General features: G+C 39.1%; 4 protein-coding genes, 1 long non-coding RNA gene and 1 pseudogene across 12 annotated transcripts; 1 reads left to right on the forward strand and 5 right to left on the reverse strand.

Moving 5' to 3' along the window:
• Positions 1–4790: 4790 nt before the first annotated feature.
• Positions 4791–41148, reverse strand: ERGIC2 (ERGIC and golgi 2). The gene is made up of 14 exons (XM_067696048.1): positions 41019–41148; positions 31104–31246; positions 29493–29601; positions 27549–27595; positions 26705–26775; positions 21736–21776; positions 17393–17494; positions 16090–16185; positions 14016–14071; positions 13019–13117; positions 9583–9680; positions 6618–6780; positions 5462–5544; positions 4791–5292 (listed from the first exon to the last, which is right to left on the reverse strand). The coding sequence occupies exons 2-14, from the start codon at positions 31207–31209 to the stop codon at positions 5230–5232; spliced, it is 1134 nt and encodes a 377-aa protein (XP_067552149.1). The 5' UTR covers positions 31210–31246; positions 41019–41148; the 3' UTR covers positions 4791–5229.
• Positions 41149–41171: 23 nt separating this feature from the next.
• LOC137201752 (uncharacterized) lies at positions 41172–56079 on the forward strand. The gene is made up of 3 exons (XR_010932306.1): positions 41172–41515; positions 43491–45779; positions 51937–56079. It is a non-coding gene; the product is annotated as an uncharacterized lncRNA (long non-coding RNA).
• Positions 52574–60036, reverse strand: LOC137201751 (chymotrypsinogen B-like). The gene is made up of 5 exons (XM_067696050.1): positions 59794–60036; positions 58224–58384; positions 54855–54953; positions 53424–53557; positions 52574–52749 (listed from the first exon to the last, which is right to left on the reverse strand). Exons 1-5 carry the CDS (start codon positions 59982–59984, stop codon positions 52585–52587), a joined length of 750 nt encoding a protein of 249 aa, XP_067552151.1. The 5' UTR covers positions 59985–60036; the 3' UTR covers positions 52574–52584.
• A 1125-nt stretch (positions 60037–61161) lies between these two features.
• On the reverse strand, positions 61162–128280 carry OVCH1 (ovochymase 1). The gene is made up of 25 exons (XM_067698609.1): positions 128146–128280; positions 127769–127866; positions 126826–126998; positions 125330–125417; positions 119252–119385; positions 117903–118043; positions 117662–117792; positions 116833–116923; positions 115436–115564; positions 113831–113905; positions 112570–112750; positions 106282–106354; positions 105658–105853; positions 101677–101831; positions 95092–95248; positions 94678–94773; positions 91840–92064; positions 84077–84202; positions 82491–82626; positions 81377–81516; positions 74800–74925; positions 71041–71082; positions 69824–70048; positions 61803–61976; positions 61162–61166 (listed from the first exon to the last, which is right to left on the reverse strand). The coding sequence occupies exons 1-25, from the start codon at positions 128278–128280 to the stop codon at positions 61162–61164; spliced, it is 3252 nt and encodes a 1083-aa protein (XP_067554710.1).
• A 4199-nt stretch (positions 128281–132479) lies between these two features.
• Positions 132480–397283, reverse strand: TMTC1 (transmembrane O-mannosyltransferase targeting cadherins 1). 8 transcript variants are annotated; one of them, XM_067696051.1, is made up of 20 exons: positions 396806–397282; positions 379809–379986; positions 371179–371252; positions 367896–368072; positions 363705–363911; positions 275818–275899; positions 274567–274670; positions 255088–255277; positions 226106–226227; positions 211603–211770; positions 204088–204201; positions 189359–189502; positions 168099–168207; positions 156048–156150; positions 153530–153665; positions 152784–152928; positions 151726–151863; positions 150215–150337; positions 143594–143671; positions 132480–138126 (listed from the first exon to the last, which is right to left on the reverse strand). In XM_067696051.1, the coding sequence occupies exons 1-20, from the start codon at positions 397105–397107 to the stop codon at positions 137986–137988; spliced, it is 2835 nt and encodes a 944-aa protein (XP_067552152.1). In that variant the 5' UTR covers positions 397108–397282; the 3' UTR covers positions 132480–137985. The 8 variants fall into 8 exon arrangements, 7 of the variants coding, with proteins under 7 accessions (XP_067552152.1, XP_067552158.1, XP_067552157.1 ...); XM_067696057.1 differs by lacking the exon at positions 396806–397282 and adding an exon at positions 396379–396530; XM_067696056.1 differs by lacking the exon at positions 396806–397282 and adding an exon at positions 380435–380538.
• A 145528-nt stretch (positions 397284–542811) lies between these two features.
• Positions 542812–543285, reverse strand: LOC137202729 (zinc finger CCHC domain-containing protein 10 pseudogene; annotated as a pseudogene).
• Positions 543286–576716: the final 33431 nt, after the last annotated feature.

The raw sequence follows: 576716 nt of genomic DNA on the forward strand, positions 1-576716 counted from the left end.
TTGAGCGCCTAATATATACACTCCAATGAGAAAGAATCTTCTACTTTTGGGAAGAAGGGGACAGTGAGGACAAAGAAAAGCTTATGTTTAAAAAGAAGTTTTGGTAATCCCTATATTCTGCACCCATAAGATATATGCTACAGTAACAAACATAACAGAGTTGAAGACAGTCACCACCTGAGGCAATTAATACTAGAAAAAGTTGAGGCAGATGAGCACACAAATCAGAAAAACATTTCTCACATTTTATACTAACCTAACGTCATCTCCAGTTAACAGCTCACTTTAATAAACTGATTTAGAATCTCAAGGTAAATAGACTGATCTGAGAAGGGACTAATACCCAAATAGTGTGTTATCTCACAGTGAACATAACAAAGTACGTCAGCCTAAAGCTTCCAAAAACATCAATAATTTTTAAAGTTCATGTGAATCACATGCAAATTTCCACAGCTATTTTTCTCTGTAACTGCAAATCTAATAATTATATTCTAGGAACATAAGCAATTGCCTAGAGTAAAAAGTAATGACTGTCCCATGTGCCCACAAAGAGATATGGAAAAATGCTCACTGCCTAAATTACTTTTAAAAAATATTTTTAAAAATTACAAAATAGGGCTTCCTTGGTGGCGCAGTGGTTAAGAATCCACCTGCCAATGCAGGGGACATGCGTTCAAGCCCTGGTCCGGGAAGATCCCACATGCCACGAAGCAACTAAGCCCGTGTGCCACAACTACTGAGCCTGCACTCCAGAGCCCGCGAGCCACAACTACTGAAGCCCAGGCGCCTAGAACCCGTGCTCTGCAACGAGAAGCCACCGCAATGAGAAGCCCTCACACCGCAACGAAGAGTAGCCCCTGCTCACTGCAACTAGAGAAAGCCCGCGTGCAGCAACGAAGACCCAAGGCAGCCAAAAATAAATAAACTAAAATATATTTTTTAATTACAAAATAAAAATAGAAATTGCTGGTTTTAGGGATGTAACTGGCTTGAAAGACAGGAATGCCCTGTGAGGTGTAGATACAATTATGACAAAGGATATGTAACTGAAATTGAGTTTTAATAGCTAGAAACAGCTCTCTTAACACACAGGTGAACATTTTATGTGTGTCCCTACTTTATTTGAAATAGCAGTTCCAAGCTGGAACTGTGAATCGGTTGGGGAGATGTGGGGTTGGGGAACTTTCATCAATCCTAGAAAAATATCTTAAAGAAATTAAAGGTAAGTATAATACAAGAAATCACCAAATTGACTTGCATAGTTGCTTGGAAACAGAATTTACAAAATATTCATTACATAATTATATGCCGTGTTGCTGAAGGTCTGCTTTAGTATGTAGCTTTCATCAATGTACACCTTCCCCCCACACCTTCTCATTCTGAGTTTTACCTTAAAATCATTACACAAATAGCATAAATGAGTTACGATGTTTGGAAGAATTGTTCATCTAATTTCTTTTGATAAATATCCAGTACAACTTGGAGTTGCTGAAACAAAACTATTAAATGTTTTGCTGATTATAATCTGCTTACAGCTTTATAAACTTGAGTCAACTGCTCAATTTTCATCACTCGTCCATTCATAACACGAAAAATACAGAATGAATCCAATCTCATACAACAATTTAGCTCCATCTGAAGCAAAGGAAATGTAACTGAGTGATAAAGATTGCTGTAGTTTTCCTAGAAGGAAAAAGAAAAATACGAGGAACTGAGCCTTATTTGGGGGTACATGATCGTAAAGGGACAAAGAAGTTGTACAATTTATTTTATTTAGAGTCCAAATGTTCAGGATTGAGACACTAAATGAGTCTTTTATGGTTTTTTTCTCTTAAAACAACACAATAAAAAAACTACAAGAAAACCAAAAAATCCAAGGCAGTTTGTTTCCTACTCTTAAAATAATGATAAGTGATACTGTCACTAAAATATTTCAAAAGGGCTGGGGGGGGAACTACAATAAAGAAATTACTTGGATATTACTCCAGACATCATACCATAAGGTAGTGAACGAATAGTGATCTATTTGGATAGTGCTGACAAAAGGTGACTCACTTTGAAGGTTTGCTACAGCTCCAAATAGAAAGGGAGGAACTTAAGTACTAGGTTAAAGGGCATGATGAGATTTTAAAGATCCTAAGAGTCATGTTTAAGTAATTTTTGAACATTCAAAATTATGCATCTCGAACTGAAGTTTAAGATTCAAAATTTTAAATTTTGAAGCAAGGGGGTTGCATATAAATTTATTTTGTTACTTGAATTACTAACCTAAGACATAAAAAGACAATGCATAACATATGTCTACTTATACCATTAAAAAATTAGGAGATCTTAGTCATTCCTTTATGAATTCCAAAATTAGTTAGTATTAAAGATTGTAAACTTTGTCTGCATTAGTAAATTATTTATTATAAAAATTCAGTGCTTTATATCATAAAATGTATACGAGAAAAGTGTAGTATTAATCACCTAAGTTGAGAATTAGAAATAATTTTGTACTTCTCATATTGAGTTAAGCTTTCACCAGGAGGTAGTCTGAGTGTACAAATACTGTAGCAGAGAATTATTCACCTAAACGTTTCATCTCCTTTTATAGGCCAATATATGCAAACACAGTTTTAAAAAAAACACATTTCACATAATTTGAGATCTCAACTCTTAAAAATATTTAGGATGGAATATATATATAGATATTATGAATGCCCTAATAAAGAGGATTGAGTAATAAAGTTGGGTATCCTACTGGAGGCACCCCAGGCACACACCAAGGCTACATAATAGGCCAGTACAGTGTTCTCTGCAATGGAAAAGAAACACTTGGTGAGGTCAAAAACTCCTAATAAATCCTAACATGCAAGTATACTTCATCATTCATCATACAAAGGGCTGGTCAGAATCTTAATACTTTGATTGCCCCAAATCTGACCCTATTTGAGGAGTTTCAGGTGGAAACCTTTCTTAACTTTTAAAATGGAAATCAATGGCAAAGTAGGATTTTGCTTCAAAGAAATTCCTTTTATAGTCAGTTTTAATGGGACAGATTAATTCCATTAAAATTTTTTTTTTTTTTTTTTGGCCGTATGCGGGCCTCTCACTGCTGTGGCCTCTCCCGTTTCGGAGCACAGGCTCCAGACGCACAGGCTCAGCAGCCATGGCTCACGGGCCCAGCCGCTCCACGGCATGTGGGATCCTCCCGGACCGGGGCATGAACCCGTGTCCCCTGCATTGGCAGGCGGACTCCCAACCACTGCACCACCAGGGAAGCCCCCATTAAAATTTTAATATGGTATTTGGAAAACACAGAAACAATTAAAAATCATATGTAAGTACGAGAATAATTTTTAAAATCCTTCTTAAAGATACTTAACTGTCATAATCCTAACTGAAAGAAAATAATTCTAAATCAATATTTTTCCTATTAAAAAAAAAACCCTGAAACTTAATTGAACTTTCTGACAAGCAGATTCACAGAACCGACATTCAGTCTAAAACAGCTAAAATTTTAATTCTAATTAAAATTCCTTTTCCTAGTCTACCTTCATCGGAAATAATATCTGAAGAAAAGAAATGAGAAATACGGAGACGACCATTCATTATTTGGAATCTTCTGAATTCAAAAACCTTTCAAAGCATGTTTGTTACCTATATTAATCAGTTAATTTAATGGCTCAGTGATAAACTGTATATCTTAAACAATGACACTTGTTATTATCTGCAAAATACCATTCCACATAAGCTTGAATGAAAAGTAGTTTTATCAGTATTTCTCCTTCTCTCCATTACATTATCTGCCCCAACTGTTTGACTTTTCTTTTACCTTTGAAAAGAATGCAATTTGAAAAACTCTAACTTGTGATGGCCTGTTCTCTAAAAACCACCATTTTAAATCTTGTCTTTTAGTCTTGGCCTTGTTACTTACCTGGAATTTTGTCTCCCCATTTCCCTAAATGACTTAAACCATGAAGACTGGTTGATGATTCCTCTACTATCATTAAGTATTACAAAAGGAAAAATGATATTGGCACACATATTCCAAATTTAGTTTTTAACAGCACCTGAGTGATATACCCCTCTCATTATTTTCAATCTTTTATAGTGTATAAATTTAAAATCAATCCTTAAATAGTAAGAAAGCTAGACCAACACAATCTAATACAAAATCAATCACATTCAGGACATTCTGAATGCAGATACTTCTTTCATAATACAGTTTTACAGTTTAACGGACATTGTTTAATATTATAATCTCTCAGATCTGACATTATCTTGTCTTACTTAAATATTTGCCTCATGCTTCTATTTTATTTAAAGTTACCCTGTTGCCCACTCACCACAACACACACAAAATATGCTACTTATCCTCTTAATCTTTTACAGACTGGTAATTTTCATCATTAGTAGTTGATCTTTTTATTACTCACCCCCTGTTCCCAAAGTATACCAATAATAAGGATCAGATTAGGAAACTTAGCATTTTTTTTAAACATGTGCTTTCTTCTCCCTGTATAAGTGCCCACTATATAATTTGTGAATGATACCTCTGTTACATATTATAGCATCTATGTACCTGCCCCTGTAAGAATTCACCTTAGTCTTTCACGACCCTGCCCTGATCAGAAAAGTCAATCGCCAGAGTTTAAAGAAAAGCAGTAACCGTCCTAAGACTGAATTATTGGATAAATGGTCTTGTCGTTATGGCTTAACAGTAATATGGCTATAACACACGGGCCCCGCCCTCTCTTCCTTTATTAACAATGTGACCTGACCACACTTTTTAAAGTCTAGACTAGTTTTCCACATGTTTTACATATTTTATTCTGACATCATATCTTTTAAAAACAAACAGATGCAAACATTTGCACTTATCAATGCCATTTTCTTTAGATGTGGTTTGACTTCTTCCTTCAGGCTCTTTGTCATCAAGAAGCAAGGTTTGATTTCGATACTGCCGTTGCTATGAAAATATCAGAAGGGGTCATCTTCAACGCAATATTCCAGTTGGGCTTATTCACTGATTAGATTAGCTGTATAATTTCTTCTAGGACATTTGTAACAGACACAACACACATAGGATTTCAGTTTGGGTTTTTTTCTTTTTCTTTTTTTCCCCTAGGGTGATTCCTGCTTCTCATTCATATTTTCTTTTCTTTGAATATATTGCACAATATTTTATTATTAAAAACGTTTTACATCTCAGACAAAAAGTTTTTCTCCTTTACTTGGGAGGTGCTAATGTGTATTATTTTCTAAAAGAGGTAAGTGGTTGTCTGTGTGGCCATCTTCAAAGGGAACCTAGGGAGGAATAAAAAGACCGAAGCATTAGTTTTATTCCTTACACTATTTCCTCTAAACACAACACTTTATTTTGGGCAATTTCTTTCTGGGCGCCAAGAGCTACTATTTAGATTTAACAATGATACTATGACTTAGAGATCAGCACCATTTATACTACACCACTTACAGAACTGACGGGTTTGTAGGCTCCAAGTCTGAAACGACAGTAAATTATTTCGACTATAAACTTTCCAATTCCATGTAACATGCCTGTAATAAAAAATAAGTTTATGTTTTTAATTAAATTATGCTTTTAATGAAATTTCTTCCTAAGTTATTCATTTCCTAATTTTGTAAGTAAGAATAAAAAACTATTATAAAGGAATAGATAAGGAAGGAAACAGTTTGCTTTATTCACTTCCACAGTCAAAAATATCAAGACAATTGAATTTTAAAATAAATGAATTTCTTTTCAAAATCACAAAGCCACATAATTCATGACCTTGACAAAGCAATCTTTTCAAAGGTGCTTAATATGTCTCACACCTACACAATTTTGAAAAATAAATACTACTAGCACCATAAATTTAAATGAATCTAAATAAAGCAGTGATAAAAACTTACATAAGAAAAGCTATTCATCCATTTTAAAAATATAATTCAAACTATATAAACCCCATGTAATATTAAATAGAGGTTAGGATAAAAAAGGAACTGTTTCCTTATCTATTATACTCAACTATCAAATTTTCAGAATTACAATTCTGCAAGTTATCTTTGAGAGAATCCCATAATCTTACGGCGAAAAGACCAAAAGTCATAAAAACATTACTGACTAAAAATTTGGTTTCACATATTTCATAGTTCAACATACCATAAAATACAATTTTACGTTGTGTACAGTTAAAAATACCTTAACTGAAAAAGAAAATTTACATTCAAAGTATCTACTATTTCTAGGCATTTTCTCATCTAATCCTATAACACACTTGCAAGTTAGATATTATTATTCTCATTTTTATATAGAGAAAACAATTTCAGAAAATTTAGGTGACCTACACAAAGCTATCACCATGTAAATGACAGAACTTGGGTCCAATCCTAGGCTCTCTCTAGCACACTAAGTAATCTCCCATAAATCACTGAATGCAGTGAACTTAGTTATGTGTAACGCTTAATCAATACAATTTTTGAGGTCTGAAATTAAATCTTAAAGAAAAAGTTCTTTAAGTATCAAAACATGAGAATGTGTATATTTCTTTCCCCTTTTAAGTAAAAGCATCTTGATTTTTAATGTTAGCAGAACTTTTAGAAATTAGACAAAAAAAGGAATGAATCTTAACCTGTTGTTGAAAAGATTCCTCCAACAATACCACAAAGCCTTACAAAAAACTGCCAGAATGGCATATGCTCCTCAGTAACTGTCACCATAAGAGAGCTGAGATCGTATTTCATAAAAATCCCAGAGACTCCATGGCTGCCTGCAGCATGGTTAATGACACGTTCCTAAAGGAAGGCAAAAGGAAGGGGAGAGAGAGGAGGAAGAGACAAACAGGATTCACATCATTAGGTTACTTGTATACAGTCAATATGAAGCCCTCCAGCCCTCCTGAACAAGAGGGACATCCAAATCTCTTTATGAATTGTCCTACTAGACCAAGCTCTCCAGAAATAAGCAAATTATTCTGTATTCTTTGTATGGTTAGCTTTTGAAGCAATCAAAAGAACAGAATCATTTTTTACTGTTTTCTCAAAAAGGTCACTTTACATCTACACGGTTTCTACTAAACTCAAGAGTTTATATGGCACATTCCTCATTGACCAAATCAATGAAAACTACATTCCTATTTTGACATACTTTTTGTATTATTTCTTTGCTAAGAATTTACAAAATAATTCTATCTACTTCCTGTCATTTGAATGATAAGATTTAAAACCAATTTCAATTGCTGTTGTTCATTTTAAACTATATGAGATGGAGTACAGGAAGAAAACATAATACATTAATTTGAAAGATATCAATATCTGAGCTACTGGTTCAGTTTTTAAAGGAAATTTTTCTTGAAAGGAGGGTAACTAAAATTATAAACCTACCACAGTGTGCACACTGAGTGAGAATATATTGTTTCATTCCATTCTGTTTACACTTCAAAACCCAAGTTTGCAAATTTCTTTTATAGCATGAAACAACTATGCTACCACAGTGCTTTGCTATGATTTTTGTGTCAGGCCCTACTTGTTTTTACTAAGCTGTAACTAAACTGCAAGCTTTAGGAAGACAAGTAACGTGGGAAATTAAAACAATTTCATGTGGGCATTACAAAACCTCTTTGCCTATTAGCACAACAGAGCCTTATAAGACATTGATCAAGTTTCCAATATAAAGGGACTTCATCTTTAAGTTCTGATAAGTTCAATATTTTGCCAAAATTATAAATATATTGTCATCACCTATGTGAGTGGATATTGTTTTAGGGATCACGGTGTCTACATAACAAAAGACTCATAATGATTCACTTTTGGTCTAGGACCAATGAAGGTCAGCCCTGTCCTTCTCATCCTCCACTCTACCAACTCCAGTTACTCCTTTTTTTTTTAAGTGAAATACAACCACTGTAGTTGTCCTATCAGCACTAACACATCCCACAAAGGTCAAATGCTCTGCGATTCTTTTTTTTTTCTTGTTAATTTATTTTTGTTATTTAAAATACATCCTGGAGATAATTTCGTATCAGTATATAGATATCTGTCTCTTTTTTTTAAAGTTGCATGTTCCTCCATTGTGTCGATGTATCACTTGGGTTGCTTCCAGTCTTCTGTCATTACAAGTAACAAAACGAATAATCTCATATACAACATCACTTTTTTTCCACCGTATCTTTGGATTTAATTTCTAGAAGTGGGATTGCTGGGTCAAAAGGTAAATGCATATGTCATTTTGCAGATATTGCCAAACTCCCTTCCAAGAGACTATGCCATTTTCCTTAGCAATGTATGCATGCCGGTTTTCCCCAAAGTCGTGCTGCTGTGTAGACTGCCTGACCTTCAGGTGTTGCCAACCTTAGTGAGAAATGGTTATCTCCCCACCCATAAAGAAATGCTAAAAAGCACAATATATACTTGTAGACACTTTACCTAGTTTCTCTTTCTCTCTGCATGTGAGCATGCGCGCACACACACACACACACACGGAGTTACACATACTTGATTTTTCCTCCTGAACCATTTGAAAAGTTATAAACACATGACACTTCACCCCTAAAAACTTTAGTATTTAGTTTCCCAAGAATAAGGAAAACTCTACAATTACTGAGGACATAGTCAACACAAGTTATAAGACTATCAAAGGAAAATTTCATATGGAGGAAAGCAAATTTTATTTTATTTTTCTTTTTTTTGCTGTACACGGGCCTCTCACTGCTGTGGCCTCTCCCGTTGTGGAGCACAGGCTCCGGACGCGCAGGCTCAGCGGCTCTGGCTCACAGGCCCAGCCGCTCCACGGCACGTGGGATCCTCCTGGACCGGGGCACGAACCTGTGTCCCCTGCATCGGCAGGCGGACTCTCAACCACTGCGTCACCAGGGAAGCCCGAAAGCAAATTTTTAAAAGCACTTAAATTCTGGAATTCTTCTGGATACTAGTATTTGAATATTCACCATTCTTGAACACAATAAGAAAACATAGCTTATAAAAATAAAGAATTAACAACAAAAAGAATGAAAGAAAGAAAGAAAACATGGTCCCAGAGTAAGTGAGAAATCTGTTAAACTGCCCAATTCCAAAATTCTGCTTCTCATTATCAATATTTACTTATAAGGCCACTCCACCCTAAGGTTGCAGAACGTCTGTCCTCTCAATCAGATGAATATGAAGCCCTAAATTAGGAAGGCAAACCCTCTAAATCTGCTATCTGAGTCACAATAACCATGCGTGTCCCAGGGTAGATACATTAAGTAAAAAATAAATAACAGAGAAATCAGAAAATCTGCTGGCAGATTAAAAAAAACTGCTTATACCAGTACATGGGAAAACAAGTATTAAGATATTAAGAGTAAAATAATTAATATCATAGTTTAATAATTTTTTACTAATTGAATGGAAAACATTCCAGATTTTTTAAATCTACTTCTTTTCTTACTCTAAAACATACTTAATACCCATTTCTGATATTTTATTGACTTAAAATAAAATGTCAATGCATTTCAAATTTTAAATGGGGGAGGGCATTACCTGAAACTCCAAACTAATTTTGTAGCGGGACTATAAAATGCTTTAAAAAAATAATTTTACCAGTTGGATTCAACTTACCCTTTCTGTCACAGAAAACTGATGGGTGTCTGCTGAAATTTTATATGTATGGAGTTTTGTTGGCACGATTGTAATAAAATATTGGAACATCTGGTTGTCTAGAATAAAAACAAAATGTAGGTTTTTTTCATCCATCCAGTAGCAATGAAACTACTGCCAAATACATCAGCCTTCTATTAAATACATCTAATCTGAAATTTAATGCTACTTATAACTTAATGTCTAACAAAAAAATATTATAAAAGAATCAATGAAAGCAATATATTCACATTTGGTAAAACAAGTTCTCAGTAAGCATAAAATAGTCACACAGACACACACACACATCTATTAGAAGATGTCAAAAAAGATGAGCTAGTTATCTAGTTAGATATCTTTTATAATCGTTATCATCCTTTTATAAAATATGGAAAATAAAAGCATTTCTTTATAGTACAGAAACTAATAAAAATAAAGTTATAATAGCATAACCACCACAAGACACATTTTCAGTTTCTACTAATATCTGAACAGAAATAAATAAACCAAAACTGAATTAGCTATTGGATATATAAACCAAAATGTAGCCTTTGGATAAATACAAAGAATCAATACTACAGTAGGAAAATAAGCAAAGAAACTACTGAATGATGGCCTGGGGTTACTACGTAATCAAAATGATCATATTTATATAGTCATTAGGCATTTATAGGTTTAATACAAGTCATAAACACCAGTATATTACTAATTATTAATTAATTTTAAGCAATTAACAGTTCACATAATACAAAACATGTTAATTCTCTAGGTCTACATTCTAGAAAATTTAGAACTAGATACATCTATCTATAGTTTCAGCTAGGTTAAGTGAATAGGGCCTCATTACGTTTGCGATGTACTTCACGTCACATGGTGATAACTGTCTATGACAACTGAGTACATGAATAAAATATATAAATTTTAAATGTATGGTTTGATAAATTTTGACAAATGTTTTTATCCATACAATCACCACCACTATCAAAATATAAAACATTTTAATCACCCCAAAGAGTTCCTTTGAACCCCTTTTTAGTCAATCCCTTCTACCTCTGGTCCTAGGCCAACCACTAATCTACCTTCTATTGTTACAGACTCGTTTTGCCTATTCTAGAATTGCATATAAATGGAGGTATACAGTATGTACTTTCATGTGTCTAGCATGAATTAATTTTTATTTTTATTTCCATCAGTTCAATTTCTCTGTCTCTTATCTCACTGTAATTCAGAATAGGAGAGGGAAAGTTAAAATTGTAGATAGAAGGGAGAGGTAAGACTAATGGTCTCTTCAACACTAACATTAAACAAGTTTCTAACAAAATAAAGCAAAGCCTGTTTCAACTTCACCATTTCTTATTTCACCTACCACTATAACTACCACTTGTACCACTATAACTTTCAAAAACATAAAACAGTTTTTGGCCAGTTCTATTATTAATTTCAACTTAAATCCTAAATATTACCACAGATAATGTTAGAGCAAGTGTGTCAACTTTGTCCACCACCAATAAATGGCTTATCAATTGTGGACGATCTTTCATCCTTTGAGTTGTTCTCTGATGTAAAGTGAACTGCTCAATCTGTGCTTATTTTTGAGGTGTTTTACAAATATCTCTATTACGTCATAAACAAAAATAAGCTAAAAATGAGCGGAGAAGGTGTTCAAGTACGAAGTATTTATGAAAAAGAAGATGAAATTGAGAGTGGTGAGGTTATAACCAATGCTGTACACATGGGTGGGATAATTAGACTTGAGGGAAAAAAATGAGAGACAAAGGAAATCTCACCACGTGCGGAATGAAGTCCAATGCAATGAACAGTAGCCAAAGCGGGTCAAAGAAACTTGACAGGGAAAATTGGAAACCTTTTAAGCTATGGAGAGAGAACTGCTGAAGACCTATTTGTCTAATATATAAGTCTGTTAGATAACTTAATGGCCAGGCAGGGGGAAAATGCTCTTGCATTAGATTTTGTTGCAAGCCACAAACTGTTCCAAAGGCTATAGGTCTGTCCAAATCTGCACAGCATTAAACATGTCACTGCTAAGTAATCCCCTCAAAATTCCTACATGAAGGAGAGGGTAGTTACCTGAATCCAACAGATCTGTAATGCTGAATTTTTTCTTTATCGAAAAAGAGGCCCAATAGAACATATATTAGGAAGGAGAAGAGTATACCTGCTTTAAAGCTTTGAATAACCTACTGACATTCATCTCATGCCATTTTATAAATAATTCTAAACACCTCTTAGTCTTCCTGAACATGTAAATTTAAAGAGCCTTTTGAAAACTAATCTGTTCATATTTAGATCTGCTTCTTTACAAAAATGTATAGTTCATTTCAGCATCTTGAAACAAAGTATTAACCAACATGTTTTCAATTGCGCATCTCTTGTAATATTTAATGTATTTTGGTGTAGAATGAACACATACTTAAAGATGAGATTACACAGAACAAAGCTTGTAATTCTCAGAATGTTTCTACTCACACATTTCCAAATTTAGTACTCTCAAGCTTCCTTGAGTGAAACATTCCCACACAAACATAAAATACTCATGAATTCTAAATAAAACATGTTTAATGTATGATTACGACACTATGCTAAAAGAGTAAAATACTGAAAAGAACATGAATAAATCTATTTGAATTAATAAAAAATGAAATCCTTAATTACAGTTTTGCAAAGGCTAGAATTCCTAGTGGCACAGGAAGCTTTAGATGTCCTTAAGGCATATAATATGACTATTTAAGAAGAAAGGCAACCAAAAATCTTCAAAAAACAAACATCAGAAACCAAAAAACCTTTTAATTCCTTAATAATCCATCCATATTTGCATAAACTGAAATTTTAAATGGAATAGATGGTTAAAACAAACAGTAATAAAAGGTATCTGTACTACTTCTGACTGTGTTAATACCAAACCATTCTAGAAGAACTCTAGGTTTCTGATGTCTGTAAAATTCTCTAGAGAGGTTTCTGATATGGTAAATATTGTATAGATTTTAGAACTCTGAACCTACACAAAGAAGAAAATTTTTCTTATAATGTTCAAACTTTCTTTTGTTCTTATTCTTTCTTTGTTGAACATGAAAAAGCAGTTATGCCCTCTTAATACATTAACCTTTCATATACTTAGAGAGCCTTTAAATTCTACTCCTTCTCCTGACTACTTCTGACTAATTTCTTATTCTGTTCCATGGCTCATTTTTTACCATTTAAAATTCATCCACTACTAGAACAAATTCTCTTACACACATCTCCACTTAAAGATGATCAGCCATTCAAACCACTTCAAGATTTATCCGTTTATCTGTTACAAGGGGGTTAAGGAAGAGGTTTATTTAAAATGTATTAATATCAAAGTTATAAGAACTATTTGCTTACATGCAAATTCCAACAGTAATTATTAAATACTTACGATCGAATGCAATTTTTTCAGTTCCATCTAAAGGATTAATAATTCCTGGAACAAGCTCTCCAAAAGACAAATGATCTATTCTATGAGAAAAATTGTAAGCTAAGAGGCAAAAAAAAAAAAAAATTAAGTAGAGAAATTAAATTATTCAAAACTACATGTTACAGATTAGTTCACATTCTTACCTATTCTCAAATGAAAATATCTAAAATCTGCTGGTATAATAATATAGTATTTAAAAACATATTATTTTAAGAAAAATGCATGCAAATATGTGGGAATTATATGTATAGAGGTAAACACATTCTGATAAAATGCTATATCGCAAATTTCATAATTATATACAAATTAATATCTAAGAAATAATATGACATCTAATTCTGATAAACAAAAAAATAAGTCTTTTCTAGTCCAAATCATCATATAGAAACAGGATTGTGTTAGAAGAACTGAGATGATGTCCATGAAACTGATCAGGTATATTTTTAATACACACTATTGCTTTAGCACATTTATGTAACTAAACTTGTTTTTTATGGAATTTATTACTTGTTTTTGTTGTCTAAAGGAGACTTTAAAAACTAAGTTTTATGATAATCATTACACAAAACTAACCTGAATACTTTATATATGTGTGTAAATGTCCAGATTTAAATTTACATATTTAAACAAGTTTCAAATATATTCTCTTCACTATGTGTAAAAACTATCAGAAAAAAAAAAAATTAGCAGAAATGTGTACTAAGTGATATAAAGCACACCAAGGGTGCTTCTCCCTACCTCAGCAACTTCTGAGCTATGGCTAAAAAGAAATATAGGTAGCTTAAAGACAAGAGAAAATGGATTAGTCAATAAGTTAGATCATTTATTTTCTCCTTTAGATATCTTCTTTCGGCATACCCCACTTCCAAAGCCCTACCTCGCACCTGCACTAAAAATTAAAAAACACACTTTTTTTGCAAGGACATCTTCACAGAAAGAAATTTCAGAAACTGCTTACAGTCGTGGTTGACAAGTGCTGCCAAGTGTGCATGACCTCGGGGATGTGGAATTGCCCTGAAAGGAGGAAGAAAAGATTAAAGTAATAACATTTAAATACATAACTAATTAAAATCATAAAGGGGATCTTTCCTAAGTTATATAATTTTCTTAGTATAAAATAATATAACAACATACTTGGCCCATGATTTAAGTAGGTAAATCTCATCTCAGTAATGCAATAAACTGGGGGTTGGCAAACGTTTTCTGTAAAGAGTCAGACAGTAAATATTTTAGGTTTTGTGGGCCAAGATGCAAAACTGAAGATATTATGTAGTTACATAACAAGAGAGAAAACAAATTTTTACAAACTTATTAATGAAATTCAAATTATAATAGTAGTAATTGAGTACTTTTTTGGAATCCAGGTATTTTTGCTGGGAGATGACATTTTGCTTAACTGGGGTTTAGAGTTGACATTCCCGATTTTCAAAATCCCAGATAAGGTAAGGATAGGATACAAACCAAATGCTTTTCCATTTGGCCTCTCTTATTGATAAGATGAGTTATCACATGGAGAGGTAAGTGAAATTGAGAACAAAGGCCAAAATATAGAAGTTCTTCCAATATTTGTCAACGTTTCCCTCTTTCAGTTAGTTTTGGAGTAGGATATTGTTTTTATTCAGAAGTGCAATAAAACCTTCTAAATTTCTTTGAGCCAACTATCATTTGTTGACTATATGATACCAAGAAATTCTAAGGTTCCCATCTACAGGTTGGGGATGGAGAGAATAGGCCCTGGCAACAGTAACAAAACAACAAAACATGAATGTTAAGAGGAGTGGGATAACAAAGACAAAGCAGGGAATTCCCTGGCAGCCCAGTGGTTAGGACTCAGCACTTTCACTGCCGAGGGCCCGGGTTTAACCCCTGGTTGAGGAAGTAAGATCTCACAACCCATGTGGCACGGCCAAAAAAAACAAAACAAAGACAAAGCAAATGCCTGATTTGATCTGATCACTGTAAACACTGAAATAATTTTGCATAGAAGTCTAATGCTGTCTCTATATATTTAAAAAATCTCCAGCCACGCTCTGTCCTGCTCTATGGCCTTTCCCTCAGTCTAGATGCCATTCTCTCCTTTTATATATAAAATTCCTAACCATCCATTAGTGTTCAAAGGTTTCCCTCAATAAAGCCTTCACTGACTTGCAGAGTAGGTCAGGTACCTTGTTATATAGTTTCTTATCAGCCATAGTTTTCCTTTATAACTTCAATACAACTATAATTAAATAATTATTAGTGTAATTCACTGTTTAAAATTCAGATTCTCTCACAGAATGTCAGCATCATAAGGGCAAAAACCCTTTCTCTGTTTTTCACTGCTTCATCTTTAGTATCTACCATGGTACTTTGCACATAGCAAGTACTCAAAAAATACTCTTCTTTTGCAATGAAGAATTGTTCAGCTTTGCAAGTCTAGATGGAAGGAAGGAAGGCAGGGAGAAAAGCAGAGAAAGAGAGAGGAGATAATCAGAGAATCTATTTATTCATTCAGGAATTTACCAAGTGTTTATTATCTGACAGTTTCTGTGTTGGGTTCTGCTCATGAAGGCAGGTGGTCTGATATTTTTCCTTAACATTTACCCAATTTAACTTTATCCCAGACATATTTCTAACTACATCAAAATACTTGTCTTGTACTGGTCAGGGATTATATTTTGATGAGGATCACCAAAAGGAAAAACAAAACAAAAACCTAATATCCAACAAAATGAACAAATTAATGAAATGTCTAGGTAAGAGCTTTCTGGCTACTAAAACTTGGCAAGCTGAAGGTTTTAATTCATATTTACCTACAACTTATATACTTTAATATATGAAATATGACATGACTATTTTTCTTTTGTTTTGAAGCAGTAGTTTTTAAAGTTAGTAGTCTTCTCTATCCTGAGGTTGAAGGCTGAAGACATAAAAAATATACATTTTAAGAGTTCTCTAGTGGTTAGTTATATATTATTTGATTAACAAAGAATTTACTTTTAACCAAACTGCCAACTTGTTTAAAGTATTTTCAGTAAGTGAAAAGAACATACTTGCCCACAGTTATGTGAAAATTCCCCGCTACTTTATTGACATATAGATGACCACGAATTCTGCAAGCATCTGGAGGCTGTGATGAATCATCTTCCCTGTTACAACAAGATACATTTGAATTACTTACAGCGTATTCAATATAGTCACCATATTTCTGGTGAGAAAATTTTATAGATGGGAAAAAAAAATCCCTAAAGATCAATTTTTAGATAATGTTCTAAATGTCAAAAGTAGAATAGCAGTTTTTTGAAGTCTACACTTTTATTAAAAAACATCTACAAAATGAAAAAAATTATATAATTATTATATATATGTATTATTTACACAAATATAAAATTTCAAGGTCATTCAAATTTAACCAGAGGACTAAGTCTAATGAGAGAAGAAAAATTAAAAGTAAAGAATTACTAGTCCAACAAAGACATGCTTTTATCATGTTTCTGGTACTTTAGGGGACAGGAAGCGTTGGGAAAAAGAATGAGTAAGGGAAGGGCATGCCACTTAACTTCAAATAGACATAACATTTTCTTCCTAAGCAAATGTAAAACCTCTGTATATTTTTAAATTTAAATGATCATTTTCATGATTATAGCATTTCCAAATATCAGCTCTTCTAATCTATAAAAGAGACAAAAAGTGAAATAAAAACATGAAATTCCTAACAAAACTTTATACATCTTCATAATGGTAAATGAAATTAATTTGTTCTTAAAACCTAGTACAATTTTATATGAAGGTATACCATACACACATAAAAATGAAAATAATATTTGGGATAATCCTGATCAGTATCATAGGCCATAAATTTAAGAGTAAAAAAGACATCTTGAGACTTCCCTGGCGGTCCAGTGGTTAAGATTCCGCGCTTCCACTGCAGGGGGTGCGGGTTCAATCCCTGGTTGGGGAACTAAGATCCCATATGCCGCACGGTGCGGCCAAAAAAAAAAAAAAGACATCTCATCATACAGAATGATTACATTTTCTCTAAGAAATATAAGATTCAGAGGAGTAAACCAATACTAAAATTATGTCACAATAAATTCTTTTTTTTTTCTTTTTTTTTTTTTTTTTGTGGTACGCGGGCCTCTCACTGTTGTGGCCTCTCCCGTTGCGGAACACAGGCTCCGGACGCGCAGGCTCAGTGGCCATGGCTCACGGGCCCAGCCGCTCTGCGGCATGTGGGATCTTCCCGGACCAGGGCACGAACCCATGTCCCCTGCATCGGCAGGCGGACTCTCAAGCACTGCGCCACCAGGGAAGCCCCAATAAATTCTTAATAAATAGTCTCACAAAATCTCCCACCTTGGTGGAAGTGCTGTTGATGCACTTTTAAAAGCACTTTTAAAGATCACATCTTGAAGTGAATGTTCTTCTTGCAGTCTACTCTGAATCAGCTGTAGCATCCTAAATACAAAAACAAGCAATAGTTAACAAATACAGTAAGACACACAGAGAAAGCCAACACTATTTTAAAAATAACACAGGTAGTTGACTTAGCTAAGCCATACATTTATTATTACATAACTTTATTCTAAAATAAAGTCCCAAGTATTCTTTGGTCATTTCCTTGAAAGCAGGAAAAGTGAGGGAGTATGGCTAGAGGTGTAACAGCTGGGGTCCTTAAGTCTGTCTAATTCCATCAGTAATGAATGTGTGGACACTAATTACATGTCCATTATTGGTGGAATCAGGGTCACCAAGAAAGAACTTCTGTTCACCTGAATATCTAAATTCATCTTTCATGCATGCACGCAGCAATAACAAAATTCTTAGTTTTTGTCGGGCACTGAATAAAGTGTTACAGATACAAAGAATGAGACAAATAAGGGGCCACATAATAGATGCGATGGACTTAAAGGGGCATGTTACTGGGGGTTAAATCCACACAGGAGCATCCAATTCTCATTACAAACCAGGCCACAGTGACATTTAATATCACCTAGTGTCTGCCTTTTCCAAAGAAACCTGAACTTTATCCTATGACAAGACCATTCTAAACGAACTATTATATTCTACCTATAATTTTTAAAAAGAACATCAGCATATAAGGTATAGGATTATAGAGAACAAAGTATTCATTTGAGAACTCATGCTTAGATTTTCTTTTTAAATATACTTTGCCACTAAAAACAAATTAGTTGCTTGAAGATTTTTTTTTTTTACAAAATTGTTGCATTTACATAACTCATGAAATTACTTATTCTGAAGAACAAAACCAAGAATAAAAGTATTTCTTCTCTCTAATATTTCTAACATTTTCAACAATAACTTTGTATCTTTAGATATAATCCTATTTTATATCCTTTAATCTATATCTTTATATAACTAACATCCAAAGTCACCTGTATCACAGTTCAAACTCAGCAAGTAAAAAATTTACACCCAGAGGGAAAGGAGGGATGAATAGACAAAACTGGGAATTTTCAGGGCAGTAAAACTACAGGTACTGTAATGGTGAGTACATGTCATTATGTATTTGTTAAAACTCAAAGAGTGTACATCTCCAAGAGTGAACTCTAACGTAAACTATGGACTCTGGGCAATAATGATGTGTTCATGTAGGTGCATAGACTGTAAGAAATGTACTACTCTGGTGTGGGATATTGATAACAATGGAGGCTGTACACGGGTGGGGGCAGGGGATATTTGGTTACTCTGTACTTTTCACTCAGTTTTGCTGTAAACCTAAAAATACTCTTAAAAAGTCTTTAAAATATATATACACATACATACACACAGATAAATAACTTGGAAAAATTATTAACAAACATAGGAACTTAAAGAAGAAGCAAATGTAAATGAGAATATATTTCACATCCCATCATAATGATATAATAAACATTTTTTAGAAGTGCAAGCGAGAGATAAAGATAAAATACGTATGTACCACCCACTAAGAACACTGGTAACAGGCCTATTTAAAATAAAAAGTCATTTTTATACTGTAAATTTAGTATAAATAAAAAACAGTAATCAGGAAGGCTATGTCTAGGCTTTGAGATTTCCTTTTACTAAAGGAAAGAGATTAATTGGGATCCTAAATATTTTAAGAAAGCAGAACAATTGAAAGACAACTTAAATATCTTTTAGCAAATTCTACAGGTAAAGAACGTTTTGGTATGCACATTATTCAGGTTGTTAGGTCTTAGGCATCTCTAATCCATTCAAGAATATTTGTTTAGAAGCAGAACATGATAATCTAGGAAGCTTCAAGAGGCCAGATCCCATCTTCAGATTTACATGTACAAAGACTTAAAATCTTTAGATCTAATGCTAACAGAAATTGAAAGCTTCATATTTTTGCATGTCTTGTATTTCCAGAGTTCAACTTTTATTGCTTGGTCAGTGGGAAAAGAGGTTGATGACACCAAACTGTATGCTGTATGTGTGTCTTCTGTTTCCAGAGTTTAACTTTTAGTGCTGGGCAGTGGGAAAAGAGGTTGATGACACCAAACTCTGTGTGTGTGTGTGTGTGTGTGTGTGTATACGTGTATAACTTCTGCCTCAAATATACCAATAAATACCCAAGTTTATATTCCATATATAAAAGGATGTAGAAAATTCTACTACGATGGAAAATGTCTATCATTTTAACAGTAAAAACACAATCTCTTCTCTCACTTACTACTAGTCTTGAACACTAAATAAAATTCTAGATGAAAGGAGACTTCTCACTTTAACATTTCTGGAATAAAGTAATGTATTTCATCTCTGGATGGCTCTCTACTAAAAGCGCTAGAAGCCCAGAGACACCTAATATTCAGTTATTTTGTTCAATACATTCGTTTCAACTTTAATTTTAAAAGCTCTCCAAATGGTGAAAGTAGAAATTAAAAGAGAAAGGCCTTTGAAATGTACTTAGGGACTAGAAAGAAACAAACAAAAAAAATGGGTAAAAAAATTTTTTTGTAATAATCTTAAATTAGGTAATGCCTTTTTAAGCATAAGACATAGTCTAGAAAACAAAAAGAAAGAAAAGAGTGGGGATGGGGTAACTATTTAAAACAAAGAACTAATTTCTTTAATATACAAAAAATTGGGCTTCCCTGGTGGCGCAGTGGTTAAGAATCCACCTGCCAATGCAGGGGACATGGGTTTGAGCCCTGGTCCAAGAAGATCTCATATGCCGCGGAGCAACTAAGCCTGTGTGCCACAACTACTGAGCCTGCGCTCCACTCTAGAGCCCACGAGCCATGGCTACTGAAGCCCGTGTGCCTAGAGCCCGTGCTCCGCAACAAGGGAAGCCACTGCAATGAGAAGCCCAGCACCGCAATGAAGAGCAGCGCCACCCCCACCCCCACCCCCCCACCCCGCTCGCCACAACTAGAGAAAGCCCTTGCGTAGCAACAAAGACCCAATGCAGCCAAAAAACAAACAAAACAACAAAAAAAATTATTTAAAGTTATTAAGAAAACAATCAAGCAAAATGGGCATACGGCATGAGCAATTAGTTTCACACACACAAAAATACAAATGGGAAAAAAATAATCCACAGATATTAAACTGATTTACAAAGAAATGCTAACTAAAACAAGTACAATACCAGTTTTCACGAATCAAATTGGCAAAAATAAAAAAAGTCTGGTTATACCCACTGTTGGTGAGGTTGTATAGAAACAAGTACTCTCACATATTGATAGCTTTGGAATATAAATGAAACTATTTGGGGAAGATGTTTGGCATTATCTATCAAAATTTTTTTCCAGTTTTACTAATATATAACATTGTATAAGACTAAGGTATAAACATATGATTTGACAGATGTATATATGTGAAATGATTACCACCGTAAGTTTAGTTAACAACCACCACCTACCTCACCATTACAAATTTTCTTCCTTGTCATGAGAACTTATCGAAACATTAAATATACTCTAAAAGATAAATTTCTTTTCTAGAAACTTTATATATATATACATATATTCACTCAAGTACATGAGGAATATGTGTATATATATATATACATTCACACAAGGAATTAGATTCAAGAATTTTCACTGAGCATTGATATTAGAATCTTTGCAAGCAATCTAAATGCCCATCGATAAGTATCCAATTAAATAAATTATAGCTTATCCATAAAGGGTACCACTATATGTACTTAAGTGGGAAGATGTGCAAAATATAAGGTTAGGTTGGAAAAAGAAAGTTATAAAACAAATGTATAGAATGACCCCATTTGTATTAGGAAAAAAATAACATAAGCAAATATGGAAACATGTAGAAAATTATACACAAACAGAATATTTGTAGCAGGCTACACAAGAAATTTAACTCTGGTTATTACCACCAGTTAGTGGCACTAGGTTTAAAGAATGATGAGGAGGCTTTTACTTTCACTTTATATCCTTTATATTCAAATTTGATCATATATTGCTTTTAAAATTTTTTAAATAGTTAACACAATTTTAAATGAAAACTAAAATGTATTTATGATTCAAAGTGCATTAAAGATTATATGACTTTCCTAAGATCTGATAAAATCTTTGAAAGTGTAAAGATTATATTATATACTATATTCTGCTAATATTTCATCCAAAGAAATGCCTAGATAAATATATTAATCTATGAATAATATACAGTAGACAAAATAGACAAAGCATGATCTAATTTCTATGGACCACAATACTTTGTTTACTTGTTACCTCTGCCACTCTTTTTGCTGTGGTGAAAGATCAAATATTGCCTGAAATAAAGGAAAACATAATCACTAGCACTGTCAAATTCTCTTGGCTCTTATATCATAATTTTTTAAAATTTTCTTTGACCAAGGAACAAATTTATAATAACATTAAAAACAAGTATTCATAATTTACATTTAATCTTCCATAAGTCAAACTAAAAAATTTTTAATTTTACTCAAAAGTAGTATAAAGAAATTTCACTAATTGCGAATATTTTTCTATTACAGTTATCTACATTTATAGGAATGGATACAATGCAATCTATCACATGTACAAAATGGTATTTTAAGACTTAAAATCATTTAAATGATGCCAGCATGAAACTTAAGTATTTAAAAGAGAAGAAGAAATGAAAAAGACATACAGCTTAAGTATAATATTCAAGCATCCAAAGCCCATATTCTTGCCAGGAAAATACCATGATAAAATCAAAAAGTTTTGAAATGACCTAACAATGTCACTATAATTCCCACATGTATTAATCAAGAAAGAATAATTCAAGAAATTTTATCTAGGCACTATGTTCACCAATTCAAAGACAAACTTAGCTACTTTGTAGAATCAGAGGAAAAGAGGCAAACTTCTCACAGTTTGTGGCAATACCCACAATTTAATTTTCCAACAAAAAGTCCACTTTTGATTTTTAAAAGGCGATTTATAACAAGGCATATTAATTCTACTTTCTAACTTATCAATATCATTAATGATCCCTCCATAATCATGCCCTAACCTACTACTCTCTCACTATAAATCCTTTCTCTTTAACCCCTCATTCCATCAGACAGTTCTACCTCTGTGCCTTTGGTTATTTAATTATATCAACCTGGAACCTTCCTCTCCTGTAACTGTGACCCTAATGTCAGTCTAAATTCTATATGCCACTTGCTCTAGGTTAATGATTACAGTGAAATTACTTTGATTACTCCTGCTGAACTTGTCTATACCTTGCTTCCCAACCTTTTTCACAGCACAGCACACAAAGAAAGTGCTATAAAACACACCATGGCAAACAGATGAGGCTACATGCAACTGCTCCCCAGTTACCTTGTGAATAAAACTACTGACAGCAGGGACTATGTGATTCACCCTTTGACTTCCCCAAACTGCTCGGTATAGTGCTTAACACAGCGGGTAAAGAACTACTGAGTGGCCTACTTTGTGCTCAGCACTATGCTACTTAAATCATTATCTCACTTAACCTTCATAACAACCTTGTGAGTTTGTTATTATTCTCTCCTTTTTATATATAAAAAAGAACTCAAAAGATTAAAAAATTTTTTGAAAAATCACAGATAATGAAGGTCAGTATATAAACCCAACTATGTCAGATTCCTCACTTTCTCACATCCCTAAAAGTAGTTCTTTTCTTTAAATAAATAGTAGCTATCATAGCATATTGTGTGATCATGGTTTAGAAACCAGTAAAATTATTAGAATTAAGTTTTTAATATTCAGACTGCATATTAAAAGAATGAGTGAAAATTTAAAAACAAGTAAAAATTATCTCAAATAATTTTACATTAATAATAATTCTTAAATATTTTAATATAAATTAGGACAAGGGAATGAATACTTACCAGAAACACTGTTAAACGTTTTAAAAATTACTGATAAAAATATACAATTACATATTTTTAAGTTTCTAACTTTCTGGCTAAGACATGACTTTTAGTTCATGACAGTTAAATTAAAATAAAACTTTCCTCTTCTACAAATGATTGAAAGAAATGGCAGAAGCTGTTACAATGGAATAATCAAAAATGGAATAATCAAAGATCCTGCCACAATTACATAATTCTAACATATTCATCAGTGCCTAATACCTGCAATGCATTATGCTTTACATTTTGTGAGCTATAAAGAAGAAAAAATAAAGTAATTGCTTTTCAGGAGCTTAGAATCTAGCTGAAGAGACAAGCTGTCCAGAAAAAATATTTATTAAAAAAATCAGAGACTTAATAAACGTGAAGAGAGTGGGAGTGACAGACAGTATGGAGCGAATGCTAGAAAAACAGCATAAATAAATTTTAGTGGATAAGTTCAAGATGATTATCTCCTCAAATTCTCACAATGTCCAAAGAAACAGAAAAATGAGGACACAAACTGTATCATTATTTTAAATCATTTTAAATAGTATCCATATGTTGGAAATTATCAAAAACTTATGCAAGACAGCATACAAGGGACACTAAATTGAGAAAAGAGCCCAACACATAATTTATTTCATGGGACAGGAAAATCCATGTAAGCAGTAAATCCCCAATTCAGAGTAACAGAGGAAAACAGGTGATAAAAGATAACAAGACACTTGAGGAAGAGACAGTCACCATCCTAAGAAGACTTCTAGCAGTTCAATCGAGTACCAGAGACCACATCACAAAGGGCATTCCACAGCATTATTATTCCCAGCTTACATGTAACCTGGACTGTATTCTAAATTAAGCAAAACTACTGCTACAGCTGGCTGCTAATGAGGACAGTCACACCAGTTAAAGAAAAAAGGAATTACCCTAGCTAAATTTAACCTGTCAAAACAAATACGGAAAAGGAAATGTGGGGTGCCCTGGTGAACTACTCTGCCATCCTGAACCCACTGTGACTTCCTCCTTTCTTTTCAAAAGCATCTGAAGCTCTAATTTTGCTTAGAAGAAACACAGTATATCTAAACTATATATCCTTCTCCTTTCATTTACGTCTGGAAAAAAAAAAAGTGGGGCTGGGGAGGGAAAGGGAACCGACATAACTCAAGTCTATCTCAACTCTCAGTCAGTTAACTGGCCATTTATTTTCCCATCCTAAAGATGAACAAGAAAATAGATAGCTAGATAGACAAAAAGATTCATCAATTTGAAAGAAGTGGTAAATCTGAGGTCCGAGGGCTAATTTTCCTTTGTGATACCATTTCTAAAAAGAAGAAGAAAAGTGAAGTTTTTCTAATTATTTCTCAATGAGATTTATCATCATGAAGACAGAAAAAAACGGAGTGATCTGCAATATATCAAAGGTGGAAAATATAATCACTGAATTTTAAAACATAATGAAGGCATTGAAAAAAAAAAAGATTGATCCTGCTGGATCAAGGTCATCTCCCAGAACTCACAGATAAAGTTCAAAATATGCATCTTATGCAAGAATTGATAAAAATATTGAGAACCACTCCATGAAATTCAACATCACTTGATAAGAATTTTAAAAAACAGAGGTAAAACCGTTACTCTGAACATCATTAAAGCAAACAAACAAGCAAAATAACACTTAAAACTTCAGATCATTAATACCATCAAAAGCCAAAAATAACTGAAGGGGATCCACACTTGGATATACAGGATAAATATTTGAATTTCAAAAGTAAAAGAAAAAAGCATATAAGTAGATAAATATGTTACCTACAAAGAAAAAAAAAATTGTGCCAGAAGGCAATAAAGGAATGTCTATAAAGTTCTGAGTGTAAAACACCATAAAGCAAGAATTCTATCCTCAGCCAACCTTACATGTATTGAGAACAGAATGACATAGGCGGTCTGTCATAAAACATAACCCACATATTCTTGCTGATAAAGAAGTCACAAAAAGTCCCTCACAAAACGATAAACAAAAATAAAGAAACTAAGAAGGGTAGAAAGTAAAAGCAATAAAACATAAAGTTGAATAATTATTCCTAAAATAGTATGAAACAGAATACAAATGTTAGTGTCTGATAATAATCATCTAGATCTAAATTTCCAGATAATAGTTTAACATGCAATAACATGGTACCTGAATTTGTAAGGTTCCTAACCTCATTTAAAATTACTGATATCAATTTTTTGAGTGGCAATACAGGAGGTAGGAAGTAGGGTGGTTCAGAGTGGCAGTAACAAAAGTTACTTTTTCTTTAGAAAATTTTATTTTAAAAGTGTGTATCAAAAGGCATAAATATATTTTGTTCATGTAAACTAAAAATAATTTGGTAATCAAAACTGAACTAAGAGCTTCCCTTTTTTCTCCTCCACCTATTCAGTTACTTCTAATCCTCCTCCATCACCTTTAGTCTTCACTTTGCAATTTTGTTTAAAGAGGGTTCACAACTGTCAATGGTAAACAAAACAACTCAAGAACGCATGGGTAAACATAAGTACCACAATGCCAACAGAGCAGTCAGCAAGGCAGAGTAGCTGGGAGTTCCATGCTTTGTTTTCTAAAGCTTCTTTAGGGCTAGTTCTGATCATGACCTGTTATCACCCACCCCTGTAATGTGATACCTGCCCCTGTAATGTGATGGTGTTTTCTAACAAATTAATTCTATTACACACAACTTGTACTATGAAAACAATAAGAGAATGTCAGTATTTCATTAGGTCTGGGAAATGGAGGTGTGAAGGAGAGAGGAAGAACTAAATGCATATGAAATTTCTCCTCTTAGATAATGCTTCATTCTTGATTACAAGAGAAATATAGCTCAAACGTTTTTAAGAACTTAAATTTGGTAAAAGAAGAATACAAATAAGACATAGAATTTCCAAATCATTAGAAGAAAAGAAGAAAATTTCATCACTATAGCAACTGTATAAAAGAGAAAAGGAAACTGTTAGGAAGCATTAACAAAAAATATAAAATAAGTATAAGATTATAGAGGCTTATCCAGAATGCTAACAAGGCTTTGGTTTAGATATAATTTGGTAATTATATTTACATAATTTGGTAATTAGATATAATTTTTTCTTCCCCCTAAATGTTTACAAAGAATATGGAATATTTCTGTTTGTTTTGTTTTTGTTTTATTTTTTACTGAAGTATAGCTGATTTACAATGTTGTATACTACTTTTGAATTAAGAAAATATATTTTTAAAAAACTAGCTCAGACAAAATTAAAAGCAAATATCAAAACTGTCTTCAAGGGAACAATTCCTCAAAGCATACTATTTAAAAGAACATGTAAATCAAACTTACTGGTTCATAAACTAGACCATCTGCAGATGCAACCATTGTTTCTGCTAAATCCAATACATCTGCTCCAATATCTGCATAGAAAAGAATTAGAAGTTTTATATTCTATGCTGAGAGTCAAACTATATCCACTAACCACTAACATAAGAAAAAATAAATGGAAAAGGAAAAGAGATTTAAGGTTGTTCTTAGATGAAATCTTTTAGAAATTAATTTCCTTAATTGGATAAAATGATTTCACACTTTAAAAAATTTTGTCTGAACTACTGAATTCTTGGTCTCTACTTTTCAAGCAGTAATTTAAGACACAATTTAAGATGAAAAAGCATCCTCATTTTTGAGAACTATACTGATTCAAACATTATCTATCTAGCATATTAACATTTTTCCACTTCTACCAGTATAATTAAGTGAAGCCAGCGAAGAAAACAGAAAAGGCTAACATCACCATTAACTCAAAAGATTTGGATCTGTATTTTAATATGCAGAAGTAAAAGTAAAGGGTAGTAAATTGAAACTGTGAAAGAGGATATGTTTCTGGAATGTGGATGTAAAAATCAGTATGCCAAACAAGAAAGAAATAAAGGATATACCTAAACTAGAACTTCGATTTATAAAAATTTCCTCCAATTTTCTTTCATTTTAATTATACTAATGTGAAAGTTAAATCTCTTTATGGAGAAGAAATTTAAAGAATACAAGCTGGGGAGAAAAACACTTTGTATTCTTAAATTAAGATATCATAAAGGAAAAATAAAGTTAAAACAACCAGTGGCTTTTACTTTTTACTAGCAACTGTTTAAACCATAATCTATATATGCAATCATCAGGTTAAACACGTACTTACACTGACACTTCATGGCAACAGTAATATCTATATTGATTCTCAATTTGCTAAAAGACAAAAAGGAAACATTAGAACCTACCAATTGATCAACAAAACACGATCAATATAAATCAACTGATCTATGAAAAACTTGGACTTCATACAGAATAAAATATGTCAATTAGAACTTGGATAGCATTCATATGGGCAAAACAAAGGCACTTTAAAAGTAAAAATCCTATTTTGTAATAATTCCAAAAGTCTTTCTGATTTCACAAGTTTTTAACACAGTATCCTTCATTTTAATGGCAATTCTACAATTAGTAAGTCCAAGCAACTCAGAAAAAAGTATTAACCTCTGTTTACATAAACCTTACGTAGACTATGCCATTAAACAATACAAAACTTTCAAAATCAAAAGTTAGGAATTGAAAGCCTTTCTCTCCTTATTTACCAAATAAATACCAGACATCAGGCATTGTACCTGATGTCCTACAAATACTATCCTCTTTATTCCTTACCATGGACCTATAAAGTAGATAGCTTCAGTTCTACAAATAAGCCAATGGTGTTTATGGCAGTTTAAATAAATGCCTGGCTTAAGACCACATAACTACTGAAGTGGCATATTGGAAACTAGGTATGTGTGACTCAAGATGAATGTACCCAAATTACCAGAAAAAAAACCCCACAAAACCTGATTCTTAAAGTTTTGCATGGCCTTTTAAAAAGGCTCAACCAATGCCTTATTTTCAAATATTTAGTTCAAATCAAATTAATTTTCAAGTATCAGAATCAGTGCCATGAATAACAGAATGAGTACAATCAGGATCAGTCCTGTCCTGCGCTTCCTATCAAAACTTTTTTTCACTCTAATAATTTTCATCCGGTTTCAATAGGGAGTACAGATTTTTAGAACTTCACAGAATCTTAAAGTAGTCTAGAGTTCAAACTGTGTTCCAAATAACCCTGGGGTTTAGGCTCAGATTTATAGGAAGAGGGTGAGGTCAAGCAGACAGGCTTCTAGGCATCCCCACTACACTTATGTGGTGAACTACATGACTTCATTTAGAAAGAATAAAAATTATTTCATTGGTGCTAAAAAAAACCAAAATAAGAAAAACAACAAATTCCTTAAAAACTAATGGCATTAAGAATAACACTGATGTTATAGATCAAGAAACTGAGGCCCGAAAGAAGTCAGTTGTATGACTTGCCCAAGGTTACACAGCAACTATTACAAATGTTGACTGACTGAATTCTCACTGACCTGAAGAGGAAAGTACTATAATTAGTATCCCCATTTTACAGAAAAGGAAACTGAAGCACACGCAGAAATAGATTTAGTAAGTTCCCTAAAGTCACATACTTAGTAAATGGCAGAGCTGGGATTGAAATTGAGAAGTAAATGTTTCCTGCTATCTAGTGCAATCTAAGTATTATAAACCTGTTATCTTCAATCAATTAAAAAATACAAATAATACAAATAAAGTATATTTTGTCTCCTAATTAAGGTACTAATATTTTCAAAGGTTTAAAAGTGATGCTGTTTACCTTAAAATATAGTTTATACACAATTTACAACAATCAAGCTATAAGCATAAACAATGTAACCTTAGACAATTTATTTTCCAGTTCACACAGATCAGTAAGATACTTCAAAATCTAAAGAGTAAACAATTTCAAAACATCAAACAATTTCCGTCATTTCAACATCTAAGGAAAAACATATTCTCCTAACCTTTTTAAACAAATGCATATTCAATCAAAGAACCTTTCTCTTAGAATTTAACCAGTATTCAAATTATTCTAAAATGTTTTACCTAATGCATACAATTAATGAGGATTTTTCAGTACTATTTCTTCAGAATTAAAATAAACCAAGTATAAAAGGTTAGACTTTTTTTTTTAACATGTTACCTTCAGAGCAATTTAAATCTAAAGGTATTTCAAAAAAAAAGTTACCTAGAAAAATCCTTGTCTACTTCATATTCATACTTCATCCATGTATCTTGATATACTGAAAATTCCATTATAGTTAACAAAGCCATAGTGGTAAATGCTATTAGAGAAACTGAGAAACCAACAAAAAAGGAAAGAATTAAAACAATTTTTAAAAGGTAAACAGCAGGAAACCATTTTAAGTAAGATTAAAATTAGCAAAGAATACCCTAATATGATTGCCACATGAATGAATACAATAAAAGGTTTTTCTTAAAATAGTCATTATAAATTTTTTTCTAAAACAGCTCAAAAATGAAGATTTAATGAACACAAACATTTGCACTATTGAGAAAGCATTTTATTTCTTCAATACGAAGGACATTTCTCACTAAAGAGATTTGTCAAAATTCTACAAATACATAAAACTTTTACCTTGTTATATATAGCAGTGTCACAGATAAGATAAATGATGAAAGTAAGCATAAGTTTCACAACACAAATTTGAAAGTAGTCCCCTCATAATTAAAAATGCATCCATGCCTATAGTCCAATTAAAAAAAAAAAAACTAGCTTAATTTCTTAGATCCTAAGAATCCACAACAATCTGTGTCAGAATCTCAAATAACATCTCCAAATCTCTAATAAAACTTTCTACTTTGAAAGCTCCTAAGTATTTCACTTCATTTATAAAACTAAAAGATCTAACAAAAAGAAAAAGCACTATCATATACTATGACAAACTGCACTTAAAATGGATTGTGCATCAAGAACTTGTACTATTTTCATTAACAAAAGTTAATCACAAGAGATTAGAAATAGCAAGCAATTTATTATACATTTTACTAAATGAAATGTCAATCTTATGGGAAGTATATTGTCTTATCAGCTCTTCATGGGGAAAGAAATAATAGTTAATACTGTTATAGTTGCATATTTTTCTGATATATTTCATTATTTATTTATTTAACAAATACTACTATCTGTACCAGGCACTGCTCTGAGCATTTTATAAATATTAATTTATTTAATTGCTACTGCAACTCTACCTGGCAAATACTGATAGCATCCCCATTTCATGGAAGAAGAAACTAAAGCATAGACAGATTAACTTCCTCAAGATCAAGTATTTAGGAAGGGGCAGAGGTGGAATTTAAATATAGACAGTCTGATTCCAAAGTCTAAGCTCTTAACTATTACCCTATGCTGCCTCTTTTCAGTAATGTGAAATTTAAGAATTTTTATTATCATGTCTAAATTGACTTATTCTTAACCAAAACAGACTGAGGCAGTTTCAACATCATTAAACAACTTCAATTCTATTTACATATAATAATCTTGTTAATATACGTATACATAACTCAAGAGCACCAAAGCAGTAAAACTGGATTAATTTGTTCAGTAATATTTTAATAAACACTGCTAAATGCATAGACTGCATTGGGTTGGATGCAAAAAAGAATATATATAAGAATAAAATTAAGGCAAATAGTGTGGCATGAGGACAGACCAACTATAAAGTTACTGCACAGTTCATTGATGAGTTCTTTCTCATGGCTACATTTCTGTATGCTCTTGATTGATAACTTAGAAGTTGCACTTACAGAAGGAGTTTTAATTTGAACTGATACTCACCTGTACCCCCACTGGCTGAAGTCTCTACATAGCTGTCAGGAACTTTCGGAAAGGCATCCAACTCTTTCACCAAACTTAAGGTTTTCTTCCGATTCAGTCGCCTCATCTTCAGGAAAACCTTCTTCTTCTTTCATATAGTCATGCTAAGGAATAAAAAATGAATAAATGAATCCTCCAAAAAAGATTAAAAGGTTTCTTTTATTTTTAGATAACTGAAAAATGTCCTTGGAACAACGTAACATTCTTATTCCTCCTTGAGAAAAAAAGCTTAACACTTATCCACACCTCTTTTTTCTCCACTTCCACCCTGACAAAAAAGTACTAATGACAGGCAATTTACACACACAAACACATTAAATAGCCAAAAAAAGTGAAAATCAATTCAATTACATTTGTAATATTTGAATATACAAATTAAAATAAAGTTTTTCTCCTATGAAATTAACAAAACACATACAAATAATACATTCCCATTAATGGATGACAATGAAGTAAAGTAGATATGCTCATACACTGCTAACAAGAACATAAATATTCACCGCTCTTATTCTAAGTAAATTCCTTTTTTAGGAATGTATCCGAAGGAAAATATCTGTGTTGTGCACAAAAATTTGATGAGGATATTTCTTGTATGGCTATTTTTAAATATTGAAGATAGAAACGAACTCCTCGTATCCAATATACAAATTACAGTGAATTAAAAGTTCTAAATCTATGTAAACACTGAAAATCTTATAAAAGAAAACATTTAATGATGTAAGAAAATACTCATAATACATTAAGCAAAGACCAGAAGGCCATATGCCAGTTTTATGGGAGACAGGGAAAAAGATATATGGGAAACAAACTGAAAGCCTGTACACAAAATGTTATAAGTAGATCATGGGAGGATTTTGTCTTCTTTACAAAATTTTGGATTTTCCAAATTATCTGCTTTTATAATAAAAATATTATTTAAAAATTGCTTGCTATTCTCTTTTTGATCAATATGCCAACTACATCTAAAATATGCTAGCCATAAAAATAACTGAAATCTCAAATATTTACATAATTTTTTTTTTTTTGCGGTACGCGGGCCGCTCACTGTTGTGGCCTCTCCCATTGCGGAGCACAGGCTCCGGACGCGCAGGCTCAGCAGCCATGGCTCACGGGCCCAGCCACTCTGCAGCATGTGGGATCTTCCTGGACCGGGGCAAGAACCCGTGTCCCAGCATCGGCAGGCGAACTCTCAACCACTGCGCCACCAGGGAAGCCCTTTATATACTTTTTTTATCTGACTGATTTATATAAATAATATTATAGGTGACACTACAAGCATTACCAGAAATCAAAGTTGTATTGATAAAATCAACACATAACAGAATAAGTTAAATGGTTGAAAAAGTCACTAAAAGAATGTCTCTAGAAGAAAGCAGAAAGACTTGTCTGAAATCTAAGTAGGATTAATACAGAAAGAACAGACCATAGAAAGAGTATTCATGGAGAAAAAAAGGAGACTCAGGGAAGTAAAAACTGGCAGTAATCATGAACACTGTCCAAAAGAGAGCAGGACCTAACCAGAGGCACTACTAATCAGTCCATGAAGGAGCCACTGCCCTAAAGTGAAGCTAAATGCATTAATGGGTTGATTTCATTTGCCATTATAAATACCCAACTAACTCCCCTTGCTGATTCCATGCTCAAAAGTGGCCTTCAGAATATAATTTTGCATTTCATGTATATGGTTTTCCTAAGGAAAAAAAAGAACATGTAGACAAGAGATGACAGTGTTTGATCCCCATGACAGTTATAAAACTGCTCTTCTCGGGCTTCCCTGGTGGCACAGTAGTTGGGAGTCCGCCTGCTGATGCGGGGGATGCGGGTTCTTGCCCCAGTCCGGGAGGATCCCGCGTGCCGCGAAGCGGCTGGGCCCGTGGGCCATGGCCGCTGGGCCTGCGCGTCCGGAGCCTGTGCTCCGCGGCGGGAGAGGCCACAACAGTGAGAGGCCCGCATACTGCAAAAAAAACCAAACAAACAAAAAACTGCTCTTCTCATCTGTAAATTAAGCTTCTGAGTGTTTATTAAGCATAAGCCATGTTCCTCAAGTTTGTTCAACTCAGTAATCAAATTTATTTTCTGTACCTGCTTAGCAGTAACGGCACCAAGACTGATCCTTCTTCCATCTTTCAATTTATACTCATTCTTTCCTACAGGGGCTAAATAATAAATATGTTCAAGCCGCTTATCTTTAAGACAAAACTCTCCACGTAAGCTCAAGTCCAACTCCAACTACTGTATAGATCTCCAGCTGCATATCTACAGCAAAACTTAAAGGTATGAGTTGTCCGTATTCATATACTGAGACTACTTCCTTGCCTCTCAACTAAATTTGCTCTCAGCAAGGTTATTAACAACTTGCTTAGTACCAAACCCAACGGACAATTTTTAGCCCTTAATCAATTTTGCTTCTGAGAAAATATATTTTCTCACTTATTCATCACTTCTTTTTCTCCTTGAAAGTCTCTTACCCTGGCTTAGGTAATACTATACTCCTGATTTTTGTTTTACCTCTAAGATATTCTTTGGCTTATTTTGCAGATTCTTCTTCCTCTCAGAGGGCACTAGGCCCTCCTCCCAACCTCCACACTTCCCCCAAGTGATCTCCCATCCCTTCCATTTCTATCTACATGTTGATTCCTCTCAAATCTTTATTCCCAGTCCAAATATTTCTGCAGACATGTATATCTTTTTGTCTTCTATTACATTTTCATTAGGGCATTCCAGAGACAATTCAGACAAAACAAGTCTAAAAATAAATACTTCACCCTACCAAACCTGTTTCTCCTCCTGTGTCCTTATATTCGTTAATGATGACACATGCACCCAAATGCACAAGCTAGAAACATAAGTTGCATCCTTAGACTTAAACTCTTCCTAAATTTCTCTCAAATCTGTCATTTCTTTTCCAGGCCCATTGAGAAGTTCCTTACTAGGAGCCTAGTCTCAGTTGCCATAATCCATCTCTGCATTGCTTCAATCTTCAATCTTTCAATTCACTCTCCACACAACAATCAATAATATTTTTAATACATAAAACTGATCATATAAATTTTATTTTAAAATATTTTTATAGGTCCCCATTACATTTAAAGAGTTTGGACCCTATCCTAACATGGTTTACAAAGCACTCAAAACACAGGCCCTGCTTACCTCGCTTCAAAACCCAATCCCTCAAAGTCTTAGTTCCAACCATACTAAATCACTTTCTATTCCTTAAACATGCTATTCTCTCTACTATAAATATCCTTCCCCCACTCCCCCACCTCTACATTTGGCTAACTCCTATTTACTCTTCAAGTCTGTCTAAATCTCTCTCTCAGGGGAAAAAAAAAACTTCTATGACCTCAAACATATGAGTTATAGCATGGCCTCCTAGAACACTGTGCCTTTATCACACTATTTATACTTGCTTGTTTAATTTTGTTTTCTCCATTGTAATTTTAGGGCAGGAACCATGTCTAACTTAATCTTTGTATCTCCAATGCACAGCAGGTTACTTGATAAATATTTATGGAAGGAAGGAAAGAAGGAAGGTGGGAAATTTCCCCAGAAAAACTCACGGTAGCACAGCTTTCCAATCAAAACAGTCATACTTAGATAAGTAAATATGTAAAAATATAAGATCTACAAGAAGAATTTTTGTTTTGCTCACTACAGTATATCCCTAGCACCTACAACAGTGGTTGGCACATAGTAGGTATAGCATTGTTGAGCAAATGAATAAAACTGTGAATTTTACTTTCTAAATTTTCTATATTGTAATGAGCTCTATAAATGCTTTCTTGTAAATTACATGTACGTATAAAGATATGGAAAGCAGCTAGTTTTACCAACCCTCTAACACTTCATATAACCTATCCGGCACTCCTCCCTTAATCATCTAACTAGTGTACTCACTTGGCTCTCTCCCAGCCTCTGGCTCTTCCATTCCTAGTTTTCACAATTCCACGGCCTGACCCTGAGGGCATGCATAGGGCACTCTCACTGCCTCTCCCCCATCCCGGGATAGAAAGGTGGACAACAGCAGGCTGTGTCTCACCTTCTGCTAAGACAGCTCTATTCTACAATGGAGCACCTTGCCACTCTGCTGCTGCTCCAGTCCCATTCCTGTTAGCTCAGCATTAACCTACAACCAAAAATTCGTTCCACCTCGAATACCTGCCAATCTACTCTATAGAGCCACTGTTCTGATATGAACAAGTCATCCAATAACTTCCAGTTTTTCTAAAAGCAATCCTTCTACCTGCTCTTTATGAAACATAACGTTCTCCTGGTGGTAATTATCTTTGAATCATACTTCATTTCTGAGACTCACAGGTAAAGAAGTAGCATGTTTTAACATGATATCTCAACCATCTCTTCCCTTTTCAAGTCTATCTTCTAATAATAATAATAAACACACATACTACATTAGAATTATAGCTAACTTTCATATTATGTGCTAGGTATTATTTGAAGCACTTCATATATTAAATTCATTTAATCCTCTAAAGGACTCTACAAAGTAAATACTATTTTTATTCACTTATAGATAAGGAAACTGAGGCACAGACAGTTAAGTATTTTCTTTTTTTTTTTTTAATATTTATTTATTTGGTTGCACCGGGTCTTAGTTGTGGCAGGCGGGCTCCTTAGTTGCGGCTCACCAGCTCCTTAGTTGCGGCTTCTGTACTCCTTAGTTGCAGCACACGGGCTCTTTGGCATGCAAACTCTTAGGTGCTGCATGCATGTGGGATCTAGTTCCCTGACCAGGGATTGAACCCGGGCCCCCTGCATTGGGAGTGCGGAGTCTTATCCACTGCGCCACCAGGGAAGTCCCCAGTCAAGTATTTTCAAGGCCCACACAGCAGGTGGTAGAAACTGGATTCACTGCCAAGCAGCTTGGCTCCAGAGTCCATACTCCAACCCACAGTGTACACTAACTCACTTCAGCACTTGATTCATCTTCCATTAACACCTGGATATACTTAGAACTTCCTTAATGACTTCAGCACCTGGATCATTCACTGCACTTCTTCCCCATTCCATCACCACCCTATGACACTCAGTCTCGGGCACTCATTCAAAATGATAATCCTTTTACCATGTAAGCCTAACAGATATTCTCCAGTGACTTCCATCTTAATTCTATACAAAGCCACACACGAACAAGGCCATGCTTTGGCTCCTCTTAACTTTTAAAACTGTTCCACCTCTAATATCCAAATCACCAATTTTCCTCTCTGAGCAGAAACAATTATCTTGCCAGCTCTTTAATTTCCTCACTAGGGAAGAATCTACTCTTCATTTTCCCTGTGTTCTCAATCCCTTGGATTCCTCCCAGTCATTCAGTTCCACTGCTCCCATTCCCACTCTATTTGCCTCTCCATCCAGCTCAGTCAGACATTTTCAAAAATGCATTTAGAAAGACCCTAGATCAGTGGTTTCCAGAACCACAGAACTGCCATTCTGTTACAAAAGTTTCTAGTCTGTACCTAAGTGAAAAAAAACAAGGACAATATAGGATTCTTTTTTTAAGTTAAATTTATTCAGTTTAAAAATCTGTCTTTTATTCTGAGATTATTTCCTTCCTTTTTTTTAATGTGTCAAATGTCCTTTCTTTTATGAAATGATAAAATTAGATAAAGTTTTTTGTTTGTTTGTTTTTGGATATCTTTCTTTAATAAAATTAAAAACTGCAATTCTAGGGCTTCCCTGGTGGCGCAGTGGTTGAGAGTCCGCCTGCCGATGCAGGGGACACGGGTTCGTGCCCCAGTCCGGAAAGATCCCACATGCCGCAGAGCGGCTAGGCCGGTGAGCCATGGCCGCTGAGCCTGTGCGTTCGCAGCCTGTGCTCACCAACAGGAGAGGCCACAACAGTGAGAGGCCCATGTACCGCAAAAAAAAAAAAAAAAACTGCAATTCTATATCAGTCCTTAAGTCCAGCCCCTTTCCCTGATTTTTTCTATACATTTTTTTGTACTGGTTAACAAAATTTAGGCGCCATTATGCTAGATTCCTTTGCCCATTAGTTGGTGATGCTCTTCATACTTTGACAATCTCCAGTCCAGTATCATATCTTCAATTTCTCTCCTGAACTGTTGTGTATACTAAAAAATAAAACAAGCAAATTCCAGGAAGTCACTGATAACAACTGAGACTAAGACAATGCTTTGAAAAACTGCATAAGAAATAAGAAACCACCTTTCATGCTGGAACACAGAGACACATTATCAACACTCAATCTAAGAAATGTCAAACAGCTAGTATTTCATCATCTGTGTCCACGTGAATATAATGAAACTATCAGATGCTTTGCCAAAATTAAAATATAGAATTCATGACACTTTTATGGTCTGCTGAATTAAGTTTAATTACTTCTTCAAACAAAAATAGAGGCATAATTTATCTTCTGCTACCCACACTTTATGAGCTAACTTCTATTTTTAATGTATATTTAACAATATGAGAAATATTTAATTGGTTAATACACATGGCCATTGTTGTGAGTTGAACTATGTCTCCCAAAAGGATACTTTTAGGTCCTCACCCCTGGTATCTGTGAATGGGTCTTATTTGGAAATATTTGGGTTTTTAAAGATGTTAAGAGACCATACTGCATTAAGGTGGCCCAAAATCCAATGACTGGTGCCCTTTTAACAAGGCCATGTGAGAATACACAGACACACAGGGGAGAATGCCATGTGAAGACAGGCAGAGATTAGAGTGATGTATCTACAAGCCAAGGAGCCAAGGATTGCCCAGATGCTAGAAGAGACAAGGAAGGTTTCTTTCCTAGAGCTGTCAGAGGGAGTATGGCCCTGCTGACACCTTGATTTCAGTCTGGTAGTCTCCCAAACTGTAAGAGAACAAATTTCTAGTTTTTAAAGCCATCCAGTTGGTAATTTGTTATGGCAGTCCTATGAAACTAACACAAGCCATTAATAACAATGAGAAAGGAGATGGAACAAGTATTATCCAGGCTATCACTGAACTTCAGAAACGAAAAGCAAAACTATGACTTATATGTAATTTTAAACTACTTGACAATATTGCATTAGAATACAATAAATTTTATGAAAGATAACTTAGTTTCACTTTACAAACACTAGACATCAAAAAAGTACTCATTCTTTTTACTTTAAAACTTTTTACAACAGAGTTACATTTTGTTTTTAAAATTATTTACACTAACATAATTCAAACAAATCTAATAAACTTCCAAGTGATTTAAAAAAAAAGGTTTACTTGGAAGCCAAGTAAGATGGTATAAATGTGAGTTTTTTGTGATCAAAAACACTTGGGGGACTTCTAGGCACTTACAAGCTATGTGATGAATTTGAAAAGATCCTCAACTTCTCAGAATTCTTTTATAATTTTGTTTTAAAAGGAGGGAGGGAGACATAATGGTTACCTCACAGTTTTTAATCAAGATAAAAATGAGTCATTTGATAAATATCTATTTCTAATTCTCAAAAGAAATGCAAAGACTTGTAGGATATTTGAGGTTTATGTTAAAGTCTTTAGGAAGGTGGGAAAGTGAAGTTAGGCGATAATAACATGAATAGACTGAGGATTATACAAATTGATAGAATGAAAGTTAAAAGAAGAGACTATAGAGTGATGGCAACACAACAATTTGTAAGTACCTAGTAGCAAGATGAAGCAAAGACAAACATCCTCCTCCTCAAAGAATGGTTTGACTACAGTAACTACTCAATAAAAGCATACAAAAGTGAATTAAATTAATTGAATTAAGCAAGTAAGGAAAGTGTGAGGAAAAGGTCAGAGACACATGAAATTATATATATATATATATATATATTTTTTTTTTTTTTTTTTTTTTTTTTTTTTTTTGCGGAGCAAAGGCTCCAGTCGCAGAGGCTCAGCGGCCATGGCTCACGGGCCCAGCTGCTCCGGGGCATGTGGGATCTTCCTGGACCGGGGCACGAACCCATGTCCCCTGCATCGGCAGGTGGACTCTCAACCACTGGGCCACCAGGGAAGCCCACATGAAATATATTGACAACAGAATGAAGGTCTCCAAAAGCAAGGAGAATGGGTTAACAAGGCACCTAGGGCAGAAATGACCTAGAACTGACCTAGACTTAAGTAAGACTGCATGGAGTAGTAGAAAGAGGAATCTGTACCTTAGTAATTAAGAGAGGATAACGGCTTAAGAAAGCAAGCAATTGGAAGATGGAGTTTAAGGACATTTTAACCATATAGACTGAAGAGTTTAATCAATTTTGGAATCCAAGAAATTACTTATAAAAGCATCTTCTTCAGTCTATATTTTGACTAAGAACAAAGGCAACATTTTGTGAGTAGGTATAGAAGTTAGAAAACAAAAATTTAAAAATAACAAGAGCTAACATTTAATGAAAGTTAACTGTATGTCAGGCATTGTTCTAGGTGCTTTGTATGTTTTAGCTCACTTGATCATCACCACTCACTTTCTGAGCTGTATTATTATTATTCCCATTTTGCAGATAAGGAAACTACGACAGAAAGAGGTTAATTTACCCATGATGACATTAAGAGGCAGAATCAGAATAAATATAGAAAAACTGTTGAATAGGATTTGGAGCATGCACAGACTGCCTAAAGAGTAACTTCTATTAAAAATGTTTCACTACTTCTTCCAATTAAATGACTAATCCTCAAAGAAATTTATTATTTTTTCTAATTCTTTTTTGATGCTGTTGTTCCAAACTAGTACTGATTTCCTCTGAGACTTTCAAGCTTGATATATTTTTATGATTTGTACCCTCAACCAATTACAGCAGTCAGTTGTGATTGAAGTTCATCATCAAAAAGAAAGAAATTCCGCCCCACGTTCTCCCCCCGAAGAAAACCATGAAATTTTTTTTTCATGTTTTTCCTCTAAGAGAACTGGAATAATTGCATCAATTTGGAAATATCAATAAACAAATTAAGTAAACAAACATAAGTCCTGAATTCTTCAGTGAACAAGCCTAATTCATTTCTTTATAATGGCTGTACACTAGAGTTCAATGAAATACCTAAGTACAACTGCAAACAAATAAATAAATCCCGTTTTTAACTGTATCTTTATCTGCTTCTGTATCTTCATCTTTAACTGATTCTGAAAGCCAGTCTTGCATCATTTTAACCGGTATTTTGTAACTTTGTGTTGTCTCGAGGGCACTAAATCCTAAATATAAAAGTTACTGGAACGTGTTTTCTCAAACAATGAACTATTAATTCTATATACTACCAATACCCAAAGCTATTCTCTACCACGAGCTGACATGTTATCTAACAAGGGCTTCTTAACTCTTCAAGGGTTTCAGAAAAGTAGTGACACTCGGACCTGTCTCTCCTACAGCATCTCACCCTGCCCTGCCCCTTTCTCAATTTCCTAAGCGGCGTGCGAACCTCCCGAGGCGAGGCCAAGACCTCGTTCTTTCTTAGAGAGCACAACTTGCTGCGAAGAATTTGGTATCTGAAATGGGGATGGGAGCCAGACACCCGGGACGATCGGGACACTATCAGGCTGGTCTTCACAACGCGGGACCCTCCGCCCCTGCGGGCGGGAGGAGCCACCGGGGCACGGGGCACTGTGAGAAGCAATGGGCCAGGGTCAGCAGCTATGGGGACGCAGCTAAACTCCTTCAAGTTGGAAGACAGCGGAGAGACATTGGACCAGGAAAAGGGGAGCTTCCAGGCGCAGCGCTGCCCAGGGTCCTGCCAGTAACGACCCCGGGGAAGGTAAGTAGACCGGCTCCCCGGTCCGGCCCGCTCTCCGGAAGAGAGGAACTAAGACAGGGAGCTAACGCTATGACGGGCTCTCACCCCTTTAACCACATTCATGCCCTGAACAGCCCTGGAACAAACGAGAAAACAGCACCCGGCGACGTTTCAGTATTTTACCTCGTCCTACGGTCCCAGCCGACCGCCATGTTTCACAGAAGCCCGGTCGCCCGGGCTCCCGTTTACCCGGAAATATCGCGAGAACAAAAGCGACTACCACCGTGGAAAACGACAGCCGGGGGGGGGGCGGGGAAACGGTGTAGAGTTCTCGCGATATTCCTTTCGCTGACGAAGTGCTTTGTGAATCAAGAGGTGTGAGCCGAGTTAAGGGGGCTCGGGTAAGAAGAATGGAGGTTTAAACTTATTTCACTTGTGACCACGTGGCTAGCAAGGAATTAACTTCTCCAAGGAGAGCTTTGTTACCTACCAACGGATACTTAGAGACCACAGAAAGAATCTCAACTCCTCTAATAGTACTTCGTTAGGAATGAGATACTTGGGCGCAGGAATTAACATTTGCAGCCCTATCCGTATTACTCTTACAAACTCTGCACCACGTTTTGTGCCCCTTTATTTTCTTCTGTCAAGAACGTTTAAACTTTCCTTTCCAGGCACAGGTAACGCTTTTAAATTATTTGTTAAATGTTTTTCTTGTCTTCTAGATGGTAAGCTCTGTAAGAAATCACATGTGTCTTCCTCATTCTTATATCACCAATACTTTTCTATGCACTCGAATATTTGTTGAGAAAGAAAATTAATACTTCATTCACCTTTTTTCCCTAACACTTCATATTATAAGAGGTAACAGAGGGGACTTTGGAAAAAAAGGGCTCAAGAGCAAGCCCATGTGTTACCAGATTTTCCAAACATTGAGATTTTTAATTTTATGATTTATTGACCAAAAATTCTAACAAAAGCGTAATAATGACTAATTCTTAAATGGTAAGCACTGATTTTTCTTCCCCAGTAAGCAATATTTATATGCTTTACTTTCCTCATCTCGTTTAATCTTTTACAACTGTGTACGGTAATAACATTATTTACCCATTTAATAGATAAGGAAATTGAGTCAAGTGGCAGTTAAGTGATTTACCCAATGTCAGATAGCTGGGAGAGGCAGGGAAATCTTGACCACAAGACTAAACTGCCTTTCGAAGGAGCAGTCATCATTTTGTTTATTGAATTAACGTTTATTGAAATATGAAATTTTACTAAATTTAAACTGTCCTAGAAAATAAGGGCAGATAAAGAGTTTCCACTGATGCAATTTCATTTCCAGACTTTCATTTCAGGATTAGTCCAAAAACTTTAAACCAACTCTAAACTGATATAAAGTTTCTGCCTCCTTCACATATTTATGAAGAAGCATAATGTGATGTCTAAGATCATAGACACTGTAGCTAGGATTTCCTGGGTTAAAATTCCAGTTCAATAACTTACTAGCATGTGACCTTGGGCACATTATTTCATTATTTTGTCCTCTTTTCTTCATCTATAAAATTGTACTATAATGTCTCAAAGATTTTTATAAGGACTAAATGAGTTAATACATATCTAAAGTGCTTCTTTATCTTAGCCACAAATGCACCATCAGCCCTTCCTTTGTAGGTCTGATTGTTTGAGGTCTTGTGTGGCTGGAAGCTGGTTGTTGTTCACTTAGTTACACTGGATGCCTGGTCTCTAGAGTAGTCTACTTTCAGGGTAACAACTATCCCATAAGAGTTGGATGGCCCAGTGAAACAAAACTGACTAATTTGATCCTGCTTATTTAAAAAACAGCTCACCATCTCCTATAATACTAAGTCAAGACTAAATTTCCTCCTGAAGATTGAAACCTTGCTTAACTAGAAAGAGGGGCGAGTACTTAATCCTATGTTATTGGTGTAGTTATATCTAGAAAACAATTTGCTTCCAAGGAAAAAAAATATGTCCATTATGTATTATGAAACTGTGGGTAATGATTAGTCAAATCCGTTTCACCTGCCTTCACTAATCAAGGTCATTTTAAGACTTGCTTGTCCTCCAAGCAGCACATAGCCTAAACAATAAGATATTTGCCCGAGTTATTTTCAAGGAACTTGGGGTCATCTGTGTCTAGCTCAAGCTGAGCTGGTTAAGGCTGGATGGGATCACCAACCCTACAACTGGGCATGTGGAGTGTCCACTTGGTGACCTTTTGAAGGTGCAGTGGCCCATAGCTTAGTTAGGCCTGCACAGAATGACCATTACCTCACCTTTTCCCATCACCCTTCTCCATGCTCCCCCACTGAGACCGCCCTGCTTCTTTATTCCATAAATACCCAGAGAGCCCCTTGCCTTCAGGAAGGCAAATTTGAGATTTGCCCTCCAGCCCCCTCGCTTGGCTGCCGTGTGGAAAAACCCTGCCTTTGCTGCAAACCTCAGCATCTCAGCACTTGGGCTTGCTGTGCGCTAGGTAAAACGAACCTGGTTTGGTAACATTGCCCACAAAAGAGAACTGGGAGATAGATGTTAGATTGGGAATTAACAACTGGTGCTAAACAACCTGTATTTTGTGCAAATGATCAAAAGGTGTTTTCATACTGGTTTTTGTTTGTTTTTTTCTTTTTTTAGTTCTCTGTAGTTTGCATAAAAGTTTTAGCAAGTAAGCAACAAAATTAAGGTAAGTTAATACTTTTTGCTATATGAATGCCCCAGAAACACCTCAAATTCAATATATCCCAAGTGGATTTTATAATTTACCCCAAATCTGTTTCTTCTGCACTGTATCTACAAAAGTCAATGGCACCACTAACCTCAGATTCAGTCACTAGCTACCAATCCCAGTGACCAGTCAATTTCCTTCATTAAGACTATTTCCAGTTTCATGCTGTACACCAGACTCTGTGATTTTTATGTATGTGACAAACTATCATAATTAGAAAGGAAAAAAACCCAGGATGATATGACAGAAAGAAAATCAACTTTCAACTGAGCACAGCAGAAGACATTTTTCCATTTTCTGATATGATTATATACCACTGATGTTGAGCTAAAAAGGTCAAATAATTTCCATCCCATATATGAGATATGTCCATAAGTTGATTTTCCTATCATATAAAAAATATAGAAGCAGCTAAATATGTAAATAATACATGGTCAGAGTTCAGATGCTTTGACTAAAAATTATGAATACATTTGTATATCTTACTGTTCAACAGGACCTAACCTGACAAATACTCTTATGAATTAAACTTGTTTTTCTAAGTAAAGGATAGTTGAACCAACAATAGTGAGGTCCCCCTCCTCCCTGTCTGGGTCTTAGAAGGAAAGAAGCCAGTCAGACCTGTTCCCCCCTGCCCTCCACCGTCTCATGAACCAGTCTGCATGAGTAAACTTGGTCAGAAGTTGATTTTTCCTCTAATGGAGGGTAATTAGGTTGGGGGAACCTCATTAAAGATCTGAGTCCTTGACACAGATTGAGGCTGCTGCTTTGGTATCACATCCATCTATAAGGGTGATGCTCTATATCACATTGAGTGCCCTTTGGCACTCCCATCATAATAGAGATGGGGATTGCTGAGTCTGAGGTAGGAGAAGCCATTAACGTCATGTCTATCCTAAGCCAAGTCCATGCTGAAGGAACACACAGGAACCCATTAGAGTCTTTCATTTGGAGGCAAAAGATGGAAAAAATGAGGCTGGGAAATTAGTAATTTTTTTTTTTTTTGGTCTATACACCAAGCAGATAGGCTTGATTCAGTTAAACTATATGATTTGTCCAGGATGAATTAAAAAAAACAATTATTATAAAGTTTAAAGGGTGCTAGCAAAGGCCATAAAGGACAGTGCAGCTCCCCCTTGCTCTCTCTTGGATCATCCTTTGGGGAAATGCAGCTGTTTTGTCATCAGCCCACTCAAGAAGCCCAGTGGAGAAGTCCACATGGCAAAGCATCTTTGTGCATTTAAATATTCCTGATGAGAAGTCTAAAGCCACTCAGATTCTTGACCCTATGTATGAGACCTGTTTTTCTCTGGAATCTTATGTAATTTTCTTGTCCCCAGTGCCTTTAAGCTTCACAGTGACATCTGTGATCTGGGTCCGTCTTCACTCTTGTGCTAGGCATCCAGTGCGTTCTTTCCACCTGACAACACATACCCTTAAGTTCTAGGAAGTTTTCTTGATTTGTTTCCTTGATTAATTTCTCACCTCCATTTTCTCTATTTTCTCCTTCTGAAACTCCAATTATTGTTATGAGATGTCCTGGACTATTAAAAATGATAACTAGCGGAAATGGGAAAAGGATAGCAGTGAAATAAAGAATTATAATTTTTGCTTTATACAATCACAGTATCACTTTTTAATTGACTTTCTTTTGCACTATTCTTAGAAAAGGTAATAAAAGTAAAATTAATGCAAAGTATTATAATTAGATATGTGGGAGAGACTTCTGGTTGCCATGTAAATACTCTTCTCTCCTTCTTTAGAACCAGAATCCTGGACAGTAAACCCAAGTGAAGAACTATATTCCCAGGCTTGGCAGGTAGTTATGTAAATAATAGTCACTGAGTAGGGCTTTTATGAAAGTCATTTATCCCCTTTTCTCCTTGCCCTCCCTCATTTCCAATCTTGGAATGTGACTGCGATGACCTGAGCCCTGCAGCAATTTTATGACTTGAGGATTGAATTGATACACTGAGGATGGTGGAGGAGGAAGACAGGAAAAGCTGCAGGCCCTCTAACTTTGTAGAGCTGCCTATCAGCTGCCTGACTCCATTTAAGTAAGAGAATAAAAATCCTAATTCCTTCAAACTACTGTAGTAACGTCTTTTTAACCAGCAGCTGGCAAGTAATTCCTGGTGGATTCAAGGAAATTTATACTATTTTTAAGCTCTCTGAAAACTGAACCTCCCTTATTACACGTAAGTCTTCTTTTTACCTCTCTCCATTTTATTTTCCTTCTCATGTTCAAGTATGTGAATGAAGCCAGCCCAATTCCAATCTCTCCATGCTCCCAGTCTTATCTCCCCAGTCCAAACTCCACACTCTTGCCTACATTATCTTCTGAAAACACCCATCAGCCATGTGATATAGTAATTAAAGTCTGTAATCAGAAAAATCTATGTGTTATTTCTTCTCTGAAACCAGATGTTTGATGTAAAACAAGTCAGCCTCCCTAGCTTCAATCTCATGGGTAAAATGGGAAAGAGAATGCCTTTCTGATACAATTGCGCTCAGAATTAAATTAATATATGTAAAGAAGTTGGCACATGGAAAGCTACTAAGGTAGCCTAATGGGATTGTCATTCCCCAATTAAATCCTTAGGGAAATTATGAAGAGAATTTTTGAAAAACAAAATGGAGACATAAAAAAGAACAGAAAAATTAGAAAGCTGTACTGTATTCTTGAACAGCAAGGCTTAATAAAATCAACCTCTCCCCAAGTAACATATGACATAGCCTCTGCCTGCACACATAACAGTGTATTGCTGGATTTTGACTACATTCAAACATGAGAGTTTAATCAGATTTTACCCATCCTGATAAAAGTGCCATTAAAGTAAAAATCCTGGAACTGTTCCTTAAAAAACAATTTGTAAGTGTACAATTCCATGATTTTAGTAAATTTATGCAGTTGTGCAACCATCACCATAATCTAATTTTAGAACATTTCCATCACCCCCATTTTGTTATTTCTTGCACTTACCCATAACCTTAGGGAACCACTGTTCTGCTTTCTGTCTATAAATTTGTCTACATTCCATGTAAGTGGAATCCTAACATGTAGTCTGTTGCGACTGGCTTCTTTCAATTAGCATAATGATTTTGAGTTTCATCCATTTTTGTAACAATTTTTTTTTTAACATCTTTATTGGGGTACAATTGCTTTACAATGGTGTGTTAGTTTCTGCTTTATAACAAAGTGAATCAGTTATACATATGTTCCCATATCTCTTCCCTTTTGCGTCTCCCTCCCTCCCACCCTCCCTATGTAACAATTTTTTAACTATTCTCTTCAAGTATTTTTTAAAGGATCCAAGGTCAGGTTGGGGGGGGGGGGAATCCTCTTTAAAACTTTATTTTAGAAAAATGCACAAAATAATAACTAACATGAATTGAAAGTTTACTAGGTGCCAGCCACTTTTTTAAGTGGTTTGAATTTATAAACTTTAACTATAGGATATCTGTATGAATAGGTTTTTTTATTACCTCCACTTTATAGATGAGAAAATGGAAGTATAAGGAGACTAACTTGCCCAAAGTCATAACACTAGTTGGCGATGAAGGCGGGATTTGAACCCAAGAACCAACACTTAATCCCTATTCCCAGGGGTTATTAATATTACATTCAAAACATTTTCATAAGATTAGTTTTAATGATTAAATGACCTAAATGGAAATGTCAAGTAATATCTGGCACCTAGAAGATAAACAAATGTTAAACCCTTTTCCCCTGGAAGAGAATAGATGGTAGAAAATGTAATTGCCAGTGTTAACTAAGCAAAGTTAAATAGTGACATCAGGGAATGCAAGTGTCAGTGACAATTTGTGCTTTCTAGGCAGAGGGAACTGCCGAAAATGCAAGGGTATAATGCTCCGAATGAGTGTGGAACTCTAATTACCTGGAGAGAAGAATAGGTTCTATGCTGAGAAGCTAGTATTATTTAAAAGGTCTGTAAGTATACTTATACTGTGTACACAGAAGTATTATGTAAGTTATGGAGCAAGATCATAAACATCTGTAAAACCACCACCAACTTAACTAGAAAATTATTAATACCACTTGTGTGTGGTTCCTCCATCCTATCCCCACACCCCCCGCCCACTGCTCTGAATGGTGGGTTATTTTCCCTGGCATTTTTTTCAACCATATATGAAGCCTAAGCAGTTTAATTTTGCCTGTTTCTGAGCTTTATAAGGTACCTACTCTTCTGAAATTTGCTTTTTAAGCTCAGCATTGCTTTTAAGATTCACCTAAAGAGCCTGTGGAATGTCATATATTTTACTGCTGTGTGAGTATACTATATAGATTTTGATTATCCATGCTTCTCTAGTGGACATTGGGAAGTCCGGCTTTTGCTGATATTCACATTTCTATAAACTTTCCTGTACATGTTTAGTGGTCATGGTTGCATCACTTTCCTAGGACACTGTTCCCAAACCTGACTGCACATTAGCATCATGTAGGGAGTTAAAAAAATTACCCCTAGGACTTCCCTGGTGCCTTAGTGGTTAAGACTCAGCACTCCCAGTGCAGGGGGCCTGGGTTCGATCCCTGGTCAGGGAACTAGATCCCACGTGCCACGCAACTAAGACCTGGTACAGCCAAATAAATAAATAGTAAAAAAAAAAAAAATTACCCCCCTCCATGCCCCAGATGTTTTCATTTAATTGCCATGGTTGAAGACAATGCTCTAGGGCATTTACCTAGAGGTAGAATTGCTGGCTCAGAAGACATTGGCATCTTCAGTTTTACCCATGTTATCTGAGTTGCACCCCACCCCCAGCCGTGAGGAGAGTTCCCCTCCACTCCACATTCTCATTATCTGTTTATCTTGTCACACTATGCATTTTGCCAATTTAGAGAATGTAAGATGGCGCTATTTCTTGCTTTTGTATTCTGTTCTCTTGATCAGTTTATCTCTGCAGCAATACCACCCTGTCTTAATTACTCTAGCTTAATTGCCTCTGTTATAATTCCCCCACTTCATTTTGCCTCTTTAAGAGATTCTTAGTTATTTCGGCCCCAGCAGTTGTTTGTGTTACCACTATCTGACAATTTGGTTTAAATTTACTCTTATTTTATAAATATCTGTGGGGGATAGAAAAATGAAAGTGATCATGCTACTGATAATAAAGTTGAGACCAAGATGAAATCAGGTAAGTGCCCAAAGCTGTTAATCTTTGGTGAGAATTAGACACTTGTCAGGCTTAAGTTGTTGACTGTTAAATTGACAAAGAATATGCATGAAATGTTGGAACTATATTGTTGAAAATTTTATGAAAAAGACAAGATGTAGGGGACTACCCTGGTGGTCCAGTGGTTAAAACTCCGTGCTCCCAAAGTAGGGGGCCCGGGTTCGATCCCTGGTCAGGGAACTAGATCCCACGTGCCACAACTAAGACCAGCACAGCCAAATAAGTAAATAAATATTTTTTTTAAAAAAAAAAAAAAGACAAGACGGAGGGTTAGAGAAAGTGAAGTAATGCAATTTATGGCTTAAGAATGAATAACAAAATGTTCCAACAATCCAAATGACAGGAGAGATTCAGAGTATGTGTAATTGTTAATAGGAAAAGAGCTTGATACAGATTTCTTTAACGTAAGATATTGGTGTATAAAACATTAAAACATAAAACAAAAATCAAATCAACTAATACTTGAGCTTTAAAACTCAGCTCAAACATTACTTCTCCTGCAGAACCTCCATCCATCCTTGCAGAAAGTGTTGGTTGTTCCCTCCTAGACTGGCAGCTCCCATGGCATGTGGAATTGGAATTACCTTTGTATATTGTTCTTCTCCACTAGAATGAGATGCTAAGATAAGGGAAACTTCCTTTTTCAAGGTGCCCCTACTTGACACACAGTAGGTGCTCAACGAGGACATTTTTAAATACACACATGAGTGAAAACTTAGGTTATTAGGTCTCTAATTTTTTTTTAATTTGGCTATGTAACCCTTACAGACTATATCAGTTTACAAAATTGATTGTAGTCTAATCCACATAGAGCTTGACCTTGAAATGAAAGAATAAAAAAGAGTTCTTGGGAAGAAGAAACAGTCAAAGTAAGAAATAAAGCTTATGTCCCTCCTGAGTTAAATTGGCTTTCAACTAGAGAAAGGGCAAGTAAAACAGTCTAACATAGTAAAATAGTCTAACACAGTTCTATTCAATAGGGAAAAGATTAAATACAGAACAATTTGAAAATTACTGCCAACTCAAGCTGAAAACAGAGCACCAGTCTCTGACCCTCGTATGAAAGTCAGGCAGCTTCCTTAGGTAGTACATGGAATGCTAACCCTTCGTCCTTTGCTGACAGAGCCCTCAAGCATCACCACCAGATCACTGTCCCAGGAGGTCAGAGATTGTGCCAGTACCAAAATTAACCACCTTCAGATCATACTGTGAAGAAGAAAGCTTTAGACAGGCCTGACATTTTAATACAGCCCATCTTTAACCCCCCTTAATGTTATCTGATTGAAAAGATGAGAGAAATTCAATGAGACAAAGTAAAAATGGTACAAAACAAATTAACATAAGAATTAGAGAATCCTTATTGTAAATCTCATCTTTCAATTTACTGAGTCCCTATCAAAGAGTATAATTTAAATTAATTAAAGCAGTTTAGACCAATATTCATGTAAGAGGTTTTTAGTAAATACTAATTCAAAAAATTCAAAATATTTTCCCTTTATAGCATTTGCAAAAGAGAGGAGAGACAGAAAGAGAAAAAGAGAGGGGTAGGGACAGGGGGGGTGAGAGAAAGGGAGATCAGAGAAAGAAAGGAAAAAAAGTATTTATTTTTTGCTAATATCTTTATGAGTTGTTCTTTGATTAGGTTATATTGTGCTTACCTAAAAAGTTAAAACTATCCTCCTTTTTTGAATGCTGTAATTTTGGAAACCAAATGATAAATTTTGGTGGAAAATAAGAAAAAATAGTTGCTTCAGACTTCTTATTCTGTATTATATATCTCTGTGATGGGCTTTGGCATTAAGTATCCAGGCTCAGGCACCTTCCTTAGTTTTTGGCTAAGCCTAGAGAGATGAGGGTATTGGTCAGCTGAAGTTCAGATAAATGTTTTGTAAACAAGTGAAATATCCTAAGATTTTATCTAAAAATTTAAAAATCAAATGATAAGCCTGATAAATAATTTCTTAAATGTCAATTGCTCACTGAAATTGTGAAACTTACAGGGACCATTCCTGTAAACCTGCGCATAGGGCACTGTTCTATGTGAGTAAAATTAGGAATTATATGGAGTGAGGGCTTCCCTGGTGGCACAGTGGTTAAGAATCTGCCTGCCAGCTCAATATCAAAAGAACAGCCCAATCCAAAACTGGGTAGAAGACCTACATAGACATTTCTCCAAAGAAGATATGCAGATGCCCAACAAACACATGAAAGGATGCTCAACATCATTACTCAACAGAGAAATGCACATCAAAACTACAATGAGATATCTCACACCAGTCAGAATGCCCGTCATCAAAAAATCTACAAACAATAAATGTTAGGGTGTGGAGAAAAGGGAACCCTCTTGCACTGTTGGTGGGAATGTAAATTGATACAGCCACTATGGAGAACAGTATGGAGGTTCCTTAAAAAACTAAAAATAGAACTACCATACGACCCAGCAATCCCACTACTGGGCATATACCCTGAGAAAACCATAATTCAAAAAGAGTCATGAAAAAAAAAAAAAAAAAGTCATGTACCACAATGTTCATTGCAGATCTATTTACAATAGCCAGGACATGGAAGCAACCCAAGTGTCCATCAACAGATGAATGAATAAAGAAGATGTGGCACATATATACAATGGAATATTACTCAGCCATAAAAATAAACGAAATTGAGTTATTTGTAGTGAGGTGGATGGACCTAGAGTCTGTCATACAGAGTGAAAGAAGTCAGAAAGAAAAACAAATACTGTATGCTAACACATATATATGGAATCTAAAAAAAAAAGGTCAGAAAAACCTAGGGGCAGGACAGGAATAAAGATGCAGACCTACTAGAGAATGGACTTGAGGACATGGGGAGGGGGAAGGGTAAGCTGGGACAAAGTGAGAGAGTGGCATGGACATATATACACTACCAAATGTAAAACCGATAGCTAGTGGGAAGCAGCCGCATAGCACAGGGAGATCCACTTAGTGCTTTGTGACCACCTAGAGGGGTGGGATAGGGAGGGTGGGAGGGAGGGAGATGCAAGAGGGAAGAGATATGGGGATATATGTATATGTATAGCTGATTCACTTTGTTATAAAGCAGAAACTAACACACCATTGTAAAGCAATTATATTCCAATAAAAATGTTAAAAAAAAAAAAAAATCTGCCTGGCAATGCAGGGGACATCAGTTCGAGTCCTGGTCCAGGAAGATCCCACATGCTGCGGAGCAATTAAGCCCGTGTGCCACAACTACTGAGCCACGTGCCACAACTACTGAAGCCTGTGTGCCTAGAGCCTGTGCTCCTCAACAAGAGAAGCCCGCACACCACAACGAAGAGTGGCCCCTGCTTGGTGCAACTAGAGAAAGCCCACGGACAGCAACAAAGACCCAGTGCAGCCAAAAATAAGTAAATTAAATAAAATTTTTTAAAAAGCTTAAAAGAAAAGAATCTTTAAAATAAAAAAAAAGAATTATATGGAGTGAATAACATCTCCATATCTTCCAATGTTAACCAAATTAAAAAAACAGTAAAAGTATATGTGATGGTACTCAAATTTGACATATAGTACATGGTACACTAGACCTGAAATTAATGACATTTAAGATTGTAAGTTCCCAGGAGGCATGAACCAACATTAGCTTTCTGTGACCAATGTTTAATATTGAATGTATGTACACACCAAATCCAAGCTTCTCAATGACAAGGGTTGGGGGCAGTGACATTGAGTTTTTTAGCAATGACAAGAGACGTATTTTTCAGGTAGGCGGTCATGTATTTCCTTTCCCACTTAGGAACACAATTCCACCATGCTGCTCTTCCAGTGATCATGCTTCTCCTCCAGTGACAGATGTGATCCAGTCTCTATAAGCAGAAATTCTGGTGAAGACCGTTGGTGCGTCAGGATGGCAATTACTGCTGCCCCAGCTCACAATACCGATGAGCTTGTACTGCCCATCCTGGGCACACTGCAGTGGTCCTCCAGAATCTCCCTGCAACCAGCAAAAAGAGAAGTTCATTCTCCTGGCTGCACGATTCATGGCGGACACTAACCCCCAACTGCAGGGGATGATCCGACAGTGTGTAAGTCACTGTCATCTCTGATTTCTGCTCATAATAGCATAGGGAACTACAACCACTGAGGTAGTTGGCTGATGTTACAGATCTCTGAATCAAATCAAAATCTACATTTTCAAGGCAAGGCTGAAAGGAACATTTAGCATAAATTTATTTTATGCTGACAATAGACTGTGCCATGCAGAAAGTTTCAAGCATCTAATATAAATGACTAAATGACGGTTTTGAGTTACGTGAAAGCATCTTTATATTTTCAGTGCTACTGGAAGTAGGTAGTTTGAGCTACCTAATACAGCTATGAAGTTGAACCACAAGAAATCATCATTTTTTTGTGGATCAAAAACAGTTGAAAGTTATCAGTTTCACATAGTTGAACCTAGCAATTGAACAAGTAATTCCTTTTGAGAATAGAATCCACAAAAATATCAAATTGGCAATCACAGTACATCAATTTAGCAATGTACTTACTCCTCTCACTTTTCATTTTAAAACTACCATACATTTATACCTTTTTATGGTCAGCAAACACCCATTCATGAGACACACTGAGGAGAAAACTCCTGCCCTCATCAGTGCAGGCCTTCATTACCATACAGGACGATGATCCTGCAGCCCCTCCGCATATATTGGTATTTTTAATATCCAGTCCCCAGTAGCTTCGACAAGATGTACTACTAATCAGTGGTACCTTTGCCTGCTGCACAGTTTTAGGAAATTCATCTTCTAGTAGAAAAGGAATAAAAACACATAGGCAAATGATATTAAAGGATAAAACAAAAAAAGCCTTATATATACACAGACTCCGAGGGTTAAATCCCACCCATTCGCCCCTCTCAGCACTATAGTGATGCTGTTAGGTGACTTCTAAAAAACTAATATAATCACTCCACAGTGGCTTATACAACAGAAACAATGAAAAACATTTTATGTGGGTTCTTTTGTCTTTAGTATAGTCCTCAGAAGATATAAAAACATCACTTTATGCAAAAAAGACAAAGTTTACACCCAAATCAGTTGTTGATAAAGCAAACAATATACATTTTTTACATATTAAGTCTATACTTTAATTCATTGGTTTCACGACATTCTCATTCTTTTGATTTGACTTCTGCTGAGCAGACATTCTGGTTAAGTGCTGACACTGACTGGAAGCTGACAACTGAAATTGCATTCTAAATAACTAGTTTATTGGATATTTGTAGGTAGTTAATTCATTTGCAGAATAGGGTGTATGTGAGACCAGAGTCATGGGTTTGATCTTTATATGGACTAGAATATCTGCACATAATCTTTCTACCCACTTACCTTTTTTTTTAATTGAAGTATAGTTGAGTGATTCAGTTATTACATATGTATATTTTTTCATATTCTTTTCCATTGTGGTTTATTACAGGATATTGAATATAGTTCCCTGTGCTACACAACAGGACCTTGTCGTCTATCCATTCTACATATAATAGTTTGCATCTGCTAATCCCAACTCCCACTCCAACCCTCCCCTGCCCCCCCTCCCCCTTGGCAACCACAAGTCTGTTCTCTCTGTCTGTGAGTCTGTTTCTGTTTCATAAATAAGTTCATTTGTGTCATATTTTAGAGTCCACATATAAGTGATATCATATCTACCCATTTACCTTTTATACCAGCCTATCATTTCAGAAAAATGCCTCACAGCTTTAAGAATAGGCTCATATATCTTCAAGTATGGGTTTTCAAAATAGAAATATCTACACTGTTGTGAAAACAATTATGTGTGTGAGTGTGTGCATACACAAATATTTATTAGGTAATAACATCACTAGACATTTACCAACACAGTTTTTAAAAGTATCAGTGAACTTGTATTAATGAATATGATGGCCTAAAACCCAACCAGTCACCTGTAGGTCCATTATGAAAAAATTTTTCCACTATCATTCCTATTAAAAATACAGAAAAATTGAAAATGAGTAAACAGTATACTCAGACTTCACATATATTTGTTTGGATTCTAATCTTAGAAGAGGTAATAAAATATACTCACGATGAGGTTCAGTTATTCCCCATCCAGCAGTCATACATTTGGAAAGTAAATTTATTTTATCATCTTTCCCTGGCAAACAGATTGGAGATACAAACTTTCCTAATTAAAAGGATGAGAAAGAAAAACGCAAATATCAGTTAGTCCGTAAGATTCATATTAACATTGTCTATACTGTTTGCTCTTCAGTGATGGCTCTAAAAATACCTACTTTGACCTAACAGTACCCTTTCTAACCCTGTAATTTAATAAGTCTTCCAGAAGATTCCACCTATTATTTACTCAGAGGGGATCATCCCAATATACATGTTACCACTTTGCTCCAGGTATTTCCATATCCTCCTAGGAAAACAGAAACACATGCCCTACACTGAAATGTGGGGCTTCTCATCCATAACCATTTTTTAAAGTGCATCTGTCTTTTTGCCTGTGTGCCTTCAGGACATCACCTTGTTGAATTTGAGATGAGAGTGGAGAAGAATATAATTGTCTTCTTTTTAAGATTTTTATTATTTATTTATTTTTGGCTGTGTCGGGTCTTAGTTGCGGCACGTGGGCTCTTTGTTGTGGCATGCGGGCTTCTCTCTAGTTGTGGCATGTGGGTTTTCTCGGGTTCCAGGGCACATGGGCTCTGTCGTTTGTGGCACGCAGGCTCTCTAGTGGAGGCGCGCAGGCTCAGTAGTTGTGGCACACGGGCTTAGTTGCCCCGTGGCATGTGGGATCTTAGTTTCCGGACCAGGGGTTGAACCCGCGTCCCCTGCATTGTAAGGTGGATTCTTTACCACTGGACCACCAGGGAAGTCCCTATAATTGTCTTCTTTTTTCAACTATGTTATATGAAGAACGGGGAAAAACACGTAGCAATTTAACTGTTAAAGTATTCTTACAGCTAAAAAGTATTTTTATATCTAATTCTATCTTCACAGGTTATTATAAAATATATTGATACATTATACATTTACATTTTTTCTTATCACCAAAATCTGCGTATATATAAATATTGTGGGTTTGTGTGTCTGTGTGTATATATGCCCCCCACACACACACACACACTGAATGCAGTGCTCTTGTGTTTGTTTTCCCTTTTTCCCAGGCTATATAACTTCATTTTCATCCAAATTTTTACATACTTAAATGCGTCAGCATATCTGCTGTCATAGGCCGTTTATATCAATGATATGTTCTTTATTTTTACTGCTATCTCTTAATAAAATTACATAAAACTGTTTGTAACTTGTCTATTCTTTTCCTACTCATCTCTCTACGCGTGTGCCAAATCTTATGTTATTCTGCCTTCATAGATAATCATTGCTCTATCGTATCTTCTCCCAAATTTCCTTGAGCTAAATAACATTTTCCTACTAACAACATATTTTTTTAGTCAGCCATTTTTCTTATTCTGATATTCTTCATTTACTAGCTTATGATCATGCCATTTACATGGCATCATTATTACATCATTCTTTTTAATAGCATATAGTATTCAGGTAATGAATGTACCTCGATTTATTAAATCCCATTGGAAAACATTTAGACTTTTAATTTTTTCCTTTATAAGCTGCATCAAGTTTCTGAGATCATGCATCTGTGCATTTGTGCCAGTATTCCTGGACGATTGAGTTGCTGGACCACAAGGCACACACTTTAAAAACTGACAGATATTGCCAGATTGCATCATTTGGCAGGATGGAGGAGGGGGATGTATTGACTTGTACTCCACATCCAGCTGTGTTTATAACTTAGAAATACATCAAGAGTCTTGAAAACAGTTATGCCCTAAATCCAGCATTTCTGCTTCCGAGAAATTTATCTTAAGGCAGTCATAGACCTGGAAAAATGTACACATAAGGATAGTCAATCCAGCATTATTTAAATTAAAAAAAAGGAAACAACCTTTACACAAATGTTCGTGGGAGCTTTATTTGTAATATCTAAAAGCTAGAAACCACCCAGATATTCTTCAACAAATGAATGGTTAAACGTTACGAGTGGTTAAACATTCATACTGTGAACACTACTCAGCTATTAAAAGGAATGCACTACTGATACCTGCAACCACATAAATGAAGCTCCAGGATGTTATGCCCAGGAAAAAAGTCAATCACAAAAGGTTACATATTATATAATTCCATTTATGTAACACTCTTGAATTGACAAAATTATAAAAACAGAACCGATTTGTGGTTGACGGAAGTCTGGGTGGGGAGGGTGGAGTGGGGAGGAAGGAAATGGGTGTGGCTATAAAGGGGCAACAGTATCGATCCTTACTGTGACAAAAATGTTCTGTATCTCAACTATATCAATGTCAAATCCTGCAAGATGTTACTATTCGTGAAAACCAGGTTAAAAAGTACTTTGGTTTCTCTGTACCATTCCCTATAACTGCATGTGAATCTACAGTTATCTCAGCATTGAAAGTTTAACTAAAAATAAATTTAAGAAGCAGGATAAAGAGAAAAAATACTGATGTCAGAGCTCCAATCCTGAGATTGTAATTAATTGTTCCAAAATGTATCTGGGCTGATAGTTTTGTTTGTTTTGTTTTTAAAGCAACTCAGAGGATGATAATGCGTAGTCAAGGTTAAGAAGCACTGTTCTAAATGCTCTCACTGACTCAGTTTTAAAAGCATGAAAAGCAAATGGTAGATTGAACCATGATTGGGGGTTTGTAGGATGAATGCACCGAAAAGACATACAAGGGGAGGTCTATAGGCAGAAACAGAGGAGAGAACTGGAGCAAAGGAAGAAAACTGTCCCAGAACCCTGTGATGTCATGGAAAGGCTTGGGTGTGAAAGTGGGAACTATCCACAGATCTTAGTTACATTCCCCCCAATACACCTTTCCACTGAATGCTCACCTGTGCTAAGTAGGTAGGTGGGTTACTGCCATTCCCTTTCTACAAACAATAAAGCTAAGGTCACAGAAGTTACATAACATGCCCAAGATCACATGGCTACTTCCTGACAGAGCCAGGATTAACAATGCCTCAGTTTCACTTAGCTTTGGCTTAAGTAAACATTTTTTTAAAAACCAAGATTTTACTAAGTTATGAAGGCACAGAAAATTAAACATCTGGTGGTTCAAACTGATGTTCTAAGTATTTGGGATAACCTCATAGAACATAAAGAGTCTCAGGAGAATATATAGGACAAAGTTAAAAACATACTTCTCTGAAATCTTCTCTAGACCTCTGTCAATTAAATACACATAACAGTAAAATGTTTATGCAGATACTTCAGCTTTTAGAGAAAGTATCTTAGAATGTAAGAAAATTTTAAAATAATTATTTAACTTCAAAAGTACATACAGCACTTCTAAGCAAGATGGAAGATAAAAGTTTCAAAATATGGAAAAGAGTTATCCATACTGACCTAGTTCAACAGGGTTTTCCAGATGCAGCAAGCATATATCATCATTGGGAGGAAATTTTGTGAAGCTGGGGTGAGTATATACAGCTTTCACGGGTATCAAATCTCTGTCTTGTGTGTTCCACAAGTAACTTCTTCCTATTACCAGGTTGTCTGTGACAGTACTTGTCATAAGAAAAGAGAGTGAGGAAATAGATACCACTTTTAATGAGGCCATCACTTTTCAGAATTACTAAGAATGTATTCTTTAACATTTTTTTTGCTTCTATACTCCAGTTATATTATTGCCAAAATCTAGTCCCCAAAACTTTCTTTAAAATTTTTAATCTACATTAATATCCTTATTATCCTGAATTCTTAGAAAATGGGAGTTTCTGATTAATTCAATCCTTGATAAAATGTTTAAAGCATCTACTTTCTTGCCTTCATAACATCAAATAAAATGATTTAGTACAATATATTTTTGACAATTAAGATTCATGATGCCTCAAGATAATGATTTTATGTATTATAATCATTATGCATTATATGATGTACTTATGTGATGGTCACTGAAACTATCCTGAAAGTTATAGTGACTCTACTCCCTAATACGATGTTTCTCAAAGAAATGTCTAGGGACCACATGCATTAAATCTGGCATGTGTATTAAGAATGCAGAATCCCAGACATAACTCAGCAAATCAAATTTCAGGATTAATATTCTAAGATTCTGTTTATAGCAAACTCCCCAGGTAAGTTTAAGCACATGAAAGTCTGAAAACTGCCCTAATAAGGATGCCTTCTTGTGATGTAGCTATATCAAAAGTAAGACTTGGGGAATACTAAAGAAATTGAGTTTTTGGTTCATTGAAGCTTCCTGCTCTCCATGTTATTTGAGCAGATGCTTTCATTATAAAGCCAATTTTAGAGACCCTGAAAATGTCATATCTACTCATTCAGCTATGGGACATTGTATGACAGTGTCAACTGTCTCACTACTTCTGGGAGATAATATTAAAAACGTCAAGCTAAGACTCCTTTGAGGAAGGAGTTTTCAGATATTTCCATATTACATTGAGACCGAGATTCAGATAAAGTCAAAGAAAAAAAAAAAGTTCCTTTAAAGGACATTCTTTAAAATTCTTTGAAACTTTACATATTTATTTCAGGGTTGGGTTTGATCATCAGACAGTCCATAGAGGAGAGCAAGGAGGAAAGGAAGCCACATTTGAGCAGCCCCTCGGCTCTGGGCACCATGCTGAGAGACTGATGCAAAAATGTTGAGACATCATTACCTTCATTTTTATGGATGGGCGGGTGTTGTTAGTTACTTATTAATTAAATTATACCTAGAGGCAGGAAGCTGCTTTTAAAATTAAAAGCTATTAGTAGTAAGTGTATTAGTGAAGCACAGAAAATTTCATAAACCTAACACGTTCATTCATTTGCAAGATGGGGACTGTATCAGTGGGAGCTGATGCTTAATGTTTCTTGTGACATGGGGAGAACAGAAGGAGTGCACCCGCTGTGGACCCTCAAATAGCTCTGCACCGCCCTGCTGTCCCCAACCCTGCACCACTTGGGCACACACCTGAAGTTGCAGTGTGCCGCTGTCAGGACCCACTGTCTCCCAATCAGAGCACCTCCACAGTAATGCTGTCCTTGGTGCTGCAGACTGACCAGCCAGGGCCACGACATCGCAGGGGCGGCACGGCCACCAACCACCCTGGGCTTCCCAAGCTTGGCTGGCAACACGTTTGTATTCCTCTCAGATCCTTCCATGAGAAATGGGTCAACAACAGGAATTCCACATTTGTCTTGGGCTGGCTGTCTTCTGGTATTGTTTTCTACTGTTAGCCCTTAGAAAAGTAACAACAAAACATCAGATAGCAATACTTGTGAAAGTCTATTAAAATCTCAGAATGGAGGCATTTACTTCTTTTGTAGGTTCAAAACTAGGATTCTTTGCAAGAGATGAGACTCATCTTTTCTTCCATTGCTTTTAAATGAGTAAAAATCAATAGTTAATTAAAGCATTAATATATACGTCTTTAGACGAATCAGAACACAAATCAATTTTTAAAAAAGTATTGCACTTAATCATGAAATTACTGGAAATTGTTCTTTCTGTGGCATCGTTTGTGTTACCCAGTATAACATACCTAGACACATCAAAATACTTCAAAATAAAATGTTTATATAAAGGAAAAGCATAGAGGAAATTTCTACCAATGTGTTTACTCCATTCTCAGATTTATAAAGAAATTTACCAGGGAATAACAAGAGACTTAAATATAAAGAAAATTAAGCCTCTCCATAGCTATATAATTTCAGAATGATAAGATATGATCACTTGTGAATTCTTTACTTGAGATTTTTTTTTTACACTAGAAATCTATTTAAAACAAAAAGTTTCTAGCATAGTGGATTTGTGTTTATTCAATCCTTATGTCAAAACTCATTTCTAATTTCTTTTCAGATATGTATAACACATGGATTCCCTCTTCCTTTTACATACATATGCCTAAAAAATATGCAGACTCTTCAGAATTAAGATTATCCTAGATTTTAGGGAGAAAAAACCCACAAAAGGTATTTACTCAAACATGTTTTTAGTGCATTAAGGTTTACTGCATTACTGCATGTTTTTTATTGCATTTGTAATCCACATTATATGTAGTAACTCAGACTTTTGGGCTGTTTGTACACATGTATAACAGCAATATTTTATTAGTATTCAACTTACTTTAAAATACTTAAAAAAATGAGGCTAAATATTTTTACTGAGAATAAAGGGTCAGTTTAGAGATATAGTGATGAAAGACAAAAGCAATGGACACAGAAGAAGGGTCAATTGGGCGAGCATCCCTTTAACAATTAAAAATCACACCTATAGGGTGATGTGGTTCAGTAGTCTACAGCTCAAATCCAGGACTCTTAGGAGAGCCCATTCATTCCACTATCCTAGGAAAGATAGAGCGACATCAAAAAGAACTTTGCATTCACACGGATTAAATTCTTCCTGCAATTACACTCCAATCAAGAAAATCTCCTAATAATAGATTCATTAGGTTTCTTAGTCTTAAGCACAACTAATGGAATTCTAGCTTAAAATTAGATAGGATAAGTAGATAAAAATCAGCACATTTGTTTCTATTTTATGCAGAGAAGTTAGTATAGGTTCAGCTAAAATATTCCTTTTGAGGGCTCTTCATGGGGGTGGGGAGGCAGTTACTTAATAAAAAATATGTTAACAGAGACATGGAAACACACTGAACTCTACCCTTGTTTCAGCCTGAATGGCCCCAGTGGATCTTTTAAATAGCAACTGACTGACTTTTATGTTTATCATTATTTCTTAAATAAAAATAACATACACACATATAAACACATACCCCAATTAACCTTATTACCTCACATGATCTACCTGAACCACCAAACTCTCATGCCTTAAGGAATGGTTGGAAATGAAGTTATCCTATTTTTAGTATTAGAGCAAGGTGACTGACTACCAGTGACTCCTAAATCAGTGGGCCCCAGGTTCTACTTTAAGGCATATATGATACCTGCTTTAATAAATGTTTTAAAACAATTTCTTACCATTAATAGGCAGTTGGATCCCAATACTGCTTTTCTGTGATTGCTTCTGAGTCATATCTTCCAAAATAAGTTTAAAACCTCTTCCTCCCACAGATTCATCAGTCTTAAAATTCACAGTTAGGTAAGCACCACTGGATATCAAGACAAATTCTTTCTTGGAGCCACATAAATGAGCTGCAATGCGAGATATACTCGATAATTAAAATACTTTTCCTGTGTAGTTACATAGGTAAAGGAGGGAGAAGAGAGAGAGGGGACATTAAATTCCAAACAAATCTTGACAAAGGAATGATTATCAATAATGTAAGATCAAGATTTGTGGGATGAAATTCATGATTTGATTGAAACGATAAAAGGGTATAGATTTTAAAAGATAAAGGGAAAAGACTGGGCTAGCAATTGCTTTGGAAATGATATATAATTATATGGCAATCTTTGGTCATAAGGATAGGTAGAGGCATTTCGATGAAGATAAATGGACAGAGAAATAGAAGTAATGGAACAGCACGATGGACCAAAAATTTGCATACTCCCAAAGTTCATATGTAGAAACCCTAATCCCCAATGTGATGGTAGTAGGTGAGGCCTTTGAGACGTGATTTGATTATGAGGGTGGAGCCTTATAAACCCTTATAAAAGAGACCCCAGAGAGCTCTCAAACCACCCCCCCCCCAGCTTTTTTTTTGCCATGTGAGGATATAGCAAGAAGATGGCTATGAACCAGGAAGCAAGCCCTCACCAGACACCAAATCTTGGACTTCTAGTCTTCAGAACTGTGAGAAATAAATGTTTGTTATTTAAGCTACCCAAACTATGGCATTTTTGTTATAGTAGCCAAAACTGACTAAGACACACAGGCTGCCTAAATACAGACTAATGATGATCCTTTCCTAATTCAGAAACACAAAAGTTGTCACAAAGATGGTCCTGATAGTGAGAGGCCATTTGCTGTAATTTATCTGTACAGGCTGTAACTTAAATTATCTCAAGATAAAACAATGATACACTACTGATTTCTCTTAAAGATAATGTTATCTAAGAAATCTGAGAAAGATGGGGAATAGGGCAATAGTTAATCTCTACATCATTCTTAATGCTCAGAGAATCTGGTGAATTGGATGTGATGGGGTACTTTTGGGATGCACCATGTCAAGTAAAGGCATTCTGCATAGAGTCAGCTAACACTCTGGAAGTTTTAAAATAATGGAAATGGGAAAATGTTACTCTCTTTTTCAAAAAGGAGATTGGGAGTTGGCAGAGGGGGATGCGTAGGAGACAGAGAAAAACAAGGAGGCTAGAGGATTTCCAAAGTCTTGTATCAGTGAAGTAGTGTAGCTTAGTCCTTACAGGCTCAGATTCTATATCCAAACTACTGGTTTGGGCTAGTTCTGCCATTTATTAGCTATGTAGCCCTAGGCAAGTTATTTAACCTATCTCTCTGCCTCAATTTTCTCATCTGTATAATGGAGATTAAAAAAATACATGGAATTATATGAAGTTATATTTATGAAGCATTATAAGTGTTTGTTAAATAAAAATAAACCTCAGCAAAATTTTACAGCAAATTATTAGACAGATGGGTTTTGAACACTTGAAGAAGGAATCAGTGGTCACGAGCAACCAGCATGTGTTCCTTTACATGCCATATTAAATTAACCTAATTTAATTTTTGGAAAGAGTTAATTAGATGGTGGCTAGGGAGAATGAGATAAACTTAATGAATCTTGATTTCAGTGAAGCACTTAATAGAGTATTTTATGATGTCCCTGTGAACAGATATAAAATGTAAGTGGATAATTATATGACTAGGAAGTTTCACAGCTGATTAAATAACCATACAATGTTAACCTGAAGGGAAGGTCTTAATGGTATGAAAATGGTTCTATCCTTGGTTTTGCGAAGTACAGTATTTCTATTAATGGCTTAGATAGAAATGCAGATAACACATTTACAAAATGTGTAGGTTTAAGATGGGTGGCTGAATGAGAAGTAAGGAACTAGGTTAAATATAGAATCTTAGTGATAATTTAGTTCAATGTTTCATATAACATGGAGTTTCTTCTTTTTTAAATTTTTTTTAAATTTATTTATTTTTGGCTGCGTTGGGTCTTCGTTGCTGTGTGCAGGCTTTCTCTAGTTGCCGTGAGCGGGCTTCTCATTGCAATGGCTTCTCTTGTTGTGGAGCACAGGCTCTAGGCACGTGGGCTTCAGTAGTTGTGGCATACGGGCTTCAGTAGTTGTGGCTCGCAGGCTCTAGAGCGCAGGCTCAGTAGTTGTGGCACACAAGCCTAGTTGCTCTGTGGCATGTAGGATCTGCCCCGGACCAGGGATTGAACCCGTGTCCCCTGCATTGGCAGGAGGATTCTTAACCACTGTGCCACCAGGGAAGCCCCTAACACGGAGTTCCTTCTAAAATACCCTTGGACATATGAAACCTGGATTTGAAGATATTACATGTAACTTATGAGCATTTTCTCTTTTTGAACAGTTCTAATTGCTTGACAGTTCTTGCTCATGTTGAATCAAAAGGCATCAGTATGGGCTTCCCTGGTGGCACAGTGGTTGAGAGTCCGCCTGCCGATGCAGGGGACACGTGTTGCTGCCCCGGTCCGGGAGGATCCCACATGCCGCGGAGCGGCTGGGCCCACGAGCCATGGCCGCTGAGCCTGCGCATCCGGAGCCTGTGCTCCGCAACGGGAGAGGCCACAACAGTGAGAGGCCCGCGAACAGCAAACAAAAAAAAAAGGCATCAGTGTAATGATGGCCACATGGTTAGTGGACTGGCCAAGGATATAAGTGTTTGAATCAGAGTGCTTGGGCTTTAATCCAACTTTCTCTACTTACTAGTTATGTCACTGGAGGCAAGTTACTCAATATATTTGTGTTTCCTTATATTTAAAATGAGGATAATGTAACCTACCTCCATATGACTATTAAGATTAAGAGTTATAAGTTCTTAAGACTATGCCTGAATAATGGTAAACATTCAATAACTATTAGATATTACTAGGCAGAACAAGTTTCATACCTGGCCTGAGAGTCTCTATGAGAATTCCATAAATATTTGAAGGGGAGAAATTATGAACCTTCTCTCTTCTCCAAGATAAACATGCCCAGGTGTCCACACCCTTCAGCATCCTGGCCATTATGTTCTGTGTTCCAGTTTGTTAATGTTCCTTAAAATTGTTGCTTGACCAAGGATGATATCTAATAGCCAGTGTGGCAGGAGCAACAGCCAGACAGACTGGACATTGACTATGACGATTTGTAAGACTGAGCTAGTGAATGCCAGCTCAGTGCCAACCCTAAATTTGACCACACAAGGGAACTTATTTCTTTTATCTTATCATTCTTTACCAACACTGCTCTGAAATTCTGTAATCATTTGAGATTTCTGAAATTTTGATTTCAAACATCCTACTTTCTAAATCACCACTCCTATCTATCCTAATCCATTAGTATTTCCCTGCTGTAATTGTTTGCTCTCTCCATGACCTTCTCGCCATTAATCCCATAAACTTTCTATATCCATCACCCTCTAAGAAAGTGAGAAATTTTGCTGTCAGAAGCAGAGAAATGGGGCAACAGCTAAATTTCTTGTTCTGTTTTGTTTTGAATTATGGGTAATACTAGAATGTGTTTGCAACTGATGAGAATGATAGAGGAGATTGATGAAGTCAGAGAATGAATAACTTAAGGAAACTTATAAGAAGCTGACAACTCTCAAATTTATATCTCAAGCGCAAACTTTAAGAGTTCTGCTTCTAGCTCCCTGTTGCTAACTCAACCTAGATGTATCATGTCATTAAAAATTTAACATGGCTAGATCTCTCCCCACAAATCTATTTCTCCCTCTAGTATTTGCCATCTCTGTAAATGCCACCACCTCCAAAAACCTCATACCATAACTTAGGAGCCATCCTTGATCTGCAGATTTAATGCCACATTCAATCCATCAAGAAATCCTATCAGTTCTATCTCCAGATCTGTCCACGTCACTTGTACTCCTTTGTTGCCATCTTCTTTCAAGGCAACATTATCTATTACCTAAAACAGTACTAATAGAACATTCTGCAATGATGTAAAGTTTAATATGAGTGCTGTCCAGTATGGTAAACTACATGTAGCAATTGAGCACTTGAAGTATGGCTAATACCACATTTCATTTCATTTTAACTAATTTGAATTTAAATGACAACATGGATTAGACATGGATTATAACATGGATTAGTGTAGGTCTAGATTACCATGATAGCCTCATAGCTGCAGACATAATTCACCCTGTCACCCTAAAATCCACTCCCAACATGGCAGTCATAGCAGCCCTCAACTTACTCCCCTGTCAAAAACCTTTAATGACCTCCCATTGGATTGGCATAAAATCCAAACTCCTTACCATAACCTGAGCTGCACAACTAGGCAAAGCCTCCATCTTCTACAACCTCACCTCATTCCTGTCTGTACTCACTCAATCTCCAGCAACTCTGACCTCTGACAGTTTCCCAAGTTACCAAGCTCTTCCCACCTGCAAGGCCATTTTCTCACTTATTTTTTCATCAAATATTTACTAAGTGTTAGGAGTGCTCTAGACACTGGAGATACAGCAGTGAACAAGAGACTAAGTTCTGCTCTCAGGAAATTTTCATTCTGGTGGAGGGAAACAGATTCTAAACAAATAAATATTGATATATACGCTGCCAGGTCATGATAAATGCCAAGAAGGAAAAGTGGAGGAGGGTTATTTAGATTGTGTGATAGAAGAGGCCTTAGATTAGGTAACATTTGAACAGACACCTGAATGAACTGAGGAAGTGAACCTTGAAGTCACCTTGGGGCCAAGCAGGAATATGGTCGGTTAGTCTGAGGAAGAATAAAGAAGCCAGTGTGCCTGGTTTTGGGTGAAGGAGAGGGAGAATGGTAGGAGGTAAGGTCAGATAGGTACTAGACACCTTGGCACCTGCTATTCTGGCCTTGCCTGGCTGTTTCCTTTTCATTCTTTGAATCTTCTGTGACCATATTAACTAAAGCAACTGTTTACCCACTATTATTCCATACTTCTGCTGCAACTTATTTCCTTCAGATTACGTTGACAATCAATAATTATTTGATTGTTATTTATTGTTAAATACTGCTACTAGTTTTCTTCTTCTTTATCATCTGTCTTCCCAAAAGAAGGTGGCAGTGATCATTTCTGAATTGTCTACCATTGTTTCTTCAAGGTGCCTATCACATTAGAAAATGCTCAGTCATGAATGAATTTAACCTGTACGTTTAATATGGTGTTTACTGGTTACTGATGTTTACCTTCATGGGGTAAATGGAAGGAGGAAGACCAGATGAATGTTAATTTTGCTAAGTTCTTTTCATTAAAATATTATAAAAGCATTGCAATGAAGACAACTTGGAGGCTGTGTACCACTCCATTTACATTCACAGAAATAATTAAAAACTAGCTAAAAACTGATAAATTCTATTTAGGTGAGCAAAAAGATTTAGTAAGAAAAGATAACTAAGAGAATATAGACAATGTGGTTCCACATATGGGCTAGCCCTTCTAACTAGCTGGGAGAGTAGCAATGGGGCTCAGTGTTCAACAGTTTAACAATGCTTATAGAAATTGCATATTTCACTGAACTAAAACTATGTAAGTACATAAAAGTATATGAAATAAAACTGTATAAACTAGCAAACTAGTGATAGTGTCCTCACTTTTATATAGAATTATATAAGCTAATTATAGAAATATTAGTTGTCTCATTTGTAATCTTTTGACACCCATGAATTTTTGATTAATCAGAACTTTTAAAGAGGAATAATGTTGTCAGGTTGAGGAATACTAAAGAGTGAGAAAGAGAAATGCAGCCCTGACATCCAAGAACTGGTCCAACACTCACAGCTGGACTGTGTTCTCGTGTTGGACATAAACAATCTCACAGGACATCAACATCAGACAAGACTCTGAATCTATGATAAAATGAGACAAAAACAAGGCCATCTGTAACCAACAAAAATATCAAACATTGACCTCTCATGGCTGAAATGAGAGCTTGCTACGTCTTTACCAATTACAGTTTTATCCTTACTCTAGTCAGGGCTCCCTATGATTGATACACCCAATCATAAAATTGCCCCACTTCCTGCAAGCAATCTAGAGCAAAGTCCACTTCTCTAGACCTTCTCCAAAATTACCCAACCAAAGCCTAAGTACTGTAATAGGTTCTCTCTACCACCCTTTTAACAACGCATGGTTTTCCAGGATATGTGTTTTCCCTCTCCACAATGAATAATAAATCTAACTTGTTCAACTCCAGGTATGTTCCAAGGGTCTCTGGTTGAAAGGCATTCACAAGAGTTAGGGTTGTATGGTTGGATGCTATAGACACCTCATATTAATCTTATGGAGAACTGATAGCTTGATATTTTGTTATCTCCTCCGCCTCCATACTCTCAATTGCTTTAGAATCCTTGGCAGGAACCAAACTCGTTGATAAGAAAAAATTTAGATAACTTTGGAATTTCAAAGCACATTGCTGAACTTACTGGAGTTATAAATCCTAGAATATCATAGGAGTGGTTAAGGTCCCTGGAAAAAGATAGCATCAAAACTCTCCTCTTGGGGCTTCCCTGGTGGCTCAGTGGTTGAGAGACTGTGCCCTGGTCTGGGAAGATCCCACATGCCACGGAGCGGCTGGGCCCGTGAGCCATGGCCGCTGAGCCTGCGCGTCCGGAGCCTGTGCTCCGCAACGGGAGAGGCCACAACAGTGAGAGGCCTGCGTACCACAAAAACAAACAAACAAACAAACTCTCCTCTTGGGGCTTCTGTGGTGGCGCAGTGGTTAAGAGTCCACCTGCCAATGCAGGGGACACGGGTTTGAGCCCTGGTCCAGTAAGATCCCACATGGAGCAACTAAGCCCGTGCACCGCAACTACTGAGCCTGCACCCTAGAGCCCATGAGCCACAACTACTGAGCCCGTATGCCACAACTACTGAAGCTCGCATGCCTAGAGCCCGTGCTCTGCAACGGGAGAAGCCACCGCAATGAGAAGCCCATACACCACAACAAAGAGTAGCCCTGCTCGCTGCAACTAGAGAAAAGCCCCCGCACAGCAACGAAGACCCAACACAGCCAAAAATTAAATAAATAAATAAATTTATAAAAATTTAAAAAAAAAACAAAAAACCTCTCCTCTTGCCCTTTGTGATAGGTGGATTGTAATGGTGTCCTGATTGGCAGAACTGGTTGGAGATTGGAGAAGGTGATACAATATTGAATTACAAAATCTTTGGAAAAGTTCCCTCTATGAGTCAGTCTTAGAACAAGATATTGCCTGACATCCAAACATGGTAGACACCATGTGGTCAATAAATTTCCAAAGATTATTCAAGTTAATTGACCTTTACCTTTTAATAATTTACGCTGGGTCTAACCACCTTTACTGTGAGGATGAAACCTGAGTAAACAAATTTCAAAAAGTTACCTAAAAATGAAGTTTAGGAAATAAAACCTCTTAAAACATATGACCTCCTGAGAAAAACAAAATTAGTGTGCTCCCTAATGGTAAAATGAGATAGGAATCACTGGATGAAATCAAAAAGAGCTGGAGGGGCTTCCCTGGTGGCACAGTGGTTGAGAGTCCGCCTGCTGATGCAGGGGACGCGGGTTCGTGCCCCGGTCCGGGAGGATCCCGCGTGCCGCGGAGCAGCTGGGCCCGTGGGCCATGGCCGCAGAGCCTGCGCGTCCGGAGCCTGTGCTCCGCGGCGGGAGAGGCCACAACGGTGAGAGGCCCGCGTGCCGCAGGAAAAAAAAAAAAGAGCTGGAGTTAAAGGTCAAGATCCAGTGAGTACAGCCTCATGCTCATCCCATTGTGTTCAATAATACTCAGGATTCTGATGAAGAATCAGTGACAACAAATGATATCATTCTAAAGGCAAATATAGGTCATGGTTTCCATATATATGATTATATAAATGCTTATATGAATGCCACTCAGTGCAGGACATTTAAGAAAGTTCAGTTTACCAAGTAATCTTGATTGCTGATCTGGTCCGTCATAAATATTGAAGTAATCCCATTCACAGTTCCAAGATTCTTCTGTTATAAAGCCTTTAATCACTGCTTTCATTTTATTTCCTGACATAGAATAAAAAGTCCAAGTGCAGTTCAGCATGTTAGGATAAGTGTTAGGATAATTGGGAGATGTGATCTCAATAGAGCTAACTGGAATCAAATCCAATACTGGACATCCTTGAGGCAAAAAGAAAAAAAAAAAAACATTTAATGCAATAATGAAGGATCTGGTTTTAATGTCTACAACTAGGTCATTAAAACCTAAACTATAGTGTACTTTTATAAAGTTCTATCACTATTTTTTTTTGCTTCCATAGCTTCTTATATGGTGACCCAGGGTTTAAATGACTTGTTTTGAAAAACTGACACCTCCCAAAAGAAGACAGGTTAAAGTTCTTTGACTTTAATTCACAAACTGTGAACCACTAAGTCAACCATATCTACATTTCAATGTAGTTTTGTTGCTCATTTTTAGCACACAATCTTCTAAATCCCCGAGTAAATTAAACACTCCTAAAATTCAGCCTACACTTCAAATTACAATCATTTATTTGGTAGGGAAATTTGGATTACTCTCAGATAGTTGAAACTAGGATATGAAGGTTCACAAGGGCCAAGGGGCTACTACACCAAAAAGAGAATTGAGGAATTCAGTGACATTTTGGGTTTACTCCAAATGCTCTAGGTATTACCCAACCTAAAGTTAATGTCATCCAAAAACATTTACTTCATCAATAATCTTATCATTTTTGTTTCACTATGCAATGGCCCAGCCAAAAAAGAAAAAGAGAGAGAGATACATGCACAATCCAAAAGACATAAAATATATGGAAAGAATGTTAACGAATAATAGAATTAAAATTGTTAGGGAAACTCCCATAAACAAAACGTGTTTTTTACCCATTAATTAGATAGGGCGCTACCTTGTTACTCTCTACTCCGTGATCTGACCCAGGTCTCCACCACCCCCAAAGTTTGACACTCAGAAAACTAGTACAAGTCCATATTTCACTATAAAGCAAATAGAATAAGGACACAACACTTGAAAGTTTTTGATAGCAGCCAGAGTATACTTCTTCCTAAACAGTGTTTAGCACCAAAGATATTCCTCACTCTTATTTCCATAATATCAGGTAAACAAAGCCAAGACAATGAAGCCAATTCCTTACCTCCTTTATCCTCTTTACCATTAATTTTTCCTTTCACAGAATCTAGAATAAGAGAATATTCAAGGTCAATATATCCTATGTAATACTTTATATTTTATTCTTTTGTTTAAGTGATACATTTACATTGTAGAAAATTTCAAAAAAAAAAAAAAACAGATTTCAAAGAAGAAAATAAAAGTCTCCTGTAGTCCCATCCTATAACCAATACTCATATTTTAATGTAACTCCTGCTTTTTCCTAAGCTATAGTATATACATTTTTTAATTGTATTTCATTTTACACCATTGTAACCTCCCCTACCCCCAATTGTGAATATTTTTCCATACTACTAAATATTGCACATACATTTTAATGGTTTTATATATTTTACTCACATAGATATAACAATTTCTACTGATATATTTTAATTTGTAATCTCAAGAATATGAATGATGAGTCAGATCTTTAACAAACCTCACACATGGGGTAAATCTGTTACATTTCTGCTGTTGTTAGAAAAATGTCTGCACTAAAGCTTTTCTATGTTTGAAAACAGAAATTGAACATGTGTACGAAGTCTGCTGAGTTGACTTCTATTCATCTTTTAGCTCTAAGCCAAAGGGATTTCTATAAGCAAAACAGATGTATTTCTTACCCATTTATTAGATAGGGAGCTACCTCCTTACTCTCTACTCACTAATCTACCCCAGCTAGGATGTCATTTCCTTTATTCAAACAATTCTTGAACATCATCTATTTGCTAGGCATGTTGTACATTTTGGAGATAACAGCCATGGGGCATGCTTGGTGTGTCTGGGGAACAGCGGGAAGGATGGTGTAGAGTGAGCGCTGGGGAAAATGGCAGGAGAAGTAGTCAAGGAGGTAGCCAAGAGCCAGATCATATAGAATCTTATAGGTCACTGTAAGGACTTTTACTAAGAGTGAGCAGGGAAAATATTGAAAGATTATAAGCAGAGGAGTAACATGATCTGAATTATTCTTTTTAAAATGATTATTCTGGCTGTTATGAGTAAAACAGACTAAAAAAAGGCTTGTGTCAGAATGTCATAGTGATGTTGAGAGGTAGTTGGATTCCAGATCAGTTTTGCTGAAGGCCTACAGATTAACTAAATCCAATGAGAGATGTGAGAAGAAAAGTCAAAGATGACCGAGATAATGGCTTGAGCAATTAATTATTAAACTGTTGTTGCCATCTACTGAAGTGGGGAAGATTGGTGGAGGAAGAATTTGGAGACAGGGGTAGGAAATCAAGACTTGAATTCTGGTCATGTTAAGTTTGAGATGCTTATTAGATATCCAAATGAAGAGGGAGGCAATTGGATATATAGCACTGTAGTTCAGATGGTGGCGCAGTGGTTGAGAGTCCGCCTGCCGATGCAGGGGACGCGGGTTCGTGTCCCGGTCCGGGAGGATCCCACGTGCCGCGAAGCGGCTGGGCCCGTGAGCCATGGCCGCTGAGCCTGCGCGTCCGGAGCCTGTGCTCCGCAACGGGAGAGGCCGCAGCAGTGAGAGGCCCACGAACCGCAAAAAAAAAAAAAAAAAAAAAAAAAAAAAGAAGTTGGGACTGGAGATACACTTTGGGAGTTATCTGTGTAAAGTGGTATTTAAAACTAGGGATTGGGTGAGATCATTTAAGAGTGACTACAGGCAGAGAAGAAAAGAAAGTCAAGGACTGGGTCCTGGGACACCTCAACTTTTAATAATAGAGAAAAGGAGGTGCAACCAGCCAAGAGACTCCAAGGAGACCAGTGAAGTAAGAGGATAGCCAAGAAACAGTGGTTTCCTGGAGGCCATGACAAATGAAACTTCAGAAGGAAGAAGAGCTTATCCGTGCCAAATGCAGCTATTAGGACTGAGAAGTGACTGTTGGATCTGAACATTTGGAGGTCACTGGTAGCTTTGGCAAGAACACTGTCTGGGGAATGGTAAGAAAGGAAGGCTTATGGGAATGGATTCAAGAAAAAATGAAAGGGTAAAAGGGTAGACAGTGAGTAGAAATACATTTCAAGGTATTTTGCTGGGCTTCCCTGGTGGCGCGGTGGTTGAGGGTCCGCCTGGCGATGCAGGGGACACGGGTTCGTGCCCCGGTCCGGGAAGATCCCACATGCCGCGGAGCGGCTGGGCCCGTGAGCCATGGCCGCTGAGCCTGCGTATCCGGAGCCTGTGCTCCGAAACGGCAGAGGCCACAACAGTAACAGGCCCACGTACCACAAAAAAAAAAAAAAAAAAAAAGGTTTTGCTGTAAGAGAACAAAGAAATTAAAGTTTTCCTAGAATTCCACGCCCATCCTTTACCGAACTAAATAAGATATCTCCTTCAAAACTTAATATAGTTGTTTTTTCACTCTATATTTTTCTGAGATTATTTGATTAGTTGACTGAAAGAAAAATGCACAACCTAAGAGCTATGAGTTTGTTTTACTCAGGGTCTTACTGAGGACAACCACCCAGTAGCTCTGAGGAAGCTGTTCCGAAGAGGTAGGGGGAGAAGCCAGCTTAAATGTGATTTTGGCTAGGGTATATGTGCAGTCAAGCACATGTCTTGATAAAACACTACTGCTAGTCACAAAGAACAGAGATCTGAAGTTAATGATTTTAGTGCTTTTCTGTGTATGGGAAAATGCAAAATCTGGGTTCATTAAAATTCTTCCTGAGATATACATCTAATTCTGCAAGGGGCCTGCTTTTCCAAAGCACAGAGCATCCTGTTATCACCTTAGTTTCTTCCCTCTGAAGCACAGAATACACTGTCCATCAGCTACTGCAGTGGCTTAATCATGGCAGAACTGGGTGCTAAGCAACAATCTCTGTCCTTCTCTGTTTACAGATTACTGACTATCTCCCCCACTAGACTATAAACTCTTCTAGGGCAGGGACTGTCTTGCTCATTGGTGAATCCTCAGTGCTTTAAACATGGCCTGGCATAAGTTTAAAACAATTTGTTGATAGTCTGAATAATTAAAGGCTTAAATGTGAGATTTTATTCTATTTTATGTTAGCCCCGTATGGTATGCTTTCACTTACATAATTTGAACTTGATGCAAATCTTCTTTGTGTTCTCCATACAACATTTCTCACATTATCAGACTAAAAAATATAATGTTTTTTGTAGAAATATTTCTACAATTGTATTCCAAGTAACAATTTTAATGAGTATGAATTGATTAATCTTAAGGACTAGAGCAATTCTAATAACTATTCAGAATTAAGCATAATTGCAAATGCTTTTTCCATGATACCCAATTTCCATAATTTGCAAAAGTTCCAATTTTCATAATGCTGTCTATCCCTTCATCAAAACTATAGGAATGTTGGGCAAAGCATATTTTTCAATAATCTGGCTACAACTAATATATATGAACTATCCACCAAACAAGTGTTAAAAAAAGAATCAATTACTCTTGATATTAGTACATTAAGGAAATGAATTTCAAAATAGAAAAATTACTTGAAACTTTTAGGCTAGGGATAAAAGTTTCCTACTGTATTTTTACAATATTCCAAGTATACAGAAAACTAGACAAAATTATTAGTTGCTGTAAGAAAAAATGAAAAATCTGATCAATCTTATGCCTTAAGGAGGTTTAGCTTGAGGCCTCCACAGAGGTCACAATCTTAAATATTGTTTTTTTCTTCTCCCCTATAGCTGACAAATGAAATAAAGAATTCAAGTCTCTTTATTTGATAACACATATTTTCTAATAAAGCAAAATAAGACAAACATACACAAAAACAAATATGAAAAAAGTAATAGACTTACCAGACATATGAAAAGAATATCTCAAAGAAAATTTTTTCATGGCCAAACTGGCATTGTATGTGAAAAACAACATCATAAGAGGACCATGAGATTTTAATGAAGGTGAATCTCCTTCACATAGATTTCCTAGACAAAAATATAAATAAATTTTTACTATTCATCACTTTTGCTCATATTGAGCAAAGTGAAAGGAAAAAAATCCTATTTTTAATACAAATTTATACTGTATCCCCTACCAACAATATAAAAATGGGAAAATTAAGCAAAATAAAACCTAATTAGAATAGAGAGAGATGTTCCAGATTCTTGAGTGTAAGCAGTTCTAAGAAAGTGGTTCCAAACCAACTAGGACACTGTATCCAGTTCTTGTACTGTCTGAAATACTTAGGTAGGTCTTTTTAAAGCCATATAATATAAAAGAAGGTAACATGGTTGATACCGAGCAGGGCCCTGTGGGGCTCCTGAGCACAAAGGCTTTCTGTGTCCCCGTTTCTTGAATTACAGGAAACAGCCTCCATTCAGCCTCCATGACCTTCCCTGAGTTTCAAAGGGCAGATTCAAGCAGTTGCTAATGAGGAAAGGGAGGGGATGCGAGACCAGGGAGAAACAAACTGTCAGGAGAAACAATAGTACAGCCTGGTTGGGGCAAGGTCCTGGCTCCCCGTCAACGCATACCCACAGCAATATCTTTGAGCTGTTCTGCAGATACTGAAACCCCCTCCAGGTAGGAGAAGTTAACAATTAACCATGGTATGCTGCCCTGCAAGCACATAGGCCCCAGACTAGTTGGAACCTGAAGGTTGATGATGCTGACTCCTACTTACCTCACCACCAACCGATCAGAAGAATGTCCACGAGCTGATCATGCCCTCTTTAAACCATTACTATAAAACTTCTCACTACCCTCTCCAAGTGGGAACACATGGTTTTGAGGGCATTAGCCCACTGTGGCCCCCTTTGCCTTGCACAGCAATAAAGCTATTCTTTTCTACCTCACCCAAAACTGTCTCCAAGATTTAATTTGGTCTCGAGGTACAGAGGCTGGTTTCAGTCTAGCTAGGTCATCAGGGAACTAAAAAAATGTTTTTGTCACTCAACTGAAATAACTACATATAAGGGAGTATATTTGAGCCTTAGCTACATACAACCTTCATTTATCCACAGCACAGCCAAATGAATAAGAGGCAAGGTACAGTAACTGGCATGAAAGTCAAAACCACTAGCTGGTGTAAATGAAATTTTTTTAGGCAATAGTTCTTAGAGGTCTCCTGTGAATCAGAATCCTAGGGCTAATTAGCAATGGTTTCACTCAACCTCCCATCACCCCTGGATTTCTAAAGCATCCTTCAGAAGATGATGGAGACTGATCCTCACTGATGGTTCTCTCTCTTGTGAGGCTGCTGCTAATAGCCAGACTGCTGTCATGAAGTTCTCTGTAACTGCTACCCTATGAATCTAGTTCAGCTTCTAGAACAAAACATTTTTCGTTCATCTTTTGCTTTTTATTTATTTTTTTAAAATAACTTTATTTATTTTTGGCTGCATTGGGTCTTCGTTGCTGCGCGTGGGCTTTCTCTAGTTGCAGTGCGCGGGCTTCTCATTGTGGTGGCCTCTCGTTGTGGAGCACGGGCTCTAGGCATGCGGGCTTCAGTAGTTGTGGCACACAGGCTTAGTTGCTCCATGGCATGTAGGATCTTCCCAGACCAGAGCTCGAACCTGTGTCCCCTGCATTGGCAGGCGGATTCTTAACCACTGCTCCACCAGGGAAGTCCCTCATCTTTTGCTCTTTATAGTTTTCTTTAAGATAAGAATGTTTAACCATTCTCTGGAGAAAATTTGGAGAATTTAAAAAATAATTACTTATAATCTTGCAATCTAGAAATATCCACTTAAACATATTGGTGTGTTTCCCCTTAGACCTTTACTTAAGTCATATATAGCACTTTTTTAAAAAAATTAAAATATACTGTGTAATTTTTTCATTCCAATCTTCTCACTTAATATTGTTAACACAAGTTCATGTGCCCGACGCACGGTGAGGCCAAACAAACTGAAATGTCGAAGTTTGGAGCAGAGAAAGGTTTACTGCAAGGCCATGCAAGACTCATGCCCTAAAAAGCCTCAAGCTCCCCGAAGGGTTTAGGGAAAGCATTTTTAAAAGTCAGGTTGGTGGGGTGGGGGTGGGGTGTCGCAGGGTATGTGATCAGATTGCGCACAATTCTCTGATTGCCTGATGATGAGGGAACAGGGTGATGTCACGGGGGTTAACTTTATCAGTCCTTAGGCTCCAGGAGGCCTGGGGCTCTGTGCTCATGGTCATCAAGTAGTTAACATCTTCCATTTAGTGGGGGGGGGGGGGGGGGGGGGTGTTGGTGGTCCACATCTAAAACAACTCAGGAAATTTGCAGAATATGGGGGGGAAGGCCTGTCCCGGGAAGGCCCTATAGGATTCTGCTCAGTTACAATATTACATGTAAGAGTTTTCTGTCTTCTAAAAAAGTTAGCTGAAAATATTTTATTTAGTGGTGGCATAATATTTTATCCTATGGATTTACTATACTTTTCTTAACCAATTTCCTATTTAGATCCTTTTTTTTTTTGGCCATTATCATAAATAACACCAGCTGAATGAATATCTTACACATAAATGTAAAGCATATTTTTTATAAATATGGGTAAAAATAGAAACGCTGAATAAAAGGTTATAGATTTATAGCTTTTGAAAAACATTTCTATATCTTCCTCCAGAAAGCATACGACATATTATACCTAAACAACAACCTGAAAATGTCTGTTACACTGCATTTTGTTTACTAAGTATAATCATTCTTCAAATCTTTTTTGTCAGTTAAGTAGGTAAAAATTTTTTTCATTTCCGTTTTAAAGAGGCTAAGTATTTTTTCTCACATGTATTTATTTATCTATGAATTGCTCATTCAGATCACTTGCCCATTTTTATATTAAGGTATATCTGGGAAAATAATAATTCTGAATTGTGTTTTAAAATTAATTGATTAAACTCTTATTGTACTATTTAAAAATTGTTTTATGTTAGGGATCCTCTTAATTCTAAAGGAATATAGCTGTGCTTTACAATTGTTGAGTCAGGGTTTATTATCATAAGGTTGATGATTCAAATCTGCTCCCTGTGACAAACCATTTCTAAGTTTAACTGTTCATACACGGTATTTTCTGAAACAAACATTCTAACAAAAGCAGTTATAACACACATAGTTTCAAGTCAACAATTCTAGAACTGTTAAGCTTTTCACTATTATAGGAAAACTGCCCTTTTTAGTAAACAGATGGCCAGAGGATCACTTCATTGTGACAAGAGACAAAATAAGGAGAGATTTAATTTAGATTGTATAGTAACTGATATGCAAATATTCATTAACCTTTCTTATCTATCAAAAGGGGTTAAGGGTTAATCCAGTGCTTTTTGTTTTCAAAATCACTTGGGTCAATAGTTTGTAATTCTTTTGGAACATGAACAAAAGACTCAAAAGCCTTGGGAACTCTGGTTTTAACCGAAATCTATTCAAGGCTGAGTCAAAGATATTTGGGCCTGTAAATTAATTTTATTTTACAGATGTGGGCTTTTCTAATACTGATTTGTAAACATTCCCTATATTAATTACCTTAAGCCTTTCTCAGAGTTGTTGAAAATCTTCAGTTTGTTATTTGCTTTTTAATTTTGTTTCTGTTGAAGAAAAGTTTTTAGTTATAAAGGAGGCTATTGATAATTTCCTATTTTCTTCGATTGCTTTTACACAAGAAGATCCTTCTCCATCCATAACTAATTGCTTATTTTTTAAACCTTTAGTGGCTTAAGAAAAATGCTTAACTCTTTAATCAACTGTTCTATGAGGTGAGAGAGAATATAATTTATATTTTCCTCCCTGATTTGTAATGCCAAATTTATCACATATAAATGCCTTATAGTTTCTTGTGCCCCTTCTGGTCTATTTATTTCTAGTCATGTGTGTCTATTCTTGTACCAGTACTACCCTGTTTTAATTATCATTATTTTAAAGTATGTTTTAATACTGATAATTCACCTCATCATCTGGTCATTTTTTCCCCAAAAACATTTTCAGTTAGTTCTGTTTATTTTAAGGATAAACTTTAGAGTTATTATCAATTTCCTCCTCACTCTCCAAAAACAATTCCCATTGGGATTTTGCTATATTTATAAATTAATTTGGGGTGAATTAATGTTAATTTTGTCTTCCAGTTTTAGAACATGGTCTTTTCTCTATTCAGATCTGTGTGTGTGTGTGTGTGTAAATTTCACATTTGCACAATAAAACTCACATTTCATTTTAAGGTTATTCCTAGTTACATGGTTTTTGTTGCTAATTATGACTGAAGTGATTTTTCCATTATATCTTTTAACTAATTTTTACTGGGATGGTTTTGAGGATACGATTATTGTATCATTAATTTATATCTATTTTTTCCTGATTTGACCTAGTTTTAAGATAGATAATACATTTTCAATATTAAACTATTCGTGCATTCTTGGCATATAGCATAGTCGGTTATGTTAAAAATATTCATTCAATAACCTATTGACCTCAAAAATTGAGTTAACTCCTATAGGCTATGAGTCTTATGTGCAAAAATTGAAATAGTCATAAAATTTTTGTGGAAGAAGATAGGAAATATTACATGTTTTGTGAACTAATTCTAAGTAAAGAACAAATTCTAAGTAAAGAACAACAGATATATAGTTCATTAATTCTATAAATTATAACTGATATAACTAATGTACTGTTTTCCATTTTTCTTCATTTCTTTGTTCTTCCAAACTGTGTGTTCTCCAACACCCCATTGATGGAGAGGCAATAGGGAAACAACAGTCTAATCTTTTCTTCTAAGCACCACAATTTTAAGAATATGAATTAAAATGTATAATTCTAATTCAAACACAGCAGAAACTTGGTTTCTTTTATATTGGTTAACATGCATTCTCTCATTTAATTCTCAAATTAATCTCATGAAGCAGTACAAGTAACAGGTATTCTGTAAGGCAAGAAGCATAGATAATTTCCAAGGATACTGGGCCTAGATGCTATAGTCTCCCCACAAGAAGCTAAGCCCTTATTGATGTTATGTTGACTCAGGAACCAGGAAAGCTCCATGTTTACTAACATTCCCTTAAGTAAAAACACAAAGATTGTTAATACACCTGCTTCTGGGATGGTAATGTAAGCCCGAAGAATAAAAGGACAGTGGGTTAGCAATTGGCTATTTTATCAACTCTGGCAGGGCTCTACCTACATGGAGAGTGACACTGGCATCTGGGTCCTTTCTAAAGAGTCAAAGGCCAGGAAAATGCCACACATCCTCTCCCTCTGGGAGTCACCTTGTTACCTTAGGCATCTGTATCTCTGACTTAAGCAAATTGAGAATTTTCTGTCACTGTTGTGGCCTCTCCCGTTGCGGAGCACAGGCTCCGGATGCACAGGCTCAGCGGCCATGGCTCACAGGCCTAGCCGCTCCGCGGCATGTGGGATCTTCCCAGACCAGAGCACGAACCCGTGTCCCCTGCATCGGCAGGCAGACTCTCAACCACTGTGCCACCAGGGAAGCCCTAAATTGGGAATTTTTAATGCCCATGTATCTGTGTGTGCTGGTGATGGCAGAGTGTCTCTTCTTTTAAATCACACAAAAAGTTACAGGTAGATTATCTTCATGTCACAAATGAGGACAGTGATTCTTAGAAAGCTTTGGGAACATTCCCAAAGTCACTGAATTACTATGTGGTAGAACTGTGATCTACTGGACGCAGGACCGTCAGATTCCAGAACTCTAGGCTGCTATATCCGGGTATATTGGGTAACATCAGTCTGCCAGCCCAAACCCTGTTTCCATTTCCCTTTTCTCTAGTCATCTCCCAGTTAGGTATGGCCATGTGACAAATCTGGCCAAAGTGACTTAAATTTGCTACAGGATTCCTGGAAACGTATTTGCTTTCTCCTTGGTGATAATCCTTCCCTGTGCCCCTTCTTCCTTTTTCCTCCAGTGTAATGGTGACAACTGAGATAGCCATTATGGAACCATTAGGAAAAGGCCAAGAGAATTGCAGTAATGCCATTCTTCACAGAGTTGAACTGTTGAGCTGTGGTGCATCTGCATCCCTCTGGATTTCTCTTTCTTTCAGAATAATAAATTTAAGTCACTGTAATCAGGTTTTCGGTTACTATCTAATTGACAAACCCATTTAATGCCTTTCCTGTGAACATTATTTTGCCTGATTAATATTATATTCTCAATTTTCTTGTGTTACATTTGTCTAAGGCTGTTTATCCTTTATTTTTAGTATTTCTGGGCAAGTGTAATCTAGGTATGACCCAAGTAAACAGCATATAGTTGGGTTTCCTTTTTAACTTAATCAGAGAGTGTTACGTTAATTTCAATTACAATAAAAAATAGTAACAGTAAGGCTATTTCAATATCACATAAGAGACTAATTTATGTCATCTCTAATTCACACATTGAATATAAAACACTCTAAGAATATTTTGTGAAAGAAAATCAATAGCATAGTTCTTCACAGGAAATTAGTTACCTATTAATTTTTTGCCTGATCCAAATCCTTCGTAAACCAACAGGTGACCCTGACAGGCCAAGGGCATTGGTTGCATCTGGAAGTTGACAATATCAAGGCGAATGATGTGATTTGAAGGGGCCAATAATCTCCAGTGGCAGCTGTAGCACAGATGAAAGAAAGTCAGAAATGACTTCTAAATAGCATATGTTGTTGTTTACTTTGTTCATAATTCAATGCATCACTCAGTGAGTCACTGTTATTGACTCTACCTGCTTCTTCTGTGCTTAAGGTGAAAAAAAGATTTAAACTATAACAATTAAAAATATTTTCTAATACTGAATTTGTCAAAAGTTCACCCGTTATGGTGAATGGTTGATCAATAACTTGTATTTTATAAATTCTGATTGGCAGCCTATAAGAGTTAAAGAAGTATTCTTGTCCCAAACTTCCCCAAATCACATAAATTTACTTAGGATTGATACTATATGAATCTTCAATTTTTTTGTTTCTCATTTTAAATTTATTCTAATGTTTAATTCAGGGAACGTTCTCTTTCCACTGTGGCTTTTTTTTTTTTTTTTTTTTTTTTTTGCAGTACGCAGACCTCTCACCACTGCGGCCTCTCCCGCTGCAGAGCACAGGCTCCAGATGCGCAGGCCCAGCGGCCATGGCCCACAGGTCCAGCCACTCCACGGCACGTGGGATCCTCCCGGACTGGGGCACAAACCCGTGTCCCCTGCATCGGCAGGCGGACTCTCAACCACTGCACCACCAGGGAAGCCCCCTCCACTGTGGCATTTTAAGAACCATTTATTGAGTACCTACTATGTGCAAGAAGCTTTTAGGTACATTATTTCAATCTCCAAAACTCTTTGATAGAGATTTGACTTTCCACTTTACCTAATAAATAGTCTCTTTTGTTAGGAAAGTACAATTTATCAACAGTATTTATTAGTGTAATCTTACATTCAGTTATCATATATTGAAGGCCTCAAATAAGGGATTATCTCAAAGTCTATTCTTTAAGGGAAGGAAGTGGAAAATAATGCCTTAAGCAAATAACAAATGTCCCTGCTTGTCAAGGGATCATCCATGAACTTCTTCCATTGTAGTATAAACATTCTTTCCTCACCTCATAGTGGTTCTGTGAAAATATCTTGGGATTTGTATGATTCCTGTTGGTTTGGTAAGAATAACATCGTCACAAGTGGTCACATGCTCTTGGTTTGAACTCTGAAGAAATTTGGTAGTTTTACTGCTCTTTGGACCTAAAAATAAAGAAGAAAAGGGATTGAGGTAAAACTAATTTTCAAGAGGCTTGTTATATGCCTTTTCAGCTCAGAGCTATCAGCTTTCCTCCCTGTTTTAGAAAAAAGTTAACAGGAGGTAGTTAGTTTCACTAAAAATTTTCTATCTGCAACATTCAAAAGATACAGAAAACCAGCACCTCTCTCAAATTATCTTTGGCACAGCCTAGGGTCTATGGAAGATAAAGTGTGATAACTATAGAAAATGCAGGTTCCCTGCACAATTCCATCTAAAAGCAATATTCATTTTGAAAAAATTTTTTATTGAAGTATAATTGATTTACAATGTTGTGTTAATTTCTGGTGTACAGCAAAGTGATTCAGTTTTACATATATAAATACATATATATATATATACACATATATATATACACACACATATATTCTTTTTCATATTCTTTTCCATTATGTTTTATTACAGGACATTGAATATAGTTCCCTGTGCTATACAGTTCCCTCTTGTTTATCTGTTTTATATATAGTAGTTTGTATCTGTTAATCCCAAACTCCTAATTTATCCCTCCCCTCTCCCCTCTCCCCTTTGGTAACCACAAGTTTCTTTTCAATGTCTGTGAGTCTGTATCAGTTTTGTAAATAAGTTCATTTGTATCATATTTTAGATTCTACTATATATATATATATATATATATATATATATATATATGTGAATATATATATGTGATATCATTTGATATTTGTTAAAAGCAATATTCATAACATAGTTCTTTAGGAAAAAACTTTCCTATGATATACATGCTTTTCTTTATTACTCACTTAACATTTTTCCAATTGTCTCTCTGCAATGCTTTTCAGTGCCAAAGAGAGAACCTAGCTCTTGGTTACCTACGTTCATCAAGAGTCAGAAACCTCACTAATGACATGTTTGAAAATGCAGTCTGAAAACTCTGAATTGCATGAGTTTACATTTATAATGCTAGCATCTACTATTTGTTTAGTTTGTTTTCACAACTCATTCTAACCTTTTATTATTATAATATCACTATAAAGAAAACTCTAATACAGAGATAATAAATTGTCCAGAGCTAATCAGCCAGCTAAGATTTAGAACTCAAATCTTTCAATCCACAAGAATTATGGCTACAGAAAAGGATCAGTGTGGTGTAAAATCACAATCACAATAAAAAATGCTACCTTGCAATCAATATATCTTAGCCATGTCCAGAAATCACAATTCTGAATGATTTACAAGTCAATCAGCTTATTTACTGAGTAGTTTTTCCTCTTGGACCAGACCAATCTCAGATCACTTAAATAGATTTTCCCTTCAAACATAAGCTCGTTCCCCACAGAGACAATTTTTCTTACAAAACAATGTGTAAGTTTTGAAATATTCCTAAAAACAAAAACATTGATTTTTAACTTTATAAGTTTACTAAATGACCAAACATACCTTGGACTCTAAAGACAATATAATTTATGCCAAAAGCACCTTGCACACGGGAATGAAATGTCACCCTCACCAGTGGTCCAGAGCTCATGAAAATCATTGGGTAAAGCCTTCTCCCACATAATTCACCTAGGTTAAAAAAAAAAAAATCAAATTTGATAAAAAAAAAAAACAACATTTGCTTTTTTAACAGTTCTCTAATTTAGGTGTAGCAATTACTTAAACTCCACTCTGCCAAATGAGGAGCAGGGTTCCAGAACTCAGATGACTCACCCAAAGTCACAGACTGATGGTGGGGAGTCAGGATTGGAAGCCACGTTCAAAAATTCAATACCTATTACAGTCGACTATGTCACACTGCTCCCTTGAAGGACAATAGGTAGCAAATTATTTTATCTTTAAAATAAGGCTGATGTGCCATTTTTCTCCTAGAAAAGTAAGCTATTTATTAAAAATATATCACTGTGAAAATCCATGATGGAAAACTTTTTCGACCTGAAAATTTATTCTTTCCCTACATCCAATCTTCTTTTGATCACTTTACTTTAAGAACCTAAGTCAAAGACAGAACATAAAATTATAACCATAATTCTAAAATGATTCAGAGGGCTGATTAAAAAGGTATAGAAAGAATCCTTGATTTTCTTAGAATCAAAGTCACCTACTATTAAGAATAACTCAATATCATTCTGTAACATTTATTTAAATGTCACCTGCTCAGAAAGACTTTTGCCAGTTATACTGCATATAACTCTATGGCACCTGCATCCCAGATGCTTCTTCTCTCCCTTCCCACGTCATTTTCCCCCAGCCCTTCTGTCTAACATATTATATATTTTATTGTAATATGTGTCCTCCCCCAACTAGAATATAAGGTTGGTAAGGGCGGGGATATTTTTTGTCCATTTTGTTCACTACTGGATGCCCACAACCGAGAAGGGTCAGTCCCTGGCCCACAGTAGGTGTTCCATATATATTTGTAGGGAGGAAAGAAGGGAGAAGATTATATACAAGAAGAAAAAAACATTAGTTGGCATAACATCTTAGGATAAATGATGTTGAAATACTATTTGAAGAATGAGCAAATATTTATTTATAGCAAGAAGAGATGAACGCAGCTCTTGAATGGTTTCTGGCTCCCACAGGGAAAAACATAGCATTTTACAGTGTACTAGAATACTACCTGACTTGAGTAAGAGGTAACGTTTCTATCATAGTCCTACAGTTCCACTAGCTATCATCTGAAGGAGAGAACAACTCCAGAAGTTTCAAGCTGAGAATTTCAAATCAAAGAAATGCTACATTGAAAAATTATAGGGGTTCCCCAGGTAATCCACAACAAAGTCAAACATGGTTTTCAGTAGAACAATGATAAAGGCAAGTTTTCCCAGAAATCATTTACTTCTATATGAGAATCTGGTATATGATAAAGATAGCTATAAATTAGGGAGAAAATAATTTTTTTGAAAAAAGAAAGCAGGCATAAGGCCATTTTACCATATGAGAAAATATATTTCAGCAGGATTAAGCTTTTTTAAATTAAAAAATTTCCGACCTCGGATTGAGAAATTAATTTTTAAAAATAAAAGCAAAGAGATAAAACAAAGATCAAAGATACATATGACTGTATTTAAACCAATAAATTTAAAAATATTTACATCAACATATAAATATACAAAATTTAAAGGCAAACGACAACCTTATGAATAAGTACTTGTAACTTATGACAAAGGAAAAAGTATTTATATATATATATAATATATATACATATATATAGCTCTTATAAACCAATAATAAGATCAATACTCAAATTTAAAAATAGATGGTAATGACAACAAATTTAAAAATACAAATAGCTAACCAACACATGAAAAAAATTTATCCTCATTAATGATTTTTTAAAAAGTACAAATGCTTATTAAATTGATAATATCAGGTTATGGGCATGGTGAAAGAGGCTCTTATGCATTGCTAATGGCAGTGAAAAATGATTTAGTCTTTCTTTTTTTTTTTAAACAAGTATTTAATATATTTATTTATTTATTTTTAAATTTTATTTATTTGTGGCCGCGTTGGGTCTTCGTTGCTGCACACGAGCTTTCTTTAGTTGCAGCGAGTGGGGGCTACTCTTCATTGTGGTGTGTGGGCTTCTCATTGCAGTGGCTTCTCTTGTTGTGGAGCATGGGCTCTAGGTTCATGGGCTTCAGTAGTTGCGGCACGCGGGCTCAGTAGTTGTGGCGCGCAGGCTCAGTAGTTGTGGTGCACAGGCTTAGTTGCTCCATGGCATGTGGGATCTTCCCAGACCAGGGCTCGAACCCATGTCCCCTGCATTGGCAGGCGGATTCTTAACCACTGTGCCACCAGGGAAGTCCCTGATTTAGTCTTTCTGAAGAATAATTTAGCAGTATGTATTCATGCAAAAAAAAAAAAGTTCTGAGTCTCTCTTATCCCAAGTTGGGGAGACACAGTAGGGAAAAATAAATAGCCAGATCCCTGTTCTCATGAAGCTTTCATGTGAGTCAGATAAGTGAAGAAGATGATTTCAAATAGAAACCACTGTTACAAATGAAATAACCAACAGAATATGATAGAAAACGACTGTGGGAGGTGAAGGATGATGCTACTTAAGACTAAGAAGGCCTATTTAAGGAGGTGACCTTTCAATCAGTCACTCATTTATTAAATGCCTTCATTTCGTCCAGCAACGTTCTAAGGACTGGGGATCCCTGAAGTGAAGAGATGAGTTTCAGTCCTCGAGAAGCTCATATCAATAGGGAAGACGCTGACATAAAAACATGAAACAACCTCATAGGTTAGAAGACAATAATGCCAAGAGAAGGGCCACTGAGAAGTACAAAGGTGGGAGTGATGAAATTCACATCAATCAGGTAGGCCTCATTAAGAAGGCACATTCTATGTGGAGAAAAGGGAACCCTTGAACACTGTTGGTGGGAATGTAAATTGGTGCAGCCACTGTGGAAAACAGTATGACTGTTTCTCAAAAAGCTAAAAATAGAACTATGATATGACCCAGTAATTCCACTCCTGAGTATATATCCAAAAAAATCAAAAACACCAGTTCAAAAAGATACATGCACCCCAAAGTTCATATCAGCATTATTTACACTTGCCAAGATACGGAAGCAACCTAAGTATGAATGGATAAAGAAGATATGATATATATACACAATGGAATACTACTCAGCCATAAAAAAGAACAAAATGTTGCCACTTGCAGCAACATGGATGGACTTGTAGGGCATTATGCTAAGTGAAATAAGTCAGACAGAAAAAGACAAATACTGTAGGATATCACTTACATGTGGAATCTAAAAAATACAACTAGTCGGGGGGCAGAGTCAAGATGGCTGCATGGGAGGACACTGAGTTTGCATCTCCCCAAAACTAGGGCACCTTCTGGATGCTGGTGGGGGACTTTGACACCCAAGGAGATGGGAGAAACCCTCAAGCAACCAGGTAGGACGTGGGGAGAGTGAGAGGGGAGGAGAGGTGGAGACTGGACAGGACTGGTGCCCCTGAGGGGTGGCTGGGAGAGGGGAGGGGTTCCTTCGCCTGGAGAGACCCTTAGGGGCTCGAGGATCATGGGGGAGTGTGCCTAGCATTTCTCCTGCCCAACTGGGCCGCCGGAAGCCGGCCGGGCTCCCAGACTGGGTCCGCGGCCCTCTGAGCCCCGCTCTGAGCTCTGTGGGACCTAGGACTTGTTGCACAAGTCCTCAACAAAATACTAGCAAACAGAATCCAACAACACATTAAAAGGATCATACACCATGAACAAGTGGGATTTATCCCAGGAATGCAAAGATTCTTCAATATATGCAAATCAATCAATGTGATACACCATATTAACAAATTGAAGGGGAAAAAACATATGCTTATCTCAATAGATGCAGAAAAAGCTTTTGATAAAATTCAACATTCAATTATGATAAAAACTCTCCCGAAAATGGGCATAGAGGGAAACTACCTCAACATAATATAGGCCATATATGACAAACCCACAGCAAACATCATTCTCAATGGTGAAAAACTGAAAGCATTTCCACTACGATCAGGAACAAGACAAGGATATACACTCTTGCCACTCTTATTCAACATAGTTTTGGAAGTCCTAGCCATGGCAATCAGAGAAGAAATAAAAGGAATACAAATCAGAAAAGAAGAAGTAAAACTGTCACTGTTTGCAGATGACATGATACTATACATAGAAAATCCTAAAGATGCCACCAGAAAACTACTAGAACTAATCAATGAATTTGATAAGGTTGCAGGATACAAAATTAATTCACAGAAATCTCTTGCATTCCTATACACTAACAATGAAAAACCAGAAAGAGAAATTAAGGAAACAATCCCATTTACCAGTGCAACAAAAAGAACAAAATACCTAGGAATAAACCTACCTAAGGAGGTGAATGACTTGTACTCAGAAAACTATACAACACTGATGAAAGAAATCAAAGATGACATAAACAGGTGGAGAAATATATTATGCTCCTGGACTGGAAGAATCAATATTGTAAAAATGTCTATACTACCCAAAGCAGTCTACAGAGTCAATGCAATGCCTATCAAATTACCAATGGCATTCTTTACAGAATTAGAACAAAAAATGTTACAATTTGTATAGAAACACAAAAGACCCCGAATAGCCAAAGCAATCTTGAGAAAGAAAAACGGAGCTGGAGGAATCAGGCTCCCGGACTTCAGATTATACTACAAAGTTACAGTAATCAAGACAGTATGGTACTGGCACAAAAGCAGAAATATAGATCAATGGTACAGGATAGATAGCCCAGAGATAAACCCACGCATATATGGTCACCTAATTTATTTCAAGGGGGGCAAGAACATACAATGGAGAAAAGACAGCCTCTTCAATAAGTGGTGCTGGGAAAACTGGACAGCTACACGTAAAAGAATGAAATTAGAACATTCCCTAACGCCATACACAAAAATAAACTCAAAATTGATTAAAGACCTAAATGTAAGACCGAATACTATAAAACTCTTAGAGGAAAATATAGGAAAAACACACTTTGACATAAACCACAGCAAGATCTTTTTTGACCCACCTCCTAGAGTAATGAAAATAAAAACAAAAATAAATAAATGGGACCTAATGAAACTTAAAAGCTTTTGCACAGCAAAGGAAACCATAAAAAAGATGAAAAGATAACCCTCAGAATAGGAGAAAATATTTGCAAACAAAGCAACGGACAAAGGATTAATCTCCAAAATATTCTAACAGCTCATGGAGTGCAATATCAAAAAAACAAAGATCCCAATTAAAAAAATGGGCGGAAGACCTAAATAGACATTTCACCAAAGAAGACGTACAGATGGCCCAGAGGCACATGAAAAGATGCTCAACATCACTAATTATTAGAGAAATGAAAATCAAAACTACAATGAGGTATCACTTCACACTGGTCAGAATGGCCATCATCAAAAAAATCTACAAACAATAAATCCTGGAGAGGGTGTGGAGAAAAGGGAACCCTTTTGCACTGTTGGTGGGAATGTAAATTGATACATCCACTGTGGAGGACAGTATGGAGTTTCCTTGAAAAACTAAAAATAGAACTACCATATGACCCAGCAATCCCACTACTGGGCATATACCCTGAGAAAACCATAATTCAAAAGGACACATGTACCCCAGTGTTCACTGCAGCACTATTTACAATAGCCAGGACATGGAAACAACCTAATGTCCAACCACAGATGAATGGATAAAGAAGATGTGGTGAATATATACGATGGAATATTACTCAGCCACAAAAAGGAACAAAACTGGGTCATTTGTAGAGATGTGGATGGACCTAGAGTCTGTCCTACAGAATGAAGTAAGCCAGAATGAGAAAAACAAATATCATATATTAATTCATGTATGTGGAACCTAGATAAATGGTACAGATGAACCTATTTGCAGGGCAGGAATAGAGACGTAGATGTAGAGAAGAGACATGTGGACACAGGTGGGGAAGGGGAGGGTGGGATGAATTGGGAGATTAAGTTTGACATAAATACACCGCCATGTGTAAAATAGATAGCTAGTGGGAACCTAGGGAGCTCAGCTCAGTGCTCTGTGATGACCTAGATGGGTGGGATGTGGGGGAAGGGAGCTCCAAGAGGGAGGGGATATGGGTACACATATAGCTGATTCACTTCATTGTACCGCAGAAACTAACACAGCATTGTAAAGCAGTTATACTCAAAAAAAAAAAAAAAAAAAAAAAAAAAAAGAACTAGTGAATATAACAAAAAGAAGCTGACTCCAATATAGAGAACAAATTAGTGGTTACCAGTGGGGAGGGTGTCAATATAGAGATGGGGGAGTGGGAGGCACAAACCATTGGGTGTAAGATAGGCTCAAGGATGTGCTGTAGAACATAGGGAATAGAGCCAGTATTTTGTTTCAGCTATACAAATGTAAATGCAAAGTAACCTTTAAAATTATACTAAAAAATGTCAAAGCAAAAAAAGAAGAAAAAAAAAAAAAACGAAGGCACATTCTAGTTAAGACCCATGAGGAAGAGGTCTTTGAATAGCTGGGAGAGGTGGTGATGGACAAGGGCCCTGAGGGGACAGCATGATGAGCTAAGGGAGAGCGAGGCAAAAGGTCATACTAGGGAGTCTGGATTTCACTGCAGCTACAAGGAGCATTTTACTCAGGGTGGATGGGGAAGGTAATCTGATCATAGGGGAAAAATGTGCAATGGGGGATAGGCAGTTAATCGTTTTCTCTGCAGTCTAAATGAGATAGTATTTCTAAAGAAAGATCCTTTAAATAAATGTTTGAGCCTTCTAAGTCAATAATTCAATCTCTCAGAATTTATCCTGAGAAAATCTCAACCTCAAAGCAATTCCCTGGCCTCCGTATACTCCTGAATCAAGCACGTGCACTTGTGTGTGAATCACACACACTCAGAGTAACATACCTAAACTTTTCTTTCCAGGTATCCCCATCAACCAAATTATTTCCAACACCTTCCCACCTCCCCCTTTACTGACACCCAAAAAGCCTGTGTTACACCTATACAAAGAACAGGTGGCGGGCTTCCCTGGTGGCGCAGTGGTTGAGAGTCCGCCTGCCGATGCAGGGGACACGGGTTCGTGCCCCGGTCCGGGAAGATCCCACATGCCGCAGAGCGACTGGGCCCGCGAGCCATGGCCGCTGATCCTGCACGTCTGAAGCCTGTGTTGCGCAACGGGAGAGGCCACAACTGTGAGAGGCCCGCGTACCGCAAAAAAAAGGAAAGAACAGGTGGCAAGTTTGCTGAACAAAACCAGGTTTGCCTGTACAGGAAATGAGATGACAGTTGGCATGTTATTAGCAAATCTTTTTAATTCTACCATTTTAAAAGCCTTTAATGTATTTTGCTTTATTTGAAAATTCAGCACCTTACCCCCTGCATGATTTTTAATTATCTTAACCCCTCCTCTGTCTTACACACATTTCTGGCTTTCTGGCATGGTTCTGCTATGTTTGAAGAAGTTGGGCTCTCCCGTATTTTTTTTCTTTTTCCGAATACACATACATACAAACACTTCCACTCAACCTTTAGTATACCTGTTTTGTAAATTCAAATTTTGAAAATATTAAATGTGCCTAGAAAAAAAGTCACGCCTACTACATGAATCAACATTTCAGTATTATTACCAAGTCAAACTCTCCCTTTGAACATAAGCCGCCTACACAGAAAAGGCTCCCAGCACAACGTATAAATGCCCCTAAGGTTTACCTGACATCCTTCTCTCATTGTGGTTTTCTTCATAAATAGTCAGAACTGAATCGCCACACACATGAGACCCAGGGAGTGACAGATACTCAACCGTAAATTTTGCCATACTGCTTGGTGAAACTCTGAGCACCCAAGAACATTCCAGTTTTCCTCTATAATCCAGTGGATATCTTGGAGAGGAAAAAAAGCCTCTGGGCTCTTCCAGCTCCACTTCAGAGTAACAGCCTATGATTCAGAACATAGGCACACCAGGGACCACATAAATAAGACAAAGAAAAATGAGATTTTATCATAAACTTGAATAATTTAGGCTCGCAAGAAGAAAATTAAAACAATTACCATCAGTTACAAGTTCTTGGGTAAAATGATCATCCCATTTAATGTGTCCTACTTTTGTGAAATGAGGTTGTAGATGTATAATTTAAACAATAATTACTTAAAATGACTTTTAACTGAATTTTAAAAATTTCTTAGAAAATGCACAGTGGACTGCATTGCATCCTCTAATCCCAGCCTGTTTTCATTTTTTTCCTTCTTTGAGATGCAACTGAAGGTCTGTTCCTAAAAGCTTCATTGACTTCGCTGAGCACTTATGTTGCTGGGACAAATGATTACATTCATGGAGCTTGTGACTGAGATCAAGAAAAGGAACTGAATCATATAAAGTCATGAAGTCCCAACCACTCGTTATTTTTGGTAAATGGGGTAACAATTTCAAAAAACCATTGCTAAGATTCATTCATTCCCTTGTGTAAAAAGCAAGTGGTGGGAGTGGGTAGGTGTTAAATATGGCAGAATCCTAACACTTTTTCTCATAGAATATTCACAGAAGTAAAACAAAACAATACCCTTTTATATGTAAAACTTTGGAAGTTCTTTGGTATGCATAAGTATTTCTGAACACATACAAATGAGAAATAACTTCTCTGCATTTTAACAATGTTCATTTTCTAATAGTCTGAATGGGACAGTTCAAAGAACACACTTGATGGTCACTACACCACAACACTTATTGACCCTCATCATGGGTCATACCATCCCTATTCTAAGTGCTTAACATGCATTAACTTACTTTGGCACTCATTGAAATTATTCAGTTAAACCATCAAAATCATTAGGTTTTATGATCTTAAACCTAAGTCTGCTTTCCATCTCAACCCCAATTCCATATTTAATTTAATCTAAATATGACTCTTTGACTCCTGACTCTTGTGTTGTCAGAACCTACCACCCATAACTGGTCCCTGAGTTACTCCACTTCATTCCTAGAAGATTTTAGCAGTCATTTTCTCTAACACTATTCCTACCATATATCTTGCTGATTTCAGTAGCCATACAGATGATGTTTCCAGCACTGAATCTTTTCAGTCTCTCAACTTTCCTCCAATGATCTTTTCCTTCACCTGACCTCATTCACTTCTCCAAAGGGTCAGCCCCTAGAGACCTGGTCATTAGCAATAACTGTAAGCCTTGCATAAACTCATTTTCAAGAACCACCATCTCCAACCACAACCTTCTATTTTTCAGCTTACACCAATGCTCCTTCACCTTTTGAGACTTGTAATTCATCTATTCCACCACCTTTTCTTGTTCCTTAACTTTTCCTCCTTGCTTCACTATTTTCCTAGCTTGAATTTCAACCATCCATCATTTTAATCTCTTCCTCATATACACTTTCAATTCCCTTATACTCTTGTATACTTGGAAAAACCCACTGTGATTGAATCTACTCTCCACCTGGGCTGCATCTATGTGGTATGCCTCAGTGTCTCCAGAGGAAAACATACAACCAAACTAACTGATTAGTCTCCCTCTAAATTTATGATCATTCATCTCAGAGGCTTTTATGCTGCCAAACAATTCTACAACATTTTCGTATTCCATGCACTTGGTCACTTTTTTCGAGAACTGTTTACTACTTTCTCATTTTTCTCTCAAAACCCTCAGAGCCTCTCCCACAATCCTCTGTTTCATGTGCTAAGAAAATATAAGCAATTAGAGGAGAACTGCTGTTCCCATTCCCACATGTACCCATACAACAGCAGCAGTGCCTAAATATTGTTCTTTCCATCTGGCAACTATGGATAAACTGCACTTTGCTCCTATCCAAGACCAGCCCTTCCACCTGGACACTAGATCTCATCCACTTTCTTCTACTGAAGGTCATCACTCTAGCAAGTCTCCCCCTTCTCTCTTGCGTCCTTCTCAATTTTCCTCCAACTCTTTCTAGTTGTCTATTGGGCTTGAGTGTATATGGGAGTGGATGGGGCAGAGATGGATGAAAAGGGAAAGATCCTGACCATTTGGAAACCAAGAATGATGGTATCATGGAACTTTTATCTTCTTATAAATCTATCACAGACATCTAAATCTCCAGTTCCTTTTTGCTTTTAACTAAAAATATTATTAGCAAACAGACACTGACAATTGGGGGAGAGTTAAGAGAGACACTAACACTGATACTCGTCTTGGTCATCTAATATCCAGAGCAAGATACCTGAAAGCCTAAGGGCCTAAGGGCCTTTGTTCATGTAGCAATAAATAGCTCAGAAGTCAGAATAATTCTATGAACTTCTCCAAAATTCAAGCACTGTTCACAACCACAAGACTTTTTTTTTTTTTTTTTTTTTTTTTTTACCTGTAACAGCTGTATCTATGGGGTAGAAAAGGTCCATAGACAGTAACAATAACAACTCTCCTGTCTTTCAGCTTAAACTACCAACCAGAATGAAGACACAGTTAACGGTATTCCAAAGAAAATTAATGAACCCAGATGAGCAATGTTTTTTGCTAAATTCTTACTAGCTATATTAATGGCATAACATGAACATCTACTACCTGGCCCAGATGCACTGTCTCTTGAAGGTGTGGGTGGTGGCAATTGTTGTCTTGTTAAGATTTTGTTTTCTTTATTTATCTGAAGTAAAACAGGACCTGCATCTGGGGAGAACATGTTAAAAGTAAATAAAGATGAAAGCCTAAGGACAAAATGTAGTTTGTTCCAGAGCAGATTTTTTTCAAAGAGAATGCAAATCTAGGATTAAAGCAGCCTCAGGAAATGTCAGTTTTACCATAACTCTGCCTAAGGAAGAACTTATTCTTACAAAATTTTAATGTGTTTAGAAACTAAAATAAATAAAATACTATATTATGGTCTTCTCTTTCATAATGCTGATTTCCATCACTCTCACCTCTCCCAAACCCACTCGAAAAAAAAGAGGCACCTTTTTATAATATCTGAAAAATATTTACCTTTGATTCTGGATTGAATCCAGTCCAAGAAGACACTCACCCTGGCAAATACGCCTGGCTTCCTTGGTTGGGGACAGCTGGCTCCCCAGCTGACAATGCCATAGAGGACAAAGGGAGCTTTTTCATGTTTACATACTAATGGCCCACCAGAATCTCCCTGGAACACCAAGAAAACATGTTCTAAAATTGCTTTAATCAGAACTCCTGCTTTCAGTTTTGGAACAGGAATAATCAATAATTTATTCATAATATATTTCTTTAATTTCTTAAAGATTTATTTTTATGAATTTGTATACCTTAGAATACTTAGACTTAAATGAAATCACAAATAAAAGAAATGAAAGAGGAGACATTACAACTGGTACCACAGAAATACAAGGGATCATAAGAGACCACTATGAACAACTATAAACCGAAAAACTGGATAAACTTAGAAGAAATAAACTCCTAGAAACATACCACCTACTAATACCAAATCAAGAGGAAAAAGAAAATCATAACAGACCAATACAAGAAAGGAGATTGAATCAATAATCAAGAACATCCCAACAAAGAAAAGCCTAGGACCAGACGGCTTCACTAGTGAATTTTACTAAACATTTAAACAAGAATTCTTCTCAAAGTCTACCCAAAAACTGGAGGAGGGAATACTCCAAAACTCATTTTATGAGGTCAGCATTACGCTCATACTAAAGCCAGAAAAGAACACTACAAAAAAAAGATAATTAGGCCCATATCCCTAATGAACATAGATGTAAAAACACCCCCAAAATACTAGCATACTGAATTCAACAGTATATTAAATGGATCAATCACCATAATCAAGTGGGATTTATTCCAGTGATGCAAGGGTGGTTCAACATACACAAGTCAATAAATGTGAAAGTTAAAATCGTATCATCATCTCAATAGTACAAAAAAGCATTTGACAAAATGCAACATTCTTGCATGATTAAGAACTCTCAACAACTTGGGTGTAAATAAAACATACCTCAACATAAAAAAGGCCATATATAACAAACCCACAGCTGACACTCTACTCAACAGTGAAAGGTTGAAAGCTGTTCCTCTAAGAGTAGGAATAACACAAAGGTGCTCACCCTCACCAGGCCTATTCAATACAGTCTGAAAGTCCTAGCCAGAGCAATCAGGCAAGAAAGTCTTTTTATACAGAAAGTCTTAAAGGCTCCACCAAAAAACTGTTAGAACTTATCAATGAATACAGTAAAGTTTCAGGATACAAAATATAGAAGTCAGCTGTGTCTCTATACACCAACAAAACACACACACACACACACACACACATATATATAAATCCCATGTACAATAGCATCAGAAGAATAAAATACTTTGGAATAAATTTAACCAAGGAGGTAAAATATCTCTATACTGAAAACTATGACTTTGATGAAAAAATTAAAGATACAAAGAAATGGAAAGATATCCCACATTCATGAATTTGAAGAATTAATATTGTTAAAATGTCCACACTACTCAAAACCAGCTATAGATTCAATGCAGTCCATATCAAAATTTCAATGGCATTTTTCACAGAAATCCTAAAATTCACATGGAACCAGAAAGACCCTCACATAGTCAAAACACTCCTGAGAAAGAACAAAGCTGGAGGCATCACACTTCCTGATTTCAAAATGTATTACAAATTTATAGTAATCAACACAGTATGGTACTGGCATAAAAACAGACACACAGACCAATGAGACAGAATTGTGAGCCCAGAAAAAACCCTCATTTATATAGTTAACTAATATTTGAAAAAGGAGCAAAGAATACTCAATGGGGAAAAACTAGTTTCTTCAATAATGGTGTTGGGAAAACTGAATAACCACATGCAGAGGAATAAAACTGAACCCCTATTTTACACCACAAAAATTAACTTGAAATAGATTAAAGACTTAAACATAAGACCCCAAATGGCAGAACTTCTAGAAGAAAACAGGGAAAAGCTCCTTTTATTTTATTTTTTTGCAGTACGTGGGCCTCTCACCGTTGTGGCCTCTCCCGCTGCGGCCCACAGGCTCCAGACGCGCAGGCTCAGCAGCCATGGCTCACGGGCCCAGCCGCTCCGTGGCATGTGGAATCCTCCCGGACCGGGGCACGAACCCGTGTCCCCTGCATCGGCAGGCGGACTCTCAATCACCGCCCCACCAGGGAAGCCCGAAAAGCTCCTTTGACTTTGTTTTTGGCAACAGTTTTTTTGGATATGAAACCAAAAGCACAAGCAACAGGGCCAAAAATCAGTAAGTGGGACTACATCAAGCTAAAAGGCTTCTGCACATCAGAAGAAACAATCAACAAAATGAAAATGCAACCCATGGAACGGGAGAAAATATTTTCAAACCATATATCTGATAGGCGGTTAGCATCCAAAATTATAGAACTCATACAAATCAATAACAAAAAAATGCAATTTATAAATAGGCAGAGGATCTGAATAGACATTTTACCAAAGAAGATATACAGATGGCCAACAGGTACATGAAAATGTGCTCAACATCACGAGAATGCAAATCAAAATCACAATGAGATATCACCTCATACCTGTTTGATCAGCTATCATCAAAAAGACAAGAAATAAACAGTGTTTACAAAGATGTGGAAAAAATGAGAATCCTTTTGCACCATTGGTGGGAATATAAATTGGTATATCACTGTGGAAAATAGAATTAAAAATAGAACTACCATATGATACAGCAATCCCTGTTCTGGGTATATAGCCAAAGGAAATAAAAATAGGATATTGAAGAGGTATCTGCACCCCCATGTTTACTGCAGCTTTATTCACATTAGCCAAGATATGGAAACAACCTATTTTTCTGTCAAAGGATGAATGGATAAAGAAGATGTATGGAGTATATGTGTGTGTGTATTATATGTGTGTGTGTGTGTGTGTGTGTGTGTGTGTGTGTATGTATATTTGTTTATTTATTCAGCCATGAGAATACTGAATACTAAAATGGAATATCATTCAGCCATGAGAAAGAAGGAGATCCTGTCGTTTGCGACAACATGGATAATCCTTGAGAACAATATGTTAAGTGAAAAGTCAGACAGTGAAAGACAATTACTGTATGATATCACATATACCTGAGACCTAAAAAGTGGGAAAAATGGGAAGATGCTGGTCAAAGGGTGTAAACTTCCAGCTGTAAGATTAACAGGTTCTAGGGATCTTAGGTACAGCATGGTGACTGTAGTTAACAATACTGTATTGCTTACTTGAAAGCTGCTAAGAGAGTAGATCATAAGTGTTCTCAGCACAAGAAAGAAATGATAATTATGTGAGGTGATGAAGGTGTTAACTAACCCTACTATGGTAAGCATTTCACAATACCTAAGTGTATCAAAATCATCACATTGTACATTTTAAATTTATAAAATTTTATGTCAATTATATCTCAAAAAAACTGAAAAAAAAAAAAGCTTTAAAACATAGGATTTGCATTTTTTTAAGATAGCTTTTCTGATTTTTTATCAGGGCTTTTTTTTTTTTTTGACACAAATGTACTTAGGACCAAACTAAACCTTTAATTTAATTGTCTTCTTATAAAATAAACTGAGCTGATAACATATTTGAGATAAGTGTTTATTTTATATGGAGAATTTCACAGGAGAAATCCTGAACTGGGAATAGGAGACCGATTCCTTAATCTGTAATGTAGAACAATTAACATTTTCTCTGGGCCTAATTTTTTTCCCACATAATTTAAGATTATACTTAGGAGGCCCTTCCAGTTTGAAAATAGTCTGATTTGTCAAATCAGGTGTTTTTTTATTCACTCATTCATTCAGTACGAACACATACACAATATAGAATTTTTCAGTTAATTACAAACATTTTGTGATACAGAAGAAGCCTGTCTAATTTATCTTTTATGGTCAGCACTTATTACAGGGCCTCGCACATGGTAAATCTTCAAGAAACAAATGGTACCTACTGATTATTTTAAAAATTATTCGGTGCCTACTGTGAGCCAGGCATTCTGGAAAAGAATATAAACAAATTAGATGGTAATAATAGCCATAAAGGAAATACTCAGAGTGAAAAGTTGAGAACAATGGTAGCTGTGTGTATGCTTACACGTGCATGTATATATTTGTAGTTTCAATAACATTTGAGCTCGTACATGAAAAATAAGGAGGTGGATTTTCAAAAACCTGGAGGAATAGCGTTTTAATGCAGAATTAATATCTGGGCTAAGGCCCCAACTTAGACAAGGATGTGGCAAGTTTGAGGTCAGAAGGCAATCAATGTGGCTGAAAAATAGTAAGCAAGAGGAGAGAAATAAGAACTAGACTGGAAAAGTCAGCAAGAACAGAACATGTGTCACTCTGTGAAGACAAAGATCAATGGTAGGTCAAAGAACTTGAGGTTAAAAAAAAAATCTAAAATTTGTTGTGAGCAAAGAACCACGGGATTCTACACTGTGTATCTGAAACTCCCATGTCTCTGCATTCCAACATTCTGATGTTCACCTTCCTGGATGAGAAATTACATTAGCAGGTCCATTACCCCTGAGTATGCACAGGAGGGTAAAAACCCTTTTTTGGGGTAAAAACCAATTACCTGATAGAAATATTAGAGTCCGTTTCATCAAAGCAAGTTTCTGAAGTCACCCTTTTAGTAATTCAGTATTCTTTATAAAAGAAAGCTAGCCACATCTAGTCAGAATCTCTCCTATTTTCCTTTCTTTGTAGTGGCTGTAAATTTGGTCACACTGCAGCGAAAGTGACAGCTGGATGTAGCTGAAATAAATATAGGTACCAACCGAGATTATGGTATTTGGGTCACCTCTGACATGGACCTATTTGCTCTCTTGATAGATTAAGCTCTTCCCTTAATGTTACATGCTGTTAAACAAGACAGAGACAGCAGAGCCATTTGTAATTTTCTTGATGTGAAAAAGAAAGAAAAACCATCCCTCAAAAGGGGGAGAATGAACACATTAATTCAGAGTACTTTTCTATTGGATTTTTATAATATAACAGTAATGTCCTCTAGCAGATGGTGTGAGTGCCCTTCCCATATTCCTCGGACCTTCCAGTCCATGCCGGCTGTGTGCCTGAGGGCCCTTGCCCTGTCCACCACAGCCATAAGGCGGCTCAGACTGTGGGAAATGCTCCCCTGCAGCCTTCTAACCGTGACTCTGGGGAAGCTCCCTCACCCCTCCAAGGGGAGGGGATAAATATACTGCGTGTGTTTTGCATCACTGCCAGAGTTTCACTGCAGGATTCAGCTCAGTCCCTCCCTGTGGTAGTTGGCTTCATAGCACATTAATAGCACATCAATAGATGGACTGCCTTCCCTTCCCTGTACCACCTCCTCACATTTCTACCAGTGATATTTGTACTTTCTAAGCAGACTGTTGCCCTTGAATCCTCCTCTCAGAGTCTGCTTCTGAAGAATGCAAATTACAATATGCAACATAAAACAGAATTTGGGTAGTGCTTGACACAAGGAAAGGATTTAACTACACTCAATTTATATTCAGTGTTAAGAGGGGACCTCCTTCCTTCTCTCCTCATTTTTGCCAATGCAAAGACTTCTATCCAGATTAAAGCCCAGTTTTCTCCCCATAGAGGTGGTATCCACTGGTTTCTGTTTCTTCGTGGCCAGGGGGGTGGGGGGAGCGTTTGTGGGGAGGCAGGGGAGGACTATCAAAAAGCTGCAACTCAAGATTCATTCTTTCTTCCCTCTCTACTCTAGACCAATATGAAATGATACAACAATCTGGAGAAGTGTGTCTGCTCTACAGACCCCAACTTTCCCTTAGGCAGGCTGCCTCAAGTCCAGACTAGGTGTTCAAGGTGGGCTGCTTAGTGTTGGAAACACTTTTTGGTTGCATACCTAAGGCATATTCCTCAGTCGGCTTTGTGGATATTAAAGCTGGTGTTTTGTAATCCTTTTGCCCACATCCTGTCTTTTTCCTAGTTGATTCTGAACTTGCCAATAGCATGCTTGTCCAACTGACGTGTGAATACATCTGCACAGGTTCGTGCCTCTAGGATATCACTAAAATTAAACTACTGCTTTGTGATTTGTTTTCCGCTGCATATGAAAACCATTTTTTCAAAGGTTCTCATTTTCTTCATGATTATTTTATTTTATTCTGTGGTTGAAAATTAAGTGTGAGTACCCAGGAGTTTAGTAATAATTTGAAACAATAAAACTCTTAAGGCATAAGTAGGATACACTAATTTATAATCCTCATTTGCTCGTTCCCCTTTTACCAAAGCTTTAAGTATACCTGAACACATCTTCCCACCTGCAGACCAGTTCAGTGGTGTTGCCCTCTCCTACTTTCTTATGGGCTCCTCTGTGTACCCACTTCCCCTCTGACTGATGGCTGCTTCTGTCTCCTCTCTGCCATCTCAGCAAGTTTGGACTAAGTAATTCACTCCTCCTGTTGTCCTACTGGCTTTCGAGTAGGGGTGTGGTGTGATGCTGCAGGCACAGGCCAAGATGCTTGTCTGTGGCTTTGAGAGTAGATTCTTCCTGTCTAAGGAGACTCTCCAACAGATGACAACTTCCTATCTTCCTCTGCAAAATTAGAATGCTCTCACCTGACCCACATCTTTCCCTCCAGATGCTGCAAAGCCAGCACAGATCATCTTCTCTGTAATCCCTCCTGGATGGGCAGAATAGTAAGTGCGTTCGCAGACCTCTCTTTCTACCACGAGCACTTGAATCTGCTGTAAGCGACTCGCTAGGCCACCATCTAAGAAATAGATTCAGAAACAGAGCTTGATAATGAAGTAAGCAACAAGTGGTGTTAAAGAAATATATTTAAGTTCAGACTTGCTCTACACCGACACAGCTGCCATCATTCGGTTTTGCCTAAGCTGATGCAGAATTCTGAATCCAAACACAGTGTTTTGTGCAGGACATCTTTATTTCCAGATGTGACATCTTGGTGAAGAAAATCCATTGGCAGGAGAAACAAGATCAGAAACACTTTTTTTCTAGCTTAATTCTGATTTAAATTTCAGTGTTTCAAATATAGCTATTAAGAATTCAGAAAGAGAAATTCAGTAAGATATGAATTGGTGTCACAGATAATTTATATTATAAATATATATGTTCATATATTTTTACAGGTACAGTTGACCCTTGAACAACACAGGTTTGAAGTGCACCAGTCCACTTATACTCAGATATTTTTCAATAGTAAATACTGCAGTACTACACGGTTTGTGGTATGTAGGGCTGACTATAAATGACACTTGAATTAACCCCCGCATTGTTCAAAGGTCAACTGTAAAATATTTTACGTAAACATATTATAACTACATAACAATAATATATTTATATGATTTCCAATGGTAACAGGGAAGAGCCAAATCAGACTACATGTTGGATCTGTTTCTTTTACTTTAACCTTTGCTTTCCGCAGCTTTTGTTCACTGAAAGGATACTGTCTGTACATAATGGCCTGCCTCGGGGAACCCTGCCCCTCTGCCTGAATGTTAAAACAAAGTGCCTTTGTTAGGGGGAGCATCTGGACTCTGCCCACCTGTGGATGGCTACAAGAAAGAAGAAATTAACACATCCCCTCCCGGAGGCTGGCCATTCCAGGTGATATTTGCAAAACTTATGGCCATTTTACTTTACTTCCTCATCTCCTCCCCCTCTCTGTGCTATAAAAGAAACTGGCCAAACCCCATAAGATGGCTTTTCAGAGACACTAGTCTGCTGTCTTCTTGGTCTGCGGGCTTTTCGAATAAAGTATTCCTTGCCTCGTCTCTGATTCGTTGGACTGTCGTGTGGCGAGCAGAGTGAGCTTGGACTCGGTAGCACTCATATAAAACAAAACCATATTTCTCTTGTTCCTTTATTATCACTGAGGCCTAATCTCAGCTCTAATTTAAGATGACACTGATGATGAACACTAAAGAATTTCTTCTCCCGCCTGGCCCTCAGGCAGGTCTATGTTAACACGTGTTCTGCGTGACTTATTCTATCACTTTAGATTTATGACTAATTAAAAAAAGGTAAGTTCAGTATTTGATAGCCCTATAGCTTTTTGAAAAAAATTAATAAAAATTAATTTACATTTATGTAAATAGTATCTTATATTTTATTTATATTTACATTTATGTAAATAGTTCCTTAATATATTTATAAAGCTTTTTACTCTAAGCTATTAATACAACAACATTGTGAGGTGGGCTGTCACACTAATCTCACACATGAAAAAGCCAGAGCTCTGAAGATTTAATCACACAGCACCTATGGGACAGAACTAGCCTAGGTCCGACTCTAAATCTTATTTTTTTTTAGTGTTTTTTGTTTGTTTGTTTTTGGGTTTTTTTGTGGTACGCGGGCCTCTCACTGCTGTGGCCTCTCCCGTTGCGGAGCACAGGCTCCGATGCGTAGGCTCAGTGGCCATGGCTCACGGGCCCAGCCGCTCCACGGCATGTGGGATCTTCCCGGACTGGTGCACAAACCCCCGTCCCCTGCATCGGCAGGCAGACTCTCAACCACTGCGCCACCAGGGAAGCCCTTATTATTTTTTTAATGTAGTAATCTAATACATAGATAATTTAATGTATTTAAAATCCTCTTTTCAGGGACCATCCCTAACAATGTTGCTTATTACCATGTCTCAAAACTGAGAACTTGTTTTCTCTCTGAGACTAAAAGACTGAATTCACCTTTTATAAAACTGTAACCACCTCCGTCGTCTGGTGGTCATGGAGTTGGTGAAGGTTGAAGATGTTAAAGAACAGGCACATTTATTCAAGGGCTTTGAGCCCAGTGAGTCAATAAAAATTTACTGTTTCCTCTATGCTAGGTAGATGCTGAGTCCTGCAGAGAGAGCAGTAAATTAGGCAGAGATCTGCCTTCAAGAGGCTCCCGCTCTAAGGGGTGGGATGTAGAAAATGATTCTGTAAAATATGTTAAGTCCGTTTATGTGGAAGGAGATGATAAAACCAGGTAGTGCAGAGAGTGAAGGAAGGACAGTCCTGCTGCAAGAAAGGGGTCTGAGAAGATTTGAGTTGAGGATGGAGTAATGAGGAGGGGCTGTGAGAAGACTGGAATAGGAGTGCTCCGGGGCCAAGGAAACAAAGCACAGAGCTTGAGAAAGAAAGAAGACACAGGTCAGCCAACAAGGGGACAAAGGAGGAACTGAGGCTGGAGAAGTATGGGGAGGTCCAATGCAGAGCCTTCAGTGCTGGGCTAGGAGTTCAGATTGTATTCCAAATGTAACAAATAAGCCATTCAAGGTTTATCAGCTGAGCCACACTGATTTTAAATCCCACTTTTGATATTTATTAGCCATGGAATTTTAGCAAATTACTTAGACTTCAGGGCCATAATCTCATTTTCAGAATGGGAGGATAAAATCTCCTCATATGGTGGTTGGTGAAGATTTTAGGAAAATGCAATTTGGCTGCAGGTAGCACAGTAAGCTGAGAACATGAATACTGTATGAGGTCAAAGATATCTCACCTCCTTCAAGCTCACAGACTTTCTCATTATTTTTCTTTAAATTGAAGTATATTTGATTTACAATGTTGTGTTAGTTCCTGGTGTATAGCAAAGTGATTCAGTTATATATATATATATATATATATATATATATATATATATATATATATATTCTTTTTCATTATAGTTTATATATAAACTATATATAGTTTATATATAAATTTTTCCATTATAGTTTATTACAAGATATTGAATTTAGTTCCCTGTGCTATACAGTAGGACCTTGTTGTTTATCTATTTTATATATAGTAATGTATATATGTTAATCCCAAACTCTTAATTTATCCCTCCCCGCCCCCTTTCCCCTTTGGTAACCGTAAGTTTGTCTTCTACATCTGCAAGCTCACAGACTTTAAATGACATATAAACAGAAGGAAAATATAAAAGAAAATAACTTTATACAGTGAAAAGAAGCAGGACACAAACATCAACCCATTCAGATCTTTCAGTATTTCACTATGGCGTTAAGAAATCTAGAATCTAGCCCAGGGGTCATCAAACCCCAGCCAACAGGCCAATTTCATGCCAGGCCCTAACTGAAGCCTATTTATTACAAGCCTAGTTATTACATCCCCAAGCCTATTTATTACAATCTATCAACTAATTCTGATTTGTACATTTTTTAAATGGTTGAAAAGAAAATCCAAAAAACGAATAACATTTTGTGACAAGATTATTGTATAAAATTTAAGACTCATGGACAAGTTCTGTTGGAATACAGCCACATCCATGCTATAACATATTGTCCATGGCTGCTTTGTGCTACAACGGCAGATTTGAATAGCTGTGAAAGAGACCACATGGCTTACAAGGCATAAAATACTTCTATCTGGCCTTTCACAGATCTAGCCTACCTATGATTAAGTCACCCTGATGGAAAAATATAAAACAGCTCATTCTCTAATTTGATGAGCTTTACAGCTACATAAAACATGGTTTCAATGTTTCAGAAGGAAGAAGGGCTAAAGCAGATACTACTTGATATCATTTCCATGACACATTCTCAAAACTCTCAACCAGCAGTGATGTTTATGCAAAAGTAAAATGTTTACCTTCACTAACACTTCCCCATCCAGTCACAACACAGATCTCAGAGGAAAACAGAGGCTCGGTGCTGTGCGGGAGACACACTGGCCTCACCACTGAGTTGAACTCCAGAGCAGAGCTCAGCTGTATTAGGGCGATGTCAGAGTCAAAGGTCAGTCTGTCAAAGTCTTCGTGCACCACAATGTGTTTTGCCCTTCTCACCTGTATTGTTAGCAAGCAAGAGATTACAAGGCAAAGTCAATGAGTTGAACAACTTCCTTGTATACTGGTCCAAAATAATCTTAAATCTCTGCATTTCCACACATCAGTAATGAAGATGACTTTGTACTAAATTAAAAAGGGCAATCTCTGTTAATAATTTACAGGAGTCCATGCACTGCTTTCTGAGGACTGGTGGTCCTGGAAAAACCAGACTGTGGTGGACTTGTGTACATGGACCTGAATTTGCACTTCCTGACTCACCTCACCTAATTTTCAGATTAAATGTGATCTTAAATGGTATCTTTAAATGTTAGTATAAATGATAAGTATACGAGGGCATTAGGGGATTAATAACTACATGTTTTAGCTAAGTGTATTCCCTGGCATGTGAAAATTTAGGCAGAATAACCATTAAAACCATTTCTCACCTGCTCAGTTGGTTCCTTCAAGGTTCTGTCATGGTCTCCAGCAACAATGGTCCACAAGAGTGGATTATTTTTCCTGGAGAGAGAAGAACAACAAAAGTTTGTCATGAAAACACATTTTTCACCATTTGGTCTAACCCCTTCTGGCCCTACCAACATGCACTGTTCAGTTCAGTCAGGGGCCACCCACTACCCTGTCTGGCACCTTTGTGTAACCAGCAATGCTACACTCTGCCTCCTGACCTACCTGAGAACAAGTTCATAATTGTGTATCTTGCCCCCTTCTTTTGGCCATAAAATGTCTTTGGAGCCCTTATCAAATATCACCAAAGACTATTTTTAAGTTAAGAAGGAAAAAAGAAAAGTTAGAGCTTATTTTAATTTCATAGTGATATTAGGAATGCATGAAAAAAGTTACCTTCATAATGAGGTAGATTCTGGTCCATGTTTTACTGTTAAAAGTATCCAAACATTATATTACAGGAACCAGAATTGATGAAACTCAGGTTAAAAAAGAATTTGTCAATTCAAAAATAGGTAAAATTCACATATAGTGTTAGAGATCAGGGCACTGATTCCTGTTAGAGGGGTGATCGTTGGGAGAGGCTCGAGGGGGGCCCCTATTTGTTTCTTGATCTGGGTGCTGGTTACATGGGTGTTTGCTTTGTGTAAATTCCTCTAACTGTACTAAAGATTTGCACACATTTGATATACTTCAAAAAGATGTTTAAAAATTTAAATGTACATCCATTAATTTGCCACATCAAGATCTCCAGGGCTCCCCTGGTGGCACAGTGGTTAAGAATCCACCTGCTAATGCAGGGGACATGGGTTTGAGCCCTGGTCCAGGAAGATCCCACATGCCACGGAGCAACTAAGCCTGTGCTCCACAACTACTGAGCCTGCGCTCTAGAGCCCGCGAGCCACAACTGCTGAAGCCCACGTACCTAGAGCCTGTGCTCCACAACAAGAGAAGCCACCACAATGAGAAGCCCGCGTGCTGCAACGAAAAGTAGCCCCTGCTCGCCGCAACTAGAGAAAGCCTGCGTGCAGCAATGAAGACCCAATGCAGCCAAATATAAATAAATAAATTTTAAAAAAAGATCTTCAGTTGAAAAAATATCCAAGTAAAGAGTCTCTCAATTGCCAGAAGTACACTGTCACTTCAGCTCAGAGATTAAGTTTTCATTTCTCAAAACTGTTTCTTCAATAAAATTTATTGAAATTATTTTTCAATACACTTTATTCAAAGGAGATGTTTCTTAATACACATAGGCATCTTCTCTCTAGTCATAACCATGCTCATTTCAATTTCTTGCATGATGAGTCTGACTCATTCATGTGTTTCAATGTGCCTCTATTAAGGGAACTAACTTAGGTAAAGTGCCTGGCAAGTACTCTACAGATGGTAAAGACTCCATAATGGTAGCCATTTATTATTATCATTGTTCTTATCTGTCATGCACTCTAATGGAAGGATCAACTTTGTTCTCAAAGTCACCCTCTAAATCATTACTAACTTATTTCTTAAAGCTGTTACCAAGCTGTTGTCCTAGAATCATACCCCTGCCCTTGCCTTGAAAGGAAACCAATTGCTCGTATCTAAGTCTCAGGAGGAAGCTGCAAAGAGAAAAACAAGAACTGGTTAGACCCAACTAGGCTCAAGATGGCGGAAGATTTGACTTCCACTAGACCTTGGACCTCATTATACGCTCATTGTAATACAATAGCTAAATGACGTACCCACCAGCGCCATGACAGTTAATGGTTGCCATGACAACACTGGAAAAGCCCATACAAGAACTGAAAACGAGTGCTGCATCAGTTCCAGGTCCAAACCACACCCTTGTTCTCTGATAAGTCATGGATATTCCTCCCACTCTTTCCAATTCCCTCCCTTTTACTTCGACCCTCCTATATATATGGTGTCTCCACCAGAATTGGGTTAAGAAGTTGAATTTCAAACTAAATTCCCACTTCTCCATTCTTCTGCCATTGAACAAAGCTTCTGCTGTCCCAGTCTCAGCATTGGTTTCATGATTGGCTGTGTGAATCCGAGTGGAAAAAGAACCTCCCTGGCTGAGACAAGGGGTGTCCCGGCATGTGTCCAGGCGACCAATTTAATGACAAATTCATTCTACCTTTTTATACAGAGAATAGTGTCCACAATACAAAGAAATAATAAACATCATGGTAGAGTTGATAATGTAGCTCACAATCTCTAGTGAAGAAATTGTGCACAGTCATCAAATATCCTTTTATTTGGTAGAGAACACTGTAAAAAGTATATGACAACACAACGTACACTTTATAAAGCAACAAAGCTTGAGATTTCTCCAATATGGGACAATAGCTGAAGGTATCAATTTATGAATTTCTCTAGCCTTTCTTCCCACTTGTCCATGATCAAGCTTCATTTCTTGTATCCTTATGGCCTCATCCCCAACGCAACAATGGGACATGTATCACTTACTGCAACAGGAGAAGAAAGAGTAACTGCTAAGTTACAGAAAGGGGCTGAAATTGAAAAAACCGCTGATTTAGGTTTGAGACAGAAAGATTCCAATGCACAATTGCAAAGTGAGTTTAGTGCCCTAAAGTAAGTTAAAAATCCCACATGATCACGAAGACCAGAGTGGAGTCAGCAAAATAAGAACACACCAGGTTTTTCCTAAGGATAGAACAACATTACCCAGGAACTTGTTAGAAATACAGACTCTCCGGCCCCACACCAGACTTTAAGTCAGAAACCCTCCAGGCAATTCTGATGTTTGCTGAAGTTTGAGAACTAATACTAAGGGTAACCAGTGCCAGGGACAGTAGTATATGGGAGGTGATACAGTGTTGCTGTCAGTCAGTAGTATATGGGAGGTGATACAGTGTTGCTGTCTTTGGAGCACTACCCAGCAATGCCAGCCAGCCTGGCACCTGGTGACCTTCAGCAAAAATGATGTCTATCTCAGCTCCCAGATTTTGCACACTTCCTCAACTGGCTCATCCCACAAGGCAAAGCTGCCTTCTCAGTGGATTTGGATACTCAGAAGCCCCCTTCTATGGAGGATGGAGCCCTGGATGTCTATAAGATTGATGAAGTTGAGGCAGGGAGAAGCAAGTCCTTGAAGGAATCAGCTGAAGAGCTCCCTAAAGGCAAGGCATGAAGGGAACATACTACCTTGGTTATACCAGCATATCAAACACTTCTGGGGTAAAGATCTATATAGTTCAAGCTTCAAAAAGATATTTTTCTGGTCAAGTAAGTTAGGCAACTATGAAAAGTTAAAGAAAAAATGAGGTGCACAGACATTTTTCATATCAGTATAAATACAAGGCACAATGTTTTGTGCAAAAAATTATAAAATACTACAAAGTACATTTAATGTGCATAAACATTAATGGAAAATCAGATAATTAAAACATTTTAATATTGATTACTTCCAGAGAGGCGGAATGGATTAGTGAAATGGAGAAGGTAGTTTAGATTTTACCTGATAACTTTATTTAACTGCCTTTTAAAACAAACATTATTACTATTTTAATGAAATTTTACAAAGAAACCAAGAAGGTTCACTAATGATATTGGACACAAGTTCTTTTTGTGGTTAACTTAAATGGTTCACAAACATTTTTAGCTGACTCTGTTTATTAATCTCAATTGACTCATCAAGTTGACTATTCTACCTTGTGAAGAATGGTTTGCTGTGGTCTGTATCTTGCTGCAAGGAGTCATGGTCCATGACATTAATTCAGGAACAGACTAAACTATTTGACAAGGGAGTCTGCCAAAGCTTCTGCTGTGCCTCTGGTATCAATACTAATAGCTGTTTTCTCCAATGCATTAATTTTCACTAATTAGTCAGCTATAACTGAGGCTTTTCCATGGTACATAAAAATGCACTTTGATAGAATTCTTATAAAATGGCTTCTCCAAGGGCAGAAGGTGTTAGAATGAACCATGTGGTTACTGGATTGAGTTGGAAATATTCGCATGAACTCATGTTTACTTTAATATAGGTACAGATAGATAAATATGTTTATATAAGTGAGTTAGTATGCATACTTACATTTTCTAGCTCTTTCAGCTAAGAGGGCCTAGAAACAATAGCCCCTAGTAGCAAGCAGGGTGCCCAGCACCCAGATCTTGACTTCTCATGCCATTCTCCAATAAAATGAGCCAGGGCTCACGGGAGAAATGGCTGTTTCTAGGACTGAGAGGGGAATACCTAAGATGAACCTGGAGCATCCTGTTGTGTCACAAAGGATGGGGGAATATCAAAAAGACAAGAAGCCACTCTGAAAGAACTCACAGTAGTCAAAGCTGGAACAATTTGAGCCACAAAATAAATATACAGTATTTATAAAAATAAATATTTTCAAGTCCGCACCGGTATAAATACATGATTTAATAAATAAAAGGAAGAGAAGAGGTAAATCTCGCATACAGAAGAATTTCAAATAATCTTTGTAGGAAGCTATGCGCTCAAGAAGGTGGAGCTTAAGGCCCAACTGTTTGAGTGTGGGCTACCCTTAGCCACTTGCTTCCAAAGAGTAGGTAAGGATGGGGGGAAGATGCACCTTTACAGTGGAAACACCTGGTAAACACTGCCTGGGCCAGTGATGGAGGTTAACGTCATCATTGAGAAGTCATGTTGACAGCTTGTACCCTTGATATGATGTGATAAGAAGAGCATGTTGCCTCTGTGTTCCTCCTCCCCCAAATCCATAATCCCAGTAAAACCATGAGAAAAACATCAGACGAACTCAAACTGAGGTACATTCTACAAAATACCAGATGAGTACTCCTAAATACTGTCCAGGTCATCAAAAACAAGGAAAGTCAGTGAGACTCAGAGCCAAGAGGAGGCGAAGGAGACAGGACAACTAAATGCACCTTGGTGTCCTGAATGGCAGAGGGAACAGCAACTACACAGACCTTGCGAAAGGAACAAGCACAGCATGTTTGAGGAAGGGGGTGGGTCCACCGGGGACAAGCAGGGGAGGGGTCAAGATGGAGTCAGGGACAGGGAAGGGTTCTGGACCTTGGCTGTACATTGGAATCATCTGGAGAGTATTTATTTATTTATTTACTTTGAAGTATAGTTGATTTACAATGTTGTGTAAATTTCTGCTGTACAGCAAAGTGATTCAGTTATATATATAACTGAATCAGTTATATATATAACTGAATATATATATATTATATATATATATATTCAGTTATATATATATATATAGATACATTTTAAAAAAATATTCTTTTCCATTATGGTTTATCATAGGATATTGAATATAGTTCTCTCTGCTATACAGTAGGACCTTGTTGTTTATCCTTGGGAGTATTTAAATTTACAGTGTCCAGAACCAACCCACAAGTGATTGCCTTAACTAGTCTGGACTGAAAGTGAATTAATTACAGTTACACACACCCACATGATTTAATCTATATATGTTATAAAGATAAAAGCAAATCACAGAAGAATATAAACTATAGTTCTTTTATATTAATATCAAAACCAGGAAAAACAAGGCGATATACTGGTTTTAGGGATTCATAGATGTTAAAACAAAAAAAAAAAAGCAAAGGAATTATGAACACAAAATTTAGCATAGTGTTTACCTCTTTGGGAGGGGCACTAAGGGGTTTTGAAAGGAAAGTGTAAAGGTCCTTCTTACGCTAGGTAGAAGGGACACAAATATACATTTACTAACTATTCTTTAGATTACATATGTATATTATGTACAGTTTTTCATATCATGGCATAGTTTACAATTTAAAAACACAGAAAGTTCAGTGATGAAGGTGTGGATTATCCTACTGTGCTCTCCACTGTCGTGAACCATACTTTAAAAGGAACAGCGCTAAACCAATCCAGGGTAAGGTACATTGCATGGTGAGGCCTCTGGAATTACAAACAATAGAACAATGAGCATTTAGCTTAAGGATTAAGTTAAGGCAATGGGAGAGGGCTGTTATGTGAAAAAAGAAAGAAATTGAGTTCTTGTTTTCTGGAACTGCAGTAAATTTAGATCAATAAGTTTCTGCTACAGAGAAGCAGACTTGGGCTTAACATAATCAGAGATCCCCATAAATGGGATGAACAATTTCAAGATTTGATTTGCTTTTTCCTCACTGACGTTGTTTAAATAGAGGCTAGGTGGACCTGGGGCAGAAACACTGAAAGGAAGATTCATGCTTTAGAATTAGTCTGGATGATTTTAGAAGTTAGACAATTTTACTTATGTCCTAGGTACGGTACATGAATACATTAGTAAAATATCATCAGTCTCACTCACGATTGCACACAATGGGCTGCAGTCAGAATCCAGCTAGAGCTGATGATGGCACCTCCACACTGGTGATTGCCTAGAAACCTCAAACCCACCTGCCATGGCCAGCAGTGGGGGCAGGCTTCCTCCCCTCCTGCAATTCTCCTGGAAAGCCACTGGGGACTAAATGGAGGGATGCCACAGACACCTACAGCAAAGGAGATCAAACTAATGACCCATCCAACTGAAATAATTAAGAACACACTCCTCCCCCAATGGCTTGCCATAGCCAACAGTAGTAATTCCCAAATATCAGATGAGTTTCATGAAGATACAGATTCCTAAGACCCATCTCTGTAGAATCCGACTTTAAAAGCTTGCCTAGGTGACTCTGCTAAGCAATCAGGTTTTTAGGTACTGGCCTAAAAAATTATATTTCTTCATTCATTTAACAAATATTTATTTAGGGTTTGGTGTTGCCAGGCACTGTTCTAGACATTGGTGACATATCAATGAACAGCATACTGTAGACAAAAATCCTGGCCCTCATGGAACTTACATTCTAGTAGGAAAATTCTGTTTGTTAGCAAAGGATACAAGGTTCTTTATTATACATCCTTGTTTAATCTCTCTTTCTCATTGTATAAAACCATTTACCAATCCCCAAACACACCAAATTGGCTCAGACATCCAAATGCTGTTCTCTTGTCTGGAATACTGCTGTGACTCAGATCAAGTACTATCTTCTCCATAAAGTCTTCTCTGACTCCCCCGTAAGAGGCAGACAATTTTCCCTCTTTATAGCTCCCTGTGCAACTTTCTATTGATATTAAAACCCATCAACTAGAACATATGAAATACATGCACACAGAGCAATGAAAGTTCGTAATATTTAACCAGACACTTAAGATTATAATGAAGTTAAGAGTTGCAAGTGTGTTAAAAAAATGAAAACAAAAAAGTTTTGTTTTCACCCTTTGCCCCCAAATGCAAAATCATATTAAACATAGAATTTAGGAAGATATTTTAAGTTTGCATAGGAATAAATGAGGACAAGGAATGCTCTCTGTACCTCTTTTTTCCTGTCATAAAGCTTATTTCTTCTTCCCTCTATCTATAAGTCTATACTCAAACCCAAACAGGGTTCTGGAAATTTCACGGGCTTAAATATAAAACTCATTCTTGCTCACTGTGAAGCTATATCAGTGCAAGATGAGGTTTCTGTAAAGAGACATCTAGTTAAAGAAAGGAAATTAAACAAATAAGAATCACATGGTCATCAACTCACCATATGGAATATCTTTTGTAGAAGATACAGCATTGGTTTTGGAAGATGACGTTGATCCAATTTTGTTTAATGAATCTGCAGAGGAAAAAAATATTAATTGAAAATATTTAGAGTAGCCTATAGTAGCTGACCCTACTTGCTTACATGGTCAATCATAGAACTGCTCTTAAGTTGATCTAACTACTACTATCTTTCAAATGTTATGTCAGATCCCATACATGTGATTTGGTCATATATCTCATAATATCCCTGTTGTACCATTTTAAGCATTTCTTCCTTCCTTGGCTCCATGAAATTACTCTCCTGGTTTTTAAAAAATATATCTATGGTCATCTTTTCCCAATCTCAGTCTTTATTTCAGGATCCTATTCTTCATTCTGAAAGATATTCCACGAAAGTACTGTTCATAGCCCTATTTTTATTCATTCACATATATATGACTTCCAAATGTCCATCTTCGATCTAAATCTCCTTCCTGAATTCTGGATCTAGGACTGCTAGATCTAGGACTAATTCTAGGACTGCTGGATACCTCCATCTGAATCTCCCACAAGCTCATAAAAATCCACATATCTCAAATGGAATCAATTTATTTTAACAGTCAAGATGGTCTTGTTATGTTTCTCTGTATCATTTAATGACTCCACAATCCATGCAGCCACTCAAGTTAGAATCCTGGAAATCATGCTGGAATTTTTCTTCTTCATATATCTCCTTCCCCACAACATAACTAATCAAGCAATGTCAGAATAAATTCTTACCATGATGTCCTCACTACTCTCCTTGTGAGTGAGCTCACCCCTGACCTCTAATGCCATCTTCTACATTACCACTAAGGTTTGAATTCTGGCTCCACCTCGTGCCAGCTATGCACCTTGGGGAAAGTTATTGAACTCCTAAGCCTCTGTTCCCTCATCTGTGAAAAGGGGAACAGTATACAAACCTCTTAGGTTTGTACTGAGGAATAAATGTAATAATACATGTGAAATGCTTAGTCCATACCTGGTACAGGGTGAGTAATCAATAAATGTTAAATAGATATGCTGTCACTGTGGTACTTAACATTTAATATCCTGTGTCCATCATGATCTAACTCTCGCCTTTTTTATCATTCCCTCCAAAACTGCAACAAAATTGAGGTATTTGTAGTTTTCTGTACAACATCCATTCTCTTTCACATTAGGGTCTTTGCATATGATATTCCTTTTGTCTGAGTAAAGGCTACTTTATTTTCTAGAATGACTAGAATCATACTAATCCTTCAAAGCCCTCAAATATCCCAAAACAGAGCCAATCTCATTTCTGAGTTACACTCTCAAATCTGAATTATCTCCTTTTCATATAAGGTGCTTGGAATCTTTTTTGATCATCTAGTGGACATAGTTTCTTGGCATCATCTGAAGTACTTTTTAAAGCACAGGTTCCAGGGCCCCATTCCACATCTACAGAATCAAAATCTTTGGGGGTGGGCCCAGGAATCTGCATTTTAATTTTGCTACCTAGGTGATTCAAGCACCCTAAATTTAGGTAAACATGGTTAAATTATCTTCCCTATAACCATTTCCATAAGCAAAATATCACAATCATACAAGTGTTTATACTCACCTAAGGGTAAAACGCTGAATCTAGCCTTGAAGCGTTGGAAATTCTTTTCACCATCACTTTTAAAATGAATCACCATCATATTACCAGGACTGAATACCCGAGTAGCATTCAAGATTTCACAAAGCTTGGCTGTAAAAGTTTTAGGGAACTTTGCTTTATAGTTACAAAAAATTAAAAATCAGAAAACAGAGGTAAAACATCATCCAATTAATTTTCTTCCAAAAAGTTTTGTTTTCTCCAACTTTGCTTTGTACCCTTCCATTTCACGTGGGAATCAAACACTAGTTTCAAGATAACAATGTACTATAATTTTATCTCGCAGGAAAAACTCTATAGATAGGGCAAGAATATCTGACTTTTAGTATGCATAGAAACCTCAGTTGACTGTTAATTTACAGACAATGAGAAGAGGTGAATTAAAGAAAATCCCAGGGGCTTCCCTGGTGGCGCAGTGGTTGAGAGTCTGCCTGCCGATGCAGGGGATGCGGGTTCGTGTCCCGGTCCGGGAAGATCCCACATGCAGCGGAGCAGCTGGGCCTGTGAGCCATGGCCGCTGAGCCTGTGCTCCGCAACGGGAGAGGCCGCAGCAGTGAGAGGCCCGTGTACAGCAAAAAAAAAAAAAAAAAAAAAAAAAAAAAGAAAATCCCAAACTTGGTATTCGTCCTTCCAAACAGAGCATGGCTACACTTTATGTGATAGGTAACACATAAACCCCACTTTATATGGGTCCCGATCTGTTGCATCCGGGAATTGGGCTCCCTTCACCTGCTCTGACTATCCAAATAAACATTCCAAAATTATCTATATTCCTGGTCTCCAACCCACACTACACCTAGCTGAGGGACACACAGTAGGTGTTAAGGATGTGGCAACATGGCCAGAAGGATAATTTTTCATACACAGTAAATTGGTAGGTCAAAGCTGAAAGTATATTTGAAGATTTAGTTCAAAATTTAACTTTTAGGGCTCACGTAGAAATTATAGCTTTGAATAATTTTTGAATAATTTTTTTCTGGTTACTTTTCTTGGACATAAAAATGAATATATCAGCAATTGAAGGGATTAATACAGAAAAAAAAAGTTTAAAATTTTACCTTAAATCGCTGCTAAAATTTTACTGTGTTAACATTTTCTTTTTTCCCTGGGACCTCCTTTTCACCTTCCAAATATTCTGAAACGTTCTTCAAATTTTGCATGTTTCTATTAAAAACTTTACTGGTAACTCAGTTGAAGTGATAGATTTCAAAGCTAAAGTTTTATGGCATCATGAGTTCCCAGTATAAGAAATTCATATCCCCACTCTACCTCATGGTATCCAAGGAAGCCAGCCAATGCTCCAACTACTCTGCTTTGTCTCATACTTTTCAGATTAAATTTAAAGGACAGAATGTTACCACCCAACCCATGTTCCTCTTCAGGATCACCATAAATCACAACAGCATGAGTACCGTTTTGGTTAAATTCAATACTAAGGTCTTCAAATGTCAGCTGTATAAATTATAAACATAACCAGAGAAGTGGTCAAAGAGAAGATACAAACTTTTAAAGTTTCCCTCTATACGTTAAAGGGCTCTCAGTCACGCCCTCATATTCCGTTGGTAGAAGGGTAAACAGCTGCAGCCTCTTTGGAGGGCAATTACTACCAGATTTAAAGACACAAACCCTTTGACCCAGTGAGTCCACTTCTGGGAATTATATACATCCACATCGTCCAAAAACAGTGACACAGGAACATACCAGCATTGCTGGCATGGGCAAAGACTGGCAACTCACTAGAAGTCTGTTAATAGGGAACTGGTGTAAGAAATTAAGGGACATCACACAATATAATTTAATGCAGTTGTTGTAAAGAAGCCCTCTGGGCTTATCTAGAAAGATCCTTGAGATATTTTTAAGTAGAGAAAGCACTGCCAAGCAATATGAATATATATATGTTTGAAAATGCTCAGAATCTCTCTCTATGGATATTCCAGAAACTTATCAGTGTTTGATTTCAGGAAGAAGGATGGGAGTTAGCTGAGTAGGAGACTTACTTTTTGTTTTAGTCTCTTTTAAACTGTTAAAACATTTTAAACTACATACAAAGATCCCCTTTTAGAGTTAAAAAAAAAAAAAGCAAATAGAAGATCTTAATCATAAGACAATTTAACAGTCCTGATGAAGCAAGTTCTGCTAAACACACACAGCTAATTTCTTGATGAAGTAAAGGTCTCCTTAGTTGCTTGCCTTTATAATGTGTTTCTCTGGATCATGAATCAACCAGTGACACCCTACATTCCTGGGATACAGGTGAGGATAGCTGGCAGAGTGAATCATCCCTTCCACCACCAGCACAGCCCCACTCCCACATCCTGAACCTATGGAGGTGTTGTGGAAATCCTAGGTGAATAGACAAAGGCATTCCCTCTTCCTCACCCTCATATCACAGAAAAACAGCAGAGAATTGCATGCCTGATTTAATACCTACCTGCTTCTGAGTTCTTCCGTATAGCAGTAAAGGTAAGCTCAAAGCTGCTGCCACTGTTGTCTGTATCAGAAACAAAGGTAACTGTGGCCTCATTGGTCTCTGTCAGCAATGGTGAGGGCAATATATTTCCACAGACCTTACCTTAAAAGCAAAAGAAATTGAAATAAGATTACTGAAAAATGATGGAAACAAACTTAGACACGTGCTTTTCTGATACTCCCTTCCATGAACTCCCTGTTCTAAATACACCAAAGTATACAGTAGTCCCTTTAATTCATCCTACACTCTGCTTCAATAATTTATACTCCATTTACTTCCTCATACCCAATCTCACATGTCCACATTCTACTCATCCTTCAGGGTCTAACTCAAAGTCCAGCTCTCCATAGACATTCCCTGACAACCAATGGAAACGAGAGCTTTTCTGAACCCCACGGCACATATCCTACTCCACGCCATTTCCTACTTTGTGGTACACCTTTATCTACTTCACCAAACTGCAAGCTCAGTAGGGCAGAGACTGCTTTTACTCTGTATACACTCAGTACTTGGTATGATATCTGGTTTAATGATTGGTTTAAAGAATGATTACTGGGTAAAAAGGCCTGAAGCATGAAATCATTTAGTCAATAAATATTATAACCCTTAGCACAATACCTTGACTATAGAATTCTGTCAAATACTTCTGAAGAGATATTTATACTAATCATTGGCCATATGGAGACCTAGAGACCGAGGTCTATGCCAGCTCCAGAGACCTTCTATCACGCTTAACACATAATATTTCAATTAAAGTAAATATATCAGTTATGCTTACATAGCTTATAAGAGGTATTCAATAAAAGAAATGAAATGACATGAAATTACCTATGGTCATGAGAAAAAAGAACATTATAAAATAAGGTAGAGTTCAGTGTGTACAGTTAATATGTATAGATAAATATACATCAAAATGTTAGCAGCATTTACCTCTAGGTGGTAAGGTTATGAATGGTTTACATTTTCTTCCATATGCTTTCTGTCTGTACCAGATTTGGCAACCATGCACCCGCTTTTGTGGTAAGAAGGAAAAAACTGACATGGCCTTGAAGGGAAGTTTCTGACAATTGTGAGATCAATTTCGTTCAACACTGCTATTAAACTTGAGAAAGGAATCGATAAACCTCAGGAAATATGCTGGTCTTTGCTTCCACTCTTACCACACACACTCTTGGCCCCTTCAAAAGGGCACAGTTTGCAAAATGAAATAATTTCCCTGTGTGCAGAAATCTAATTTCAGATCCTTTAGCCCCTCTTTGGCTGTTTGGATACTCTAAAATGACAAATGAAAATAAATGTAGCATACTCACTAATAAGCACTCCACTGCTTGATTGTAAAGATACAGAGTCATGGTCACATTCAACTTGATTTTCTATGTCTAAGCTTGTAAATTTTATTAGGATAATTTTATTTTCTGGTACCATTATTTTCCAGATACATAAGCTGCAGAGGAGAAAGTGAAGAAAGTATAATAAATGGCAGAGTCAAGTGTGACAAATAAGATCTAATATCTGAGGTTTAGCTCATAACTCGATACTAAAATTTTACAGGATATTAGAAGGTAAAAGGCAAAGGAAATTCTTTATGTGAGAATAATTTGTTTATGCTCAAATTGCCATCATTTCTCCAAGAAATGGAGCAGTATTAATCAGAGAATGTCAGAAACCACCCTTTAAATTTCATTTAGTTATAATATGCAAGAATTTTGATCTACGAATTTAAGAAACCTAAGATTCATCTCTCTAATTTATTAGTCTAATTGAAAATTCATAATATTCACCCAGAAGTTGAATTATGGATTATGAATTATGGATTGACCATGCAGCATATTTTAACCCAAAGCAGCCACATCCTCCTAGGTCAGCCTAAGTCATAATCCCTGTAGTTGCGATGTTATCCAACTTCCAGGAAGGTAAGCTGTGACCTTTTACAAATATCTTTAGAAACATGTTTAAACATTTTGAAAGTAGTTTACATAATTTAACACACAATCATTTACCTTTATTTTTCTACATGAATTCATACTATTTACTCAAGAAAAGAAATCCCAATCGGCCAGACATTCTCAGGGTCTTCTATGGCTCACATGTATGTGAGTTCAAAGTAATTGTTTTTTTTAATTGACAAGTGACCCTCTGTCATGATTTTAATTGTTCATTTATTTACTTTTTAATTTTTTTGAAGTATAGTTGATTTACAATGTTTCAGGTGTACAGCAAAGTAATTCAGTTATACATACATACATATATATATATATGTATTTTTCAGATTCTTTTCCATTAAAGGTCATTCCAAGATATTGAATATAGTTCCCCGTGCTATACAGTAGGTCCTTGTTGTTTATCTATTTTACATATAGTAGTGTGTATCTGCTAATCACAAATTCCTAATTTATCCCTCCTCACCCCTCTCCCTCCTTTGGTAACCATAGTTCATTTTCTATGTTTGTGAGTGAGTGAGTGCAAAGCAATCTTATCTGGAACCTAACATGTCAGAACGAGCTTCCTTCTAAAGCTCCATAGTCTTTATCAACAACCTTAGACCTGCTAACTGTCCCATTGCCCTTCAAGTAATAACTTCTCAGGACTGTAGGAGTTATCCAACCCTTTTATGCCCAGTTTCCAAAACCAAACACTGTAATTCTCACCAAACACCTTCTACTTAACCAGAAACTCCTTGCTTTACGCTTTTTCTATTCAAGCTCATCATCCTGAACTAGATGTAAAAATAGACTGCCTAAAATATTATTAAAATTACTTTTTAATCACTTTGAGTTAAAAAGCAATAAGCTGCCTAAAATATGACGATGCCCACTTTTCTAAGCACTTTAGTCGGAAAAGCACTCCGTATCCATCTTCCTTCTTGGGATTCATTACCCCCCTTTGAGGTAGGCAGGAGAGAAATTACTCCCCCTTCTCCAAATAGAAAAACTGGCATTGATATTGAAAGAGTCATCACATCTCACATATAATGGGAAATACAGTTTAGGCTTTATGACTTCAAAGGCCACTGCTTTCTCCTGTTTTCATCGTATTATTTTCTAATTCAAAAATCTCTAACTCAAAGATGGAAAATAGATTTCAAGTCACATGCCAACCTTGATTTATTGTTATTTTAATGATTGCTGCATTAAAAGGATTCTGAGGTCTAGTCAAGCTGAGTGAGAGAGGGGTACCAGAATTAATCATTGATTTATTCATTCAAATAGCTATTGAGCAGTTATTATATGCCAGGCACTGTTCTAGGCTCTAAAAGATGTAATATTTTCCTTGGAAGGAGACCATCTGAATGCCATGAATCTGCCATTTCTGAGAGTCTAGCTACCACCTACCAGAATAAAGGCAGGCTTGGAGAGACTATAACTACCTGCTTCACTTTCACATTATCTCTTTCTCCCTTACCATTGGCTAATTAACTCCATTTGGAATTTAAAAGACCCTTCTTGCATCATTCAAGTTTGCTTAGCACGCTGGAGTCACTAAGTAGGTAAATTGGCTCCATGCCTTATTACATTTCTAAGACACGTCTTTTCACATTTGAACATTCTAAAATCAGAAGGATCTTACAATGGAGTCTTAAAGTTCGGTTAGAAGGATCTCACAATGTTAGTCTTACAATCAATGTATTGAAAGAGTGTTTCAAGAGAGGATTTGTAATAGTTTTGGCCAGTCACCTGGGGGTTGACTGCATACTACTTAATTTTTCTGCTTGAGGTGTTTTAGACTACACTAGTGGTGAAAATTTTAGACTGCAGACTTGCATGAATATTAGCTTATGATTCGAATTCTCAGGAAGATTTGTACTCCTCCCTACATCCATTTCCAAGGTTGAGGCATGTAACTTTCCACATGAGTGGGCTTATGCCTTGTATAGCCTTACACTGAAGGTATAGGTGTCCCACTTTTATATGGAGATCTCCTAATCTTGGGTATTTTGTTTTCTTGATTGGTGGTACATAAAATAACAATGAACAACCAGTCTGTTTTCGATGTGTTGAAATATGGTACAAATTCATGATGATATTGAGTTGTAATGTAGCTGAAAGTCTTATTGCCTTTAGTTGACTTCTTACTTTAGTCCCTACAAGCTATTTAATATCTTAACTATTTAATCTTAACTTCATTCTCTAAACATGAAGCGGTTCAAAGCTTAACAATTACTAAGACAGCATCTAGTGCAAATTCCTTCAAATATCCCATAGATTACCTTGGCATTTTCTGTTCCTTTCCCAGGAAAGGAATTATCTTCCTTCTTTCCAAAGCTAAATCTTTATTTGTTGTGTTCTCATGAAACTTCCTTCACATACATATGTATTTCTCTTAACTAATCACTCTTACTCTCTCTCCTGCCCATAAGAACAGTTAGCCCTACCCTTCAAAAAGCAAAATCCCCATTTCTGTTAATCCTAGTGCCCTATTACCCAAAGCCACTGTCCCATCTTCCTCCTTCTCTTCACTGCTCAACTGTCTTCCTCATCTCAAACAATAGCAGCTCCTTCCTTCCTGTAGGGCACAAACCTTCAACACAATCTTAAGTCTTTCTCTCTTGAAACCCAAATTTTCAAGTTGTTAGCAAATCCTGTGGCTCTACCACTTCTCACCACCTCGACTGTTACAAACCTGGTCGAAGCTATCTTCATCCTTACCGGGATTGCTGCAGGAGCTGGTCTTTCAGCTCTTGCTCTTGCCTGTTCTATGGTCTATTTTCAACACAACAGCCAAAGAGATCCTTTAAAATGTGTCAGATCATGTTCCTCCTCTGCTCAACGTCCTCCAGTGGCTCCATATCTTACAGTAAAATCCAAAGTCCTTCTTATGCTCTATAAGTTTGGCCACTCATAATCATGACCACTTTCGCCCTCTCTCACTTAGCTCTAGCTAAGTGCTAATTTTTTTTTTCTGCCAGGAATATCCCTTCCCAAGATGATCGTTTGATGGCCTCACTCATTTCATTCAAGTCTTTGTTCAAATATCATTTTCATAGTGCAGTCTTCCTGAACATCTTCCCCAATTATTGCACAACCCAGCACTCTCTACCCCTCCCTCTTGCTTTATTTTCCTGTACAGCACTTACCATCTTCTACTGTATGTGATATTATCTGTATTATCCCCACTTTCCACCCCACAACTTGCCCCGCAAAGGAAAACATTTTTGTCTGTTTCATTCTCTGCTGTATAACTAGCACCTAAAATAGTGCCTGACACATCTTAGGGCCTCAATTAATTTTTACTATTTGGTGAAGAGGTACCAAGTCTTCAACATCACTTAATGCATTGTGAATATAGCTTCTAACCTTACAATTCTACTGAATCAGTTCCTAACTTTTGAATTACCATATCCAATCACATTTTATCTGAACTCATTTTGACTTTTGCAATATTTGATACTACTAAGAACACCCTCTGTCTTGAAGTCCTTCTTGCAGAGATCTCTTCAATACTTCATCTAAATTGAATCACAAGTTCTCTGTCTTTGAGGGTAAATTGTCTGTCATCTGTGTATATCTTATCCAATAGATAAATGCTTTCTAGAATCTCACGCATAGCCATCCATCTTCTGCTCAAATATCCACTTATAAAGGAAATTCATTATCTCCTGCGCAGGCCATTAAATCTCAGAAATCTCTCAAATTAGAAACTCCTTTACATTGTCCTGAAATCTACCTTCTTCTAACATTTACCCTCTGCTCTTGTTCTCAGCTCAGCAGTTAATCAGAAGTCCAATTCTGCTTCAATGGTAGCCTTTCAGATAAATCAAGACAGTTCCTTCCTCCTGTCAAGTCTTCTTTGGAATGAATATATTCCTAGTTCCCTCCACCACATCTCCCAAGGCACTGTTTTGAATTTCTTTTGATCTTGGTCATTGTCCCTCAGGTAATTTCCAGCCTATCAATGTTCCTCTCTAACGACTGTATCTAGAGACCTCCTGCCTACACCCCAGCCCAGGACTCTAACAGAATAGGACTCTGGATGCTATTCGTCTAAAAGTTTAAGCAAACACGGCAAAGGCTTTATTGGTATTATATTATTACTAGGTTGACTCACAGAAAGTCAACTTAGACTCTTAATAAGCCTTTTAAATATGGGCTGCAATTAAGCCACATCATTTCTGTCCTATACTTGTAATGGATATTTACATTTATTTTACATTAATTTTGTAAATTATAATCTCACCACCATTTTGACTTCCCATTGCCCATGGCATAAAGTCTAAGCTTCTTCACATGGAATTCAAGGTCCTCTACAATTAAGCCCTTTTTATCTTCATCATTGACTGCTACCCCAGTTCCTGCTTACATTAACATTGTTCTCCAGCTGCACTGGGACACACTGTCCAAACAGTCCTGATATTCTTCACCTCCTGACATTTCTTATACACAATTCCCTCTGCCTGGCATGATCTGTAGAAATCTCTTATATGTTAGAGCTACAAAAGACGTCATGAGCAATAAAATCATAACTATACTTCACTGTCTAGTTTCAATACCATCCCCTTAACTGAAGCATCTCTACCCCTCCCAATCACAGTACACACACCTCACAAATCACTGCAATAGGAATTATTCTCTCCATTGTCAATAGTACCAACACACCTTGGTAGTGTGTATTATAAAGCTTATTTCACCTTGTTTTATAGTATAGTTATTTTTGTCCAGCTCTTTCCTCCTACCAGATTATAAACTCATAGAACTCTCATCTACCTTTGAATACCTTTCAATGCTCAATGCGATTTTAAAAATGAATGTAGAACACTTAAGAAAATGAGATATTTGCAAAATTAATTTTTAAAGCTTAAAGATATTCTTAGCCATATAGAGGACAAGGTAGGTAAAAATTTTTTTAAGATACTGAAGCTTATAGATAATGAACTATTTTCCCTCTTATAGGCAACACTGAACAAAGTATTAACAATTATTACAGAAATAAGTGGGACAGGATTAACCACTAGATTCCCAAAACAATCTCACTACCAGCTGCTGTTAATGTTAGATATTTGAATACATCAATTCAGGTTAAGTTCCAGTCTTTTTTTGTTTGTTTATTTTTTTTAGTTTTTTTTGGCTGTGCCCCGCAGCTTGTGGGATCTTAGCTCCTAAACCAGGGATCGAACCTGGGCCCCCTGCAGTGGAAGCCTGGAGTCCTAACCACTGGACTGCTAGGGAATTCCCCTCGTAAGCTCCAGTCTTAATGTTGATGATTCATACTAACAGGTATCAGAAATACCAATTAGCAAATATTTGTCATCCAATACCAGATAAAATATTTAGGGTTTTATGTTAATCAAATAAAGTAATTGAGATACCAGATAAAATTGCCAAAACATGGCCCCTTAAAATGGCATGATTTGGGGGAAAAACCCAGGGATCATTCCTACCAGGGTTACGTACCGATGATGAGAATAGTTGCTCTCTTTCGAATGGGGATAACAAATCTTCCCATTTTCTCCAAATAATACTGTTCCCTGAGGTCTACAATCTTCCAAAACATAGGAAAAAAAGCTGATTATTTTGCTCAGCCATGCACATTTCAAGACATATTGTACAGACTCAGCTTGAAGCTATATAATTTATATTATATAATTCGTATTTATGGAAATGCATTTGTTTGTAGGTGCCATGACCTATACTTTGTATTTGCAGACTTTGTTAGGAAAATTTCTAAATCATAATTTTAAAAATATATAACAATTTTATTAATTAACCATCTGATATTCTTTACAATACTTTTTCTCCCACTTTTACTGAGGTATAATTGACATATAACATTATATTAGTTTCAGGTTTATGACATGATTTGTTATTTATATGTATTGTGAAACAGTGAGTATAGTTAACATCCATCACCATACATAGGTACAAAAATCTTTTTCCTTGCGATGAGGACTTTTAAGATCTACTCTCTTAACAACTTTCAACTATGTAACATAGTATCATTAACTATAGTCATCATACTGTACATTTTTATCTCCAGGACTTATTTTATAACTGGAAGTTATAACTTTTGACTCCCTTCACCCATTTTGCCCACTCACCACCTCTGGCAACCACCAGTGTGTTCTCTGTATCTATCAGCTTTTTTTTTTTTTTTTAATTCCACATATAGGTGAGATCACACAGTGTTTGCCTTTTTTTATTTCATTCAGGATAATGCCCTCAGGTTCCTATCCACGTTGTCACAAATGGCAAGATTCCATTCTTTTTTATGGCTGAAGAGTATTCACAATATTCTTTACCTGAGTTCTTCAGATTTAACAATTATCCAATTTTCTCAAATCATGAGTCATAGTGAAGCTGTCAAATTATAGTGTATGAAACTAATATGGTGTTTTCCCATCTCTAACTTCCTGGGTTATAATAAAATACCTTTGTATAATGATATTAAAGTAAAAGTACACAGATTTTAGCAATGACATGGCAAGTCTCCAGCATTCACTCAGAAATTTCAGACTCCTGTGTCACATTTTAATTGTTGGAAGCTAGAACAGGCAACTAGGCAATGAGAAGCTTAGAAAGATGATATTAAGGAGGTGTTATTTAAATAAATTACTTGTCACATTCTGATATTCATTTGACTGTGGAATTGATGGTTATTGCCTGATTTCATTGCCACTTTAAAATATTGTTACCATTAACATTTGTTCAGCGCTTGTTAACCTTACGCCGGCCTCTCGCTGTTGTGGCCTCTCCCGTTGCGGAGCACAGGCTCCGGATGAGCAGGCCCAGCACCCATGGCTCACGGGCCCTGCCGCTCTGCGGCACGCGGGATCCTCCCAGACCGGGGCACGAACCCACGCTCCCCGCATCGGCAGGCGGACTCTCAACCACTGTGCCACCAGGGAAGCCCTCCATTATATTTTTTTTGTACTCCAACACTCCCTACTTACCAAAGTTGGCTTTGTGTTTTAGATATAGCAGTGCAATATCAAAACTCATACATCCAAGTCTGTTGTATTTAGGATGGATAATAATTTCTGAGACAGGAATTTTCTGTTCCTCCTTATCCTTCTGAAAGAGGTTATACTCCCCAGCAGTCACAGTCAGATGCTTAATTTGCTTCCTAAAACCAAACAAAAATCTTTCAATAAGTCTAGCTGTCTCCCCCAGGAAAGACAGTCTTGGTTTCATGTAATTAAATGAAAGTGATTAATGTACCTTTAAGCATTTCTAAGTCTTAAAAGAAGATGTATCTTTATTAGTGATTATTATCAATTGTTATAATTCCCTGTAAATTATAGGTATCTATAAAAAGTCATGGTTTTCAATCACAGAGTGTTTACATTCTGTGAACCCTTTCCCCTAGCGTCAATTGTCTTTCTGCATAAAATATTTGTGTCTTCTTTTGTACATAAACCAGTCTATATATGCTCTACCATTTTAAGCAAGATAGAAAGTTGTTCCTAGAACTGTCCTTCTTTTCCTTTTACTAGTACCCTCTTCTAATCTAGTCAAGTATCTGTTGTTTCCACAGTATTTTCCCCTCCTAATTACTGAAACTCAGATTATTAGAACATTAGTGCATCTGTTCAACATTTGATGTTAATACTTTATTAAAATAAGTAACCATCACCCCTACCCCACCACTAACTCCACAGATCATAGATGATGTCTGGGATCTTTGGGGTCTCTGATTAGTAGAGTAGGAAGCACAAGAAATCTTGGGATATACACAAGTTTCTGGGAATCAGGAAGGTCAGTGGGTAGGTGGACCAGAGGGAAAAATTAAGAAAGGGACTAAGACTGAACCTTGTATGGTATTTAGGGCGTCGAATCTCCCAATCCTATTGCCATGGATCAAGGTTTGATAAGTAATGGAAATCCACAACTTACTCATCGAGGCTAGCCAGGCAGTGTGCTGCTGTAACCACCAGATCACCTTGAATCAAGCTTCCTCCACAGAAGTGGTGCCTACCTAATTTCAGGGAGACCTGCCCAAGAAAAAAGTTATGAACACAACTAATATACATCTCCACACAGATGTCGTCTCCTTCAGAAACATTTGAAATCAACTCTTCTAATATGATGTCACATTAAGACACTGATATAAATTGGTTAGGAAGAGATCTCCTATGAAATAAACTCTTTGACAGTGAGGTCAAGTGGGGTCTGGAGAAAAATTACATGTTAACCTGGAGCTGTAGTATTTGAAACAAAGGAAATAATTCACCGTTTTCTCATTAAGAAATCAATGTCTTTCTTATACCCACCTGCCACGGGTGTCCACCAACTGTTGAATTTCCCCAACTAGTAACTCTAGAGAAGAACCCCGATTCCAAGATAGTTTCCGTACTTTTCAAATCAACAGCACGAATTCCGCACTTCAGTCCTGTGTGGGAGAGCATATGTGTGATCACACACACACACACACACACACACACACACACACATACACACACACGGCATCTTATGTAAGCGTTCATTTTATCCTGATTTCCACGTTCGGATTTTCCTGGCCTGGCTCAGATGTTCTGGTGTCACTCAGCTGCAGGCTATCCCCTTTCTTTTCTCAAGATATCCCTGACTCGTTGACTAGAACTTGCCTCGCCACTCCCTCTGCCCTTTACAGCCTGAGCTACCTTAATAAAAAAGACCTGGGCACTGCATGAGGCCCTCTCCCTCTGGTGATGGATTCGGGGCTTTCTCTGGGAGGGTGAGCATCACATAATTTAGGTGGAATGAAAGATACTGGAGAACATATGCTGCTCCGGAACAGAGCTATTAGGTTTTAAGTTACTTCTACTTGGTTATCTTTCCCTGGAGGAGAATCCTTAGCATAAGCATGATTAGCAGATGTGCCTAAAAACTTGAACTCCAGAATCCAAAGGATTGCAGAAGAAAATCCGGCCCAGGCCCTTCTTGGGCACAGTTGGCTGTTCTGCCCTGGGGAGGAATGAAGTCCCCTTGCCGGCGCTCAGCCGCCCGCAGCCTCGGCGGCGCCCAGCGCCAGGCTCACCTCTGCTCCGCCAGGGGCGGACCGCGAGCACCAAGAGCAGCAGCGAAGCAGCCGTAGGCGGCGTCCGCATGGCGCCCGCGCGCGGGGACCCGTCGGTCTTCCTCAGACGCCGGCGAGGAGAGGCGCTGCGGCCGCAGGGCTCGCGCTCCCGGAAGCGCACGCGCTCTTCACTCCCTCCCGCGGCGCCAAGGGGCCGCACCTGTCGCGCAGCCGGGCGCACAGCTTTCCCTCCTCAGGACCAGCCGAGCCTTGGCCGCTCTCGGGCCGCCCAGGTGTCATAGCGCCCCCGCCCTCCGCCCCTGGAGACAGGAGCGAGGTGACCTCGAGGGTGAGCCTGGGCCAGATGCGGGAGCAAGGGCATCAGTGGCCTAGAACGCTCAGCGCAGGTGAATTCTGTTCCCAACCAGGGAGTGTGGCCCAAGCCCAGGGTCAAGGAAGCTGGGCACCCATGCAAGACACAGGCAGGCTGACCTCTGAAAGGAGGACTCGTGAAAACTTGAGTATGTAAAGGTACCACCCTGCTTCTAAGAAGCTTGTTGAAGACCGTGACACTCCCAAGTTTTCAAAGGGAGTGGATGTGAAAGATCAGGTTTCTACCCCGTTCCTTTTCTCAGTGGCATCATCAACTTCAGTGGAATGGACCAAAACTGTAGGGTTCAGCATTTAAGAGTATTAAAATGAATCCAGTAGCAGGATTATCATGTCAGCATGTTTTCAATAATTATTTTCTAATAAGTAATTTGTAACGAGTTAGCTTGAGATTGGGAGAGGAATAAAGCCAGAATTTGTAATTGATTTATAATTTATCAAAAAATGAGGGCAAGGCTAAGTGAACATTTTATATATATTAACTAACCTAGACACCAGTCCCCCAGCCCCAGTTATTTCACTTTTGTATTAAATAGAAATAAAAGCTTCTTGAGGTAGGAGGGTAAACAAATTAGGGAGACAGGCAGGTGGTAGACAGAAGGACAGGAAAACAGAGACAGTCGAGGTGGAGGGAATGCAGGTCCAGGGACAGGCAGCTGACAGTCAGAGAGGGGCAGAAGGGAGCAGGTGAATTGGGAAGCTTCTGGCAAAAAGCTTCAAGAATGTGATTGGCACCCAAACTTGAAACACACCATCTCAAGCCTTCTTGCCTTATGAAGCTAAAAGGGGTTTCCGTGATTTTTATGTCCCAAGTCTTACAACACGGAAAAGCTCTTAAGTTGCACTGTCCAATGGAGTGGACATTAGCCATGTATGGTTATTAAAATTAATATTAACTAAAATAAAAAAAATTTGTTCCTCAGTCGCACTAGCTACATTCTGGTCCTCAATAGCCACCTGTGCCTAGTGGCTACCATATTGGACAGCACAGATATGCAACACTGCCATCATCAACAGTTCTGTTGGACTGAATTGTTCTTGAGAGTAGCACCATTTTAAATATTTATTTAAAATAGTCACAACTTGGATGGCAGTTTGACTGAGTAGATGACTCCTGGGTTTCAAGCTTGGGTGTCTAGGGCACACCAGGAGGGGACTTGGTAAGGTAAGCTGCTCTTTTCTGAAAATACACTGCTACATCTGAGTGCTGTAAAAGAACTCTCCAGGTGGTGGCTGTCTGACCCATGGCCCTCACCACTCTCATCTCCGAGTTTCGCTTTCACTGTAGTGACCTCACGATTATTACCATAACCATCTGTGGCCCCAGGGGCACACTACTCTCCAATAAAAGCTCAGACCCTCCAAAGGGACGCAAACTCCTCTCTTTCTTCTTAGCAAGAGAGGGTCAGATTAAAGTCACTACAAAGCTGTTACAAAATAAAATAGAAGGAAAGAAAAAATGAACATGTGCTGTGCACGTTGGACCCACGATGTTCAAGTTCATGGCTAACCTCATGAAGCTTACAGACCCTGTCCCCTTGTAGTTTTGTGCACATGGTACACACACAGCTTTGCAGGATCTTCAGTGGTGTGTTTCACACCTGGGAGTCTCCATGGGGTTGGGCACTGTTTCATTTCCTGTTACATCACAGCTCCCTTTGTTTCCAGAGTTCAAACTCACAGCCTCAAGTGAGACCTTGTCCTTCTATACAGGAGATTGATCCCTTTCTGGCTTGACAAAATAATGCCTTTCCATTAAGTAGAAAAAGAGCCATTCAATACGAATTGCATACATAACAAAAGCCAGGTCATTAGTTTTAGATTTAAATTTGCTAGTAAGATGATGGTTTAAATATGTTGGGTTTGTGGTGACCTTGAAGGGTCCAAATGGAAGGGTTCTCTTATTTTAAAACAAAACAAAACAAAACAAACCAGAACACTTCAGAAAAGGAAAGGATGTCAAGCAGAGTGGGCTGGACTTTCCCAAATTGGATTGGGAAATCTGCCTTGAATTTGAACATATATCTTCATTAGGGCAGCGAAATAATGATCTGCTATTGGAGGCCTTCCAAGACTCTTGATGGAAGCCCCAGCTCTAAGCACAGTTGTAAACTTAGGAGTGTTGGGAGACTAACCCATGAACAATGAGCAAGTCATGGGGTAAATAATATTTTGTTTAAAATATGTTTTTCCATTCCCGCTAAACCACTGATCTAAACTCTCGAACGCTCTCCCAAGTCCCACAAGACCTAGGAATCAGCACTAAAGTGATTATTAGTGACGTTAGAAACAGCAACTTGATTTGAATATTTGTTGCAGAGACAGATTTCACTAGGTTGCAGAGAGAATGTGAAGGATGCAAGTAGAAAGAATGAGTGAAGACAATTTATTCAAAATAGTCTGGCTGTGAAGGGCATAAAGAGATGCAGTAGCAGCCAGAGGTGAAAAGGAATAAAGGAAGGATTGTTTTCAAGGGATCTTGATGGTGGCTACCTGTATCTGTGTGTGTGTGTGTGTGTGTGTGTGTGTGTGTGTTTTCCGGTACGCGGGGCTCTCACTGTTGTGGCCTCTCCCGTTGCGGAGCACAGGCTCCGGACGCGCAGGCTCAGCGGCCACAGCTCACGGGCCCAGCCGCTCCGCGGCACGTGGGATCCTCCCGTACCGGGGCACGAACCCGCGTCCCCTGCATCGGCAGGCGGACTCCCAACCACTGCGCCACCAGGGAAGCCCTGTATCTGTGTTTTTAAAATAGAACAGAATTGATGAGAGCCAGAAAAAGGAAGAAGTTAAGGAAGAAGAAAGAGATTAAAGAATGGAATGAATTTCTACAAGATGTGATAATCTAGGGCCGAGGGCCCTCTTCTTTCATTGTAGCAACAGGAGAGAGGGGAGAATTGGGTGCAGGTTAAGTTTGTAGATGACTGAGTGCAGGATATTGAGGGTTTTCTACCTTGTATTTACTCCATAAAGAAAGAGGTGAAGGCATCTCAGTAAGATGAGGGGAAAAGATCTGGAATGGGTAAGCACAGAAAACAGTGGTTGTGGGATATGAAAAAGAGAGCAGACATAAAGCACACAGAACAATGCAATGAATGAATGAATGAATGGGGAAAGGAAGAAGGATACTCTTTTTTTCTTTTTAAAGCAGGCACCTACTGGTGACATGGATTTCAGTGGGTACTAATCACGGAGCACTTGAGAGATTGAAACAAGACATAATTATTTTCATCATATTTTATATAAAATAGACATTTACATAAATTTTATTTTGGAAAGATCTAGGCAAAGTGTACATAATCAGACTTAAATGGGAGAAATACTTTATGGGAGATATATTTCTAACTGGCACAGAAAAAGTAACAAAAATGTACACTTATATACAACTGATCAAGAACATGATGTAAGTATTTTCCTCTGACAAAAGGAGGGATGGGTGAGTCACAGCAAGTCAAACGATTTCCACATTGTAAAAGCAAGCCATGGGGCTAAAATACAGATATTTTAGTTCCTTTGGAGGAAATTTTTTAAAATCTCTTTTCCTTAGAAACGTAAAAAAATCGCTAATTTTTATATGTACAGACTGCAAAATAAGAGTAGTTACCTCTGCCATAGTAAAGTACTTGGGCAGTTCAGTCACTTTTAGGGTTGTTTGTGTATGTGTTTTGCTGCAATGATTAAGAATTTCTAAAACGAAGGGCAACACTTATCAGTTATCTCTTCAGAGGCAGAGGGCTTTGCATTTGGATTCAGGGGACTCACAGAGCTGGATAGGTCCATAGGAGTAACCACTCCTTTAATGGACAATAAACATGACTGAGACACTTGGTAACTTGTCCCAGGTGAGGCGGCACCTCGGTGGCAGAGCAGGACTAGAATCCAGATCTCCTGGTTCTTGGACTGGGTCACCCCTCCTATGGACCAGCAACACAACCCCAGAAGGACATTATGCACATTGGCAAAGTCTAAAGTGATACAAATATGCACCACGTGCCCCACTGAGAATGGGAAAAAACTCCTGGATTTCTGGACATAGACATCTCTTTTCAGTTTGTGGTAAATGCTGATCTAAACTTACAAACTGATAATGACTGCATATTATGATGGGTGCTAATTTTACAAGTTATATGCCCTAAAGGTTTTCATGGAAAGGATCCTTGGTGATAAAAATGGAACATTTTTATATGAGCCAATTGATAGATATTGATTCTGTTGTGACATTTTATTTTACTGACAGTAAACCATAGCTTTGATTGAAGTTATTTTATTTCTTCTCTTTAAGTTATATGACTACCAAAAAAAAAATAAGGAAGTGCTATTTTTGGAAGAACTGTTCAACATATTTTTCACACTGAAAACTTCAAGAATAATCATAATCATAAACAGTTATATTTCTCCATAGTTTTTGGCATTGTAAGTTTTCATCCTATTCAATTACAGCCTAAATACAGGATTTGACAGGTATTTACTTTTAAAATGCCAAAAGATGCCATTTAGATAGTTAAGTTTTGCTATTATTGGGAGATACCAACATACAATTTAATCAAAGTAAATGTGATTCAGAAACCAGGAAAAAAATTAAAATAAACAGAACACCTATAACTACATTTGCTTTGAGTGTTATTACTAATACCCTCTGGATTTATTGATCTAAAGTGTAAATCCGTCACAAATCAGAGAAAAAGTTTTTTTGTTGTTTTTTTTTAAAAACTGATTCTAATGAGTACAATTAAGAAATAATTAACGAAAGCTGACATGTGTAACCTAAAGAAAGAGGGAGGCATAGAGAACATGGCTCTATGTCATGGGCCCTTCTATGAGTCATAAACAATATGAGTTTTATATACCGGGTGCCTCGTCCAGTACGTGCAAATGGCAAGGCAATCCCTGTCCATCTGAGAACCAAGAATTCTGTAAATATAAAGGTCAAATGCCTCACTGCACATTAGAATCATAACCTGGGTGGCCAGGGTCCAGGGATTCCTAAAGGTGTGCACGCAGGTTATCCTCAAATCCACCAGGGCCAAAGCACCTGTGTGTGAGGGGCGAGACCTCAGCTATCAGCTGAACCCGGCTCTTCAATCCGGGAGGCCTGGAATGTTTAATAGAGGCGATACAAAACCCTGTATGGAAAGGTTTGGATTTTCTCAGTCCTGTTGAAACGCAGTTGCACAACCACTGCAAAACCCTGCACCAAACCGAGGTACCACATGTTAGGCACGTCAGACTCGTACACTGGGGGCTGTGAAGTACTGTGGGGAGTTGGAGTCAAAGCGCTGATAATCCTCTTTGTTTTTTGATGGGCTGCAAAATAAACAGGCCTAAAAGATATATCTCAGGATTCCCTAAAATAAAATTTCTTTTCCTCCAAGGTATTTCAATCTTTGGTTTAGTTCACTTACGTTACATCACTGAACCATGTTTTACGAATGCCGTTAACAGGTTGAAAACATCTGAATCGGTTTTTAAAATCCTGAATAATTCTTAAGGTTAACATAAACTTGTAAAGCCATTCTCGTGGCTCCATGTCGAAGGACATGTGAAAGGACTGCCACTTATTGGAGAATTTGAAGGCAAGGAGAACTGGTTCTGGTCAGACAGAAGGACAGGTTAGATAGACTGGCAGTAGGAGGGGAATATATGTACACAAGGAACTCTAAGTGTAGCTGAGACAAAATAGCCAATGCTGCACAGGGTAACAGTCACAAATGAAACTCTGCTCATTAGATCAAGTGTTCAGCTAGACTGAAGCAACTCCTGTCGTGTTCTCAGCTACCTTCCCTCCTACCCACGACCCAGTGCAAAATGGAATTATTCAAAAATTACTGAGAACTTCAAGCAGAGAATTCAACCAAACACAAGGTGCTTCTGAGTGCAGGACTCTGAGGGTCTACAGAGACTGCATGTCCACAAAGCTGGCTTTGCAATTCCATCTCAGAAAGGGGCTATCAACTCACAGCCAAGCATGCTTCTGTTAAGGGAACCTGGATTCATCTCCATGAGTAGCCAGGGCACTCCACTTTCGTTTTGATAAGGATGAATTCCACATATTATTTCATGTTATAAGAGCAAATAAAAATAGTTATAAAATACACTTAATATCTCTGAAAAATAATATGTGATTTATTTTCTTATAGGCACCACTCAACTATGAAAAGTATTTCACTGGCCACATATAAGTGAAAGTATTAACTCAGGACAGAAATATCTGGTCCAACAAACAGGCTTACTTTTAACGTTCAAAGAGATGCCAGTGAGTGCAGAAAGAACGAGACAGAGTGACAGAGTGAGAAAGACAGAGAGAGGGAGGGGGAGAGAGAGAAGGGGCGAGGGAGAGAGGGCAGGAGAGAGAGGGGGAGAGAGAAATAGAGAGACAGAGAACAGAGGAAGAGAGAAAAGCACCCAAAAGAAGGCAGGAAAAGTCTCCTGAAGGCCAGTGACCATTTTCTCTCAGAAACTTTTAGGCTGTAATAGCCATTTCAATTATTCCAACAAATGTACTCGCCTATCTTTAGCAGCCCTTCAAGTAAGGCGTAATTGCTTTTCAAAATTTGGGGCTCTATATTTTCCATTAACTTTCTAAGTATGAGTTTTTTTTACACTAAAACTAAAAAGTTGTAATTAAAGTCCTAGATATTGTTTTTAGCTAGGGCTTCATGTTTTTCATTTTGGGGATGGAGTAGTTATTTTACAATAAATACTTTAGTACATTTCTTGACCTTAGGGCTACAGAAGTATAATTTGGGAGGGAATAAAAATATTTTAAATGAAATTTTGGATACATTTATGATATATAACATTAAAAGACTATTAGAAACAGAAGATCAGAGTGGTACTATATACATTATTGGATTATTGATATACACAAACAGAATACACACAAACAGAATTTGCTAATTCAAATTCCGTAATCCTTTGCATTTAAAATATTCCTGGCATCATCCCTTTCCAAAGAAGTTTTTCCTCCTTTTATCTAGATTTACCTTGACAAAAAAATAATAATAACAACATAGAGAGGCAGTGGTCTCTGATACTGGGGTTGAAAAGAAGCAGGAGGCTTCTTGCTCTGGCCTGAGCGTGTGACATACGCGTGTCTTCAGGCTCCTACATGTGTATGACACCTGGCTTAGCCAGGAACAGCACTGACCAGAGTGGGTTTTTGTTTTTTTTTTAAGTTTATGATGAAAACCAAATGAGAATCAGTATTCCAATTTCTTCAATTTCAAAATATATTACCTCCCAAACACTGAAGGCTGATTCCTAATTTCTTTAGCTTTAGCAAGTGAAGAGTCAAGACAAATTTTTTTTGGGGCTGTTAAAACTTAACTACCTTGTAATTTAGATTTATAATTTTTGTATGATCAGTTGTGAAAACTGCTATTAAAACCACTATGTACAGGGAAAAAAGTGTGTATATATTAAATATTTTATAAGTTATGAATAAATAACACTAAAAGACAAATTGTAAATTCAACTTTGCCATTCCTATCTTTTAACTATAAATATATATTTTAAAGTTATGAATTTAGACATTTTTTTCCTAGATTTTTTGAGCATTCTCCATGAAATCTCCAAAATTACAAATACAGAACCAGGAACTGCAGGTTCTATCATTCATGTTCTAAGCACAGAATTCTCATTAAGCCTAGGAAGACAAATCAATAGAGCTGTCCATCTATTTAGAGTCTATGAAGATTTCTGTAATCTACCATAAAGATTCCTCAGTGGTTAAATATATTTTCAAAAAATAATCTCAGAACGTCTGAGTGTTAAGATAGTAAAGTAGAACATTTCTCTCAATTAATATCTTTAATATTTCTCATGTAGAATATACTATTTTTTTCTCCACCAAAATAACAATATATTTGGAGGCAGAAACATTTACGAGTTTTAAAAGCACTTATGAAATCTTAGAGCAGAACCACTACTCTAGTAATACTTGTAATAAAATTAATTTAAAACATTTCCATGAAGAGTCAGGGGTAGCAAGACCCTTGATTTTTCCCTAGGAATAAGAACACTCATACACAATTCCAGAAGCTTCCTTTTTGACATATTAGGCAATGGGAAAACAGCTTGTATCAGAGTGGAATTTAATTTACTTCTCAATAGGGCTCTAGCACTATCCTCAGAAGGATATTAGACAAAACTTACTTAGCTTTATCTTACAATAGCCCCTTTCCCCATATATTCCAGAAGGTTTTTACAAACACTGTTAGATACTCATTTCTAGTTCTGGAGAATTAAATGAGCTACCTCTTGGTAGAATTTCTCCAATGGTTTATCCCAGAGGATTTACCCTCTCTGAAATAGCTCCTCTCCTAAAGAAGAGATGCCATGCACTCATAGCATTTCAAGCCTCTGTTTCTGAGACACAAATATCTACACTAAGAAATGGAATTAGATTTCCAGGTTGGAAAATCAGACAGACATATGAATGGAAATCTGGAATTAAAGCAAACAAACGTCTGTCAAACGTGTAGCTGCTGTTTTCCTTCCTTCAGGCCCTTCCAGCCCTTGCTTTGCTCTCTTTGTCTTCTTTCATGGAAATGCAAGTCCCCAGCACAGGGTTACCAGCAAGTGTCCCAAAATGTGCCACCCTGAACTCGAGTAAGAGGAAAACTTCATCGGTTGTGCCCCAACTGATGTGTAAGCAAGGCTTCCGTCTGTCAGTTCTTCCTCTTCCAAAGGCACCAGTACTGTCCGTTGGAGACTTGGTCAAATGCTGCTACATTTGATCCTTTTCTCGAACTTCTTGTAATCTTTTTTCTAGACGATCCAATTTGGCAAGATTTTCCTGCAGCAGTTTGCTGTCTGGAACCAGCTGTAAGGCTCTCTCATAATAAGCTCTTGCAGACACGTAGTTTCCCTGTTGAGAAAAAGAAAGAGAATAATTATATTCTGATCCATCAGATAAAAAACAGACCTTCTCGTCCACTTTAACATTAACATCCTCATAAGGAGACCCTGTCTGCATGTGTAATTTTATCCTTATCTGTTGGTGCCTTTGAGAATCCATTTGTTTTAAGTACCAGACCAGATGGAGAATGTGAAGGATAAGGTTAAATGGCAGCAAAACAGATTTCCAATTCTACTAATACAGGGTATGAAGCTATAATTTCATAGCACTCTCATAGGGTTAGCACTGTTCCTTTGTAATCAAGTGGAGCCAACGCACTGGAAATTCATATTGAGAGGGAGGAGGACAGAAAGAGGGTTGGGTTGGGGGAGAGGGGTGTGTGTGTGTGTGTGTGTGCGCATGTGTATGTGTGTGTGTGTGGGTGTGGGTATGTGAAAGAGAGAAAGAGAGAGAGAGAGATGTTTTTGAAATTTCAAGAGTAATGATTAAAAAGTAAATAGTTCAGGAGTCCACTACAGCTATTTAGTGGTAGGAAGTATTTTAATCTTCACCTTAAAACATAAAAGCAACTTTTGCCTAATACAGGCTTTAATGCAAATCTAAGTTTTTATAAAATAAAAAGAACTGATAATAAATAATATGGAGTCAAATTTATCCCATACTCAAGGTGTGTGACAATATGTCTGCTGGATACTCTAAAGGCGGGGGGGAAGGTATGTCACTCTGGACCTGCTAAAGACCCCTCTGTTGGCCCCCATCTGGTTTGTTCAATGCTTCCCTAACTGGCAACCATGTGTGCCTAGTCCCAGAAGGTCACTGACAAACTAGTCAGAATTACTAACTTTTTTCCAGCCTCTTTTCTGCCACTAAATGTATTCCTTCCGTATGGTCAACCCCCTTTCATATCTGTGTGCTGCTAAGTCTCAGAACCAAGATCGGTAGAGATCTCTCCATTCCACAAAAACAAGCATCTGCTGTGCTTTATTCTCAGTTACAGCTCCGTGTGGATGAAAACTAGTTACTCTCTAAATTTCCACCACAATTTAAAGTAGTACCTCTTGGAGTGAAAGTACTATGTAGCAATAGCGACCTATATTTGCTGAATGCTTAATTACCTCCCAAGTGAATGAACACGTGTCAAGACCTCAGACTCTGCCTGACATATAATGAGCACTCAATCCGATGCTGTCATTGTTGTTATTATTAAATGACTATTTACGTGTAAATGAGTAAACACTGCCTATTTCTTATGGTATTCACTTGTCATACCGGTGAAAAGGAGAGTAAAAATGACAGAACAGATAACTGCACATTGGGAATCCAGGAGCTGGCATGTGCACAAATGAAAATATTTCTGATTATTAACACTGATGCTGATAAGAGGCTGAACAGATTTCTGAACAAATGAGAACCTGGATTTAGTGACATTACTATTGTTTTCAATTCAAGTATTTATCTTCAGAGTGTCTCCTGATGTTTATTAAGCTTAGCACATAGGTGCAGATAACTGAACATCTGTGGCTCTTAGATTGCTCTCAAAACTGTGTTCCTACTGCGGTTGATTTTGAAATCGGTTTCCCAAGAGGTTTCTCTGAAGTTAGGTCTTAGCCTGGTGCCAGGCATCTCCTCTGATCACCAGCTTTCTCTGTCCTTTCACAAAAAGATCTATCATAGAGTTATTTTCTCCCTCAAGTTGCTCTTTTCTTGATGCAACTGGAAGACTTATTATTTTTTTTTTTTTGCGGCACGCGGGCCTCTCACTGTCGCGGCCTCTCCCGTTGCAGAGCACAGGCTCCGGACGCGCAGGCTCAGCGGCCATGGCTCACGGGCCCAGCCGCTCCGCGGCATGTGGGATCCTCCCGGACCGGGGCACGAACTCCTGTCCCCTGCATCGGCAGGCGGACTCTCAACCACTGTGCCACCAGAGAAGCCCTGGAAGCCTTAATTTTTAAAAAATAAATTTATTTATTTTATTTGTCTATTTTTGGCTGTGTTGGGTCTTCCTTGCTGCGCGTGGGCTTTCTCTAGTTGCGGCCAGTGGGGGCTACTCTTCGTTGCGGTGCGCGGACTTCTCATTGCAGTGGCTTCTCTCGTTGTGGAGCACAGGCTCTAGGCACGTGGGCTTCAGTTGTTGTGGCTCACAGGCTCTAGAGCACAGGCTCAGTAGTTGTGGTGCATGGGCTTAGTTGTTCCACAGCATCTGTGATCTCCCCGGACCAGGGATCGAAACTGTGTCCCCTGCATTGGCAGGTGGATTCTCAACACTGCGCCACCAGGGAAGCCCTGGAAGCCTTAATTTTTAAAACAAGTTATAGCCCTTAATTCAACGTCCTTGATTTCCAGATGCTAGATAGGGAATTTGAATTATCCAATTTCTAGAAATGTGCTAGTTACTATGATAGCCACTAGTCATATGCGGCTATTTAAGTGTAAGTTAATTATGATGAATTAAGAATTCAGTTGCTCAGTGGCACATTTCAAGTGCTCATTAGCCATGTGGGGATAGTGGCTACTACCTTGGACAGTACAGACATAGAACATTTCCGTCATCTCAGAAAGTTCTATTGGCCAGTTCCATTCTAGAAAATGCATTAATGTCATAAGGCAGGATTGAAAATAGTACTTTGTGATATGGCCCAGGTGATGCAACTCTTTGATTATAAAGAATGTATTGTAGGGGTTTCCCTGGTGGCGCAGTGGTTGAGAGTCCGCCTGCCAATGCAGGGGACACGGGTTTGTGCCCCGGTCTGGGAAGATCCCACATGCCGCGGAGTGGCTGGGCCCGTGAGCCATGGCCGCTGAGACTGCGCGTCCGGAGCCGGTGCTCTGCAACGGGAGAGGCCACAACAGTGAGAGGCCCGCGTACCGCAAAAAAAAAAAAAAAAAAAAAAGAATGTACTGTAACTTTTTTGGTCCATCCATTTCATTTTACATAAAACTTCATGAAAAATATCATCTTTTATTTCCAAGTAGTATGAGCAAGAGTCAAGTCTCTTTTTCTCTCTCTTTGTGTCATCTCCTTGCAAAGCCTTATTCTAACTCTCAGCCTTGCACAGCCCTCAGTCCTTCCTAAGCTTCACCCAGGCTCAGGCTCAGTGCGGCCCAGGAATAGGATAACACTGCTTGATGCATGCACTTCCTGGCAATGCAAAGGTCACAGAAAGTTAATGGTTGTTCTTGAAGGCGTCATAATGATAATCCTGCACCCTAACGGTGACATCAAAATGACTACATCCATATATATTTGTATATTTGTATTGGATTGCATCTATGGTCTATATATTTGTATTGGATTGCATCATATATTTGTATTGGATTGCATCATATGAATTTACATTTAAAATTAAACATTTTAAAATTACAAACATGGCAATTTTATATTGTTCAACCTAATACATTATGGCCACAAGATGAAAAAAGATAAACTAATTTTTAATCAGTGTGTTTGTTATATTTTGAAATAATACACTCAGTAGATCCTTCTTCAATCTCCAGATACCTTTGCAGGGGAAGCACCTCTAAATTTAAAGCAATGGGTTCACTTGTTAATCTGAAAGAGTTCAATAAATGTACTATTTTCTCTTTATTTCCAGACTTAATGAACACTCTTGAGTGCATTTATTGTACTTTATCTAATTAACAATTGAACCCATTTCTTTAAATGCAGGTGCACTCCATCTAAAAACATATTAAGTGTATTACCTGAAAGTGCAACTATTTAATATATTATTTAAATATTTAAAATTATTACATTACTGTTTTTAAAAGTAAGTTCATTCTATGTTTCCCAACTAGATACTGCTGGACACCCTAGAATGTCATTAAGATCAGAGCTTGGTTTATTGGGCTCTGATAGATGTCATGACTGGATTCGCCATCAATGTTCCTCTATTAGATCAAGGCTAATAGTTGCAGAGTAACTATCCCATTATCCCCTCCCATCTGTATAGTCATGGATCACCTTTTTGTTTTACTGTGATTCTCAGAGTGAGCAGTTCCCACTTAATCGTAAACCCTATTTAGCCTTTGTTTAAATTCTAATCACTATCTTGCTATTTTGTCAGGGTAAAGACTGATAGAAGCTTGAAAATAAGTTAGCTAAACAAGAGTGATCCTTTCAAAACATGTCAGACCATGGCATTTCTCTGCTCAAAGTCCTCCAAGGACCCCAACTTGCTTGGCATGAAAGCTGAAGACTTTACAATTCCTTTCAAGGCCCTGCATCATCTGGCCCTGTGACCTCTCTGACCCAGCTTCTATCATTTCCTCTCACTTGCCTTCTCCCTAGTCTTCAAATACACTGGCACACTCACACCTCAGGGCCTTTGCACATGCACTTTCCCTATTTTGCCAAGTGGCTTGCTCCCTTCAGATCTCTACTCAGACATCACTTTTTAACTGAGGCCTTCCCTAACCACCTCAGTTTAAAATTTCAGTTCTTACCCCCAGCACTCCATATCTTCTTTCATTCTTTTATTCTCCATAGCACTTATAACCATCTGATATATTCTATGTATGTATGTATGTATGTATGTATGTATGTATGTATGTGTTTATTTACTTATTGCCTATTTCCCCCTAACTAGAATGTTAGCTCCATGACGATAGAAATTTTTTTCACTTTTTTTTTTTTTTGGCAATACCCAGGCCTCTCACTGTTGTGCCCTCTCCCATTACGGAGCACAGGCTCCGGACGCACAGGCTCAGTGGCCATGGCTCATGGGCCCAGCTGCTCCGCGGCATGTGGGATCTTCCCAGACCGGGGCACGAACCCGTGTCCCCTGCATCGGCAGGCGGACTCTCAACCACTGCACCACCAGGGAAGCCTGACGATAGAAATTTTTGTCTTATGTGTTAATTGCTGTATTGTTGGTACCTAGAAGAGTACCTGGCACATAGGATATTCTCTATAAATGCTTGTCAAATGAATTGGATGAATGAATGAATGCCAGTGAATCTTTGATTTCATTATAGACAATAGTCCTCCAAGGGTAATTTTTAATTATTCACTCAAAGGTAGCTTTTTCTTTTGAGAACAAACAAACAGCCTTGTTCTTCAGTAGGTTAGGGAATAAAAGATACATTAAGTATAGGAAATAGTAATACTTTATCTTGACAATGAGTTAAGCCACAGGAAAATAAGCTACATCAGCGTAGCGCCAACAGAATTTTACTTCATATAGCAGATTTTCTCTGCTCTGTGATGATATTTAAGTACATATGATTTTCTTTATGATAAACAAAATCATGAAATCTAATTTATATATTTATTTTTTAAATGGATTCATGATATTCAATATTGAGATAATACAAAGTGAACATAAAACTGTCTAATTACATTTTTGAACACCTATGTTTTCAGTATTCAATTAATTCAAAGAGGAAATTAACAATAGTTTCTCAATCTTTTAAAAGAGAAGAAAGAGAAAATACAAAGGGAAAACCTGGTTCACATGGAAGTGAATTATTTTCTTACCTTGATGTGCTGGATTCCACCCATGTTCATCCAGGCCTGTGCTTGATCTGGATTTAATTCCACGGCCAGTTTATAGCTCTAAATACATAAGAAATATCTTCAGGCTGGGAAACGAGAACCCATCTTTAACACTACAGATTGTGGAAACCATTTTCTTCATATGTGGAAATCAAAATGCTTAATAAAATGACCAGTCATCCAGTTCACAGATGTCCCCTTTATTTCTATTATTTTTCTAAGTTGATGATGATTCTAAAGTGGAGGAAACTGAAATGTGTAATTTCCTTGCAGAACTAACCTCTGGACTTAAAAAGGCTGAAGGCGCCTGCCAGGAGTCCAGGTGATTTCTATTACAGTGCATCACTTCCCACTGGCCTCGATCTGCAAGAAAATGGTGCTCTTTGGCCTTTTTCACTATAAATGGAGTTTGTAAGAAAATTTTTTTTATAATCACAGAATCTTAGAGTAGTTTCTGAAACACCTTATATCTCTGACAAAATCTGATATGATTATTCAGCCCATGCTTAAATTCTTGCAGAGACTGGTGTTCAGTATCTCTTTAAGGACATATATTTTACCAGGGGATAATTTTAATCGTTAGAAAGCCTTTCGTTTTCTTCTGCCTTATAAAAGGTCTTCAAATGTTTGAAGAGAGTTACTTATTTCTCAAATACTTTTTTTTGGTCTGAATAACATGTATCCCATTAAATGTCAGAGCTGTGAGGTATATTTTTAATATTTTGCCTGTTGTTTTGCATCAAAGGGCATGCTCACCACTGAGTCATGATTTTAAGAGTGGTCACCTTAAATAAAACTAAAGGCTCAGCTGAAGCACGAAGAACTACAATCCTGCAGCCTGTGGAACAAAAACCACATGCACAGAAAGACAGACAAGATGAAAAGGCAGAGGGCTATGTACCAGATGAAGGAACAAGATAAAACCCCAGAAAAAAACTAAATGAAGTGATGATAGGCAACCTTCCAGAAAAAGAATTCAGAATAATGATAGTGAAGATGATCCAGGACCTTGGGAAAAGAATGGAGGCAAAGATCGAGAAGATGCAAGAAATGTTTAACAAAGAACTAGAAGAATTAAAGAACAAACAAACAGAGATGAACAATATAATAACTGAAATAAAAAAATACACTAGAAGGAATCAATAGCAGAATAACTGAGGCAGAAGAACGGATAAGTGACCTGGAAGACAGAATGGTGGAATTCACTGCTGCGGAACAGAATAAAGAAAAAAGAATGAAAAGAAATGAAGACAGCCTAAGAGACCTCTGGGACAACATTGAAAACAACAACATTCGCATTATAGGGGTCCCAGAAGGAGAAGCGAGAGAGAACGGACCCGAGAAAATATTTGAAGAGATTATAGTCGAAAACTTCCCTAACATGGGAAAGGAAATAGCCACCAAAGTCCAGGAAGTGCAGAGAGTCCCATACAGGATAAACCCAAGGAGAAAAACGCCGAGACACATAGTAATCAAATTGGCAAAAATTAAAGACAAAGAAAAATTATTGAAAGAAGCAAGGGAAAAATGACAAATAACAAACAAGGGAACTCCCATAAGGTTAACAGCTGATTTCTCAGCAGAAACTCCACAAGCCAGAAGGGAGGGGCACAATATATTTCAAGTCATGAAAGGGAAGAACCTACAATCAATATTACTCTACCTGGCAGGATCTCATTCAGATTCGATGGAGAAATCAAAAGCTTTACAGACAAGCAAAAACTAAGAGAATTCAGCACCACCAAACCAGCTTTACAACAAATGCTAAAGGAACTTCTCTAAGTGGGAAACACAAGAGAAGAAAGGGACCTACAAAAACAAACCCATAATAATTAAGAAAATGGTAATAGGAACATACATATCGATAATTACCTTAAACGTGAATGGATTAAATGCTCCAACCAAAAGACACAGGCTCGCTGAATGGATAACAAGACCCATGGGGCTTCCCTGGTGGCACAGTGGTTGAGAGTCTGCCTGCCGATGCAGGGGACATGGGTTCGTGCCCCGGTCCAGGAGGATCCCACATGCCGCGGAGTGGCTGGGCCCGTGAGCCATGGCCACTGAGCCTGTGTGTCCAGAGCCTGTGCTCCGCAGCAGGAGAGGCCACAGCAGTGAAAGGTCCATGTACCGCAAAAAACCAAAACAAACAAACAAACAAAAAACAAGACCCATATATATGCTGTCTATAAGAGACCAACTTCAGACCTAGGGACACATACAGACTGAAAGTGAGGGGATGGAAAAAGATATTCCATGCAGATGGAAATCAAAAGAAAGCTGGAGTAGCAATACTCATAACAGATAAAATAAACTTTAAAATAAACACTGTTACAAGAGACAAGGAAGGACACTACATAATGATCGAGGGATCAATCCGAGAAGAAGATATAACAATTATAAATATATATGCACCCAACATAGGAGCACATCAATACATAAGGCAACTGCTAACAGCTATAAAAGAGGAAATCAACAGTAACACAATAATAGTGGGGGACTTTAACACCTCACTGACACCGATGGACAGATCATCCAAAATGAAAATAAATAAGGAAACAGAAGCTTTAAATGACACAATAGACCAGGTAGATTTAATTGATATTTATAGGACATTCCATCCCAAAACAGCAGATTACACTTCTCAAGTGCGCATGGAACATTCTCCAGGATAGATCACATCCTGTGTCATAAATCAAGCCTCAGTACATTTAAGAAAATTGAAATCATATCAAGCATCATTTCTGACCACAATGCTATGAGATTAGAAATGAATTACAGGGAGAAAAATGTAAAAAACATAAACACATGGAGGCTAAACAATACGCTACTAAATAACCAAGAGATCACTGAAGAAATCAAAGAGGAAACCAAAAAATACCTAGAGACAAATGACAATGAAAACACGACAATCCAAAACCTATGGGATTCAGCAAAAGCAGTTCTAAGAGGGAAGCTTATAGCTATACAAGCTTACCTCAAGAAACAAGAAAAATCTCAAATAAACAATCTAACCTTACACCTAAAGGAACTAGAGAAAGAAGAACAAACAAAACCCAAAGTTAGCAGAAGGAAAGAAATCATAAAGATCAGAGAAGAAATAAATGAAATAGAAACAAATAAAACAATAGCAAAGATCAAAACTAAAAGCTGGTTCTTTGAGAAGATAAACAAAACTGATAAAGCATTAGCCAGACTCATCAAGAAAAAGAGGGAGAGCACTCAAATCAATAAAATTAGAAATGAAAAAGGAGAAGTTACAACAGACACCGCAGAAATACAAAGCATCCTAAGAGACTGCTAAAAGCAACTCTATGCCAATAAAATGGACAATCTGGAAGAAATGGACAAATTCTTAGAAATGTATAACCTTCCAAGACTGAACTAGGAAGAAATAGAAATATGAACAGACCAATCACAAGTAATGAAATTGAAACTGTGATTAAAAATCTTCCAACAAACAAAAGTCCAGGACCAGATGGCTTCACAGGTGAATTCTATCAAACATTTAGAGAAGAGTTAACACCCATCCTTCTCAATCTCTTCCAAAAAACTGCAGAAGAAGGAAAACTCCCAAACTCATTCTATGAGGCCACCGTCACCCTGATACCAAAACCAGACAAAGATACTACAAAAAAGGAAAATTACAGACCAATATCACTGATGAACAGAGATACGAAAATCCTCAACAAAATACTAGCAAACAGAAGCCAACAACACATTAAAAGGATCATATACCATGATCAAGTGGAATTTATCTCAGGGATGCAAGGATTCTTCAATATATGCAAACTAATCAATGTGATACACCATATTAACAAACTGAAGAATAAAAACCATATGACCATCTCAATAGATGCAGAAAAAGCTTTTGACAAAATTCAACACCCATTTATGATAAATACTCTCTAGAAAGTGGGCATAGAGGGAACCTACCTCAACATAATAAAGGCCATATACGACAAACCCACAGCAAACATCATTCTCAATTGTGAAAAACTGAAAGCATTTCCTCTAAGATCAGGAACAAGACAAGGTTTCCCACTCTCACCACTATTATTCAACATAATTTTGGAAGTCCTAGCCACAGCAATCAGAGAAGAAAAAGAAATAAAAGGAATACAAACTGGAAAAGAAGAAGTAAAATGTCACTGTTTGCAGATGACATGATACTATACATAGAGAACCCTAAAGATGCCACCAGAAAACTACTAGAGCTCATCAATGAATCTGGTAAAGTTGCAGGATACAAAATTCATGCACAGAAATCCCTTACATTCCTATACACTAATGATGAAAAATCTGAAAGAGAAATTAAGGAAACACTCCCATTTACCATTGCAACAAAAAGAATAAAATACCTAGGAATAAACCTACCTAGGGAGACAAAAGACCTGTATGCAGAAAACTATAAGACACTGATGAAAGAAATTAAAGATGATACCGACAGATGGAGAGATATACCATGTTCTTGGATTGGAAGAATCAATATTGTGAAAATGACTCTAGTACCCAAAGCAGTCTACAGATTCAATGCAATCTCAATCATATTACCAATGGCATTTTTTATGGAACTAGACAAAAAAATCTTAAAATTTGTAATGAGGCACAAAAGATCCCAAAGCAGTCTTGAGGAAAAAAAAACAGCTGGAGAATCAGACTTTGTGACTTCAGACTATACTACAAAGCTACAGTAATGAAGACAATATGGTACTGGCACAAAAACAGAAACACAGATCAATGGAACAAGACAGAAAGCCCAGAGGTAAACCCACGCACCTATGGTCAACTAATCTATGACTGAGGAGGCAAGGATATACAATGGAGAAAAGACAGTCTCTTCAATGAGTGGTGCTGGGACAATTGGACAGCTACAAGTAAAAGAATGAAATTAGAACACTCCTTAACACCATATACAAAAATAAACTCAAAATGGATGAGATACCTAAAAGACCGGACACTCTAAAACTCTTAGAGGAAAACATAGGAAGAACACTCTTTGACATAAATCACAGCAAGATCTTTTTTGATCCACCTCCTAGAGTAATGGAAATAAAAAGAAAAATAAACAAATGGGACATAATGAAACTTTAAAGCTTTGGCACAGCAAAGAAACCATAAACAAGACGAAAAGACAACCTCAGAATGGGAGAAAACATTTGCAAGCAAATGAACAGACAAAGGATTAATCTCCAACATATATAAACAGCTCATACAGCTCAATATTAAAAAAAACAAACAACCAATCCAAAAATGGGTAAAAGATCTAAATAGACATTTCTCCAAAGAAGACATACAGATGGCCAAGAAGCATATGAAAAGCTGCTCTACATCACTAATTATTAGAGAAATGCAAATCAAAACTACAATGAGGTATCACCTCACACCAGTTAGAATGGGCATCATCAGAAAATCTACAAACAACAAATGCTGGAGAGGGTGTGGAGAAAAGGGTACCGTCTTGCACTGTTGGTGGGAATGTAAATTGATACAGCTACTATGGAGAACAGTATGGAGGTTCCTTAAAAAACTAAAAATAGAATTACCATATGATCCAGCAATCCCACTGTGGGCATATACCCAGAGAAAACCATAATTCAAAAAGACACATGCACCCCAATATTCATTGCAGCACTATTTACAATAGCCAGGTCATGGAAGCAACCTAAATGCCTATCGACTTTCAAATGGATAAAGAAGATGTGGTACATATATACAATGGAATATTAGCCATAAAAAGGAATGAAATTGGGTCATTTGTTGAGACGTGGATGGATCTAGAGACTGTCATACAGAGTGAAGTAAGGCAGAAAGAGAAAAACAAATATCCTATATTAATGCATATATGTGGAACCTAGAAAAATGGTACAGATGAACCGGTTTGTAGGGCAGAAATTGAGACACAAACATAGAGAGCAAACGTATGGACACCAAGGGGGGAAAGCAGCGGGAGGCTGGGAGTGCTGGTGTGATGAATTGGGTGATTGGGATTGACATGTATACACTGATGTGTATAAAATTGATGACTAATAAGAACCTTCTGTATAAAAAAAAAAGACACTTTCAAATGACTGGTAGAGGTATTGTTTTAGGAGTTCAGAGGAAACAAGGTCACTGGGAGAAAGGATGGTCTGGAGGGCTTCCTGAGGGAGGACACAGGCCTGTGTTGGTAGATGAGTGGGAATCTGCAGGGGGTTGGGGTGGTGTGGGCACAATGTTACAGGATGTGTGGAACACCAAAGCTCTTCAGGCACTAGTCCAGCTGAAATAGAGAGTTACTGAAGGCAAACAGAGAGAAAAAGAGCGAACGAGGGGAGAGAGAGAGAGAGGGAAGCTGGTTTGAGGGCAAAATGCAGAATGCTTTAAACATCAGGTTCAAAGTGATAATTCAGAAAATAATGCAGAGGTATTGTCGAACTCCTAATAGCCAAAAACCAGAGGCTCAATTATAAAAAATTAAACTTATTATGTCAATTAATCAGAAAATTCACTCCACAAAACATGGCAACGATCTTAGCTTTTAATGTATATGCTTCATTAAAGATTGAGGGAGTATTAATTTTAATCCATGAATTTAATAACAATTTTATTAAGTCTTTATACCTCAAAAGCTTTGTCAAGAAGGTTCTGCTCTCTTAGTTGATTTCCTTTTGTGAAAAAAAGTTCAGATACAACTTTTGGGTCCTTTGGTTTCAGCTTCAGAGCCTTGTCTATAGCATCAAGTGCCTGTACAATTTAGAAATTAAGACACAATAAATGTAGGTTAGATACAGAAAAACTAAGTTAAACGATAACATCTATACTTTTTGTTTCCTATGTATTAGCTAGTGTGGTGAGTGACAATCAGAACACATTTTTCATTTTCTCTGATGTTCTCATCAAGGAATAAAATAGCCCTGACAAAATAATTTCCCTATACTCCAGGTTTCCTATTTACATTAGTGACAATGAAATGTCCCCGATCACTTTTCAGGAAGGCCGTGTGATCCCATTGAAAGAAAACAAGATCTGAGGTCAGTTGTGTTGCCCTGGCCATGTGTCCATCTGGAGCACTCCAACAGCCTCCTTTTAGGGCCCTGGTGCTCACTCTGCCCCCAGCACCCACTGGCCCACCCTCTGCAGCCAGAGAGCCCTTCAAAGCACAAATCTGATATGTTGCTCTTTTCCTTAAGACCCCAAAGCTTCTTCCAGGAAAAGGAACAAAACCCTTGCCCTGGTCCCAAGCCTTGGGGTTGAGTCCCCAGCAACCTTGGTGGCTACATCTCACAGGCGCCCTGCTCCCTCACGCCCATTCCTCAGACAGGCCACTTACTGTTGACACAGGGCATCTGCGTGTGCTTTTTCTTGCCTGGAACGCTATTCACTGCCCCTTTTTGCTTAATAACTCCTATTCATCACTCAGCCCTCAACTTCACATCACTCTGCAGGGAACCTAACCACCCAGACCACTTGGGTCCCCTGATTATATGCCCATTAGGGACCATGCTGCTCTCCACGACATCACTGGGCACAGCTATAATTCCACACTGGTTTTGTGATTACTTGCTCAATCTCTGTCTCCTCTTTGACTGTAAACTCCACAAGGACAAGGGCAATGTTTTTTTTTTTTTTTTTTTTTTCTCACACCACTTTATTCCCACTGCCCACCACAGTGTCTGGCATATAGCAGGCATTCAATAAATATTTTGTTGAATCAATTCATGTATTTACTGGTCATGTGACTTTTAAAATGGAGATAAACAGTACAGTTGCAACACAGGGCCACTGACCTGCCTTAAAGGGTTGTTATAAAGAGTCTATAAAATATCTTTGAGGGAACATGGAAAATGATAAAGCATACAAATGTCAGTGTTTATCATTATCGAGTTAGCTGAAAACAAACTGAGATAATACCACATAAAATCTTCAGACCAAGGATGAACCGAGAAAACAGCGTCTCGAGGGGACATCTTAGGAATCAAGCAGGTATCTGAAAAGTGCCCAGAAGATACGCTCTGCCAACTGACGATGTTCAAGACTGCTCGGCCTTGTGAGCGTGTGGGCTGGAGGGTCATTCAGGTGCACCCCATTTTCTACCTGTGAACCCAAACGACTCCAAGCAGTGTCCTCTCTACCTTGTCGTGCTGCTCCTGCTTGCTGTGGATAGCAGACAACAGGCGATAGCATTCAAGGCACCCAGTCTCCTCTGACACAATGTGATTGGTCATCTTTTCAGCTTCTTTTGTCTGACCCATCACGGCCAAAACCTGAGCCTGCGAAACCACAGTGACTTTGGCTTAGAAGGTACTTGGCTATCACCTTATCAAATAAAGCACTCTTTATCAAATAAAGCATTCAGGAAACACTTCCCACAAAAGTGCTCAGAATCGCTTTGTGACTCACAGAGAAGGCTGACTTACCAGAGTTTATGTTGTTTGTTTCTTTATTTAGGCATGTGCATGCATTTGTGTGTGAATGGCAGGAACATCAAAGCCATTCAGTGACTTGTGCCTTTTTAAAAAAGTTGACTATGTCAAGAGAAATTTTTTCCTATGGTTTCAACAGAACACTGTGTTTATAACAAGATAACAAGTTTGTTTTACTGAAAATCTAAGGGAAAGGAAGAGTAATGATCCAAAAATTGAAATAAAAAATATTGTTGATATTAATTTTCCTGAATTTGATAGTTGTACTGTGGTTAGGTTAGACAATGTCCTTGTTCTTAGGAACTATTTGCTGAAGTATTTAGAAATAAAGGGTATGAGATCTCTAATTCTCAGATGGCTCAAGACAAAATATCATGTATTAATAGTATGTACATGCACATACACATACCTAAATATGCACATACATATGTGTACATATACACATACATACATACATGAGAGGATGATAAACAAATGCATCAAAGTGCTAAAAATTCATCAATCTGGGTGAAAGAGTATATGGGAGTTATTTAAAATTCTTGCAAATTTTTGTAAGTTTGAAATTATTTCAAAACAAAAACTTAATAGCGTTTTTAGGGTCCATGTGTTTGGTGAATGGCTCTAACATTGGTTATATGAATATTCATTAAATGGATATAGTATAGTGTTCTAGTTCCCATTTTGAGGCATACTGACTACAGCTCCCTGTATTGCATGCCATGAGTGTATTTCCTACTCCATTTCCTTTCTTTTGTCCATCTGCTCACCAGTGCCAGGCGGAGTTCCCTTTGGGAAGGCTGAAGGGATGCAGCTTCCCGGTAAATCTGCAAAGCCTCTTCATATCTGCCAGTGTTGTAATATAGAGCTCCCAACGGTGATAATATCTCAGCTTTGCGTGTCACCTGCAAGGCACTGAATTTTGAGAAAACAAATGGACAATTTTCTTCTAACAGGTACATCTCCAAAGGTTGAAACTTAGATTTAGGGACCACTGTACCCGGTTTGAGACTCTGCTCCCACATGGTTGTTGTTTTTATATCAAGAAGAATGTTAAAAAAAGATCACAGTGCCAGCCTCTGACTATAAGCATGTCTCTAGTGACCCACCAATACGCAAACTGAGCCCCAAGGATCTTTCCCATTTATGGTGATAGACTTGTTTTGATGTATGCACAGTTTTTCATCTGGATCCATTTTCGAAATTGCTGTTTGTGGTTTGGGTTGTAGTCCTTAGCTCCAACAGAAAACAATGGACTAACTAAAATGGGAATTAAATTCCAACCTTGGTTTAGCACTATGCTTTAACCAGCAGGCAAAAAAGTCATTAAGTGGGATATCATTTATCCCCAAAGTGCCATTTATTGTACTGTTCTCTTTGGAGAGGAGAATCTGTATTGCCTGCATTGGCAAAATTTGCTAGTATTTTGAAAGCATCTGTTCCAAATAACTAAGAATTTGATGGCCAATTGCAGAGGTCTTAGGATGACTTATAAAGTGAAAAACAGGAACTTTACCGTTTGTACCATTCTTCAGCCACGCTGTTGTCTCCCAGTGACCTGTAGAGTCTCCCCAGGTTCACCATGGCTACATGATGGCTCGGGCTAAGTCTGATGGCCTGTTGGTAATGGGTCACTGCCTTCTCTGGAGAGCCTGTAATCAACAGGTGGTAGGTTGGTAAGAGCAGAACATGCCTTAATTATAAAACACACAGACTTTTTTTTTTTTTTTTTGGCTGCATTGGGTCTTTGTTGCTGCACGCGGGCTTTCCCTGGTTGCGGTGCACGGGCTTCACATTGCGGTGGCTTCTGGTTGTGGAGCACGGGTTCTAGGAGCGCGGGCTCAGTAGTTGTGGCTCACGGGCTCTAGAGCACAGGCTTAGTAGTTGTGGTGCACGGACTTAGTCGCTCCACGGCATGTGGGATCTTCCTGGATCAGGGATTGAACCCATGTCCCCTGCACTGGCAGGCTGATTCTTAAGCACTGTGCCACCAGGGAAGTCCCTAAACACACGGCCTCTTTAATTTCTCTTCTGATGATCTTTTTTTCCTACAGCCATACCAACAATTATTCAGTTTGTAAATGAGCTCACATTTTGGCTTCTCCTTGCCACTGCCTAACTTTGGACCATTTCACTATTCATTTTCACTTCCAAAGAAATTAGTAGTAAAAAAGCAGTAAAAACTAAAACCTGTTTCTTTTATTAAATGTATTATTTTAGTCAAACTGGTTTCTGGCCACTGCCTTAGTTAATATGATGTTTTGAGATTATCAATGATTGGCATTTATGTAAGATATTGTTGCTTCTCATTATACAAAAAGTGGAATGGGCTGTTATAGAAAGAAAACTGTCCTGAAGTAATTTCTGAGGGTCTGTCACAATTACTATACCACAACCTAGTGATTGAGGCACTGCTTTAAAGAAGCAGCATCTTCTGTATTTTGCAAATCTCTTTTTAAATCATACATCTTTGTTTAGAGGGTATTTATTGAATGGGACTTTAAAAATAAAAATAATATCACCTTGCATTTGTGCAATGCATTGTATATTTTAAAACACTAATTAAATGATCTCATGATTTTTGCAGGTATTTTGATCCTATTTAGCTGCCTTTTGATAGCACTTAGTTGCCTCTTGGGATTTAAAAGATATTAAAAAAAATATTATCACTTTACAGATACAGGCTCTAAAGTGCAAAAACATTAAGACACTTGACAAAAATCCCAGGGGAAGTGAGAATAAAGGTCAGGACTACCATCAAGTCTCTCTAGTATGATAAGGTTCCCCAAAGAAGCTTCCTAGTGAAATTATATGTAAGTGAATGAATTGTGGACAAGTCTGAAGCTCTACACGGCAATGGAATGTTTATTACCCACACAGACATCTTCTCAAGTCTACCTTCTTTGAATGCAAGTTTGACTAGGAAGTGCCAAAAAAGACTACGTACGTAGAGGTCTATGTATAGGTCATGATAGGGAGAATTTCAGTAGTATAAAAACAGAATACAGTGGGAGTGGTAGGAAAATATAGAGGGTGGTCAGTGAGATTTTGGGGGACTAGGAGTTGGGGTGGGATATTTTGTTGTTGAAGTAGAAGGAAGAGGGCTAGATCAGGCCAACAGATGGTCTCTTCAATTTTTTGTTTGTTTTTAATCTTTGATACCTAATTTATTATTATGTTGCCAAAGAACCAGCAGGTGGCACTAAGAAACAATTTTACATGTGAAAATGAGGGATGTTTCCTAGGTGTATCAGAATGTAAATTTATGTCCTAAGAAACAGAAGGGCTTCAAATATCCTAGAAAATAAAAACCCTTTTGAGCATTTCATATGGACAGAATAATTAAAATCGAATTTTATTGCAGGGCAGGTAGTCTAATAGTCAACGAGAACAAAGCAGTGTTTTTGTATTAAATTCAAGCATCTTTTCATTCTTTACAAGTATTCATAACATGCCAACAGTATGTGGGGTACAAACCATAAAGAAAACAGAATTCCTGTCCAGTAAAGTTTTACATTAAATAAGGCAAAGTGTATTTTATATAGCACCTGTCCTATAAGGGTACTCTACCAATTATAATGGTACATTTTCTATAGTATGTATCACATAAAGAACAATGAAACAATTTAAGACTTTTTAATCGGCTGTAGAAAAGTATTTACCATCTGCCAGTAAATAGATTCAGAGGCAGGTTCTGCATCATTGTAGAGAACAGTTCATCATCATAGATTTATAAACTTGTATAAATGCTATTCAAAGGAGACTGTTGCTCATTAAATCATCAAGGCCACTTCCTGCCACCTGGGGAGATTTTCTTAGCAATCTGATTATAAGAACCGGCAGATTTTACTGAATTGAGCTTGAAGATTTAGAGAAATGACAGCCCCAAAGTACAATGTGACTGTCAACGGTGTGAGCTTCCAGCCAAGCCCAGTGAGTTCTACTTTTGAGGCATTATTGGCGTGGTTGCCATTTAGCTTGATAGATAATATTATCTCATCTCCACAGAACAGGTTCTCTTTAATCTCGCTTACCAGTATCAACTAGGAAAACTCCATAGTTGTTGTGTAAGTCTGAGCTATCTGGGCAGTTCTTTATTCCAGCCTGGTATATTTCCTCAGCTTCCTTAAACCTCTCCTTTAAAAGAGAACAAAGAAAAATACATGAGAAAGTTTTTTTAAAAAATCAACAATAAACTGAATAATGGAAGTGGGAAGAGCAGAAAATAATTTACTGAGCATCTGTTATGCAACAGGCGCCAAGATCAAACACTATGTTTTTGTTTTTTTTTTCTTTTTTGCGGTACGTGGGCCTCTCACTGTTGTGGCCTCTCCCGTTGCGGAGCACAGGCTCCGGACGTGCAGGCTCAGTGGCCATGGCTCACGGGCCCAGCTGCTCCGCGGCATGTGGAATCTTCCCAGACCGGGGCACGAACCCATGTCCCCTGCATCGGCAGGCGGACTCTCAACCACTGCACCACCAGGGAAGTCCAAACACTATGTACTTTGAATTAAAGTCAGTGCCAACTGCACACATACCAAAGACTCATACTTGTGTTTAGCTCCTTCAGTGCAAACCAGCTGACGTTTACTAAGAAGCAGTATCTGGAAGGATTAGCCCTACAGTTGGAAAAAGCCTCAAAATGGATATTTGAATGGGATGCCCTCCACCCCAGTAACTCTCTGGACGAAAATACGTGTGATCCATTCATATAGGAATGCCTTCCGAGGTGGCAATCTCACTGGGAGATAGGGAGGCCTGGCTATTTGACACAGCTGCATTTGCATAGCTAGCTCTCTTACCTATATTGTATGATTTATTTGGGGAGGTTTTGGGGAAGGAAGTGGGAGGGGAGGCTGAGGTTGATTATGGGAGGGGTTTGCCTTATCCTTTCTTTACTCTAAATATTTCTGTAGTTCACCAGACCATTCGTTACTTCCCATATCACCCCGCCCTTTCCACCTCTGAGCTGTTCCCTCCAACAGGAATATAGGGCCCCTCAAAGGCACACCTCCAACTCCTCCCTTTGTGGCAAGGCCCAGATCAATTGCCACAGCCTCAGTGGATCTTTTTCTAGTTGTTTTGCTCTTCTACTCTAACAATCCACTTTAACACACTTCAATAATTCTGAATTCGTTTTTAGGCACATTTTCCACAACCATCTGAGATTGTCATGTCACGCTTTCTTTTACAATGTATAAGGTAACACCTAATTAATGAATCAAATGAAATGAAATCACCCAGGTTCTAACAATTACTCACAAGTAAACCATTTCCTAGTTTCCTAGTACGGCTATGAAGGTCAGGTGAAAGGCAATGGTTTGGCATAAATCACAAAGCAACTTTTCCTTTCATGTGCTCTGATCATGGACACCGTCCATAATTTTATCAGAAGTTACTACTACTAAGCATTCAACCAGACACATGAAAAGAGAATGTACAGCATCATTCTTCTCAGACCTGACACCTTGAGCTTCTGAATAAAAATGCCCTGAGTGCTTAGCAATAAGCCAAGAAGCCTAAATCTGATTTGACTCAGAAAGGCGAAGACACTTGACTCCTGTGGAATGACCAATGCCATCTCTTCAAATCCACATATTTAAGTACCATTTAGGGAACAAAGTGTGGTTTGAATTTGGCAAATTCCTCTTATTTGAATTACAAATCCATAGTCTAGCAAAAATGGATTTCCATGTTTCTAAAAGTGTGTTTTCCAGTTGCCAAGCTCAACAAACTGTCAAACTCAAAAGAAAATTAGAGATGAAGGAAAAATCTCAAAATGTCTTCTTTCAATCTACTGAAGAAAAGAAAAACTTTCTGAAGGTATCACCCACTGTAGATCTAGCAAATTGGTGAGTGTGCATGCGTGTGTATTAAATGGAGACGGGCAAGACACAAATTACCTAAGACTCCAATCGAAGTAATAGAGAGTACCATTGCATATGTATTCATTTACGCTTTCATTCAGCACATGTTTTCTGTAATTGCTATAGAAAGCATGGCATAGTAATTAAGAATTGGGCTGCTGTATGGAGGTTCCTCATAAAACTAAAAACAGAGCTGCCATATGATCCAGCAATCCCACTCCTGGGCATATATCCAGACAAAACTATAATTCAAAAAGATACATGCTGGGGCTTCCCTGGTGGTGCAGTGGTTAAGAATCCATCTACCAGTGCAGGGGATGTGGGTTCAAGCCCTGGTCTGGGAGGATCACACATGCCGCCGAGCAACTAAGCCTGTGTGCCACAACTACTAAGCCTGCACTCTAGAGCCCGTGAGCCACAACTACTAAGCCTGCACTCTAGAGCCCGCGAGCCACAACTACTGAGCCCGTGTGCCACAACTACTGAAACCTGCACGCCTAGAGCCCGTGCTCTGCAGCAAGAGAAGGAATGAGAAGCCCGTGCACCGCAACGAAGAGTAGCCCCCGCTCGCCACAGCTAGAGAAAGCCCGCGTGCAGCAACGAAGACCAAATGCAGCCAAAAATAAATAAATAAAATAAATAACTTTATTTTTAAAAAAAGATACATGCACCCCTATGTTCATAGCAGCACTATTTACAATAGCCAAGACATGAAAACAACCTAAATGCCCATCAACAGATGAATGGATAAAGAAGATGTAGTGTGTGTGTGTATATATATATATATATATATAATATATATATATATATATAATATATAATGGAATATTACTCAGCCTTCAAAAAGAATGGAATAATGCCATTTACAGCAACATGGATGGACCTAGAGATTATCATACCAAGGGAAGTAAGTCAGAAAGAGAAGGACAAATACCATATGATATCACTTGTATGTGGAATCTAAAATACAACACAAATGAACAAAACTACAAAACAGAAAGACTCACAGACATTGAGAACAGACTTTTGGCTGCCAAGGCAGGGGTAGGGGGTAGGGGAGGGAAGGAATGGGAGTTTGGGATCAGCAGAGGCAAACTATTGTATACAGGATGGATAAACAACAAGGTCCTACTGTAGAGCACAGAGAACTATACTCAATGTTCTATGATAAACCATAATGGAAAAGAATATATAAAAAAAGAATGTATATATATGTATAACTCTACAGCAGAAATTAACACAACATTATAAATCAACTATACTTTAATAAAATTTTAAAAAGAAGAATTGGGCTGCCAGTGCTTGGCTACATGGATTGGAATCCCAACCCCACCATTTACTGTCCTTGTGACCTTACTTCCCCTCTATGTACCCAAGTGTAACAAAGGGATAAAAATAGTACCTATTTCAGAGGGTTGTTCTGAGGATTAAATGGATTAAAACAGGTGAAGCCCTGAAAACAATGCCTAGCAAATAGTCAGCACTTTGTCATGTTAGCCTCTATTCTTTTTTTTTTTTTTTGCGGTACGCGGGCCTCTCACTGTTACGGCCTCTCACGTTGCGGAGCACAGGCTCTGGACGTGCAGGCTCAGCAGCCATGGCTCATGGGCCCAGCCGCTCCACGGCATGTGGGATCTTCCCAGACCGGGGCACGAACCCGTGTCCCCTGCATCGGCAGGCGGACTCTCAACCACTGCACCACCAGGGAAGCCCAGTCTCTACTCTTATTACTACTACTAGGAGTAGTATTTCATGAGCACATTTAAAAACAGATGGCATTAGTGTCAAACACTAACACTGGTCAAATGGTAACACAAGAAACTCAAGATTTTTAGGAACTGATTAACTAGTTTAGGATTAGCCAGGGTATTTTTTTTTCTGGTTGCCTCTAAGAAATTGTTCATTGACCTCCATATCAGAAGACGATTAAGAAAAATTAAAAGGAAGAACACCCAAGTTAGTTTTTTTTTTCTCATATGGAGTTAACTAAAGAGATTTGATGGGAAAGGAATTTGAAACTGTAGGCTAAAATGCCACGTGGACAGCGTTGTGATGCCTGACGTGGCCTCAGTAACGCCAGGGCACCTGAGCTCTAGAGCATCTGTATTTACCTCTTTACTACACTGCTCACATTGAGTTGTATTCCTTAGTTCATTTGTCTTTGAGCTCCTTAAATAGATGTATTTTGTTTTATTCAGCCCCATGTCTTTGGCATCTATCTCCCAGTGGTATAAGTAATAGCACCTCCCACATGTCAAGTATATAATGGAGACAGAAGAGTGGGTGAGACAGACAATCCTGCCCACAAAGACAACGGAGAGGGATTCAGGCAAGGAGACACTGTGATATACGGTGACAGTGTCACAAAAGGAGAAGCACAAGGTTCTTGGAAGGCAACCAGGAGTGATACCCAGACTGGTGTTTATATAGACAGATTCTCTGCAACTGTCATAAACCAAATGCCTGGAAACACTGGCTACCATTAACACCAGCAGCTGTGTAATATGAAGATATGCATGAAAAAAATCTGCAGCTACTTGAGATCTTTAAAACATCCTTATAACCAAACTGTGGGAGAGTTGAAAGGTGTTTTTCCTGAAAGGAATAAAATGGACGTCCTCACATTCTAACTTGCTAAAGTCAGATACCACAGTTTTCAAGTGCAATTACTCTTATACCTGACTTAATTTTACCTTTTCCCCACATTCTTGTTGCTCCAGAATAGGCAAAGAGATCACCTTTTTCATCTAAAACCCATTTTGGGGTTTATGAGCTGGGTCTCCACAGGAATGCAATTTTCAAAGTCCAAAGAAGTAATGGGATTTAAAAGACCATCCATGTCTAGAGCAAGGAATCACATCCCATACCTTCGGTAACCCCCAAGGACAGTCTCAAGACTCTGGCTCTATGACAAATGTTTTCAATGTCTATCTTTCTTGTCCTTTCATTTGACTGTAAATTTCAAAGAATGATTAACTCCACTTATTAAAAAACTAAAGGGACCACCACTGCAGGAGAAAAATACCTTCTAGATGTTTATTTAAAACAAATTCCACCTTCTCTGGAAGGGCAATGCATTTATCTTAAAAAGGAGTATCCTTAATCCCTCAAGTTCAATTTCATTTACCTCATCTGGCTAGATGTCCTCACCTAAGCGGATCACTCCCAGTCTCTACTGATTTGTGAGATCCAGAGGAAATGAATACGAGCTATTGATAGGACAACTTTAATTAAAAATGCTTGTGACCCAGAGAACGGTTCTGACAAATAATACTGTCACCAGAGTCCCCAACCAACCGCTGCCTCAACATGAAATTGGCCTTCGAGGGCAATGGTTAAAAATGGGCAGCACGCAGCCGTGGGCTTCTCTCCAAGGCTCAAAAGCATTTTCAGTGGGGTGGAAATGAAACGGGCCTCGCGGGATAGAGAAAACACCATCAACATCTCCATGTTTTACATGCTGTAATTACCGATATGGCATGTTTTTTACCTCAAGGAGGAGAAAGTGAAAAGTAGATCTGAAAAAGGACGTTTGACTGTCATTTATTCTCTTGGGCCAACTGATACACTTGGAAAAGATTTCTTATAGTTCAAGTTGCAGCAACCAGGAGGACAAAGGGACATGGGCTCAATGCAGCAATCTTCAAACTTCTTGGTTTACACTCTAAAATGTACTGAGGACCCCAAAGAGCTTTGTTTATGTGGTCTACATCTATCAATGTGTACCATAACAGGAATGAAGCTGAGAAATTTTTATTTAATAAACTAATAAATAAACTAATATTTATTATTTATTTAGAATAATAAAAAAAATAACACATTTATAAGAAAATAACTATATTTTCCAAAGCCAAAAAAAATAGTGAGAATAGTGGCATTATTTTCTATTTTTCCAAGTCTTTTAAATGTCTGGCTTGACAGAAGACAGCTGGGTTCTTGTATCTATTTTTGTACTAATCTGTTTCTATATGTTTTTTAGTTGAAGTATGTGAAGAAACCTGGTCTCACACAGACATTCAGTTGGAAAGGGGAGAATATTTTCATACTCTTTTCATGACTGTGAATATATCATGTAGCCTCTAAAGAACCACTGTACACTGGGGAGAGAATGAGAGTAAAAAAAGGCAAATTACTTGTTAGTATTATAAAAACTGCACAGGCCTTCTTGGACCTCAGGCGTCCCCGGTCAACCCTCTGTGAACCACTGGCGTAATGAATGGCCTGTAACATATGTTCTTACTGTATGGCAGATATAGGGTGTGATGTTCCAAAGTGGTGAAAGACCTACAGAGATGGGGCTGGAAGGTTGTGCTCTGACATCATGGCCATGCGTCTGAGCTGCTTTCCATAAGTACTTTCACTCTGGCCAATGATACGAGCACACAGAGCTATCGTGTATCTCCCCATTAGCCAAATGACTATTACAAACCTGGGAAGTGTAGGACAACTGAATGTTTAAACTCATGTCAATGCCTTTGCTAAGCAACTCTTTAAGACACAGCGGCTCAAAACATAAAGCAAAGATGCCTGCTTTCTCATCCTTTCCTTTGCTTTTACTTTCCTTACAAAACAGTTCTTCCCCCATCAGTCATTGACATGGACGTTTACGAGAAACGTGCCGCCAACATTTGAAGTCTAATTCTCTTTCTCATTCAACTGAAATGAATCAATTAACTTGGCATTCCTCCTCACCAAGGACATGTTAGGTATTTCTAATCCTAAATTTTCTCATCGCCCAGCAGACTGTGATCAATATCACCCTGTGACAATCTAAGAAAGAAAGAAATGATCACTTTAAAGAAGAAATGCCAAGAATCATAAAATAAAAGCTAAAGAGCAAACACTATGACAAGTGTAAGCGACCACAGCTGTGTCACACTGTCAAGAGACCAGGAAGAGTGAGGGGAAGCTAAATTTACATAGAATTGCAGCTTTCTCCATCTCCAAACTCTTCTCATGCCCTTTTGTCCTCATTCTCTGCACTTTCAGGCACATGACTTTCCTCCCATAGGAGGAAGGGATCGTACTGTTCCCCACCCGACAGCCCTCAGGTGGTCTAATTCCTGTAGCCAGAAAGCTTTTCCTAATAATTTAATCTTGTTGATATCTATAAGTTCTTAAGGTATCAGACTAAATATCACTCTTTGGCCAGCGCTCACTGCTCCCTGTATTAGGTTAGGTCCCTATAACATTCTCACTGGTACTCTATTCTCTCTTTGCCCTTTTGTTACAACTGGGTTAGACATTGGGGAAAGGGTGGTAATTCTTCACTTAAGAGTATCCTTACCTTTTAGACTCTAAGTTCCATGAGTTGAGGCCCATACCTTGCTACTTCAGCAATTTCTAATACTTGGTGATACCTAAATGTTCAATAAATATGTGCTGAATAATTTAATCAATAAATTATTACGGTAAGGTTCAGCGCAAGGTGACCTGACCACAAATGCGATGGTATATGTGCCTGAATCTACCCAAAAGACGGCACTTGTCAAAGAAGAGACACTGACCGTGGACCTCTTTTATTTTTGATCTATACTTCTAACTTATATTTTACTGTTCCAATTTTCTTTTCATTCTTGTATCAGGTGAAGTCATATCCCAAAATATATAAAAGAAAAATATTTTAAGTGTTATCAAATTAATTAATTGAGTTTTTCAATAGGCTATAAACCTGGGGCTAGCAATAATGTACAGTGGATCAAGTCATTATGTTAACTTCATTTCCTTTACTGCTAGTGTAATGCAAGCTATATAATCTATGGCAAGAGTAGGCTAGTTAAAAATGATGGTGGGCTTGTAAATGTTTACAATCCTATCTGTGAAGTTGGAGTACAGCCAGTTCTGAATGCTAATAGAAAACCAAAAGAGGCTAGTAAGCCAGAGACCATCCAGACTTCAAATCTAAGAGTTTATTTTCTGTCCTGTCTTCTTGACTTCTATGCTGCAGTAGACACAGAGGGGCAAATTTATTCTGGATCCTTTTATGTATCTAACATCTATGACAACTCATGTTATGAGGTTTCCTCTATCATTTTTCTTCCCCCCTCCCACCTGGCCCCTTGTATACCTAACCTCATTAACTACAGCCCCATTACCACAGTCCAATCATGGGACCCCAGCATCATAGAGTGAAAGAGCAGTGGGGAAGGAATCGAGTTACCAGGCTCCAGTCTTGGTCCTGACACTAGTTATTTGTATGACCTTGAGCAGTACTTAATTCTGTGCACCTCATATTTTTATCTACAAAATGAGAAGGTTAAAAATTCTTGAAGGTTTTCCTCCCCACACTACTCTTCATTTTCCCCTCAGAGGGATTACCTACTCATAATATGGACTCATTTATTTGAAGTCCTAAATCTATCTTTAGCCCTGATCTCTCCCACTGTCATCTGTCCACATGCTATTTCCATTTAAATGTTCCACTAACATTCAAGACTTAGAGGCTGCACACTGCTGGTGGCACAGCGTATTGGTACCACTCTTTTAGAAAGCAGTTTAGTAACACATCTCAAAAGTCATGAAATGCTGATACTCTTTGATATGGGAATTCAACTTCTAGGAATCTATCATTAGGAAATGATTCAAAGTATTGTTTTAGGCCTTCCCTGGTGGCGCAGTGGTTAAGAATCCATCTGCCAATGCAGGGGACACGGGTTTGAGCCCTGGTCCAGGAAGAGCCCACATGCCACGGAGCAACTAAGCCCGTGCGCCACAACTACTGAGGCTGCGTGCCATAACTACTGAAGCCCACGCACCTAGAGCCCGTGCTCCGCAACAAGAGAAGCCACTGCCATGAGAAGCCTGGGTGCTGCAACTAGTGAAAAGCCCACGCTCAGCAATGAAGACCCAAAGCAGCCAAAAATAAATAAATTAATTAATTAAACAAACAAAAAAAAGTAACTTTTCATGAATTTGGAGTTCATCAATTTAGAAAAGGAATACAACTTGAAACTTTTGGATACAGTATTTACTAAAACAAATTGCTTTTCACAATATTAACATGTTAATGTTTTATTTGTATAGAAACCACAGCACTAATTAAAGTGGAGCCTTAAGTTATTCATGAAAATATTCATTAGCACTTGGTGTTACAGGGATAGTTTTAGACACTCTTAAAATGTTAGATCCATATAGCTATCGATTTTCAGATTTGGAAACTGAGGCTCAGAGAGGTAAAGCACTCCTCACCAGAGTCTGTACAGGCAAGGAAGTACAGGCAAGGAAGTGTACATAGTCTGTACTATGAAGTGGGGTCTACAATCAGGCTGCCGACCTGTTCACTGTCAAATGCTCCTAATAGCACAGCACAGGGGAACTGACCTCCAAAGTGCATTAAGTCCAGAGATGCTGTATGAATACCCACCTGCTTTATACAGTGAAGTACCCTGAGCCCTAGAGAAGGAACAGGCATACAAGGAAGACAAGGCTTTTCTTATAAAACTTGCAGTCTTGTGAGGAAAAATAAGCCTGACAAACTGTTTAAACTATAGTTCAGATGTTAATTCAAGACATAAAAATATATGATTGGTTTGTGAGTTTGTTGGTTTGTGAGTTGATGCATGTTCCCAAAGATGTCACAGGAGCTCCGAGGAAAATCGAACAACTCCCATGTGACGGGGAGGTGGATGAGTGTTGGCGGAGGACGTGAAAGTTGAACTGAATCTTGAAATATGAGGATGATTTAGAAGGATAGAAAGAAAAGACGGCACTATAGGAAGATGGAACTGTGTGAATGTCTGTAAAGAGCTCCCCCAAAACAACACACCGTGTCGTCACTGGTATTAGGTGAGTGACTTTGTCATTTACCTTCAGGGTAATTTGCATCAAGAAGAGCGCTTCAGTGTTCACTATCTGTCCCGCCAAGTTGTGAAAAAAGATATGACTGGGAACTCAATGCAATGCTTTATTTATTCACTTACAGAGAAACGGAGGCAGCTTTCAAAAATATAGAGCACAAATTGAATAAAATAAATTATTAAGAAAAATGATAAACCAAGTACAAGCAGCGCCCACAGAAAAGCAGCCTATCCCATCCAGGCGGCGGTTAGTCGGAGGGGGGCCCAAGGGGGATGAAACTAGAACTGATTTTCTTAGCATTTGTAAGGTCCTTCATGCATTAGATTAAAAATAAAGCAAAAAACGTGTAATTCAGGAGAAGGCTGGCCATTCCTAATACTGAGACATGACAGAAATTTCTCCCTCGAGTCCTCATTCAGAAGCCAGTGAACCATGTAACAGGTGTTGGCCTCAACCCCGCCCCAACCCTGCAGTTAGAAGGAGTAGTTTCACCTGGCTGTCCTCACGCTGTCCCTCAGTGAAGGACAAGGGCACGACGTGAGGCGCAGTTCCGTTATGAAACAGCATGGTGGCCCACATGCCCAGCCCTACTTCAAATATGAGTAAAATCTAGATCACGTACTGGATTGCAGGCGCTACGTGGTCTTCAGTTCATATCCATTCATTTATTCACTCAGTATTTACTGCTTGCATACAACGTGACAGACGTGGGGGGAAAGCCTTGAGTAAAAGAGACAGCCATTCTCATGGAGACTGGCTCGCGGAAATATTCTAGTGGTGGGAGAAAGATCACATGCAAATAGATGTATGTTAGATGGTGATAAATGCTCTGGGGAGAAGTCAGCCAGGGCCAGGAGACAGAGAAACATGTGGGGCAGTGAGGGAGTTATTCTGAAAGGGTAATCACAGACAGCCCTCTGATACGGAACTATGTGGGCAGAAACCAGCATGAGACGAGGAAGGAACTCTGACGTTTGGCAGAACAGTGTTGCAGGCAAAAGGCACAGTTAGTGCAAAGGCCCTAACTCTGTGTGCGGCTTGTCTGAGTAGCTGCAAGACACCCAACCAGGCAGAGGCAGGGAGGGTCTTCCTATGAAAATGAAGGAGCCAGGATGAGGTGAGAAAAGAGAATAATGATGGAATCAATCTTTTCTTCAGGAAACTCCCACTGTGTCTGCTTCAACACAAGCCAAAGGCAGCTGAGGACTGCCGTGTATACCATAGAACACGGCGACCGTCACTTCAGCTTAAACATTGTGCTAAAACAGGTATTAAAATCATCCACTACAGGGCTTCCCTGGTGGCGCAGTGGTTGAGAGTCCGCCTGCCGATGCAGGGGACACGGGTTCGGGCCCCGGTCCGGGAAGATCCCACATGCCGCGGAGCAGCTGGGCCCGTGAGCCATGGCCGCTGAGCCTGCACGTCCGGAGCCTGTGCTCCGCAACGGGAGAGGCTACAGCAGTGAAAAAAAAAAAAAAAAAAAAAAAAAAATCATCCACTACAGACACAGGCTTTTGTCTAAAGCCCACCTACACTATATGGAGAATATTAGAGCAAGACAACTAGACTTATCATTTCTGACACTTAAATATTCATTGAGTGTCCTAATTTTGTTTCCTGGTGAAACCTCCACAGTTTTTGAAACGCAAATTGCACCCCTCTGTACCTGACATGCAGCATCAGATCATTCATTATATTTAAGCCAATGCTGCAGGGCATCTTTCAAAGGTGCTAAGTTTAATTTTAAAGACAATCTGGCAATTGTGTGGATAGCAGAATCTACCTTCTATTGTGGGCACTTATGTGTGTCAACGAAACTATATCGTCAATTTAGAGAAGACAACTTATATTTGTTTTCCCCACAGCAGGGGGCATGCATCCAGGACACCAAAAGTGGGATCAAATAGTTTAGACACAGTGAGAAGAATGAGGGGGAATCAAAATACCCCTCTGCTTTACGCCGTGAGAAATGTTCTCTCTTAGGAGCCTGTCCTACAAGACTCTGTGATCTTCTAACAGTTATAAGACATAGGATCTATAAGATTATTGGTAATTGGTTCCATAATGAGTTCAGAGATCTTAGACCATTAGCAATTCCCCAGAAAAATATAAGTGAGTAGTAATAAAACCAGCAAATACCATGTATTGTTCTTGTTAGATTTTGTCCCAAAGTGATGGAGAATAGAGCAATGGCCTATATAATGGACCATCTTTGTCTAGAGGCCACCTACATACACAAAGAATACTGGAGTGAGAAAACTAGGTTTGTAATTTCTATCAAGAAGAAAACTGACATAGAGATCAGTTGTCTAATATGAGCTTACAAGTTAAATGATACATATAAAAATCTGTGTAATATTAATTTATATATTCAACAGAAACATTTAAAAATATTATGTGAAACTAAATGGTAACAATTACCTGCTCAGCCAGTAATGAAGCTAAGCTTGAATATGCATCTGCAAACTCGGGACCATATTTAATGGAATCTTTCAGTAAGATGATAGCCTCTTCCTTTTTCTCCTGAGACCTATAGGTTATAAGAGGGTAAAAAAGAACACCTTTTAATAAAACTTTAAATCCTCTGATTAGACTTGAAAATCTCATTTCTTTTAGCAAAGATTAACGGATTCACTCTGATTTTACTGCAAATGAATTACATTAGACTTCCTCCAGGTGCTAATAAGTTTCTGTCTCTGAATTCTCAGTGGAAAGAGATGTTAAGATATAAATGACACTGCAGGTTATTCACTGATTTCTCTACCTTCCATTTCTCGCTGTGTGCTCTTGAGAGTTTTATTTAAAAATGTACAAGTTTATTAAGCAGAAAGTTTGACCTTCAGAGGAGCAATTTGGGGCACATGACCTGGGTGGCATGGGAGCCAGTTTTCAACCATGTGGAGGATGGTTTGAACCCCTGCAGTACTAACTGCACCTCTGCAGGCTGGCTCCTAATGGGGTCTGAGCCACCTATCAGCAACAAGCCAGCCAAACTTCCCACATTCATCTTTGCTTTTCTATCAAGAGAGATACCTTTTACACATAATTTGTGAAATTAGAAGATACTGTGACTACTGGCTGGCAAAGAATGATCAGTTCTTTTATCCTCATATTTTTATTAAAAATCGGGCTGATGATCTTCATTTTAGTCTTCTCCTAGTGATTATATATATATATTTTTTCCTGCGGTACGTGGGCCTCTCACACTGTCGTGGCCTCTCCCGTTGTGGAGCACAGGCTCCGGACGCGCAGGCTCAGTGGCCATGGCTCACGGGCCCAGCCGCTCCGCGGCATGTGGGATCTTCCCGGACCGGGGCACGAACCCGCGTCCCCTGCATCGGCAGGCGGACTCTCAACCACTGCGCCACCAGGGAAGCCCCCAGTGATTACATTTTTTATTTAAAGAGAACTCGAGGCTTCAAAGTTGTTACCACTATTTTGGGCGAAAGTTCTCTTTCCTGTTAGTGTCATGGGGAAACACTGTGTCATTAGCCTGATATCAGTATCCCTGAAGCCAAAAATGTACACTGGCAGTGATCAACTTTGCCATCAATACAATTCCACATACGCTGACCACTTGCTAAATGCTAGACATTGTAATTGCAGAAGAGGTGGAATGAAGAATAGAACCACTGGAACTACGGAGGGCACACAGCCTAAGGGTCCCCCAACTTTATGAGTTACCAATACTGAACTGTGTGCTTATGTTTTTACTACGTAGGGTCAACAATCATTTATTCAACAATGAATATGTACCAAATGCTCTGGTCAATTTTCACATAACATCATTAATTTAATTCTCACAGCAATCCCAGGCAGCAGGTATTACTGTCCTATTATACTCATTTTTCTAATGAGAAAAATTTGGATTCAGAAAAGTCAAGTGACTCATCATATTTCCATAACTAGTGTTCTGAGTCAGGATCTGGTGCTCTTCCATCACACTATACTTGCTTATTCTAACTACTTAGAAATCCACCTCCTATGAGCTTGATGCCCGAAGTGTGAACCATGGACCAGTAATCATCAACATCACCTAGGAGCTGGTTAGCAGTACAGAGTCTCAGGCCCCATCTGGACCTAAAGAATCAGACCCTGAATGTTAAAAAGATTCTCAGGTAATTTGTACTCACATTGAGATTTTAGTAGCACGGCTCCCTGAACTATCAAAGGCAGCTGAGAGTAGCTCCTGCTATATAGAACCCCTGTGTAGGGCTTCAGGCTCTGCAGGATGAAGATCTATAGGGGAAAACTAGTATTGACTCCATACGTTCGAGTTCCAATTACTAGAAGCAACATGTTACAAGACGATTTTACGTAGAAGACAGTCTCCTATCACAGACCTTGAAAAAAAGGTCATGTTTCCAGCAGAGGCATTGCATTCAATGTCTCTCTTGCATTCAATACACTATGCATTCAATGTAGCAAACGTGAAAACATTTGTCATTGCGTTAGCTATTTCCCAGGGGAGGTGGCTGTCCACACTATCCTCTCCTTAATGGGGTATAGCTAACTCAAACTCTGGCTCCTCTCGATACATAGTCCTGCCCTTGATATCAAGGTGTAACACCTGTGTCGTTAAGTGGCTCATCTTTGGGATGTGGCTTTAAAGTTGTGCGGTTATAAGAAACTGGCATTATAGCTCTCTCAGTGCTGCTTTCTTGTCAATTCATTCATTTAGTTGACATTCAGAGTGTCTGTAAAACTCTATGGAAGACCACTATGTTTACATATGCTTGCGTTTCTAAAATATACCTTGAAGTAATTCTTTCATGGGCACATGTTTTTAAATGAAAACTGCTTTTTTTTTTTAACATCTTGTAATTGCTTTACAATGTTGTGCTAGTTTCTGCTGCATAACAAAGTGAATCAGCTATACATATACATATATCCCCATATCCCCTCTGTCTTGTGCCTCCCTCCCACCCTCCCTATCCCACCCCTCTAGGTCGTCACAAAGCACTAAGCTGATCTCCCTGTGCTATGCTGCTGCTTCCCACTAGCTATCTATTTTACATTTGGTAGTGTATATATGTCAATGCCACTCTCTCACTTCGTCCCAGCTTACCCTTCCCCCTCCCCATGTCCTCAAGTCCATTCTCTACATCTGCGTCTTTATTCCTGTCCTGCCCCTAGGTTCATAAGAACCTTTTTTTTTTTAGATTCCATATATATGTGTTAGCATACATATATAGTATTTGTTTTTCTCGTTCTGACTTACTTCACTCTGTATGACAGACCCTAGGTCCATCCACCTCACTACAAATAACTCAATTTCCTTTCTTTTTATGGCTGAGTAATATTCCATGGTATATATGTGCCACATCTTCTTTATCCATTCACCTGTCAACGGACACTTAGGTTGCTTCCATGACCTGGCTATTGTAAATAGTGCTGCAATGTACATTGTGGTACATGTCTCTTTTTGAATTATGGTTTTCTCATGGTATATGCCCAGTAGTGGGATTGCTGTATCATATGGTAGTTCTATTTTTATGAAAACTTACTTTTAATCCTGGTAACTTAACTATTGGTTTCATGGTTAGAAGAAGTCTTCCTCCAAGGATTTCGTAAATCTTTATTAACATTAATTTGGAAATTTTCCCAAAATCCAAAGGAAGATATAGATTTAGGAAACTGAGTCTGAAAATTAAGCCCCTCAGGACATAATTTAGCTTGGATATTCTTTAAAATCAGCAGAGAAAAAGCCACAACAATTTGATAGCAAAGAGTTAATGATTTTCATTTGTTATGACTCACATCAGTTAGAATGACAGCTTAATCTTTCATATATAAACTCAGTGAGGTTAATTACCACTACTACAGTGAGTGAATCTAAATACTTGAGGTTGTCCATTCACATTCATGTGACATATTGGAAAAGTTAGCATCAAAGTTATGTACAGGGAACTCGAATTCTTTATGAAAAACTGTACCTCTATTAATCTCTTGAGAGACTGACTTGATATACTTTTTTTAAAAAATAAATTTATTTATTTTTGGCTGTGTTGGGTCTTCATTGCTGTGTGTGGGCTTTCTCTAATTGTGGCGAGCAGGGGCTACTCTTTGGTGTGGTGCCTGGGCTCTAGGTGTGCGGGCTTCAGTAGCTGTAGGCACGCGGGCTCATTAGTTGTGGCTTGCAGGCTCTAGAGTGCAGCCTCAGTAGCTGTGGTGCACGGACTTAGCTGCTCCGCAGCATGTGGGATCTTCCCGGACCAGGGCTGGAACCCGTGTCCCCTGCATTGGCAGGTGGATTCTTAACCACTGTGCCACCAGGTAAGTCCCTGACTGATATACTTTCAAAAAACATCTCATCATGTAATTTCACATGGTATGTAACTATTACGAGATGCAAAAACTGGGGCAGATGAGATTTTTCCTCTTAGCTCTGCACTCTTGGATGACTCTGCTTTTCCCTGGGAGCCTTTGAAAGTCATTAGAGCCCAATAGGGGTCAGGCACAAGCCAAGTTGACAGATATTTTAAAATGTTTTTTTAAGCAAGCCCAAGAAATGGATAAGTGGTAAATTTATTGTTGCTGTTTATGTTTCTGAAAGGAAGAGGAATAGCAGGGAAGGTATATATTTCTTCTGTGGTTTCTCTTTTGCTCACCCTTTGGTAGGAGTTTATGAAATTGGTGTGGTTTTGACACAATAACTTACAGCAAATAATCACCTAAATAGAACCTTCCTTGGCCATATAGTAATGGAATTACCACGTGAGAATTGAACTTCATTGCAACCTGTTTCTGAATTCAATAGCATCCTTTCATATCTGCATTATGGCCCATGTTTCTTTGCTAATTATCCCATATTCAAAAACAAGGGCAATATTCCTACAATTCTATTGGATTATTGCAGCCTAGAGTGCATCTTACTGAGTTGTGCTTGCTAACAGCTTAGTTCACACCCTGTTTCTAGTTCCCTCTTTCTCCTCCTTCTATTTACAGACAACTAAAAGATACATTTTGCTCTCAACACATTCCCTTATATAAAAATCTTCATTAATGCCCTACTGCTTACAGATAGACTCTTAGTTTAAAACCCTCTATAGTATGGTCCTGACCAATGTTCCAAACGTACCCAGTGGTGTGGACGAGTGGGTACTAGTCCAGCCAGATTCAGTCGCCTTTGGTATCTATTCTACAGAACCTAAGAGATCAGTACTCCACTGCTTCTCTGCCCTCACTGTAGGTTTAAAATCACTTGAGGTGCTTTTGTAAAGGCCTTAGTGTTCTGAGGTTGGGCCTTTTAATAGCTCTGGTGATCCCCTTATCAGAGCTCCTAACCATGCAACACAATCAAAAACCATATAGATGCTACCTTTCTTAAATTTTGATTTTCTTTTTGAGCCTCCATTAAGAAGAAAAGATAGGGGAATCGCTATTAAAAGCCTTGTTCTGGCCTCCAAGGGGGCAGCTGCCCTTTGTTCTTCAGCTCAACATTCTGAGCAGTAACTGGGCTTGAGCCCACTGGGCTTCTGCAAGGCCCTGGCACAGCACCTGAAGGGCTGCCCCAGTGCCTTCAGCGGGGGGGGGTGGGAGTCTATCGGTGAGGGCGCCACCCAGGTAGGTTTTTAAAGCTTCAGGTTTCACAGTAGTTGTCTGCTGAACATTTACTCTCTGCTAAAGACAGAGTTAAGTGATTCCTTTGCATTATTTAATTCCCATTAAGCATTATGAATTATGCAAAATTATCTCCATTATAAAGATTTAGAAAACAATACTAGCAACCACCACCCCAACAAAAATAAAAACCTGAGATTTGGAGAGCTCACACGATTTGCCCTGACCACACAGCTACTATACCACTAGGATTCGAACATGCAACTTCAACTTTCGTGTGTTCCATCACCAGGCCATGATTGGCCTTTCTGCATCCACTCTGTTAAATGTCATGTGCTCTGTCTGTGACCATTACTAAGTTGTAAGCTCTTTCATAGGCAGGACCCATATCTTATTAATCTTACTTCTTTTATCCCAGAGACTAGTCCAGTGATCTGCCCAAATAGAAATTCAATAATCGCTAAATTATTTTTTTAAAACCATGGTTTTAATATTTTCTTTATTCCTAGAGCTTCGTAAATCTCCTTAAATAAGCTTTCTTTTTAAATAACAGAGGAGAATGATATATTTCTCTATTTTATATTTCTGTTTCTACAGCTTTTTCAATATTGTAGAAGTGATCCTAGAAAAAGAGAAGCGTCCCAAGCCTTAGACTCATAAGAAAATTACAAGTATAGCTTCCATTTATTGAGCACTTCTTATTTAGCAGGCACTGTTAAGCAGCTTCTCCAGCTTAACTCTGAAGAGTAGCTAAAAGCACAGATTCAAAAGCCAGAATGACTGGGTTATGACTCCATCTCCACTATTTCCTAACTGTACTCCCTTAGGCAAACTGTCCGCCCTGCGTCTCTGGCACACAGTAGGTATTATATATTTTGGCTTTTAGTAGCTCATTTAATGTTTCTAAAATCACCCATTAAAACCTATATTCCCCCCCACCACTTTTATTTATTTATTTTTAATTAATTAATTAATTTGTTTTTTTTGGGCTGCGTTGGGTCTTCGTTGCTGTGCGCGGGCTTCCTCTAGTTGCCGCGAGCGCGGGCTACTCTTCATTGCTGTGCGTGGGCTTCTTACGCGGGCTACTCTTGCTGCGGGGCATGGACTCCAGTAGTTGCGGCTCGCGGGCTCTAGAGCGCGGGCTCAGTAGTGTGGTGCACGGGCTTAGCTGCTCTGCGGTATGTGGGATCTTCCTGGACCAGGGCTCGAACCTGTTTCCCCTGCATCGGCAGGCAGATTCTTAACCACTGCGCCACCAGGGAAGTCACCTCCCCCTCACACACACACTTTTAAAAATGTGGTGTTTTTGAAATCCTTCTAAAGTAATATATCAGTACTTTCACATTTCAAATTATTCATGAGAAATTTAAGTTAGATGTTAGAGTGATTTTTCTTGTGTCTGGTCTTATACCATAATGGATTTTGGGTGTAAAAATCATCATTAAATACACAACTGAGGGCTTCCCTGGTGGCGCAGTGGTTGAGAGTCCGCCTGCCGATGCAGGGGACGCTGGTTCGTGCCCTGGTCCGGGGAGATCTCACATGCCGCGGAGCGGCTGTGCCCGTGAGCCATGGCCACTGAGCCTGCGCGTCAGGAGCCTGTGCTCCGCAACGGGAGAGGCCACAACAGTGAGAGGCCCACGTACCGCAAAAACAAACAAACAAAAAATACACAACTGAATAGCACTGCACTAAACGTAAAATAACCCAGTAATAAGCAGAGTCCAAACCCCTAAAAACCTCATTCTAAGGTAAATGTCAAGCTGAGGAGGCCTAAACGGCAGACTGATAGTTCAGAATCCACTCAGCTGCTATTAGAGCCACACAAAGGAGTAGGTCTTCATTTTGCAGGGGTGATGGCTAAAGGTGAATATTTAAGCAAGAAAGAATTAGGAGCAATTTTGAACCTCTTTTTCAGCCACGCCAGGAAAGCTTCTTAGAAAAGAAAGTTTTAAGCAGTTATTTCCATGTAAAAAGGAATAACAAGAGAGGCAGAAAATTTCAAATAGACTTTACAAAATTCTTAATAATGGGAATTACCTTTGTATTCTGACAGTACAGATCACCCCTGGGCCAGCATTAGACAGTATTAAAACTCCCTAATGCATTCTTTTGGCTCTATAACAGGCAGTTTAGTGAAATCCAAAGCCCATTGTCAATGTAAGCCCCCTCTATATAGGAATACTCTGTTAGCCATTTAGACTGAATTGACAAGTCAATTCAAAAGGGGGAAAATATGAAAATAACATCTTTCTCTGAATTCACCAAGCACGTGATACAGGTAACCAAGTCCACAGGTTGTTTTTCTGAATTCCAGAGAAAAAGCTTGAAGTACGTAGCTCATAACAGGTGAATAAATTGACAAAATGAAGCCTCAGTACATCCCCCGTCCAATTAGGCACGGGCACACCTTTTGTCTGGAGTCACAGAAAGGAACACTCTGAGATCCTCTGGAAACTCATGTCACACTCAGGACACTGAGGTCTGTCTGAGCTTCTGTGAAGGATTCAGCAGACACTGATGGAACTATTAGAGATCCCTGGGTAGATGGGAGAAGCAGGGAGGAGTGAAGCGCTCCTGGGTTAGGAAATATTTATTGCCTCTCTGCACCCTGAATGTCTTCATCTGCCAAAGAAAGTCACCAGCCGATGATCGACAATCCTCCATGACCTAAAGTATTCTATCTTCACTTTTTCCTTAGATCAACTGTTCTCAAATTTTAGTGCTTAAGAATCATTCAGTGTTTGATAAAATGAAGGATCCCAGGCTTCATAAGATTCAGTAGGTCTGAGGCAGGGCCAAGGAATCATTATTCTTAAAAATCTTAAAAAGCCCCTCAGGTGATTCTGGTGAGGGTGGTCTTCAGCCTCTGCTTTAGAAACTCTGCCCTGGTTACCATGTGGGGTCTGCCTGATCAGTTGTTCCTTGATATAAGACTAAAATGTAACAGGATGAGGAAAGGTAAAAGGAGAAAGAAGACTTTCTGGAACAATCGGAGCCAAAGAGAAGGGTCACAGTGGCTGGTTGATTTGCCCGGATGGGCGATACTTCTGGACGCCAGGTGATGTGGGGAGGCTGCAGTGGAGGTGCCTGGAGGGTGACGCTGCAATTGGAAGAGGCAGTTTTCTCTCTCGTAGAAGCTCTGTGGTGAATGCCCGCTTTTGTGCATCCAAGTCTTAGTGCTGGTGTTAGCCATATAGGCATCAACAGAAGTAAAAATCTCCTAATATTCTGCAAGCAAAACTCTGCTCCCTTAAGTCTCCCCCAGGAATTTCCAAAAGGCTAAACTTCCTGAGAAGGGGTCCCTGGGACCAATAACATCTTCCTCATTGAATTCGTAAGAGAAGCATTAAGTAGAAATTAGATCTTGTTCATAATATGCAAATTTCGGCATTCAACATTTGTAGTTTCCCAGGGAATTTTCCCTTTGGTTATACAGCAGTGGGGCTGTTTTTCTTGTGTGTTAAGTAACAACATTTGCCTCATCTCACTTTCCTGGCTCGGTCTCACTGACAGATAGTTAGAAAAAGCAAATTTTCTAAAAGCAATTTTTAGAAAATTCAGCACATTTTCTTTTAGTAATTAAGGACCTGTTAAGTTTGTCAATTTAGAAAACTTTTTGGATTCCTGTATACAATCTCATGACACATCATTTAAACTGAAAGCAGATGCTTGCTTTGAAAGAGTATTGACATTTTGGGAGAATCTGGGAAATGCAATAACAGAAATAAATGGATTTGGCAATCCCCTTGGCAGTAGTAAAATTTCCTATTAACCAGTGTGAACTTGGAATGCCGGGCAGTCTCTTAACTACCATTCCTTTGTTGGGGTGTTTTGTTGTTGTTGGATTCAGAAATAATGTCTCTCACAAAGGGAAAAGACTTTGATTTGGGGTGGGGAAGGGGGTGCTGATAGACTCTACCAGCTCCTCTGAAAAAACTGAATTGTGAAAGTCAAATTTTGAATGTCTGACTAAGGCTATCTTTTCAGAGCACATGTTTTTCTGTGGCTCTACTGTCTTTCCTAGTAGAAGGAAAAGAAGAAAATTGGATCCTACGCTGAGCAGCCTCTTTTATGTTCTAGTTTACTGGGCGATGCAATGGAAACCTAGTTTACAGGCCCTTGCCCTAGTGTTTCTGCTTGATTCTTTATGGAAGCCACATAGGAGAACTGTCTGGAGGACAGGTTCATGTTATGTGCTGGTGAAGACCGCAAAGCCACACTCACTATAGTTAGAATTATGAGTAGATTCCCTGCAATCCCCCCTCCCTCTCGCAGTGGGTTTGCAGGGCGAGTCAGGTCACTCACCGGAGAACAATGGGAGGCAGTCGGGTGTGCCCTGTGTGGGGTGCCTGGCCTTTAACACCTCTCTCCCCAGCTGAAAGCTGAGGAAGGGAACGATGGACAATTCTGACGCTGTCTCGTCACACAGCTGCAGGCACGGAGACAGAGCTCACACAAAGACCTCACACAGGGGCTGGCATGGAGTAGGTCCTGAGGAAAGGTTCTTCCTGAGTCCCCTCCTCGCTTACTTCTTTGGTACTTGAGATCTTCATCTGCTCGGTGAGGTCCCTGCCCTGGACCCCGGCAGCAGAACGCCTGCCCCCCGATGGCCTTGCTCCTGCACCACGTGTGCATGGAGGTGGGCTGGGAGGGGTGGGAGGACGAGTCCCAAGCCAGCAACTCTTCAAAGCACACAAAATATTTATGCCAAGCTTTTCCGTGATTTGAAGGAAAGCGTAGAAACCACGTCCCCAGGTTGGAACCTGGCAGAGAAGGCAGCTGAGACTAGCCTGGTTTAGCCAGGATTCACCTACCCCGTAGATAAAGAGTCATTTTGATGATGCAGTGGAATGCACATCCCTGGCTTTGGCTCAGGCGGGTTGCTGTCTAAATCCCAGCTCTGCCCTCACCAGCTGTATGACTTGGGTTAGATGTTCCACCTCCATGAGCCTCAGTGGCCGAATCTGTGAAAGGTGCACATTAATCTCTCCAGGCTCCTGTAATTGTGGGATAGACACGCAAGGGCATCGTGCTTAGCAGAGCATCGTGCGCGTGGGGTGATGCAGTCCCTGGCAGCTCCCTGGGCTCCTTCCCCTCTCCAGCTGGAGTCTCATCTGGATTTTCTACCTGAAGCCTCACTGATTTCTCAGCAAAGGCAGGATGCTGCTCCAAGGTAATATTGCCTCTGCAAAGAAAAGGGACTTCCAAATTCCTTTCTGATCTTCCATTTACATTTCAGTAAAGAGATTAGAACCTTGGAGTCATGGTTAAAACCATAGATTCCTGCAGCTAGACAGCTTTACAGAATCCCCTGGTCCCGTCTCTTATTTTGAAGAGAAGGAAACTGAGTCTCAAGGAGGTTGAATATTGCCTGAAACTGTTCAACAGCAGGAAAAGAAAATGTGTTGCCTCCTTCTGATGTATTATTAACTTTATACTAAGAAGATGAGCTTCAAATTGAAGTGAGGAATTATGCCCCTGGACTAGTAATAATTAATAATAACTAAGGCTTATTTCATCTTTATTGGGGGCTAGGAACTACGTTAAGTACTTACACGCATTCTCCTGTTTAGGACTCATGGAGGACCTGGTTACTAGTACTATTTTTACTTTATAAGTGAGGGATTGGAGCCATTGCAAGATCCAGTTGTTCTCCCAAGGTCACACACTGCTATGTGGTAGAGCTGAGATCCAAGCTCACTAAGCTCCACGACTCCTGTTCCTGAGGACAGCATGGGGAGACAGTCAGCGCGGCCGCGGGATGTAACCGAATGGCTGGCTCTAGAGGTCCCACTTCACAGCTCGTGTCACATGACCTCCCTCACCGTCCCCGGAGCTGTAACAGGGGAGTGAAGGTGCCTGCCCTCCACAAACACTCAGTGGGCAGGTTCATGAGACGTGAGGAGGTGCTTTGTAATTTGTCATTCAAGTGTTACTGTCCTTTTCACTTGGAGGAGGAGAGGTGGCAGAAAGGTTGAGGGCAGTCAGCCCTGCAGTGGTGGCACCGAAGGAAAGCACCAGGGTGGGCCCTGTACGACGGAGGGAGGTTGGCAGAATTAGTAAGGAGTCAGCAAGAAGGGAGGGAGCCTTAAAGCCTCCTTCACCTCCCCAAGGTGCTTCCTGGGACAGACCCCCGCAGGCCACAGGCAAGCGTGAGTCGGAGTGGACACAGACAACATGCATATTTCTCTTTCTGTCCTTGGTATTTCTCCTCCTGGTCTACACAGAGCATTTTTAGATTTGAAAGTTTTTTGAGGCTCTCTAACAACTTACATTCTGAATTTAGCCTGTGTCAGGGCAAAGTTGATCTCCTACTGGGTTTGTGATTAAAAAGTTGATATGCCTGGTTCTCTAAAGTAAGACAATGTATGCAAGAAGAAATTTCCAGTGAATACATGCATTTCTAGTATTCTTTTAATTGATTTGTACCTTCTTTAAGCTATGAGTCAAGAGTTGTTCCAAGTCATTCCCCAGCACAGGAGCTTAAGGGCACTAGATTGCAAATGAGGCCAGGAAAGATTATGAGAGTTAAAGGGGTGGGAAAATGATTTTCCGGACAGGAAAGACCACTGAAAACTCCTATACTTGACAAAGCAGTCTGGTCTGTTTAATTATCCTCTGTCAGAAATATTTATGCAAGGAAAGAAAATGATGATCTTCCAATGCCTTCAAGAGCGTAAAATTAAAGCTTGCTCTCCCTGACAGTACTTCCTGTGCAGAACTGTCTTCTGGCCTCAGGAGTGTTTATTGCAGCCATCACAGCAAAAGCAAGGATTGAGAAAAGGGACCCTTCCTCCTTCCTTGCAAACCACACTATGGATTTAAAACAACTCACTCATGCTCAAATCATTGGTAAACACAGCATGACTGAGAAGAGTTTTGGTGGGGGAGAGTTACTTACAAAAATATTTTAATAATTAGCAATCTGTTTAGATACAAATAACTCCCAAATCTTGAGGAAGTAGGTAAACGTTCTCATCATTCCCTAGATAATTCAGTTTTGTACAGACATGGAATATAAGATGATGAAATGCAAATGAAACAATATTTTGGGTGAACTAGAAGAGCTGTTACTTTAAAACCTCTGTAATATACTCTCAAATGTAGTTTGCATGTTTCTATTTCTCAAACAGTGATCAGGGGTCAGTTTGGCTGGGTGTCTGGGTTTATACATTGTGGGGAGCAGCAGAAAATAAGGAAGAAAGTGGCAGGATTACGGGAAGTCCTGAATGTTCATACGTTTGGACTGTATGTGTGTATGTGATGGAGAATCAATGACATTTAGAGGGAGGGAGGAAGAAGAGTAGATATTGGAAATGGAAAAGAAACAATGTGTTATAATACAAAAATGAAATAAAGAGCTTCAAAAACAGTGGGAGGTCAACAGGATCCTATTCTTCACTTCAGAGAAATCATGGGGAGTGAGAGCCCAGAGAACCTTTGGAATTCACAGCTGATGTTTAGAGAGCAGCTCCACCGGAGGCTGAATGAACAGGTGGGGGGAAAGGAGAAGCACCAAGTGGCAACCGTTCTTCTCACCAATTTGATCAGAGAAAGGAAGGAGTGAGGAGAACCACTTGAGGGAGTAGCTGAACGGAGACGTTCCCCAGGGGAATGTGGGGCATGTGGAAGTTTGTGCAATGGGAAGAATCTGAAGACCTAAGAGAATGCCCATGATAATGGACAGGGAAAGGTAGAGAAAGAGAATCAAGAACACATGTGGATTTTACACTAATGACTAATGGCTAAAATAAAAGAGACTGATGACACCAGATGTTAGTGAGGATGCTAAGCAAGTAGATCTCTCACCAGTGTTGATGGAGTGAAAAGCGGTACAGTTACTTTGGAGAACTGTTTATTTGGCAGGTTCTTAAAACATTAAAGATACATCTACCCACAATTCTATTCCTAGGTATTTATCCCAGAATACTAAACATACAAACCTATAGACAAACCAAGTATCTACCCACAGGAAAATGGATAAACAAATTACAGCATATTTACACAATGAAATACTACTCGTCAGTTAAAAAAAAACATGTAACATGCAACAACATGGGTAAGACTCAAAAAAATCATGCTACAGAAAATATCCAGATGCCAAAAAAGTATATATGTAATGTTCACCTTTAAATGAAGTTCTATGACAAGCTAAAACTAGCTTCTGGTGAAAAAATTTGAACAATGATTGCCTCAGGGGAGGGAGAAATTTACTGGAAAGAGGCATGAGGGGTCTTTCTGGGGTGAAATGTTCTCTATGTTATTTTGGGGGTAATTACAACAGTATATAAAATTGCCAAAACTCATTGTACCAAATACTAAAGATTGTGCACTTTTGCATTTAATTATGCCTCAGTTTTAAAAAAACCACATAACCGGGCTTCCCTGGTGGCGCAGTGGTTGAGAGTCCGCCTGCCGATGCAGGGGACATGGTTTCGTGCCCCGGTCCGGGAAGATCCCACATGCCGCGGAGTGGCTGGGCCTGTGAGCCATGGCCGCTGAACCTGCACGTCCGGAGCCTGTGCTCCGCAACGGGAGAGGCCGCAACAGTGAGAGGCCTGCGTACTACAAAAAACAAAAAAGCAAAAAACCCCCCACATAACCACAGGTGTGAGCACTAGGCTTATTAGGGAGGCAAGACAACCCTTCCTCCCTTGGAAGAACAAAAGAAGAGGACATCTAGGAATATGTAAGAAATGAGGTAGGAAGAAGGGAAGCTGCAAAAATTAACCTTAAATGACTTGAATATTCTTAGTAAAAGTAAAGGATTACGTCATCTCCTGGGTGTGTGCATAGGCACTGAGGAGGGGAACAAAGGATACTTATATTAGGAAAACAGAAAATATTTGGGAGGTATTATAAGACCGTAAGGGATGAATTTCTAATAGCTCTAACTCCTGATCCTGCTTTTCCCCCACAATGCTGTCTTCAGAGTTTTGTAAGGGCCCCATCAGACTCAGATGTATGTTTTTACCTCCAACACTTGAGTGACTGGATGAGGGTCTAGGACACACATACAGAGACACCGCATCTTGGAGCGGGGGCAGTGCAGTGAAAGATAATGTTAGATTACATATAAAAATAAAATTAGTTATTACAGTGGTCTTCAGTCTCTCAAAGCTTGACACTACCTAACAAATCTTGTCCTTGAGTATTTATTTAATTGGGGGAGGGAGTGATTAGGGAAAAAGGCTTAAAGTGGTTCCCGGGGTGGGGAGAGGAGTGATAATGAGAAAAAGTTGAGAACTATTGGTCTGCCTACAAAATGCAGGCAATGGGGGCGGGTACCTTGAGTTGGAGGCACCGTTGAGCAAGTAAATGATGGTCAAGGTGTGAGTCTAAGCTGATGTCACATACATTAATGAAATAGATCAGATAACTGAGAGATGGGATTACACATTATACACATAAAAATCAGAACAGAGGTTCTAACAATAGTAAAGAACAGGGCCACTAGGAATGAGGGAGTAAGAGGGAAATAACATTTGTCCCAGAAGGGAGTCATGTCAACGTCAAGGTCTTAAAGGGAGAGACAATGTGAGCACAGAGAGAGCTTGGAGGTGGCAGGTTGTTATCCCACGACCCCTTCCAAGGGTCAGAAGGAGTGACAGAGAGGGGAAGGGAAGGGTGGGAAGAGGTTAACAAGTGAAGGGCAAAGAGGAACCTTTCAGAATTCAGGCACTAGAGAATGAAAAGGTGTGCCTAATTAAAAAGCCCATGGCATGGCCATGTCGGTGAATGGTCAAGGTAGAGCAGAAGTGGCAGGCCCTGGAGGGAAGGCAGCAGAGGAGCTGGGTGATGGAGGCAACCGAATTCACTAAAGGTTGCAGAGTCCCTGAGGACAACAGGAGAAAGTACAAGGCTATGACATGGCCCTGATGAGGATGGAGATGGTGGCAACGAGCTGCTGGACTGGGCTTCAAAAGAGCTGGAGAAGAAGACCTGGAGAGAGACAGGTGTGAACTACATAAAGACCCCCGAGGAGAAATTGCAATGGAGTTAAGACTACAGATAAATAAGACTGGAGGTAACCTGGATGTTGACAGGTCACCATGGGAGTGGGGGTGGGAGAAGGATTTTATTCCAAGAGGAGGATGCAGAAGTTGCCCACCCAAAGTTGACATCCTAATGTGGTGAGAAGGACCTCAAAAAGTTGTTCTTTATCCAGTGGGCTGGCATTTTGGATTCTCTGGGGTTTCAGGTAAAAGGTAGAGAAAGGGGAGAACTGCTACCTTGAGTGTATAAACTTCCTTTTTATGAAATAAAAGGCAGTGTGGCTAATGCCAAAGCTATAAGGAAATTTATCCCAAACATTGAAATTTATTTCAGAGCTAATGGTTACCCTTTTTTCCACATCCTTTTATTCTTTAGAAATTCAATTTTCTAAAGGATTCGCCTAAAGAAAATAAAATGTATATTGTTATCAAACTCATCTGCTAAATAGCTCAATTTTGGAAATTCTATTTCATTTTCTTCTGACTTTTGATTATAAGATTTATTGTAACACCCATATAACACCCATATCCTATTATGTGAATAGAAGGTAATTTTGGCAATGGGAGGGACAATACAATTCTTTAAAATGAAAATATGCTGTTTCAGTAGCAAATACCAGACACTGTTTTACCCAAGCAGTCACAGAAGCATTTTCCCATGCCCTGAATTAAAGTATTCTATTATGTTCTCTTGAGCCATCAGGGATTTCTGCTCTTTCATCCATAAAAACTGTATGCTAATCTTGCCTATTTTCTTTTACATTTTAGGTTCCAAGCAAAGCCAACAATAATTAATATAAACTAAGAATGCTGGCATGGAAAGCTGTTTGTTACCAATCTGTCACACTGTAAACGTGCTGTACAGAATCATAACAGATTAGCTTCAAAGTCCAGGGAAATGGTCATGAAAGAGGTCAAATATATTTGGATAAGAGTCAGTGACATGCACTGCTGTGAACAGGTCTAAAGCTGTCTGTCATATAACTCCAAGAATTCAAATGGAATTTGTCCTCAGTGCTCTAAGGTTTCTGGGATGCTCTGACAGAATCACATCTTATTTAGAGTTTCTGGTCTGGACAAAAACTCATTTCTCTCAAAGTCAAGGTCATTAATAAAGGTCTGTGCTGTCCAATATAGCAGCCACTAACCACATGTGGCTATTGAACACTTGAAATATGACTAGTCTCAGGTATGCTGTATGTGTAAAACATACACTGGATTTCAAATATTAATTGTAAAAAAGAATGTACACTATCCCATTAATATTTTTACATGTTCAATTTAAAAATTAATTTTCATATTAATTATGTTAAAATGATAATATTTTGAATATACTGGGGTTAAATAAAATACATTATTAATATTAATTTCACCTTTTTATGTTTTAAAATATGGCTACCTGAAAAATTTAAATGATAGATTCTGGCTGTCATTGTATTTCTGTTGGGCAGGGCTGCTCTGGGCTGTATCTCAGTTTTGAGATGAGCCACAAGGAGGCAGTAGAGTGCGGTGATTAAGGGCAAGGGTACTTGGACAGAAAGTTTGAGGTTCAATTCCCACAAACTCTATTTCCTCACTAAGGGACCTTGGCACCTAACTTACCTTCTCCAAATTTTAGTTTCTCATTTATAAAAGAGGAAAAGTGATAGTGTCCTCCACTCGGATGATCAAATCTAAACTCATATCTAAGGAGATCACCTGGGTTCTTAGAAGGAACATGAAGTTCTAGGTTACAAAAAAGAACACAATTTTTAAAAGTTAGCTGCCTAACGAGAAATAGATAGGGTATAAAACTTAAATAGTAAAACGGATCAAATAAAAACATATTTAAAATATTCTTATCCTCTTTATGCCTTTGACCCATTGCCAGTTAGAGCAGAAAGGAAAGCAGATCCGACGTGGAGTAAACGTGGATTAGTTCTGCTGTTTTCTGGGTCACCTCTCTCTGCTACTAAAGGACATAATGGAAACAAACCTTACTGTTTCCTGATTAAAAAAACAGGAAGTTCCTTCCTCCCAAAAGGAAATCACATGCCATTTAATAGCTAAATATTAAGTAATTTTTGGATTGGAGAGTTATTTGGGCAGCATGGGTATTGGAAAGTGAATAGGACAGGGCAGGCAATCAATCCTGGGTCAGCAGAGCTTGGGCCAAGGTCACGTGAAATCTCTAAACCTTGGTTTCTTCATCTGTAAAATGGGGATGAGGATGAGAATGCCTCTCACAGTAGTTTTAAAGATTAAATTAAATTATGGATATAAAACCCACTTGTCTGTAAACTGGAAAATATTACATAAATATTAGCTACTATCATGATTTTATTCTACTGGATTCTAAGACTCATCTACACGGATGGAGCCACTTTGCTCTCTGTTTAATGTGAAAGAGCAGAAGGTAAACAAGGGTGACTTTGTACCTGGCACTTAACCTTGGTTCCTATTCTTGGTTCCTATTCTTCCCTATCTAAAAGAGTCATTGGGAGGCCTTTATTATTATTATTATTATTATTTGCTGTACGCGGGCCTCTCACTGTTGTAGCCTCTCCCGTTGCGGAGCACAGGCTCCGGACGCGCAGGCTCAGCGGCCATGACTCACGGGCCCAGCCGCTCCGCGGCATGTGGGATCTTCCCGGACCGGGGCACGAACCCGTGTCCCCTGCATTGGCAGGCGGACTCTCAACCACTGCGCCACCAGGGAAGCCCCGGCCTTTATTATTTTTTTTAAAAAAGCACTCAGAGTCTTATACAAATGTGGAGCGTTTTTGGTTTGGATAATCATTGAGTTGATTTTACTGAAAAAGAGAAAAATCTTATGTTGAGTATCTAGGAGCCCCACCTACTGTGAAAAGTAGCCATTGTTATGTTCCAAAAAATATTTCCTTGTATTCTTAACTCACATACACTAATTCAAGGTATTCAAGGTAATAGTCAGAGGCAATAATATGTGAATTGAAAGAGGAAGGCTGCAGTATGCATCTCTCGTTCAGGTCTGGGCAAGATGAAATTTAAAAGAATCTCTGCCACCATTTCCAAGTAGAGCCACATTCAGCACAGTGTGATAATCACAACTGTAGGATATCATTCCTAACAAGAACTCTCATTTTGTATCCAGGCCATCAAAGCTGGTTTCTTTGTTAAAAAAAAAAATACTCATCTGTACTATTTTTGAAATCAGTACTATATAATGCTGGTATCCCAAAAGACATGAACAGGATTTATCCACCCATTAAGTTATTTGGGCTCTAAGCTGGACACATACAGATGCAACAATGACTTTTAAAAATGAGTCCTTAGAACTTCACATAAATAAATAAGACCTCATAAAAATAGTAGAGTAAAATAAAAGCACCCTATTGATCTGTAAACAGTTATCTACAATAACTAGAACACATTTTCCCCAGAGCTTTTGATTTGCTCTTATTTTTAAAGAGAACGTACTAGTGCTAAAAGGCTTTTCTGTCACAGTGTGTACTTCTTCATTTACGTGTTTTTCATCACTCTCAATTTGTATAAAATTTTAACAAGCTATCTAATTTTTTTTTTTTTTGGCCACACGGCATGTGGGATCTTAGATCTCCGAGAACAGGGATCGAACCCGTGCCCCCTGCAGTGGAAGTGCAGAATCCTAACCGTTGGACCACCAGGGAATTCCCTAAACTGTCTAATTAAAAAAAATTTATTAAGTTCATTTAGTTTTTGCTGATTTATACTTTTATTTTTTTTCATTTTAACTGTACTTTCCTTGCATTTCCTTACTTTGGTAGAGTGTTCCCTTGATTTTGTGCTCCAGTATATGGATAAAGCCGTTCTTAAACAAAACTTCAGACTTGGGATGGCACCTATCACCTTCTGTGATGTTAGACTGTTCTGTGATTACTTTCCCCAATGCTTCTGTTCAAATGGGATTAAATAAGAACATGCATTAACACATGTGCACACTAAGAAAAAGGACTAATATCTCTATGCATATGTAAAATTCAAGGAGTGGGAGGGAGATGCAAGAGGGAGGGGATATGGGGATATTATGTATACATATAGCTGATTCACTTTGTTATACAGCAGGAACTAACGCAACATTGTAAAGCAATTAAACTCCAATAAAGATGTTTAAAAAAAAATACAAAAAAAATAAATACAATAAAATTCAAGGAGTAAAAAAGAATGTGAAGAAGATGCATCCACTGAGGTACTGTGGCAATTAAGCCCATCCTGTTAGGGAGAGGATAAAAGAACAAAGCAAACCGTTAGCCCTAAAGGTACCAAATGTGCTCAGTGAAGTTCAGAGACAAGGAAACCAATTCAGTCAGTGTGTGGACAGTCAGCAACCTAACAAGCACAGATAAATGCATCACTACTCCCTGATTCTAACCATGTTCACCCTTTTATTCCCATTTCTGATGTCTTCAATCTTTTTTTTTAACATCTTTATTGGGGTATAATTGCTTTACGATGGTGTGTTAGTTTCTGCTTTATAACAAAGTGAATCAGCTATACATATACATATACATATATCCCCATATCTCTTCCCTCTTGCGTCTCCCTCCCTCTCTCCCTATCCCACCCCTCCAGGTGATCACAAAGCACAGAGCTGATCTCCCTGTGCTATGTGGCTGCTCCCCACTAGCTATCTGTTTTACAGTTGGTAGTGTATATATGTCCATGCCACTCTCTCACTTCGTCCCAGCTTACCCTTCCCCCTCCCTGTGTCCTCAAGTTCATTCTCTACATCTGCGTCTTTATTCCTGTCCTGCTCCTAGGTTCTTCAGAGCTTTTTTCTTTTTTTTTTTTTTAAGATTCCATATATATGTGTTAGCATACAGTATTTGTTTTTCTCGTTCTGACTTACTTCACTCTGTATGACAGACTCTAGGTCCGTCCACCTCACGACAAAACCCTCAATTTCGTTTCTTTTTATGGCTGAGTAATATTCCATTGTATATATGTGCCACATCTTCTTTATCCATTCCTCTGTCGATGGACACTTAGGTTGCTTCCATGTCCTGGCTATTGTAAATAGAGCTGCAATGAACATTGTGGTACATGACTCTTTTTGAATTATGGTTTTCTCAGGGTATATGCCCAGTAGTGGGATTGCTGGGTCGTATGGTAGTTCTATTTTTAGTCTTTTAAGGAACCTCCATACTGTCCTCCATAGTGGCTGTATCAATTTACATTCCCACCAACAGCGCAAGAGGGTTCCCTTTTCTCCACACCCTCTCCAGCATTTATTGTTTGTAGATTTTTAGATGATGGCCATTCTGACTGGTGTGAGGTGATACCTCATTGTAGTTTTGATTTGCATTTCTCTAATGTCAATCTGTTTTTTAAAGCGTAGAAGTTAAATTCCATATCCACCACCATTTCCACTATCATTATCGCCACTACTACCACTAACATTGCCATCACCAACTTGCCTAGACTTTATATTAATAAAAATACAAGATGCAAAAGTATCCCTTTGTCTTCAGGGAGACTAACTGCACTATCAGTCTTTTCCAGGGCAGTGAGTGAAAAGCAAACACCAGTGATTATGCCTGGGATGTCTTCCGAGAGCAAGAGTCACCGCTGCTAATTCCAAGAAAGCCTCAGTTTGTTTCTTACCTATAGCACGAACTGCGCATGAGCTGTGGTTATGCTCACCTTTAGAGCTTGCTGCTTTTCCTAGACCAGCACTTTTCCCAAGTATATTCATGAAATTCTTGGGAAATGCCTACCAAAAATGATTGACTTTGGGAAATGCTGTGTTCCATACTCCCTTCTTGAATATTCACAGGGCATTTAGCATATTAAAGATTCTTGTAATAAAGGAACTATCTTTGCTTAATTCAGCATTTCCTAAGTTTATTTGTCCATGTAGCCATTCCGTCTTCCCAGCTCTCTACAGACAACCTATGAACATCTCCCAGAACTAATACTTCCAGAGAGACACTCTGGGAAATACTCTTTTTGATTGATAAGGGATGATTAATTCAGATGAATATTGCATCCTCCCAAAACTTGAAAACCCTAACTATTCTGCCCTAGGAAGAGGAGATAACACCACAACCAAATGAGTGTTGAAAAGGAAAGGATTTCTTGAAACTACACGGTCTTCTGGTCAAAGGTACACGTTCTACTTACCTAAGGAGATTCCCAAGATTGAAAAGAGCCCGGTTGTGCTGTGGATTTAGCTGGAGAGCCCTCTGATAGTACATCTTTGCCTCTGCTGTGTCTCTGGTCAGTGTTCCAAGGTTGTTCAGGGCACTTGCATGGCGCGGATACAACCTGAACAATTAGAAATATTAAGCCATGATTGTTCAAAAACTTCAAAGTTGGTCACAATTTGCTTGTTCTTCACACCCCACTCCTCGCCCCAGGTATGCCACAACAAAAATGAAACACTGAATTCTTCCTTTATTTTAATGGTATGTCTATGTCACATCTTAACAGTCAACCGTTTGTGCACCTGCAGGCAAATAAACATGGCAGGAAAGCAAGTAATTGACACATGCTGGCATAATTAAATTACCCCCAAAGAGTGCAAAAATAAATAGTATGCAAATCTACCGGGGCTGAATAAATTTAGCTTGGAGCCTACAGTTACTTTCAACTTCCTTTGACTGAAAATCCTCATTGCCACCGGTGCTGACTTTCTGGCCTAGCGGGACTGCTGACTAGCTGCCTGTATAATGTCCACTATTTACACAAGATGTTGGGAGTTCCCTGGATGAGGGATCTTCATGAATATATTTGAATTGGAGCATCAGTAAAACCGCCATTATTGAGAAGGTGATACAAACGTCTCCCCATACAAATAAACTTTCTCCCTCAAACGGCTCTCCACCTTGACTCTCCTATTCCATTTTGTCTCATTTCCCCGCTACTGTTATTTGACACCACCTGCTCTGATAGTGGTTAGGAATGAAAATCCTGACAAACATATAAAAATTTCAAAAGGCACAATGATGTGAAAACAGCGATCCTAATGTTCAAAAAGCAAATGTAAAGGAGGACTGCGTACACATCAGCAAGGCAAATTTATGGTGATTAAGAAAGGAAGAGAATCGGTTTACTTCCTTAACTAGAAACTATGAGGAAGGCAAACCAGCCTGCTGCTGCACACACAGCTGAGTTGATTCTGCTGCGCTCAGAGCCGACACATTTAGTCGTCGAACAGGCTCACTCCATCTCTGTCACCCAGAGGATTTTGAATAAGCCTGTGGAGCTGGCTTTTAATGTAGGAAAGGCAAGATAATGCCCAAGTAATAAAAACAGGATCTGTACTTGTCAAGTCTCTTGACAATCAAATGCCATGCTTGCCCCCTCCCAGCCTGTTCTGTACCTTCTAAGAAGATCAATTTAATTTGGGGACAGAAGGGGTTCCTATTAAAAGGCCAAGGAAGACAAGCTGCATAGCTTTTTTTTTTTTTTTTTAAATCTTTGCCTAACCCAGAGTTTCCTAAGCTTATTGGATCATGTAATCCTCCCTTCCTTACTGCCTTATAGCTCAGCTATTAGCATCCCTCAGTATTTTCAGGAAGACAATCTGTGTAATGCTCTTCCTGACTGATAAGGGATAGAATCAATTCAGATGAATGTTACGTCCTCCCAAGGCTTGAAAGCCCTAATTATTCACAATAATTCTGTAGGCTGTTGGGAGAGATACATTATGAGAGGAAGTTGGAAAAACACACACACACACAACGTGTTTGCTTCTTTCTAGTCACCTTTAATTAGCAAAGACAACCTGAGGGTACCTGGTACCAGTCCCTTAACACCCACCCTCACAGTTCCTGGGGTACACAAGTCCTTGGTGCTCTCTCATAGATGCAGCTACAGGACATCAGAGCTAAGAGAAGATGCTCTCGTACCTGCCCACTCATTCCATGCCCGGAACAGCCTCCTGGGAAGCTGTGTCTAAGAATTACTTTGGGAATGGTTACAGAGAGCATATCACAGCCAGGACTTTAATTCTTCCAATTAAAAAAATATTTTGGATGTTGAGCAAAGCTCTCTGACTTCCAAAAGATTTAAGAGGGGGGTCCTGTGAACATGGTGAGAAGAGTTCTTATTTTTTCTCTGATGACAAACAGCAAGAGAAAGCATCCTGGTGACCTCTGCCTTCCCAGAAGAGGCAATTTCTTAAAACTTGGTCTTTTCCTTATTTCTTTATAGGCTTTGGAGCCCTCAAAATAAATGTCTGAGGTGAAAGCACTAAATATGGGAAAGGACAGCCTAAATTCAATAAGAGCATCTACGACGGGCTCCCTGTCACGCAGTTGCCCTCTCCCGCTGCTTATCAGCCCACCTTTTTGGACTTTATCACCATCCCACTGCCATTTAAAGAAACGGCATGGGGACTTCCCTGGTGGCACAGTGGTTAAGAATTCGCCTGCCAATGGAGGGGACACGGCTTCAACCCCTGGTCCGGGAAGATACCACATGCCGCGGAGCAACTAAGCCCGTGCGCCACAACTACTGAAGCCCACGCTCCACAACTACTGAAGCCTGTGTGCCTAGAGCCCGTGCTCCACAACAAGAGAAGCCAACGCAGCGAGAAGCCCGCGCACCGCAACGAAGAGTAGCCCCTGCTCACCGCAACTAGAGAAAGCCCGCGCGCAGCGACGAAGACCCAACGCCGCCCAAAATAAAGAAATAAATAAATTTAAAGGAATGCATGTATTGATATAATACTTTCTAAGTTCACTGACTACAAAAATTTTTCTCTCTCTTTTTTTGTCAAACCAGAAACAGAACATAAGTTCACAATGAACTCTCAAAAACAGAAACAAGCAGTGAGAAGGGAAGTAAAGAGAAACAAATATAAATACTACGAGGGAAAAAAAGGTCTTTAGCATGCCTTGTGCTCCAAGCTTAGGACAGGGCTTTGTGGTCGGGCACTGGCAGCGAAGAGGCTTTGTGTTAACAGAGTCCCAACCTGTCCAGGAAGGGGATTGCTGACATCTATAGTGATTTACTGAATCTATTGCCACTCACAGCCCTCCACCTGGAAAACGTGTCATATTGTTTACTCCTGGTAATAGTAAAGGTCTGCTAGCAACAGCCCCTCCCTCTGGGCATCTGATTAAGTTCACCTAATCATGAGCAAGCATTACATTATTTATGAAACAAAGCTGAATTTCATAAAAAAGATTCTTTAAGCAGGTCAAGAAAAAATTATCACTTTTAATTTTGATTTTTATATAGATGTAGACATTTTCTTAAAACATATACTCTTCTCTTGTTTACTGAAGACCTATGCAAGGACGAAACTTATTTTTGTGTGTTTACTTTTTAAATAAACTTGTTTAAATGAGCTTGGGTCTAATTCAACCCTGAGGGCTCCAAGAGGGGAATTCTCTATTAGAAAGATGAATAATTTAAGAGATGTCTATGTTACTACATCAATTGTCAGGATCAATTAAGTGTGTCTTGACTTTGACGCCTACAGGTATGTTTTACAAAAGTTCTGGTAGTGATTATTCCCTTCCCCATGTAAAGAACCTTGACAAAATCTTCACTGAAAGGGAGAAGAGTGGTAATTTTCAGGCCTGTTTTTTTTGTTTGTTTGTTTGTTTTTGCGGTACGCGGGCCTCTCACTGTTGTGGCCTCTCCCGTTGCGGAGCACAGGCTCCGGACGCGCAGGCTCAGCGGCCGTGGCTCACGGGCCCAGCTGCTCCGTGGCATGTGGGATCTTCCCAGACCGGGGCACGAACCCATGTCCCCTGCATCGGCAGGCTGACTCTCAACCACTGCGCCACCAGGGAAGCCCCAGGCCTGTTTTTTTAAGACCACTGTGAACAGCCACTGGATTTTCTTTCTCAGTCTTACTCAACATTTATATTGTATATGGGGGCTCTCTCACCATTTCCTTATTATTATGTTTTAAAATTTCACTGAGTTAAATTTTTAAAATTTATTATAGGGAAAATGTATAATATCGTCAAATAGTTCTGGGGTATAAGAAAGTTTATTCTTTCTCTTTAAAAAAGAAATCTAGGCATAGAGATATAATTCTATGAGCTGAAGAGAATATTTTTCAAGTACTGTATGATTTATATTCTCAATTTATATTCTCTATGATTTATATTCCCATTTGAGCATTGAAGGGCTTCTTACATTTTATCTGGTGGCCTTTCCTTAAGCAGAATTAATAAAGTAGGTAGTTAAGGACATTATTATTCTCCTCTATTCCCAGGCAACTTATCTCTGAAGCATGAATATCAGCAACATGTTAACAGGAAATCATCACTGTGAGGGAACAGTTGCCTAAGTGAAAAACAGAAGGCAGGAGCAAAAGAAAATGGGTCTAAAAAAACCTAGCATGTATTAGTGATACTTTACATTTTAGAGTGCTTTCCTATATACTATCTCATTTAACCTTCTAATTCTTCAAGTAGAATTATTGTACTATTTTAAAGTTGAGGAATGGGAGGATGGGAGAAATTAAAGAAAAAATAAATTACTTTTTTAAAAAAAGAAATATTTTCAGGAGTTGTGTTCTTAAGTGTTAAAAGTCAGATGGTTCCTGTAAATCTATTTATTTTCCCAAACAATCCATGAGTCATTCCACCTTCAGCAAATAAATATACTGCTATCAATTAGACCTTCCATTCAGAATAATTTCCCTTTCTATCCTTGGGCCAGTCCATTCAGCTATGATCCTATACAAACTACTTCTCAGGGACAGAAGTGAAATAAAGTCAATACTCAGGAAACGTGGCTGAGATTCTTCTTCGCTGGGAAAACTTGTCTCCTGCCATACAAAGTACTCATGGTATCTCTAAAAAGCACAGTATCATGGGAAGCTATTTGGAACTAACAACATCCAGTAAGTGTTTAAGGCACAGATACATGCTCTCCCATCTACTGTTCTTAAGCTTCAATCTCAACTAAAGATCCATAGAGATAAGATGTATATGACTAAAGTTTAGTTTTATATTTTATTCAGTCATTTACTTTAAATTTTGTACAATCTGTTCAAAAGTTAAGAATTCTATTACTTTTTCATTATTAGAGTACCTTCTAAGGCATTTCATTGTTCAAGCAAGACTGTATGTATCATGTGCTCCCCTTTGCAATTTCCTTTCAGAATATACACACCCTGATTTATTTATCTGATTTTCATTCCACACATTAATTTATTTGAGGTGAAGTATGCTAAGGTCAGATGTTTATTTTCTATTTTTTCTATTTCCTGTTGAGAAAAAAAAGAATCCAAAAGAAAAACATGACTGGGAAAAAATTTCAACCATGAGATCCAAATTTCACAGAACTAAAAAATACCCAAAGTCAACTTCATTTCAGGAGTCAGCAGCAGCCGCAGCATATTTTCATTCATTCTAGTCCCTGCCGTTTCTCAAGTGCCTGATTTTAAAATTTGAATCATCATGTCATTAAAGTGCACCAGAATTCTTTAATTGTCTGAAATCGCCATTAACACCCAGCAGCAAGTCTTGCCACTTTATTTTGGTACCGTACTCCTTCCCATCCATTAGACAGTCTTGGAAAAAAACCTCAAATGCAATTTAGGGAAGTATGACACACTCCAGTGAGGGGCCAACTAAATTATCTGATCTCTCACAATGGATGACCTCTAGTAGAGATCCAGGAGGACTCTGCCCAATTGATTTTTCAAAACAATTTAGAGTAAAACCATGCCCTCAGGAAATGACTCACTTTAAGTGGCTGAATTTTCCTGCTTCCTGAGAATTTTCCTCTGGAGGTTGGGAAATGTATTGAATTAAATACTTCCTTGCACTTTTTTTTTTTTTTTGCGTATGCAGGCCTCTCACTGTTGTGGCCTCTCCCGTTGCGGAGCACAGGCTCCGGACGCACAGGCTCAGCGGCCATGGCTCACGGGCCTAGCCGCTCCACGGCATGTGGGATCTTCCCGGACCGGGGCACCCGTGTCCCCTGCATCGGCAGGTGGACTCTCAACCACTGCGCCACCAGGGAAGCCCCTTCCTTGCTCTTTTAAATAGAAAATAGTGAACATATTTTACCTTTTCTCAAGGGCTTGGGGTGACCATGGTGAACTTTGGTTTTTGCAGCAGATGAATGGGAAATTACTTTGGTGGAGTGGAAATATAACTGTGATTGGAGTCAGAAGCCATGGGTGACTTTCTTGCTGTGTGATTTTGAACTTATGTCTGTGTTTTAGTTGCTCTCTCTATAACAATAAGGTCCATAACATATTAATCCTCTGTGTGAACAAATAGGATGGTGGATATAAGATGTCCACCCTCATACCTGATACACTCCATACATTTGATGTTCTGGGGTTGGCTACAGGACCTCTGGGTGGGTGTACTTGGCTCTCTCCACAGCCCTAATGAACCCATGCCAGCAGGAAGCTGCCAGCTCTCTTTTCATGTGGATTTCTCATCCTCCAAAAAATCATTCTCCTCACTGCTAAGGCCTCTGACTTGCTTCCATCAGTCAAAATAACCTCCATTATTTCTTCATCACTAACCCAATGCACACTCAGGTTGTCTTGTATCCATCCGTTTGTCCCACACCGCAGGTGCTCAGCTGTGAAGGACATTTGGCCTTCTTCATTTTAAGAATGTAGGAATGTTCCTTGTCAAGCACTCACTCCAACAAAGTCTGTCAATCTTTCATCATCTGAAGCAAATGATCCCCACAGGCACCAGAGCAATTTCCTCCAAGCCTTTCCGATACGCTCAACACCAAACGGAATTCCCGACACGCACAATTTTAAGAGCTACATCCAAGGTTGTAAGGAGATTCAAAGTCTTATGTGACAGATCAATGTGCTCATAGAATCTTTATTGTAATAACACTTCGCAGCATGGATAGCACTCTGGCTGTTAGATTGACTTAGAAAAAAAAGACAGTGGTGGGTAGGAAGGGTGTGTCCATGTCTGCAGTTAATAAGTGTCAACCAAGGACATCATGAGGGGTGGGGAGGGAAAGGCGTGTGTATCCTGAAGATCCACCTCAGGAATTGGGGGTCACCACTGGCATGTAATGGGAATGGGCAGTAGCTAGGTGTGTTAGATGTGTGTAAGCATATTAGAGGGTGGAAACTGCAGTGGAGAAAAACGAAGCGAAGCAGAGGAACAGGGTATGCTGGGGTTGGCAGGGAGACCAGGGTAGGCCTCGCAGACAAGATGACATCACCTGAAGAGTCCTGAAGGGAGGGAGGGAAGCAGCCATTTAGAGAAGGAGGGGAAGTGTTCTGGGAAGAAGGAAGGACAAATACAGAGTCTCTGTAATAGGTGTGAATGAAAAATGTTCCCTGCCAGTATCAGTAAACAAAGGATGTTGCAGCCATCTAGCCATCACATTACAGCCACCCAGATGGTGAGCCCTGAGGGAACTCAGGGTAGAAACAGGATGCCCACCATCTAGCAGTCGGCAGCTGCAGCCACCCCCAATGGTGCACCCCAAGGAGACTCAGGAAGAGAAAGCACAGGATACTGGCCCCAGATAGCTCAGGTGCATATCAAAGGAGTGATTTCAGTGAGCCCAGACTCTTGCATCTTCCCACACACAGAAAAGCACTAAATTCCTTAACCTGAGATAACTGGTTTTCTTTGATTAACAGTAATCTTTTGATGTTCTGACTACCTGGTCTGTGTTGCAAAAACCCTTATACATCCTGGATCCGCTCACTTGCTTCTTCGGAGCAGTCTCTCAGAGTTATCTGAGATGCTGTGTCTTGGGCTTAAGTTCTCAGTTTTGTCCCCGGAATAAAATGTAACTCAACTTTTAGGTCATGCATTTTTTTTTCCAATTGCCATAAGAATGTGACGACTGGTGTGTGCCTGGAGCCCCGTCTGGCTGGAGCTGAGACAGCAAGAGGTGTAGTAGGAGGTAAGGTCTGAGAGGCAGCGGGACCAGACGGTGCAGGACGTGGAGACCACTGCACGGGGCCCTGATTCTCAGAGCAAGCAGAACGTTCTGAGCACAGGATTACTATGAACTTCCCTGTGGCTGCTGGGTTGAGAACAGACTGAAGGAGGGGAGGAAGGGGAAGTGAAAATGGGGGAAACCAGAGAACACTGCAGTAATCCAGGTGAGAGATGATGGGCAGTGGAGGTGGAGAGAAGTGGTCCGATTGGGGGTGTATTAATAACATTCACCGAGTTTATCACGGCCAGGTATTCAGACACTGCTTTACACCTTGTATGTGAATTATTCCAGCCCTATGAGGTAGGTAACACCACTCTTCTCATTTTAACAAAAAATCTAAATGATATTCTGTTGAACTGTCATATTTACTTATATAAGAAATCATCAATTAAGCCAGTGTAGTGGGTGCTGTCTTATACCACCCAGATACCCCTCAAGTGTGAGCACTTGACAGCTCACAGCTGAGTTCTTCTCTGGGCATTGCTTTACCCGAGGCTACTCTTCTCTGCCTGGGGCCAGTGACTGGTTGATAGCGGGTATAAAGGTTCCATCTCTTTCATGACAACTCTGAGGGGCCACCCCATCTCCAGAGCTCCCTAAGGGCTCCTCTGAGCCCCTGCGAATGCACTGTATCTCTCCTTCCCCCTCTGCCCATCTTGCTTCCCTGGCGTTCCAGAGAGCACTCCTTAATGAACTTCCTGCTTGCTAATCTCTGCCTTGGATTTTGTTTCCTGGGGAACCGCAGTGAGGTTTTGAAGTGAAATGGTGGTTTAAGGCAGAAAAAAGAGAGAGCAGATGTTTTTGAATATAAATTATAGAACTTTCATTTTGAAATATAGTCCGTAAGTATGGCCACAATATGACTAAAATTCTAGTTTTCTAAATGAATTTCTAAATCAATTTCTTGGATTTAGTGAAAAAAGCTGCTAAACTTAATTAACACAAAATATACATAGTGAGAATATAATTTCATCAACAAAAAGGAACAAACATGATTTCAATTGTGCTACCGGAAAACATATTTAGACATTTATAAATAAAAGTACCACACCAACAGAAGAACCCCTCTCCACTTGTTAAACTTGGTTAACAAATGGTATTGGAATTTTCGGTCTTTCCAGAAATATATGGCAGCTGGTATCTAAGGCCACCTGTAGTCATGAGAGTTATTTTAAATGTTCATTCAAAATAGCCTGGGTAAAGAAGGACTTCTTAAATAATCATTAAATCCTGATTAAAAAAAAGTTCAAACTCTACCAGTTTTATAGACAACATTTTTCAAAGGAATTATAATAATCTTATTGATAACTCAGGACATCAATGAGCAGTGGGTTCATTAGACATAGTTAGATTTTTTTACATTCTAACAATATGGCTTTCTTCAATAATCATTGTCTTATTACTTTCTTCTCCCACATACACTTCTTATAGTCTAATGGAGTCTCTTTGTAGACTTCCAGTTATCCACACAGGAGGGAATACAAAGAATGAGAGCAGTGGGTACCGTTATCATGAAAAGTCTCTATTTTATGCATTAAAAAATTCCAATCAGAAAGATTTTAGCTTCTCCTTTCCCACGAGTTAGCCAATTAAATATCAATTGTAGACTTCTTTTGTACAGGAGTTTTAAAAGTACATTTCTTTCCTTTTAGTTATACCAATAAGAAGAGCCTGGTCAGGGACTTCAACCGCCCCCATGAACACAGTTTTCTTTCCCTTCAGATTTCCTATTTAAAACATCAACAGCAGATACATTAGGAGTGGACAAGGCCCCTCTGAGGATACCAAGGCTGCCCAAACACACCTGAGTTCCCTCAGGGCAGGGTAATGCATCTCCTACTCAATAGGACTTATGGGAGGGGGGACACCTTAGATGATTTCTGTGTATTTCATGTGAAACCATACCTGTGAAAAGAAAATAGCTATCTGGGTGACTGAGGATCACAGCCCTTTTATAAGGATGAAATCCTGCATGTGGCTGATATCCAACCACCAGGGGTGCATCAGCTAGTCTAGGTATGACAGGGGCTTACTGTAGAGGCTGGAGGGAAAAGGACATCTAAGTGAACAAATGTTCAGTGAAACATGGGGCATTTTCCTGCTGACAATGAAGAGACTTTGTTGATCCACCTGAACAAAGGTGAACTCTATTCTCATTCCCAGGTTCAGGGTTTTTGATGACCAGCCCGTATTAACCAACCAGTAATTGAGCCTTGCAAGAAATCTAATTATAAGATGAAAAACAATTTCCATGAGACTCTATCACCTATAATGAAGACTCTTTTAAAAGTCTCTTAATTGTGTCATCAGATTTGCAGATGTTCTCTGTTCTCTGTAAAACATATTGGTGGATGCCTATAACATAATAAACCTTCTCTATAAGCCTGGGCCCTTCTGCTCCCTTAAGTTAAGCTACATGACTGCTAAGAGCCAGTTGTTCTTATTAACAGATTTATTCTAGTTGTTTATTGCAATTGCACAATATAATGAAATACCCTGCAAACTGATAAAATATAAAAGTAAAAAACAGAGTTGTGATTTTTATGAAAACTAAAAAATACTCTGGAAATACTCAAAAAAGGGAAGTCACTCAAAAAAATTGCCGTTGAATTCGATGTAAGATTAATTGTAAAAGGTTGGAGGAGAAAAACCAGAAAAATCTCAGATAGCCTGTACATTTTGATTCCACTTTAAAAATGATCACGACAGAAATGAACTGTGGTTGTATTTTTTGCAGATTCTAATCAGTAGACTCTTACTCAAAGAAAAAACTTGGTTTGACATTAGAAGACTTGGTGAATGGACATACACGTAAAATTTTAGGGTACAATAAAACATTCAAGAGTGCACATGATTTGTTTTATGATTCTTCACTTTTAACTGACTTTTTAAGGTAATCAACAAGCTACCGGCCAAGTACACATTCAATATCTTCTGCACTTTATTTGGGCAGGGCCACTATCTTTTCTTTTGGGCTTACTGAATGAGTCATTTCATGGGAGTTTCTGTATAGGAAGAGCTGAATGGCTGGGTGGATTTTCTGTTAGGGAACCATTGACCGAAACTGCCCACCCTGGCCAGGCACGTTAATAAGTGCTTGCATGAGTTGTCTCACAACAGGAGGTCCCGATAAGGAACACAGTGCTGCCACCAAAAACTAACCAGGAGAATTCAGGAGGGGCCGAAAGGAGGGAGGGAGGAGATGCCATAGTATGTCCTGCCCACATCCCAGAAACCCTCATGCTAGAATCCACCTTGGCTGAGAGAGACGCACACCACCTGGAAGGACCCTGAGTCAGACCAAATGTGGGCACAAACAAGATGATTGGCCAGAGACAACCTGGAAAGCTAACCCATTACCATAAAACCTAAGACTGCGAGCCACATGGCAGAGCAGTTCTCTTGGGTTCCCTTACCCTGCTGCTCTCTGCCCGGGCGCCCCTTCCCAATAAAGTTTTTTGCTTTGTCAGCACGAGTGTCTCCTCGGACTATTCATCTCTGAGTGTTAGACAACAGCCCACTTCCGGACCTGGGACGGGGCCCCTCTTCCAGTAACATTTCTACTCCCATCATACGCGGTGAAAATAGTAGAAACCTTGTCGAGAGTAACTCAATGGTCAGAAAGCTGTGAAGGCATATGGTAGCTCCACCAGTGGTGTTCTGATTTTCCAGCATAAACAATCCCAAACTTTTAACACCCCATTAGGTATAAATATGAGAGCCACTCCTCACAGAAAGGAAAGCTTACATTTGTGTTTATGGAGGATTTAAGGAAAGTATTCTGACAACTTTCTTTGATGATTTGGGTCTTAATCTGACTCTGTATCCTCAGCTGCAGCATTTTTCAGGGGAGATCTCCCTTGTACTACAGAAATATAATACCTGAGGTGCACCAAAATGGAGAAGTCAGTCAGTGGTATTTTTACATTTAAAAAATAGAATAAAGTTAAAAAGCAGAAGAATATTCGTGTCATATATAATTACCAATTTAATACAGTGTTATTTTTAGAACTGTAAGCCAGCCAAAAAGATATCGGTATAGATACAACCCTAATGACCAATATCACCATTGCCTTTGGAACCTATACAGTCATTACAACAGGAATGAATAACTGTTGGGGCTGATTTCAGATAATACCACCTTTAATCCTGCATTTCCCTAATCATTCTCTTTATTACTCTTGCAGACGTGGAAAACATCAAGATACACCAAAGGTGAAGTAGGGTGGAGCAGTTGGGAGGGGAGGAATCCCTGTGTTAGCAACCTCCACAGAGAAGGAGTTATATTTAAGGAAGGGCAGTCTTCCAGTCATCTAGGATAAATAATCATCAAAATGATGAATAGTCCCAGTATTGTCCTTTTCTAACACAAAGAGTGACAATTTACTTAAATTAAAAAAACAAAAAACAAAAAACACCACATCCATTGAAATTTCACCATGGAGGTATCCATAACAAAAATGATGATACTTTAAATCAGAAATATTTTGAGCCTGGTCTGAGATGATGAAATATTTCACTAATTACTATGTAGTATATTCTTAGCTTTAACTGTCTTTACCCCATTTCTCAAGGACAAGTTTCTTCCACAAGGACAGTTGCTGAAGCAAACATTTACTTTTATTGACGGTGGAAGTCCCAACCAGCTACTGTAATTTTGTAAGGTCAGCTGGCGGAGAGTTTTGCTTAATTTACACCTTTTCCCCAAGCTGTACCTTAAGGTCTGCCTTATTTTTCTGTTTGAACTTCACAGAAAATAGTCTGTTCGAATGAAACAAATTTTAAAAGATACTGATATACTTCCCTCCAACCAATATTTTTCAGGCAAACTTACTGCTCTTTTCTTCCCTTTAAGAATGCCACCTAAAATCACGAAACGCTAATTAATTATTAAAGCCCAAACACGCTTTATTTGCTTAAATGTCCCTTGAAGGAACATGCCTTTTTAAAAAAAATTTTATTTTATATTGAGAATAGTTGATTAACTATGTTGGGTTAGTTTCAGGAGTACAGAAAAGTGATTCAGTTATACATATACAGATATCTATTCTTTTTCAAATTCTTTTTCCATTTAGGTTATTACAGAATATTGAGCAGAGTTCCCTGTGCTATGCAATTGGTCCTTGTTGGTTATCCATTTTAAATATAGCTGTGTGTACATGTCAATCCCAAACTCCCAATCTATCCTTCCCCTCCAACCTTCCCCGTTGGTAACGATAAGTTTATTGCCTAGGTCTGTGAGTCTGTTTCTGTTTTGTAAATATGTTCATTTGTATCATTTTTGGGGGGGTCCGGGGGGGAACATGCCTTTTTAAAAATAACATTTCCTCATTTCAAAAATAATACATGCTCATCGTGGAACTCTGAAGCACAGTAGAAAGTATAAAGAAAAAAATTAAACCATAATCTCAACAACCAGAGATAAGCACTGGAAATATCTGCATAAACTGGCTTGCAGTGAAGAATATGATTCTTTATTAAATCTTTTTTTTTTTTTTTTGCGGTACACGGGACTCTCACCGTTGTGGCCCCTCCCGCTGCGGAGCACAGGCTCCGGACGCGCAGGCCCAGCGGCCATGGCTCACGGGCCCAGCCGCTCCGCGGCATGTGGAATCTTCCCCGACTGGGTCACGAACCCGTGTCCCCTGCATCGGCAGGCAGACTCTCAACCACTGCACCACCAGGGAAGCCCCTTTATTAAATCTTTAAAAATGTCTTCTATTTCTTAATAAAAACTTCTTTCCTCAATAAAAATCTTTGTTACAATTATTCCTCTTGAATTTATATTTCTTGTTATCTTTGGAAAAGTATTTAGCAGGGAACTTGATGTGTACAGTTTAAAATTTTTACCATACTGAATACTAAACAACAGGTCCTGAAGTCTAAAAGATTTGATTGATGAACAACGTACTTAGGTAGAACACTGTTCAAAAGGATAACTTTAAAAATTAGGTCAGTTACTTTAAGGATGACAATTTCAAACTAAGCTTTGAGACAATCCTTAGAGGGAACTTCAGTGAAATGTATGATTTGTTTGGTACACATATTTTAGAGCATGTCCCAAAGTGAAACAGTAACCGAAAATTCAGCCAAATGTGGGACATACTGCAGAGGCATGGAAACCTCTTTGAAAAACTCCTGTGAGCTTCACATTATTCAATAAAGGAGAGGATTTGCCCACATTGGGAGATTCCAAGGCTGTGTTTGCTTATCACGCCTCCACACGTTTCAGGTTAAATACATTTACTATCTGGGATCTCTCAGGGAAGACTACCTTGAAAGTCAGAGTTGCAATTTAAAAGAGTACCTAAGAGCAATGCAGACAGCTGCTGGTAACGCAGACCTTAAATTTGAATTTCCCTTAAAAGTCATCTCTAAAGCCATGTTTGGTATATTCTCTTTCAGTGGATGAGTATAAGGAGAGTGTCAGGGCTGTTCATATTTTAAATTAAAAAAAAATTTTAAAACATTAGAAAAGCATATACTGTATATATATATTTATGTATATACATACCTTATTAACATATTCCCAATACGGTAGTCAAGTGTCTCCTCATTTTCCTTCTCTTTAATACAATTATCAGAGTATTTTATTTTATACTCCAATGTCTTTATAGAAACCCTCTTAGATATTTATGTAAAGAGGGAAGCCTAAATTGGGAGGAATTCACTGGAGTAAATATCCTGAGAACTTACGAGTATGTTTTTGACAACCAACTCTTATTGGTCTGTATATGTGTATTCAACTGTGTCACTTCACTGCATAATGTGTAGCAATGGAAATTTTTACAAGAAAACACTAAAAGTTAAAAGCAAGGTAGACTTAGACTCAAACACTGAGCCCAAAGACTTGGAGTCCCAGATCTATACCATCTCCAAGGAGATGTTCACTGTCAAGAGAAACAAACAACCCCCCAAATACTGGGAGGGGTGAGTGAAATAAACAAGGGCCTAAGAAACACAACAGCCGACACCCATCTGCTGCTTACTTGAGGGCCGTTCTGTAGTGGTAGATGGCTTCCCTGTTCCGACCCTGGTCCTTCAGGAAATTGGCGTAGTTGTAGTGAACCTTGGCATTGTGGGGCAGAGTCTGAACTCCAGACCTAAAAATTAATAAATTTAAAAAAATGAGTAACAAAGAGTACTGCTTAAGAATGTTGTCAGTTTCTTTCATGTTTTACTCACAGTTTCATGAACCTGTATTTGAAATGTCCATTGCATCCATCAAGGCCAAGTCTTCCAAAATTTGTGGATTATATGAGTTAATAAACATGTTTCTGTGGAAAACAGTGAAGGCTGTGCACAACTGTGCACAACTAAACAAACACGCTGACTGCACATGAAGCAGAGGTGGCAGGATGTGGTAAGAGATGAGTCTTTGGGGGAACAACCCAGCATGCTCAGGTTAATTCAGTTTTTTCCCTCCTTCCTTCATTTATAGCCTTCCTTTTTAAAGAAAAAAAATTGAGATTGTCTATATAAATAAATCATTACAAGAGGGATGACTGTAGACTGACTTCCCTACTAAGGTTTACTGGAGATAAACGCTTCCCATGTAATAAACCAGGGCTAATTAAAAAAAAAATACAGGTATGATTATTCTACAAGTTGCAGATAAGGAAAGGAGGTTTTGCTCAGAAAGGTTAAAAACTTTGCTTAAGTGGTGAGTGTGTTAGTGTGCTCGAGCTGGTAAAACAGGATACCTGGGGAGCCCCAGAGGGTAACACTGAAGCTTTGAAGATGACACAAGAAGGAAGACATGCTGTCGTTTGTAACTGCCTCACAAAGTCACCCTGCACGAGATCAGATAGCTGGTAACTGGCAGGGACGGGATTCTGACCCAAGGACTTTGCTCCTAGAGTCCCTGTTCCCTTACCTGCAAGGAGGTGGTGGCAGGGGTAGATGGGTTTGGGGGCTGTCTGGAAAGAAAACTCCTGGAACCTACATGGGTTAAATGCTGGAATGGGGGAGGTGATGACAGAGAGGAAGCAGAAAGGATAACAACCTAGTTTCCGGCAACTGAACTTTAAATGCCCTTCCTCTTCTAGGTGACATATTTTCATTTAATTTTTAATTCAAAGGTAAGAACACTAGGGGAACACCATACAAATTAAACCTGTTAGGATAATACGTCAGGGTATTGTAACCTTTGTTGAAATAACAGCCCCTTAACGTTATAAACCAAGAAAAAAAATGGTTTTTAATTCAAAAAGAAATAAATTAAAATGTTCAAAGGCAAAAAAAAAGCCCAGTCCCTTAGGACCAGCAAAGACTGTTCCACCTAAAATCCACTGGCCAAGTGCGTGAGGAACTCTCCAGAGGAGAGAATTTACAGGGAGTGTGGGCAGCTAGCAACCAACCCAAGGGAGCATCATGGACAGCAGCAGACTTCACCTTACACAGAGCTGTTATGGTGATGTCAAATGCACGGCAGTAGCTAGGATGTTTTGTTGTGTGTGGGGTGCGGCTGGAAACAGATGGGCTGTAAATCTGTACTAACAGCAGTTAGACCCCAGATCCTCTTCCCCACCAGGCACATCCAGGTGACTATTTCCTCTATTCTTTCCCCATCCCAGCAAAAGGCAGGACGTTTACTCTCTAGAAAAGTTGAATCAGAGAGATCAGGAACAACAGGTACAGTCGAGGGCCAGAAGAGCTGTACCTCCAAGGTAGATTAAGTGAAAATATATATTCTGAACAGTGGAATCTCCCTCACCCCATTATACCCATGTAAAACTCTGCATACTGGAAGCCAGGATTGGACTCCGCGGAGGAGATTGGAGGAATCCTCTCACTGGAAATCACTGACCCAAGACAAAAGATTTACAAATGCTGCCATTTGGATGCCAGTGAAATCATCAATCTCCTTCAATTACCTTATGGCGAAGCTCACCAGCTAACACACAAAGCTAGAATTTTAATATAACATTTCAAATGGACATTACCCAAAGTACATTAGGTCATGGGGGCAGGACCAAGTTCAGAGTGATAGTAATGGCTTCTTAAAAAATCCAATTTCTATACAGGAAAGTGTCTGATTTTTCTATGCAGAACTAAACAGTGCATGGTACAGGGAGATTTTAAAGTAACTTTGATTTCAGCATAGATATAACCGGCATATTTACTGGAATTGATCCTCCCTTCTGTGTGATTAGCATAGCTGCTCTACTATGTTTCACCCGAGTTCAGCCTGTGGAAAAGCGTCCTTGCTAAGATGAGGGCATTGTTCAGTGATGGCAGGATGGAAGTAATAATATTTGTAGCAGGCAAGCAGGCATGGGTGGAGTAACTGAAATCCTAAGAACACACTGCTTTTCCCATTGTTGTTTTTGACCTTTACGTTCTCTCTGTGATATTTTACTGCTACGTTTTCCCAGTCTCTCATTTTACAATAAACAGTTTGTGAAAAAAAGGAAAATAAACAATTGACCAAAGGCAAAACTTTCCAGGTCACTCTGACTGGCCAAGTTGCTCCCTCCTTCCGGGGTCAGCCTCATCAGTTTGCTTTTGGGATGCTGTGATTGAGTCGTCCCAACTGTCTTAACAGAACGTGCAGCCTTACACATATTTACTCCATAAGGAAATGTAGGATTCATAAGTTATGGGGCTGGATCCCAAATCCTATTAATAACTACAACAAGGATTATGAATTAAGGTCTCCCTTCGAACTCAGGATCTTAATTCATGCACTTTGCATTTCTCCCTCACACCTCTCGTTTGCAGAAGACTTGAAAAATAACAGAGCTATCAAGCCACTTCTATCAGGTATCGCTCCAAGTTTGTAGAACATCAGTTTGTTTTGTTGGCATTACTGGAACAATAGGTCAGGAGAATCACCCCCAAATTCCTGATTAGAAAACAAACATTTAAAAAAAAATGTTCAGCCAGAGGTTAACAGGAAAGGAAAGTAAGAATTTATGGCTCTCCTCAATTGTGACCCTGTTTAACCTGAGGTTTCCAATGCCACAGTCAGGTTAGCCAGTGCTTATGGAGGCTCATTTTGAATCAAGTGCTGAGCTAAGCATCCATTTCCATGGGCTACCTCCTCTCACCCTTTCAACAACCTATCCGATGGGTAGTATTACTGTACCTCCCATATGATGAGGAAATTGAAGCTCAGAGAGCTTAAGACCATTTTCTAAGGTTACAGACTGAGTAAGCAGTTGAGCAGAGATTTCAACCAAGATCAATATAAGGTCACAATCATTCCTGAAGTCGGTCAACGTTTGATAAACCAAAAAGGTACCGCAAGATACTAGAAACATTAGAATTTCACTGGTAAACAAACTATGGCCTGATGGGCCACAGACATATCAATGTGTTTACCTTTTTACATAGATGTCTTTGGCTTCTTTCCCGAGACAATGGCAGAGCAGCTGCAAAAGAGACCATAGGGCCCACAAAGCCTCAAATATTTACAGTCTGGCCTTTACGAAGGAATTTGCCAATCCCTGGTTTATGTTCTCTGCCCTGGGAGGTCTGCTTATCTCTCTGGCTCAGCAATTCAGAGAGGAGGAAAGAGAAATGTATTTCCTACAGGGAGGGAAGAAGATCTAGGCCATAAATTCTTAACTGGTGGTCCACGGATCACTTAAATAGTTCATGAATGGGATTAAGAGAGACCCCAAACTGGATGCAAAAGAAAACATGCTGGCTTTGTCTTTCTAAGTATTTTGAAGATTTGGGGGCGTGGGAAGAAAAGATTTCATCAAATTGTGTTATTTTGGTACCAAAATATAAAAGTCTGGGCTATCACTAGAAGCTATGCACTTACCCTCTCCTCAGGTTAGATAGCAGAATAATCTCCTGTTCTGGGAACTAAAGAAAACGTACCTTGCAGCTATGATTATGAACATCTCTCATTCTGTCTCTGTCTGTCTCTGTCTTTCTGTCTTTCTCTGTTTATATTGGGATTAGCTTAAGTTAGAAAACATAAAGCAAAACACAGGTGTGGTGAAGTAGATGTATTCTTTGGCTTTTACATCAGATTTGGGTTCAAACCTGACACCTCCTTTTCACAGCGATTTCGTCTTGGACAAACTACTCTCTCTCTGAGCCTCTGATGAGACACAAGTGCTGGGTTCTTGTGCTTTTGTGTGTGAGGTTTTTGCCAATAAAAGTACAAAGCTGTGAGGGGGATCTTCCATCTGTATCTCCTAAAAATACATCACTCAGTGGGATCTTTTTTGTGACAGGAGGCCTCAGCTGGAAACCCTGGAATTTGACTGACATTTGGATTGTCTCTAACACAAAGGTCTGTCCTAAGATATTCTGTAAGATCGTTCATAGTATTGCCAAGCACAACCACTCCATATAATTAGAGAGGCCTCAACGAGACCATATGACCTAGGATGGTCAACGGGTTGATAGTCTGGAAGAGAGGAGAAAACAGAAACAGGGCCTCTGTCAAGGACATCACCTCATCTAGAACTACTGCAACTTCTTCTTAGTTGGCCAGCTCTTGGTTTGGGCCATTACGGCTAATTTAGGCTTTCCTTATCCTTCCAGACAGAGCTCAGGTCTACAAGAGAATGGTCCTTGAAGGCTTGGGTTGGTCCCAGTCACCTGCCTGCACTTACACAGCACCCTGCTCTGCCTCTGTCTACCACCTGCTACATTACATTAAAATGTGTACATGTGTCTGACTCCCATCCAGACTTCAGGCTCCTCTAGTGTCTCGCCCCACGCCCTGTTCTCTCATGTCCTAGAACACAGTGCAGAGCAAGAATCTGAAAGCCTGACACAGTGTTTATCATACTGCCCTACGCATCTTTCACATACTCTACTCAGAAGATAGACACTATCGTTATTCTAAATTTAAAACATTTTTCCTTTTTTAAAATTTATTTTTTAATTGAAGTATAGCTGATTTACAATGTTGTGTTCATTTCAGGTGTACAGCAAATTGATTCAATTATACACATATACGTATATGTATATATATATATTCTTTTTCAGATTCTTTTCCATTATGGTTTATCACAGGATATTGAATATAGTTCCCTGTGCTATATAGTACATCCTTATTGGTTATCTATTTTATATATAGTAGTGTGTATATGTTCATCCCAAACTCCTAAATTTTAAAATAAAGGAACTAAGGCATGGAGCGGTTAAGTAACTCACCCACGATCACACAGCTATTAAATGGTAGAACTTGGAGGAAAGCCAGAAAGCCTCATTCCAGACCCCACACCAGCCACGAATCCTATCTTGCCTCAAAGATTCTTGGTAAATGTTCAACTGATTTGAACATTACTCAGGAAAGATGAATACATATAAACAGCTGGTCTTGAAGGAAAAAGAATAAACTTAAAGCCTCAGATACTTAAAAGTTTCCCCAGGACATAAATAAATTATAACAGGAAAAGTTTTCTAAAAATTATTGATAGCTTTGATTTGCACATTACACAAAATTCCATTTGATCACCAAAGGCCTCTCAAGACACAAAGTCTCTTTAAGCACATATGTGGAATGCCTGTGTTTTAGTAATCAACTGTTCACTTCCTACATGCTTCCATCTAAAAAACCAGAAGCCTCTGCATACAAGGTCAATGAGATTTTTGTTTTTCTGTTTTCCATTTTTTTAAATTGCTGGCATCAGCTGTACAGGGTTTGAACACTAACTTGTTATCCTTGAGATAAAATGCTGTCTGCCAAAATCCTTCCTCAGAGTTGCACTGATTAAGCAGTAAACATCGTTAGAAAATACAATCAATCTTAGTACCTTTATTCAAGGAAAGGATTTAACACGGGGCAGAATCATTTTAAAGTTCCTCATAAAAGCACTGACTATTGAAAGTGAAAGAAAAAATGAATTAAGCCACAGAAACCAGGAGGAAGTTATATTCCTGAACTTCCATGCCCCTGTGTTTACAGAATGACCTCAGCAGTGGGCAGTAAGAGGGAACAAGTCCATTGTAGTCTGTGAGAACTGCACTGAGGTCGGGGGTATAACGGGGACGGAACAGAATCTGAAGCCTAAAAGTGATATACAATTCCTAGAAAAAAACCCACAGGGCAACAGGTCCCTATAGTACCCCCTGAAGTAATGATGGTGACAATGATAATGATATAGTAACAGTAAATAAACTGATAAGACGTGCATGCATGCCAGACTAATTTTTTTTCTATTAAAGAAAGTTAAATTGCCAAATAGCAAAATCAGATATATTGTTTTAAAACGGTAGAGGAGTACAGTGAACATGTGTCTTACTCCTTCATTCGTTCATTCACTCATTCACTCACTTCTGGCAGTCCAGAGTCTGTGTCCTTTTCCGGTGCTTGGGTTTCCTGTGGGGAATTCCCTCTTGCTGTGACATCTCAGTGGAAGCCCAGGGGTTCTGCCTGCCCTAACTCCCCCCATGGAAGTCAGGGGAGCGTCTTTGGCCAGTTCTGTCATCTCAGTGCCCTAGTGGGGACAAGGGGCAGGCACACGACCTAAGCTCAGGACTGTGATGTGAAGAGAGAGAAAATTGGGGTACATTTACCCTCCATTCATTCCTTTGCAGGTGCCCAGGTCCCCTCAAGACAGACTATCCAGACACCTGTTTCCCGTCTGCTACATGCCTGCTTCCTCACCTACTCCCCAATTCTGTGCGCTCTCCTATGCTCTTTCCATATTTTCTGCTTTTGAAAGTGATTCCAACTCTGTTTCAGTTGTTTGCCTCCAAAGAATAAGTGTTGGGTACTGGCTGATTAGGGAACCAAATAAAAACCACGTTGACAGAACTGGCCAACTGGGTCATAAGTGAGGACAGAAGCTGGAAGGGGTCAAAGACTGGGGACCCCTGGGAGACTGGGAAATACTGCTGGGAGGCCAGGTGTGGCTGAGCCGCGGAGGCCAGGTGAAGGTCACCAGGGCTGTGACATTAAGGAGACAGACTAAGCCCAGAAACATGGCATGATGAGCAACCCAAAGGATGTTTTATACTTTACAACAAGTTAGGGCTATAAACTGGCATTGTTATATTCAGAAACAGCTTCTACACCACATAAAAACCTACCACGAGATGAAAAAGTCTTTCACTTCCTTGCTCACGATTAATGTTCAAAACAAAGCAACTAGATTACAGATCACAACTTAATATCCTGGAATATTCTGCATCTCTCTTCCTTCTTGCTGTGCGCTCACCTTTCTCATTCACTCAGCTGAACAATGCCATTGGACTTACTGACCAATCTTATTTTGTTGATGGCTGATTTTACAGCCCAGCTCATTATCAAGACTTTCCATCTCAATTCACAGACCCAAAAACCTTCCCATGAGCCTTATTTCCATTAATTCACTTACAGTGAGCTCCCGTAAAATTTTATAGAATACCATTTAAAAAATTAAAGTTAAAACCCAAAATAAAATGACATCTTCCATTTAAAACTTTACTAAAAAACGTTTCTGGATTAATAAATATTGCCAGATCCATGTCGCCTCGTTTGTTTGGAAACAAATGCGTCAGCAAAGAAATAAATGGGAACAGATTCCCTTTTAACCCTCTAGTCATACCTGAATAGGGACTCTCTCGACAGCCAAATTTCATTCTGTTTCATGGTTTTCCAGGAGAAAAGCAGCAGCAGCAGCACAGTGGACACGCTCAGGGTGGCAGCCCCACAGCGATTCAGCCATGTGCACAGCTTGCTCATTCCATGCACGAAAAGGATGCAGTAGCCCATGCTGGAAAAGAGGGCGGAGAAGCAGGTGACTTTGGGGTGCAATGGAGGCCCCTGAGTATTCCATCCCATGCAACTAACTTTTCAAACAGAGCTTGTCCTGTGATAGAAAACACAGACATAACCCGCCCTGTCTGACACATTTCCACGTTAGAGCTCAAATGGGCTCTACCGGCACACTGGCTAGTTCTCTGGCACAAGTGTGGAGAATGACAGGTTCACCCTGCAGGCTCACATTGCCCTGAATTTCTGCAGCTCAGGCATCCAGAAAAGTCCATCCTGTGTGTCTTGGGTCTTGACTGGACCCTCTGACTCAGGCTCCCTTATGTTCCTGACATTGTATAACCCTACTGGCACCATGTGTTCAAATTTGGACCCTGAGGTTTTGTGGGAGACAGTGCCTGGGGGGGACTATCAGGTCCTGGAAGGGATGCTGGTCACCAAGGGGCATTGATTTTGGTCTCCGGACGTGCCACCTAGTATATCCCCATTCTGGCCAAAGTCCTGACGCTGAAGGAAGATCCTCCCACAGGCGGGCTTCTGAGCCTCACAGCGTGCAGCCTATCACAGACAAGCTGCACTGATCCGATTCTCATGCTGATTCTGGCTCAGCTTTGCCAACAGACACGAAGAATCCCTCACGTTACCGGAGTGGGGCTTTGGCACGTTGATAGCACATCTCTAAAAGCTTAGGCTTGGTGGATGGAATGTGGTCCCTCGCATCACCTGTGCACCTGCAGAGAGGCTTCCTGCCTGCCGACTGGCCTCAGAAAAACACATTTAGTCTGTACTCATTGTGCTGTGTGTATTTTAGTCAAAACTCATTTCTTTCCAAAGACGATAATACAAATTATTATAGAATATTTTAACAATGAAGCAAGCTTGTGTAAAGAAATCCTATATTCGTCAGACACTAATACTATAAGAAGCCCTAAATTAATATAACTCATTTACTTGTTCAATTAATTATTTGTTCTCTCTCTAGTATGTGACTGGCAGTATGCTGAGCACTAAAAATACAATTATGAGTAAAACACAGATTATGTGCCTGCCACTGTCACAGGCACCAAGAATGTTATCAGTGGGTAAAACAATCATTCCTATCCTCCTGGAACTCACATGGATGGGAAAACAGCCACCAAGCAAGTAAGACCCAGAGTAGGTCACACTGAATATGATACATTAGGTGGAGAAAAATCAAGCAGGAAAGCGAAGGAGGGAGACCAGGAGGGGAAGGAAGGTGAGATATTCATATGGGCGGTCAGGGGAGGCCTCACTGAAAAAGTGACATGTGAAGAGCATACTGAAATGCAGGGGGCGCACCCTGCAGGCACCCAGATCCCCAGTGGCCGCTCTCTTCTCCCCCTGCGTTCGTAAAGCAGCATCTCTGAGGAGCAATGTTAATCGAGCACATCTTCTGTGCCGAGTACATTCTCTACAGGAGCTCAGTTCATCCTTATATCCCTGGGGGTCACTGTTAGCAGCATTAAACTCCTGAAGACACTGAAGAAGAGAAGCGAACGCATTTGCTGAATTCGGTCACACAGCTCATGTCCAGTAGAGCAAAGACAAAACCCCCGGAATTCCGGATTCCAGAGCCCACACTCCACCTGCTGTCCTGACATTGGGGTTCTGCCTTGACTGCTGTGTTCCTCACACCTTATCACACAGCTTCACCTACTCCCTTCCCAATCACTCCATACATGACATCTCAATGGTCATTAACTGCCTCCTTGTAGGAAACAGCTGTCATCTGGCAGAGCGGTGGGAAAGGGAAACACTGGGATTCCAACAGCTCCAGAGCAACGGCCACCAAGTGGCAGAACAGGAGGATAATGAAGATGACAGCAACCAGATTAGCTATTTTGTACGTTTGCATGTTTGTTGAGTACTCCCTACGTGTCGGGCACTGTGCTAAGATCTTTATGTGGGCCTGTCCAATACTTGTAGGGTCTGGAACAAGGACAGTACTGGCTTTAAATATATTATCTAATTTAAAAACTCAATCCTCAGTATCTCCCACTTCATAAATGAGGAAACTAAAGCTTAGAGGACTTAAATAACTTGCCCATAGCTCCAAAAGCTAGGAATAGAGTCAGATCAGAAGTCCCACGGCCCTAACACTGTGCTATAATTCAGGAGTGGGCAAACTTTTTCTGTAAGAGGCCAGAGAGTAAATATTTCAGGCCATATGGGCTCTGTCCTTCCTAGTCAACTCTATCTTCGTAGCAGGAAAGCAGCCATTGACACTTATGTAAACGAATGGGCATGGCTGTGTTCCAACAAAATGTATTTATAAAAACAGGCGATGGGCCAGATTCCACTCACAGGCCGCAGTTGTTGAGCCCTGCTACAGCCAAAACGAAGGAGAATACCATTCCTTCCACTCAGCACAGGCATCGGGATCAAGTAACAGAATCATTTTTTTTCAGAAGTCCTTGTATTGACATATGGTTTAAAGAAATGCTAAGCCATATAAAATCATCTCCACTTAAGTTTGCAAATTTCTTAGAGGGTATCACATTCTTAAAAACTTGAACACAATATCAGAGATTAAGATGCTTCTCTATTATGACATTTCATCTTTCAACATCTGCTTTACTGCAGATCTCAGCTGCAGGGCGGTAGGACTGCTCTCTCCATTACTGGGGCAGGGCAAGTCCTCATTCTGAAAGTGGAAAATCAAGCAAATGAGAAACTACATACTTTTCTGACCTCCAGGGAAATGAAACCAGACTCCAGTTTGGTCTGCTTAACCTGGTTAAGGAAAATCTGGGCTCTGACCAGAGACCTCCCCAGAGAGCCCAAAGGAGTCAGTGTAAACCACTGACAACTGCCAACATCATAACCTGGAGAACCAAGAGCCCAGCTGGCTGCTGAATGGCTTAGCTCAGTACCGAGAAACATTTTCAAAGCACGCTTGAGGGGCACCACGGCTGTCCCAGAGAAAGCAGCACAGAGATGATCTCTTGTTCACAGGCCACAGGGATCTGCAATTTTGAATGGATTTTACTGACAAGCTGCTCAGCCCACAGTGCTTATAAAAACTAAAGAAAGTTGCATCTCTCCTTTAAAAAATGCAAATCCAAAGAGAATTGAATAGGAAATATCAATCAACAACGTCTGTCCTTTCAAATCTGAATCGAAAATGTTTAAACCTGTTGTTTGAGAACTTTGAGTAGTTAGTCGTCGTGTAGATAGTACAAATGTACTTTCACGCTCTTAAGTGATAAAAGAACAACATTTCCCCTTCCCATTTACATCAACCCTGGAGAGATGACAATTTTCTATGACTGGGCCAAGTATTTTATGATGTTTGTTACGGCTTCACTTTTTGTTTTATTATATGCAGCAAAGAGAAGTGTTTTGCTATTAAGTAGAATTGAAATTCTACCTTTTAACTTAACAAGCTCAAACAACCCACTGAGAGTATCTATAAATAGCATTAATGATACAAGACAGACACATTCTTCCTATTTTATTACTCTAAAAAATTCCCAACTTTAGATAGTTTAAATGAAACATGTCCCTAATGAGCTTCATGTTGATCTGTTGAATCCCCATCTGGCAAATTATCTGACCTTCAGATCTTATTCTGGTCTCATGAATGTTGACCCCAAATGGTTAAACAATAAAGCCCTGGAACCATGAGCCCCAAATAGCTGTTTCACGCTATAGCACAGGAAGCCCCAGGGAGACAATGGTCGCTCCTCAGATCAGATTGAACCTGGAAGCTGGCCCAGGTTCATTAGTGTCCCCATTTCTTGCCTTTTCTTTTTTATCTCAAACACTTGATGGATGGGGAAATTTCCCAAAAGACTGAATGCATTTGGATGTGAGAGTTTATTCACATTCCAAGAAAAAGGTATCTCTCATGCATTTCCTTAACTCCCCATCCTAGGGGTGCTGGGCTGGGTATGAAAAGCTTCTTTACATTCACTTCTCCGTAAATAGATTTGTTCTGTTCTTTTCTCGGCATTACCTATGGAGCAAACTGGGAGAAAAACCCTTTGCTTTCACCTCCTGAGAGCCTGCTAATTCTCTTTTACCTCTTTGAAGATGACATGCTTCCTCTCAACCTCCCAGCTCACCTACCAGCTCTAAAATTTATGAGACCTCCAGTGGTAAGTAAGGCAGGGTCTGGATCAGAAAAAAACCCGTTTGCCTCTCAATTCTGACACTGACTGTTGTTTGATTTCAGACAAATTATTTATTACCCGGTTCTTAATTTTCTTATTTTGTAAAAGGGAATAATAATTTTACACTGTGCACAATTGATGATACACACTAAACAATAAATAGCACTAATATTATGTTATAATAATAACAATATTATGAGGGCATTATTTTCTGCTAAATAGAGTAGAAGGCAGGGAATGTGCAGTTTACATGTATTCCAGGTGGAAACAGATAACTCTGTATTTGGCTCCTGTAAATGTAGTAACTTCCTAAGGTAACTAGAGCACTACTAGGTGTAGTGGAACAAAAGTGTTCTAGTGCAGACTTTGGGGGTTTGCAGCGAGGAGAAGGATTTCACTGGAGAATAAAGAGTCTAGAACTGGGTCTAGAAAGCTGGGTTCTTCTCTGCCACTGGTGAGCTCTGTGCAACAGACTTCCTTACAGAGCCTTATCGGGCCTTAGTTGTTTGTATTACAAGGGCTAAATATTGCCTGCCTTCAAGGCAGCTTAAAATGCAGCTACCTTGAAAGGTTGTTGCATGGAGTAAATGAAATAATATATGTGGGTGTGCTCTGTGAACTGAATACAAGGTATCCGTGTTCTCAAGGGCAGTGTCTATGTGTTCATGTGTGTATCACTACATCAATAAAATATGTGGTAGATCTGTAAATACACCTCAAGAAACCTAGTTTATCAAAGTCCAGATTGACCCAAACTGTCTAATTTACAGGACAACTGTAAGTCTTTTAAAAGCATCCACCAAGAACACCCTTAAAACTTCAAAATACCTTGTACGATATTGTTGGCTTCTGAAAGGTATGACTCATACATCATTTTTATAGAACAAACTACTGAAGAAAACAAGGTACACTGGTCATATGTGAAATACATATGGCCACATATTTAAGTTAATGAACGTTCATAAACCTCGACCACAAAAAGCACTAAGCAAATCTTCCCTTAGATCCATTTCAAATCTTTCTCTATTCTGTCTATCTTTGTGAAAGTGAAGGAAATGAAAAACATAAACTCTTCGGTGAATTAACGCATAATGAAGAGGCTTTTGTATTCAACTTTGATAAGAAATAAAGCATTAACTGTTTGGAAGTTCGGGCCAGTTTTTAAGGATAGAGTACTGTTTTATTCATTTTTTCAGGCTAAGCACCTGCGTGTAAGACGGGCTGCTTCCTAAGTGTGATTGAACATTGCGGTGGAAGGTACCGGAAACTAACATGGAAACAAAAGTGAACTTAAAAATGAATCAATCCAAGTCGAGCCCAAAGATGACTTATCACCAGCAGTACTGTTCATACTCGGGGTGCGGTGTTTCCCTTCGCAAGCACCTTCACCCGAGCCTGGCTTACTTCCCTCTCAGCCTGGTTCCAGTAGCCACAACAAATTTTCCATCTGGGCCTAAGAGGCCTTTTGGCCAAAGCCAACCACCTCCCAAGTCACTCTGAATCTAATTCTAAAAAGTCAGAAAAACAACCTTTCTCAACCCTCGTACGGTATACTCAGCTCTAGGACCTGAATGCTGCCATTTCTTCCATAAACCACCATAGAGTCAGGCATCTTCACTTTTGAAGCAAAGGCATTAATGGACAATTCACTAGTTGTTGCCGTCCCCTCGTCTCTTCCCCTATATTAGCACAGACCTGACTGTACATGCTGTGTCATATGTCCAGTGTTCTTTAATTTTCTACAATACTCTCCAATGAAGCATCTATTTTTCTGGGTATTATGAGAAAACACAAACATACAAAATGGTGGTCCCAACTCTCATGAGGGCAAGACAATCCAGGTTTCTAAAACAGTGGGGAGGATATTTTAAGATTACTAAAATTTGTATAAGAAGTCACTGGTTTGAGATGTATTTCCCAGCACAGAATCCAAGAGCAAAGGAAAGAAATAGATTCACTAATAACGACAAGGGGTCTTAATGGAAGGGAGGTTGAAATGGCAACACTTAAATCCATTCACACCCTCCAGGCAGGTGACTGGGTGTGTGATACCCACAAGCTAGTCTCTCCTCCACTCCCAGGGGCACGTTTCATAACCTCTTCCAGTTTTATGTTTCAGAATGCTAGCCTGCTAAGTTAGGGGTGTTCACTTTTTTAAAACATTGAGATATAAGTGACATATGACATCATATTAGTGTCAGGTGTACAACATCATGATTTGATATTTCTGTATATTGCAAAATGAGCACCAGAATAACTCTAGTTAACACGCATCACCTCACAGTTACGATTTCTTTTTCTTGTGATGAGAACTTTTAATATCTAATTCTCTTAGCAACTTTCAAACATACAATACAGTATTATTAACTAAACATTACATGCCCAGGACTTATTTAACTTATAATTGGAAGTTTGTGCCTTTTGACCCCCTTCACCCATTTTGCCCACCCCTCATTCCCTGCTTCTGGCAACCACCAATCTGTTCTCATTGTCATGAGCTGAGTTTTTTTTTTTCCTTTGGGGTTGTTCACTTTTGAGCGCATGAAGATAAAAAGGAAACAGAGGTTTATAGTACTGAAGGAGGAGGGGGAAAAGGGCTGGGAAGGAGAGGCCTATACTCTGCTGCGTTGATTTCCTTCCACTTTGACTCACCCCATCTCCTCATTTGTACAAGGCAGACTGAAATAATGACTTGCAATTACCTAGCATAGCTTATAGCAATTTGCACATATATTATTCCATTTAGTCTCATCTGAATTCAGATTCTACTCTCCAAATTTTACGTTCAAATCCTGGTTTCCAAGACATTTGCTGTTCTCCATTAAGGACTCGGACATAAACATTCATCTTTTATAACTAACAGGGTTCTCTAATAGTAAGGCCATGATTCCAGTCTAGTAAATAACTGTTCAAGTTTATCCTCACTTTGTGCCGTTGGCTGAGCACAAGATTGGCCAACTGATCCTCAGCCCATGAGCACACTGACCTCCTCTCAGCTCACTCATTCCCACCATTGCTCTGTTCTATGTGACCTACAATCTCCAATTTTGTAACACAGTCAGTTGAGTCCCTCAGCAAAGCCCTGCTGCTTCCTTCCTGGAAGGAAGAACTCATACAGCACTCACCCTCACCATGACCTGGTGACCATTACCAAGTCCCGTGCAGCCCCAGGACCCTCCCTACCTGGGCATTGCCCTGGAAAGTAGCCCTCACCGGACAAGGTCTACCTCCCAGATCTCATTCCTCTCCTGAGTTCAGGTCTCAAGGGGATGAACACATTGAAGTCAAATCTTCCCATCCTTACCCCATGGTATTCTGAGGAACAACTTTAATGGACTTTTGAAAACCCAGTGTAGGGGGACAGAGGGACACACTGGACTCAGTACCTGTCACCCTGTGAGCAACCTTACCTGTGCTCTGAGCTCGGTTTCGATATTAGGCTTCAGCACAATTCCTGAGTCTCTCCTCATGACTTGATACGGATACACAAACGTCTGACCTGTCTCATGGCTGCAACCTCTCTTGATAAGCTGCCTGCACCATGGCCCCATGGACGGGGCATCTGCCATTGCTCTTGTTGCCCCGCCCCAGTGTTTAGGCTCCTATTTCCTACTGGCACATACTCCTCACTGATGCTTGTCCATGGGAACTTCTAAGCAACACATGTTCCTGCTGCTTATGAGGACACCCTATCAGCTCACGGAGGAGGCCCCACACCAGTGCTGCCCAGACCATCCCCTAGTGCCCACTGCCAGGCCCTTCAGAGAGCCTGTCCTCGTGGCAGATGAACTTCCTCTTTGCTCCTACCTCCCCCCAGGGGACATGTCCCCCTTCCCCTACTTGGGCATCTTGCTGAAACTGAGCAGGACGAATATGTGTTTCAACTCCTAAGAGGAAAAATTCATGCTTTCCACAAGGTTATTCTAAGTCACAAAGAGTTGAACTTGGGAGCTGAAAGGGACCTTCGAGACCATGCAGCACTATGGTAACTGGAGTTCAGATTTCCCAAACCAGCAAAATGTCCAAAAGGAGGGAGTTGGGTGGGGGAGGAGGAACTAATGGAGGGCTGTATACCCCCTCCTGCTCTCATCATGCAGGAAGAGAAAGGATATTTTAAATTTATTTATTTTTATTTTATTTATTTTTTATTTTTGGCTGTGTTGGGTCTTCCTTGCTGCGCGTGGGCCTTCCCCGGTTGCGGTGAGTGGGGGCCGCTCTCCGCTGTGGTGCACGGGCCTCTCACTGTGGTAGCCTCTCCCGCTGTGGAGCACAAGCTCTAGGCGCGTGGGCTTCTGTAGTTGCGGCTCTCGAGCTCCAGAGCTCAGACTCAGTAGTTGTGGCGCACGGGCCTAGTTGCTCCACGGCACGTGGGATCCTCCCAGACCAGGGCTCGAACCCCTGTTCCCTGCCTTGGCAGGCGGATTCTTAACCACTGCGCCACCAGGGAAGCCCGAGAAAGGATACTTTAATACCAAAAATATAGGAAACATATAATTTCATAATTTTTTAAATGAATTGATTTAACTTTATGAAAAACTCACTGCATTATCTTTCTTTCTCTCCTCACCCCCCAGTTTGGCCAGTCCAGAGACAACTGTGGCACGAAGATCTAACCAACATTAGGGGATTACCGGGCAAGGCCAACACTCAGGTTTTACAGATACGAAAGTGATTCCCCCAGGACAGCCAGGCAGCACAGGACAGACTGGGCTGTGTTGATTCCCAGGTCAGTTCTCCTTCTACTGGATTTGCTAAAGTAAGGTTTTATTGATATCAAATGATTTCTCTGATGATTTGAGTATTTGGCAAAACTTTGATTCGCTCCCAAATCATCATCACTCTCTTCCAGCAGCTCTGAAGGGGCATATGCATAGATGGCTCATCAGTAGGGATCCTCAGTGTCAGATAACAGGGGTAGTGTTCTTTCAGAGGTGACATTTCTCACTTTGCAGCCTGAGGAATAAATACTGCAGTCCTGTTTCAATAGCAACCTGCGTAAGATTAAAAATTCCATTTAGAATTAATAGGTGTGATTTGAAGGTATTTCTCAAAATTGAATATGGAAAAGAGTCACTTGTCTTCCATTTCTCCATGTCTGATGTGTCCATTAGCTTAGGAACTATACAAAACAAATGGCATCTCTTTCTAAGAGTAGGGCAATTTAAAAATTTTCTTTCTTCCCTCAAACACAGGTGGTCTAACTTCTCCTTCTGTGATCCCAGTTTTTCTTGATCAGTTCCATCCACATTATTGGTTCTGCCTTCACTTACTTCTGTCCATTCTTTTCCCCTCTCCACTCATTCATGTTTTCTTAAAGTAGTTTAGGAATTTGCTCTTTGGCACTGAAGCGAATAAATCACCCTTAATCTGGCATGTGAATGGATCTCTGATCACATTCTACAACTTTATTGGAGAGCTCTCAACAACTATTTCTGCTTCATCGATTCTAAGAAATTTTAGTCCTTTGAAGCATTCTAATGTGGTTTTTATAAAATACAAAAAAGTAGCCATTGAATTATATGCTTCTCTTGAGATAAGAATAAGAGATCAAAACTTCTGTGAAAGAATGATTTAAGCCCCAAACTCTCCTGCCTGTTCAAAAAAGACATCCATAAAATTGGCATTTATCACCAGAAGAAAAGATTATTCCAATTTCTTTTGGTGGTAAAACTCTGACCCTAAAGCCATGCAGTGCCAAATAAATTGCCCATTTCTGTCCCTTTTATCCACAGATTTCAAAGTGCAAGTGAGAGGCAGGTGATATTTTGGGTCTGTGCTAGGTTAGGATGGAGGGAGAACAGAAGCTAGAAGATTTAAGTGGCTTGTTCATTGTCAGGCGGAAAGGCAGAGGATGAAAGAGCACTGTTGGTCCGACTCGTTCTGGGCTTTTCTTGTAAAATGGCCAAGCCAGCTCCCTGGGATATTTTAATACCAAAAATATAGGAAACTCGCCTGGGCTTCGGTGAGGGTGGACGTGACCTCTGTAGTGTTCATGGATGGGATCCCAAGGCTGGAACCTTGCTCCTTACCTTGCATATTTAATAAGTAGGAAGTTCACTTACCAACTGAGCTTTCTATTTCATCTTCCTCTTGTTTGCTGAAGTTTTCGAGACAACATGGATTTTCTGCATAAAGATGATGATTTGAATTTTCAAGAAAGCCACAGAGTACATGTTTTCCTCAAAGCACTTGGGTACGAATGCCATGGAGAATGGCTCTTTCTTGTCAAGGTCAATAATGGAAGGAGAGAAGAGAATCTTCCATGCAGAGAAGATTCCCATGTGTATAAAAGGCTTGGACACATCCTTCAGCATCGTGGAAGCCAGCGTGTAGGTTTATTAAATGCACCGGGCATCACCTGGTGCTCTGGCACCTTCCAAGGAATGCCTGCAGCGTCTGCAACATTCTCTGCAGCCCTGAGGAAGATTCCAGCAGCTCCTTACCCAACTGTCTACCATTCTCCACTGAGATGGGGGAGGCTGGTCTCTGCTGAGTAAAATCTTTTTTGGAGAAAAGTCCCCATTTTCATGAAAACTGTCAGCATGTATAAACTGCCTCCGATGAAGTCATTAGAAACTCTCTAAAGCCACAGCACAGAAGTTTCCCCACATAGGTTTTGATTTCTGACTCAGCTGCACAATTTTAGATAACAATGGAATCCAGCACCATAATTAAAACGGCTCCCTTGGGGCTTCCCTGGTGGCGCAGTGGTTGAGAGTCCGCCTGCCAGTGCAGGGGACATGGGTTCAAGCCCTGGTCTGGGAAGATCCCACATGCCGCGGAGCAACCGGGCCCGTGAGCCACAACTACTGAGCCTGCGCATCTGGAGCCTGTGCTCCGCAACAAGAGAGGCCGCGATAGGCCTGTGCACCGCGATGAAGAGTGGCCCCCGCTTGCCACAGCTAGAGAAAGCCCTTGCACAGAAACGAAGACCCAACATAGCCAAAAATAAAAATAAATAAATTAATTAATTAAACAAACAAACAAACAAAGAAAAACAGCTCCCTTATGGTGCTACTTACAACAATGACTGTGAAGGAAGGCTGGGGTTTGTGAGAGGTACAATGGCTCTCTCAAAAACTCCTCGGCTTCCTCCAACCCCAGTTCCCCCAAATTTGAGTTAAACTCTCAGGTTTGTGCTCAGAGCTGTGTACCTGGACTAGTGACGTGCCCTCTTCCTCAGCCTCCAGGACCATCTATAAGGGGCAGGAGACACTTCCACTTCCTAGTCACATGGCCTTGGCATCTGCCAAGACCGCGGCTCTGGAGGGGGAAAGAGGCCTGGCTGGGCACAGTGATGATATGGATATGAATCCAGGAGACGCTGGGCAGTAAAGACAAACCCTCGGAAAACGATGGGTGCTTGACATCAGCACGACGATGCACAGATGCGGGAACTTGGAGAGAAAAGGGCAGCCATCTTTTTAATGAAGACCGGTTTCCTGAAATTGATCTTGGGTGACTCTGCACCAAGTTTGCCAGATGCAGCAAAATTCAAATGGGTTCTGAGAGGCAGGCACTTGCTCTTGGTAATATTGATGTTTTCTTTGTATTTCAAACTTTTATTTTAATCCAAATCAGCTTACTCCTAGTGGAAAAAGGGCAGGGCATGACTTTGTCTGTTTTAGAGAAAAGAAATGGAGTCACAAAAAGTTCTATTGAAGATATGGCAGCACAGGAAGAGCCAGAGCTGGCATGATTCTCTGGGTGTTTGGAGGACACACCTACCTGGGCGACAGAAATCCCTGACTTTACATAAGACAGCTCACAAATGGTTGATGACAATATTATGGGCTTCTATAATGTTTACCTGAGGCTCTCTTCCAGAAGAATGAAATTTAATCTCTTGTTTAAAATTCCAGCCCTTTATGTCCTCAAAACATTTTCTCTTGTATTTGGATTAGAAAATCTTACCACACATGCACTCAGAACACCAAGTGCTGTGGATTCAGATCTCAGGACTCTTGAAAGTATCCTGCGCTGATTTCCAAATGGAGTTGAGCTGAAAGTACTTTACTGTGTTCGTATTTTCTTCATCTTTTTCAATTGAGGAGACGTTACTATCAGAGAAGCAATATAACCTGGAAGGTGCCAGATCTGTCAGCAGACAAGGATCTCTATTCCACGGCTTTGCCACTTACTAGCTATGTCACTTGGGCAAGTTATTTAACCTCTCAGAGCCCAGGCTTTATTTCTGTAAAATGGGTATAATGGTATTAGCTACATCAGAAAGCTGATATCAGCGATAACACTTGCTATTTATTGAACATGTACAGTATAAAGCATTTTATAAGTTTTTTATACAAAACGTTTTTATAAATGGCCATCCCATTTAATGCCATTAAAATCTCACTGAGTTGGGTGCTATTATCTTCATTTGACACAGACGAGGAAACAGAGGCTTTGTGACATCACACTCATGTCACACTCTGACTGCAGGAACATGCTATGAGCCACCACATACAGCATGAATTAACTGATAAAATAAATATAACATGCTTAGCATAGTGACTGACCTATAATAAAGGTTCAATAAAAGTTTTGATACAATTAATGTTTACTGAGTATGATACTATTTTAAAGACTATCCAGCTCTGTTAAACGATTAGAGTGGAAGACACCATTTTGTTTTTAATCAGCAGTTAATAAACTCTTTAAGGGGAAAAAACCTGAGATTCACTTATTTTTGCAGCCTCAGATTGTAGTAGAGCATGCCTGGGACAGACGCTCTGTGAATATCTGTTAAGTGAAGAATAAATACAGATTCCACTTGGAATCAGGAGTCCTACAGACAAAACCTGACTGAAGCCACTCTCAGCTGCTCTAAGCAAAAACACGTCTGGAACAGACACTGAGGTCCTCCTTTGCCCTCCATATTCCTCAGTACTGGCAAGCCTTCATAAGCCTGTTATTTTAAGTCAATATAGAACGCAAAGAAATTTCGTATTTTTGTCCTCATCAAATAGTTTTTATCAAGAAATAATCTCCTTCCCAAACTGTGCTGTAGACACATAAAGAAAATTAAGGGCCACACTCTCCTTAACCAAGTCAAAACAAGATGCTGTTAAGTCTTAAGAAAGCTGTTAGGTACTTACTCTGGGGGGGAATCGAAGGTTATGGAATTCATTTCTAATTATATGCATTTTAAAATTTCTAACTCAATATCCAAAAATGTAATAAATTTTACTATTTAATACTTAAATTAATCTCATTTAAATTAAGTTTAAAATTAACTTAAATTTCTAACTCAAAATGAAGAAATAAAAATGAATAATTTCCTGATAATATTTTGGTTTACTGTATTTATTTTGTTGCCTTTTAGAAAAGTTCATTCTTGGGACTTCCCCGGTGGTCCAGTGGTTAAGACTCTGCCTTCCAATGCAGGGGGCATGGGTTCGATCCCCGGTCGGTGAACTAAGATCCCACATGCTGCGTGGTGTGGCCAAAAATAATAATAATAATAAAATAAAAAATAAAAAGGTCTTAAAAAATTTTTTTTAAAGAGAAAAGTTCATTCTTATGTATAATTCATCAAATTACTTAATTTTAGGAAGCTTAATAAAATCCTTATTTTAAAAATGAGAAAACATGGGTGCAAAAAAAGGAAAATCTTCATGTGCTACTCAAGGTCACACAATGGATAAACGGCAGAACCATATCAGGGACATTTTCAGGCTTTTGAAAAGAAACAGGCCTTGGAATGCTGACATTTGAATAAGACTAGAGAACAGACAAACTTCAGCACGATTCAAATATTCAGAGCTAAGTGGCATTATGTAATCATACAAGTCTGAATGCCCTTTATAATTTTAACCAATTTTTTTCTCAAGGACAAGTTTCCTTCAGATTGTTCCTATTTTTAAATTAAAGAACAAAGAAAGAGAGAGAAAGAAGATAGAAGTTAATTAAAATCATGCTACTTAACACAGTTAATAATTTTATCCAAATCAACAACTATTTCTAGAAAGTTACTATAATTATGTTTAATAAACACAGATACTTGAACAAAGAAGTCGTGGTAAACGATTGCTGCTAAAATTCTGAATATACTCTGGTCAATATTCTCATCCAACTTCCTCTTTGGCTGTTTTTAAAGCTGGGGTAATAAACACCGCAAAGATCTGTCATACACACAAAGAACGGTCTCTCTGGAGCCATCAGTGTTGGTCTGGTAAAGAGGAATCCAGGAGCGGTAATTACCTAGGCATGTATAGCACTCTCTCGGCCACCACGAAACCCACCCTGAAGAAGAGGTTGCTGGCTGGGATGAACGGGAAAACCAGGAACAACAAGCCCACCAAAACTTCCCTGTGCTCCAATCTCTGAAACACACAATAGTGGAGGACAAATTAATCTGGGTTTAATTCCACTTCCGTCAGCATTTAACCATCTCTTTCATTTTCAACTTCTCATTGAAGGAATGAATAAATTAGACCAATGTAAACCTTTTGATTAGTGTGCTGAATTCATCAGAGAAAGCCCTCAGGCTAAAACCTCTGGCTCATGGAAATAGTCGCATGTACCCCTGACACACATTTGCCACCCAGAACATCTGCTATTTGCCTAACATGATCAGTGACCATTACTCCTTATTCTGGGCTGGCCCTACAGCCATCCTGCTTCTTGGTCTGGCTCCTTTTAGAGTCCCTGTGCCCCCAGGCAACTCATTCCTGGGAGCAAAGCAGCTGGGTGGGATCAAGCTCACTAAGGCATCATGGAGAATTACTGTCCTCTCAGAAACAGAACACATTAAAAGCAAAACAAACAAAAACAAAGAAGAAGAAGAAGAAGAAAAAAAAAACCCACACGAAGCCCACCAGGAGAGGCAAAGCTTAGCATGAAGAAAATTAAATGCAAATGGTGAAATGTGGGGCACCAATGAGGGAGATCATTTGAGCTGAGGTGTTTTTAGCATCTTTCCAAATAAGCCAGTAAGCAAGCATTTATTCCATGAAATTTTTTGGAATCAAAATTCATTACAATAAATCATTAAACTGACAGAACACCTTTCTCTTACACTGTATATATTAATTTGTAAAGATTTTTGTCACTTATAGTTAACATAAAATATTTCTATTTATTACTAATAATATGTTGTAATGGGCACTGTAAAAGCTAGTGTGTATTTCCAAATAGATGTATTTGAAGGAATTCCTATTTAAAACAAACCTAAATGTATTGGATGGTATTACTTTTTTCTTTTTAAAAAAAGTTTAAGGGAAAAACCAAATAGAACTTTCCATGTTACAGTTTTAAATTTTTTCTTATAAACATTTTAAAATAGCCTATTACTTTTAATAATTGTGAAAGACTAAACAAAAGAATTTCTAAAACATATATAAGATTCCCTAATACAACTACTAATATTTTAAGTAGACAAAGTAAAAGATTTCAAACATCTTCAAACAGTCGTCACCTGGATTTTATTAAAATCTTTCTTTTGCTGACTACAAAATATTGAATAACAAAGTTTCTAAGAGCAATTCCATATGAACAAATGTGATTTGGACAATTTCCTTTAAAAGTAAGGGAACGTAAGTAATGATCTCATTTTTTACCTAGAGTAACCACACTCTTTAGAATTAAAAGATGAAAGAAGAAGAAAAAATTTTGCATAACAAGCCTTCAACTCAAATGGATACAATAATGTTGTATTTTCTATGACCCACTTAAATTGAAGGAATAAAACAGGTGAGAAGTAACAAGTTCCTTATATTTAAAAACTGCAAGCTATCTTTGTAATTTAGATTTTTCTTTCAGTTTACAGGGTATATTTCAGTCCAAGAATTTAAAGATTTGTAAAGAGAATGTAATACCCCCTATTAATTAATCCTAAGCATGGAGGCAAGGGCAAGGGTTAAGAGAATTCTGACCAGGTCACCATCCAGGTCCCTGGATCGTGTTTTACCCCGTGAGGCGCCTCCCCACCTCATTGCGGTTATTGGAGATCAGCCCTCACTGCGGATCTGAAAGAGGCGTCGCCTTCACATCCCCAGTGTCACCCCTTGCTGCCTGACCGAAGGCCCTTCCTCACTGTGGTGTCGTATGTTTCCGGCCTTTACTCAGCAGAAGCCCGAGCTGGGGAGCCAGTAGGTTGGGAGGAGCCGGTGTCCGGGGAGCACAGAGGCGCCCTCGGGCTCCTCCCTCCCCAGTCCCGGAGCCCCTGCAGCAGGCGGTCCCGAGAGCTGCCGCCGCTGCTGGAGGTGCGGAGATGGGGCTGCAGGCTCCAGGCACGGCCTTTATTCCCTTCCTGGCCCTCATCCCAGTTGTGATTACGTATTTATCTGTGTGCTCACTGTCTTTAATTAACGTCTCCAGCAGACTGTAAGCTCCATGAGGACAGGAGCTGCTCAGTTGTGTTCAGTGGCGTGTGGTTTGTGCTCAGCTCAGTGCCTGGCACTTAGTGTTTAGAAATATTTGTTGAATAAATCAATAAATGAATAAATGTTCCATGTGAGACAGAAAACTGGGTGTGAGAAGGGGAGAGGACCGAGAGGGCTTCCTGGTGGAGGGGGGACAATCTGGGGTTGAAAATTGAATGAATGCTCACAAGGTAGATGTGGTGGGCTTGGGGAGGGGGAGGGGGTCACAGTGAGGCGCATTCGGGCAGAAGATACAGAATGTACAAAGCAGGGAATAACCCTGGACATGTTGGCAGGTGACAAACCATCAGGGTGTTGTGTGCTCTGTGTGGAGTTGACTTTTACCTACAGGCAACAAGGATGGAGTAAAGGGTCCTACATGCATAGAAAGAAAAGCAAGTCAGTGTCCAGCAGCTGATGTCCATGTTCCAGTTGTGGCCCTGCTACCATTAGTCACCTTGAGCAGGAATGAAATTAGCCCTTCCCTGTGTCAACTATTAAATGAGGTAAGTGAGGCTCACAGCTCAGTGCAGCTGGATCAACACAAAGGTTTCTTGATCAGAGAGAAAGTCCACGTCATTGGAGTTGTGAGCTTAGAGCCTACCACTCCACATTGCTACCAGAGGGGCTGTCTTATGCGGTGTTTTACTTTGTTTTCAAAACATTCAACTGAAGACAGTGGCACAGTGCCCAAACTCAATGAAGTTTCACTATTTATCTCAAGAAAAATAACATTCATGAAAAAAATTCTTGAGTCTCAAATTAACCTGATGATAATCTTCTCTCCTCCCCATTCAGTCAAGAGAGGTAGAAAATATTCAAGAATATAGTTCTTTAAACTGCAAGTTGATCAGCCAAGCAGAAAGTTGTAAAGTTAGGGAAAAAATATGTCATGAACATGGCTGACTTTCCTAGAATGAGAAAGACTGGGAGAGAATCCAATTTTGTGTCCTGTGGATCACAGATGTGACAAAGTTGGCTAAATAATTTATAGCTTATTTCACCCTAACAGATACAGATGAAACGCAAACAAAATAAGAGTGTGGGAAAAAGAGAAAATGCGTGGCATTTTCCAAAGTACACAGAGTGCATTCATTTCTAGGAAAAGAGGCAAATGGAAATTGATTCCAAATACACTAGGGGGTGAAAAGACATGAGAATTAAAACAGCTAATAATGCAGCCAATAATAACAATACACATTGTCTGATTAACTGCAACTTCAGACAAATTAATTTACTTCTCTGAGTTTTAATTTGATGATCAAAAACAAAAAAGAGGTTACTGATACCTATTGCATCTGTAGGAAAAATGTGTGATAGATTCACTCTGATAGGTGTTAGTCTTGACTTTTTTCCTGGCTCGGGAGGATACAGAAAACCATTCCCCTGAGCTGCAAAGAGAGAAAAATCCCTTAACATACCTCTTAGGGCGCCCAGAGAATCACGCGGCCACCATCAGCACAGTCATGCAGCTGAGAGCCGCTAATGGAAAAGCAGTGAGCTTCTCAGAAACATAAATTACCTCAGAGGAGCACCAGCTCCAGAATCTGAGTCTAGCCTGGTCACTTCTGGTTTATCCCATCCCCTTCCTACTCCCGGCTTCCTTTTCAAAGAACAAGTCATAGGTGAGGACACATACACAAGCACACAGACAGATACACACACACACACACACAGATACACGCATATGCACGTGGCCAGCAGTGTGTGGATGAGTGGTCATGAGAAGAGGATGCCTCCCTGTCCCATTCAACCCAGACAACATCTACTGCAGGCTGCTTCCTTCCAGAACAGCAGAGAACAGCCCTCATTATAGTAATTATTACCATCATTCCCATCATCATATTTTCTCTCACCTCTAAACAGGTGTCAGATAAATAATACAGCGCATTCAGCATGTTCTTACAGTTCTGCGTAGAGCACGGTTATATTTCAATCCTAAGGATGTATTTGGCAGCTCTAGACTCTAGCTGTCTGCATCTAATTTGTCAATTTCAGGGAAGCTGATGACAGTAGAGCTCCCTCTTCAGCCCTGGGAGTAAGGCATTTCCAAGCTGACAACTGGCAGGGCTGCATACTTACCAGGCCCTCTTTTCTCATCTGTTTTTGGGTCTACTTCCTCCACTAGACTATGCCTTCCTTGATGGGAGTCACCGTCTCACTTAGATTTATCCAGATACCTGGCATTTATCCAGATAACTGGCATTCAGCAAACTGTGTTGCAATAAGAAAGATTAGTGATGGAAGTTGCATATACATCACTGAGGTTCATTTTAGAGACTTCTCACTAAGGAAAACTTGTAGTTTTGGTAACCCTCTGAAACACAGTGTTTGCAGTGTTAATTTGGGGTGAGAAGTCCTTGAACATCCAAAGTACCTCACAAGGGTCTGACAGAGCTGACCGACAGCAGTGAGGTACTTTTAATCAGGATACATGCATAGCTTCTATGTCTCTCTAATTGCATTCATTGCTACTAACTACTACTTGGTCTCGCAAGGTCGTGGGACATTTCTGCTTAGGAAAAGTGACATCTTTCACATTATTGAAGTTCAATTTTAATTTTGTGAATATTTCAATGTATTAAAATAGTCAATAATTTATCACTGTTATTATTATGATGGAAATTCTTTTTAACTGAGGAAGGCAAGTTATTTAATCAATTTAAATCCCCATTGCTTTATCTGACTGCACAGTACTGCCTCATCTCTTGTTCTGAATCCCAGTTACTCAGCTGGGGGTGCCGGGCAGTGAGCTAGGCTCATTCTCTTGCTAAGTGACTCCCAAATTGCCACCCTGTAGCAGGCAACCCAAACTTATGCCAGCTTAAAAAATTCTATTTAATCTTCACAACAATTCTGTGGAGCTGAATATTATTATCCTTGCTGTAAACTCAAATGCCTGAGACCTTTGGGTTCTTCACAATAGCTGCAACTGCAAATCAGCAGTTGTACTGTGTTATTTCTGTGAGAAACTTTCCTCAAGGCTGCACAGGACTTCAGGTCTCCTTCCTGCGGAACGGAACCTGGGCTCTCCCTGTGCTGCTTCTGTATATTTTAAGAATTTTTTGAAGCCCCAAACCCCTATTAGTGTCCAGAGGAAATGCATCGGTGAGTCTCCACTTGAGCAAATCAGAGGCTCAGGTTTATTTAAAACATCATGAGCTCTGAACCTACACAAGCCCTTAGATGCTCCCAAATGACGATAATACAGACTGCATGAAATGGATGGAGAACTGGTCTCAGAACACTAACTCAAGACCAGTATGGGAAGGGGCAAGCCAGAAGTAGAGAGAGAGAAAGAGCTTGGCTGTTTGGGCCAATGGGATTCTGTCTAAGCGCTGCACAAATGTACCTTGAACTTCTTCCCCCCCGCCCCCCACCCCGGGTTGCCCTCCTGTCTACTTGACCTTCACTATTGTCTATATTTTCCTTTGAATTTTACAGCCCCTCCCTGCTTCACATCTGTCTGACAGTGGTTCAGTTTGCCTGTCTCCAGGCACAGCTCCTGTCTGGGGATCCTCTCCATGGTCACAGCTCTCACCTGGTGTTGGTGACAGTTCCCTCCTCTGACCCTTCAGGCCATCTGGTAGGTGTCCCTTGGCATGTTAGCTCCACTCTGCCCACATCACTGCAAAGGTCCCTTCATAAACTCTTCAGTCACCCCATGGGCCGTGCACTGTGTATCCTGCCAGGGCTCTGACTAATAGACCACAGTGGAAGAGCATGCGGTGCAGATGGAAGCAGAGATGTGGATTCTAAAGAAGGGTCAGAACACTGGCTTTTGTGAGCTATTAGGAGCTGGCTCCAGACCACTCCTGACTTGGTCCCATCCTTGCATTGTTGTATTTCCATTAAGTTTCAGCCCTTGGGTGAACCACCCTTTTTTGAGGCCACTGAAATTATAGAAAATTCTAAATGTTGTATAAAAACAGTAAAGGCAAATACCAATCTAAGAGAGCTTTTATCTGGCAAATGATATTGAGACCAATCTCTCAGCAGTTGGAGAGGAGAAAGTTTTGAATTTTTACTGCTCTTACAATATGAAATGCAACAGACCACTTCTTAATGATTCCAACAAGATCTAGAATCTGAACTCCATTTCAGGAACGCAGGAGGCAAGAGGAATCTTGGGATGGTCTCAAGGGTAGAGAGAAGAAGAAAAATTGAAAGCTGATTCTAAGAGCCTCAGTCGCAAGTGCCAAATTCCTTGATGATTATATAGTCAACCGGGACCCTAAGTTAGGCCCAGTGGCCACAGTGCCACACTATGAGAGGCTGAAGGACAGTCCACCCATGACATAAACACAATTCGCATCTCACATGTAAGCATGGAAAGGTACCACTTGCAGCTTTTTTCTTCCCTAGTCTGAAATCAACGAAATAAGCCAAGTTGGGAGAGAAAATAGCTTTGGTTCAGGATCTCAAGAGCATGGCTGCCAACCCACACACTCCTTGGTTCAAGCTGGTGATATCACTTCCTCATTTTCATGTGCCCTAAAATTTACTCATAAGTGCACATGGAAAAAATTTTTAAAGGGGAAATGAATGAAGAAATTATACCTCCTCGGAGACAAAAGTAGATTTGTACACTCTATCTTCTCTGAGCCAATTTAAACACTGCTTTTCCCACGCCAAGCTTTCTTCACTGAGGAGCTTTGCCAGATGCACTAATGAACACAGAGCCGAAGGGAGATTAAAATAAGAGCATTCATAAAACGACACTTTGGATTTCTGGTCCTTGGTTGTGGACTTCATTTTTTTGCAGAGTTTTTTGTTTGATTTGTTTTTAATCAATAGTCTAAATCTTCCTGCCAACGATAGATCGTGGGATTGAAACTTCTTATCTTCACAAGAGCACACAATTATGTTGTTTCAGGATCAAACCAGGTGAAGAGGGAAGCTCTCATATTGTTTTACTCAAGTGAGAATGAACTATTTCATAACTTTATTTGGAAATATGTGTCACATTCAGGGTGTGTTTTAAATGTTTAAAGAAAAATAAAAACAAAAATCTTTTAAAAGGCACTTTAGAGGAGGCATGATTGGAAAATATCAGTCTAGTGCAAAAAACACCATTTATTTTACGTTTTTTCCCTGTAATTGATCTCTAATCTCATAGCGTTGTGGTCGGAAAAGATGTTGATATGATTTCAATTTTCTTAAATTTACCAAGGCTTGATTTGTAACCCAAGATGTGATCTATCCTGGAGAATGTTCCGTGTGCAGTTGAAATGAAAGTGTAATCTGCTGTTTTGGGATGGAATGTCCTATAAATATCAATTAAATCTATCTGGTCTATTGTATCATTTAAAGCTGTGTTTCCTTATCAATTTTCTGTCTGGATGACCTGTCCATTGGTGTAAGTGAGGTGTTAAAGTCCCCCACTATTATTGTGTTACTATCAATTTCCACTTTTATAGCTGTTAGCAGTTGCCTTATGTATTGAGGTGCTCCTACGTTGGGTGCATATATATTTGTAATTGTTATACCTTCTTCTTGGATTGATCCCTCTATCATTATGTAGTGTCCTTCCTTGTCTCTTGTAACATTCTTTATTTTAAAGTCTATTTTATCTGATATGAGTATTGCTACTCCAGCTTTCTTTTGATTTCCATTTGCATGGAATATCTTTTTCCATCCCCTCACTTTCAGTCTGTATGTGTCCCTAGGTCTGAAGTGGGTCTCTTGTAAACAGCATACATATGGGTCTTGTTTTTGTATCCATTCAGTGAGCCTGTGTCTTTTGGTTGGAGAATTTAATCCATTCACGTTTAAGGTAATTATCGATATGTATGTTCCTATTACCATTTTCTTAATTGTTATGGGTTTGTTTTTGTAGGTTCTTTTCTTCTCTTGTGTTTCCCACTTAGAGAAGTTCCTTTAGCATTTGTTGTAGAGCTGGTTTGGTGGTGGTGAATTCTCTTAGCTTTTGCTTGTCTGTAAAGCTTTTGATTTCTCCGTCGAATCTGAATGAGATCCTTGCCAGGTGGAGTAATCTTGGTTGTAGTTTCTTCCCTTTCATCACTTTAAATATATCTTGCCATTCCCTTCTGGCTTGTATATTTTCTGCTGAGAAATCAGCTGTTAACCTTATGGGAGTTCCCTTGTTTGTTATTTGTCGTTTTTCCCTTGTTGCTTTCAATAATTTTTCTTTGTCTATAATTTTTGTCAGTTTGATTACTACATGTCTCGGCATGTTTCTCCTTGGGTTTATCCTGCCTGGGACTCTCTGCACTTCCTGGACTTGGGTGGCTCTTTCCTTTCCCATGTTAGGTAAGTTTCCGACTGTAATCTCTTCAAATATTTTCTCTGGTCCTTCCTCTCTCTCTTCTCCTTCTGGGACCCCTATAATGTGAATGTTGTTGTGTTTAATGTTGTCCCAGAGGTCTCTTAGGCTGTCTTCATTTCTTTTCATTCTTTTTTCTTTATTCTGTTCTGCAGCAGTGGATTCCACCATTCTGTCTTCCAGGTCACTTATCCATTCTTCTGCCTCAGTTATTCTACTATTGATTCCTTCAAGTGTATTTTTCATTTCAGTTATTGTATTGTTCGTCTCTGTTTGTTTGTTCTTTAATTCTTCTAGGTCTTTGTTAAACATTTCTTGCATCTTCTCGATCTTTGCCTCCATTTTTCTTCCAAGGTCCTGGATCATCTTCACTATCATTATTCTGAATTCTTTTTCTGGAAGGTTGTCTACCTCCACTTCATTTAGTTGTTTTTCTGGGGTTTTATCTTGTTCCTTCATCTGGTACAAAGTCCTCTGCCTTTTCATTTTGTCTATTTTTCTGTGAATGTCACCATTCATTTTAATAATCAAGTACTAGTAAGGAGTTAAGGGAATTATGTAAATTAGAAAAATGTTGTTCAATAAAACTTTTCCTGATTAGAATGAAACTATTACAGGAATTTATGGAGACATGGGAGAAGTAGAGAATGAACTTTCTTCCTCTCTCTCTGTGGTTCTGAACAAAAATGGAAAAAGCACTAGAAACATGTATTTTAAAAAAAAAGTGAGGAAGACTAGAGAGATGAAAGGTAGGGGCAAGACAAGATCTCTTCTAAGGTCATGTTCAACGTGTAAATTATTACACACGTGCTATGGGAGAGACTCATGCAGAGGGGGAAATAAAAGTCACCTGGTAAGTTGCAAATGCTAGAGAGTAAAGGAAAAACAAGCATCTCTCAAGCACATACCATATGCCAGACATTTGACTGAGACTGTCCCACTGACATTTCATGATAATATTACAATGTAGGTAATTATCCCCAGTTTATAGATGAGGAAATTGAAGCTCAGAGGGCTTAAGACACTTATCTAAGTTGATCCAACTAGTGAGAAACAAGGGTTTCAAACTGAGGTCTGATTCACCCCAACGCCTGTCCTTTCCCCACAGTCCATGTGGCTTTGGGATCCCAAGGCAAGGTCAACTGTGTGCGTGGGGGGGCTGATTTCAGCCCTTTGCTGCCTCTTAGTTTTGTAGCAGAAACCCACAGAGCAGATAAGACCCAGCAATTTGGAGGTTACCGAGTAAGGCACTGCTGAGCTAGACCAGAAATCTCACCCCTGAGTCCCTTTGCCAGATAAACGCCGACACGAGTATTCTACAATCTGCAGGGATGCAGCAGGATATGCTGCATGGAACGTGTGTTCTTTGTCAATTATTCTGTTTCAATAAATGGTTGCAGGTGGCCCACCTACTCACTCTGACAACCAGCCTCTGGAAGAGCGGACATGTCCATGTCCACAGCCACAACAGGGGAAGACATAATTTATTTGATCTTAGTTACTGAACTGTAAGTCAAAATTATATTTAAGAAGACTTGAGGGGGGATAATGATTATTTTTGACATAAGAAATCAAATACTGTGATGAAATCACCCTCTTATTAAGGAAAATAACAGAACATTCATATTCTAGTGACCACAGTGGCGTAATGAATAAGCTGAGTGGACAAAAGCCTTCTAAGTTTTAAATCTACACATGCTCTGGAGCTTATTGCTCTAACATCCATTTTTAACATTCAACTGTTTATGTCTAAATCTTGCAGGAATGTAATACTGTGATAACCACTTACTCGTTCCTTTTTTTTTAACCTTTAAAAAACTTTAAATTTATTTTTTAATTGAAGTATAGTTGCTGGTCAGTATTATATAAGTTACAGGTATACAGTATAGTGATTCATAATTTTGAAAGGTTACACTCCATTTAGTTATAAAATATTGACTATATTCCCTGTGTTGTACAGTATATCCTTGTAGTTTATTTTATACATAAAAGTTTGTACTTCTTAGCCCCCTACCTCTCGATAGCCCCTCCCTCTTCCCCCTCCCCACTGGTAACCACTAGTATGTTATATTTTTGGATTCCACATATAAGAGAAATCATACAATATTTGTCTTTCTCTGATAACCACTTACTTTTGTAGCATCTGTGATATTCATATTTATATCAGGTATTCACTCAGGAGGGTGGATTTGGAAAATCAAAACAGTAGTGTAGCCCTAAGAGCTATGTGTTCATTTGTGTTGAGACCAAAGCTATCTGGGTGGACTCAGGAGAAAGGAGGAGCTGAGGGGAGGCATCAGAACCCTCATTAGATACCTCTGCCTTCAGGGGAGGCCCTGTCCAGAGAAGAATCAGTAGTACACTGGACAGGGGTCCTGTGTCAGCAGAAGTTCAGTCTTGTGCCCAGAGCCTGTCCAGAGCAGAGAGGGGAAAAGGCCACCACCTAGCAGTGCAGGTCTTCCATCATACTCCCCGCTTCCAGCTCTGGCTAGTGAAACAAAGATGACACAGGTAATGCAGCCGAATCCCTGGTTAAAAACTATAACTTGGGACTTCCCTGGTGGTGCAGTGGTTAAGACTGCCCTCCAGTGCAGGGGGTGTGGGTTTGATCCCTGGTCGGGGAGCTAAGATCCCACATGCCTCGTGGCCAAAATACCAAAACATAAAACAGAAGCAGTATTGTAACAAATTCAATAAAGACTTTAAAAGTGGTCCACATCAAAAAAAATCTTAAAAAAAAAAGAACTATACCTTAATAAAGTGACCTTAGGTGGGAGGGAGGCTGCTGCAATTAACCAATTTTTTCCCTCTGTAAGAATTCAATTAAGAACCAGGATGGATTTAAACATGCAAGTGAAGTCATGTGTGAATTTAGCTTTGATGATGAGGAAACAAGAGGCAGAGGATAAATTAGATGCATTTTCATAAATAGTTTTGTTCCCGTGAAAATATACACACTTGGCAGAAGTGGTCTTCTACCTATGACTACCGCTTAAATATTTCTAAGATGTCCCTTTGCCAAAACCTTCCAAAGCAGGATGCTATAGACTTATTTTCTGTTAAGAAAGAGACAAGATTTTTACTTTTTCACACCATGAGTCACACTCACTCAGAAGTATGGTTCATCTACCCACTTGGGATTGTCACACAGAGGACAGTCCCTTCCCTCTGTAATCTAAAATGAATAAGGAGAAGGAACCACAAAAATCCCACACAGTTTCACACAGTAAAGATGAAAATATTTTAGAGCAGCATTTCTTAAAGATTATAATTCATCCTACTTTATCAAACAAATTACAGAGAGATGTTTGGCTTACTTCAAGGTTACAAGATACGAAAGTAATAATAAATTTAGTAAGCTTCTCTCTTAACAGCTAAAAACAGGGATTTTTACTTGTCCAATTGAGCTTCTGAAGTAACTGCTATGAATAATGGATTTGATTCCTGTTTTCCATCAATGTGCTCATCCAAAATTAAAATATCTTCTGTAATCAAAATAGGTTGGATCTCATTGGATAAGACCCACTTTCCTGCTTCTGAAACATATGGTGATAAAAGCCTAGTGGATCATCTTTTTTTTTTTTTTTTTTTTTTTTATTGCGGTACGCGGGCCTCTCACTGTTGTGGCCTCTCCCTTTGCGGAGCACAGGCTCTGGACGCGCAGGCTCAGCGGCCATGGCTTACGGGCCCAGCCGCTCCGCGGCATGTGGGATCTTCCCGGACCGGGGCACGAACCCATGTCCCCTGCATCGGCAGGCAGACTCTCAACCACTGCGCCACCAGGGAAGCCCGGATCATCTTTTTTTATCAAAGTTGTTAAAAGCTCTTTTCTACAAGTAACTGACATGATTAAGTAATGCTCTTCCCTTCCCTTTAACTGTGCATCTCCCCTTCCTTTTAACTGAACAGCCTAACTACCACAGCCTAAAAGGGCAAATTTAATGGACTAATGAATGTAACAAAGGATGGAGACAAAGGCTCTAAGTTTTAAAATAGTATCAAATACTTGTAATTTTCCAAATTCAGACATTCCAACACCTATTATCATTTTTTCATCAGGCCTGCTTTCCACCAAACAGCAACAGCATAAATCTCTAACATGTAGCTAAGAGAGAAGCAGCATAATATGATCTATGTAAGGCTTGACATAAAAGCAAGAATTTGACCATGTATCACTAATTGAGAGTCATTTTTCCCTTGGGACATTCTTACAAGGTAAAAGAAAAAAATCTTCTAGACAGAAAAACAAAGGGTGAAAGTGTTTCTCCAACAAGCCTTGGCATTGACTTATTCCCCAAGCAAAGACACTGTCCGAGTGAGCACCCAAATCTGTAACAGGCAGAAAACTAGAATTTTCAGTTCAGTTCACTGGCCAAAGTCACCCACATCAAAGGGGATTATGGTGCCTTGGAATGGAGACAGTTTTCAAGGCAATGCCAGGGAGGCTGATGTTAATAAATGTTCTTCCCAGTTAATCACTTTTTAATACCAAATGCCAGGGGGCTGGGTTACAAACTGACTAGGCCAATTTGGCCATCGAAAGTTGCCGTCCTTCTGTAAATACTGCTGGCCTCTGGCAATCAGAGCCAGAGAGGACACAAAAATGAAAGCAGGCTTTACATGAAATTCTGCCAAAAGTACAACCATTTATTATCAAACAGTCACACACTAGCTTATCATGAAGCTCCAGGAAGTCTTTTCTCTGTCCTCCAGCCTTCCTACAAGAAGTTTCCATGAAAGGACCTATGTTCTGTGGGAAGGACAGCTCGCTTTCCACTCAGGTAAGGCATAGAGGTACTCTGTCAAGCACCTTCTTTTTAAATCAACAGTGAAGCAAATAAAGATACAATTTTTAGCTCTCTCCAGTTACAGGGAGCACTACATGTGCAGAGATACATGCCATGTCACTTTGGTTTCACTTGGAAAACTGTCACTTCATATAGGGATGAATCAGTTACTCAAGGTAATACTCACTTCCCCAACCTATGGCATTTGATGGATGGCCATGCAGTATCCTCATCCCATCATGAACCTTAGCAGTCACAGTCATTGCATCAAATACCCACATCCAAATTTCTAATTACAGCCTCAATCTGATGAAAACCAAGGCTCCAGGAATCTGGTCCAAGGCTGTACCTCTCACTTTTTCAGGTGGTATTGCTATAGGGATAATAATATGAAAATTATTTTGTTGATGCTGTGGTGGTGGCTATTGTTTTTGAAGGTACATATATGGCAGCAAGGAAGTGTTTAAACACTGCTCAAGAATGGACTCTCAAAATTCACTTAGCCACCAGCCCTGATATCTCCAAGTCAATACTTCCCAAAACATGCTATCATAACACTGATCCTGCAAGAAGGCCCTAAAAAAGTTTCCAAATTCAAATAAATTTGAGAAATGCCACTTACTATATACCCCATTTAAAAACTCAATAGCTAGGACATGGAAACAACCTAAATGTCCAAAGATAGATGAATGGATAAAGAAGATGTGGTACATATATACAATGGAATATTACTCAGCCATAAAAAGGAATGAAATCGGTCATTTGTAGAGATGTGGATGGATCTAGAGACTGTCATACAGAGTGAAATAAGCCAGAAAGACAAAAACAAATACTATGTATTAACTCATATATGTGGAATCTGGAAAAATGGTACAGATGAATCTATTTGCAGGACAGGAATAGAGATGCAGACGTAGAGAACGGACATGTGGACATGGTGGGGAAGGGGAGGGTGGGACAAATTGTGAGGTTAGGTTTGACATAAATACACTACCATGAGTAAAATAGATAGCTAGTGGGAACCTGCTGTGTAGCACAGGGAGCTCAGCTCGGTGTTCTGTGATGACCTAGATGGGTGGGATGGGGGTGGAGTGGGAGGGAGGTCCAAGAGGGAGGGGATATAGGTATACATATAGCTGATTCACTTCATTATACAGCAGAAACTAACACAACACTGTAAAGCAATTTTACTCCAATAATAATAATAAAAAAAAAAAAAACTCAAAAGGCTGCTTAGAGCACAGTAAAGGTTTTGTGAAGTCCCTCAGTAAAGAAAAATATATTTAACTTCTCTAAACCTAGTGCTTCTGAAATGCAGGATCTTTATTTAGAGTAACCTTACTTAATGACGTATATGATGCTAGAACCTATTTTGAGAAATGCTGGTATAAACTGCTCAAGCAGAATGAAGTTAAAAAGAAAAGTGTCCATCTTAGGAGCTTCTATAACCTGTCCCCCAAATCATCTCACTGTCTGCCAAATATTCCCTACATCTCTTTCATAGCCTTCATGCTACAGTTGAAATACATTTTCTGTCGCTCATCCTTCGTAGATGTAGAATAGATGATTTCCATGTAAAAAATCACTATACATTTAGAGAACTTTATCAAGCCATCCATCAGCATAGTCTTGGCTCCCGCCAGGACAAGTCCTAAGAGCAGGAAAGTTTCTTGGCAGGTGAGAGGCATATCCGTGTTTAGAAGGATCATTCTCTCAGAGCTGGGGGGATGGACTGCAAGTGGAGAAAACCAAGCTCTTCAAGGTAGCTACTGGGTTTACTTCTATTTTTATTCTCCATACTCAGCATATATATATATATATATATATATATATATATATATTTTTTTTTTTTTTTTTTTTTTGCTGTATGCGGGCCTCTCACTGTTGTGGCCTCTCCTGTTGCAGAGCACAGGCTCCAGACGCGCAGGCCCAGCGGCCATGGCCCACGGGCCCAGCCACCCCATGGCATCTGGGATCTTCCCGGACCGGGGCACGAACCCGTGTCCCCTGCATCGGCAGGCGGACTCTCAACCACTGCGCCACCAGGGAAACCCTCAGCATATTTTTTGGAACAAATGAATGATCGATAAATTAAATATCAAATACGTTATCATTTCCTGTAGGCTTTTCCTTTCTAAATGCACCTTCCTGCCCTTACAAATTTATTCTGTTTGTCTCTAAATACCTTGTCAGCTTTTAAGACCAGTTTCTATTTCCAACACACAGCTATAAATGTGGCTGCTGGCTGCAACTGGTCATGCTACTCAGATTCCTGGCCTCTGCCTATGAGACACACAAAGTACAGGAGCATCAAGGATACTACAGGACACTCCCCCTAATATTTTGCTTCCTCAAAGTATTCTTGGTAACTTTTCCAACCTTAGCAATGAGGCCCTTGGTAAAACACTGTCACTGATTGCTCATTCATTCAACAAATATGTATTATTGCCTTCTCTTTTTAGTCTTTTTGGGCATTGTGCTTACAGGCAATCACTTAAAGCATATAGCAATCAATAACTTCCATCTTCTCTGTATTTTCCGGACACTATTCTAGGCTCTTTGGCATACATCAGTTAGCAAAACAGACACACACACACAAAACGTTGCCTTTCCAGAGAGGGAAAAAAAAGATAGTCTGGTGAGGGGTATCTGCAATATAAGGTGGGTGGACAAGAAGAGGGTTGCAATTCTAAACATGGTGGACAGAGTACGCCTCATTGAGAAGGTGGCAATTAAGCAAAGACTTGCAAGAGATGAAGGAGTCAGCCACAGTATTCGTTTCATAGGAAGAAATGAATTCAAGAAGAAACCAGAAAAATAATGGGGACAGAGCATGTCAAACCTTTTCAGCCATTATAGAAGTTATGACTTTTACTTGTGAGAAATAAGGAGCCACTGAAAAATTTTAAGTACGAGAAAGACAGGATCTGATTTACATTTTTAAGAATCATGGTAGTCACTGTACTGAGAATATTCTTGACCACTGGCACTAGGGTAGAAGCAGGCCAACTAGTTGGAGGCTATGGCAATAATCTAGGTGAGAGAGAATGGCTTGGACCAGGGTGATAGCAGTGAAGGCACTGAGAAGTGGTCAGATTCTAGACATATTTTGAAACAAAAGTTGACAGGATTTATTGATGGGTTGAATGTAATATTAATGAGCAAGACAGAGAGGCAACAAGAAAACCCCAAGAATTTTGGCTTGGGCAACTAGTAGGATGCACAAAGGTGGGAAATCATGGTCAGGGAAACAATGAACGGGTAAGTTCAGGAGTTAAATTTCAGAATGTTGACTTGAAACACCATGTGTTTCAAGTGCATTTATACAGCACTTGCCTTCCTGAACAACCCCATGTACCATATATATTATTTCATTTATTCTGATTGTATTTTAGGTGAGAAAAAAGTTTGAAGACCCTATTGTCAACATTTTGATGTGTAATAATGTAAATATAGAAACGTTAACGCTTGTATGACAAACTCGTTTTCTTTCTAATACTCCATGCTGCCTCTTTAGGCAAAGCATGTGTAAAAGTAAGGCATTTTAGTTTAGTTTTGTTTTCTTTTTTAATGAGGGGATTGATTCTCCCCATGTTGCATTTATCACTCCTTTATAGGCTCCTTGAGCTTTGTACTTAGAGTGAACCACCTAGAGAATCTGGCAATCAATCACTTCAGTCTCCTTTGTATTTTCCAATACAATAAGCATTTCCATTGGGTTTTCTGTTTAGAGGAACTTGTTTTAGCTGCTTTTAGTCTTGGGCATCCTAATTACGTATTTCATGGTTTTCTTCAAACAATATGGAAAGGGTGTGCTCCTTTAAATAGAAATGTCACATTCTCAATGGAAATAATGACAGAATGCCTTCAGGAGTTACAAACATGTCTTTTTAAGAGTTTAAAACAATCAGAAGCATTGCAAGGCTAAGTGGTAATGAGTTGCTTTTATGAGTGTATAAATCATTAAGTTAAAAGAAATAGTAAAATGTGTTAAAAATTAAGCTTATCACTCAAAAGGTGACAATTATTCTGAGTAAAAGCAAATAATAATACAGACTATAAAATCTTGCTGAGAATCATAAAGCATACAATCAAGAAAAATAAATAAAGCTGTTACTGATGTCTGAAAATTCCTTTTTTCCATTATGCAACTATCTAAAATTTTTCCATTAATAAATTCAGTTAGTCTTCCAGCTAAGGTATAAACATCAGAGGGGTAGGTAAGTCATTTTCTTATTAAAGAGTGTGATTTGTGAAAATGTAATTGCCGTGTGAAGGCAAGGAATAAAACAAATTATTTAAGGATGTGAAAAAACTCCTGCCAGGCCCAGATCAAAAGCCAAGCAGAGCAGTGCAACCGAACCGTGTACTACACCGAACATGAGAAGGATCTGCATTAGGTTCAGATGCAGCACAAGGAAAAATGACTTCCCAGGTGACATATTAGTAATAGACAACAAAGAATGCCTTGGGAAGACTGCACAAGGGCCTCTGATTTTCAGGTAGCCACTGAATAAAAAGATGCATCTCCAATGGCTATTTTGTTCCAATACCCAGCACTGAGTGGAATGGAGAAATCTGGTAATGACAGTAACAGGTTTTAAGAACAACAATAAAAGAAAACAAATCTTTTCTTGTATCTTGCTTATTCTGGTAAACTTTCAAATACCCTTAAAAACATCTATCATATTTCTATAGTTTGGAGGTTTAGGTGATAACTCCAATGTTCATTTGTACAGAAGTCAGTGATATTTGTCACTATTCTCTTTCTCTTGATAAACATTCATTTTTTGAACTAGATAGAGTAGTTTTATGTTAGGATTCTGCCCTTATATGATATTTGAACATATCTACTTCCAAATTCCAAAATACGCTTAAACATTAAACACCTGCAAGTATGTTACTACTCTTAGCTCTTAGGTCAAGAATTTAAACCTCTGTTACCTAGGATGGAGGAATAAAGGGAGGTGGGAGGGCAGGATCAATCTTCAGCAGTGTTATAAATATTTTTTGATGATCTAAAGCATGACTGTAAATTGAAATATACAGAATCAAAAAAAAAAAAAAAAAGCACTCGGGCTTCCCTGGTGGCGCAGTGGTTGAGAGTCCGCCTGCCAATGCAGGGGACGCGGGTTCGTGCCCCAGTCCAGGAAGATCCACATGCCGCGGAGCGGCTGGGCCCGTGAGCCATGGCCGCTGAGCCTGTGCATCCGGAGCCTGTGCTCCGCAACGGGAGAGGCCACAACAGTGAGAGTACCACATACTGCAAAAAAAAAAGTCAGCTGGGTTACGTTTTTTCAAGACTGGTTATTCCTACAAAATGGAAACAAGAGGCCTTATCGCGCTCCTGACTTTGAGCTGTGACGATTTCTCGATGATGGTGATGGTGACAAGGACTACAAAAACAGCTGTCAGGTACTCAGTGTTTCCCACATGCCAGCCACTGTGCTGAGTGTCCAGTGTGGTTTGCCATGGTTCAACCTCACAATAACTACGGTGCAAGAACAGGGCTGAACAAGGTGAGCTCACACGGGTCAGGGGCACAGCCTGGCCTGACTCAGGTCCGTGGTAATCACTCCACTCTGCAGCCTCCCCTCGTCCCAGCCTCAGGACCCTGGATCTGGAACTTGGGGCAGTACTCCTCCGCACCTGGGCTGCCTCTTACATGGAGGGGCCTGGCTCCCACCTGAAGTTGGTGGTCATGCATTTAAAGTAGACTACCAAATGAAATTAGAGTGACAGAACATAAGCCACAATTTGTATCATGTATGGCAAAGCAGTGATGTAAAAGTATGTGGGAAGAGGCAGTAGCAATGGATCTTTAAATGTGTTCCATTTTAAAATAAGGTGCAAATTCAACTTCTCCATTTTCCAATATCACATCTGATGAAGTGGTAAGCTCACTTTCCAACTTTCATCAGAAAAATGACGTAAACAGAAATCTCAGCTTTAGCGCATGGCCAAAATTGACTACAGGTACTGCCTTGGAAAACTGTGACCCGGTAGTAGGACATTATCACCACAGGTAAAAGTGGCAGGTGGAGAAGCCAGCTGAGGGCAGTAAGAAGAGCCTGGATCAACTAGGCTGGCCAAATTTGAGACAGAGAGACATCCCAGACAATGGTTCTTCCCAAAGCACTGGTGGTCACAGACAGATGGACCATGGCAAGACATCACAGGGCCTCTTCTATCAGTGATTGCAGGGGTTCCAAAGCAGGACAAACAGGATGGGTTGTAAATGAGCTGGAAAGATTGGACCTGTAATAGTATGAGGAGAGTTCTCATGAATTGAGGACAAAGGATGGAGAACGTGAAACTTCCAGAGAATGGAAACTGAAAAGAAAAATGTAGCCCAGAAGAAAAGAAAAAAAAACCCATTAATATTGGCACAAAGCCATTAACCATTAAATGCAATCTTCATTCCTCAAGTTCAATTTTATCTTACCATTTGGTGTACTACAACACGATGCTTATTTTACCGGGTTTCATAATGTCTATTCTGGAATTTAAAAGAGTTATTCCACAGTGATCTATGTGACACAATAATACCATAACGTACTATTTGGATAAGCTAAATACAAAGTAATTTCCAGAAATCTGAAAGCGTGTTCAGTTCAACCGTATGAATCTATGGTAGTACAATGTTCTACAGCAGGGGTCAGCTAATTTATGCGACACTGGTGGAGTTGAATAGTTGTGACAGACTGTATGACAAAACCTCAAATATTTTCTGTCTGGTTCTTTGCCAAAAGAAAGAGAAAAGTTTGCCATCTCCTGGTCTGCCCTATTGTATTATGCTTATTCTCATAAGCTCCTTCTGTGCCAAGTGCTTTTGGGAATGAGGTAAGAATGTCAATGAGAAAATAATCACTTTCCGATCTCTCCCCCTGTTGAGTTGTGTGGGCGTTTTAATGAAAGAGAGATCTAAGGCTGACAGTCTCCATTTGTCCATCTGTCTGCTCTTTCACTGGGTGTGTTGCTGGAGGCTGTGATACACACTAGCATGGAGGCTAATCGAGAGCAAGGCTGGGAACAGGCATGAAGGGAGATCTCAGAGAAGAACACAGCCACCTCCCGAAGGAGAAGATTCAGCCTCTCCATTTCCACCAAGTTGTCACTGGTGGTCACCTCCACTGGTCAGGCTGCACATTCATCCCTATGCAGACCTGAGAATTTGACTTGTTTTCCAGGGCCCAGAGACGTAGCCGATGATTGGTGCTGGTTTCAAGGGAATGATGTAGAAGACTATGAATGGAAAATCTGGGGCAAAGCTGTGACCTCTACTGAAAAGGAAAACAAAAAAACCAAACAAAACCAACCCTTAAAGCCTCATACCTGGGGGAGTGGACCTCCACTGCTTAATGTCTGTTCTCAAAAGACATCTCATTGTTGAGGTTATTATTGGGAAAGCTGGGTATCGTTAACTTTCCTCTTTTTTCCTCATGTTTTACTTTTTTACAAGCATGCCCCGTATTATAAAAGATATAAAAAAATATCTTAACATCTCAAGATACCTTGTGAGAATGCAATAAAGAATCAATAACAAATAAATTACTCTTAAATATAACTTAGTGGTGCTTCCTCTGTAACACAGGAGATCGCATTAAAGGACATGGGAAAAGGGCAAGTATAAAGAGTAGGACCAACGGTATTAACTCCTGTAAACAATCCAAATTAATCCAAACTTTCCTGACATGCCTGACATATGTCACTATTTTATTGCAAGTCAACAGTCTGATGATGCACAGTCTGTAAGAAAAACCCAAGTACATTTTCGGCCTATTGTTCTCTTGGTCTATAAATATTCACTATTCATAGAAGAGAATGGAATAACCAGCCTCCATGGCTTAAGTGCTCTTTATCTCTACTGTACATACATTCCAACAGAGAGATTATCCTCATCACAACGAGTGAGAGCAAATTAGTTCACTTTAAAATTCATTGTTAAAAAAAATTCAATCCAATAATGAGTTTCTAGATTGTTCTCTACATTATGTAATATAAGCTCAAATGTATTCCTCGTCAATAAAGGGTGTGAAGAGAAGGAGGTGATGGAGAGGCACAGAATAAGACAAATTTCACATTTAAATTCTCAAAGATGCAAGTGAGCTCTTTTATGATAAATAATAAACTACTCCCTGAGGTCTTAAATTTCTTATGCCATGAAAATAGGACAAATTAGAAACACTCTTTAAATTAATTCTGTGATTATTTCTAGAGAAAGAAAACCCTCAGATTCTGAGCCCTAGTTCTTCCACTCAACCCTGGACAAAAGCTTGTCAAAATTCAGACATCTGCTCTCTGAGCTGCTTACCTAGAGGGACACTCTAACTGGCTGTGGAAGTGGCCTAGAAGGGTCTGGTTTATAATGGTGTGTAACTTAACTTACTTGTATAAAAGAGAGAATTTGTTTTTGTTTTCAATAAGTGTAAAAATGTACAAGGACAAATGTTCAAAGCAGGCCTGCAGAGGGTGGGTCTCGGGGTGTGGTTGGGAATTGGGAAATAACTGCTGTTTTATTTCTTACATGTGGTAGTTTGTTGCTTTGTAAAGTCAAAATATTTTCCAGAAAAATTCAATTAAGTATAAATACAATTGTATCAGGGTAGATTATATCCCCCTCCTCCAGTGCCCTGGTTGATAACAAGGTAGGATGAAAGAAGTGAGTTTGGTAAATTGGAGGAGAAACAAAGATTGTAAACATACATATTGCCCCAAAGCTGGTTAATATTAGCAAAAGAAAGATTTGTATGTCTTATAGATGCCTTATGGACCCCAAGGCTGCCCTTTTCCTTCAACCCTCACCTCTTATCTTCCACAAACACATATACAGAAACATCTAAATTCTTTACAAAGGACCTGAATTCTTTCCCCATCTCATTCCCCTCCATGGCCAGACCTTATCTACAAGAAAATCAGACAAAACCATCCAACAGTTAACAGAGTCAGAGACCCTGTGGAAAAAGCATGGCAGGTAAAAAGAAAGTAGGCAGAGGCTTAAAAGACCTAGGCTTGATCCTGTGCACACACGCGTGCACGAACACACACACACACACACATACTCCATCATCTCCTGGACATCATTTCACCTGGCTCTACCCTTGACCCCTCTGCTGCAGCTGTGTCAGCTTCCCTGCTGTTCTGTGAACACTCCACTACTTTCCTGCCTCAGGGTCTTGGCACTTGCTTTCCTTCTACTTGAAATACCCCTCCCCCAACAGCCAAATGGCTCATTCCTTCACTTCCTTTATATCTCTGCTCAATGCCATAATATCTGTGAGGCCAGCCCTGACCTCCTCCCAGCCCTTATCAACACCTGGCATGTAACAACAAATTTTAAGTGTTTAACTGTAAGCTCCATGTAGGCAAGACCTTCATTTTGTTCCCTGCTGTAATCCTGGCCACAAGTAGACAATCAACATTAAGAGAATTAAAGAGGAAGAAGTAGTGAGGCTAAAAAGAACATACTCTCCCCTGACCATAAGCCCAGGTGGCCTTTGTATGATTGAGAATCCATCAAAGGTGAAATAAAAGAAATATTTTCCGTGATTCCCTGGACTCAATGTTTATGCTTGTTTATCCAATCATTTTTTCCCCTGGTAATGTATCATACGGACTCACTATCTCAAAATTGAAGGAAATAGCCAGGATTATAAAGTAATTTCAATCCAACACATTGATGCAGTACACACATCATTTAGAAATATTCTAGGTGGACAGAGCTGTGTTTATTTTGCTGACATTATTGTAAACATTTCATCCACTGTTCGTTTTTAGCACGGAAAAATGTCCGCAAAGCAAGACCTCTATTTTCATAAAATCTTAATTCTACTGTGTATTGTCTTGGAGTCAGAGCCCTTAGGATCCTGTCCTTAGTAACTAATCACCACATAGAATAACCAAGATTATCTCCGCTTCAAGAGCTTACGAATTAGCAGGAGAATCTGATTCTTAAGACCTTCCAGTGTGTAAGTAGAAAGGGCAAGTAGCCTCCAAGAATTGCCAGAGGCTTTAGTTAATGTTTGCGAAGAATTTTCAAGATGAAAGCCACCACAGAAGAGCTAAATCTTACTATCACCACAGCTGGAATGCTTTGCCAACGTTTTTCCTGATGCAGTAAAGTGATTTTGGAACAAATTCCATGAAAGAAAAGGATTAACAGCCTTCCAACGAGGAAGTTTCCATTCATTCATCATGTTACCACAGACACTCTGGGGATGGCCAAGGTTCGCCAATGTGCAGGGGTTTACTGCCAGCATGAAGGTCCAACTTTAACATAACCTGACCAAGGTGACAGCCTGTGGGGACTCACCACTCCCTTTAGTTAGCTGGGAGAGTGTCAAGAAAACCCCTTCCTGACATACCAGTCCAGCACTCTACCACATTTGCTCTTGCAGATCAATACCAGTATAGCAGGCACGTCAAACCACACTGAAAGGCTAATAAAACAAACCTCATATTGACTCCCAAACATTTCACACCAGTATTGAGCACAGTCTTTTTTAGGCTTTAAATACAGTTCACTTAAGCAAAAGGTTCTGCATACCAAAACTGAAAAAGAGTTTCTAACTTTTTATGATCTTATTCATTTAGATAATGTATATTGAGTGGCAAACAATAAAATTTAGCTAATAAATATTGGATGTGACAAACTCTTGGTGTTAGAAATATGGCATTGAACAAAACAGAAAATAATCTCTGTCCTCGTGGGGTTTATGCTCTAGTTGGAGGAAATAGACATTACATAAAGTAACAAAATTATATAGCATCTTAGAAACTGGAAGTATAGTGAAGAAGAAGTTAAGTGAAAGGGAGGTAAGATGTGGAGCAGAGGGTATGTGATTGCATTTTAAATAGGGTAGTTATGGTAGCCCTTACCGAGAAGATGAAATCTGTGCTCATATAAAAATTAAGTCAAAATGGATCAATAACCTAAACATCAGAGCTAAAACTGTAAAACTCTTAGAAGAAAACTGAGTGGGAAATCTTTATGACCTCGATTGTGACGATGGAGTCTTAGATTTGACACCAAAAGCAATGAATAACAAAAGAAAACAATAAATTAGACTTCATTGAAAACTTTTTTGCATTAAAAGACATTATGAAGAATGTGAAATTACAATTTAAAGAATGGGAGAAAATATTTCCAAATCATCTATCTGTTGGAAATTTAATATCCTGAACTCTTACAATTCAACAACAAAAAGACAACCCAATTAAAAAAAATGACCAGAGGGGCTTCCCTCGTGGCGCAGTGGTTAAGAATCTGCCTGCCAATGCAGGGGACACGGGTTTGAGCCCTGATCCGGGAAGATCCCACATGCCATGGAGCATCTAAGCCCACGAACCACACTACTGAGCCAATGTGCCACAACCACTGAAGCCCGTGAGCCTAGAGGCTGTGCTCCGCAACAAGAGAAGCCCCCGCAGTGAGAAGCCTGCGTACCGCAACGAAGAGTAGCCCCCACTTGCCACAGCTAGAGGAAGCCCACGTGCAGCAACAAAGACCCAATGCAGCCAAAAATAAATAAATTTATAAAAACAAACAAATAAAAAAACACCTTGTTAAAATGACCAAAGGACCCGAATAGACATTTCTCCAAAGAAAATACACAGATGGCCAAAAGGCACATGAAAAGATGTTCATCACTGATCATTAAGGAAATGCACATCAAAACCACAGTGAGATACCTCTTCATGCCCACCAGAACAGCTTTAAATAAAATAATACAAAATAACAAACATTGGCAAAGATGTAGAGAAATAGGAACCCCTGTACTTTCCTGGTGGAAAAATAAAAGGGTGCATCCACTATGAAAAACAGTTCCTCAAAAAGTTAAACAGAATTACCATATGACCCAGCAATTTCACTCCTAAATATACACCTAAGAGAAATGAAAAAGTATGTCCAACACAGAAACTTGTACACCAATGTGTATAGTAGCATTATTCGTACTAGCCAAAAGGTGGAAACAGCCATAATGTCTATCAACAGATGAATGCATAAACCAACTGTGGTATATATCCAATGAAATATTATTCAGTCAAAAAAGGAACAGAGTATTGATATACAGTACAACTTTGGATGAACTTCAAAAATACTATGCAGGGCTTCCCTGGTGGCGCAGTGGTTGAGAGTCCGCCTGTGGATGCAGGGCACACGGGTTCGTGCCCCAGTCCGGGAAGATCCCACATGCCGCAGAGCGGCTGGGCCCGTGAGCCATGGCCGTTGAGCCTGCGCGTCCGGAGCCTGTGATCCGCAACGGGAGAGGCCACAGCAGTGAGAGGCCCGCGTACCGCAAAAAAAAAAAAAAAATACTATGCAAAGTAAAAGAAGTCAGACACAAAAGGTCACATATTGTATTACTGTAATTATTGTATAATTTATTTTATATCCAGAATAGGCAAATCCACAGAGACAGAAAGCAGATCAGAGGTTACCAGGGGATGGGGTAGGGAGAGTTGGGAGTCATTACTTAATGGGTATGGGGTGTTTTTAATGAAATTATGAAAGAGCTCTGAAATAGAACAGGTAAGTAAACAACATTGTGAACACACTAGTGCCACTAAATTGTACACTTTGGAATGCTTAATTGTATGTTATGCAAATTTCACCTCAAATAAAAAAACAAAAATATTTTTCATCAGATTTTCAGGATCACATATTGTGTTTTATATTCTACTTTAAGTTCTGTATTCATTCTAGCCTTTAATCTATTTGTAACATTTTAATCTTTTTTTAAAACACACCTTTGTTGAGATACCATTCACATACAATAGAATTCACCCATTTTATGTGTATATTCTGATGAGTTTTGGTAAATGTAATATAATCCAGCAACTAAAACCACAATCAAATTTTAGACAACATTTCACACCCCCAAAAGTTCCTTCAAGTCTTTTTTACAGTCAATTCCCAACCCCAGGTTTTCTGTCATTAAAATTCTGCCTTTTCTAGCCATATAAAATTCTAGAAAAGGCAGAATTATAATGACAGACATTTCATATGAATGGAATTATGCAGTATTTGATCTTAAATGCCTGGTTTCTTTCACTTGGTAAGTATTTGAGGTTCATTTTTGTTGTTTTATGTGTCAGTAAATTATTTGTTCCTTTACATTTTTCAATAATTTACCACATTAAGTGTATCCATTCCCAAGGTGAGGTCACTAGACGATCTTTATTTTTCAACTAGTATAAATAAAGCTGCTATGAATATTTACTTGTAAGACTCTTGTATGGACATAAGTTTCCATCTCTCTTCAGTAGATACTGAGAAGCAGAATTGCGTATTTTTATGTTTAACTTCTTACAAAACTGCTGAATTTTTCCAAAGTGGCTGACCCATTTTCATTCTCATCAGTCATGTACGAGGCTTCCAGTTGCTCCACATTCTTAGCCAACACTTACTATTGTGAACCTTTTTAATCACAGTCATTCTACAGAGTGTATAGTGGTTCTTTTTTGTGGTTTTGAGTTTCCCTAATGACTAATGATGCTGAGCAACTTTTCATGTACTTATTACCCTTTGTATATCTTCTTTTGTAAAGTGTCTATTTGAATCTTTTGTCCATTTTTAATGAGTTGCCTTCTAATTATTGAATTTTAAGAGCTCTTTAAATATCCGAGATACAAGTCCTTTGTAGCTATATGTTTTGCAAATATTTTCTCCCAATTTGTAGCTTGCCATTTGATTTAATTAACGTTATCTTTTGAGGAACAGAGTTTTTAATCCTGATGATGTCCAGTTTATCAACATTTTCTTTTATAATTTGCACCGTATGTATCCTAAGAAATCTTTGCTTAACACAAGTTCACAAAGATTTTCTATTTCCTTTTAGAATTTTTGGTGTTATTTAACTCTTTTGTTTAGGACTATGATCCACTTAGAGATACTTTCTAAGGGTATAGTATGAGTTAAGGGTTAATGTTCTCATTTTTCCCTTACAGATAATTCGTTATTTCAGTATCTTATATTTCCCCATTGAATTACATTGGTAACTTTGTTAAAAATCAGTTAAGCTTGTAAATGTGAGTTTATCTTTGGAATGTGAATTCTATTCCATTTTCTACTGACTATTTTTTCCTGACTTTGGGTCACCTATTTCTTTACATGTCCAGTAATCTAATTAAAAACCCGGCATTGTGTGTCATACACCATAGTGACTCTCTATTCTAATGTTTTTTTTTTTTTCTTTTGCGGTATGCGGGCCTCTCAATGCTGTGGCCTCTCCTGTTGCGGAGCACAGACTTTGGACGCACAGGCTCAGCGGCCACGGCTCACGGGCCCAGCCACTCTGTGGCATGTGGGATCTTCCCGGACCGGGGCAGGAACCCGCATCCCCTGCATCGGCAGGCAGACTCTCAACCACTGCGCCACCAGGGAAGCCCTCTCTATTCTATTTTGTTCTTCTGAAATTTGATGGTTTCCTGTTTTAATATATGATAAACTTGCCTGGATTCAAACTGAAAAATCTCTTTTTATGTAGAGAGCTGAAATTTTTGCTCAATGGGATTTTATTTGTTTCTTTCTTTCTTTTGCCTGGATCTCTGGGGAATCTCTCTTGTTCTTGCATAGCTTTGTGATCAGCCAATGATTTCAACAGAGGTTATATACAGACAACTAAAGCCAGTGAAGCTTCCACCCTCTGCCGCCCAACCTGCACTTGTGTTGAAGAATTCATTCAAATTTGCAGCAAATAAGTAAGTCTCCCCAGGCTTTCAGTTTTGCTCGCGCTTTCTAGGATGTCCCACGTGCACATGTTGTTTTCTCATTCATCCGTGAATGCACGGAGAGTGTTATCTCAGCCCTTCTACAGCTCTCTTGCTTCCAAAATCTACCCCTTAAATTGCTGGCTGCTCTGCTACTCTCCCAAACCAAATCAGCCACCTCCAGCCAGTAAATCTGTGAGGTTTTTTTGTTTGTTTGTTTTTGTTTTTGTTTTTTTGTGGTATGCGGGCCTCTCACTGTTGTGGCCTCTCCCGTTGCGGAGCACAGGTGCCGGACGGGCAGGCTCAACGGCCATGGCTCACGGGCCCAGCCGCTCCATGGCATGTGGGATCTTCCCGGACCGGGGCACGAACCCGTGTCCACTGCATCGGCAGGCGGACTCTCAACCACTGCGCCACCAGGGAAGCCCAACCTGTGAGTTTTTAACACTAGATCTGGGAGGATGGGAATATTCTCAGGCAAGAAGCATCTTATACAAGGCAGTAGCAGTTTTTAATAAGTAAATATTTTCAAGTTCTTTGCTGTCTTTGATCATTTTTGAAATGGTTACATTTAGTAATTTTTTCCACGTTCCAATAATTTTCCAAGTTCCCAATATTAAAACTTTTAATAAAGTTTTGTACTATTATCTTTTTTTTTGAAGTGAGAATCACCCAGCCAACTCAGGCAGGCATTTATTAGTGTAAGCAGAATCTTAACCATATTTAAGCACTTATGAACATGTTATCATTATCTCATTTATCATTACATGAAATCAAACGAATTAGGTCAAAAATGAGTCAAACACTGCAAGAAAAAAGTTTCTCATTTGCAAACATTGTAACCTTGGTCTCTTAACCCCGATAAGATCTTTAAAATATATATTACCTTTCTGGAAAAATTTTAAATACACGAAGTTTTTTAGATGAATGAGTAAATTCAACTTAGACCCACACCCCCTTGCAAAAAAAAAAAGTTACTGAGTATAGAGTATCTCTCTTGAAATGCAGAATTCATTTGAATCTTAAGAAAATTACCTTGACGGCTGCTAAACAATGAAGGCTCAGTAAGGCCATCACAACTGCCAGAAGGATGGTGGCTAAGTTCCGCGTGTCCCATATGGTCTCTACCAGAGGAATACTGCCCACCTGCCAGTCATAGCACAGGGTAACAGGTGCAAGCAGAAGCCACACGTTGAAGGCCAAGAGGTAGGAATAGGTAAGGAATCTACAAAGAGAAGAAGAGTCACTGAAACATAACTCGAGATCCATGACATTTTGCAAACATTCATTCACCATGTTTCTATTAAATAGCACTTCTATACTATCAATGTTATAGAAAAGACAAGGTAAGATGGAAAGTCATTCATTCATTTAGTCATTAAGTTGATCATTTTGGAATCTATTTAATAGCTGCTAGTCACTGTGGTAAGTGCTGGCCTTTCAATGATGAATAAGACAGAGTTTCCATGACCTATATTTAAAAATTATCATAAATAAATACATAACAACTGAGAAAAATGGTATAAATGAAAGCATATGACATGAAATGCTGCCCTATTGGGTACTATTCCCTGGGTAAGAGACATTTGACCTGTCCCTTTTTAATAGTGCCCCAAATCCCGCAGTAGATATGAAAATATTAACCATTTTATAATAGATTGATCCATTTGGAACTATTTCAAAAAAATAAAAATATCTGTGGTAAGGAGATAAAGTCTCTTACAAATTGAGAGGCTAGGCTTTAAGAGGAGGGAAGTTAACAGCTGTCCTTGATAATAAGAATAGCCAGGTGGACCTAGGGAAGGAAATTTATGAATGGGGATGTTACTCCTGTTTCCTGGCTGTGTCTAGGCACTAAAGCATTCTAACTGACCCCCTTCCTTTCAGTGTAGAAGAAACTAAATTTACTTAAATTTGTTCAGTAAACACAAATTCTTTAACTTGTGTTCTAGACCCTTGAAAACTGCAGAACTTTCAGCATATAACAAACTCCATCCAAGCCTCTGCACTAGGGGATGACCAAACTCTAGTATGGCTTTTAGCAGCATAAGGCCATGTTCCTGGGATGACCCCAGCCCCTCCACTAAACTGCCTGCCTGAGAAAGATCATCATTGCCAGGAGAATTTACCTTTTTCTAGTTAATCCCTGACAAAAAGGCCCCTGACCTCCCTTTCTTAGAGCACTTACTACAAAGGACTTACAGTTGGGAATATGTACCTCTTACAACTCAGAACTGTCTTTCTCAAGGACCTGAGAGTCATTCCTTTAAAATGTAATCATCAGAGGAAAGGGCCTGTCTCTCAGACTGTGGGAGGACAGAATCCTAACTCTGATAACTGCCAGCCAGCAGACACAGCCTAAATGCACTTAGACGATCAATCCTTTGTAATTTCTTACTTCTCTGACTCTGCCGAGCCCCTTTTGCCGCCCCTCCCATTCTCTCTTTAAAATACCCAGTCAACCCTGTGCAAATCAGAATGGAGCTCAGCTCTTCCCTGAACTGTCAGTAGTTACTGAATAAAGTGTGTTCTTATTGCTCTAACTAATGTCCAGCTGTGTTTATCTTTGACACTCTACATGGGACTAAACCAGAGAAATAGATAAATCCCTTGCCCTCAAGGAATGTAAAATCCAATAGTGAAAATAAGATACGCAGAATTAAAGAGGCAGAAGGAGATGAGTGCCATGAGGGTTCAGAATGTGAAGAGAAGAGCTCCCTCATCGCCAGATCCTGTTGGAGGAAACCTTGGATGCGCAAAGAAGTTGGATCAGATAATTTCTAGGCTACTTTCCAATGTTAAGAGTCAATTCACCCTGAATTCCTCTCAGTAAGTAGCTCTGGTTTAGAACACCCCTCCTAGCCCTTTCCAATCTATCTCCTTCCCTTTCCTCCTCTTCCTCCAAGGTTGGCCGTGGAGAAATCATTAGCAATGATCAGGAAAGGCTCAGGGATGGGGATTCTTCACTGCCTTTGCTCTCAAACCCCAACAGAGAAATGGGTCAGATATTTCAATGGTATTTCTCAACACTCCCCTCCCTGTTGTTATTTTAAATAAAATATGAATGTACAGATAGTGCAGTATATACTGAAAGTTTGATGAAGTCCAAGCTTTGTTATTTATCAAAGATAAAAACAAGTTATCTTATCCCTTTTAGGTTTGGGCCTGTGAAACTGCCTCGTGAGAATGCCAACTCCACAGAATGATGACTGGGTCACTTAGGGCTTCTTCTTTTCACAGAGCTTCTAAGCTCATGCTATATACTTCTTAGCTCAGTAAAGATTCTTCATGACCTGGCTTTAAAGGAGAATGTTCAACCACCAAACTTAGCAGGAGAGTCACACACAGCTATGTCACTCGGTTACATCCCAACTCTTAGAAATTACTTTAAAAAATAGTATCTCTCCTTCTTGCTATAATAGATCTAGGCAATGACCATAAACGGCTGCTGAAATTATGAGGTGAAAAGCTGATGGGGTATTTTATCATGGATGGATCAGGCTAAATCAGGTGCCTAGAACTTACTAATCAATTTTAACATCACAGAAAGGGAGACTAATTCCTGATGGATATACACAAAAAGCTGATGGGCTGCTTTTGTATTTGAAGCAGTCTTGTCAAATAAAAAAGAAAATTAAACTTGAATCTAACCAAGCACTTTATTACCAGTTTACATCAAATACAGAAAACACCAGAACATGTTAAATAAGACCACAGGGAGGCAATACGCTAAATCCAGAATGTTACGAATTCCATGGAAATAATGACGGCAGTTTCTTTAACAAATACATTGCAATGGGAGGGGTAAAAAAGGGGAGAGGGCACCTATAAATTAAGAGACTTAAGAGACATATCAAACAAACTGCAGGTTTTGTTTAGCTGCTAATTCAAACAAACTGCTATTAAAAATAACTGCTTATGAGACAGAAAAAATGAAACGCTGATTGGATATATGATAATAGAGAATCACTGTTAATTTCTAAAGCATGATAACAGTATTGTGGTTCTAAGTCTTTAAGGGTCCTTGTATTTCAGAAATACATATGAAAATATACCCATTTGAAATGAGATTATGTCTGGGATTTGCTTCAAAATGATGGATTGAAGCGACGCGGAAGAACCGGGTGGGAGTATGAATGAAACAAGATTGGCCATGAACTAGGACTGGGAAAACTGGATAAAGGGTAGGTGGGGATTCTTTATGCCGTTTTCTCTACTCTTGTACATATTTAATATTTTTCATAATAAAACAATTTTTAAGTAGTGATAAAGGCAACAGAATTGCAACAGGAATGCTTTCTTAAGTCTGGCTGCAGCTTGACCATGGAATAGCTGCAAACACCATGCAGAAACTTTTAATGTTCAGTTCACATTTTGAACTTGCCCTGCAAGTTGTCTTCATTCAGTCTCTTATATTTTCTAGACTTGCAATACCATACTGACAAAAACCAAATATCAAGAATAACATTTTTTAAAAGTTACAGTCTCAATGTAGTTACTTACATATTTTTTTAAATGCTCAGTTGTGACTTTTTACACAGATTATAAGCAAAATAGGTCAAAAAAGAAAAGTAAACCACAGAACTAAAACTTCACCTTCCTATAACACTAGAAAGGTCAAAACTATTAACAACCCAACACTATTAACTTAACTAACCCTCCTTTATTTTTGTTGAGGTATAGGTGATTTATAATATTATATTAGTTTCAGGTGTACAACATAGTGATTTAAAATTTTTATAGATTATGCTCCATTTAAAGTTATTATAAAATATTGGCTATATTCCCTCTGCTGTACAATGTATCCTCGTAGCTTATTTATACACAGTAGTTTGTACCTCTTAATTCCTCACCCCTAAATTGCCCCACCCCTTCCCTTTTCATAACCATTAGTTTGTGCTGTATGTGAGTCTGTTTTGTTATACTCATTTGTTTGTTTTATTTTTTAGATTTCACATATAAGTGATGATATACAGTATTTGTCTTTCTCTGTCTGACTTATTTCACTAAGCATAATACCCTCCAGGTCCATCTAAGTTGTCACAAATGGCAAAATTTTGTTCTTTTTTATGAGATTGAGTAATATTCCATTGTATGTATATACCACAGAATCTTTATCCATTCACCTGTTGATGGACACTTAGGTTGCTTCCATATCTTGTATTGTAAATACTATTACTATGAACACTGGGGTGCATGTATCTTCTCAACGTAGTGTTTTTTGGGTTTTTTTGTGATATATAGCCAGGAGTGGAATTGCCCGTTTTAATATATATATATATTATCTCCATTAGCTCAGAAATATACACCTACCTTTTGTGCATATGAACTCAGATAAATGTTGCAAGTAAACTCCTTAAATACTATTTGAAATACTGAAACAGCATTGGAAAATTTTTGCAAATTTAAGCACAAAGAAGCCACTTGGAATCACCCCGAAAGCTAATTACATTTGAGAGGGCTAGTTGAGCTAGCTGTAATCAGCAACTGATGTATTTCTTTTTAACTCATTGACTATGAATTACATTTCAAACTAATCACCTTGCTTATTTCTGCAAAAATTTCAGAAATAAAGCAATCTTTGAATATCTCTGTCCCACTGGGTTTTCTTTTTTAAAGCAGGGGCAAAAATAAAATGAATTATTTACCAATTTTCTACCATGAATTCTGCTAACAGGAGGAAAGCCACTAGAATATCTGGCAACAAAATGGAATATACAGCACAAAAAGCCAGGAATTCAGCTTAAACAACTTAGTGATGTATTTTCATTCATAATCCAGGAATGAATGAAGAGGTTTCAGCATGAAATACATGAAAGGGAAAATGAGGCCGGTGGGGAACTGGCATCAAATGGCACCAATCAAACTGTGGCCCTTTTTTTTTTTAACATCTTTTTTGAAGTATAATTGCTTTACAATGTTGTGTTAGTTTCTGATGTACAACAAAGTGAATCAGTTATATGTATACATATACCCCCATATCCCCTCTGTCTTGAGACTCCCTCCCACCCTCCCTATCCCACCCCCTAGGTGGTCACAAAGCCCAGAGCTGATCTCCCTGTGCTATGCGGCTGCTTCCCACTAGCTATCTATTTTACATTTGGTAGTGTATATATGTCCATGCCACTCTCTCACTTCGTCCCAGCCTCCTCTTCTCACCCTGTGTCCTCAAGTTCATTCTCTACGTATGTGTCTTTATTCCTGCCCTGCCACTAGGTTCATCAGTATCAGTTTTCTAGATTCCATATATATTCATTAGCATAAGGTATTTGTTTTCCTCTTTCTGACTTACTTCACTCTGTATGACAGACTCTAGGTCCATCCAGCTCACTACAAATAACTCAATTTCATTCCATTTTATGGCTGAGTAATATTCCATTGTATATATGTGCCACATCTTCTTTATCCATTCATCTGTCAATGGACATTTAGGTTGCTTCCATGTCCTGGCTATTGTAAATAGTGTGGCACTCTTTAAATCTAAATCTTCTTCTTTATTTTTTTGCGGTACGCGGGCCTCTCACTGTTGTGGCCTCTCCCGTTGTGGAGCACAGGCTCCGGATGCACAGGCTCAGCGGCCATGGCTCACGGGCCCAGCCGCTCGCAGCATGTGGGATCTTCCCGGACCGGGGCACGAACCCGTGTCCCTTGCATCCGCAGGTGGACTCTCAACCACTGCGCCACAAGGGAAGGCCTAAATCTTCATTTTTATCAAGAAAAAAATTAGAGTGCTTTAACTGCTAAAATATACATAAATTCTGTTGTCTTTGAAAAAACCTTTTTGGCTAAGAAATAAAATGAGGCTAACATAAAGATGCCTCTGATAGGTACATATGAAAAAACCATGCACTGCAAGCAGAAACATGCAGCACTTGTTTGTTTTATATAGAAATGTTTCTGCTCAAAAGATCCTTCTTTCTCTTTCATCTACAAAATCCTCCACCATTTCATAAATACGGGACACTGGGTGCACTGTATACACACTGCATCCTCTTGGGAAGGGCATTGGCTAACACTGTCAAAATAGCCACGGTACCTCCAGAGTGGAGCACCCCACCTCACCCTGACTCTACCTCTGTCCACTGGGTTTGGTGATCTGTCCTGCCCCTCCCTAGGCTCTCCCTTATTTTTATCCTCACAACTCCTGTATTCCATTGGTGCTTCAAAAGGATCTCCATGGGCTTCCCTGGTGGCGCAGTGGTTGAGAGTCCACCTGCCGATGCAGGGGACACGGGTTCGTGCCCCAGTCTGGGAGGATCTCACATGCCGCGGAGCGGCTGGGCCCGTGAGCCATGGCCGCTGAGCCTACGCATCCGGAGCCTGTGCTCCACAACGAGAGAGGCCGCAACAGTGAGAGGCCCGCGTACCGCCAAAAAAAAAAAAAAAAAAAAAAAAGATCTCCATAGTTTCACTGTATCCCAGCAATAATGACAGGCCTTTGTAGGCATAACCTGCTTATTGTCATCATCAGCATCTTCTCCTTATAACCTTCCCTGGGACTAGCCAAACAAAGCCATTTACTGAACTAAGTTCTCAATGAACAGGAGACCCTGACATGAACTCAATAAATGTTGAACACTTACTCTGTGCACTTTTACAGGTGCTGAAGGGTAATCAGAGCTAGCCCTCATCTTCCACAAGGACATTTTCACAGCATCGGTGGTGAGAAGACATGCACATATTACATGGTTGGGTAATAGTGAAATATAGACACCAAATTTCAATGGAGTTCTAAGAAGTGACAGATTAATGAAAAACAGAGGATTAAGAAATGCCCTCCCAGAATCTATGCAGAATTTAAATAGGTGGAAAGATGGCAGATAGAGAATCCAGGCAGGACCCCCAAACAAAAATGGCTTGAAATTGTAAACAAACGTGACACTTTCTGAGGACAGTTAAAAATATGGGTAAATTAGAGTACAGGATTAAAAATGTATAATATACAAATGATAAGATGACTCCTGCTAAAATGTCTAAAATGAAAAATATGTCAAATGTTGGTGAGGATGTGGAGAAACTGGAACTTTGAAACATTCCTGTGAATTGATTAAACCATGTTGGAGAAATTCAGGCAGTTTCATGAAAGTAGAATAAATGCATACTTCATGATGTAGCAATTCTACTCCTAAGTTCCTACCCAACAGTGCTGCACACATATGTTAACCAAAAGACATTTACAAGATTGTTCATAGCAGCACTATTAGTTTTTTAAATGTTTATTGAAGTAAGTTGATTCACAATGGTTCAGGTGTACATCAAACTGATTTAGTTATATATGTGTGTATGTATGTGTGTATATATATATATACATTTATATTCTTTTTCAGATTCTTTTCCAATATGGTTTAGTACAGGTATTGAAAATAGTTCCCTGTGCTATACAGTGGGTCTTTGTTTTTTATCTATTTTATACATAGTAGTGTGTATCTGTTAATCCCAAATTCCCAATTTATCCCTCCCCCCCTTTCCCCTTTGGTAACCATAAGTTTGTTCACTATGTCTGTGAGTCTATTTCTGTTTTGTAAATAAGTTTATTTGTACCATTCTTTTAGATTCCACATGTAAGTGATATCATATGATATTTGTCTTTCTCTGTTTGACTTACTTCACTTAGTACGATAATCTCTAGGTCCATCCATGTTGCTGCAAACGGCATTATTTCATTCTTTTTATGGCTGAGTAGTATTCCATTGTGTTTATTTATACACACACACACTCTCACACACACATCGCATCTGCTTTATGTACTCCTCTGTCGGTGGACATTTAGGTTGTTTCTATGTCACGGGCAGCACTACTATTAACACCCCAAACTGGAAACAACCCAGATGTCCATCTACGATAAAAATCGATACATACATTGTATATTCATTGAATGGAAATCCATTCAGCAATGAGAATGAATACAACAACATGGTTGAATGTCACAATGGGTAATGTGGAACAAAAACAGGTGACACAAAAGAAAAGAAAATCAGGGAAAACAATTTATAGGCAAGGATGGGATGACTGGAAGCAGGCCCTGATCCCCAGCACACAGGGCTGGGGCAGAAAGCTACAAGGCGAACCCAGCTGAATGGCTGGGGTAGAAGCTTGTCTACGGCCCTCATCCCTTAGCTCCTTGGTGGCAACAGAGTAGAAGGTGCCAGACAAGTGCTGAGGCCTGCCCTTGGGGCATTCCATCCATGAGCAAAGGCCCGTAAGTAGCACTGAATACTGATACTTGCTGCTTTAGCACCTGGGAACAGAGATGGCAAGACCATTTCCAACTACTCATGAAATAGGAAAAGAGATCCAAGGGGCTCTCCAGCCAGTTTCTCATTGTGTTTTGTTTTTAAAGTTCTTCCAGATTATGAGGACCAATGGTCTAATCAAACAAGTTAAAGGGAGAGATATTTTTTAAATTCCCATAAGAATCAGAGGACAGGAAATTAAGAGCAAAACCAGACTTCTTAGGAACCAGAACCAAGCAGCTACAAGAAAGGTAGGCTTCTCTCTAGGCCACAGGCCTTCTTCACGGCTGCTCTGCTTCTCTTAGCCTTTGCTTCAACTCCTCCCTCTGCTCGGGGGCTCCTTAGTCATGCTTCTCATGACTGAGGCTGGAGCATGGTCATCAGGGCTGCCCAGCTCTCCTTTCCTCCTGCCTCCACACACCTGTCACTTCAGTCTTCACAGCCTCATTCTTAGGTTTCAAACTCCTGAGAGCAGCACCTGACTGGCTCACCTCATCTTTCGGAATCAACTCTCACAGGTTGGCCAAACTCCAATTCCTGATTCTTCAGGTCCCAACAAAGGTGTCACTTCTTCTGACAGGCTTTCCCTGTTACCACTCCCCCCGACCCCCAGGCCAGGCTGGAGTCCCCTATATGAGCTCCCACAGCCTCGGGGCTTACACACTGCCCTGTAACTTCCCGTTGATGATGTGCCTGTCTTCCCACTAAAACAGAAGCTCCTCGGGGACAGAGTTGAGTCTTATTTATTTATAGTTATTTCCCCAGCACACAGCTCTTTAAGTAGATAGGTTTTCAGAAATTAACCTGATAGTAAAATAATGCCTAAAACTCTAAAAATATTTAAATTAGATACTTTTATCTTGGCCTGAGACAACTATATATTTTTCTAGTCCCATAAAAGATAACTGCTAGACTTCCAGTTGTCCACACTTGTAGCTAAAGGGCACAGACTGAAGATTCTGCCCTTGTGTAGTCCCCTCAGCACCTTGTGTAACGCTGGCTACTGGGACACCATCTAGTAATGAGGAGTGTCTGAGTAAAGGCACTCACTCCCCTCACATGTCACAGAGCATCCTTATAAAGCTATGCCAAGCTTACTTTTTCTTATTTTGCACTAAACTGCAATGAATAATAGTCCAAATGAGAATTCTTGTCACCATGGATAAACTATAAAGTGAATCTGAAATGCCATTAAGTCTCTTTGACCTTTTAAATGCACCATTAATACAGTTATCTTATTAACAGAGACAGTCTCCTCAGAGCAGAAAATATGAATTTCAACATCTAAGACTTCCAGCAGCAACTTCTTACCCATTTATCTCTAAAAAGGTAAATAATTTTTTCTGCAAAATAAATACTAGGTTCATTTCTTACCGAGAGTCTGTTTCTCTCTATAAAGCATTTAACATCTTTATTTCAAATCAACGTTCAGGTGTAACTTCCACTGAGCAAACATACCAACTGCTGACCATATATACCTCAGGCGCAGGTTCCAGATTCCACACAGAATCCCGGTGGTCTATTAATGAACTACATCCAACAACACTGAACATCCCTTAGGCATGTACAGCATTTTCTAGCTTACAAAGTATTTGCATATAGGGATTACCTGATCCCAACTCAGTCCCTACTCTTCTTGCAGCAAGGGAAACAGCCTTAGAGAGGCAGACTTCTTCAATGCCCCGCAAGAGACCCATAGGAGACCCTGCATACAAGACAGGGTTTTCTGGTTCCTCATACAATGTAGAAAGGAAATATGATGGGTCAAATACTGGTATTTCATGGAGAAACACCTGCCTGAGATTCTGACTTATTCCTTGAACAGTGCAACCTGGATGAATTTGACCTTTTATACCAAAAAAAAAAAAAAACACAACAAACCTTTAAATTTTAGTCGAAGCAGGGCTGACAAACTTAAAACCAGCGTGTAGTCACCTCTCCAACACAGTAAATAGATGACTGCACTGACGGAAATATTTGTTAGAGCATCATACGGCAAGAAGTAGAATCAAATTAAAAGCTTGGGTTTGGCATTTTATTCATTATGAAAAGCAAGTTTTGCCTTTATGTTCCGTTGTTAGCAAAAATAAAAGAATCGTCTCTAATTTTTATCAGCTTCTCATGGATTTAATATTCTAATGGAAACACAGTAAGTAGATTTAAAGCATTCTATATTTTCTTTAAGCCGTAAAGTGATCTAGACCAGCCTTTCCCAGCCCTGCTCCCTAGTCCACAGGTAGAATTTGCTACCACCACAGTCTCCCTCTTCTGACTCCCTCCTCTTTCTTCTTCGTTTTTTTCCCCTTCATTCCAGGGGTCTAAGACAATTAGAGGAATTACTATTATATAGTGTCCTTTCAGTTTGGGAAACTACACTCAGTGACCTTGACCATCTCTTTCATCCCCAAGCTATGTTTCTAAGAACATGATACAAAATACACGATGGGGACAACACACACCTTGTAGAGCACTCTTCAGCTACAGAGGACACAGTTCATACCTGAGGATTTCAGAAAGGGTAACACCTCCTCCTCCCCCCCAAAACAATTAGGCTGCTGATCAGATACAGAATCTCTCACCCAACCTTGTGACCCATTCAATCAGAATTTCTCCAACCTGAATCAGAAAATCTTATTTTTAGCATACTTCCCAGGGTGACTCTGATATTCACTCTAGTTTGGTGACCACTGCTTTAAAAATCAGAATAACTTCAGTTTCATTTCATGTGTGAAGGCCCTGCTAGTTGCTGACGCGAAAACAAAGCAGCGACTTTTGCTCGACTCTCTTTAAGCACAGGGTGGTTTTGTTTGTTTTAAAAAATAATGTAAATTTTCATTCAGTTTGTTCAGTGATACGTTATGTTATAAGATAGCCCCCATGTTAGGGGCTTTAAGGGCTATAAACATTACTAAGACATAGTGCCCTAAGGCTGTAACAATCAAAACCTAAAGTTTTGTGCCTGTTTGAAATTATCAGCTGAAAATGGAGACAGAAAAAGAAGCTTCTTTAGAAGGAGAATGTTGAGTTCTATCTTAATCTCATTATTTCATACCTTGATGTCTTCCAACAAGTAATACAAGACTTTGTCTGGATAGCTGAACAGCAGAAACACATCTATCTGCTTAAGAAGATATATTCCATCTGCTTATCCAGGACCACATCTCATGAAAAAACATGATGCTGATAGGAGGCCTTACATTCACTGAAAAATCCTATTTTATCTATATCCTGGATTTGAAAGACAACCATTTTTAATATTAGAAAGGCAATACTTCTTCGGTCAAGCATATACTGCTTTATGTTCCGTTCTCTTAGAATCTGGTTAAGGCAGAAAACCAGTTACTAGACAGCAGGCAGGCACCTTAGTAGTGGAAACAATGTTATCCCTTCTGCAGGGTCCAGCTCTATGCAGAAGCCATACTTAACCTCCACTTTTGTTTTTATTTTTTATCCAAGATTTCCAAAATTGAATGTCAAGGTACCACATTTCTAAGGAGACTCATAGAAAGAAGTAAATTCTGGGCTAAATGACAATTCTCTGACAGAACAAGCTGCACACAGACCTATTCCATGACTCCTCAAATGCAAGTCCACCATAACCACCAAAGCAGAATCTTCGGGCACTGGACCCCAGCACTGATGTTTCAGCACGATTCACAAGTGTTTTCAAGACACATGCAGGTTTGGCAATCTGGCTGGAGTAAAATCATAAAGCCCGGGACAGCTGCAGTCAGGGCATAATTTTGGGTGGTCATTTATAAGAAGTGTCATGAGCACCCGTGATCTTGGTCCCTAAAGGACACTTTTTTCAGGTGGGACTAAGTTAGTCGTCACACCAAAAGATGGAGTGCAATAAAATCCCTCCACCACTCAGAATCAGCTGAGTGAAACACACGTTGGCAGACTAGAAGAAACCACCCAAACCAGAGGCAGAGGAAGGCTGCAGAGTGCGCTGGGTGTGCTCCACTAGCCAGTCCTCCAACCTCCCTGTCCTTCTCCCAGAGCTAAGCCAAGAACCCCAGCACTTGTTCTAGGCCAGTGCTATCCACAAGAAATATAGTAAAATGATGCATAATTTCAAGGTTTTATTAGCTATGTTAAAGAGAGGAAAATGAAACACGGTAAATTAATTTAATAATATATTTTGTTTCAAGAATATACTCAAAATATCATTTCAACATGTATATAATTTATGGGGTATAATCAATATAAATGTATTAATGAGGTATTTTGGATTCTTTTATTCTTACAGAATTTTGTCTTCAAAATCCTGTGTAGGCACTTCCCTGGTGGCGCAGTGGTTAAGAATCCGCCTGCCAACGTAGGGGACACAGGTTCGAGCCCTGGTCTGGTAAGATCCCACGTGCCATGGAGCAACTAAGCCCGTGAGCCACAACTACTGAGCCTGCGCTCTAGAGCCCGTGAGCCACAACTACTGAGCCTGCGTGCCGCAACTACTGAAGCCCACGCGCCCAGAGCCCATGCTCCGCAACAAAGAGAAGCCACAGCAATGAGAAGCTCTCACACCACAATGAAGAGTAGCCCCCACTCACCGCAACTAGAGAAAGCCCGCGTGCAACAATGAAAACCCAACGCAGCCAAAAATCAAATCAAAAAAAAAAAAAAATCCTGTGTGTACTTTATTTATACTTACAACACATCTCAGTTCAGACTAGCCGGTAGCCTCATGTGGTTCGTGGCTCTTGTAGTGGACACCACAGATCTAGACAATCACTCTGGCCCTCAGCCTCACCCTCCACCTCCCCCAACATGCAACTGTTCTTGGTTTAATCTTTAATTTGGGATTCTTACTCAAAACCCACCCACAACACTTGGCTCTAGCCCCTTTCTACATTTAAATCCAATTTCAAAATTTTCCAATCTCAAATTTCCAAAATCGCTAACCTGTTTTGTTTTGGGTTTTGTCTGTTTTAGTACATGGTTTTTGTCTCCATTCACTCCCTTCTACCTCTGGTGAAAACTTCTAGCTCTTGTTTCTACAGAAATTCCACAAGGGATGGGAGGGATTTGGACATATGAGGGCAAAATTTTCCAACTTGCTTGTCGAGAAAAAGTTGTGCAATCAAAATACAACACTTCTTCTGTTCTTCAACTTCTTTTTCGGGTTTTAATTAATTTATTTTATTTTATTTATTTTCGGCTGCGTTAGGTCTTCGTTGCTGTGCACAGGCTTTCTCTAGTTGTGGCGAGCAGGGGCTACTCTTTGTTGCGGTGCCCAGTCTTCTCATTGCGGTGGCTTCTCTTGTTGCAGAGCACGGGCTCTAGGCGCACAGGCTTCAGTAGTTGTGGCCCATGGGTTCTAGAGCGCAGGCTGAGTAGTTGTGGCTCATGGGCTTAGTTGCTTCGCGGCGTGTGGGATTTTCCTGGACCCAAACCCGTGTCCCAGGGTTTGAACCCATGTCCCCTGCATTGGCAGGCAGATTCTTAACCACTGTACTACCAGGGAAGCCCTGTTCTTCAACTTCTAATGACACTTTTCTTCTCAAGTCAAAAGCAGAAACATGTATCATTCAATGTCATGTCATTCAGTTGATCCACACAAATCTCAATTACAGATTTAAAAAGTTATTCATCTGGGCTTCCCTGGTGGCGCAGTGGTTGAGAGTCCGCCTGCCAATGCAGGGAACACGGGTTCGTGCCCCGGTCCAGGAAGATCCCACATGCTGCAGAGCAGCTGGGCCCGTGAGCCACGGCCGCTGAGCCTGCTCGTCCGGAGCCTGTGCTCCGCAACGGGAGAGGCCACAACAGTGAGAGGCCCGCGTACCGCAAAAAAAAAAAAAAAAAAAAGTTATTGATCAGTCCCATAGAATTACTGACAGTTAATACAATCTGAATGTTTGGAATAAAATGGAAAGGTAGAATATTAAGGGCTTGTTGCCAGCGTATCCTGAATAATGATGACCCCCTCCCCCAATTCTGTATGGATCTATCTTGTTGATTGGACATGCCCAATGGACAAAAATTAAAAGCCAAATTATAAATGGCCTCCGAAATGCTGTTAACATAAACTGTATCAAAGTACAATTTAAAAAATATTAAAAACATAACCCTGTACAAATACACAGTGAAGACTAAAAGTTTACATAACTTATTAATAAGGGAATCAGACATTTGACAAAGCCAATTTAGAAGAGAATTTGAGTTAGGCAAAACCCTCTTAGATATAACAGCAAAAGCATAAGTAACAACAACCAAAAAACAGATAAATTGGATTTCATCAAAATTAAAAACTTTTGTGCCTCAAAGATCACCATCAAGAAAGTGAAATAACCCACAGAAAGGTAAAAAAAATGTTCATAAATCATATATGTAGAATATATAAATATCATATGTAGAATGTATAAAGAACTATTATAACTCAATAATAAAAAGACAACCCAATTAAAAACTGGACAAAGGATCTGAACAGTTCTCCAAAGAAGATATAGAAATGGCTAATATATATATATAAAGATGCTCAACATCATTAGTCATCAGGGAAATGCAAATCAAAACCACAATAAGATGCCATTTCACACCCACTTGTATGGCTATAATTAAAACAACAACAACAAAAAGACTGTCAAAAAGACAAGTGTTGAAGAGGATGTGGAGAAACTGGAGCCCTCACAGACTGCTGGTAGAAATGTAAAATGGTAAAACCGCTTTGGTAAACAGTCTGGCAGTTCCTCAAAAAGTTAAATATAGGGGACTTCCCTGGTGGCACAGTGGTTGGGAATCCGCCTGCCAATGCAGGGGACAAGGGTTCGATTCCTGGTCCAGGAAGATCCCACATGCTTTGGAACAACTAAGCCCATGCGCCACAATTACTGAGTCCACGCACCACAGCTAGTGAAGCACACGTACCTAGAGCCCATGCTCTGCAACAAAAGAAGCCCCTGCTCGCTGCAACTGGAGAAAGCCCGTGCGCAGCAATGAAGACCCAATGCAGCCAAAAAAATAAAACAAAATAAAATAAATAAACATCCTTGTGCTAAAAAAAAAAAAGTCAAATATAGAGTTAACATATATGAGCTGGCAATTCCACTCCTTGGTACATATGCAAGAGAAATCAAAACATACATTCAAACGAAAACTTGTACATGAATGTTCATAGCAGCATTATACATAATAGCCAAAACATTCCATTACATGGAAACAACCCAAACGGCCATCAACAGATAAAGGGTAAAATAAAAAGTGATGTATCTATAAAATGGCATACTACTGCAGAATAAAAAAGAAATAAATATTAATATATGTATGCTATGACACGATGAATCTTGAACACAGTTTACTAAGTAAAAGAAGCCAGTCACTAAAGATCACACATCATATGATTCCATTGATATAACATATCCAAAATAAGTAATTCTATAGAGATAAAAAGTAGGTCAATGGTTGTCTAAGGCCGGGGGACTGGGGTGAAATAGGGAACAGCTGCTAATGGATATGAGGTTTCTTTTTGGGGAGGTGTTCTAAATTTGATTGTGATGATAGCTGCACGGCTCTGTGAATATACTAAAAACCATTAAATTGTACACGTTAAACAGATGAATTATATGCATTTAAATTATATCTCAAGCTGTTATTAAATATAAATATAAATTGAATATATATAAGAAACATATAAGTATATATGTGTCGATATATACAAACTAAATTTGAAAAACAAGTTTTCATGGTTCATGAAAAAATAAAAAGGAATGAGGCTGGTGAATTAGATACAAATTTGCCCAATGTCTTGCAAGGCAATAAAACTAACATTTGAAATTTTATTTTCTACTTGAGAGAAAAGAAATAATCACACCTGTCGGATTTCTATACATAAAATTCTAAGGTGACAGAGTTGTAAAATACAGTAAGTGTGAATAATAAGTCAACCAAAGTTGTATTCCTCTAGGTTTGTAAGACAATGTTCTACATTACAGTGAATGCCACGGTCATGTTTTTTCTTATTCTCATGTCTGAGATAATTTTTCTTAACAAAGGTTTCTCATGAGCATACCACCACAATTTTGCATCTGTTTTGTTAGGCAGAAAATGGCGGGGTATTTCCTCTTAGCTAAACACATGGGAAGGGATCACCTAAAAGAGAAGGAATCTCAGAACTAAAATCAGAAGAAGTCATGTGAAACAAACCAAAAACCAAAGAGTTGACCGAGCAACTTTTTTTTTTTTTTTTTTTTTTCGGTACGCGGGCCTCTCACTGTTGTGGCCTCTCCCGCCGCGGAGCACAGGCTCCGGACGCGCAGGCTCAGCGGCCATGGCTCACGGGCCCAGCCGCTCTTTGGCATGTGGGATCTTCCCAGACCAGGGCACGAACCCGTGTCCCCTGCATCGGCAGGCGGACTCTCAACCACTGAGCCACCAGAGAAGCCCCCGAGCAACTTTTAAAATCTATTAGGATATTTTTTAAAACTATATGTAATTAATAACTATAACAATTATTAAGAGAAGAGAAAGCTAGTTGGAAAACTCTCACCTGATAATAAAGTTATTATACCTACTTTAAAAGAAGATATCCTTGCAAGATAGAAGCCAAGATGCTATAAAAGTTGTTCAGTTTATAAATCCAGTAAAAGATGTGAAGCAATAACGAGATCAATTGACATAGCTGACTGACAAACCTTTGACTGGTAAAGACAGATTCACAGAGCCAGCCAAATCATAGCTAAACTGTACAGCTGATGAGAAGAAAAAAAAAAAAGCCAACAGAATTGGAAACAGACTAAGGTAATCCAGTTTAAGAATCATCATTATACCAGAGGTCAAACAATTATGCAAGAAGACTAGAAACTTTACTCAGGAAAGGAATTAAAGACAATGTTCTGGATGCTTAAAAGAGTCAATTATAATGCAGCTATCTTAGAGGAACGTGAAAGGCCATTTACAGCAACTGTCACTGAAATGTCCCAGGGTGTCTATGTATTTTAAGGATGAAACACAAAAACAGAAAGATACGTGTTTTTTTTTTTTTTACAAGTGGGAGAATATAAAGATGTTAGGATATTCTGTTCTATCACTTTATATTGATTGAATTGCCTGAGAATAGTCATTCAGATGGATTCACAGACAGAAAGTCCTGGATGAAATGTGTATCAGACCCCTCAGAAAAAATACGTAAAAACCTTGGAAGTGAAAGGTAGAACATGGTGAATGACCGGCCCAAGATGCTAATTCTGCCAGAGGTTCCACCAAAGAATTTTTTTTGACCACCAGCAGGAATAAAAATGCAACCTGACCCCCCTGGCAGCTAAGATGGTATAGACAGAAGGGCAGTGAGCCAGAGACCAAAGGCACCTTGTCCTGACACCAAGGACAGTGGGGTAGGCACGTGTTTGCTGATGACAGAGATAAGAATGAAATGACTGGTTGGTGAGTTGAGAGCAGTACGTTCTTGTTCTCATCCATCTGTTGCTTTGCGCAGCTTGGCGTTTGGAGACTGGTAAGCTCGGGGAATGGGCTGCATCTAACTATAAAGACAAGAATGAATGCTCAAATTCAGCAGACAAGAAAGCTTGGAGGGAGACCAACCGAGGGCCAAGGGAAATGGAGCCAAAAGCAAGACCAGGATTTGGCAAAGCTGTTTTTTTCGCTTAAAGGCGGAAAATAGCTATTGAAGGAGCTGCAGAACCTGAAACAATTTCTCAATGAGCTAAAAATATCCAGACAAGGAGCCCTGGAGATGTTGAAAGCCAGTGAGAGAAACCTAAAAGGACAAGTAGATTGCAATATTAACAAAAAGCTGGCTACAGACGTCAAGCTTAATGAATGGACTAATTAAACAATATTTTGAAAAATATAAGACATAAACAACAATTTATAAGTCTCTAGACTATCACAAAGGGATAAGCCAACACTGGAAGCTGTATACCATATGGTTTCTGAAGCATATTCAAGACTTTTTAACACAAATAGATGTTGCAAGTAATGCAAACAACTGTGACATAACATTTATTAGAAAAATGGGTCAAACAAATTGGAAGTATCCTTTTTGAATGGAAAATAGTCTTTAGAAAGGCAGAAAACACTGAGAACAAAAAAGAAGAACATACAATGAAAAAAGAGTAGAAATTTATCAATTAAAACATATAAAGTAAATGAATGAAATAAAGCAAGCCTGGCTTTATAAAAACAAAATCCAACAATCTCCCATCCCTAAGAGAGACAAGTAAGCTGAAATATAAATGTGCTGTTGGTCAAGGTTTCAGATTTATTATGTCTTTGCAAACACAGAAAAGGGAAGGTCACTATTACAAAAATGATATTAGACATTAAAAAGAACATAAAACTATGAAGATTTAAGAACAGTACACCTTAATGTATAAACATTATAGAATAATATATCCTGAAGAAACGTTATGAAAACTGTCAAATATAATTATATCTGAAAGTGTCAGAAGTACATCACAGCAGATTGGGTAAGGAATTAAAACCCTCTCAATGAACAAGATCCATTGGTCAACGTCACTTCTTGATCCACTATCCTAAATCTCTTAAGGACAAATGGTAAGATATAATTGACTGTATCTTAGCAAAAATTGTTGTTCATTTCTGTTCGCCACTTTCAACTTCCCTGCTGATTTTAACCTTACAAGTAGTTATAATGTCCAATCAACCTCTACACACCTCTCAGTGCATTGTCCTGTAACATTTGCCATATGAGCCACTCAAAAGCTTTTTTTTTTTTTTTTTTTTTTTGGCTGCATTGGGTCTTCGTTACTGCGCATGGGCTTTCTCTAGTTGCGGCGAGCGGGGGATACTCTTCGTTACAGTGCGTGGGCTTCTTGTTGCAGAGCACGGGCTCTAGGCACGCGGGCTTCAGCAGTTGTGGCACGAGGGCTCAGTAGTTGTGGCTCACGGGCTCTAGAGTGCAGTCTCAGTAGTTGTGGCGCACGGGCTTAGCTGCTCTGCGGCATGTGGGATCTTCCCGGATCAGGGCTCAAACCCGCGTCCCCTGCATTGGCAGGCAGATTCTTAACCACTGTGCCGCCAGGGAAGTCCCTCAATAGATATTTATTATTGATAAGTGCTAACAAAATGCTTGTTGAGTAAACAAATATATAGCAATATGAGAACAATACCAATAATATTGACAAAACAGCACCATTTGTTGAAAAGAATTCCAAACATCTAAACAGTAGTTTCTTTTCTCCACATGCCCTGAATAGAACACAACCTTTCTTTCCTTAAAATGCAAAGACAACACATTGTTTAAGATTATTTAAAACAACCTGATAAATACCAAGTAAACTTAAAAAAATGTATTTCTACTGACCTTGTAAGAATGTAAGGTGAAAATGAAGCTGGATTATCCTGCTCTGAAAAGAGGGGCATAGATCCTCCCATTATCCACAGACGGAAGTACAGAACAACAATAACCTTCAGAGAAAAGAAGACTTGGTAAGAAAATCATTGATTGTCGGGAGTAAGCCCCACCTTTCTGGAGGATACTTTCAGATGCTTTACAAATATTTTGATCTACAAACACTTTTCCTAGTGAGCATTTCTGTAAAATCCTAACATTGAAGATGAGTAGGAAAGTAATTGGGTAGAGGGAAGAGTAAACAATGAAGGTGAGGATGGAAAGGCAAGCAAATCTTAATAACAGTCATCAGTTTCAAGCACTTATGAGCTGTTATCCATTGTTATCCACTGAAGGCTTTCCATCCACCTGAGGCCTCCCAATTTGCCCAGAATCCCACAGCTAGTAAATTACAAGATCCAGGAGTTGCACCCATGTCATTGGTCTCCAATGCCCAGGTTATTAACCATCCCTCTCACAGAGCCCCATGAAAGTTAACTTAAACTATAATAGATGATACTTCTGTGTCCTGAATAAATACATTTGGAAGTGCTCCAACTCTCAAATGCTCTGGAGCAGACCACTCATGCAAGAGTTATTTCAACAACCCCAAGAAACACCTTTTGTGTCTACTCAGTGGAATTTTATCACTGAATGGTGCTATCCTGTTGCAAAGATGCATAAGAAAACCAGAGGCCAGAGACACTTCTGTGGCGATAAGTTCTGTTTATAGAAGAATGCACCCACACAGACCTTCTAGATGTCATTCTCATTTCAATAGGACCAATTATGTTGTTTCTGATAAAGTCAGAGGGAAATCTTTGCTTCAATAAAAGGTAAAGATTAATTTTGGGAGGTAGTTAAGCCTGGACTTTTTCCCATGAATGTCACTGGCTTACTTCATGAATGCTTTTTAATAAGTGCAGCACTAGATAACCGATACAGCCAGGTTTGTGTTGCAGAGACAACACAGCATCAGCACCTTGAAAACGGCACGAAAAGTATTATAGTTAATACTGCTGGTGTCACTGAGTTCACATATCCCTAGAATGCTTCCATACATACATCCCAAGGCTTTGTAACATTTATAGCGTGTAAATTCTTTGATCTTAAGATCATATTGTTAGACGCTACTGCTGACTCAAACAATCTGGATCATGTCTCTGAGTCAAATTAAAGTGAAATATTTCTTATCAGCTATTTCAAAAGCATATATGTACTTACATAACTTATGACCAAAATGGCCCTTTTTAAGAATGGCCTCATGGTAAGCAAGAAATTTCTATTGCGGCTTGCTGTCAGATACCTGAAACAGGAAAGAAAAAACATCTTAAATAAGTGTCAGAGTCTACCACAAATAATGTTTTCCTTTCAAAAGAAGGCTGGAAAGGATCATAGCTAAGAGCATGGCTTCTGGAACCAGACCACGTGGGTTTCAATCCCCCAGCTCTGCTGCCTACTGTCTGCATGATCTTGGGCAAGTTTTCTAACATCTCTGCCCATCTTTCTCACTTATAAAAGAGTGGAAAATAATAGTATCTACTTCACAGGAAAGTTGTGAAGAATAAATGCGATAATATATGGAACACAACCTAACTGTAAACTAGTTAGTTATAAATATTACTATCCCATCTAATCCCAAATAACCCAGGTATTCTGGCAACTATATGATTACACTAGTCACAGGGATGATCTTAAGCAAAATAAGATTTAATTTGCCTACTGAATGTAATTTGAGAGGGATAATGTCTTCCACCCACAAACTAGCTCACAAATGTCTTACCCCTAAAAAAAAAGGATGCTAAGATTTTATGAGGTTAAGTAATTTATCCAAGGTAACAAAGTTATTAAGCATTGGTGGTCAAACAGAGCTCACCCATATGCAGTGGATAATTTCCTCATCTGCCTATGACCTTTGGAACCAGACTAGGTTACAGGAATGTCACTTCTAGAGGGGCAGCAACTTGTGTGGACCCTGCATCTCCCACAGTTCACCCACTTGTACTCATCCACATAGAAGACATGTGATTGGCTGGTTTTAATAAAGACGATGAAAGGGAAGCAAGAGGAGATTGTCAACAAACTTCAGGAAACCCTAAAGTCCTTTTCACCTACAGGCAAATTTCTGTACAAAGTGTAGGGAAAAAAGTCAAACTGAACCACATAATCCAGCAAACATTTCCCACCTCATCCTTGTTTCCCCTGCCTTTTTTCATTTTTTTCTTTTACTTTTTTTAGTCTAATTTTTCCTCAAAGGAATCCTCCCCCAGAAACTCTTAAAATCTGCACTTGAATGTGGTATCTTCACACAGCAAGGATGTTCTATAAGGAGAGAGATCCTTTTGAAGACCTGAGTGGGTTAGCAGCTCACAAAGAAATGTCTAACTTGACTGCTTACAAAATACACGTGGTTCCTGTTTTGTTACAGCTAAGTGCATCCAAGTGGCACCGTAAGGAGGAGACAGTGTCACTAAGGGGCAAGTCCCTTCCTTCTAGCTTCCCTTTTCTTCTTCCAAAAAACAGTACACAGAGCCACCTCTTAGCAAGCTCTGGACTGGATCCACCACCAAGCATTACATTTAAATTCTTTCTTCTCTCAGCTCTCAAAAGAGAGCTTGGCAAGGAGTAAGGCCAGGAATACTATCAGCTCTCAGGAGGCAGGTGCATCTTTTCTGTCCTGAAATGGGCTTGAGGGAGTTTACCGCTTCCTGAAACTGCACAGGAGATTTTGTGTATGTCTGCATCTGTGCATTTCTTTGAGGCAAAGTCCTTGACTTTGATCTCCAGTGTCAGCTAGGTCTGTGATTCTAAAAAGTTAAAGCACTGCTACGTGCATTTTCTCAGCTCCCCCTCTATCACCATCATTTTCAGGCCAACTCAACAAAGACCAACCCTGGACATTTCTGCTATTCCTTTACAGGGTGTGGATAAGTGGCAGCAGGAAGGGAAAGGGAATGGCAGCGTGGGAAGGAAAAGGGTTGCAACACTTCTGAATGAAAAAGTCCTTCTTGGGTTGGTCTGCTTTTAGAAACTTCATTTCTCAGGTTCCCTCTGTTGCTTGTTTATTTTAACACACTGGAAAAATTAGAAGTGGTTTGCCTTATATAAAACAAACCACAGGGTTTCAGATGTTAAACTTAGGTAATTCATATTTTGTTTCACTGAAAGCTCACTGTGATGGTTATTTCAGAGACATTTATAAAGTGTCGCTTTGTTTGCAAATTCTTCCTCCTTGAGAAGTTCTATTTCCTCAAAAAGTTCAGTTAAAGGTGTCAGATAAGTTACTCTTTAAATGTAGCATCCCAAAGCAATGAAAGCCTAGAACGACACAGGGAGCAGTGGCTGAAAAAAATGACCTCCTTTCAAGATTTCAATTTCCAGTTGTTGACCAAAATTAAATGAGAAAATAAGCCAAAATGACATGGCCCCCCTTTTGTGGTAAGCACGAGGTCAGAGGCTGAGGTTACTAGCTCATACACGGAGCAGTCTAAGAGGTGAATTTTCTGCATCTTCTCCTCCTCCCCCTCCTACAATGAAATCGGACAGTAGAATTTTTTCCCCCTTAGTCCATGATGTCTGTGAATTAGAAACAACAAATAATAATAATAATAGCAAATAATATGTATCAGATACAAACGTAAGTGATGTACTAATTTCTTTGTAATTTCAACAATTCCTTGAGGAAAAACATTATAATTCCTTTTTTTTTTTTTTTTTTTGCCGTACGCAGGCCTCTCACTGTTGTGGCCCTTCCCGTTGCGGAGCACAGGCTCTGGACGCACAGGCTCAGCGGCCATGGCTCACGGGCCCAGCTGCTCCGCGGCATGTGGGATCTTCCTGGACCGGGGCACTAACCCGCGTCCCCTGCATCGGCAGGTGGACTCTCAACCACTGAGCCACCAGGGAAGCCTGTAATTCCTTTTTAATAGAGGAGGACACTGAAAAACTAGAAGTAATACTTAACCATATTATCAGATTATCTCAGCTACTCATTTCAATCACAAGTTAATATAGCTGAGCATGACTTAGAAACACAAGGATATGCAAATGCCACCACTGCTAATTTTCAACTTCAGTCAAATTCTCCATTGTTTTCCCTGCAAAGCCAGAGAACATGCCAACAACAAAACCAAACCACTGAGGAAAGCACTAGAATAGGAAGCAAGGGTCCAGGGTTCTATTCTTGTGCTTCAAACTAATTTGTTGCATAACTTGGTAGAAATCTACAGGAGCTTCATTTCCTTGCTATATCAATGACGGTTAGACTCAGTGGTTTCAGGGTCCCTCTCAGGTTCAAAATATTATGATCCTTGGATGTTCTCACCAACTGATGACATCAAAGATGACAAATAAAGAAAAACATAGAAAAACCTACTGACATTTAAAAAAAGGAATGCCCAGCAATTAGGGTGAAGCAAATACTAGTTGATCCCTCACTTTTAAGCAGACCCTTGAAATTTGCTGATGCACATGAAAAAAATATTTTAACATTAGCTTGGGGTATCGGCATTACCAAATTCTGCATTTTTAACGATTTCTGATTTTAGGCAAATAAAGTAAGATCAAGATTATCCAAAATGAATTTCCTAACCTGTGCACCTCACACCCCAAGTTTTCTGACCCCAAATTTTCTAACTACTAACACCCACCTCCTCAGTTGATCATGTTCAAATACTCAGAGCTAACTGGGACTTCTCACTGAGGTTACCCTCCATAGATACTCGGTCCTCAAATGCCATTGAGAGGTCTTAGGTGAGACCAGGACAACCTGCCACCCGAAGTTGTAAGCAGCTTTTTTCAGGAAAGAACTCTCTGCAGGAGGTCCCTTTTGTCTTGTCACTTTAGCAAAGCTATATTTTAACTAACTTCTGGCCCAAACCTTTCAAATCTTTTGATCACACAACACTTTGCCTAACCTGTTGGTTCTTTCCTTAGATCAAAGAAATAGAAATGAAGAATAAGTAACGAACAGATGACCAGATCTCTTCCCTAGCTTTCCCCTTCAGTCATCTCATAAACAAACTGTGTGAACAAGATAAGCATCTAAAAAAAGATCACAGGGGGCCCACAGGCCTGTGCACAGTGGGGGATGGCAATGACCCTGACCCCCTATTTCAATGATTAACTGAGATTACTTCCCCTTTTTCCCTTTAAAAACTTTCAGAGTCACGCAGAACATTCAGAGACGGTTTTGGGACACAAGTCCGCCTTTCCCCCAGATAACCAGCTTTCTGATAAAAGGAACTTTTCTGTCTCTACCAGCGCTTGTCTCTCGTATCCGAGATCTGAATTCGGTAACAAGGTCACCAACCCCATAATCTTTTTTCTTTTTTTTTTTAATTTATTTATTTTTATTTTTGGCTGCGTTGGGTCTTTGTTGCTGCGCGCGGGCTTTTCTCTAGTTGCTGCGAGCAGGGGCTACTCTTCATTGCGGTGCGCGGGCTTCTCATGGGGTGGCTTCTCTTGTTGCAGAGCACGGGCTCTAGGCACTCAGGCTTCAGTAGTTGTGGCTCGCGGGCTCTAGAGTACAGGCTCAGTAGCTGTGGCGCACGGGCTTAGTTTCTCTGCCACATGTGGGATCTTCCCAGACCAGGGCTAGAACCTGTGTCCCCTGCATTGGCAGGCGGATTCTTAACCACTGCGCCACCAGGGAAGCCTCCAACTCCATAATCTTGAGGGTTAAATGAATGCTTATTATTTTAAGTCACTGAACTTTAACACAGAATTATTGTGTTAATAGCTAATTGATACATACAGCAAGATGATCAATAAATGTTTAGGGACCCTAACAGAATTTTAAAAAGATTTATCTGCCCCCACTCACCCTCTTTTCTTTATCTGTGTTTTCCTTACCCTCCAGTGCTAGACTGGGTACAAAATACGAACTCACTGCTTGGGGTTTGGACAGTGAGCTGAAGGATTCCTGGTGGATTAAATGAGAATACTATATTAGACTATCCAGCCCTTCTCAGAAACCTGATAATTTTTGCCTTAATAACAGCTCCAGTGGCAAATATCTCAGCTACAAGTTATTACTATTTAGTAATACACTAATAAACTGGGACTTCCCTGGTGGTCCAGTGGGTAAGACTCCGTGCTCCCAATGCAGGGGACCCAGGGTTCAATCCCTGGTTGGGGAACTATATCCCACATGCATGCCGCAACTAAGAGTCAACATGCCGCAACAAAGATTCCACATGCTGCAACTAAGACCTGTCGCAGCCAAAATAAATAATTTTTAAAAAATCAATATACTAATAAATTATAGAAAGCTATATACAAAACTCCTTCTAGAACACCTGTCATACTGATTTAATTTCTCCTGCTCTTTCAAGGTAGTAAAGAAAATTAACAAAGAGTCACATACTATGACCAAAAAAAGAAAGAAAGAAAAATAATTTGAATTCAGGGCTTTTTAGAGTAGGAGTTTAGAAATCCTGCTTCTCTTTGAAACAGAGAGAGAAAAGATCTCTCAGTTGACCAAAGTAGCAAAGACATAGCTCACATTAGAAAAGATGAAAAGATTAACAAAAACAACAAAAGAAATTTAAGTGTCTTCGGTTTCTCTCTTTGATTGCACTCTCCTTGAACCCATAAAGCGCCTCACCTAAATTGCAATAACCAGTGGCATTCTATAGAGGAGCAGAACTACTTTTGATGTCTTCTTTGATATTCAGATGCAGATTCCAAAGGGAAGGAGCTGTTTTAAGATAAAATGAATTTCTAAGTTCAATCTACTCAGAAACCCAAAGTGACTTTCACTACCCCATTCTGTGGCTCTGGTAACATTTCTTCTTGAAAATTTAAACTCAGCTCAGCAGGTTACTTGCAAAGAAATATTTAGATTATCACACATAGAATAGTGGAAATAAAGACAGAGAAGGCAAAGGGGGAGATGATTTCAGTTCTTTTAACCATTCTGAAAATCAGAGTTAGAAATGGAAGGGATCGGAACAGCTCAGGTAGTTTTACAGGTGAAAAGAAAAAGAGCCCCAAAGTGTTATTTGACTTGCAAAAGGTCACGTTCCTTTAGTGTCAAAGGTCAATGAGTTCAGGCTTCATTAATTTAGTCAGAGGGGCTAATTTATATTCCTGCTGCAATGAATTTAGTCAGAGGCACCAATTCTTATTCTTTTTATATGTAAACCAAAAATTCAGTTTTGGTGATTATCACTCTTGCTTGTCATTAAAGTAGCAGGCTAGTTTCAATTCATTAATAATAGGGGATACTTAATGCATTTAATATATGTCAGTCACTGTGCTAAGTGCTTTACCTTTTAAATCTCATTTAGTTCTCATACCAGCGCTGTGAGTCCATACTTGTCCCCACCTTGTTAATGAGGCTGAAGGAGGTACTCACTCAGGATCTCGAAGCTGGCAAGTGGCAGAGGTGAGACCCAAACCCAAATCCACAGCACCCGCTACTTGACATAGCATAAAAGTAAAACGGAGTTGCTTTATTCAGTACACTTTCAACACGGATTATTTATTAAATGGCATTTCTGCTTGGTAACAACACAGTGACTTCTACTTAATTAAAAATGATAAAGTTCATCTTTATCAGTTAGTACCGATCTACAATAAAACCTATAATAAAAACTTTTCATACCAATGAATGGGCTGAGGCAGTGCACAATTCTTGAGGCGTCTTTTAAGAGGTATCCATTTAAACGTTAATGTATGTAGTGATTGTTGCAGGTCGAAATGCAAACTCCATGTACAGTGGGTTGATTCAGAAATTCTAAATGAGAAGAGATGGCTACAAGGAGAAGGTGAACAGGATTAGGAGGGTGTGACTGCACCGTGATATGATCAGCCAGCCCCACAGGGAGGAGTTGCAAGCAGAAACGGAGAGGGAGATAAGGATGCCCCAAGAGAGGGACAATGAAGCTGACACCTGAGGAAGAGGAGGGGTGAATTGGGTGAGGAGAAAACGTGAAAAACACATATACGGGGCCTAGGATTGAGAGTTGGGAAGCAGGATGAGGAAGTGAGAGACGGTCATCTAGCTGCAGGATTTAACAGTGGCAGAAGGCTGAGCGGGGAGGCTGGAGAGGCAGGCTGGGGCCACGTTACCATGGTCCTTCACATCCCACTGTGGAGTCTGGGCTTTGTTCTGATGGTTGTGAGCAATCAGTGAAGGGCTTGAGGCAGAGATGACCCAATCTGATTTCCAGAAGTGGGGCATCGGCACTGTATGACACTGGTACTGTGTCCACACTGAGGTCCATAACAGAGAGCAAAGGGCCCAAAAGTCCAAAGGGGAACATGGTGGACAGAACTTATTCTGGAAGTTCCTGAGATATCAGATTTAGAAACAGATGTGAGGTTCTAGTCCAAGTAGGTGGAGAGACCTTTTCATAAGGATAAATAAGAAAAGCTTGTGTTGTTACATCTATTTAGCAGTATGATTTGGGTGTTAAGTTTCTTCTTAACATACTTTAATTTTATGTTAATTGGTCATTAATTTAGTGCATGTATAAAATCTTTATACTAACCAGAATATTTAATTTGCCATAATAGGAACGTATCACAAGAAGATGCATATTACGTATTTGTCTGGCATTTTCTATGTCAAAGGGCTTTTCAATCCAGTCTAACATTTAATCCTCCAAAGATCCACATGAGGTTGCCAGACAGACAGCACTGGCCTCATCTTGCAGATCCAGACCTGGTGAGCAGTGAATCCAAACCAGAATTGACTTTTCTGATGCCCGACTGCATGCCTTTTCACTGTCTCGTCTCCAGCGATGCTGAAAGACAGCACTTGCTATGGGTTTTCCTTTATGCCCATCAGTCCAAACTCGTACACCAGAGTCTCTAAGAAACCCATGGAAATGAAATCACTGCTACTTGCAATACATATTTGTGCAGATACACAAGTAAACTTCTGCACTAAGAAAGAGATTAAAAACAGACAAACTATCATCACACCTTCTGATTTTATCCCCTTTATTGGGATAAGTGGGCTGAGAAATTCAAGTACAACTAAGCTAGTGAAAAAGAGTATTTGATATTGGATTGTCCTGGTAAACTGAAGAAACACACATTCTGTTAACAATAATAGTAGTGAAAGTTTTTTGTGCCCCTGGCACAGTTCTTATGTGTATAATCCTTAGCACATTCCTATAAGATGTACACTCTTAGTATCTTCCTCTTACAAGGAGAAAATCGAGGCATTAATGGTCAAGTAACTTGTCCCAAGGTCCCACAGGTAGTAAGCCAGAAGAGTCAGAATATAAAACCACCCTGTGCTCTTAACCATCAATGCTCTTCCATCTTTCAATCACTGCCAACTGAATATGTTTTCACCTTCCAGGAAGATGATTAAATTTCAAATACTACTCTCAGAAGTACAAACGTACCAATAACATGTTTTAAAGGATGTTAATTCAGGATACCAGAAGATACCTGATCAATTCAGGAAATTAACAAAAAGGCCGCTACAACTACATCTCTGTGAAAAACAACAAGCTATTCCAACAACAATGTTTAATTTTTTTATTATATAAGTTTCAGGTTACTGCATTATAGTTCAACGTCTGTATACACTACAGAGTAATCGCCACCACAAGTCTAGTTATCATCCATCACCATACAGTTGACCCCTATCACCCATTTCCCCCACACTCCAACTCCTCCTCCTCTGCTAACTATTCATCTGTTCTCTGTATCTATAAGTTTTTGTTTTTTTGTTTGTTCGTTGTTTTTTTTTTTTTAAATTCCACATACGAGTGAAATCATACATTACTTATCTTTCTCTGTCTGATTGATTTCACTTAGCAAAATACCCTCAAGGTCCAAATGGCAGGATTTCATTCTTTTTAATGACTGAGGAGTATTGGATGGATGCTTAGGCTGTTTCCGTATTTTGGCTATTGTAAATAATGCTGCAATGAACAGAGGGGTGCCGAAATCTTTTTGAATTAATATTTTTGTGATATTCAGATAAATATCCAGAAGTGGAATAGGTGGTTCATATAGTATTAATAGTTCTACTTAATTATTTTGAGGAATCTCCATACTGTTTTGTACAGGGGCTGCACCAATTTACAGACCCACCAGTAGTGTACAGCAGTTCCCTTTTTTCCACATCCTCTACATTTGTTATATCTTGTCTTTTTGATATGTCATTCTAACAGGTGTGAGGTGATATCCCATTGTGTTTTTGATTCACATTTCCCTGATAATTAGTGATGTTGAACATTTTTCCATGTGCCTGTTGGTCACCTGTAGTCTTCTTGAGCAAAATGTCAATTCAGATCCTCTGTCTAATTTTTAATTGGGTCGTTTGTTTTCTTGTTGTGTTTTATGAGTTCTTAATATATCTTGGGTATTAACTCCTTATTGGATATATAATTTGCAAATATCTTCTCCCATTCAGTAGGTTGCCTATTTGTTTTTATGATAGTTTCTTTTACTGTGCAAAAGCTTTTCATTTGATGTAGTCCTGTTTGTTTTTTATTTTATTTTTTATCTTGCCTTTGGAATCATATCATAAAACATATCATAATCATAAAAAACATTGCTAAGATCAAAGTCAATGTAGTTACTGCCTACATTTTCTTCTGGGAATTTTATGGTTTCAGGTCTTATATTCAAGTCTTTAATCCACTTTGACTTAATTTCTGTGCATGGTGTAAGATAATGGTCTGATCTGATTCTTTTGCATCAGTTTTCCCAACACCATTTATTGAAGAGACTGTCCTTTCTTCATTGTATGTTCTTTGCTCCCTATTGTATAGTAATTGTCCATAGATGAGTGGGTTTATTCCTTGACTCTCAGTTCTGTTCCATTGATCTATGTGTCTGTATTTGTGCCAGTACCATACTGCTTTGATTACAATAGCTTTGTAGTGTAGCTTGAAATCAGGATGTGTGACACCTCCAGCTTCATTCTTCTTTCTCAAGATTATTTTGGCTGACAGAGGTCTTTTGTGTTTCCATACAAATTTTAGAATTAGTTTTTCTAGTTCTGTGAAATATGCCATTGAAATATTGTCAGGGATTGCACCAAATCTGTAGATTGCTTTGGGTAGTACAGACACTTTAACAATATTAATTCTTCCAATCCCTGAACATGAACTATCTTTCCATTTTTTGTATCTTCTTCAATTTCTTTCATCAGTATTTTACAGTTTTCAGTGTACAGGTCTTGTATCTCCTTGGTTAAATTTATTCCTAAGTATTTAATTCTTTTTGATGCAATTGTAAATAGAATTGTTTTCTTAATTTCTCTTTCTCATAGTTCATTATTAGTATATAAAAAGACCACAGATTTCTGTACATTGATTTTGAATCCTGTAACTTTACTGAATTCATTTATTAGTTCTAACAGTTTTTTGGTGTAGTCTAGGATTTTCTATATATGGTACCATATCATCTGCAAATAGTGACAGATTTACTTCTTCCTTTCCAGATTGGATGCCTTTTATTTCTTTTTCCTTATATAACTGCTGTGGCTAGGACTTCCAATACTATGCTGAATAAAGCAGCGAGAGTGGGCATCCTTGTTTTGTTCCTGACCTTAGAGGAAACACTCAGCTTTTCACTGTTGAGTATGATGTTAGCTGTGGATTTGTCATATGCAGTCTTTATTATGTTGAAGAACATTCCCTCTATACCCACTTTGTTGAAAAATTTTATCATAAATGGATATTGAATTTTGCCAAATGTTTTTTCTTCAACTAATGAGACAATCATATGATTTTTATCCTTCATTTTGTTAATGTAGTGTATAATGTTGACTGGTTTGCAGGTGTTGAACGATCCTTGCTTCCTTAGAATAAATCCCACTTTATCATGGTGTATGATCCGTTTAATATAGTGTTGGATTTGGTTTGTTAATATTTTGTTGAGGAGTTTTCCATCTATGTTCGTCAAGGATATTGGCCTGTAATTTTCTTTTTTTTTGTGATGTCATTGTCTGTTTTTGGAATCAGGATAATGCTGCCTCTGTAAAATGCATTTGGAAGGTTTTCCACCTTTTCAATTTTTTGGAAGAATTTGAGAATAGGTATTAAATTTTCTTTAAATGTATTATACAATTTTCCAGTGAAGCTGTCTGGTCCTGGGCTTATGTTTGTTAGAAGCTTTTTGATTACTGTTTCAATCTCCTTGTTAGGTAATGGATCTATTCAGATTTTCTATTTCTTCATGATTCAGTCTAAGAAGACTGTAGTTTCTAGAAATTTATCCATTTTTTTCTACTTTGCCCTATTTGTTTGTGTATAATTGTTTATAGCAGTCTCTTATGACCCTTTGCATTTCTGTGATATCAGTTGTAACTTCTCTTTCATTTCTGATTTTATTTATTTGAGCCCTCTCTCTTTTTCTTGGTTAGTCTAGCTAACGGCTTGTTGATTTGGTTTATCTTTTCAAAAAATCTTTGTTTTGTTGATCTTTTCTATTTTTTTAAGTCACTATTTCATTTATTTCCACTCTGATCTTTATTATTTCATTTCTTATATTAATTTTGGGCTTCATTTGTTCTTCTTTTTCTAGCTCCCTTAGGTGTAAAGTTAGACTGTTTGCTTGGCATTTTTCTTGTTTCTTGAGGTAGGCCTGTATTGCTATGAACTGTCCTCTCGGAACCACTTTTGCTACAACCCATAGATTTTGATATGTTGAATTTCTGTTTTCATTTGTCTCTAGGTTTCTTATTTCTCCTTTGATTTCCTTGATGACCTGTTGGTTATTCAGTAGCATGTTGTTTAATCTCTACATTTGTATTTTTTTCCGTTTTTTTCTTGTGATTGATTTCTAATTTCATACCATTGTGGTTGGAGAAGATGCTTGATATGATCTCAATCTTCTTGAATTTATTTAGACATGTTTTGTTACCTAACATGTAATCTCTCTTAGAGAATCTTCCATATGCACTTGATAAGAATCTACTCTGCTGCTTTTGGATGGAATATTCTCTCTATATACCTAATTAAGTCAGTGTGGTTTAATGTATCATTTCATTTGATGTTTATTGATTTTCTGTCTGGATGATCTATCCATTAATATAAGTGGAGTGTTAAAGTCCCCTACTACTATTGTATTGCTTTCAATTTCTCCCTTGAGTCTGTTAATATTAGCTTTATATATCACGGTGCCCTTCTGTTGGGTGCATATACATTTATAAACGTTATACCTTCCCATTCAAGGGAGGTCCCCTATGTAGGCTATGTGTCCTCTAGTTGAGATGGGGCCATGGCTGCTGCTGTGGTATGCTGGTGGGTGGGGCTGGCCTCCAAAACAGTTGCAGGGCCTGGCAGGCTATGAGGCTCGGCTGAGGGTGCAGGGGCATGTGGGGCTCTCAGAAAGACGTGTGTACTGGTGCTAACAGGTTAGATGGAGATTTCCAAAATGCCACCTGCCAGTGCCAGAATTAGCAAGGTAGCCTGAGGTCATAAAAATGATCCCCACCATTGTCTCAGTTCCTGGGGAGCATCCCTCTCCAGCAGATGCTTCAAGACTAGTAAGTGGGTCCCCTTCACCAATGCCCCATGCATTTTTTTAATATAGTGTTTTCATACTGGTTTTTGGTTAGAGTGAGTCTACATGTAAGCCCTTTAAAAGCAGGTTTCCATCCCCTGTAGCTCTATGGCTTTCCTGGGTGTCTTCCCCGTTGGCTTTCAAAGCCAGGTGTTTTGGGACCTCATCTCTCCTGTGCAGAATTACAGGGTTGAGGCGCCTGATGTGGAGCTTGGATCCTTCTCTCCTCAGGGAAAGGATCCATACCTTTATGCTCCTTCGGACTGTGCATTGCTGCAGCTGGGGTGTGGCTTGTTCTTTGACAAGATTGTATCTCTGTTTCTCCTACCCATCTCAATGCTGTCCTTCCACCCTTTATTGTAGAGACTCTGTTCATCAAGTTTTCTGGTCCTTTTCAGAGGGAATTATTCCACATGTAGCTATAGATTTGTTGTGTCCGTGAGAGGAGGTGAGTCCAGGATCTTCCAATGCTGCTATCTTAAACCCTCTCCCCAGCAATATTCAATTTAACAAGCAAAATATTGAATATTAGAAGCAATATATGAAAGAATTAAATGCATACATTTAACATTTACATAACAGCTAACATTTATTAGGTGCATAACATAGGCCAGAAATTGTTCTAAGCACATGCATTAACTCTTTAAACACGCACACACCACCACCAACAACAAATAACAACTATGAAGCAGGTGTTATAGCTATTCTCATTTTATAGATGGGGAAACTGAGGCATAAAGAAGTGAATGAACTTTCCTGAAATCATAAAGCCAGTAATTAGAAGAACTGGGGCTTGAACCTATGCACCTGGTTCCCTAGCCCACGTCTCAACGCTACACCAACCTTTCTGTACTTTCTTAACAGCCCCAAGGAGCAGTTCACTTGATAAAGGACTAAAGGAGTTCAGAGAAGGAAGAAATCAACATGGGCTGGAAAAGGAAGGGAGGATGTAGGGAATAGGCGAGACTCGACCTGGGCCTAGAGAGACAAAAGATGGGAGAGCAGGGGAAGCCAGAAGGGGCTAAGAGCAGGGGTGCCCATATTGCTGCACAGGGACTGGAGTAAGCACAGCCTGCCCTGGGCAATGAGGGCTCCCTGCAAACACAGCAAAGGAGCCACTACACCTGTACTTGCTGCACTCCTCAGTGTTTCACAGTCAAGTGTCTGAAATCTGAATGCAGAAAAGTTAAATTGAAACTATAAAACCCTGATGGCTTGAACAGCAGTAGAATATACCTAAATATGATTGATGTTGATTCCACCTGCCTTTTGCTTAGCCACATGTGGGCAAAGCCATCTCAACCAGGCAGCTACCTTTCCCCTAAGCTTCCTCACCTGGTGTCACCCTTGTCATTAGGGCTCTTTAAGTACCTGGAGCAGGACCGCCTCTCCCCACAGTCCCAACTCTGACCTGCTCCCTAGGTACCCAGGACATAGACTGGGCCACCACTGCTAATGGGAGAGGCCATCTTGTGTTACAGGTCAGCATCCTTTCTTGGTCTCTCCTCCACTGTTGCATCTATGTAGAACAGAGGCCAGGTTGGCCCAGCTAGGTCTCTCTCTATCCCACTTTCATGCTTGTAACTGGGAGAGGAACTTAGGCTGGGGTCTGTGCTACAGATCCAGGCAGCTTAGATTTAGGGCAGGGAGAGGAGAAAGTCTCACTTAAACCTTTACAAAGTCACTTTCTCCAATCCAGCTTTCAATCTAAAGCCTTGCACAGCCTACTCACCACCCCCACCCCCCGCCGCCGCATCCTCACGCACACTGTAGCAACTCGTAACAACAGACAGTAAATCCAGAAGCTCCCAAGCACACATGGTTCCATTCATTGAGTTCATGTAGAGGCCAAGGAGGACATTTGGCAGACTGGGCTTCCTGCAGACCATGGCTACTCCTGAAATAAATAACCTCCCTGCAGCATTGCCCTTGCTGTGGTCAAAGGCCTGCAGCAGAGTAAGTGGCCTAAGGAAACCCAGTACCATTCACAGGGACATAAGCAGTGGTGACACAGGAGAAGAGAAACAAACATCCAGAGACATCGCATTTCGCTGGCTCCAACCCCTAAAGCCCTTTATATTTAAGGCAAGGAGGACTGACTGTCGGAGCTGCAAGGACCAGAAAGTGGGGGGTCAGTCATTCCTGTGTGATTTTGGCAAACATTTTTAAAACTCACTTTTCCTACAAGAATCCTACTTTGGGGGATTCAAGTTTTATTTTCCTTGGAACTCCATTTTTTACATTGAGGGTAATGTATGTTATGACATTTACTAAAAATTCAAAACTTTTAATACTTCAACTCTGGGCAATCTGGTTTTGTTTTTAAATTCCAAAGCTCACGCACACTGAAAGCTCCTGAGGAGACAGCTATAACTAAGATTTCACAGTAAAAACAAGAATCACAGCGGTTCTTAGCACAGAGTACACATAACATAGAAACAACCATTAGTCATATAAATTGTCAGTTTTAATGTTTGCATATAATGTCTATTGTTATTGCATAAGTTAGGAATCCATAATAATTGTCTACATTTTTTTCAAATGCATATTTCTTTGGGTTACATAATTTTTAAAACTTTCTTCTAATTTCCTTCTAGACCTAAGGGTTACATTTTAAACATACTATAAAAAGCCTAAGTAGAAAAGTTGCCAAAGGAACTAGAACTTCCAGTCCCTGTAATATTATTCATATATATATTCACATGTTTAATTATATTTATTTATATTTTGCTTATATGTTCCAAACTAAACATTTAGAAAATACTGTTACAATATCACAGTTTTCTAAGTTTTAATTATCTCTGTATATGATGCCTTGTTTGCCAGGTGAAATCTCTATGGGTCCCTCATCCTAAGCTCTCAAATTATGCCTCCCTTGATATACAGTGGATGCTGGACATGGTGAACCTGGGAGACGAGGCAAGCCCGTTAATCTCCCTTGGTCTCGGGAACCTCAGTCATAAAATGGTCATTATAATTTCTACCTTACAAGGTTGTTTAAAGGATTTCAATGAGGCTCACCTCACTGAAGGATGGAAAAAGGGTTTCATCTCTCTCAAGTTCTATCAGCTCCCTCCTTCTTGGAAGGAGAAGGCAAAGAAACAAAATATTTTCCTAGAAGACCAAGCTTTCATTTGGCTTTTGGCATTCTTCTTGTTCATGGGGTTCCTTTAATTCAGCTTGGATACTGAAGTCAGATGCTCAAATGCAGGCTGCTCTTGCATGAGCGAGCTGACTGAGGAGTGGAATTGAGGGGACTAAAAGGGCTGGAATCCAGCTCATGCGCCAATCAACAACTGTGCGCCCCGGTGCTGGCTGCATCTGCCCTGAGGAAGGGGGCCTTTCTCCTAATTCACCCCAAAGAGCAAAAGGTGCCCTGGCCCAAACATCAACCACCCAACATGCCTCGTGCCCACACAGCTTTTTCCCCTTCACATAAATTCCGCTACAGACCAACAGCTGCCCTGATCCATTATTATTTAATACCCACTAGACAGCTTCATTGTCCTAATTACTTCCAGAGCCACTTGTTTAATCTAGTTCCCATTTCCTTTGCAGCCAATTTCATTTTCTCACTGACATACTACCACAGTGTTGCTATGTTTCCAATCACCAAACCATGTGCAAAGTCACTTAATGTTCAATTAAAGAATAGTGCTTCTTTCTGTCTTAACTCAGCTGAGTTTCCTTTGTAGATTCAGCCTAGTGTTTTGCACAGAAGGCATTTAATTCATCAAAATGAAAATTTAAAAATCTTGATAATGTAAGTCTTAACACTCCCTTTACAAACCCCACTGATATCAGGGCCCAATTTGAGACAGCTATTTTAACAAATGCATTTTTCCTGTCCTAAACTAAATTTAAGCCCAACTAAAAGTCCTCTGAAAATTGTCTAGTCTGAAGTTTCCCGAGCCTAGAGATTTCCATACACGAGGCTGGACTGACATCAAGTGTGACCAACCAGTCCAGTCTTCCTAGTACTAAGGAGCTTGCTGGGACATGGGACTTCCAGTGCCCAAGCTGGGAATGTCCTGGGAAAACCAGGAGGAGAAGGTCACCCTGTATGCCATCCTCTAGCAGGTTAGTGGAGTGAAGTAGAATAAAATGCTAAGGAGTAACCAAATCATAAATTCTGCAAAATTAGTTTTTTTCTCCCTGCTATAGACACACACACTCTCTCTCTTAATCCATGACTTGCTGTTTCTTATGAGTGAGAGTTTAACCAAAAACAAGTGTTTCTCTGCTGGAAGATATCTACTAATTGGTTGAGCTTGTTAATTCTGGAAACATGAGAACTAGAATTTTCTCATCCATATTTTCTAGCTGTCAGACAAATCTTTTCTACTTGGATAAGCCAATATAAGGTATTCTTTACAGTACCATTTTGTTAAAATAACAAAAAGAAGAAGGGAGAGCAGGAAGCAACAAGTGTTTAACAACCATTAAAACTGTACCGAGTCCCCTACATGTGCAATCAATGGAACTGTAACGACTGAATTTACTGGACTATAAAGCTGCCTGGTTGATTGTAGTAGAGGTTGATATTTTAAAGCTAAATTCAAATCAAGCTTACACCAGAAATTAAACTTGGGTTTCCCTGGTGGCGCAGTGTTTGAGAGTCCGCCTGCTGATGCAGAGGACACGGGTTCGTGCCCCGGTCCGGGAAGATCCCACATGCCGTGGAGCGGCTGGCCCCGTGAGCCATGGCCACTGAGCGTGCGCGTCCGGAGCCTGTGCTCCGCAACGGGAGAGGCCACAACAGTGAGAGGCCCGCATACCATAAAAAAACAAAAAACAAAACAAGAAAGTTAAAAATATGTAAAGATAGAATCTTCAAAAGCAGATATGAAAAGCAAAGGCTAAAGAGCAGACAAAAATGAAATCATTTGGGCTACCTCGGTAATTCTTAAGGAGCTATGACAGTATAATAGTGATGACCCTAATATACTGCTATGGAGTAGTCTCTAGGATATATTACTCAGTGAGAAAAAAGTATAATATGCTACCGCTTATTTAAGATGGGAGGAGGGAGAATTATTTACTTTAAATTAAAGCTAAACTAAACTGAAAAAGAGAAGGAAAAGGTGAAGATAAAGAAGGAAAAAAGAAGAAAGAGTTACCTACAGATAGAGGGAGCCAACGGAGCAGAGAGGACTGGGATAGACCTCTCTGAGTGACCTTGTTTTGTAGATTTAGAAGCAGTGTTTATATGATTATAAAACAAAATCAAAGCCAAGAAAATAACAAACCCTAAAAATCAAAAGCAGCATGCAACAAATGAGCCATAACTATACAGACAGGAACTATATCAAGTAAATTTAAAACAGTAATTGTACGGTATATACCTCACACCATATACTTTAAAAACAAAAAGAATTATTAAAAACTCACAAACTACTTTTAATAATCATATTGTTCCTGGTCGCATTGGTTTTGTTATTTTGAGACTGTCATGTGAGTAATGTGGGGTAAAACGAATATGTAATTATGCTGGTGGTGTTGGGAGCCACAATTTTCAGTGGCAGGAAGGGAGATAGAGATGCACCATGGATGCGGTGAGGTCAAAAGCCTTGCAGTTCTAAATGTGAATTGAAAGTATCAGAATGAACTCATTACCTACTTTCATATTTTAAAGATAATCAATTTTGACAGAACTTGCCACTGAAAAGTCCTAGAAACAGTCATTATTCAGTAGCAATGGGCACTGTGAAATCCCTAATTTTGGTCCTATACATCACTCACAAAATGAACCACAAGCTTTTGGAGAAATGGGTTTCCAGGTCTAGGGTAGAAAATGTATAAGATGATCATGGAATACCTGGAATATCAGGGAAGACAACCATGGCTGCATCAAAAGGACTTAGGGACCAACCTGGAGAAAGCTTCCACTGACCAAAGATGGACATTTGAACATCAACAGAAAAACTAGCAAATAAAACACAAAAATCAAGCATCTGTGTTGCTTATAAAAACTGTATCCCCAGGGTAACCAAATATTTCATGAAGGAATGTTTCTCTTGGTAGATATTCTAGCTAATGAATGAATAGAGAATGATAGAATTAGAATAGCACTATTTTCCAATCCCTACTGAAATAATGGATCTAGGCATAAGGCAACTCACTTTACAAAAAGAAAAACAACCAGAATTATTTATTTTCTCCTGGAAGTATACAACACCATCTACAAAGTATTCTTGCCAAAAATAGAAAGCCTGAATGCAATCAAACCTCTAGATCTAGCTATCAATTTACAGGAAATACAGCAGATAGAAGAAAACATTAACCGACATCATGGAGATGCACTCAGCAAAATGCAGACTGTGGGAAGCATCAAAGGACAAAATGAAAAAAAAAAAAAAAACAGAAACAAAAACAAAAAGCCACAGCAAAAGTGAGATGGATAAAGTCTCTGTGGGAGGATAAAATCCTCACTTCAGTAATTACCAGCTAGCAGACACAACTAGCCTAATCACATTTACACTTACCAATCCTTCATAATTTTTTGCTTGAGTCTCCACTCTCTCCCCCTCCCCACTACACCTCATTCTCCCTTTGAAATGCCCAATCACCTTTGCACAAATTGAAATGGAGTTCACCTCTTTCCCCTACCATCAGTAGTTACTGAATAAAATCTGTTTTCACTACTTCAACTAATGTTGGCTGTGTTTATCTTCGAAAAAAGCAAAAAATAAAAACAAGAAAGAAAAGGAAAAAGTGAAAGAGTAGCTACTTATGGATTAACAGGGACGTTAGAGGCCTATCAATCAACTGCAATGTATAGACATTATTTGTATTCTGTCTAGAACAAACAAGTGAAAAAACATGAAAAAAAGGGGAAATGTAATGACTGGCTATTTGATGGTATTAAGAATTAGTGTTCTTTTTAGATATGACAGTTCTATTATAGTTGTGTTTAAGAGTCCTTTTAGAGTCCTATTGACATGTGTATACACTAAATAATATAAGGTACGTGATTTGCTTCAAAATAAGTTAAGGGTATAGAAGGTACTGATAATGGTTGAAGGTGAAAAATGTGTACACGAGGGTTCTTTATTCTTTTTTATCTAACTCTGTACTGGTTTGGAATTTTCCATAATAAATAGTCTTTTTTTTAAAATTAGGATAGTCATTTGACAAAGGACTAGTATCTATATTATATTAATAACTCTCCAAATTCATCAGTTAAAAATTTTTTAAAAACAACAAGCAATCGAATTAGAAAATGGCAAAGGACATGAAATGATATTACACTGTAGAATATTTATGGATGGCTAATAAACACATGAAAAGATGTTCAATGTCACTAGTCATTAGAAAAATGAAAATAAGACCAGAATGAGATAACACTGATATCACTTCACATTTATTGAAACAGCTAAAATAAAAAATGGTGACAATACAAAACGCTGGGGAGGATTGCTGGAGGGAATATAAAGTGGTACAGTCAGTCTGGAAAACAGGTTGGCAGTTTCTTAAAAATCTAAACATACACTTACCTTACAAGTTAGCAATTGCACTCTTGGGCAGTTATGCCAGAGAAATGAAAGTTTATGTTGACACATGTGTCCTGCACATGAACGTTCATAGCAACTTTATTTCTAACAGCCTAAAATTGAAAAAAAGTCCCTCAACAGGTGATGGTTAAACAAACTCTAGTAAGTCCATATGGTACATCCATACCGAGTAACGCTACACAGCAATAAAAAGAAACAAACTACTGATATACACACCAACTTGGAAGGATCTCAAAGACATTACGCTGAAAAAAATCTTAAGTGGCCACATGCTATATGATTCAATTAGTGTAATGTTCCTGAAATGGCAAAATTACAGAGATGGAAAGCAGATTAGTGGTTGCCAGGGTTTAAGGTGATGACAGGGTAGAGGGTAGGTATAACTACAAGAGACAGCATAATGGACTTCTTTGTGTTGACAGAGTAATGCAGTAGCTTGATTGTAATGGTGCTTATATGAATCTACAGACATGATAAAATGGCTTAGAACTATACACACACATTGTACCAATGTCAATTTCCTGCATTTAATATTGTACCATAGTTAGGTACAGTGTCATCTTTGGGGGTAACTGAGTGAAGGGGTGAAAGGGACCTCTTTACTATCTTTGCATCTTACCGTGAATCTCTTAGGTATTTTACAATAAAAAGTTTTTTAAAAAATCAAGCTAATCTAATTCTAAACCTCATGTCTGTTTCCCTGTGTCATGCTGCCTCATCGAAGAACATTAAGCTCAAAGCATGAACAGGTGTTAAAAAATCATAGATTCAGCATCTGCAGTTACCTTATTTTGAAAAGCTGAGTACAAGCTGGATTTGGTTACTGTTGTCAGCAACTGATTTTCAGAACTCCTGTCTTCTATCCTTTAATATACCAGATTTGGGATTCAATTGCCCAGACGGTTTACAACTGAAATCAGTGGAAACTTTGACTTTTAAGAAGCAAAGTTAAACTTATTTATATTACTCTTCCCAAAAGCATCCAGAAACTTAATGTAAGACCCACAAAAATAGAAGATGTGTAAAATTGGGATAAACATTATCATTCTAAACCAGAAAGAAGTAATTTAAAGAAAACCTTCAAACATCTGAACCTAAATTATACTCACCAAAGCTCCACATAAACCTCAACAGCTAAACATGTCTATATATATATATATATATATAGTCAATTGTGTGTAACATAAACATACACTAAACCATGATCTCTCTTGCCAGGGTGCTTCTGAAAAGTGCTGCTAAATGTACTGTACAATCCTCTTTTTTAGATAATTCAAGTTCATGGGGAGCAGAAAGTCCAACAAAAGATGAGAAAGAAAAAGAATTTAACATACCTGAAAAAAGCAGAGCTTGAAATAGCCTTACCTAATTATTAAAGAATTACAATGTTTTCACTAACAGGGTAGCTAGTTAGTAAACGGAAAATAATTTATTTCTTATCACTTCAAATAGAAAAAAGACAGCATTGGTGGGACAGAATGGTTAAAAAAGAAACCAGTCAATTTTCCACTTTTATTCTTTTTCTGAGTAAAATATGGGATTTCCAGAGCTGTTTTATTGCTATTGACTAGTTAGAGAAAAAGAAGGCGAAAAAGAAAATTTGAACCTCAAATATTTGTAAACTCTTACAAGTTTGAGCAAAACTAATAGTAAATAATTTCAGCCAGATTTTCTCATATTAGAGAAAATATATGTAGTTTAACTCATTTGACTATATACATCGCATCCAAAGATAACAATTATAACAACAAAAAGATGGCCTTGCCTTTTTTTCACTTAATTTTAATTCTGTTTTTAATCATTATTCCTTCTTGTTTTTAATAAATTTATTTATTTATTTGTTTATTTTTGGCTGCGTTTAGGTCTTCGTTGCTGTGCGTGGGCTTCTCATTGCGGCAACTTCTCTTGCTGCGGAGCATGGGCTCTAGGTGCATGGGCTTCAGTAATTGTAGCGTGTGGGCTCAGTAGTTGTGATGCGGGCTCTACAGCCTCAGTAATTGTGGCGCATGGGCTTAGTTGCTCCATGGCATGCGGGATCTTCTCAAACCCGTGTCCCCTGCATTGGCAGGCAGATTCTTAACCACTGCGCCACAAGGGAAGCCCCATTGCCTTTCTTTTTAATCCTACATTAGCCATAAATTGCTTTGAACAAATTCATGTCTGATTCATTTTCTAATGTTAAGATATATCAGACTAGGGTCATTGGGAAATGCTTCATTTGTTTATTTTTTTTTTTGACCCTCTTTCTCTGCTAAAGATATACTGCTCGAACCTTGGTATAAATAGCATATAAGATCTCTGGTTCTAGAGTTAGATAGACCTGGATTCAAATATTGACTTTGCTGTTTCCTAGCTCTGAGCTCTAAGTGTGAGGATTAAGAGAGAAAATACAGTGAGAGCACTGAGCACAAGGCATGCTTCCATCACCACACACACAGACACACGCGGTGATCATCATCACTTGCCAACACTGTTACTGCAAAGGACTGGCTAGAGTGAACATAGAGAATTTTCCAACTCACTAGTTACACAGAAAATGTGGTAACAAGTCCCTTGCTGTTCAGATATATCATGCTATTTTTAATAAAACTCCAAAATTTTTTTTCCTTTCTGTTACAAACAGCTCTTTCCATTGCCATTTGAAGAAACTACTTTTTAAGAAGAGTAATTGGGCATAGGATGAAAAGATCACCTCTTCCAAAACACATTTTTATTTTTACAACTAAAATGGATTCACAGACATTGTCAATGAAACTTAGTTCAACTCAAGGAAAAGATTTTCCTAATTAGATAACAAGAATATTATTCAGCAGCAGCAAAATAAATCAACTAGTACCATATTGTTGGCACAAAGATTCAGAAAACCAATTCCCAGGCACAGTACAAAGAAGTCTATATTCCAAAATTTAAAACTGCCCTATTCACTTTTATGTAATTTTTCCTGTGTTTCTCTGTTCAAATGCAATGGTATAGTATCTGGTGTTTCCAAATTTACTTTAGAAAGAAAAACCTTCCAGGAAGACACAATATTAAAACCAATATTAAATGCAATACATGAAGATTTTTGTGCTTAAAGATTCACTTTTGCTTTCCCCCCTAAATTAAAACCAGTTTTTTTTAAAAAAACAAAAAGTAAAGGAACAAAATCTCATTCTATATACCTATGGTTCTCAAAAAACTTTCATAAACCTGATCACTGATGTTTAAAAGTGCAAATTACTGTTTTAACGAGTATTATTTCCTATTGAAAACACAACTGTCAACAAGAAAAGACAAAGAAGTCTGATAGACAGTAGAGCAAATAATACTCCTAAGAAGCTTGGTAAATGAGTACAATTATTTATTGAAAATTGCTTTTAAGTGTTATGCCGTACATGCTCACAACATCGATGGGTAGCCACAAAACCAAGATTAAAATCAAGTTTCTAAACTTTCTAAATCGGTTCCCTCCTTTATAAGCAAAGTAGTACAGCATCTACAGAAGTTGAACAAACCATTCTTTCAATTCATGCTTATTATGATCTAAAACTGTAGACTGTTACATAGTAGAATTGTTTAAAAAAAAAAAAAAAAAGGTGTTCACTTTTCTCATTCACCAATCCACAGCTATTGAATTTTACTAACTCAATCCATGTGCTCAAGTCACTAAACTAAACTTCCACTAAGGTCCCCAAACAATCTAATAGCCTAACCCACATGGACATCTTGCCTACACGTGACATTCTTTATCAAACCTTCTTTCTTAGAAATCTCTACTCTCTTTGGTTCTTTGAAACTCTTTACCTCTAGTTTCCCCTAAACATTTCTTCATTTCTTCTGAAACTCTTCTGTGGCTTTTCTCCTTCCACCCACCCTGAAAAACACCATTCCCAGACTTCTTTCATTACCATATTTTATTATCATATTAATAAACACAAGCACTAAATGATCTCATTCAGTTTCAAGACTTTAGCGGTCACAGATATGCCAATGCCTCTCAACACTAGTCTACTGGTAAACTGGCTCTGGTGGGGAGATGAGAAGTGGACGGAAAGACTTGGTTCGTATCATTTGCTGATTTATGTGGTGTAAACACTCCCTCCATGACTTTAGTTCAAGGCATCCATGTGATGGCGCTAAAGATGGAGTTGGGAAGAAACGTGCAAACTTGGCTCCCTTCTCTGGCACACATCTGCTCTCCAACCCATCATCTCCTGCCAGGCACCATCCCTGAGCTTCAGTTTCAGACATCAAACCTTCTTCTCTCCCTGAATTAGGCTTTTCACAATTTCAACTTGAGACAGGCTGGGCCCTGGGCCCCTTTGCTGCAATGCTTGCACCTGGACAAACATCTCCTCATGCAACAAAATATAAAGAAACTACAAGGGACTGAATATAACTGTGCGCATGTGCAGTTGGGGCAAATCATGAACAACAAGATACAAAAAGACCAAAAACCCAGCTGCCACTTCTGAGGATCCAGGAGCCAAAAGCAGGGTACCGCACACGCACCCTGCACACAGCACCACTAAGGGGGTGGGCAGACCACCTAAGCTATCCCTCCAGCCTGACTCCTACACCCACCCCTCCCCTTACCCCATGTAAGGACCCAGCTCATCTCACCTCGGGAGCGAGCAAGGGAATCTGTTACCTGTTTTCACTCCCTTGTGCTGCATCATGAGTCCTAATAAAGCCTTGCCTGAATTTCTTATCTAACCTCTTATCAATTTCTATTGATTAAGGAGCCCGAGAACCCTGGTCAGTCACAATCTCATTTCTCAAATTAAATTAGAACTGGTGGCCAAGTCCCATATCACACTCTTGAAACTCCCTCCACCTTTCTGATTCTACCAAGAAACAAGAGTCTTAGGTAACCCAAAAAAGGAGGTTGCCAGACATCTGCTCCCCACCAGGGAACAGTCCAGCAATAAACCAGTCTTCTGGTGCCATCTCTGCCGCTCTGTGCAGCCTGGAGAGGTGCAATTCCTCTATCGGAGCAGTCAGGTCTCAGGTATCCATGTCCCTGACCAGCCAGTGTGGCCCCTCGTCAGGAAGCTCCAAGTCTGGGCCTTCCCTAAGCCAAGTGTCGCCAGATATGGGACACAGCACTACCCAATGGTGCTGTGCATGTGCTACCTCTTTTGCTACTTACTCATAACAACCCTTTGAGGTTAGGATTATCCTCTTCTCATAGATGAGAGAACTAAGACTCAATAACTTGACAAAGCTTCTAAGTAAAAAAACAGGAAAATAACAGTTATATTTTATGACTATACCCTTCCCTCCAGTATCCATTCTCCCCATTTTCTTAGTAACAGAAACACAATTCTTAGCTGGACTCATTGTTGACCAACTAAAACATTAACATTTTCCATCCTTCCTTATGGCTATGTGTGGCATGTGACTAATGAGACATAACCACAATTGTCAGGGGGACCTACTAAGAAATCTTAAGGAGTGGAGAAGAATCCTATTTGCGTCCAACCTCAATCCTGTCTCCTTGAACTTGGATGTAATGGCCAGAGTGCTAGCAACTATTTTAGACTACAAGGGTGAGCCCTGAGCCTCATAACCTAGCAGTCGAAGAACAGAGAACTTGAAAAAACCTGGCAGAACAAAGAGAATTAGAAAACTCTGTGAAGCCTACTTCTAGGCTTCATTTAAACGCAAGAAAAATAAGCTTCTATCTTGTTTAATCCATGGGGTGTGTGTTGTGTGTGTGTGTGTGTGTGTTGTGTGTGTGTCTTCAATATATGCAGCTGAACTTCTACCATGTACATTCTTTTCCTAGTAAAATATATATAACGTGGCTGGCTCTGGACCTTGAACTTCATCTCTCCGCTTTCTAACTTTTACAAGGTACATAGTTGAGAAAACTAAGGCATAGAGATTTTTAATACTTCCCTGAACATTGAAAACTTAAATGTACGATGCATGTCTGGATGTTTTAAAATTAATGATAAGTATCTTCCAGGACTGTTATGATGAATAAGTGAGTAAACGTGCCCCCTTCTGTGTTCCCATAATCTGTCCTCTCTCATCTACTGTGGAGGAGCCCCTTCCCCCAGAAGCCACTTATTCACCAACGGCTTGCTCGGTTGCCAAGGTAAATGGCTTCAATCTTCACATCTCTATTGCACAGTAACAACTGTGTGTTCTTGAAAATGTTGTTGACTGTGATAGGACAGATCACTGCATATTTAACAAAGTGGACAGATCACTGCATGTTTAACAAAGTCCTTTACCTGAACGAGACTGCATCTCCCAACAGCCACTCACACATCAGTGTTGGTCCTGCTTGATAATCTAATAGATAATGGAATGAATGCACACCTTTTGAAACGCATACCTCCCAGAAGACAATTTGCTAAAGTGTCTATCGTTAAAATGCATGCTGACTCCTCTCATAGCCTCCTAGAGAATTTTTTTGTAATAGGTGGTAAAAAGGGCTTGGTACTAAATTCTAGTAGATGCAGAGGAAGTAACTGCTGCAATCCCTGCATTCTTCATTTGAAACTTATTGGTTCTGTTATGAGATGAGATGGAAGGTAAACATATGCTCCTATCTCAAAACAGGCTGAACCAAGTACCAGGCAATATATGAGATAGGAATCTCCATTTATAATCTCAATTACTAAGGCATACTGCTTTTGCATCTTATATATGAGGTGTGACAATAAAGTAATGAAATAAGTTTTTTCATTTGGTTTGTAAACTGGCACTGATGGAAAGTCCAAAATAAGATGGAGGAATTGCAAAACGGATGAAATAAGTTTATAGCCAAGATGGTTCATTTCAAAATACATGACATTCATTTATATATGTAAGTTCTTGTCTATTTATTAAAACTATAGTCACAGTACTTGATCTTCACAGCTCACATATACACATATGTTAATTTGGTGACAAACAAAATTAAACACTGAAGAGTATGTGTGTTTTCCTATTCTTTGAGTTTTTTAAGAAAGTCTTTCAAATGTGAGTAGGCATTTTATTCAACTACATTTTGGAAAAATCTTTATACTACCCTTTGAGGCCAGGATTAAATAGCTGGCTTAAGATGAAAACTCTAAATTTTGTATTCTTTACCATGACTTTTCAGCTGACCATCACTTGAAGCCAAAACTGAGGAAACTATTCTCAATCATTCAAGTATTTGTATTCACAGGGGAAATACCTGAGCAGATTTCATGAGGCATTATGATTATGTGTTAACACCTCCTGAGCCCCAAAGTAAAAAAACAAAACAAAACAAAACAAACCCATGCCCCCCAAATCATGTACTCATGTCTTTGATGAAGGCAGCAGAGGCAGAGAAAGGGCAAGACAGAATGGGCTGCACAGATGCACGTGTGTTAGTGGGAAGAAAGGACGTGAAATTAGGGATTATTCAGGCACAACACTATGAAGCTCAGATGGACACCAGTGACCACAGAAGACCTGACACTGTGTCCAAAAGGTGACAGTTCACTGAAGGAAAGGGCATAACAGAAGAAGGCCTTAATAAATCAAAGAAAGAAGCTATGAATAAATGAGAATGTGGTCTTTTTGCAGAGACTAGACAAGTGTAATGGATAATAACTCAAAAGTACTCTTAGCTCCTGAGCACATTTTGATTTAAATTAATGACACTGTCATTACCCTAGACAGACAAAGTTCAAATAGTTACCAATGGTTCTAATGTACTTATGTGTTTTTTATCTTCACTGATACCATTCTAATATGACTTGGCTTTCCAAACAACACAAGTTTTTCTTTTTTATATACTCTTCCTTCTCCTGCCCTTTCCCATAATTATGCATGTACTTTATTATAATTTCTTTCCCACACCATCCTTTTTTTTTTTTTTTTTTTTTTGCGGTACACGGTCCTCTCACTGTTGTGGCCTCTCCCATTGCGGAGCACAAGCTCCGGACGCGCAGGCTCAGCAGCCATGGCTCACAGGCCTAGCAGCTCCGCGGCACGTGGGATCTTCCCGGACCGGGGCACGAACCCATGACCCCTGCATCGGCAGGCAGACTCTCAACCACTGCGCCACCAGGGAAGCCCCCGCACCATCCTTTTTATTTCATGTTTTTCTCCTCAATTCCTCTCATACCTTTTCCTTTTCCTGTTGTGTGTTCTATGCCATTCTTGGTTAGGAAAAAAAATTACACAATTGAGTCTTGAAGACCAATGACAGGAGTTAAGAACCAAAGTTCACCTGAATAACCTTAAAGGAAGCATTCAACATCACTAGTCATCAGTCAAAACGAGATACCACTTCATACCCACTAGAATGGCCTTAACCAGAAAGACAGCCAATAGGAATACTGGTGAAGATGCAGAGCAACTGAAACCTTCTTACATTATTGGTGGGAAATGTAAACAGGCACAGTCAGTTTGTAAAACAGTTTTGCAAAAATGAAAACATGAACTTACTATATAACCCAGCCATTTCCCTCCTAGGTATTTATTCATTCCTCCAAAAAGGTAAAAATAAAAACATATGTTCAGGGATTTCCCTGGTGGCACAGTGGTTAAGAATCCGCTTGCCAATGCAGGGAACACGGGTTCGATCCCTGGTCTGGGATGATCCCACATGCTGCGGAGCAACTAAGCCTGTGCACCACAACTGCTGAGCCCACGTGCTGCAACTACTGAAGCCTGCACGCCTAGAGCCTCTGATCCGCAATGAAGAGTAGCCCCCGCTCGCCGCAGCTAGAGTATGTTTGTGGGCAGAAACAAACACCCAACACAGCCAAAAATAAATAAATTCATTTAAAAAAAAGTATGTCCATATGAATATTTGTATGCAAATGTATACAGCAGGATTATTCATAATGGTCTGAAATGAAACTATCCAAAATATCTACTAATTGGTGAATGGATAAACAAGACATTTATAAACAAAATACAACTGAATAACTATTCAGCAATAAAAACTAATGAAATATGCTATAACATGGATAACCCTCAAAAACATTATGTTAAGTTAAAGAAGTCTGATACAAAAGAAAACTTATTTTATTATTATATTTATACAAATGTCTAGAAAAGGTAAATCTACAAAGAGAAAGCAGGTGAGTGGTTGCCTAGAGCTAGAATCGAAATGATTGCAAATAAACACAAGGGGTCATTCTGGGGTGGTGGGAATGTTCGAAAACTAGATTGTAGTAATGTTTGCACAACTCAATAAATTTATTTAAAAGATTGTAACTGTATGCTTAAAATAGGTGAATTCTACAGTTTGTAAATCATGCCTCAATAAAGCTTTAAAAATACTCTATGAGTATATCATTTTTATATGGTAGTGATAAATATTACTATGACAAGTATCTATTCAGTGAATTCCATTGTAAAACTAGAGATATATTTTCAGGAAAAAAAAATCTGACAGCCTGAGTTGGAAAGGCATTAAAATGCCCAGGCAGATTCATAGCACGTTGGATGTTACACTTTAGTTCTCTTAGTATTTATAGAGCAGACTGAAATATCTCCTTCATGTAGTATATATATTCCAGCTTAAAAATTCATCAAATTCAAGGCTTTAGGTTATTGATTGCATCTTTTTATATTATTAATAGATATATTATGAATAGCTTATTTTATAAAAATGCTTTCATTTATAAACCAAGCATTGCTTGCAGCTGACCTAAATTTGACATTTTTCAGAAAAATGGTGGTATCCTTTCCATGTTCCCATTATTCATATACATCTGTATATCTTTGGAATAAACCTTTTCACACTGTACAGTAATGCCGCATCCTACGTCTGACTCATTATACTTGGGTAAGCTTCTTGTAGGCACCAGGCAGTATTCCCAATGGCTTGTATCACAACTAACATACCACTGCTGCTCAATGAATCTTGGTTAACCCTGTATGTATTAGTTTCCTGTGGCTGCTGCAACAAATTATCACAAACTTGCTGGCTTAAAACCACAGAAATTTATTCCCTCACATTTAGAAAGGCCAGAGCCCTAAACTCCAGGTGTTGGCATGGCCATACTCCCTTTGGAGGCTCTCAGGAAGAACCCTTCATGTGCCTTCCAGCTAATGGGTGCTTTCAACGTTCCTTGTCTTCCTTGGCTTCTGACCACATCACTCCAAGCTCTGCCACTCCAATTTCACAGGACCTTCTCCTCTTCTGTCTCTTATGAGGACACTTCTCATTGGATTTGGGGCCCACCTGGGTAATCTGGGATGACCTCATCTCAAGATAATTATATTTGCAAAAACCTTTTCCATGAAAAGAGTCCCATTCACAGATTCCAGGGATTTGAATGAGGACATATTTTCTAGGAAAGCCACACTCTACTCATTGTACTACATAATCTAAAGATTAGTTTTAAAGTTTTTTAAAGAACTTGACATTACCCACATTAAAATAAGGCAGATTTGCCACCCTACTGATTAACTTTTGACTGGAAAATAGTTCCCTTTTTTTTCACCTATGTCTTCAACCTAAGTTCTGGTAGTAGATCTTTCGATGGCATTGACTATGGCCTAAAGGGAACATATAAAGCAAGCTTTTCCATGACTGAAATAAAAATAGTTCACTGAAGCATGAGTCAGCTGCATATTATTCTCCCATGCTTTTAGTTTTTTTCAAATTTTTCCTTTTGATTGATAGCAGTTGTTTTCCATGGTTCCTATAACTTTCCAATGGTGTTTTTCCACGGAGGTATATTTGAATACATCAAATATACTGAAATAAAGTATTTTAATTAACTGAGGAAAAATATAAAAAGGAATTCTGCTCTTTATCTCAATATTTTATCATAGCTGTCAGGATCAGAAGCACTATTATCTCAGTCTTTTATATATGTATTAGTTTGTGTTTGGGGAAAGGATGTGAGCAGTCACACACATCTAGGTCTGAGTCACTGCAGTTTACATGAGTACAGAGTTCTACTGCTTTAATGGGGAAGAAGGGAGGGAACAAAAGAATAACATTATTATTAAATGTTTTAAAAATGAGCCAACAGCTTTTTAAACCTAACTTCTGGATGTGTCTAGAAATCAAAAACAGTCAACCTTGACTACCCCACCCTTAAACAAGGAAACTTGCCAATACTGTAATACATTTCTACACTTTTTCATCTAAACTTTAATTTTTTAAATTTTATTATTATTTGTTGCCCATGCTGTGGGACTTGTGGGATCTTAATTCCTGGACCAGGGATTGAACCTGTGCCCCCTGCAGTGGAAGCACGGAGTCCTAACCACTGGACGGCCAGGTAAGTCCCCATCTAAACTTTTAAGGATACTGAGAAACTCAAAAGAATATCAAAAGAAATCTTTTGGTCTGCAAAAATTTGAGGCAACCTCACCAATACTAATGTTATTCCTTTTTCCCCCCAGTTACACCACATTACACCACTATTTGCAGATGATCTTGAATCTTCCCATAATACACATTTCCAAGAAAACTAAAAGAAAAAGTCATGGATCTTAAATTTCTTTTAGAGCTCCTGACTTATGTTTTTTCAAAGACAGCACATGACCCCTTCCCAATTTGCATGATTCAAATACTATAACACACATTAAGATGAAAAATTTAAATAAACTTAAGAATCAACCATAAGTGTTAAAACCTACAATTTTTATTTACTTACTTTTCTTATTAAAAAGGATGAAAACTTATTATATTTTATCAACCTATAGCTTTAAATGCTAATGTTTCCCTAGGATCATTAACGTGCTAGTTAGATACTTAAGTTCTGCTGAGGTTGGGTAGGATGATAAAAAGAAAAGAAAAGAAAAACAAACCCTTAATACATGGAGAAGGTACTTCGTGCAAATTAACATTACTTATTTTTAAACGTTTAAAATTTTCATTTCCTTATTTCTAATTTGCATTACAATAAACTTGAAGAACTTAAAATAGCTTTATTAATAAGTGACACAGAAGAAATATTACTCATATTTAAAGAAAGATAAAATGAAAGGATGTAAAAGGGTTTCGGAAAACCATGAAATTCTACAGAAGTACGTTTTAAGTTTTCTTAGACATCACACACATGCACTATAAAAACTAGAACTAGAAGTTTCATGCAAGCAGGAGACTTCACAGCTTTGTTTATCAATTTATTTCCAGAACCACGAGCAGTGCCTGGCTGGTGGTAGGTTCTCACCATGTATTTGTCAAATGAAGGAAGGAAGAAATGAAAGAAACCAAGAGCACAATCCTGTAGCCCTAAGCCTACCGGTTCTATTGTCTACTACACACTAATTGAGTTTCCCTTCTTCCCTCATCACTTTGCACTTGGAATAGCCCCTGCCTGCAAAGGTCTGCCTCCCCGGATTCTACTGTAAGGCTCTCTGCATTCCCAGTGTCCACCACGGCACCCTTTCACATCTCAGACAGTGTCCAAGGATGATGACAGTGATGGGGGACTGGAAAGCCTTCTCTATATTTAAGGGGTACAGTGTCTACACAACCACCTTTACAAATAATCTAGCATATGTGTCCTACCACATCTCTGCTAGAGATGTTTACAAATAAAGTGTCCCCTTTCTTCTCATGTTTTTAAGTTGTAGAAGAACTTTGTAGAACACCAGGGAAAGACGTTTCTTCTTCAGCTGTTCCAGTGTCTCATTTGATTGATTCCCCAACCCCCCCAAACACAGTCATACTTCAGCACCTACACTCTTGCCTGAAATTAGACCTCTGGTATTAATCATCACCATATTATCAAATTCAAGTCAGAATCTCACAGTCTTGCCAGAGTATGAACAGATCATTACTATCATGAAAATCTTAATGATCTCTCTTACTCATCCTTGGAGCCCTGACACCTCCCTATAAGATCAAAGGGAAACTGGGAAGGAAAGGGTTAAAAACCTCATCACTGGAACCAACCCTCTACTCTCCAGCTGGGAACAATTAGGCTTGTCAGCATTCCCTCCAGGAAATTCCTGCTGCTTTATTAGGATGAATGGGAAACAGAATTTTGACTTTTTGATAGATGGGGTTATAAATCTACCATCAAGACTGAGAGGAGATGAGAGTTTACATGAACAAGTTGGATCTTTAATTCTGGACCCCACAAGATGTTCAATTCAGGAATGCCTTATTGTGTTCCAAGGCAGAAATGGGAGGAGATGGAGAAACTAGGTTTGTAACTAAGGAAGTACTTTCTTTAAAGGGAATCATATAAAAAGACAGGTAACAGTTGTGCAAAGCAAGGTCTCTAAATATTCATGCCGTGTCAATCTGGAAGTATTTGCTCATACACAATTCTGCTTTTTTCATGGTTAGTCACGATTTTATGATTTTCTCTGAACTTCGTATCTAATTTTTAAATAAAAAATTATTCTTTTGACATAAAAATGAGTCATACAGCTCTAAGAAAATAGTAAAGGTGAAAGCAACTTAATTTGAGTTTTCAAAGGAGGACATACCAAGAACCTGGATTCTACCATACATTAATTAAAGAACTTGCCAATCTCTACTCCATGAGACAGAATCCTTCTATTTTTCTAATATAAAGTACAATTTTTCTAATATGGGAATTGCCTGTGCGCTTTTTTTTTTGGTCTTCTTATACTTCATCATCTGATGGCAGCTATATCCAGAACATAGGATAATGCATTCATTGAAAACAACAACAGGGCTTCCCTGGTGGCTCAGTGGTTGAGGGTCTGCCTGACGATGCAGGGGACGCGGGCTTGTGCCCCGGTCCGGGAAGATCCCACATGCCGCGGAGCGGCTGGGCCCGTGAGCCATGGCCGCTGAGCCTGTGCGTCCAGAGCCTGTGCTCCGCAACGGGAGAGACCACAACAGTGAGAGGCCCGCGTACCGCAAAAAAAAAAAAAAAAAAAAAAACACAAACATACCAAGCAGTTAAAGACTGTGGCCCTTTTTAAATTAAAAAAATAAACAATCAGTCTGAACCAATAGCCAGTGCTTGGGATGCACAAGATGAAGATGTGGGAAGAGAAAAACAAAGTCAGGAAAACTGCCTTTTGAAAGCATGAAAAAGTCATGTGAGGTCCTCAGGGAATCACTGTTTTTTACTGATATGTAGCAACCTAGAAAATCTTCTTTCAAAAGGGAAGAATTTTCTCTTAATTGATTAAACCCAGAAAAAGCTTGAAGTTTGTCATTATCAGGAGAATATTTTTTTTAAAAAAGCAATTATTTCACTGCAAATTTCCATGATTGGTTTAAGGATTCGTATAGCATCTTACTGTTGGCAGCATCCAATTCAGCCTGCAAAATACGGTAAACTGTTCTCTTTACTGACTTAATTTGACGAAGAATCTGGTTGGTTTTTCAAAAGTGTCACTAACTTTGATTAGATTTTGCTTGACCCCAAGCTGCATTTTTTTGCCAACAAAAACCACAATGAGGCAATGAGAGCTGTACAATTATCAGAACTTATTCTGCTGAGAAGGACTCTATCGTCCAGTCCAGCCCCCTTGTTTTATGCTCCTGGCTGTCAGTCTTAGAGGTTACCTTTAGCAGAGTTTCTCTTTAAACTTTCATGGCTCAGTCCTTCATAAATTTGTACAAACTCTTTGAAACCATTTTATATTTCCTGCCATTAACACCTCTTGGGAAACTAACTTTGAGGTCACAATTACTTTGTTCCAAGACTCATGGCTTTACTTAGATTGATTTCTTATAATAATTGGTACCTGATTATCAGCTAAAAATGATAATTTTATAGATTTCACTGATCTCAGTTAAAACCAATTTTATATTTGTAAATTCATTCTTGGTTTTCATTATATAATACCATGACACTTTAATGAGAAAACATTCATATGCTTTATTAAAAGATAACAGCAAGTTCTGTCAAGTCCAGCTTTGTAGCATCAGAAAGCAAAGTGGCTTAATTTCAAACCATGCACCTAGAAGGACTAAAAAACAAGTGAATAAATGATTGATGATGGAAAGTCAGGATGGAAAGGAATGAATCTCAGGGGCATATGCAGATGAAGTCGTTTCACAAGGAAACTGCCTACTTGGTTACTTCAACACCCCGGATTCTTAAAGACGGTGCAACTTTGGAGGCTGGGGGAGAGATGACAGTAATTACTATAATGAGTAATTATAGTAATTAACAGAATAAAAACCCAAAGAAATCTCAAACAGACAAGAGTGGAGCTAAATCTAGTAAACTGAAATTGAATTGGACAATTTTTTAGTATCCAAATTTAAAACTTTATAACTTCAAAGGTAATGCGCAGAAGCGGAGGAAAATGAAGCTTAATGGGAATATAAGATCTTGCGGGGGAGGGTGCTGCTAACAGTACATTTACTGTGACCCTCAAGTGGTCTGTCTGGCCCAAAGACTTGACACTAGGCTGTGAAGAGTAGCAGAATATGCCACCCCAAAATATGCCACTTTGGCGTAAGAATTATTTTGACCCGAAGGCAACTGAGAAGCAGATGTAAGAAAAGCTCCCTGCCCTCCCACTATCTGCCTAAAAGCAAGACATAAGTTTTCAAAGGTGTCCTTCCTCCCCTCTCTACCAGGAAGGACAAAAGTTCATCATTGTAGACAACTTTAGACCCTTACCAACCTGGAGACAGCACCAGAGGAATCTACGTAACAAACTTCAGTAACTGGCCTTTCTCTACTGTTAGCTTCCTCCAATATATTTACCTTCCCATAGTTGCTGCCCTTGGAATCCTAAAACTGCTTTCCTTTGTCTTATCATTTCTCTATGAATTTATTTTTCTCTGTTGAAGATGCTATATAAGCCAGAGTTTTAAGCAACTGTTTTGAATTACTCATTTTTTCCCTAGGTATCTCCCATGAATACATGAGGTGTACGTGTTAATAAACTTCTGTTTGTTTTTCTCTTGTTGATCTGTTTTGTATTATAGGGTCTCACCCAAGAACTCAGAAAAGTCAAAGGAAAGTTATTTTTCCTCCCGTACAGCTGCATGAACAGAACCCCAGTCCGTAAGGAAAAAAAAGCAAGTTCTACTCCTCTTGGAGTAGAATTAAAACTCTGGGCATCTCACTTCTTAGAGATGTTGATTAATTACAGCATATCTAAGGAAGACCGACCAGAATAACAAGAACTGGTATATGAAAAAAACTGGTTTATGGAGAATGGCATATGGAATATGGAAAACTGGTATATGCAGAAAAGCTAAAGAATGTGAAGGTGTTTCTCCTTCAAAAGAAATGACTGAGGAAGAGAAAATGCTGCCTGAAAATATCTGCAGGACTATTGGTAGAAGAAGGGTCAGACAAATCTTCCTCATCCCAGAGGAACAGGCAGCCTCAGGAAGCAGCGAGGCCAAGGTTGTTCAGAGTTCATAGCAGAGGCCAAGCTCAGATGGAGCTACACTGAAGAGGGTGCTATGGGAGGGGTTGATTCTATGACCACCAAGGTCTCTTCGAATCCCGAGAGTCTACAATTGATCCACTGGCCAAGCTCAGGGCATTCTTCTCCAGTCACTGGCTGCTAGGTCTAGCTTACCCTAGAGAAACCTCAGGATGTGCAGGTTGATCCCAAAGAATCATAACCATGTGTTTTACTCCTTACATTACCGAAGCTTCTAATCCCCAAGATATGTCTGCTTCGGGCCAGAAAAAAGAGCATCATATAAACTATAAAAAGCTATAAAAAGGAAAGCTGTAATTCCCATTACAATTTATCTCTTTTCTTATTTTCACTGCTTCCCCTGGGGCCCGGGGTATATTTCCTACAACTCTCCCTAGGCTTCCTAGAAATAAAAGCAATCTACTAGAGATGTTGGCTCAGAGGCAGGAGAGAATTTTGTCACCCCACACATTAAGTCAGCACATGGTACCCAAACAACAATGCCATCAGCATTCAGGGAAGGTGCAACAGGTACCCAGGAAGCACTTCATGGAGAGGGCGAAATCTGACCTGAGCCCTGCAGGAAGAGAAGGTTCTAGGTGAGGAGGGACGTGCATTTCCCAAAGGGCAAGAGCTTCCCAGAGGGCAGCCGGGGACATTAAAGGCAGAGACAAGAACAAAAGTAATACCACCCCGTTTGTGGTTCCCTATATATGGAGACATAAAGGAATTGCATTTTCCTTCTGCCCAACCATTACACACTCATTTTATTTCTGCTCCAAAAGAATGAAAAATGTATCTCAGCTCCTGAATGAGCCACAATGCCAGTCAGGTAAAGCCATTAGCTCCAGGATTTAGTCTGAAGTCATTAATTTACATTTTTGGCTTCCCCCTTGAAATGTGGGGATGTGAAGAGGTGATTCTGGAAGTACTTTAACAGGGTTTGGAGCAGATGCTTTCATCTGGAACACCAACTCCAAGAATGGTACACCACATAGAGATGAACATCCATAAAAATATATATTTTTTTCACACTGCATGGCTAGAATCAGTTCTCTGTTAATTCTGTAGATGACATTTCACATAGGTGTTTTGGGTAAACTTTAGTTTCTGTGCTGAGATTTCTCTTTCTACAACACCATTTTGTTCCTGATGATGCCTGTGTATATGTTTGTGTCCAAAAAAACAGTGGGCATAAAGAAGGGAACAGTAGAGAGAAAGGACTGAAAACAGCAGTGAAAAAATACGTTGCATTGTATGTGGGAAACATGGGTGTTAGGGTGAAGGCAGAAGAAAGCAAAAGGGCGCAGACCCTAAAGAAGAGAAGCGGTTCAGCCTGGAGGCCTTGGGTCCTACGGGGTCAAACAGACCCTATGGCAAACAATTACTTGGCAGAAGATTCACTCCCCACAGAATCGCTGTGCTTTACTTTGTGGATCCTGAGAGGTGGCTGGGGAATATGCTGGGGATTGCCTTGTTTTAGCGCCATGCTGCAGCCCGCCCCAAACCCCGTGGCAGGCATGGGAACATCCCTTCCTGGGACCACTTCTGCCACAGCAACCATTTCTTTGGTCCTCGTGAAGTCCCCGAGTCTTGATGTAGCTTGACTGACGTATATTCTGCATTCCCTTCTAGAAGAAGGCATGCTTAGCTACCACGTGCAATTTCTTTCAGGATCTTGCCTTGTGCTATCTTCACTTCCCCAGTCCCCCCCATACACACACACACACACACACACACACACCATCTTGTCCTCCTCTGCTCAGGCTTCCTGTGCTACTAGGCCAGGGGTCAGAGGGCCACTATTACTCCCAGCACTTCCCTTTTTCCTTTTCGAAAGCCCCTTCCCCAACACAAATCACCAAGAGCTGCTAGCTCTTCTTGAAGCAAGCCCTGATTTTAAGAGAGAGGCAATGGAAGACAGCCCCACACTAGGAAAACTCTGTAGACTCCTAGGCTATCCCTGGGTTACGGCTCTGCACCGTGGGGCCACCCCACATCCTGTTCTCCAGCTGGGTCTGAACTGTTCTCTCTGAAATTCTTCTGTCCCCCATGTCCTCCCCTCCCCTCCACTGACACACCTTCCCTGTCTGCTGGGCACCCCCATCTCTCACCTACCACAGCACTTGACAACTGAGAGGTTTCAGACACATCCTCTCGCCCCCCTCCACTGCATTACAAGCTCCTGGAGGGTGGGGATCAAGCTCCACAGCACACAGCCAAGCCGAGCACTCAAATTCCTGGGGACCCTTTATTCACAACGGATATGAAACGAACCCCTGTTCAGACACTGGGCTCTCTAAAGCAGACACAGGCCCTCTCCTCCGGTAGCTTTCAGTCTCCTTAAGGAGACATCACATAAATACATAATTATGAACTGTGATAACAGCTGAAATGGAAAGACATAGGACTGCAGAATGACTGTATAGGGCTTCCCTGGTGGCGCAGTGGTTGAGAGTCCGCCTGCCGATGCAGGGGACGCGGGTTCGTGCCCCGGTCCGGGAAGATCCCACATGCCGCGGAGCGGCTGGGCCCGTGAGCCATGGCCGCTGAGCCTGCGCGTCCGGAGCCTGTGCTCCGCAACGGGAGAGGCCACAACAGTGAGAGGCCCGCGTACTGCAAAAAAAAAAAAAAAGACTGTATAACAAGGTGACCTGATTTACTTTAAGGGGACATGGCCTTTGCTTTTGTACAGTGCCTATACATTAAGGATTTAATAAATAAGTGAATGAATAAATACAGTTAAGGGATGAGAAATTTAAAACAAGGAAAAGTAACAAAATTTTAATGTACTTTATTTACTAAATAAATACATATGAAAGGCACAGAGAAAATCCAGCTATAATGGACACTGAAAATCATAGGAACAAACAATCTGGTTGTAAGTTACTTCAGAGACCACCCAAAACCACCAAAAGTGATTCCTAACCACTGGGCCCATCTGACAGTGTGAAAACAAATCAAAGTTGCACAGAGCTGCAATGGGACTCTCTAAGCCCTTGGACCCAGTTAAGGACCCTTAATATAACGATATTTTACCCATAATCCCACTCAGGACAGGACCCCATTGCACATTTCCAAGCAGACTCCAGTGGACCCAGACTGGCAGGTCCTTTGAAAAACCTGGGTCAGCAGAATAAATTCTAAAGACAAGATACATTCCATGTTAGAGCACATGCACGCGTGCGTGCGTGCACACACACACACACACACACACACACACACACACACACACACACATACCCAAACCAAACCAAACATACATCTAAATCCATGTAAAAGAGCTTCAGTGCAATACCTCGTGTGTTAGGAAAATAATGTAGGCAAGAGAGTGAAAAGGAATAAAGGAAGAAAAGGGAAAATATTTCCACATTAGACACAGATAAGGAAGAAGAAGTCATATCCATGTTCCACTTTTTAAAATACGAGCACATTCAAAAGAAAAATTGTGAATGAAAAATCTCAAGACTTTCAAAAGAGAGAGCAGAAAAATGGAAGAGAAATCAGAGAAAATCCACATCTCCTGAAGCCTGTCTACCTTTCTCTGCCCTTCTTTCCTCCGCAGGATTAAATGCCAGTCAGTAATGGAGCCGATCATAACTGGACCACACTGTGCCAGATACACACATGCCTTCCAAAGCTTGTTTAAAAATTTTACAATGCCTTTAGAGTTACATGTTTTTAAAAAAATGCTTTTCCTAATTTGTCTTGTTCCTTCCTGTACACTAACTTGAGAGACAGGCTTCTTGAGGTGTCTGCTGGAGTCTAATGACACAGTGGAGACAGCACCTCGAAAAGCCAGAAGTGCACTCCGATGGCACAAAAGGAGTCTCCCTGTCACCACAGAGACGATCTACAGCGTGAGGGTAAAATACCTTGAAATGCTGCTAAGAGCAGAGTTGATAGAGGGATAGGATTGGCTAGGGCTGTCGTGCTACTGCACCCCATCACACTCACCACTGAAACGCGTCTCTCCCCACCTCTGCTCAGACAGAAGTTAGAGTCTATTTCTGTTCTCTCACTTGTTTCCCTCATTTCTACTGAACAACGCTCTTTAATCAAGCAGCTGCCGCACTGCTAGCTGGCTTCCAGACCGAACTACTCCAGACGCAGCCTGCACCCCCTTGCCGGGGTCTGCAGAGCATCTTCCTGCCCGTTAGGACACAGCGGATGCCTTGTAAGTCACTTGGCTGCTCGTGCTCCCGCTGCGTGCCAATTAGTCTGCAGGCTGCTCTTTCTCCGCAGCCATCGAACTGCACTCCTATCTCAGGGGTGTCTCAGGAACCATGTGACTGAGACGCAAAATGATGGTGAGCCCAGTGTTTGTCATCAATCTGGACCTCAAATGGCCTTGGCAAAACACACCTGAACCCTTAGAAAACCATTCTTACAGAAGGAAATATAAAAGTTAAATATTTTACAAGGTAAGAAGGGGAAGTATTTACACAGGAACTAGTTTTCTGTGATGATTTGGAAAGGAACACTAGAAAGGATTATTGATGGGTTTCTATGAGTTCCCCTGCATTAGCACTGTGCTTTCCTTTCCCCTGAAACACGTCAATACGATCTACATTACCCTCTGTGTTCTAATACCGAAAGTGAAGATCACTGAATTGAAATACTGATGTCACCGGTTTAACTCAAGCTGTGAACTGCATATGGCACCATATTTCTAACATTGCTATAATGAAGTGAGGAGGATTGAATAGTTGGAGCAGCAGTGGGAGACATTCAGGGATTTGAGGCTGGGGGCAGGACCTTAAAAAGCTGTTGGAATTCTGCAAGCACCTGGCAAATGCTCTCAGAGTCACTTTGCAAAGCAGCCCTGTTTCAGTCTGTGCACTAGCATCTAGGAAGCTTTTCACAGGAGGTCACTATGCCCCAGCAGAACATGGATTTCTCCTCAAACAAATCCTACCAGGAAGCCAGTCCTCCAATTAACCAGCATTCATCTCACGTCAGGCAGCCCTACCGCCAACACTATTGTGGGACCTGCAAATCAGTTTTACGTAAAGACACTCATTAAACACTCAGGTATTCAGACAGGTTAACTAACACCTCAAGAAAAAGTTTAATCCTCACATGTGTTGCTGTCTTAATGAGAATTATTCTTTCCCCAACCTATCACCTCCTTTTTATTAAAGTACCAATTATCAAATAATTTTCTTGTCTAAGGACACCTTTCATGCAAAAATTACTGAAGAAACCAAAGAATTTTTGTGTGTTCTAACTAAAAAGAAAAAAAAACTTAATTTTTAATCCTTAGCAATAACAATAAACCCATTGCCTATTAACATTTTATTTTAAAAATCGACATTTTCTAAACCAAAAAAATTAGTGAAAAGAGTAGAATTTTTAAAAATATTTTTGTAAATTTCTTTAACTAGCTGCCTCAATAGAAGAGAACAGAAACTAAAATTCTGTCTTTCCTTCCACATTCAATCTGTTGCTATATGTTGTTTCGGTGGAAGTATGGGAATAAAATCTGTCCTTCCTCAGGTATAGTTTGGAAAAGGTAGTATTTTCATAGTTTTTTAGGTAATTGTGGGTATCCTTTGATAATACATCACTCAACGAGTGTTATTAGAACTTAGCTGCAATGTAGAATCCACTGGTCTATCTTGAACTCTGAATAGCTCTTTTACCTATTGTGATGGTTAATTTTATGTGCCAATTTGGCTAGGTTATGATGTCAAGTTATTCAGTCAAACACCAGTCTAGATGTTGCTGTGAAGGTTTCTTGTAGGTTTGATTAATACAACATTTAAATGAATAGACATTGAGTAAAGCAGATTACCCTCCATAATGTGGGTGGGCTTCATCCATTCAGTTGAAAACCTTAAGAGAAAAAGACTGAGGTACCCAGAGAAAAAAGGAAATCTGCTTCCAGACTGCAAAGTGAAACTTCTTCCTGAGTTTTCCAGCCTTTGTACTCAGAACTACATCAAACTGTTACCTGAATTTCCAGCCTTCCGGCCTGCCTGCAAACTTCAGACTTACCAGCCCTCACAATTGCAAGAGCCAATTCCTTAAAATAAATCTCTCTCTCTAGCTATACATATATATACCTTATTTGTTCGGTTCTCTGGAGAACTCTGACTAATAGGCCCATGCATGATTCTGTAATAATATTGGTCATTTGAAAAATATTAGGTCACTGAATTACACAAAGTTTCAAAATGTTTACACATTTCATTATACAATATCTAGAAAATTCTATTTGCTAATGTCACAACCAATTTCATTGAAAGCATTTTGGTATTGGAAAGTTTGTTAAGTTCACAATGTCCGTTTAAAGTTTTCCAAAATTCTCATTTCTGCTGGAAAACTTGAATTTTAGCACTAGTAATAAATACTGTCAGTTGTTTTCTTTGAAGTGTCAGTTTCATTGCTCATTTTGGAGAAAATGCCTATTAAAAAACAGAGTCTGAATAACCACAGTTTGTCAGTAAGTCTTTCTACTAAAAACAATGTTTCATTTTTAAAAAGTGGCTAGCATGGCTTTCCACTCAAAACAATCACACCATATTTCTCCACCAGACACTGCCCTCCAGTGCACAGCAGAAGTGCTTTGTGCAGACTGCCAATTTCATCACACAGAATATTAAAAAGGGATATACTCAACTGTTAGGGTGTAATACAAAAATAATTTTTACTGCTTCATCAAGAACATTCTTGAGTGAAAACAGAAAATTCTTTTTAAAATGCAAGTGTGTGTGGCAGTACATACAAGGACCACTAGCACGGTTTGGTGCCACTGTCTTAATCTGCGATAAGAGGCCAATTGTTTTGTCCATCACAGCCTTTGCATTGTCAATGCAAATATCAAAACAGTAAAAAAGACAAATACCTTCTTTTACTATTATGAGAATGGTTTGGACCTCACAGATCCCCTAAAAGAGTCTGGGGCCTCCCATACATCTGCAGAGCACAGTTTAAGAACCACAGAACTGACCTGCCCTCTCCCAAGCTCACAAACCAGCAAGATCCAGAGAGGAAACCCAAGCTGGCATGTAGATGCCAAGCACGGTGAAGTTCCTGGTTCACACTGCTCACAGAAAAGGGATGGCCCCAGGAGCCATGATCTCTAAACTAGGGCACAAGGACCAGAGTCCACAAAGACTCCCAAAATTGATTCATTTCAGAAGCAGTACAGTCCAGATGACATTTCTAGTTCTCTGCTTACACCTGCCCTTTCACATTAGTCCTGACACCCTCTTTGTACAAGAAATGGTATCTCTTTCCCAGCCTGTGTTACAATAGTGCACTGTCTGGAAGGTAAATGCTTTCAGGGCACCTAAAAAAAAGTATAATTAGAAATGCTGGTATTGGTGCTGCAAAAGAAAAGGATTATGAAGACTGGAGAAAAATCATTTTCTAAGTGAAGTGGTTTCCAATTGAATGCTTTCAACAAATTGAAGCAGGAGTGAATGGAGTCATTCACTGAAAGATCGTTTAAAATGATATTTGAGAAAAGATCAGTAAGCGATTTTTTGGCACATAATCCAAAAGGAGCTCAAGGAATTGAGAAACTTTGTTGTATCAAGACTCCTTTCATTCTCATCTATTTATCTATATAAAAAGTTTTCTCACTCTAAGCACATAAATGAAAAGTTGAGATAACCATGATGCTGAACCCAGATTCCTTCTGGCAATAAATAATATTCATCATTTAATACATGAGCTAATTATAAAAAAATGTTTAAAAGATACCTCCATCTCATTAAAAGATGCATTTCCAATAATATTTTACTTTTCATCTTCAATAAGTATGAACAAGAGTAATAAAGCAAACACTTTATAATATTTATTATGAGCTAGAAATTATTCTAAGCACTTTACATGTATTTACTCACTTAATCCTTAAAACATTTGTATTAGGTTAATATCATACTTAATCCCCATTTTACAGATAAGGCAACTGCAGGTATAAAGCAACAAGAGTTGGAGCCAGGATTTAAACTCTGGCTCCAGAGTCTGTGTTTTTAACTACCGTACTATGCTACTTTGATACATTATTTAATATATTTTAATAAACTGAATATTAATACCTAATCCAGGCAAGTCAAGATGGCGGTGTGGGAAGATGCAGAGTTCTTGTCTCCGCACAACTAGGGTGCCACCCGGATGCTGGGACCCCGACGCCCAAGGAGATGGAAAGAACCCCCAAGCAAACCGGTAGGACGTGGGGGGACTGAGGGGGCAGGAGAAGTGGAGGCCATACAGAAGTGGCGCCCCTGAGGGGTGGCTGAGAGGGGGAGGGGTTCCCACGCCTAGAGGGACCCTCAGGGGCTCAGATCAAGGGGGAGAGGGCCCAGTGTTTCCCCTGCCCAATCAGCTGGGGAAGTCTGCCCGGCTCTCGGGCCAGGTCCTACAACCTCAGAGGTTCCCTCCGGCTGGTTGGTCTGCGGGCATAGAAGGGAGGACAGGAGAGAACAGGAGAGGCAGGCAGGAGGGGAGCTCCAGGACAGGAGGAGCAAGAGGGGATCTCCCCAGCCTCCCTCCTAGGCCCCCAGGACCCACGTGGCCCGGAGGGGGCTTTGGAGGGGGCGGACTGGCCTGGGAGCTCAGCAGGCTCACCGACCTTCAGTGGCTGGGGCAAACGCAAACGCCCTCTGCTCCTTTCCCGCTCCTCTGGTCCTAGAGGGCGTTTGCCCCACCCACTCGCACCAAGGAAGCCTGCTGGGCTCCCAGATGGGGTTCCCCGCCCTCTGAGACTGGGGGGAGGGGCATGCCTGGGCCCCTTTTATTCTGTTGCGCCTAAGCCCCACCCACCACACCCCAGACCCGCCTTTTCCAGCCCTGTTGGTACTAAGCATAGGCCCTGCCCACCGCCTGATCCTCACCCCTGCTTAGGCTCCGCCCTCCACAGCCAAGGCCATTTCTACCATTTTTTTTTTCTCCTCCTCTTTTTCACTCTTGTGGTTCTGCTATACCTTCCGGTTGTTGCTTCATCTACATTTTTATTTTTATATTTTTTCTAACATAGCTGTTATTTTCCTATTTTTTACTTCGTTATTGTTTTCCTTTCTTTTTGCCACCTGCACGGCTCGAGGGATCTTGGTTCATGAGCCGGGGGTTTGGCTGAAGCTCCTGCAGTGGGAGCTCCAAGTCCGAACCACTGGACTAATAGAGAACCTCAGACCCCAGGGAGTATTCATCAGAGTGAGGTCTCCCAGAGGTCCTCATCTCAGCACCAAAACCCAGCTCTACCCAACAGCCTACAAACTGCAGTGTTGGAAGCCTCAGGCCAAACAACCAGTAAGACAGAACACAATCCCACTCATTAAAAAAAGGAAAAAAAGAAAATGAGATGGCAAAAAAATATGTCACAGACGAAGAAGCAAAGTAAAAACCTACAAGACCAAATAAATGAAGAAGAAATAGGCAATCTACCTGAAAAAAAATTCAGAGTAATGATAGTAATAAAGATGATCCAGAATCTTGGAAGTAGAATGGAGGCACAGACTGAGAAAATACAAAAAATGTTTAACAAAGGTCTAGAAGAACTAAAGAACAAACAAACAGAGATGAACAACACAATAACTGAAATAAAAAATACACTACAAGGAATCAATAATAGAATAACTGAGGCAGAAGAACGGTTAAGTGACCTGGAGGATAAAATGGTGGAAATACCTGCCGAGGAGCCGAATAAAGTAAAAAGAATGAAAAGAACGAAGACAATCTCAGAGACCTCTGGGACAACACTAAATGCACCAACATTCGAATTATAGAGGTCCCAGAAGAAGAAGAGAAAAAGAAAGGGTCTGAGAAAATATTTGAAGAGATTATAGTGGAAAACTTCCCTAAATTGGAAAGGAAATAGTCACTCAAGTCCAGGAAGCACAGAGAGTCCCACGCAGGATAAACACTAGGAGAACCACACCAAGGCACATATTAATCAAACTAACAAAAATTAAATTCAAAGAAAAAATATTAAAAGCAGCAATGGAAAAACAAAAAATAACATACAAAGGAATCCCCACAAGGTTATCAACTGATTTTTCAGCAGAAACTCTGCAGGCCAGAAGGGAGGGGCAGGATATACTCAAAGTGATGAAAGAGAAAAAACTACAACCAAGATTACTCTACCCAGCAAGGATCTCATTCAGATTCAACGGAGAACTCAAAAGCTTTTCAGACAAGCAAATACTAAGAGAATTCAGCACCACCAAACCAGCTTTAAAACAAATGCTAAAGAAACTTCACTAGGAAGGAAACACAAGAGAAGAAAAAGACCCACAAAACAAACCAAAACAATTAAGAAAATGGTAATAGGAACATATATATCGATAATAAACTTGAATGTAAATGGGTTAAATGCCCCAACCAAAAGACAAAGACTGGCTGAATGGATACAAAAACAAGACCCATACATATGCTGTCTACAACAGACCCACTTCAGCCCTTGGGACACATACAGACTGAAAGTGAATGCATGGAAAAAGATATTCCATGCAGATGGAAACCAAAGAAAGCTGGAGTAGCAATACTCATATCAGATAAAATAGACTTTAAAATAAAGACTGCTACAAGAGATTAGGAAGGACACTGTATGATGATCAAGGGATCAATACAAGAAGAAGATAGAACAATTATAAATGTTTATGCACCCAAGATAGGACCACCTCAATACATAAGGCAAATGCTAACAGCCATAAAAGAGGAAATTGACAGTAACACAATAATAGTAGGAGACTTTAACACCCCATTTACACTGATAGATCATCCAAACAGAAAATAAATAAGGAAACACAAGCTTTAAATAACAGAATAGACCACATAGATTTAATTGATACTTATAGAACATTCCACCTGATAGTGGCAGAATACACTTTCTTTTCAAGTACACATGGAACATTCTCCAGGATAGATCACATCTTGGGTCACAAATCAAGCCTTGGAAAATTTAAGAAAATTGAAAGCCTATCAAGCATCTTTTCTGACCAAAACACTATGAGATTGGAAATCAATTACAGGAAAAAAACTGTAAAAACCACAAATACATGGAGGCTAAACAGTGTGCTACTAAATAACCAAGAGATCACTGAAGAAATCAAAGAAGAAATAAAAAAATACATAGAAACAAATGACAATGAAAACACAAGGACCCAAAACCTATGGGACACAGCAAAAGCAGTTCTAAGAGGGAAGTTTAGAGCAATTCAATCTCACCTCAAGAAACAAGAAAAATATCAAATAAACAATCTAACCCTACACCTAAAGCACTTAGAGAAAGAAGAACAAAGAAAACCCAGTCAGTAGAAGGAATGAAATCATAAAATCAGAGTAGAAATAAATGAAATAGAAATGAAGAAAACAGTAGCAAAGATCCATAAAACTAAAAGCTGGTTCTTAGAGAAGATAAACAAAATTGATAAACCCTTAGCCAGACTCATCAAGGAAAAAAGGGAGAGGATGCAAATTAATAAAATTAGAAATGAAAAAGGAAAATTCACAACAGACACCACAGAAATACAAAGGATTAGAAGAGACTACTACAAACAACTATATGCCAATAAAATGGACAACCACAAACAAATGGACAAATTCTTGGAAAGGTACAATTTTCCAAGACTGAACCAGGAAGGATTAGAAAATATAAACAGACCTATCACAAGTAATGAAATTGAAACTGTAATTAAGAATCTTCCAAAAAACAAAAGTCCAGGACCAGATGGCTTCACAGGTGAATTCTATCAAACATTTAGAGAAGAGCTAACACCAGTCCTTCTCAAACTGCAGAGGGAGGAATATTCCCCAATTCATTCTATGAAGTCACCATCACCCTGAAAAAGATATCACACAAAAAGAAAATTATAGACCAATATCACTGCCAAACACAGATGCAAAAATCCTCAACAAAATACTAGCAAACTGAATCTAATATTAAAAGGATCATACACTATGACCAAGTGGGATTTATCCCAGGGATGCAAGGATTCTTCAATATACTCAAATCAATCAATGTGGTACACCATATCAACAAATTAAGGAATAAAAACCATATGGTCATCCCAACAGATGCAGAAAAAGCTTTTGATAAAATTCAACACTCATTTATGATAAAAACTCTCCAGAAAATGGGCATAGAGACAACCTAACTCAATATAATAAAGGCCATATATGACAAACCCACAGCAAACATACTCAATGGTGAAAAACTGAAAGCATTTCCACTAAGATCAGGAATAAGACAAGGATGTCCACTCTCGCCCCTCTTATTCAATATAGTTTTGGAAGTCCTAGCCATGGCAATCAGAGTAGAAAAAGAAATAAAAGGGACACAAATTGGAAAAGAAGAAGTAAAACTGTCACTGTTTGCAGATGACGTGACACTATACACAGAAAATCCTAAAGATGCCACCAGAAACTACCAGAACTAATCAATGAACTTGGTAAGGTTGTAGGATACAAAATTAATGCACAGAAATGTCTTGAATTCCTATACACTAAAAACAAAAAGTCAGAAAGAGAAATTAAGGAAACAATCCCATGTACCATCGAAACAAAAAGAATAAAATACCTAGGAATAAACAAACATACCTAAGGAGGCAAAAGACTTGTACTCAGAGAACTATAAAACACTGATGAAAGAAATCAAAGATGACATAAACATATGGAGAAATATAGCATGTTCTTGGATTGGTAGAATCAGTTTTGTGAAAATGATTATACTACCCAAAGCAATCTACAGATTCAGTGAAATCCCTATCAAACTACCAAGGTCATTCTTCACAGAATTAGAACAAAAAATTTCACAATTTGTATGGGAACACAAAAGACCCCAAATAGCCAAAGCAATCTTGAGAAAGAAAAACGAAGCTGGAGGAACCAGGCTTCCTGACTTCAAACTATGCTACAAAGCTACAGTTATCAAGACAGTATAGTACTGGCATAAAAACAGAAATGTAGATCAATGGTACATGATAGATAGCCTAGAGATAAACCCACGCACACATGGTCACCTAATTTATGACAAAGGAGGCAAGAACATACAATGGAGAAAAGACAGCTTCTTCAGTAAGTGGTGCTGGGAAAACTGGACAGCTGCATGCAGAAGAATGAAATAGAACACTACCTAACACCATACACAAAAATAGACTCAAAATGGATTAAAGACCTAAATGTAAGACCAGACACTATAAAACTCTTAGAGGAAAATATAGGAAAAACACTCTTTGACATAAACCACAGCAAGATCTTTTTTGACCCACCTCCTAGAGTAATGGAAATAAAAACAAATATAAACAAAGGGGACCAAATGAAACTTAAAAGCTTTTGCACAGCAAAGGAAACAATAAACAAGACGAAAAGACAACCCTCAGAATGGGAGAAAATATTTGCAAATGAAACAATGGACAAAGGATTAATCTCCAAAATACACAGACAGCTCATGGAGCTCAATATCAAAAAAACAAACAATTCAATTAAAAAATGGGTGGAAGACCTAAATAGACATTTCACCAAAGAAGATATACAGATGGCCAAGAGGCACATGAAAAGATACTCAACATCACTAATTATTAGAGAAATGCAAATCAAAACTACAATGAGATATCACCTCACACCGGTCAGGATGGCCATCATCAAAATATCTACAAACAATAAATGTTGGAAATGGTATGGTAAAAAAGGAACCCTCCTGCACTGTTGGTGGGAATGTAAATTGATACAACCACTATGGAGAACAGTATGGAGGTTCCTTAAAAAACTAAAAATATAACTACCATATGACCCAGCAATCCCATTACTGGGCATATACCCTGAGAAAACCATAATTCAAAAAGAGACATGTACCACAATGTTCATTGCAGCACTATTTACAATAGCCAGGACATGGAACCAACCTAAATGTCCATTGACAGATGAATGGATAAAGAAGATGTGGCACATATATACAGGGGAATATTACTCAGCTATAATGAGAAATGAAATTGAGTTATTTGTAGTGAGGTGGATGGACCTAGAGTCTGTCATATAGAGTGAAGTCACAAAGAGAAAAACAAATACTGTATGCTAACACACATATATGGAATCTAAAAAAAAAAAAAATGGTACTGATGAACCTAGTGGCAGGGCAGTAATAAAAACATAGACATAGAGAATGAACTTGAGGACATGGTGCGGGGGAGGGGGAAGCTGGGGCGAAGTGAGAGTAGCATCAACATATATACACTACCGAATGTAAAATACCTAGTGGGAAGCAGCAGCATAGCACAGGGAGATCAGCTCGGTGCTTTGCCATGACCTAGAGACATGGGACAGGGAGGGCGGGAGAGAGGCTCAAGAGGGAGGGGATATGGGGATATATGTATGCATATGACTGATTCACTTTGTTGTGCAAGATAAACTAACAGTATTGTGAAGCAATTTTACTCCAATAAAGATCTATTTTTTTTAAAAAAAGGAAAAAATATACTTAATCCACAAATTTTAATACTTTGAGACTAAGGACATGGAAAAATTTTAAATCATATTATTTGCAGATTTTTATTGCAAAGAAATATGATATAGTGATTAATGAAAACATAAAACTGTATTATATTAGAGTGAGATCCTGTACGTCAAATGGAATGGAAATATGAGTTCAAAGTGGAAAAGAATAATGTAAAATTCCAAGTGATAAGAGGGAAGCTTAATGATGTGTTTTAAAAATGTATGATGGTGCTTCCCTGGTGGTGCAGTGGTAGAGAGTCTGCCTGCCGATGCAGGGAACATGGGTTTGTGCCCCGGTCCGGGAGGATCCCATGTGCCGTGGAGCGGCTGGGCCCGTGAGCCATGGCTACTGAGCCTGCGCGTCCAGAGCCTGTCCTCCGCAACGGGAGAGGCCACAACAGTGAGAGGCCTGTGTACCGCAAAAAAAAAAAAAAAAAAAAAAAAAAAAAAAATTTATGATGGTTGGTAACAAATCACTTTTAGCATTTATATTCCATTAGACATATTTAAAATAGGGAATAACAATTTTTTTAAAATTGTCAATACATATAATATATGGGAGTTTATGGTCTTTGTAAGTGCTGAAAACTTATGAAGAAAAATTTTGGATGCCAATCTAAGTGTAGACAGAGCCCATGGTTTTTCAAAATTAATTTAGAGACTATGTGGATCAAAATGTTTAGGATACTGTCCTTGACGAGGGATAAGTTTCAAGAATCATCTCCCTGGCCTGAAGAATTTTGGTAGAATGACTTGAAGTCCATTCAACTCTGAAATGAATGGTGCCTGTGGAACTCACCTAGGATGGCTCAGCCTTAGTTGACAACTGTATCACTGCTTATTTACCAACTGGCATTCCATTGGAAATGTGACCAGCTTTATTTATGAACAAAGTTCAACACACCTGTACTCCTGAATAAAAACTAAATATATTTAACAATTGCTAAGAGTTTGAAGCAATTACAGTCTTTAGTTTGCTTCATTTTAGATATGAAGTAGTACTATCCTGTAACCTTCACTTTCAACTTGATAGCAGCATAATCATTTAGTAATTGTTATGGGACTTTTAACGTTTGAGATTTATCATTCCTTCCGTAAGTGGAAGGTTGTGCACTTCATTATAAACTAATGACCCAATAATTACTCTTCAGTTAGGCAACATGTATGTTGAACTTGCAAGTGATTTATGATGACATGCACAAATGACAGGCACTTACCAAAAAGAAATACTCTATAATACAATGCAGATCACTTGGAATAAATTAAACCACTCAAACACTGTTTTCCCAATTACTATACATGTTCTAAGTTAAAATGTCAAAACAAGTACAGGAAGGTTCTGTTTCCAACAATGGAAAAAAAAAAAGCCTCCCACGAAAGGAGGAGGCTTTAGTGGACAAAGTGGACAAAGCCTCCCACGAAAAACAACTTTCAATTTTGTACTGAATATCATAAATAACTACTGAAGGCACTGGAGAGTGATCAAAAGCAGGCAGAAATCAGACGGAATCAATACTCTGAGGAAGGGAACAGCACTGTTTTTTATGTTATTTTTTTTCCTGTTTTTAATGTTTTTTTTTTTTCCTGTTTTTTGTGGTTCTTCATCTGAGGGTAGGGAAAATCAGCTCCACTCCATAGAGCAGCTAAAACTGATAGAAACTCCTAGTCCTACCAGCTTGAAGAACTGTAAGACAGAGTCCAGGACAACCATGTCGGCTCTAACGTGACAGAAAATCCCATAAAGAAGAAAGCCACAGAAGACTGTCCCCAGTTCTGCATATAAACTCTGCCCAAACCTCTGGCTGGCATCCAGTATACATGGCAAAGCACAACTCCAAACAGACTATAGGCTATAAGATTGGAACAGAGATTTCAGCTGCCATCCCATTCCAGAGGAAAGAGTTGAGAAGTTTGTTTAGCCATGTTAACTGCCTACCAAAATGAAAAAAATCAGCACTCTTTAGAGGAATATAAATCTCTATAACATACCATTAACGATATCCAGGATACCATCCAAAATCACTAGGCATATGAAAAACAGGAAAATGTGACCCAAACTCAAGAGAAAAGGCAGTCTGTGGATACTTAGGTATTATTAGGAGACAAGAATTTTAAAGCAGTTATTATAACTATCCTAGGAAAATATGCTCATAATGAGTGAACAAATAGGAAATCTCAGCATAAAATGCAAATTAGATTAAAAAGTACTAAATGTAAGTTCTACAACTAAAAAAAAATATAAATCTAAAATACAAATTCCCTGCATGAGCTGAACAGCATATTAAAGAGTTAGTAAAATTGAAGATAGATCAAAAAATTGATCTAATCTGAAGAAACAAGAATAAAATCAAGAAAAATGAACAGTATATCAATAACAATATGGAACATCTAATATCCACATAATTGAAGTCCCAGAGGAAGAGGAAACAGAATAGAGCAGAAAAAATATTTTAAAGAAATAATGGCCAAAATATTCCCCAATTTTGTGAAAGGCATAAATTTAAGATTCAAGAATTCAGTAAACCCGGGCTTCCCTGTTGGTGCAGTGGTTGGGAGTCCGCCTGCCAGTGCAGGGGACACGGGTTCGTGCCCCGGTCCGGGAAGATCCCACATGCTGCGGAGCAGCTGGGCCCGTGAGCCATGGATGCTGAGCCTGCGCGTTCGGAGCCTGTGCTCCGCAACGGGAGAGGCCACAACAGTGAGAGGCCCGTGTACCGCAAAAAAGAAAAAAAAAAAAAAAAGAATTCAGTAAACCCGATAAAGTATAAACGCAAAGAAAGCCACACCTAGAAGAAAATAACACATTAAATACAGGGGAACAACAATACAATATCTGATGACTTGTTACTGAAAAGAAAGGACAATATAAGGCCGTGGACTATTACCATTAAAATGCTGAAACAAAGCAAGTAGGGGGCATTTAAAAGTAAGTCTAAGAAACTGAGAAAGACAAAATGATTTCATGAAGATAAAATCTCTCTCCTGCTACATGGTAACAGTGGTCACTTCTATCAAGGACAGAGTAGAAACAACAAGGGGACTCAATTTTCACTGAATGCCCTTCTGTACATTTCATACTGACTTCTGAATACCATTCAGCTATTCAGAAATACTAAGTATTTTTAAAGCCTAAATAATAAAAAAAAATTACATCCTCTATCTGTTATAAAACCTATGTTTCTTTTAATTTGCTATTTCATGCCTAATGATATCGTTAAGAGTTATTAAAATATACCTTCATAAATCTAGAAGAAATGCACATGAGCACCCAAGAGAGAAGTCAATGAAGTCAGTAAAACTGAGGAGAAAAAACTGATACGAGAAAACACGAGACTGGGCTTCAGAATAGAGAAAGAAGTGCTTCCATCTGTTATAGATAAACTATGCTCCTTACGAATTTGCTTTTTCATTCCTAATGAAATGGCCCCAAATTACATACCTTAATAAATATACCTTACTAAATCTAGAAGTAATGACAAGAAGCATCCCACAGAAAAGTAGAGTCAGCAAAACTGAGGGGGGAAAATATGAGTACAAAACAAGTTAAGCTTCATGATAGTGAGAGGTGGTCTGGAATTTGGGAGGAAAGCTCAACCTGCATTTAATTTTCACAGTAACTTCCCTTTACAAGGTATAGGACAGACGCAGAAAAAAATATGATTTCATATTTAAAAGCCACAATTCAATTATCTGTACCATTTTACCAGAAAAGCAGCTTAGCATAATGGCTGATAGCACAGTTCTGAGCTGGCCTAAATTGCTTCAAGTCATGGTTCTGTCACCTATTAGCTGTGCAAACTTGGATAAATGCCTCAGTTTCCTCATCCAGAAAATGGGAATAATAACAGTACCTATCTAATGTATTCTTGTAAAGATCAAATGAGGTAGCACAGTACTAAATTGTTTAGAACAGTATCTGACACATAATAAAGTATCAATAAATGTTTATATATGTTTATAAATGTTATATAGTATTTTAATTAAGCATTACCTGTATTAAAATAAACTCTGTCACTTAAAAACCAATTTGTCTTTGTGCAAAATATCTTCAATGATTTTTCTATTTGATTAAACTTGATAAGTATAAGCTATTGAAATAGTGTACAAAAGTTTTTTAGTTTTACAATGGCTACAATCTGCTGCTCTGGAAAAAGGAATCTCCTTTGCCACACAGTGCCATGTATACACTCCACCAGGGCTTTTCTCAAATGTAAATAAACTCGAAGTGTTTAAAGAAAGGAAAATTAAACATTAAAAGTGCAATTCTAGGGGACTTCCCTGGTGACGCAGTGGATAAGACTCCCCACTCCTAATACAGGGGGCCCAGGTTCGATCCCTGATCAGGGAACCTGATTCCACATGCATGCTGCAACTAAGAGTTCCCATGCCACAGCTAAGGAGTCCACATGCTGCAACTAAGGAGCCTGCCTGCCGCAACTAAGACCAGGTGCAACCAAATAAAATAAATAAATAAATATTTTAAAAAGTGGAACTCTATATGTGAATTATATTCCAATAAAGCTGTTTAAAAAAAGTACTTAAACAAGCTCTCCTTTAACAGTTGGAAATTTTGCAATTCATTTTTCTTCTTGTACTTTTCCCACAGAAGTGTATCTTGATACTGTATACTTTACTTTTCCCACAGAAGTGTGTCTTGATAACTGTATACTTTACTGGTCAAGCTGTCATTCTTATCTTAAACAAAATAGGTGTATAAACTGAAATTAATTTTAAAAGATAATATTTCCCGTAGGGGAACAGGGGTGGATGATGACTTGATCGTCAGTTACTTCACTCCAAAAATTTAAAAGTTTCACTGACAAAGAGATGTTTACTCTGTGCAGCCTACACATCTTCACAGCATCGTGTTCATTTAACAACCTGCAGAAAGGTGAGCACAGAAATAAGGAATGCATTGAATAGCAACAGGACAAGTGTGACCCTGAAATTCATGGGAACAATCCGAATATCTGGTGTAGATTCATTTTGAGATTGCAGATGGAATTTCCAAGATTCAAATGTTCCTTAAGACATGCGACTGTGGTTCAAAGAACTAAACTGTCACGTAGAGCAGCACAGGGCTCAATCCACATTATCTCTGTAGTCTGGAACAGATAGAGGTGAATTTCTCATTCTGGTAGTGTGGCAGCTAGATCCTCCCATGGAAAAACAAAATGCTAGATAAAATATTTTTAAAATCCAGTTTGCAAATATATTGATGAGCTGAGTAAGAACTTCTCAGAGACCAAAAATTAGGTGCAAATGGAACACCAAAAGGGTAAGGGGACTGCAACAGCATTTGCTAAGCAAAATTGTAGGGCAGCTTTCCAGTCCTTAGCCTTACAGGCACAAGAGAATAAAAGAAAATAGCCCAGTGACCACCCAAGATGGGGAGTCAGTAAGAGACTCTTACCCTGCATAAGGCTGGGATTCTAAAGGATTATGCTCTCAAGGTAAGGGCACTGCAAGGAAACTGAACTGACATAAACGTTGGCAATGGATAGGGGGGAAAAAATCTCTCTTCATTAGTATAATCACAAACTGACGAGCATAAGGTTTCACAGCTTGAATTCATACCCCTGTATTCTCCACAAAACTTCAAGTTGAAATGTAAAGTACTCCTGGGTTTTGCACTGTCCTCCAAGCAAATGAAGTAAATGCAGACTGTGCAACCAAGGCATCCAAGTAGTCACACAGAAAAAGTTCCAAGAAATATAGGCTCAGAGTAAATCATCGAAAAACATGCAAGGAACAAAGCACCATGAGAGAGCCTGCAGGAAAAAAAAAAGCCAAAGTGAGACCCACAGAGACTTCATAAATAAAAATTATCTGAAACAGAATACAAAATTCTGTATTTTATCAATCTAAAAAGCCATCAATTTTAAAATGCACCGCTATTTTATTTAACGCAAAGAGAAAAACAACACTGACAATTACAACTGTAAGCTGCATCCCAATTTCAGAGATGCCAGATATGGGGGAAAAATGTTTATCTTAGGAGGACTGATATGCAGTTATTACATCAGTATGTTAGTACTGAGTAGTAAGAATGATCTTGTTTAGGACCGATTCCCTGACGGCTAGCTTCCTGCAAAGCTCCATGGAATCCTTTTACAACTGACTGCTTTTCAGAGTCAATCCTGGTAGATTACTGAGACTACAAATCAAGCCAATGGTCTGCTATTGAGCTGCAACCAGGCTTGGACCTCAGACTCCTTCCTCATCAAGCTAAGGGAGGGGCTGGCGTTCCCCTGACCATGAATACTGAGGTGGCAGAACAGAGATGAAGGCCAAGGTTTAGTCATGTCATAATGCTATACCCAAGGGTTTGAACTCCATTCATTTATCATATTAGGAGAGGAGCGATATTACCCCAGTCTTGCAGCTTAAACATTCCACAACCCTAGATCCATACTCCTTTTCCTATTGTTTTACCACTCTTCATGCTAGATCTCTGAGCATACCCCATAATACAATGGGCAAGGGGGGTGATGAGCACATCTACATGGACTACTGTTCTGTGAATTTCCCCCAATATAAATGGTGCCCAGTAGCCCAAGGTGTGCACTCTTAGGTATTTCACATTTTCTTGCTCTGTAATATCTAAGGAATCTATAAATATTTCTAAGAAGGAAAGGAATATTAAAAAGACTAAGATTTGAATGAAAACCAAAGAGAACTTCTAGAAATAGAAAGTATAATAGAGTACTGTATTGTATATTTAAAATTTGTAAAGAAAGTAGATCTTATGTGTTCTTACCACACACATAAAATTAATAATTATAATAAAGGAGGTGGGAAGAAACTTCGGGAGGTAGTGGATATTTATGGCCTTGATGGTGATGATGGTTTCATAGGTAAATACTTATCCCCAAACCCAATGGGTTATATATTAAATATGTATCACTTTGTATATGACAATTATATCTCAATAAAATGTTTTTTAAGTATGTTGTGAAATGTCAAACTCCATGAACAGTTTTACAAACACAGTAAATCAAAATGACAAAAGAATTGGTGAAGTGGAATCAAACCTAATTAAATTATCCAGAACATAAAGAGACAAAAAAATATCTGAAAGCAGGGCTAACAGAAATGGAGGAGTGAGAAAGTTTAACAATAGGAGATTAAAGGAAAGATAAGAAAACATGAAGTAGAGACAAAATTTAAGTAGATAATGGCTACAAATTCACACACACACACACACACACACACACACACACACACACACACACACACACATACAGATTGGTGAAAAGCCCAATCCATGGGTTCAGGACTTCTAACATATCCCAAGCAGGATAAGTAAAAATAAATCCACATCTCAACTACCAAGATGAAAATGCAGATGACCAAAGAAAAAGTCTTAAAAGTAGTCAAAAGGGGGACTTCCCTGGTGGCGCAGTGGCTGGGAATCCGCCTGCCAATGCAGGGGACACGGGTTCAAGTCCTGGTCCGGGAGGATCCCACATGCCACGGAGCAACTAAGCCCTTGCACTACAACTACTGAGCCTGTGCTCTAGAGCCTGCGAGCCACAACTACTGTGTGCTGCAACTACTGAAGCCCGTGCTCCACAACAAGAGAAGCCCGCACACTGCAACGAAGACCCAACACAGCCAAAAATAAATAAATAAATAAGATTAAATAAATATATATATCCTGTTTTAAAAAAAAAAAGTTGTCAAAAGGAAAATACAGATTATATTGCAAAGGAGTGAATAGACTGACTGGTGACTTCTTGACCTTAACAACGGAAGCTAGAAATCAGAATGTTATCTTCAATCGGCTGAGTAAAAAATAACTCTCAATCCAGAAACACAAATGTAGATATAAATACATACAAAAATATCCTTCAAAAATTAAACTGAAATAAAGATAGTTTAACTATAGAAATCTAAAGGGGTATGCCACCATCATACACTTACTTCAGGAATCCTAAGAAATATTTTTCAGGCGGAAAAGTGATTACAGGTAGGAGGACTGAGGTCAATAAGAAATAAAGAACTGACGTCAAATACTGAAGGTCTGTGTGTGTGTGTGTGTGTGTGTGTGTGTGTGTAGACAGGGGTATTTATAAAAATGAGAAAGATGAAAATAAAATACATGACAATAATAGGACATATGTCATGAGAGGGTGACTGTATTTCTTCATTTACTGAATAATTTTTTTAATCTTTATTACCTGTCATTAGGTAATGAATGTTTTTTTTTTTTCTTTTGGCCACGCTGCAGGGCATGTGGGATCTCAGTTCCCTGACCAGGGATCAAACCCACACCCTCTGAATTGGAAGTATGGAGTCTTAACCACTGGACTGCCAGAGAAGTCCCTTGAATAACTTTTAGTATGGAACAGTAAAGGTTCATAAAATTAATGAAGACAACTATAAAGAACTACAGAGTAGCTATTTTGCTGATATTAGAATTATTATTTTAGGGCTACAAAAATTAAGAGTAGGTAGTATTTGCATTGGGAAGACAAAGGAACACAACAGAGAAACCAGAAACAAAACACATATGTAGAAATTTAATTTATGACAGTCCTGGCCCTGTAAATCAATGGTAAAAGGCTGGACTTTGCAAATCATACTGAGATACTTGATTATTCACATGAAAAATAAGAAAGGAAGGAAGGAAGACTTAGGTAAAATGAAGACAATATAAAAGTCAAAACTATTTTTAAAAATGTTTAGAAAATAATGTAGGAGAACATATGCATGACCTCAGAACAGAGAAGGATTTCTTCTCTATTTCTTTAGAATAGAGAAGGTTTTGCATAAAAGGTGCAAACCATAAAGGAAAAGATCAATAAATTCAACTACATTAAAATTAACCACCCTACAGAAAAAAATTTGGCAAAAAAACTTGAAAAGGTACTTCACAGGAAAAACAAAACCAAGTGGCCTATAATAATCATATAAATGTATGAATAATTTCATTAGCATTTAGGGGGAAAAATTAAAACACTGTGAGACAATATTTTACAACACACCAATCTGGCAAAATGCTAGTCTGACAATATCAAGGGTTGAAAAGAATATGGAGCATTATGATTACATACACTCTGCTGAATGTAGTATCTACTGTTACAATCAGTTTGGGGGAAAATGGCGTAATTAATGATGAAGATACACATGCCCTACACCCTGAAAAATGTCCTTTGTAGGAATACAACCTACACAAATCCATGGGCACATATATGCATTAGACATGCAAAGAATGTTTATAAAAGCACTATTTGCAATAGAAAAAACTGGGAATCCAAATTTCTTTCCATCATATTCTAGATAAATAGTGATAGGGCCATTACGCAGTTTACACAGCATTATACAGAATATTATACAGTTGTGGAAATGAATATAGCTACCAGTAATAACAAAGATTAATCTTAGGAACACAATGTTGAGTGAAAAAAGCAAGTTGCCTAATAATATATATTGTATGATACAATTTACACAAATTTATTGTTTAGGGATATAAACGTATGTGGTAAAACCACAAAGAAAAGAAAGGAGAAAATAAACACAAAATTCAGGATAATGTTACCTCTGAGGAGGCTGGGAAGACAATGGGTTGGAGGAAGGATGCACAACTCAACAGGAACCACTGTATTATTAATTCTTTATACTTTCAATAAATTTTAATAAAATTCTTTAATCAAAATTTAACTTTCAAAGTAAAACAAACAGAAAGATTATATAAAAGTGAACCAGGTTTCCCTGGTGGCACAGTGGTTAAGAAGCTGCCTGCCCATGCAGGGGACACGGGTTCGAGCCCTGGTCCTGGAAGATCCCACATGCCACGACTACTGAAGCTCAGGAGCCACAACTACTGAAGCCTGCACGCCACAACTACTGAAGCCCGCACTCCTAGAGCCCGTGCTCTGCAACAAGAGAAGCCACCGCAATGAGAAGCCCTTGCACCACAACAGAGTAGTCCCTGCTCGCCGCAACTGAAGAAAGCCCACGTGCAGCAACGAAGACCCAACGCGGCCAAAAATAAATAAATAAATATATTAAAAACAAAAAAGTGAACCAACAAACACAAGCTAAAATGCCATATAGGGCTTCCCTGGTGGTTCAGTGGTTGAGAGTCCTCCTGCCGATGCAGGGGACACGGGTTCATGCCCCGGTCCGTGAAGATCCCACATGCCGCGGAGCGGCTGGGCCCGTGAGCCATGGCCGCTGAGCCTGCGCGTCCGGAGCCTGTGCTCCGTAACGGGAGAGGCCACAACAGTGAGAGGCCCACATACCGCAAAAAAATAAAAAAATAAAATGCCATATAGTTCACATTTTTTATTACAAAGGATAACCTAAAATTCATTATAAAACTTGGCTGTATATCTGCCAAGTACTTAATGTAGTAATTTCTCATTTTGAATTATCAGTTCATATAATAAAGGCAGAATTGAAAGACTACGTTAATAACTGTGTTTATAAAACAGAACCCAGATAAATGACAAAAGTACTATAAAATATATGTTCTTTATGCCTGGTTCATAATTAATTATATGCCCTAAAGAGACAAGATGCTCCAGTAATAAAGTTTTTGTCATTTTGGGAAAGATATTTATTTGATCTGCTATTTCAAAATAGTTTACCATTTGCTACAGCATTCAATCTTCCATAAACAGCATTTCAAAGTCATCACTGAGCTGACTTCCAGGGGGAAAACGATGACACTTAAGACCCCTAATTGTTAAAATCCAATCTTCAAAACTTTATTTTTTAATTCTGCCAATGATATTTCAAAGAAGTGCATCTGAACCCAAAGAACAGGCTGTCTCCTGGAAGTAGAATTCCATTCTAGCCTCTCAACTTTTTTAAGACCTAAGCCTTTAAAAACAGACCCACCTAGGCTCAGAATTCCACAGCTCAACTGGTTGGTTGCCAAGTATTCAGCCTGAACGGAATTAAAAAACATACACCATGTTCTAGTTCCTCTAACACTGCTCTGGGAAACAACAATGTGGTCTCAGGGGACACCACCCACCCCGCAAGCCTGGGGGAGCTGCAGCCTGAACTTTGGCCTGCTGAGCCAGAGATGCAGAGAGTTAAGGAAGGGGGAGCAGCCTGTCTCATGAAAACATCCCAGATTTCTGTCTCCATCTCTGCCTGTTCAATATCTCAAAGCAGCTCACCATCTGTACGTGACATCTTTACCATAAGACATAGCAATTAACATGAAAGCTGTTCTTTATAAACACCAGGGACATTTCAATACAGTATTTTTACTCTCTTAGTAAATACCAGTGATTTACTAAGTAACAGCGATTTTATGCCATCTCCCAATGTTAATATTAACCCAGAGATGCTCTCCCTAGGTTTTTAATAAAGCCCTCTGCTACCTAAGTCTGATTCTTTAAGCTCAAGAGGGAATAAGGCAAGTGGCCGACAAGCATATACACAGAGGCGCAGACCGAGTGCGTTCCCCCAGGAAGGCAGCGGCCCTAGCCTCTCTGCAATTGTTTTGGAATCCTTCCTGCCTCCTCTCTACACACAAGCATTAGAACGATATCTGACACTACTGCACCTCTTATTCTTTAAGGATCCAAAATCCCATCCCTAGTAAAGTGCTGGCCATACCAACACGATGCTCTCCAACCACAACAGGAGTATTTACTGGGTGTCAAAAGCATAAAATAAAAACATTCCAGAGAACAAATCAGAAAAAAAAAAGAAAGCCAAGTAAGGCAATATCCTCAATATAGAGATTATGCTACACTCATAAAGACTTGTTTATATTGATAAATTAAATGTACACATAATGGGCTTCCCCGGTGGCGCAGTGGTTAAGAATCCGCCTGCCAATGCAGGGGACACGGGTTCGACCCCTGGTCTGGGAAGATCCCACATGCTGAAGAGCAACTAAGCCCGTGTGCCTAGAGCCCGTGATCTGCAACAGGAGAACCATGGCAATGAGAAGCCCGCGCACCGCAACAAAGAGTAGCCCCCCGCTCGCTGCAACTAGAGAAAGCCCACGTGCAGCAATGAAGACCCAACGCAGCCAAAAAATAAATTTATTTTTTAAAATGTACACATAATGATTAACCCTTCCAAGTATCTACACGACTTATAAGTAGCACCAGATGTAGTTAAGAGATAATGAATCATGTAAACATGGTAACAGGACAGCAAACATCCTTCGCCACAACCTTCCAGAAGGCACTGCTGAGCACAGCAGGGGGATAACACCACTGCTCCGGCCTGATTAGTCTGAGAGCATCATCAGATGCAATTTAATCACCCAAAATGTCAAAATACAACAAGGAAACCATACACATAATATTGCAGGAGCTCTGTATCTGGAAAAATTCAATGTGTGATTTATTGAACGTGTGCTAGAGCACCGCACGATCAAAGCAAAAGGAAAAGAGAAAAATGCTCAGTACTGTGGTCCCAGACTGATCTTCTGAAGCATGAAGGCTGCTATTTTGCATATTGTATATACAGCTGTGGATTACAGCGAAATGGGAGCCCCAAATCACCGGTACAAAGCTTGGGAACACAGGGAACCAAAACACTGCTGTGAATGTTTGGTAGTGAGAGGGTTTTATCCCTCTCGATTCGCAGGTGCTTGTGCCAGCAGTGACATTCTCCAGTTACTGCAAAAGGAAAAAGAATTGGAAAATGACGAGTTTTAGGCAGAGCACTGACTCTGCTTAAAATTTAAACCACACAATGCTAAGCATCTTCTAGGTGTGTCCAACAGTAGAAACACTTTTAAAAGAATAAGGAGCTTTATTAAGATGCTAGAGGTTGTTTTGCAAGAATATTACAATTTGGGGCGCCAATTACAGGAGCAACAGAAATGACATAATGTGGTACCTTGAGAATCAGGCCTCATTTTTAGATCCAGCCCCCTAATCAGCTGTGACAGAGAATGAGAATCCATGAGGCAACAGGGAGAAGCGACAGATGCTGGGAGACCTTTCAGCTCTGGAAGGAAACAGCTGATAGCGGAGCAGCCTCTCTCCGGCCAGAAACTCAAGCACTGTCATGTGAACTCAGCCCGTGGGGAGGAGGCTGCCCCCACCAGCTCCCCTCTAGGGCCTCCTATGCTGTCACGACCAGCTGGAAGGACCCTCCAGTCTGAAATCAGGGGACGAGGGGGTTTGCAAGCTTGGCTGGGCCTTAAAATCACCCGACCTGCTCATGTGACACATCAGGAGAAGGAGCAGCACAGAGACAGCTGAGTGAGAGTCTTACCCTTAGGACGTGGACTCCACTTTTCTAACTGCAGGTCCTCGACCTCTCACTGCACGAAGCAGATCAACAGCACTTGGCAGAAATGCAGATTCTCAGGCCCCTCTCAGGCCTTCTGAACCCAGAGCTACTTTTAAACAAGATCCCCCAAAGAATCCCATGCACGTTAAGGTTTGAAAAGCACCACACTGCTTAACTCTTCGAATCCAGCAAAGCACAGACTCTGCAGACAAACTTCTTGGGTTCAATCTCAACTCCTTCACTTACTAGCTGTGTGACCCTAGGTAAATTCCTTAACCTCTCTCTCTGTTTCCATCATCTGTAAAAATCATCACAGTACCCATCTCATAGGGTTCTTGTGAGGGCACTCAATAATTTTAAATTCTTAAAATGTCTACTTACTCCTCTGTCTGCCTGATGGATTGGTGGCAGGCCATTTCATCCATGTATTCCAGATCTCTCTCATTTGTCCTCCAGCCACCTTTACCAGAAGGCTGGATATGGTCTCCATCAGTGAGCGGCCCTACTCTCTAGTTCACAATGGGTAGCCCTAGACTAAGAGGAAAGCCTATCTATTGCCCAGACTCCCTCCCTGCAGGGTCACCTCAGGTGGGCTGGTGCCTGTCTCAAGGTGACCTTTCCTGAAGGACTCTCCCTTCCCAGGTTCTGCGTGATAACTGCTCCTCTGCTGTTACTGCCTTCGCCTGTGTAAACAGTCCCTTTGCAAATAATCCTCCCCCCCCATTATCCTAATTTGAAGGCACCATCTCTTTGCTGATGTGACTCTGACCAACACACCATGTCTCCATCCATTCATCCAATAAATAGTCCTGCCTGTCAACCCTGCCAGGCCCCATGCCAGTGGCTGAAGATACAGAAGTAAAATTAAAATGACAGTCCGTGCACGGGTGGAATTTATATTCTGGACCTCATGCTGTGTCTGACACAGAGAAGACACCCTTTTAAATGGATATATATAATTTCCTCTTTTCATTAAAACTTTGCCTTAATCCTGTATCAGAAGCGCTTTGCCACAGGGCACACCAAGAGCCTGCTGGTTACACACGGCAGACATGCCAGCGAGGCCTAAGAGAGGGCGGCGGGTAAGCCACACAAGGCAATCAGAGCCTCAAGGAGGCCACAGCTAAAACAAGGGCTCTACGGATTTGAATCCAAAAGCGAGATTTAAAAAATATACACAGGAAAGTGAATTTTGCAGCTTTTCCCTCAGATTAAACCACTGCAAGCAGCATAATTCCATCATCTGCCAAAGAAGAATCCCCTGCACAGAGATCCTGGCTGGTGCTTTCTAAAAAAAGTGTTTGGTGGAAAACAGCCACGTTTCTTAGGAGACAGGTGGATTAAGCAAAATGCCTTATTAGTAATATGTGTCAATTAAAATTCTGAGCTTGAGGCTTTGCAAAATCATCTTTCTACATCTGCTTGAAAGTTTCATTAAAATAATACCCACTCTTGGGCTTCCCTGGTGGCGCAGTGGTTGAGAGTCCGCCTGCCGATGCAGGGGACGCGGGTTTGTGCCCTGGTCCGGGAGGATCCCACATGCCGCGGAGCGGCTGGGCCCGTGAGCCATGGCCGCTGAGCCTGCGCGTCCGGAGCCTGTGCTCCGCAACGGAGGAGGCCACAACGGTGAGAGGCCCGCGTACCGCAAAAAATAATAATAATAAAATAAATAATAATAATAATAATACCCACTCTTTAGAGACCAGGAGATGCTATTGATTCTTTTCTCCCACTCTCCCCTCCCCGAAACCGTCAGATTTGCTGCAAGCAAGCAGAGACTCTACACTTAGAACCGTCTCTGAGAAGGATCGCCAGAGGTTGACAGCATTGCCACCTGCAGCAGAGGTTGGTGGGGATTAGTACTAAGACGATGTAATTATTTCCTGATGACAGCAAAGGTTTTCACCTGCTCCTCCTTTAGCTGTTCCCAAGTTTGAATAATAAGCCTGTAATAATGCTTCTTAGGGTCTAAAATCTTAAAGGTCAAGTTAGTACTGATTCACTTGGGATATAAAAAGGGGAAGAAGCATAATGAGGAATTCCACTTCATATTTGTTCAAAAAGGGGGGAAGGCTCTCACTGTTGGTATTTTGTTAGAATTTGTTAGCATTAAAGCACGAGTTTTTTATGCCCTGCTTTATGCAAGGGATTTATGCAGTAAGTACAGTAGGTCCTCCTGCAAGGACCATCTCTACTAACACTAAATGAAATAGGAGTGGATTCTACATATTCTTGAGGAAGGTCATGAATGAAAATTTGGAGGAAGGAGTAACTTGTGAGTAGTAAATTCAAATTAATGAAAATCTATTTTCTGCAGTTTTCTGTCAGGGAACTCTAGCTCTTACTAAAAGAGAATTTAATTCAACAAAGAAATGGTGTGAATAATAGTCTACAAGTATAGCAAAATGGATTCTTTTTAGCAACATAATAGCAAAGCAATGGAGAGTAAAGTTTATGTCCTTGGAACAAAAAAAGAAAAAATAAGAAAAAGAACAGAAAAAACTCTTTAGAAACTGCTCCTTTTTAAGAAAATACTATAAGAAAATGTTGTAAAGTCTCTGAATCTAATATTAATTTTATTTTCCCCTCTCATTTACTTGAAAGATGATAACCAAGTAATATTAATATATAAAAAATGTTCATGCTTGGAATCCGTTAAAACACAAAAGTGGGAAATGAATTGTATAGCTATATGACTGTACAAATGTACACAGATGTTTCCAGGCACTTTAGTTACCACTTTTTGTTATACATTTAAAGATTTTGGGCACACAGTTAATTAATTTAATTCTTCTTCTTCTAAACCAGAATATCGATTCCCATGTGGTTCCAGTATATTCTTTCTATTCCTATACAGGTTTTCTTGGCTATTATTTTCTTTTTTGTTCTTTTTTTTTTTGGCCACACTGCATGGCATGCAGGATCTTAGTTCCCCAACCATGGATAGAACCTGTGCCCCCTGCAGTGGAAGCACGGAGTCTTTTTAACTACTGGACTGCCAGGGAAGTCCCATCTTGGCTATTATTTTCTTTTGCTCATTCCTTTTTCTGTACTACAACATTCAAACAACTTTATTCTAATTCCCATAAACTAGGATATGTATTGTGATTATTTCATTTGATCAGAATATTCTTTTCTTTGAATTAGTCAACTGAAGAATATTTACTCAATATTTTCTATGCAGAGGGCATGGTATTAAACACAGCTGGGATTTTTTAAAAAAAGATTCACACTATAAAAGCTTTGAAATCTTTTTGAAAAGGGCACATATAACAAAGGTTGCAAATACATGGTAGCAAGTGATAAGTGCAAAATCAGTAAAGCAATACCAAGTGCAATGGGCCTTAGGATAAGAGACAACCAGATAGGGCTGTATTGCTCAGGAAAGGGTATTCAAAGGCAGGAAGAAATGATTGGGTGAGTGGAAAAGGAGAAGGTACAGAGGTGAATGACCAGAGAGGAAAATGATGGCAACCAGAAACACAAGGTGTATTTCAGTGGAAAGGAGGAGAGCCATTTGGCTGGAATAAACCTTCCCAATAGGAAAGAATTGGGAGATGAAGATAAACAGATGGGCTTGAAGCCAATCAATCTATAAATGCCAAGAGAAAGGTACTGTGAAGATGCAGGGACTGCCTCTGAGGCCAAACAGATCCTCTTCTAAACCTGGTTCTGCTACCTACCACTCTGGGTTTCCACATCCATAAAACGTTGATAATAACAGCACCTGTCTCAAAGAGATTCTATAAGCAATAAATTATAACACTCTTCTCACAGTGCTTAGCACATATCAAGAGATTAAAAAAATTTTTTAAGTCTGTTCCTATTATTAGCCATGCTGAGGGGACTGGATCTTGTTGTGTCACTACTGGCATAGAGTGATGTGATCCATGTCTCATCTGGCAAAAAGGCACATTGTCCCGACCAGAGGAGGAGGCCACTCTTCCCACGGGCCCTGTATGCAGCTCTCTTAATGCAATGTAAAGTCAAGCCAACAACAGAGATTTGAACCGACTTCTTACCCAGCCACTTCACTCCATTATACTCAAGGGCCTCCAGAATCAAGCTCGTACCTCCGTACCACCTACCTACAGCTGTAGGTCCCCAGTATGCTCCAGTATCTGCTAACCTTCACACTGTAGTGAACATGGCCATGGGACAAGAAAGACCTGGATTCAAATGCTGACTACATGTGTTCCTCCTGACAAGCTATCTCTTCTGAGCTCAATTTTCTCACGTGTAAAACATGGAAATAATAAAACCACCCCGGATATGTTTTTATGAGGCTTAAATGAGATAAGTACAGCAAAAGCAACTAGCACATCATTTAATACAGAATGCTAGGCACTGACTATTATCTAGTCAACACTGAAAATAACTCTATGAGGTAAATGCTCGTAATTATTCACATTTTACGGATAAAACTGAGGCTTAAAGAGATGAATTTTCCAAGTCACAGACGTCATGGGTGGCAGAGTTGCATCAGAACCAAGCAGTCTGACTCTGGCACCGCCTCACTCTCTCCTTCCCACTTTCTCAGAACCCTAGGAGGGTAATTCTGACCAGTGTCAACCTCACCAGGCTCAGGACTGCCCTGACCTCATTCAATCACTGTGAGAATGTCTTTGGTTGACATAAAAGCCATAATTAAAGGGAAATCCTTAATATCCTCTAGGAAGTTGTTTACTTACTATCACGTATTTTTATCCCTAATACAAAAGACTAATAGTCATTCTGATGGTATAGACAGGTCTTAATAGTTAAGCTAAGGTCCCAGCTGTTACCGCACTCATGTCTCTTTTTCTTCCAGAATTAACACGTTTTGATAAAAATTTCCATCTTCTGAACACATTCTGCCTTCTCCTCTCCGAGCTGCAACCTGACAAAACTTGCAATCAGGTTAGCTTTATGCCTCAGTGTGAGCTTGAATTTCTTATGAGCTACTTCTCTATTCACTCCTTATCAGTCTCTCCCTCAGTTTCTGTGCCATCAATAATTCTTCTCTACTCAACACATCATGTTCTTTTCTGCACCTGCTTCAGTACTGCTCTGCTCACTCCGTTTTTCTTGAGAAGCTTCCCATTGCTTTGACAACCCAAGGCCATCTTTTTCATTGCAGTTTCCACAAAACATGAATGCACGTGAAGCTGTTTACTTATTTTCCTTTGAAAACATATATGCAAAACTTCACTGGGGAAACTAATTTACTTATGATATTACTGCTGGAGTCTTTGTACCTTTTCATAATGCAAAATCCCCTGTTCTCTTTCACTTAACCCAGGAACTTAACGTGCCTTAAAATATATGTTGGTACATCTGCTTTCTCACTGAGCAAACAAAAGGCATCTATTTAAACTGTGATTCATTCTTTTCCTAATCCGAAACTGCCTTTGTCTTTTTACATTTTCACCTGTCTCTTAAACTTTAGGAAAAAACAAGTGTGACATCCACAGGGATGATTTGTTTATCCTGAACACCCTGTTGAGTTTGCCTGTCTCTAACTTTTCTAACTTGAAGAACAACTGGCAAGCTCTGATTTTTTTCATATGGTTGAACCTCTGACCCCTTCCCACAGTGTCAGGCCTTCCCCCTGCATTTCCTCATATGGGGCACGCCCTTCCTTTGAGCTCCCCTAGTAAGCAGATGGGTGCCTGAGTCAAGAAGCCAGAAGACTGTAAGTTATCTTGACAGCTCTACAAACCAAACAGAGAAAAATATATGTATTATGAATCACATGATAGAGAAATCTGAGCAAAAGACTTCACAAGTATACATTTCCCATGCTTTTCATGTTGCACTGCCACGAGTAATTTTTCACAAAGCTCATTTTTTTAAAAAAAGTAACAAGTTTAATTTCAATAATTGGTTACTTGGAGTTTTTATTTTCTTCTTTTGCTTTTTATAACGGAAGCCATTATGGAAGATATTTCTAGGAGGCGTGAATCCCTCTGCCTCAAGACATCTATTTGCACTTTAATCTGTACTGTGATTAAGGAGATTACCTGGGACCTCTGGAGCAACTCCAACTCTAAGTAAACAGTCAGATCATAATTTGGTAGATCTGTTTGTGTGAGCTCTGCTTCTCAAGAGTATTTCACTTCTGTCATAAGAATTAGCCTATTCCATGCTAGTTAAAAATATCTAATTGATAAACAGCCAATCAGATACCCACCGTGTTCTCATTAAAACCCAGAACTAAGCTGAGTCTGGTTTAGGTGAGCAGGGGTAAAGGCCATGACAGAGGAAATACCAACACCCACTCAGAAGGCTGGATCCTCATGACGGCATGAAGGCATATAACTCAGCATTCTGCAAGGAGGTCCCATCCTTAGACTGACAACCTGATCACTTTTTGAAGTTAGGAGATTTCTCACCAAAACCAGCTTTCTCTTTGCAGAGGAAAAATATAGTGAATTGGTTTTAAGAGCAAAGACTCAGCAGCCAGGCTTCAGAAGTATGATTTCCAGGTTCTTCACTTACTACGTGGGGTAAGTTACTTACCCTCCTTGTCTCCATTATCATATTAGTAAAATATGGATAATAATGGCATCAAATGGCACATAGAGTTGTTATGTGGATTAGATGAGTTAATATATGTAAAGCTCTTAAAACAGTGCTTGAATATAGTAAATGTTAGCTATTATTACTAATTACAGTTAGTACACTCTGGAGGATTAATTATTGGAATTCAGTATTATATCCAATAAGAGAACTGTTACCTCATTGGTTAGCAGGTGTTCAATAAATACTTGTGAAATTACACTCATTAAAGTGATGACATTTCATAAAATATTCTAGTATAAAAGTTGATGGGCATGACAGAAAGTTGACTGCACCTGTAACTCAGGTGCAAAATTTCAAAAGGTGAGATGAGTATTGCTAAGAGTCAGCCCCTGGGTTATCCAGACATTCTAGATATTCTTCAGGCTTATTACAGACTATGAGTTAAGGAGATCAAGACAAGGTGAAACCTGGAGCTTCTTATGGGTATATAGATCTTCTAATTCATTTTCTGTGTGGAAATTGACTGTATGATCAGATTAACCAGAGGCTGAAGCATAATTTAGGTGGAATAGATACGGTCATAAAAAATATCCTGTACACACAGAACACAGGACAGTCATTGCCCCTGAGGAGACAGTGAAGGGAATGTGACCAAAGGCAATGTTAAGGCAGACTTCAACTCTACAAATACAGCTTCATTCCTTAGGGAAAGCCAAGAAAGGACCAGAAATAAATATGACCATACATAGTATGAATGTTTGTTATATTATTTTTTTATAGTCACCTGAATATTTTAAGTTTCTCAGACCAAAAATAGGGAAAAAAGAAAAGCAACCTTACTTAAATGGCCTTTCCTAAAAAATAAAAATAAAAAACTAGTGACCTAAAAAAATGACATGATGGTTTATATAGAAAAATAAAAGAATTGGTAAAAAAAACTCCTAAAACTAATAGCAATTGTAGCAAGGTTGCAGGATACAAGAGTAATATACAAAAGTCAAATGCTTTCCTATATACCAGTAATGAACAAGTGGAATTTTAAATTAGAAACACAGTACCATTTGCATTAGCATCCAAAACAATTAAATACTTTGGTATAAATCTAATGAAATATGTACAAGAGTTATATGAGGAAAACTACAAAGCTCTGATGAATGAATTTAAAGAACTAAATAAATGGAGAGACAGCCCATGTTAATGGACAGGAAGTCTCAATATTGGCAAAATTTCATTTGTTCCCAAATTTATCTATAGATTCAATGCAATCCAATCTAAATCCCAGCAAGTTATATTGGGGAGACTGACAAACTGATCCTAAAGTTTATATGGAGAGGCAAAAGACCTGGAAGAGCCAACTCAATACTAAAGGAGAAGAATAAAGCTGGAGGACTGACACTACCCAACTTCAGGACTTACTTTGAAGCTACAATAGTCAAGACAGTGTGGTACTAATTTAAAAAAATTAGATAGATAGATCAATGGAACGGAATAAAGAGCTCAGAAATAGACCCACCTAAATATAGTCAACTGATCTTTCACAAAAGAGCCAAGGCAATACAATGGAGCAAATATAATCTTTGCAAAAAATGGTATTGGAACAACTAGGTATCTGCATGCAAAAAAAATGAATCTAAACATAGATACTACACCCTTAACAGAAACTAACTCAAAGGGATCACAGACTTAAGTGTAAAACACAAAACTATAAAACTTCCAGAAGACAACATAGGATAAAACCTAGATTATGGCAATTGGTTACAGTGATGACTTTTTAGATAAAATACCAAAGGCACAATTCATGTAAGAAATAATAGATAAACTGGACTTCATTAAAATTAAAAACTTCTGCCCTGTAAAAAATAATGTCAAGAAAATGAGAAAACAAGCCACAGACTGGAAGAAAAATATCTGCAAAAGATGTACGTGATAGAAGATTGTTACCCAAAATATACAAAGAACTCTTAAAACTCAACAATTAGAAAATGACCCAATTTAAAAATTGGTCAACGACCTTAACAGAGACCTCACCAAAAAAATATACACAAATGTCAAATAAGCTTATGAAAAGATGCTCCACAGCATATGTTATGAGGAATATGAAAATAAAAACAACAGTGAGATACCACCTACTACAGTGGTCAAAATTCAAAACACTGACAACACCAAATGCTGATGGAGGTTGTGGAGCAACAGGAATTCTCATTCATTGCTAGGGGTAACGCATAATGGTACAGCCACTTTGGAAAACAGTTTGGTGATTTCTTACAAAACTAAACATGATCTTACCATATGATCCACCAATTGAACTCCTTGGTATTCATCCAAAGGAGTTAAAAACTTATGTCCACACAAAAACCTGCACACAGATATTACAGCAGCTTTATTCATAACTGCCAAAACTTGAAAGCAACCAAGTAGGTGAATGGATAAATAAACTGTGGTATATCCGGACAACAGAATAGCATTCAGCACTAAAAAGAAATGAGCTATCAAACCATGAAAAAAATGGAGCAAACTTAAATGCATATTACTAGGTGAAAGAAGCTAATCTGAAAAGGCTACATACTATATGATTCCAACTATATGATGTTCTAGAAAAGGTAAAACTGTGGAGACAATAAAAAGATGAATGATTGCCAGGGGCTGGGGAGGGGAGAAGAATTAATAGGTGGAGCACAGAGGATTTTTAGGGCACTGAAAATACTGTGTATGACACTATAATGATGGATACATGTCATTATACATTTATTCAAACCTCACAGAATTTACAACACCAAGAATGAACCTGACATAAACTATGACTGTGAGTGATACAATGTGTCAATGTAGGCTCATCCTTGGCAACAAAGGAACCATTCTGGTGAGTGATATTATAAACTATGACTGTGAGTGATACAATGTGTCAATGTAGGCTCATCCTTGGCAACAAAGGAACCATTCTGGTGAGTAATATTGATAATGGGGGAGACTATATATGTATGGAGGCAGGGGGTAAATGAGAAATCTCTGTATCTTACACTCAACTTTGCTGTGAACTTAAAACTGCTCTAAAAATAAAGTTGAAAATTTAAAAAAATACAAATAATGACTTACTAGTGTACCACCATGCTTTCACAGCTACTCATTAACTTTGAAAAGTCCCAATCAAAAGTCCATAATGGGGACTTCCCTGGTGGTGCAGTGGTTAAGAATTTGCCTGCCAATGCAGGGGACACAGGTTTAAGTCCTGGTCCGGGAAGATCCCACATGCCACAGAGCAACTAAGCCCGTGTGTCACAACCACTGAGCCTGTGCTCTAGAGCCTGCGAGCCATGACTACTGAGCCCACGTGCCACAACTACTGAAGCAGGCCGCGTGCCTAGAGCCCATGTTCTGCAACAAGAGAAGCCACCATAATGAGAAGCCCGCGCACCGCAACAAAGAGTAGACCCCACTCGCTACAACTAGAGAAAGCCCGCGCGCAGTAACGAAGACCCGACGCTGCCAAAAATAAATAAATTTATTTAAAAAAAGAAGTCCAGGGCTCCCCTGGTGGCGCAGTGGTTGGGAGTCCGCCTGCCGATGCAGGGGACACGGGTTCATGCCCCCGGTCTGGGAAGATCCCACATGCCCCGGAACGGCTGGGCCCGTGAGCCATGGCCGCTGAGCCTGCGCGTCCAGAGCCTGTGCTCCGCAACGGGAGAGGCCACGGCAGTGAGAGGCCCGCGTACCGCAAAAAAAATAAAAATAAAAAAATAAAAAAAGAAGTCCATAATGCAATACTACCACACACACACACACACACACACACACACACACACACACACACACACAGCCCTTCTTTCATAATCTCATACATAAAGAAGTTTCACCGCAGAGCAGCACAACTATCCAACAGAAAACTCTGCAGATACAATAATTAAGGGCCCAGGATTGCATCTACCATTGAACCACTAGCTCACTATCACTTTAGAGAGCTTCTGATGGTATTTAATGTCTGCTTACAGATGAAATGTGACACATCCCACCCAGCATTTCATGTTAAGGTGAAGAATGTCCATATAAAGAGCGCTGAGCTGGGTGCTCTAAACAGAAAAACTCCCTTATTTCCAGGGTGTTGATGACATGGATGAGAGCCAAGCAGAGCATCAACACCCAACATGCAAAATGGGATAAAGCCACTCTGGCTCCAGGAGATACAGAGAAAAGAGAAGCAGATTAATGCTCCCAGGACACTTCTGCTTTCCCCAGAAGAGTCCTTTCTAGAAGTTTCTCATAAATCCTTGCAGGAAACACTGTAAAGGGCTTGACCTCTCCAGCCTGGGGCAGCCTACACAGTAGAATCAGATGCGTGTGGATTCAATTCTACATCTTCTACTTAATACTTGTACAATTCTGTGCAAATTATGCAAGCTCCCTTGAGCCTTGCCTTTCACATATGAAATGTGGTGAGAAGACGTAATTCCCAAGGACACAGTGACAGTTCAGGTTTATCAGGTTGATCCAGGTTTTATCTCCTGGCTTGTAATAGGCATTCCATATTGGCTCCCTGTTCCTCCCAGTGGGAAAGAGGTAATGAATAATTAAGCCAAACTCTCAAGACATTGAGACAGACAGCTTATCTCCCCCAGGCCAAACTGTCGAAAGACTGGACATCCTCACATTAGCGCACCATCTATAAGTGCAATTGAGTGCTTGTGTTGTGCCTAGCTCGGTGCTAAACTTTCCATACTTCCTGCCATTTATAATAATTGTTACTAATTATCCCTATTTTATACATATGGCAATCACTTAATCCAAGTTCATACTGCTACTAAAATAGAAATCGCAGATGTAAATCCACTATTTGTAACTCTAGGATATACGCACCCTGAGCACACCATTGTTCCATCATTATTAAAGGTAAAACAAGGAAGGAAACTCTAGAATCACTTTTGGAGAAAACTGCATCCACACAGGGCTTCGAGTTAGCACACTATTTTCCTTATATGAAAACTAAACTCTGTTTCTTACACTCAAGCTCTGAGACTAAGAGTCTGACATACAGACTTGGTCAGAATTTACCTCTGCCAAAGTGAATTCTTGACAGCTAACAGCTGTAGTCTGATGCTGAGCTGTGCTTGCTACATCACTTCTGAAAATGCAGTCAACATTAGGTGGCAGAGCTTCCAATCGATCATGCCAGAAAAAGATACTTATCTTGCATCTGCTCATTTTCTTTGCCAAGTAGAAAAGCAATTATCTGCACCAATATAAAATATAACTGCCTGGGCATAATACACATAAGAAGAAGAGATGATTTTAATCAGAAACTGGAAGTCAAAATTATAAACTTACCGTACTGAATGTATAATAGAAAGGGATTAGTACCTCCGTGAAGTTTCTATTAATTTCTGCTCTTTGGAGGAAAATCATAAATGGAAAAGGCTTAAATCAACTAAGGTGTGGGTAAATAGCATAGCTTCACCCTATCATGGGCAAACGTACTCTTAGGTCACCTATCCATTTTTCTTAAATATGAGAATTCTACCAAAATTACAAAAATGTGTAAAGAAAATTTTATATGATACAATCTTAAACGACAAAGAGAAGATACTGAGCTTTCACAAATATGCAGGATTCATTTACGGTAAAAACTCAGAACTACTGCTTTTTATTCTCAAAAGTGTAATCATTAATAGCAAGTGGTTTGAATTTTTAAATCTTCACTCTTTTTTTTTTTTTTTTTTAAATCTTCACCCTTCAATAAGATGTGCCATCTGGCTTTATGATCAGAGTTTTCTTACCTATAAATCTAAAAAAAAAGAGATGAGCCTGCTTTGCACTTGTTGCCCTCCTTACAGGAGTCAGGCCCTTGGCATCTCTCCCAAGTTCCTCCATGACGGGGCTCCTGCCTACCTTCCTAGCCTTGTCTCCACTACTCATGTCCTGTGCTGCCTGTAGTTACACACACACACACACACACACACACACACACACACACACACACGCACACTTTGCAGGTTCAGGCCTCTGTGTCCTCCCTCCTGCTGTGCTTTATACATAGAAGACAGCCCTCCTTCCCTTTAGTTCATCTTCTCAGCTGTTAAGACTCAGTTTATGCCAAACCTCCCAGGCTGGCTGAGGTACCCTATCCTGTGAATCCCACAATTCAGGGTACACACATTGATCATCACATTTGCCACCCTCAGTAAGATTATCTTTTTCTCTGTATGACTTCCCCACTGGGGTGTAAACTTATCCATGCTGGCCCAATCAGAATCTCTGTTTTTGAGAATCTGGAGTCAGAACACATTAATTCCAGTCCATCTTTAACAGAGAACTGAACTGAGAGGTTACATGAAGCTAGGACTGAGGCAGCCCTGCAACTCACCAAATTAAGAAAAGTCAGTCTTTAAGAAGAGGAGGAAAGGACAACAACATGGATTTTAAAAAGCAAAAGAGAGACCATGAACCCTCCAAAATGTAAAAAAGAAATGTTTTGAGTTTGCCAGTTCCTGTGTCCAGAAATCAGGTTCAATACCCTGACTGGGGTGCCATTAGAGTCCAGTGTACCTTTCTAACGAAAACTTCAATTTTTCTTAAACAAGTTCTTTAAAAATTTTGTTCTTTGTAAGCAAATGATCCCTATGACATCTGTATATAGTGTTTAATAAATGTTTATTAATCAAATGAATCAACAAACTGTCTCTGAAGAGTCAACAGGTATCAGTTTGCAAATGCACAGCTTTGATGACCTCTATGATGGTTGAGGGCGAAATATGTGTAAACTTTAACCTTTTTTGCTATTGATATTTCTCATCAATACATTTGACTGAAGTTCCAAAGACTTAAGTAGTCAAGAATTCAAGATGGAAAAGGAAAACAAAAATAGCCGAATGCACACCAGTGAAATCTCCTCCACAGTCTGCCTAGTCACTCACGAGGGTAGCCCATTATCGTATCTCACTTCAGGGCCAGCCTCTGACTCTCATACAACTTCGAACTACATGCACGCCAATGGAGTGCAGTGACTAAAAGAGAAAAGGAAAAGTGACAGCAACGTTTCATAAGAGTTTGGCCAATAGTCAGAGAGAGTGCCAAATGACCTGAGACCACCTGTCTCACTTGTGTCGTTTCACAGATAAGAAAAACAAACATCCAGGGAGGTAAAATAACTGGCCCAAGGAGCAGAGCAAATCAGAATCAGAGCAGAACTCAGCTTCCCCCCAACCAGGCCATGGCTCCTTACACTACCGTGCGTTTCTTTACGTCCAGCCCAACCTGGGAAACCGCTCTTCTCTTTCAAAGGATTCAGCAATTCTACAATGTTCAGATTTTTCAAAAACAGCAATGAGGACAATGATACAAGTTTTATTGTTCAAGACATGTACTCAGTCGTCAACTATTGATATCATCACACATGTATTTTCTGCTTAAAAATATCTGGAGATTGGTACCCAATCTTGACTTATCTTAATGGTTTACCTATCCGTTGTGGCTATAAATTATGTGCCATAAGGAAGAGAGAAACAAAGAACACTCCTACAGTGTTGGTGGGAATGTAAATTGGTACAGCCACTATGGAGAACAGTATGGAGGTTCCTTAAAAACTGAAAATAGAGCTGCTATATGATCCTGCAACCCCACTCCTGGGCATGTATCTGGAGAAAACCATAATTTGAAAAGATACATGCACCCCAGTGTTCATTGCAGCACTATTTACAATAGCCAAGATATGGAAGCAATTCATCTATTGACAGATGAATGGTTAAAGAAGATGTAATAGATTTATACAATGGAATATTACGCAGCCATAAAAAAGAAAGAAATATTGCCACTTGCAGCAATATGGATGGATGTAGAAGTTATCATACTAAGTGAAGTAAGCCAGAGAGAGAAAGACAAATATCATATGATATCGCTTACATGTGTAATCTAAAAAAAGAAATGAGACAAATGAACTTCATATACATAACAGAAATAGACCCACAGACATAGAAAAAAAAACTTATGGCTACCAAAGAGGAAAGGGGCAGAGAGGGATAAATTAGGAGTTTGGGATTAACAGATACACACTACTATATATAAAATAGATAACCAAAAAGGACCTACTGTATAGAACAGGGAGCTAAACTTAATATTTTATAATAGCCTACAAGGGAAAAGAATCTGAAAAAATAGATATATATGTATATATAACTGAATCACTTTTCTGTACACCTGAAACTAACACAACATTGTAAATCAACTATACTTCAATTTAAAAATTTTTTAATTAAAAAATTTAAAGAAGAGAGAAACAACCTGTATTGAGGATACACATACAGTCTCTTCCTGACTCCACATGAAAACTAAAAGTGCAGTTTTATAATTAAATAACCAACCTTTTAAATCAAAATTTTTTCATCATAAATGCAGTATGGATCATAATTCCTTTCATAAAGTGATATTCCTTTCACAAAGAAAAATTACTTAAGGGAACCAAAGGTAAAGTACAAAAAGAAATCTAGGATAAAGACTTAACTGTCAGGAAATAGAAGCTCTACCACTTGAAAACTGAAACACATTGGTTGGTTATTCATTAAGAACTGAGGGCATGTCTAGCTCTTAACATAAGACACAAACATTCCTTCCCTCCATCCAACTCTGGCTGGTTGTTTGCATGTGGTGGTTTTTTTTTTTTTTTTTCTGAATTATGATATAATTAATTGCCTTCATCCCCTAAAAACCCATACTATGTTCTCTTTACCAATCCTTTTGGAGGTTAAATCATTAAAAGCAAATCTTTAATGCCAGGTTCCTCACGGAGACTGCTGCTTAGGGTGATTTCAAAATCAATATGTATTTTCTAGATTATATATAAAGTAGTAAAGAGCATGGTTTGAATAATGTGAATAGCGTTAATAATTCATAAATCTACAACATGAAACACACCTTCCTATATGTCTATAAGGTCATCAATCTAAAAAGCTAGTAAATTGTCTTTATTATTTGATTTTCAACCTAATGGTTTGTTTATTAAAGTGATGCTTTATTCAATAGTAATTCTAAATACATCAAAAAATTTTAATTAAAAAAAGTCCACTGCTAGTCTCAGCAACTAAGAATAACTTTACACATGCAACTTATAATGAGGATGGTATCCATCAGGTAAGAATAAGTGTTGGGGCTTCCCTGGTGGCGCAGTGGTTAAGAATCCTGCAGGGGACAGACACGGGTTCGAGCCCTGGTCCGGGCAGATCCCACATGCCGTGGAGCAACTAAGCCCGTGTGCCACAACTACTGAGCCTGCACGCTAGAGCCCACAAGCCACAACTACTGACCCCACATGCTACAACTACTAAAGCCCGCACGCCTAGAGCCCATGCTCTGCAACAAGAGAAGCCACTATGATGAGAAGCCCACGCACCACAACAAAGAGTAGCCCCCGCTCACCGCAACTAGAGAAAGCCCACGCGCAGCAATAAAGACTCAATGCAGCCAAAAATAAATGAATAAAATAAATAAATTTATAAAAAAAAAGAAGTGTTAACACAGGCATTCTGTTTTCCTGCTAAACGTCGATGAAATCCATCTTTGCTACAAGAATGTTTCTTTCTTTTACAGTCATTTTCCTCTAAAATACTGTAAGCTTATAAAAAGAGAGAAAATAAGTAAATATCATAAACAAATCAAATCAAGACTATACCACTTTCATAAATACAGCAAAGGAAAAGTGACCACTATAAAAAGATTTCTAAACAGTAATTCTTCCACACTGTCTTTGGCATAAAATAAGCATGCTGGTAGGGATATAGCCCTACCATTTATGAAAAGCCACAACTAATAGCCATGTTAAGCTCTTTTCATGTATTCACTCATTTGTTCCTCACAATAAGCTCATAGAGCACCCGTTTCTGTACTTTTTCAAGCATTTACATTTTTAACATTGTCACATTTAATCTAGAAAACATAGTAGCAGTTCAAAACATGTGGCAGACAATTTTCAGAGCAACAAACTGGAAATCCCACCAAATTATCTGAAACCATATTGCCTAGTGTAGAATAATGTTCCCATGAAAGAATTATTTATATATCCCCTGAGTGTTTACAATGTTAAGATGAACTGATACTGCTTTTACTGCAATCACTCCACAACCTCTCAGCAGGCTACATTAAAAAAGATAAATTAAAAAAAAAATTAGCTGGATGACAGCAGCTTTAACTAAAAGAGCAAAGAAATTGGCAGCGGACTCCCTACAACACCCTAAGGGCCCTACCTGTGTTCTGCAAAAGTAGGGAAAGATGTTTGGTGTCCTTGAAGTCACCCAGGCTCTAACCTGCACAGGACAGAGGTTGAGTATCCAATGGTGACTGATGAGCTGATAGGAAACCATGAGGCCTGGCATCCTCTTCTAAGAGCCTACTGTGGCAGTGACAAAATTGAATGCCAACCAGAAATGCCTACATTCTGATAATTTTCTCTTTCAACATATGTCCCCATGAATCCAATTGGAAAGCAGATGCCTAAGCTTGATAGCTCTACACTGAGCAAGGAAAGAACTTACCATCCACTGACTGAAATTCACAGGGGATAGAATATTGCCAAGAGCCGGTACCCAGTCAAGATTAAGCAGAATGAACCAGGGGCTGTCAGCAGTTAGGAACTCTACCAACTGCTATCCATAAATTAAAAGGAATTTTGCTTCTTAGCACGTGATTTATTTGGAAGAGGTTTTTAGTGCTAAGTTCTGAACGAAGCCAAGAAACACTTTACTGAAATGATCCATTTTAGTGCTGAGTTCAGTTCAAGAAGCAAAGCAGATTTCAATAAGCTTTCAGGCAAACTCATCAAAGTAATACCTGCTTTACCATATACTCTGGGTCTGGTTCAGATGGAATAACATCACTCTCAACTAATGGTTAGGAAGTAGTGACAGAAAAAACTCTCTTTTAATTCTCTATCCACATAAGAGAATACCTCTCTGGTAAGTTCCATGTTTAAGAAAAGCTACTTTAAAAGAACTTGAGGGCTTCCCTGGTGGCGCAGTGGTTGAGAGTCCGTCTACCGATGCAGGAGACGCGGGTTCGTGCCCCGGTCCGGGAAGATCCCACATGCCGTGGAGTGGCTGGGCCCGTGAGCCATGGCCGCTGAGCCTGCGCGTCCGGAGCCTGTGCTCCACAATGGGAGAGGCCACAACAGTGAGAGGCCCACGTACCACAAAAAAAAAAAAAAAGAACTTGAGAGCCCATCTTGGGTAAATCAACCCACCAAAGAACGTTAAAGGCAGATTAATGATGCTATCCCAATAAACACAGTTCAAAATTAAGAAGCCTGATAACACTAACTGACAGTTCTTTTGGAAAATTACTTTTTTATTTAAGTTTTTAAAAATAAATTTCCCACTATTTTCATCCTTCCTATAGCAAAACAGCAGCATTTGTTCACCCTTCCCAGGAAAATGTGTCCTCCATAGGAAGACAGATGCCTGCAGCAATCACCCACCTCCCTTCTCCAGTGCCTTCCCAGCCACTAAGCAAGTCTGCAGTTCAGTCACACCAGGAGGCACTACAGGGTCTTAGTAAAAGCTATGGTCAGTTCAGCATATTAAAAAGAAATTGACAAGCTATGAAAAAGCTCAGGCATGTATGGGCCAAAGGTAACAAGAGAGGATACCCTTTGGATATTGGGTCCAAGTGATAGAATCATGGGTGTAAACAGTGTTTAAGTTGTTTAATAAGAAATAACTTTAACAATAATTATGCTAGTAGGTTTGGTCAGCTGTCTTTATAAAATACAGCCTGAGAGCTACTGCTTTCTTAGCTCCACCACCATCATGTGCCAAAACGTCATAGTGATCTGGCTGCAGCCACCTAAGAACTACACCTGAAGACTGAAGTATTTACACCACTGAAGAAGAGAGAGTATTCCATAGCAAAATGTGGCCCAGCTCATCTTTAAACAAAGCAATGGAAATGAGGAAAAATGATCCACAGCAATGAAAGAATGTACAAAGTCTCTTTAAAGTAAGACCTTAGCCCATACCTACTTCCAGAGGGTGGCTTGTGTTCTTAAGGTGGATTCATCACTGAGCTTTATACTTACATTAAGAGACTTTAAAGTAGGGGAGGGGATTTATTAATATGAACCCACAAACTTCACTTTTAACTGTGGGAGGTATTTTCTGTGTAGATCTCTTAGTTTACTCCACCCCTCTTTCATTTGGTCATTTCATTTTTTTAAAGCAGTAACTGAGTGAGATTGAAAACAGCCCATCTGAGATCAGTCAACCAGAAAGGTGTGTAAAATGGTGGGGGGATAGCCCAATTATTCATCAGTAATTCAGGCTTTCAACAGAGATTTTTTTCCTGTCACCTGAAAATCTCATTTCACAAACTTACTAAGCTTCTTTCAAAGCTTACATGAGGCTGTTAATAATGATCTGAAACACATTTGCCCTGCTCAGAGGAATTTAATCTACAAAGCATTTCTTACTTTAGGGAAAAAGAATACAATGCAAGGTCTACAGAAGTAAAGCATTAAAACGACACTTGTGAAAGATCAGTGACTCATTCCGCCAGTGAAGGTCAAAATATTTATATGCTTCCTTAAGTCCTCTAAATTTAATTTAATTATCTAACAGTTTCACTTTAGTGCCAACCTGTTCTCTAACCCTAAACCTGTCTTAGTTTCTTGATTTGCATGCCTCCGTGCAAGGTACACAAGAAAAACTTTTAAGACACACTGAAGTGAAAAATATGACCGCTGTCTTACCCACAAAGGTAGGAAACGAGCCCATTTTAGTAAAAATATCATGATCATCATCCAGCTAAGTTCCAGGAGGGCAGAGCTCTGTTTACTTCACTGCCATATATTCCCAGCACCTAAAACATTACTTGGCACATAGGAGGCATTCAGTAAATACTGACAAATGAATGATTCGTGACAGATGCTGCAGAGCAAGAGAAGAGGAAAAGAGCAAGAATTTATTGAGCCAAGAACTGTCTTCAACACCAACCATAATCACTGTCACTTAAATGTGAAATCAATCAAGTCTCTATATGAAAAATGACTAAATATAGTTACAGATATAGGCATGAGTTACGAGGATAAGAGTTCAGGCAGAATTCACTGAGTTTTCTAAGGTGAAAGGGAAAATGTGTCCATGCGTGAATGAACTGGATATAATGAAGAGGGTAGGGAGAAGGAAGGTTTACATACAAAACATTTCTCATTGCACATGGAACAACTGAGTAAAAGGTGGTATCAACTGAAATTTCATCTGATTCCAGAGTGTATACCCTACGTCCTAGGTTCTTCATTGTACTTGCTACCCATAAGCCAATCACTAAGTCACATAGAAAAACAGGAAACTAAATAAATGACTTGCAGTAGGATTTTGGAATTCTCCTGTATTTGGTAACAGAAAATGTTTAACCTGATAGTATTTAGTCCAATTTTTTGACAGCCTAATGCCATGCATGCAATGTAAATACATATTAGCAAATAGTTTCAAAGTTCAAGCAAAAAAAATCTCACACAAACTCATCCCTTGCCTGCATACTGCAGGTTCACCAGTTTCAGGATACATCCTGGTGTTTAGAAACTCACACAGGAATAATAATATTCATAATACTAAGCTACTACTAATGATGCTGTGGGCTGCCACACTGGCTACTGTGGGCCAGGCACCTATTTACATGTTTATTATGCAGGCTATAGCTTTGAGTCCTGACAAGCAATCTGAGAGTAAGGTGCCATGATTAGTTCCACCTTTTGGAGATAAGAAAACTGAGGCTCACAGAGATAAAATAACTTGTCTAGGATCAAGTGAAGGAGCCATGATTTAAACACTGTCTGCAGAGATCTTCAGAACTAAAATAACATTGCCTCTTTGAACTTTTATTTTCTTTACCTGATCACCTTCTGACAAAAGGACACACACAGTTTTTTTAAAATAATTTTGATACTAATCAAATTTATAGTCAAATATATGACACCTTTCCTTTCCAAAGAAAGAAAATACATGACAACTTTCCCCTCCAAGAAAGGATAATGGTCTTTCTTGCCCACAAACATGTTAACTTACTAAGACCCCGACCAGTTCCAGTTGTCCTACGTACTGCTCTCCAGGCATAATTCTTTCTAAAAACATAATTCTTTCACAGGCTGGTGCTCGGAGTTAAAAAAAAAAAAAAGCATGTCATTTAATTCAATGTATTAGTACCAACACCCTATATCGAAGTAAGTCAGAAGGTGCCTCATTTGTTGACCCAAGGATGGCTGCAAGAATCTTCTACCCCCGAGAGTTCAACAGGGAGGCCAGCTCCACAGAGCATGAAACAAGTGTCCTGCCTCCTTCCCAAAGCCAAGTCCTCAACCGGGAAGCTGGACTTCAGAGCATAACAAACAGGCAAAAGCAAAGGATTAGGGGTCAAACAGCCTGAGTTCTAATCCTGTTGTTACCACTTACTAACTATGCAAATGTTTTTTTTTGTTTTTTTTTTGTTTTTTTTTTTTTTTTTTGCGGTACTCGGGCCTCTCACTGCTGTGGCCTCTACCGTTGCAGAGCACAGGCTCCGGACGTGCAGGCTCAGCGGCCATGGCTCACAGGCCCAGCCGCTCCGCAGCATGTGGGATCTTCTGGGACCGGGGCACGAACCCGTGTCCCCTGCATCGGCAGGTGGACTCTCAACCACTGCGCCACCGGTGGCCCCTATGCAAACGTTTTAAATGATCGTTTAACTTCTTCCATATCCACCTGATAATGCAAACTCTAAGGTTTACCCTACACGAAAGTTGTGATGGCTGCATGGGATAACATGCGGGAAATGCCAGCCCACCTCCTGGTACATAGTGGATGGATCACAGATATAAAGTTTTCTTCCCCTCCTGAAAGACCTTCTTCACTGGAGTGCTGGAGCTGACTCACACTGGCTTGCTAGAGATGACTATTAAATTTTCAGAAATTTTGCAGGCCAGTTATTAAATACAGCCATTATTGAAAATTAAATTATATAACTATAATAAATCATACGTATGTAAATATATTGTATATATTAATATATATCTTAAAATAATTCTATAAACGTAAATCATGCTAAAAACAAAGGTAATAAGTACTCAAGGCTCATCACTTCCTAATTAGTTTCCTTCATTTTACTGTTATCTACGCTCTTGAGGTTACTACATATATTGTCCATTGAGCAGTGGAAACGCTTCATGATGGTGAGCTATGGCACACCTCTCCCAGCTCCATGTTCAGCAATGTCACATTTGTAGCTTCAAATCAGCTACATGGTAAGAGTATTTACATGGAAATTGGCCAACACCAGTCAGGATTTACTTTCTCTGGAGAGCCAGTTATTAAGCATTTACCAGTGCACCACTGGTATTCATACTTCATCTTATTCCTTTCTGCTCCTGCACCTTCCATCTCTACTCTCTACAAGTTATCTACCTACATACACACACGCATTAAATTTAAAATAAAAATGAAAACAAAAACCTAACACCCCTGGAGTTAACATCCTTTGCCCCATTCCTTCATTACCAAATTTACTGAAAATATTCTATTTATGCTTAATTCCAATACTTTCTTACCACCTACTCATTAATTTATTCATTTCACAAATATTTGAGCAACTACTCTTAGCCAGACACTATGAAAAGAACTGGGAATACAAATGTGATCAGAAGCCGACATGGTCCCTGCCCTGATGGAACTCAGTCACACTGCAGCCTGACCTTTGTCCTTCCTTGAAAGTCTGTAATGTGCGATTAACTCTTGTTTTTTCTCCTCCTCTGCCTTCCTTAAAAAAATTTACAATTTCCCCAAATATTCTGTCTTCTTTTCCTTCATGCCGTGTTATGGAAAAAGTCAAGATATCCTCAAGGTTTTGACTATTTACCTCTCTGCTTTCTTGCTCAGGAATTTCAAGCATCACTGTGATTTTATCCTTTCCCAAACGTATTTTTCCTCTAGCCTTTCCATCTCAGTAACTGACACCACCACGCACCCAACTATTGAAGCCAGAAACACAAACAGCCTTGTTTCCTGCCTTTCCCTCACCCCTCACCCCAAACATCAGCAAGTCCTGTTAGATGTATATCCAAAACTTATCCCAAATCCACCACATCCCTCCACCTCAGTCTCTATCAGCCTCGGCCAAGACCCTTTCTTTTCCCCTCAGTCTGTATGAAAGTCTCCCTGCTTTACTCTTGCCCCTTAATCATCCGCTACAAGAAGCCAGAGTGAACATTCTTAATGTAACCATTTTCCTCCACATTAAACAAACAACAACAACGATAACAAACAGAACCCTCCAAAGTCTCCCTTTTCCACTCAGAATAAAATCCAAACTCACTTCCATGGCCAACACACCCTTCCCCATCTGGGCCTGCCCACCCCCTGAGCTCGCCCCTTCCAAACCCCACTTGCTCGTTTCCCCAAGTCTGGAACCCTGTGCCCAGATCTGAGCAGGGCTAGCTCCTCCACTCATCCAGGAGGATTCTGTGGGCCTTTCCTGACCAACCAACATGGAGTTGTTCCAGCCAGGCCCACCCACCACTCTCCACCACACTGTTCATTCTTTGTTAGTTACTTAGTGTGTGTCCTCCTCTACGGGAAGGGAAGCTACACAGGGGCAAGGACTCTGTCTTCCTTATTCAACAGGACATCCCTGGTGCCTGGAACATGCCAGGCACGTGGTAGACACTCAATAGATCTTTGTTGATGAACAAATAAATGGAGCACGATCCAAAAGACAGGTTTCCGCAGGAATAATCGGAAACAAAGACCCAGAAATGAGGGAGTTTTCTGGGACTGCACAGAAGAATAAGAATAGCAATCTGCTGTTTAACCACTAATCGTATGAGTCAAATTTCCATCTTTATTAAATTCTGACTTGCCCATGGCTTGAGCTATTTTAGAGGCAAGCTAATTTAATGAGTTCTGATAAATCTATGTTAATTTTCATGGCTAGGTCAAAAGATTCAAAAAAAGAGAGAAAATCCTTTAAAGTTTTTCCTGTACCCTGGGAGATCAGCTCGGTGCTCTGTGACCACCTACATGGGTGGGATAGGGAGGGTGGGAGGGAGATGCAAAAAGGAGGGGATATGGGGATATACGTATACGTATAGCTGATTCACTTTGTTATAAAGCAGAAACTAACATACCATTTTAAAGCAATTATCCTCCAATAAAGATGTTTTTTTTTTTTTTAAAAAAAAAAAAGATTTTCCTGTACCCTCAAAAACATTTCTGAGAGGCAGTGTCCCCTGGGCTTACTCCCATACTTGTGCTGTAATAAATTCCTATCACACACCAAGAGCAGGGAGAGACAGAGCAGCAGAAGGTAGAGCTATCCTCCCCCAGAAAACTGAGGGGCCTTGCTCTCTGATGCCCAGGGCTCTTCCAACAGGGAAGCAGCAATATGTCTGCATTTCTTAATGGAGGCTTCAGAGCCTCACCCTCTCCTTCCAAATAACAGCAGACAGCAGGGCTTCTACTTGCTTCTTCCAGCTACTCCTTTCTCATCTGCTCTAATATAAGGAAGGAATGGAAAGAAGAGAAGGAAGGAGGCAGGAGGAAGGGAGATGGGGAAGGAAAAAGAAAGAAGGAGGGAAACAAGTGTGGGCGGGTGTCACAAAGAACCCACTCGGTGCTTCACTTCTCTAGCGATTCCCCTGCAACAGGTGATGCTGGATGGTGAAAACACGCAAGGTCAAGGAGCACAGCCCAGTACCTCATCAAGGACCACACAGCTCGAGGAGACACAGGGAATCCACTGCTCTTGGGTTCAGGTGGCAATGGAGTATGGCAGCCACCCCAAGCTCCTTTGTGAGGGAACCGCTGCTGCTTCCCGTTCTCCCGGAGAGGGTGCGCGGGCGGTGCAGTGGGCAGGGAGCTCCCGGGCTGCTGTGGGCTGCACTGATGGACGACCCCATTGCTCCTAATTGTACATGGAATGGAGGGGAAACAAAGTCAGACAGAATGATAAGACCTGCAACAAGGAACAGCAATCCCTTGTCCCATCGCCAAGCCCTGTTCCATGGAAGCAACCGTCCACAAGTCTTTTAGCTCTTCTGTTTCTAGTATTCATCACGATATTTTAAAAATAAGATTAAATTATAATCTTATTACTAATTTTAGAACTTGTCTTATTGAGTTGCTACCATAGAAGATGAGGACTCAGTCCCTTTTACGTGGTCACCAATACGCAAACACACACACACACACACACACACACACACACACACATTCACAACCACCCTCTTCTCACCTTCCACATATATTTCTCTCATAATAAATATAATTTGAATTCTCCTAACTCAGTTGAAGTGATATTCGGGATTTACATTATTATGATCTTGTGAAATGTTTTTCACAGCTGATCCACCCCAATGTATTCTCACATTTTCCTTCATGAATCTTCTGAGATGATATAATTCATAACCACCAGCTGGGCAAAACTTTTAAAGTCTGATACTATCAAGTGATGGGGAGAATGTGGAACAAAGGGGATTCTCATCCACTGCTGCACTCCAGTCATTTCAAAAGCAATGTCTCTTGCTCACAGTGAACAAGTGAAATCACAGTTCACAGTGAGATCAACACAGTGAACGTGGATGCATCTGTGGCCCCAGCAATACTTCTGTGGTTATGCCCCAGGAAGTACGTGCACACAAAGGTTACCTGAAGCATGCTATATAATAGCCAAAAATGTAAAAATAACCTAAATTCAAACTCCGGAAGGATGGATAAATTGTGATAATTAAATACTACACAACAGTTAAAATGAATAAACTATAGCCACATGTATCCACATTGATGGATCTCAAAATCCAACGTTAAATGAAAAGAAAAGCAAGAGACACAATTTATATAAAGTCTGCAAGTATGTAAACAATGCTATTTGATATTCAGTGGTATGTACTTATGACGTAATAACAAGCAAACCGCCCTAGAAATGAAAAATGCCAAATTCAGGATCATGGTTATTTCTAGAGAGAGGGTAGGGACTGGGGTCAGGGAACGTTATCTTCTGCGTGTTGGCAATTATATGCTAATTTTTTAAAAAGAAAAAAAATTAACTTTCAGGAGCTGCTCTTTCACTGAAAATGTTTCTTCCTAAAGGTGATGTCTCAGAAAAGAAATCTAACTCTGTTCGTGTGGTCCAATCTTAAAATTTAGGAATAAATTGCTCTTCACGTAGGAGAGGGCTTCCAACACTTGCTTCTGTTGTTTCTTTCCTGTTTCCTGAATCATACAATGAAAAGACCTCAAGAACAACCTAGTACCAAGATGTTTATTCTAAATGAGCAGATAAGAATTTGTGTGTACGTTATTCTGGGAAAAGGGGACACGATTCTGTGAGATTCTGAAAGGGGTCAGGACCCCCCAATACACACAGATCCTCTGAGCTGGTCTCCTGGTACAAATGGGAGCCCAGGATCTGAGATGCAGATGCCCTGGGGGGGTCTCCAAATCCCTGTCCTGTGTGCTCCACGGAGGCTCAGGGGTAACCCTGTGGCTCTGGAGTCACACAGACAGAAGTCGCAATAGGGGATGGGTGACTCTGGAGAGGTTACTTTCTATGCCTGCCTGAATGCGCTCCTCTGTAAAATGAGGGTAAAAGTTGTTGTGAGCAATCGGTGACTTCATACCTGTAAAGGGCATGGCCCAGTGCTTGGCACACGGCCTGCACTCAAGAGATACTGTGATCGACCAGGTCTCCCTGTTACCTGCTCTCAGTTCCTTCTCACCACTTTCACCACTGTACTCAGTTACTCGCGTAACTACTTATGTAACGTCTGTCTCCCCCAGTATTGCTCTTTGAGGGAAGGAATCTTAACTGTCTTATTCTTGGCCAGGCACAGAATGAGAATGTGTTAAGTGGGTGGAAAGAATGAATGCCTCCACCTATGCAGAGATGCTGGCGGTTGTGAGAGCTAAAAGTTACTAAAACAAAGAAACCCCACCAACTATGAGCTATGCAACATCCAAGCTACAGATGAGCAGTACTGTTTTTTTCATAGAATAGAACTTCTGGCAGTTTGGTATAATGAAGGTCAAGAACAATTACTAAAGGAATAAAAACGACAATTATTGTCTTTGAAAAAAGCCTAGCTCAACAGTGACCAGATGAAGAAAAAAGGAGTGCGCTGGAGAGACCTCAGACCAGAGGAGATATGACTTCAAAGATGAGCTAAACAAGAATGCTGCCTGCTATCATATTATCAGCCACTGCAGCGGGCCTGGAAGGTGCACCCTGAGGGGAATTCAGGATGGAGAAAAATAGGATACTGACCCTAGAGAGTTGAGATGCACATCAAAGGAACAATTTTAATGAGCCCAGACTCTTGCATCTTCCCATATATAGAAAAGCACTGAAATCATTAACTTGAGATGCCTGATCTTTTGTGATTAGCACTAATCTTTTGAGTTTCGACTATACAGTTGTTTTTTTAAATTTCTCTTCAGCAAAAACTCATACATCCCAGCTCCTCCCTTACCTCTTTGGAACAGTCCCTCAGAGCTATCTGAGAGGCTGCCCTCCCAGGCTGTAGTCCTTAGCAATGTCCCCAAATAAAACATAATTCTCAACCCACAAGTTGTGTGTTTTATTTCAGTCGATATGAGGTTAAAATATCTCTGGACTGAACCAAAGGCAAGGGTCTGCAGGCACTTGCTACATCTTCTGCTGTCAGTAGAGCGAAGCAGAAAGACGATGGGAGGAAGATACAAAGCAGATGCCAGAAGAAAGTGGAAAGCCAGAGGGGTGGATAGGCTGCTCTCTAAATAGTAAGGTCAGCAATGCAATTACTACCACGGGTGGAGAGGATACAGACGAAAGGCATTCTCATATAAGCCTAGGGGAGGTGCTTTGGCTCACAGCTTTCTTGGTTTGAGCTTGGATCAAAATGATAACTGGGCTCCCTCCTTTTACATGCCTCTGAGATTTACAGAGAGCCAACAGAGCACTAAAATCTATTTAAATTATCTCCAAGTACACCCAGGCAGGAAGGTGATCAGAATCTAATGACTCATCTCAGCTTGTTGCCACTCACTAGCACTGCTCTTATCTTTACGTCAAGAAGCATAAAGATGTAGGGAATGGGCTAAAAAGACAGGATTTTTTTTTTTAAGATAAAATTCTTCATCGGACAAGGCTGGAGAATAAATCAGTGACATTTATTAAAAGTTCAAATGTAAGGGCCTTATAATTAGTGAAAAATAGTGTCTGCATGTCAAATTGTTAGTAATTATGGATTTGACAGAGGAAGAAAATTATAGTATGTACTTGAACTTTTAATATGCCTTAGTCACTCTTATCATCTATAATCCACAGGATAATATGAATGTACCTTAAGTTTTTTAAATGAAAATAGGCTACTAAATAAACTTGTTCTTTAACTTGAATATGACATGTAATTATTCCTGTAGGGTTTAGACTGGCCCTCTGTGGAATTCCAAAAGGCCCCTTCCAAAACTCTTGGGTAAAAGCATCATCCCTAGAGCAAGTAAACGACTCTAATTTAGCATTTGAAGGCAGAGATTCAAGTCAAGCTGTTAACAGACTGTTACCATTTGTAACTACTCCACTGTGTGAATCAAGATCTCTCAGTAGTATGCAACCAAAACAATCTGGCGATATAAACTTGCAATCAGCAATGATACTTTTCAATTCCAAATTTGAGGCTCACAAAAACTTTATAGTCCTCATGGATTTTCATAAAAGCGTGAAGAGTTTAAACATATATAATGCATTTATCCTAAGGAAATAAGCCTTACGATATGATAGTCTAAGAGGAGGTTACATTTAACAAAATGTTATACCTCTATTTTTTTAATGAGAGTTTGAAAACTATTGATTTAAGCAACTCTTCTCTGCACATCATGGACTGCTTGACAGCAAAACTTTAAAATGACTTACGATTTATCATGATTGTGGGATAAAGAAAAGAGATCATAAACCAAGCACACGCCAAACACCGTGACGCCCGTCTCTTTCACCAGCATAGCGCAGGTCCCCAGACACAGACTGAGCAGCAGGAAGAAGGGAGAAGCCGTGGGAGGGAAACATTCCCCAACACAACACTGGTCCACACTCCTGAAAAACAAGGTTGAGTTGCTTTTACTCTAAGAAGAAATGTGGGTCGCTAAGAAATAACCACCTTTTAAAGATAAGATCTAGCACCAATTTCGTTGTATTCTGAGTAAGTAGGTGAGCAAAGATTTCTTGAAGCATGTTCATCACAGTGTTATTTAAAATTTGCAAAGATGGAAAAAAGGAAATGTCCAACAATGCTGAATTTGGTACTTAAATTAAGGCATATATAAATTCTGGTAGGGCTTCCCTGGTGGCGCAGTGGTTGAGGGTCTGCCCGCCGATGCAGGGGACACGGGTTTGCGCTCCGGTCCGGGAGGATCCCGCATGCCGCGGAGCGGCTGGGCCCGTGAGCCATGGCCGCTGGGCCTGCGCGTCCAGAGCCTGTGCTCTGCAACGGGAGAGGCCGCAGCAGTGAGAGGCCCGCGTACCGCAAAAAAAAAAAAAATTCTGGTAAATTATGGCATATAACAAAGGAACACTAAAAAGCCATGTAAAATGCTACCACAGAGATGTATTTAGTGACATGGAAAGATGTTTAGGTGAATATATTTTAAGTGAATACAACAGGTTACTAAGCCACATGAATGAACTCTGGAGCCAGGTTCCCTGGGTTCAAATCACAGCTCTGCTGTTAACTAACAGGGTAACATGAGGCAGGTCGGTTGCCTCCCTGTGCCTCAGTTCCCTCATATGTGAAATGGGATCACAGTGTTGTAGGGAAGATTCAGTAAATGACTTATTACATGTTAAGTGTTTATCATTATTATTATTTTTGTGAAGGTATTTTATATGCTTCTGTACAAAGAAATCAGTGGATATATACCAAACACAATCATCATTTCTGTGATGAAAATACACGTTTTAGTCTTTTTCTTTTCTTCTGGCTAATCTGTTTTTTTGTTTTTTTGTTTTTTTTTTATTGAGGTACAGCTGATTTACAATGTTGTATTAGTTTCTAAACTGTAGTTTTAAATTTGTTTTTCATGAGAATGTATTAAGTAAAGCTTTTTTTTTTCTCAGCATAATTTCCAGCAGGGATTTTCTAAAACCCTCCAGTTGCTGTAAAGTCTTTTTTCACCTTACAAAACAGAGTCAGCGCCACACCAAGAAATTCCACTGTTCCTTCCGCAGGTGGCACACCAATTTGCTCCTACTCTTTTGAAGGCCAAGATATCTGAAGTGGTGACGTCTTACCCTTATTGTTATGTCTTAGAACAATCACCTAAATTATATGCCAAATTTGTAGGAGACAGGCTTTTTCTCCGAAGCTGGTTTATAGCTTAAAATTACTCAAAGTGCGAATGGCCTGCACAACAGAAAGCTGTAACAGTGTAGCTTATGATCACACAGATGTGGATATGCTGCGGGCCCACTCATGTTCCCAAATTGATCAACACAGAGAAGAAGGCTGAGGATCAAGTTCAAACTCAAAAGCGATTATTAATCTTGTTCTAACACCAGAGCAAATAGGAAACAACTGTTGAATTTGGGTTTATATTTTTAATATTTTCACAACACTCTTTTATATACCTAGCAATGCAGTGGGAGATTACAAAGCCAGGACTAGAAGCCTGGTACTATATTAAGAAGAGACTCTGGTCTTAAAGCAAAACTTCATAAAGCTTAATTCAGTCCATCTTTGACCCAAGCTCTAAACTGGTTTACAACAAGGTTTCTCAGTTTCAGCACTACTGGTATTTTAGGGAAGATGATTCTTTGTTACAAGGGCTGTCCCGCACACTCTAGAATCCTTGGCCTCTACTCACGTGCCAGCTGTACCTCTCCAGTTGTGACAAGCAAAAGTACCTCCAGATATTGCAAATGTCCCCCTGGGGCAAGGTGGGCAAATCTGCCCCCTACTGAGAACCACCGGTTTAGAACAGTGTTCCTTGGAGTCACTGGGTTTTATAAGATTATAGGCCAATGAACTGACCCAGAGATGAAGGTTCACAAATCCTTAACCAGGCATCCCTCTAGGAAGCAGGGCAATGTGGCTCACTGGCCCCCTTTCTCCTGGGCCACCCTCTGAGTCACCTGCCCCAATTACATTCATTTTTTTTTTTTAAATAAACAATGACTACAATGACGTGAGGTGGGAAGTGGAAACAGGGATTTTATTAATTAATTTATTTATTTTTGCTGTGTTGTGTCTTTGTTTCTGTGCGAGGGCTTTCTCTAGCTGCGGCAAGCGGGGGCCACTCTTCATCACGGTGTGCGGGCCTCTCACTATCATGGCCTCTCTTGTTGCGGAGCACAGGCTCCAGACGCGCAGGCTCAATAGTTGTGGCTCACGGGCCTAGCTGCTCCGCGGCATGTGGGATCCTCCCAGACCAGGGCTCGAACCCGTGTCCCCTGCATTAGCAGGCAGATTCTCAACTGCTGCGCCACCAGGGAAGCCCTACCTTCATTTTTTACCCACCCCTTTCCCTATGTGGATATGTCACGACTCAGGTGAGAATCTGATCAAGTTAGGGGGAAAGGGGCAATATAATGGGAAATTGTTTTACTGTTTTTCAGTCTACCAAAGCAAGAAGCTTCTGTATTTTGATGAAAGGATGTGCAAATTGGAAAATCACAGTTGAGAAATACTACTTTCAATTCAGCCTTGTTGTTTTAAGCTTTGAGCTACTTTAATGAGGATAATAAAGAGGAAAAAAACAAAACAAAATGTAGGACCAAAATGAAAAGGAGAAATTAAACAAATCATAGTTAAATAGAAGAGAGGACTAGACCCAGTATATTTTGGCTCAGAGCTAAGATTTCAAATTCCATTCTCAGTAAGAAACTACAAGTAAGAGAAATCAAGAAGCAAGAGCTTATCTTCCCAGCACTGGGAGAGCAGTCCTTTTAAAAGGCTATGACATGGTTCAGAATGCGGCTGGAAGAGAGAACAGCCTAGCTTTTGGTAAGGAGACGGTTTCCTATCCCAGGTCTCCAGGAAGCTCACTGGGCATTTCACTGCCAAGAAGCCTCCCTCCTCTCTCAGGCAGGAGCTCAGAGTCAACACACACACACACACACACACACACACACACACACACCCCCCAGAAACTCCCAGGGGACAGCATGACTGTAAACAGATAAGGGCATTCTTAGACATACATACCTACTGTAGGAGAGAAAGGCTAACAGAAACAGCAAGCATGCCAACACGTCAGCTCTGCCAACAATTCCGGCCACCTAGAAAGTGTGAAAAAATAAAAACCTCAGAAAACCACTTTCAGAAATGCATTACAGAAATGTTATTTGTTTTCAGAGGAATGAAAGGAATAATAAATTAGAAAACACATTATTCTTTAAATTCTGATATATGACTAACCACTTCTGGTTATATTTAACAATAATTTTAAAGAAGGAGAAAAAGAGGAAGGAAGGGGCAAGATTTTCATGCTTAACTTCATTTTTAACCTTTCTTCTATTGAAGATCAATTCACAGCATCAAAGTATATTCATTTACTGGTTTTTTTCAAAAATATTTTTTTGAGCAATGACTGAGTTCTGGACACTGTGCTAGTCTTTGGGCACCAGAGTGCTAATGGAACAGAGGATGTTTACAGAGCACTAGGAAAAAAATAAGACAAGAATGGGAAGGAGTATGAACTCACCATCACTATGTGTGAGTGTACATGTATGCGTCTATGTGTTTCTTAGCAACATCACCAAAAGGGTCTGAAAGCAAAATACCCCAGTAGCAAAGAGCCATCCTGACACTAACCACAGGCCATTTATCCACTAAAGAGAACATGGGCCCCTTGGAGAAGCAGCTGATTCCAGGGTTGAGACTCAGGAGATACAAGAGCACTTGGATCATCGTCTCACGTCAGAAAGTAAGTGCTCAAAAAATGACAGGTACATGTCAATAGGACACAGAAGCCAGTAACAATGGGCTCCCACTGACCAAATATGCAACAATTTGAACATCATAATAAATAAGGACAGCAATAAATGATAAACCACTGTCAATTACAATATTAAGACAAATATATTAATAACACTGTATATTATATATACTCCTAATATAAATTTTAAGTTACATTTAAAGATATAAATAATATAATAGAAAGACACTGAAGACTGGTGACTGTTCAAAACTTAAGACTAAAAGAGGCTAAAAAGAAACAGTGACTAATGGCCTTGGTTTTAGAAAATAGACAACGAAATTATTAAGGGGTAAAGGAGCATGAATTATTCAACCTACTCTCAAATGCTTCAGAAAGCAAGTAATATTTTTATATATTGAAGGAGAAAGAGTGGAAGGATGATAAAACATCTGCTGCAAAATGTTAAAAATTGGTGACTCTGGATAAAGAGTGTATGGTCACTACATTTTTTAAGCTTGAAATTATTTTTTTATTGTGTTACTTCAGAAAGGGACTGAAATGGAAGAAGGGTGGGGACAGATGGCTATTTATAAATCTTTGTATTATTTCACTACTCCAAACGTGTACATTTCTCTTAATTTTTTGAAATCCAGGAAATAAAACTGTAAAGGAAAAAAACGGGGTATGGTTCAAAGAATGCTTCAAAGAAAAGGTCACACATGAGGAAGAATTTGCAAGGGAAATAAACAGACTTGACATTCAGGCACAGAAAACAGCCTTACCCGAATCACAGAAGACGTGAAGCCCATGGTGTGTTGGAGAATCAATCAACAATTAATAGTGGAAAATAGATTTCTGGGAAATATACCTATAAATCTCTTCATATAATAAGCAAATTTTGCAGTCATAAAGGAGAGGCAATGACACACACATGGAGCTAGACCAGGTGTCCCCAATCCCCGGGCCACGGATGGTAGTGGTCTGTGTCCTGTTAAGAACCGGGCCGCACAGCAGGAGGTGAGCGGCAGGTGAGTGAGCGAAGCTTCATCTGTATTTACAGCCGCTCTCCATCACTCACATTACTGCCTGAGCTCTGCTCCCTGTCAGGTCAGTGGAGGCATTAGATTCTCATAGGAGCGCGAACCCTACTGGGAACTGCGCATGCGAGGGATCTAGGTTGTGCGCTCCTTATGAGAATCTAAAGCCTGATGATCTGAGGGGGAGCTGAGGCAGTGATGCTAGTGCTGGGGAGCGGCTGCAAATACAGATCATCATTAGCAGAGAGGTCTGACTGCACAGAGACCATAATAAATCAATTCCTTGCAGACTCATATCAAAACCCTATCAGTGAGTAGCAACTGAAAGCTCAGGGCTCCCACTGATTCTGCATGATGGTGAGTTGCATAATTATTTTATTATATATCACAACAGAATAACAACAGAAATAAAGTGCACAGTAAATGTAATGTGCTCGAATCATCCTGAAACCATTCCCCACCCCAGGTCTGTGGAAAAATTGTCTTCCACGAAACCAGTCCCTGGTGCCAAAAAGGTTGGGGACCGCTGAGCTAGACCATCCAAGGCTTGAATACAGGCTCCCCTAACCAACTGAGGGAGATTCAACTTTGTTATCTTTAAGTTCTGAGATTTGGTTTTGTTATCTTTAAAATGAGTATTATACCCCCTAACTCACGTTACTGTTGTAATAAGTAAGATGTAATAAGTAACAAAGTGCCCACTCATTGTTGATGCCCTTCTTTCTTCCTTTTCCCTGCAGAGAAAGGGGGTGAGACTCTTAACAGTGAGACGGGTTTTTCTGCGTGATGTATGGAAACCATCTTTTTACTTTAAGGTTTACATGTATGATATTTTATGTTAACTTTATTAGATAATCCAATATGTCTATTAGTGACAGTGTGGTTTCACCTCGGTGTCAAGGCCCAGCTCAGACTCACAGTACATAAAGCAACAACTGCACATGGTTCACTTGTGAAGCCCAGGCCTGCTCAGGCTACAGGCACCGCCCCTTTGAGCACTGAGCGCGGCATCACCAGCAAGGCCTCTGGGAGGTTAAACAGAGAGCCCAGCTCGCCAGCAACAAAGTCCTGGGATAAGGCCCAGGCGTCTGGGCCCAGGGGGACACCCAACACAGAACTACTGCTGTGGCCAACCCAGACAACAGCAGGACTGGCAAGCTGATATTGGGTGTGGCAAGCTGGAATGAGGCAATCACAAGCTAGGCAGGCATAACTAATGCCTTCAAGGCGCCTGAAGCCCTGCTTCTCAAACTGTAGTCAGTTAGCTCTGCCGGGAAACAGCAGCAGCAATAGCAGCGTGTGCCAGCTGGACGCGCCCAGATTTGAAGAATGGAGTGTCCCTTGGAGCAGAAGCTCAGAGCGGGGGTTGAAATGTCAGTGCTAACACTGAGAGACTCTGCTGCCAGCTCCAAACCACCAAGCAGTCACTGAACAGTTACTCTGTATCCCTGTTAAGCTGGGGTCTCTGCGGCAAGGGGGTTAGTGTCTTAAAAACAAGGTGCTTGTCATCAACTACTATCTGGCCAGACTAGCCACACGGTGAGTCAATTTGTCAACATCATCTTGTTCAGTAATTGCATGTTTCACGCCGGTCAACAAACATTTAACAAGTGCCTCCTATTTGCCAGGTATTTATGCCAGCTGGAGGGATTAAACCTGCCCCAAGCAGTTAACATCTGGTGAGGAGTCAAAGAGGGTATTAAGAGGTTACAAGGAAACTGCATGTATTGTAAAGGGGAGAAATCACTGCCATGAGAAGACTGAAGGCATTAATTTGGACTGTAGGATCTGGGAAGGCTTCGTGGAAAGGCTGGCCTTATTCACTGAGACTTAAAGGTCAAGCAAGGAGGACTTCAGGAAACTCAAGACAGGGGGATGTGAATCTTGGGCCAGAGAGGGAATGCAGAAGCATTCCAGGCAGAGGAAAGAGAGTCCTGAAAGCATACTGGGTGTTCCTGGAAGGGGAGGTTAAAGTGATGAGAGCATGGAATAAATGAAAAGGGGGTAGGAGTGGGCAACAAGAAGCAAAGATGGAACATCAAGTTGTCACCCCTTGGGCTTGATCCCGTGACAATGCAGGCTGAACCTAGGGTGCTGGGAAGTACAAAAGGACTTGGTCAAATATACAAAGAGATGGAGAGCATGTATTTCTTCCCTTAAGCTTCAAGTTTCCATCACCAAGCAGGTAGCTGTAACCTGGGAACCGTATTCCTTTAACAAATATTCAAATATTTGAAAAAAATCAGTGAACATAATTGAGTAGAATTCAAATAATGTAACATTCAGATCTCCTAGCAGGCTTAACAGAATCACATGTGGAAACTGCCAAGTAAGGACTTAATTTGCCCCCAAAACTTGTTATTTCTTGGACTATCACTATTATATTATATTTATTAATTATTTTACCTGCAAAATGAGTTCTGTTGGTGGCAGACTGAGCCAGGAACACACACTTAACACATGGCAACAGCTGAAAGCCAAACTGGCTGATTAGATCATGACCAATTTTCTCCTAAGTACTCTTGTCCCAGCTGTGGAAACGTCAACCCTAACCTTCAACTCCATGTGTCAGCATTTCCTGCTCTTGCTTTTGACTGGACAGAAGTGCATTCCTTCAAACAGTAATGTCTCTATGATGATTGTTAACTTTTAATTCTCATAGGAGAATTACAATGATTTCCCCATTTCCCCAATTTCTCTGATTTTTCTCATGATTCGGGATTCAGAAAAACATAAATTTCCCAAGAAATATACTGTCAGGAAACCCAAGAATCACAAGGCCTTCAATGAGGAAAGCTCTAGGTCTACCTTATTCACTGCTATAGCCCTGCACTGATTGACTGTATTATAGTCACTCAAATATTTGTTGAAAAATTACATAACTAAATGAATTTATTCCTCTCTACTTAAACTGGAAATAATTTTTCCCTTCGCTGGAATTTCAGTTTTATTACAACATATTGCTTTGTCTTGTATGTATTTATGTGTACACTCTTTGGCTTTTCTAGGAGCTTATGAACAAACTGTGGGTAGGGACCCCACTCCCCACCCACATACCCCCTTGGCACCTAGCAGAGGGCCTGTACTAAGCAAGCACTCGTTTAACAATTTGTTGGTTACGTAATTAAGAAAGCAAATCCTTAATCATATCAACATGTTTACACTAAACCCTCCCCCCGTAAGTTAAGCCCTCCATCCTTCCTGCTGTAATTTATGGTCTCATTTTTGTTCTTGTTTAACAAAGAGGAGACACAACCTACTAACTTCCTCTTTCATCACACTATGGTCTGTTTTTCTTTTTCTTAAATAATGTATCACTATGTTTTCATAACACACATTTCTTTTTCTCTATTTCTCTGCCCTCCTTTCTAGAAACCTGAACTAATATCTATAATTAAATAACAGTCTCTTGATTTTACTTTCCAGTATAGTTTATTATACAGGTCAAATTTCTTTGCCTTCTTATGCCTCCCCCATCTCCTTGTGAATGCAAATAGTTTCTTTAAGATTTTTCCCCAAATAAATGTCTAGCTCTCAGGCTCCTTTGTCCCCATAATTGTGTTACCATGGATTTTTTTTTTTCCGATTAGTACAAAAGCTGCTTGAAAACTTTTTTCTTTTTAACATCTTTATTGGAGCATAACTGCTTTACAATGGTGTGTTAGTTTCTGCTGTATAACAAAGTGAATCAGCTATACATATACATATATCCCCATATCCCTTCCCTCTTGCGTCTCCCTCCCACCCTCCCTATCTCACTCCTCTAGGTGGTCACAAAGCACTGAGCTGATCTCCCTGTGCTATGCAGCTGCTTCCCACTAGCTAGCTGTTTTATGTTTGGTAGTGTATATATGTCCATGCTACTCTCTCACTTCGTCCCGCTTTCCCCTTCCCCCTCCCCACGTCCTCAAGTCCATTCTCTATGTCTGTGTCTTTATTCCTGTCCTGCCCCTAGGTTCTTCAGAGCCATTATTTTTTTTTTAGATTCCATATATATGTGTTAGCATACGGTATTTGTGAAACCCTTTCTTACAGGTCATTTTGCTAACAGGATTTTCCTTTTTTCTTAGAACTCCAGCTAGCTCATGATCACACTGCCCGAGATTACCTGCATTTTAGGCTCTCCCTCTCTGCAAGCACAGAATTAGGACCATTCTTATTCTACTCATTTGTTCTTTCCTACAAAACTTTTCTCCAAGACACTCTAAGCACGAATTTTTAACTCTACTTATGAAATTATTTGTCAGAAACATAATATTGTTGATGGGCTTAGATTAAAACATTGCCACTGACCTGGTGTCATATATTCTATATGGCTAGGAGTAGTGGTCCTTGATTATTTCTCTTCATCTAACAATCATATTGAAAACTTATGCATTGCTCTCATCTTTTAAAATTCACATCTAAAATTTTTCATCATAATTTTAAATAATTCAAAGGATCTAACTTCCTGTGCATTTTAGAAACTGACATTTTAAAATAACGCCATAATGTTACTCCTTTAAATGCACCAAATGCACCTGAAACATACCACAGCAATTTGAAGCTCATCATGTCCCCCTTACACAAATATGAACAGGCTCTTCTCTAAATGATAGACATCTTACACCCTTTCCCCTTAAACTCATATTTCCATTTTATTTCCCCCTCAGCATTTTTTCTTAATGTGTTATAGTTACATTTTTAAATATTCTACTTATTATCTCTCTCTGTAGTAAAAATACATATGCAATTAAATTTATTTTTTAAATTTCCTGTGATCAAAACACCTAAGTGCTAATTTTCAATTTTGTATTATTAGTCCAATTACTATTATTTTCAATTATTAAATACATCGTAAGTTAGAAAAAATGATAAATAATTATTAAATATAAAACATACACCTCTTAATAATACAGTTGTAGCTTTCTTTTTAATAAATTCAGTTATCTATGACTGAATATTATTTTTTGTTAGAATAAGAAAGCATGCGGCATCAGTCCTATCCGTAGCTTTTGTATTTAAACACTGCTTACATAAATGAGGACAAAAGTAGCCATGTTATACAGTGACTTAATTCTTTGAACACCCAAGTTATTTGAAAAATCATGGTGATCTATCATCTTGCATAATGTTTAATGATCTACCAGCAGACAATTCTATCAGGTTCTCCTTTAATCTGGCTGAAAGCAAATAAATGAAGTGTACCCATCATTAGAGTTACCTGTTATTAGTTTCGTTTGCTTTCACAGTTTCTCAGAAGTACAGCAAAAAGGCTTGACTGAGACTTTGCAAAGGACTATTACTTATACTTAATTGCAAAGGACTATTACTTATACTTAATAGTCTTCCACTTACAGGTACCTTGTTCAGTCCAAAATACCCAGAAAGGGCTGGAAAAAGTACCCTTAAGAAAGTAATTTTTTATAAAATAATTTTCTTCTTTATCACTCGCTCTTTATCACTCTCACTTGTGTCAAAACCTTGAGCTTACAGATTTAGAATTTTGTTTGTGGCAAACGTCCATCATATGGCCTAACCATTTCTCATTATTAAGCCAATTGGCCAAATCAGACTTCTTGTGCCAGATCAAATGAACATATTATACATCCCCATGACAACCAGAATCTCACAGGCCACCACAGCCTACTTCTAATGCCATGCTGCATTCCTCACAGAAATATGTAAAGACAGAAAAAGACAAGAAGCCCTACTTTGGGTTTATGATGCCTTAATTAGAGGAGACCTGGCTGACACCAATATATCAAATTGTTTCATTGTAAGGTGCCTGTTTGTACCCCTGGGGCATAGTAAATGTATGCAAGACATTCGTTATTTTTCTTTAAATAAGAAAAAGGCAATTGAAAGGGGAACAGGGAGAGGAGAATCAATTTGACACCTTTCCCCCAGGTGTGCACTCAGACCCAGATGTGAGCTGCAGGAAAGTGTCCGGATGCAATCCGAGCCTCTGGAAACAATTCTTTTAAAACTGTGGTACCCACATACCCCTTGGAAGGTCTTCATCCACCCTTAGCAATACACATGAAATACACCAACTGTGGTTATTGAGATGTGAAACAAGGTTAGCTGGATGATGCCATCTTGGTGAATGATTAAGTCCATATTTTAAATAAGAGCACAGATCTAAACTATCTATATTTTCTAAATAAATTTCTCATTATCCACCAAATAACTACAATTCATACTAAATAACTTGGAAAACTGATGGTAAGTCTCCTAAATGTGTCTAACTTGAGGAACGTTAGTTCAACTTTTTATAGTCTCTCACCTAGCACTTACAGCTGTGCATCATGAATATTATAAACATAAAGCAGAGTGAGAAAAGGTTAAAAAACTGTAGAGCACGAACAATGACTCAGCGTTAAGTATCTCAAAATGGCCCTTGCTGTTTAAAACACATTAGGACTTAAATTTTCTGCAGATAAAGAACTGTGGTCATTTATTGCCACCTGTAATAATAACAGGTGTGAAAAACAGGTGTGAAATCCTGAAGGTGCAGTAAAGGCCATTTGAACATTCAGAAAGAAAAGCTGTCATGCAGAATGATTTATATATAAAGATAAACACTTTAGTAGACTTTTAAATTCACATGATTTCGAAAGGGGAAAAGGATCACTTTTTTTTTTTTTTTTTTTTTCACAGCACGCAGGCCTCTCACTGTTGTGGCCTCTCCCCTTGCGGAGCACAGGCTCCGGACGCGCAGGCTCAGCGGCCATGGCTCACGGGCCCAGCCGCTCCGCGGCACGTGGGATCCTCCCGGACCGGGGCACGAACCCGTGTCCCCTGCATCGGCAGGCGGATTCTCAACCACTGCGCCACCAGGAAGCCCAGGATCACTTTTTTGCTTCATTATTTCATTGAGTTCCAATGACACTCACCGCCTCTGTGTGAACAGGATGCACAGCAAAAAGCAATGCCGTAACGAAAGCAAGTCCACGATTCTTGAAGACAGTTTTGTCACAGGTGTACATCAGCACAAGGGTCACTAGGCAGTGTAAAATGACATTTACTGCATGAAAGTAGAATGGGTTCATGCCAGTCAAAAAGATGTTTAGCCTGTAAAAACAAACAAAAACTGAATTAGCTACAAACAGAACATAAGCACAAACAAAGGAAATCCATCATTTTAAAAGATAAGTTATTCAATTATTTTTAAATGATTCCCAATATCAGGTGATTCTGTACATTTGAGTGTAACTTTTTTCCTATCTAAAAATTTTGCTATCTGCAGAAATCACTGCAAATGCAATACAATATTACTTCAGAAAACTGTGGCCTCACTGAGAAGGCAGGCAGACAGGCATGCCACCCCTTTTTCCCTCACTCCCTGGCTGATGCAAACACCCCCCCGTATCATGGCCACCTCTTCCTAAGCAGCTGAGTGTTAGAGGCAAGTCCACAGCGCTGTGGGTCTGAGCTATGGCCACCACAGATTAGAAAGAGAGCAGGAAACTGCGGCTGTGGTCAAGGTTGAGACAAACCAGGTATGACTGTGTTCTCTCACCTACGGTGCCACCAGGAACCAAATTTTCAGATTACGCACAAGGAATCATCGTTAATTACCACTCCACAAGGGATCTTCAGGGCACCTATCCACAATTACCAGCTGTAGCAGAAATTATAAGGATGAGAAAGAACATAGCATTTCAGAATTTGTATTAAATGTTTTCTAACATAAATTCCTATAGATCTCAGAATCTGAATTCTAGGATTACAACAAAGAAACTAAAAAGAGAACCACAAAGAGAAGGGAAATTAATTGTTCAACATCTTAAAAAACACTTTCCTAAGACAGAAATGCACAACAGAGAGACTTCTGAAGGTAGCCTTTAATTTAAAAACAGGACAGAATGTCCCCAACTGAGTCTGTAGGGTTATAGAAAAGATACAATTGTATAGGGAAGGGTTCTTCTCTTGGGAGAGCATACACACCCTAAGTGGTACTGCCTATAGCTGTCTAGACTCCAGCCCAGTTTACCAAAACAGTAATACCACATCTTTATTCTCATGCTCTTGATCTGCTTCTCCTACACAAACACCTCCTGTTTGCCAAAAACAATGAAGAATCTAAAAGTCAACTTTAGCGATGGCATATGCATATTCTAAACACTTGACTTGATTCATACACAGCTTTAACCTACAGAATTTTAAACATCTCAGGCTTTATTTGGACATATGAATCTAAATGTCATAGTCACTTAATCAACTCAATTTTCATTCCCACTGAAGTAATCATCGTCCTAACTAAGCCTAGAAAAATGAATTGCTGTGAGGGATCCAACTCCAGGGCTCCAAAGCAAGATTCCAGACAGCTGTGTTGACAGACCCATGAGTCTGCGCACACCCCCAAGATCCTTAAGATAGGAGCCCAGTGTGAAATACCTCATTCAGAAGGAAAGAGGAAAGGGCAGTGAACTAGGGGACTGGCACGTCCAGCTAAAGAAGGGAGAACAGCATCCCTCCCATTCCAGTAAAAGAGGACGCCCACAGGCCGATAGAGCTGCCGGAAATCAGAAAGCTCAGGATGGCGGAGCTCTGAGAAGGACAAGACTAAGTCCCTATCCTCGGGGAACGGGGGTGCAGTTCCCTGACAGCCCATCCCCCTGAGGTTGATTTTACACTGTTTCTCACTTCATCAGGCTGAGTTTTCCAGACCAGCTAAGCCATTCATTTAAAATTCATTCACACCCATCTCAATGAGAGAAAACAGGCAATCTCACATGTGGTAGGTGGGTGCCCAAACTGAAAGGTCTCTAGGTTGTCGACATGTATCAAAGGCTTTAAAAATTATACAACTTTTGGCCAAAAATTCCACTTCTAGGAATTTTCTGTAAGGAAATAACCAGAAAAGTATTCAAAAATATATATACATATATATGTGATATTGTGATATAGTAAGAAATATATATTTTGATCTTCATCCCAACTCCTGGTCAGAGGCCCTAAAACTTTTGTAATTTCCGAAGTGATACACGTGCTAGGAACGTCTTTTGTTTTAATATTTGGTCTCTGCCCCCAAGTTCCTGGCACTGGGCTCGTAAATTCCTTGCAATTTCCTAAGTGATAAGAGCAATGGGAGCACCTTTTGTTCTAATCCTTGGTCTTTGGCCCTGGTTCCTGACACAGAGCTCCTAAATCCCTTGGATTCCCTGGGAGATAGGAGTGTCTTTTGTTCTAATGAGGTGACTTTTACTGGGCTCCTGGATGGCTTCAGGATGGGGGCTGGTCACGAGAAAGATCACGTGCGATTATAAGCTTGGAACTTTCAGCCCTACCCCCATCCTCAGGGAGGGCATAGGTGAGGGAGGCTGAGTTAATAATCGATCATGCCTACGTGATGAAGCTTCCATAAAATTCCCTGAACTATGGGGTTCAGAGAGCTTCCAGGTTGGTGAACACATCAACATGCCCAGAGAGTGATGCAGCCCAACTCCACAGGGACAGAAGCTTCTGCACTCAGGACCCTCCAGACCTTAGTCTGTGCATCCCTTCACCTGGCTGTTTATCTGTACACTTTATCATACCCTTCTTTATGTAATAAACTGGTAAACATAAGTGTTTCTCTGAGTTCTGTGAGCCATTACAGCAAATTATCAAAGCTGAGGAGGGGGTTCTGGGAACCCCCAACTTGTAGCCAGGTCAGACATAAATGGGGGTAACCTGGGGACCCAGTACTTGCGACTGGTGTCTGAAGTGGGGCAATCGTGTAGAACCAAGCCCTTCCCTGGGCGGATCTGATGCTAACTCCAGGTAGGGAGTGTCAGGACTGAATCGAATTCTAGGACACCCAGCAGGTGTCGGAGAATTGCTTGGTGTGGGAGCAAACTCCCACAAGAAGTCTTGTGAGTGTGAGTAGAGGAAGAGATGGAAATGGCCCTGTCAATCTAAAAGATGCACCTCACTGTGTTAATTACAAAAACGGCAATACAGAGAAGGAAAGACACCTAATAAACCAAAACCCTTATGGATTTGACTATTCCCACACATATTATACTTTAGATCATAACTCTGGATTACAAATAATAGCACTGTTTCTAAAAAGAAAACAAAAGACCTATTATTTTTCTAATTTATTTGTTATTCAACCATTTGGAAAGTAAAAAGCATCACTGAAGACGACCGACCGTACTATATTACCACACTTTTATGAGGTAATTAACATACATTCCTTTCCCCTTCCAAAATGATATAAAATAGTAGGCATGAGTCACCTTTGTGTCCATATGTATCATATCTGAAAATATGCAGATGTTATCCATATAGATTATATCTGGAAATTGGTTAGGACAGAGTGCCTGGTGTTTTAAGTGAATTCAAGTAGATGCCAAAATATGTTTTTTTAATTGCTGAATGGGGAACCACTGCAGTGATGAGGTAGCAGTGTGAAAGCCTCTCACATGGTACCTGACACTAGTGAATCTAAGCTTTGAGAAATCACCAAAAATCTAGAATTAGGAGAGTTTTCTAAATGTCTAAAAGATGGAGAAAGAACTCTCCAAATTATAGACAAGTGAGCTTAAGATGAAATGATGACAAAATTTTAGAACTTATTCTATTTGTGAGCCCTGGAAAAAGAATCTGATTCTGGGCGCCAACAGGGGTTCACAAAAAGGGAGTTAACTGACTAATTCACATGTTAATAGGAGACGGGATGTGATAGATGCATGACATCTTTATTTTAACAAAGACATTTATCAGACTCTCTCAGGATCTCCTTGCATACAAGATAGAATAAGACAGGTTTGAGCACACAAAGAGTGGTGAATAATAAATCAATGTCTCCTCGGATGGAGACCTCCAGGGTACGTCACAGGTTCTGATAATATCTCTGAGCTGTTCAATATTTTTACCAAAATCTTAAACGAATCTATAGTATATGCTAACCAAACCTGCAGAAGGCCTGTATCTGGGAAGGAGAGTTAGTTACTGTACTGGGAGACTGAGTTTCACAAAGAATTTAAATGCTTGAAGTTGTTACTTCATTCTAAGAGGATTCGACAGAATATGGGTAACAGTAAAGACCCACATTTGGACATAAAAGAGAACAAGATATTCGCAATCCAGATTAAAACTCTACACATGGTATGTCCAAGGGCTGTTAGTCTATCCTAAGCTCCGAGTTACTGTGTCCTGGTTACCGAAACAGACCAAACTACCAATAGACAGTCAGGGAACCGCCTAAGTCAATATTTTTCATTTCAATTCACTCCAACAGATATTTATTGAGCAACTGCTAGATGCCAGGTATAACGTGGAGCCCAGAGATACAAAGAGAAGACACAGCATTGGCTACTGAAGAGTTAACAGCATAGCAGGTGAAAGAGAGGAGAAACAGAGAAAGATGATTAAAAGTGAGAGAATTCTAGCAGTAGGAGAACCTACCAGGTACAGAGATAAGGAAGAGGGAGGCATTCTCTGTGCAAGTGGGAAAGGGAACGTGGGTCGTGTCCAGTGTGGGGCAGCAGCCCCTCAGGGCGCTACTTCAACCAGAGCACCTTCACAGGACAGCTCCAGGATGCTGGGGGAAGGGTCTCTAAGTGATGTCTCAGGGAGATAGGTTTGAGGAAATGGGGGACACTCAGCCTGGAGAAAGGTGGCAGACAGAAATGATACCAAGTTCTCCAGGGGAAAGGCTCTGTGACATATTCATAGCTACATCCCCAGTGTCTAGCACAGTGCCTGGTGCATGCTCGTCACACAATAAAACAGATGATTTCATATAAAAACTTCCAGCTTCTCTTCAAATATTAGAAGACCTGGCAACTCTGGGCCTCCGTGGTTGCATGGACATACCTGGGTGCCCATTTAGGTGGTTCAAGTACTCACAGTTTGCCACGGGGCCTGCTAACTAACTACTGAGAGGCAGACTTCAGCTCAGAGAAAGATGTAAGATCTAAAACTAGAATCGGTGTTTGGGATAACCAGAAATGTCCACACAGAGATGCGATAACAGCCTACCTTAAACACCACCTAAAGAGGACAGTCTCTCAGGTTCCACGTCACCCTGAACGTACTTCCATCAAAGAATTTAATCAGTTTTTTAAAACTCTTTTACTACACTCCTCAAATGTTATGAGCATTTTCATACATTTTTAGAAATTAATTTTTTGTCACTGTATCCATCTCACTTAGCACACAGTAGATTCTAAGTGAAGGTTTACTGGACGAACAAATAAACTTACATGAAGTTGGAAGTTGGAAAAGATCATCTTTCTCTTTCTATTCAAAGAATCTCTAACTTTATTTGATTTAGCCTTCCTTTCTCATATAAAGGTAGGCCAAGCAATAGGAAGTAAAACAACGTTTTTTTCTAAAATAATCTTAATAGTCATGCCTACTGGCTGAAAGCCTTCCAGATTTTGGCAAACAGAACGTAAAGAGCCCCGTCTCTGTCTGAAATCCTCGGCCTCTTCGTAAAAGTGCCCAGAAAGGGGGTGGGCCATACTGAGCTCACAGCAATTGGAAGGCACCTGTTCCCAGGAAAGGTCACAGGGTCACACAGTTTGGCATCAAGCAGCCACAGGAGGAGGGGTAGGAGAGGAGAAGAAAGTCATTGGTTGTCCCTCATCCAGCAATGCACACCTCACAGCCTAGAGCTCTAGGTAAAGCCCATTACTGTCTTTTAGTTTTCTTCTTTGAAAAATACCTCTGGTTTAGGAAAAAAATAAAAACAGCCTGTATCTCTGCAAGAGACTTCTACTAGGGAATATACTAGGGTCCCTCCTCAAGGGGACCCCAACTCTATTTCAGTCAAACAGCCGTACGTCAATGAACTGGCAGGGGTCTGGAAACTGCGTGAGAGGTCGTGATGTTCCATCGCCGTGACTCGTGTCTAGTTCTGGGCCCTGAACCTGCAATTTTCCTGGTATATAGATCAAGTAACATTTAAGAGGGCCGCCTGACTACTTCATGCCACCACCAATGATCCCTGTGGGTCAAAACATTCTGATTATCACCGCATCCTCATGCCTGTCATAGCAAATGCTCTCACCTAGTCTTTGGCAGCTAAGCTCTGTCACTTGGCCTCTGGAACTCCAGGTTCCCATCACCCCCAGTGGAGTCGGAAAACCCACCTCAATGGCAGCATCTCCCACATCACACTCGGCCTACAGAAAAGAGCCGACACAGAGCTTCCCAACCTTGCAGGCACTCCCTCACTAATGTATTTCTCAATGTCTCAATGAAGGGAGAAGCACCTGGCCCTCTCAGGGAATGCAGCAGAGGGTGGGAGTGAGGTGTGTGCAGACGAGGTGATAAATGCACCCCGGCATTCCTATCTCAATGAGCTTCTGGAGTCCTTTCTCTGCCATGCCAGGCAGATTTGGGCATCTCAACCTCATTAAACATAGACTTCCACTGAGTCCCAGTGCTTCCCTGGATTCTCAATCACCAGTGTGCTAGTTGCAACCGCTGATTTCCTAATCCCATCCCAAGATATTTTAAGCCAGCAGATCTGAGATGGAGCCCAGAGGTCTGCCCTAAGCAACCCAGTGATTCAAGACAGGTGATACTCAGAACAACAATACCCAGGTCTCAAAGCTTAAGGTAAGGCTGCATATGGTTGCCACGCTTGCCAGAAAATATCCAGTTTTCTCAGCAGCAACACAACATACATTCTTTTCCAGTAAGACTATAAACCTGGGAAAAGAAAAAATTAAATGTACCCCTCATCTTCTGTTTTTGGTGTCTCAAATGGTGGGTTCTCCAACACCTTCCGGGTGACTTTCCACAGCCCGGTTCTAGTTCTCCCGTCTTCCTATATCCCCGTTCATTTTTCTTCTTCTTACCTCCTGCCTTCATTACAGCTCTCATACTTCTAAATGCTTTCCATAGTCTTAGATCATTCAGCCAATAAACAACGACATCTGGTTCTTCTCGTTTTTCCTCTAAGGAGAATCCCTTAGGCCCTTAATCATTTTAGTTGCTCTTCTTTTGCATTCCCTCCAGGACCAGGAATAAATCAGCAAATCGTCATCACTTCATGTATATAAAGAACCAAAGGATGCGGTTCCAAGGCACCAATGTAAACAGAAGTGCAGCAGGGAGATGGTGCCCTGAGGCCAAAGCAAAACTCATCCTCACCTGGCTCTGAGGAAGCCGTAGGGAGGGGTCAGGCAAAAGGGAGCCGGTCAGGAGGAGGCCGTTACAGTCTCTGTTGTCACATAGTACTCAGAGTAGCGACTGCATCAAAGAAAGGGTGAGGAAACTGAGGGCAGGAAGATCAGTGACCACAGAAGGAATCAAGTCCCGGAAGAAAAATCTTCCAGAAGTGAGGCAGTAAATAACAAAAATGAACAGATCAACACCAAATATAATATAGTTAGTTATACCTATAACTGAGCTGTCAATTTTTAGCAAATGTTTTTTTCTTTCAAAGGTATATATGTTTGGGGCTTCCCTGGTGGCGCAGTGGTTGAGAGTCCACCTGCCGATGCAGGGAACACGGGTTCGTGCCCTGGTCCGGGAAGATCCCACATGCCGCGGAGCGGCTGGACCCATGAGCCATGGCCGCTGAGCCTGCGCGTCCGGAGCCTGTGCTCCGCAACGGGAGAGGCCACGATAGTGAGAGGCCCGCATACCGCAAAAAAAAAAAAAAAAATACCCTCATGATACAGAAATATATTCCTCTCATCTTCTATCCCTCCTACACCACCAGACAGACTGTAGCCTAAAGGCTATCTTACGTCTAAAGCATATCCTAACAGGCAAGGATGCTAACCTCCTCGTCTTGGGGTTTCTAAGATAAACTTAGTTTGGCATGAAATTTTCAGAGGACTTTTTTAATTCATTTTTCTCTATAAAATCTTTATTGCCTCCAATCACATTTTTCCTTAACTACATCCATCACTGAACATCCTAGACAATCTAGTCAAACATCCTAAACAGTCTTCACTTGTCTCCTATCACAGACTTAGAAAACAGAATTATGTCTTGTAGCAATAGACTATCTCAAAATGAATTCCCATAGAGGTCAAATCAAACCATTTCTTTTAGGTTTTGGGCACAGCGGTTAGAGCTGATTTTCATGGTTGGCATATCATTTGTGACTAGAAGATGCAAATTGATGCAAAAAAACTCTCAAGATCTAAACATTAAAATGTTGCAAATCCTTACAGCTGCACATATTAAGATATTCTATTTTTTAACTCTGACATTTTAAACCAGCCACTTTCACTCATCTGGTTTATATTACCATCAGAGCCTTCAATAAAATGAAACTTTATAGGGAACTAGTAGAATACTATCATTCAACAGCCTAAACCTGGAAAGAGAATTGAGGTCATTTAATTTGCCTTCGCTTCCCCATCATTAACATGGAAAAACCGCTGGTCCTTTCTTGTTGAAGGAAGCTTCTCCTTGCTTCTTGATATGGAATGGCACTGCTAACAATCCAGCAGGAGCTTCTCCTCAAGAGAAAGGGGGGTAGAAAGGAAATAAAATTTTAAAAGCTAAGCACCTTTTATATCAATCAGGACCATTTTTCAAGGTGGGCGTTATGGGCATTAGGAGGTTTGGTTCTGTGTCAATTCAGTGTCTACAAAGTGACTTAATGTGCTTCACCTGATTCCACAGTGAAAAACATGTCATGGCCAGTGAAGGATAAAGAAGAAAAATAAAAAAGGTTACTGCTGCAGATTAAGTTTTCACAGATGTTTTGATTCTGCTCTACAACAGTCCAAAAATATTCCTGTGTGTCCTTGGAAATGAGATTATGAAAAGACTGAACAGAAGATTTGACTTGAGACAGAAATTCATTAGAATTCTAAATTCACTTCAAGCAACACAAAGAAATTATTATTTGTATCAGTTAAAGTTTGACCAGAGAAGCAGATCAGGAATGATACAGCAGCAGGAATTTGCTGCAGAGTTTTGACCTTCCACAATCATGGGAACTCCTTACATAGCCTATGCAAGGCTGCTGCTCCTGTGTCTATAACAAGTGGAACGCCAGCAGGGCAGGCATTCGAGAAGGAAGGATGGACTTGAAGTAGGGGAAAGGAAGGAGGGACTGGAACCCACGAAGATTAACTAGAATACACTTCTGTTTCTTGCAGCCTCCTAGGCTCCAACTTTAACTATGGGAGTGGCTTGCAAACAGGCCAGCAGTCTCCACAGTGCTGCACACATACCTGCACTATGATTCCAAGTAGCTAAAGGAGATCTGAAGAATTCCGGAGGAGCTGCAGAATTAGCTGCTGTTGCACACCAGAGCAGGTTACTCAGCAAGCCTGGGGCAACCAGCATGAGCTGCGACACACCAAACCTACACACACCTTCTGAGTGGGTACATGGCTGAAACAGAACAGGACCCTATGTGGCCTTCCCAGGACAGACCCCACCCCACCCCGACCCCATGTCCTCCGCACGCCTTTTGTCTGTAGAAAATCTTTAGTCAAAGAAAAAATTTAATCAGAGAAGTGAGAAAATGCAGAAGCAAAGGAAAGCAGTCAAACAAGACTAAATAGTTTAGTCATTAAGCAAAGTCAAGGACTTTTAGTTCCTCCTCAAGGGCTATAGATAATATCCTGAGCCATATCTTTTGAGCTGTTTTGTAAATATTGAAACCCCCATCAGGTGGAAGAAGTTAACTACATGATGACCAGACTGTAGCCATCACATAAACTGCCACAATTCCAAGAACTGGCCTCAAAGAAATGGGCACAAACCAACCCTGGGACTGACCCTGTGTTTAAAACAATCAAGATGATGCTGATCAGACCACCACCGCATGACCAAGTTCAAGATGACTGTCAGAGCTGATTGTGCTGTTCCTGTACACGGCCCCCTCCCTCCGCCTATACATCCCTGAAACACCCCTTTAAAAGCTCCTGTCCGCTGATTGTCAGTGGGGAGTTGGACTTTGGACATGGGTCCACCTTCTCCCCCAGTTGTCGCCTCCGAAATAAGCAAACTTTCTTTTCCACCAACCTTTCCTCTCAAGTACTGGCTTTCCAGCGGTGAGCAGTGGGACTGCACTTTCGGGAACATGGCCACTTTGAGACAGGCTGGAACCTGAGACCCTTTGCTGCAGTGCTGCAATGCTTGCACCTGGAGAAACCTCTCCTTGAGCAACAAAATACAAAGAAACTATATGGGACTAAAAATAACTGCGTGCATGCCCAGCTGGGGCAAATTCTGGATAAAACATTCAAAGAGACCAAAAACCCAACTGCCACTTTTGAAGGGCCCTGAGCACAAGCAGGACGCTGCGCACGCCCCCTGCACCGGACACCACCTAATGGGTGGGCAAACCACCTAAGTCACCCCTCTGGCCTGACCCCTGGACACACTCCTACCCTCACCCCCTGTAAGGAACAAGCTGGCCTCCCTCTGGAAGCGAGAACAGGCAAGGGAACCTGTTGCTGCAGCAGGGGCCCCAGTAAAGCCTTGCCTGACTTAGTCTGGCCTCAGTTCAATTTCTATTGATTAAGGAGGCCAAGAATCCTCGTCGGTAACCACTTCACCTTCACTTTCCAAACCTTGAAGAAATTTCTCCTGTCCAGCCCTTGCCCTGTACAACACAGGAAAGGAATTTCTAAGTCGCAGTTCCAGTTAGCTAAATTGATATGATACAAATCACTGCACCTTCATAAGCTGCCTTCATTTTCCATTGTGCCCTGCCCTCCAAACTGGTAAAAGGAGACATTCTAATAATCCATTTCCTCACTTCAACTGCTGCCCATTTCTTATGTGAGAAAAACTGTGAATAGTCTCTTTCTACACAAGTAAGTACCTTTATAATAACAAGCATTACAGGGACTTCCCCGGTGGTCCAGCGGCTAAGATTCCACCTCAGGGGGCAAAGGTTTGATCCCTGGTCAGGGAACTAAGATCCCCAGTACGGATCTTTGGTGCAGCCAAAAAATTAAAAAGAAGGAAAAAAAAAAAGCATTACACATCTTTATAAATAAATAAATAATTTTTTTATTGTTTATTCTTAAGGGAATTTCTAGCCGTTAGTATGTGTGACATTCATTCACTAAATCAAAGATAATACTTTTAATAAAAAAAATCAGTTTGAGTTTTGCACAGGGAAAAACCCTGTTAAGAAGCTCAAAAGACTACCTATAGAGTAGAAGGAAATATTTACCAACCACATATCTGACAAAGGATTTATATCTAATATGTATAAAGAAACCGCAAAACTCGACATTTAGAAAAAGATCCATTTAGAGAATCAACAAAAAATATGAAGAGAAAGTTTAACAAAGAGGACATACAGAAGGCAAATAGACACATGAAAAAAAATTTAACACCATCAGCCATTAGGGAAATGCTAATTAAAGCCACAACTTCACACCTACCAGAATGGCTACAATAAAAAACAGTGACAATACCAAATCTGGTGAGGAAGCAGAGAAACATACACTGCTGATAGGATGGATGGAAAACAGTTTATCAGTTTCTTAAAAAACTAAACATGCAACTACCATATGACCCAGCAATTGTACTCCTGAACATGTATCCCAGAGAAACAACTACTTATGTTCACATAAAAACCTGTAAATGAATGTTTGTAGTGGCACTATTTGTAATAGCTAAAACCTGGAAACAACCCAGAAGTCCTTTAACAGATGAATAACTAAACACACTGTGATACATGCATTCAATGGAATATTACTGAGCAATAAAATGGAATGAACTACTGATACATGCAACAATCTGAATAAACTCCAGAGAATTATTCCGAGTGCAAAAAAGTCTCAAAGTTTACCCTCTGTATGGTTCTAAATGGAACATTCTTGAAATGACAAAATTACATAGAGATGGAGTACATATTAGTAGCTGTTATCAATTAGGTGTCTATAGCTATGATAGGAAAACATGAAGGCTCTTTGTGATAGAACTGTTCTATATCTTGACTGCGATGGTAGGCTCATATGATAAAACTGCATAGACTAAATATACATTCAACAAGAAGAAAAAGAATATATGTAAAACTGATGAAACCTGAATAAAAACTGTGGATTGTATCTATGTCAACCCCCTGGTTGTGACTGTGTACTATAGTTATGCAAGATGTTACCACCAGGGAAAATGGATAAAGGATATGACGGATTTCTATATTATTACTTACAGTTGCATGGGAATGTACAATTATCTCAAAATTCAACGTGTTTTTTAAAAAATGGGTTTGCAAAGCCAGATAAAGACACTACAAGAAAAGAAAAGTATAGGCCAATTTCCCTGATGAACACAGATGCAAAAATCCACAACAAAATACTAGCAAACCAAATTCAACGACACATTAAAAAAAATCATACACCATGATGGCTTTTATCACTGGGGTGCCAAGGCTTTTATCACTGGGGTGCCAAGATGGCTCAACATACGCAAGTCAGTTAATGTGATACACTACATTAACAAAGTGAACAATAAAGATCACATGATCATCGTAAATAGATGCAGAAAAAAACATCTGATGAAATTCAACACACTTTAATGGTAAAAAACTCTCAACAAACTAGGTTTATAGGAAATTTACCTCAACATAATAAAGAACATTTATGAATAGGCCACAGCTAACATCATATTCAACAGTGAAAAACTGAAAATTTTCCTCCTAAGATCAGGAACAAGGCATGAATGCCCACGCTTGTCATTTCTATTCAGCATAGAACTGGAAGTCCTAGGTAGAGCAATTAGGCAAGGAAAATAAATAAAAGATATCTAAATCAGAAAGGAGGAAGTAGAATTATCACTGTTTACAGATGACATGATCTTATATGCAGAAACCCTAAAGATGCCACCAAAAATCTATCAGAACTAATACACAAATTCAGTAAAGTTGCAGGATACAAAAATCAGCGTACAAACATCAGCCATATTTCTATACACTAAGAATGAACTATCCAAAATTAAGAAAACAATCTCATTTACTATAGCATCAAAAAGAATCAAATACTTAGGAATAAACTTAACCAAAGAGATGAAAAACGTATACACTTACAACTACAAATCACTGATGAGAGAAATTAAAGACACAAATAAATGGAAAGACATCCGATGTTCATGAATGGGAAGACTTGATATTGTTAAAATGTCCATATCACCCAAAGCCATCTATAGAGTCAATGTAATTCCTATCAAAATCCCAAGGCATTTTTTACAGAAAAAGAAAAAAATCATAAATTTCATACTGACCACAAAAGAACCTGAATAGATCAAGAAGAACAAAGCTAAAGGTACCACACTTCCTGACTGCAAAATATATTCCAATGTTACAGTAATTAAAACAGTACAGTACTGGCATAAAAACAGACATATAGACCAATGGAAAAGAATAGAGAAATTAACCCACATATATGTGTCAAATGATCTTTAACAAGGGTTCCAAGAATACACAACGGGGAAAGTACAGTCTCTTCAATAAATGGTATTGGGAAAACTGGTTATCCACATGCAAAAGAATGAAAGTAGACCCTTATCTTACAACATACACAAAAATCAACCCAAAAATGTATCAAAAATTTATATGTAAGACCTGAAACTATAAAACTCCTAGAAGAAAAACACAGGGGAAAAACTTCGTGATGTTAGGTTTGGCAGTGGTTTCTTAGATGTGATAACAAAAGTACAAACAATAAAAGCAAAATTAGACAAGTGGGACTACATCAAACCATAAAGCCTTTGCACAGCAAAGGAAACAAATCAACAGAGTGAAAAGGCAACCTACAGAAGAGGAGAAAATATGTGCAAACCAAATATCTGATATGTTGTTAATATCAAAAATACATAAGGAATTCCTACAACTTAAAGCAGAAGAAATTAAATAACCTGATTTTAGAATGGGCAAAGAACTTGAATAGACATTTTTCCAAAGAAGACATACAAATGGCCAATAGGTACTTGGAAAGATGCTTACATCACTAATCATCAAAATCTAATCATGCAAATCATGCACTAATCATGCAAATCAAAACCACAATGAGTTATCACCTCACTCCTGTTAGGTTGGCTTTTATGAAAAAAAAGAGGTAAGCATTGGCAAGGATGTGAAGAATTTGGAACCCTTGTACACTATTGGCTAGAAAGTAAAATGGTGCAGCCACCATGGAAAACAGGATAGAGTTTTCTCAAAAAATTAAAAATACAATTACCATATGATTCAGCAATCCTACTTCTGGGTATATATCCAAAAGAATTGAAATCGGGATATTGAAGAGATATATGCACTCCCGTGTTCACTGCATTATTCACAATAACCAAGATATAAAAACAACCTAAGTGTCTATCGTTAGATGAATGGATAAAGAAAAGTGATATATATACACGATGTAATATTATTCAGCCTTAAAAAGGAGGAAATCCTGCAATGTGCAACAACATGGAAGAACTTGGAGAGCATTACACTACGTGAAATAAGCCAGTCGCAGAAGTCCACTTATGTGAGGTACCTAAAGTAGTCAAACTCATAGAAATAGATAGTAAAATGGTGGTTGCCAAGGGCAGGATGAGAGGAGAGGGGCACCAAGAGTTACTGTTCAACAGGTATATAGTTTCAATTATACTAGAGGAATAAGTGCTACAGAGCGGCTGTACAACATTATAGCTGACAATACTGTATTGTGCACTTAAAAATTTAAGATGGCAGATCTCGTTAGGTGTTCTTACAACAAAATTAATCATTAATTAATTGAATGGTTTTCAATTCTCAAAATTTCTGCTCAAACAAGCTTAAGATACAGTTAAGATAGTTTGAATATATTTCAAAGGCCACTTTGTGTTTTCACCGATTACCTAAAATAAAAATCATTAAAGTCATGATCTATGTAAAGTTCCTAGGCCAATGCTTGGTTCACACTGAATAGTTAATAAATGTGATTTTCTGTCCTTCCTTACAACAATCTTCAGAGTTGTGTGGGCCTAACATCGTTAACGGCATCCCTTATACATGCCCATCCTCACGCTATTGCGCTGGAAGATGCAGTTTCACCTCAGGTGACTGTGATGAGAAAGCCTCCACATCTTATTCGAATCAATGCCTGTGAGTACAGAAAGGTTAGTTAAATTTCTCTTTCTGAAGAGGCACTATTACTTTCCAGTTAGTGCACCCTAGACTTGTAACTCAATCTCAAAAAAAAAAGGTATATCTTACACAGCCAGTAAGACACACTCTGCAAAGAGCAATGCATCTTAGCAACCAGGCTGCTTTTTATAACCAGTGAGCATCATAAATGAAGAGGTGCCCCCTGCCCCCTCAATTCTCCTTCTCCTTTGCCCCTGTTCTGCACAACCGCCTGCTTTCCTCTTCATCAACAGCCTTGCCTCACTGTCTACTCCTTTCCTCCCCTTCTCTCTCTTCTGTCCCTGCCACCTCCTGCACGAATTTAAAAAAAATTTTTTTTTTAGAAAGTCAAGAAGTGAAGACACTCTTCCCCACCCTCCACCAAGTGGGCACAGGCATTTGACCCTGATCTTTGTACATGGAAAAAGCTCAGAGGAGGGACCTAGATGGTCTCCGTGGCTGTTATAAGCCCAGCACACCTCATGCTGTGAGCTACCACACCTTAAACTAATCAACAAACCTCTGTAATAAATGAAAAAGCAGGTCAATTTAGAAGTTATACACATATCGTGCCATCTAAGAATGTGCCATTTTAAGAAACATTTAGGGAAAAAACGGACTGAGCAACTTAGTAGCTGAGATTATCTTTCAGCTGAAAAACAAAACCGCTTTCCAAAAGGATAAATGTTTATAAAATACTCTCTTCAGAGTCAAATGTGCTATTTCCTCACCCGCCTTAAAACATTCAACTTTCAGTTGAAGAATTAAGTACAATCGCTCTGGTTTCCTTTTCTAAGTTATCAGCCACCTGTCAAGAGACCTCGGCCTCCCGGCCTGGGCAGGCTTTTCAAGCTGTTTACCCTGTCTCGAATGACCAGTACCACAAAGACGGGTTCATATTACACCCGTTGGAAAATGCTTAAAACGCTGATGTTACTGAACCAATATTATTTCAACAGTTCTGTCCAGCACATTTTAAGCTTAAATGCTGAGCCAAATTATAAGGAGCTGAGTCAAGCTCATGACGCGCGAGCCAGCACTCCCCTAGCATCAGCCTTTCTCCCCTTCCACCTGAAGCTAGCCGTCTTTTAAATTCAAGAAAATACTCCAGCCCGCAAAACCCTGGCGTTCTCCCGATTCCCTTTGCACCTTATTCACACTTGAAATGCTGAATCATGACTCCGAGATTGTAAAAGAAACACTACTTCAACTGGGACGCCAGGACCCCCAGAGGATCCCACGCTTTCCTGCCTTCCTTTGCACCTTTTAAAGTCTAAATCTGGAGCCCTTCCCGAAGATCGGCGAGGCTCCAGGAGCAGCCAAGTCTGCAGGTCGGGAGAGCGCCTCTGCCCGCTGTGCTGCTCCTCCCCAAACCCACGCAAGCCCTGGCAGCTCACGACTCCCAAGGAGCTGACACACTCCCCGTCTGCACAGCTCACCAGCAGCCGCCGAGAAACCCCCAACTTCGAAGCTTCACCACCACAGCCACCCGCCCGGAGCTCGTTGGGCCCGCGCTGGTCTCATTTGGCCACCGTACCACGGGGGTGAGCTGTGCGGAGGCGGGTGGGCTCCACCAGACCCCTCCCAGCCCTGGCCCCAGAGACCAGCCCGCCCAGAGTGCAGACTCTCGAGAAACTCAATTCCAAGTCCCGGCCCGCGCCTCCTGAACCGCCCCGGGAGCCCCAAGCAGCCGGGCGGAGGACCACTGAGCAGAGGGGCGTGGGCAGCCTGGAGAGGAGGGAGGCGTGGAGGGGAAGGGGCGGCGAGAAAAGAAACGGCCCCCAAGCCAGTCCCGTAACTTCTCCCAGCCCGGGTTGGGGCTGAGGAGAAACGGCGGCGGCCGCGAGCAAGGGGTGAGGGACTCACTTGAAGGTGAGGACGCAGAGCGGCCGGTAGGACTTGTGGCTGGTGTTCTCGGCCATGCCCTTGCCCCAGAAGTCGTTGGAGAAGATGCCCCAGCGCAGCGGGGCGCCGGGCCGCACGTCGGGGTTGTTGACGATCGCCCACACGTCGTCGTGCACGAACTCGCCCTGCAGGGAGCGGCCGTAGCACAGGCAGCTCGCCCCGACCAGCAGCGCCGCGGCCCCAGGCGCCGAAAGTCCGCAGCCCCGCCGCCTGGAGGGCGCGCGGTCCCCGCCGCCGCCTCGGGCAGAGCTTGTCACTACCATCGCGCCGCCGCCGCTGCCCTGGCCTCTCCCGGGTGTCTGGCATCGTCCCCAGCCGGGGACCGGGCGGCGCGCGGCGGCTGCCCGGAGGTGGGCTCGGGCATAGTCGGCGGCAGCTGGACCTGCCGCTAGCGCCCCGCGCTCCGCCGCCGCCTGCGCCGCCGAGTTGGCCCAGCTGCAAATAAACAGCAGTCCCCCCGCCTCCCCTGGCCATCGCCACCTCCTCCGCCCCACTGCGCATGCCCCGCTCTCAATCGCCTCCACCCCCCAATCCCGGGACCGGCGCCGCTTTCGCCCCCATGTCCCGCACCCTCCCCCCGCGCCCCGGCTGGTTGCGCGCTCAGCCCGCGGGCGCAGCGGCGCCGGGCGGCGAGAGTCAGCGCTCAGGTGGAGCGGGGTCGCCGCGCGGGGCTACCCGGAGCGGCGGGGAAGGGGCATCCGAGATGCTCTCCGCCTCCCAACATGTACCCCAGCAGGGTCCGGGGAGCGCCTTCTGGTGGGCACCTCCAGGCCCCGGGCCAGGACGGGCTTAGCAAGTGCTCAGCCTGAACCCCCCGCCCGCCCTCAGGGAGGGAGCAGTGGCTGCCGCCGCCCGGGACGTCCCCGGCTTTTCAGCACCCCGGACAACAGCAGGGGCGGCCCGCGGGCCACGCTCTCCCGCCCCGCTTCGCGCTCGCGTCCCGTCGTCCCCTCCACGGTCTCCTTCCCGGGCTTTCGGTCCCCACCGCCCCGCGACCAGAGGTTGCAGCCTCCGGGGGTGGAAACCGCAGGGAAATGGAGCTTCTGAAGCATCTTTCTGAAAACCGAGCGAGGGTCTCCCTGGCGGGGGCGTCTCCTGCCCGCCCTGCCCAGGTTTGTTCCGAGGAGCCATCGGCTGTTTTCCTTTACCGCCCATTGCTCTGCTCACCCTTATAAAGTCTCAGGTTCGATTTTTGGTTTGGGTTTGGGCTCCGAATTGGCTTCTGAAACATTCCTCCTCGTTTTGTTTTTTACTACGGTTCTTAAAACAATCTGGGAGATGCCAAGCAAATTACTTTTTCTTCCCATCTAAGTGGGTCACTTGGGTCTGATTATTTCCTACGCTGTGAGCGTGTTTGAACTCTTCCTGCTAAGTCAATACGATTTAAAACAAAAACAAAAAACCAAACTGCTTTAAGGCCTCTGGCTTTGGCTTCCCATCTTCCAGTTTTTCTGAACGGTTGTTTTCTTTTTTAAAAAATACTAATTATAATATGTAAATAAGCTAAGTATACCGTTGAGATGAGGATCAGTAGAATTTGTCCAGGTTTGAAAAATCTGTTAACTCTTTGAGGCCCTTGTAAATTTCTATTGCTGTGTGTCATTGAAGTTACCTGGAATCTGATGCATCCAGATAGAGAAACTTAAAATATATACAAAATTCGTCATATTATTATCATCCTTCCAAAATCCTTAAGAGTTTTGATGATCTAAAAAAAAAAAAAAGAGAGTAGAAAAAAAGGCAGAAATCACTCTTACACTCACTGAATGTTTTTGTGACTCTTTAGGGCACCAATTTATTTATTAAAAAATTTAAGATATATCTGAGCAGTTGAAAACTCAATGAAATAAGACGAATATATTCCAAGTCAGGATGTTTTTATCCGTTTCACTTTTTTTTTAGTGACTTAGAAATTAGTGACTGAGAAATGTATTCATCCTTGCATCAAAACTTTTTAACCCTGGGTAGCTTTCATATCCAGACCCTACACACACCTGTGTCAACCATCTCCCCAAAGAACACACTACAGCCTTTCTTCTTCACCTGCCCATTAACTTAATAAAAATATACGAAAGTATATGTTGTGCTACAATATGCTAAGTACTGGGCTGGATGACCAAAGCTGCTCAAATTGTGTACGTGTGTAAGTGTGTGTGTGTAAGATTAATACCATAAAAGTCTAACAACCTTCTGAGTTAACAGCTGACTAAGACAGTGAATTTGTCCTTGCTGAAATGATAGTAGGTGTAATAAGCCAATGTATCAGTCCTTACCTACAATTAATAGAGGCTTTCTTGAGACAATATCTTACTCCCAAAGAGTGCCTCTAATTGTAGATTTTTAAAGAGAACAGGCCTTTTCTCCCTTAAATCACCCTTGTGGGAGGCACAGCTTGCCCACCCTGTTCTGTTCTGAGTTGTTATCTTTTTTAGAAGAAAACACTTATCAGAATTCTCCATGACAATAGAGAGAAATGAAGAAGGACAAAGCTGGACTCCAAAAAGACAATAAAAGGGAGCAAAGAGGAAGGAAACCTCTAAGTAGGATTCCAGGTTTCTGAGCACAGAGAGTTTCATCAAGATTGGCTGTAGACTGACTGGCATCTCCATTCTATTTAGTTCGGATGATGAATTTGGGATGAATGTACTTTAAAATAATGAGATACTTCAAGTCCTCTCAAGGACAAAGTAATAAGTAACTAATTTTTAAAAGTAAACAGTTCCTACCACATGACCCAGCAATCCCACTACCGGGCATATACCCTGAGAAAAACATCACTCAAAAAGAGTCATGTACCACAATGTTCACTGCAGCACTATTTACAATAGCCAGGACATGGAAGCAACCTAAGTGTCCATCGACAGATGAATGGATAAAGAAGATGTGGCACATATATACAATGGAATATTACTCAGCCATAAAAACAAACGAAATTGAGGTATTTGTAGTGAGGTGGATGGACCTAGAGTCTGTAATACAGAGTGAAGTAAGTCAGAACGAGAAAAACAAATACTAACAAATACTATATATGTATGCTAACACATATATATGGAATCTAAAAAAAAAAAAAAAAAGTGGTTCTGATGAACCTAGGGGCAGGACAGGAATAAAGACACAGACATAGATAATGGACTTGAGGACACGGGGTCGGGGAAGGGTAAGCTGGGACAAAGTGAGAGAGTAGCATTGACATATATACACTACCAAATGTAAAATAGATAGCTAGTGGGAAGCAGCTGCATAGCACAGGGAGATCAACTTGGTGCTTTGTGACCAGCTAGAGGGGTGGGATAGGGAGGGTGGGAGGGAGATGCAAGGGGGAGGGGATATGGGGATATATGTATACATAGAGCTAATTCACTTTGTTACAAAGCAGAAACTAACAGCATTGTAATACAATTATACTCCAGTAAAGATGTTAAAAAAATAATTAAAAAATAAAAGTAAACCATTCCTTTGCAGCCCCATCATTTCCTGATCCAATACGGTTCTGTGTTACAGAAAAATAGTGTAAAAGTATTGATGTCAGAGAGAGAAGGTCTACACTGATATGCCACCTCATTATCCCTCTGCTTAAGGTGTAAAGCACTCACCTTGCCTAACAAAGAGGCCCCAAAGCAAATTAAGTTAATTCTTGTTACTTTGTCTCTGATTATTTTTAAAGGCTTTGTAATTAGAACAATACTACCTTCTAAGACACCTTTTGTCCCCTCAGAGCAATTTAAAACATAAATTATTATGAAGGGCTTCTCTGAGGCTCATACAAATTAATGTGGACCATAACTCTGAAAGAAATTGGGACACAACTAAAAATAAATCAAGGGCAAGTAGATAATTTAATAAAACAAATTTCAAATTACTGCCCACTGCAATTTCAGCCCAATACACCCTGTTCAGGTACCAGGATATAAAGAAACTGTTGACTGAAGTAAAAAAACTCACAATGTGAGAGCTGTGGGTTTTGTTTTGTTTGGTTTTGTTTGCGGTATGCGGGCCTCTCGCTGTTGTGGCCTTTTCTGTTGCGGAGCACAGGCTCCGGATGAGCAAGCTCAGCGGCCATGGCTCACGGGCCCAGCTGCTCCGCGGCATGTGGGATTTTCCCGGACCGGGGCACGAACCCGTGTCCCCTGCATCGACAGGCGGACTCTCAACCACTGCACCACCAGGGAAGCCCTGGGTTTTAGTTTTATTTGGGGACTTGCTGAGGACTATAGCCTCTCAGATAGTTCTGAGTAATTGCTCGGAAAAGCTGATGGGGAGGTCTGCATACATGTGATTTTGGCAAAGAAGTATGTGCTGAAGTAAGTCAGACAGAGAAAGACAAATATCATATCATATTGCTTATATGTGGAATCTAAAGAAATGGTACAAATGAACCTATTTACAAAACAGAGGTTGAGATGTAGGAAACAAACTTGTGGTTACCAGGGAAGAAAGGGGACCGTGGAGGGATAAACTGGGATATTGGGATTGACATATACACACTACTATATGTAGAATATTTAACTAATAAGGACCTACTGAACAGCACAGGGAACTCTATTCAATACTCTGTAATGACCTATATGGGAACTGAATCTAAGAAGGAGCGGATATATGTGTATGTTTAACTGACTCACTTTTCTATACAGCAGAAGCTAACAAAGCATTGTAAATCAATACCATGCTTCAATAACATTAGAAAAAAATAAAAATTAAAAGGCATCGGGCTTCCCTGGTGGCGCAGTGGTTGGGAGTCCGCCTGCCGATGCAGGGGACACGGTTTGTGCCCCGGTCCGGGAAGATCCCACATGCCGTGGAGCGGCTGGGCCCGTGAGCCATGGCTGTTGAGCCGGCGCGTCTGGAGCCTGTGCTCCGCGGTGGGAGAGGCCACATTGGTGAGAGGCCGGCGTACCGCAAAAAAAAAAAAAAATTAAAAGGCATCAATTAAAAAAAAAAAAAAAGGAGTACGTGCAATCAAGCACAGATCTTTGTAGAAGGTTACTGCTAGTCACAAGAAACAGGTATCTCAGTTAATGTTTTTAGTGCTTTTCTAAGTATGGGGAGATGCAAGAATCTTGGTTCACTGAATGTTCTCCTGAAAATATCTAACTTTCTGAGGGCTTGTTCTGCCAGTTTTCCCAGAACACAGAGTGCCTCATCCTGAACTTCACCCTGAATTCCTCTCAAGGTGAATTGTAGGTCAGAGACTATAGTGGCTAACGACTTGATTTTTTTGTAGAACTGGATGGTGGGCAACATTCTTTAGTTGGCAGGACAAATGCAATGTTACAAGACAGAAATTCAGGAAAAGTGCTAATAACATAATTTACATCAAAAAATAAATTCTTGTTTAATTATTTAACTATTACCTGTTCTTGAAGAAAATACAGAGAAATAGGGGGGAAAAAAAGGAAATTGAAATATACCTACCACTCCACCCGTTGGGCCATGGCAAGATAGGCAACATGCACTCTAAGAAGCTACCCAGCACCTGGCAGGGCAAATATTGGAGTCTGGGATGCCACGTGAGCTGAGCAATGGCTGCGCCCAGACCTGGGTCCTGACTGGTGGCAGCAGAGGTGGCAGCAGCCTCAGGAGAGAGGAGGGGCTGGCTCCTAGTGAGGGTAAACTGGCTTTCCCTTTCATCCCCAGAACTTGTCTCTGTGGCATCTGCACAGAATTAAAACGAAAGAATATAAAACATTACCTGTGATCTTGCAATTTCTGGCTCTCAGGCAATAAATGTTGTCAACAAATTACTACAAGACAAAAGCATACACATGTACATTGCAATAAAGCACATGAAGTGCTTACTAGACTTCAGAGTCTACAATCTCTAGTTTTGAAAACTGCCACAACATTGGAAAGCATATATCCACAGTCTTAGAAATGGAAATTAAAATGTAAGATTATTGTACACAACAGAAAAACAATATTTTCATATGAATGAAATTTTAATTGCATACATTTTTAGTTTACATTTTAATTATATACAAATCAAAAAGTCACTTTTAGTTTCTTGTACAACTTCCACAATTTACAGGAAATGTCAGAGGAAACACTAAAATGCCATTGTATAAATTTACATTTAAAATTAAATTCAGACTTACAATAAACTGATTTGTATGAAGAGTTAATTTTTTTAGAAAAATTATTCTATCAGAATCATCAGCTCTAGAAATACTATATTTTGAAATAATTTATCAGAAATTTATCCCAGTGTTTTCACAGCCTATAAAATATTCTTAACAGCTCTAGTAATAGTTGGATCAACAGAAAGATGCTTCTCAAAATTAAAGAGTATCCAAAAAAGTCTTGATTCATAGCATTTGCTGAATTTCAGTGTAAATATTCTAACCACAGTCAATTTCATGCTACCATCACTGAACACAGAGATGGGAAGAGATGCATGACATTCTATAGAATTTTCACCATATAGATACAGTAGATGTAGATGGGATGAAGAGTATATTAACAGTAAAATAATTAGAAAATGATGAGTTTTGAACATTTATTATCTTTGTGTTTAATTTATATAAGTGTATATAACTAAACTTTTTATAATGGCTGTGTTTAACAACCAGCTTACAAAATTCTTAAATATTTAACAATCAGTTTTTGTGAACTAGTATGAACTGACTCTGGCACACTTTCAGATGAAATAAGATTGGCCACTATTGGTATTATTATTTTAAATTTCAGTGATAAGTATGGGCAAGGGCAGGGAGGTCATTTATACTTGTGTAGTGAGGAATTAACCTTACCTAAAGAGGTCTGGCCTTTACCCTGGGCTACTAGGAGATAATTTTTAGGCCCCTGGAATATCCTGCCTGTCAGGAGGGTCTTTGCTGGGGGCTTTGGGCACCAGACAGCCAAACAATGCAGTTTATGATGGGAGCTTGGGTCACGGAGTATCAATTCTGACCTCGAAGATATTAGCCTGACCTCTGGGAGGGGCTGATGCCCATAGGTCAGCCATACAGGCAGTATGTGATGAGCCCCAATAAAAACTCTAGGTACCAAAGGCTTGAGTGAGCTTCCCTGGTTGGCAGTCGATGTGCATATTGTCACACATTAATGCCAGGAGTGTGACGTGTCCTGGCTTCATGGAGAGAAGGCAACAGGAGCTCCATTTGGTGTTTCTCCTGGACTCTGTCCTGTTCGCTTCTTTCTTGGCTTATTTCTATCTGCATCCTTTCCCTGTAATAATCCAGAACTGTTGAGTATAACAGTTTTCAGTGAGTTCTGTGAATCCTCTTGCAAATTATTGAGATTGGGGGTGGTTTTGGGAACCCCCCAAACTTGCAATTGGTATCAGAAGTGAGGGCATCCCTGTGAAGACTGGCCCAAATGCCCCTTAATACTATTTTTCTACTTTAAAATGTTTTCTTTAATGCAAACTTTTTTCTTTTAAAAATCGTAATAGCTGTCAGCCAAGAAGAATGGAAGAAGCAATAGGCACCCCCAAAGCTGTAATGTTAAACTCTCTTTTTCCCCCCACTTAAGATCTTTAAAGGCTATAAGAATAAATCAAGACAAAACAAAAAGAAGGAAGGAGGGAGGGAAGGAAGGAAGGAAGAGAAGGAGATGAATGAATAAAGAAACCCATAAAAACCCAGATCCACTGCATAAATGCTGCTGGGGGATTAAGTTCAGGAACTCACGTGTGATTGTCAGTTTGTAGGGGATGAGGCTCAAAATTAACGACTATTTTCAAAAAAGGAGAACAAATAACGTGAAGAATCTGAATGTTGCCTTGTCTATATGAAATATTTATTAGTCATCAATATTAAGTGTTTTATGTTCTATGTAGTACAGTAATATTTTGTTTTAAAGTGTTTAATGCATAACATTTATTTTTATTTTATTAAATTGTAGAATTATTTTGCTAAGAAATTCCCTGCCTCACAGACGGTGCTGAGGTCCACTCCCCACTCCTCTCTTTAGAGGGTCTGGGCACAGCCAAAAATTAATAGTCTCAGGGCACAAGGGACTTGATAAAATACCTGCAAAAGCCAATGACTTGCATCCTATATTATTAAAGAAGTTGGAGAACCTACCAAGCCATTTTTTTTTTTTTTTGCCAAGCAGTAAAGATTTTGTCTGGAGATAAACAATTTCCCTTGAGAAATAACAATCTCCCATCTTTCCTTGCTGTGCTGCTAAGTCTTATTTCTTGGCCTATTTTTCCACATGTGAATTTATAGAGAGAGATATGAATGAATCTTTTCAGGCCCCACTGCAGCTTACAAAAAAAAAATGAAAAATGCCCTTTGGATTTTATTGTTGACTTTGTTTCTATGAATGAGATAACCAGAGGTTGTTGTTGTGGTGGTGGTGGAGTTTTAAGTAATTTTAAGTCTTCTTTGTACCTCTTGGATGAGTGCTGAATACTGTGGCCTGTTCGGTCAGACAGAAGACAAGGTAGGAGGTACTTGCTTTGCAATCTATTTCACAAACCCTGTCACTTTCATTTCCCATTTGTTCAGTGATTTCATTCTTTCCCTCTTATGCAGTTGGAGGGATTAGGAGAGTGTTTTATCCATCTGACAAACTTTTTTTAAGAGAATGAGAATTACACCCACCATCTAAGAATCAGAGTGTCGTGGTAATGCTGAATTGCTGACCGATTTGTATTTATGGAAACACCCAAATGCTGTTTTTTTTTTCTTTCATACGTGGCCCAAAATTCAGATAACAGCTACTGGGAGGTGGTGTCACGAGTGACAGTGATGCCAAACCCAGGAAACTTGCCATAAATCCTCCTCCCTTCTATGCTCATGAAAAAATGTGACTAATCAATTGTGAGAGCTTTGCACGTGAACTCCAGACGCAGTGTTAGAATCCTTCTCAAGACAACCCTCCAGACTGCCACTCTGTGGACAGGTTGGCCTGTGAGTTGAAATCCCTCTATTATCCCTGAGCCAGTGAAATATGTCTGCCGGGAGGCATGGAAACTAAAGAAGTAATGCGAAAGCATAAAAATAAAAGTTTGGCATTACAAAGCATTTTCATATTTATATACAAAGATGAATATATGAATATGTTTTATAGTATATATAATCTCACACATGAAATGAGTATATATAATTTTTTAGCTTTAGATGTTAAGACTTCTATATGAATAAATGTATTTCTGCTTAAGTTTTAAGTAGGTCTAAGAAGATTATACTTCTTGTATTTTGGGGGGTTTTTTAGGAGACTCCCATAAGAATTTTCACTATTCTGAAAGTAAATTACCAAATAAGTGAAAATTACCACACAAGAATTAAATTGCCATATTAGAGTATTTCTATGAATAAGATGCCTAGAAAATGTGAAAAATCCATGAAAAAATGCTATTTAGAGCCATTTATTAAAGGAAGTCAGTAATTTAGGCACAGATAAGTGCCTTAACGGCTAATACAGTTTTAGCTATAATTTATCATCATTAAATCTAATCCTGAGTTTTATTGTCTGCCCCCAAATTGAAAATTACTCGTTTTTGAATAAAGGAGGGTTCCATTTAATCTGCGTTCCCTAGAAGTAGCAAAGTTTTGATGTTCCAACTACTCACACTTGCTCTTGAACGAATCACTCTATTTTGCTTCGAATGGTTTAAAGTCAGGATGTGCACAGAAAACTGGGCCTTTCTCTGTCTGACCAGTACTGTACAGGGTGCCGTCTTCCTAGCCTGTGAAAATGCCTCAGAGGGTGACTGTGAAGATTGAATGAGCTCAGTTAAGAGCTTTGCCAAGTGCCTGACATAGTGACACATAGTAAGTGTGCTCAGTAGAAGTTAGCTATGATGAAAGATTATGATAATGGTGGTGGTGATTTTTCTCTCTCTTTTCTCTCAGTAATATCTTGCTACTTCTATTTTTTCTCCATTATAGAAACATAGAAAATCTGCTGTTAAGCAGCTATTCATTCATTCATTCATTCTGAGAATGGGGCTATCAGCCTAACTTGGATTTAACTCTGGACAACCATAGTCTGTCTTGCTCACCGTTGCCTCACTGCAGTCATGGGATCAAGATTATGAAACTTCTCAATTCCTGATGCCAGAGAATGCCTCCATCACCAATGAGTCACCCAGCTGTTCTGTTTTTTTGTAATTTGACTGCCAGGATCAAATTGCTTCCCAAGGAAACTTTAATCATTTTTCTTTCCAAAACTTTAATCTTTAACATCACAGGACATAAATTTTTAACAATTACTTCATAGGAATTTTTTTAGATTTCCCCATGGTTACAAAGAAATCACTAGCAAAACTATTTGGCTATTTTATCACTAATGGGTATCCCTTTCTTTAATCTTCTTAAAACATTTTTTTAAATCCTTGGAAGCTGAATTTATAGTGAAAATGAACTAGCGAAAAAACAGGAAGGTATTGAAAAGACCTATTTTTCCCAGAATATTTATTTCCTAGATTTTCAAGGAAATCTTTGGTTTCCTTCCTTTAAAGTTGCAGGTCTGGAACTTGCCCTCCTTTGCTCTATTTGTTGTAACTCTGAGGTAGGAGACAGTGAACCAATATCCTTGTACTAAGCCTGGAGTAAGTAGGAATGTCATGGGTATAAAAAACCATAGACTTTTCCTCCCTATAGTGGAGCACTAGATCCAAGGATACATAGAAAATAAGACTAAGCAACAACACTTGCCTCATAACAGCAGATTTTTAAGAGTAGAGAAGTGCCAGGAGAAGATAAAGGATGAGCCCAGCACCTGGGACCCTTTTTGCCCTAGGGATGAGCGAGAGGCAGAGCCCAGCATTGACACCCTCTGGGGACCAAGAAGGAGTTCAGTTTCCACCGAGAATAGGTACAAAGTGACCCCAGCTAGGCATAGGGGTGGGGTCCTGTAGAAGACACCCTAGAAATAAGAGGAACTGGAAGTCCACCACCACTTCTAACTCCAGTCCAGCTTCCAGGGATCTTGATCATCTCAGTAAAGGTGAAAGAAAAATTTTTACTAACAAAACAAGGAAGAGTTTATCACCAGAAGACCAGTATTAAAGGAAACACTAATGGGTGGTCTTCCAGCAGAATGAAAATAATTCCAGATGAAAGTACAGAGACAGAGGAAGAACAAGAATGCAATCTAAATTGTAAATGTGGTACTATGTGATTAAATCTAGTTGAAAATTACCTGCTTACAAATCTATAGAGACGGAGAGTAGGTTACCAGTTGCCAGGAGCTGGGGAGCCGGTTAATGGGGAGTGACTGCTAATGAGCACAGGATTTCTTTTTAGAGTCATGAAAATGTTCTAACATTATATTGTGGTAATGCACAATTCTGAGGGTACACTAAAATCCATTGAGTTTTACACTTTAAAATGGTGAATTTTATGGTAGGTAAATTATCTCTCAATGAAACTTTTTAAAAAAAAAAAGAAGACAAAACGTATGCCATCAATAGCATGTGAAGTGAGAGGGGTACATGGACTTGAAGTGTTCTGAGATCATTGAATTATCTGGAAAGAGGGTAAATTAGGAATTAGTCATTAGGCTTTACAATTATGTTTTATTCTCATTCTATAGGAGTGTCATGTCATATCTCTCTCACACACACACACACACACACACACACACACTTTTTTTTTTTTTTTTTTTTTTCGGTACGCGGGCCTCTCACTGTTGTGGCCTCTCCCGTTGCGGAGCACAGGCTCCGGACGCGCAGGCTCAGCGGCCGTGGCTCACGGGCCCAGCCGCTCCGCGGCATGTGGGATCTTCCCGGACCGGGGCACGAACCTGTGTCCCCTGCATCGGCAGGCAGACTCTCAACCACTGCGCCACCAGGGAAGCCCAACACACACATTTTTTTGAAAAGAATGAGAGGCAACTGAGCCAAAGGGGTTAATGCTAACAAACAGTCTAGTTTTCCAGTCAGTTCCTTCTTAAAGAAGCCCTAACAAAAGAGTGATGTGGATTCCAGGCAGACAGAGTGGAAAGATAAAATTCTCCTGTTTTCTGCCTAAAATGGTAAATGTAAGGTAATGGTAAATGTAAGGTAATGGTAAATGTAAGGTAATGGTAAATGTAAGGTAATGGTAAATGTACCACTGTACAGTATGAATAAACTTACTAAAAAGTAGATACAGATCACCCCAGACAATGAAAAAATAAGTCTTAAATGATACAACTGACTTACAGTAGGAAGGGTAGGACTTTACAAATATTTAACCATTTTTTAAATGTTTTACTGTTGTAAACCATTTTCACTGGCTTTTAATTACCAGAAGCTGGACCAGCACTGTTTTTTTTTTGTTTTTTGAATTTCATTTTATTTATTTATTTATCTATTTATTTATACAGCAGGTTCTTATTAGTTATCTATTTTATGCATATTAGTGTATATATGTCAATCCCAATCTCCCAATTCATCCCACCACCACACCCACACCCCGCTTTCCCCCCTTTGTGTCCATACTTTTGTGCTCTACATCTGTGTCTCTATTTCTGCCTTGCAAACCGGTTCATCTGTACCATTTTTCTAGATTCCACATATATGCATTAGTATACGTTATGTCTTTCTCTTTTCTGATTACTTCACTCTGTATGACAGTCTCTAGGTCCATCCATGTCTCTACAAATGACCCAATTTCATTCCTTTTTATGGCTGACTAATATTCCATTGTATATATGTACCATGTCTTCTTTATCCATTCGTTTGTTGATGGGCATTTAGGTTGTTTCCATGACCTGGCTATTGTAAATAGTGTTGCAGTGAATCTTGGGGTGCGTGTGTCTTTTTGAATTATGCTTTTCTCTGGGTATATGTCCAACAGTGGGATTGCTGGGTCATATGGTAATCCCATTTTTATTTTTTTAAGGAACCTCAATACTGTTCTCCATAGTGGCTGTATCAATTTACATTCCCACCAACAGTGCAAGAGGGTGGACCAGCTCTGTTCTGTCTGCCCCTAGAGCTTAACAAATTGCCTGCACACGGTAACAAATCAGATGTTTGTTAATTGATGGAATGGCTAAATGTTTGAATGCATTCATAAATGGGTAGAAGACAGGATATTCTGAAGCTGGATGTTCAGGGTTTTCTGCAGGAAGGAGGGAAATTTACTTTTTTTTTAATTGCAATGTATATTTTAAATATCTTCAAAGCTTAAAAAAACCAAAAGTGACACTTTTATAGAATTTTATAAATTTCTAAGTGAAATTGAATTGATTCACACTCTGGAAGTAGGTAACAGTTATCACTAGAAATGCAATTTGAGTTCTACATTGTTACTTCTTCTAAGTGATGTAAATCCTGACTTCTGATTTAGAACCACTTCTACCTGCTTTTTGGAAGGAATCTCCCAAGGTCAGTGCTCTTCCTCCAGACAGCCTTGCCTAAAACTACTGCAAATGTTCTAAGACCTCCAAAGAAGGAAATCTCACAATTTCTTACTCAAAAGAAAAACTTACAGAAGAGAAATTTTAACATTAATCGATGTCTACAATTTAAGACCACTTCTCATTACGCTTCAAGTGTGAAAAGAGAACAATTTCTAATATACATTTTTTTGTTGTTTTCCTAGTTATTGTTAAGTGGTTCTCTGCTTATTTAACAATGTTGCTTGAATGTCAAAATGAACTTGGTCCCTGTAAAATTCAATTTTACCAAGTAGACAGCTCAGCTTCAACTTGAGGAGTTTGAACTCATAAGCTTTACTGTATCTAAATTATATCTCAGAAGAAACTAACTCAAAGAATGCCAGTTCTGCCCCACGGTGCTTGGCAAAAATGGAGTCCAGGCCTGGTTGGGTCAGTGGTGGGAGCTGCCATGAGGTGGGGTCTGCAGTAGAGAGAGGAATGGAGGAATTGAGACAGAGAATGGGTCCACAGCCAAGGTTCACAGGGGGAAATGCCAGTGGTTATTTCAATGCAGGAGCCAGAAAATCAGAGTCCTGGAAAGAAGTGGAATGTTGGAATAGAAAAGGAGTTGGGTGTTTGTGCAGAAAGACAGAAACAGAGGGAACTCCAGTACCTGCCACCAGGATATACCTCGCCTCCCCGGGGCTGTGGTGAGACCGACCTTCACTGACCTGCCAGGTCTGTGCAGGGACTCTGGTCCTGGGGCATCTCAAAGATACCCAGAAGCTTCTGATAAGCAATAAGACACAGCTCAGAGATAGATGGGGAAGTTGTTCTGAACAAGATAGTCTGCACCAGAAATGAGTCATAAAAGTGAGATTTCATTCCACTGAGGAATATGGAATCAGAGGGTTGGTCTTAAAAAAAATTAAGCAGGGGCTTCCCTGGTGGCGCTGTGGTTGAGAATCTACCTGCTAATGCAGGGGACACGGGTTCGAGCCCTAGTCTGGGAGGATCCCACATGCTGCGGAGCAACTAGGCCTGTGAGCCACAACTACCGAGCCTGCGCGTCTGGAGCCTGTGCTCCACAACAAGAGAGGCCGCGATAGTGAGAGGCCCGCGCACCACGATGAAGAGTGGCCCCTGCTTGCCACAACTAGAGAAAGCCCTCGCACAGAAACGAAGACCCAACACAGCAAAAATAAATAAATTAATTAATAAACGCCTACCCCCCAACATCTTCTTAAAAAAAAAAAAAGCACTCTGTGTCTGAGAGATCCTGGTGATTTGACCTTGGACAAATAACTTAAAAAAAAAAATTAAGCAAAGGTGCCTAATTTTATCATTCTTGTGACAAGAATGATATCATCAATGGAAAAGGAGCTTTGGCTAGTGATGAGAAAAGGGGTTTAGAAAAACATAATTAAAGGTTCATTAGAAAAGAGTAATGTTGTTATCATATGTTTACTTACCTTTTTTTCTATATTTTGCTATGGTTTTATTTACTATAGTATGATGTGTGAATTAATATTACTTTACAAATATTTTATGTAAATAATACTGACATTGTATCAGCCGAAATCTGAAAGGGTCGCACCCAGAGATGATATTTAAAATTCCATCTTTAATGACTCGTGAGACATGGGCAGTGGCCAACACTGTCCAACCAGAACAGAACCCAGCCTTGGTTCTGGATCTGGCTTCTGGAAGCCTTCCTCTGTGCTGGGCATTAACTCCTTATTGCTAGAGAGTTAGGAGAGGAGGTCAGAAGAAAGGGACCAGGCTAAGGCAGCAGAGGGATGCTATTTATAATACCTTATGGAAGTATTTAAATATTTTAACAACCTGTTTTACAATGCACCCTGATAACATCAGCTCTGGTTACAGCTCGCTGGGGATTGAACCCCAGACCTGCCATTTACTACCTGTGTGACTCTGGGCAGGGTTACATAATCTGTAAAGAGCACTGAGGTGAGGATTACAGGAGTTAATTCCTATAAAGTGCTTAGAAGACTGTCTGGCACGTAGTAAGGGCTCAGTTGAGCCAATATAATCTATTGATAGTGGTCATCTGGAACACTGTCCAGACCAGAAAAAAAAATGACAGTGATTGATTAACAGTGCACTCCACGGGTAGGGAAAGGGTAGTGGCCATAATAAGTGCCATGGGTTTGCCAACTCTATTCTAGTCCAGCCCTAACCCACCTGACCACACTACATATCTGCAGCATCAGTATATGAACTACAAAAAAACAGAGAGAACTCTCACAAGTCCCTCTAGTTAAGTCCCAGCCAAAACTCAGTGATATGAACACTGGTCACTATTTTTCAGTACTTGTTGTGATAACTGACCATTTCAAGGTTTTGTCAAGCCAGCATCCCTTAATAAACTTTGTTCTGGGTTACTATCTGGAAACCTTACAAGTTCTATTTGTCTTTCTGACCTATCTTTGTGTTCCTGAGAGTTGATTTGGGAGATAAAATTTCCAAAAACTCCACCTACTGGAGGCTGACAGTTGTCAGGTCTGATGTCAGAGATGGCTGAAGACTGATGGGGGCCTGACACAGGGGCGAAGAGGCGACACCTGCGACTAGTCTCTGTTGAGTCTAATGGAATCATCTCATGACATATTAACACCTCCCAGGCCAAATGTCTTCATCAGATATGTATTCTCATGATAACCTAAATTTTTGTGCATATCTTACAAAATGGAGCAATTTCACTGAAGATAATTTGGAATGTAAGTGGTCACTTTGGGGAACTTTTAATATAATCAAAATTGTTCATCTTAAACATAACTTAGAGCAAAAGGGCAAGACAATTTCTAGTATTCACTGTGTTGCCTTTTTTTAGTGGTAAAAAGCTTCTAACCGAAATTCTGACTTCAATATAACTTCATTAAAGCATTTTTTTTGGTACAAAGATAACAAAAAATGTGGAAAAACTTAAGACATTTTGGTTCCTCTAAAATCTTGTCATTTCCTAACCCCACCCTAACTCTTCTTCCTTTGAATACTGCCCCCAGCTGTCAACTCCTATTTCTCACTTCTTCCAGGATGCTTTTCCCTTTCCCCCAAAGCCTGCTATTCTAACATATACTTCTGCTGTGTTTCCATCCCCAGAGTACAAGTTCTTCTAAAAATAAGTCCACCAAAATAGGATGAGGAACAGGTAGATTTTAAGCAAAAGGCTTTCCTCAAGTCCCAAGAGAAAAGACAAGATTCTACACTACTGGAAACGAAGAATACCAGCCTCCTGAACTAAATCAACTAGAATGCATTAGTAGGTTCTTGAGATTCTAACATCTGGCTCTAAAATATGGACTGAAAGGCTCAGAAAAGGATCTAGCTACTCCTGGTTTCTTCTAATAGAATAAAAACAATAAAAAACATAAGATGAGGGACAAGGCTTATTTATTAGAGCCACACTTGTTGCATTTTCAGTAAAGACTGAGTTGATATTAACATACTTTATAAGCAAAGAAAGGGTAAATCCGTGGGAAATTTTGAAAAACATCTTTTCACTTCTCTCTGACAGCATGCTGGATAGATCCACAGGCAGTTGCTTCTGCTGCATTACCCTCAATTTTGCGCATAGCCTCTAGCTAGAAATAGGGAATTTCATACACAAGCAAAGGCTAGAATTGGTAATTGCTTCTTTAATATACCCACCAGATTTGACCAAACGCTTCGAGATGTTCTTAGAACAAAAGCAAAATGAGGTAATGGCTTTGTAAATTCAGTAATGTGGCACCTGACTTTAATTTTTTCTCTTAAACTATTAAGGTCAAACTCACAGTTTTCTTATAAGTGTTACACTGCTGATAATAAACCCAACTGCTATATTCATCCTCAAAATCAATCAAAGACCAAATGGTAAGTGTCTGTAACTGTCCTCGGACACTCCTGCCTCCATATTATTAACTCTACACTCCAAACATATGAATACTGGACCCTGGCCCCAAACAGCAAAATACTGCAAAAAAAATTACGGTACTATTTCTGGAGCTAGGGACAACACAGAAGTAAGGAATACATATTGAGACTATCTTTTCTCCACTTGTTATCCTCAGAGAGATTTTCAGCTTTACCAAGAATTCTGCTCTCCTCAAGGAACGTCTGTCTAGCTGGCAAATTTCAATCATCTTAAACAACACCTATAACCCCGACAGTACCTATACCCCTCTAGACTACTATTCTTAGGTGGACACTAAGTCTTTACTTGTTTACTACACACAAATCTGATTTATGACTGTGAGGTAATTTTTGGAGACTTTCCCATATTCCAGATCCCTCCACCTTCTCTGGACCATATCGCATTGAAGTGTGTATTCAGTAACTTACAAAATGAAGAATGAATTATATACTCTAGAGATTTACCAACTTTTTTTAATTTTCTTTTCTCGTGGTATGCGGGCCTCTCACCGTTGTGGCCTCTCCCGCCGTGGAGCACAGGCTCCAGACGCGCAGGCTCAGCGGCCATGGCTCACGGGCCCAGCTGCTCCGCGGCATGTGGGATCTTCCCAGACCGGGGCACAAACCCGCGTCCCCTGCATCGGCAGGCGGACTCTCAACCACTGCGCCACCAGGGAAGCCCGAGATTTACCAACTTTTTATGCACAATTCTACATTAGGGTTGATACAATTGGAAAAGTTGTCAGAAATATATTATTTAACTTGGCCAAAGTTATAAAAGATACTTCACAGCTAACCACATAGTATTGGATAATCCAATTGCTTTTGACTTCCTATTAGCTAATCTAGGCAGCACCTGTACCTTTGCTAACAATTTGTGATGCACTGGTCATATAGAACAACCACCTCTAAACTAAGGGAGATGGTGTCTGGATCTCCAAGGTGAAACCCAAATGGACACTGGGAGAGGTGTTCTTGGCTTGGGTTCACTAGTTTGGGATTGTGTCTGCAAGGCATTCTACAAAGGCTAATCATTCTCCTGCCCATCTTCTTCATGTATATTACAATTCCCTAGCATAGAGCCCCAGAGTTTTAAGTGCTACCATGCAGTTACTGTCACTTGACAAAAAGATCAACAAGGCCAGATCCCATTCTACTACCAAACTCTTATTTTGAGATGCAGAATCATCTAGAGTTTCTGACAGTAACATAGATCTGGAGTGAGATTGTTTTTGTGGTCAAGCTCTGGACTAGTTGGAGAATGGCTAAAAGGGGGCCCTAAGAACTACAGTACCATCTCTATTAGTTGTGCAATTGCAGTCTCAGAATGTCTTGTGATTCACCTAACACTTCCTTCTTCACTCAGAACCTCATCTTGCCTGCCTTAATCCTTGACTTAAGAAATCACCCAAAATTAAGAACACTCAGCCAGTTTCTGCTATCCTGCCCTGAAAACTTCTCAACTAAACCCATAAACAAATTAAGCCCTAAGTTAGTAGATAGAAATAATAAAGATAGTAGCAGAAATTAATGAAATAGATCAAAATAAATCAAGTTAATTGAATGAATATGTAATTTAAAACACTTCCATAAAGAAAACTCAAGGGCCAGAGGATTTTACTAGTGAACTCTATAAATACTTATGGGTGACATAATAGCAACACTGTAAAAAGTCTTTCAGAAAGTAGAAGAGGAAGGACCACTTAGTTTCGTTTTTTTTTTAGTTTTTTTTTTTTTTTTTTTTTGCGGTACGCGGGCCTCTCGCTGCCGTGGTCTCTCCCGCTGCGAAGCACAGGCTCCAGACGCACAGGCTCAGCGGCCATGGCTCACGGGCCCAGCCACTCTGCGGCGTGTGGGATCTTCCCGGACCTGAGCACGAACCCATGTCCCCTTCATTGGCAGGCAGATTCTCAACTGCTGCACCACCAGGGAAGCCCTAAATGCTATTTTTATTGTAAGTTTTAGGATCTCTCATACCTAGTTACTTCTGATCAACTCTAACAGAGTGATGTAGCCCCACCTTCTGCAATTTAACTCAACAAACATAATACCCTCAAGAATATGTCAGAAGATGGTTTAAAACCATAATTTTACAAGTCAAAAATATATTTTTATTTTTTCCTTAGTAGAAAACTAGAAATACTAATTTCTTTGGATGAAAACAATCTTCAGAAAACTTCTTAACAAGAGTTATAAAAAGCATTTAAAAATCAAATTTAAGGTACCCTTGTTGACAGCAAGTGAAACAATGTTACTTGCCTCATTTGAAACCAGATTTTCAGACAAAATTACAACAATGCAATCAATGTAGTCAATTTCAAATATCAGCATGAAATTCTTATTTTTCATGTTGTTTTGTCCTTTTGTGCTCATGTTTCTACTTTTTTACTGTGGTCAAGAAATCCTTCTGGGGGGCTTCCCTGGTGGCGCAGTGGTTGGGAGTCTGCCTGCCGGTGCAGGGGACGCGGGTTCGGGCCCGGGTCTGGGAGGATCCCACATGCCGCGGAGCGGCTGGGCCTGTGAGCCACGGCTGCTGAGCTTGCGCGTCTGGAGCCTGTGCTCCGCAACAGGAGAGACCGCGATAGTGAGATAGTTGAACATTCAGGGAGCAGGGAACAATCATGGAGAGTTAAGAAGGGAGTAAAATGCAATTTGTACTTTAATAAAATTATAAAAAAAAAAAAAAAAAGAAATCCTTCTGGGAAAAAAACGATCAAGGTGCATTATTATAAAAATAGAATAAAGAATTAAGAGAAGTAAATTGACTGTGACAGCCTGGCAAACAATGACTACATAGTCAGCCTTTGCTCTTTTTAAATTCCTTCTTAGTATTTTCCTTGCTGACTTCCAAGTAGTTAGATTAATTGTCAAAGAGTGGTTACTTTCTAAAGGACAAGCCAGTATATTTGATACACTAGAAGCATTTCTGATGAAATTGGTTTCTTGTAGGATTGCCAGGTAAAATACATTGTAGGATTGCCAGGTAAAATACAGTATGACCAGTTAAATTTGCATTTCAGATAAACTTTTTTACTATAAGTATATCCCATGCAATATTTGTTTATTGTACTAAAAAGTCTTTGTTACTTATCTGAAAGGCAGAATTATCTGGGTGCTCTGTATTTTTATTTGCATTATCCATCAACTCTATCTCTTGCTCTTGTAATGATTAATTTAACTCAGTGAAATAATAGTTCAAAAGCCATCAGGGATTTTGTAAAATATACTTAATGTATTCCTAAATTAAAAGGGGGTTGAACAAGCTAGGAGGGTTCCTTTCTTATGTTTCAGTTATATTGTTGATGTTGTTTTCTGGATAACAAATGTTACTCGTTGTATGGGTAGAAAGTAAGTAATTAAGTAAAAAACTCATTTGTATATGATGAAATATCCAATACCCCATTACTTCAGTAAAGACTGTAATGATTCTGGATTGCATATGATCCAACTTCCAGAGAAGAAAGAATGGCTTCTCTGAAAAACGTTGACAGGAACTACATTTTAATTTCCTCTGGAAAATTCCCCATGCATTTGGCTCTGACACTATCCTGTTTGTTTCTGTTGCATTAGAGTTCCATGATATTTTTATCTGAAAGAAGGAATTGGAAGGTAATGTCCAGACATGAAGATCTGGTGTTTACTTGGACTACGTCATTAACATTTCCAACTTGTTGAGTGCTTTCCATGTTTCTCAAAGGTCTTCACCCCGTAAAAGCTGATGGATGGCCTGACAGATCCTTCCAGGCGTCAGTTGGTGTAATGTGAGCTCAGGGCCTAGAAACAACAAAACAGCAATTTTCTGAGAGATATACCTGCAAAAGAGCCAGGAACACAAGAGCCTTTTTCAGTTTCCCACCCAAAGCCTCTTCTTTTCTCTCAGTCCAGGAGGGGTTTGGGAGGACTGGATCCTGTCAGTTTAATTGAGGGTGACATTAAATGTAATCTCAGCAGCAGCCACTGTGATGGCTCCAAGGGAAAGACCACTGGAGCAGGAATCAGAGAACTGGGCTCCGGTCTGGCCAGAGTGGAGGCTTCGTGTCATGAACAACAGAAGCAAAGGCTGCAGGGGTTGGGAAATGTCAGATCTTTTCTCTTAAAAGCTGGATGGGGTCATCCAGTCATGATTTGACAAGCAATGGTTCTAGCTCCAGTAGCAGCTACAAACCAAGGGAAGGATCCTCCCCGGTTAAGCCCATCACAGCTGAGCCAGACTGAAATGTGTATTGGGCGTTCTCACTCTACTGCATTCTCAGAGGGCTGTGCCTCGAAAATGGGTCTCTTTATGTTACAAGAAGGGATGTGCATCCCGGACTCAGTGCCCTAAAGAGAGATTCACGCTAAGGAAATTTAGACCAAAGTGATGTGAGGGGTTACAAGTGAGATTTTGGTCTCCCAAGACAGTTTTGTAACAGTAATCAATTAACTGTAACCCTGAAGAACCTAGTTTCTGGGTCCCCCATCCAAATCCACAGCCCATCGGATACTGTCTGATTTTAAATGCATCAAATGATGAAAATTTTGCCTACCATTGCTATTTCTTCTTTGGTAACCTAACAATCATGTAATAGTTTACTTCCAAGTTTCAGCCAGTAATCCGTAACTATTCCAAATATTAAATAGCTATTGCTATAAACTTAAATAAGGTCTCTGGATGGCCCCAAAAAATAGTGTTGGAAAAGTCTCCTTTAATGGATTTCTGGCTCTCATGAGGAAACAACCTATATTTTCATGATTTAAAAACCTAATATAAGATTAACTTATATGATGCTGTGATGTGATAGAGAAATTTGCTGTGCCTAACCCTACATGGGGTGGAGACATTATTAAAGATGGTAAAAGGGCTATTAATCCAGGAGGCCTGAGCTCCCTTTACCTCAGGGCAAGGTTAGGAGCCTGTGTCAAACTCACACTCAAGATGGGGAAGGAGCAAGGAGATGAGAGGGAGGGGTAAAGCCAGACCTGAGAACAGAACTGGGTTCTCCTGAGACTGGAGGAAACAGATGGTTGAAACCAGGCCTTTCAAACTCACAGGTTTTCACTGATGGACACTTACATTCTTCAATCTTACACATTGCCTCAGAAGGTCACAGGACAGTGAAGGGGTGCACATGAATCCAGGGCAACGAACTCACAATGCTCTACCCTTGGGAGCTTGCAAGCAGCAAATGCCATGAGCAGAAGGACAGTGAACAGAACACACACCCATCTCAGAATGGAGGATGGGCCAGAGATGAAGACGACAATTCCCAATCCAAACTGCAACACTAGCCAGTTTTCCATTCTGTTGCTGGACCCACACCTCTGGCCTTGGCCCAGTCATTACCCTCAAAGGAACAAAGTGTTGGACACTGTCAACTTTGCCTTGTTGAATGCAATGCTAGAAAGCCCATCTGGAGCCATTTTTTCCAGCCAGAACTAGAAGGCAGAGGACAGGCTGGCCACCAGACAGCAGCAGAGTGGACTTCAGAGGCTGTGGCTCGATGTCAGGAGCTGTGGGAAGCACGTGGACACTGGCCAAATGTCTTGAGGTCTTTCCAGAGAGAAGCTCTGATTGTGCTGGCTCAGCCTCCCATATCCCGTCTAATCTTCTTCCTGGCATCACCTCCAGGCCTCTGCTGGAAGTGGTGCTTTCTGGACTGATTAGTCCCATTAAATGAGTTTCAGATGGTGATTTTCTGCTTAAAGGATGAATGAGAATTTCCATAAGATGCACCTCATTTGACCAACATAACTACTTTCTTTGCTTTCTTGCATCCAATCAATCATTTCATTTCAACTGTGGATTTCATTAATGAGCCATTGACTCCCTCTTCCAGATCATTAGTGAAGACATCAGCTTTTGACGGGACCTAATACCAGTTCCCAGGGTTCAATGCTGGCTTCTCTGAGAGCTCCCCGGGGAGACATTCATCACTCTCATATAGGTGCCTTCATTATTCCAAACCAATTTAAACTTATTTTGCAAGAAACACTTAGGATGTTGTAAAAATTAACGCTTTCCCAAGGAATCCCTAATTTTCATAGAATCAGAACAGATGGCCACATGATACAGCACAATACACACAGCCACAAAACCTCAGTCCCCACTAACCAGAGAGAGGAGCCTCATTTATCCATTCACTTCTGTCTCTGGAAGAACAGAAGGATTATATCCTTCTGCTATAATCCTATACGCCTTTTATGCCTTTCCAGCATCACAGTTTTCCATTGATTTACCTTTTCTATTTGACAGAAGCTTCTTTTGTTAAAAACTAATTTTTATTGGAGTATGGTTGATTTACAATGTTGTCTTAGTTTCAGGTGTACAGTAAAGTGAATCAATTTGACAGAAGCTTCTAATTGCAGTTCATTTACTTGGTTAGCATTAGGAAGATTTATGCAGATAAGTAGGTTACTGAATGGCTGTGAAGCTTGCATAGGTGGCTAAAATTTAACTTTAGAGAAGATGAAGTTCTCAATGGCTTGTAGAGCAGGCACTGTTTGCTGGGGTTTCCTGACTTTTCTTTACTCACTCCCAGTGTAAATCAAGTTCTAATTATGTGAACTAAATCAAAGAAAATGAACCAGTAAATGAGGTCAATTTGTTTTTATTGTTATCCCTAGATGCCTAGTTACACAGAGTATCCAAGTTTCAACACCAACTTTTTCTTTTTGGCATTGGAATTTCCTTCTGAAATTCAGGAAAAGAGAAACATTTTTCTTCCCACTACTGAGATACTTTTTTGGATAAAAGGAGAATATAAAATTATATCACTACTATCACTATAACTTGCAAACAATGTTTATGGAGGCACACTGAAAAGAAAACCATAAAATGAAACGTTTGTGGTGTTGGAGTGGCAAAATTTTTCTCTTTGTTATTATAATTTTGTTTAGTATGATTAGTATAATGTAATGTGTAGTATACTCTTATATACAGATGGTACTAAGTGTATTTTCAAAGCTGTGAGGAAGAGTGATGTTTAAAATCTTTGGGGAATTCATTTCTTTCTGTTTGGAGTCTAAGCTGAAAGTGGATCTCCCACTAGCCAAGTGATGTGGCATTTCCTGAGCAACACCATTAAGCATTTTCGGGCAACAGGATCTCTGATATTACTGTTTAATCACTTCATGCCAAACAGCATGTGGGTTGTATCATGTAACTCAAAAATTATTCTGAAACGTAAGATGCCAGTGGCTCTTTGGATGCACTTCTAAGTTTTAGTGAGGATTATTTGATTTAGTATTGTAATATAGCATAGCATAGCATCATAGAACAAATATATAGAGTAATAGTTGGAACACTGACTTTGAAAACAGCATAGGTTTAAATCTCGGTCCTGCCACGTATTACTTGTATGATCTTGGGTATATTTATATAATCTCTTTGAGCCTCAGTTTCACCGTATGAAAATGTGATAATAATACCTACCAGTTTTAAGAATTAGGTGAGTGTATTAGGATTCTCCAAAGAAACAGGAATATCTGTATCTGTATCTATATATACATATCTATATATATAGAGAAATATACATATATATTTATATATACAAATATATATATATTTATATATGTATATATATAGAGATATATAAAGAGAGACAGAGAATATATATATGTGTGTGTGTATGTATAGACATATATATGTATATATAGACATGTATACATATATGTACATACAGAGAAAGAGAGAGAGAGACCAAAATCTGAAAGGGTGGGCCAGTAGGCTGGAGACTCAGAGAAGAGTTACGGTTCAAATACAAAGGCAATCTTATGATAGAATTCCTTCTTTATTGGGAGAGGTCAATTTTTGTTCTATTAAGGCTGCCAACTGATTGAATGAGGCCCACTCACATTATGGAGGGTAATCTGCTTTACTCAAAATGTACACATTTTAAAATTTCATTCCAAAAAAAAAACCCACTTTCACAGAAACATCCAGAAGACTGAACAAATATATGGGCGCTGTGGCCCAGCCAAGTTGACATATTAAAATGAACCTTCACAGTGCAGTAAGATTTGCAAAGAGGGAGAGGCAGAGAGTAATAAGCATTCAATACAAAATTCTCATTATTTTATGCATTCCAGTGGCATAAAGGATGAGGGTAACATTGCTGATTTTAAGAGAAATTTTTTTTTTGGCTGAAAGTTTCTGATAAGGATCAGCTGGTATATAGCTAAGAAAAGGTGGAGTGATGGCCAATTTACTGTTTAAGACTAGAGTTGTTTGTAAAGCAGCAAGTTAACTACCCTATTTCACAAAGAAAAACAAAAGACCCTGGAAGGATTTGGGACTACAAACTCTCACTAATGTAAAACAAGAGAGGAGTTTTAGCAAACAAATGAATACAACAAAACAGAAACAAATATGGAGAGCAAACTAGCTGTTACCAGTGGGAAACAGAAGGGAGGAGGGGCAAGTTGGGGTAGGGGATTAAAAGATATAAACTACTATGTGTAAAATAAATAAGCAACAAGAATATATTGTACAGTATGGGGAAATATATCAATTTCATAATAACTTTAAATGGAGTATAATCTATACAAATATTGAACAACTATGTTGTACACCTGAAACTAATATAATATTGTAAATCAACTGTACTTCAATAAGAAAAAGAGAAGGTTTTTAGGATGATTCATCAATGATAAATAGCTGCACTCTCCTAGCTCTGGAGTAATGCAAGGCCAACACCATAGTAAGAAATAAGTGCATACTCTTCATTTTGTATTTTTCTCTTCCAAACCATTCACAAAGTGAACAACCAAAAAGATATTCCAAAAGATATGACCCCAAATAGTGCAAGCAGAGAACAGAGTACCAGAATAAAAATATAAATGCACTGATGAACACTATGGGCAACAAACTTTTACAATGCTAAAGTTTTCTACTAGTAAACTGAACACAAATTTCATTCTGACTTGACTACTGATAATGATTCTTGCCTGGACTGATATGTTTCAGACTCAGAAGAGCTCAGCAAAGATATTCACATCCTACACATGCAACCCCCCTACCCTCCCCTGAAAATAAAACCATCTATAAAAATAAAAGCAGTGGTCAGTAGTATACAAGCAGTGAAAGTAAAAGAGACTACAGGTATTATAAATGTAGGATTACTTTTTTAAAATTTTAAATGAGCTTTAATGAAAAGTGCATTGAAATGGAGACAGAATCAACAGCTACTTGGATGTTTCCTTTCAGAAATGTTTTCCTTTTTCTACTGGGAAATGTTATAAGCCAAGTTTCCTATATTGCAACATAGACAAAATAATATGATCTGCCCTACTTTCCAGAGGAGTTGTGATTGTCACAGACAGGAAGATACGTGAAAACACTTCAAAGAATGAAATGATGTAAGTGGAATTATTATTTTTAGTATTAGAAAGAAAAGAAGAGAGACAGTGTAAGGAAATGGGAAGGGTAAGAGCTTAAGAATCAGTCTGGAGGCTGGATATCAACTCTGCCTCTCTGTACTTGTGTGACTGTGAGAAATTCTCTTAACCTCTTTGAACAAAACCTGTCAAGCTTTATATACTGATGTTCCCAGGTGTGTGTACACTCGAGATGTATGTGAATGTGTATGCACGCATATGTGAGAAGGAGGGAGGGGTGGAATGGTCGCCCTAACAGTATATTGAATGGAACATACTATTTAACACAGGAATTGCTAAAAAGAATGTTTTCATTTTTCAGGGCCAAGAATAATGAAAGGGAGTTACAATGAGTCAGGGAAAGTGGGGGGGAAATAAAGGAAAAAACTTGGGAGGCTCTGAATTTAGATTAGCAGTGAAAGTGGTTGGAGGCTTCAGGTGGCCAGCTCAAATCCACAGCGCCAGCTCCTCGCATCTCATTAGGAGGCAGATTTTGGGGCTGAATGAAACCACATTAGTCGCAGACATGATAGCCTTTCTCAAACAAATCTCGGAATAAGGAAAACAAAACAGAAGAGAGGTAAAGTTCTAATGACTCTTGGGACTCACTCTGGGATGGAAGAGAAGGCATGCTTGAATCAAACAACCCATAGGTGTACTTTCTGGGTGCCTGTTTTTAAAGTATTGTCTCTTGGCCTCAAATCCACCTGCCTGTAGTTGCCTTGTGTTGTTGGGTTTGGGACTCTGCAAACCACACCTCTGTTTTGCTGGCTGATCACACGGTAGACTCTGTTTGCCAGCAGGGGGCACCAGAGGGAGATGAAAGGTTGAGGAGGAAGAAAGGATTGCTCCTTTCTGTCTGCTTCCCACCAATTTTCCTGTTCCTGTATCACCCTCCAAATGCTTGACCTTAGTGGTGGCAGTTTCCCCTTGTAAGTTTGTAACACCTGCAGATCCAAATTCATAAGACCCCTTGGAGACACCTGCGCCGGCCAATCAGCACCCGCCCTCCTTATGGGTCTGGCTCCCAGACCCCTTCTCTGAGCTCAGAGATCCAGACCCAAGTGAGCATGCTCACTCTCCCCACTTCTCTTCAACATCATCTTGGAGGTCTTAGCCATCGCAATAAGGCAAAACATAAAAAAGAAATACAAAAGAAAAATGATCAAGAAGGGAGAAGTAAAACACTCTCTCTCTGTAAATAATGTGATTGCTTCTATAGAAATTCCTAAGAATCTACAAAACAATTACTGGAACTAACAAATGAACTTGTCAAAGTCACAGGATGGAGGTTAGTATACTAAAATCAGTTTTATCTTTACATACTACAGCAAACAACATGAAAATTAAATTTAAGACTTCCATATACGATAGCATCAAAACCTTGAGGTGTTATGATTCTATACTTTTTTTAAATTTTTTTTTTGTGGTACACGGGCCTCTCACTCTTGTGGCCTCTCCCATTGCAGAGCACAGGCTCCGGATGCGCAGGCTCAGCGGCCATGGCTCATGGGCCCAGCTGCTCCGCGGCATGTGGGATCTTCCTGGACCAGGGCACGAACCCGCGTCCCCTGCATTGGCAGGCGGGCTCTCAACCACTGCGCCACCAGGGAAGCCCTGTACATACTTTTGATCAGGGAACAATCAGGAGTGCTGTCTTGCTCAGTCAGACTACGTGGATCGTCCAGGAATCAGTGCGTTGAAGAGGGAATGGCTCCTCTCATTATCACACCAAATAACACATTTTGCAGAGTTTTTACATCCATAACTATCATACAATTTCATTTCTGAGATTTGGAAATCTTGGTTTCTAAAAGAGAAATCCTTAGAACAGTGGTTCTGTGCAACCGGAGTTTGGCTCTGCTGTTGCATCTTTTTGAGTTCCTCTTACGACTATACCAGCAGGCCAAGAAAGGCGTTGATCTGAGAGGGTGGTTGATCCTGATTGCCAAGAGGAATTTCAACTGATGCTAGAAAATGTGAACAGAGTGGACCATCTCTGGAACCCGGGGGGATTCTCTGGGATAGCTCTTAGTACCATGATTTTCTATAATAAAAGTTAACTGAAAACTACATCAACCGATAAAGGAAAGAGCCACTGACGATTCAGACTTTTAGGTAAAGAGCCCTGACAAGCTGATGTCCTGACTGGTGGGGAAGGAAACATGAGCTATGTAATGGAAGAAGGAAGTTATAAATATCAGCCACAGCCTGTGGTGAGTTACAGAAATGCAGTAGCTATATGTTTATATTTATTTTTATCTTATCTTTTTATACTTCTGATTTGGAAGCGTATTATGTATTAGTAAAACAAGACACCTATAATTTCTAAGTAGATAAATGTACATACATCAGGGTTCATGCTAAAGAAGCATGATAAGGGTACATGATCAAAAAAAGTTTGGCGATCATGAGGTTAGAGCATTGCTGTTTACAGATCAGGACTATAGCTTTGTTCCCTACTTTGTTCTGCAAATAGGGACACTCTGTCCCAAAGTCACAGGCTGTGCTCACTCCACCATTCAGTACCATCTTGCCAATGGCACCAGGTCAGAAATTGAAGGTGCCTTAGTAGAACCTGTTTCCTGCTTAAACAGTGAGTCCATGTCATTGGCAGCAGATCTGATGGCCGATGTTTACACATCCTGAATAAATGGTTCTACTGAGGTCACCCACCTTAGTTGGTCAGCTCCTAAAGGGCAATGCTCTGGTTTGATAGTTAACTCTGACCCGACATCCTGTGTAGCAGAAATGTCTCCAATGACACTTGCAGAGCTCCACCAGTAGAGTGGCGATGGATGTTCACAAATGTGCTGAAGGATTACACAATCACACTGCCTCCTCAAACCAGAAGAGTGCAAATTATTTCCACTGCTCAGTTTTGTGTATTCTTGGAACAGAGCAGCACTCTCTTAGAAAACAATTTCATTAACTTGAGTAGTTCCCCTAGCCAGGCCTGACACATTTTTCTGTATTTCTTTTGTTCCATCATCCAGCCAATTTCTCTATCCGTGTCCTCATTCACTGCACATGTATTTACTGAGCACCTACTGAGTGAATAGGCAAAGCTTATAGATGAATGGAATGTCAAAGTCCTCACTTCCATAACTTATCTATAAAATGAGGGAATTGAACTAGAGTGGCCTCTAAAATTTCCTAACAGAGTTAGACATCTGTTTCAAGTACTCATCCTAGGCATCTTAAGTTGCCTTCAGATTGGTCAAGTTAGCTAAACTCCTAAGTTAAAAAAAAAAAATCTAAAGTCCCCTCTTCTCAACCCATTTCCTTCTTACTGCCCAACTCTCCTTCTTAACATATTACTGGATCCAGATCCTGAAATACCCTAATGATTATTACCTATTAACAAGCAGGACACCAAGACAATGAGAAGCTGCTTTGTCTCCAGAGATAACCACCAGCTGCCAGGCACAGCATATCTGAGCATGAAGGACACACTTTATTTCTATAGACAAAAATTTTCTTTCTTAAAAATAATTGGTATTGTTGAGAGATGGCAACTTATAAAGGAGCTCCTCAGTAGGGAAGCTGTTAGGAGAAAAAGAACGTCATTTCTGGATCACTTGGATAACAGAGATCAGAATTTTTTTTTTTTTTTTTTTTTTTGCGGTACGCGGGCCTCTCACTGTTGTGGCCTCTCACGTTGCGGAGCACAGGCTCCGGACGCGCAGGCTCAGCGGCCACGGCTCACGGGCCCAGCCGCTCCGCGGCATGTGGGATCTTCCTGGACCGGGGCACGAACCCGTGTCCCCTGCATCGGCAGGCAGACTCTCAACCACTGCGCCACCACGGAAGCCCAATCAGAAATTTTTAAGGAAACCAAAAAACGTTTCACGTGATTCCAAATGATGGAGGAGGTTTCCTTGTTGATAAACAGAGGCACGTTCACCTAAGTGGCTGCCAACATGCAAACACACAGTGTTTTATGCCCTAACATTTTTCTTAATAAGTAGACAGCAATCTTACATCCAAGAAGCCACTTAGGAGTAGGACGCTTCCCAGGTCTCTTAAATAAATCTCACTTGCTAAGACTCTTTCAGTTTCACATTTCTGAAATAAAAAATGCTACTGTATCTCTGTTATATATCCATTATTTTAATTAGTTTTCAGTCCCCTAGTCCACCAGTTCCAGTATTCTTCCTGGTCTCCAAGCCAGATATAAAACCTCTTAAATCTATTCATCTAATATTAACACCGATACTGGTGACTAATCACTTAATTGTACTCATGGGATAACCAGTACTTCCTTAAGCCATTACTCATTGAAATGCTGCCATTATCCATGCGAAGTTCTTCTGTATGTAGCTGTCTGTAGAAAGGATATGGAGTTTCTTCACCTGAATCAAGAATCAGGGAAGAGGGGCTTCCCTGGTGGCGCAGTGGTTGAGAGTCCGCCTGCTGATGCAGGGGACACGGGTTCGTGCCCTGGTCCAGGAAGATCCCACATGCCACGGAGTGGCTGGGCCCGTGAGCCATGGCCGCTGAGCCTGCGCATCCAGAGCCTGTGCTCCGCAACGGGAGAGGCCACAACAGTGAGAGGCCCACGTACCAGAAAAGAAAAAAAAAAAGAATCAGGGAAGAAAGATTGAGGAGAAAAGGCCATGGATTATGGTGTAAAGCCATTTCAACTGCTGTTCTTATTGTGGAGTAGGTTTCACAGTGATTTCTTTTTAAAGAGGAGGCTTGTTTTCTTTGACATTTGGAAAGGAAAAGAGTATGGGTGAGATGAGATTTTTTTAAATTAATTTATTTTATTTATTTGTCTTTGGCTGTGTTTCTCAGGTTTTCTCTAGTTACAGATTGCAGGGGCTACTCTTCGTTGCGGTGCACAGGCTTCTCATTGTGGTGGCTTCTCTTGTTGCGGAGCACGGGCTCTAGGTGTGCGGGCTTCAGTAGTTGTGGTTTGCAGGCTTAGTTGCTTTGCGGCATGTGGGATCTTCCCGGACCAGGGCTCGAACCCATGTCCCCTGCATTGGCAGGCGGATTCTTAACCACTGCGCCACCACGGAAGTCCCTGAGATAAGATTCTAATGGATACTTATGGCTTACAGTTAAAATGGATTATGTCATATTGAGACCCCCTTGCCTCCTCTAAACCTGCAGTGTGAGAACATCCTTTTGAACAGGATGGAAAATAAACAGTTGTGTGAGCACTGCCATCTGGATAGGCTCTGGTGACAACTTTCAAACTCCTCTTAGCATCCTCTGAAAATACTTTAAATGCATTAGGATGCTTCTGAGTAAGTGCGGTGGAAGTTTAGAGGATTTCAGCAGTTCCACCTCTCTCAGTCAGCAAGAATTTTCTGCTAAAGATCCCCAGTTACTTTAGTACTTCGCAAACACTGGTGAATGAAAGCACACCAGCGCTACCCCAAGTAAGCTGCTTGCAGCAAACATTTTCAGCTAGCAATGGGCTATTGCTCACTACGAGCACAGTCTCCAAGGCTCAGAGATGGCCTTGATGGAGGTTCCTGTAGGTGGGCAGGAACTGGAACTGGAGTGGTTCTGGCTTCCTTCGCTGATGCGGAGAGTTCCAGGATTGGTTATGGAGGTGTGACCTGAGTGGGAAAGCAGGCAATTGGCTTGATGAAGAGCGTTTGACAATTAGAGATCTCTAAAAGCACCAGCAAATCCAGCTTGGTCCACAAAACAAACCATTGAAATTTACCGGGGGATGCCCTGGTTTAAAATACCAAGGATGTTCTGAAGAATTAGGTCCTTTTATACACAGCTGACAGAAGAGTAAATTGAAACAACTATTCTGATCAAATGTATCAAAAACTGAACTGTGCACATCATTTTACTAAATAATTTCTAGGAATTTATTCTAAGAGTATAATCAGAAAAATATACAGAGATAGATATATAGAATTGTTTGTTGTGATATTGTCATTAAAAGCAAACTGAATGCTTCAGGAAGTGTTACTTCATTAAGTAAATTATGGTACCTATTTTCAAGGGGTTATCTGACCATTAAAATTTGATGAGGTACTTACACAGAACAAAATGTTCATGATACATTTTTAGGTGAAAAAGGTGTAATGTATGTATATGTATAGCATGACTCCATTTTTAAGTGAATAGATAAATAATTGAATGAGCTCTTCTTGGCTTTCCTATTCCCAGTACCAAATTCTGCATGAGTCACAATTCAACAAGAAAGGTAGAATCAGTAGGTATATCTATCCAACTATATCTATCTATCTAACTATCTATCTATCCATCCATCTATCTGCCATCTATATACTATAAATAAGGGGATTTGTTACAAGGGATTGGCTTATGCTATTCCAAGGCTTGTTTAAACAGGCATACAGCCTTACAGAGACTGTTTAAGCAACCCCCAGACCGGGGCTGGAGTTTAAGTTCACAAGATAGACGGTCAGGAAAGGCCATTCACCAGTAGGCTGGGATCCCACAAGGATGAACTGAAGCCTGTGTCTGTTCTTGTTGCCTCTCCTTGGTGATGAGTGTATCCTGCAGAAGGTGGGGTCTTTTGGCATAGAACTGAACACATACACCTTCAGGAAAACTGAAGGAGGATTCAGGGGATGGTAGAGCTTCTACAGGCCCAGGAGCTGTCTCTCTTGAGTGAGGGGAGTCAGCAGATCAGTAACCATGTGTGTTAACTACAAATGGCTGCAGCTTCCCTTCTGCCTGCTAAAACTCTTGCAAGCTTCTCCCCTGGGACCTTCCTTATCCAGAAATACACAAGAAGAATCCTTGGATATGTATTTCATGGAAGCCAACTGGACGCATTGCAAAGCTATCTCAGAGGCCAAGTTGGAATGTAGCTCAGGGTGAGAACCCAAGCACTGCCTGATCACTGACCCCTGATTCTGGTCAGACACACTTATTCACACACTGCTGGGTAGGCAAGAATCGCTCGCATCATAAAAATGGTTTTCTCTCTGCTGATGACAGGATTGAGCGTTCAGAAGTTAAAAACATCTACAATGCTTGGTAAGACTCCACTGTTTTCGACAGTGACTTAATACAGATCACAATAAAATGGTGTGTGATTGTCCCAAGTGCTTTACATATATTTAATTTTCACATCAAATTTATATTAAAGGTAAAGAAACTGGAACACAGAGTGGCTAAGCAACTGGCCAGAGAGCAGCTGTTAAGGGGCAGAGTCTGGATTTTAACCAGAGATTACACTGTACTGTTTCTCCTAGGTAGCTGCAAATTGGTGTCTATCATGAAAACCCTGAAACATTGCAAAATCCTTAAAAATCTTAAAGAGTATACTTATTTGGAACAAATTGTGTTAAAGCATAACTTTCAAAATGGCCAAATCATCATTCTTATATAAGTACAAAATGAGCTTCTTTAAATATTTTATTCAATTCATTGATAAATGAGGAAAGCAGTAAGATATTAAAACTGAGTCAAATGAGAAATTAGGTTACAAATATTTATATTCTCTACTGGATAAAACTCATGTGCATCACTAGGAATAGCTATCTTTTGCTTTGCTATGGACAAGAAATACTTACCTTAGCATCAGTTTTCTATCCAAGTAAAACTCTATCAGTACAGATTTGTGAAAAGCCTGGTCAAAGACAATCAAAGGTCCACACCCCATAGAATCAGATCCCTGGAAATTGTGCTAGGCAATTCCATAAGTACTTCATGGACACCTCAGTCATCTCTCTTGCCCATTTCCAAGGCTTTGACAACTTTTCTGACAAATGAAATAAAACTTCTTCACTGAATTAAAATGAGCTATTCATAAAACATTCTAGTTATCCCAAATTGTATTTTAATTGTCAAATTTTCTAAGGCTCTTTCCTATTCTAAAATTCTATGATTCTAAGTAAATGGACATTCCCTGAGTCACATATTATAATAATAAGATGATGATACTTTTATTTTCCTGTTTTAGTTGGTATTGTAATTTTGGAGGTAGTAGAGGAATTTCTTAACAACAAAGTTTCATCAGGGTAAATTGTTAAAAAATGGTGAGGAAAAAGTAAAAAAGTAAAAGAAAAATTAAGTTAAAAACTGAGAAACTGAGAGTAAGAAAGAAAGATGGGTGAGGTGGTCAAAACAGATACATGAATAATATAAAAATTATGTAGTGAACTGTGGTCTACAGGTGTTCCAAGAAGACATTGTATTTATATTTATTTCTTCACCATGAGTCTCAAAACCATGAACTCAGTGTTGCTGAGTCTTAGGTAACTGAGCCAGTGAAGCTCACCTCCTGGTCTGTGGTCACTGGGAAAGTAAGCATTCTAAGATTCCAATTACGCCACTTAAGAGGAATGTTTTGTGTGGTTACAAACGGCAAAGAAGAAGAACACACTATGTTAGAAAAACAAAAGTTTCAAAAGGTGGAATCCTGCCACTGGGTTCCTTCTGAAACTTCTGAAAAGACACTCCAGACAGGTTGAAAGAAGCTGAACAGTTAAGCGTGTTAGAAAGCAGCCTCTGCCCCAGCGCAATGGGACGTGCGTCTGTGTTTTGTGATGACTGGTTCCAAAGGGGCTTCGCCAAAGAAAAGACAGAAGCCCGATTCTCCCCAGTGAGCGGGAAGAGCCCGTTTGGAAGTGCTGGTCTGAGTACACAGAATACCTTAACAGTATTATTGCAGTTCTAGAATTGCCCAAGGAATAGTTCAATTCTGAGAGTGTTAGATGATTATTTTAAGAAGACTTTGAACTCCTAGTAAGATGGTCATTAGACAAAGTATTCATCGTTTAGGGTGCTTTAATCTCTCTCATTATAAGGTGAGCAGGAATTGAAAATGGCTTAGCCCCTAAATCCATTTAACCTAATTTGTAGCATAAGGTGTCAGAATTCATTTCCACATTACCATTTGGGCTGTAGATACGTGTGGGCTTCTGTCTGAGCCCGGGGCCAACCACCAGAAGAGAGGCCACACCTCCAAGTTGCTTTATTTTATGTTTTAAGAACACGAATTAATATAGAGTAGATATAGTTGAAGGCATTAAAAACAAAGCGTTGAGGATGTTGGGGATTAATCAGGAAAGAATGGCTGCAGTGGTAACACAGAGACTAACACAGATTGTGCTCTTATTATGGGCTTAACACTGAGCGTAATACTTTAAAATCATCTCATTTAAGCCTTAAAACAGTTCTATGAAGCGGGTTCTGTTATTAGGTTCACTTTACAGATAAAGAAACTAGGTATGCAGGGTTAAAGTCCTCTCCATAGATTACACAGAATAGTGGGTCATGCATCTAGTAGCAAGTGGAGCTTGGAGGTAAACATTTTGGGAGACAACTACTGAATGTCTGGAAAGTCACATTCAGTAGGAATAAGGGTTGCCCACCCCCTAAACAGATTGCAAAACCGATTGTTTCACTCCATCTCCACTACCAAGACCCCGCTTCAAGCCACCCTCACCTCCTGCCGGGGCTCCTGCACTGGCCCCCAGCAGAAAACCCCGTGGGGTCCCTTGCCTCACCCCCGTCCAAGGCAATTTTCACACTGTAGCCAGAGTGTCTCTTCCAAAAGACAAATCTGATGTCGCCAATCCCTTGATAAATATTTGCTAAATGAATGCATGAAAAGTGTATTGGAGTCCATCCATGTTAGAGAACTGATTGTTGGTGAAACAAAGCCGGGGGTTGGGTGGCAGAGAGGGGAGTAGGGGGGAGAGAGAGAGAGAGAGAAAGTAAATAGTGGAGACTGAGCCAGGAAATGACATGATAAAAACTGTCTGAGAAACAGTAGTTCCAGGAGTTTAGTGTAGAACACACCAGCAAAGAGGGAGGAGGGAGGGATGGGGGCTGCCCTCCAGGGTCGGCTGATGCGAGCGGCCAGGGCTATGCGGTTTGACAAGGAGGCTCAAGCCAGAAACATTCTCTGGGAGAAAATTCAGGGGTTTGGGGAAGGGCTGAATGAAAAGAAACGGGAAATAGAACAATTCACCATGATCTCATGAGTCTTAGGGACCATCACTGAGGAGGGAGCAAAGCAAATAGGTCTTGATGTATTATTTCTTGAGCACCTTAACTATTAGGAATTTCAAAAGAAACCTACTCATGGCAAGCCCCAGTTTTATCAAGCTCTTCTACATTTACCATGTTCCTAAAATAACCCAAACTTTTATCTAGAAATCCTTTCCAGCAATTTTAAAGATAAAATTTCTAAAGCTCATTGATGATGAAAATCTCTGAAGAATCCATTTATTATGTTCAATTATTTCAGTAATCTCAGATTTTATCCATCACTTTATTTATATTATATATAAACTCAGAGTATAAATCTTTGCTTTTATTTAATCCTCATAATATTTAATTCTGCCAATATGAATGATCACTTCACCTTAACCTTAAACTGCTGAATTTTATAAGAAGTTTTGAAGAAGTGCTTCCAATTTAAGAGGGTTTTTTTTTTTTTTTTTTTTTTAATTTTGCTGTGTGTCCCAGGCAAGGCTCTCCTTGACTCTGGGGCCCAATATCCTCATCTCTAGAGTTGACAGCCTCTGCGGTCCCTTGGGTTTAGATGCTCTAACTTCGGCTCAGCTGGCATGGGTGGGAAGGTGAGGTGTGGTGCAAGAGCACAGGCAGGGAAGCTGGGGGCCAGGGGTGGTTACTGGGCATTGAGTGCCAAGCCCTGCTGTCTGGGCTTGGCCACCATCATGTGTCTGTCTGCTCACAGGCGTATCTTATCGGGGCACAGGAGGGCTCTGAGGTGCTCACAGTGGGTGCCTTCAAAGGAGAACAGCGGGGGCTGAGCAGAGGGGGTAAGAGAACAGGGGTCAGTGGGGTGACCCAGCCATTCAGGAAGACTAAGTCTGTCTTCGTAGCCATCACCCACACTCCTTCCTTTGACTCCTTCCTGCCAGGTCTTTGCACCTAGTGCTCAAGAAATAGTTTTTTGAATGAATGAATGTATGAATGAATGAATTCCAGCCCAACTCCCACCACGGCTGTGCAGGAACCAGTCCCAGGCACCCCTGAGATCTCCCAGGCCTGTAGTTTAACCATCACCCCACCTTGGCTCCTACCTCCCTGCAGTCCTTCTTGGTCTCAGCCTCCCCTGCCAGGTCTGACACACACTGTGCGGGCCCCCTGTAGGGAGGGGATGCTGCCCACCATGGGGTCAATCTCCGTCTCCCTGGCAGAGAGCAGCTTGCATGTGAGCTGGGGGATGCCTGGCAAGGAGGGGCTCAGAGCTCCCATGCTCCCTACCTCTCCCGCCCCCCACACTGCGGTTTGCTCACAGAGGAAGCCACAGCTGGGCCTGAACACGAAGCCTAGAGGTGTGCTCGATGGGCTGTGTGGAAAGTTACAGCCGACACCACTGAGGTCTTTGAAGACCAAACTGTTTGTGTTCCCCACAGCTATTTGTGGCCAAGGCTCCCACCCGCCCCCATCACACGCTGGCTCAGAACTGGAGACGGAGCAGAATTCACAGCGCTGTGGCTATACCCCAGCCAGCTGGAACCCAGGCCAGACCAGGCCAGCCTACAACCCAGCCCAGCACGCCAACCTATCCCAAGCCAGACAAGCCAACCAACCCAATCTCTCTTAAGGGGGCCCAGTTCTAGAAACCCAAGTAACCTATCCCATCCCACTAGCTCTACCCAGCTAACCATGCCCGCACCAACCCAAAGCAATCACCCAACCGACTAACCCAACCCAAGTAATGAGGCATGTTGTTTTATTTCCAACTTACTGGGCCCAGAAGGGAAATGTATGTTTTGTTCACCATGGTTATCTATTTTAGATCAGGAGATGGCTCAGAAAAACAAATATTACTTGCTGCTCACATCTGACTAGGCAGATCTACACATTCCAATATGGATTATTTTTGGTCCAGTGAGTTTTGTTTCAATTCTTTTTCTGCTATGTCTAGTTTCACAATATGATTAATGACTGAACTTTCCTTGTCTTCCCCAAAGTTGCCTTGAGAATTTGCAGTATTAGGCTTATTCATTTACTATAAGGGCAAAACAAAAATGAAATCTCAGTTTAATCAGTTTTTAATGATAATACATAAAACAGTTCTATATGGTACACAAACATTTTATCTATACTTTTGAGATAAAAACATTGCTTGTGAAAAGTATCATATTAGCATTACAAATTAAACCCCCTCGCTAGGTTAAAGACACCATAATGGCGTCTGATATAGAATATCAGTTCTTAGAGGGACCACTCTGAAAATGGGAATAATTTTCACAGGGAAAAAAAATATTAACTAGAACTTCAGTCTTAATATAGTCATTTATACAATGAACATTGACAGCAAGTTGTTTCAACTGATCAACCAGAGAAAACATTGGACATTTCCCCTCTGAATTTTCTTACAACTCACTGGACTTTTCTTTGAATCTTAAAGCATGGTTGCTTGTGGAAAATCCTAACTGACCAGAGTAAGCATTATTCAAAAACCCATTCTTGCTTTTCAGAACTTCAGACCTGAACAGGGCTTCACTGCGATCCTGAAATGAGAAATCCATTTCTTTCGGGCTTTGGGGATATCTGAAAATGGCAGTTTAATCCAGATTCTTTATAAACTTTAATGGGCTTAGGGGAGAGGTGTCCAAAGCAGGCACTGGTGTCCATCAGGACTGAATTCTCATCTTGGTTCAGTAACTTTTTGGCTCAGCTGGGCCCACTGTGCCCCTCCAATGCTAAGATCAAATACACAGAACTTTTTTCATTTCCTTTAATCAGCTAGGTCCTTTCTCACATCCAAGCTTGCAGACATGTTTTTCAATGTATTTGCCTGGAATACTCTTTCTGTCCCCTCTGAGCTGAGCTAATATCACTTCTCCTTCAAGTCTCAGCTTAAAGGTTACTTATTTCTTCAGCAAGTCTTTTACTGCCCCTGATATATATTCCCAGAGCTCCCTGGAACATATATGTTCCCAGTATGACAAATACTGTAAATAATTTTTTTAGTGTCTTCATTCCCCTTGAGAGTGTAAGCCCTGCAATGGCAGGGACCGTCTAACCCTAGGGCCTAATATAGTGCCTGGGTGGGAGTGGGTGCTTAATATATATCTTCTGAGTGAGTGGATGAATGAAAGGTTATCTGTGTAATCTAAACCTAGCTACTCATCACTTTGAGACTTTGTGTGGGCTATTCCAAGAATTAAAAGAGATAATGTACATAGAGTGTATAGCTCCAAAAATCACAAGCTTAATAAATGGAAGCTGTCTTTATCAGAGTAACTCACCTACTTGGGGTCATGATGTGAAAGATAATAGTAAATCTAAGAAATCGTTGGAGCCAAACAAAGGCCACCTCAGGATGCCCTAGCTCAGAGTCTTTTTTTTAAACTTTATTTTGTAATACAGCAGGTTCTTATTAGTTATCTATTTTATACATATTAGTGTATATATGTTAATACTAATCTCCCAATTCATCCCCCCCCCCACATTTCCCCCTTTGGTGTCCATACTTTTGTTCTCTACATCTGTGTCTATTTCTGCCTTACAAACTGGTTCATCTGTACCATTTTTCTAGATTCCACATATATGTGTTAATATACTATATTTGTTTTTCTCTTTCTGACTTACTTCACTCTGTATGACAGTCACTAGGTCCATCCATGTCTCTACAAATGACCCAATTTCATTCCTTTTTATGGCTGACTAATATTCCATTGTATATATGTACCACATCTTCTTTACCCATTCGTCTGTTGATGGACATTTAGGTTGCTTCCATGACCTGGCTATTGTAAATAGTGCTGCAATGAACATTGGGGTGCATGTGTCTTTTTGAATTATGGTTTTCTCTGGGTATATGCCCAGCAGTGGGATTGCTGGGTCATATGGTAGTTCTATTTTAATTTTTTTAAGGAACCTCCATACTGTTCTCCATAGTGGCTGTATCAATTTCCATTCCCACCAACAGTGCAAGAGGGTTCCCTTTTCTCCACACCCTCTCCAGCATTTGTTGTTTGCAGATTTTCTAATGATGGCCATTCTGACTGGTGTGAGGTGATACCTCATTGCAGTTTTGATTTGCATTTCTCTAATAATCAGTGATGTTGAGCATCTTTTCATGTGTCTCTTGGCCACCTGTATGTCTTCTTTGGAGAAATGTCTATTTAGGTCTTCTGTTCATTTTTTGATTGGGTTGTTTGTTTTTTAATATTGCCTAGCTCAGAGTCTTAAGTACACATTTTCCCAGGAAATGCTAAGCTCAATTGCCATGGCAACTAATGAAAACAAATGTTGCTGCCCCATTGTTTTTAGGAACACTTTCTAATATTGTCTTTAGTGTAGAATCCCACTTTTCAGTTAAAAAATATTAAGAAGCACAAACCTACGCCTAAAGCCAAAGGCTTATTAGTATCATGGTGATGCATTTTCTGGTCACATCGCCCCCACTGAAGGGAAGTGGCTAAAAGGCAGAGATTGTATCCTCTTGTATTGACAGGACACCTAGTCCAGAAGTTTCCATTTAATAAAGACTCAATGCATCTTTATTAAATAAAATTATCAAGGGACTTCCCTGGCGGTCCAGCAGTTAAGATTCTGTGCTTCCACTGCAAGGGGCACGGGTTTGATCCTTAGTTGGGGTACTAAGATCCCGCATGCCATGCTGTGTGACCAAAAAAAAAAAAAATTATCAAAATAATTTTGGCTTCCTAAAATAAACCTTCAGATTTTAACTGAAATTCAGGGTAGTATTTCCAGCTATCTACTGATCTCCATTCAGGTGCTCTGTCACCTCCTAGAGCTCAGCATGTCAAAAGTGAAGTTTGTTATTCCCACCAACCCACAGCAGATGGCTCCCTTCCATGCCATCTAACTCATTCCCATGTTATCATGTTTATTATAGAAACCTTGTACTTATTTTTGGGTTTCCCTTTGCTGAAATAATAGAACGTCTATATGTTAGAATATAGATAATAGAATAGAATATAATAGTAGAATGTCTACTATAGACATACAATCTGTCCCAAATTCAGTAATTGTTTCAGGGCCTCACCTCAGGGCTCAATTGTTAACTTCGCAGATAAATGTCTCCATGACCAATCTCCTCACCATTGCAACTGTAATTCCTCCTAAATTTGTTTATGTGTCCCTCCCTTGCTCAAGAAACTACATGGCTGCCTCTTCGCTAATACATTCAGAGAAGAAGCCTCTGCCTGTTTCTTGGTGTTCCCATAGTCTGTCTCCAACAATTTCTTCATCTTTCTTCACTATTTCCTCACTGTTCCAGTAAGGCCCATCTGCACCATGATTGCTGGGGGAACGCAATCATGGTGCAGATGGGCCTTACTGGAACAGTGAGGAAATAGTAAACATGTACAGTGTGCTTATTTCTATAATGCCTTCTCCTCTCATCCCCACTTTTTTTAAAATTGGAGTATACTTGTTTTACACTGCTGTGTCAGTTTCTACTGTACAGCAAAGTGAATCAGCCATATGTATACATATATCCCCTCTTTTTTAGACTTCCTTCCCATTTAAGTCACCACAGAGCACAGAGTAGAGTTCCCTGTGCTACACAGCAGGTTCTCATTTGTTATTTATTTTATACATAGTAGTGTATATATGTCAATCCCAATCTCCCAATTCATCCCAACGTCCCCTTCCTCCTTGGTATCCATACATTTGTTCTCTACCTCTGTGTCTCTATTTCTGCCTTGCAAACAAATCATCTATACCATTTTTCTAGATTCCACATATATGCATTAATATGTGATATTTGTTTTTCTCCTTCATGCCCACTTAATCAAATCTTACTTACATTGTTCTTGGAGGCCCAATAAAAGTCCTACCCCATCCTTGATCTGTCCAACCCCACACTGTTCTTCCTTTCTCTGAGCTCGCATTGCAGTTACGACCATCACCCTATAATTTAGCAATTAATTTTTCTCTGTTTTTTTAATATTCTTCCATTCCACATACACTTACAAATCCACATATGTATGTGTCATTGTGCAAATGAATGTAGATGAAAAAGACCAGCAAGACAAAATCCTACTGTTAAGAAATGCTGACATGGACATGCGCTGTATTATCACCCTAGAATAATATTTTCCTCATGCACACCCTTTCTTCTGGGACACGTCCCTTTACCCACTGAACGAATCAAATGGAGGCATCGCTTTCTTATGGAATCTGCTCTTTCACAGACACTAATTATCTCTGGAGTATGGAACAGATCCAAGTTGAGACAGTCAGTAAAGAAGCTGAAATCTCTAGCCACAGGTAATTGGAACCGGGTGGAAACGCTACTTAAATTTAATCAGTTTGTGCTCTTGGATTTTTTTTTAAAGATTTATTTATTCATTTAGGCTGTGCCACGTCTTAATTGCAGCATGCGGGGTCTCTTAGTTGCAGCGTGCATGTGGGATCTAGTTCCCCAACCAGGGATTGAACCCCGGATGCCTGCATTGGGAGCACAGAGTCTTACCCACTGGACCACCAGGGAAGTCCCGTTCTTGGATGTTTTGAATCTCACCACAGAGAACAAGTTTCAGTCCATTCTGACTGTAATGTTATGTAAGGCCATGCGCCACAAGCCAGCAGCAGCCATGTTTCCCAATGATGGAGAGAGAATGCAGGCTGATCAAAGGCTGCTATTTTCATGGATGTGTCCCCAAGACCAACTGCAGTTCCTGGAACAAAGTATTCAATAAATGTTGAATGGATGATGCCTGATATTTACTTAGTGTCCATTGTATGCAGAACACTACATCAGGCATTGTGATAAGAAAACAGAAGAAATAGGATTGGGATTAACATACAGTAACATATCTGACAACCATGTAGTGACTGTTTTCTCCATTTCCTGATGAAGATGCACAGGCTTAGATGGTTAAGTAAACTGCCTGAGTTTAACACAGGTGATAAGCGGCAGAGCATGGAACACAGACTCACATTCAGGTCTGTCTCCTAAGTCTGTGCTTTTTCCACTACACTGGTTCTTGTCTTCTCAAAACTTACAAATTTGTTGGAAAAAATGAAACATACAAACATTAATTAACTTGAGCATTGGTTATGCCCTCCGGATGTTCACTGATCAAACAGATGCCATTTAATTTAGGGTAACTTGGATGGAAAGTCAGCATGTCCCAGCACCTACCACAATTGTAGACTGTAACTTGATCAGATTTGGGGTTACATGATTGGTTTTGGCAGTGCTAATTAATAAGGCCAGCCAAAAATATAATTGTAAACAGAAACAATGTCAGACTAAAATACAAAGAGAAAGTAGTGTAATATATTCTATACAGCATTCCTTCAAAGTTTGGTGTGGCTAGAGAAGTGATAATAAAGAGGTACTCCTTATAGCTGGGGTTTTCTGGCAAAATTATGACCTCATTTCTTTCTGGGACATATTATACTGCTTTTGTCTCATGTGGTCTGTTCTTATTTCATTACCAACTTTTGTATATAGCATGTGTGTATGTCTAATTTTGTCTCATTTACAAATTCAATTCTATTTATGTTTAAATGATTTTCAGGCTTTCTGTTTTCTGCTGTGGCTTAAGCCACAACATGTGAGAAAAGGTTGTGGGTAATGAGTGGCTTGAAGAGAGACAATGTCAGAGGAGGAACAATTGCTTTAATACTACCATCAGAGGAAAGAGGGAGCATGTGCTCAGAATTTTCTGTTCTAAGGCTTCCTTAAGGGAAGTACAAGTTGGAGTTTGGGGGATGAAAAAGGAGCTGGTCTGCTTCTCGGTGTGGTGTTTGTGTCAATCAGCGTTCTTTGGTTGCAAGCAACAGAACTAACTCTGACTATCATGTAGGAACTATATTAGTAGGACAGTAGGTAACTCTGGGATAACCAGAGAGGGTAGAGAGGGTGGACAACCCCAGAAGTCTATCACAGCAGTGACTGAACATCAGCTGTTTTTGTTTGTTTGTTTTCTTCAATCTTTGCTATACTGCATTCAAGATTCAAAATTCCAGGAAAAAAAATCAAACTGTTTTGTATGAGTCACTCTTCCACCCTTGGCTAGATGAGGGCAGGGCACTTTTAAAGACCGTTAGTGTTATTAAAATCAAAGACTAGATGCTGCACAGCAGAAAAGTGATAAATACCCACTACATCCTGTTTCCAGAGGCATCTCCCAGAGAACAGCGCTTATCATGCCAAACCTCTAGTAAGTAGTTCTTTCTCTGACTTTTCCTTTGTGCATAGATCTGAGAAGTCCTGAGAAGCCTCTATATCTCTCACAGTCTCATGACTGTACTAATTCTGTTGGATAAGACTAAGAGTTTCTGAGTATTTTCTGTCTCCTGCAAGCAATGGATTCTACTCATTCTGTCAATTGCAGGTAGTCAGTACGAATAGTAATTCTAGTTTTCTATTTCAGTCTCTTGCTGTTGGAGACCTGCATGGCCTGGGATGGGTCATGGTAGCTGGGTACCAAGGACAGATCCATTCAATCCAACAAAGGTGACAGCTTTGAACTGGTATTCAACATGTGCGATGATTGTGCCCCATTGTACTGAAGATTGGGATTAACACTTCTCTCTGCTGTTATCAGAGACACTCTACCAAACACAGTTCTGTTTTCGTGGTGCTCAAATTCTCTGGTCTTTCTGCAACATTTGGCATTGCTGACAATTTTCTGTTTAAAACGGTTTTCTCTCTTGGATGTAATCTATCTTCCTACCTTTCTAATTGGGTCTTCTTCTGTCTTTTCCACTTACTCATGTTTTTAACATGTTTTATATAAGAACAATAATTTCTAATTATGGTTTGAATATAGTTCTCAGTAGAAATATCAAGTATCCCAATAGGAAGACAGAATATCATTGTGGGGCATTGGGGTTGGCTAACGTTCACAAGTCTTGGCAAGCAGGTGCTGGCATCTTATGGTTTACCATTGTGTACTAGGTCTTCTTTCATCAAAAGGAGGATCAACAGAAAGGCTCCAATACCCCCCAGAAAGGTCATAGCAGGACAGGGAGGAGAAAACTGAGACTCTAGGCAAATTCCATAGAACCAAGGCAGAAAACCAGTAACTTGTGCTGCATGGAGGATACTGGGCCTTGGATATGAGGTGGACATGAGGTGGACATGAGGGAGAGAACAGGTAAGAGTGACTTGCCATCCAGCTCCAGAATGTGAGCTTGGAACAGCTTAGGTGCCTTCTGCCTCAGAACCGTCAAGTGAAAGAAAGATGGTCGGAAGAAGAGGGGGGAAGGGATTTGGATGAAGATAATGGAAGAATTTTTTAACATACAAAGCTGACAGAAAGCTGCAAGGAGAGAAGCTCAAGCACCTGACTGCAGATGGTTCTGGTCCAAAGTGTCAATTGTTCAATCATGGGATGTAGCATGGCTCAACAATAGCCTTCTTGACAAAGACTTCAGGGTTTTAATTCATGGTAAGCTCAACATAAATTATTATTACGTTTTGACTTTCAAAAATGTTAATTCAATCATAGACTGCATTAATCAAAGCAGAATATCTTCAAGATCAGAGGTGATAATTCTGTTCTTCTTTGCTATAGTGGTCGAATCCAACTCAGAGTATTACATTCAGTTCTGATTTGGAGGAATTAAAAAAAAACCTGAGACATTCAAAGACAGTTAATAAGGAGAGTGACATTTTTTAAAACAACATTGTAGGGGAAACAGCTAAGAAATTGGGGGGTTTTAATCAAGGAAAGAGAAGATACAAAAGTGATAATAGTCGCCTTCAAATATTGAAGGGGTTCCTTCAAATATTGGAGGGGTTGTCATGTGGTAGAAGAATTAAATTTCTTCTGTGTTGCTTAATCTGTAAGTAAGAAATGTATGGAATTTTCAGGGAGGTAGATTTCATTTCAATACCAGAAAGAATTTTCAAAGAAGCATAAATATTGAAACACGAAATTAGTTGTTCAGGAGGACAGCAATTTAGGTCACTACTGCTGTTCAACATAAATATTTGAGTATTTCGTGGGTATATTAGGACTCTTTTGGTTGTGACAGAAAACCAATTCAGGCTAGCTCAAGCAAAAAAGAAAACTTACAAACATACTGTTTTAGCAAGCATTTCTTGAGTTCCTACCATGTATCAGGCCCCGTTCTAAATACTGGGGATACAGTAGTTAACAAAGCACACAGAAAATTCAAATACCTCTGATCTCATGGAGTATACATTCTAGTAGGGAAACAGATAATAAAAAAAGATACAGGCTGATATATATGTCGATATCTATGTCTATCTCTAGCTCTATATCCATGACTACACACTGTACAGTTTGCACGATGCCCAATAGAGGACTCAGATAAGCGGGCAAGCGGGGCTGAAATCAGATCTGAGCTCCACAGTCACACCTTGAATTCCAGTGGGCTGCATTGTTGGATTGGAGGAAAGGTCACTGTTTTGTAATTTGCAGCGAGACACCAAATATGTCTTTTAAGACAAAGGAATGAAATATAGAGTGTGTTAGATCATAAGAGAACTGTAAAGAAAGTTAAAGCATGAGCAACATGGCCTCTGAGTAAAGACGGGAAGGATGTGATGTCAGAGAGGTAAGAGGCAGGGGAGTGCTGATGACATGGGGTCCTGTGGACACTGCAAGGACTTTGACCCTGAGTAAAAACGGGACATGATGGTGGAGTGATGTGATCTGAGTTACAATTTAGAATATCTTGGTGGCTGCTGGGCTGAGAATGGAGTGAAGAGGGCCAATGGCAGAGCAGGAAGTCCAGGTAATAGGTTGCAGTGACCCAGGGAGACGATGATGAGCTGGGCTAGGGAATAGCATCATGGTAGTGACAAGTGGATACATGTTGAAAATAAAGCTAACAAGATGTGTTGATGCGTTAAATGTGGAACTGTGTAATTAGAAACACCAGGAATAGAACAGACATCAGGCATAGCTCAGTCCAGGGGCTAAAACAATAAAGTCAGGGCTCCATCCTTCTTCATTTCTCAGATGGCTCATTGTACACCACAGGCATGATGTTTACATAAAGCCCTACGCTGATGGCGCATATGTCACCAACTAACTAAAGAGAACATCTTCTCCCATGGCTCTGTCAGAGAAACTGCTGCTTGTGTTCTGTGTTTTTCCCTAGGTCAACAACTATGGCCAAGTTTGGGATATATGTCCACTCCCTGCAGGAACAGGAAAATGGGAGGGGAAGGCAGTGTCAGCCCCAGCCAAACTTCAAATGACTCCAAAGTTTCCCCACTGGGTAAGAACCAAGACAATAGATGAGAGCAGATAATGGAAAAGTCTGTGTGGATAGGCAGGAAAGTGGCAGATAAGCTATGTCCAGTATGGAATGAAGATGTATTCATCTATAATTCCCTTGGAAGCTGTTTTTCATAAACGCAAATTTTTTTAGAGAGAATGTTTTGAGGGTCTCTCTGTTAGTTTCTTTCTTTTTTTTTTTTTTTTTTTGCGGTACGCGGGCCTCTCACCGCTGCGGCCCCTCCCGTTGCGGAGCACAGGTTCCGGATACGCAGGCTCAGCGGCCATGGCTCACGGGCCCAGCCGCTCGGTGGCATGTGGGATCTTCCTGGACCGGGGCACGAACCCGTGTCCCCTCCATCGGCAGGAGGACTCTCAACCACTGCGCCACCAGGGAAGCCCTCTCTGTTAGTTTCTTAATGCTTCTGTAACAAATTACCAAAAACTTAGTGGTTTAAAAGAACACAAATTTATTATCTCCCAGTTCTGGAGATCAGAAGTCTGACAGTCTCACTGGATTGCATTCCTTTGGGACACTGTCTTTTCCAGCTTTTAGAAGTTGCTTGCATTCCTTGGCTCATGGCCCCTTCCTCCATCTTTCTCCAAAGCCAGCAGGGTAGCATTTTTAAATCTCTCTCTTAATGGGCTCACTCAGATAATCTAGCCTAATATCCCCATCTCAAGATCCTTAACCTAATCAAGTCTGCAAGGTCCCTTTTGCCCCTTAAGGCAATATATTCATTGTTCTGGGAATTAGGACATGGACATCTTTGGGGGACATTGTTCTATCATAGCTTGCCATGCACTTAGTCCCATTCATAACTTCTTTCTTGGGCCTGTAAAAGTATTCACAGGTGTTTTAATTGTGATAAATGTAGCCACACTCACCTAGGAATGGGCCTCTTGACTCAGTGATTGTCCGTCCAAAGGACTGCTTCTAGAGGCCTTCCCAGTGGAGACATTGTATTCAAGAGGGAGAGAGTTCAAGCCAATCAAATCCTGTCCTTTGAGGTGCTTGAACTGCAGACACACAAAGAAGATGGCCTGTTAGTAGAGTGGTGAAGATGTGGAGGTACAAGGAATGAAGGCAGTAAACAGAAGCCATGAGTTTGAGAGAAGAGTGGGTAGGTGCAGGTAGTCCAGAAGAAAGGCAAAGCAGGAGGTGGACGACCAGAGACCCAAGAACTCATCAGAGATACAGTGGACTTCGATACCTTGGGCTGGCTACCTTCCACCCCCAACACCTGCCCCAAATTGGTTGTTGGACCATTAGACCTTTGCAAGTAAACAAATAAACAACTATGAATGAGGTTCTGCTTCCTACGTATGCAGCAGCTTCCATTTTTTCCTTGTTCTTTTCTACAATAAAAACCCATAACTGATAGCCTGACCATGTTTGTCTTCCCAGAAATCTAGAAGAATTCGACAGAAGAATAAGGCACAAAATCTGCCCAGTTAAGACATTAAATGAGAGCTGTCTGGATCAGACCACAAACGGTACAGATCGTCCCCTTAAAAGGTTACTACTATTTTTCCAATAACTCCATCTCTGGTGGCCTGACTCTATGACCTAAAAAAGAATTCTTATATGACCACATGGCAGCACCAAGCCTGCTTATGACACTTGGATTCTAGGGTGAAAACTCTGAAACACTATGAGCAGAATTAGAACAGAGGGAAGCCAGTGGAATAAGAGAAGGAAGGGGGTTTATATATGGAGAACAAAAAAAGAAAGGAGCATTTACCACCAAAAGAACTTATAATTTTTGTGTGCCTGTGTGTCCTTACATAGATTTTTTAAAAAGGTGGATTCTAAAGACTATTGTTATCTACAAAAGCCTTGGAAACAAGATGATGGGTCTGGAATGAGGCCAGCAGAATTCGTAACCCCACCCTCTTAAGCCGAAACAATACTGACAGGCATGAAATTGCTATTTATGAGGTTATAAGTCCTGAAAGGATATACAGTGTATACAAAGAAAAATGCCACCCACAGAAGTGATTATTTTCCATGTTTGAGTTTAAGCGGAGAAGCTCTGGGATAAGAAAGCCAATCTTTTTGGTTTTCAAGTTGTATTTACAATTTGGCCAGAGTTCAGTAACCACCCTTTTTATACAGTGTTTTTTAATCTTTTTTGAGTCACGGACACTTTTGAAAATTTTATGAAAACTATTGACCCTCTCCTGTGAAAAATGAACATACACACACCATTTTGCCCAAAATTTCAAGGAGCTTATCATGTTCCTGAACCACCATGGACCCAAACGAACAAAACAAGACAGAACCTCTAGGATATGAAAGGTTAGGTATATGCCGAGGATTATTCAAGAGGGCAGCTGATTCCACAGATACCACTTTCTCTGACCCTTTAAGTTTTGTTCATTTCCTAAAGCTGCTCCTAGCATTTATGGATCTTTGCATAATTTGTGCATTTAGAGAGGTTTTCTAAAAGGACGACACTGGAAGTGCCTGGCTAGAAACGATTTGCAGGATGCTTCTTGAGAAGAGGGGCAGAGAAATGATAGCTGGGAATTAACAGTGCCTTCCATATTTTTCTCTCTGCCATCCTAGCATGGAGGCTGCCTCAATCTAGCTTTTCGTCTTTGCTTCATTTTAATAAAAACATTGAAACTTAGATATTTGAGATTATTTCAAAACTTCTCAAACTTTGGTGCCTCAGAATCACATGTAAACCATACTTAAATTAAAAAAAAAAAAAACTCTATCCCCACAATTTCTGATTCAGTTAAGTAGGGAGTGTGGCCCCAAAATTTGTTTTACAGCAAGCTCTCAGATCTTCCTGATGCTGCAAGTCCTAGGACTGCATTAGAAAGGTACTGATTTCATCTATTTAAAGATGAGGGACGAGACCAGCTCAATTTCTACCCTGGAGATGGGCAGGTCCCTTAACCTTTTGTGCCTACCTCACAAAACTCCTAGTAGCAGTGAATGAGATGAGGTTGGCAAATGCATCAAGCTCATTCCTGCCTCAGGAACTGGTACTTGCTGCTCCTTTAGCCATAAAAAACAAAACAAAACAAAAGAACTCTATCCTTATCATCACATGACTTTCTGCCTCACTTCATTCAGATCTCTGCTCAGATTCTCTCTATTCTCCCTTTCCTGACCCACCTGTACAAAATAGATCCCATCACACTCTATCTTCTTACGTCACATTAATTTTATTTCCAGCATTCACCTTGACCTGAATCACATTGGTTCACTGTCTGCGGACATACCTCCACGAGGACGGGACTTGCTGTGTTCACCACTGCGACTCCAGCCAGAACTGGGGCTGGACCATGATGGACTCTCTGTAAATATTTTTTGAATTGGTGAATTAAAGTGGTCTATAGTATACATTTTATTCTGCTTTATGTGTTTATAACCTTCCTTCAAATTATAACTTTTTCTATAATTTTGGTATTTTCCAGACTTCTATTTCAGCACTTATGATTGTAACGATAAAGTTGTGCAACAATGTTCAGACACAGGGAGATGAGAAAGTATTTATTTTAATTTAAAATAAATTAATTTAAAATAATTAATTCATTTAAAGTGATTTATCTTAATGCAACGCAAATGCTGCTCACTAGCCAATGCGTCTGGGAGACTACAGTAGTCAAACAGAGAAGGCCATAAATGACAGGGGCATCTCTTTAGAGGATTAGGGGAAATTGGTATTCTACTTGATTGCTTTCATTCCTTTCATTCATATATATGGAATAAATACATATTTATATGTGACCTGCCACATTCCAGGTCCTGTTTTAGGTTAGAGAGGTAGAAGATAATAAAGTGAAAAAAAAAATCGCTGCTCTTAGAGAGCCTTCATAGAAGTGAAAGGAAAGAAAAAATATGCAATGTAAATATATTATGTAGTATATTAGAAGAAAATAAAGGCACTAGGGAGAAAAGCATGGAAGGAGGATAAGGAATGTGTGTGTGTGTGTGTGTGTGAATGTGTGTGTGCAAATTTAAATAGAAAAATCACGAAAGACCTCACTAGGAGGTAACATTGAGAGAAGACTTAACTGAGGGAAGGGAAAGAGCCACATAAATATCTTATAATGGGTAGAGAGTAGGATGTGCAAAGGCCCTGAGGCAGAACCATGCCTAACAGGTTAAGAGAACATCAAAGAGGCAGAATGGCTGGGGCAGACTGGGAAAGAGGGCAACAAGTAGGAGATGAGGTTGGAGAGGGTAGGGGACCAAATCAGGTGGGGTCTGTAGGCACTGTAAGGATGTATAGTCACTGGTGTGTCCTGGGGTTCAAACTCAATTGTGATCTGCCTAAAATTGTGATTTTAACAGCATTGAATGACTGCTGTGTTGAGAAGAGTCCTTGTCTCATATCCAGGCTCTGGACTCCCCAAATAGAAAATCTGAGTCCAGAGATGTTTTTTAAATACTTGTTTCAAATTTCTCTCTAGTAACTTCTGCCACAACACATTCTTTATTTAAAAATATTTATTGGTCATCTACTAAAAGCCAGACATTGTGGGTAACTGTTTTTTTGTTGTTTGTTTTTTTTTGTTTTTTTTTATGTAGAAGGAGAAACAGTGAAAACTGCTATTTATCAAAGCCTTCTGTGGGCCTGCCAGGTGGGGTGCCAGGCGCTTGACCTCTGCTGTCTCAGACTCTGTGCTCTCCTAGAGCTTTGGGTTAGCAGGGAATATAAACAACGTGCCATCAATAATAGCGAGGATGCTATAAAAGGACCCCGATCTTACAGACAAAGTACCTCAGGCTTCGTGAAGCAGAACAGGTGACCTCTGACAGGGGTTCCATAGAGCCCTCACCAAACCCGGGAGCGCAGCGCGGTGGATCCAGGACAACGCAGACGCAAATGTGGGGGGACCAGGGGCGCCCTAGGGGAGGAGGGGACGACAGGAGGCCAGGACAGTTGGCTGGATCCAGATCCTGATGGGGTCTTATGGCCTCAGGGGTGGGCACGAGACACCCCTGAAGACTCCAAGAAGGGACAGCACAGCAAAGCCACAGATGCCTGCAGGTGGGGAAGGGGAGTGGGCAAAGCGTCCGGCTCCAGGTTGGGGAAAAGCAGAAGGAGAAGGAAGGATAGAGATGCTGTCTATTGGGAGCTCTGAAATGAACTTGTGTTGGGACAGAGAATTTCAGGCATAAGTTAAGTTTCATCTGCGTACTCCAATTTGTCTAGAGAGGAACAGTCAAGTGGGTTTTTTTACATTGGCATGAAGGCTGTGATTAGGGGAAAATTCCTTAGGGCAGACAAGTACATCAGCATATTTTTCTAATTTATATTTTAAATAGTACAAGTGTTCCCACAGGCCTGGTGACAGCCACAGCTTCTTTAAATATATTAAAGTCAAACAATCTGCAAACGACTGCCAGACTGCTGAAGACTCCCACCCCCTTCCAGATTTAACCAATTTTTAAAGGCAATTATATTTGGAACTTTTCAACTCGCAGCTAATCAATCTAAGGAAAAACAGAGTTTACTCCAAAAACATGGCAAAAATCCCCCCCCCATAACACCCTCCACCTTTGTTTCTTTAGCATTTGAGTCCGGGAGATCTGTTCACATCGCCAAGGACATGGTAGAAAACACAAAGCAGGGTAAGGAGCAGGCAGATAGTGGGTTGCAGGGCAATAGAGGGAGGGAGTGGGGCCTGCAGTGAGAGGGCCAGGTGCAAATCCCAAACCCAATCCTGTCCTTTTCCAGAAGTGTACACACACACACACACACACACACACACACACACACGTACATATGTACACCCATACACATATATATACTTACATATAGACACAAACACATACTAACACATGCATACATATATTTATTTCTATATCTTTCTATATGTGTGTATATTAAAAACCATGAACTCACATTCTGACATCTGTAATTCTAATCCTACACCATGGGGTCTTACATTTTTTAATCTGTCACTTCTTTCAGTATTTGTGTACAGTTCCTGTTCTTTTTGATTTTGGCTTTATAGTAAACAGTCAAAATACTGTCTCTCAAAGTTGCTTAGGTTTTTTTTCCCTATCCCCTTAGTGTAACTATGTTATCCATTTGTAATGCAGTTAAGTTTGAGTTTTTACTGTTCGTATTCCATTTTGAGTTCTCCTATATCCTCTTTGCTTTTTAATTACTTACGTATTCATTACGTATGTGAAACACGGTCATGGTTCTAAGAGTCAGAGCTATGTAGAAACTCCTGATTAGAAAGGCCTCTCCCTCTAGTCCCTACTGCCCTGTTCCCATTTCCTCAATTTTTCCACTCATTGTCTCCTGTTCCCTGTAGGTAATCTCATTAGTTTTCAGTTTATCCTTTCTGTGTGCCTGTTGTACAAGTGACCAAGTACATGTATAATTTCTCATGTTCCCTTTTTTCTTACTTAAAGGGTGGCATACTAGACATACCTTTCGTATTTTAGTCAATTGAATTTTGACAAGCTGCCAGGGTAATTCAGCAGGAAAGGAGTAGTCTTTTCGATAAATGGTGATAGAACAACTAGATACACATTACGAAAATAAAAATGTACCTTGCCCTTTGCCAAACCATACCATTACCTCATACCATACATGAAAATCAACTTAAAAGGAATCATGGATCTAGATATAAAAATGAAAACTATAAAACTTCTAGAAGAAAGCATATGGGACAATATATATGACCTCATAGTAGACAAAAAATTCTTAGGTAGGCCACAAAATCTTTGTTATTTTAAGCTTCTAAGGTTGAGCTAATTTGTTACAGCAGCAATAGAAAACTAATACGGAAGGCATAGCAAACAAACAAAATAATCACCAAAAAAATTCTAAAGAAGCTACTAGTCTTATTCATGTTTTATTTGTGGGAAACCAATAGATAACAATCTTTTCCTCACTGGAGTTCAGAGCCAATTGCAAGTTAGACATAGGAGTTGAGCAGATGGAAGCTAAAAATATAAAGAGACGACAATATTAATGTAACATATTACCTGTGAAGTAGATATTGGAGAACAGGGCTTGGATCTGCTAGTCAGGTGGACTTGCTAATACTCCCTGCTCTCTTTTTGAAACCTTGGAAGAGCCTACCCAAAGAAAAATTTCTGCTCTTAAGACCACAGGACAGTCTCATGCTGGAAGAAGTCAGAAGAGATGGGTCAGAAAGGTAAGTCAGAGAGACTGGAATGAGAAAGATTCAACATGCTGGCTCTGAGGTATAGGGACCTCATGCAGGGACCAGAGAGAAGTCTCCAGAAGCTGAGGGTGGCCCCCACTTTGTAGCCCTGAGCACAACAATTGGCCAATGTAAAGCCTCCAATGAGAAATCATTGCTTAGATGTTCCTGTGCAATAAAATCAAACACAACTTGGAAAGGGTTTTATTAGTGACTAGTGAAAAAAATACTCTACTGTGTGAAAATAGAAGTGGCTTCAGGATGGAGAATACTGGGTGATCTTTTCAACTCTACTTGCTCTGGCTGTGAGAACATGAGGAAGTCCTCTCTCTGAGTCCACATCTTAAAATAGGAATTACACTGTATGCCTAAGCTCAGGATTTATGCAATGATCTAATGCAATAAGGTGAAAATGCTTGGAAAATTGGGCAATGCTATTTAAAGTTATCATTTTCATTAATATTATTAAAGATAATATCCTACCTTTATTAAGCTCCTGGAGCATGATGTAGGTGCTTTTAGATACATCTCAGCCCTTCACTGATTCTTGAGTGTCATTTATCATATCTGGAGTGCAATTTTCTAAATGAGAGATACTTTCTCTTTTCCCTGGTCACTGGCCATGGCAGGTCTACAGAGAACTCTATTTCACATGCACAGCTGATGTGAATAGTGACTAAGAAAATGAATGCATCTTAAGGAGGAAAATATTGTGATGTCCAAGACCAAAATGAAATGCAGCAAAAAATCAGAACAGCTGTCTTGACTTCTACTTGTTGTGAATCTGTTGCAAACACATTAACAAGCTTGTGAGGTTCATGTGCAAGTTTTGTTTTTCAAGCTCCTGAGAACATTGTGAGTTTTACACAAGAGTTAGCACTTACTGTTATGCCAACTTTGAGGTGCAAAATTGAGACACAGAGAGACTGAGCTCAATATAGCTAAATCTTTTTAATGAGATTCTGCTCATAATTATCAAGGATCATTATGGAAGGAGCACACTAAAGGTTAGAGCTAGAATTTCAAATTACATATCTCATTTAGAGAAAATGGAGAGATAGAATTAATTTCCTTCTCAACAAGTTGACCTTGAGCCTGGAATGTTGGAGGGAGAAGATACAAGAGCACACAAATGTAAGACAGATAGGTGCTGGGGCCCCAGAGGCAAGCAGCTGACTAAGAGAGCAACCTGGAGTTCAAGAACAAAAAAGTCACAGAGAGTACACAGGCTTGCCAGTCCCCCTGGTCATGATGGACCCTTTCTAGAACAATCTGTGTGATTCTTGTGTTCACAAACAAGGAGAGAGTTTGGAAAGATGATTATAGTGTTGAGAATTTAAGTTATGACAGAAAGATTAAAAGGAGTATTGAACTCAGTCTAACGTAGAGAGCGATGGAAGAAAATGGGAAATTAATACCCTTCATGTGAATAAAGAGCTATTGCCCTATGAGTAGTGCCTGGGGGGTGGTTTATAGGAAGATACTGAAAGAGAATGGTTTGAATTTTAAAAAAATGCAGTTTAACTATATATGTAATAAGGAAGGATGTAAATCTGACATGGTAAGCAACAAGCATTTATGAAGTGCCCAGAAGTGACCCCTCCCTTCAAGGTGCTCACCACCTGTCCAGGGAGGTGGTGAGAACAATGTGGTCAGTGCTAGGGGTTGGACTGAACATTCTGCTATGGAAAGAAAAGGGAACCTAACTCAAGAAAGATACTATTTTGAAGAATGTGTCAGCCAGGGAAGGGCATTCCAGGCAGAGGAACAGCATGGAGGATTGAGATGACATGGTATGTTTGCAGAACTAAAAAACAGCTCAAAAGTGGAGGCAGGTAGAATACAAGACAGGGTAAAAAGTAGTATAATTTATTAAGTGTTGATTTGTATGATCTATGCTATTCACTTTTGTACATTATCATGGTTAACCCTATGATAACATTTGTGGGATAATTTTATTAGTCAAGGTAATTAATTCAGCCATAATATATAAACCCTGAACTCTCAGTTTGCTGTTGCTTCCTTGGATGGAAAGCAATAAAAGTCTGTTTTCCATCTCATAAGTTTCACTGTGGGTCAGGCAGCCTTTCTAATCTCTAGCAGCCATGACATCTGGAACGTGTAGCCTCCTGGGCCACACAGCAGAGGAAAAGAAAGATAGGGGAGGTGCTCTCATTCCTAACTGCTTATAGTCACTTCCACTTGCAGTCAATGGGCCAGAAATAGTCACATAGCCCCAACTTCACTGCAAGAGAGGCTGGGAAGTGCAGAGAAGCACATGGATATCTGGTGACACTAACTGTTCCTGCTTTGGGCAAATATTTTAATTAGTTATTTATCACTGCAAAATAATATGACCACAAATCTAGTGGCTCAAAACAATCCATATTTATTATCTCACTTGCTGTGGGTCAGGAGTCCAAGCACAGCTTAGCTGGATCCTCTGTTTCAGAGTCTCAGAAGGCTGTAATCCAGATGTTGGCTGGGATTGGGGTCTAATCTGTGGCTTGATTAGAGGAGGGTCTGTTTTCAAGCTCACATGATTGTTGGCAGAATCCAGTTGCTGGTGAACTGTTTGACTGAGGTTCTCAGTTTCTTGCTGGCTGTTCAACCGAGGCCTCCCTTAGTTCCTTGTCACTTGGGCCTCCCCAGCGTGGCAGCTTCCCTCTTCAAAGTGAGCAAGGGATAGAATCTCTAAAAAGGCTGATGTTGATATCTTATGTAATGTAATCATGGAATGACATCTTGTCACCTTTACAATATTCTATTGGTTAGAACCATTGCCGGTCCCACCTACATCCAAGGGAGTGGATTATACAAGGGTGGGAGAACCAGGAGGTGGGAACAAGTGGCAGCAATCTTGGAGTCTGTTCACCACAGTACTATTATTATGTCCCTATTCATCAGAAAAGGAACTTGGGCCACAGACTGGTTAAATGATTTGTCTTAAGCCCTCACAAGTAAGGAGAAGAGCTGGAATTCTGGTCCATTTGTTTCTAAAGCCCATAATTTTAATCACTATACTCTACTACTGGATTATGAAGAGCTTTCTACTGTTAGAAGAAGGTTGGATTTTATATCCTGTAGATATTGGAAAGTAACAGGATCAGATTTTTATTTTAGATAGGGCAGTTGACTATCGGATTGGATTTGAGAAGGGAAGACTAACAGCAAGAAGCAATTTAGGAGATTCTTCCAAGAGTTTAGATTAGAGATGATGAAGGTTGAGGGCTTCAGATGGGACAATGATCAAAGGGATGGAGTAGAGGGGACATATCTGAGAACTACTGGGGATGTGGGTAAAATTGGCAGGACTTGTGGATTCAGTGTTGGTGATGAGTCAGAGAGACTACTCAAGGATTAATCCCTGGGTACGTGCAAGCCAGAATCATGATCACCTCTCATCCTCCTCTTGTACCACCCTCGTCCTCATCTACCACACTCCACATGTTTGCCTTATTTCTAGTTTTAGGAACCATCAAGCTTATTCCACTTCATAGCCTTTGTACTTCCTGGACAATGCTTTCCCTAAATCTCTCTCCTCTCTTAGGCCTCACCGTTCTGAGTTTTACTGTATCCACAGCATAAACCATTATTTGAAAATATCTTGATATTTTTGTATTTGTTTATTTGTTTTCTTTCCTTGTTAGTAATGTAAACTCCTGGAGTACAGAGGCCTCATTCATGGTATTCATCTCTGAGAGCCCAGTGTTAAGTGGGCTGACATGTATTGAGGACTCAATGCATGAGACAGAGTAAATGAATGATGGACTAGGAATAAATGGGGAGAAAAGCTCATTGAGACTAGTTAGAAGTCAAATGATGGGTAAAGTGGGAGGAGGGTGTTAGAGACTTTGGAGAGTAAAATATGGTAGACTGTGAGGGACTACTGGAATTCAAAGTTTCAGAGGGCAAGAGCTGGGTATAAAAATGTCCACAGTGTGACCATTGGAATGGATAGCTGACATGGAGTAGAGGTGAAGGTCACCAGAGTGTAAGAGACCAAGGGCCTTTGAGGCCAGGCTACTGGCTCAGAGCTCTGTGTTCCAGGCAAAATATTACAGCAGCAGAGGGTCCTGTTCGACTGTGAACATGGTGCTCATGTCTGATGATTGAGAGGAAGACACTTGGACCCGACAGGGAAACGAAGAGAGCAGTGGTTGGGTGGGATGGTAATTGCTCCAAATGGGCAGGGGAGTTTTCATTATGGTAGACCTTCCAAGTTCTTTTAACAATAATGCTACAAGGTAGGCTCTGTTGTTATTCCTCTTTACAGGTGAGGAGAGTGAAGGGGGAAGGAATAAAGTAACTTGCCCCTGGTTATAGAGCTGATAAATATTGGGTGCTGGGTTCAGACCAGGAAACCTGAGTCCAAAACCAACTTTTCTAAGCTGATCTCAGTTCAGAACTCATGACTCTTCACTCCTCAGTCCCAGATTTATTTCAGAGAATCAGAAAAATTTATAGCTTAGAGAGCAAGAAGGCTAATCCACTCCTATAATTCATTCATTCATTTGTTCCCAAATATTTACTTATTTATTTTCATTTTTATTTATTTATTTATTTTGGCCACACTGGGCAGCTTGTGGGATTTTAGTTCCACACCCAGGGATCAAACCCGGGCCCTCGGCAGTGAAAGTGCGGAGTCCTAACCACTGGACCGCCAGAGAGTTCCCCCAAATACTTATCAGGCTCCTGCTCTGTATCAGGTACTGTTCTTACCATTTTATGTTCATTATCCTTTGAATCCTCTCAGTCACATTATTGTTGAGAAGTATCATTTTCCCCAGTTTATAAAGAAGAAAGTATTTCATCATCTCCGTAGTGCTGGGTATAAAGTGAACCTTTCATCAGTTCTAGCTGAATTTACTTGACTTGAACACATTTACAACAAAATTGGTTGAGTTGAAGGATGCTACCAGCACAGGTCCTCAGCCTAAGACATTTGTTCCCTTAGCACTTTCTTCTTTAATTCTAAATACTTCTATTTGAGTACCATCTATGAAGAAGCTGCAAAATTTATTCAAATGGAACCAAAAAGATGATGGTTCAGCAGCTTCTGGTCCAAAAAATTTACATTTCTCCACACATCAAATTATAGAGGGACAGATGCCAAACTTTTATAGAATTCTAGTTCAACCAAATTAGTTTCTCTTCTCTCTGCTTGCCAAACACAAGGCAGACTCTCTTTACCCCCAGTGAAAACGTATTTGTCACAGGCATCAGCCAGCTCTCTAAAGATTCTCAGAAATCATTGTGAGCTCAGCAACTCCTGCTCCCGGAAAACACTTTCCAGGTTGATCCTGTGAAAGTACCTCATTATCATCACTCTCTCGAGCCTATATGGTACCTTCTGGGCCACGTATAAGGCACTACGCAGATCACTAAGACACAAGGCTTTCAAGGACAGGGACAGGTAACCCAATTCTATCATGTCATTACTAGAGCCCAAGTCCCAGTAGGAACATAATAACTTGGCTATTCCTCGTACAGTTATTCTACATGGGATAGGATTAAAATGACAGCTTAGGTGAGTGTTCCCAGCTTTTATTTCTGCCAAGTAAATTAGGCTCTGTTTTTGCCACTGCTCATTTCTGTCCCCTCCAACTCCCCCAGAGAAGGATTCACTGATTGGTGAACCGGTCAGGATAATGGGCTGAGAGATAAACACCCCATTCCTATGAAACAGTAGTGAAAGGGAACAGGAACGTGGGACTTTCTTTCCCAGAGGCCCTTGAGAATGGGGAGCTGGCACTATGAAAGTGCCATACATACAGTACAACTTACCTACCATTAAGGAGCGACAAATTTCTCTGAAAAAAAGCAATATTTAGAAACTGCCCCATTTGCCTTACCAGTGTGTTATTTTATTTCCTATATTTTAGGTTTATATGAGAAAACATGAAGCAACCTGGTCAGTAGCTCAAAGTTTGTTTGCTTTTAAAATAAAAAAAATTTAAAAATTAATATAGTACAAATGAACGGTGACTAGAACATTCAGGGTAATTTAATGTAATTCAATTCCATTAAATATCATTGCAGTAAAGAGGGATTAAAGGTTTGACAGCTGCAGTCTAAGTATAGCAATTAATGTAGTTGGAACTCAGGAATCTAAAAACAACCCCATTACATTTGGCTAAATCAAAGGATCTAAAGAGCAGACGTTGAATCATTATTGGATTAACAGAGGATTGTTGATGTTACACCACTTAAATCGTAGGTCTTAATCCCTACAATAAAGTCAAACATTACAGTGTTTGCAAAGCAGAACAACATCCTGGGACTGGGAGATCCATTTCATCTGCACTTTCCTGCGGTCACATTGACACCTACTCACAGTGGCCCCTGGAATGACTTAACAGTGCATCTGGCCAGGGATGTCAGAATAATTAGGGGTCAGACTTAGAGGTGGAAAGTGACCACCTAAATGTGATCTGGGAGATTCTGGAAATAGTCTCTAAACCAAAATCATATCCTCTGCCCTCTGACAGGATTATGGGCCTTTGGATCTTAAGGGTTTTTCAGACTTTTCAACATTTCTGTTGCTAAAGAGACTTGGTTCTTTCTTCAAGGCACAAGACTTGCGGTTCTGACTGCTGTCACTAGATGGATGGCGCTTGAACTAAGCATATGATATATGCTGATATATGATAAGCATATAATTGAGTAATGCAATGATTTCATCCTGGACGACCCCGAGGTGTGATGAGGTTAACAATCTAGGTGGCTAATTCTGTCCCACCATTTGATTTAAAAAAAAAAAAAAAAGACATACTAGCTAAATGCAAGAGCTACTTCATTTAGTAAGACATAAATGAATAACATGATACCTCTTTACATTAAGATTGAAATTTTACTTACCTAGGCATCCAAAATTAAGGTGAAATTTTCCTTAACACTGTACAGCTCTGAAACTATATTTCAGAACCAAATTTTATGTAACTGTTTTTGTCTGAGGGAGATTTTTTTTTTTTTTTCTGGCTGCATTGAGGCTCAGAACCCAATCTCCTCAGGCACCTTTCTACTTCTATTCCTTTTCACAGGCTCAGTGGCAAAGTTCCACTCTGTTCCCTCTTTCTCTGCTCCTTTGATTTCTCTCACCATATTTAATTGAAGAAAACCACGAAATCATGATAATTGTGTACTAAATTTGGTCCTGGGAAGGCATTTGCCTAAGCATTCCCAACATTCCATTTAGCCACTCCCACTCAATTCCTGCCACACCTATCTGCTCCCAAACTCTCAAAAAAAAAACAGTTGGGAGATGAACACAAGTCAGTCACGATGTCTGCCTCAAACCTCTGGCCTAATTTGTCTTTCACATCTTTCTTTGAAAGATCGAAAACAGATTTTGAAGAGAATACAATGGCAGGGTGTTTTTTTTTTTTTCTGTTTTAAATACAGTTGTAGAACTTCTGTTAAGGATGTGCTGCCAGCTTAATTCTGAATCTTGCTTCAACTCCTCCTAGAAACCACACAAAGAATTTTTTGAAAAGTCACAAAATTTGTTTACACCGAAGCCAGGAGACAGAGAAAACCTATCCACTCCATTTACATGTGAAGAGCTGCCAAGAACAGCTGAGACTGGTACAAGGCCACAGGAATCCAGGTGGGACACATCAAGGGAAGAATGGGAGATGCAGGGGGCTTAGTGGAAGGGAATCTCAGAAGTCTCTAGAGAAGTGTTCCCTCAGCAGGGGAATGCTCTACCCTACCAGGGAACTGCTGCAAGTAAGGATTAGATCAAAGAGATTAGAAATGCTGGGAAAGGGTGAGAAAGAAAGGTGTGGAAGGTGCCTGAGGGATCCAAAGTTGGCACATTTCAGAAAGCGTCAACAAAATAGACACTCAAAAAGTGTGGGGACCACGTTGGAAGGTGGAAGGCAGATTCTGTCTCCTGGTTGCAGTAATTGGTGAGGGAACATAGGGGAGTGTAGAGCTGGCTGCAGAAGACACCTTGAACCAGGGTAAGTTCAGGGAGGCAGACAAGACGTGGCTACACAAGAGTGCCATTGTTAAAAGGAGACATTCCTCACCATACACAGAGGAGGTAGCGCTCTAAGTTGCTAAGGCAGGAAAGCGACCTTGGCCCTTATTCCTCCTCATCTATCCCTCCACCTCTAACCTCTTACAAAAGCTGGTTCAGGACAATGCAACAACAAAACTTATAGGGAAGTCATCCCTATAAGAATAGAAATAGTAGTCATCCAAAAATCCTCTAAGAAAATACGTGGGAAAGAACAGCAAGGTATTTCTATAGCCAAAGAAAAGTTTTCAGGAAAAATTGCCATAGAGCAGACAAGAATCATAATCAAACACTATATCATTAATTTGAAAAAAAAATTAAATGAATCCCAAATATCAAAGCCGAGATAGATAAACTCAAGGAAGAGAGGAACAGACAACAGAAGATGATGGCAGAACTCAGGAAAGAAAACAAAGTTACAGAAATAACAAAAAAATTGGAAACGGCACAAGGGAGATTTGACAACAGTGAAGAGCACAGAGGAGAGAAATGGGAAAAACAAGCAAAATAAAAGAGAAATAAAGAGACAGAATTAGCAACAAATCACAGCTACAGAAGTGAAGAAGTGAAACAAAGCATAGTCTACATGCTTAATTGGAATTCCAAAGAAGAAACCCAAAAGACAGCAACAGAATGAATATTTTAACATATAATTAAAGAAAGTTCAGGGCATACTAAGCAACAGAGAGTTGGCCCAGAACCATCAACATTAAGTCACACTTTGGTGAAATTGTTGTCTAAAGATACAAAACAAAGCACTTTTGGAATCCTTTAAAGATATAGAAAGAATCATTGCCTTTTGGGAAGCCAGGCAATAGGATGAACTCACTTTTGAGGGCAATAAAAGCAGGAAGGCATCAGACTTCTGTTATAGAAAGTGTCAGTATGAAAAACAGTGGAGAAACATCTACAGTATGTTCAAGAAAAGAAAGTGAGTCAAGAATTCTAACTCCACCAAGGCTTACTTTAAGTAAAAAGGGGAAATTTTTAATTTTATTTTGAAGTCATCTTTAGGGAATCTGATTAATCAGAGTTCTTTTATACTCCTATCAAAGTTCAATACATTGTCTTACACATGTGTGCATCCACAGCTGTATACATGAGATTAGCTCTGCCTCCTTAGACCAGACGTAAGATCGATCCTAAATTGTGTGTGTGTGAATGTTTTATTTGCTTTTAACTTTGTGTAAATGTATTTTGCTGTATATGACCTTCTGAAACTTCAAATCTAATACCCCATGAATGATAACGGGTACAGTTAGTCCATATACCATTTTATTAGTCAGACAGAAACCACACCAGATATTTGATGAGAGAGATTTGATCTAAAGCACTGGTACCAGGTATAAAGTTGTTTCCCACTGAAAGGGTAAAATGAGAACTCTGAGGTATCACAGAGGTAGAAACTGTAGGAAGGCGCTACTGTCCCCTATGGCTAAGAAAACAAAGGAAACTAAGGGACAAACTTAGAGAAGGGTCTCCTGGGCCTGAAACAGAGGCCTCTGAGGAGGCAGCACTGCTCAGGTGATGCAGGCCTCTCTGAGCCCAGAGGAGGGGCCCCAGGCCTCTGAGGAGGGGTGGCTGCCTCTGCTGAGGTGCTCTTACCGAACTGGTTCTGCAAGTGATGGGAAAACTACAAGCTGGATTCAGCTGCTGCTTCAGGAATGAGCTGCCACTGCTGCTGTGAAGAAGGGTTGCTGGGGGTGAGGTTGCAGGGACAGGAAAGGGGAAGCCGACAGGAGGAGGGAGCCCCTTCTTCCTCCCGTGGAACTGAAGCCTCATCTACTGCCCCCTGTTGACAGAGCTTTTAATGGAGACCGCTGGGAAAGCAGTGGGCTTTGCAGTCTCTCAGTGTCTATATCACAAGGCTGGTTGTAGAAGAGTGAACTTGGAGCTAAGGGACAACACCTTTATACCTGACACAACCACTAACAACAAAAAAGTTCTGCCAAGGAAGCTAAGATTTCTGAGATGTCATCAGAAAAATTGCACGTGTTAGAATAGTTGAAATATGGTACATTGCTGATTGGCTCATATTATTGGATTTAGCTGTAGGTACTTCGACTGCTGTATAACATTCCACTATGGGAATATACTGTGATTTATCTATTCTTCTGTTGGAAAGCTTTTGGATTGTTTCCAGGTTTTGCTACTGCAACGATACTATCATGAATATTTTTGCACTTGTCTTCAAATATATTTGTCAAGATTTTCTTTTGGATGGAAATGTGGTTGTGAAATTGCTGGCTCTCAGAGTTTGTGAAAGTTCAATCTTAAACTATTTTACCAAGCCACTCTCCACAGTAGTTGTAACAATTTACATTGTAAGCTGAAATTGACAGATCCTGTTGTAAGATATTTTCTCCAGGACTTGGTATTATCAGATAGTTTGAATATGTAAGAGCTCAGGGAATATTGTTCATGTGAACATGGTATCCAGTGGAACAATTACTCTTTCAAAGGAAACTACAAGACACAGTGCAGCCAATGCATAGATGACTGGGGAAACTTTGACAAAGGACTGGTGGTGAGAACTGCAGTTTCACACATCTGATCATCTCCATGACATCTTCCTTTGGATGACTAATAGACATCTGAAACAGAACATGTTTAGAGATGAACTCCTGCTATCCCCACCAAATCTGTTCTTTTTATTTTTATTTATTTATTTTTTTAACATCTTTATTGGGGTATAATTGCTTTACAATGGTGTGTTAGTTTCTGCTTTATAACAAAGTGAATCAGTTATACATATACATATGTTCCCATATCTCTTCCCTCTTGCATCTCCCTCCCTCCCACCCTCCCTATCCCACCCCTCCAGGCTGTCACAAAGCACCGAGCCAATATCCTTGTGCCATGCGGCTGCTTCCCACTAGCTATCTACCTTACTATGTTTGTTAGTGTGTATATGTCTATGACTCTCTCTCGCCCCGTCACAGCTCACCCTTCCCCCTCCTCATAATCTCAAGTCCGTTCTCTAGGAGATCTGCGTCTTTATTCCTGCCTTACCCCTAGGTTCTTCATGACATTTTTTTTTTCTTAAATTCCATATATATGTGTTAGCATACGGTATTTGTCTTTTTCTTTCTGACTTACTTCACTGTGTATGACAGACTCTAGGTCTATCCACCTCATTACAAATAGCTCAATTTCGTTTCTTTTTATGGCTGAGTAATATTCCATTGTATATATGTGCCACATCTTCTTTATCCATTCATCCGATGATGGGCACTTAGGTTGTTTCCATCTCCGGGCTATTGTAAATAGAGCTGCAATGTACATTTTGGTACATGACTCTTTTTGAATTTCGGTTTTCTCAGGGTATATGCCCAGTAGTGGGATTGCTGGGTCATATGGTAGTTCTATTTGTAGTTTTTTAAGGAATCTCCATACTGTTCTCCATAGTGGCTGAACCAATTCACATTCCCACCAGCAATGCAAGAGGGTTCCCTTTTCTCCACACCCTCTCCAGCATTTATTGTTTCTAGATTTTTTGATGATGGCCATTCTGACTGGTGTGAGATGATATCTCATTGTAGTTTTGATTTGCATTTCTCTAATGATTAATGATGTTGAGCATTCTTTCATGTGTTTGTTGGCAGTCTGTATATCTTCTTTGGAGATATGTCTATTTAGGTCTTCTGCCCATTTTTTGACTGGGTTGTTTGTTTTTTTGATATGGAGCTGCATGAGCTGCTTGTAAATTTTGGAGATTAATCCTTTGTCGGTTGCTTCATTTGCAAATATTTTCTCCCATTCTGAGGGTTGTCTTTTGGTCTTGTTTATGGTTTCCTTTGCTGTGCAAAAGCTTTGAAGTTTCATTAGGTCCCATTTGTTTATTTTTGTTTTTATTTCCATTACTCTAGGAGGTGGGTCAGAAAGGATCTTGCTGTGATTTATGTCATAGAGTGTTCTGCCTATGTTTTCCTCTAAGAGTTTGATAGTTTCTGGCCTTATATTTAGGTCTTTAATCCATTTTGAGCTTATTTTTGTGTATGGTGTTAGGGAGTGATCTAATCTCATACTTTTACATGTACCTGTCCAGTTTTCCCAGCACCACTCATTGAAGAGGCTGTCCTTTCTCCACTGTACATTCCTGCCACCTTTATCAAAGATAAGGTGTCCATATGTGCATGGGTTTATCTCTGGGCTTTCTATCCTGTTCCATTGATCTATCTTTCTGTTTTTGTGCCAGTACCATACCATCTTGATAACTGTAGCTTTGTAGTATAGTCTGAAGTCAGGGAGCTTGATTCCTCCAGTTCCTTCTTTTGTTCTCAAGATTGCTTTGGCTATTCGGGGTCTTTTGTGTTTCCATACAAATTGCAAAATTTTTTGTTCTAGTTCTGTGAAAAATGCCAGTGGTAGTTTGATAGGGATTGCATTGAATCTATAGATTGCTTTGGGTAGTAGAGTCATTTTCACAATGTTCATTCTTCCAATCCAAGAACATGGTATATGTCTCCATCTATTTGTATCATCTTTAATTTCTTTCATCAGTGTCTTATAATTTTCTGCATACAGGTCTTTTGTCTCCTTAGGTAGGTTTATTCCTAGATATTTTATTCTTTTTGTTGCAATGGTAAATGGGAGTGTTTTCTTGATTTCACTTTCAGATTTTTCATCATTAGTATATAGGAATGCCAGAGATTTCTGTGCATTAATTTTGTATCCTGCCACTTTACCAAATTCATTGATTAGCTCTAGTAGTTTTCTGGTAGCATCTTTAGGATTCTCTATGTATAGGATCATGTCATCTGCAAACAGTGACAGCTTTACTTCTTCTTTTCCGATTTGGATTCCTTTTATTTCCTTTTCTCCTCTGATTGCTGTGGCTAAAACTTCCAAAACTATGTTGAATAAGAGTGGTGAGAGTGGGCAACCTTGTCTTGTTCCTGATCTTAGTGGAAATGCTTTCAGTTTTTCACCATTGAGGATGATGTTTGCTGTGCGCTTGTCGTATATGGCCTTTATTATGTTGAGGAAAGTTCCCTCTATGCCTACTTTCTGCAGGGTTTTTATCATAAATGGGTGTTGAATTTTGTCAAAAGCTTTCTCTGCATCTATTGAGATGATCATATGGTTTTTCTCCTTCAATTTGTTAATATGGTTTATCACATTGATAGATTTGCGTATATTAAAGAATCCTTGCGTTCCTGGAATAAACCCCACTTGATCATGGTGTATGATCCTTTTAATGTGCTGTTGGATTCTGTTTGCTAGTATTTTGTTGAGGATTTTTGCATCTATGTTCATCAGTGATATTGGCCTGTAGTTTTCTTTCTTTGTGACATCCTTGTCTAGTTTTGGTATCAAGGTGATGGTGGCCTCGTAGAAGGAGTTTGGGAGTGTTCCTCCCTCTGCTATATTTTGGAAGAGTTTGAGAACGATAGGTGTTAGCTCTTCTCTAAATGTTTGATAGAATTCGCCTGTGAAGCCATCTGGTCCTGGGCTTTTGTTTGTTGGAAGATTTTTAATCACAGTTTCAATTTCAGTGCTTGTGATTGGAAGCATATTAGAAGCATATTAGAAAATATGCTTAGAAAATATGCTGTTCATATTTTCTATTTCTTCCTGATTCAGTCTTGGCAGGTTGTGCATTTCTAAGAATTTGTCCATTTCTTCCAGATTGTCCATTTTATTGGCATAGAGTTGCTTGTAGTAATCTCTCATGATCTCTTTTATTTCTGCAGTGTCAGTTGTTACCTCTCCTTTTTCATTTCTAATTCTATTGATTTGAGTCTTCTCCCTTTTTTTCTTGATGAGTCTGGCTAGTGGTTTATCTATTTTGTTTATCTTCTCAAAGAACCAGCTTTTAGTTTTATTGATCTTTGCTATTGGTTCCTTCATTTCTTTTTCATTTATCTGATCTGATTTTTATGATTTCTTTCCTTCTGCTAGCTTTGGGGTTTTTTTGTTCTTCTTTCTCTAATTGCTTGAGGTGCAAGGTTAGGTTGTTTATTCTAGATGTTTCCTGCTTCTTAAGGTGGGCTTGTATTGCTATAAACTTCCCCCTTAGAACTGCTTTTGCTGCATCCAACAAGTTTTGGGTCGTTGTGTCTCCATTGTCATTTGTTTCTAGGTATTTTTTGATTTCCTCTTTGATTTCTTCAGTGATCACTTCATTATTAAGTAGCGTATTGTTTAGCCTCCATGTGTTTGTATTTTTTACAGATCTTTTCCTGTAATTGATATCTAGTCTCATGGCGTTGTGGTCAGAAAAGATACTTGATACAATTTCAATTTTCTTAAATTTACCAAGGCTTGATTTGTGACCCAAGATATCATCTATCCTGGAGAATGTTCCATGAGCACTTGAGAAAAATGTGTATTCTGTTGTTTTTGGATGGAGTGTCCTATAAATATCAATTAAGTCCATCTTGTTTAATGTATCAATTAAAGCTTGTGTTTCCTTATTTATTTTCATTTTGGATGATCTGTCCATGGGTGAAAGTGGGGTGTTAAAGTCCCCTACTATGAATGTGTTACTGTCGATTTCCCCTTTTATGGCTGTTAGTATTTGCCTTATGTATTGAGGTGCTCCTATGTTGGGTGCATAAATATTTACAATTGTTATATCTTCTTCTTGGATTGATCCCTTGATCATTATGTAGTGTCCTTCTTTGTCTCTTTTAATAGTCCTTATTTTAAAGTCTATTTTGTCTGATATGAGAATTGCTACTCCAGCTTTCTTTTGGTTTCCATTTGCATGGAATATCTTTTTCCATCCCCCTACTTTCAGTCTGTATGTGTCTCTAGGTCTGAAATGGGTCTCTTGTAGACAGCATATATAAGGGTCTTGTTTTTGTATCCATTCAGCTAATCTGTGTCTTTTGGTGGGAGCATTTAGTCCATTTACATTTAAGGTAATTATCGATATGTATGTTCCTATTCCCATTCTAAATTGTTTTGGGTTCGTTATTATAGGTCTTTTCCTTCTCTTGTGTTTCTTGCCTAGAGAAGATCCTTTAGCATTTGTTGTAAAGCTGGTTTGGTGGTGCTGAACTCTCTCAGCTTTTGCTTGTCTGTAAAGGTTTTAATTTCTCCATCAAATCTGAATGAGATCCTTGCTGGGTAGAGTAGTCTTGGCTGCAGGTTTTTCTCCTTCATCACTTTCAGTATGTCCTGCCACTCCCTTCTGGCTTGTAGGGTTTCTGCTGAGAGATCAGCTGTTAACCTTATGGGGATTCCCTTATGTGTTATTTGTTGTTTTTCCCTTGCTGCTTTTAATATGCTTTCTTTGTATTTAATTTTTGACAGTTTGATTAATATGTATCTTGGCGTATTTCTCCTTGTATTTATCCTGTATGGGACTCTCTGTGCTTCCTGGACTTGATTAACTATTTCCTTTCCCATATTAGGGAAGTTTTCAACTATAATCTCTTCAAATATTTTCTCAGTCCCTTTCTTTTTCTCTTCTTCTTCTGGAACCCCTATAATTCGAATGTTGGTGCGTTTAATGTTGTCCCAGAGGTCTCTGAGACTGTCCTCCGTTCTTTTCATTCTTTTTTCTTTATTCTGCTCTGCAGTAGTTATTTCCACTATTTTATCCTCCAGGTCACTTATCCGTTCTTCTGCCTCAGTTATTCTGCTATTGATCCCATCTAGAGTATTTTTAATTTCATTTATTGTGTTGTTCATCGTTGCTTGTTTCATCTTTAGTTCTTCTAGGTCCTTGTTAACTGATTCTTGCATTTTGTCCATTCTATTGTCCATTCTATCTCCAAGATTTCGGATCAACCTTACTATCATTATTCTGAATTCTTTTTCAGGTAGACTGCCTATTTCCTCTTCATTTGTTAGGTCTGGTGCATTTTTATCTTGCTCCTTTATCTGCTGTGTGTTTTTCTGTCTTCTCATTTTGCTTATCTTACTGTGTTTGGGGTCTCCTTTTTGCAGGCTGCAGGTTCGTAGTTCCTCCTGTTTTTGATGTCTGTCTCCAGTGGCTAAGGTTGGTTCAGTGGGTTGTGTAGGCTTCCTGGTGGAGGGGACTAGTGCCTGTGTTGTGGTGGATGAGGCTGGATCTTGTCTCTCTAGTGGGCAGGTTCACGTCTGGTGGTGTGTTTTGGGGTGTCTGTGGTCTTATTATGATTTTAGGCAGGCTCTCTGCTAATGGGTGGGGTTGTGTTCCTGTTTTGCTAGTTGTTTGGCATAGGTTGTCCAGCACTGTGGCTTGCTGGTCGTTGAGTGAAGCTGGGTGCTGGTGTTAAGATGGAGGTCTCTGGGAGATTTTCGCCGTTTGATATTATGTGGAGCTGGGAGGTCTCTTGTGGACCAGTGTCCTGAAGTTGGCTCTCCTACCTCAGAGGCAGAGCCCTGACTCCTGGCTGGAGCACCAAGAGCCTTTCATCCACACGGCTCAGAATAAAAGCGAGAAAAAGTAGAGGGAATTAGTAGAAGTATGAGGAAAGAAAGAAGGAAAGGAGGGAAGGAAGGAGGGAAGGAAGGAAGGAAGGAAGAAAGAAAGAAAGAAGTGAAGAAGGAAAGAAGGCAAGAAGGAAAGAAAGTAGGGAGGGAGGGAGGGAGGAAGGAAGGAAGGAGGGAAAGAAGGAAAAACAGAAAGAAAGAAGATACAGTAAAAATAAAATAAAGTATAATAAAGTTATTGAATTAAAAAATTCTTATTTAGAAAAAAAAAAAGGGACGGATAGAACCTTAGGACAAATGTTGGAAGCAAAGCTATACAGACAAAATCTTACACAGAAGCATACACATACACCCTCACTAAAAGAGGTAAAGGGGGAAAAATCATAAATCTTGCTGTCAGAGACCACCTCCTCAATTTGGGGTGATTCGTTGTCTAAAGGAGGGAAGGAAGGAAGGAAAGAAAGAAAGAAAGGACGAAGGTAAAGTATAATAACGTTATTAAAATTAAAATTGATTATTAAGAAAAAAATTTTAAGAAAAAACCATGGACGGATAGAACCCTAGGACAAATGGTGGAAGCAAGACTATACAGACAAGATCTCACACAGAAGCATACACATACACATTCACAAAAAGAGGAACAGGGAAAAAAATCATAGATCTTGCTCCCGAAGTCCACCTCCTTAATTTGGGATGATTGGCTGTCTATTCATGTATTCCACAGATGCAGGGTATATCAAGTTGATTGTGGAGCTTTAATCCGCTGCTTCTGAGGCTGCTGGGAGAGATTTCCCTTTCTCTTCTTTGTTCTCACAGCTCACAGGGGCTCAGCTTTGGATTTGGCCCTGCCTCTGCGTGTAGGTCGCTGGAGGGCGTCTGTTTTTTGCTCAGACAGGACGGGGTTAAAAGAGCCGCTGATTCGGGGGTTCTGGCGTACTGAGGCCGGCGGGGAGGGAGGGGCACGGAGTGCAGGGCGAGCCTGCGGCGGCAAAGTCCCGCGTGACTTTGCACCAGCCTGAGGCCCGCCGTGCGTTCTCCCGGGGAAGTTGTCCCTGGATCCCGGGAACCTGGCAGTGGCGGGCTGCACAGGCTCCACGGAAGAGGGGTGTGGAGAGTGACCTGTGCTCGCACACAGGCCCCTTGGTGGCGGCAGCAGCAGCCTTAACGTCTCCCGCCCTCCTCTGGGGTCCGCGCTTTTAGCCGCGGCTCGCGCCCGTCTCTGGAGTCCGCGCTTTCAGCCGCGGCTCGCGCCCGTCTCTGGGGTTCCTTTAAGCAGCGTTCTTAAACCCCTCTCCTCACCCACCAGGAAACAAAGAGGGAAGAAAAAGTCTCTTGCCTCTTCGGCAAGTGCAGACTTTTCCCCGGACTCCCTCCCGGCTAGCTGTGGTGTACTAACCCCTTCAGGCTATGTTCAAGCCGCCAACCCCAGTCCTCTCCCTGAGCTCTGTCCGAAACCGAAACCCGAGCCTCAGAGCCTCAGCTCGCAGCCCCGCCCGCCCCGGCGGGTGAGCAGACAAGCCTCTCGGGCTGGTGAGTGCCGGTCGGCACCGATCCTCTGTGCGGGAATCTCCCCGCTTTGCCCTCCGCACCCGTTGCTGTGCACTCCTCCGCGGCTTCGAAGCTCCCCCCTCCGCCTCCCGCAGTCTCTGCCCGCGAAGGGGCTTCCTAGTGTGTGGAAACTTTTCCTCCTTCACAGCTCCCTCCCACTGGTGCAGGTGCCGTCCCTATCCTTTTGTCTCTGTTTATTCTTTTTTTTTCTTTTGCCCTACCCAGGTACGTGGGGAGTTTCTTGCCTTTTGGGAGGTCTGAGGTCTTCTGCCAGCCTTCAGTAGGTGTTCTGTAGGAGTTGTTCCACGTGTAGATGTATTTCTGGTGTATCTGTGGGGAGGAAGGTGATCTCCGCGTCTTACTCTTCCGCCATCTTCCTGCCTCGTGTCCTCTTTATATAACGTTTACTTTAAATTCTATAAAGTGCAATGCATTTACTTCCTTGAACTCTGTTTTGTTCCTCTTATTCCCAACCATAGTAAATACTTGCACATGTAGGCTGCCTGTAGCTTTCACGTGCTTAAGGGAAATTTCTGCAGGTCTTACCCCAGACTTCGTATACGATGTCCTTTTCTGATGTGTGATCAAAAGCAGTTGTTATTCATCCCTTTAATTCAGGTGAATTTTGGGGGAAGTGGCAAGTAGAAACAGGTGGAACGTGTGGTTCCTGGGACTTTTTGTTCAATGAAGTGCCTCAAACACAGGAAAACTTTGATCTGCCTGGCTTGGTAGAACTGGATGCATAGGAAGTTCTTCATAAGATCCCCAAAGATGATTTCCCGTAGTCCTGTGATAATTTCATAGCCACCTCCTGTTGCTACGGTGTGGAGCTCGACTGCTGTAAGCCTCGGCTTCAAACGCCAGAGACGCCAATCCAAATCTGTTCTTTTTAGATGTCTTCCCCATCTTAGTTAATGCCAACCTCATCTTTGCAGTTGCTAAGACAACAAAACTTGGAGTCACCTTGAATCTTCATTTTCTCACATTCCTTATCCAAATTATCAGCAAAACCTTTTGGATCTACCCTCAGAATGAGTCAAGAATTCCATCACTTCTCATGATCTTCACAAGGTTACCACCCTGGTCCAAGCCACCATCATTTTCCATCTGGTTCATGGTGATAGCCTCCTAACCATTCTCTCTGATTCTGTCTTTGTCTCCCTTCAGTCTGTTTCTCTATCTAGCAGTTTCAGTGATCCTTTAAATCCTGTGATGGATCCCTGTATAATTTAGAGTTAAACGTGAAAATCCTTATTATCTCAAAGTACATCGTTCCAGTGTCCTACAGGGTCCTGTGTGAGCTGGTCCCCCTTAACGTTCAGCCTCATCTACCACTTCAGCCCTTTCTCATTCCATTTCAGCCACATGGCTCTGCTATTTCTCGAATAAGCTGGGCATGCTCCTGCTTAGGGCCTTTGCACTGGTTGTCTACTCCACCTGGAATACTCTTCTCAGCTGTCTGCACAGCTCAGTCTTTCTTCAAGGCTTATTTAAAGATCACTTTCTCAAGGGCTTCCCTGGCTACCCTGATTAAAATTGCAAACTGCCCCACTCAATGACATTACCTATTCACTTTTCCTTGAGTTAGTGTTCTTTAAAGCACCTATTACCATGTAATAAACAAATATTATATTTCCTCACACCAAAGAAACCATCAGTTACAAGAAACACTATAATGTTATGTTAATTTAATTAATTATGAAATAAATTAAATTAAAAATTACTACCTATAAGACTGACATGTTGCTTTTTTTTATTACTTCAGAATTACTTTACACTCACTGAAGGAGCTATTTTAGACTTATCTACACATTGGTTTTATTATATATCACTCTTGTGCAAACCAAACAGGAAAATATCAGCAAAATACATCGTTTAAGATATTCCTGAAACTTCGTCATATTCAGACGAAGTTAAGTATGCCCTGGATCATGTAACTCAGACCCATTGACATGGCATCTCTCCACTCAGCACCATATTTTGTGCCATCAGGAGTTTGGTGTTGCACCATTCTCAGCGTGCTCTGCTGGTGTCTCCAGGATTTTGTCCCAAAATGCTAACTTCACTCTTATCAGTTTTGAGGCATGTGAACAGACAGTAACAGCTACATCTTGATTGACGCCAGGCCAACAGCAGCTGTAAGACAAGTCTCTGAGGTGTGTACCTCAAAATAAAGTATGGTATTTTAGTTATTTGTTTATTGCCTATCTCCTTGTATGAGATGGTACACTTGAAAAGGGCAGGAGTTTTCTGTTTTGTTTCCTGCTGTAGCCCCGAGGCCTAGGACGATCCCTGGCACTTAGTTGCTAATTTATTCTGCTGTACTAAGAACCATTAAATTAGAATAATGAATCCTGCTTTTTAGGCTCCACAAAACCTCTGTAAGATTATTATGAAGGGATTAATTCTCCTGCCCTGAGTTATGCTTTGTTTTTAAAATTGGCAACAATTTAGGACTCTTTATTTAGACCTCTATGGGGTTCTGATTCTAAATTAGACATTTTCCATTCGTGCCTTTTATAATTTCTAACAAGAGTAGGAAAAGCTTTAGTAAAGCTAACGGATGGATGAACGTACTACACTCTGAGATGTTATACCTTTGATAGCATTCTTTCTGAGCACACCACTGCTTAAACAAGGGGGTCAAAAACATTTATAAATAGAAACTGTCATTTATCAGAGCTATGATTGATAAAAGGAGAAATATTGCTCAGATGAATCACTGGAAATTTTCTTGTCAGAATGAACCAAACCAAATTCATGTGGTGTGGTGTCTTCTGATTTCATTTTGTCAAATGAGCACCTACTCCAAGAGCATCTATTCTACAAAGAAGACAGGGGGACAATTTCTAGCCTTGATTCCTTCACTTGGTGCCTTTAACATCCAGATACATTCAACTGGCATTTATTGAGAACCCACAGGTTCATGATGGATAAGAAACTATGCAGTAAGGGAAACAGCTCAGATAAAACTAGCAGGCCTACAGGGAAGATTATTCCAAATGCATTATTTAAGTCCCCATATCCACTGGGGGGACTGGTTCCAGGAGCCCCCTTGGATTCCAAAACCTGCATATGCTCAAATCCCTTATATAAAATGACGTAGTGTGCTCGGGCCCTTGGTATCTGCGGTTCCGCATCCGAATCGGAAGAGCCGACTGTACTGAGACCAGCTTCTTCCACAAATGGTACAAAGGACCTAATCAAGTACAAAAGAGAGCTTAATTCTGAACTTAAAATGTAAAAGCTTTCATTTTCTAGTGTAATTACACAATAATTACAGTAATCTCACTTTTATTTTTTAACTAAATTAAGCTTTAAATGGATTTTTTGGGCAATTATATCATTGCTTTTACCTTGATTTACAGAGTCCACCTAAGATTTGAAACCATGCACATTCTCTTGATTTCTGTTGTATCAGTGAGTAGTTAAGAGAGTGAGCTTCCAAAGGAGTAACAACAGTTTGACTTACGACTTTTGAAGATGGTGCCATCGGGCTTCCCTGGTGGCGCAGTGGTTGAGAGTCCGCCTGCCGATGCAGGAGACACAGGTTCGTGCCCTGGTCCGGGAAGATCCCACATGCCGCGGAGCTGCTAAGCCCGTGAGCCACGGCTGCTGAGCCTGCGCGTCCGGAGCCTGTGCTCTGCAACAGGAGAGGCCACAACAGTGAGAGGCCCGCGAACCGCAAAACAAAAAAAAAAAAAAAAAGAGGATGTGGCACATATATACAATGGAATATTACTCAGCCATAAAAAGAAACGAAATTGAGTTATTTGTAGTGAGGTGGATGGACCTAGAGTCTGTCATACAGAGTGAAATATCAGAAAGAGAAAAATAAATACCGTATGCTAACACATATATATGGAATCTAGAAAAAGAAAAAAAATGGTTCTGAAGAACATAGGGGCAGGACAAGAATAAAGATGCAGATGTAGAGAATGGACTTGAGAACATGGGGAGGGGGAAGGGTAAGCTGGGACAAAGTGAGAGAGTGGCATGGACTTATATATACTACCAAATATAAAATAGATAGCTAGTGGGAAGCAGCCACATAGCACAGGGAGATCAGCTTGGTGCTTTATGACCACCTAGAGGGGTGGGATAGGGAGGGTGGGAGGGAGATGCAAGAGGGAGGAGATATGGGGATATATGTATATGTATATGTATAGCTGATTCACTTTGTTATAAAGCAGAAACTGACACACCATTGTAAAGCAATTATACTCCAGTAAAGATGTTAAAAAAAAAAAAGAAATGATGTTCAGCCTCTTAATGATGGAGGGTTTATAAAGTCAACTACAGCCCAAATATAAGGCTGGCCAACTAAGGTGTGGCCTGGGGCACCAACCAATAAGGAGTCTAAAATTCATTTTTTTCTTCACTTTGGAAATGTGATGCTAGTTAACTCTGGTTTGGCTAGTTACCTGAAATTCAGCTCATTTAAACCCAGATTCAACATTTTACCTAAAAAATCATCTTTTTCTGCCCATTTCCATCACTATTTCTATTGTTCTCCCAGTCAACTAATCTATACTTTTCTCATCTTCAACAATGTTCTCTCCACAATCATTCATCTTGATTTTTAAAATGTCTTTCTCCTATATGCTTCTTCCCATCAACCATGCTTCCAAAACCAGGGCAGACACTTACTGGCTCATTCTTAAATTAATAAAGTAACCTCCTCGCTATTGGCTCCTGAGTTTACCCACTTTAGCTCCTCTCGCATATAATTGCCTGATAATATTGCTGGTCACTCACAAGGGTGTAAAGTCACCACCTTTAGGAAAAGCATAATCAATACTCTCTTGGATAAGGCATAAGGTCACCTTAGTCCAGAATTTAAGCATGCTACAATTTGTCCCCAGATTACTTTTCCAAACCAATTCCATTCTATTCTTTAACAAGGACACATTCTTGGCTGACTACCTAAGAAGCATCTGACGTATATTTTTAAAATACCCATTTTCAGGCCTCACCCAAAATCTAAAAGCCTCCTAAGTGATTCCAGTGTTTGGAATCCACCATCTTATAGCACACACTTCTTAATCCCATATTCGTAAATAAGCTTGTTTCCCCCCGAGTTCTGTATTATCCTTCCTTTTTCTCTCTGCCTTGATATGTGTCTGTCCTTCAATGACCAGGTCAAGCCTGGCTTGCTTCCTAATCTTCTCCCAATCATCCAAGCCATACAAATCTCTTTCAGCTTTTGACTCTTATAGTAGATATTCTATCACTCATTTGTCACATATACCTTATACATAGCTTTCTTTTCTTTTTTAAAAGCTCTTTTTCTTCTCCTTCCTTCTTTTTCCTCTTCTCTTTTCTTTACTTCCCCCTCCTTCTACGTTTTAATAAATGAAACATATGATGCAGGGAAGTTTCCTGTGTAACCTCTTGGTTTATGGTTTACATGTGTCTTTTCTTGGGTTTCCAGCCACTGCATTAGATTAGAGGTTAGGTCCCTTCCTCTCTCTCATATCCTCTGTGGTGTACTGCACAGAGTGGGTGCTCAATAATATGTTGAAAATATTTCACAATGAGATAGTTTTGTGGGATACAATTGAGACAATAGAAAAGAAAGCTTCTAATATGAAAGACACAGACCAAGACAAGCAAACGAAAGGATCATGGAGGAAACAGATAGTTCAGGGAGAAAAAAATAGATTTAAAACATCTATCATGTCCTCAGAGAGATAGGAATAGCTATTGCATCCATGAAGCAAGAGGAGACAATATAAAGGGATTATCAAACAACCAAGAAAACTTTGGATGTTAAAAACATGCTGGCAAAAATTAAAAATTCAGTGTAATACTGGAAGATAAATTTGAGGAAAATCTTCCAGAAATGACAACAAGAACATGAAGATAAAGACATGGATTATACATATGAAAAAAAAAATATAGTGGTAAGGGTAAGTACATAGTCAAATTCAGAATATTCCAATACTGTAACATGATGGACTCTTAGTCACTTAACTCTACTATAAAGGTTAAACGACTGATGTATTGAAAATAACTATAGTCCCAACAATTTGTTAATGGATACACAATATAAAAAGATGTAAATTGAGCAATCAGGCAAGAAAAAGAAGTAAAAGTTATTCAAATCATAAAAAAAGTAAAATTGTCTCTGTTTGCAGATGGCATAGTATTATATATAAAAATCCTAAAGACTCCACTAAAAAACTGTTAGAACTAACAAATTCAGTAAAGTTGCAGGATATAAAGTTAACATACAAAAACTGGTTGCATTTCTTTTTTTTTTTTTTTTTGGTTTTTTGTTTTTAATTTTTGGCCTCACTTCTTGGCATGCAGGATCTTAGTTCCCCAACCAGGGATCAAACCCGTGCCCCCTGAAGTGGAAGCACAGAGGCTTAACCACTGGACTACCAGGGAAGTCCCTGGAGGTTCATTGTGAGGCAGATTAGTTTTCTCATTTGTTTGTTTTTTGGGGTTTTAAAAAACATTTTTATTGGAGTATAATTGCTTTACAATGGTGTGTTAGTTTCTGCTTTATAACAAAACGAATCAGTTATACATATACATATATCCCCATATCTCTTCCCTCTTGCATCTCCCTCCCTCCCACCCTCCCTATTCCACCCTTCTACGTGGTCACAAAGCACCGAGCTGATCTCCCTGTGCTATGTGACTGCTTCCCACTAGCTATCCATTTTACATTTGGTAGTGTATATATGTCCATATATACACTACCACTCTCTCACTTTTTCCCAGCTTAGCCTTCCCCATCCCTGTGTCCTCAAGTCCATTCTCTAGTAGGTCTGCGTCTGTATTCTCGTCTTGGCCCTAGGTTCTTCATGTCCCTTTTTTTTTTTTTTTTAGATTCCATATATAAGTGTTACCATATGGTATTTGTTTTTCTCTTTCTGACTTACTTCACTCTGTATGACAGACTCTAGGTCCATCCACCTCACTACAAATACCTCAATTTCATTTCTTTTTATGGCTGAGTAATATTCCATTGTATATATGTGCCACATCTTCTTTATCCATTCATCTGTCAATGGACACTTAGGTTGCATCCATGCCCTAGCTACTGTAAATAGAGCTGCAATGAACATTGTGGTATATGACTCTTTTTGAATTATGGTTTTCTCAGGGTATATGTCCGGTAGTGGGATTGCTGGGTTGTATGGTAGTTCTATTTTTAGTTTTTTAAGGAACCTTCATACTGTTCTCCATAGTGGCTGTATCAATTTACATTCCCACCAGCAGTGTATGAGGGTTCCCTTTTCTCCACACCCTCTCCAGCACTTATTGTTTGTAGATTTTTTGATCATGGTCATTCTGACTGGTGTGAGATGATATCACATTGTAATTTTGATTTGCATTTCTCTAATGATTAATGATGTTGAGCATTCTTTCATGTATTTGTTGGCAGTCTGTATATCTTCTTTGGAGAAATGTCTATTTAGGTCTTCTGCCCATTTTTTGACTGGGTTGTTTGTTTTTTTGATATGGAGCTGCATGAGCTGCTTGTAAATTTTGGAGATTAGTCCTCTATTGGTTGCTTCATTTGAAAATATTTTCTCCCATTCTGAGGGTTGTCCTTTCGTCTTGTTTATGGTTTCTTTTGCTGTGCAAAAGCTTTTAAGTTTCATTAGATCCCATTTGTTTATTTTTGTTTTTATTTCCATTTCTCTAGGAGGTGGGTCAAAAAGGATCATGCTGTGATTTATGTCAAAGAGTGTGCTACCTAGGTTTTCCTCTAAGAGTTTGATAGTGTCTGGCCTTACATTTAGGTCTTTAATCCATTTTGAGCTTATTTTTGTGTATGGTGTTAGGGAGTATTCGAATTTCGTTCTTTTACATGTAGCTGCCCAGTTTTCCCAGCACCACTTATTGAAGAGGCGTCTTTTCTCCATTGTATATTCTTGCCTCCTTTATCAAAGATAATTGACCGTATGTGCATGGGTTTATCTCCGGGCTTTCTATCCTGTTCCATTGATCTATATTTCTGTTTTTGTGCCAGTACCATACTGTCTTGATTACTGTAGCTTTGTAGTAGAGTCTGAAGTCTGGGAACCTGATTCCTCAAGCTCCGTTTTTCTTTCTCAAGATTGCTTTGGCTATTCTGGGTCTTTTGTGTTTCCATACAAATTGCAAAATTTTTTTGTTCTAGTTCTGTGAAAAATGCCAGTGGTAGTTTGATAGGGATTGCATTGAATCTATAGATTGCTTTGGGTAGTAGAGTCATTTTCACAATGTTGATTCTTCCAATCCAAGAACATGGTATATGTCTCCATCTATTTGTATCATCTTTAATTTCTTTCATCAGTGTCTTATAATTTTCTGCATACAGGTCTTTTGTCTCCTTAGGTAGGTTTATTCCTAGGTATTTCATTCTTTTTGTTGCAATGGTAAATGGGAGTGTTTTCTTAATTTCACTTTCAGATTTTTCATCATCAGTGTATAGGAATGCAAGAGATTTCTGTGCATTAATTTTGTATCCTGCTACTTTACCAAATTCATTGAGCTCTAGTAGTTTTCTGGTAGCATCTTCAGGATTTTCTATGTATAGTATCATGTCATCTTCAAACAGTGACAGTTTACTTCTTCTATTCCGATTTGAATTCCTCTTATTTCTTTTGCTTCTCTGCTTGCTGTGGCTAAAACTTCCAAAACTATGTTGAATATTAGTGGTGAAAATGGGCAACCTTGTCTTGTTCCTGATCTTAGAGGAAATGGTGTCAGTTTTTCACCATTGAGGACGATGTTGGCTGTGGGTTTTTCATATATAGCCTTTATTATGTTGAGGTAAGTTTCTTCTATGCCTACTATCTGGAGGGTTTTTATAATAAATGTGTGTTGAATTTTGTCAAAAGCTTTCTCTGCATCTATTGAGATGATCATATAGTTTTCCTCCTTCAGTTTGTTAATATGGTGTATCACATTGATTAATTTGCATATGTTGAAGAATCCTTGCATTTCTGAGATAAACCTCACTTGATCATAGTGTATGATCCTTTTAATGTGCTGTTGGATTCTGTTTGCTACTATTTTGTTGAGGGTTTTTGCATCTATGTTTATCAGTGATATTGGCCTGTAGTTTTCTTTCTTTGTGACATCTTTGTCTGGTTTGGTATCAGGGTGATGGTGGCCTCACCCTGGTGATGGTATGAGTTTTGGAGTGTTCCTCCCTGTGCTATATTTTGGAAGAGTTTGAGAAGGATAGGTGTTATCTCTTCTCTAAATGTTTGATAGAATTCGCCTGTGAAGCCATCTGGTCCTGGGCTTTTGTTTGTTGGAAGATTTTTTTTTTTTTTTTTGTGGTACGCGGGCCTCTCACTGTTGTGGCCTCTCCCGTTGCGGAGCACAGGCTCCGGACGCGCAGGCCCAGTGGCCATGGCTCACGGGCCTAGCCGCTCTGCAGCATGTGGGATCTTCCCAGACCGGGGCGCAAACCCGTGTCCCCTGCGTCGGCAGGCGGACTCTCAACCACTGCACCACCAGGGAAGCCCCTGTTTGTTGGAAGATTTTTAATCACAGTTTCAATTTCAGTGCTTGTGATTGGTCTGTTCATATTTTCTATTTCTTCCTGGTTCAGTCTCGGAAGGTTGTTCATTTCTAAGAATTTGTCCATTTCTTCCAGGTTGTCCATTTTATTGGCATACAGTTGCTTGTAGTAATCTCTCATGATCCGTTGTATTTCTGCATTGTCAGTTGTTACTTCCCCTTTTTCATTTCTAATTCTATTGATTTGAGTCTTCTCCCTTTTTTTCATGATTAGTCTGTCTAATGGTTTATCAATTTTGTTTATCTTCTCAAAGAGCCACCTTTTAGTTTTATTGATCTTTGCTATCGTTTCCTTCATTTCTTTTTCATTTATTTCTGATCTGATCTTCGTGATTTCTTTCCTTCTAACTTTGGGGTTTTTTTGTTCTTCATTGTGTAATTGCTTTAGGTGTAAAGTTACGTTGTTTATTTGAGATGTTTGTTGTTTCTTAAGGTAGGATTTTATTGCTATATACTTCCCTCTTAGAACTGCTTTTGTTGCATCCCATAGGTTTTGGGTCATCGTGTTTTCTTTGTCATTTGTTTCTAGGTATTTTTGCATTTCCTCTTTGATTTATTCAGTGATCTCTTGTTTATTAAGTAGTGTATTGTTTAGCCTCCATGTGTTTGTATTTTTTACAGATTTTTTTCCTGTAATTGATATCTAGTCTCATAGCGTTGTGGTCAGAAAAGCTACTTGATACGATTTCAATTTTCTTAAATTTACCAAGGCTTGATTTGTGACCCAAGATATAATCTATCCTGGAAAATGTTCCATGAGCACTTGAGAAGAAAGTGTGTTCTGTTGTTTTTGGATGGAATGTCCTATAAATATCAATTAAGTCCATGTTGTTTAATGTATCATTTAAGGCTTGTGTTTCCTTATTTATTTTCATTTTGTATGATCTGTCCATTGGTGAAAGTGGGGTGTTAAAGTCCCCTACTATGAATGTGTTACTGTCGATTTCCCCTTTTATGGCTGTTAGTATTTGCCTTATGTATTGAGGTGCTCCTATGTTGGGTGTATAAATATTTACAATTGTTATATCTTCTTGGATTGATCACTTGATCATTATGGAGTGTGCTTCTTTGTCTCTTGTAATTGTCTTTGTTTTAAAGTCTGTTTTTCTTATATGAGAATTACTATTCCAGCTTTCTTTTGATTTCCGTTTGCATGGTATATCTTTTGCCATCCCCTCACTTTTATTCTGTATGTGTCCCTAGGTCTGAAGTGGGTCTCTTGTAGACAGCATATATATGGGTCTTGTCTTTGTATCCATTCAGCCAGGCTATGTCTTTTGGTTGGAGCATTTAATCCATTTACATTTAAGGTAATTATTGATATGTATGTTTCTGTTACCATTTTCTTAATTGTTTTGGGGTTTGTATTGTAGGTCTTTTCCTTCTCTTGTGTTTCCTGCCTAGAGAAGTTCCTTTAGCATTTGTTGTAAAGCTGGTTTGGTGGTGCTGAATTATCATAGCTTTTGCTTGTCTGTAACAATTTTAATTTCTCTGTCAAATCTGAATGAGTTCCTGCTGGATAGAGTAATCTTTGTTGTAGTTTTTTCTCTTTCATCACTTTAAACATGTTCTGCCACTCCCTTCTGGCTTGCAGAGTTTCTGCTGTAAGATCAGCTATTAACCTTATGGGGATTCCCTTGTATGTTATTTGTTGTTTTTCCCTTGCTGCTTTTCATATTTTTTCTTTGTATTGAATTTTTGATAGTTTGATTAATATGTGCCTTGGCATGTTTCTCCTTGTATTTATCCTGTATGGGACTCTCTGTGCTTCCTGGATTTGATTAACTATTTCCTTTCCCATATTAGGGAAGTTTTCAACTATAATCTCTTCAAATATTTTCTCAGTCCCTTTCTTTTTCTCTTCTTCTTCTGGGAACCCTATAATTCGTATGTTGGTGCATTTAATATTGTCCCAGAGGTCTCTGAGGCTGTCCTCAATTCTTTTCATTCTTTTATCTTGATTCTGCTCTACAGTAGTTATTTCCACTATTTTTCTTCCAGGTTACCTATCCATTCTTTTGCCTCAGTTATTCTGCTATTGATCCCTTCTAGAGTGTTTTTAATTACATTTATTATGGTGTTCATGATTGTTTATTTGCTCTTTAGTTCTTCTAGGTCCTTGTTAAATGTTTCTTGTATTTTCTCCATTTTCTTTCCAAGATTTTGGATCATGTTTACTATCATTATCCTGAATTCTTTTTCAGGTAGACTTCTGATTTCCTCTTCATTTCTTAGGTCTGGTGGGTTTTTACCTCGCTCCTTCATCTGCTGTGTGTTTCTTTCTCTTCTCATTTTGCTTAACTTACTCTGTTTGGGGTCTCCTTCTTTCAAGCTGCAGGTTTGTAGTCCCCATTGTTTTTGGTGTCTGTCCCCAGTGGCTACATTGGTTCAGTGGGTTGTGTAGGATTCTTGGTGGAGGGGACTCTTGCCTGTGTTCTGGTGGATGAGGCTGAATCTTTTATTTCTGGTGGGCAGATCCACCTCTGGTAGTGTGTTTTGGGGTGTCTGTGACCTTATTATGATTGCAGGCAGCCTCTCTGCTAATTGGTGGTGTTGTGTTCCTGTCTTGCCAGTTGTTTGGCATAGGGTGTCCAGCACTGTATCTTGCTGGTCATTGAGTAGAGCTGGGTCTTGGCATTCAGATGGAGATCTCTGGGAGATTTTCACCATTTGCTATTACCTGGAGCTGGGAGGTCTCTGGTGGACCAATGTCCTATACTTGTCTCTCCCACCTCAGAGGCACAGCCCTGATGCCTGGCTGGATAACCAAGAGCCTGTCATCCACATGGCTCAGAATAAAAGGGAGAAGAAAAGAAAGAAAGAAAGAAAGAAATTTAAAAAAAATTATTAAACTAAAAAATAATTATTAAAATTTTTTTAAGTAATTAAAAAAAGTTAGAAAAAACAACCAAAGCAAAAAACAATTCCACTAATAATAACAAGTGCTGAAAACTATACTAAAAACCAAACCAAACCAAACCAAAAAAAATGCGCAGACAGAATCCTAGGACAAATGGCAAAAGCAAAGCTATACAGACAAAATCACACACAGAAGCATATGTATACACACTCACAAAATGGAAAAAAAGATATATATTGTTGCTCCCAAAGTCTACCTCCTTAATTTGGGATGATTCGTTGTCTATTCAGGTATTCCACAGATGCAGGGTACATCAAGTTGACTGTGGTGATTTAATCCGCTGCTCCTGAGGCTGCTGGGAGAGATTTCCCTTTCTGTTCTTTGTTCTCATAGCTCCTGTGATTCATTTTGGGATTTGTCCCTGCCTCTGCCTGTAGGTTGCCTAAGGACATCTGTTCTTCACTCAGACAGGACGGGGTTAAAGGAGAAGATGCTTCAGGGGCTCTGGCTCACTCAGACCGGGGGAAGGGAGGGGTATGGAGTTTGGGGCGAGCCTGTGATGGCGGAGGCCAGCATGACGTTTCAGCAGCCTGAGGCATGCTGTGTGTTCTCCTGGGGAAGTTATCCCTGGATCACGGGACCCTTGCAGTGGTGGGCTGCAGGCATCCGAGAGGCGAGGTGTGGATAGTGGCCCGTGCTTGCACACAGGCTTCTTGGTGGTGCCAGCAGCAGCCTTAGCCTCTCATGCCTCTCTCTGGGGTCCTTGCTGATAGTCGTGGTTCGCTCACGTCTCTGGAGCTCCTTTAACCAGCGTGCTTAATCCCGTCTCCTCGCGCACCAGGAAACAAAGAGGTAAGAAAAGGTCTCTTGCCTCTTCGGCAGTTCCAGCCTTTTTCCCGGACTCCCTCCCGGCTAGCTGTGGTGCACTAGCCCCCTTCAGGCTGTGTTCATGCAGCCAACCACAGTCCTCTCCCTGGGGTCCGACCTAAGCCAGAGCCTCTGCTCCCGGCCCCGACCCATCTCTGTGGGTGAGCAGACAAGCCTCTCGGGCTGGTGAATGCTGGTTGGTACTGATCCTCTGTGTGGGAATCTCTCTGCTTTGCCCTCTGCACCCCTGTTGCTGGGCTCTTCTCCGTGGCTCCGAAGCTTCCCCCCTCTGCCACCCAGTCTCTGCCCACGAAGGGGCTTCCTAAGTGTGTGGAAACCTTTCCTCTTTCACAGCTCCCTCCCACTGGTGCAGGTCCCAACCTTATTCTTTTGGCTCTGTTTTTTCTTCTATCTTTTGCCCTACCCAGGTATGTGGGGAGTTTCTTGCCTTTTGGGAAGTCTGAGGTCTTCTGCCAGCATTCAGTAGGTGTTCTGTAGGAGTTGTTCCACATGTAGATGTATTTCTGATGTATTTCTGGGGAGGAAGGTGATCTCTGTGTCTTACTCTTCCACCATCTTGAAGCTTCTCCCCTGACTGCATTTCTATTCACTAAGAATGAACTCTCAGAAAAAAAGTAAAGAAAACAATCCATGCATCAAAAACAATAAAATACTTTTGAATAAATTTGATCAAGGAGATGAAAGAGTCATATAATGAAAACTATGACATTATGACAGAAACTGAAGAAGACACAAATAAATGGAAAGATATCCCATGTTCATGGATCAGAAGAGTTAGCATTATTAAAATGTTCCTACTACCTAAAGCCATCTATAAACTCAATGCAATCGCTGTAAAATTTCAATGACATTTTTCACAGAAATAGGAAATACAATCCAAAATTTGTATGGAAATGCAAAAGACCCTGAATAGTGAAAGCAATCTTGATAAACAAGAACAAAACCGGAGGCATCCTACTTCCTGATTTCAAACTATATCATAAAGCTATAGTAATCAAATCAGCATAGTAGTGACATTGAGACCATAGACTAATAGAACAGAACCGAGAGCCCAGATACAGGCCCACACAAATATGGGCAACTAATGTTTGACAAGGGAGCCAAGAATATTCAATGGGGAAATGATAGTCTCATTAATCAATGGTGCTGGGAAAACTGGATACACACATGCAAAAGAATGAAACTGGGCCCCTATTTACACGACTCACAAAAATTACTTTGAAATGGATTAGAGACTGAAATATAAGACCTGAAACTGTAAAACTCCTAGAAGAAAATATAGCGGGAAATCTCCTTAACATTCGTCTTGGCAGTGACTTTTGGGATATGACACCATAAGCACAAGCAACAAAAGCAAAAATCAACAACTGGGACTATATCAAACTAAAAACTTCTACACAAGAACAACAAAACACCAAAAAACAATTAACAAAAATGCAACATATGGAATGGGAGAAAATATCTGCAAAGCATGTATCTGGTAAAGGGTTAATATGCAAAATATACAGGGAATTCATACAACTCAATAGAAAAAAGTAATCTGATTAAAAAATGGGCAAAAAATCTGAATAGACATTTTTCCAAAGACCAAAAAGTACATGAAAACGTGCTCAATATCACTAATTGTCAGGGAAATACAAATCAAAACCACAACGTGCTATCACCCACACCTGTTAAAATAATTATTATCAAAAAGACAACAAGTGTTGGCGAGGATGTAGAGAAAAAGAAACCCTTGTGCGTTGGTGGGAATGTGAGTTGGTGTATCCACTAATGGAGAACATTAAAGATTCCTTGGAAAATTAGAAATAAATCCATATGAATATGATCCAACAATCCCACTTCTGGATATATATCCAATGGAAATGAAATCACTATCTGGAAGAGATATCTGTACCCCCATGTTCATTGCAGTGCTACTTACAATAGTCTAGACATGGAAACAGCCTAAGTGTTCACTCACTCATGGATAAATGGATAAAGGAAACGTGTAATATACCTATGAAATGGAATATTATTTAGCCATGAAAAGAAGGAAATCCTGCCATTTGCAACAACATGGATAAACCTTGAGAGAATTATGCTAAGTGAAATAAGTGAGACAGAGAAAGACAAATACTGTGCGATCTCACTTATATGTGGAATCTAAAAAACACTGAGCCTGTAGAAACAGAGAGTAGGTTGGTGGTTGTCAGGGGTCAGGGGGTGGGGGAAATGAGATAAGGTTGGTGAAAGGGTACAAAAACTTCCATTTATAAGATGAATAAGTTCTAGGGGTCTAATGTATAGCATGGTGACTATAGTTAACAGTACTGTATTATATACTTGAAAGTTGCTAAGAGAGAAAATCTTAAATGTTCTCACCACTACTACAACAACAAAATGGTAATCATGTGAGGTGAAGGATGTGTTAACTACCCTTACTCTGATAATCACTTGCAATATATATGTGTATCAAATCATTATGTTGTACATCTTAAAGATATGCAATGTTATATGTCAATTATATTTCAATAAAGCTGGGAAAAAAGACATGGAATATATATATGTATTCCATATATATATAAAGTATACATTTTTATGTATCCTCTATATAAAATATATACCTAGAAATGTTCACTTTATATTCCCTCTCCCAGAAAACTGCATAAGTGACTTTAATGTCATGTCCATTTCAGGTATCACATCTGAGGATAGGTACATGATGTCTACGTTTTCCTTATTGGTGATGTAATTTGATCACCTATCAGCATTGCTGGATGTCTCCAATATATAATTTTTTTTTTCTCTTGTAACTAATGAGACGTCTGTGGAGAGACACTTTAATACTATACAAATATTACACTCATTATCAAAAATTTTCCCCTGGGTTTACCATTCATTGATGATCCTTGCCTGACCCAAGCTTTACAATGACATTTGTAAAATGATTTTTGAGCTCTAGCACTCTCTCCACATTTACCATCGACACATGGTATTCTAAGGTGAGCAAGGGTTTGCCATCTCTTCCTCATCCTCCTCTGCCTCTTTCTTCTCTCCTATGCTCCTCTCATCAGTATGAACGCATTAATTTTAATTTTTTAATAGTTTATAACTCATTGTTGTACCTAATTATTTTGCTGTTCAAATTGTACCATATTTGGTCAGCAAGAGTCTCTTCAAAATGGACCCCTTATACTCACAACATTTCCCATCAATTTATTGAATATTTCTTTACTCTGTGGTATAACAAAATATTCCCTATCTTATACTTACACTTTTCCAGTCTGGAATCAGCCACCTTTACAAGGAGCCCTGAGAAATAATGGGGTTAAGAGATTAAGAGCTGAGAAAAACACTCTTGAATTTGGTGATGGTGAAAACTTCCAAGAAAAGAGTTTTAATAGAGGTTTGGAGTGAGAGTCAAATTTCACAGGAATAAATAATGAGCAGGTAATATTTTCTCAGGTGACTGGTAAAAGCAATAAGAGCTATCAGCTCCAAAGAGAAAAATTTTGGAGGAAGAGGTTCCACAAGAAGTCTTATGGAGAAGGAATTCAAGCTAAGCCTACGGAATTGGAAGAATTTAGATCAGTGCCTCCCAGACCACGCAGATTATTGTTAGACATCACTCTTCCCAGCCCTCAAAAGGGTTCATTCTAGTATTCCCCATTCTTGTATTTGTAACTTCTTTCCCTAACAGTGAAGAAGGTATATTCTCTATTGTCAAGGTGTAGTCTGATAAATCCAAAAGATTTGTCCTATTAAGTTTTTAAGAAGTTTTATATCTATACTTATATTTTATCCACTTGCCAAATGATGTTTTCAAGTCTCCTATTATTAGTATGTGCATTCTGCATCTTTTCTTTTATCTTCATTCAACGTCTGAGTGGTTACTATAATTTAGTCCAGCAGTGAGTGGTATTACATACAGCTTAACCAACTTTATGTGAAGCATTTGTCTCACATAGTCTTGCCAACCCAAAAGAGGAAAATAAAAATAAAAAGTCCTTCTACCCACTCTACTCTAATGCCATATAAAGGAATAACAATAATGCACTTGTCTGTGTTTGGAAAAATGAAGTAGACTATAACAACTGATTGTCCATATAACTAACATTTCCTCTTGAAGGCAAAAATTCTCCACATGAATGAAAATTATTCATCTAAAATTTATAACAAAAAAGATTTAAAACCAAATTAAATTTCTATTCATTGAGACAATTTTTCTGGTTCTTTTAATTCCTTGTCCATTTGAACTTCTTTTTCATAAAGGTAAGCATTAATTAGTACTCTACTTTTCAATTAAATCATTTCACCATTTTACCACATGGGCTTTCTGATCATTTTAGATTATATAATGCTTTAGTAGGTGAATACAAAATATGCAAGGCAATTTCCTAATTGTTATATCTTTTTGCTGCTGTAACAATGAACAATGTATATATGAGCATCTTCATATATAAAATTTGGAAAAAAATCATCACTTTACACTAAAACTCCCTGAATGAAGACTAATATATTAGAGGTTGATTGTATTAGAAATTAAGAAATGCTACAAAGTTAATGAGATAAAAGTCCAACTCAAGAAGTTAGGAGGACAATAGAATTAACTCAAAAGAAATGAGAAATGAAGGTAAGAACATAAATTAATAAAACAGGAAAAAATTACACAATCGGATCAAATAAAAGATAGTTTTTTGAATCAAGATTAAGGCAGACTAATGTCTTCTGCCAAAATAATTTTGAAAACACAAAGAAGGTCCAAAGAAACAGTATCAGGAACAAAATCAGAGACATAACTATAGGTATAGTTTATAGTATAATATTTTTGTTGTAGAATTATACTATTTTCCCTTCAACATAATATGTTGGAGGAGAAACATTTATGATTTTAAAAGCACTTTTAAAACCTCAGATGAGAAAAAAATATTCTAGTGATACCTGTAATAAACCTAAAATAAGTTTAAACGTTTTCATAAAGAATTAGTGGTAGGGCTTCCCTGGTGGCGCAGTGGTTGAGAGTCCGCCTGCCAATGCAGGGAACACGTGTTCGTGCCCCGGTCTGGGAAGATTCCTCATGCCGCGGAGCAGCTGGGCCTGTGAGCCATGGCCGCTGAGCCTGCACGTCCGGAGCCTGTGCTCCGCAACGGGAGAGGCCACAACAGTGAGAGGCCCGCGTACCCCCCCCCCAAAAAAAAGAATTAGTGGTACCAAGTTCTTTGATATTTCCTAGGGGCAAAGACATCCATTTATGACTTTGTAGTTTCCTTCTGATATATTGAGATAATGGAAAAGCTTCTGTTAGAGTGGAATTTAGTTTGCATCTTAACAGGGCTCTAATAATATACTCCTGGCTCAATTAATATCATCCCCTTTCTCCACATCATCCCAAATGTTCTACAAAGACTACAGACACCTTACTTCTGGTGCTGGAGAACTGCATGCACTTCCTCTTGATAGCATTTCCCAAATGTCTTATCCCTGGAGGATCTGCCATTTTTGAAATATCTTACTCCATAAAGAGTAGAGGCTCAAGCCTCCATAGCCCTGTAAGCTTTTGCATTTTTGGACACAAATTACTCAGAAATGGAATTCCATGTTCCATTTGCAAGGGCAGAGCAATGTCTGATGGTAAACCAGAAACTAAATCAAGCATAAATCATGCTAAAAGATTTTGTTTTTATTCCTCCTTCATCCTTTATCTTTTCTTGCATTTTATATACTCTGCCATGGAAATGTAAATCTCTTGGCACCAGGATTATGGGAACATGTTCCAAAATATACCATCCTGAACTCAGTATGAGAAGAAATCTTCATTGCTTATGCTCTTGCCCATGTCAGAATTAGGCCTTCTATCCCTTTGTCTCATGGGATTGGGTACAGGAACTGCTATGTATGACCCTTTTCTTGAATTTCCTCCAACTGTTTTTTTCTTCCTAGGCATTCCAGTTTGGCAAGATTTTTTAGTAATTTGCCATCTGAAACCGGTGGTAAGATTTTCTCATAATGAGCCCTTGTAGACGCCCAGTCCCCTTTGAGAGAAGAGGAAGAGAACAGCTATATCCTGATTCCTAAGACTGCTCTCAGAATGGAATGGGGTGAACCAAGAAAACACTGTCTGTATGAGTTATGTTATCCTGGCCAGTTTATGTCTTGAAAAACTCATTGTCAGTTTTAAGTCCCTGACCAGCAGGAGAATGTGAAGGAAAAGAGTTGTACCACAAGGTTAAATAGCAGAGGAGCAGATTTTTATTCTGCTTTCTAAAGGTATGAGGACATCAGTTGAACCTTCTGGAAGTAACAGCTGGACTAAAATTTCATAGTGTTCTCATCAGCTAGAGTCTTGGCTAGAGACTCAAATTATTGGAAGGAAGGAAGGAAGGATGGAAGGAAGAAAGGAAGGATGGAAGGAAGGAAATAGTTTTCTGAAACCACAAGAGTGTTAATGAAAGAGTCTAAGCGTATCATACCTAGTGAGTGGAGTTATTCTAAAGCTTCTTACTTAAAACTACGTACATATAAGTAGCTCTTACAAAACTATGTACATATAAGTACCTCTTACACAGTATAGTTTAATAGAAAATCTCAGTTTTTTAAAATGAACAGAATAAGTAAGAGTAACAGTAGCAAATTTACCCAGTCCCTGAGACATGTGGCAGTACATACCTATGTGATGCTTAATGCTGGAGGGAAGACACGGTGCTCTAGCCCCACTTGTCTGTCTCCTGACCTGGTAAACACACTGTCCTACCCTCTGTTTGTCCCACCTAACTAACCCCCTAACTAGCATCATCAGATCCACCAGGCCCTAGGTCATTGCCAATCAGTGTCAACTACTAATTTTCTCCAAACCCTTTACAGCTGTAAATCCATTTTCTCCCTTATCTGATTCACCCTCCATTTCCTTCACAGTCTCAAAGTTTTCCTCTTAGTTTTCCCTATTCCAAAAAGATGAGTTCTCTCCACTTTCTTCTCTATTTAGAGCTCACCTATGGGGACTGCCCTGGTAGTCCAGTGGTTTGGACTCCGCACTTCCACTGCAGGGGCACGGGTTTGATCCCTGGTGGGGGAAATAAGATCCCACATGCCGCGTGGTGTGGCCAAAAAAAAAGCTCACCTATGGATGAGAAATGTTAACTTCCTGTATTTCTTTCGGTACGCGGGCCTCTCACTGTTGTGGCTTCTCCTGTTGTGGTCTCTCCTGTTGCGGAGCACAGGCTCCAGACGCGCAGGCTCAGCAGCCATGGCTCACGGGCCCAGCCGCTCTGCGGCATGTGAGATCTTCCCGGACCAGGGCATGAACCCGTGTCCCCTGCATCGGCAGGCGGACTCTCAACCACTGCACCACCAGGGAAGCCCAACTTCCTGTATTTCAATCCTAGGTTAAAATATCTCTTGGAGTAAAAGTGCTTTCTGCGACTAAGAACTAACATCTACTGAAGCTTGTGTTCTGTGGGAGGGTCCAGAGCCAGAGCAGAGCCTGAGTCACAGAGACCACACAGTGTTCTGCGGTCATTATTGGTCCTATGATCACCACCCAGGCATTGTGTCAAAGTGTCTGTTCCTTATAGCTTCACTCGTCAAGAAGGTGAAAAGGAGAGAAGGAAAGAACGAACAGAGAACTGCCCTTGTGATTGAGTGAATCCTCAGCTTCTCTATGTGACCAAGCACAGTTACAATTTGTTCTTATTATTAATATTTAGTCTAAGGAGGAGGATTAACAAAATCTTGAAGAAGTGAGAACTTGGGACAGCACATTTCATTACATTTTTTCAACCCAAACATTTGTCATACATTTAGCTTCTGATATTTATTAAGGTTCACACACATGTAAACTGAGAATTTTCAAAACATGTTTCTGCCGCAGTTGGTCATCAAATTATTTTTCCAAGAAGTTCCCCTGAATTGAAGGATCCAGTGCGGGGCCTTGGAATCTCCTTTGGTCACCCCAGGATTCTCTCTTCTGATCCCTCACTCAAAATCCAGGCTGAATATGGCATTACTTAGTTTCCCAAATGTCCCTTTTGTATTTTCTCTCCCCAAATTCCCTAACAGAAGCCATTAAAAGTAGGTTCAGAACCTTTGATTTAATATCTTTATTCCCTATTTCCTAAGAAATTAAGTCTTGTTTCTAGGTAATATTACTACTGTTATAGGATATTTTGTGAAGAAAATATGATATGAACAGATTGATGCTATCATTTGTTCATGAAGAATGTTGGTGTTGTTTTTTTGATCTGGTATTTAACCCTAACCCAAACTGTAAAAGTACTTCTTTTTATTTCCAAACATTTTGAACCAGAGACATCAATGCTCCCCATCATGCTCCCTCACCTTCAGCTTCACTTCAATCTGCACCCTCACCTTTTTTCCTCAGCCCTTAACTCATCCTAAGCCTTGTTCCGTCTCAGGGAAGGAGGGAGGAGGACTTGAGGGCAAGACAGAAGGGAACCTTTATGTCAAGTGAGAATAACTCCCATCCATTGGTGGCATCAACAGGGCCATATCAGATGCAGTGCACCTGTCCTGCAGGTTTACTATCATTGAGACCAGGATTCTGGTTCAGCAAGTCTGATGAAGCTTCTGCTCACCGGCACCCTCATGCTCCCTATTTGATCATGGCCTGCCAGTCTCAGTGTCACACCCACATCACCTGCCTCCCTTTCATCCCCAGTGCTATAAATTACCTTTCTGGTCTGGGGGTTTTGTTGTGTCATGTTCTTTAGAGTGTCCAGTTTCTGCACATGAATAAGCTCTGTCGGCCAGGGAGCACTGTATTCATCACAGCTAGAAGCCAAGGCTGACATTCAAATCTTTGCCCTGCCATTTCATCTGCTTACACTTTTGAATATGATTGAAGAGCACAGAGGCTGAGAGAGATGAAGCCTCACAATAGCTCGGTTGGACCCAGAGAGGTCCTGCTCAAAGTCCTTTCAAGGTCTCCAGCTCTTCTGGCGTAAAAGCTGTTGCTTCAGAGCCCTCGGTGATCTGGCTCCTGCACCCCTGATTTACTTTCAACCCTTTACTTACTCTGCCTCAGCCACGTGGCACTTTGCTGTAACGCAGGGCCTTTGCACTTGTTGTTCGCTTTGTCTGGAATGCCCTTCTCCTAGATAGCCAAGTGCCTTGCTCCCTTGTGGCCTTTAGATCTTTACTGAGATGTGCTTTTCACTGAGGCCTTCCTCAAACACCCTACTTTTAACTGCAACCTCTACCTCCATCACTCCCCAACCCCCTGCTCTGTTTATGCCTCTCTGCAGCATTCATGTCTGTATCTCTATAAGCACGTCTGTCTGCATGCACATATGTTACATATGTTTTGATCGATGGGCCCTCTTCTATTAAATAAAAGCCCCATGGAGTCAGAATTTTGTTCATTTCTGTCTTCACCATACCTTGAAGAGTACCTAACACTTAGAATACCTTTCATAAATGTTAGTTGAATAAATGGATTAATAAATGAATCAGGAATCTTGGCTTTTATTAGATATAACCAATGTGGCCCTCCTGTTTTCAGTTCTCCTGGACAGAAAGATTCATCAAGTGTAGCTTTTACTATTGAATAAAGGAAGCTTGTTTACCAGGAAGAACAAGTGTTCTATGCATGAGAAATGGCAAAATAATATTTGAAGTAACACTTAAGTCTTGACACTTAAGAAGTGAAGAAAAGGAACCACATTGGACTCTTAACACTTTGTTTCTCAACTTTGGTCACATTAATGTTGGGGGCTGGATAAGTGTATTTGTGTGATTTAGGATGTCTGATAGCATACCTGACCTCTACACTCTAGACTCCACTAGCACTCCCAAGTACGACAACCAAAACTCTCTCCAAACATTGCCAAACGTTCCCTCGGGGGCAAAACCCCATTAATGCCCAACCAGGACTTTAGTTCAATAACTTCCATTTAACTGATATTAAATGATACTTCCCATAAGTACATATAATTCTTTTTATGATCAATAAAATCATGGTACCCTGGTACCCAATTTGCAAAGACATATTAAAAAGAAAACAAAACAAGGGAGTCATGATATTCAGTACTCAGTTAACATTTGGCAAAACACAAACCACACTAAATTCACTTTTCAAAAATCTCTCTTTTTGTTTCAAAATAATTCAAAGAGAAAATAACCTATTGCCTTAAATTATTTGAGAGAAGAAAGATAAAAGGAAAAACCAAGAAAACTCATTCCATCTAAAAATTCTTTCTTATACCTCTGATGTGTTGGAGTCTACCCATGCTCATCCAGGTTTGTGCTTGATCTTGATTTGTTTCCGTGACTGCTTTATAGCTCTAAATAAAAATTTTAAAACATACATACACGAAGATCATGTCACAAAACTAGATTCCTGCAGGTCTGAAGAAAGCTCTCTCTTCACATGCAAAACTTAAAATGATGATTGCAATCATTGCCATCATGCAAACAGCCACTACCAGCTCGCAAAATGACCCATTTTCTTTCTATTATTTATTAAAGTCCCACATACAGCATAAGTTGCTGATTCCAAAGTGGAGGAAGCTGAAATGTGTAATTTCCCTGCAGAGATAACCTTGTGGATGAAAAGAGGCTGAAGAGGCCTGCAGGGAATGCAGGTGATTTCTATTATAGTGCATCATTTCTCACCGACTTTGACCTGCAGGAAAACTGTGGTTTCAGCTGTTCTCATTATATATGGGGTTTGTAAGAATAATTTCTTATTACCATAGAATCTTAGAGCATTTACCTAACCCAGCTCAGCACTCAATGCAGTCACGCCTTTTACATCACCACTGACATGGTCATCCAGTCTGTGCACAATTATCTCCACGTCTGGATGCTCTTTACTCCTTGGGAGCCTGTTTAATCACCGGTGGAAGTTTGAATTACTAGGATATCTTAATTTTAACGTAAAATTTACTGATTAGTCTAGAGCAATACACAATGAGTTTTTCCGGCCATATGAAACATCTTCAAATGTTTGAAATATGTGGTATCTGCCTCTTAAATTTTAATCTAAAGAAGAAGTATATTAAATGCAATATCTATGAGGATTTTCTTTAAATAGTTTGATTTGCAGTAAAGAAATTCAAACAATATTCAATTTCAATAACATGAACACCATAAACATATTAGCTCAGATTAAAGCCAAAGGTTAATAGCTGCTGTGAATTGAAGTATAGATTATACATTTAAAAAATTAGTAATACACTTTAACTTCTTTATTGTTTTAAATATCAAACTACAACTGAACAGATGCATCAAATAAACAAAATCAAGTCCATTATCTTTCAGTTTTATATAAGACAAAATGAGAAAACATTCCCTTAAAAGTAACTGTTAAAATAGACTGTGTATCTTTGGATTAACTAATATTATTTTTAAAATTTTGTTTTTCTAAATTTAAACATTTTTTAAAACATTTTTATTGGAGTATAATTGCATAACATTGTTGTGTTAGTTGCTGCTTTATAACAAAGTGAATCAGCTATACGTAAACATATATCCCCATATCCCCTCCCTCTTGCATCTCCTTCCCTCCCACCCTCCCTATCCCATCCCTCTAGATAGTCACAAAGCACTGAGCTGATCTCCCTGTGCTATGTGGTTGCTTCCCACTAGCTATCTATTTTACATTTGGTAGTGTACATATGTCAATGCTACTCTCTCACTTCATCTTAGCTTCCCTTCCCCCTCTCCGTGTCCTCAAGACAATTCTCTACGTCTGCTTCTTTACTGCTGTCCTGCCCCTAGGTTCTTCAGAACCATTTTGTTGTTTTTTTTTTAGATTCCACGTACATGTGTTAGCATACGGTATTTGTTTTTCTCTTTCTGACTTACTTCACTCTGTATGACAGATTCTAGGTCCAACCACCTCACTACAGATAATTCAATTTTGTTTCTTTTTATGGCTGCGTAATATTCCATTGTATATAAGTGCCACATCTTCTATATCTATTCATCTGTCGATGGACACATAGGTTGCTTCCATTTCCTGGCTATCATGAATAGAGCTGCAATGAACATTTTGGTACATGACTCTTTGAATTATGGTTTTCTCAGGGTATAAGCCCAGCAGTAGGATCACTGGGTTGTATGGTAGTTCTATATTTAGTTTTTAAAGGAACCTCCATACTGTTCTCCATAGTGGTGGTATCAATTTACATTCCCACCAACAGTACAAGAGGGTTCCCTTTTCTCCACACCCTCTCCAGCATTTATTGTTTGTAGATTATTTGATGATGGCCATTCTGACTGGTGTGAGGTGATACCTCATTGTAGTTTTGATTTACATTTCTCTAATGATTAATGATGTTCAGCATCCTTTCACGTGTTTGTTGGCAATCTGTATATCTTCTTTGGAGAAATGTCTATTTAGGTATTCTGCCATTTTTTGATTGGGTTGTTTGTTTTTTTGATATTGAGCTGCATGAACTGCTTGTATATTTTGGAGATTAATCCTTTGCCAGTTGCTTCATTTGCAAATATTTGCTCCCATTCTGAGGGTTGCCCTTTCATTTTGTTTATGGTTTCCTTTGCTGTGCAAAAGCTTTTAAGTTTCATTAGGTCCCATTTGTTTATTTTTGTTTTTATTTCCATTTCTCTAGGAGGTGAGTCAAAAAGCATCTTGCTGTGATTTATGTCACAGAGCGTTCTGCCTATGTTTTCCTCTAAGAGTTTGATAGTGTCTGGCCTTACATTTAGGTCTTTAATCCATTTTGAGTTCATTTTTGTTTATGGTGTTAGGGAGTGTTCTAATTTCATTCTTTTACATGTAGCTGTCCAGTTTTCCCAGCACCACTTATTGAAGAGGCTGTTTTTTCTCCATTGTATATTCTTGCCTCCTTTATCAAAGATAAGGTGACCATATGTGCATGAGTTTATCTTTGGCCTTTCTATCCTGTTCCATTGATCTATATTTCTGTTTTTGTGCCAGTACCATACTGTCTTGATTACTGTAGCTTTGTAGTATAGTCTGAAGTCAGGGAGTCTGATTCCTCCAGCTCCATTTTCCTTTCTGAAGATTGCTTTGGTTATTCAGGGTCTTTTGTGTTTTCTTACAAATTGTGAAATTTTTTGTGCTAGTTCTGTGAAAAATGCCAGTGGTAGCTTGATAGGGACTGCATTGAATCTGTAGATTGCTTTGGGTAGTATAGTCATTTTCACAATATTGATTCTTCCAATCCAAGAACATGGTATATCTCTCCATCTGTTTGTATCATCCTTAATTTCTTTCATCAGTGTCTTATAGTTTTCTGCATACAGGTGTTTTGTCTTCTGAGGTAGGTTTATTCCTAGGTATTTTATTCTTTGTGTTGCAATGGTAAATGGGAGTGTTTCCTTAATTTCTCTTTCAGATTTTTCATCAGTAGTGTATAGAAATGCAAGAGATTTCTGTGCATTAATTTTGTGTCCTGCTACTTTACCAAACTCATTGATTAGCTCCAGTTTTCTGGTAGCATCTTCAGGATTTTCTATGTATAGTATTATGTCATCAGCAAACAGTGACAGTTTTACTTATTCTTTTCCAATTTGCATTCCTTTTATTTCTTTTTCTTCTCTGATTGCCATGGCTAGGGCTTCCAAAACTATGTTGAATAAGAGTGGAAAGAGTGGACATCCTGTCTTGTTTCTGATCCTAGTGGAAATGCTTTCAGTTTCTCACCATTGAGTATGATACTTGTTGTGGGTTTGTCATATATGACAGTTATTAACTTGAGGTAGGTCACCTCTATGCCCATTTTCTGGAGACTTTTTATCAAAAATGGTATTGAATTTTGTCAAAAGCTTTTTCTGCATGTATTGAGATGATCATATGGTTTTTATCCCTTAATTTGTTAATGTGGTGTATCACATTGCTTGATTTGCATATATTGAAGAATCCTTGCATTCCTGGGATAAACCCCACTTGATCATGGTGTATGATCCTTTTAATGTGTTGTTGGATTCTGTTTGCTAGTATTTTGTTGAGGATTTTTGCATCTATATTCATCAGTGATATCGGTCTGTAATTTTCTTTTTTGTAGTATCTCTGTCTGGTTTTGGTATCAGGGTGATGATGGCTTTGTAGAATGAGTTTGGTAGTATTCCACCCTCTGCTATATTTTGGAAGAGTTTGAGAAGGAAAGGTTTTAGCTGTTCTCTAAATGTTCGATAGAATTTGCCTGTGAATACGTCTGGCCCTGGGCTTTTGTTTGTTGGAAGATTTATTTTTTATTTTGTTTGCAGTACATAGGCCTCTCACCATTGTGGCCTCTCCCACTGTGGAGCACAGGCTCCGGACGTGCAGGCCCAGTGGCCATGGCCCACGGGCCCAGCCATTCTGCGGCATGTGGGATCCTCCCAGACCAGGGCACAAACCCGTGTCCCCTGCATCAGTAGGCAAATTCCCAACCACTGTGCCTCCAGGGAAGCCCTGTTGGAAGATTTTTAGTCACAGTTTCAATTTCAGTGCTTGTGAATGTCTGTTTATATTTTCTATTTCTTCCTGGTTCAGTCTTGGAAGGTTGTACTTTTCTAAGGATTTGTCCATTTCTTCCAGGTTGTCCATTTTATTGGGATATAGTTGCTTGTAGTAATCTCTCATGATCCTTTGTATTTCTGCAGTGCCATTTGTTATCTCTCCTTTTTCATTTCTAATTCTATGGATTTGAGTTGTCTCCCTTTTTTCTTTATGAGTCTGTCAAAAGTTTTATCAATTTTGTTTATCTTCTCAAAGAACCAGGTTTTAGTTTTATTGGTCTTTGCTGTCATTTCCTTCTTTTTCATTTATTTCAGATCTGATCTTTATGGTTTCTTTTCTTCTGCTAACTTTGCTGTTTTTTTGTTCTTCTTTCTCTAATTGCTTTAGGTGTAAGGTTAGGTTGTTTATTTGAGGTGTTTCTTGAGGTAAGATTGTATTACTATAAACTTCCCTCTTAGAACTGCTTTTGCTGCATCCCATAGGTTTTGGGCTATTGTGTTTTCATTGTCATTTGTTTCTCGGTATTTTTTCATTTCCTCTTTGATTTCTTCAGTGAACTCTTGGATATTTAGTAGCATATTATTTAGCCTCCCTGTGTTTGTAGTTTTTACAGTTTTTTCCCTGTAATTGATATCTAGTCTCATAGTGTTGTGGTCAGAAAGATACTTGATACGATTTAAATTTTCTTAAATTTACCAAGGCTTGATTTGTAACTGAAGATATGCTCTATCCTGGAGAATGTTCCATGAGCACTTGAGAAGAAAGTGTATTCTGTTGTTTTCGGATGAAATGTTTTATAAATATAAATTAAGTCCATCTTGTTTAATGTATCATTTAAAGCTTGTGTTTCCTTGTTCATTTTCATTTTGGAAGATCTGTCCATTGGTGAAAATGGGGTGTTAAAGTCCCCTAATATGATTGTGTTACTGTCAATTTCCCCTTTTATGGTTGTTAATATTTGCCTTATGTATTGAGGTGCTCCTATGTTGGGTGCATAAATATTTACAACTGTTATATCTTCTTCTTGGATTGATCCCTTGATCATTATGTAATGTCTTCCTTTGTCTCTTGTAATAGTCTTTATTTTGAAATCTATTTTGTCTGATATGAGAATTGCTATTCCAATTTTCTTTTGATTTCCATTTGCATGGAATATCTTTTTCCATCCCCTCACTTTCATTCTGTATGTGTCCCTAGGTCTGAAGTGGGTCTGTTGTAGACAGCATATATATGGGTCTTGTTTTTGTATCCATTCAGCCAGTCTATGTCTTTTGGTTGGAGCATTTAATCCATTTACATTTAAGGTAATTATCTACATGTATGTTCCTATTCCCATTTTCTTGATTGTTGTAGGTTTGTTATTGTAGGTATTTTCCTTCTTTTGTGTTCCTTTAGCATTTGTTATATAGCTGATTTGGTGGTGTTGAATTCCCTTAGCTTTTGCTTGTCTGTAAAGATTTTAATTTCTCTGTCAAATCTGAGTGAGATCCTTGTTGGGTAGAGTAATCTTGGTTGTAGTTTTTTCCCTTTTATCATTTTAAATATGTCCTGCCACTCCCTTCTGGCTTGCAGAGTTTCTGCTGAAAGATCAGCTGTTAACCTTATGGGGATTACTTGTATGTTATTTGTTGCTTTTCCCTTGCTACTTTTCATATTTTTTCTTTGTATTTAATTTTTGATAGTTTGATTAAAATGTGTCTTGGTGTGTTTCTTCTTGGATTTATCCTGTATGGGACTCACTGCATTTCCTGGACTTGATTGACTCTTTCTTTTCCCATGTTAGGGATGTTTTCAACTATAATCTCCTCAAATATATTCTCAGCCTCTTTCTTTTTCTCTTCTTCTGGGACCCCTATAATTCAAATGCTGGTGTGTTTAATGTTGTCTCAGAGGTCTCTGAGACTGTTCTCAATTCTTTCCATTCTTTTTTCTTTATTCTTCTCTGCAGTAGTTATTTCCACTATTTTATCTTCCAGGTCACTTATCCGTTCTTTTGCCTCAGTTATTCTGCTATTAATTCCTTCTAGAGAATTTTTAGTTTCATTTATTGTGTTGTTCATCATTGTTTGTTTGCTCTTTAGTTCTTCTAGGTCCGTGTTAAAATTTCTTGTATTTTCTCCATTCTATTTCCAAGATTTTGGATCATCTTTACTATCATTACTCTGAATTCTTTTTCCAGTAGACTGCCTATTTCCTCTTCATTTGTTTGGTCTGGTGGGTTTTTACCTTGCTCCTTCATTTGCTTTGTGTTTCTTTGTTCTCATTTTGCTTAACTTACTGTGTTTGGGGTCTCCTTTTTGCAGGCTGCAGATTCATAGTTCCTGTTGTTTTTGGTGTCTGCCCCCAGTGGCTAAGGTTTGTTCAGTGGGTTGTGTATCCTTCCTGGTGGAGGGGACTAGTACCTGTGTTCTGGAGGATGAGGCTGGATCTTGTCTTTCTGGTGGGCAGGACTGTGTCCAGTGGTGTGTTTCGGGGTGTCTGTGACCTTATTATGATTTTAGGCAGCTTCTCTGTTAATGGGTGACATTGTGTTCCTGTCTTGCTAGTTATTTGGCATAGGGTGTCCATCACTGTAGCTTGCTGGTTGTTGAGTGGAGCTGGGTCTTAGCGTTAAGATGGAGATCTCTGGGAGAGCTCCCGCTGATTGATATTATATGGGGCCAGGAGGTCTCTGGTTGTTCAATGTCCTGAACTCAGCTCTCCCACCTCAGAGGCTCAGACCTGACACCTGGCTGGAGCACTAAGACCCTGTCAACTGCACGACAGTGAATGTGGTGGTCTCCATTCTGAAGTCAGATTATGAGGGTCTGCAATAGCTGTTTAGCTAGAACAGGCTGACTTGGGAGCACTTTGTCTATGAGGTTATCTCCAGCAGTTGGTGACTAAAAGAGTAGGTCTCCACATGTGCTGCCCGAATCTTAAACATTTGTATTGAGGCCTTCACTGGGTTCAGTCACAGATTTGGTACAGATGGTCTCAAAAACACATTACACTCTCAAGGTGGTGTGCTTGAAACAGCTTGTGAGCCTGAGGGTCTACAAGCTGCAGGAAGACGAGACTGCCTGGGGCAGCCTGCAAGCCATGATTCTTGCCATGAATACTGCTGCAGCCATCGTGGAATCTGGCTTCCCCTGCCGCTCCGCAATCAGTTTTCAGTGAAGCTCTCTCTCTGTACTGATGAGATTCATGCTACCTGAGTTTCCCAAAGCCATAGAGCGCTTAAATGTTGGGGCTAAGGTACAAACCCAGGAAATCTGGCTCCAAGGTCTGTGTTACCCAGTGCAAGTGTTGGGCCCCAGCTTCCGTGGGGTTTGTGGCCAGCGTGTCACGTGGTAGGGCAGATTAACTAATATTGAACATGGGTGGGGGTAGAATATAGGAGGCAAAATCCTGGGTTAAAACCTTGGTTGTGTCACTTATTGTGTGACCTTGAACAAGTTACTTTATGTATAAGTTGATTCATCTTTAAGAGGGAGTTAACAGTAGTACTGATCTTATAGGACTGTTGTGAAGATTAGATTAATTAATACATGTAAAACTCTTTGAATAGTGCCTGAAACACAGTACGTGTACATTATCATTAATAGCCCAATATTCTAATCATTATATATCTGTCCTCTACATAATGATCATTAATATCCCTGTTTTCAAAATCAATGTATTAATGCACTTAGCAATATGTGTGTATATATGTATGTATATACATATTTATAAAGAAAATTATATTGTTAGTTATAGAACATAACTTAAAAAGGCACGTGTTAAAAAGATTTTTCAGGGAAGGAATATTCAGATAATTTCTGTTTCAAGTCTGTCATGGTGTTCTGTCTTAAGCGTTCAAGTTTAAATCCATTTTACCAAAAGTCTTTGTACTTTCTTTTAAATAATATTTTAAAAGTAACTCAATAATTAATTTTATGATATAGTTTTGTCATTTGGAATTTTACCTTGCATATAACATAATTGTGTGTTCTTGTGACTTCAATAAGTCCAGCTAGATGCTTTACCAGAAAAATATAGAAAAGGTATGGTCTTTTATAATATTTACATTTATTTGTAAATATCATATTAACATGCAAGCTGTGTATGAGTTTTATTTCAATGCTGTATATGTTGAATGCCGAGCTGCAAGATTCAAGAACAGTGATGTAAACACAGAAGCAGTCTGTCTCCTCATGGAACTTCCAGTCCTGTTTAGGGCATTATACATATTATATTATACATTTAATCATAATGTATATGATTACACATATAATATCCTAATATAGAAATCTTTATATATTCTAATATATTATACATATAATCGCCTGTATAGAAAATAAATTAGTTGGTATGCTGTGAAATAAATGCAGTGAGGTGAGAATCAAAACACTCATACTGTTCCTGGCATTCTTTTTGAGAAATAATATGGTCCTGACACAAATTCACAGATTTTCCATTTATAAATTAGTGACAATGACATGTCTCTGATAACTTTACGGGGGGGGGGTCATGTTATAAAATTGAAAGAAAATCAGATCTGGGGTTGGACATCTTGCCCTGGCCATGTGTCCATCTGGACCACTCCAGCAGCCTCCTTGGGGATCCTGGTGCCCGCTCTGCCCCCAGCACCCACTGCCCTACCCCCTGCAGCCAGAGAGCCCTTCAAAGCACAGATTGCTCACACTTCTCTTCTTAAAACTCCTAAACTTTCCATTGTTGCCAGGATAACAAACACACTCCCTGACCAGCCCTGAATTCGCATCTCAACTCCCTCACCCTCAGTTCCTCCAACAGGCCATTGTGTGGACTCTTTCTTTGCCTGGAATGTTCTATCCCTGCCTCTGCCCTTTTGAGACCACATTATTCTTCATGTCATGGTTGAGTGCAGTTACAATTTTATATAAGTTATGGTGTGATTGTTTGGTTGACATCTGTCTCTATCTGGGCTGTAAGTTCCATGAGGACAAGTGCCGTGCCATTTGTTTTGTTGCTCTTGTTAACACTCCTCTATTCCTATCGCTTCTCACAGTATCTAGCGCACAGCAGAAAACATTTGTTCAGAAAACATTTGTTGAATTATTTCATGAATTTAATGGCTGTGTGCCTTTTAAAGTGGAGATAATTATAATAGCTGCTACACAAGGTGGTTCATCTGCCTAACAAGGGTTTTATCTGTCTTTTACAAGGAAAAAAAGAGACAGTATATTAGGAGGAACATGGCAAAAGACAAAGCACACAAATATGAGAATCTCTCATAATGGAAATAGCTAAAAACAAACTGAAATAATAACCCATAAAATAAGCCAAGAAAATTTGATTTCAACATGGAAGTCTAAGGAATTAAGTGGGTATCTGTCAAAAGTGCTCATAAAATAGGCTCTGCCAACTGACCCTGTTCAAGACTGCTCAGCCTTGTGAGCGTGTGGGCTGGAGGGTCATTCAGGTGCAGTCTAGTTTCTACTTGTGAACCCAAACAGCTCCAAACAGTGTCCTCTCTACCTTGTTGTGCTGCTCCTGCTTGCTGTGCTGCTCCTGCTTGCTGTAGATGGCAGACACCAGGCAACAGCATTCAAGACATACAGTTTCCTCTGACACACAAAGTGATTGGTCATTTTTCCAGCTTCTTTTGTCTGACCCATCACGGCCAAAACCTGAGCCTGCAAAACCACACTGACCTTGGCTTAGAAGACATTTGGTTATCACCTTATCAAATAAAGCATCCCTGAATATTGGCATTCAGGAAATACTCCCAACAAAAATGCTCAGCATCTATTTGTGACTCTAGCGAGGGTTGAATTACCACAGTTTACAGTGTGTGTGTGTATGTGTGTGTGTGTGTGTGTGTGTGTGACTGTAACGATGCCCAAAGGAAGCTCAGAGAAATCACTTGTGCTTTTCAATTAAAAAATGCCTAAGTATGTCAAATCATGATCCAGAGTTACACTACCAAAGGCTTTCACATGTTTTCAAGAGAACAGCATATTTGTAGGTGAAAAAATTCATAAACTGCATATTTAATGAGAAGGAAGTGCATGGAACTGAAAACTGAGATAAAAAAGCAATTTTGGTGTCTGTGGTTTTGGTGAATGGATGTAATACTGGTGTCACCTCAGTATTAAATAGATATATACGGTAAACATTTTGGTTCCAGCTTTGAGGTTCATCAAATCCTCCCTATATTACTCATTTTCCCAGCTTTATTTTCTGCAGTCTCTCCACTCAACAGTACCAGACCAAGGTCCCTGTGTGCTGCAGCTTCCTAGTAAATCTGCAAAGCTGCTTCATCCTGCCAGTGCTGTGGTGGAGCACTCCCGGAGAAAATATCACCCAATTATGTATCACCTTCAGTGCAACAAATTTTAAGAATCAATACTTTTCTTTCAAAAAGTACATTTCTAAAAGGTGTTAAAAATTTGGGGAGACTATCTAGAGACTGAAACTACGCTTTAACATGATGCTTGAGTTTATATGAAGAAAAGAGTAAAAGGTAAAATAATTATGGTACTATTCTCTGGATATAAGGATGCCTCCCTCTACTGGGTGACTACTAATAGGAACCAAGCGTCATTCCCATCGGCAGTGATAGACTTGTCAACTACACAGTTTTTCATCTACTCCCATTTTAAAACTTGCTAGTTTTTGTTGAGGATTTTGGGCTTGTATGAAATATAGACAAATTCCAATTTGAGCTTCATTAACTCCATGTTGTAATCAGCAAGGTGGCCAAGCACTATTAATTAGGATTGTGTTTATAGTGTTTTATTTTTCTTTTTGAGGAAGAGATTCAGTGCCACCTAAATTTTTGAAATTTGCTAACACTTAAAAAGCTGGTCAAAGTTAATGGGCGATTGTGCAGGCTTCTGAGCAACTTGTAAAGTGAAGAAAAGGATCTTCACCATTTTCGGCCATGTGGTTCTCTCCCACTGGCCTGTAGCCTCCCCGGTCACGTGACAGCGTCGTGTTGACTTGAGCTAAGGTTGATGACCCGTTGATAAGGGGGCACTGCCTTCTTTGGAAATTGTATCAGTGAAGGTTTGGTAATACCAGAGCTCTCTTAATTATAAAAACAACTCTTTGATCTCTCTTGTTATAAGATGCTTCCTTGTTATTAGAGGGTCACACCCAATAACAAGGAGTTTCTTCTTGTTAATGCCTAACTTTGGGCCATTCACTATTTTCTCCAGTCATCAAAGAATATAATAACAAAAAATAAAACAAAACACAAAACCTCATATCTCTTTTTATTTGTGGAAGTTTAATAAAAATGTTTACTCACCAACATTCTAGCAAATATGATATTTTGAAATTATCAGTGGCCATTATTTATCCAAATTTGCCTTAAATTAAGATAAATAATAGAGTATTCTAGAAGGAAAATCATCTTGCAGCAAATTTTAAGAGTTTGCCTCAATAACTAAGCTGGGGCACAGTAATTGATGCATTGCTCTAAATAAATGTATGTAAGTTGAAGCTTGAAAATTTCTTTTCCAATCACACATTTTTGTTTGGCTGGTGTTTACTTTAATAGGACTTTTAGCCATACGATAGGCCCCCTTACATTTGTCTAGTGAAACCTTTCATTTGTGTGATCTCTTAAAATCCAATTTTTTTTTTCTTTTTTAAATCACTTAGCTGCCTAAACAAAATTACCATGTTACAAACACAGAAGCTAAACCATAAAGAGGTTACATGTCTTGACAAAGATCTCAGGGCAAAAGAGGTTCGGGGGAAAAGCAGAATCAGGTGTCTCTAGTCTAGACAACTTCTTCCAAATTAGCATCCAAGTGGACTTATACAGAAATAACTGAACTTGATGTACATTTGCCCTAGTGAAAAGTTTACTCTCTACCTAGTAATCTTATCAGGATTGCCATTTTCGAATGCAAGTTTGGCAGGTGAAAAGAGACAAATCTATATACAGATATACAGTAGGTGGCAGGGGAAGAATTGGGGGAACTTCAATGGATGCACAAAGACAAAGAATATTGTTGGTAAGATAAGTAGAGCAGTTAGTGGACTGTTTGGGGCGTTGTTTGTCAATAAAGTAGAAGAGGGCTAAGCCCTCTTAAACTCTCTTCTGTTTTTTGTTAATTTCTTAATGTGTGTAACACCTAATTTGTATTATGTTGCTAACAAGTCAGCAAACAGAAATATAGAACAATTTTAAGTGTTAAGAAAACTTCTTAAGCAGGTCAGCATTAAATAAATTCAAGATATAAACATATTCTTGAAAACAAGAGCGTTTCAAATTTACCAGAAAATAAAAATCCTGTGCGCATTTCAGTTTGGAAAAATAGTTAAAAAAAGAATCATACTGCAGGGCAGGGAGTCTATTGGGCAAGGAGAATGCTGTTATGTTTTTGCATTAAACCTAAAGTTTTTCTTTTTACTATTTGTAAGTACTCATTATATGCCATTATTTGTGGTCCTGCTCAGATAATAAAGGAAAAAAAATCCCTTTCCAAACAGTGTTGGTTTGAATAAACTGTAGTAAGGGCATTTTACAGAGTGCCTCCATATAAGAACATTCTGTCAATCATAAATGTGGTTATATCATGTATATTAAATAAGTAAAGAAAGAACAATAATGGAGGCTTGGATCATCTGTAGAAAGCTGGTGTCCACCCTGCATCTAGTGTAGATGAAATTTCTGTATCACTGTAGGGGAACATTTCCTCATTGTGGATTTATAAAAGCTTGTATAAGTGATGTAAAAAGAAGTCTGCTACTCAATAAATCATCAGTACTACTTTCTGAAGCCTGGAGAGGTTTCCTTAGAGATATGATTATAAACACTGGGCAGATTTCACAGAGCTGAATTTGGAGAGCTCGAAAAAATCACAGTTCCATGGTTGAATATGGCTGTCAGCATTCTGAGCTTCCTGCCAGGCTCAATGAATTTGATTTCTGAGGCATTATTTGGGTTATTGTCATTTGTTTGATAGGTAGACCTGATCAGCATGATCTCATTTCAACACAACAGGCTCTCCTTAATCTCCCTTGCCAGTGCCAACTAAGAAAGTCCATAGCTGTAAAAGTCTGAGCTCCCTAGACAATTCTTTATTCCAGCATAATTCATTTCTTCATCTTCCTTAAATTACTTTAAAAAAAGAATAACAAAGAAAATGCACGAGAGATTAAAAATTTTAATATTATAATCTCCACTGAGGGTGTGGGTAAAATGAGAAGAGAACTAACACTTACAGAGCATCTACTGTACGCCAGGCATGATGATTCACTCTTTAAATATTTGGACGCACTGATGTCAATTTAACCGTGCAAAGATACCTACAATTCATATCCATGTTCACTTCAGGTTTAGTTAGTTAAACCCTTAGGTGACTTCCGGTTTCAGCTGGAAGATGCAGAGCTGGAAAGACCGTCACTCCCACTGTTACAATGAGAAAAAACCTGGACAAACTGCAAATGACTTTTTTTGAGCCTCTCAGATGACTGAGGTCACAGGGCAAACAACCAACCCAAGAGACGGATGCTTGCAGCGTCAGGGAAGACGCTACCAAACGCCATATAAACCAGTAGGAATATTAAACCAGAAATGCTAGCAAACTGCTGAAGGCAGAGTGTGGGCTAGCTGGGAGAGTGTGGTGCTTCTGGAGACCACAGACATGGGGAGTGCCCCATGACCTTGCTGGGTTTCCCTCCAGGAACCCCACCAGGCTCTAGGGTGACCAAATGTCCTCTCCTGGTTTACCTGGGACAGAAGGGGACTCCAAGATGTGAGATTTTTTCAGTTTTATAACTAGGACAAGGTAGTGATCCTACTAGGATTTCACAGGAGAGATGATGGAGAGAAATAGGAGAAAACTCCTGTATGCTGCTTGCAGTGGGAGGAGACCAGAAGTCACCTCCCACATCTGCCCAGACCAATTAGAAGAAAGGAACAGAGGTGACACCAAACTCCTCAGAGAACCATCTCCCTTTTCTCCCGCGCACTAATTCCAGCATCATGTGTAGTATAAACACGTGCTTTAAAAAATCCATGAACACTTTAGGTCTCAAAGACAGCCTTATAAATAAACTCAGGGGAGGTGTTTTTCCTGAAAGGATAGAAATCAATTCCCTCACAAGGTAACTTCCGGAGACAGAATATGACAGTAAACAATAGTGCAATACTTTCCTACCTGAATTAATTTTACTTCCCTTTTTTGTTGCTCTGAAATTGTCAAAAAGAGCACTGTTTTTCATCTAAAACTTCTCCTACTGAGTTACTCAGCTAAGTTTAACTAGAGATGCAAATTTTGAAGTCCAAAATATTAACAAGGGAATTCAAATTAATACACATATCAATATTGTGTAACTACACCTCTAACTTCCTTAGACCCAAAGAAGTCTTGCAGTTCTGCGTCTTCCATGTTTGTCTTTCTTATCCTTTCACCTATAACTCTGAATTTCAAGGAGGAATTAAGACTCCACTTTTAAAGGTATGAAGAGAAATTACTGCAGGAAGAAAAGACATGATATATAATATATTGAAAATCAATTTATTGCTTTGTTCTCTGTACAGGCAGTGCATTTATCCTAAATAGTACTAATATCAAGCATTGAAGCTTGATTCCAGGCAGCTCTTCTTCCATTTAACTTACCAAGTTAGACATTCCTGAACTAAATGTGGCCATTCTTGGTCTCTACAGACATTGTGATTTCATGAGAAAAGGAAGATAAAATATTTACAAGTCACCTTGAATTAAAAATACATGTGACATAGAAGCTGGTTCTGATAGTAATACTGTCTAATGATAGTGGTGTGCTGGATCCAACCTGGCATATTCTTTCAACTTGGTGTTCAGTGACATCACACAGGTGGCTTGAAATGAGCCACAGTGGGAGTGCTTATGCCATGGAAATTGACAGATGCTATACCCAGAAATGTTAACATATAAACATTGCTTAATAGATACTCTCTGGTAACACATGCTTCCTGCCTAGAAGAGGAGGGGTGGTATTTCACAGCCATGAAGGAGCTATAGAGAGGGAGATGGAGTTGGGTTACCATCACTGGGAAGTTGTTCTAGTGCCGAACCACTTTCTGGAAGTATTTTTCACCCTAGTTAGTGATGAGTCATAAAATATCTCCCATAAACATTCTTTTCTGAAACAGTTGACCTCTGGTAAATTAAGGACTGTAGTGGGTTGAACTGTGCCCCCACCTCCTTTGCCCCCAAAAGATATACCCATATCTTAATCCCTAGAATCTTTGAATATGTCCTTATTTGGAAAAAAAAAAGTCTTTGCATATGTAATTGGTTAAAGAATTTAGAATGAGATCGTCTTGGATTACCTGGGTGAGCCTTAAATCAAATGACAAGTATCCTTGTAAGCTACAGAAGAGAAGGAGACACAGAGGAGAAGTTCAGGTCAAGACAGATGTAGAGATTGAAGCCATGTAACCACCAGTCAAGGAAGCCGAGAAGTGCGTGGAGCCATCAGAACCTAGGCGAGGCAAGAAAGATTCTTGCCTAGAGTCTCCAGTGGGAGTATGGCCCTGCTGACACTAGATTTCAGACTCTGGCCTCCAGAAGTCTGTGAAAATAAATTATAGTTTTTCTAAGGCAACTGTTTGCAATAATTTGTTGTGGCAGCCACAGGAAACTAGAACAAGGACCAATGGGAATTAATGTTTGTTTACTAAAAAAAAAATTTTTTTTAAGAAACATACCCTCAAGACCCATTAATTCAAATGATCCAATAGACATGCATCCTCTTTCATCCTCTACCTTTGCATTTATTTCCTTTACAGAATAGCTCTCACACTCATCTGTGATCAATACAGGCATTTCGTGAGCAGCTCCGTTTCTGTATCTCCTCTCTAGTTCATCTTTCACATACGGCTGAAATGAACCATTTAATCTGGCATTCTCCCCATGCCCCTACTCATCAAATGTTGGTTCTTTTCTAATCTGGGGTTTTCTCAGCAGCTAGCAGGGTGTTATCAATATCAAACTGTGACAATTTAAGCAGGCGAGAAGTATCACTTTAAAGAGGAAATGCCAAACATTACTGAAAAGAAGCTGAAGAAAAAGTTTGACATGAGCCAGTAGCACAAGACTATAGCACTGTCAGGAGTCCATGAAAAGGGAAAAAACAAAAACAACTTTCTGCAGTTTGCATACAGTTGCAGCTTCCTATTTCTCCAGATTCATCTCATGACATTTTCACCCTCATTCTACCTTCAGGCACAGTTACTGTTTGTGTTCCTGGATACCTTCAGCTGAGAATTAGTTAGATTGACCTGGTCATTCATATAATGGTATGGGTGACTATGAAATACCTATTACCTTTGACCCAAGAATTCAACTAGGAATCTATCTTAACATGCTTATCCCAAATCCATTTTTAAGAGGTCATATGTGGGGCTTCCCTGGTGGCGCAGTGGTTGAGAGTCCGCCTGCCAATGCAGGGGACACGGGTTCGTGCCCCGGTCCGGGAAGATCCCACATGCTGCGGAGCGGCTGGGCCCGTGAGCCATGGCCACTGAGCCTGCGTGTCCGGAGCCTGTGCTCCGCAACGGGAGAGGCCACAGCAGTGAGAGGCCTGCATACCAAAAAAAAAAAGGAAGTCATATGTGTCAATGAAACAATGTTGCCTGTCATATCAGCAGACAAATTATGTTGCAGCCATCAAGCCATCACATTACAGCCGCCTAGAAGGTGAGCCCTGAGAAAACTCAGGATAGAAACAGGATGCCTGCCATCTAGCAGTCAGTAGCTGCAGCCACTACCCTCCCCCCGCCCCCAGTGGTATACCCTGAGGAGACTCAGGATGAGAAAGCACAGGATACTGGCCCCAGATAGCTGAGGTGCATATCAAGGGAATGATTTCAGTGAGCCCACACTCTTGCATCTTTCCATGTATAGAAAAGTGTTAAATTTTTAAACTTGAGATATCTGATTTTCTTTAATTAACAGTAATCTTTTTTTTTTTTTTTTTTCTCTTTAAATAACAATGTCACTTTAAATGTATTTTTTTTTTTAAGGAATTACATTGTTTTATTCACAATGAGATCGTCCTTTAAAAGTGTTCAAAATATATTCAAAATATATTATAAACACATTCTAAACATATAACAAATTTAACAAGATAAACATAAATAGAATTAATTATAATTTTAAATAAGAAAACATATCTTAGCATTTATTCATTCATCCCTGTGGTAGTATTTGTCACTTTATTAAAATGATATTAACTGAATTAGATTGGTGAATTTTTCTTCGCCTATAGAAAATTAAGATTAAGAATATTCTGCAACATTTTTTATTCTAGTAAAAAATCAATATTGCTTGATAATAAATAACAACATTAGTAGCTTACAATAATCAAGGCCATTCCTTTCTGAATAAATTAAGGAATATATTGCCAATAAATAATTAAAGGAGTTGGCAATTATGTTGAATATTTCTTAATATTTTGAAACCTAATCTAGTGGTAATCAAGGGAAAATTAATGAATTATGTTAGTATTTGTTTTATGTCATTACTTTAAAATGTATTATATTGCTGTATAAGCAAAATGATTTTATGGGAAATAATACAGATTATACACACAAATAGTTAAATTAATTATTAGCAAATCACTCTATAACTTGTGCCAAGAATGAAAAGATGGTACAGCTGGGAGGATGGCCAGTAAGAGGAAAAAGCAACAAGGGCTTTCAAGAAGTGATACTCCGGATTGCAAGTTGAACATTCTGCACCAATCACTGTCCAGTTCTAGAGAGGGATGGATTTACTCCCACATTTCCTTGAGTGTGACACTGCACCATGATTATGCAAGGTAAAGCCTTTAGTTATTTCTGTATTAAACGTAAGGATATTTTTAAATCAGGAAAAATCTGATCTCCATTTGAAAAAAAATCTATAAAACTTGCATTATCCTCAATAATAATTTTACAATGGATTAATTGTTTAAAATCTGGAATAAAAAATACCAGTATTATAGGAAATAGAAAATATTTAAAAAATCTTTAGATGGGGAAATAATTTTTTATCAGTACACCAAAAATTGATATTCTAAAGGTAAAGGAAGATGTATCTACATGAAATAATATCATTAATATTAATTATATTAAAACTTATATATGGCAAAGAAAATACATACCAGTGCCTCCCCTACCACACACGCAAAAGCACAGTCAATACAGACACGAATGCAAATTGAGACATTTGATATAATATGACAAAAAAGGGTTAATGCCTTTACTTTTTTTTTTTTTTTTTTTTTGGCAATAGGTATACCTGGTTTTAATTCTCACTTCTACCGCTTGGTAGCTGGATAGCCTTAGGCAAGTTTCATACCTCCCTGAAATTCACTTAATTCAGTCTGTAAAATGGCATAATAACTTATTATAGCATCCTTTTAGGAATTTTAAATCAGTTCTTGAAATAAAAGTACACAATATATAGACAAGTATGGATTCCTCAATAGGTGTTTGACCTTTCATTTCTCCAGTATCCCACCCGCATCAAATAAAGAAAAATACTTTTTAAAATTTACGAATATTTCATTGTTGTAAAGTTAAAGCCATAAAAATAATCAAATGGCCTACTATCATACCGTTAGAAGAAAAAAAAAAAGGTGTTCATGAGAGTTCCATATTAGAATACAAGTTTTCCTTAGGCACCTGTTTATGTATGCTATTCTGCTCTTTACAATAAATAGTTAAATTTAAAAGACTTAATTCCTCACTTTTAAGACCTTATTAGTTTACAAATTACATATTGACCTATGCTAAATTTTATACCGACCCATGCTAATGAATTCAGTACAGAAAACAAAAAACACTGCACTCAAGCAAACTACATATATATATATATATATATATATATATATAACTTATATGAGAATTGCTACTCCAGCTTTCTTTTGGTTTCCATTTGCATGAAATACCTTTTTCCATCCCCTTACTTTCAGTCTGTATGTGTCTCTAGGTCTGAAGTGGGTCTCTTGTAGACAGCAAATATATGGGTCTTGTTTTTGTATCCATTCAGCCAATCTGTGTCTTTTGGTGGGAGCATTTAGTCCATTTACATTTAAGGTAATTATCGATATGTGTGTTCCCATTCCCATTTTCTTAATTGTTTTGGGTTTGTTATTGTAGGTCTTTTCCTTCTTTTGTGTTTCTTGCCTAGAGAAGTTCCTTTAGCAGTTGTTGTAGAGCTGGTTTGGTGGTGCTGAACTCTCTCAGCTTTTGCTTGTCTGTAAAGGTTTTAATTTCTCCATCAAATCTGAATGAGATCCTTGCTGGGTAGAGTAATCTTGGTTGCAGGTTTTTCTCCTTCAACACTTTCAATATGTCCTGCCACTCCCTTCTGGCTTGCAGAGTTTCTGCTGAAAGATCAGCTGTTAACCTTATGGGGATTCCCTTGTGTGTTATTTGTTGTTTTTCCCTTGCTGCTTTTAATACGTTTTCTTTGTATTTAATTTTTGACAGTTTGATTAATATGTGTCTTGGCGTATTTCTCCTTGGATTTATCCTGTATGGGACTCTCTGTGCTTCCTGGACTTGATTAACTATTTCCTTTCCCATATTAGGGAAGTTTTCAACTATAATCTCTTCAAATATTTTCTCAGTCCCTTTCTTTTTCTCTTCTTCTTCTGGAACCCCTATAATTCGAATGTTGGTGCGTTTAATGTTGTCCCAGAGGTCTCTGAGACTGTCCTCAGTTCTTTTCATTCTTTTTTCTTTATTCTGCTCTGCAGTAGTTATTTCCACTATTTTATCTTCCAGGTCACTTATCCGTTCTTCTGCCTCAGTTATTCTGCTATTGATCCCATCTAGAGTACTTTTAATTTCATTTATTGTGTTGTTCATCGTTGCTTGTTTCATCTTTAGTTCTTCTAGGTCCTTGTTAACTGATTCTTGCATTTTGTCCATTCTATTGTCCATTCTATCTCCAAGATTTCGGATCAACCTTACTATCATTATTCTGAATTCTTTTTCCGGTAGACTGCCTATTTCCTCTTCATTTGTTAGGTCTGGTGGGTTTTTATCTTGCTCCTTCATCTGCTGTGTGTTTTTCTGTCTTTTCATTTTGCTTATCTTACTGTGTTTGTGGTCTCCTTTTTTGCAGGCTGAAGGTTCGTAGTTCCTGTTGTTTTTTGTGTCTGTCCCCAGTGGCTAAGGTTGGTTCAGTGGGTTGTGTCGGCTTCCTGGTGGAGGGTACTAGTGCCTGTGTTCTGGTGGATGAGGCTGGATCTTGTCTTTCTGGTGGGCAGGTCCACGTCTGGTGGTGTGTTTTGGGGTGTCTGTAGACTTATTATGATTTTGGGCAGCCTCTCTGCTAATGGGTGGGGTTGTGTTCCTGTCTTGCTAGTTGTTTGGCATAGGATGTCCAGCACTGTAGCTTGCTGGTCGTTGAGTGAAGCTGGGTGCTGGTGTTGAGATGGAGATCTCTCGGAGATTTTTGCTGTTTGATATTATGTGCAGCTGGGAGGCCTCTTGTGGACCAGTGTCCTGAAGTTGTATCTCCCACCTCAGAGGCACAGCACTGACTCCTGGCTGCAGCACCAAGAGCCTTTCATCCACAGGGCTCCTTAATTTGGGATGATTGGTTGTCTATTCAGGTATTCCACAGATGCAGGGTATATCAAGTTGATTGTGGAGCTTTAATCCGCTGCTTCTGAGGCTGCTGGGAGAGATTTCCCTTTCTCTTCTTTGTTCTCACAGCTCCCAGGGGCTCAGCTTTGGATTTGGCCCCGCCTGTGCGTGTAGGTCGCCGGAGGGCGTCTGTTCTTTGCTCAGACAGGACGGGGTTAAAGGAGCCGCTGATTCGGAGGCTCTGGCTCACTCAGGCCGGGGGGTAGGGAGGGTCACGGAGTGTGGGGCGGGCCTGCAGCGGCAGAGGCCGGGGTGACGTTGCAGCCTGAGGCGCGCCGTGCGTTCTCCCGGGGGAGTTGTCCCTGGATCCCGGGACCCTGGCAGTGGCGGGCTGCACAGGCTCCCCGGAAGGGCGTGTGGCTAGTGACCTGTGTTCGCACACAGGCCTCCTGGTGGCGGCAGCAGCGGCCTTAGCGTCTCATGTCTGTCTCTGGGCTCCGCACTTTTAGCCGCGGCTCGCGCCCGTCCCTGGAGCTCTCTCAAGCAGCGTTCTTAATCCCCTCTCCTCGTGCACCAGGAAACAAAGAGGGACGTAAAAGTCTCTTGCCTCTTCGGCAGTTCCAGACTTCTCCCCGGACTCTCTCCCGGCCAGCCGCGGTGCACTAACGCCCTGCAGGCTGTGTTCACGCCGCCAACCTCAGTCCTCTCCCGGCGCTCCGACAAAAGCCGGAGCCTCAGCTCCCAGTCCCGCCCGCCCCGGCGGGCGAGCAGACAAGCCTCTCGGCTGGCGAGTTCCGCTCGGCCCGATCCTCTGCGCTGGAATCTGTCCGCTTTGCCCTCCGCACCCCTGTTGCTGTGCTCTCCTCCGCGGCTCCCAAGCTCCCCCACTCCGCCTCCCGAAGTCTCCACCCGCGAAGGGGCTTCCTAGTGTGTGGACACTTTTCCTCCTTCACAGCTCTCTCCCCCTGGTGCAGGACCCGTCCCTATCCTTTTGCCTCTGTTTAGTTTTTTCTTTTGCCCTAACCAGGCACGTGGGGGGTTCCTTGCCTTTTGGGAGGTCTGAGGTCTTCTGCCAGCGTTCAGTTGGTGCTCCGTAGGAGTTGTTCCACGCGTAGATGTATTTCTGGTGTATCTGTGGGGAGGAAGGTGATCCAACAGTAATCTTTTGATGTTCTGACTACCAGGTCTTTGTTACGAAAGCCCTTATATATCCCAGCTCCTCCCTGACCTCTTTGGAGCAGTCCCTTAGAGCTATCTGAGAGGCTGCATCCCGAGCTTAAGTCCTCAATTTTGTTCACCAAATAAAACATAATTCTCAACTTTTAGGTTGCGTATTTTTTTCAGTCAACATATGCATGAAGATATTCATTTCCACAAAAAAGAGAAAGGAATGTAAATGATCAACAATAGGGGAATTATTAAATAATCTCTGAAACATGAATTTGGTAACTAGTAAGCAGTTACAAAGATATTATTTATGAAGGCCATGTAGTAACATAAAAGACATGCAATATTTTATATAGTATGATGACAAGTAACTAGAAAAGAATATAAATTTGTAAACAATTTAATATGTGTCTGCATATATAGAGAGAATATTTGGTTTATATTGCACTGTGACTAACTAGCACATATTTAGCAGCTGAAAATAATCCAGTTCTTATCTTATAGTTGTAAGGTCACAAGCCTGGGGCTCAACTGGGTTTTCTGCTTAGAGTCTCATGAGGTCAAAGTCAATATGTTGGTTGTGTGGGTTCTTATTTAGAGGATCTGCTTATAGTTCATTCAGGTTTTTGCCAGAATTCAGGTTTTGTGTTTATTGGACCAATGTCACATCTCCTTGCTCTCTGAAAACCAGCTGCATTCCTTCTCATGTGATCCCTTCCATCTTCAAACCCATGGAATCCTTGTCACGTGTCAAATCTCTCTGACTTCGCCTTCTGCCTTTTGAAGATCTCATGTGATTAGATTGGATTCACCCAGATAATCTCTGTATCATAAGGTCAAGTGACTTGGGACTTTAATTAAATCTGCAAAATTCCTAGACAGCAGCGGTGCCTAGATTAGTGTTTGACTAAATAAGCAGGGGATGGGCACCTTAGCAGGGCCATGTTTAGAATTCTTTCTATTTATCTATCTACCTATCTATCTATCTATCTATGAATGATGGTTAATTTTATGTGTCAATTTGACAGGCCAAGTGATGTCTAGGTAGCTGATTAAACATTATTTCTGGCTGTGTCTGTGAGGATGTTTCTAGAAGAGATTAGCATTTGTATAGATGGACTGAAGTAAAGCAGAAGGCCATGCCCAATGTGAGTGGGCATCATCTGATTCACTGAGGACCTGAATAGAACAAAAAGGCAAAGAAAGGTTGGACTTGCTCTCTCTGTCCCTTACTGTTTGAGCCAAGATGTCCATCTCCTCCGCCCTTAGTGCTCCCACTTCTCAGGCCTTCAGATCTGGACTGAAATTTACACCATTGGCTCTCTGACTCTCAGGCCTCCCAGCTGCACCACTGACTTCCTTGTATCTCCAGCTTTCAGAGGACAAATTCTGGGACTTACCCTTCACAATAGTGTGAGCCAATATCTTATAACAGTATCTCATAGTCAATCTATCTATATCACTCTATATATCCTCTTGGTTCTCTTTCTCTGGAGAACCCCTGACTAATTAGCTAGCTAGCTTTATTTCCCCACAAAGGGAGGAAAAAGGAAGAATGCCCCATGCAAAATTTGATTCAGATGGTAGGGCTAATGATAATACACAAGCATATATTCTACAGGGAAGAACTAAAATAATAAATTGTATGTATATATATATATATATATATATATATATATATATATTGTGGTTGGTGGGAGGGCTATTTATTTATTTATTTTGCTTTCTCTTTTTTCAAATATTTCTTTATGTTTTTATATTACTGTATAAATGAAAAACAGATCTGATTTTATTTCATTGCTTCCTAAAATCTTGTCTGTCCCCAGTCTCCCTATCAGTGACATCAGTGGCTGTACTTCTTCTCAGTCCTCTAGAAGTCCCTTCTTTGTCCTAGGGTCTTTAATTTTCTACATCTTACTCTTTCTGTCCTCACATTCAAACAGTTCCCAAGTGCAACCAAATCTTTCATGATGGATTCAATCCATTTCAACACTTTCTGCCCAACTCCAGACTTGTAGCCACTCTCACCAGAATGTATTTAATAAATTCCACATATTCTACATATTTCCACAAGGGTCTTATTCCTCACATAGTGCTTCAAAATTACCTCCTCAAAACATACTTTTGCTTTTTATTCTCTACTAATTCAAATTTGGCCTCCAGTGTGTATCTTACTACTCCATTTATATAATCTTTCTTCAACTTCTTACCTTATTTTGAAAATGTCTCCATTTCAAATTCTCTACTTCGGCTAAGCAACATTTTCTGGGTTCACCTCCATGATATGTACCCACCCATCTGTCTGACTCCTCTTGTTCAAATCTGCCAATTTGATGAAAATTTACTCTAGGTCTTCCTGATGCTTATTTCCATGGAATTTCTAAATATTAGTAAGGATCAATAGGAGAAAGTATTTGAAGATATGCAGCCATTATGCAAGATATTGTTATAGGATAGCATAATTATTTTAAAAATATATAGTTGATAGAAAAGGTCTAAGAAAACTTAAAACTAATATTTTCCAAATTTTAAGAATTGGAAAGTCATATTCCAGAAATAACAGATTAGTGAACATAATATCAATCACAGGCAAACTACTAGAAGGAATTAGAACACCCTATCACTAAGGATAAGAAATATGATCAGTAAAACAATAAGAATGTTATTCCAAACTAACAATATATTTTTTCAGCTTTATTGAGGTATTATTAACAGAACTAACCATATTTTTAATAGATTTCATTAGCCTTGATCAGGCAAATGCTTTCAGCAAGATACCTGACAAAGAATCATGATATCACTGTAGATGAGACTGAGAACTGTGAGTTGGATGATAATAAAGTAGGTAAATTCATAGCTAATGGAATAACTGAATCCAAGAATCTTGATTGAGAGAGAAGTCAACTTGAAGAGAGGGTCTTACAGACATGTCACAAGGCTTAACATTAGTTCTGCATTGCTTAACACATTTATCAATGATTTGAACAAATATAAAAGGTGTTCTTACCAACTTTGTCAATTAAAATACCTGGAAAAGTATATTGAGACAATTAGCAGCAGAAAAAACAAGAAGTTCCAAATGAGTGGGATCAAGATGGTGGAGCAGGAAGACCCTGAACTCACCTCCCCCAACAAACACAATGAAACTACAACTGCATATAGAGCAACTCTTGCTGAGAATGACTAGAAGACTAGCAGAATTGCTCTTCTACCAAGGTTGTAAAGAAAAAAGCACATGGAGTCTCATAGGAGGGGAGCAGAACTGATCTAGTCAGAACCCACACCCCTAAGTGGGTGACATAGAAGAGGAAGGGGATATCACAGGCTCACGTATCCTCTCTAAGGAAGAGGAGTTCAAACCCCACATTAGGCATCCCGGCCATGGGGTCTGGCAGAAGGAAGATGAACCCCTTTATCTGGTTTGAAAACCAGTGTAGTTTACTGGAGAGCTGTAAGAAACTGAGATCCAGCTCTTAAAGGGTGCATGCACAGAATTCCTTGCTCCCAGTCCCAGCACAGAGGCAACAGAGAGCAAATTTCCTCCTGCTCTGGCTGACCTGCCAGTGCACCCCACCCCATCCCATGCTGAGCTCCTGTTCCAGCACTGCTCCCCACTAAGATAGAGATCACCATTACAATCAATTGTGTACACGCATGCACCAGGGAAAAGGGTAATGAGCTGAGAAATGCTTCTCCCTCCCCTGGAGCCCTGACCTCACCCCTAACCAAGGTAGAGACTGACATCACCCTAGGGAGAATCCCAGCTACCTCAGGCTCCTGCTCCAGCCCTTTGGGGCCCAGCCCTGCCCCACAACATGGCAGCAACTGCCATTGAGCCTGGGAGAACACCTGGCTCACACCTGGCTCTGTGTCTCGCCCCTCCGACTCCAGCCATACCTCCCACCAAGGTAGTGGTAGCCAGCACAACCTGAGAGAAGAGTGGCCTGTGCTTACTTCATATCCAGCTCTCCAACCAAAGTCACTAGGCACTGCATTGGGATGCTCCCACACAGGGACATGCCTTCAAGACTGGGATAAGTAACTGTTTAGCCTAATTTCATAAAGACAAACAAAATGAGAAGACAGAGGAATATGTTACAAATGAAAGAACAAGATAAAACCCCAGGGAAAAAAGCAAAAGCAGTTCTAAGAGGAAAGTTTATGGTGATACTGTTCTCCCTCAGGAAACAAGAGAAATCTCAAATAAAACAACCTGTCTTTCAATCTAAAGGAATTAAAAAAAGAAGAACAAAAAAAAAGCCAAAAGTCAGCAGAAAGAAGGAAATAGTAAAGATCAGAGTGGAAACAAATAAAAATAGAGACCAAAAAAGAAAAAAAAAATAGAAAAGATCAATGAAACTAAGAGCTCATTCTTTGAAAAGATAAAAAAAACTGATAAATCTTTAGCCAGACTCATCAAGAAAAAAAGAAAGAGACCCCAAATAAACAAAATTATAAATGAAAAAGAAGTTAAAACTGATATTACAGAAATACAATCATTAAGAATATTATGCACAGTTATAGGTCAACAAATTGAACAACCAAGAAGAAATTAATAAAATTCCTAAAAACATAGTTTTCCAAGACTGAATTGGGAAGAATAGAAAATCAGAACAGACTTATTAATAGTATTGAAATTGAATCAGATATCAAAAACCTCCCAGCAAACAAAAGTCCAGGACTGGGTAGCTTCACAGGAGAAGTCTACCAAATATCTAAAGAAGAGTGAACACCTATTATTCTCTAATTATTCCAAAAAATAAAAGAGAGGGAAACACTTCCAAACTCATTCTACAAGGCCAGCATTCATGTGATACCACAACCAGACAAACACACTACAATAAAAGAAAATTACAGGCCAATATAACTGATGAACATAGATGCAAAAATCCTCACAAAATATCAGCAAACTGAATTCAGCACTATATAAAAAGGACCATACACCACGATCAAGTGGGATTTATCCCAGGGATGCAGGATGGTTCAATATCTGCAAATCAATCAATGTGATACACCACATTAACAAAAGAAAGAATATAAGCCACATGAGCATCTCAATAGATGCAGAAAAAGCATTTGACAAAATTCAACATCCAATCATGAAAAAAAACTCTCATCAAAGTTGTTATAGAGGGAACATATCTCAATATAATAAAGGCCACTTATGACAAACCCATAGCTAACATCTTACTTAATGGAGAACTGCTGAAAGCTTTTTCTCTACAATCAGGAACAAGACAAAGATGTCCACTTTCAATACTTCCATTTAGCACAGTATTGTAGGTCCTAGCCACAGCAACCAGACAAGAAAAAGAAATAAAAGGCATCCAAATTGGAAGGAAAATAATAAAACTGTCACTATTTGCAGATTTCACAATACTCTAAATACAGAAAACCTTAAATACTTCACCAAAAAAACTATTAGAACTAATAAATGAATGCAGTAAAGTTGCAGGATCCAAGATTAATATACATAAATCTATTGCATTTCTGTACACTAATAATGAACTATAAGAAAGTGAAAGCAAGAAAACAATCCCATTTACAATTGCATCAAAAAGAAAAAAGTACCTAGGAATAAATTTAACCAAGGAGGTAAAAAACCTATATTCTGAAAACTAAGATATTGATGAAAGAAATTGAAAACAATACAAATAAATGGAATGATATCCTGTGTTCATGAATTGGAAAAAATAATGTTGTTAAAATGTCCATATTACCCAAAGCAATCTACAGATTTGACATAATTCCTATCAAAATACCCATGACATTTATAACAGAATTAGAACAAATAATCCTAAAATTTGTATGTAACCACAAAACACCCTGAATAGCTGAAGTAAACTTCGGAAAAAAGAACAAAGCAAGAGGAATCACACTGCTACAGTAATCAAAAAGAGTATGGTACTGGAACAAAAACAGACATAGAGATCAAGGGAACAGAATAGAGAGCCCAGAAATGAACCCATGCAAGCATGGTCAATTAACCTACAACAAAGGAGGCAAGAATATACAATGGGAAAAAGACAGTCTCTTTAATAAGTGGTGTTGGAAAAACTGGACAGCTACATGTAAAAGAACAAAATTTGAACATTTTATCATACCATGCACAAAAATAAACACAAAATGGATTAAAGACCTAAATGTAAGACCTGAAATCATAAAACTCCTAGAAGAAAACATAGGCAGTACACTCTGACACTGGTCCTAGCAATATATTTTTTTCAGATCTGTCTCCTCTGGCCAGGAAACAAAAGCAAAAGTAAACAAAGGGGACCCAATAAAACTTAAAAGCTTTTGCACAGGGATGGATACCATCAACAAAACCAAAAGGCAACCTACTGATTGGGAGAAAATATTTGCAAGTGGTATATCTGATAATGGGTTAATATCCAAAATATATAAAGAACTCATACAACTAAATATCAAAAACAAATCAACCCAGTTAAAAATTGAGTAGAGGAAAAGAATAGACATTTTTCCAGAGAAGACATACAGATGGCCAACAGGCAATGAAAAGATGCGCAACATTACTAATCATCATGGAAACACAAATTGAAGCTGCAATGAGGTATCACCATCACCTCACACCAGTCAGAATAGCTATTGTCAAAAAGACAAGAAATAACAAGTGTTGGTGAGGATGGGAAGGAAAGGGAACTCTGGTACACTGTTAGCAGGAATGTAAACTAGTACAGCCACTATGGAAAATAGTATGGAGGCTCTTCACAAAGTTAAAACTAGAACTTCCATTCCACTCTTTGGTATCTACCCAAGGAAAATAGAAACACTAGTTCAAAAGGATCCATGCACCCCAGTGTTCATTGCAGCATTATTTACAATAGCTAAGATACAGAAACTACCTAAGTGACCATTAACAGAAGAATGGATAAAGAAGCTGTGATATATATATATATATATATATATATACACACACACACACACACATACATACATACATACAATGGAATATTACTTACCATAAACAATAAAATTTTGCCATTTATAACAACACATATGAACCTGGAGGGTATTATGCTTCATGACATAAGATAGAGAAAGAAAAATACTGTATGTTTTCACTTATATGTATGCGGAATCTAAAAAATAAAAGAAATTGACACATATAACAAATAGAAACAAGCTTACCGATACAGAAAAAAACGAGGGGGTACCAGAGGGAAGAGGCATAGTGAGAAGGGTAAGATGAAGGGCAAGGTGAAGGGGATTAAGAGGTATATAGTTATAAAATAAACAAGTTACAAGGATGTAATGCACAGCACAGGGAATATAGTCACTATTTTATAATAACTTTATATGGAGTATAATCTATAAACATATAAAATCATTATGGGGGAGGAGTCAAGATGGTGGAATAGGAGGATGCAGAATTCGTCACTCCTCACAAGTACATCAAGAATACATCTACAAATGGAACAATTCTCATAGAGCACCTGCTGAACATTAGCAGAAGAATTTGGACACCTAAAAGGACAAGAAAAATCCCCTCACAACTGGGTAGGATGTAAGAAAAAGAAAAAAAGAAAAGAAGAATCAAAAAAGGGACCAGCAGCCCTGGTGGGAAGCTGAAGGTGAGAGGAGGTCCCCACACTCAGAAAAACTCCCTCATGGTGGGGAAATCAGCTGGGACTGAAAAGGACCTTTGGGGGGATCAAAGGAGAACACAGTGGATGGTCTGTGGAAGGGAGGACAAAGTAAGAACTGCACATATGGTGTACCCCGCAGCTCTGAGCATTCCAGACTGAGTTGTAAGTTACCTGTTGTGAAGGGGGGCTGGGTGCTGGGAAGTGGGGTTTGGAGTGTGGACCCAGGCAAGGGACAGAAGTTGGCTGTGAAAAGACAGCCTGAAGGGACAGGAGTAAGGACCTCCACAACTGGGAAAGTCTGTGGAAAAAGCCCAGGCACCATAGAAGCAAGGCATCATTGTTGAGGGACGTGGAAGGGGTGGAGCTTCCATTACAATCCCTTTCCCCACCCTCTGGGTTCCTCAGCCTCTGAAGACACTGGAAGGTGCTCCTAGTTGAGTGAGCCCACCTGCCCCTCAGGCTGGGGTCTCCTCCAACCTGAGTGGGCTCCAGGGGCCTGAGCGCCATCCAGCCCAAAGCCTCCTTGGGAATCAGCCCAGGGCAGCCCTACCTTGGATGAGAGGCCGCCGATGCTGGCAGGGGCTGAGTGTTGAAGCGTGGGGTTGGGAGAACTGATCCAGGGAGAGGAGTGCTATTGTCTGCTTGGATACGGCAGAGGGGATGGGAGTGAGGGGATGTGCAGCCGGGAATGCCCCTAGAGGAAGACTGGTCTGCCTGGAAAGTGAGGAACCACTGTTGAGAGGTGTGCAGGGGGCAGGGCTGCCACTGTCCGCACACACCAGCTGCTGCCTCTGTGAGCACTGGGAGGGACTCCCACTGGAGCAAGCACACCACAGTCTGTTGCAACTGCCTGCTGGTCCCACCAGCATAGACAGCTCGTACACACCCCAACTGTGGCTGTCACAACCCACTCAGGCCTGAGTGAGTAAGTGTGCCTCAAGCAGCTGCTACTTTTGCTCCCTCTTGCCTGGGAGGGGAACAGACACTTGAGGGTGGCACATACGCAGAGGTGGGATCAAAACCAAAGCTGAGCCCCAGGGGCAGTGCAACTAAGCAATAGGAACAGAAATCATTCCATGCAGCTGCACAAGCTAAGGATTAAATCCCCAAGATTGGCTTGGTAAATCCTGCATCTGTGGAATACCTGAATAGACAATGAGTGTTCCCACAACTGAGACGGGTCTAGCCTTTGCAACAGTAGACTTTGGGACAAGTACACGTGGAAGTTGGGCCAGGTCAGAGTCTGAGCTGTCCCACAGTGCCCACAGCAGGTCCAGAGACCTCCTAGAGGTATTGGAAGGCTTCCTATGGAGGTGGGGATTGGCTGTAGCTCACTGTGAGAGCAAGGACACTGACAGAGGAAGGCCCCAGGAAAATATTTTTATTACTATTTTTCTTTTTTTGTTTATTTTGTTCAGTTGCTGTTGTTTTTATTATTTTTTAGCTTTTTTAATTTTAATTTTTTAAATATATATATATTTTTTTCTATTTTTACTTTACTTTTTTGTTGTTTTGTGGCTTTTTCTTGTTTTTGTTATTTATTTTATTTTTCTTTAGTTTTTGATTGTTTTTATGTGTACATTTTATGTTTTCTTTGCTTTTTTGGTTGTTTGTTTGCTTTCTGTTTTATTTTTAATATTTTGTTTTTGTTAGCTTAGTATTTATTGACTATTCTCATTTTTGGATTGTTTTATTTGTTCTCTTGTTGTTTTTAAATTTATTTCTATTATTTTTTCTTTTTTCTGTGTGTGTTTTGTGTTGTTGTTGCAGCTATTTGTTTGCTGAATATGCTTCCTTCTCAAGTGTGTCCTGGGAACATTCTCCAGGATAGATCACATCTTAGGTCACAAATCAAGATTTGGTAAATTTATGAAAATTGAAATCATATCAAGCATATTTCCAACAACAATGCTATGAGATTAGACATTAATGAAAGGAAGAAAAAAACTGTAAAAAATACAAACACATGGAGGCTAAACAATATGCTACTAAATAACCAAGAAATCACTTAAGAAATCAAAGAGGAAATCAAAAAGTACCTAGAAACAAAGGACAACAAAAACGCGATGACTCAAACTTATGGGATGCAGCAAAAGCGGTTCTAAGAGGAAAATTTATAGCAGTACAATCCTATCTCAAGAAACAAGAAAACTCTCAAATAAACAATCTAACCTTTCACCAAAAGCAACTAGAGAAAGAAGAACAAACAAAACCCAATGTTAGTAGAAGGAAATAACTCATAAAGACCAGAGCAGAAATAAATGAAATAGAAATGAAGAGAATAAAAGCAAAAATCAATGAAACTAAAAGCTGGTTCTTTGAGAAGATAAACAAAATTGATAAACCTTTAGCCAGACTCATCAAGAAAAAAAGGTAGAGGACACAAATCAATAAAATTAGATGAAAAAGGAGAAGTTACAACTCACACCACAGAAATACAAAGGATCATAAGAGACTACTACAAGCAACAATATGCCAATAAAATGGACAACCTGGAAGCAATGGACAAATTCTTAGAAAAGTACAAACTTCCAAGACTGAACCAGGAAGAAATAGGAAATATGAACAGACCAATCACAACTAATGAAATTGAAACTATGATTAAAATTCTTCCAACAAACAAAAGTCCAGGACTACATGGCTTCACAGGCGAATTCTATCAAACATTTATAAAAGAGCTGACACCTATCCTTCTCAAACTCTTCCAAAAAATTGCAGAGCGTGGAATACTCCCAAAATCATTCTACGAGGCCACCATCACCTTGATACCAAAACCAGACAAAGATATCACACAAAAAAAGAAAATTACAGGCCAATATCACTGATTAATATAGATGCAAAAATTCTCAACAAAATACTAGCAAACCATATCCAACAACACATTAAAAGGATCATACACCATGATCAAGTGAGATTTATCCCAGGGATGCAAGGATTCTTTAATATATGAAAATTAATCAATGTGATACACCATATTAACAAATTGAAGAATAAAAACCATATGATGATCTCAATAGATGCAGAAAAATGTTCTTTTGACAAAATTCAAAACATATTTATGATAAAAAGTCTCCGGAAAGTAGGTATAGAAGGAACCTACCTCAACCTACCTCAACTTACCTCAATAATAAAGGCCATATATAACAAAACCACAGCAAACATAATTCTCAATGGTGAAAAACTGAAAGCATTTCCTCTAAGAACAGAAACAAGACAAGGATGTCCACTCTCACCACTATTATTCAAAATAGTTTCGGAAGTCCTAGCCACGGCAATCAGAGAAGAAAAAGAAATAAATGGAATACAAATTGGAAAAGAAGAAGTAAAACTGTCACTGTTTGCAGATCACATGATACTATATATTTAGAAAATCCTAAAGATGCCACCAGAAAACTACTAGAGCTAATCAATGAATTTACTCAGTCACAAAATATAAAATTAATACAGAAAATTAATAACGAAATTTCTTGCATTTGTATACAATAACAATGAAAGATCTGAAACAGAAATTAAGGAGACAATCCCATTTACCATTGCAACAAAAAGAATGAAATACCTAGGAATAAACCTACCTAAGGAAGCAAAAGACCTGTCTGCAGAAAACTATAAGATACTGCTGAAAGAAATCAAGGATGAGACAAACAGATGGAGAGATATACCGTATTCTTGGATTGGAAGAATCAGTATTGTGAAAATTATTATACTACCCACAGTAGTCTACAAATTCAATGCAATCCCTATCAAATTACTAAGGGCATTTTTCATAGAACTAGAGAAATATATTTTACAATTTGTCTGGAAACCCAAAAGACACAAATAGCCAAAAAATCTTGAGAAAGAAAAACGGAGCCGAAGGAATTAGACTGCCTGACTTCTGGCTATACTACATAGCTACAGTAATCATGACTGTATGGCACTGGCACAAAAACAGAAACATAGATCAATGGAACAGGATAGAAAGCCCCGAGATTGACTCACAGACATATGGTCACATTATCTTTGACAAAGAAGGCAAGAATATACAATGGAGAAAAGAAAACCTCTTCAATAAGTGGTGCTGGGAAAACTGGACAGCTACATGTAAAAGAATGAAAATAGAACACTTCCTAACACCCTACACAAAAATAAACACAAATGGATTAAAGACTTAAATGTAAGGCCAGACACTATAAAACTCTTAGAGGAAAACATAAGCAGAACACTCTTTGATATAAACCACAGCAAGATCTTTTTTGACCCACCTCCTAGACTAATGGAAATAAAAACAAAAATAAACAAATGGGACCTAATGAAACTAAAAAGCTTTTGCACAGCAAAGGAAAACATAAACAAGATGAAAAGATAACCCTAACAATGGGAGAAAATATTTGCAAAGGAGGCAACTGACAAAGGATTAATCTCCAAAATATACAAGTAGCTCATGCAGCTCAATATCAAAAAAAACAAACAACCCAATCAAAAACTGGGTGGAAGACCTAAATAGACATTTCTCCAAAGACGATATACAGATGCTAACAAACACATGAAAGGATGCTCAACATCACTAATCATCAGAGAAATGCAAATCAAAACTACAATGAGGTATCACCTCACACCAGTCAAAATGGCCATCATCTAAAAATCTACAAACAAATTCTGGAGAGGGTGTGGAGAAAAGGGAACCCTCTTGCACTGTAGGTGGGAATGTAAATTGATACAGCCACTATGGAAAACAGTATGGAGGTTCCTTAAAAAACTAAAACTAGAATTACTATATGACCCAGCAATCCCACTACTGGGCATATACCCTGAGATAACCATAATTCTAAAAGTCAGGTACTGCAATGTTCATTACAGCACTATTTACAATAGCCAGGACATGGAAGCAACCTAAGTGTCCATCAATAGATGAATGGACAAAGAAGATGTGGCACATATATACAATGGAATATTACTCAGCCATAAAAAAGATGAAATTCAGATATTTGTAGTGAGGTGGATGGACCTAGAGTCTGTCATACAGAGTGAAGTAAGTCAGAAAGAGGAAAAAAATACCGTATGCTAAAATATATATATTGAGTCTAAGAAAAAATAGTTCTGATGAACCTAGAGGCAGGACAGGAATAAAGAAGCAGATGTAGAGAATGGACTTGAAGACAGAGGTGCTCAGGGAAGGGTAAACTGGGAGGAAGTGAGAGAATAGCATTGACATATATGCACCACCAAATATAAAATAGATGGCTAGTGGGAAACAGCTGAATAGCACAAGGAGATCAGGTCGGTGCTTTGTGACCACCTAGAGGGGTGGGATATGGAGGGTGAGATATGGAGGGTGGGAGGGAGGTGCAAGAGGGAGGGGATATGGGGGATATATGTATACATATAGCTGATTTACTTTGTTATACAGCAGAAAGGAGCACAACATTGTAAAGCAATTATACTCCATTAAAGATGTAAAAAAAAAAAAAAAAAGATGGCATGGTACTGGCACAAAAACAGGAATACAGATCAATTGAAAAGGATAGAAAGCCCAGACATAAACCCACACACCTATGGTCACCTAATCTATGATAAAGGAGGCAAAAATATACAATGGAGAAAAGACAGCCTCTTTGATAAGTGGTGCTGGGAAAACTGGACAGCTACATGTAAAAGAATCAAATTAGAACACTTCCTAACACCATACACAAAAGTAAATTCAAAATGGATTAAAGACATAAATGTAAGGCTAGACACTATAAAACTCTTAGAGGAAAACATAAGCAGAACACTCTCTGATATAAACCACAGCAAGATCCTTTTTTGACCAACCTCCAGTAATGGAAATAAAAACCAAAAGAAACAAATGGGACCTAATGAAACTTAAAAGCTTTTGCACAGCAGAGGAAACCATAAACAAGATGAAAAGACAACCCTAACAATGGGAGAAAATAAATGAAGCAACTGACAAAGGATTAATCTCCAAAATATACAAGCAGCTTATGCAGCTCAATATCAAAAAAAAACAAACAACCCAATCGAAAAATGGGCAGAAGACCTAAATAGACATTTCTACAAAGAAGACAAACAGATCACCAACAGACACATGAAAAGATGCTCAACATCACTGATTATTAGAGAAATGCAAATCAAAATTATAGTGAGCTATCAACTCACACCGGTCAGAATGGTCATCATCAAAATATCTACAAACAATAAATGCTGGAGAGGGTGTGGAGAAAAGGGAACCCTCTTGCACAGTTGGTGTGAATGTAAATTGATACAGCCACTATGGAAAACAGTATGAAGTTTCCTTAAAAAACTGAAAATACAACTACCATATGACCCAGCCAATCCCACTCTTGGGCATATACCCAGAAAAACCATAATTCAAAAAGATATATGCACCCCAATGTTCATTGCAGCACTGTCTACAATAGCCACAACATAGAAGCAACCTAAATTTCCATCAAAGAGGAACGGTTAAAGAAGATGTGGTTAGTGGAATATTAGTCAGCCATAAAAAGGAAAGAAATTGGGTCATTTGTAGAGAGTTTGATGGACCTAGAGACTGTCATACAGAGTGAAGTAAGTCAGAAAGAGAAAAATAAATATTGTATGTTTACTCATATACGTGGAATTTAGAAAAATGGTATAGATGATCTTATTTGCAAAGCAGAAATAGAGACACAGCCATAGGGAACAAATGTATGGATACCAAGGAGAAAAGGAGGGGGGGTGGGAGGAATTGGTAGATTGTGATTGACACATATACACTATTGATACTATGTATAAAATAGATAACTAACGAGAACATACTGTATAGCACAGGGAACTCTACTTAATTCACTGTGGTAACCTAAATGGTAAGGAAATCCAAAAAGGAGTGGATATATGTATAAATATAGCTGATTCATTTTGCTGTACAGTAGAAATGAACATAACATTATTATTATTATTATTTTTTTTTTTTTCTGTACGTGGGCCTCTCACTCCCGCGGCCTCTCCTGCTGCGGAGCACAGGCTCTGGACACGCAGGCCCAGCGGCCATGGCTCACGGGCCCAGCCACTCCACGGCATGTGGGATCCTCCCGGACCTGGGCATGAACCCGTGTCCCCTGCAGCGGCAGGAGGACTGAACATAACATTTTAAAGTAAGTATACTTCAATAAAAATTAATTTAAAAATAAGTAGTAATAAAAATATACAACACTGAAAAAGAATAAAATCACTGTATTTTACACCTCAAACTAAAATAATATTGTAAGTGAACTCTACTTCTATAAAAAAGAAGTCGTTCCAGGAAACCAAAAATTTCAGGCTGATAGCAAGAAGGTGAAACTAAATACATGTATGGGTCCTTTCAGTTTTATATCAGTATGAATGAAACACAACTTAACAAATGTTCACATTTAAGAAAACAACTGTAAGAACAGAGCTTCATCTTGACTGACATTTTCAATATGAGTTATAAAGTCATCTGAATGTAAAAATATACATGTATTATTTCAGGTTGGATTATAGATATACGGGATCAATCCAGTGTTAGGCAAGTAAACATTCTCTCCCTACACTGAAGTTACTGATCTACAGTTCAAAAACCCTTTTCAGATTCTGAGTGTCATGTTTCAATGGGAGTCATAGATAATCTGAAGACTAGGCAAGGCATTGTTATCAGAAAGATAACTGTATGAAAAACCTGGCAAATGAGGACACCTAGAGAAAAAAATAGGGTGTTTGGTTTAGAAAAGACGTAACTAGAGAAGGTACATGGTAGCCATGGTCATACACTTAACAGGCTCTCAGGTGGGAAGACAGGGCCTATCAGGGGCAAATTACGAAGAGGTTGATTTCAGCTCAGCGTAGAGAAGGCATTTCTAGCCATTCAATTGTCCTCAAAATAAAATATGTCTTCTTGTGTAAGAGTGAGATACATTCTCCCAGAAGTTTTCAGACAGTTGTTAGATAATTCCCTTTGGGATGTGTATTATATATGGGGATTCCTGCATTTTGTAGGATGTTGGGTTGAGAAAGGGAGATAACAGCTAATGTGTGCTGCTGCTTATTTAATCTTCTCCCCATAACTCAATATGTTCATCTACAGGAAACATGGACCCTACATGTGGATAGACGGTGTCACTGAAAAGTGACAGGTGGTTTGACAGAGGGTTTCATAAGCGGCGACAAGTTGACAAAGGTTTGTAGACAATGATTTCATACAATGTGGGTGCCTGAAGTGCTGGGATGATAAAATGATGTCATCACAAAAGGAATTTGCTGCTAAAGAATGCTGAGTCAAGTGGGTTTTTTGTTAACAGATTGTCTGAACTTTGCATGAGTGTAGGATCATGTGTTTGTCATTATAAAATTCAAAGTATGATAATGAGATCATGAAAGTCAGAGAGGGAACAATCTTGAGTAATGCCCACCAGCTACTCTGCTTCTTTGATGCTAAAATCAATTACCTAAAATGCTGAAGAAAGAATCTTTCAAACTTTCAATTTATTTCTCAGATCTCATAGCATTTTAGAATCACATTTAAAGTAAGCAAGACTGGCAAAGGACATGATCTTTGGATGTAGGACAAGATCGTGATTTTACTTACACTTTGGTTTTTCTTTAAAATGAATAACAACCTCAAATATGTGAAATGCAGTAACTTCACATCAACTTTCCCTTGAGATTTACTAAGATTAAATTTATTTATTAAATATATAAGACATATATATATAATCTTTTTAAACTTCCATCTCCTATAAAAATTGTCAGAGTAAGAATGAATCCAAAGACCATCAGAAAGACACTAAAATTAATTTTTAGTTCACTAAACTGTTCAAGCTATTTAAAAATAGTTTACTTTTCATGAATTTGGAGTTGATCAATTTAGAACCTATAATCATTCCAAGACCAATTGTTCAATTAGAACATCAGGTTGTTATTAAAACATAAACTGTATTTTAATATATTAACATATTTGCACTGATTTAAGTTATTGTAATATTGGTTAGTAGTTTGTTGATATTGAAGACAATAGTGCTAGACACTCATGAAATTTTGGAAGAAAATATAAAGATCTGCATATATATATAAAGATAAGCTCTCTTAATGTTGCTTTCTTGTTGAGTCGTTCATTTCTTTAGTCAACAAATATTTAAAGAGTGTGTGCAAAGCATTGTAGAAATCCAGCATGTTTATACATACTCAGCTTTTACACTAAAATATCCCCTGAAGTAATTCTTCAATGGTCATATCCTTTTGTAATGAAGTTTTGTTGTTACTGTTTTTAGAGTGTTGGTAAGTTGATCATGGATTTTATGGCTAATAGAGTTTCCAACTTAAGTATTTGAAAACTTTTAATCAATTTTTTCCTTGGAAATCTGTCCCATGGAGGGGTAGACTTAGAAAACAAAGGCTGAAAATTCCTAGGGTTTACTGTTTTCATATTAATATATTTGTGTGCTTTTCAAAATCAGCAGAAAAAAAAAAGACAGCAATTTGATAGTAAAGATTTAACAGTGCTTAATTTATTTGATTTTATACCATTACTGACCTTTTATGTAATGACCCCACTAGAGTACGTGGCAATAAACACAAATGATGAATTTAAGTATTTCCGGTCCCCCTTTCACATTTTTTGGCCAAATCATAAAGTGTCATCAAAGTCATTCATTGGAAATTGCTTTTTCACAGGAAGCTCTACCTCTAAAAGTCTGAACCACCACAAAGAAATGCATCTCATCAAGTAAGTTAATTTAGTATATGGATTAGTCAGTGTTTTCCAGAGAAACAAACCAATAGCGTGTGCACATATAAAGGAAGAGAATTGGCTCACGTGGTAATGAGACTGGCAACTCCAAAATTGGCAGAGTGGGCCAGCTAGCTAAAGCCCCCAGAGAGCTGATATTCCAGTTCATGTCTGAGGGCAGTCTGTCGGAGAACTCCTTCTTGCTTGGGAGAGGCCCATCTTTTGTTCTGTTCAGGCCTTCAACTGATTGGATGAGACTCAACTACATTATGGAAAGCAATCTGCTTTACTCAAGGGTAACCAATTTAAATGTTATCTCATCCAAAAACACTTTCCTAGTTGACACATAAAATTAACCATCGCAGTATAGGAATATTACCAGATGCAGAGCCTGAGGCATAGAGGCTCTGAACTGCAGGAAGACTCTATCTTTGCTTGTGAGGTTTTGGGGAGTCATTAGGTACTGAAGACTCAGGCTAACAAGTTTGGTCCATGCCATTTTGAAAGCAGTGTTTAAAAACTTTTTTAAAAAGAAGCCATCGGGCTTCCCTGGTGGCGCAATGGTTGAGAGTCCTCCTGCCAATGCAGGGGACAAATGTTTGTGCCCCGGTCCTGGAAGATCCCACATACCGCGGAGTGGCTGGGCCCGTGAGCCACGGCCGCTGAGCCTGCGTGTCCGGAGCCTGTACTCCGCAAAGGGAGAGGCCACAGCAGTAAGAGGCCCACCTACCACAAAAAAAAAAAAAAGCCATCAAGACCAAGAAATCTGTAAGAGGCAATTGATGAATTTTAAAATCAAAATTATTTAGATAATTTACATACAATTAAGTGCAACAAAATGTACAGTTCAATGAGCTTTGAGATATATATATATATATCTCTCTATGTAACCATCACCCCAGTCATTTCCAGCACTCCAGAAAGTTCCCTATTCAGTGACCATTTTCTTTCTGCCAGGTATCATGCTTAATGATGCATAATATGTTTTAATTCTCATTAAACATATTGAAGTTGGCAATATTATTCTCATTCTAAAATTAAAATGTTTAGGAGGTCACAGCATTTTCCCAGTAGCCCAGCTGCTTACCCAGTGAAAATGCTGGGATTTGAATCTGGACACACTTGACTCCAATTCCTCAACCACTGCATGACACTAACTCTGTAAATACTATAGCACCACAGTTCTCATTTGCAACATCACATCTTGCCAATGCTATGGGTAGGCCACACTCAGCATCCCCTTCTTTCATTTATTCTCTTATGTTGTTATGTACTGATCTGTGATCCTTGCTGGGTTATAAACTCTGAGAAGGGAAAGACCCATATCATATTAATTTCATCTACCTCTTTAATCCGGAGATTATTCCAGTGATCTGCATGTAGTGGCAATTCAATAAACATTTGCTAAACAAATAAAACACAGTGTTATAATTTTACATATTTCTAGCTCTTTATAAACCTCCCTAAGTTTTCCTGTTTTTGAATGCTATTGAGAAACATTTTAATAATTCATGTGTCTGGATTGTTGTAGCACTGCAAATCATAGAAACATGTTCCTAAAGAAAATAGAATAATCTTAAGCCTAACTTAGAATAATAATAACAGTTAACGTCTCCAATTTTTGAGCATTTATTACCTAACAGATTCTACTAAGTGATTTATTTGCCTATTCCTATTTAGTGGTCAAAAGCACAGTCTCTAAAATCAGACTTCTTGGACTCAAATCCTCCCTCTACTTATTAGCTGAGCTTATTGTGTAAATTATTTTATTTGCACTTGCTTCAGTTTCCTGATCTTTGAAATGGGGTAATAATAGTACCTACATAATTCTTGAAAATTAAACAGTTTAAAATGCTTAGAAAAGCGCCTGGTACATATAAGGCAATTTTGTTATTATTATCTTATTTAAATTCTTAAATATCACCAATTAAAACCTAACATATTTCTTAATTAATTTATAAAATCAAGAAGAATATTGTAGCTCATATTACCCTACAGAAAATTTAAGTAAGTCTTCAGAATGACTTTTCCCTGAACAGATTTTAGGGATAATCAAGGGAGTAAATCTACATTTTGTGGGATTATTACTAAATGCAAATACTTAGCTAAGAAAAAACTAAGATGGTGAGATTGAATGCTTTTTCCCTACGATCAGTAGCAACACAAGGATGTCTGCTTTTACCACTTCTATTCAACCTTTTACTGAAGATGATAGCCAGAGAAATTAGGCAAGAAAATAAAATACATTTTTCTACACTAAGCTGACATAATCTTGTACATAAAAAAATCCTAAGAAATACACTAAAAATCTATTAGAACTAATAAATGGGTTCAGCAAATTTTCAGGATACCAAAATCAATATACAGAAATCAACTGTATTCCTATACAATAGCAATGAGCAAAACTGAAAATGAAATTAAGAAAACAAAACCACTGAAATGGCATAATAGAGAATAAAATACTTAGGAATAAAGTGAACAAAGAAGTGCTAAACTTATACTCTGAAAATCCCAAAACAGTGTTGAAAAGTTAAAGAAGACGTAAATAAATGAAAAGGTATTCCATGTTCCTGTATCAGAGGATTCAACATTGTGAAGATGGCAATACTCTCCAAATTGATCTACAGATAAGTGAAGACCCTATCAAAATTTCAGCTGAATTCTTTGCACAGAATGACAAACTGAACCTAAAATTCATATGAAAATTCAAGACATCCAAAGTAACCAAAACAATTATGAACAGGAAGAACAAAGCTGAAGAATTCGCACTTCCCAATTTCAAAACTAATTTCATAGCAATAGTAATTAAGACAGTGTTGTACTGGCATAAGAATAGACATATAGATCAGTGGAATAGAATAAGGATCTGGAAATAAATCCTTATGTTACAGTTAATTGATTTTCAATAGGTGCCAAGACAAGTAAGTGGGGAAACAATCATCTTTTTAACAAATGTTGCTCAAACAACTGGAAAACCACACAGGAAATAATGAAGTTGGACCCTTACCTCACACCATATATAAAAATCATAGATCCCTGTCAGCCACAGATCTCAAGGATAAACAACTCACACACTTACAACTATTCTGTACCCATACAACAATTCTGTTCTCACTTTCAATACAGTATTCAACAAATTATGTGAGATACTTAACACTTTATTATAAAGTAGGCTTTGTGTTACATAATTTTGTGCAACTGTAGGCTGACGTAAGTGTTCTGAGCACTTTTAAGGTAGGCTATGATATTTGGTAAGTTAGGAGTATTAAACACATTTTCAACTTATGACATTTTCAACTTACAATGGATTTGTTGGGATATAATCCCATCATAAATCAAGGAAGATTTGTACAAAACTCTAAGAAAAACAATTAAAAATGGGCAAGGAAGCTGAAAAGATATTTTTCCAAAGGACATGTACAAATAGCCAATAAGCACATGAAACAATGCCCCAAATCATTAGTCAACAAGGAAATGTAAATCCAAATCATAAGGAGATACCACTTCATACTCACTAGGATACTTACATTGAAAAAGTCAGACACACCACCTCAACTTGAGACTTTAACACATTTCTCTCAGTAGCTATAGAACAAGCATATACACACACAATCAGGAAGAATACAAATAGTCAGAATAACACATTAGCAAATTTACCAAGCTGACAACAATGGCAGAAAACAGTCTTTTCACGTACACAATAGAACATTTACCAAAACCATCCATATGCCAAGCCATAGTGCAAGCATCAACAAATTTTAAAAGATTGACATCACTTAGAGTATTTATTCTGATAACAATGAAATTAAGGTATATATCATTAATGATATCTCATAACTAGAAATCTCCAACTGATTAGAAATTAAGCATGTATGTCTAAATTTCACAGTTGGTTCAAATAAGAATCACATTGGGAATTAGCAAATATTTTGAGGTCAGTAAAAATAAAGATTGACAGATTAAAATTGTTAAGGTGCAGCTAATGAAGTGCTTGGAATTTTAGCTTTAAATGCACGTTAGAAAAGAAGAAAGACTGAAAATTGGTGATTTTAATTTTCATCTCAGGAAAATAAAAAAGGTACAGCAAATAGAGCCCAAAGAAAGTAGACAGAAGGAAATAGTGAAAATGCCTGCATCCTAAAAATTTCATAAGTATTAAAAAGGAATGGATGATAGCCATTCTGACAGGTGGGAGGTGATATCTCATTATGGTTTTAATTTGCATTTCTCTGATTATTAGCAATGTTGAGCATCTTTTTATGTGCCTGTTGGCCATCTGTGTGTCTCCTTTGGAAAAATTTCTATTCAGGTCTTCCATCCATTTTCTTTTTAACATCTTTTGGAGTTGGTGCAGCCTTTGTGGAAAACATTATGGTTTCTCAAAAAATTAAAAGCAGAACTACCATATGATCTAGCAATTCCACTCCTGGGTACATATTCAAAAAAAGAAAAAAAAGAAAACATTAATTGGAAAAGATACATGGCCCCAATATTCATAGCATCATTATTTACAGTTAACAAGATATGGAAGCAAACTAAGTGTCCATCAACAGATGAGTGGATAAAGAAGATGTGGTATATATATATATATATATATACACACACATACATACATACAATGGAATACTACTCAGCCATATAAAAGGATGCAATTTTGCCATTTGCAACAACATGGGTGGACTTGAAGGGTTTTATGCTAAGTGAAATAAGTCAGACAGAGAAAGACAAATACAGTATGATATCACTTATATATGGAATCTAAAAAATAAAGCTAGTGAATATAACAAAAAAGAAAGAAAGAAAAAAAGGAATGGATGTAAAATGCTTGGCTCAGATGCCAGAAACATAGTTAAGATACCATAAGCATTAGCTATGTATTATTAGCACAGGAACAAGAAAAAAATGGAATATTCATCCCATTTCAAGGGGAAACATTTGCATTTCACAGTGTCTGTCTTTATAGTAATAGCTCCTCCTTTTTGTGGGAGAGATCAGCTAATGAAGCTTCTGGTGGAAATTTTTGGTGAGAATTAGTGAAGGGGCGGGGAGGAGCCCAGGGAGCTAACATTTACTGCATCGTCCCACATGCCTGTTGCTCTGTTAAGCTCACTGCCTGTGCGTGTTTATTCCATCCTTACAGGAGCCTGGAGGGATTAATGTGCACCTTTCACAGATTCGGCCACTGAGGCTCATGGAGGTGGAACATCTAACCCAAGTCATACAGCTGGTGAGGGCAGAGCTGGGATTTAGACAGCAACCCGCCTGAGCCAAAGCCAGGGAAGTGCATTCCACTGCATCATCAAAATGACTCTTTATCTACGGGGTAGGTGAATCCTGGCTAAACCAGGCTAGTCTCAGCTGCCTTCTCTGCCAGGTTCCAACCTGGGGACATGGTTTCTACGCTTTCCTTCAAATCACGGAAAAGCTTGGCATAAATATTTTGTGTGCTTTGAAGAGTTGCTGGCTTGGGACTCGTCCCCCCACCCCTCCCAGCCCACCTCCATGCACACGTGGTGCAGGAGCAAGGCCATCGGGGGGCAGGCGTTCTGCTGCCGGCGTCCAGGGCAGGGACCTCACCAAGCAGATGAAGACCTCAAGTGCCAAAGGAGTAAGGGAGGAGGGGACTCAGGAGGAACCTTTCCTCAGGACCTCTTCCGTGCCAGCCCCTGTGTGAGGTCTTTGTGTGAGCTCTGTCTCCGTGCCTGCAGCTGTGTGACGAGACAGCGTCAGAACTGTCCCTCATTCCCTTCCTCAGCTTTCAGCTGGGGAGAGAGGTGTTAAAGGCCAGGCACACCACACAGGGTGGGGCAGGCACCCGACTACCTCCCATTGTTCTCCGGTGAGTGACCTGACTCGTCCTGCAAAACCACTGTGAGAGGGAGGGGGGATTGCAGGGGATCTACTCATAATTCTAACTATAGTGAGTGTGGCTTTGCGGTCTTCACCACCGCATAACACGAACCTGTCCTCAAGACAGTTCCGTAAAGCGTCAAGCAGAAAAATGGGGGCAAATGCTGTATTTCCATTGCATTGCCCAGAAATGCACTCAGTAAACTTCAACCTGAAGGAAGCTACACAGAACATGATCCAATTTTCCTCTTTTTGAGCGGGAGAACATATTCAAACTGCGAGGTCGAGTCGTAGAAAAAGTGGATGCTTTAGAAAGATATTCTTTGTCAGACTATTTAGAATTTAATTCTGAAAATTTATTTTAGAAAAGTGGTAATGTCTAATTCTATTTACAACTTAGCCTGTCAGACAAAAGAAAACAATAATCTTTTTCAATTGAGAGAGATGTTGTTTTGAGATACAACAACAACAATAACAAAAACCAACCAGGGCATAGTAATTAAGGGAGTTCCTAGCACACCAGGATCACTGCTGCTAAGTGAACCACCAAAGCCCTTTATTTCTGTTACTGGCATTTCTTAAATTTTCCCCAAATGTCAATAATTTTACAAAACAAGCATCTGCTTTCACTTTAAATAAATGTGTCAAAAACTTTAGATAGAAAGCTGAAAATTTGATCTAAATTGATAAACTAACAAGTCCTTAATTACTGAAAAAAATGTAGTAAAATCTTTATTTGCTTTTGCTAAATTTCTTCTCCTTATGATAGAGCCAGCAACTGAGATGATACAAATGCTTTTATTCAGCACATGAGAAAGAAGTGTCAGTAATGATAAGCAAAGGGAAAATTCCCTTTGAAGCCACAAATGTTCCTTGGGAAAATGTACACACTTTGAATTCTAGTAAATGTTCCTCCTAAAAAAATCTATGATGAAGCTGTTCATGGTCCCAGTATCCCTCTTTGAGGGATGTGACCTTTTGGAGGTTCCTGCAAGAAATGTAGAGGTGGATTGCAGGGTTTGCTTGCAAAACATTAAAAATTTTTGTTCATGTTGTGATAGACATTTGGACCCTTGAAAGCTAGGACCTGGTTGCTTCCAAGTCAAAGTGGACAATCAGGACAAAGAAATTTACGGCAAAGATAAATTTCTCCTGTTATTGCAACATTTCCCAGTATCATCTCATACCCAGCCGCCTCACCTCACGAGGTAACCACAGTTATTATGATAATGGAAAGTGAGCCAGCTGCTGTGACCTTGGCTCAAATTGTCCCCGGAAATCTATTTTAATGTGTTTGCTCTTACCATCTTGATACATTTAGTATGATATCAAGCACTAAGTGATCAAGAAATCCCACATACTAGTGTTTCTCAAAATGTAGCCTAAATACCACCTCCAGCAGCATCCCCTTTGGTTCTTTTTATGAATGCTGATGTCGGGGCCCTGCCCCACACCCACTATATCATTGAAAGGCCTGGGGCCATGAATTGTAATAAGTACTCTAAGTAATACTTATGACACTGAGATTTGACAACTGTAGATCTAGGGGAAAGGTCATAGAGAATCAGTACTTATTTACACAATTGACTAAGGAAGTACAGATTTCTAGAGGAAAATGATACTGCATTATCCTATCGATAGAATAATTTTTTCTCTGCTCATCTCGTTTAACCAGCATCTTACTTAGTCCAGACTGCTATAACAAAACAACACAGACTGGGTAGCTTATAAACCACAGAACTATATTCCTCACAGTTCTGGAGGCTGAAAGTCTGAGATCAGGGTGCTAGTGTGGTCTGGTGAGGGCTCTCCTCTGGGTGGCAGACTTCTTATATCATCATATGGTGGAAGGGGGATGGGAGCTATCTTGGGCCTCTATAAGGGATTAATCTCACTCATGACCTAATTACTTCCCAAAGGCCCCATCTATTTATATCGTCATATTGGGCATTAGGATATCAACATGTGAATTTTAGGGGAACACAAACATTCAGACCATAGCAACCAGAATTCCCTAGTTCCATCCAGTGTCAACTGCAACACCCTTAACAGAAGTTCTGAGAGTCATTATTGTGTTGCCCTCAATATCAAATGATTTTCACAAGGGACTCAAGCATTCTTTTCTCTGACTTCAGACTAAAGTGGCTAATTGGACAGAATATGTACTGACATGTTACCTAGTTGTACAGCAGATTCAACCATTCTTATTTTATTCATTTGCTCAACACAAATGACCTTGGGGTTTCAGGTTTCATCAATATAATATGAAAAAACAACATGCACGCTTTGTTACATATCACAATTGCCTGGCCAATTCAGGGAAAGCTATATTTTACTAACTATTTTTCCTTTCTGAATATACCTGTCAATCCAGCTCACATGGTTCATACGATATTCCTTTATAGATGGAGCTGAAGTCAATACTTGGCTTCCAGTTTCCCTAAATTATTTATTACACAGTCAAAATGCATTCATTAGGAAGTTTTAATATTGCTGATGCCATCTCAGGGGTGATCTCTGTTGTCAGAGTAAATAGGCCATTCATATTAAGAAAAAGCATAATGATTATCTGAAATTTCCTGTATGTCTTTTTAGTACCCTCTCCTGTTTCTCATTTCAGTAACTCCTGAAAAAAACTAATTATCTAGGAAGTTTGCTTGTCTCCTTAAATCATTTGTGTGTGTGTGGGGGGGGGCGTGGTGGTGGTGAGAATGTTTAAAATCTACTGTCTTGATAAATTTCAAATATATAATAGAGTATTGTTAACTATGGTCACCCTGATTTACATTAGATTCCCCCAAACTTATTCATCTTATGACTGAAAGTTTGTATCCTTTGACCAGTATCTCCCCCAGTCTCCCACCCTCCAGCTCCTGGTAACCACCACTCTACTCTCTGTTTCTATAGGTTTGACTTTTTAGATTCTACCCGTAAATGAGATTATACAGTATTTGTCTTTCTCTGTCTGACTTATTTCACTTAGCATAATGCCCTCAAGCTTCATCCATGTTGTCTCAAATGCAAGATTTCCTTCCTTTTTATGGCTGTATTCCATTATATACAGATGTGTATATATAGATATACATCTTTTGTTGCTGTGCTTTTGTTGTTATATCCAAAAAAATCATTACCAAGACCAATATCAAGTAGCTTTTTCCCTATGTTTTCTTCTAAGGGTTTTGTGGTTTCAGGTCTTATGTTTAGTCCTCAATACAGTTCGAGTTAACTTTTGTGAATGGCTTATGATGGGGTCCAGTTTCATTCTTTCAAATGTGTACATCCATTTTTCCCAAGAGAATTTATTGAAGAGACTATCCTTTTCCCATTGAGTACTCTTGGTTTCCTCGTCAAATATTAATTGATCATATTGGGTTGGCCAAAAAGTTCGTTCGGGTTTTGCTATGCATCCTATGGAAAAACCCGAACAAACTTCTTGGCCAACCCAATATATGCATGGGTTTATTTGGGGCTCTTGATTCTGTTCTATTGATCTATGTGTCTGTTTTTATGCTAGTACTCTAATGTTTTGATTACTACAACTTTGCAAGATTTTGAAATCAGGAAGTGTGATGCCTCCAGCTTTGTTCTTGTTTTCCAACATTGCTTTGGCTATTTGAAATCTTCTGTGGTTCCATACAAATTTTGGTATAGTTTCTCTATTTCTATATTGAAATTTTGGTAGGGTTTGCATTGAATCTATAGACGGCTCTGGCTGTTATGGACATTTGAATAATATTAACTCTTCCAATCCATGAACATGGGATATATTTCCATTTATTTGTGCTTTCTTCAATTTTTTTCATCAATTTTCCTATAGTTTCAATATACAGATATTTTATCTTCTTGGTTGAATTTATTCCTAAGTATTTCTATTGTTTTTTATCTTATTGCACATGGGACTGTTTTCTTTACTTCTTTTTCAAATAGTTTGTTGTTAGTGTATAGATACGCATCTGATTTTTGTATATTGATTTTGTATCCTGCAACCTTACTGAACTTGTTTACTAGTTCTAACAGTTTTTTGATGGTGTCTTTGGACTTTTCTATACATAAGATCATGTCATCTGCAAATGGACAATTTTGCTTCTTCCTTTCTGATTTGAATGTCTTTATTTTTTTCTTGCCTAATTGCTCTGGCTAGGATTTCCAGCACTACGTTCAACAAGAGTGGTGAAAGTGAGCACCCTAGTCTTGTTACTGATTTTAGAAGAAAAGTTTTCAACCTTTCATTAGAAATTCACTGCCAGAAATTCTGATGCACTATCCTGGAAACATGTCTGATACATTCCACTAACATATACCAAAGTATGGCATTTGAGTCACAGGGATAAAAGATAATAATTCATCCCAAAAACAAGTTTTCTGGAATTCAGTTTTGATTAAGTTCTAAAGATACATTTTAAAGATTAAAAAGAAAACCAAGATTCACCCTTAAAATTAAAATTTTTAATATATATTCCATTATTAATATTTTTTGTGTTCTTACAATGCAAAAATTTAGAAACTTTTAAACTCTAAAAATTTTGACCAGTTTACCTATTTGGCCTTAGCACATCCTAAATTCCCTTCTAAGAATCACATCAGTGTTTGCAGTTCATCAGTCCAATATGGATGGAGTAATTCTATCTCTTCTTTGTTGGTTTATTCTTGGAGTTGCCATCCATGCTGGTACTGCTGCTACTGAAAGAGCTGGAATCTGAGTCTGAATCAGAGGAGAAAGAAGAGCTTGTGAAGGAGGCTGAAGATGATGAACTAGAGGAGATTTCATTGGTGTCACTGTCCTCTGAGGAGAATGAGGTAGATGTTTCTTCACTATCTAATGAAGAATCACTAAGTGAGCTGTCACTGCAGTTGCTATGGAGACTGGTTATACTCTTAGACTTTTTTTCTTAGTCTTTCTACATTAGTTTTTCTAATGCTTTGTTATAACAATTATTAATTTTTTCTTTTAAAGATCTCTCTAATTCTGCTCTTCTTAAAGACCTATGTAGGTACTCTTTTTCCTGTGCACTCATAAATCCAAAGTCCAAATTCCAAGTATTTCTGACATTTTACATATATTGCTTATTTGCTTCAGTTTGTCTCCAGGCATGCATGGGGTTACCATCTTAGCTCGGCTGAGGTCTGTCATGCTGATGGAAGATGCAATCTTAATCATGACCCAAAGACCAGAGTATATAGGGGATAGGGAGTGAAGGAAAGGAAGAGTAAAAAAGAAAAGATGTTATGGTCAAAAGGAACATTTCAATATTCAGGTATTAAAAGAAGAAAAGATCTCAGTGATGAAGAGGTCAATGGTTTGGCCATACTGGTGAGTGTCTGAAGAAGAATAGAAATGAAAGGCCCCAGAGTGAAGTGTGAAGAGGAGCTGGGGGATCAGTATTGACAGTCACCAAGGACAACAGCATAAGATAGATAACAACAGAAAATGGTGGCCCTGTGGCTTAAGTGCTGTAATATATGGGAGAAAGTTCAGGACACTGTGAGGTGACATCAAGGAGGATGGTGGGTGTGCTTTGGGGTGCAATCTTCAAAAACTTGGGCAAAAAGCCCTGGAAAGGGCCATGTACAATTTGGACAGGGAAGAGATGAGAAGAACATAATGAGGGTGAGATGAAGGATAAGGAAGGAGGTAACCTTAATATTAATGTGTTACCATCAAGGGGTGGCACGTGTGCATAACTTGCCAACCCCAGATTCTAATTGGAGTATCAACATTACAGCGTGGTCATATCAGTTGGGACTGGAGTTTTAGATTCTTTGGGGCTTTGGGAAGAGAGCTGGAAAAGAGAGATCTGCTATTTTGAGTCTCTGAATATCCATTTTTAGAATGAAAAGTTGTGTGGCTTGTTCCAAAGATATAAAGAAAAATATTCCCCCAAATATAATGGTTGTCATTCTTTTCACAATCTTTTGGCTTGAAAATCAATTTGCCAAAGAATTAGATTAAGAAACATTAAATATATCTCATTATCAAATCAATTTTCTATACAGGCATACCTCAGATATATTGCGAGTTTGGTTCCAGACCATCACAATAAAGTGGATATGGCAATAAAGTGAGTCAGACAAATGTTTTGGTTCTCCAGTGCATATAAAAGTTACATTTACATTATACTATAGTCTATTAAATGTGCAATTGTATCATGTCTAAGAAAATAACATACATACCTTAATTTAAAGATACTTTATTGCTAAAAAATGGTAAACATCATCTGAGCCTTCAGCGAGTAGAAATCTTTTTGCAGATGGAGGGTCTTGTCTCTATGTTGATGGCTGCTGACCAATCAGAATGGTGATTACTGGAGGCTGGGGTGGCTGTGGCAGTTTCTTAAAATAAGACAGCAGTGAAGTTGGCTGCATCTATTGACTCTTCCTTTCACAAATAATTTCTCTGTAGCATGCAATGCTGTTTGTTAGCATTTGACCCACAGTAGAATTTCTTTCAGAATTAGAGTCAATTTTCTCAAATCCTGTCACTGCTTTATTAACCAAGTTTAAATAATATTCTAGGTACTTCATTGTCATTTCAACAGTATCTTCACCAGGAGTAGATTCCATCTCAAGAAACCACTTTCTTTGCTCATCCATTAGAAGTATTGATAACTTCTCATCCATTCAAGTTTTATCATGAGATTACAGCAATTCAATCACACCTTGAGGCTTCACTTCTAATTCTACTTCTCTTGATATTTCCAGCACATCTGCAGTGATTTCCTTCACTGAAGTCTTAAACCCCTCAAAGTCATCCATGAAGATTGAAATTAACTTCTTCCAAACTCCTGTGAATGTTGATATTTTGACTTATTCCCATGAATCACAAATGTTCTAAATGGCAGCTAGAATGGTGAATCCTTTCCAGGTTTTCAGTTTACTTTGCCCAGATCCATCAGAGAATCACTATCTATGGCAGTTTTAGACTACTGAAATGTACTTCTTTTTTTTCTTTTTTTTTTTTTTTTTTGCGGTACACGGTCCTCTCACTGTTGTGGCCTCTCCCGTTGCGGAGCACAGGCTCCGGACGTGCAGGCCCAGCAGCCATGTCTCACAGGCCCAGCCACTTCACGGCATGTGGGATCTTCCCAGACTGGGGCACGAACCCACGTCCTCTGCACTGGCAGGCGGACTCTCAACCACTGTGCCACCAGGGAAGTCCCATCTTGAACTTTAATGTTATGGAGATGGCTTCTTTCCTTAAACCTCATGAACAAACCTCTGCTAGCTTCAGACTTTTCTTCTGCAGCTTCCTCACCTCTCAGCCTTCATAGTATTGAAGGGAGTTAGAATCTTGCTCTGGATTAGGCTTTTGTTCAGGGGAATGCTGTGGCGAGTTTGATCTTCTATCCAGATTACTACAGCTTTCTCCATATCAACAATATCACTTTTTTATCATTTGTATGTTCACTGGAATAACACTTTTAATTTCCTTCAAGAACGTTTCCTTTGCATTCACAACTTGGTTAACTGTTTGGTGCAAGAGGCCTAGCTTTCAGCCTATCTCAGCTTTCGACAGGCCTTCCTCACTAAACTTGATCATTTCTAACTTTTGATTTAAAATGGGCGATGTGTTGGGGGCTTCCCTGGTGGTGCAGTGGTTGAGAATCTGCCTGCCAATGCAGGGGACATGGGTTTGAGCCCCGGTCTGGGAAGATCCCACATGCCACGGAGCAACTAGGCCTGTGCGCCACAACTACTGAGCCTGCACGTCTGGAGCTTGTGCTCCGCAACAGGAGAGGCCACGAGAGTGAGAGGCCCCCGCTCGCTGCAACTAGAGAAAGCCCTTGCACAGAAACGAAGACCCAACACAGCAAAAATAAATAAATAAATAAATTTAAAATGGGCGATGTGCAACTATTTTTACTTAAATGCTTAGAGGTCATTGTAGGGTTACTAACTGGCCTGATTCCAATATTGTGTGTCTCAGGATATAGGGAGGCCCAAGGAGGAGAGAGAGACAGAGGAATGGCCAGTTGGTGGAGTAGTCAGAACACATACAAATTGATTAAGTTTGCCATCAGATGTGGGTGCAGTTCAGGGTGCCCCCAAAATAATTATAATAGTAACATCAAAGATCATTGATCATGGATCACTGTAACAAATATAATAATAATGAAAAAGTTTGATATACTGTAATAATTACCAAAATGTAACACAGAGACATGAAGTGAGCAAATGCTATTGGAAAAATGGTGCCAATAGACTTGCTCGATGCGGGGTTGCCACAAAACCCAATTTGTAAAAATTTCAATATCTGCAAAGCACAATAAAATGAGGTATGCCTGTACTTTTCAATTATTAAACTACTACATTTCGTTCTGAGTTTTGCTTCTAAGGTTTATTATAACAACCACATTTCATGTAGTGAAAAGATAGTTTTAGGGATGGGGAAAGATATGATGCTACCATGAACTCTTCATCTTTGGTTTCAAAAACAAACATCAACACTTTATCCAAGGATCCACAACAATACTTTTTCTAGCATCCCAATGTGCAATATTCTATTACATTAATCTGGGCATTTACAGACTTCTGCTCATCTACAAAAACTAATCCTAATTTTGCCTATTTTCAGGAAAAAAACCTTTATATTTAAATTTCTAAACAAAGCTAATGGTAATTAATATAAATTAAGAATATCTCATGAAAGCTTATTCCTTATCAATCTCTCCACAGGAACTATGCTGCATAGAATCTTGGCTGATCACCTTCCAGTTTCATGGAAGAACACAAATGTTTGTGGAAGAAGTCAAAGTACTAAGATTCAGAGAGTTCTTTTGATGTGAAAAGACTCAAACATAGTGAACTGTCTTATGGGTCCAAGGATTCAAATACAATGTGTCCCCAGCACTATAGCACTTTCCCCACAGGAATGGAACTTTCTGTTAGCCCCTTATTTTTAGAGGTTTTAGGATGGTCAAAGATCTCACATTTATTTCAGTGAGAGTCATTAATAAAGGATTCTGGGGAATACTCCAGCTCTGAGGTGGCTCCCGGGAAGCAGTGGAATGAGGTGGTGAAGAATATGAACCCTCAGGGGGCTTCCCTGGTGGCGCAGTGGTTGAGAGTCCGCCTGCCGATGCGGGGGACACTGGTTCGTGCCCCCATCCGGGAAGATCCCACGTGCTGTGGAGCGACTGGGCCCGTAAGCCATGGCCGCTGGGCCTGCGCGTCCGGAGCCTGTGCTCCGCAACAGGAGAGGCCACAGCGGTGAGAGGCCTGCGTACCTCAAAAAAAAAAAAAAAAGAATATGAGTCCTCAGAGCGAACAGGTCTGGGTTCATTCCCAGGTCTTCTTTCTGGGGTCTTGGGGAATAGTTTGCTTGTTTACAGAATAGGAATAAAGACAGTCTCTACCTTGTAGAGGTGCCCACATCTAATCTAATTTGTTCACATCAAAAGAGTTAACTTTGATTCTTGGAATGAACATTGTTTCAAAAATTTTTAAAAAAGAACAATGATTTTAAAGGACATACTTAAAAAAAATAAAACAGTATGGTGTTGTAAGGCAGGGAGACAAAACACATCTAAAACAAATCAAGTCAAAGTTAAAATATTATTCCCTGCTTCCAGACTTTGACCCACTGCTACTTAGAAACATAAATATCTTAAGGAAAGTGGAAGTAAAGCTCAAAGTTATCTAAATGTGGATTAGCCCTGCTGTTTTCTGGGTCACTCCTCTCTGCACTTAGAGATACTGGATCAGAGGAATGTAAACCAAATTTAATATCTCCTTCAGAGAGACACAGTTAGGAGTGTGCTTTTCTCCAATATGGGAAACACAAATCATTAAATTTGAACAGAAGCACTTTTTGGATTGCTGAGCTATTGGCCAGCATGGGTAATGGAAAGTGAACAGAAGTTTTAAGGGCAGGAGTTCAACCCTGGCTCTGCTCTAGCCTAGGCTAAGGTCATATGAGATCTCTGAACCTTGGTTTCCTCATCTGTAAAATGGGGATGAGGATGATAAAAATAGGTATGGCTAAAGTTACCCTAAAAATTAAATAAGACAAATGCTGTAAAGTGGAAGGTATTTACAGATGTTAACAATTATAATTATTTTAAACTACTGAATTGAATTAACTACCCTAGAATGTAGCCATTCTGCTTGCAACAAACAAACAAGCAAAAGAATAGACTTTAAAGCAGGGTGACAATCCACGTCTTGTCATCAGTTAGCTGTGTGGCCTTCTACAAGCCATTTCATCTCTCAGGACTTCACTTTCTCTTCATTCTGATCTGCTTCACCCACTCATTGTGCAGTTCTCATGAAATAAAGAAAAGACCATACTTTGAAAACAAAGTACCAAACAAATGTAAGGCATAGTCATTAGCTGGGATAGGTTGACCTTACGGCAGTGGAACTGGAGAAAAGAATTCCTATGTTGGTTTTTCTTGAACCCCTTTTATTGCGAAAAGGAGTCATTTCCACCCTTCAAAATGATTTTTTTTCCTAAATTGAACTCATATGTACCAATTCAACAAAACAGTTACTGGAAACTTATGTGACTTGAAAAGGGAAGATTATTGTGTTGATATCTTGTTTACGTCTTGGAAAATGAAATTTAAAAGAATCTCTGCGATTCTTCTTGTGTAGAGCCACATTCAGCACAATGTTATAACATAACTGCAGGGTATCTTTCATAAGAATGAAACATCGTTTTGTAGGCAGGCTCCTTTTCTTGAAAAAAATTAGCGAAGAAAAAAAATACACATCTACATGATACTTGAAATCAGTTTTTATTGTATTATATGATCCAGGGACCCAAAAAGGTATAAGAAGGAATTTTCCCAGACTTTCTGTTATTTCAGCTTTAAGTAAAACAGATTGAAAAACAGTAATAACTTTAAAAAAATGAGTCCTTAGAACTACACATGAAGAAATAAGTGACCGTAAAAATCCAAAACTAGTGGAATAAAATAATAAATACCATCTAGTCCTGAATTCTAAGTAAATACTATAATACCTATACTCATTTTTCTTTCATTTTTTGATTTCTTTTTATTTTCTTAAGGAGCTTCATGGTGCTAAAATGGCGGTTCTGTCTCAGTATCTACTTCTTCAATCATCCTCAGCGTTCATCTTTTGCAATTTCTATTAAATATTAGTACCTAGTATTCAAATTAAGTTAAAAAAGTTTTTTTTACTGATTTTTACTTTTAAAGTATTCTTCAATAAAACAATAATGGCATTCACTTTTTGTGTTGTAAGTCCCCTTCATTTTGTATTCCATCATGAAACCTAAGGTCATTCTGAGCATACAACTTACTTCATACCCATGATGAATGTTATCACCATATACTATGTTACAATTATCCCATAACTGACCAAAATCAATGCTTCCATTTGATAGGATTAAAGAAAAACATGGACACACATACATGCATAAAAAGGCACAAGTCTCTCTGTAAATATGACCCCAAGATTCATAGGGTAAATTGGCAGATGCGTTATACTGCAGTTACCCAGTTCTATTACAGAAAGGCTAGAAGAACACAAGTAACCTTTTAACTTTAAGGGCTATTTGAAGAGAGCCCTTGACAAAGCATTCATGAAAGACAGAACTGAAGGCAACTATGTCAAACAACGTATATATATGCTCAGCTGGTCAACCGTAACTTTATAAGAAACAATAAAATAGGATTATGTCTGTTTAGAATAACCAGAATGTTTAGGATTATATCTCATGCCGATGGGACAAAAGCATTTATAAACAAAAAATGAAAAGTAATCTTATTGTCTCATTAAAATTAGTTTAGTAACTTTCAAATTTCAAAAGAAAATCTTTCAAAATGTTTTAATTTTTATTTCTGAAACTTTAAACTTAAAATATTTTAGAAAAAATTTAATTTTAGTTTTTCCTCTTTGTAGATAAAGCAGAATATTTATGGCATAAACTAGGCATTATAAATGAGTTATAATCCTGCATGTTTCCCCAAATGGAATGCTGGTCTTGAGAAATGTCTTTCCTTAAAAATCACTCTTCAGAATCAACAGTGTGAAAATGATTATACTACCCAAAGCAATCTACAGATTTAATGCAATTCCTATCAAACTACCAATGGCATTTTTCACAGAACTAGAACAAAAAATTTTACAATTTATATGGAAACACAAAAGAACCTGAATAGCCAAAGCAATCTTTATTTATTTATTCGTTTATTTATTTATTTATGGCTGCATTGGGTCTTTGTTGCAGTGCATGAGCTCTAGGTGCGTAGGCTTCAGTAATTATGGCACATGAGCTTAGTAGCTGTGGCTTGCAGGCTCTAGAGCACAGGCTCAGTAATTGTGGCACACAGACTTTGTTGCTCCATGGCATTTGAGATCTTCCCAGATGAGGGCTTGAACCCGTTTCCTCTGCATTGGCAGGCAGATTCTTAACCACTGTGCCACCAGGGAAGCCCCAAAGCAATCTTGAGAAAGAACCAGCTAGAGGAATCAGGCTCCTGGACTTCAAAGCTACAGTAATCAAGACAGTATGGTACTGGCACAAAAACAGAAATATAGCTCCATGGAACAGGATAGAAAGCCCAGAGATAAACCCATGCACATATGGTCACCTTGTCTTTGATAAAGGAGGCAAGAACATACAATGGAGAAAAGACAGCCTTTTCAATAAGCGGTGCTGGGAAAACTGGACAGCTACATGTAAAAGAATGAAATTAGAACATTCTCTAACACCATACAAAAAAATAAACTCAAAATGGATTAAAGACCTAAATGTAAGGCCAGAAACTATCAAACTTTTAGAGGAAAACAAGGGCAGAACACTCTATGACATAAATCACAGCAAGATCCTTTTTGATCCACCTCCTAGAGAAATGGAAATAAAAACAAAAATAAACAAATGGGACCTAATGAAACTTAAAAGCTTTTGTACAGCAAAGGAAACCATAAACAAAACGAAAAGACAACCCTCAGAATGGGAGAAAATATTTGCAAATGAAACAACTGACAAAGGATTAATCTCCAAAATATACAAGCAGCTCATGCAGCTCAATATCAAAAAACAAAAAACCCAATCCAAAAATGAGCAGAAGACCTAGACAGACATTTCTCCAAAGAAGATATACAGATTGTCAACAAACACATGAAAGGATGTTCAACATCACTAATCATTAGAGAAATGCAAACCAAAACTACAGTGAAGTATCACCTCACACCAGTCAAAATGACCATCATCAAAAAATCTACAAACAATAAATGCTGGAGATGGTGTGGAGAAAAGGGATCACTCTTGCACTGTTGGTGGGAATGTAAATTGATATAGCCACTGTGGAGAACAGTATGGAGGTTCCTTAAAAAACTGAAAATAGAACTACCATATGACCCAGCCCAGTAGTATGCCCACTACTGGGCATATACCCTGAGAAAACCATAACTCAAAAGGAGTCATGTACCACAATGTTCATTACAGATCTATTTACAATAGCCAGGACATGGAAGCAACCTAAGTGTCCATCAACAGATGAATGGATAAGGAAGATACAATTGATTATTACTCAGCCATAAAAAGAAACAAAATTGAGATATTTGTAGTGAGGTGGATGGACCTAGAATCTGTCATACAGAGTGAAGTAAGTCAGAAAGAGAAAAACAATACCGTATGCTAACACATATATATGGAACCTAAAAAAATAAAATCGTTCTGAAGAACCTAGGGCAGGACAGGAATAAAGATGCAGAGATAGAGAACGGACTTAAGGACACAGTGAGGGGGAAGGGTAAGCTGGGACGAAGTGAGAAAGTGGCATGGACATATATACACTATCAAACGTAAAACATATAGCTAATGGGAAGCAGCCGCATAGCACAGGGAGATCAGATCGGTGCTTTGTGACCACCTAGAGGGGTGGGATAGGGAGAATGGAAGGGAGGTGCAAGAGGGAGGGGATATGGGGATATAAGTATACGTATAGCTGATTCACTTTGTTATACAGCAGAAACTAACACAACAATGTAAAGCAATTATACTCCGATAAAGATTTTTTTTTTTAAAAAATCACTCTTCAGGAAACCCTGTGTCTCTATTTCTTAAAGTTCCACAGTTCATTAGCACTCTAAAGGCTCCTGCAATAAAGGAATCTACTTATCTTTGCTTAACCCAACATTTTCTAACTTTCTTTGACAGGCGAACTCCCCCCTCCCACTCCACCCCTTAAAGAACTGCTATGGAAATCCCTCAAAACTAGTATTTTCAGGAAGACATTTTGAGAAATGTCACTGATCCACAAGGGAAGGAATAAATTCAGATGAACATCACATCCTCCTAAAGCTTGAAAACCCCAATTATTCTGCCCTAGGAAGAGGCTGTGTCACCGTAACTAAAAAGGTGTTTAAATTACAGTGCCCCTTGACCTTCCACTTCTTGAAGGATATTTGCAAGATTTAAATGGACTGGTCATGCTATGGATCTAGCTGGGGAGCTCTCTGATGGTACCTTCTTTTCTCTAAGGTGTCCATGGTTGTTCAGGGCACTTGCATGGGGAGATATACCCTGAAAAAATAAATATGGTAAGTCATTTGATTGTACAAAAAGCTCTAAGTTAGGCACGGTTTGCTTGTTCTTTTGTCCCCAGATATTCCACTATTAAAATCAAATATTGGTAAATTTTCTCTCAATAAGAAAACCTTTGACACAGTTTTAAAATACTGTGTATTTTACAGTTTTAAATAACCATCCAATAATACATGATTTGGAGCTACTTGGCCAAAGCTACCAGTATTAAATAAATTTTAGTTCACTTGGGGTTAAAATTACTATCAAGTTCTTTCATTAGAAAGTCCTCCTGGCCTCAGATTCTGAGTTTCTGGCTTTTGGGGGCTGCTGGCCACCTGTTCATACAGTGCTCTCTGTTTGCACAAGATGGTGGAAATTCCTTGGGTAAAGAAAGTATATTACGAAGAAAAGAAAATGGCCAAAGTTTCTGCCAAAATGGTTCTTTTCTCTTGATTTCCTATTCTGTTTTGTTTTATTTCCCTCTTCTTCTGCCAAGAGACTCTGCCTGGCATGATATAGTTTTTAGCATTGAAATCCTGGCAAAACACTATTAAAAATATTTAAGCAATGCACAATTATGTGGAAACAAAACAAAACCAAAAAAATAAAAACAAAACCCAAACTAGGTCAACATTCGCCAAGTTCAGAAGCAGTTGCAAAGGAGGACTGGTTGTATGTACATCAGTAAAGAAAGTTTGTACCAATTAAGGAAGGAAGAGAATTAGCTTACTTCCTTAATTCTAAACTATAAAAAAGCCAAATCAGCACTCCTACATGACTTAGCTGTTTTGTTACATTTAGTGTAGACATATTCGGCGTTTAATGGTTTCTCCCCATCTCTCTCTCTCTCTCAAGGTAGTAGAAATAAGGCTTTTAATGTAGACAAGCCACGACAGACAATGACCAAGTAATAAAAACAGCATCAGTGCTTGTCAAGTCTCTGGACAATTAAATGCCAAGCTTGCTCCCCTGTATTGCCCCATCTAAGAGGATCAATTTAACAAGGAGCAGAACCAGTTTCTATGGAAAGTCCAGGGAAGACATGTTGCATTAGCTTGAAAGGTCCCCACAAAAGCTTAGGAAACCGTTTTGAGAGACATATAAGGGGCAGCTGGACAAAGAAAGCACACTGAGCCTCAGAAGGCCCCACTGCTTCTCTCTGGACATCTTTAATTGACAAAGACAGTTCAAGAGCCTTCTTATTCTCCCAATCACACTGTAGGCAGTAACTAGGGAACAGCAAATCTCAGGTGCTGTCTTTGAGAGGCGACTAGTGGATATCATAACTATGACTGTAGCACAAAATACCCTTGTGCTAAACCACTCAAGCCTTGCCCTAGAAACTCTCCTGGACAGTTTATATCTAAGAATTACTTTGCTGTATCTTGGAAGTGGTTATAAGAACACCACACAGCCAGGAATGCAATTCAGAAGTTTGTCCTAACTATCTATCATCTATCTATCTACTATCTAACTATCTATCTCTATCTACTATCTATCTATCTATCTCAATCTACTTACCTAGCTGGCTAAGCTCTCTGACCAATGACAGATTTAAGAAATGTTCAGTGAACACAGTGAGGCTATTCCCATGCTGACAGCTTCCTTGATGACAAGCAGTAATACAAGCCTACCTGGGACCTTTTGCTCCCTCATCACAGAAGTAATTTCTTAAAGCCTGATCCTTTCCTTAGGAGAGGGAAACAAATATAAACTCTGAAAGCAGAGAAGGCCTTTCATGTAATCTATGCACAAAGACTCTGTCTGCAGCTGCAGAATCATGAAATTTACAGGGAGAGGACTTCAGGATGGTCACAGTGAAGGAGAGACTTGTTTCAATAGCCTCAGAGTGTCAAAGAATGGAATTGCTAGTATTCATAGCAACTTACTGATTCTATTATCAAGTGTAGCTCTCCACATGGATAAAGTGCAGATATTTTTTGTTTCTGGTAATTGTAAATGTCTGGAAGCAATGGCTTCTTACCAGGTATCTCATTAGGTGAAAATTCCTTTGGGGTTCATCTAATCATGTGAAAGCATTGCATTAGTTATGAAACCAAGCTCTATCTCATTAAAATAATTCTTAACTATCAGTTTAGGAAAAGTATCACTTTTTTAAATTTTCTATAAAGTAATGTTTTCTTAAAACATATACATACATACATTTATTTATTTACCACAGACTCAGGCAGAAACAAAACACACTTTGTGTGTTTCCCTTTTAAACATGTTTGAGCTGGAGTAGGGCTTGAGGTCTCCAAGAAGAGTCAAGTAAGGGTATTTTCTTTTGGAAAGATGAATAATTCAAGAGATATCTTTTGAATACATTTAAGCTCATCTTGATTTTGATTTCTATAGGTGTGTCATACAAAAATTCCTGCTGTTACTTATTTCCTACCCCATCACAAAAGAACAGAGCCTCATTGATATAACTCAACATAAGCTTCACCGAACTGCAGCAGACTGGAGGTTTTCACGCCCTCTTTTGAAGACCAGTGTGAATAGCCACTGTATTTTCCACCTTACAGTCTTATTCAGCATTTGTATTGTTTATGGGGACTCTCTTGCTATTATTTTTTCACTTTTTTCTGTAAATTGAATTTTTAAAATTCATTATACAGTGCTGTGTTTGATGTTTTAAGTAGTTCTGAGGTCGAAAAAAGTTAATTTTTGTTTAAAAGACAAAATAAATACAGAAATATAGTTTAATGTGCTGAAGGGAAAAGGAAGAAATTAGTTGTCATGGAAATAATCTCTAATCCACTGAGAATTTTAAGCCTTTTAATTAAAACATTAGAAAACTTAAATGCATAATAAACACGTAAAATGGAAATTGGATTCGGATTCTGAAGTCCTAAGTGAGTTTTCTGACTATGGCACTTAATAGCTGCATGATTTGGGTTTATGTTTGTGATTTAGACCCTTTCCCTGAAAAATAGGGCCAATGATATCTCATTGGGCTGCTATGTGAACAAATGAAATGATTTATGTAAAACCACTCCCTCTTACACATTTACAATCTGTGCATTAAATGTGGTTGTCTTCATTCTGAACCTGCTCCCCGGGAGTGGGAAGACACTTGGCTGTGTCACCTGGACAACTGCAGGACCCCTGGGCAGTGGTGCTCAGCTGACTCCACAGCACTGATGAGCCCGTGCCAGGCTGATACACCTGGCTCTGCTTCTCCCCCAGTCTTTATTTATTTTCCCCCAAACTATTTTCTTCACTGCTGTCAACGACCTTCTACTTGCTCACATCAGTCAAGGTATCATCCATTATTTCTCCAACACTAACCCAGTGACACACAAGACAACTTTCTCTTCTACTAAGTGCTTTTTGTTTGTGAAAGATGAGTGACTGTCTCTATTTCATGACAGTAAGAAGGTGCGTGTTGAGAGTTCACTCCAAAATTTGTCATCCTTCATCATCCAGGGCAGATGATCTTATGGACAGTTGAGTGGTTTTTCTTAAAGACTCTCTGAAATGCCAACAGCAAATAGAATTACAGGCCTGCTCAATCTAAATATCTACGTCTAAGGTTATAATAACATTCAAAGTTCTGTGAGGTGCCTGTGTGATTGATCAAGGTGCTCATGGAATCCCTGTTATAATACTTCAAAGCATGGCTAGCTCTCTGGTTGGTGGATAGACTCAGGGAAGAGAAAAGGCACAATCACAGATGCCTTTTCTGAGACCAGGTCTCATAAGGTTAATATGTGCCAATAACTAACTAATTCTGTGATAGTTTAATGTCCTTATCAATTTCTAGTGGAGATGTACATTTTTTTCTTTAAGCATCAGCCTTCCGATTTCTAGTAGAGCAGTTGAGATCTATATAATCTGATAGTTTCAATGAGGGGCCTAATTCTTTTTGATTCTCCAAGTATTCCCACTCCACGACCTGGAGTACAATCTTAGCTCAGAGCTTCCCAGCCCAAGGCAAGCTGTCTCCATAAGAAGCATCAGAAATGTGTGGGGGTATTTCTGGTTTTCCAGTGTTTGGGGGCATGACTAGCATAGAGTGAGCAGGAGCCCGTAGTGTTAACCATCCTGCAATGCTTAGGACAGGAACCAGGCTCTGAGCAGCCGGGTGACTTGAACAGTCTCACCAAATAAAGAGCTGTTCCACCCAAAATGTCAACAGGTGTCCCATTGAGATACTGCTTAATATTACCAAGTTGTTCTCTGTCCTAAGGGCCATGTGGCCCTTATGCATTCATGCTCATTCAGTCTTTCTTTCAACAAGCAATTATCAAGCACCTACAAAATGGTGGGCCTCTGCTAGGTGCAAAGGACACAGAAGAAAAAAGAATGCAGTCCCTGTCCTCAAGAAGCATCCATGGTGGAAGAAAAACAAGAAAACCAATTTATTTCAACACAGTGTGATGAAGGCTGAAACAGAGAGTAACACAGGTGAAGACCAGGCACTCACCAAGGTTTTTGCGGAGGAGATGATGCTGGACCAGGAGAGGCAGAAGAGTTGGAGCTAGGGCGGGGTCAGGGAGTAAAAGGAGAAGGAGGAGGAGGAAGGAAGGCTTTCCAAAGAGAAAGCAACACCCAAGCAAAACTCAGGCAACTGAAAACATTTCACTCTGGTGAGGCACAGGGTAGGTGTGAGGAGAACAAAGGACAAAAGGCTTTGGAGAGAAGATGATGAGCTTAGTTTTAGATATTCTGGGTTGAAGTGCAGAGGGCAAACTTTAGATGGATACATGGCTCTGACATTTGGAGAAAGTTATGGGGTGAAAATAAAGATTTGAAATTTGGTCATCACATAAATTGTAACAGAAGCTGTTGAAACTAAAGAGATCTCTCAAGAAAAACAAGCTTGAGAGGAAGGATTTTAGAGTGAGAGAAGACAGTTGACAAAGCAACTGAGAAAGAGGATTAAGAGTAGTTGGAGAGAAGAAGACATACAGATGGCCAATAGGCATAAGAAAAGATGCTCAACATCGCTAATTATTAGAGAAATGCAAATGAAAACTACAATGAGGTACCACCTCACACCTGTCAGAATTGTCATCATTAAAAAGTCTACAAATAACAAATTCTGGAGAGGGTGTGGAGAAAAGGGAACCCTTCTACACTGTTAGTGGGGATGTAAATTGGGGCAGCCACTATGGAAAATAGTATGGAGGTTCCTTAAAAAACTCAAAATAGAGTTGCCATAGAACCCACTGATCCTATTTCTGGGCATATATCTGGAGATAACTCTAACTCAAAAAGACACATGCACTTCAATGTTCATGGTAGCACTATTTACAATAGCCAAGACATGGAAGCAACCTAAGTGTCCATCAACAGGTGAGTGGATAAAGATGTGGTATATCTATATCTATATCTATCTATATCTATATAGATAGATATATAGATATATATAATGGAATATTACTCAGCCATAAAAAGGAATGGAATTATGCCATTTTCAGCAACATGGATGGACCTAGAGGTTATCATACTAAGTGAAATAAGTCAGACAGAAAAAGACAAATATCATATGATATCATTTATATGTGGAATCTAAAATATGATACAAATGAACTTATTTACAAAACAAAAGCAGACTCACAGACATAGAAAACAAACATGGTTACAAAAGGGGAGAGGGGTAGAGAAGGGATAAATTAGGAGTTTGGGATTAGCAGATACAAACACTATATATAAAATAGATAAGCAATAAGGTCTTACTGTATGGCACAGGGGACTATATTCAATATCTTGTAATAAACTAGAATGGAAAAGAAAAAAAAAACAGTAGTTGGAGAGATTGTGATGTATCTTAAGCCAAGAGAAGAGGGAGTTTGAAGGAGGAGAGAGTGTCAATGGTGTCACAGTCTGCTAAGCAGTCAGGAGGCTGATTCCTAGGAAGTGTCAGCTGGATTCAGCAACCAGGGATAGCTGGGACCCTTGGAGGGACATTTCAGAGGTGGGCTGGGAACAGGAGTGAGGCTGCAGGTGGCTGAGCAATGAGAGGAACAGAGGAAGAGGACACTGCAACTCTCTCAGGGAAGAGTCGACCGCCCCAGAAAGGTAGACACGACATAGAAAAAGAGAGAGGGGGTGGAGGAGTAGCTGGAGGGAAGAAAGAGGTGCAGAGACCTGTGTTTATTTGTTCATTTAAAGATGAGGGAAACTTGAGAGTATTTAAATACTAATGGGAAGGAGCCATTCAATTTTAAAGGGGGGAGTAGAACTGCTAAGTGAGGCCCCCCTTACCCTCCCCAGAACCCAGACCTTGGAATCCTAAGCACAGGAGGGAGGAGGGGAGGAGAGCAATGAAGGCGGATGTATTTATGGATTTGCCATGAGGAAGCTGAGGATCTCCTCCTACAATGACTTTGATTCCCTGGGTGTACCAGTTAAACACACTTCTTATTTCAGACAATTCATACATTACAAAATCAAAACAGTACTAGTGATGTGTGTAATGTGCAACATTCATTCATTCAACAGATATTGGTTGTAGGCCTGATGCTGTCCTATGTACTGGGATATAAACAAAAGTGTCTGATAATTAACAAAACAGTAAGAGGGTGATGAGAGCTACAGAGGATAACAAATCAGGGAAGAAGGGGAGGAAGTGCTGGGGGTGGGGAGTTGTGATTTCTGTAGGGTGGTAGGGGAAGGCCTCATGGAGAAGGAAGTGGTGAGCCATGCAGATGTGAGGGAAAAGCCCTCTAGGCAGTGGGAACATTAAGCACCAAAACCCAGATAGGCAGGGCCTGTGGAGTCCAATATGGCTGAAGCTAAAGCAACAAGAGGGAGCAACAGGCGGTGGGGACAGAGGATGGGCTGGACCTTGTGAGGGCATCAACTGGTACCAGGCTTTGAGCAGACGAGTGACTTGAACCAAGGACCCAGGAATCTCTGAGGCTGCCCAGGTGAGAAATGATGGGGTAGAGACAAAAGTGGAGGTGGGAAGACCAGCAGAAGTTATACTGTGATCCAGCAGGGGATCCTGGCGGCTCCAGTGGGGGCAGTGGTGGAGATGGGTCTGGATTCTGGAAATAGTAATAACTAACACTTGCACAAAGTTTACTAGTACCAGTGACTCTTCCCAGAGCTACCCATGAATTAACTCATTTAATTCTCACAATAACTCTGTGAGGTGGGTACCACAACTAACTCCATTTTAACAGTCTAAAGAATATCCTGCCCAAACTGCCATATTGACTTACAGAACAGAATATCAACTAAGCTATTTTTGAAGTGTACGAGAGGTATGAAGCCAAAAACAAAACAAAACACTTTAAAATTTTTTTTTATTTTCTTAAATTTTATTGAAGTCTAGTTGATTTACAATGTTGTGTTAATTTCTGCTGTACAGCAAAGTGCTTCAGTTATACATATATATATATTTTTTCATATTCTTTTCCATTATGGACAAAATCCTTTTTGAATAAAAATAATTGTGCTTTGATTTTGAAATTTAATTTATAAATATGATCACTATGAATTAAAATGCTTGTACATTTTTAAAATTAAATAATATTTAATTTCTTTGATTTAATGAACATACATTTGTTACTTTACTGACTTAATTAATACAGCATACATAGTGAGAATGTAATTTTATTAACAAGAAGAGACAAATAAATTCAAGTTTCTAATTGTGATATTAAAAGGATATTTTGGGGACTCTATCACAAAGTCCCAAAATAGCAACACCACTCCAGCAGAGGAACCTCTCTCTACTTATTAAACACAGGTAACAAATGGCATCGGTATTTTAATTCTTCCAGAAATATATGGCAGTTGGTCTCAAAGGCTACCTGTAACCATGAGAGAGCTATTTCAAATGTTCTTTCAAATAAGCAATGTAAAGAAGTGTGCTTTTTTGTAATATTCAATAAATTCTAATTTTATTTTTAATTTTATTGACTACACTTTCCATTTGGAATTATAATAAAATAATCTTATTAAATGATATCATAAGATATAATTGAACAGTAGGGTAATATATAGCTGAGATTAGGTATGTTTTTGTGGATTTCATTACAATACAAACAGTAGTGGTTCTTCAATATCCATTTATATGTTACTTAGTTTACTCAAAGTCCATTTATCAGAGTCTAGTGAAGTTTCCATACAGGAGGGATGACACAATAGGACATTAGCAGATACCATTCTCAGGAGAAGTCTCTATGTATTAAATGAGTTTTAATCAAAACTCTTTGAATCCTTTCCTTTCCCCTGGGTTAGCAAATTAAAAATTGAGTGAGGATTCCTTTTGTGCAGAAGCACATTCCTTCCTTTAGTTTACCAATAGAAAGGTAAGAATTTCAAACTCTTTGAACACATTTTTCTTTCAGTTTGTAGTTTCTACTAAAATTGACCAGTCATTTCCACAGTCCGATGACTGTGTAAGTACATTTGTGTTTCCTTCAGGACGTGGCAACATCTTGTTTGTCCAAAACAGCAGGGAGGAAAGAAATCTTATTTGATTTATACATTTTAATCCTAAAACCAATACTTTGGCAGAAGAAAATGGCCTTCGAGTTTAACTGAGGATCACAGCCCTTTTATCAGGTAGGAATCCTGCACATGGCTGGTAACCAAACAACTGGGACACATCAGCAGGCCTCAGACCACCGGGTGCAGCAAGGCCATATGGGAATGGGGTTGGAGAAAGGGCGTCTAGGTGAACAAACATTCAAGGGAACATGGATAATTTTCTGGTGACAGCACTGAGACCCTCCAAACCACCAGGCAATAAAGAATTCTATTTTACATTCTTAGATGCAGGGTTTTTGATGACCAGCCCACATTAATCAATCAATAATTAAGTCATGCAGGGAGTGTGAATAATAGTAAAATTCACAGTTGGTACTAATTTACCTATGATAGATATATTTCACCTACAGCAGAAACTCTTTTAAACAATCTCCACTTCATCATGTCACCAGGTTAATAAACATTCCCCATTTCCTCTGTAAAACGTATCAGTGGATATCCACAACCTAGTAAACATTCTCTAGTAGCCTGTGCACTTCTGCTCCCAAAATTGCATGACTGGTCAGTGGCAGCTGAGTTTATTCCCAAATTTATCCTGGTTGTACTTTTTGATCATAATTGCATAAATTAAAGGATCTATAAATTGATAAAATACACGTATGAAAAGGACTAGTTATTTTTACAAAAACTACGTAAGTGATGTGGAAAGATAAGGTCATGATTGCTCAAATAATTGCTAGTGAATAAGGTATGGGGAAAACAACTGTAAGAAACTGGAAGAAAATATAAAAATCTCAGATTCTCTAAATAGATTGATATGCAACTGTGTTTAAGTTTTCCTTCTGCTTCAAAGCTATCAAGATTCATAATGACTAATTATCATTATTAGTGGGTTTATACAAGAAAGATGAAGTGTATTCTAAGCAGTGGGCTCTTAGAGAAAAGCCCTTGGTTTAACATTAAAATATTGATGAATGAATGCATATTTGCTCATTTTAGGTTAAAACAAAATGTGTAAGATTATGTGCAATTTGTTTTATGATTCTTCATTTTTAACTGACTTTTAAAATTAATCAGCCAAGTACCCATTCACTTAGAGGTTATTTCTGTACTTTATTCAGGCAGCCTCACTGAATTTCTTCTGTGGTTTTGTTGGAGGACTGCTCCATGTAGGAATAGTGACCTGATTTTGTATGGTCACTGAAGGAGAAAATATGTATAACTTCTGATTTGCATCCACTTTAATGAAATGATAGAAACATTCCTCAAGATAACGGGGGTTTATTGTTACAAAATGGCTCCAACTGAGTTACTCCTCTTTGATTTCATACCCTTGGTGTAACGATCTTCCAATGTTAATTTCTTGGGCAGACAGAATATAGCAAAAGCAGTGCTGCACAACTGGGCCTTGGCTTTAAGAAGCCTCAAACCTTTTGTTCTCTTGCTGTCACGAGATACCATACAAGGAAGCCCAAGCCAGCGTTCTCATGGACTGCAAGCCATGTAAAGAGGGAGAGTCTGGAAGATAAAAGACCTGTTTGAAGAAAGAGAGGCCAAACCAGCACCCATTTGTTCCAGCCATCACAGATGAGATGTGAAACATACGTGTTAAGTCCATCTTGGATGCTCCAAACCCAGTCACAACACCAGCTGACTGCAAACACATGAGTTTGCCCAGCTGATACCACATGGAGCAGAAGCAAGCTGCCTGACTGAGCCCCGCCTGTTTGCAGAATTTTGAGCAAATAAATGATTGTTGTTATTTTAGGCTGCTGATTTGGGGGACAGTTTGTTACACAATAATAAGTAACTGTCACAAAACTGAATGGCCACAAAACTTTGGAAGCCGATGGCAGATGTCCCAGTTCTTCTCTGGTGTCCAGAAATATATGATCACAAGCCTTAATGCACCAGCTATAGTAAAAATAAGAAAGCCGCCTCCACACTAAAAAAGAAAGCTAGCACTCGTGTTTGTTGAAGCTTTAAGAAAGGGGTTCTGACATTTTTCTTTGACTCAGGCTTAAAATTAAATCTATAACCTTAGAAGCAGCATTTTCCAGGGATGATTTTGCTCATACTGCAGAAATAAAATATGCTATGCTAAAAAGAGAAAGTGCAGTGCTAGTTCTACATTATTTTAAAAGTAAAACAAAAAGACGAAGAAGCAGAACAGTTAGGTAATCTATGAATACCAATTTAATACTGTACTCATTTGAAAAATATAAGTCAGACAAAACAGACTGGTTGTTATAGATAAATACAGCCCTGATGACAAATGTAACTATTGTCTTTGGAATCAATGTGCTCATGGCAGCAGCAAAAGACCATTGTTAGAAGTGATTTCATACTATCACCTTATCCCTGTATTTCCCAAATTATTCTCCCCCCTGCTGTATATGAATATGGAAAACGCTAGAAACCTGCACTTAGAGTGGGAATGGGACAAATGGGAGAAGAGGAATCCCTCCCTCAGGAACTGCTACAAAAAACAGCAATATCGAAGTAAAAACAATCTTCCAATCATTTGTGTAAATAATCATTAAAATGTTGAACCATCTGCATTTTCCCCTTTCTCTCCAGTGCACATTAAAAAATGACAATTTATTTAAAAAATGACCAACATTCTTTGAATATTTGCAGAAGGGGTCTTCACACCAAAATGCTAATATTTTCAAAGCAGAAAGTGCTTTCAGCCTGGTATGAGAAGATAAAATATTTCAAAAATTACTATGCAGTATTTTTGTAGCTTTATTTTTTTTCTTTTCTCAAGAGACGTGTTTCTTCCAGAAGCACAGTTGATAAAACATGATTTATTTTTATAATTTCACCAGAGAGGAGTTGGAATTATCTAGCCAGCTTCAATAATTCTGTAAAATTAACTGCCAGTGATTTTTGTTCATTTCATATCCTTATTCTGAGCTTTGCTTTAAGGACTGTTTTATTTTTCTGTTTGAGTCTAACAGAAAAATAAACTTTTAGAATAAAAAGAAATTACTAAAACATTTCTTTCCATCCTATAGTTTGCAGATAAACTTAGAACTCTTTTTTCATTCTAGAATGTCATCTAAAATTACTAAATGTTAATTGTTAAGATCAACATCACTAATCTGTGTCCTTTCACTTCAAAGTGACATTTTCCAATAGCTAAAGTAATGACATTCATTATAGAACATTTCGCAGATAAGAAAATCTTAAAAAGAAAATAAAAGTCAAGAATAGTCTCATGACCCAGAGATAATCACTGTAAATTTTGGTAAACTGTCTCCCAGTGAAGGAATATGAATGTTTATTCAATCTTAAGCATATCTTCTGTTCCTCAATAAAACATCAAACTTTGGTCTGATTATCTCTTTGTAATTTATATTTCTTGAAATCTTTGGGAAAGTTTTTGATGGATGCCGTTTTAAATTATTTGCCAGGCTGAGTGTTAAGCTAGTGATGAGCAACACCCTGTGTGGAATATGGTGGAAGAGGATAACTCTTGATATACTCATGTAATCACAACACAATTGAGACATAAAACATTTCCCTCATGCCTGTAAATTCCTTTGTGCCTTTTTACAGCCAATCTCTTTTGCTCATCCACGGCACCAGGCAACAATTGATCTGCCATTTATTGCTATAGCTTTGTCTTTTCTAGAGTTTCACATAAATGGAATCAGACAGGATATGATCTTTTGTGTCTGCCTTCTTTCCCTTAACAATAGTTTTGAGATTCATCTATATTGTTGTATGCAGCAGTACAATGTTATTTTCATTAGTAAGTAGTAGTCCATTATATGGTTATACAATGGTTTGTTTATTCACCAGTTGATGGACATTTAGGTTGTTTCCAGTTTAGGACTATTATGTTTAAAGCTACTATCAACATTTGTGTAAAAAGTTCTGTGTGGAGATGTGTTTCATTCTCTTGGGTAAATAAATACTTAAGAGTGGGATTGCTGGGTGGAAATACTGGGTAAATATATGTTTGACTAGATAAAAAGCTGCCAAAGTGTTTTCCAAAATGATACAAACCATTTACATTCTCATCAGAACTATTTTGTTAGAATACTCCCCCAAACTTGTAGCCGTTTTGGTGGGTGTATAGTGCTGTATCATTCGGGTTTTAATTTGAATTTACCTAACAACTAATGATGTTGAGAATTATTCATGTGCTTATTGGCCATTGATATCTCTTCTTTGGTTAATTTTTATATATGGTGTGAAGTAAAGGTTAAGGTTCATTGTTTTCATACGGATACCCAATTTACCAGCACCATTTATCAAAAAGATGAACTTTTCCATCATTCAGTTACTGTGGACCTTTATCAAAAATCCATTGACCCTATATGTTTGGATCTATCTCTGGTTGCTTTATTCTGTTTCACTGATCTATACGTCCATGATTAAAGCAATACCACACTCTATTAACTAATGTGACTTCAACAGAAGTCTTTAAACTAGGTAGTGTAATTCTTCCAATTTTTTTCTTGTTTTTCAAAATGATTTTGTCTATTCCAGGTTCTTTGTATTTCTATATAGGTTTTACATTCACCTTGTAAATTTCTTCAGAAAAACCTGCTGAGATTTTTATTGTGACTGCATTAAATTTATAAATCAATCTGGGAATTTATGACACCTTAATAAAATTGACCCTTCTTCAATGAATATATTATTCCATTTCTTTAGGTTTACTTTAATTTTTCTCAGCAATGTTTTATAATTTTCAATGTACAAGTTTTGCATATATTTTGTTAAATATACCCTAATTATTCATTTTTGGTACTATGATAAAGGTTATTCTTTAATTGCAATTTCCAAATATTGGTTGCTAATATATAGTAATATTGATTTCTGTACACTGATCTTGTGTCCCATTACCTTGATAAACTGACTTTTTAGTTCTTAGGATTTTGTACATAGACAGTCACCTTTTCTGCCTTTCAAATACATATGCATGCCATTTCTTTTTCTTGCCTCATTGCACTGACTAGGAACTCCAGAGAAGGTTGAATAAAAGTAGAAAGAGCACACATCCTGACCTTCTTCTGGACCTTATCAAGAAAATATTCAGTCTGTTACTCTTAGGTGGTTATCTGTGTTTTTTTTTTTAATATTCTTCATCAAATTGAGGAAATTATTTTCTGTTCCTAGTTTGTTGAGAATTTTTTCATGAATAAGTGTTGAATTTTGCCAAGTGCCTTTTCTGTATCTATTGAGATGATTGTATGACATTTCTTTCTTAATCTGTTAAAATGTTGAACTATGATTTAGTTATACATTGTAAACCAACTTTGCATACCTGTGATAACCCCACTTGTTCTAAGTGCATCAGTCTTTTTCTGTGTTGTTGGATTTAGTTTGATTTTTTAAAAAATTAATATACAGCATTCATATTCACAAGGATATTTACTGTAGTTCCCTTTTCTGGAACAGTCTAGGTCTACTTTTGTTATCAGAGAAATGTTGACCTTATAAAATAAGTTGGTAATTCCGTCCTCTTCTATTTTTCTGAAAGATTTTGTGAAGAAATGAGATTATATATTTTTATATGAATTTTTATATAGAATTCACCAGTAAAGTCATCTGGGCCTGGCGGTTTCTTCTTGGGAAGATATTAAGCAATGAATCCATTTCCTGTAATAAATATAGAGCTATTTAAATTATCCATTTAATCTTGAATGAACATTGATAGTTTGTGTCTTTCAAGAAGTTTGTTCATGTCATACAATTTGTGAATTTATTTGTCATAAAATTGTTTATAATATTCCCTTAATAGTCTTTTAAGATTGTAAATGATACTCTCTCTTTCATTCTTGGTAATTTGTGTTTTCTCACATTTTTCCTTCATTAGTCTGGCTAGATGTGTATAAATTTTAATGATCTTTTTAAAGAACTAACTTTTGGTTTCTCTGACACTTCTCCACCTTTTTTTTTTTTTTTTTTTGGTTCATTTTCTATTTCATTGATATTTCTTTTCATTTTTCTTATTTTTTTCTACCTTTTCTGGGTTCAATGTTCTATAGTTTGTTAAAGTGAAATTTTAGATATTTAATTTTAGACTTTTTTTCTTTTCTAATATAAGTAATTAACATTATAAATTTCCCATTTAACACAAATTGTGATGTGCTGTTTATTTTTCTTAATCACTTGCTTTGAAATATTTAAAAACTGACACATAGATCATTTAGAAGTAAATCATTTAATTTTGAAATATGTAGGTAATTTTAGTTATCTTTCTGCTATTGGCATCTAATTTGATTCTGATATGGTAAAAGAACATACTGTATATAATTTTGATTATTTTAAATTTCTTGAGAATCATTTTATGGCCCAGAATATGTACTTTATTAGAGAATTTATATATGCACTTGAAAAGAATTTGTTTTCTGCTATTGCTGAGGAAAGGATACTATTAATGTCCATGATATAAAATTGCTTGATTGTGTTTTTCATTTTACCTATCAAGAATTTATTTTTTGTCTATTTACTGTAACAAATATTGATTGATAGAGGAGAGCTGAAGTCTCCAGCTGAAGTTATGATTCATCTAATTTCTTCTTTTAATTTTCTTTTATTAGGTGCAAAGTCATTTAGATTTTTTATGTCTTCTGAATTGATCCAGTTATCATTTCTGAAGTTTCCTTCTTTATCTCTAGTAACATTCCTTGCTCTAAACTCTTTTGTCTGATTTTAATAACGTCACTCCAGTTTTATTTTGATTATATGTGTACAGTACATCTCTTTACATTCTTTTACTTTTAACCTACCTGTATCTTTATAGTCAGAGTAGGTTTTTAATGGGTATCATATAGTTTGCCTTGATTTAACAAAAGCCCAATCTTATAATATCTGCCTTTTAATTGAAGTATTTAGACTGTTTTCCTCTAGAGATTATCATTTTTTGGATTTAAATTTATTATCTTGCTATACTTTCTATTTGTTTCTTCTGTTCCTTGCTCTCCTCCCCCAACTTTTCCTGCTTTCTGTTGAAATAATCGATCCTCTTTTGAATTCTACTGCATTTCCTCTTTTGGCATGTTAGCTCTTTATTTTTCACTTTTAAGGACTGCTCTACTGTTTACCATATATACATGTATTATTATTATTATTAGGTATAGATGATGACTTATCATATACTATTATTATTGTTAAGTACAGAAGAGGACTTACCTTGCTTTGTCTTGCTCATATTTGCAAGATCCAGAGGCAAAGTTTATTTACCAAGTCTCTAACATGTTTAAGGGTAAATACATTTCTAATCTGAAACCTTTCTGAGATGATCATTGTGAAAAGTCAATGTCGTGATGTGAGCAAGGTGCCTGCAACCACTACATCCAGCTGTGGATTAACACAGTATTTAAATCTTTGCTTCCCCAATAAAGTCAGAGCATGCTTGGTGTCCTGCCACCCAATGAAGAATATAAGGGGAGTATAAGAATTATGTATTTTTATAAGAGTAAATATAAATTTTTAAGTTTCACATTCCCAACATGGCAATAAAGTGCTGTCTCAGTTTATTCTCAATTTAATATAACTAACAAGGTAGAATATTTCAATTGCTTTTAAATGTCTCCACAGAAATCCTTCTCAAACTGTGGAAGCCTAGACTATATCAGATATGTGTCATTAGTGATTTTCGGAAAAAATGTCCTAAGAACTCACCAAAATATTTTGACAACCGCTTTCTGTTTACTTCCATATATTAAACTGTTACTTTTTCATTTCTTAAGATAGAACTACAGAAGCTTTTTAAAGTAAATATAAAGAACTAAAATACAATTTAAAGTTGCTGTATTTAATAACAGGCTTGAAACTTGAGCAAAAGACTTGGGGCCCAAGAACTATACCATCTCCAAGGGAAACAAACAAAACCACTCCTAGACTGATAGGAGACAAGTGAAATAATGTCTGAAAAGCATTAATGTGTATCATGTACTTATTTGAGGATAGTGGAAGGTTACTTTGCTGTTCCAACCTTGAGCTTTCAGGAAATTATCACATAAGTAGTATACCTAGGCCTTGTGAGGCAGAATTGACTTCTGAGCTGAAAATAATGAAAACAAAGAGTGAAATTAGGAAGTTGTCATTTTACCTCATTTTTAAATTCATGGCTTTGTGAACTTATATTTGAAATGATTCATTATCTTTAAGGCAAGTCTTCCAAAAGAAGTGAACTACATGAATTATTAAACACACCTATACTCAAAACTATGGAGAAGGCAAGAGTACCCATCTGAACAAATATGCTGAGTGCATACGAAACAAATGCTGTTAGCATGTAAAACAAAAGGGTTTGTATGTGCCAGAAACACACTTGGAGCCTCTTCAGGGCTCTGTTGTCTCACCCAAGGATCTCCTGAGCATCTTCAGGAGCAGAGCAGGGCCCAATTAGAGAACCGAGGGCACATAATGCAACCAGGGAAACATGTAACTCAAAATCATCTGGCCAGTCTGGCTTTCCTGATTTAGGGTGTGGTGGGCAGAAAATGTGATGATGACACTGGGTCTGCACTGCTGCAAAGCTAGACCCCACAGAGGACAATGACAGGCACTCATCCTGCTAGGGGAGCCAGCCTTAGGCAAACCCTTTCTTCCTTTCATATCTATCCATTTAAAAAGGATAGCTTTTTAATTATGGAGCTTTGAAGAATAGCCCCAGTTGAAAAATGTGAGCACAATAAAAAGAGGATTAATTGGTTTTTACAACATGAAAATAGCCTAAAATCACAACTTCCTCTGCAAACTAAAAATGAGCAGTATGTCTTCATTCTCTGCTTTCTTTACCTTCATTACTTCCTCCATTCTAGTTCCTTCAACATTAGACTCAATTCAGTTGGCATATTTGGAGGTTCAAGGACTCTCTCCCTCTCTCCATGTTTTCACTTTTGTTTGCATAAATCTCAGGGGGTTCGTGCTTGGAAGGAAAACACATTCGAGACCTCGAGGCTGTGCATGGGGATTTGTAAAACTCTTCAAGCACATAAGTATGATGGTGGATAGAGCTGGGCTTAGCTGAGATAATTATCACAAGCCTGATCTGGAAAAAGTGGGGGAGAGTACAGTTCTAAGTAATGGAGGAAGGAGGGGAAAAGGTAAAAAAAGTATGTGTGAGCCAACACAAAACCATTAAAAGTTGAAATTCCTGAGCTGAAATGTTTTGGTCAAATTAATTTCAAGCATTTCTGTGATCTGAGTAATAGGTATAGTCATCCAATATTTTTGCAGGGCCTGCTATGTGCCAAGCACTGTGCTAGGCACTGGGGACAGTCTGAGTTCCTGCCCTCAAGGAGCTTACAGGAGGGCAGAAAATCTGGGCAACTACAACATGGCTGTAAGAGTGGTGACCAGAGTCTAATGGGAGCAAAGAGAGGGACATCTAGTTAGATGTGGGGACCAGGAAAATCTTTCAGGAGGCAGTGATAGCTAAGCTGAAACTCTAAGAATAGGTAGAAATTAGCCTCTGGAGAAGGAGGAGCACCCAGGGAGGGAGAAGTATCCCCTAAACAGGGAATCCAGAGAGAAGAGAGTGTGGGGCTTTTGAGAGATTGAGAAATTCAGGCTGGCTGGCTCATAGAGGGAAGTCTGGAAGTGGAACAGTCATGAAGGAGCCTTGTGGTCACATTAGAGACCTTGGGCTTTGTTTTAAGAGCAGTGGAAAGTCACTGGAAGGTGATAAATAGATGAGTGAGACCAATTGTATAGCATTTTAGAAAGACAGCTTTGAGTGCCGAGCGGAAACAGAGCAGAAGGAAGCAAGACTGGAAGTCGTATCAGGGTTGTGTTTCCATAACTTAGGAAAGGGGGAGACTGTCCAGAACCACAGTAGTGCTGCTATAAAGAATTACTACAACCTCAGCAGCTTAAAACCACACAAATGTATGATCTTACAATTCTGGAGGTCTGAAGTTCAAAATGGGTCCCCTAGAGCTATAAGCAAGCAGTCAGCAGGGCTGCGTTCCTTTCTGGAGGCTTAAGAATCTGTTTCCTTACCTTTACTAGTCTCTGGAGGCTGACCCATTCCTTGTGCCATGGCCCCCTTCCTCCATCTTCAAGGCCAGCATGGCTGATCAACTCTTTTCCATATTGTCATCTCTCTGGTTCTGAATCCTCTCTCTCCCTCTTCCCATTTAAGGGCCCTTGTAATTACATTGGGCCTAACTGGATAATCCAGGTGAATCTCTTTATTTTAAGGTCAGCTGATTAGCAATCTTAATTGCATCTTTAGCCTTAATCTCCCCTTACCATGCAACATACATCCAAAGACTGGGGATCAGGATGTCAGCATCTTTGGGTGATGATTATCCTGTCCGCCACAGTGGGCACTGGGAGAAGGATTCAGGAGATATTCAGGAAACTGAAGTAATACCACTTGGTGATAAATGCTTCCTCAGGAATCAACCTTGTATGCTCAGTCAATTTGTTTTTGTCCTCTCTTATTTCCTTCATTCACCTATAGCCTTACAGTATATGAGGGAAAGAAAATCAAGGTGGCTGACAGAAATGAATCATTACAAAAGGGGAAAAAGAGATCAGAGCAGAAGTGGCTCAAGGAAAAATCTGAGTAAATGAGCAAAATTTATCTCTAGAAATAGTTCTGAGATTCCTAACAAGGGAGTGATTTCTATGCTTTACTCATAGTCATGATGATTTTACTCCGGGAAATTTTCAAGGAAACATTACCACTCATCTTTGATAACTCTTCAGAAGAATCTCAGTAATTACCCATAAAACATCTAGGTTTAAATGATGTAACTTCCTGGTGCTATTACCAAGATAAATTACCACATTTCCTCAATTCTAAAATGCACAATTTCCCTACACTGTAATGTTTCTAAAATCAGGATGGATGTAAACATATAATATAGTTATTAGTTTTTTCCTCTCAAAATCTATTTTCAGCTGAGGTTGTCTTACAATTAAGGAAATACAGTAATTATGAAATATCTTTCTAAAAGTTGTCCTACTATACTGGGCTACTGGTTATATAAGAGTTTCTGTGAAACTGAATATAATTATTTTAGAGTAATTGATCTAAAGGTAGTTAATAGGCTGAATAATGGCCCACAAAGATATCAGATTCCCATCCCTAGAAACTGTAAATATTACTTCATGTGGCAAAATCTTTGCAGATGTAATTAAGTTAATGGTCTTGAGACAGGGAGACTACCCTGAATAACTGGGTATGGGAGGGGGGTGGCTAAATGTAACCCATGTAGTCTTATAAGAGAGAGATTTGATGTGAAGACAGAGCAGAGAGCGATTTGAGGATGCTGACCTTGAAGACTGAAGTGATGCAGCCACTAGCCAAGGAATGCCTGCAGACACCAGAAGTTGAAAAATGCAAGAAACAATCTTCCCTTGAGACTCCAGAGGGAGTGTAGCCCTGCTGACACCTTCATTCAGCCCAGTGATACTGATTTTGAATTTTTAGTCTAGAGAACTATGAGGGAATAAATTTAAGCCACCAAGTTTGGGGTAATTTGTTATAGCAGCCAAAGAAAACTAATACAAGTTTTCCTGATAGTAATTGTGCAGCAGGACCAGCTGTGTGTTTAGAACAATCCTATCTCTGTCTTGTGACTATAAAACAATTCCCTGGATGCCTAGGAGAATGTTCAATCCTAATTAAGGTAACTATATATTTTTCTTGACTATTTCAGTGATCAGAGTGAATTTTGTGTTTGTCTCTGTAGCAAATATCCCACTGCTCCCTGAGATGTAATAGACATGTAATCTGGATAAGAAAGTGGACCCCATCCCCAAACTTAGGGTAAGCTCTTCTTTACCTATCCAGGTTGAAAACCCATTTCTCCAACCACAGTTACTGTCCTAGTAAAGGCAGACTATGTTAATAAGTAAATGGCATTTCCTTTGCCAAAGAAGTTAGTATAGACCCAAATCAGACCAATGAGCTGTAAGATGTTTGAGAAAGATGGTTCTCCATCCTGGGAGAGAAACTAGAAGGCAGGTACCTTCCTACTGGATGTGAACAAGGAGGAAGCTAACAACATGGTAGGCAGAAGGCAAAGATATGGCTTCTGGATGAGAATGTTAATGTAACAAATCCTTTATTGCGCACCCATTATGTGCTAGAAGCTATTTTATTTACATTACAGGATTAATTTATTTAATCCCCATAACAATCCTCTAAGGTATGTTGCCAACTTGAATCCTGTTGTGTAAATAAACAAATTGCCTCTATTATCTCAGTCGGTTTGAGTTTTTTTGTCACACACAATCACACACATTCACGCTAATACAGCTAGATAGCTTTATCTAGGGTGGCTATGGGAAGGTAGCCACCACCACCTAAAAAAACACTAAACATTGAAATCACACACTGTGGCATAAGCAGAAAACTCCCGCCTGATTTTCTGCAGCACAAGCCTGACCAGTCACAAACTCTGAAACAGCCCAACTTTCTGCTTTCTCCTCAGTGGTCAAACAGTGTTGGGGAAACCTAAATACTTGAATAGCATAACACGCCATAACGCCATGGTTCCCCATTTCATTTTAGACATCAGTTCTGCTCAGATTTTTCTTCACTTTCTACTATCTATCTTTTGACTTGTCCAATACAATAATCTAAATATGTATTGCTTACCTCTTGGGCCCTAATCCACCTCATTTTCCTGCTCTTAGCAGACCTTTCTTACCCTGTATTGAGCTGTTGGACTTCACCTGTGAACATCCTTAACTCCTCAGCCTGTTAGGAGGTGGCTCACTCAGTCAGGGGTTTCACCTGGATTCAGCTGCACCTTTAGATATATTTGCAAACAATTTATCCAATATGGGGTTAATATCCACAATATTCAAAGAACTCATACAACCTGATCAAATAAACAAGCAATCCAATTAAAAAAACAGGCCAAAGTAGACATAATAAAGGTCATATGTAATAAAGGTCAACATAATAAAGGTCATATATGACAAACCCACAGCCAACATCGCCCTCAATGGTGAAAAACTGAAAGCATTTCCACTAAGATCAGGAACAAGACAAGGTTGCCCACTCTCACCATTCTTATTCAACATAGTTTTGGAAGTTTTAGCCATAGCAATCAGAGAAGAAAAAGAAATAAAAGGAATCCAAATCGGAAAAGAAGAAGTAAAGCTGTCACTGTTTGCAGATGACATGATACTATACATAGAGAATACTAAAGATGCCACCGGAAAACTATTAGAGCTAATCAATGAATTTGGTAAAGTAGCAGGATACAAAATTAATGCACAAAAATCTCTTGCATTCCTATACACTAATGATGAAAAATCTGAAAGTGAAATCAAGAAAATACTCCCATTTACCATTGCAACAAAAAGAATAAAATATCTCGGAATAAACCTACCTAAGGAGACAAAAGACCTGTATGCAGAAAATTATAAGACACTGATGAAAGAAATTAAAGATGATACAAATAGATGGAGAGATATACCATGTTCTGGGATTGGAAGAATCAACATTGTGAAAATGACTATACTACCCAAACAATCTATAGATTCAATGCAACCACTATCAAACTACCAGTGGCATTTTTCACAGAAATAGAAAAAAAAATTCACAATTTGTATGGAGAAACAAAAGACCCCAAATAGCCAAAGCAATCTTGAGAAAGAAAAACGGAGCTGGAAGAAGCAGGCTCCCTGACTTCAGACTATACTACAAAACTACAGTAATCAAGACAGTATGGTACTGGCACAAAAACAGAAATATAGATCAATGGAACAGGATAGAAAGCCCAGAGATAAACCCACGCACATATGGTCACCTTATCTTTGCTAAGGGAGGCAAGAATATACAGTGGAGAAAAGACACCCTCTTTAATAAGTGGTGCTGGGAAAACTGGACAGCTACACATAAAAGAATGAAATGAGAACACTCCTTAACACCATACACAAAAATAAACTCAAAATGGATTAAAGACCTAAATGTAAAGCCAGACACTATCAAACTCTTAGAGGAAAACGTAGGCAGATCACTCTATGACATAAATCACAGCAAGATCCTTTTTGACCCACCTCCTAGAGAAAAGGAAATAAAAACAAAAATAAACAAATGGAACATAATGAAACTTAAAACTTTGGCACAGCAAAGGAAACCATAAACAAGACGAAAAGATAACTCTCAGAATGGGAGAAAATATTTGCAAATGAAGCAAAGGATTAATCTCCAAAATATACAAGCAACTCATACAGCTCTATATCAAAAAACAAAGAACCCAATCCAAAAATGGGCAGAAGACCTAAATAGACATTCCTCCAAAGAAGATATAAGATTGCTAACAAACACATGAAAGAATGCTCAACATCATTAATCATTAGAGAAATACAAATCAAAACTACAATGAGATATTATCTCACACCGGTTAGAATGGCCATCATCAAAAAATCTACAAACAATAAATGCTGGAGAGGGTGTGGAGAAAAGGGAACACTCTTGCACTGTTGGTGGGAATGTAAATTGATACAGCCACTATGGAGAACAGTATGGAGGTTCCTTAAAAAACTACAAATAGGGCTATCATACAACCCAGGAATCCCACTACTAGACATATACCCTGAGAAAACCATAATTCAAAAAGAGTCATGTACCAAAATGTTCATTGCAGCTCTATTTACAATACCCAGGACATGGATGCAACCTAAGTGTCCATCATCAGATGAATGGATAAAGAAGATGTGGCACATATATACAATGGAATATTACTCAACCATAAAAAGGAACAAAACTGAGTTATTTGTAGTGAGGTGGATGGAGACTGTCATACAGAGTGAAGTAAGTAAGAAAGAGAAAAACAAATACTGTATGCTAACACGTATATATGGAATCTAAAAAAAAAAGAAAAAAGGAAAATGGTCAGAAGAAACTAGGGACAAGATGGGAATAAAGATGCAGACCTACTAGAGAATGGACTTGAGGATACAGGGAAGGGTAAACTGGGACAAAGTGAGAGAGTGGCATGGACATATATACACTATCAAAAGTAAAATAGATAGCTAGTGGGAAGCAGCTGCATAGCACAGGGAGATCAGCTCGGTGCTTAGTGACCACCTAGAGGAGTGGGATAGGGAAGGTGGGAGTGAGGGAGATGCAAGAGGGAAGAGATATGGGGACATATGTATATGTATAACTGATTCACTTTGTTATAAAGCAGAAATTGACACACCATTGTAAAGCAATTATACTCTAATAAAGATGTTAAAAACTTTTTTTAAATGCTATTAAGGTGAGGATCATGGAGGAACATATGGCGGGGTTTGGGTAGAGGGGGTGCTGCAGTGAATGGATGTTCTCCAGCCCCATAGGATACTGGGCACCTGTTATGATGGTGAGGGGGCGGCATTAGAATGTCGACTGAAAAAAAAAGAGCACAACCTTAGAGTTGTGAATTAAATTTTATTTGGGGTGAAATAAGAGCTATAGCCCGGAGATAGTATTTCAGATAGCTCTGAAAAACTGCTCCGAAGAGGGAGGGGGAGAAAGTAGTAGTATATATGATTTTGGTGAAGGGGGTACATGCAGTCAAGCACACATTTTGGCAGAGACTTGCTGCTTGTCATGAGGAACAGATGTCACTGTTAATGATTTTA

Source organism: Pseudorca crassidens, chromosome 11, assembly GCF_039906515.1.
Source record: "Pseudorca crassidens isolate mPseCra1 chromosome 11, mPseCra1.hap1, whole genome shotgun sequence".
Lineage (NCBI taxonomy): Eukaryota > Metazoa > Chordata > Mammalia > Artiodactyla > Delphinidae > Pseudorca > Pseudorca crassidens.

Excerpts from the sequence above, each read along its gene's own strand:
- ERGIC2 (XM_067696048.1), bottom strand. The coding sequence starts at position 31,209 with ATGAGGCGACTGAATCGGAAGAAAACCTTAAGTTTGGTGAAAGAGTTG. Across the intron at positions 6,781-9,582 it reads AGTTTTCTGTGACAGAAAGG|GAACGTGTCATTAACCATGC; the intron begins GTAAGTTGAATC and ends GCCTTCCTTTAG. Across the intron at positions 5,293-5,461 it reads CCTACAAACCCGTCAGTTCT|GTTCCCTTTGAAGATGGCCA; the intron begins GTAAGTGGTGTA and ends ATTCCTCCCTAG.
- TMTC1 (XM_067696051.1), bottom strand. The coding sequence starts at position 397,107 with ATGGTAGTGACAAGCTCTGCCCGAGGCGGCGGCGGGGACCGCGCGCCC. Across the intron at positions 275,900-363,704 it reads GCTGTGTGGTCCTTGATGAG|GTATCTGACAGCAAGCCGCA; the intron begins GTACTGGGCTGT and ends TTCCTGTTTCAG. Across the intron at positions 168,208-189,358 it reads AATCTTGGGAATCTCCTTAG|GTCTCAGGAGAAAAAGGAAG; the intron begins GTAAGTAGAACG and ends TATAACCTATAG.
- LOC137201751 (XM_067696050.1), bottom strand. The coding sequence starts at position 59,984 with ATGGAAGGATCTGAGAGGAATACAAACGTGTTGCCAGCCAAGCTTGGG. Across the intron at positions 54,954-58,223 it reads GGAAAACCCTGTTGAACTAG|GAAAGTTTGTATCTCCAATC; the intron begins GTCAGTATGGAT and ends CCTTTTAATTAG. Across the intron at positions 52,750-53,423 it reads CAGGATCATCGTCCTGTATG|GGAGATTCTGGAGGACCACT; the intron begins GTAATGAAGGCC and ends TGCTGGTTGCAG.
- OVCH1 (XM_067698609.1), bottom strand. The coding sequence starts at position 128,280 with ATGCTCTCCCACACAGGACTGAAGTGCGGAATTCGTGCTGTTGATTTG. Across the intron at positions 119,386-125,329 it reads AGCAACTATTCTCATCATCG|CTTATGTATCTGGAAAATAA; the intron begins GTACGTAACCCT and ends TCTCCTCTGCAG. Across the intron at positions 117,793-117,902 it reads ACGGAAGAACTCAGAAGCAG|GTTCAGGATGTGGGAGTGGG; the intron begins GTAGGTATTAAA and ends ACACCTCCATAG.